General features: G+C 45.5%; 76 protein-coding genes, 1 long non-coding RNA gene and 9 other non-coding genes across 156 annotated transcripts; 39 read left to right on the forward strand and 47 right to left on the reverse strand.

The window, feature by feature from the left end:
* Positions 1-25034: 25034 nt before the first annotated feature.
* Positions 25035-27072, reverse strand: LOC122618779. Its single transcript, XM_043795339.1, has 5 exons — positions 26413-27072; positions 26231-26340; positions 26035-26175; positions 25770-25976; positions 25035-25575 (listed from the first exon to the last, which is right to left on the reverse strand). Exons 1-5 carry the CDS (start codon positions 27057-27059, stop codon positions 25097-25099), a joined length of 1584 nt encoding a protein of 527 aa, XP_043651274.1. The 5' UTR covers positions 27060-27072; the 3' UTR covers positions 25035-25096.
* A 5-nt stretch (positions 27073-27077) lies between these two features.
* LOC122618780 lies at positions 27078-27980 on the forward strand. 2 transcript variants are annotated; one of them, XR_006326062.1, is made up of 3 exons: positions 27078-27289; positions 27342-27456; positions 27546-27980. It is a non-coding gene; the product is annotated as an uncharacterized LOC122618780 (long non-coding RNA). The 2 variants fall into 2 exon arrangements; XR_006326063.1 differs by having other exon boundaries at positions 27167-27289; positions 27335-27456.
* LOC122618778 (nicotinamide/nicotinic acid mononucleotide adenylyltransferase 3) lies at positions 27287-29452 on the reverse strand. 2 transcript variants are annotated; one of them, XM_043795336.1, is made up of 6 exons: positions 29195-29450; positions 28716-29122; positions 28558-28659; positions 28348-28499; positions 27496-27766; positions 27287-27424 (listed from the first exon to the last, which is right to left on the reverse strand). In XM_043795336.1, exons 1-6 carry the CDS (start codon positions 29388-29390, stop codon positions 27383-27385), a joined length of 1170 nt encoding a protein of 389 aa, XP_043651271.1. In that variant the 5' UTR covers positions 29391-29450; the 3' UTR covers positions 27287-27382. The 2 variants fall into 2 exon arrangements, with proteins under 2 accessions (XP_043651271.1, XP_043651272.1); XM_043795337.1 differs by lacking the exon at positions 27287-27424 and having other exon boundaries at positions 27661-28174; positions 29195-29452.
* A 247-nt stretch (positions 29453-29699) lies between these two features.
* LOC122618776 (protein phosphatase Slingshot) lies at positions 29700-35579 on the forward strand. 3 transcript variants are annotated; one of them, XM_043795335.1, is made up of 8 exons: positions 29700-30215; positions 31102-31347; positions 31410-31801; positions 32092-32157; positions 32221-32415; positions 32482-32751; positions 32807-34715; positions 34784-34923. In XM_043795335.1, the coding sequence occupies exons 1-8, from the start codon at positions 30159-30161 to the stop codon at positions 34784-34786; spliced, it is 3138 nt and encodes a 1045-aa protein (XP_043651270.1). In that variant the 5' UTR covers positions 29700-30158; the 3' UTR covers positions 34787-34923. The 3 variants fall into 3 exon arrangements, with proteins under 3 accessions (XP_043651270.1, XP_043651268.1, XP_043651269.1); XM_043795333.1 differs by having other exon boundaries at positions 32807-35579; XM_043795334.1 differs by lacking the exon at positions 29700-30215 and adding an exon at positions 30749-31033 and having other exon boundaries at positions 32807-35579.
* A 690-nt stretch (positions 35580-36269) lies between these two features.
* LOC122619582 (oxysterol-binding protein 1) lies at positions 36270-39614 on the forward strand. Its single transcript, XM_043796602.1, has 2 exons — positions 36270-38245; positions 38338-39614. Exons 1-2 carry the CDS (start codon positions 36644-36646, stop codon positions 39085-39087), a joined length of 2352 nt encoding a protein of 783 aa, XP_043652537.1. The 5' UTR covers positions 36270-36643; the 3' UTR covers positions 39088-39614.
* Positions 39560-42474, reverse strand: LOC122619583 (oligopeptidase A). Its single transcript, XM_043796603.1, has 2 exons — positions 42238-42474; positions 39560-42180 (listed from the first exon to the last, which is right to left on the reverse strand). Exons 1-2 carry the CDS (start codon positions 42339-42341, stop codon positions 40092-40094), a joined length of 2193 nt encoding a protein of 730 aa, XP_043652538.1. The 5' UTR covers positions 42342-42474; the 3' UTR covers positions 39560-40091.
* Positions 42475-42616: 142 nt separating this feature from the next.
* LOC122619127 (inactive non-canonical poly(A) RNA polymerase protein Trf4-2) lies at positions 42617-44528 on the reverse strand. Its single transcript, XM_043795867.1, has one exon. The coding sequence runs from the start codon at positions 44218-44220 to the stop codon at positions 43003-43005; it is 1218 nt and encodes a 405-aa protein (XP_043651802.1). The 5' UTR covers positions 44221-44528; the 3' UTR covers positions 42617-43002.
* Positions 44529-44631: 103 nt separating this feature from the next.
* Positions 44632-47387, reverse strand: LOC122619126 (titin homolog). The gene is made up of 4 exons (XM_043795865.1): positions 47242-47387; positions 45627-47177; positions 45494-45574; positions 44632-45433 (listed from the first exon to the last, which is right to left on the reverse strand). Exons 1-4 carry the CDS (start codon positions 47255-47257, stop codon positions 44784-44786), a joined length of 2298 nt encoding a protein of 765 aa, XP_043651800.1. The 5' UTR covers positions 47258-47387; the 3' UTR covers positions 44632-44783.
* A 527-nt stretch (positions 47388-47914) lies between these two features.
* LOC122620026 (ankyrin repeat and sterile alpha motif domain-containing protein 1B) lies at positions 47915-54479 on the reverse strand. Of its 3 annotated transcripts, none has more exons than XM_043797294.1 (9): positions 54461-54479; positions 51615-51748; positions 50788-51554; positions 50266-50389; positions 49682-49998; positions 48767-49569; positions 48470-48706; positions 48274-48405; positions 47915-48216 (listed from the first exon to the last, which is right to left on the reverse strand). In XM_043797294.1, the coding sequence occupies exons 2-9, from the start codon at positions 51716-51718 to the stop codon at positions 48115-48117; spliced, it is 2586 nt and encodes an 861-aa protein (XP_043653229.1). In that variant the 5' UTR covers positions 51719-51748; positions 54461-54479; the 3' UTR covers positions 47915-48114. The 3 variants fall into 3 exon arrangements, with proteins under 3 accessions (XP_043653229.1, XP_043653230.1, XP_043653228.1); XM_043797295.1 differs by lacking the exon at positions 54461-54479 and adding an exon at positions 52093-52232 and having other exon boundaries at positions 49682-49956; XM_043797293.1 differs by lacking the exon at positions 54461-54479 and adding an exon at positions 52093-52232.
* On the forward strand, positions 52496-57129 carry LOC122620027 (prolyl 3-hydroxylase sudestada1). Of its 2 annotated transcripts, XM_043797296.1 has the most exons (7): positions 52500-52655; positions 54612-54702; positions 54761-54900; positions 54962-55159; positions 55659-55853; positions 55919-56536; positions 56755-57129. In XM_043797296.1, exons 1-7 carry the CDS (start codon positions 52601-52603, stop codon positions 57066-57068), a joined length of 1611 nt encoding a protein of 536 aa, XP_043653231.1. In that variant the 5' UTR covers positions 52500-52600; the 3' UTR covers positions 57069-57129. The 2 variants fall into 2 exon arrangements, with proteins under 2 accessions (XP_043653232.1, XP_043653231.1); XM_043797297.1 differs by lacking the exons at positions 54612-54702; positions 54761-54900; positions 54962-55159; ... (1 more) ...; positions 55919-56536; positions 56755-57129 and adding an exon at positions 52844-54516 and having other exon boundaries at positions 52496-52655.
* On the forward strand, positions 55221-55292 carry Trnad-guc. Its single transcript has one exon. It is a non-coding gene; the product is annotated as a tRNA-Asp (tRNA).
* Positions 55454-55525, reverse strand: Trnad-guc. Its single transcript has one exon. It is a non-coding gene; the product is annotated as a tRNA-Asp (tRNA).
* Positions 57130-65181: 8052 nt separating the features above from the next.
* Positions 65182-72751, forward strand: LOC122620327 (flocculation protein FLO11). 3 transcript variants are annotated; one of them, XM_043797740.1, is made up of 5 exons: positions 65182-65264; positions 67246-67460; positions 70230-70470; positions 70610-70909; positions 70970-72751. In XM_043797740.1, exons 1-5 carry the CDS (start codon positions 65225-65227, stop codon positions 72652-72654), a joined length of 2481 nt encoding a protein of 826 aa, XP_043653675.1. In that variant the 5' UTR covers positions 65182-65224; the 3' UTR covers positions 72655-72751. The 3 variants fall into 3 exon arrangements, with proteins under 3 accessions (XP_043653675.1, XP_043653676.1, XP_043653677.1); XM_043797741.1 differs by having other exon boundaries at positions 70266-70470; XM_043797742.1 differs by having other exon boundaries at positions 70266-70470; positions 70973-72751.
* LOC122620329 (kinesin heavy chain) lies at positions 67636-69603 on the reverse strand. Its single transcript, XM_043797743.1, has one exon. The coding sequence runs from the start codon at positions 69513-69515 to the stop codon at positions 68118-68120; it is 1398 nt and encodes a 465-aa protein (XP_043653678.1). The 5' UTR covers positions 69516-69603; the 3' UTR covers positions 67636-68117.
* Positions 72752-73273: 522 nt separating the features above from the next.
* Positions 73274-76155, reverse strand: LOC122620729 (ATP-binding cassette sub-family G member 5). Its single transcript, XM_043798328.1, has 12 exons — positions 76116-76155; positions 75723-75880; positions 75540-75648; positions 75289-75479; positions 75027-75171; positions 74506-74971; positions 74325-74442; positions 74178-74271; positions 73980-74118; positions 73733-73924; positions 73488-73674; positions 73274-73431 (listed from the first exon to the last, which is right to left on the reverse strand). Exons 2-12 carry the CDS (start codon positions 75780-75782, stop codon positions 73318-73320), a joined length of 1815 nt encoding a protein of 604 aa, XP_043654263.1. The 5' UTR covers positions 75783-75880; positions 76116-76155; the 3' UTR covers positions 73274-73317.
* Positions 76156-76346: 191 nt separating this feature from the next.
* LOC122619491 (ATP-binding cassette sub-family G member 8) lies at positions 76347-89724 on the forward strand. Its single transcript, XM_043796467.1, has 8 exons — positions 76347-76758; positions 86103-86236; positions 86566-86697; positions 86879-88245; positions 88302-88771; positions 88864-88984; positions 89044-89324; positions 89384-89724. The coding sequence occupies exons 2-8, from the start codon at positions 86106-86108 to the stop codon at positions 89612-89614; spliced, it is 2733 nt and encodes a 910-aa protein (XP_043652402.1). The 5' UTR covers positions 76347-76758; positions 86103-86105; the 3' UTR covers positions 89615-89724.
* Positions 89725-89730: 6 nt separating this feature from the next.
* On the reverse strand, positions 89731-94093 carry LOC122619492 (bifunctional purine biosynthesis protein ATIC). Its single transcript, XM_043796468.1, has 6 exons — positions 94026-94093; positions 92040-92105; positions 90909-91981; positions 90412-90845; positions 90225-90351; positions 89731-90159 (listed from the first exon to the last, which is right to left on the reverse strand). Exons 2-6 carry the CDS (start codon positions 92056-92058, stop codon positions 90040-90042), a joined length of 1773 nt encoding a protein of 590 aa, XP_043652403.1. The 5' UTR covers positions 92059-92105; positions 94026-94093; the 3' UTR covers positions 89731-90039.
* On the reverse strand, positions 92127-94000 carry LOC122619493 (tRNA dimethylallyltransferase). The gene has a single exon (XM_043796469.1). The coding sequence runs from the start codon at positions 93807-93809 to the stop codon at positions 92376-92378; it is 1434 nt and encodes a 477-aa protein (XP_043652404.1). The 5' UTR covers positions 93810-94000; the 3' UTR covers positions 92127-92375.
* A 408-nt stretch (positions 94094-94501) lies between the features above and the next one.
* Positions 94502-100152, forward strand: LOC122618816 (dipeptidyl peptidase 9). Its single transcript, XM_043795397.1, has 8 exons — positions 94502-96169; positions 96239-96458; positions 96540-97096; positions 97222-97825; positions 98018-98329; positions 98404-98626; positions 98900-99092; positions 99156-100152. The coding sequence occupies exons 1-8, from the start codon at positions 95172-95174 to the stop codon at positions 99355-99357; spliced, it is 3309 nt and encodes a 1102-aa protein (XP_043651332.1). The 5' UTR covers positions 94502-95171; the 3' UTR covers positions 99358-100152.
* A 416-nt stretch (positions 100153-100568) lies between these two features.
* On the forward strand, positions 100569-103527 carry LOC122619679 (G2/mitotic-specific cyclin-B3). Its single transcript, XM_043796740.1, has one exon. It carries the CDS (start codon positions 100890-100892, stop codon positions 102615-102617), a length of 1728 nt encoding a protein of 575 aa, XP_043652675.1. The 5' UTR covers positions 100569-100889; the 3' UTR covers positions 102618-103527.
* A 2190-nt stretch (positions 103528-105717) lies between these two features.
* LOC122620470 (collagen alpha-2(IV) chain) lies at positions 105718-107180 on the reverse strand. 3 transcript variants are annotated; one of them, XM_043797950.1, is made up of 3 exons: positions 106835-107180; positions 106655-106774; positions 105718-106476 (listed from the first exon to the last, which is right to left on the reverse strand). In XM_043797950.1, exons 1-3 carry the CDS (start codon positions 107154-107156, stop codon positions 105941-105943), a joined length of 978 nt encoding a protein of 325 aa, XP_043653885.1. In that variant the 5' UTR covers positions 107157-107180; the 3' UTR covers positions 105718-105940. The 3 variants fall into 3 exon arrangements, with proteins under 3 accessions (XP_043653885.1, XP_043653884.1, XP_043653883.1); XM_043797949.1 differs by having other exon boundaries at positions 106661-107180; XM_043797948.1 differs by having other exon boundaries at positions 106655-107180.
* Positions 107181-107803: 623 nt separating this feature from the next.
* Positions 107804-108411, forward strand: LOC122620733 (5'-3' exoribonuclease 2). The gene has a single exon (XM_043798332.1). The coding sequence runs from the start codon at positions 107816-107818 to the stop codon at positions 108197-108199; it is 384 nt and encodes a 127-aa protein (XP_043654267.1). The 5' UTR covers positions 107804-107815; the 3' UTR covers positions 108200-108411.
* LOC122620732 (basic proline-rich protein) lies at positions 108267-109583 on the reverse strand. The gene has a single exon (XM_043798331.1). The coding sequence runs from the start codon at positions 109532-109534 to the stop codon at positions 108413-108415; it is 1122 nt and encodes a 373-aa protein (XP_043654266.1). The 5' UTR covers positions 109535-109583; the 3' UTR covers positions 108267-108412.
* Positions 109584-110071: 488 nt separating this feature from the next.
* LOC122619342 (prisilkin-39) lies at positions 110072-111269 on the forward strand. Its single transcript, XM_043796208.1, has one exon. It carries the CDS (start codon positions 110381-110383, stop codon positions 110843-110845), a length of 465 nt encoding a protein of 154 aa, XP_043652143.1. The 5' UTR covers positions 110072-110380; the 3' UTR covers positions 110846-111269.
* A 601-nt stretch (positions 111270-111870) lies between these two features.
* LOC122619343 lies at positions 111871-112513 on the forward strand. Its single transcript, XM_043796209.1, has one exon. The coding sequence runs from the start codon at positions 112294-112296 to the stop codon at positions 112501-112503; it is 210 nt and encodes a 69-aa protein (XP_043652144.1). The 5' UTR covers positions 111871-112293; the 3' UTR covers positions 112504-112513.
* A 401-nt stretch (positions 112514-112914) lies between these two features.
* LOC122619339 (pickpocket protein 19) lies at positions 112915-115094 on the forward strand. Its single transcript, XM_043796203.1, has 8 exons — positions 112915-113124; positions 113188-113394; positions 113459-113648; positions 113700-113833; positions 113883-114150; positions 114213-114441; positions 114499-114783; positions 114843-115094. The coding sequence occupies exons 1-8, from the start codon at positions 112928-112930 to the stop codon at positions 115016-115018; spliced, it is 1686 nt and encodes a 561-aa protein (XP_043652138.1). The 5' UTR covers positions 112915-112927; the 3' UTR covers positions 115019-115094.
* On the forward strand, positions 115055-116485 carry LOC122619341 (carbonic anhydrase 6). Of its 2 annotated transcripts, XM_043796205.1 has the most exons (6): positions 115055-115287; positions 115348-115704; positions 115758-115908; positions 115958-116037; positions 116087-116193; positions 116358-116485. In XM_043796205.1, the coding sequence occupies exons 1-6, from the start codon at positions 115147-115149 to the stop codon at positions 116392-116394; spliced, it is 873 nt and encodes a 290-aa protein (XP_043652140.1). In that variant the 5' UTR covers positions 115055-115146; the 3' UTR covers positions 116395-116485. The 2 variants fall into 2 exon arrangements, with proteins under 2 accessions (XP_043652140.1, XP_043652141.1); XM_043796206.1 differs by lacking the exon at positions 116358-116485 and having other exon boundaries at positions 115958-116033; positions 116087-116268.
* On the forward strand, positions 116450-117652 carry LOC122619340 (histone deacetylase 11). Its single transcript, XM_043796204.1, has 2 exons — positions 116450-116638; positions 116695-117652. Exons 1-2 carry the CDS (start codon positions 116450-116452, stop codon positions 117535-117537), a joined length of 1032 nt encoding a protein of 343 aa, XP_043652139.1. The 3' UTR covers positions 117538-117652.
* A 531-nt stretch (positions 117653-118183) lies between these two features.
* Positions 118184-121104, reverse strand: LOC122619338 (nicastrin). 3 transcript variants are annotated; one of them, XR_006326074.1, is made up of 8 exons: positions 120954-121104; positions 120732-120827; positions 119990-120679; positions 119115-119922; positions 118848-119059; positions 118577-118787; positions 118363-118440; positions 118184-118304 (listed from the first exon to the last, which is right to left on the reverse strand). XR_006326074.1 is itself a non-coding variant. In XM_043796202.1 (7 exons), exons 1-7 carry the CDS (start codon positions 121015-121017, stop codon positions 118428-118430), a joined length of 2094 nt encoding a protein of 697 aa, XP_043652137.1. In that variant the 5' UTR covers positions 121018-121104; the 3' UTR covers positions 118184-118427. The 3 variants fall into 3 exon arrangements, 1 of the variants encoding a protein (XP_043652137.1); XR_006326073.1 differs by having other exon boundaries at positions 118357-118440; XM_043796202.1 differs by having other exon boundaries at positions 118184-118440.
* Positions 121105-121264: 160 nt separating this feature from the next.
* On the reverse strand, positions 121265-122041 carry LOC122621429 (60S ribosome subunit biogenesis protein NIP7 homolog). The gene is made up of 2 exons (XM_043799284.1): positions 121881-122041; positions 121265-121829 (listed from the first exon to the last, which is right to left on the reverse strand). The coding sequence occupies exons 1-2, from the start codon at positions 121934-121936 to the stop codon at positions 121343-121345; spliced, it is 543 nt and encodes a 180-aa protein (XP_043655219.1). The 5' UTR covers positions 121937-122041; the 3' UTR covers positions 121265-121342.
* A 199-nt stretch (positions 122042-122240) lies between these two features.
* Positions 122241-130739, reverse strand: LOC122619584 (sodium-independent sulfate anion transporter). Of its 2 annotated transcripts, XM_043796604.1 has the most exons (6): positions 130226-130739; positions 125254-125438; positions 124198-124445; positions 123364-124135; positions 123002-123304; positions 122241-122938 (listed from the first exon to the last, which is right to left on the reverse strand). In XM_043796604.1, the coding sequence occupies exons 2-6, from the start codon at positions 125390-125392 to the stop codon at positions 122436-122438; spliced, it is 1965 nt and encodes a 654-aa protein (XP_043652539.1). In that variant the 5' UTR covers positions 125393-125438; positions 130226-130739; the 3' UTR covers positions 122241-122435. The 2 variants fall into 2 exon arrangements, with proteins under 2 accessions (XP_043652539.1, XP_043652540.1); XM_043796605.1 differs by lacking the exon at positions 130226-130739 and having other exon boundaries at positions 125254-125676.
* Positions 130740-131530: 791 nt separating this feature from the next.
* On the forward strand, positions 131531-132190 carry LOC122618926. Its single transcript, XM_043795519.1, is given in 3 exon segments — positions 131531-131752; positions 131805-131972; positions 132035-132190. Coding segments are annotated over 3 exon segments (546 nt in total).
* A 694-nt stretch (positions 132191-132884) lies between these two features.
* LOC122620401 lies at positions 132885-136038 on the reverse strand. Its single transcript, XM_043797840.1, has 4 exons — positions 135503-136038; positions 134510-134656; positions 133226-133402; positions 132885-133109 (listed from the first exon to the last, which is right to left on the reverse strand). Exons 1-4 carry the CDS (start codon positions 135645-135647, stop codon positions 133018-133020), a joined length of 561 nt encoding a protein of 186 aa, XP_043653775.1. The 5' UTR covers positions 135648-136038; the 3' UTR covers positions 132885-133017.
* A 6397-nt stretch (positions 136039-142435) lies between these two features.
* On the forward strand, positions 142436-144122 carry LOC122619346 (E3 ubiquitin-protein transferase MAEA). Its single transcript, XM_043796212.1, has one exon. The coding sequence runs from the start codon at positions 142538-142540 to the stop codon at positions 143720-143722; it is 1185 nt and encodes a 394-aa protein (XP_043652147.1). The 5' UTR covers positions 142436-142537; the 3' UTR covers positions 143723-144122.
* Positions 144123-144247: 125 nt separating this feature from the next.
* On the forward strand, positions 144248-145818 carry LOC122619347 (ras-related protein Rab-13). 2 transcript variants are annotated; one of them, XM_043796213.1, is made up of 5 exons: positions 144248-144376; positions 144431-144564; positions 144854-145146; positions 145200-145313; positions 145375-145818. In XM_043796213.1, exons 2-5 carry the CDS (start codon positions 144441-144443, stop codon positions 145483-145485), a joined length of 642 nt encoding a protein of 213 aa, XP_043652148.1. In that variant the 5' UTR covers positions 144248-144376; positions 144431-144440; the 3' UTR covers positions 145486-145818. The 2 variants fall into 2 exon arrangements, with proteins under 2 accessions (XP_043652148.1, XP_043652149.1); XM_043796214.1 differs by lacking the exons at positions 144248-144376; positions 144431-144564 and adding an exon at positions 144648-144715.
* A 1421-nt stretch (positions 145819-147239) lies between these two features.
* On the forward strand, positions 147240-150230 carry LOC122621774 (serine/threonine-protein kinase Nek8). The gene is made up of 9 exons (XM_043799747.1): positions 147240-147925; positions 147989-148127; positions 148187-148470; positions 148522-148695; positions 148751-149260; positions 149321-149489; positions 149554-149739; positions 149793-150025; positions 150086-150230. The coding sequence occupies exons 1-9, from the start codon at positions 147240-147242 to the stop codon at positions 150228-150230; spliced, it is 2526 nt and encodes an 841-aa protein (XP_043655682.1).
* Positions 150231-150279: 49 nt separating this feature from the next.
* Positions 150280-155279, reverse strand: LOC122622377 (SAFB-like transcription modulator). 2 transcript variants are annotated; one of them, XM_043800778.1, is made up of 9 exons: positions 155016-155279; positions 154389-154883; positions 154301-154328; positions 153932-154046; positions 153784-153827; positions 151857-152883; positions 151378-151527; positions 150900-151325; positions 150280-150831 (listed from the first exon to the last, which is right to left on the reverse strand). In XM_043800778.1, the coding sequence occupies exons 1-9, from the start codon at positions 155133-155135 to the stop codon at positions 150462-150464; spliced, it is 2775 nt and encodes a 924-aa protein (XP_043656713.1). In that variant the 5' UTR covers positions 155136-155279; the 3' UTR covers positions 150280-150461. The 2 variants fall into 2 exon arrangements, 1 of the variants encoding a protein (XP_043656713.1); XR_006326296.1 differs by lacking the exons at positions 150280-150831; positions 151857-152883 and having other exon boundaries at positions 151186-151325.
* Positions 155280-155548: 269 nt separating this feature from the next.
* On the forward strand, positions 155549-157686 carry LOC122622378 (peptidyl-prolyl cis-trans isomerase sig-7). Its single transcript, XM_043800779.1, has 2 exons — positions 155549-157259; positions 157327-157686. Exons 1-2 carry the CDS (start codon positions 155623-155625, stop codon positions 157652-157654), a joined length of 1965 nt encoding a protein of 654 aa, XP_043656714.1. The 5' UTR covers positions 155549-155622; the 3' UTR covers positions 157655-157686.
* LOC122622381 (complex III assembly factor LYRM7) lies at positions 157651-158417 on the reverse strand. Its single transcript, XM_043800783.1, has 4 exons — positions 158285-158417; positions 158089-158232; positions 157949-158030; positions 157651-157885 (listed from the first exon to the last, which is right to left on the reverse strand). The coding sequence occupies exons 1-4, from the start codon at positions 158303-158305 to the stop codon at positions 157719-157721; spliced, it is 414 nt and encodes a 137-aa protein (XP_043656718.1). The 5' UTR covers positions 158306-158417; the 3' UTR covers positions 157651-157718.
* Positions 158418-158551: 134 nt separating this feature from the next.
* On the forward strand, positions 158552-167008 carry LOC122622379 (protein Lilipod). 2 transcript variants are annotated; one of them, XM_043800781.1, is made up of 9 exons: positions 158552-158973; positions 162931-163055; positions 163165-163304; positions 163419-163649; positions 163793-163861; positions 164969-165471; positions 165532-165763; positions 165828-165984; positions 166887-167008. In XM_043800781.1, exons 1-9 carry the CDS (start codon positions 158899-158901, stop codon positions 166912-166914), a joined length of 1560 nt encoding a protein of 519 aa, XP_043656716.1. In that variant the 5' UTR covers positions 158552-158898; the 3' UTR covers positions 166915-167008. The 2 variants fall into 2 exon arrangements, with proteins under 2 accessions (XP_043656716.1, XP_043656715.1); XM_043800780.1 differs by lacking the exon at positions 166887-167008 and having other exon boundaries at positions 165828-166802.
* Positions 163777-164838, reverse strand: LOC122622380 (tetratricopeptide repeat protein 12). The gene is made up of 3 exons (XM_043800782.1): positions 164363-164838; positions 164188-164310; positions 163777-164122 (listed from the first exon to the last, which is right to left on the reverse strand). Exons 1-3 carry the CDS (start codon positions 164755-164757, stop codon positions 163906-163908), a joined length of 735 nt encoding a protein of 244 aa, XP_043656717.1. The 5' UTR covers positions 164758-164838; the 3' UTR covers positions 163777-163905.
* A 184-nt stretch (positions 167009-167192) lies between the features above and the next one.
* On the forward strand, positions 167193-172637 carry LOC122620802 (protein polybromo-1). The gene is made up of 4 exons (XM_043798430.1): positions 167193-168246; positions 168304-169895; positions 169954-171406; positions 171466-172637. The coding sequence occupies exons 1-4, from the start codon at positions 167295-167297 to the stop codon at positions 172428-172430; spliced, it is 4962 nt and encodes a 1653-aa protein (XP_043654365.1). The 5' UTR covers positions 167193-167294; the 3' UTR covers positions 172431-172637.
* Positions 172638-172951: 314 nt separating this feature from the next.
* Positions 172952-175045, forward strand: LOC122620244. Its single transcript, XM_043797618.1, has 3 exons — positions 172952-173189; positions 173246-173426; positions 173964-175045. The coding sequence occupies exons 1-3, from the start codon at positions 173048-173050 to the stop codon at positions 174589-174591; spliced, it is 951 nt and encodes a 316-aa protein (XP_043653553.1). The 5' UTR covers positions 172952-173047; the 3' UTR covers positions 174592-175045.
* A 126-nt stretch (positions 175046-175171) lies between these two features.
* On the reverse strand, positions 175172-184583 carry LOC122620242 (ETV5-related protein Ets96B). Of its 2 annotated transcripts, XM_043797616.1 has the most exons (7): positions 184566-184583; positions 179430-179913; positions 179108-179278; positions 178134-178266; positions 177937-177983; positions 175787-176465; positions 175172-175724 (listed from the first exon to the last, which is right to left on the reverse strand). In XM_043797616.1, exons 1-7 carry the CDS (start codon positions 184581-184583, stop codon positions 175343-175345), a joined length of 1914 nt encoding a protein of 637 aa, XP_043653551.1. In that variant the 3' UTR covers positions 175172-175342. The 2 variants fall into 2 exon arrangements, with proteins under 2 accessions (XP_043653551.1, XP_043653550.1); XM_043797615.1 differs by lacking the exon at positions 184566-184583 and having other exon boundaries at positions 179430-179958.
* On the forward strand, positions 183040-184480 carry LOC122620243. Its single transcript, XM_043797617.1, has 2 exons — positions 183040-183109; positions 183162-184480. Exons 1-2 carry the CDS (start codon positions 183040-183042, stop codon positions 184478-184480), a joined length of 1389 nt encoding a protein of 462 aa, XP_043653552.1.
* An 859-nt stretch (positions 184584-185442) lies between the features above and the next one.
* Positions 185443-188143, forward strand: LOC122618972 (solute carrier family 25 member 44). The gene is made up of 4 exons (XM_043795574.1): positions 185443-185564; positions 185955-186891; positions 186950-187077; positions 187288-188143. Exons 2-4 carry the CDS (start codon positions 186189-186191, stop codon positions 187477-187479), a joined length of 1023 nt encoding a protein of 340 aa, XP_043651509.1. The 5' UTR covers positions 185443-185564; positions 185955-186188; the 3' UTR covers positions 187480-188143.
* Positions 188144-188305: 162 nt separating this feature from the next.
* LOC122618973 lies at positions 188306-197740 on the reverse strand. The gene is made up of 7 exons (XM_043795575.1): positions 197669-197740; positions 197137-197445; positions 196948-197074; positions 192616-193005; positions 191823-192550; positions 191489-191764; positions 188306-191433 (listed from the first exon to the last, which is right to left on the reverse strand). Exons 2-7 carry the CDS (start codon positions 197429-197431, stop codon positions 188384-188386), a joined length of 4866 nt encoding a protein of 1621 aa, XP_043651510.1. The 5' UTR covers positions 197432-197445; positions 197669-197740; the 3' UTR covers positions 188306-188383.
* A 4617-nt stretch (positions 197741-202357) lies between these two features.
* LOC122620638 lies at positions 202358-204015 on the reverse strand. The gene has a single exon (XM_043798208.1). It carries the CDS (start codon positions 203849-203851, stop codon positions 203600-203602), a length of 252 nt encoding a protein of 83 aa, XP_043654143.1. The 5' UTR covers positions 203852-204015; the 3' UTR covers positions 202358-203599.
* A 4534-nt stretch (positions 204016-208549) lies between these two features.
* On the forward strand, positions 208550-213212 carry LOC122619904 (allatostatin-A). The gene is made up of 3 exons (XM_043797115.1): positions 208550-208725; positions 211855-212315; positions 212374-213212. The coding sequence occupies exons 2-3, from the start codon at positions 211934-211936 to the stop codon at positions 212442-212444; spliced, it is 453 nt and encodes a 150-aa protein (XP_043653050.1). The 5' UTR covers positions 208550-208725; positions 211855-211933; the 3' UTR covers positions 212445-213212.
* LOC122619905 (protein abnormal spindle) lies at positions 213213-219866 on the reverse strand. Its single transcript, XM_043797116.1, has 6 exons — positions 219676-219866; positions 219427-219603; positions 219153-219365; positions 214192-219073; positions 213829-214130; positions 213213-213770 (listed from the first exon to the last, which is right to left on the reverse strand). Exons 1-6 carry the CDS (start codon positions 219688-219690, stop codon positions 213495-213497), a joined length of 5865 nt encoding a protein of 1954 aa, XP_043653051.1. The 5' UTR covers positions 219691-219866; the 3' UTR covers positions 213213-213494.
* A 315-nt stretch (positions 219867-220181) lies between these two features.
* LOC122620152 (dorsal-ventral patterning protein tolloid) lies at positions 220182-224109 on the reverse strand. Its single transcript, XM_043797482.1, has 6 exons — positions 223522-224109; positions 223030-223374; positions 222151-222971; positions 221830-222091; positions 221203-221771; positions 220182-221142 (listed from the first exon to the last, which is right to left on the reverse strand). The coding sequence occupies exons 1-6, from the start codon at positions 223851-223853 to the stop codon at positions 220196-220198; spliced, it is 3276 nt and encodes a 1091-aa protein (XP_043653417.1). The 5' UTR covers positions 223854-224109; the 3' UTR covers positions 220182-220195.
* Positions 224110-224589: 480 nt separating this feature from the next.
* Positions 224590-252263, reverse strand: LOC122619928 (dorsal-ventral patterning protein tolloid). Of its 2 annotated transcripts, none has more exons than XM_043797156.1 (14): positions 252120-252263; positions 243608-244252; positions 230737-231101; positions 230100-230521; positions 229479-229766; positions 228728-228967; positions 228099-228657; positions 227832-228030; positions 227457-227721; positions 227166-227371; positions 226299-226942; positions 225977-226157; positions 225654-225916; positions 224590-225594 (listed from the first exon to the last, which is right to left on the reverse strand). In XM_043797156.1, the coding sequence occupies exons 2-14, from the start codon at positions 244074-244076 to the stop codon at positions 225271-225273; spliced, it is 4425 nt and encodes a 1474-aa protein (XP_043653091.1). In that variant the 5' UTR covers positions 244077-244252; positions 252120-252263; the 3' UTR covers positions 224590-225270. The 2 variants fall into 2 exon arrangements, with proteins under 2 accessions (XP_043653091.1, XP_043653090.1); XM_043797155.1 differs by having other exon boundaries at positions 252116-252263.
* A 701-nt stretch (positions 252264-252964) lies between these two features.
* LOC122620308 (methionine aminopeptidase 1) lies at positions 252965-254387 on the forward strand. Its single transcript, XM_043797705.1, has 3 exons — positions 252965-253198; positions 253265-254002; positions 254060-254387. The coding sequence occupies exons 1-3, from the start codon at positions 253045-253047 to the stop codon at positions 254290-254292; spliced, it is 1125 nt and encodes a 374-aa protein (XP_043653640.1). The 5' UTR covers positions 252965-253044; the 3' UTR covers positions 254293-254387.
* Positions 254325-254804, reverse strand: LOC122620309 (DNA-directed RNA polymerases I, II, and III subunit RPABC5). Its single transcript, XM_043797706.1, has 2 exons — positions 254604-254804; positions 254325-254526 (listed from the first exon to the last, which is right to left on the reverse strand). Exons 1-2 carry the CDS (start codon positions 254696-254698, stop codon positions 254418-254420), a joined length of 204 nt encoding a protein of 67 aa, XP_043653641.1. The 5' UTR covers positions 254699-254804; the 3' UTR covers positions 254325-254417.
* Positions 254805-255012: 208 nt separating this feature from the next.
* Positions 255013-259431, reverse strand: LOC122621548 (putative uncharacterized protein DDB_G0271606). Its single transcript, XM_043799454.1, has 4 exons — positions 259275-259431; positions 256738-257298; positions 255240-256598; positions 255013-255177 (listed from the first exon to the last, which is right to left on the reverse strand). The coding sequence occupies exons 1-4, from the start codon at positions 259278-259280 to the stop codon at positions 255013-255015; spliced, it is 2091 nt and encodes a 696-aa protein (XP_043655389.1). The 5' UTR covers positions 259281-259431.
* A 4918-nt stretch (positions 259432-264349) lies between these two features.
* On the reverse strand, positions 264350-308511 carry LOC122619803 (calcium-activated potassium channel slowpoke). Of its 36 annotated transcripts, none has more exons than XM_043796952.1 (26): positions 308145-308511; positions 302798-303136; positions 298159-298317; positions 297847-297958; positions 297416-297567; positions 296911-297078; positions 295343-295434; positions 285335-285445; positions 283172-283277; positions 281020-281172; positions 280746-280901; positions 278713-278825; positions 277464-277622; positions 277199-277275; positions 276475-276510; positions 274277-274348; positions 270294-270368; positions 269404-269436; positions 269145-269334; positions 268484-268549; positions 266677-266854; positions 266103-266610; positions 265741-265877; positions 265490-265632; positions 265200-265419; positions 264350-265136 (listed from the first exon to the last, which is right to left on the reverse strand). In XM_043796952.1, the coding sequence occupies exons 2-26, from the start codon at positions 303131-303133 to the stop codon at positions 264999-265001; spliced, it is 3690 nt and encodes a 1229-aa protein (XP_043652887.1). In that variant the 5' UTR covers positions 303134-303136; positions 308145-308511; the 3' UTR covers positions 264350-264998. The 36 variants fall into 36 exon arrangements, with proteins under 36 accessions (XP_043652887.1, XP_043652880.1, XP_043652884.1 ...); XM_043796945.1 differs by lacking the exons at positions 295343-295434; positions 308145-308511 and adding exons at positions 290249-290340; positions 303810-304592; XM_043796949.1 differs by lacking the exons at positions 283172-283277; positions 295343-295434; positions 308145-308511 and adding exons at positions 284700-284805; positions 290249-290340; positions 303810-304592.
* A 2688-nt stretch (positions 308512-311199) lies between these two features.
* On the forward strand, positions 311200-312839 carry LOC122620031 (protoporphyrinogen oxidase). Its single transcript, XM_043797300.1, has one exon. It carries the CDS (start codon positions 311311-311313, stop codon positions 312736-312738), a length of 1428 nt encoding a protein of 475 aa, XP_043653235.1. The 5' UTR covers positions 311200-311310; the 3' UTR covers positions 312739-312839.
* LOC122620032 (bolA-like protein DDB_G0274169) lies at positions 312767-313411 on the reverse strand. Its single transcript, XM_043797301.1, has 2 exons — positions 313079-313411; positions 312767-313021 (listed from the first exon to the last, which is right to left on the reverse strand). Exons 1-2 carry the CDS (start codon positions 313370-313372, stop codon positions 312863-312865), a joined length of 453 nt encoding a protein of 150 aa, XP_043653236.1. The 5' UTR covers positions 313373-313411; the 3' UTR covers positions 312767-312862.
* Positions 313412-313673: 262 nt separating this feature from the next.
* On the reverse strand, positions 313674-317953 carry LOC122619039 (CLK4-associating serine/arginine rich protein). 4 transcript variants are annotated; one of them, XM_043795718.1, is made up of 6 exons: positions 317627-317951; positions 315721-317538; positions 315522-315615; positions 314690-314780; positions 314497-314602; positions 313674-314440 (listed from the first exon to the last, which is right to left on the reverse strand). In XM_043795718.1, exons 1-6 carry the CDS (start codon positions 317821-317823, stop codon positions 313855-313857), a joined length of 2892 nt encoding a protein of 963 aa, XP_043651653.1. In that variant the 5' UTR covers positions 317824-317951; the 3' UTR covers positions 313674-313854. The 4 variants fall into 4 exon arrangements, with proteins under 4 accessions (XP_043651653.1, XP_043651656.1, XP_043651655.1 ...); XM_043795721.1 differs by lacking the exon at positions 313674-314440 and having other exon boundaries at positions 315563-315615; positions 317627-317953; XM_043795720.1 differs by lacking the exon at positions 313674-314440 and having other exon boundaries at positions 315551-315615; positions 317627-317953.
* Positions 317954-318186: 233 nt separating this feature from the next.
* On the forward strand, positions 318187-319725 carry LOC122621122. Its single transcript, XM_043798880.1, has one exon. The coding sequence runs from the start codon at positions 318544-318546 to the stop codon at positions 319723-319725; it is 1182 nt and encodes a 393-aa protein (XP_043654815.1). The 5' UTR covers positions 318187-318543.
* Positions 319726-319755: 30 nt separating this feature from the next.
* LOC122621964 (set1/Ash2 histone methyltransferase complex subunit ASH2) lies at positions 319756-323168 on the reverse strand. 2 transcript variants are annotated; one of them, XM_043800019.1, is made up of 7 exons: positions 322910-323168; positions 322664-322848; positions 322264-322608; positions 320952-321332; positions 320609-320889; positions 320125-320382; positions 319756-320066 (listed from the first exon to the last, which is right to left on the reverse strand). In XM_043800019.1, exons 1-7 carry the CDS (start codon positions 323023-323025, stop codon positions 319962-319964), a joined length of 1671 nt encoding a protein of 556 aa, XP_043655954.1. In that variant the 5' UTR covers positions 323026-323168; the 3' UTR covers positions 319756-319961. The 2 variants fall into 2 exon arrangements, with proteins under 2 accessions (XP_043655954.1, XP_043655955.1); XM_043800020.1 differs by lacking the exons at positions 322264-322608; positions 322664-322848; positions 322910-323168 and adding an exon at positions 321585-321772.
* Positions 323169-323488: 320 nt separating this feature from the next.
* Positions 323489-337886, forward strand: LOC122621963 (ubiquitin carboxyl-terminal hydrolase puf). Of its 2 annotated transcripts, none has more exons than XM_043800017.1 (20): positions 323489-323621; positions 323732-324769; positions 324889-325600; positions 325664-326573; positions 326635-327521; positions 327577-330849; positions 330907-331093; positions 331152-331804; positions 331868-331991; positions 332053-332240; positions 332302-332572; positions 332640-332822; positions 333057-333456; positions 333516-333621; positions 333683-333854; positions 333930-334120; positions 334182-334534; positions 334602-335571; positions 335631-335968; positions 336042-337886. In XM_043800017.1, the coding sequence occupies exons 1-20, from the start codon at positions 323579-323581 to the stop codon at positions 336800-336802; spliced, it is 11760 nt and encodes a 3919-aa protein (XP_043655952.1). In that variant the 5' UTR covers positions 323489-323578; the 3' UTR covers positions 336803-337886. The 2 variants fall into 2 exon arrangements, with proteins under 2 accessions (XP_043655952.1, XP_043655953.1); XM_043800018.1 differs by having other exon boundaries at positions 336069-337886.
* A 253-nt stretch (positions 337887-338139) lies between these two features.
* Positions 338140-338702, forward strand: LOC122619818 (metallothionein-3). The gene is made up of 2 exons (XM_043796999.1): positions 338140-338292; positions 338364-338702. Exons 1-2 carry the CDS (start codon positions 338268-338270, stop codon positions 338528-338530), a joined length of 192 nt encoding a protein of 63 aa, XP_043652934.1. The 5' UTR covers positions 338140-338267; the 3' UTR covers positions 338531-338702.
* On the reverse strand, positions 338574-347751 carry LOC122619816 (atlastin). Of its 2 annotated transcripts, none has more exons than XM_043796996.1 (5): positions 347621-347751; positions 341213-341525; positions 339927-341140; positions 339797-339863; positions 338574-339738 (listed from the first exon to the last, which is right to left on the reverse strand). In XM_043796996.1, the coding sequence occupies exons 2-5, from the start codon at positions 341405-341407 to the stop codon at positions 339589-339591; spliced, it is 1626 nt and encodes a 541-aa protein (XP_043652931.1). In that variant the 5' UTR covers positions 341408-341525; positions 347621-347751; the 3' UTR covers positions 338574-339588. The 2 variants fall into 2 exon arrangements, with proteins under 2 accessions (XP_043652931.1, XP_043652932.1); XM_043796997.1 differs by lacking the exon at positions 347621-347751 and adding an exon at positions 342520-342673.
* On the forward strand, positions 343098-346179 carry LOC122619815 (putative tyrosine-protein kinase Wsck). The gene is made up of 3 exons (XM_043796995.1): positions 343098-344173; positions 344231-344587; positions 344689-346179. Exons 1-3 carry the CDS (start codon positions 343442-343444, stop codon positions 345973-345975), a joined length of 2376 nt encoding a protein of 791 aa, XP_043652930.1. The 5' UTR covers positions 343098-343441; the 3' UTR covers positions 345976-346179.
* A 128-nt stretch (positions 347752-347879) lies between the features above and the next one.
* Positions 347880-349579, forward strand: LOC122622561 (syntaxin-18). Its single transcript, XM_043801110.1, has 2 exons — positions 347880-348960; positions 349252-349579. The coding sequence occupies exons 1-2, from the start codon at positions 347962-347964 to the stop codon at positions 349438-349440; spliced, it is 1188 nt and encodes a 395-aa protein (XP_043657045.1). The 5' UTR covers positions 347880-347961; the 3' UTR covers positions 349441-349579.
* A 152-nt stretch (positions 349580-349731) lies between these two features.
* Positions 349732-388253, reverse strand: LOC122622560. 4 transcript variants are annotated; one of them, XM_043801109.1, is made up of 7 exons: positions 387962-388253; positions 382291-383214; positions 353327-357467; positions 353198-353263; positions 352318-353052; positions 351043-351183; positions 349732-350529 (listed from the first exon to the last, which is right to left on the reverse strand). In XM_043801109.1, exons 2-7 carry the CDS (start codon positions 383008-383010, stop codon positions 350276-350278), a joined length of 6057 nt encoding a protein of 2018 aa, XP_043657044.1. In that variant the 5' UTR covers positions 383011-383214; positions 387962-388253; the 3' UTR covers positions 349732-350275. The 4 variants fall into 4 exon arrangements, with proteins under 4 accessions (XP_043657044.1, XP_043657040.1, XP_043657042.1 ...); XM_043801105.1 differs by lacking the exon at positions 351043-351183; XM_043801107.1 differs by lacking the exons at positions 351043-351183; positions 387962-388253 and adding an exon at positions 384395-384617.
* Positions 388254-388706: 453 nt separating this feature from the next.
* Positions 388707-390797, forward strand: LOC122620354 (BUD13 homolog). The gene has a single exon (XM_043797781.1). It carries the CDS (start codon positions 388778-388780, stop codon positions 390701-390703), a length of 1926 nt encoding a protein of 641 aa, XP_043653716.1. The 5' UTR covers positions 388707-388777; the 3' UTR covers positions 390704-390797.
* A 210-nt stretch (positions 390798-391007) lies between these two features.
* LOC122620505 (protein CREBRF homolog) lies at positions 391008-414611 on the forward strand. 2 transcript variants are annotated; one of them, XM_043797996.1, is made up of 6 exons: positions 391008-391144; positions 397233-397283; positions 410836-412894; positions 412958-413213; positions 413276-413401; positions 413463-414611. In XM_043797996.1, exons 3-6 carry the CDS (start codon positions 410930-410932, stop codon positions 413570-413572), a joined length of 2457 nt encoding a protein of 818 aa, XP_043653931.1. In that variant the 5' UTR covers positions 391008-391144; positions 397233-397283; positions 410836-410929; the 3' UTR covers positions 413573-414611. The 2 variants fall into 2 exon arrangements, with proteins under 2 accessions (XP_043653931.1, XP_043653932.1); XM_043797997.1 differs by lacking the exons at positions 391008-391144; positions 397233-397283 and adding an exon at positions 401419-402603.
* Positions 414612-416494: 1883 nt separating this feature from the next.
* LOC122622716 lies at positions 416495-416601 on the reverse strand. Its single transcript, XR_006326316.1, has one exon. It is a non-coding gene; the product is annotated as a U6 spliceosomal RNA (small nuclear RNA).
* A 427-nt stretch (positions 416602-417028) lies between these two features.
* On the reverse strand, positions 417029-417135 carry LOC122622717. Its single transcript, XR_006326317.1, has one exon. It is a non-coding gene; the product is annotated as a U6 spliceosomal RNA (small nuclear RNA).
* Positions 417136-417629: 494 nt separating this feature from the next.
* Positions 417630-417736, reverse strand: LOC122622718. Its single transcript, XR_006326318.1, has one exon. It is a non-coding gene; the product is annotated as a U6 spliceosomal RNA (small nuclear RNA).
* A 495-nt stretch (positions 417737-418231) lies between these two features.
* Positions 418232-418338, reverse strand: LOC122622719. Its single transcript, XR_006326319.1, has one exon. It is a non-coding gene; the product is annotated as a U6 spliceosomal RNA (small nuclear RNA).
* Positions 418339-418522: 184 nt separating this feature from the next.
* Positions 418523-426639, reverse strand: LOC122619208 (extended synaptotagmin-2-B). Of its 5 annotated transcripts, none has more exons than XM_043795974.1 (11): positions 426520-426639; positions 425888-425968; positions 423851-424334; positions 423238-423789; positions 423008-423178; positions 422305-422402; positions 421271-421319; positions 421029-421205; positions 420529-420960; positions 419659-420162; positions 418523-418793 (listed from the first exon to the last, which is right to left on the reverse strand). In XM_043795974.1, the coding sequence occupies exons 2-11, from the start codon at positions 425890-425892 to the stop codon at positions 418704-418706; spliced, it is 2562 nt and encodes an 853-aa protein (XP_043651909.1). In that variant the 5' UTR covers positions 425893-425968; positions 426520-426639; the 3' UTR covers positions 418523-418703. The 5 variants fall into 5 exon arrangements, with proteins under 5 accessions (XP_043651909.1, XP_043651911.1, XP_043651908.1 ...); XM_043795976.1 differs by lacking the exons at positions 418523-418793; positions 422305-422402 and adding exons at positions 419122-419389; positions 421562-421647; XM_043795973.1 differs by lacking the exon at positions 418523-418793 and adding an exon at positions 419122-419389.
* LOC122622720 lies at positions 418834-418940 on the reverse strand. Its single transcript, XR_006326320.1, has one exon. It is a non-coding gene; the product is annotated as a U6 spliceosomal RNA (small nuclear RNA).
* On the reverse strand, positions 419429-419535 carry LOC122622721. The gene has a single exon (XR_006326321.1). It is a non-coding gene; the product is annotated as a U6 spliceosomal RNA (small nuclear RNA).
* Positions 420288-420359, reverse strand: Trnad-guc. The gene has a single exon. It is a non-coding gene; the product is annotated as a tRNA-Asp (tRNA).
* A 4891-nt stretch (positions 426640-431530) lies between the features above and the next one.
* LOC122622481 (ATP-binding cassette sub-family C member 4) lies at positions 431531-439113 on the forward strand. The gene is made up of 8 exons (XM_043800933.1): positions 431531-431723; positions 433858-434091; positions 434197-434328; positions 434388-434569; positions 434641-436466; positions 436531-437413; positions 437479-438175; positions 438240-439113. Exons 2-8 carry the CDS (start codon positions 433907-433909, stop codon positions 438547-438549), a joined length of 4215 nt encoding a protein of 1404 aa, XP_043656868.1. The 5' UTR covers positions 431531-431723; positions 433858-433906; the 3' UTR covers positions 438550-439113.
* On the reverse strand, positions 439109-444762 carry LOC122622480. 2 transcript variants are annotated; one of them, XM_043800931.1, is made up of 5 exons: positions 444514-444762; positions 442829-444438; positions 442648-442771; positions 440321-442592; positions 439109-440254 (listed from the first exon to the last, which is right to left on the reverse strand). In XM_043800931.1, exons 1-5 carry the CDS (start codon positions 444640-444642, stop codon positions 439245-439247), a joined length of 5145 nt encoding a protein of 1714 aa, XP_043656866.1. In that variant the 5' UTR covers positions 444643-444762; the 3' UTR covers positions 439109-439244. The 2 variants fall into 2 exon arrangements, with proteins under 2 accessions (XP_043656866.1, XP_043656865.1); XM_043800930.1 differs by having other exon boundaries at positions 439109-442592.
* A 277-nt stretch (positions 444763-445039) lies between these two features.
* LOC122620510 (iron-sulfur cluster assembly 2 homolog, mitochondrial) lies at positions 445040-445663 on the forward strand. Its single transcript, XM_043798004.1, has 2 exons — positions 445040-445180; positions 445241-445663. Exons 1-2 carry the CDS (start codon positions 445137-445139, stop codon positions 445614-445616), a joined length of 420 nt encoding a protein of 139 aa, XP_043653939.1. The 5' UTR covers positions 445040-445136; the 3' UTR covers positions 445617-445663.
* LOC122620509 (protein phosphatase 1 regulatory subunit 21) lies at positions 445619-447518 on the reverse strand. The gene is made up of 5 exons (XM_043798003.1): positions 447174-447518; positions 446746-447096; positions 446501-446680; positions 445929-446450; positions 445619-445869 (listed from the first exon to the last, which is right to left on the reverse strand). The coding sequence occupies exons 1-5, from the start codon at positions 447249-447251 to the stop codon at positions 445780-445782; spliced, it is 1221 nt and encodes a 406-aa protein (XP_043653938.1). The 5' UTR covers positions 447252-447518; the 3' UTR covers positions 445619-445779.
* Positions 447519-447888: 370 nt separating this feature from the next.
* On the reverse strand, positions 447889-450422 carry LOC122619083 (protein takeout). The gene is made up of 4 exons (XM_043795792.1): positions 450183-450422; positions 448751-448840; positions 448535-448685; positions 447889-448405 (listed from the first exon to the last, which is right to left on the reverse strand). Exons 1-4 carry the CDS (start codon positions 450262-450264, stop codon positions 447973-447975), a joined length of 756 nt encoding a protein of 251 aa, XP_043651727.1. The 5' UTR covers positions 450265-450422; the 3' UTR covers positions 447889-447972.
* Positions 450423-451831: 1409 nt separating this feature from the next.
* On the forward strand, positions 451832-452668 carry LOC122619082. Its single transcript, XM_043795791.1, has one exon. It carries the CDS (start codon positions 451832-451834, stop codon positions 452666-452668), a length of 837 nt encoding a protein of 278 aa, XP_043651726.1.
* A 1214-nt stretch (positions 452669-453882) lies between these two features.
* Positions 453883-456947, reverse strand: LOC122619081 (serine/threonine-protein phosphatase alpha-1 isoform). The gene is made up of 5 exons (XM_043795790.1): positions 456517-456947; positions 456036-456384; positions 455366-455651; positions 455160-455307; positions 453883-454903 (listed from the first exon to the last, which is right to left on the reverse strand). Exons 1-5 carry the CDS (start codon positions 456563-456565, stop codon positions 454752-454754), a joined length of 984 nt encoding a protein of 327 aa, XP_043651725.1. The 5' UTR covers positions 456566-456947; the 3' UTR covers positions 453883-454751.
* Positions 456948-457198: 251 nt separating this feature from the next.
* On the reverse strand, positions 457199-459792 carry LOC122619079 (zinc finger protein DZIP1). The gene is made up of 5 exons (XM_043795788.1): positions 459569-459792; positions 458729-459513; positions 457943-458670; positions 457732-457888; positions 457199-457670 (listed from the first exon to the last, which is right to left on the reverse strand). Exons 1-5 carry the CDS (start codon positions 459660-459662, stop codon positions 457224-457226), a joined length of 2211 nt encoding a protein of 736 aa, XP_043651723.1. The 5' UTR covers positions 459663-459792; the 3' UTR covers positions 457199-457223.
* Positions 459793-460207: 415 nt separating this feature from the next.
* On the forward strand, positions 460208-466159 carry LOC122619080 (acetylcholine receptor subunit beta-like 2). Its single transcript, XM_043795789.1, has 11 exons — positions 460208-460375; positions 460604-460797; positions 460853-460981; positions 461041-461226; positions 461280-461412; positions 461476-461603; positions 463595-463770; positions 464181-464333; positions 464419-464498; positions 465181-465287; positions 465781-466159. The coding sequence occupies exons 1-11, from the start codon at positions 460318-460320 to the stop codon at positions 465994-465996; spliced, it is 1560 nt and encodes a 519-aa protein (XP_043651724.1). The 5' UTR covers positions 460208-460317; the 3' UTR covers positions 465997-466159.
* The last annotated feature ends 16645 nt before the right edge of the window (positions 466160-482804 follow it).

Genomic DNA, 482804 nt, shown 5'->3' on the forward strand with positions numbered 1-482804 from the left:
ATTAACTTTCCAGCAGAGCTGTCAACACAATTCCATCTGGCGAAAAGTAAAACGCTCGCTTCATTAGCAAATTCTCGGAAAATTGCACTGACCTGCTAAAAAGCTGCAGAAGCTTACCCGAAAATCTCGGAGGATGCACCCAACCCAGTGGACAGCGTGGACGACAGACCAGACCCACTTTGCAGCAATCAATTGCAACCGAGGCAGGAGACAAACCCCCCAAGAAAAAAAAAGAAGCAAAAAACAAAAAAAAAAAAAAACGAAAGAACGAAAGAACGAGGGAAGGACACACCCCCAGTGAAAAGCGAGTTGGGTGAAAGCTTTTGCACTAGCAAGCATTAAATGCGGATTACTTAAATGCTTTTTAATTGAAATTTTTCCTAATTTCACTTTGGGGGGATCAAGTGCAACCAGCACACTAAGGCTACGCAAACACAAACACACAGACAGCCAGGGACACCCAGGGACACCCAATCTCCAGACGACCAGGGGCAGGAATCTCAATCTCCGACAGCAGCACGCTCTGGCGCCTTGCTACCCCAATTTGGAATGGGTATATGCTGGTGGATGTGGGTATGGTTATGGGTGTGGATGTGGATGTGGGTGTGGGTGGGGGCCACAGACTCTAGACCAGAGAAAAGGGAAGTTTTTGCTTGTCTAGCCATGGCAGCATGGCAACATGGAGAACTTTGCTCCGCTCCAGCAAAAAGTGAAAGCCATAAAAACTATATAGTATACAGTAGCGCCAGCCAGCGGAGGCAGCAGCACGTCATCAATTTCAATGCCGCGCGAGAGTCGCCAACTGGCGGACTTTTTTTTTTTGCTTTTTGTTTTTTTTCCCTCCTGCCGTTCTCGTTTTCCTCCGTTTTTCCTCGCTTTTCCACGACATTGTTGGCACTCGGCTTTGGCTGGATATCTGTGCCTCCGTCTGGCTATGCACTCAGCAAAAACCACCGAAAATCGCGTCTGTTGCAAGCGGAGAAACCACTTTCAGCAGCTGAAACCACAGAGCTCTTTTTCCTTAAAAGTATAAAGTATTTTGTTATTTTCAATCCTAATGAATTTATAAAATATATGGGTTATTTCCAACCCAAATGAATTAATAAAATATATTTATTTATTTAAAATCCAAATTGAGTAAATATCATATATGTACATATGTGCGAATTATAAAAACAATATGTTATTTACATAAAATGTTAGATAATATGTATTTTATTTTTCCATAACCTACGGCTGAAGCTGTAGCTTATAAAATATTGTATGATTATTTAACAAATTCATATTTACAAGAATATTTACAATGAAGCATTGAGTATACAGCGATTTTTCGTGAATAAAGAAAGGCAGGGCGGTTATTTTCGTGAGTGTTGTTGACGAGACGCCCGAATTTGAGCTGCAAATCCTTGGTAAAAGCATTTAGCACTGCACTGCATTAAGGCCGAAAGCACTTTCTTGCCAACTTGGCCCATCGCCGGCATTTGCGTGTGCGTGTGCTCATGCATGTGTTTGTGTTGTCTCACGAGTGCGGTGTTTGCAGGGCGACTTTGGATTTCAATTTATCGCCTGATGTTTGCCCATGGCACTCACCCCACAAATATGCATAACAGTAATTTGCAGCTCCGTTGGCAGTTCATCAGTTCATCTGCAGCTGGAATAAAACGAAAAGGGAGCAGGACTGGGACGAAGATTTAGATTGAGATACTTTTTAGCACACACTTGCCAAGTGGCCGGCCGGCTCTGCGGCTGGCTGACTAACCGAGTGGCGTCATTAGCTTATCGCCATGGTCCCATCTACGGATGAGAAGTGCGGCACCGAAAAATCCCAATCCCAATCCCAATCCCAAAGTGGAGGGCACTGTGAAAGTGCAACGACACTTGCAGGGGTAGCCAAGTCAGAAAGCAAACGGTTCCTTTTGTTTGCTCATTCGGCCGTTCAACGTTCGCCGTCTTCAATTTTTCGCATCAGTTGTAATCCAAGCCGCTTCCACGAAATTTGCCGGCTTTGCCGACTTGAAATTAACATGTTGCCGCTTCTTCTTCCGCCGCTGCAGCGATTTAGGATTTCAGAACGGTTCTTCTCTGCTTCATTTCAGCACACGTCGCCGCACTCCACTTGTGCCCGTTCCCGTTCCCATTACCACCGCCATTCCCTAGCCCGATCCCGATCCCTTGCCCAATTCCGCTTAATTAGCGTGGCCAAAGTGGCGGCTCTTCCTCCTCCTGCTCCTCCTCCTCCTTCTCCTCTCCTGGCTGCTGTGGAACGGACTTCGCGGCTCCGGTGGCTGCGCACGCGCAATTAGCCAAAGCAAACGCCAGTCCAGGTACTTGACCGCTGGTTAGAGCTCTGTGCCTCCTGCTCCACCTCGCCACTGAAAACATTCCCACTTGAGTGGACATTCTAGAAGTCTAGATCTACCGACAAGATGCATCGATTCAAAGTCAAGAAACCCCCGGCTATCCTTAGGACAAATCTAAGACCATTTTAATATATTGGTATTCATTTTTCAACGAGCCCATGTCCTAATAAAAGCTGAACAAATAGTTAGGTTTGGCCTGCAAACGCATTGAATGCAAATGGAATTGGAAATTCCTTGAGGCATTTGATCGCATTACCACAAATCCGCCCAGAGACGTGGAACCAGTTGGAAGCCCAATAAAACCGCCTCGGATTGCAGGAGGCAGGAGGCAGGAGGAGCTATATATAGAAGATGCCAACTAAAAATAGCCGCGTCTTAAATGATTTTTGCTCATTAGAGCGTGCGTGTTGCAAGTTGCCGAGTGGCCGCGTTGCCGCGTTGCCGCTTTGCCGCGTTGCAGTGTTGCAATGGTGCAGTATTGTTGGTCGGGACACCAAACAAAAAGTGACAAGAAGTGAACTAAAACAAAAGCAAAGCAAAGTCGAGCCTGTTGCAGTCGGGTCCACATTTTCTACATGACGCTGCGAATGCCAGGAACATAATAAAATCATGTAATGGACTGCGCATGAAAAACAATGCAAAAAGCGTTGACAACACGGCCATAACTGCCCCCTCCAATTTATTGAGGGGTGTGTGTGTATCTGTGTTGTTACTATTTTGCAGAATAATGTAATAAAAATAGCATGCCAGGCATTGGCCGGCTAGCCATTCGGTTACACTCGAAAAAGGAGATTACATTAAGTAATAACTTTGTGACATTCCCAAGCAAATTCTAAGCTATCAATCTTAAGTCTCTAAAATTTCGAAAGTTAAAAGGAAAAGAAGAATAAATTAAGTAATAACTTTTTGACATTCCCAAGCAATTTCAAAGCTATCAATCATAAGTGTATCAAATTTCAAAAATTTAAGAATTGAAGGAGTGTCTTCAATAATTCTTCGTTTCGAAACGAATTGGCGCGTCACAAACAATTTGTGGAAAGTGTTTTTTATTCATAAGATTTAACATTGCACAGATCGCTGTAATTATTTTCTGCTAGTGTGGCCAAGCAGCCAGCCATGATGACGATCATGCCGATCGATAGCCGGCAGACGAAGATGGCACAACAAAAGACTTTGGACACAAACTCACGCAGGCAACTGGAAACTGGCAACTAGAAGCAGCAACAACAGCAACAGCAGCAGCAGCAGCAGAAACTGCAACTGCAACTGCAACTGCCTGGAATGCCAAGTATCGTGTGTTGAATGCATGCCAAGCATAGTCTGCCCCATCCGATGCCAAGCTGCCCTTGGCCCCCCTGGTTTTGGCCATCCTGGGAGTTGGCCGCCTTTGGGCCCTTCTGGCCGGCAGCATTGAAAACGAAAACTGTTGTGGGACATGAGCACGACAAAGCCATGGCCTCGACTTTGGCCAGAGTGCCTCTCGGGATCGGGATTGGTTTTGGGTTTGCGACTGGGTTTGGGTTTGGGTTTGGGCCTGGGTTCGGGTTCGGGTTCAGGATGTGGGATAGGGGCAGCCTAATGGCTAGAGTATTGTGCTGCCTCCGATACGGATACCCAGATACACGCGCCAGATACAGATACATCCATGGCCCAAGCTGCTAGCTGCTGTTGGCCCTGTTGGTTTATGAGTTGCCCACTGCCTAAGTGACACAAAACGGCGGCTAAATGATGTGCAGATAGTCGGCGAGTTCTATAAATAAACAGATGTCGAGTCACTCCCGGCCAGACGGCTAATTAAAATGAAAGTTTTACCTGAGATTTATTTCGTGTTTGCCAGAATGGCCAAGAAGTGACCATAGAGAATATATTATAATTCAACAGAGAGGGCCACGATTTAGATAAGGGAACCCCACGAACTTTATGTTACTACATGCGAATACTAAGATGTGTGATTATAAATGCGAAAATTGGGCGGAGCTTAGCAACAAAGATTTCAGTTACCTGAATAGCTTTAGAACTTATTATATAATTTTATCAAAAAGTAGTTAAACCGGTGAAATTCAAATGAAAAGCATACAATCCAGTTTCAGCTTGAAAATTATAATTTTAGAATGATGACAGCCAAAGGCTTCTGTTTATTAGCATAATTTAATTGCGAAGAAAAAAGCCCCTACAATTAAAAGTTTAAGAAAAATAACTATGGGATGTCAAAGACTGTCAGCATTAAAGAAAAGATGTCATTAAAAGCTAGTTTCGATAAAACAAAATTAAAAGGTTACCATTATACTAAGTGAACAATACCGATATTAACAATGATTTGCATGATAAAATATACGAGAAAAGCATTGCAAAGATTATTTAGCCAAGAACCCGAGCCACGCTGATGATGACCCATCAGATAAACCCGAATATAAATTGTATCTCGGTTTCACTGGATCACTGATCCCATGAAATATCCGCGCCGCACTGATCACCGTGGCAGAAAAAGTAACCCTAGCCTGAAAAACCCGTGAGTAAGCCTGGTCAAAGCCAAGAACCAGCGAGCCATTAGTCATCATCAGGTCGATCGGGGGCCGTAATCGGAATCCGAGAAGGTTCTCTCCAACTTTCTGGCTTCTTTCGCTTGGGCTTTTATTTTCCTTTATTTTCTTTCCATTTTCTTTTATTTTCTTTCCATCTTTTGCTTTTTTTTGTTTTTTTTTTGCAACGCACCCTGCGAGATTGCGGAGTGTCCGACATTTATCTTGATTATTGCTGCAGACGCCGCATTTTGCGGGCCAATGTTCTGAATGCGACATAATTTATGCTGCCGATGCTCGGATGCTTTTGCTGGAGATGCGGGGAGAAAGTGTGATTCACCTCATTGATACGGGCACGAGCCGCATTTTCTTGGGTCAGAAGAGTTCATCGCCGAAATCTTGGCATCTCTCAGATACTCAGATACTTTTGCGAATGCGAGCATGCTGCTGTATGTATAAGTTGTAGTATATGTTGTGTATAGCAAATGCCAATTTAGAAAGTAAAAACAAATGATTAACCGAAAATGGCCCTGGCCAGCATTACTTTCATTCACTTCTTTTCGCGGCTTTATAACTGTAATAAAGCGGCTACTACCTGACCGAAGACCGAAGACCGAAAGCCAACCAGCGACACGGGCTTTTGGGGTTCAAGGTTTTCGGCCACATCTGGCATAAAAGAATCGGCCATTCTTCGCGCCCGGTTCTTCCAATCTTCATTGTCTTCTCGCCCTGCTGGACATTCTTTTTTATTATTTGTGTCTCTTTAACTGAAGGAAGGGGTTCATTGCACCCCCTGAGTTGTGGTGTTCCAGCTCCGAACTCTTCTTCTCACGCAATGGGCGCAGCTCTCTGGACCCACAATGTCTTACACAAAGCCGCAGCAGCAGCTCATCATTAAAACAAGAGGTTTGGTTCTGATAAATGATAAATGATTAATGGACCTGCAGACCTGCAGAGCGTCTTCTCGTCTAGGGTTACGGCATAAACAAATGAGACGATGATGGCCGTTGTGATGGGTTGACTTTCTCCGATTTACGATTTACTTTCTGTTTCGCACTCTTGTAAACTTAATTTTAGAATCTGAACTTGGCCGGCCCGAGAGTTATATGTTGTGCCGCTATTTTTGGCACTGCATTTTGCGACTTCAACTTCACTTTCGCTGCACTAAAAAAAACTTTACGAACGAACCGGTGCCATCAAACAAAAGCCGAAACTAATCTGTATCTGTATCTGTGTATCTGTATCTGTTTCAGTTTCAGTTTTAGTGCTATGCATATGCAAATGACTTTCACTTCACTTTCATTCACTAGCGGGGGGCTCCTTCATTCTTATTCTAATTGGTGAAAGGTGATGGTGGATGGTTGATGGGTTGATGGGTCGATGGTTGATTTCTGATGGATGGACGCCACTCCCCCCGACCATTTTTTTGTACTTTTTCGGTGGGTAGATTCTTTGGCAAGTGCGCAATTATTATTCAAATTTTTGGAAGCGTGGTAAAAACTTGTTTGGCACCGCACAATTAATTTGAAATAATAAACCAAATGCCGCATAATGTTTATTACGGCTCGTTTGCCGTGCAATTTGCATAACATCCAAATTAAAATGGCCAAAGACTGCGCCAATCCTCCCCAGAAACTCCTTCTCTTCGCAGAGCATGCAATTAAATGCTGACGTTCTACGACGAAGTCTATGAATACTGGCACTGGCACTGGCTTCGCCCCCCGAGCAATGCTTTCAATCAATGCCAAAATTTGCCATTTGATTTCACTTGATTGATGTGCAAACATGGTGCTACATCGCCCAGAAGAAGGAAGCGAATACCTATGCACCCTGCTGCTAATTAGCTGGCTGCAGCGAAAGCCATCCTCTGAATTGGCAGCTGCGTGCTAAAATTGACACCTTTATGCAGCGCTGGCCACGCAGCTCATCAAAGTCCGCCACTCCGGCCAGATGACTTGGCAGATTCTGCACTTGCCACATGGATAGTGTGGTGTGGTGTGGTGTGGTATGGTATGGATGGCATGGAAAACATGGCCAGCAAATGCAGCAAGTTGTGGCCAACAATCGCCGTCGTTTGTGGTCGGTTCTAATCGATTTCTCCAACAAACACAGGGCGGGAACAAACAAGCGACTCAAATAGCAACTTTAACTTTAACTTCAACTGCAACTGCAACAGCAATAGCAGCAGCAACAAGTGTGGCTGCGGGAAAATTCTAAAACTTATACGCGTTTTTCACAGCTTTCCAGTGGGTGCAGCACGAAAGATGCGTTTTTTGTTCGTCTTTTATTAATCATTTGTTCTAGGAATTTACTGCATTTTTATTGAGGCTAAACCAAAGGCTGCGGCTCTGACTCTGGCTCTGTGACTCCCCGACTCCGCTTCTGACTCGAACTTGGCCCGAAAGCGGCCCCGGTATCTGGCTTCTCTCTTTGGGCCATGTGCTAAACTCATCGGCAAACAGGTTGCCCCCGGCCCGCCCTGTGTTCCTGCGGTTTTTGTTTGCCAAATTCAAACAACAACAAGGTGGCACAGGTTACGACGAGAGTTGGCCGAATATGGAACACCTTAACCGGGTTGTGGCGATTTACAAAAATCTGTTTACTAATATTCCAAATGAAACTGCTTAGCATGTAAGCTAATGTGTAACAATTGATTGAAAGAATACACTTTGAAGCAGTTACACTTGGGAAATATACTGCATATCATACAAAGTCATAAAACATAATTAGGTGAAACTGCCTCATCACTTGGAAAATGCGGACCCATAAAACTTAATTAAGTGTTACTGCCACATCTAAATGTTTAACAGGTAGTCAAATACTCTTTTATTTACGATTTAGCAGTTAATTTATTTGTGAAATACATAAAAAAGAGAGATATTAGAAAATACAAGTATTTAATGGTATAACTTACAATTTTCTCCCATATCTCCATATGGAAACTCTCAGGGACGCCATAGTTGCCATGGCCACTTGTAAGCGTATCAAGTTGTCCATCTTCAGTGCTTCTCGCCCATCGGTGCAGCTGTTTGCAGTGCAATTTGGGTCATTTGAATCATATGCATAAAGTTCCCGATGCGTCGTCAGCCCACAATTCCCACAATTGCCTTTGCCATACGATTTCGATACGTTTCGATTGGGGGCCCTGGTGGCGTGGAAATGGAGAGAAAGGTTTTATTAACCATAAACCAGGCTCATCAGCATAAACAGGAAATAGAGACCATATATCAAAATGGCCGCCTCAACAAATTCGCAGCTTGTTGCTGTCAACGGACCGCGACTATCAGCTTGCGGCGCTCGGCTGGATTCTCCGATTCTCCAGCTTCTCCAGCTTCTCCGCTTCCCAGCAGCTCAGCTTCTCCAGCTTCACGAGCTTCACTAGCTTCTTGGTTATCAGATACGCCAGGCCGGGCAAAGAGATGTTTCTAATTTATGTGCAACAACAGCGTTACATCTTATCAACAACTAAATGACACAGCCGCTTAAATTACAAACACGCAAAAACCAAGCTGCGAGCTCCCTACTCACGGAACCCATTCGAAATCCAAATCCCGAACCCGAACCCAAACCCAATCTGGTCAAGGAAGTGGACTTGGTGACATTGACACTGAGGCCTTCAATTGTGGCGCTCGCATATCGAATGGCAAATGCGAGTGCGAGTGCCGAATGGCAGCTGAGCCGGTAAGACAAGTTTCGCGAATTGCATCAGAGTTTGGCCAGAACGGTTTGGATCGCTGGACACGGAGGCCAGCCCAAGATCCAATATGATGTAATAAGCGCTCAGCCTGCAGTTGCCTGCAGCGAGGGGCGATCGAAAGCGCATTAAGAATGTGGCAAAAGTAAACAGATGCATGGTCAGTGCCACGGACTTTGCCTGAGAACTGCAGTACTACACTGGGAAAAAAGGTCACTCAAAATACCTCATTTATTAGGGTGTGTCCTCTATAACTTAGCTAAACCAGGGCCCACAGACCCAGAAAACACCTTTTTATACTGCTAACAACCTAAGCAATCCATTTTATAACTCTTTGGATGATTTGAAAAAAATAATTTTTGAGTCCATTTTTTGCATTTTTGGTAAGGGGTACCATCACATTTTTTCGCAAATTTTGTAAAAATTTTTGTTTTTAATTTGGAATGCAATTTGTTTGGAAATGCAATTACGAGCTTAACAAAGTATAACATTCCACTTTTTGGCCATTATTTTCGCTGTTTTGACCGAAAAACCTGATTTACAAAGGGTATTTTTACTATTAGTGAGGTAAATTAAGACCCACAGACTTTTTAAACATTGTATTTTTCTGCTAAAAACCTAAGGAATTCATTTTATAACTTTTTGGATGAACCCAAAAAAAATTTATTTTTTTTCAAAATGTTGCATTTTTGGTAAGGGGTACCATCACATATTTTCGCAAATTTTAAAAAACTTTTTTTTTTTTGAATTTGAACACATATCGATTGGGATTCCAATTACGAGCATAACGAGGTATGACATTCCATATTCTGGCCATTATTTCTGTTGTTATGCAAAAAAAGTGATGTTTTTGGGTATAAAATTGAGTTTGCGCTTTTGTCAGTTTTTCTACGTGTAAAATTCCTGCGCCGGCAACATAATTTGCCATTTTAATAAACGCAACAGCGTCTAAAAATAGCCAAGGCGAATGTGGTGAGGACTGGTTAGCATGTTACCATGGTTCCATTTGCCCGTTGCCATCCGCCATCCGCCAGTTCCGCATCTGAATCAGCGACCGCAGGAATCCGGAGGAGATGGAGAAATGTTTGCCATGATGCGGCGGAAGTATTAGGAGCAACCTGTTGCCCGCCATTCGGACCCATGAGCAATTACTTCAATTCGAGAATGAGAATGCTGTCTGCACTTTAGATAACAAATAACTGGATTCGATTCGCGAGTGGATTCGAGTGCTGGGACTCATGTTTATAAATAGCAGATGCGCTGCAGCTGAATCAGACGACCGGCGATTATCGATGGCGAAGCCAGCCTGCCATTCATGATGCCTGTGATGGGATCAAAGGTACTAGATTACCTACTACATCCGCCAAGTCAAACTGAGTGGGTAATTAATGATGGAACTTAGAATGGAGAACCGCAGAATGAAAATAGCAAAAGCGTGATTCAATTAGGCGGCCAATTCAATTGCTGATGAACTGTTAATTGAGTTTGCTGATTTTTTCGCCATTTGCCAGTCGCCAGTTGTAGCCTGATTGTTTGCATTTAAATTGTCTCATTTGCCCAGTTTTCAGTTTTCAGTGTTCAGTTTCCAGACCCAATATCTGGAACTGGATTGCCCCGAGGGGCAAGTCGAGCGGCAGCAATTGACACAGAAAGCTGGCCAAAAGCCGCCTAAGCGCCACTTGAATGACCAGCTTTTGGCCAGAAATACAATGTGCTGTTGGCCGTTCCACAACAAACACTTGTCGACGCCATCGACCTGAAGAGTTTTGCTGACCAGACGACCGGCAGGCCGACCGGCTCATCCATTCCTCGCGTGCACTTCGCAAATGGGTCAGGCCCCCCGAATTGAAAATGTGTGCCGTATCTCGAACGGTTCAATTGCCCCCTGCCCAATGAGATAACTAATGAAAATCTTTGATTATCTGGCCGGGGCACGTTGCGTGTTTGCCTGCTGGCTGCCAGCAGGTTGCACAACACCACATTAATCTGCTCAAGTTTTTTTGGGGGGGCCGACTTTTCGGTCACATAGTTCATTAGACGTGCGTGAAAAGCAAAATCTTCGATTGCGAATTTGAATCGCAAATTTTGTGCGATAATCAATCAACATTATATTGTTTACCTATCCAGTGCAAATCCCCAGCATCCGAACTTACCCATCGTAATCAGGCGACAAATTACAGTACAAGGTGAGTTGGCAATTAAGTAATATTTGCAAGGCTGGAGAAGTGGCATTGCGAACTTTAAGTAAAAGTAGATATATGTACAATCAAAGTTAACCAAATAAAGATATCAGCGATCCAAATTCATCTTCAAATTGTTCTGATTAAGCGGCAAAACTCGACTAACCGTTATTACGATTTAATTGCGAAAACGGTTGGCTAATTGGAGTGCACTAAATCAAAAATTCTAACGCCATTTGTTTGAATTCTTTGGACCTGGCCAGACAATTGCCGCGAGATATGGCCGTGTGGAAACGTTCTGTGCCACTCGATAGCTTCGCCATTTTATCATTCTCCATGGGAGTTCGGCACAAAAGAAATTCGACCTTCAGCGGAGCGATGGGCGAAAGCTAAGGCCGCTTTCCATGGAGCCATGGAACCATCGGTTCATAAGCCCATAAGCCTTTTAGCTTTGCAATTGTCCGCGAGCGCTTGCGCCCAATTCTCCAGAGATTCTGACAAAACACTCGCGAGGCGGTCTAGATGTGAAAGGCTTTTGAATTTGGCTAAAATATGTATGTTTGGCCGCTCCAATCGGGCGATGAAGAAGCTTTCACGCCGGCCAAAACAAAAGGCACCAAAACGCTTCAGCTTCGGCCAGCTATCTAATTTATCTCAATCGCATTTTATTTAAATTGAAAAACTCAATTCGGTTTGGCAAACGAATCACTCGGGGCAGCATAAACGGCCGGCACCAAAACGATTCGAATTGAAATGTATGCAAATATACTCCGTTTTGATAAATTTCACGCGATTAGCATCTGAATTGGCGCGAGGCAGGCGACAACACTTGCTGTACGACTGACTGGATGTTTTCGGGTATCTCCCGCAGCCTCAGCACTCGGAAAAATAATTTTAAATATTTGCAGATCATTTCGGGCCTTAATAACAGCTCTTAACAGTTTGCTGCCTATTATTCTCTCAGTGCTCAAGACGGATCATTTAATTTGTGACCCTTATCAATGTGGGCAATGTTGTGAATATGTTTTCGGCTTGTTTAGGTGGCCAATTTTATGCATTCATTAATTAAGGCGGCGCGGTCAGTTCGTTAACCCAAACAGAAACACAAAATTGGCAGCAGCAGCAGCAGAAGTCCGAGCAGCGTCATCATCCATATAATTTGATGACATTTTTAAGGCATTGCTTAAGGTTTAAGGTTTGTTGTTTGCTGTAAATTCGGTTTTATTGGCACTAAAAGTATGATCGGGGCATTAAGGGTGCCGTTTGATGGTTATTGGTTATTCTGGGGTGTTAAGTACCCGGTCGAGTTGTAAAAGCCTCGTTTTAAAACAAAAGACTTAGAACACGAACTCGATTTGGGTTTTATTGCAATTGTTATGACTCAGTTGGAATATGAAGGTGCTGCTGCATTATGAATCGTGTTAAATATAAATCTATATTATTTAAACACTTTTGCCATTATTAATAAAGTTTTCAATTAAATTTAATCACTAACTAACATATCTTTTTCGCCATAACAATGCCTTTGGTGATTATTTTATTAGTTAAGTCTGTGCAGTTAAAACTAAAGTTAAATCATGTCTGCGCCGCTTGCCGCCAAGAAGTTCCCAAACTTTTTTGCAGGTCGTTAGCCCGCCCGTCCGCTTGCGATTATCAGTAAATTGTACCCATTGGTGTACCCATGGGTCTGCGGATGTGGATGTGGATGTAGATGTGGATCTGGCGGTGCTTCTGCACAAGTCGGATAAGAATCGGCAAAACGGTGCTTGACCATCGCTCAAGTCAACGACTTGCCATTCTGTTCTTCTTTCTATTTTTTTTTGTTGGTTTTTGGGGCGTGTCAGCGATCTAGAAGTGTCGTTTGGGCCAGTCCCCCGGCCAGCGGCGTTTTGTAATGCAAATTAATTATGTAATCAGACTATAAATAGACGCTGGGTGGGAAATAAACGTAGCGGACTGCTGCTGTTCCGCTGACTCATGAACTTGGCGACGACCTCCTGCTCGTTGATCTATGCAAATCCGCCGGATAGGTCGATGCGGCAAAGATAATTTGAGACGCGAAGTAAACATAATAGCAATTAAGGAACTTTGAAAACAAATATCTTCATAAGCAGCTGATAAATGGAGGCTGAAAACCAGATTCTGCGCGTTCTTAGTTTTGCGTTCGGCTTACGGACAGCTTACAAGGAATTCATTAATTTCTTCTGTTTCCATATTTTGTCATCAATCAGAAATAACTTTCAACGCACGCCAATTCCGGTGCTCAATGAGCCAACCATTTGAGCCATTTGTGGATTTTTATGATTTTTTTTGGCCGGGTCTTTGTTTGAGACCTCTTCGAACTAATGACTCGCCTGCGCCAACTAACTGACTGAATGCTCTGCGAACTTCATTAATTGTTTTATAAATATGCCGCATTAATTAATTTAAAATGCCATTAATTACGTTTTAATAACGCATTCAAAGACAAAGAAAGCAATAAATTCCAACAGTTGGCTGAAATTACCAGAAAAACGCAAATAGAAAAGCCAACGAGAATTGAGAAAGTTCCGGCGAAAGAATAAAATTAATTCCGCGTCTCAATAATATTGCTAATGCGACGCTTAAATGTGAATTTATTGCAGCTTTTAATTAGCTGCCAGGAATATTTTAAGTTACTTTTAAGAGCATTGCGCAGAAGGAGTTTTAAAACCGCACATTAACATTGGCATTAACATTTATAATTCCGTGATTTCTGATGAAAGACAGTCAGCAGCCAGAAGAAATTATTTCCATTGTGTCGCATAAGAATCCACACTTTTGAGTGCCGAACAAATGCAATTATTTACCAACTCTACGATATGTAAATTCCATTTCACACTCTGACTAAATCCGGAATTCCCCATAAATCATGGGAGAAATTTTCTGTCCAGTTTCTGAGAACTAGCCACGAATAATCAGCCAGGCAGCCGAGAAGAATGTGAATATAAATGGCTTTCATAAATACAAATTGAAACATAATTTCTTTGACAAATCCAAAACCATGCTCATTCTCCACAGTCTTCACAACCCAACGACAACGACAACGACAACGAAAACAAACCCAGATGGTGATCTTGGCTATTTTTTCTTAATTGCTTGGACCATGTCTGCCTGGCCAGTAACGCCCACATTTGTGGGATGCTGGATGCAATTCGTCTACGTCAGACGAGCACTAAAAATAAAATGCCCCCGGCTGGATTCGAAGTTGATTCATACCGTTCTGTTTCTGTTCTGGGGAATTTCATTTGCGGAACATGAGGATGCGCTTGGGGAGTAAAGTGACCACGACACGCATCATTTTATGCGACGGCGGGTTCGGGTTAATTAAGCGCCCGACTTGGCCAGGTGTTGGTTGTTGGATAGTTGCGATGGACAGTGGTGAGATCCAGTGCAGATCCAGATCCAGACCGACCCAGTTTCCCACTGCAGAACAAAGCCACGAAATGGGTTCACCGAAGGCACGACGACTACGCCCAAATTGTAAACGTGTCTGTCACTTTAAGCCCGACAAATGGATGGTTTTTCTTTTTTTTTTTTGTTTTTTGCCGCCTTTTTCATTTTGTGCTGCGGGGGAGGCGACAAATGTTGTCAAGCATTTGGCGAAAAATTGGCAAATAGATTCGCGCAGAGAGGCCGCCGCACAAAACAAAAGAACGTTTGCCAAGTGCGCGTGGGTCAAGTAAGAAGTCAAGTCAGCCGGAAGATACAAAGATACAAATGTATCTGCGCATGCGTGGCGGCGAGTGAGCGAGCGAGACTGACTGCTCGCACTTAGCCGCGTTCTAATTAGCCATGCCGAGCACAGTTTGGTATTTGCTCTGAGCCCAGGCAAAAATGTCAGCTGTGTGGTGAGCAGCTCTATACCCCCCTCACTTTCCGGGCGCCCCCCCTTCGCCCATTGGAAACATACAAATTAGAGCAAATACAAACGAATACAAATAACAAATTGCTTGGCGCATGGCAACAAAAGTACCGTTACACTTGAACTTGTTCGCCAAGAGCGAGGGATCGATGGGGAGAATATTTGAGTACACTGGCAGAAAAGCTTATATATTATGTTCGATTTTATGTAATAGAGGTAAAGCTGCAAAGGGTTATTATAAATAATTTATTTCTGCTAGTAAAAGACTTATTTTAGTTGCTGTAAAAATTAGAAACGAAAAGGCAAGTACCCCAGCTCATTGATAGAATTGGTCTTAAAAATCCACATAAACAGATTATCAACCTCAAACTATTTAATCGTAAGTAGGGCAAACACTTCTTTTCTTTTTGGAAATTTACTGCAGGGCCTTGTTTAAGGTCTGGATTCGATTTTAACGATTCGAACGATTTTTACGATTGTTTGAAAGTTGTGTACGCCTGGGTGAAAAGTGAATGGTGCTGGCCGAAGCGTGGCTCAAAATCGAAACTATTTTCGGCCCGTCGATTCTAAGCTCGAGCGTGAGCAAATTGACAAAACGGGCCACAATGCATTTGGCCAGTTTTGAATGAAAATCGGAGCGCGGCTTCCAGGTAAACTAACGCGATTATTATGAAATTAATGCAATTGGCCTTGACAGGCGCAAAAATGCGAGTGCCGCCGTTGGGCATGGGCATGGGCATGGACATAGATATGATTTTTGTTTTATATATATTATTTGGGATCTTTTATTTTCAAATGCGCCTGCGTGCGTAGCAATCATGTCAATAGGAAAGCCATTAATAATTGAGGCGTGAGCCAAACGGCGAGTGTGGGTGATTTGGCCGGCATGTCCGTCATTTGTTTGGACTCGGTTTTGCTTTTGGCCAATTAGCGGCTGTCAAATGTTGTTGACTCTTGTCTCGTTCCAGTTGTTTATGGTGTTTTTTTCGTTTTTTTTGTGTTTTGCAGGCGAGGGCGACCCTGACACTGAAGATGGCCCATCATCCCGAACTTGACAGCGGCACTTCAGGAGGATTTGGATACGGATTGAAAGTGGGAAGATGATACTGAGTGCAGTCGCCTGCAGTTCAGTTCAGTTCACGGGTATTCAAGTTCGAATTCCTTAAGCCTTTAATGACATCGGGCAAGGAGCTTCTCGAGTCTGGATATACTATACGAGCACATCCATTAGGCACTCACGAGATGCGGACATTGAACCTTGAAATAGACCTTAGAGAGTTGGCGAAGAAAACACAAAAAGCTGGCGGCGACTGATGCGAAACCAACGAAAATAAGTTGGAAATGAAAACTGGTTTGGTTTAAGCCAAGTTAGAACACTAAATCAGCCGGCAAAGAATAAAAAACAAAAGCCCCAACTCTTACTCATATTAATAATAATAGTTAAACACGGGATGGGTCTACAAAGGGTTCGTAAGCAAGCTACTGCCGCGGAAAATTCTAGTCATTCTAACTTGATATATTCCCAACTTGCGAAATGTGATGTTTGTTTAGTCAGATGTGAATCGACATTCCTGATCGCAGAAGGAGATTTATGAACCCATTACGAGAATGAAGCCGTGCGTGCCATTGATATTATAATTCACTGATTATGTTCGCATGGACTTAGAAATGGAGTTGGATTTATGAATGTCTGCCGCAGGTTCGGTTGTCAAGCCAAAGTCACGAAAGCCACCGAATACTGGATGGTACTTCACCCAAAGCTGCCCAAGTGCCTTGTAATCGCTCTGTGAATCACTAAAGCGGATTGCTGTTTAATTCCGATTCTGCTGGTGGCGTCTACGCGGCATTATAGCCAGTGGAAATAGCCAGACGAAGGCGCCTTTAAGCCCTGGCACTTCGTGCAACCCGATTGCATAATCGAATTTGGCGCAAGAACCTTTGGCAGTAGACCGCCGATGCCAAAGACGATTTGCAGATTACCCATAATCGCACATATGTATGTACATACATATGTATGTACGCATGACCCGCCAAATATTGTTTTGACTAATTGTCTGCCACAGGCCGAGCATATTAGTTGGGGAGTCGTGTTCCATCCGCGCAGATGATTATCTTTGGAGCCCCTAAGACCTGGCATCGAAATCGAAGATCGACCCGAAGCGCTGGCAGCCTTGAAGCGTTTTGCAGAAGGCGATTCGACGCAACAATGGTGTTTGCCAGCTGAAAATCGTCAAATTCAATTAAACTTAAATACTTGTCGAAGCAATTTGCCCGGCGTTTCTCATATTTGCTTTGCATTGAGCCGGGTTTATTTATTTCAGCGATCTTTGATGGTCGCTGCTCGCCGTTCGATTGGAGGCGCTGCTAATTGCTTCCCCCGAATTGGTTATTGGAATTGGCCGTGTAACTACGATGATGATGATGTTGTTGTCGTTCAGTTCAAGGCGGAAGTGCCGGAAGTGCAGCCAATGGTGGCACACCCTGCATTAGCTACTGTACAGTGCACACCCACGCTGTGTAGACGATCGTCTCTCGAGCGACATTCGCGCACGCGCAAACTGGGTAAACTTGCGCGAAATGGGCGACAAATTATGCCAAATGGAAAGAGGCGTGACTGCCTTGGCATTTATGCTCGTTTCGCCACAAACAAAAGCCCCCGCACCACCCCCCTCACTGGAGCCCTCGGTAAAATGCGCCAAAAAGCCGTAAAAACAAATGCTGAAAATTATTTCGCTACAGTTAGAAAAAATTCCCAAGAAAATGTGGTCAAAGTTCTGTGGTTCTGAGTTCTGTTTTGTAAAATTCAATTTTACAAGAAACGAATTAAAGTTTTTTCCTATTAACTAGTTATAAGTGAGCCAGGCCTATAAATCAACTTTTTCGCATTGCCAAGATCTATTTAATCACGAACGACAATGGGTTATCATTAGGTTTATTTATGTCCATCCGGAATTTAAGATGCCAAACTTGGCTAACAAGACTTGCGGTAAAATGCCATAGAAATGGGTTAATGGTCACATATTTAGGGGAATAGAATGTTGCTAATACTGTTTAAACAGAAGTTTTCTTTTACCACTAAGATGGGAGAACATCATGGGAGAAAATTACATTTCGGTTGATTTCTTGAGCAGATTTTTTAAGTTAACCAGTTCTATGGAAACCAAGCAAATAGGGCTAACTTTAAGTTTAGATCCCAAAAGGTTTATATTTTTATTAACTTTGGGCTTAGGAGATTATTGGCTTTATCCCTTTGTCATTATGAATATTCCTTGAGTTAAGAACTCTCATTTTCTTGAGTGTAAAGGTAAGTGTAAATGACGAGAAATGCAAATTTGAAGCGCTAGAACGGTAGTGCGATACTCGTCACATAGAAGTGATAGCCGAGAATCGGGCTACCCACGTACGGTGGCCGTATGGGCATTTTGGCCAGGCTTAGTTGATTTATTCGCGCGTTTTGCTGGCGTTTCTAATGCGACAATTACAGCGGGCAGTCGCCGGATTCGAGGCACTGGCGGCTGATTTATGGCCACACGGGGAATTTTACAAAGCCATTCACATAGCTATTCGCTATTTGCCATATGCCATTTGCTACTTGGCAGTTGGCATTCGGCACTCGGCTATTGGCACACAAATGCCTCACGCAGACGCCCAAATGACGGCGGCGCCCCAAATCCCAAATAGCCAAAAGTTTTTGATTAGAACGCCTCGGGGGCGGCGCATCACTTTTTGGCCCGTTGAGTAAATATGTCAGAGGGTCTGAGTAATTGAGCGTAAACGCTACCGGGCTATGGTTTCCATGGGTTCTACCTGGAACTACCTGCCAGTGCCACCTTTGATTAATCTCACCCGTCGAAACTGATGCAAATTCGCACACGTCAAAAAAAAATCACCAAGACGGTGATGGATTGGCTAAGACGGGGATCGGATGAGCTGAGCCCATGACAAATATATATTTGGATATACGAAAATAGATTTGGTTTTCGATCTGGTATCATGGTAGGGAAAACACATTCGTCATGCATAAAACAAATCGCAAGTCGTACCAATTTTGATAAGGTATTCTATATATGATGATAGGTATATGACAAAGTATTGGCATTGGGCTTGGGTAAATGCCATAATACCCAAATTTCTTCGAGTGCCCTAGAATTGGACACTTTCCTCCATCTCTTTTTTTTGGTGTAGGAAACCCGGGGCTGTTTGCTTTACGGTTCATTCATGAGATCGGTGCTTTTAGTGTTATGTAAACACTCCACCCGGCAGCAGCATCAGAAGCACCTCCCGATTCGCACAGCGTTTTCAAATGTAAAACCAAAATTTATGCAAATTTGTTGGCCCAAACATCGGCGAACAAGCTCCGAAAATAGGGGAAAACAAAGCAAGATACCAAAATGTGTAAATATATTTACAGTTAGAGGCGTTATCTTCGAGCTTCGAGTGTTCAGTTCAGTTCTGTGCAGTGGATTGGTTTGGTTTCTTGGCATCAGATCGAGCGGAGAATTGGGATTGGGATTGGAATTGGAATTGGGAAAGTGGCCAGGTCGAAGATCTCCGGGTTGCTGCTGTTGCTTGCCAAAAAGTTCAGTGAACCCCGCTGAAGCTCGACGATCTTCTCAGGCCCTATTGAAAGATGCTTAGCGGTCACTCTTTTCGGCGGCACTGGTGGCACTCATTAAGGAAACATAACTCTAATTCAGCCATGGACCCCAAGAACACAGAACCCAATCTCCAGTCACCAGTCCCCAAGAAGACAATCCCCCAGTGCTGTGTCTCCTCCGCTTTTAATTATAATTCCAGTGCTGAGAACTCTTCACTCGCAGCCGGTTACGTGAGGAGGGTTACTAACCCTCCACTGGTAACTACACACTACTCACTACACACTACCAAATACAGAGTGGCCACCACCCCTCCCCTTTAAGTGGGCCTAATCCCAAGTCTGGGTCGTTCGTCGCGGTCAACATGAGGCAGTGAGCACTTGGAAAAATATCTTAGGAAAATGTACTATAATATTAATTAAACATAACTTTAATACTATCTAGTCATTTGGCTGTAACTGGTACAAACTAGCTGATATGATTATTTAAAGTATTCCAAGCAATATCGAATAATATCTGCCATAAAATAGAACTTGAGTATCGTTTTCCCGCAGTGTCTCTTTATCTAATCATCTGCAAGGGGACCGCCAACTTCTCCGGGGCCCAGCACTATAAAAGTTATGAATAATCTGCTTAATTTAGAGGCCCAGTCCCCGGTCGCCTCTGTTTATTGTTTTATTCAACCCGAAATGAAATGAAGTAGCGGCAGTTAAACTCACGTCAAGTGCTCCATTCCATCCCACTCCGTGCTGATCCGCTCTTTCTTCTGATTCCGATTTAGATTCTGATTCAGATTCTAATTCCGATTCCATTTCCATTTGATATAGAGTAGATAGAGCGGTGTGTACGCATGATATTAAAATAAATCACCGTCTAAACTGGGGACAATAAATCTGCTAGGCGGCGCACAAAAGTGCCTGAAATTGGGATAGGCTCTGCACATGAGATGGACTTTTATTGGATTGGCGAGAATGAAAGCTTTTCGAGGTAATTTTATGCTTCGATGGCGAATGGTAAACCGTCATAGGGATCAGTTCCTTCTCGGCCTGGCATGCCCATTGCGATCCCAGCGAGAAGGCATTCGGATGGCGGCTCATCGTTACCACTTAACCCAGAGAATTGGCATTTCCTGCATCCATCATTAACAGGCACTCGGCATCTGATTAGTTGTAGGATCGTAGGTTTTATGGATCCTGGAGCGTTGAGTCGGAAGAGCCGCTCTGCAGAGTCATACCATTACCATTTTGGGTTTTTTCGCCAATACCGATTCCTAGAAGGGACATTGGCCAGTAATGAGAAGTGAGGAATTGCCGCTGGCTGCATTTTGAAGACTCTTAAAAGGTTTTCGGTTTCTTGCCACAATTTGATTGCATCAATAAAAAGTCCACCTCGCTGGCTCTTTAATGAGTGCGCGGAGCAGGAGGAGGCATCTCTTGCAGATTGACAATGGAAATGAGCTACCAAGTGGCCAGCATAGACTCTCGGTTTTATTTATAGCATCTCCTAAGCGTTGCCATTAAAGCCAGATTCTCCTGCTTAAGGTTTCCATGGGGGAACGCTGTTCAGGTGCTGCTGGGTTGGTTGGGGGCCAGCCAATGCGAATTAATTGGCTGCTGTCTTTGGCCAAATGCTGGGTGGATGTGGCCAAGGCTAAGAGCCAGACTGAGGTTGAGGCTGAGGCTGAGGTGGAGTATGAGGATGGGCAGCTGCAGCTAGCCGATGTCTGAAAGCCTTGATGAGAGGCGCCAAAGTGCCAACACCCCGTGCCAGGGATTCGGCCTCGCCAGCATGCACAGCAAGAAATGTTGGGGCCCTTCTAGAATATTTTAGAACTTATAGTATAGATATACAAAAAAACAATACTGCACTTTAGGATAAAGTTTATTATTTCAAATACTTTTTGAGGCCTACACCAACTATGGTGCAACCTTTTTGTACATGCAACATTCCTGTCAAAATTGCGTCCCTCCACTGAGCCGTACTAATTAATAATAATAAAACAAAAGTACAGACGCACGAGAAGCAGGAAGACGCAGTGGTTCTGGCCAAGATTCATGCTCTTGGCCGAGCCTAACTAAGCCGCAACCAAGTGCGAGTGGCCAGGCGTTTATTTTTAGACAATAAACCGAGGATGCTTGTTGCCGCGAACGAGGAGCAGCCACTGCGATCGGCTAATGGTAATGAGCTGCAAGCTATTTACAGTTTGGCTGCGGCCTTGCAGCCCATAGAAGGCAATTGGCCATATAGCCACCCGCCCTCCTCCTCTTCTGCTCCTCCTTCCGGAGAGCATCCATATTTATGGGCCAGCATCAATCTGACTTAATGCTGGTGCGGCTTGATTAGCATGTCGATGAGCTTGAGGAAGAATCCCCCGTTCGAGGAGCAGGTGGCTGATGACTTCGGGAGGGGCGGGCGGTGGCCAGTGGATTGCGACCTCATGGAGGGGAAATCGGTTCCGTGCAACCCCCAAAACACTCGGCGAATGGCCTTCAACGTCCTTGGCTGTACATTTATTGAACTTGTGTATAATTATAATTTATTTGCCTATTATCGAGTCTCGACTTGTAGTTACTGCTGCTGTGGCTGCTGTTGCTGTTGCTGTTATTGTTATGGCTCACGTTTTTGTGCTCGCCAAATATTATAATTTATGTGAATAAAGCGATGTGAATCTCTAGCCCCCAGTTAGACTCGTCTCGGAGTACTCACCTCTTACCCGCATCCCCCCATCCTCAGCAGAAATCTGCCGTCTACGCTGACCATGTCTATTAGCAAACAATTTGTATTGTCTAAGAGTTAATCATTCGTAGCGTCATCGATTTATTTATAGGCAATATTATTAACGCCTTAGCATATTATTTCATTTATTATGTAAAAATGCGTTTTATGTTAATTTCAATTGTTTACCTTATTCATTCAAAGGTGCTAAGCTCGCGTGGTAATGATATAAACAAAATAAACTAGTTATCAGTGCGTTCTAGAAAAATATTCATAGATATGGTGCCGTATTTTTCAAAATGTTGGTCAAACATAATCAAAACAATAATCAGGTTATAAGTTGGAGGGAAAAGTAAACATATGGCCATCAGTTAAGGTACTTTTTGCCACATTGCCGGCATTGTAGGAATAAGTTTTCTTTCAAAGACCACAGAGATTTGCCCCGGGACATGTCTGATAGGCAAATCAACATGCAAAACAATGCAGCAACTGAAAAAAGTGTACAAAAAACTAAAAAGTAAATCCAGAGAAAAGCGCCCGAAAAAGACTTGAAAAACACTTTGTGCTGATTCTGGGCGAAATCAAAAAGTCATCATTCGCCACGAGAAACCGAATCTGCAAGTTCGAGTGTGAGTGTGAGTCTGGGTGTGAGTGTGAGTGTAAGTGCGAGTGTGCCTAATGAGTATTCAATTGATGCAGAAAGCAAGCGGCGGCCAGCAGAAGTAACCACCATAAATGGCCATTTGAAAGACGTTACAGTTCGATCGATCGAACACCAGATCCGAAATTCGATTAGGAGGAGAGTAGGGAGCGAGAAGACCGGAGAACTGCGGGCACTTCACAAGAATTGGGATGGGGCAGCGAAAATTAGAAAGAAGTGCGTCCAGGGAATCGGGGTCAATAGGAAATGAAAAGTGAAATTTTATGCCCAAAGCTCTGTGCCTTTTGTGTGCCGTGTACTCTACACAACCCGGCAATGTGTGCTTTGGATTTTCGACTTTTGATTTTTGATTTTTTGCCATAAAGGAACTTGCAATTTAAATATCATCAAATTCTGGGTTAAGCCTTTGTGCCGGCCACTTGAAAATTGCCACCGTATAATCAGTTTTTGACAGCCATCGCCAAATCAGCCGCAAGCCAAATTGGCAACGGCTCTTCGATGCGAACTGCCCCCTCAAGTGGAAAAGGCGACACTCCGTCGAGCACTCGATGGCTGTTTAATCAGCAGGGAATTGTCCAGAAATCTGCCGGAGCAGAGAAACTGCTGTCCAGAAGTTGGCCATAGGTAGGCCCAAGTCTTGAGGTTCTAAACATATCATAGAATCATAGTGATCAAAATCTAATGAATAGCTAAGAGGGTCTTCACCTTCTGAAAACATCAAATCATGTAAGCTTACTACTTACTTTTTTTACGTACTTACTACTACTGGTTTTTATAGGTACCTTTATAAACTTTCGTAGTACTATAAAAGTTTAAATTAAAACCCCCCACCACCAATCGTAGAATTATGTTAAGAATTCCATGTCTGAAGCCTGAGTGAGCAATACGACTTAATAACTATCAATTATGCATGTTTGTGTAATTTGTTAATGGAGACAAATAAAATAAATCCACAAGATGCCTAAACGCCTGTCAATGGCCCAGCGATATAATCAATTAACACGACTTATGCTGCACTTGGCAACTCCACGGATCCATGTCCGAGTGGTACGGCAAGTACTCCTAGTACTGGTACTAGCCTCCAGCGTGAATCATCCGCGGAACAACACAGAGTTCGTGCCAAACGAGACCTTCTGCATATTGAAATGTGGCAAACAAAAGATAAAAACAGCCAGGGCATTAAGCCGGCATGGCAGGGCAGCATGGCCTGAAAGCTAAGCAAAAAGCCCCAAAAGGTTGTAAACCCTAAGTTCGTCGCAATTAAATGGGCGAATTGCTGAGTGCGTACCTTTGGGCCTTCTGGGCCCTGGCCATTAAAATCGGAGGGCCCACTGAAAATAACGAGCCCATAAAAGCATCTTCCAGCAGCCACAGGTGGCCGGAGTGATGACGCGACAGCGGATTGGGTTCCGTTCCGTTCCGTTCGATGCGGTGCGGTGCGGTGCGGTTCCGTTGCTATCAAACAATTGGGTATTAATTTTAATAAATAATCACTCACCGCACCGAGAATGGAAATGGAAAAAAATAAATAATAATTCAACTTGTTGCGATTGGTTTTTGCATTGGATGTGATGGCAAAGATGACTAGATGACTATGGGGAGGTTATCAACACAATGCCTTGAGTCATCTCCCGACCGAATGGAACATGGAACGCGCTTAAAAACGTATTATGGAAGACGGAAATGAATGCCGGGAAAAAATTGTATGCCTTCGCATTACGTACGTGTATATTATATAGAAATACGCAAATGAAAAATATATAAAAAAAAAAAATAACCATGCATGGTCGAAGAATAAATTAAATTTGCGTTTCAGGCGAAGAATCTTCAGGCAGAATCTTCGCACAAGAATCTTCGTGTGTTTAAAATTAAACCCTGAGCTAAGCTGCTCCGGCATTTCAGCCAAAATAGATAGATTCAGATTCAGATACAGATACAGATACAGATACACCGATGGAGAGATACAAACATCCATGAGATACAAAAGCGGGCTGCGAAAGGTGTTATCAGCCTGTTTACTTTCCACCGGGAGAAGCTCTAGCCCAGCTTGTCTCAAATTACCAAGCAGAAAACAAAAGCAAACGGCTGAAATAACAAATAAGTAACAACGAACACAACAAATACAACGCACACCGAATGGCTAAATAAATTTGGCAAACAAAAAGCCAAACATTTACTGGGCAACCGAAAAAGATGATAAATGATGCGCGTGTGCAATTCGCGTACAAATTGTTTGGCTTTGGCGATGTTTTAATAAAGCTTAACTAATTAAACATCACCACTCAAAACACTCGAAACGTGCGTGTCTTGGTGTAATATAATAGATTTATTAAATTTGTAGTTTGTGTTATACAAAACACCTTAAGCATTGCATTAAAGATGAAGCCGCAACTCGGGCTTTTGAACCCCACGAAGGACGGCTATCAAAAACATTATAAACTTAGTTAAGTCTTAATTTGTATTTCCCGCTGGGGGAAAGACCCCGATCCTCAGAAGTGCTTGGTCAGGTTGCTCAGGCAGGGCGAGTTGTTGGTGAACAGATTGGCCAGGCTGAAGATGTTCAGGTAGGTGGACAGAAAGGTGGCCAGCAGGCCGAAGATGAGCACCGCCATGGTGCAGGACACGTCGCACTCGAGGCGATGCAGGCAGCGAACCATTCTCAGCCAGCAGCCGCGTGGCGTGGTCGGCGGCGTGGTCGCCAGCAGGGGTTCCATCTCCAGGTCAACCGGATCGTAGTTGAGGTCCAGTGGCAGACTTCCGTAACTAGCCTCCGCTGCAATTCGCTGATGTACCCGCTCCATCCGCCGGATGCGGCGGTACAAAAGTGGCGGCAGAATGAAGACCAGTGGTCCGGTTATGGTGCCACCCACCACATCCATCAGGGCATCGAAGCTGGGCACAAATTCCGCCACAAGGACCTCTAGGGCCAGCACTGAAGAGCGGATCAGCATTCGTTTAAAGGAGAGGGCTACAAGCAGGTGGAAAGAGCAGACGATTTAGCTAAAATCTAACGTTGACTTAGATTAATGTGCTTAAAATTCTTATGACGGAACTCATTAAAATTCTTTTTAAGTGGAATGAAATTCCCAGATCATAGTGATCATTAACTTCAGTTACTTAAAACTGTTTGTGAACTTGTTTATCACACAAATATAGACTCACATTCCGGCAGCTTGAAGTAGTTCTCGATCTGCATGAACATCGCGGAGCTGGCCACCGTGACGGAGAAGCAAAGCTGGAGCGCCATCAGGATCAACATCACATAGAAGGGCACACTGGTGGGCAAGGACTGCAGCAGGTTATCAGCTATCATCGATCCAAATTTGTAGGCGGCTATGATGGAGCCAAATATGGCCACGCTGCATGTAACTGATCAAGAGAAATGAAATTATTATCCATCTGTAATCGGACTAGTGGAGCAACTCACTGGCGATTCCGATGAGGGCAGCCCAGGAAACCTGCGACTTGTGCTTCATGTCGATCTGAAGGGTCAGCAGAACGGGGTGGATGTCAAACTGGAAGGCCAATATGCTGTAGCTGTTGAGCACGGTGAGGAAACCAGGCAGCTCTAAGAAAAACCCACCTAGAATTTGGCAAACATATCAACTAACAGCAATACCCACCCAAGGAGATGCCCTCGAAGGGTGTTCCAATCGCAGGAGCTGCAAAAAGACAGAACCACAGCAGCGCCACAATAATGATCATCACGCAAACTGCGATGATGGCCAGACCCCTGGGATGTTTATGAATTGGAGAACCGATAATATCGTTTAATAAAATCACCCTATTCCGAACCCCATCTTACCGCATGTGCTTAGGACTGCCCAGCCACATCAGCGGGCAGATGACCAGGCCGACAATGACGGCCCAGTAGCAGTAAGAGAAATTGTATTGACCAGCGCTCATGCGCAGCACGACGCCCTCCAGGTTCTGGGCGGCCATGACCACGCTGGGCACCGCCATGGCGAAGATGCTGAGATCGAGGAGCACGGACACCAGCAGACTCATGTACGGACCGTAAGCCAGCTCTGCCAGCGCGGCGTAGGGGTAGTTGCGCTTCTGCTGAATGGAGGGATCGAGTAGCTCAGCCATGGTCCAGCATTGGGAAAGCAGGAAGGAGGTATAGATCTGCAGGATGATGATGGAAAGCACCAACAGCACGCCAAAGTAGCCAAGCTTCACCAGCAATGCGGGCAGCGTGACAAATGGGAAGATGCCAAACAAATCCACCACGTACAGGATGGCGATGAAAAGCGACAGGTTCTCCGGTTCGTCCTCATAGGCACGGAAATGGGGAAGGGCGCTGAACCGCGATCTCCGCAGGAAGGGCAACTGATCGTGCTGATGCGAGGGCGTCAGCTGGACAGGAGGCCGTCGCTTGGGTAGTGCAAAGGAGGGAGCGCGCGATGGGCGTGGCGCGGGTTTAGCATTCTGGCGACGGAAGAAGAACATTCGCGATGTGGACTCTTCCAAGGGAAGCAAGCAACTGCAGTCCCTCTAAGCCAAAACTAATGGTGGCCACTCTCGACGGGCAAGCATATTACCATCAACAAGTTCTGACATCGGACACCCAAGGGAAGCCCTGCAACGACTGCAATGTCAATGCACGTTGCCCGAAGTTCAATGCCTTGGCCCTCCACTCCGTGAAGTGACCCACAAAAGCATGGGCCGCTGTCAGCTTGGTAACGAACGTGTTTATTTTACATGCATATAGTATCAACAAATAGCTTCCAGCGCCCCTGTCTTGATCCGTGTGAGTTTCGTCTTCCAGTTTCCTAAAGTTGCACTTGGGAAATCTTCTGCTTCTTCGCTTGGCTCTAAAAACGCGGAATTGATTAGCAGGATCTATGTAAGAAATTCAATGCGTATAGTGTATAACGATACTCACCTCCTCTTTCTCATCCGCCTGCATGGTGATGACCTGCACCGCTTGTCCAGGACCGGATCGCAGCACCTTGGATGCACGTAAAGGCACCTCTCCACAGCAGAAAACTCGCGACGTGGGCGTATGCTGAAGTTGCGGGCTTGGAGTGTCCGACTCGTCCATGTCCTGCTCCAGCTGGTCGTCTATGGAGTAGCTGTTCGCGTTCTTGTTGTTGTCCGTATAGGCGTGGTTAAAGAGCAAATGGTTGGGACGCACTGCATCCGTTATATACTTACTACATTCCACGGGTTAGGCGGGCATGGTCAGTACAATAGCAACAAAGTTAAGGTTATTGTTTAATGGGACTACATTTTGGCAACAATTCGGTGTAAGTAGATGATACGCACACTGACCACCGGAAAACAATGGCTAATTTAACAAGGGTATTTACAAGGAGCAAGATTTGTCAAAAATATACATGCATTAAAAGAATCACTGCTAAAAAGGAACTTGAACTGTGATCTGCTCGGCTCACTCACGCTCCATGTAGAGACGCCACGGCTCAAACAGCTGTTGGTGCTGGTGGGGCAAGTGGTGCGATTTTCGGTGCTGGTGGGTTGGAAAGCGTGTGGGCGACGAGGGCTTCTTTTTCAGGTGCAAAGCGCGTCAGGAGTCGCAATCGGTCGGAGCCGCTGCATCCCGCCTGCGGTTTAAGACACAAAAGGAAACAATACATAGACTGCTGATGGTGCACGTTAAGTGTGTTCTCTGCTGTGTGAAATGGATCAAGGTGGCGCCTTATTCAGTGTACGTATCGTTTGGGTGATTGTAAGTGAACATGCAGGATTCAGGGAAGGTAATAGGAAGACCACCTACGATTTAAAGTTAAACAATCGTTGGCGCTTGATGTACTCCAACACCAGGTCGTCTAGAAGGTACTTGACCGACTGACCGCGTCCTAAGAGCCGCCGAATGAGCGTAGAGCTCACCTCATTGGGCACCCAATTAGTGATTAGCGTAATGTTGCTCTGGAATGCGTAAGGTAATAACTAAGGAATACGGTTGTGGAGCTAGTGTCTCTCTAACCTGATACTTGGTCAATATGTCGGAGTCAAAGATGAATTTTCCGGGGTTTGAGCCGGCCCGAGTGATAACCACCAGACCATGGTTAGCCACAATGTCCTCAATCTGGGGGAAAGCATATAAAGTAAGGATCTATTCAAATATAATATATCAACTCTTACATCGGCTTCAGCCCACAGGCCTGGAACGGCAAAGGACTCTAGTAGGTCGGCGCCGCACAGTAGCTTCAGATGTACAGGATCCCGACTGTCGTGCAAACCGCGAGGCAGCCATCCGGCTAAATGAGTGTCCGGCTCATCATCTCCGCCTGCTCCACCGGAATTAATGTGGTTATTGATATAGTTCTGGTGGTGCTGCAGCACCGCTTGCGTGCGCATCCACTGATTCTGGTGCACCTCCCAATCGGACAACCGGATCCAACTGGAGCTCTGGGTGGCCAGCTTCACCATGGCACATCTGTCCAAGGCAGAGGCCAAACCCTTCTTGCCATATGAATCGTGGGTGGGCGAGATGATGCCACCCACCACTCTGTGGGTACCCTGCATTTCGAAGTGGTCTTTGGCAATCTCTGTTGACAAAAACATGCCGCGTAATTTTATCGATTATGTACCGCAGAATTTCACAATCCGGCTCAACTCACCGAACATTCGAAGGTGCATCGGTGTGGGTGGACTGAAGCATCCGCAGGCTATGAAGGCGATCCGCGGCAGCAGACTCTTTGTTTCCTCGATGAATGCCGACATTTTCTTGGCTTTTGAGCGTGTTTTAAAAGATCCAATCCGCCGGAAGCATTCGCTTGTTATGTTGTTCTTCGACCAGCTGATTTTCGCAATCATCTGTTTGGCTTGTTGTTATTTTCCAACACTAAACAGCTGTGTAGTGGCTGCCACCTCTGACTCTCTATTCGATTAGCGATAACATATCGTGACTAAATTGTTTGATTTTCTTGCAGTTTAATTAAAACGGTGTAAGACAAAAGTACACTAAAAATTCAATAAAGCCTGTTTTACTGCGTAATGGAGAATTATACAAGAATCAGGGCGTTTCTCATTGATAACTATTTTTTCGGTGCAACACACGAACATCGCTTTCGCCAGCGATAGTTACGAAGCCCTGCCAGAACGATTGCCTGACGATACCAGTGTTATCGATTAGAAATGGCGTCCTCACTGTCTTTCTTTTAAGAAAAATTCGTGTAGTCTATTTACCATTTAGCTGCGTTGTGTGTGTCTGTCAATTGTGAGGACACGCTGTTTCTTAAAGAGAACCGCCTGCCTAGAGTGTCCGGAAAGCGGAAACCAAGACGATCGCAGGACGAGGTCGCAGAGCCGAGTGCAAAAACAACGGCCAGCAGGCAGCGACATGAAAATGCATTTGTAGCCCTATCCCACAACACTTGCACACACACTACACACTCTCGCGCACACTCATACACAGCAAAAAGGAGTTGGAGCAGAAGCAGGAGAGGATTGCAAAGGACACCGCTGCAGCATCGCCATCATCTGCGCCAGGTGGAGCACGAGGGGCAAGAGGCGTCGGCGGGGGAGGAGCAGGAGGAGGAGGAGCGGCTGCGGCGACGACGACCACGACCACGGCAACAACAAATGGCGCTGGTGACGGTGCAGCGCTCTCCCAGTGTGGCTGGCTCCTGCTCGAATTCGGTGAGAGGAGACTTGGTGGTTTTCGCGTGTGCATATGCGTGTGTGCTTTGTTATGGTCACCCACTCTCTGCAAGGAGAGCCAATTACGGGCAGGCTGTTTAGTGCGTGTTCCGCTTTTGGCCATGATCCTTTGTGTGCTCGGATGTGCTTTTCATGCCCAATGTTTATCATCCGCCAGCTTGTTGCTTACGCCTTATGGATTGCGACGTTCAACATTCGCGTGTGGGCGGTGTGAGGCAGCGTCATCATCATCATCGTCATCGGCTGCGCTGCTTTTGGTGTAACCCAAGCAAATCCGCAGACGTCGCGACGTCTATATTTTTCAACAGACTTTTGCATTGCCTTATTTGTCGTTTTTGTCGCTTTCTGCTTACCGCTTGTTTTTGTTTTCTTCGCCGCCCCACCGCCCAAAAATAGTTCGCGAGACCTTGACGTCCGCCTGCACAGAGGGAAAAATTAATATCGCGCAGTGATCAATTTAATTTTACACATCGTTTTAAGTCAGATATGCTAAACATGTCAAATCGGTATTTTTGAACATTTAAATTAACACAATTGTATTATTTCTAAGAAAAATATTTTTAAAAAAACTTTACCGAACCGCAGTCTTTTTCGAACCCGAGCCCTTATTCTCAAAATCAGACGGTATACAGTTTACTCACATATCTTGAATGTGTAGATGCAGCGCAGCTTCTTTTCCTCCTTGAAATAGTAGTTAAGACTGTAATTAGGAGTTATCTTACCCCATTGCAAAATCATTTAGCATGCAAGTCTGTCCTTATCCAGATGATATATATATATTTAGCGTAACCCGACGGGTGAGGGACAGCAGGATTAGGTCTTCCTAAACACCTAGTTAACAACTTTCCTTTCTCTATACCATCAGGATGGCGAGGCCGAGGACGACGAGGGCAATAGCAAAGGAAACGATCGCAGCGAGTGCTTCTTTGCGGGCAAGGGAACCGCCCTGGTCCTGGCTCTTAAGGATATCCCGCCCCTGACGCAAAGCGAGCGCCGCTTGAGCACCGACTCCACCCGCTCCAGTAACAGCACGCAAAGCAACAACTCGGACATCCAGCTCCACCTGCAATCAATGTTTTACCTGCTGCAGCGCGAGGACACGCTGAAGATGGTGCGTATCCTATGTAAAAGGACTTTGTCTATTTTATAACATCTTTCTTTTCCCATCAAAAGGCTGTCAAGTTGGAGTCACAGCGGTCCAACCGCACGCGCTATCTGGTGATTGCCTCGCGTAGTTGCTGCCGGAGCGGCACCAGCGACCGTCGGCGCCACCGGATCATGCGTCACCACTCTGTAAAAGTTGGTGGATCTGCGGGAACAAAGTCGTCCTCCACCCCGGCGGTCACCACGCAGCGCCAGCTGTCCGTTGAGCAGACCGCCACAGAGGCCAGCAGCAAATGTGATAAATCAGCGGACAAGGAGAACGCAACGGCGGCAGGCGACAACAAGAATACCTCGGGCATGGAGGAGTCCTGCCTGCTGGGCATAGACTGCAACGAGCGGACCACCATTGGCCTGGTGGTGCCCATCCTGGCGGACACTACAATCCACCTGGATGGCGACGGGTAAGACTAAACATTCATCTCATATGAGTCATACGCTCATAAATGCTTAATTGTCGCGAGTAACCTTGGGAAATATATATAGAACTAAATTAAAAATTAGCCGCCCCTAATCTATACACAAATCGGTGTCGCCTTGACCAATTTCCTCGTTGAGAGGTGGTATATCGCACATTTGTTTCCCATTTATTTTAAGCTATATTAATAATAACCAGGCAGAGTGTATTTGTTGTCATTAATGTCTAATGTTCCTTTTTCTTAATTTCTATGGTTTATCTTATCTTGTTTTGCAGCGGATTCAGCGTCAAAGTTTACGAAAAGACGCATATATTCAAGCCGGTCTCAGTACAGGCCATGTGGTAGGTGCCATTAACCGAGTTAGATACTCATCAGCCACTAATGAAACCCTTGTTTCCTTCCAGGTCCGCGCTGCAGACGCTGCACAAAGTGTCGAAAAAGGCTCGTGAGAACAACTTCTATGCCAGCGGACCCTCTCACGACTGGCTGTCCAGTTACGAGAGGCGAATCGAGTCGGACCAATCTTGTCTGAACGAGTGGAATGCCATGGATGCGCTCGAGAGCCGCCGACCACCTTCGCCTGATGCCATACGAAACAAGTAAGGGTTCGATATAACTAATCATTCGCTGTTTTACTTATTATTTTTCTTGAATGTGATTGACAGACCCCCCGAAAAGGAGGAAACCGAAAGTGTCATTAAGATGAAGCTGAAGGCCATCATGATGTCTGTGGACCTGGACGAGGTCACCTCCAAGTATATACGAGGACGCCTCGAGGAAATCCTGGACATGGATTTGGGCGAGTACAAGTCGTTTATCGACGCCGAAATGCTCGTTATTCTAGGCCAAATGGATGCCCCCACCAAGATTTTCGAGCACGTTTATCTAGGATCAGAGTGGAACGCCAGCAACCTGGAGGAGCTGCAGAAAAACGGGTATGTTTTTGGGGGACATTTTTTAAAATCAACGAAAACTTACTTTCATTTCCAGCGTTCGCCACATCCTGAACGTGACGCGGGAGATTGACAACTTCTTTCCGGGCACCTTCGAGTATTTTAACGTTCGCGTGTACGACGATGAGAAGACGAACCTGCTCAAGTACTGGGACGATACGTTCCGCTACATCACGCGGGCGAAGGCCGAGGGATCCAAGGTGCTGGTGCACTGCAAGATGGGCGTAAGCCGATCCGCCTCGGTTGTCATCGCGTATGCCATGAAGGCCTACCAGTGGGAGTTCCAGCAAGCGCTGGAGCACGTAAAGAAGAGGCGCAGCTGTATAAAACCCAACAAAAACTTCCTCAATCAGCTGGAGACGTATAGCGGGATGTTAGACGCCATGAAGAACAAGGAAAAGCTGCAGCGCAGCAAGAGCGAGACGAACTTAAAGAGCACAAAGGACGCGCGTCTATTGCCTGGTAGCGAACCAACGCCCCTCATCCAGGCGCTAAACCAGGCCAAGTCGAAGTCCACTGGTGAAGCGGGCGTTACACCCGATGGCGAAGAGGAGGATGGCTCGCGCATGCACCGGCGATCCATCGCCCAGAAGTCACAGCGACGCATGGTTAGGCGCTCTAGCAGTACATCGCCCAAAACCCAGACGGCCGTGGTTACCAAACAGCAAAGCCAGTCTATGGAGAACCTTACGCCGGAACGTAGCGTGGCTGAGGAGCCAAAAAACATGCGTTTCCCAGGCAGCAACGGTGAGAACTACAGCGTCACCCAGAACCAGGTGCTGCACATCCAGAAACACACGCCTCTGTCTGTGCGCACACGGATTCACGATCTCGAGGCGCACCGGGCGGACCAGCTGCCACAGCAACCCGTCTGGACCTCGCTGACAAAACTTACACAGACCTCTCACCTGGGAAAAAGTAGCAGTGGCAGCAGCAGTGGAAACATAGACTCGCGGCGTGATTCTAGCTGTTCGGATGTCTTCTCCTCGCAGGTCGACAGTGTTTTTGCCAAGGATGAAGGGGAGAAGCGTCAGCGCCGCAAAACGCACTCCTGGACGGAGTCGTTCGGACCGAGTGGCGGCATCGTGCTGGACCCCACGCCCCAGCAACAGAAGCAGCAGTCAAGCGCCATTCTGCGTCCGCGAGGCACACGTCAGCGGGAGCTACCTTCGCGGCACGCCAGTTGGGGATCGGGAGACAATCGATGCTGTCTGCCACAGAGAACCAGTTCCGGCTCCTATTATGACTCCAATCGTAATACTACGGCCATCTTCGAGGGCGTTATCCAAGACCTTAAGCGCAGTTCCAATTGCAATGTAATCGATGGAGTCGCCGTGGCTGTGGAACCCATAGTTGGAGTTGGCGAAGGCACCGTAAAGCGCACTAAGCAGAAGCTGGAAGAGAGCACATCGCTGAAGAAGCGCTGCCAGGAAGAAAGCCAGGAGCTGCTATTTGAGTCGGTGGATACTGGGCAGAAGCGATGCCCAAGCCTCTATAGGAGCGCCTCCTCGGCGCAGAGTCCGCGTCAGCGCCAGCCGCTACGCTGCAATAGTGAGGAACTGATGCACACCAGCGACATCGAGAACAAGAACACTACGCCAGGCGACCAGGAGGCGACGGTAGTGCTGCGCGTCCAGGGTCAAACGCTGGCCGAGGATCAGCGCATCTCGGGCAATGTGCAAATACTCAAGCAAAATTTCGAAGCCAAAGCGGGGGTGGTGGGCACAGGAGGAGGAGGCGGTGGCACGGCACCGGGATCGGGATCGGGCAATAGTTCAACAATCGCAACGTCGGTATCTGCAGTGGCTGGAGCAAGCTCAACCAATCCCGGCAAGAAGGCGACTAGCCACCAATCACTGCCATCGTCGCCGGTGGCGCAGCATGCCAACCACGTGTCCGCCGCCTCAAACTCCAACTCCTCCGCCTCCAACTCGTCCGATTCCAGCGTAAGCGAAAATTGTGATCGTAATGTAAAAGGTCTAGTGCATAAATATCAAACCACTACTTCCTGCAGTAGCCAGGCGGCCGCCACGCCCACAGTCGCCTGTGCCCCACTGCCACCCGCCGGAACCGCCACCAGCATCAGCCACGCCTGCAGCACCACTACCACCACTAGCTTCAAGCAACGCCCGCTCTCCTACTACGACCGCTCGCTGTCCAACAGATCTACGCATGACTACAGCGACAGTCGACCGCCACCCGCCCCCGTCCGCGTCAGTCACAGCAGCAACGTTCAGCACCAGCAGCAACAGCAACAACAGCAACCGGAGCAGCAGCAGGTGCAGATCCGGCGGTTGGCGCAGCACGGGAAGACGCATCCGCTGAGCAGGCTAAGTGCTCCGAAAACAGGCTTCAACACCGCCGCCTACAACACCATGTAAAGGCCACGCTCTGCTTAACAACATGCTAACTGCAAACTGCAACCTGCAACATTCACATACCACTTGCAACTTGCAATCCATACCCTGTAGCCACTAAGGATCGTCCTCATCCTCTCGCCCGCTTTACTTATTTATATATTTGCCCGCTTACGACCATTTTGTGTTTTTTGTCCAACAATCGAACACCTCCACCCTTCCATCCCCTCATGCCTTGTGTTTGTTGTCTTGTTGTGTAAGGCGTCCATGAAAGCCTCTAAAGAACTTGTGTCTGCAACGTGTGAATGGAACTATTAAGATGACAAGAGAGGGCAAACAAAACAACCTATGGAAATGAAACTGTATTTGTACTTTTAAATTACTTGTAACTGTATACATATTTATTTTATATTATGCAAGAACTGCCTACGAATAAACGATTTATTGTATATACGTCATCGTCTTGTGAGTGTCCCAGTGCCGTCCTTGTGCCATCCAAAGACTCTCTGTGTTGTCCGCCCAACGAACACTGCCCGCCGTTTTTACCAGATTTGTATTTGCAGCCTTATCCACATGATCCGCTCCTTTCGCTACTCTTGGGCGGAGTACAAGAAGTGATCCGGCACATGGAGCACCGACTGCCGAGGCCGCGGCCCAAAAGTTCACACCTTGAACACTTGTATTTTTTGCTATTTATCAGACCACATATTTATAAATAAAAATGTGTAATCCAGTTTCGAGCGCAATCTGTTTTACTGTTGGTCATGAGTCACCTTTGGGTACACACATAATTAAATGGTGACTAGATTTATGATAAATTTAACTTTTTTTAATTTACTACAAAATTAAGATTAACGAAATATACCTTGATTAATTATATGGTAGTTAGGTACGTAAAGTGACTTACAAAGAAGGATTATAACAGTTAACTTTAATTTATCGATCTGAAAATAATATATATAAATATATTTTTCAATATTTATTAAACTTCCTAACGGTAGAAAGTTCAAAAAAGATATTTTAAGATCGGTCTTTATCGATATCCGGGATGCATATTGTCCGCTGCCTATCGCCCATCGATATGTGTAGGAGGAAAGGCAACCAACCATCTGGTAACACTGGCACGCACACACCTGCAGCTGCGCCAGCACACACACGGAACACACACGCACACAGACGCGCACTGAACTTCCACAGTTTCTTTATTTTCTGCAGGAAAATTAGAAGCGAAACGACACGAAATTTGCAGTGAACTCGCGGCGGACTCGCGACCGTAACGTAATCGGAATCTCGCTGGTGTTCCGGAGGCCAAGTGCACACTGTGCGATGCTAGCCACTGGCCAGCAATCAGCCGTCGCCGTCCAATAACCAATAGCATTCGAATTTCAAGTCGGAGTTGCGGAACGGAATCAATCCGACCAATCGCCAGTCATCGTACGTGGCGCTATTCGCAGTCTCGAAGCAAGTGCTTCATCCGGCCGGAGGATTACGCACGGATACCGGAACCGGACGCCAATATGACGGACGCCGCTGGCAATGCGCTGGCCGACAAGGGCCAGCCGGAGATGAAGGGCTGGCTGCTAAAGTGGACCAACTACATCAAGGGGTACCAGCGGCGTTGGTTTGTGCTCTCAAACGGCGTGCTGAGCTACTACCGCAACCAGTCGGAGATTAACCACACGTGCCGGGGCACCATATCGCTGCACGGAGCCCTTATCCACACGGTTGATTCGTGCACGTTCGTAATCTCGAACGGCGGCACCCAGACGTTCCACATCAAGGCCGGCAACGAGGTGGAGCGCCAGTCGTGGGTCACCGCCCTTGAGCTGGCCAAGGCCAAGGCAATCCGGGCCATCGAATGCGAGGAGGAAGAGGAGACGGAATCGGCGCATGTGGTGCCCAGCCAGGAGATCAGCTCGGTGGTCCGGGATCTCACCGACCGGCTGGAGAACATGCGCACCTGCTACGACCTGATCACCAAGCACGGCGCTGCCCTACAACGCGCCCTCAACGATCTGGAGACGAACGAGGAAGAGTCGCTGGCCAGCCGCACGAAGATCGTCAACGAGAGGGCCACCCTCTTTCGGATAACCTCCAATGCGATGATTAACGCCAGCAACGACTACCTGCACACGGCAGAGGCCCAAGGCCACAAGTGGTCCAAGATGCTACACCACGAGCGCGAGCAGCGTCAGCGGCTGGAGGAGATAATCGAGCAGATGGCAAAGCAGCAGTCGCAGATGGAGCAGGCCGCCGTACTGGTGCGCCAGAACAAGCCGGTGCCATCCAGCTCGGGCGCCGGTACTGCCGGCTCATTGGTGACCTCAGACGAGGAGATGGAGTTCTTCGACGCCGAAGAGCACGGCTATTCAGGCAGTGGTCGCTCCCCTGAGTCTCCGGATCGAGAGCGGGGTACGTTTATCTTAAAGATGAACAAGCGCCGCAGTAGTAGCGAGGACCAGGTGGAGGGTCATTTGGAGGGCAGTTCCTCGGAGAGTGACGAGCAAAAGCGCACCGTGCAAACGGTGCAGCAGGTCTGCTTGGTGAGTGCGCCGCGAGTAGCATCCGGAGGTCAGGGCGACGATGACGACGTGGACAAGGCTTTGCCGGCCAAGCAAAGCACCGACTCTATCTACGGACGCAACTGGAATCCGGATCTGATCAAGAAGCGACGCGACCGTGTACCAGATAAACCGAACCACCCCATCAGCCTGTGGGGCATTATGAAGAATTGCATTGGCAAGGATCTGTCCAAAATTCCAATGCCCATCAACTTCAACGAGCCGCTGTCCATGCTGCAGCGCCTGGTGGAGGACTACGAGTACACGGAGATACTCGACTATGCGGCCACCTGTCAGGACGAGTGCGAACAACTGGCCTACATAGCCGCCTTCACCGTGTCCGCCTATGCCACGACCACAAACCGCACGGGCAAACCCTTCAATCCGTTGCTGGGAGAGACTTACGAGTGTGACCGGATGGATGACTACGGTTGGCGGTGCCTGGCCGAGCAGGTGTCTCACCATCCACCGGTGGCGGCACTCCATTGTGAGAGCAAGAACTGGACGTGCTGGCAGGAGTTCTCCATGACCAGCAAGTTCCGCGGCAAGTACGTTCAAGTGAGTATCGGTGTATAAGCAAGGGACTCCTAGGATTGGGGTTACAGTCTAAGGTAATCTGATAACCTAATAATGCATTCATTTCGCCACAGATCAATCCCTTGGGCGGCGTCTATGTGCAATTTCCGAACAGCGGCAGGCGCTATGCGTGGCGCAAGGTGACCACAACGGTGAACAACATCATTGTGGGCAAACTCTGGGTGGACCAGCATGGCGAAATGGAAATCCGTGGATCGCAGGCGGCAGAGGGGCACAAATGCGTCCTGAACTTTATACCCTACTCGTACTTCAGTCGCGATGTGCAGCGGAGCGTGAAAGGCGTGGTGATGAACAAAGACAACGAGGTAAAGTGGGTGCTGCGCGGTACGTGGGACATGAAGATCGAGATTGCCCCAGTGCTCAGTACATCGGGATCGGCGAGCAGTCCAACCTATACCACCGGCGAGTTTAAGCTGGCCTGGCGCCGTCGTCCTGCTCCTCCTGATTCGGACAAGTTTTACCACTTCACCACACTAGCCTGCCAGCTCAACGAAGAGGAGGAGGGCGTGGCGCCGACAGACTCACGCCTGCGTCCCGACCAAAGGCTGATGGAGCAGGGAGACTGGGATGAGTCGAACAAGGAGAAATTGCGCCTGGAGGACAAGCAGCGCACAGAACGACGCCGGCGGGAAAACGAGGCGGAGGAGGCAGCCGCAGAGGGTAGGCCGTATCCAGCCTATGAGCCCATGTGGTTCAAGCGCGAAAAGGAGGAGGGAAGCGAGGAATATGTGCACGTTTTCAAGAACACGTACTGGGAGGCCAAGGCGGCTCAGAACTTCGAGGGCTGTCCGAATATATACTAACTAGACAGCAGTAGCCAGCGGAGCAGCCATGGAAGCAACTGCAGCCACTACCACACATAGCAGCCTTAGCGAATATTCTAAAGTTTTCAGATATCCAGCCTCCACACAACTAACACACCACAGCGGGACACGCTCCGACTGATTTCGGAGCAGCACATACGCATATAGTAGTACCACACTTCGATCTAGTGCATATATATATATTTATATAAATTAATTCCTGTAAACTAACCAAGTTCGATCCATACCCCTGCGTCGAAATGTACTTTGATTATTTCTTCCTGACTACCGGTTCCCCCATTCTAGTGGCTTCCCAGAAGATGGCCAAGACAAATGATAGCTCCTAATCCTCGTTTTCTATCCAAACCACTAGATGTCTTTTCCCTTCCGCAGAATGCATATTTCGCCTTTGTTGTGTATATAAATATATCGAACCGAATCGAGAGAGCCGAGAAGGAAGCGAGAGAATATGTTAAATGTTATAAATTTATGCAATTTATTATTAAAGTATTATTTAAATAAAGCAACAATGTGTGTGTTTAACTGGGGAAACTCGCGATGCCGCCTGGCGACACCACCTGCACACCTGCGATAAGATCCCGCCTGACTCACGCGATCGCTATCACATAATCCGGCTGCCAATTAGGGTGTAGATCGAACTGCCGACTAATAAATCGTAGAGGCGTAAAGTACAGAATTCTTGTTTTAATAGTTACACTGCGAAAATTGATGGAAAGCTTTTATCAATCATTGGTTTTCAGTTTCCTGGATAGGTTATTCAATTACGAATATACTTTCTTTAAATAAGTACATGTAGATCCTGACCAATTAAAAAATATTTAACAGAATAGATTTCAAACCTATTTTAAAATAATTTCAATTCTCCAACGATTACTTTCCCCTAAGGTTGCCAGTCGAACAAGTCGAGCACCCCATGCTGCCATCGATCAGCATTAGTTGACTACACACAATAGATAACGTTTAAGCGGGTCAGAGCACTACCCTCAGTTGTTATCTGTGGTCTGGGAGGGTGCGAATATGTCCAGGGACTTCAGGAGTGCCTCGCCCGACGGGTCGCGACCCTGGAAGCGACGGAACACTTCCGCCGTGGGCACAGATCCGCCGGAGCTGAGGAAGGTCTGCTTGTAGCGCCGGCCAACGACCGCGTAGTTCTCCCCGCTTCGCTGCTCTGCAAAGCTGCTCGAAATATCGGCGGCTATTAGGCGGGAATACAAGTGACTGAACTGGGCGGCCGCCCAATCTCCGGCAAATATGTCGGTCAGGGAGCACGGGTGAGCGTCCTTCTTGTCCAGCGGCATGCATTGGTAAACCGGCCACAGCTTGCGAACCACCTCCAGCCAAAAGGCATTCGAGCGGTGCAGCTCCACGTCGAGATCTGCCAGGTAGAGGTCCTGGCACAGATTATAGCCAGCCAACTGGGTCTTCAGCAGTCGCATTTTCTGGGAGAGCTCAGCCTCCAATGGCTCACCGCTGCTGAAATGCCCGGAAAGGCTACGAATCACTGTGGGATCGTCGAGGAAGTTGCTCATCACATGACCGGACACTTGCGAGGCATCCCATTCAATGTTAGACAGTCCCGCCAAATCGCTGTAGCCCGCCTGGGTGAGCAGGTGCTGGAGTCCGCTTCCGAAAGTCTTAAACAGCATCTGCAGATCATCGTATCCAAGGAGTGGTGGCTTGGCATCCGGACTTTGTGGCTCCGAAAAGTTGAAGATCAGTGCGCAGAGAGGCGTAAGACCGGCAGATTTGTTGCTGTTCCTTATGCCCACCATCCAACCGTTGTTCCTGCCGAACTTGTGCTCCTTGGAGTAGCAGTCTACATAGAAACCACCCACCGGGGTGGAGCTATTGACGGAATCAGCATCGAACACATCATAGAATTTAACTGCCGGATGCCACACCTCTGCATTGGGCTGCTCAACTATTTGGATGCCGAAGAGCTTTTCGCTCAGCGCAAACATTCCGGACAAGACGCGGGGCAGTGGGAAAAACTCGCGGAGCTTCTGCTCTTGGAGACCGTGCTCCGCCACCAGTTGTTTGCGGCGCCAGTAGGCAACGTCGTAGGCTTCTAGCTTGTATTCACAGCCGCTGTCCTGAGCGAAGCTCTGCAGTTGGTCCAGCTCCACACTTTGAGCAGGGCCGGCAAACTTTAGTAGCTTGGCAAAGATCTGCTTGAGGTTATCAACACTGCCCACCATCTTGGTCTGCATGGACATGTCAGCAAAGCTTTCGTAGCCCAACAGATTCGCCTGTCGCTTGCGCAATCCGCGAATTTTTTCGAGGTGTGTGCTGTTCTCCAGGGATTTTTCCTGCTGCGAGGATGCCTTCAGCACACTGGCCCTCCAGACGTTCCAACGCTGCAGTCGCTCTGGGCAGTGTTTTAGAAAACCATCGACCACTTGAGGCTGAAGGGTTATCTTCCAGGGACCCGTCAGAGGCTGTCCAGGATCGCGGGCTGTTGCCTCAAGAAGGGAAGGCGGAAAATCCCTTACAAGATTGAAGTCCGTAATAACCTGTCCAAACGAGTGCACCGCCATGTTCACCTTGTTCTTAAAGCTGGCCCTCTCTCGACCCAAATGGGTAAGCAGCTCCTTCAGTCCATCCTGCTTATCTTTGTCTAGCGTGAGCCCGTTCAGCTTGCCCTCGAGCAGGAACTTCTGTCGCATCCTCTGCTCATCCGGACCGGATTCGGATGACGCATCCTTGAGCGCCTTATACACCGTCTGGTTGCAGAACTTCGCGGCCCGTGCATTTCGCGCCCGTTCATGGATGTTCATGTAGGATTTGGTGGGAATCAGGGTGGAGTTGCCCAGGTACAAAGCTTTGGCCACTCCCCACGTCGTCTCCAGTGGACCCGTCACGGTGTCCAGCTCCTGAAAGATGCTGGCGGCATTTAGCTGCTTGCCACTATGCAGATCGCTCTCCAGCGCCTTCACCGAGTTCTCCACCGCCGACGCCTGCTGGCCAATGGCGCCGAGGCACATCTCGATGGTGATGTCACTGAAGGCGGGCAATCCGTCCGGCTTGAGCACGCCCTCGCCCAGCGGTCCCTCCTCGCCGATCTCTGGTACCCTGCAGTGATAGCTTTAGTGACTCCACATTCCGCATCCAGGTAACTTCCGTACTTACAGCACTATGTAACCCGGCCGGTTTTCCGTTGTGTGCAGCGGGGCGCTAAACGCGGCCCGGATGAGGGGCACTGGCGCCGGGCGTCGTCGCAGGAGGTTGAGCATGTCCTAGGTTAAATCGTTTATCCAGATGTGTACAATCCCGAAGAGTTTGCTCCGGAATTTGGGTTTCTGAAATAGGGGCCAGCGTTTACACAACACGCCTGGACCAAAAAGCAAGTGACAGCGGCCAGGGTTGCCACCATCAGCGGCAGAGCCGGCAGTGATGCGAAAATCACAATCACCATAATGAAGTCACTGATTCCAATCTATCCAAAACTGTTACTTTTCTAATTGGCATTAACTTTATTGTAAAAAGTTAATATTAATAACATCGCTGATTTTACGACACTTCTTTTATTAAATATTCTACAATACATTCTTGTTTTGCACGTGAGAGTCGCTTGAAATATTTGTTAAACTATTTAGCACAGATAAAAATTACATGTTTTATGAATAAGGGTCTTATTGTCTATTCTAATAATAGGAATACGTCTCTTGTACAATTCGGCTTTTCGTGCTTTGCTATTTAGGTAATTACTAAAATACATGGCAGGTGTCGTTATGTATCAAAAAACAATTGTTAGACAATAAATAAAAAGAGGCGAACGTAGTCTATAAATTTTTTTTTTTTTGGGTTTTCATATGCCGAGCATAATACTATGCGAATGAAATGTTATAACTAGTTTCTAAAAGTTAAATCACCGGTGGTATGAGCGTACCATACTTAGTTCAACTTAAGGTTTGCCAAGGTGGCATCTAAGTCCATGTTCTGGGGAGGACCATCCCCACACCGGCGGAATCCAACAGTCACCTGTCCGCCTGAGCGCTCATCCTCGGAGGCGGAAGTGGAAGCGGAGCCCGAGAGCGATGGTTGTCCAAGGGAATCGGGTCGAGACAATCCCGGTGCCGAAAGGTGCTGGAAGTTGTAGTGCACCCAAGCCCGGTAGTTGACTATGGACTGCGGCACCTCCACAATGTTGGCCAGTATGGGGCCGACGATCTTGGATGAGTCAGAGTCCACCAGCTTTGAGAGCTTTACGAATGCTGCCTCGAAACCCTGCATCACGTGGAGCGCTCCATACGAGCTCCTACCAATGTCGTTGGTTGGGGTCACTGGATCCTCTATGCTGAGCACCGACTGCCAGTTGTTCTCGCCCAGCGTGGAGCGAAGTCGCTCCTTCTCCACGCAACCACCTTCGCCGAGAACCGATATTCCGTACTTGAAGAAGTCAAACTTGCGGCCGTAGTAATCTAGAAACTGGATGAGCAGCAGGGCCAGCTTATTGTGTGGGCTGTATCGCTTGTTGGTACGCGCCTGCTGCTGCAGAAAGCTGATAACCATTAGTGTGAGTGCGTAGGACGAGACTCCGCCGGAGCTGTACACCTCGTTGAATCCCTGAAGGCTTAGGAACTGTTTGAGCACCATGACCAGCTTGGGCAGCTCGGGAAACTGCCGGATAAAGTCCTTGATCAGCTCGGCGGCCTGCACGCCCGATGCTGCGGCGTTGAAGGTCACATCGAACCTGATGCGGGAAATGCGCTCTGTGAACTTGACCACGGGCACGGAAGCCTTGTCGAGAACGCTAACGCTGTCCGGATCGGTTACGCCTTGGCTGACAAGTTCGTTTTGAAGCTCATGCAGCAGCCTGGGGTTCCAGTAGTAACCATTGTATACCACCAGGTCGATGTCCGAGCCCGGCAGGTTTAGTCCCGTCCGAAAAGAACCAAAAACATCCACGCATGCGCCTGGCCAAATGGTAAGCACCACGTCCTCGATGCGACGCACTGCTTCCGCCCGCAGACAGAACTCCGTTGGCGTGGATTGGATGTAGCTGTAGAAGTGCTCAATCTCCTGGTGCAGCAGGCAAAGCGCCGGGATCCCATTGCCGTACACCAGACCGGAAAGCTGCCACGGCTTCGCTGGATTTGATGCGTCACACATTTTGCGGCTCCGCTTTTTGTTTGTGCGCGGAAAAGGAAGTGAGGCAAAGAAAAATATAAGCGAGAGAGAGATGCAAAAAAAAAAATATTAAAGAACGAGAAACGAAGGAAAAATCTGTAAAACGCGAATAGTGCCGTTATTCGAACTGGAATGCCAACTGATTCCGATTGGTGTATATAAAACGTAGTAGTTAAAGTTTTCTCAATTTGAATAAAAGATAACTCAAATTAAAAAAAAATTAACAAAAGAACTGGCGAGTGATGTGTAATTTAAGTCTTTCGAACTTATGGTTGCCAAAAAATGCGGAATGTATCGGAAACAAACAACGAAGCCTGCTGCGTTGACGAATTTCATGCCGCCAGTGTTGGGCAACGTTCTCAATTCAAGTTTGAATAAAAAGATTTTGGCAAGTACGAAATATGAAAAAGGAAAACAACTTTATTGAAACCAGCAAAACTTAAAATGTTTTTCGACGAATTCCCGACAAAACTGACACGTTAAAGCAAATATATAAGGGTAAGCATAAGTAGTAAATAGTAAAATTAACGAATAAACTTAAGAATCTAATCCTCCTCTAGGTGTCGACGGTGCTGCATTTGGAGCTCAAAACGTCGATTGAGGCGTACCCCGCGGATAAACTCAGCTTTCTCCTTCTGGTCCTTAGTTGTCCTACCCTTGAACATGTCAATGTGCCGTTGGCGTCGTTCAGCCAGCTTGTTATCGTGCGAATCGCCAGTTCTGCTGGAAAACGTGGCGTTGAATGTCTTCACCGTGGAGGTGGACAGATTGAAAGCTGGCTTTGGAGCTACATTGAATGTCTTCACCGTAGAGGTGGTCAGATTAAAAGCTGGCTTCGGAGCTACGTTGGGAGCGGGAGCGGTGGTCTTCAAAGGCAACCGTGATGAGTTCACCTTATCGGACGGATGATCCATTACCATGGTTCGATCGGCGGTCATGTCGATCTTCTTCACCGCCTTTGAACGAGCCCGATCCTCGACAGATGTGGAGCTCTGCAGTTTCTTTGCCGTCGATCCTTGTATCGGCTTCTGTACAGAATTCGTTAGCACCTTGGCGCGTTCCGCCTTGCGTTCGACGTGGTCCAGCAAGCTCTCCATCTTCGCAAACTGCCTCTCATGCATGGCTGCAAAATTGGGCATCTTGGTGCGTTTATTCACCTTGCTGGGTGTGATGGTTTTGTTCACTGGTATAACACCTGAGGAGGAAACAAATGTTTATAAACATAACCAGAATTTATTTATTTTTCTATATATACCTCTATTGGGCTTGGGGATCCTGCTCACTTTGCAGCGGTTTTCGTCCAATGACTTTGAGCGCCTACGGCGGTTATTGACATCTGGAACTGTACGTTTAGAAAGGGCTAAGGATATCTATTGTACAGAACTTACTACTCTTTTGAAGTTCCTTCCAGCGCTTATCAATGTCCTCGACAATGGCAACTTCAACGGGACTTTGAAATGATACAGTTCGTGACATAGTGTCGTTCCAATGGGTGGTCGACTTGGAACGTTTGCGTTTGTACTTCGGTTCTTCTTCTGTAGCCTTGGGATCATTAGAAACTGTCTCCTCTGTTCCTGTAAACTTAAACATTGGCTTTGCCTTATAGGGCGTGGGGAATCGATAGCCTTTCGACTTTGATACATTTGTCGTAGCTAGATCACCCAGATCCAAAAGGGTTTCGTCCTGATCATCTAAAGTTGTGAGCACCACCTTAATGGTTGGCTTCTTATCCGGAATTGCGGGATTTGGAGCGCAAGCTACAGGCTCCATATCAGAAGTAGCGACCAGTATAACACTGGCATCGAGGACGGAGGTGCTCGCTTCCGGCTGCTTGTCCGGACTGACAACCAAAATAACGCTTCTATCCGAATCCTTCTTGTCTTCTGCATCGTATGTGGTATTAAGAGGCGAGTGGCTCGGTTCATCCAGGCCCTCACTTTCCATCAATAGTGAGGGCATTTCTTCCTCTACAAAAAGTTTGTCATCTACTGCTTTTTCTAATTGATCTTTAGCTGCAGCTACTTCTTTGTCTTTATCAAGCGCAGCTGGTTTTGTTGCTTCATCAGCTTGTTCATCTCTCTCTTTATGTTTTTGACCATCCTCATCGACTGGACTCGTTTGGGCTTCATCTTGAACAGCCTCCGCGTCACTTTCCTCCTGGCTGTCCATATCCAGTGGGCATAAGCCCAGTTCATCAATGTCTGCTTCATCTTCCTTTTGCTTCTTGGTGTTAGCTGCCCGTTGTTGATCTCGATTTTTGGACGCCTTAGAATACTTTTTCATGGACAGTGGTTTCTCTACAATGTTCTTTCCATCTTCTGCGTGTTCTTGATCTGCTGTTTTGGAAGAAGAAGACTTCTTTATGGATAGTGCCACTTCCTCTACTATGTCTGCCTGATCCTCAGCAGTTTCTTTGACACCCTGCGGCGTATCCAACTTTTTCTGTGGGACCTCCAACTCCGTGTCCTGCTCCTCCTTATCCTCTGAAATTATGAGCTCTGTTTTCTGCTTCTTGGCAGCCATGCGCTTGGACTTGCGGCCGCGTTTGCGCGAATTCCTTCCCACCTCCGCGGCGGTCCACTTCTGGACGGAAGGCTCCTCGTCCTCGGGATCGGCTAAGAGTACTTCGGCAATAGCCTTCTTGGCGGATCGCACTATAATATCATCGTAGTCGATTGCTGGACGCACACTTTTTCGGCAACTGCGTCTCGGAGTTTCGGTGGCTTGGTGAAGATGGCCGGGAGTGCCCGGTGTCTTCGGAGGATCAGGATGCGTCGGCGAATCCTTTTCCGAAGTGGCGTTCATTCGCTTGAGGACCGCTCGTCGCGATTTTCTAGCCACTGGAGTCTTTGGTGCGCCTGTATCATCCTTCCTCCGATTGGCGTCCTCATTTTCCTGATCGTTCGGCGCCAAGACGCCGACATCGTTTGGGGGATAATCTTCAGTAATAGGGTGGAAACGATGTAGGTACTAGCAAGCATATGCCTTTCACTGAGTATTTACCAGTATTTAATTCCATTTCTAGCTGGATCTTTTAGATTTTAGTGTAAAACGACGCAAAATTAAATGCCAATGATATTCAATCTGTACGTTTTTTTTAAAGATGAACTCGTAGTGTTACCAGACGTTATTATCTAACTACACAAAACCTGTTATCGATCTTCGATAAATTCACTAAAAAATACAAATTTACCGCTGAATTCAAATGTTAGCAATTTATACCCGTTCCTTTTAGAGTAAAAGGGTATACTAGATTCGTTGAAAAGTAGGCAACAGGTAGAAGGATGCGTTTTCGACCATCAATAGTCCAGTCGATCTGGAGGTTAGTTTCTTTGGTGGTTAGTTTGTCTGGGGGATAGATTATCTAGGGTTAGTTTATCTGTTTGTTAGTTTAACTGGGGGTTAGTTTATTCGCCGGTTAGTTTACCTGGGGGTTAGTTTATTTGTCGGTTAGTTTAACTGGGGGTTAGTTTACCTGCCGGTTAGTTTAACTGGGGGTTAGTTTATCTGCCGGTTAGTTTAGCTGGAGATTAGTTAATCTGCCGGTTAGTTTTGGCAATTTTCAGCGATATTCCATAAAAAATGTTGATTGTCAGCTGAATAACGGGTATCTGATAGTCGAGAAAATGACTATAGCGTTCTCTCTTGTTTTTTTAGCCAATTCAAAGAAAAAGAATTTAAAAAGCAATGTTGAAAATTTATTTAAAAAACTTTCAAAATACTTAACATGTGAGCTGCCTTATGTGAAACAAAGCCAGCATGGAGATGGCATCAACGACTAGCAAATGAATAAAAAAACTTTTCGTGTGAAATGCAATGAAATAAATAATTAAAAACCACGCTCGGTGGCAGTTGTGGCACTTCCATGGCTTGAGCTTAGCACTCTTGGTTGGGGGCAGTGCCCTGTCTGCTCAGAGCGAGCTGGTAGGCTACCTCAAAGGCCTGTCCCAGTGTCATGATGATTTCCTTAGCCAGCTCCTGTGAATTAATAAGTCGTTAGCAGGTGCAGAGATTCACCAAGCTATAAGTACGAACCAAGCTATCCACCATGAAGACATGACAGTAGTGCAGGTCCTGTTCTTTGGTTATGTATGCAAAGTAGCGCAAGTCCTCCGAGTCCTGGCAAACACAGTTTATGTTCTCAATATCATGGCAACAGATGGCAGTCTAAAAGCAAGTTGACACAGATATAGAATCTTTGATAAATATCAAGGAATTAAAATATGCTAACCTTTTTCTCGTGATCTATGAACTTGACGCCGACGCAGGATACAGCAATGTCCACATTAAGACGCGTCTGGAGGTTGGCCGCCTTTAGGTACTTTGTGGAGGTGGTGCAGTTCTCCAGCAAACTGAAATCACTAACACTCGCCGCCGACTTCATGTTCTCATCGATCTTCAGCTTCTGGATGGATTTGCGCGTTGAAAGGGTTCCTTGCAGTTTTCGAATGACCGTTGAGCCAAGATACTGCAAATAATAAATAAGTTTAAAGTATATAAGTGAAGTGGTGTGGCAAATCATACTCACAAACAGAGAATAGCGAATTTCGCCATAGATCAGTGTGTATGGTGAGTGGCACCAATTGGAGGCGGAGCTCTGTTTTCTGCCCAATAGCAATTCCGCCGGATCTCGTATGTGTAGGGACTGCGAATCATCCAAGGACAAGCTGGAAGAATCTTCTTTAAGCTCCTCGACCTCCTGCTCTACTGTGAACACTTCGTTGCCAATGTTCTCGAAAATGGTATCGATTTCGGCCCACACTCGCGAGGCGCTGAAGTCTTCGCCCAGTGCTGAGTATCGTTGCTTGGATAGGCTGCGTCTGTGGTTTTGGGCGTGGGCCGACCTCACCATGCTGGGTGATTGGAGATACTCCCTTTCTCCCGGCACAGCACCAATTCCATCCACCACATCCGAGGACAAGTTTAAAGTGGATCCTTTAAATAGTCCAGCAAAGGGGATATCGGCCACGTATTCCTCCACCTGGTCAGAGCTCACTGAGTTAGTGGTTCGAGGTGAATCCACCGGTTCCAGCAAACTGTTTTTGCGCAGAGTAGCCGGCTGCATGAAGTTGAAGATCGTGCGTTCCGCCTCGGTGACCGTGGGTGGTGGATAATCCGGCGTGGGCGAATGGCGAACTAAGCGCAATTTGCCACCGTTACCATTTGTATTATTGTTGTTATCCACAGCTGCCACGCAGATGTTTTCTTCTATTGGCACCAGATTTGCATAGTCGTTGTATTCGCCATTAATTCGAGTGCGTGGTTTAGGAACTGGCGGGGAAGGCAGCTTCATCTCCACATACGAAGCCACTGCTTGTTGACGCACCGCAGCTGTAAATGGACACAAAACCAGATGTTTATTTGGCTGACTCATTGGATACTATAGATCATGTTCTTATATACGTATAAATTCGATTGAAATTTGTAAAAGTACACTACGTACAGTTGCTACTGGTACTGGTGGAGTTATCATCGCTGTTGGAGCCGTTCCTCAAGAGATTTATGTACTCGTACGATCTCGAGGGAACCGATCCATTGGAAATGCCGCTGTCCACACGAAAGCTGGGCAGAATGGGTTGTTTGTACACCGGCTTATAGCTGGACCACAGACTGCCGCCATTCGTCCGAATGTCGTTCAAGGTGTCGCAGGACTTCTGCTGTATGATGGGCTTCATTTCCAGGTAATTCTCCGGCGCCTTAGCGAAAACGTCCAGTGAGCTTAAAGAGTGCGAAAGTCCGTTGGCTTGATGATCTTGCTTTCTACATGGTGGGGTGTGAGTAGGTGGTTATGGAAAAGAAACCAAACGAGACCAGACCAGTTAATTGAAGAGACGCACAACCGATTCTGAAGCTGATTCTGATGAGTGCTAGGGCTAGTGGGCGTGGACATGAGAGTGGGTACGAGTGCGAGCGGGTATGAGTGCGCTTTCCAAATGATATGAGCTGCGGGCTAAGTTAATTAGGGTCAGCAGATATGTGGGTGTGTGTGTGTATCAATGTCGCAGTGCATGGAGTTGCTGGGCTTACTTCCTCTGCCTGGGCGGCACCTTCTGTCGCTGCGAGTTCTTCTCGTACAGCCGCTTCGGCAGCGATTGTGTGCCGTTCTCTACGACAAGAGGCTTCCGATGTTCCCTCGCCGCTTGGGTGAACTCTGCAAAAGATCGTGGGTGTAAAGGCACTATTAAAGACCGGTCAACATGGCATGGCTCTAATAAGTGGAGTTGAAGTCGTTATCAATTAACTACTGTCTGCAATTACTAAATATAACTTCAAGAATATATTTATAGGTTTATATTAGCAATAAAATAATTTAATCTTAATTGCCCTGCCTTCAATAAATAAGGTGTAACTTTTTGAATTACAACTTTGGCATTTGGAAATTTATTACAAATTGAATAAACATATATTTTGAAATGGGGGAATGGCTACAATGGTTTTTGAAGAGCTATATTAACTTTAGATATCAGTAAAGATAAGCAAATGCAGCCAGTAAATGTAGGTTAGGCCCTCTTTTGTCTTTCTTCTACCTCAGAAATTAATTATACGCACCGTTTATGGCGCCCACAATGTCGTAGGTCACATGTGGTGGATAATCGGAGAGTATGTCCAGGGCTGTGCGTCCGTTTCCATCGGTGGCGTGCACGTAGATTCCGGCCTTAAGCAGGGTGACCACAACGGACTTTTTGCCACAGAGAGCCGCCTCGTGAAGTGCGCTTCCAGCGTTGGTGAGTATGTTGACATCGACGCCGGCCGCCAGCAGTGTTTCGACCACCTTCTTGTGCCCGTTCCGACTGGCCAGGTGCAGGCAGGTGTGCGTAAAGATGTGCTTTATGGGCGAGCAGCCCAACAGCTCATCCTCGTCGTCCTCCAAACGTTTATACGGCAATATGAGGTCGGGATCAACGCGCAGCAAGGTCTGAACCACCTGAAGGCGGCCAAATTGTGCTGCCAAATCGAGAGCCGTTTGAAAGCTATTGTTGCGTATGGCGGGATCGGCGCCGTAGGAGAGAAGAATGGCCACCACGGCATTGTGGCCATGTTGGGCGCCTGAGTGCAGCGGCGTCTCGTTTTCGATGGTCTGGGCATTCGGATTCGCTCCCGTGGGCGAGTGCATTAGCAGCATCTTGACAATGTCCTGGTGTCCAGCCCAGGCGGCCAGAAATAAGGGCGTCGAGCCACGTATATCAGGCACATCCAATAGCGCGTTGTGGGAGAGTAGAAGCCTTACAATGTTGCTATGCCCATTTAGACAGGCGTGATGCAGTGAGGTATAGCCATTCATGTCCTGGCAGTTGATGCTGGGACTTCGCCGAAAGCTGCAAAGAAGTTTTGTAGTAAATTGACTGGTATTATAACAGGTGCTGTTGATGACTCACCTGGACAGCGGGCCATGGCGTTTGCTCGAGTGCTCCAGCAGTTTGTCCACCGTCTTGATGTCGCCGCCTCGCGAAGCCTCCAGCAAGTGCTGATCCTTGCCCATTGCTCCTCCGTATCCTCCAACACTAGGTAGCTACAGGAGCAGAAAAACACATGTCATATTGATTTAGCTTTTGCTCCGATTCCAAGACAATGAGATCATCGCGAGCATACAGAATACCACAGCCCCACCCCCAGCCCCAAAAATCAGGTGGCAGCTAGGCGGAATCAGCTGTTTGGCCCTAGCACGCACACACTCATAGCTCATATTTATTTATACGAAATCGTAATGAACATTCCACAGAGGTGTTTTTGTTTATAACATGGGGGGCTGATTGGTGGCTCCGCCTCTTCCAAGGTCATTCCACGGCATTGGGCTGCTCCAATTGGAATTTCTTTGCCACCCCAACTAGGTTTTATCTTTCAGTTATTAGTTACCGGCTATGTCCACGTCCGTTTCGAAGGTGTACAGCCATAAACGATTCACTTTACTTGTCACCGCGATAAGCAATTAACAAAGCTGCGATCTAAACTTTATTTACGTGGAGCCGATCGAGCAATTGTTCGTTACTAATTGGTTAGGGATGGGGGCGTGAGGAGACGAAGAAGCACACGAAAATCACGCACCATCAGTGATGCCTTCTATAAACAGATAATGGTTTTTAGTAACCAGAATGATAATGCTGAAGATTACTCTTAAGGTTACTCTTAAATGCTTATGAATTTTGATAAAATGTCCCTTTTCATGGTTATAAAGTTATTCGAATTGTTTTTAGCTACTTAACTTTAGCTACGTATTCGATACCACGTGAAAGAAGCCAACATTCCACCACTAGCACGGGGCAACCGATATTTTCCAGCGACCATCTCTAGCTGCACAAGCCAAATTTTTTATTTTCCCTGGCAAAGATTCACGTTTTTACCCAAAAATTTGACTCACAGAATCATGGAAACCTCGACCTCCAGTCCAGTTAAGCCCCGGAGAAAAGACAAGGATGAAGGTAAGTGGAAACAGTGAGAAATCCGCCCCAAAACGATAAAGCGAGGTGTGCCGGCACATCGGTGCTCTTTACCTTTGATAACGCGTGTGTGAGTGCTGGTGTGCGTGAAAAACAGCCAAATTAAAGTTTAAGGTATGCCCCTGTTTGCCCCGCTTAATGCCAACCCATTCACTATGTTGCCCTTGCAGATGGCCGTGCAGAGCAGGAGGAATCCGCGGACCAGGTGGGCGAGCCGCAGAGGAAGCTCCTGCGCCTAGGCGACAGCCTGGAATCGAAGGAAGTGCTCCTGAACGAGGCGTATCAGCAACCAGAACTTACCAAGTGGCTCCAGACAGCCTGGACGGAGGAGAAGAGCCAAGGGACCAAGGAGACGCAAACCGGGGCACAGGTCTTCTCGGATCCCTTTCAAATATGCCTTCTGCCCGGCATGCTGGAAAAGGGCCAAAGCCAGGCGCTGGTCGCCGAAATCATCCAGAATGTGCAGTGGTCGCGCAAACAGATGGACCTGTATGAGTTCTACCAGAGCACCGATCTATCCAACATGCCCGCTTGCCGACTGCTGACCAACTTCCTGCAGGTGCTGCGCAAACAGGTTCGTCCCTGGCTGGAGAAGGTTACCAACCTCAAGCTGGACTACGTGTCCGCCTCCTGCAGCATGTACACCTGCGGCGACTATCTGCTCGTGCACGACGATCTGCTTAAGGACCGGCAGGTGGCCTTCATTTACTACCTTTCGCCGTGGGAAGGAGCGGAGGAGTGGACGGAGGCGCAGGGCGGATGCCTGGAGATCTTCGGAAGCGATGACCAGTGCTTTCCACAGTTTCCTGTGCAGCGAAAGATCGCTCCCAAAGACAACCAGTTCGCCTTCTTCAAGGTGGGCTCGCGCTCCTTCCACCAAGTGGGCGAGGTGACCACATTTGACTACCCGCGACTTACTATAAACGGCTGGTTCCACGGCGAGACCAATGAGGCCTTCGTGGCCGACTCCCTGCGCGCCTTTCCCCGCCTGAATTACCTGCAACCCGATGGTCTGAATAGGCCACCGCTTGGCCTGTTTCTGAACAACGTGTATCTGAAGGGGGCCACCCGCCGAAGCATCCAAAAGCGGATCGAGGAAAACTCTGAGATTTGTTTATACGAGTTCTTCAAGCGAGAGAAATTCGAATTAGCCCGGTCGCAGCTGCTGGCCGATTCAAATACCCTAAAGTGGCGCAGACAGGGACCCGCGAACGCACACAACTACGAAGTGTTGGATTTGACAACGGCCAGAGGGACTATCCTGGAACTACTGCAGCTGTTCCGTAGCCACGCCATGTTTGATTTGCTGCGAGATTTCACCGATCTGGATTTGGCTGGCACCGATGCCGAGAGTCCAACATGCAGCGTGGAACTGCAGCGCTGGTCCCACGGCAACTACACAGTGCTAGGCGACGGTTTGGCCAGCGAGGAGAACACTTTGGACCTGGTTTACTACCTGAACGCGGCGGAAGGAGCAGCGGTGATCACATATCTCTCACCCGACGCCGAAATGCCCACAGCGAAAGCACCGGCGGACGGAAGGCGATCGGACTATGATGACGAGGAAGACGACGACTCCGTTCTTCTCACTATCACGCCTGTGGACAACGCCCTGAACATAGTATACCGGTGCGAGGGAACCACCAAGTTCACCAAATACGTGTCGCGCAACACGCCCCTCGAAAAGGGACCTGTTTTTGTTATTTCGTGCAGCTACAAGGAGTAGCATGTGATCCTGTTCCACAACATGCGCACAATTACTCCTTAAGGACTATTTACATTCATACCGTTGTACTGTACAGAAACTAATTTACAAAATAAAGTCTTTAAAAACACAAAACAACATTTTATATTTTTTTTTGACGTTATAAAGTGTGAAGTGCGTGTACAACCGCGATAAAGCAGGAACTAATCTAACACGTCTCTTTAACTTTACAGATAAGTTCCGGATCGGGGCCACAGTTGCATTTATTGTGGTCATCATTGGAATCGGCGTGCCCATGTGGTGGCGCACCACCACGGTCTATAGGTGAGTCAATCATGTCTAGCGGCGATTTTCAAATTATCCCTAATTGCTAAAATTGCAGAGTCAATTTGCCGTCGACGGAAATTCTGAGTCTGAGTGAAACCCCCATCAAAACGGCTGTGCAGGTGGCCATCTACACACAACAGCCCACTCGTGGCCAGTTGCTCATCGCTGAATTGCAGAGCGCCTTCAGCGACAATGGTGGGTACAGCAGGCAGCTTCAGCCATTCATTTTTCTAAGCTACGTTCCCTCCCCTTTTAGAAACTTGGTCTGTGGAATTCAAGCAGCTATCTCCAACGCCCAAGACACAGGAAGCACACACGCCTGCTGCTCTAGAGAAGCTGCTGCTGGAGGAAAATGTCCAGAGCGTTGGTGACTTCATGTTCATCGAGTGGCCCAAACTGCAGGAGGAGCTGCTGCTTACCACCGAAAGATCGGCCCTGATGCGAAGTGATACACGTGAGTATATTGCAATGATGCGGAAACGCTTCTTGACTTTTTATGTCGTGCGATTTTAAGGTCCTCGATAGTATAGTGGTTAGTATCCCCGCCTGTCACGCGGGAGACCGGGGTTCAATTCCCCGTCGGGGAGAATGATAAATATTCTTTTTTTATCCATAGTTATTTTCTTTTTTCTGTTTTCAAGTTATTATTTTCGATTGTTCAATTAAATCAAAAATAGGACATCTTTATGGCTGATAATTTATTATTCACATAAAAAGTATTTTAAAAAAAATATACGTCTTTTATCGTCTCCCCGACGGGGAATTGAACCCCGGTCTCCCGCGTGACAGGCGGGGATACTAACCACTATACTATCGAGGATAACGAATGTTTTTCAAATGATTTCGTTTCTCTAAAAAAGATACAAGAAATGAAATTATTGAGGGCCAATTGAATATTACCCTAGTTTTTTAAAGATATGGAAAACTAATCATACTTTTTGAACACCTTTTAGCTTCTAACAAAATCGCCCAGCTCCTGCATGCCAAGATCCTGCAGACGTATCGCATCAATCAGATTTTAAGTACAGATGAGCGAATGGGAACCAAGTCGGAAGCTCCGCAACCAGCCTACGATGTCATTGTATCCGTCCTGAATCCGAAACCGAGACTCACCCACGCCAAGTGGAACATCGCAATGGCTGTGAAGAGTAAGCATTAAAGAAACACAGAAAGTTATTAGTTTACTCATGACATTAATTGACATTACCTACAGCTTATATTGAGCCCTGGTTGGCAAAGGTGTCCGGTGTGTCCAACTACACGGTGCGATCGCAGTGGAAGTATCGGGTGGCCATCGAAGCGGATATCAAGCAGGTGCGCGACCAGAGCAAGTTGGGGCGGCACTACGCCCTCCAGGAATCCGCTCTGCCTCATCTGCTCACATCGATTGCCCAGAATCTGAGCGCCAGCACCACCGACAAGCCGGCCATCAACCTGGTGGTGTACATCCCACCCTGCCACATTGCACCGCTGCACATCTACAACAGCAAGGATCAGCGGCTGACGCGGAACGACGTGGATGCCTTTATTTCGCCGCCCTGGGGTGGCTTCATCATTGCCAATCCGCCGGAGCATGTCTGTCTGGCGGCCATGAGCGATCAGCAGGCAATTGCCTACCATGTCAGCACCACGGACAACATGCAGGTGATGCTGGACCAGCTGCACAAGCTGCTGGACATCAGCAGCGAGCTTCAGATGGAGGGCGTTAAGGTGGTGGACATCGAGCAACTGGAGCCACGTCGCTGGGAGTACGAGGCATACCTAAGACGCACTGCCATTCGACACATATCCACAGCAAGCAGCACGCTGCAGAGCCTCATTAAACTGTTGGGTAAGATTGTAACAAGATACCCTTCAAAGCTATTAGTCGAATCTTTTATTATTCATCTTCCATTAACATTTATCGATGATAAAAATTATTTGCAATTTCCGCAATAAGTTTTTAAATACGTTTGATGTTATTTTTATTGAATCTGCACTGCTTGAGAAGTTTAATAACCAACTTAATTGGACCATATAATTTAATAACCGCTTCCTCCTCTCGTTTAGATCAAATCAGCTACATTGTGATAGACGACGAGGTGGGCGCCGCCATAACAAATTCCTATGCCGACATCTTGGCCGCCAAGGCTGCCCTTCTGGAGCACCGACTGGCGGACGCTTCGGTGCTGGCGAAGCGCGCATTTGTGGCCTCGGAGCGGGGATTCTTCGACGCCAGTCTGCTGGCGCAGCTGTACTTCCCGGACGAGCAGAAGTACGCCATCTACATTCCACTCTTCCTGCCCATCATGGTGCCCGTGCTCAGTTCCTTCAACATGCTGCGCAGTGTGTTGCAGGCCAGGCGGAAGGAGAAGCAGTCGTAAACGATCCGTAACCAAATAGTATCATCCCTCATTAAAAGAATATATTCTTTATAAGCTCTTACTGGTGCGGTTTATTGGTTCACTTGGGTTTTACGTGGAACATCTCATCGCCAGGGCCTGGCGTCCGATTAAATTTGCCAGCTGTGTAGTATTCCAACATATTGAAACTGTATACTGCAGCGCATAACAAATAGGTACAAATTATTCGTGCCAACATTCTTGGTCTACGGTTCGTACAGAAACCCGGTGGAAATGGAATTAAAACTCAACAATTTTGATCTGTCATAGAGAGTTGAATGATTTGAAAACTAATCTTTCCCAAAGCTTTCTGCGTTGGGAGTGCTGCAATTTGATGCCATGGCTGCTGGCGGACCAGCGCAGTCCGCTCAGCGTGTGAACGGCGCGTATAGGTCAGGTTCAGCGGCGAGATCGCTGCCGGATGAATGTCAGTCGTGGCAGGAGGCCAGACACGCAGTTGGTCGGTAATTCTAATTTTCCAGTGCGATTTCATTGGCAATAACTCTTGGATTCGACTAATTTCAAAGTATCACTAACCAATACCGATTAATCAATTGGTCAAAGGAATGCTTATGGTAGTTAGATAAAACATCATAGCTCATCAATTTTATTATGTATTCAATTGATTGAATTTAATGTTTTCCTCCGTTTACATCTTACGTATAATACCACCAGAAGTATAGAGTGTAAGCGTAGGAATTTGGTAAACAAAGTTTCTCAAAAACATTTGAAATTTATGGGTCTTCTTGAATTTGAGGTTTACCTTTTTCAGACAAAGCCAGCGCAATTGCATGCCATTGCAAATGCGCAGATGAAGGCAAACGAAAAAGCCTCAGAAATGCGGCTGTCAAAACTCGTTGAACATGGAATTCAATTGGTAATGGGCCCCCTCAAAAATACTGATGGAGGGGCTGAGGGCGGAAGACCCTAAAAAAAGGGGGCGGGGCCGGGGTCGGCGTCAAACTTTGCGCATTAAAAGTAAACAGTTAATTTTTAATTGCTCACGGCTCGTTGGCTCTCGACAAAAGAGATCTCGCGGCATACCAACATATTCGACAAGTATTTGTCTTCCCAAAGGTTAAATATTATTTTAATGAGCCGCGCAGAGCGGACAGGGACTTCAGAAGAGACAGAAACCTTTTCTCCTCTCCACGCGGCCCCAAGACCGCAAAAAGGTCAACAATGTGACTTTTAGCGATCGCCAAATGCCGCCAGCCCGCCAAGTGGCTTTGTGTCATGGTTTTTGTGCCATGACGTCGGCGTCGGCGGCATATGGTGGATCTATCCCAAATCGTAGTCTTCGCATAGTCTCGGGATGACGCCTATTTGCAGCCGTAATTGCTGGCCGCAAGGGCCATCTGCATTTCCGGGCCACCGAATCGCTCCGTGGATGGTGGCTCCTCTTTTTCCCACACGCACTTAGTCACGGCAAACCGCACGCACGTAAGAAATCAATTGAAGCGGAGTCGATTTTCGAGTTGAGTTGAAGATTTGGAGCTTTTTGGAGTTGGCCAGCCGAAGGCTAACACAATAACGAAACTAATTTTGATGCGGTTGTTAAGTGTTGCCAAACACCCAGGCAGCTTAAAGTGGAAAATGGGCAGAGGAGATGTGTCCGATATAAAGATGTTGCAGACAATGGATGGACTCCGGCACTCTGGCAAACTGGCACTCTGGCAAACTGGCACTCGAGTACAACAAGGCGTATAATTAATAATTGATTGAGCCGCATTTTCCACAAACAATGAATGACAAGGCAGGCAGCTGCAGTTGCAGTTGCTGTTGTTAAAGAATTTCTTGGCCCAAAAATGGCACAAAGTACTGGGTTTGGAGGAGCAGTGGAGCCGAGATTTGGAGCCAGGTGTGCCTGTGTGCCTGTGTGCTCATAAGTTGCCTATATGGCTGGCGAACGTAAAAGCCACATTGCCAAACGTTTACGGCCGCAATTGTAATCACTATTTGACCAAAAGTGCACTGCTGCCTGTTGGTCGCTGATGCACTTTTTATAGCTCTGGTGCATTCCCACCGCTAAGTGAAATTAATAAAAATCGCCTGCACCAAAAACGTCAATGCGTCTGCGCAATGCACATAATTTGTTTAATTAATTACGCCAACACATTTTCATTTGCTGCCTATTGGGCAATTTTCGTTCGGCTGACGAGCGGCGATGTGATTTTTCACATAAAACGGCAAATAAAAAATGGAGACTCGCACTGAAACTATAACAGCCATTGAAAGCCGAACGGATTTGCCAGCTTTCGAAAGATTCAGCCATCGTCAAAGTGGAAGTGGATGCTGCTCAGATGTTGCTGCTGCACTGATGCTGCTGCAACATTCTCAGCTTGCCCCAAGGCCACTGGCATTCTGTCTGCATACGCTGACTCAACTCAAGATCTGGTATTGAGGATCTGCGGCGCTTTGTGAGTGGCAAGTTATGCTTGCATCTGATTCTGACCAGAAATGCTATGCGATCAAAGTTCAATACTCCGCTGGAGAGGAATAATGAATAATTTACAGCAGGCCATGCATTGCCAAACATGCAAGTGATTGTGGAACAATTAACCAATTTGTTTCGGCTCAATAAAGTCGAAGCGAACGTTGAGCTAATATATAAAAAGTAATACCCGACTCCAGCATCAAAACTATCATCATCATCATCATCATCACAAACTTATGCGAGTGGCAGCCATGGGAAAGAGTCTCCAAGCTGGAAAAGTGTCGATGCCGACAAACCCCAAGGACGCTGTCTTATAAAACAAATAAAGCGAAATGTATTATACAAAATATTACTTACCCTTACCGCAGTTTGACATAAATGCCAATTTAAATGCTGCAAAACGCATAAATCAGCAACGAGCGTCTAGCTCTTTTGTGCACAGAAAGAATTAACTCGTTTTGAAGGGCAGCGCTTTTTAAAATTTGAAGTCAGTGCTTCCAAAAAATATAAAAATTACTTGTACCGTAAAATGTGTTTTTAAGAAAAATGTAATTGGATTCGTATAGAAAGTAATACTTTAGACATTTAGTTTCTTAGCAGTTGCAAGAGCTCTTAGTTTTTTCCTAAGTGTACTTGCTGTTGTGTCGCTGGAAGTTGCTGCTGTTGCGGGCTGATGTTGCCGTTGTGCCCGGCGTTGTTGTCGTGTTTTTGGCAAACAAACGATCAGCAAGTGGCGCTCCTCAAAAACGTTTTTGTGCAAAAATGTTTGCTGGCAAAACGAAGAAGACCCATCGATGGGCAGAGTTTCTGGAAAAAGCCAATGTTGCTGCTGCCGCTGCTGCTGATGCTGCTGGGTGACAAAAGCCGCCGTCTAATTGAATAAACATTAAATAAAAGTTGTCTTGGCAATGCCCAAGCCAAGCTCAACATCCTGGTCAGTGGAGCTAGCCGTAGCATTGGCCATTTGGCATTTGGCTCAGAATCTCTGGCCAGAATAATCACGAACAATGAAGACTGAACGGCGGAAAGCTCATTAACATGATTACAATGAAGATTCGACTGCATAATAATTCACACATATTCCGGCATTACGAAAAGTGCATTTGTATGGGCATGCAATTAGTCACAGAGACCGCAGCATCTGCAAGTTGGAGATCCGAATTCTTTACCGCCCGCCGCCACCATTCGTCCCATTCATTCCCATAATTTAGCAAATATTTTTTTCCATTTTTTTATTATTTATTTTCGTATTTTGCCTCTATGCAGACGGCATAGCAACTGCATTGACTATAACATTTTCTCACGTTTCGTCGTGCAGATTTCGGCACAAGTTGCGCCTTGGTGTGGCCGATCCAATGCCTGGGATGGTATGAGATCTCGGTTGGCAGTTGCAGTGTGGTGGCTCCACAGTTCCACAGCTCCACAGTTCCATGCCTCCATGCTATGATGCTATGGTACCATGGTGATAATGATGATGGTGGCGAGGTCGCTGGATCGGCGGAGGCGGGCGACTAATGCACATTTTATGCAAATTTCGACTGCGCGATCCCCGTGTTTTGGGTTTGCTTATGGCAGCTTAAGTCGGTTTACGAGTGCCAGTAAATGCAATTTAGAATGCTTGAATCTATTGACTGTCAATAGGCGCAGGTATTAAACCTGTTTGCCTATATGCTTTACAACTGTGGATGGCACACCAAATTCTTTAGTTTTATTTAAGTTTTCAACACCTTATAAAATTAAAAGCTTGTAAATAATATATGGCAATTTTAGTCTTTATAGTTTCTTATTTAATTAACCTGTTGCACCTTGCAGCAACTAAATCTGTTAATACTAATTGGTTAGGGCATAAAACTTATTCGATTTTCTAATGAGGATGCCTTAAAGGCAATGGAAATAAAAGGCATAATGGCCATCCAATGACTACAAGCTTAAATTAAAACCTGTTCATACATGTTTTAGTACATTTTAACCGAAGAAAACCATTAAATTATATGAGTCGTTAGATATCTATATATCCCAACATATATACAATTTGTATTATAATGCTAGGCCTGTTAACAATAGTTCTAGTTAGAAAAGATCTCTTACAACAGATTGAAAACAAGTTCGTTGCCTAAGTCATTCGTTTTCATTAAGCCTTTTTGCGTTTCTCTTGCTGATTTTCAAATGTGCCGCATCACGGCAATGCGTCAAATTAGCCAGGCAGTCCGCTCACTGACCACTGACCACTATCCGACTGCCTGACTGCCTGACTGACCCATTCCAATCCAATCCCAGCGAGCCGCTGAGCTGCGGTTTCGCAAGCGCTGTCGCATCCATAAAACTGTAAATTGCACAGCTGCGTCTCCGTCTCCATTTGCGGCTGTCGCTGCCACGTGCAATCGCCGAATCCGAATATGAGTCGGAATCCTCATCCCAATCTCAGCCAGCCAATGCGAAATTATATGTGTGTAAATACATTTATATGTACCCATGCAATTCCTTATTATGAGCGGTACGCTGCCAAAGGTTTTCCGAGAGCTGCACTTTATCAACGGGAAAATCTGCTGGCAGCCCATGCTCATTGCTGCACAATTACTCAACGACCTGGGTTTCCAATTCCCGCTCGAGTCCCAATCGCAATCCTCGACACTCGTTAGTGCACGCAGGAAAAATTATATCGGTGTAAAAGTAAATAAAGATGATCTTAGGTGCATCAAGTTCAAAATGATTTGTAGCATTTCTGGAAACTACAAACTTCAAGTTGTGTTTTTCTATAATCTCTTGATTTAAACTATAAAATTGATTTAAAAATAGTAAAGCTTTTTCTAACTGTGTGGCTGGCTCTTGGAGTGCACCAGCTTCTGCCTGGTTTTTTGGCATCTTTTGGCGCGTTGCTGGTGGGATGGATGGGATGGGATCGAGAGTCGAGAGTCGAGAGTCTGTTCAGGCGCATCTTCAGCTTAATTGAATTTTAGCTGCTGCTGTTGATGCTGCTGTTGATGCTGCTGCTGCTGGTGATGGTGGTGAATGCATTTTCCATAGGCTCCCACACGTTGTGCAAATGCTTTCGGCACTTTTACTGCACATCGGGCTTACATAATGAGTAAAAATTAAATAATTTACCCCGCCAATGGATTCTGGCGTGTACTGTAGCTTGTCGCTGCCAGGTGAAACACCGAATTCGTGTCTTTGTCGGCGAGCACATTCATCAATGTCAGGCGTTGAGTCCGAGGCCGTTCAAGCTACGAATAGCTACGAATAGATTGGTATTTAATTGAAAGCGCCCGCTAATTAGAATCCAATGCGCTTGGATGCTGTGTAATGCCCAGCGATGGATCGTGTCGGACCTCATCTTCCAATAACAATTGGGACTCGGGCATTTGGCATCTGGCATCTGGCTTCTGGCACTTCCTTATTGCTGGCCTTTCCCACGCAGAGGGATCGCGTGAGTCATTGGCACACACAGGAGTTGGATGGCAAGGCGAACAAACATTTATTACAAACAGCATTACGGCTCTTGCACAATCGCAATCGGCAGCAAATTAGAAAGATGGCGGCCACTTCCCACAGCTCTTTTTGGCAGATGGCTCCACTCCGCTCCGCTCTGCTCCACTCCATACCACACCGGGTTGAAAGTCATCCTCTAGTTGACATTTTTTCGCCAGCTGCTGATCTGCATGACTTTGGCTGCCTGGCCTTTTTCCGGCAGGCAACCTCAACTTTGAAATGCCAAGCTGCCAGTTCAGTGCGACTCGGCTTACTTCAGTTCAGTTCCAGGTGACATGACAGCTTGAGGTTGCTTGCCAGCCATCTTTCCTGGCCAGCAAATATAGAAAATCTAAGCAGCAACGCCCAAGATCCGCCAAAGATCTGGCCAAAAGTAGCAGGCGTGTAAATTCCCACACTGCAGCAAATGCCGTCAAGCAAACCGTCACCCGAAATCCCCCCACCATGGAGCACCGTGCCACACTCACCCATATACACATAACCGGATTGGCGGTGGCACCGCGACTTTTGCCCCGACATGGCAGCCGCGGCAGCGACGGCAGATGGGGCAGCAAATGACAAAGCCCCGCCACGGCTATGACATAATACCCAGCGGAAGATGCAACCAACGAGCTTGCTGCACCAGGTGCACTGCGAAAATCCAGAACTTCAAATGGTGTGAAAATAAATTAAATTTTAAGTGTGTCTTTCTTTTACTGGATTGTAATAAGCTGCTATATTTTTTTTAAATATTTTAAAATAAAAAATCAAATAAAGGTCTTTGTTGCCTAGTCACGTAGTTTTTTGTGCTAAAATTTGATTAAATGCAAAATGTGCGAAATGTAAAGCTCTCTCTGTTTACATTTTATTCCTCAGTGTACAGCGGGCGTAATTGATGTGGGGTCGTTGGTCGGGCGGGGGAGTGCTTGCCCATAATCATGAGCGGGCCCTGCGGCCAGCTGACGTAAGTGATGAGCGCCAGCGACTCCTGGCAGGCGGTGTATCGCGTACAATGCAACAAAGTAAGTGTCATACGGTCACACGCTGCGTATGCGTAATTTGCGTTAAGCATACGACAGCGAGCCGCAGCCAAAAAGGCAGCAGAACCAAGAAGCGTTGGAAAAACAAGCACCGAAACGAACAGCAGACGACCACGAAGATGCGAGACGAAGCTGGAACGCCGCTGCGCTGCTCGCGTCGACGTCGCACAGTGGGCTTTGGACATATTTAAGTGGATACAGAAATATACCTAGTAAGATATCAAACTTTAAAACTACTTTTATTTACATTTATTTAACATCATATTCAAGATTTCCTGTTAAATCATAAGATTTCGAGGTCACTAATATTTAGATTATTATTCAAAACGGGTCTTGTAATTTATAACTATGTTTAAATGGATGTATTCCAGTTCAAAACGGATGTACATATCACTGGAATGGAATTATCTATTTTCAAATAGTACTCATCAAGAATAAAAAAGGGACTAAATGTACATTCACACATTCTTGTCCCACTGTGCACCACTGCGGTTGCTGCCTTGGAAGCAGCGCCGCGATGGGCTCCAAGTGGTTTTCCTTTCGCTTTCAGAAATCATTTCGCTTCGACAACGTGGACGATAAAGTCACAGATCGCGCATCGCGAGCCCGCTCTGCCCGCTGAACTCGCCTGGTTCGCCTGTCTCCTCCGGTCGGTTTGGTGGTTGCTCCTCAGTGGATGTGGTTGGTGGTTGGTGGCTGGTGGCTGGAGGTTGGCGGCTGGTGGTTCTGCTGTGACTCTGTGCTTTCCGCTGTCTGCCCAGCCAAGTGCGGCGGAGGCAGACGTCTTCAACGTCTCGCTGCACCATCTAAATGGGTTTTCCGTAGTTTTCGCACCTTGCGAAACACATTTCGTACGCATTTACATACAAGATCGAAGTTTGAAGAATTTTGCCCTGCTGTCCGCTCATTTCCTACATGACGGACAACTTTTTATGGCGATGATTTTCGCGTTGAGTTAGTGAAAAAAAAGCAAAAATACGAAGAAAAAAAAACCGAGTAACAAAGAAGCAAAAATCTTGTGCAGTGGGGGGTTTTGCAATCAAATCCCTTCGAATACTCATAAGATTTCTGGTGTTGTGCCCTCTTGTTTTGCAGTGCGATCCATGTGAAAATCGACATTTACTATCAGCTTAATTGCTCTGGATTACTTATTGGATATCATCCTGAATTTGGATTATAAAAACTAATACAACATGCTGAGCATTAGAAATGCAATGATTGCCTTCCTTTTGGGTGAGTAAAATATTTGAGTCTCAAAAAGGATATTATTTCAAACGGTTAGAACTTTAAAATTTGGGTTTACCAATTCGTAGGTTTCCTTAATTTATAAATTTAAAATCATTTAAGTATGTGCATACATTTTTTGTAATCTTTAAATTTGAAAAAATATTATTCTAGTACCCAAAAATAAATTCCGTATATTCAAAAAAAGGTTATTCATAAAGTATAAGTTAAGTTGTGTACATCTTTTCCTTGTGATATTTCCCATTTATGGATGTCACACTTTTAACCACAATTAGATGACAAATTTTAATAGTACTGTCTTAATCCTAGCCTACTTGTAACTTTGGAAAAACTTGCAAAAAACGTCGATATTCGATTTCGATTGAGCACAAACTTTCTAATCGATTTTCCAACTAAAAACTAAGTTTTGCTCTTTGTGAACCTCTTTGCTGCCGATCAACCTTCTCTATAAAATCCCACATTGTGTCTAAACATAAAAGATAGCATATCGGTAAACGTAAAAAATCGCATGCTCATTAGGCTTTGTTTTTGAACATACGAAATACAGAAACAGTGCGCTGCTTCAAGGTCCATCGCGAAAGAAATTAATGGGATTCAATGGGCTTCATATCGATCACATTTGAAATCAAGCGTAATTTGCTTGGCAGCCCCCGCAGCAGGCAGAAATGAAGACAAGGCTGAGAAATGGCAATTACGGCTAAGAGTGGGTCATCAGTAAACATAATTACCATACTGTAAATTATATTTCCAGCGAGAGTTGCAATTGGACAACGCCCAACACACAGTGGCTTAAGGGGACTTGAACTGCGTGAGAGCCTAAGTCCGTCCAAAAGTTTTGACCAATTTGTAGGTTCAGCTCGGCAACCAAGCAATTGAAATCGGAATCGAACAATCTGCAGTGAATGGAGGGGGTAACAAAAGAGCTGCCATGGATGCCTTTGCCCAGTGCCTGTGCCCCATGCCATCTGCCATCTGCCCAGTCATAGTTCACTGCCAAACAATAGGCTACTCTGCTGGGGTGGAAAGTTGGGCTTGAAATTCACTTGAATTAAATGCGAATCAGAGTCGAGTTTCGGCCACAGCGTCTTTCTTTCTTCGAACTGTGCTGGATGGCTTGTTTTCTCTTTGTTTTGCATTTGAAGTTTCCTTTAACAATTTTTTGTTGTTTTTTTTTGGCATGATAAATGGGGGCGCACTGGGGGATTATGCAACCTGCGACTGAAATTTGCAGCCGTAGAAGAGGAGCTTTGTTCTGCAGCTCGCCATGGCAATTACACTTGCCTTAATTGCAGCGAAACCATCTTCCGCTGTCTGCAGAACAGAAGCTTCACAGAATAAAAAAGATATATGCAAACATAAGATATATCTAAATGTATATAAAAAGCCAAAAGACAACAATGATACATTGTTCAATCTCAGGGTAATTAGGCAGACCCCTGGGTCAGTTTTGCTTTTAATGCCCAATGTACACATGTACATACGACAAGCGTAATCCGTGAATTTGATTGACTTGGCATTTTAATTGCGCACATAGGGGTCATGTGCCCAGTAGATCCAGTGGATCCGTTTGTTACCACCGCGATCGTATATCGTTCGTCTGGCCAAAATGTTAATGATGTCGCTCGACATCGCAAATACCAATCGATGCTCCGAAAAAGTAAATAAAAAGCGGTCCCAAGCACTCACAGAACCGCGTTAGTGGCTCCACAGCCTTGGACCGCAGCAAGTGCTCCGGCACACATAAATCACGAGCTCGTCTCGCAGTTGTAAGCGAAAGTGATGCGGCCCGAAGGTCACTTGACCACCAGGTCCCAACAACAGCAGCATCGTCTCGATCAGCACCAGCATCAGTTGCCACTAAATACCCATGCGACTCGATTCTGGCACTACTTGAGGTGCCATTTGAAGACCATACCTAACCGGATCACGATTTCTGATTACTGTTTTTATATTGTTTCCACTCTTGCAGCAACGACACTTTGCAGTGGATACGGACTCGCGCAGGCCCAGTTGCTCGACGAGGACGACGACCTGGCCTTCGGTAGACCCTGGCCCACCTACAGCCTACAGAACATGCCCAAGACGCAGTTCACCTGCCACGACAAGATCCTGGGCGGCTACTACGCCGATCCGGAGACCCAGTGCCAGATGTTCCACGTCTGCGTCAAGCTGCCCGGAGTGGGGGTAAGTGTTGTTGTGCCCAGGTGCAAGTGCTTCTGGTTGAGATCAAGGCAGCAGTGGGTCATGTAGCGAATGACATTGGCGAGGAAATCGTATATTTAAATAGGCATTTATGAGAGGTAATAAATATTTGTATTTCTTTTTTTCGACAATCTTCCCAGAGTCAAAATGGAAATACTTAAAAATTTTAATGTTTTTTTATTGGCCAAAACGATTATCTAATTGACTAACTTACATTAATCTACAATTTTAAGATTTCACTAAGAGATAGGCAGCACATAAAGCACACATACAGCAGACAAGGGCGAGACATTACAGAATATAGAATTTATGCTGTTGTAGGCAAATTTGATAGTGCTCAATAAAAATCTTTTTTTTTTATGCAACTTTTTTTATGCCAGCGTAAAACTGGCGGGCAAACGAAAGACTTAGGCAACGAACTTGCCGACAGCCAATGGCTCGGTTCCGTCGCGCCAGCTAAATGGCAAAGTGGCACAGTCAGATGCGCTGCACTGGGGAATGTGTGAGATGGCTCCAAATGGTTCGTGACTGGTCCGGATAGCCGGATGGCTTTGGTGCTGGCAAAACCAGAAGAAGAAGACGCTTGGCTGACTGGCTGACCTTTAAGCGGGTGCTTCGCTGGGAGCCGAGTGCAAAGTGCTATAGACTAGGGTCTTCCAACGGGCTCTTCCGCGAGTAGAGCTCATCGGCATCCTGCCGTGGTAGTCGCATTGCTTTCCTGTGCCACCAACGCTGCATTGACTGGCACATGGATTCAAACAATTCGGACAGCTGGCGAAGCTGCCTTTGCTCATGGTCCTGGATATCCAAGCTTTGCCGTTGCCACATTCCCTGGAACATGTCCGTGTACTCGGCTATCTTGTCCTGGAACTTTCGCGTTTGACCTCTCAGCTCCATGTGAACGGATAGCAAGAGATTGCTCTGCCTAATCAGTTGACCATTTTTTACGTCCAGTTGCTGCTCCAAGTGGCAGTTCCTCTCCGTCAAGTAATCTATGTCCATTTGAAGGTCCTTTAGCTTTTCAATCGACATTTCTGCCTCTGAGCGAATTTCCAGCATTTTCCGCTCTAATTGCTGCTCAAAATCGCTCTCTGAGGTCATAAAGTCCTCCTTTGAACTATCGCCTGCTTCAAGGCTCTCCAGAAATCGCAGTAGCTCTTCCTTGTCCACCACTATTCCCAAAGCCTTATTCCGCAAGCAGCGATATTTAGCCCGCTCCTGCCTTAACATTCTTCTCCACACTTCGGAGGGCACGAGGACATTGGAGTTAGGTGAGGGGGTGGGTGCCGGTGCCACTAGATGGTCCCTACTCTCCGGCGGATCCGTGTAGTTGATTATCACCGTCCTGCTCCCGTTGCCCATTAGTTGATTGAGTATCCTTGTCAGTCGAATGTTGTAGTACCGAATGTGCGTCTTCGGGCTGCTGGCCAGTGCCTGGAACAAATTGATGAGCGTGTCCAGGGGCGTGTCGGACTCGAGTGGCGGCGAATCCTCCGTCAGTTGCTGCAGGTGGACCAGCTGCAGTCTGCCGCAACATGTCCGCAACTGATCGCCATTCGTCTGCTTCACATGGACGGTGAAGATCAGGTGCGGGTAATCGCCGCCCTCAGCCACCTTGTCCATGACCCTCGCGATATAGGTGTGTACCCCGCGGGACGTGGCCACAAAGTGATCTCGGGTCGACCGGCGACTGCATCCCTTGAGGTTCACCACCAGGTCGTTCGACTCCCCGTTCAGCTGGACGTAACGCACCGAAACGTGCACCTCCATGTTCGTCTCCAACTCGTAAATGCGGGTGAACAGCTCGCCCAAGATGCGGCTGACCACATCCGAGGGATCGGCTCCATGGTTAATTGGTATGCCGCCACAGCTGAAGATTGTGCTGGTGCGTCCACTGAGGACCTGATCAAGCACCTCGCTGATTGCCTCCGCGCTCACTTCCAGTTGCAAGTCGGTGGGAGATGTCAAGAGTTTGCGGAACAGATAGACCCTCATCTCGCCGGGATGAGGGCACTTTGTCCCCGGGCTGCATAACATAAAAGGAAAAGGAACAATCAAACGGAATAGGAAAAACGAGTTTTGTACGCGGCTGTGACGTGTGAGTTATTACAAATGTTTTTTTAAGATACAATAGATGCCAGCCTGTCAATTAGCCTACTGTTCGCAGTTACTGTAGTGCCAGCGCAGATCCATCGAGAACTAGATCGAGAACGTTCACTTCTCGCGGCATGCGAGGCTTCCCTGCGGGCCAAGCCAAATGCCAAGTGGCAAGCGGCAATTGGAAATGCCAAAGTTTGCGACAGGCCACCGATCGCTTCTGGTTACTGTGGCATTCAAGTCGCCTCACAAGGAAGCCACTGATTGGATATATGTGCATCTACACTGCCGATCAATAAGCGAAACTTTGAAATTAATTTGTAACTATTTAATCAGGGCATCGCATGTCAACGTCTTTGAATTTGGAAAACGTAAAGTTGTTTATGATTTATTGGTAGCTCTAGTGTTGTAGAAATATAATATTTATTATTTTTATATCAAAGATTCTTTTTTTTCCAATTGCAATTTTGTCCCAGTTTAGACTGATTTAGTGTAGAGCAAACAACGAGCTGCAGCTGCTGCCTAGTTCTTGGCCTTAATGCTTTATTTTGTTGGCTTAATCGAATTCACATTTAACATTGAATTTTGCATGTTGCTCTGCCAATCTAATGGTGCTGTTTTTGGTGCTTTTGATGCTTTCGCTGTATTGCGCAGCTCCTTCATCGAAGAGCTAATCCGTTTGTCCAACAGGTGCAGGACTACCGATTCCTCTGTCCCAACACAACCGCCTTCGACCAGGAGCTGCAGATCTGCGCCAATTGGTTGGATGTGGACTGCGACAAGGCCACCTCCTTCTACGACAATGGCCACCTCAACGATCTCTATAGCGGCGGCGACGAGAGCAAATCCGCCAACGAAGAGGAGGCCACCTTCCACCTTCAACGCGCCGAAACTGGTAAGTGCTGGATGTACACTAAAAAAAATTAAGTTATTGAGTAATTAAATGGAATGTGGTATCAAATGGTATTTAGTTACTTGAACGGAAGTGAGCCGTGACTTGAGGTTACTTTATACAGGGTTATCACTAATTGCAGGCGATGTACGTCGCTCTAAGGAGAACCACAACAATAACAACATCAACAACAATCGTGGAGCGGAGCAAAAGGCACGCCATCGCCCCAATTATGCCCAGACAGGTGGCAGCTCCAGTTCCAGCTCAAGTCCCAAATTGGAGATCACGCAGCCCACCAAGCGACCCATTTCCACCTATTACACGCCGACCACTTTGGGCAGCACCACCACCTCCTCCAGCACTTCGACCACAACCACGACGGAGCGCAGCTATTATAACAACAATTACAACAACAATTACAGCAACAATGACGACTCCAAGCGTAAGAAACAATAGGCTCTTGGGTTGCAGTGCCCAAAATTAATCACGATCCCATCCACAGAAGACTTGGACGACATCTTCAAGGGTTCCCACAGCTCGCACTTCTTCTCCAACCGCCACGGGGGTCGGGAATACGACGAGGAACCCAGCCGCCCCAAGCCCAATGACTTTACGGATTACCAGCGCAAGACGACCCGGGTGACGCCCACGCGAGGTGGCCAACGATCCACTTCCGGCTCGAGTAGTCCGATCCCATCCAGCACCGCTGCTCCCAGCACCACCAAGTCCCTGAAGAAGATCACGCTGCATGCCACCTTCAACACGGACTTCCTGGACAGCTCTCCGCACACCAAGAGTCCATCTTACAGCGCGGTCACCACTCCGCGGCCCAGCAGCAGCATCACCAGTCGCTTCAGCTTCGGTTCCAATGACTTTGCCACGCAGGAACGGATTCAGCCCACCACATATAACCCCAACAACGGTGCCTACCGCTTCAAGACCACCTCGCCACCGGCCAGTTCCACCAAGGTGACGGGCAAGGGAGTCCAGGACTTTGAGAAGCGCACCAAACCCACAACGGCGGCTGTGCGAAAACAGAAACTGGGTCCCCAGGAGTCCAACTTCATCAACCAAAACGAGTTTGTGGACCTCTCGAAGAGCACCAAGCTGCAGCAGCCCCAACCCTTCCAGGTGGCGCAGAATAAACCCAATCAATTGGAACCACACTACCAGCGACACAAGCCACAGGTGACCCGTGTGGGTGGTCAGGAGCCAGCTCCCTTCTCCGCACCCAGTTCCAAGCCGCGCTCCTTCACCAGCCGGGGAAGCATCACCTACAAGGCCACCACCGAGCGTTATGTTGACCAGGAGCTGTACTATCCCACCACCAGCTCCACAACCAGGGCCAAGGAAGCCTACACGCCCACGACCTTCCGACCCACCACCTACAAGAAACCGTACGAGCAGAGCTACCAGACGCAGCTGACCCATAGACCCACCCAGGCGGCCACCAAGAAGGCAGCCAGTTCGGTGACCTCAGCTCCACCCACCACCGCCAATCCAAATGCCAATGTGGATGAGGACGATGGACAATACCATCCGGAGCTGTACGAGAACGACTTCCCACGCAATCGCATTCGCTTCCTGCGCAATCGATCCACCAGCTCGACTACCTCGACCACAAGTGCTCCGGTGGTTTCCAGCAGGCAGCCACATGGCTTCCAGCAGGCACATCATCACCTGAAGAGCCAACAGCAATCCGTCTATCAAAAGGAGCGGGAACGAGAACGGGAACGGGAGCGTGAGCGGGAGCGGGAGCGGGAATCGGACCTCAGCGACGAGGAGGAGCTCTTCAAGACCGCCCAGTCACTGAACTTTGGAGCGGCCAGCATCAATAAACTGAGGGCGGACATCTACAAGGCGGAGAAGACCTCGCAGCAGTACAACTCGCAGTACAGTCCGCAGCTGGCATCTAGTCCGCAGGCCAGCAGTAGCAGCTCCACCAGCACCACAAGTACCACATCTAGCACCACCACCACCACCACCACTCGTCGCCCTCCGACCACAGCCAGAACCACCACTACCACCTTTACTTCCAGTGCACCACCAGCGGTGGAGTCCAAGAAGTCGGCCAAGAGCAAAAAGGAGCAACAGCAGCTGGAGAAGAAGGAGCGACCAGCTGGCAAGAGGCCACCACATGCGGACGAGGACACCAGCTACGATTACGCCTACTACGACACGGACTGAGCGGCAATCCTGCCCAGGACTCGCACTAACTACTTGCATAACCACCACACCCCATAGCCCTTTTCCGGACCACACATACCCCCTACATACATAGGTGCCACAGTAATTTAAAGAGAAATCCTCCCATGAATAGCATGCTCATCAGAATTGCAAACTCCATTTGCGTACATATCTTACTTACGAACCGCTTGACACCCATTAACACTCGCGTACATTCATTCAATCCGTTTCAGATGCGTTCTAATGAATTTCCATGCGTGTATCTAGTTATTTAAATAAAACGAATATATTGTTAGTCGTTAGACAATTGTTAAATTGAAGCGAATTGGCAGCGAAAACCGTATCGAGGCCCGGCTGGCGGAAGTTTTCAGAAATTGCATTGAACTATTTTGTACTTGTCGTCCAATATTCAATGAATTCACTACGAAATTGTATTAGCCTTAAGTTTTCTTGTAAATAAAATGATATGTAATTCGTAAAAATGTTGTTTCATACTTTTTGGTGCCCTAAAATTGCACCTGATGTTTGATCAGTGCTGCAATGTATAAAACAAGTTTATATACTTTTAAATAGATACATTGAGAAGGTTTTATTTTATTAAATTAAAGTTAAATCTATTGAAAACTCGGAAACATGATATCTGCACTGCAAAATCGAAGCTCCTTAGTCCTTGAACTTCTGGCGAACACATCGCGGCATGGGAAATAGGTAAACCAGCATGTTGAAGGCGGCCAATCCCACAGCAAAAGCGCAGGAGGCAGCCACATCGATGGTTTCCTGTGCAACAAATGATATAATCATTCAAGAACCTACCATTTGATCATTCCACTTACATCGGGATCCGGCAATCCCAGTCGCTCGTGCATGAAATCCGCTGGCTTGGGACAGATCACGGAGGCGGTGGGAGTGCAGTTGAGTTTCCTCGACTGGAAGGCGATGCTGTGCAGCAAAGAGGATGCGTAACGCGTGTGGGTGCCCTTCGTGTTGTCCTGCAGCCAAGGTTGAAGTCCCTTGAAGGAGCTAATGGCACAGACACCTTAAGTAACTCAAACTATGGTATAAAGATCACCTCACTCACCGCACAGTTCCACTGGCCAGTGCAATACTGATGACGAGCACATAGGTCACCGCAATGGCTGCGTTGAAGGGAACCTTGACCACCAAAAGAAAAGCGATCGTCAGCTGTTCAGCCAGCACAAAACTGGACCAAAGGGCCACCAGCAAGTAGGCAAAGATAGTGCCATTGTTGTACTTTACATCCAGCAGAAGACTGAAAGAAGTAGTCATTTAGTATCGAATCAGATATCCAGATCCATGGAACTTACGGATACACAACACAACTGGCTATTACGGCAGATACGGCTGAGAATGGTATGGATACGGAGTTGTAGGCAATCAGCAGAGTGGTGCCCGAGTAGAGACCCTCTGGAGTGTCCTGCGAAAACTTCTTGCGCCAAATGGGAACTACGAAATGGATAAAGATGCAAAGACACCTAAAACTTGGACGGTAAATCGCAACTTACATAGAGATATGGTAGTCAGCACTCCACAGCCGTACGACAGCCCCAAAATATTAAGGATCATGCCGTTTTTGGTAAAAAATCCATGAGCATCATCCTAAGAAATTGCGTTTAATAAAGCGTGAAATGTACAATAATGGATGGTCATACCCCGACATCTGTGTAAAATGCCCATAGGATGCTTAAGGCCACAGGAAGTAGCAAAAGGCGCAGAAAAAGCGTCTTCATACCAACGAGTCCACAGGAAAAGGTCGAAGCCAGTAGTTTTCTAAAGAGGAGAATATATCAAATATATTATCATATTCGTATATAAGTAATAGGCTATACTTACAGGTACAACATAACCCAAACTTTGAGCTCCCCAGGCTTGCCATACGCCAGCGGCACTTTGCCAGATCCCATGTTGTTCAGCGGGGCATCCGAGATGGGAGTTTCCCTGGAGAATCGTTCCACCAGTGCCTCGATCTGCTGGCTCGACTCCAGGAAACGATCGCGACTGCGACGATCCACAGTGGACAGGCAGAGATAGTACATGAGGGGGTTCTCCAGCTGGGGACAAGGGAATCCAATGCCATGGAAGTACTCCAGCATGGCACGAGTGCCTCCTGAGTAAACCACTCCGCCCAGGCAGAGGAACAGGGCCCTATCCAGGAATGGGAACACATCGGAGCGAGGCTTCTCCAGCGACAGAAGGATTCCGCAACCCGTCTTCTTGGCCGTGTTGGACAAAATGGATATGAGCAGATAGGCACTCAAGGGATCCAGGCCATGGGTGGGCTCATCCAGCAATAGCATAACTAGAAGAACATTTTAGTTATTTAAGGATTCCTTGTGCTATATGCACGATCTTACCAGGATCTCTGACCAACTGAATTCCAATGGCCAGACGACGCGCCTCACTGATGTTAAGGTACTCCACTCTCTTGTGCGCCACTTGGGAAAGGGCCAAGTCGGCCAGAACCTGACGCACTTTGGAACTCTTTAGATAGCCACTCAACTAAAAGGGATTTACCATTAAGCCACCGCATTCCACTTAACCTTTATTCATATTCTAAACAGTACTTGGAACTCCTAGTTCTAATCTTATACATATTCTTATGTAGGTACTACTTACAATGGTGGGGGTGTAGTGCAGTGTCTGGGCCACCGTGAGACCAGGAACAAAGGTGCAGGACTGGGTGACATAGCCACATCTCTGTTGAAACAATGCCTTGGATAGCGGCGATCCATTGAGCAGCACCTGACCACGAGTGGCTCCATCGGCACGTCTGGAAATAACATCTAAGAGAGCCCTCTTGCCGCTACCTAAAAAGGGTAATAATATTAGTATTTGATATAAACATAAAATAAAGTATTGAAAAATACCCTTCGAGCCCAGAATGGCCATAACCTCGCCGCTGTGCACGGTCAGATTGACACCTTTGAGCACCAGGGCCGAATTGCCGGCTCCATTGAAACAGCCACCACCATCCACCTGTTGTTTGGGCCAAAAAGAAAACAAAGAGGGCTTAATAGCGGGGGATTTTCACGAGTCTGAAGAGAACGCACCTCGGTGGTGTGGAAAATGTTGTGGGCTTCCAGTACGTAGTCGCTGCCGATCATTTTCATAGCCGCCACTGGGAGAGCCGCTTTTGTTTGTTTATACTTCTCGTGCTCTTCGGGCCAGAAACACTCTGTGCGTGACTCAAGAGTGGCTTAGTTAGGAGCTGATTTCCAGGGAGGAAAGAGAGAATATGAAGAGGGAATAAGAGAGATTGAGATGTATAGAGAATTCGTTATTTATTGATATTTGGTACTAAATACTAAAACTGTACGCCTTTAAAAACTAGAAAAGTTCTATAAATATTATTATACATATATTCTTTATACGTTTTTAAAGAACTTTAATACATTACATATATTTTGGGTACTTGGCTAAAATATTCTTTCGTAGACACTTACCTCCGCGAACACGTCCTCACCAACTGAGCGCGCTGTTCCAACTGAACTGAAACTGTTGCTTGCCCACATAGGCCATTCCAATTGGCATGGCTCTCCCTCGCTCTCGCTCCAAGCCGCTCTGCTGCGCTCCGGCTGGAAAGCGGCTCTCTTCGTCCAACTCGCTTCCAGGCGAAGCAAGCGGGCTAAGATGGCGGCCGAGGCCAAGTTCAGATCAGTTCGCTGCGAGCCGAGCTCCGAGTGAGTTGCCACCACCGATCCGCGGTTCGCGTCGATCCGATTTTTTTCTGGCGGCGCCCTAACACACACAGTTCCCAGCTGAAAATAACAAAAATAGGCGAACACATTAAACGCTCTTGGAAATCTAATTGAAATATTCACGGCTTAACGGGCAAATATATGCACACATAACATATCTCTGTGCAAAGGCGAATATATTTTAATGGCCACCGGGAAGTGCATGCAAATGTGGTTATTTGTTGACTCGCGTAATATCCAATAGATACCAACAAAAAATAAAATAAAAAAGGAAAATAAGTGGCAAAAATACAAGTGACGAGTTTTGTGTGTGTGTGTGTGAGCAGTGTCTATATGGTCTAAATAAAATATGCAGACATCGGTGTAGCCAGCAGATCGACATTGTAATGTAAGTCTTTTGCCCAAGTTATGAATGAGTGTCGCCGAGCGGCTAATTAGAGTCCAACTGTCCAACTGGCCAACTGGTATTTACTGTTAATTGTATTAGGCCAACGGCAGCACTTGCCACCTCGAACCAAATGAAACCAAATGAAACCGACGAGTATCCACCACACTCCACGTTCCATTCCTTTGGGTACAATACTAATACCTTCTGGTTCTTCTGTTCTTCTCTGCTTCCTGTACTCCCCTCCGCTGTTCTTCTGTTTCTGCTCGCGCGGTCGTCACCATCGCAGGTCAAAGATCCCGCGAGCGGGTTTTGTCTAGCAAATGTATCTTAGCCCACACTCCCTCCATCCAGCACTTGCTTCCACCGCTCTCCCAGCTCCCTGCTCAGCGCCCTGCAGAACCCAAGCGATCCAAAGTGGAAGTCCAACTCGAAGCCAAAGCCAAAACCAGAACCAGCCAAAGCCATAGTCGCTCAAACAGCCAAGTGCCTGGTGCTCAGCTCAGCTCAACTCAACTCGGCTCGGCTCGGTTTGTCTTGTCTTGTCTGGTCTTTTATTTTCTCTGCAGCTCACTGCTCCGCTGCACAGAAAAAAAAAAATAGCGAGATACTAAATCAAATATTAAACTAATATGTTTTGTTTCCTCAAATACTATGTATTCATGTGGGAAATGGAACCTAACAAATTCTTAGTGAACTGATTTTGTATTTTATTCATTTCCAACATTTCTATTCATTTCATAGTGGAGTATTTCTTTCTGTGCGCCAGTGTGTATCTCACAGATACAAGTTTCAGTTTGTTTGTTTGTTTGGCCGGCTGTCTTTGCCTTGGCCAATGCCTCTTCGCGGAGCTGGGTTCTTAGCTCCCCGGGGATCGTTGCTTGTGTGCTCTACCCGCAGATGCCAGCATCGTCTTGGTCTGGCCACTTCCTCGTAAAAACAGCCATAAACTTACGATAGAGCTCTATAGCCATTATTTGTTTTTATGTTTATATTTTAACCACATAAATATGTTTTTATGCGCCCTTAGAATAGTTGGCATGGGTTTATGGGTTTGCATGCAAAAATGCAAACGACTTTTCGTATTTTACAACTTTATTTACAAATAAATTTTTATTTAAAATTACATAGTAATATTAAATCCCTTTAGTTTCAAACGAATAAAGTTCGACACGTATTTCAATGAACAGAAGAGCGGTAAATTTAATTTCGAACAAGATGTGAAAGCCATAACAGGTCTGAAAGACAGTTTTTGCTGAGCAGAGGCAAATATTTTATTCCGGAGTGTACTCTTCCTATATCGACTCATAAAGAATAACCGCGCGGCTAAGCAACTTTCACATTCATTTTGCAATTTCGATGCAGCTGCCAATCTGCGCGCACAATCACTTTCAAAATTTCGTGCCGCGGAACTTGATTTCTCATCGAAAATGAGCCGCGGGCTAATGGAGACTTTGGCTTTTGGCCATTGGGATAATGTGGGCCTTTAGCACCATTCTCAGGGCTCCGACTGCAGATCATTGTCAAGCTAATGCCTTCGGCCCTTCGCAATGCAAATTCCCAGCCTCCTTTTCGGCGGGGTCCATTTCACTGATTCTCGCACCTAATTAGCCATGTCATGTTGGCCGGACCGTTAGAATGCTGTTAAAGCCATGGCCAAGCTCATTGAAAAAGTTCCAAAATGATTTCTGCTTCTTCGAGCTGACTTGCTGGATTGTTTTTCTTGATTTTCCCATTGTCGTCGTTTTTTTGTGGCGTAAATTAGTTAACAGTATTATTATAGCCGCTAACGGGGCTCCATGATTTGTGGCTGCTGTTCGGGCTCCCTCCAAATAAAAGATATTCTCTCAGGGCAGGGAGAAAAAAGCGTTTAGAAGCGGACCGACAGCCAGTGACAAGATCTGCGAGTGGTCGTAATTCAATTTCGACAATTTCAGTTCCAGTCCAGAAGAAAACAAACACAGAACACAAACTGATAAACTGAGCAACTGAGAAAAAAAGGAAAACAAATCAAAAGACTTAAGACAGCAACGCGAAGTCTAGACAAAAAGACCAAGGCGCGGCAAAGAGGCAGCTTAAGTTGAATTGATTGTCAGTTATGGCTTTGTGGTGAGTTCGGATCCGGAGTGGGGTGCTGGTGGTATCTGGCATCTGGTATATGGTATTGGGTATATGGGATCTGGTCTTTGTCTTGGGTCTAGGCTGGTTTTCAGATTGGTTCGCCATAGGTGTGGCTGCATCCAGTTGGCCAAAACTTGTTCTTGTTCTCTCGGCCCAAGTCCTCCATATGTGTACGGTTGTATGATCGTTTTCAATTGAACTTAGTCGCTGGCTATTCCGATGGATGGATGAATCATTGCATTTAATGATTGCCGACTGGATGAAGTCAGCGGCGGGCCATTGGAGTGATGATGAGAATGATGATGAGACGAAGACCCTTGGCCGCTGGCAAAGTGAAAACTCAACGGGCAGGAAATGCAAATTCGAAATTTCCCACTTGCATAGGCAATCTCTCCAGCTGCGGGGCCATTAAAAGCCGCGACCATGAAAATTGTGGGCATTGATAGATACGCTATGGGGCCACAGTGAGTTAATTTACTTTTTATTGTAATTTAATTAACACAGCATAGCTGAAGAGGTAAAGGAAAAGAAGTAGCAGCCGCAGAAGCAGAAGCAGAACAGCTGCATAATTAGGCGAAGAAAGTACATTTCAGACTACACACACTTCGTGACTTTTACGGCCGTAAAAAGAGAACTCCAAACATCACTTCATTTCACTTCACTCCAAGTTCACAGACACGGTTCAGACATGCCGCTGACATAGAATCAGAATACTGGCAGTCGCAGTCGCAGTCGCAGATGAGACCTTATTTGATTGCACGTGAGCCGAATAAATTGCTCTTAAAAACCATGTCACATACTTGGCCCCCACATTTTTCACTGTGAAAAATAGCTGGCTTATAACTCTGCTCATTTCTCTAAGAAGGTTATTCCTCAAGATTTTCTTTTTCCTTCAAACTTGGAAATTAAATGGAACTCTGCTGATTTAACGCTGATTTCATTGCAACATGAAGATGAGCAAAGTTCAATCATAACAATGTGCGATTATGCGTGTAATCCGTTTATTTGTAATAGATAGAAATCTGTTACAGTAAAATTGTAAATTTGTTGACCAGGCTAAGACATTTTCGTTGAGTGTGGAGTTGGCGCCCAGTAGACCCGGTTGCTGTGTGTCTTTGGGTCTCTGGGTGTGTCGGGAATTTGGCCAAATACGCCTGACTGTCGCATTTTTATGCATGCAATGGCAACGCAGGGAAAAATTGCCATTTTTCTGTTTTCGTTCGGCTTGCCATGGAATTTATGTCAATTAGCCTGGTGGCACACGTGTTGCCGTGGAGGCGGAGGAGCAAATGGGGAGCGGCGGGATCGGCATTGGCATGCAAATTTTACCCACAATTGTTGGCCACTTTCACAAGTCTTTCGCAATACAGGAAAGTGTTTTGTTTCGACTCGGTTTTGGAGTCGAGTTGGGGGATTTGTTTTGGTTGTTTAGCTCGGCGTTAATTGCCTGTAAAGATGCCCGAAACTGTGGCAAAGTTTCGTATTCCGTTTGGGCAATTAATAAAACTGACCTTGCCTGAGTTTTCTAACCGCAAAGCGAAAACCGAACGCTGTACACTGAAGCGCTGGAAACTGAAAGCCGATCCGAAGCGCTGAAATACGCTGAATTGAGACCACCACGATGCCGATGGTTTTGCCGGTGGTTTCGGTGGTTTAGGTGGTTTCGGTGGTGGGGGCTATGCAGCCATGACGAATATTCGTTGACGGCATGACATTAGCTCGACTTTTTGGGGTCACAGTCAGCGGAATTCTTGTGCTCGCATTTCTGCCAGCTCGTCGGTTAACTCATTTCTGGTTATGCCCCTGCCGCGGATATTGCCCAATTCGATAGCGATTTGTGGGCCAGATTCATTAGTTGGCTTACAAATCGGGTCAGCTCCAGCGGCTTTGGATTGCCATTAAGCAGCGCTTAATTAATCATTTTTCCTTCTAGTTCTCGAAGCTTTTGTTGACAGGCTTGTGAGCTGTATTAAATCAATCAGTTGCTCAGCGGCTTGGAAAAATGTTAGTAACCTGAAACTGACGCATCAAAAGTTGTCATGCCACAAATATTTACTAGCTAAAACCGCCTAGCTACTTACATTGGTGATTACTAGGGTTTTTTTTTTATAATAAGTGTGGCTGGTTTTTGTTAGCAATTTTTCTCGCTGTGCACCCATTCACCTGCTGGGCCTGGACCCATCTCTGCCCGCGTTTAGTCGACGTTTACCCACTCATAATCAATTTACGCAGCCGAAACTTTCACAAGTCGCAGCGCTGTGGCAGCTCGAAGATTTCCTCGCTGCGTGCACGTCTGCTCTTTGACTGACTGTGTGGCTGTGTCGCTCATACGCCATGGAGGCCAGTGGAATAACATGGGCATCTATCGCACAACGTGGCCAGCAATTTGCATACTGGCTTTTGCCGGCCAGCAGCGACGGCGATTGGGCACAGAAAAACGTGCTAAAAATCAAACAAAAACCTCAACAAAAAATCTCTGGAACCCGTGTGTTCAATTAACACACAAACACAGTACACACACTCACACACACACACGCAGCAAACAACTTGTCTCGGATGCCTTTCCTCCCAAGGCATAATCACAAAAAATTTCATCTTTTTCGAACCGGACGACGAGCAAGTTCAACAAACCGCTTTGTCGTCGGCATGAAGCGAGGAATGTTGGCCACGGGCTGCCGATCATTTAATTTGTTTATTATTAATTTGCATCTGGCTATGGCATTAGTCAGCTCTGGAAATCGTCTCTCGTTGTCCGCCCCTTTTGCCGGCCACGCCTTCTCCCCGAACTGCACATATCTGCTGGTCCTGAGTAGAGTATCTCAACTTTTTGGCGCTGCGAATGTGTCTAAATATATCTGCATACGTGATTCTGTCGGGTTTTGGGTTTAACACATCTGCGACTTTGCATTCTGCGGTTTCTTTTAGAATTTTGTGTGTTGTTAAATGATTCACAGGGGCATTAAATACTTATTTAATGGAAAACATCCCATACAATCAGGGGTTCACATCTTTACTTCTGCTTGCTTTTATCTGAAGAACGTACAATACGAAGCTTAAATGAAGGATCCCAAAATGATCAAGAAAATCGCGTTTGAAAACAAGTTTTCAGAATGAAGCATTTCTTAAATTTTTTATTTGACAATTTATATATACAAATATATTTCATTAAGCGCAATTAACTGAACCTAAAATTATGGTTTTTATAATCAATTAAATATTTGATGGAAACAAATACGGCATCAACTTTCTAAGCCATTTCAGAATTGAAAAAGATTTCTTTAATTTAACCCCAAGCTCTACTAATTTAAGCCTTTGTCTTTCCATATTAAACTGACTTTTTCCCAGTTAAATAAAAACTTTAAGGCCTTTAGTGCATGCATGCTTCGTTGTGTAGGCAGTTTCCCCTCTTTTAATACTCGCAAATTACAAAACTGCAACTGTGACCCACTTTGAGGCAGTCGCAAAATATTTTGTAGGCATTTATCATACGCCCCGTGTGGCACAGCAGCAGCTACAAATTATGCCACAAGAGTTTCACTTTCACAGCGAGATCTTTGTTGGGCAGTGGTTTTCCCAGTCCCAGTCCCTCAGTTAGTCACTTGGTCACTTAGTCAGTTCGTCAATGCGTCAGTACGTCAGTCTTTTAGCGGCAATCAGGTGACCGCTTTTGATATGGGAGGGAGGCTGACCCACCTGTTGGCTACATTGCCAGGGAACCAGTTTTGGGCCAGTGAAATGAAGAGCCCAGCAACCCAATTTAATTGGCTTTTGCGTGGGAATGGAAATGGACGCAGTTGGAGCTGGCTGAACCGCAGGTCAGGTCTCGTTTGCAGCCCAATCACTCGCACATCTTGCAATCTTTCAAGTGCCAGCAAAAGGCAAGTACCCACAAAAAGCCAGCCAAGAGAGAGAGCAGCAAATTGTTATGGCCGGGACCACTTTGAAAGCCACTTGGGTGCGCTCCATTAAATCATAAAATGTGCGCACAAGCCGGCGATCAGTGACCGAAAAGCCGGAGGAGGAACCCAAGTTGTCGTGGTCGTCGCAGCTCGTGTCTAACTGCAGTTTTGCATCAATGGTCATGTGAGTCCAACTGCCGCAACTGCAACTGCAACAGCGAACGGCGAACGGTTCTCGACTTGTCAACTGACGCATGTATCGCTAGCTTCTCCACTTCGTGGCCAACGGGAATGCAGACTGACAGCAACGGGACTCCGCCGTCTGCATATGCAACATCTTGGCCAAGTCATGCGACAACCAACAACCAACCAAGAGCCAACAGCCAACAGTCGACAGCCGGCTGGCAATTGGCCTAATCGGCCAATAGAGTGCTAAGCTATTGCCAATAACCGTTGGCCCATTACTTAGCGCATTGTGATTTATTCACACCAGCCAGCCAGCAGCAGCAGCCGGCCTCGTTGACAGGCAAATATCCGCTAGCTGCGGCTTTAGTTTCTGTCCGATCTGACCGATCATGCAACCGATCGAGCGACCCAATTGGCCATAAGCCATAAGCCATAAGCTAATCGAGACTGTGATATAATTCCGGCCAGACTGCAACTGCAGTTGCAACTGCAGCGGAAATTGCCTGGATTTTGGCCACAGCTGCGTCCAGTTTTTTGCAGACATTCGAGAACCGCAATCTGATAAAGTCGGTTTAGGCTTGGCCAATAGACAAATAGGTGCGGAATGCCACCCAAAAGCTAAGGAAACACAATAACCAACTAATACTTAAAAGTCATGGGAACTAAATAATCGTATTTAAGAAGTAGAGCACACATTTCATATATTTTAAGTGTTCTACTTATTTAGATTATAGCTATCGAAAGCAAACAACACCGAATTTTTGGCCATATCAACATTGCATTTTAATAAATTCCAGAACGTGCTGAAGCATAAGTTTTCAGCATTGTTTATGATAATAAAGTGCTTAACAGCATAGTAAGCAAACTTGAGTTACAAAACAGCTACAACGTATTGCACTATATCTCCAAAAAGCTAAACAAAATGCTTATTGATGTATGCACCTCTGCTTTTGAAAAGTATGGTTCCATTTAAGCTAACAATTGAATCAATCAGTGGTAATTTTTTACCCACTCAATTCAAAGTATATATGTACAACATAATGAGCTCGTTTTTGATAGTTTATAATGCAAGTGCGAGACTTTAGCTAAAAATAAAAGTCACTTTAATCATTTCTTCACTTTCCTTCGCTGTCAGCTGTCGGTGTTTTTAGCCGCCACTCGCAATGTTTTTGCTTCACGCACTTGTGCGAACAATGCATATACAATGTAGATACAGATACGCGTACTGCGAGATACTTAGATATCGGCTGCCGCGTCACCGGAGCATCGTGATCGCATAAATCAATGCCGCCGTCTTGGTCGCAGCCGTATCATTGCCCCCAATACCATTCATTCATTACGGGCCGCACCACAAAGCGACGCTTTTAAATGCCGAACATCTCTCTTTCTTTGCGGCCCATATAGAGATTGCCCAGTTTGCAGTGCGGGTACACTGAGAGAAATTACAAATGCAGCAGTTCGCTGTTGAATGATGGGCATAGACTAACTACAGACTATAGATTCCATTTAGAAGGGGATCAAACCTGAATCTAAATCATCTCGAAAGGTATATAGTAAATATACACCTCAGAGAGCTGAAAGTAGAGCTATAATTTTCTTTGGTAGATAGTTTTTAGTGCATATGGTAAGTGCCATTGCCCGAGACGGCATATCTGTGTAGGCATCTTGCCATGGGTGATGGGATGCCTGAACTGTATCAGGCTCTTTCGCGCGGGTCTGGAAACCCCTTAGCTGACTTCCACTTTCACTCGGTGCAAGCCAAGTGCTGGCCAAAAGCTGAAAGCAGGCAAAAAACGGTTACAGCCACGGAAAAAACGGAGGCAAATAATTGTATGAGGGAAAGAAATGATAATAATAAACAAAAAAACAAACGCTGGCAGACAAACAAAATCGAGTAAAATGCGTTGAACGGCGAGGAAAATCCGTTTATGCGATTATGCCACAAGTGGTGATTTTAATTAAAGCGAATTTAACACGCAATTAAAAGTGTTAATACACCAGCCAAGTTCCGCGGCAACGATGTTTCAAATCTTAAGTTATCTATAAGTAGATGGGCGAAAGCATTTGCGGCATGGAATGCCGTAATCCGAACGCTTTCTTCTTCTGGGCACCGCCCCCCCATTCCAATCCCAATCCCAAGACCCCAAACTCAAATCCCAGTCCCAGCTTCACTTTCGGCGACTGTCTAGTGGAGCTTGCAATTACGAATATGGCTAGCAGCTTGGAGCTTGAAGCTTGGAGTTGGATGTGGATGTGGATGTGAGTGTGGAGTATCTCGCCACTCACTTTCGCCGCACTCGTAGAACACTTGAGTACCTAACATACGTAATTTCTGCGGCTGGCAAAACGGAAATCCGCACGGCTCGCTGCACTGCATCCACTGCATCCATTCGGCGTCCACACAATCCGGCGACAGCAGTTGCATTAGTTTGTTTGCCTTTCGTTCGCCTAATGTTGCATAATGCTGCAGTGCAAACATTGGTTCATTTGCATGGATTTGTGCTACCTTTTTTTTTGGGCTTGCATTGGCAATTAAAAACCCAGAGGCCGTGTCCAAATGAGCTGCGCTTTGTTCTCCCGCCCGGCGTTTTGGATTTCCTCAAGATACGGAGCTGGAAATCCGAAAGACAACACCCGATTAGCTAGCATTGTCTTCGGCGGCTCTTTGTGCACCTGCTCGGATTAGGATTCTCTAAAAATGTATATGGTATTGCACAATTACAAAAGAACCCTGTGGTAGCAAGATAATAAATAGCGCACAATCATTATTTATTTTGATTTATTTATCATAAACAGTAGATAAAGTAGCCAAGAAATGTTCGAATAGGTCTTCGTTAGGGTGTCTTAAGTTCGCCTCACCTCGCAACGTATACGACACCATTTCCGCTTTTGTCATGACAATGGTTGTGAATATGCGACTGCGACTGCGACTCCGATTCCAATTCCAAATCCGAATCCAACTTCACCTCCAACTGGCGCTGCGTGTGGATATATGTGGGCATTGTCATTAGGCTAATTCCCGCCAATTATGAGTAATAATAGCGCAGCCATTCTCGCGTCATTCTTGACCCACTTTACGTTGGAATTAGCTTAATATTTTGGCCCGAACTCTCTAACCCGATCCGTGTGCTTTTCCGGCAGATCATGGAGCTGAGCAACTTTTCGAGCGGCAAGAAGATGTCACGCGAGGAGCGTCGCTACTCGGTGCCCCACGGACCCAATACCCCACTGCCACCGGCGGCATCCGAGGATCTGCACGCCTGGTCCATCTACAGGTGAGTGGTTTAGTCGTTGAGTGGTTGAGTGGTTTAAAGGGGAAAAAGGCCATTTCGAGACATGGGTGTGGCCAGTGGAGGAAGGGGGAGTAGCTGGGGTAACCACTGGCTGCAGCCGCACCTGCCCATCGAAGTTTTGACGGTTGATTTAACCGCAGTGGACGGAAGTTCAAATGCCATAAATGGCTAATTGAGGAGCCCCACGGCCAAGCCCTCCAATCATGTCCAGCTGACCGCAACTGCAGCCGCCCAGTGCAGCTCTCTATGACGCTTTCCATCCAACCTCCACAACTCGATATACAAATACCCCCATCCCATCCCATCCGCAGGCAAAACCTGAACTCTGACTTCACCGATTCGGCTCTGGGCTCGTCGGACAAATCACCGCTGCCATATGGAAACTTCCAGCTACGCGATACCACAGTGCAATCAATCTTAAACCATCCGCGCTACGGACCCAAGTGAGTAATGCCATACATTATTTAAATCAACAATTATTAAGCATAATCAAGCGTTAATAATGCCGGAGACTGTGGTCTCAGCACTTGACACTTTCGGCTACGTACAAAAACACCTTAATAGTATTAGCTATACCTAATGTATATACTTTACCATTAATCGGACCATACCCAATCCTTTCAGATCTCCCTTGGGCTCAAATATGTACACATACTTGAAGTTCGGACTGCCGCGCGTATTTCCGCCGAATGCTGGGTCACAGCGCTCGCATCGTCCTGGTCCGGGTCCGGGCTCGGGACCGGGTCATGGTCATGGTGGCTCCAGTGCCCTGGGCGGAGTGCGCGGTCGAGTGAACCGCGCCTTTCGGGACAGCTCGGGGGCGCCGGCTGGAGCCGGGAGCAGTGGCTACGACAGCAGCGACAACGAGACGACCCGCAGCCGGGTGCCGCCCAATCTCCGGAAGTATCGCAGCGAGTCCGACTTCCGTGCCATCGGCGGCATGCCGCACTCGCGTCCTGAGTCGCGGGCTCAGATCGGCGGAGGCGGTGTCCCGGTGGCTGCCCTGCGGCAGGCCAACAGCCGGGCCAGCATTGCGGTGGGTCAGCACCACCACCAGATGCAGCAGCATCAGCAGCAGTATGGCAAGCACTACGGTCACAGATCGCACAGCGAGGCGGATCTGCTGGGAGCGGGATTGAGCCAGGTGGATGGCGGTGGTGGGATGGGCTACGACTACAACGAGGCCCGGCTGTACGGCAGCTCCAGGCAGTACGGCAATGGAAATGGTCACAATCCGGGCAGTAGGAAGCAGTCGGGCATGGGCCTGATCTACCCGAACATCCAGGTGCACTGCCTCGATGTGAATCCCTGCCTGCGCGGCGTGTCGATGCAGGCCAAGGCGGGCGATCTGTTCGCCATCATGGCCACCTCGCAGCGGGAGGGCAGTGCCCTGGCCGAGTGCTTGGCGGGATTGAGCGAACGTCTGGGTGGGGAGATCCTCATCAACGGACAGCAGGTGAGTCGCCGCGGGCTGCGGGAACTCTGCAGCTATGTCCCGGCACTCGAAGTCTCCTCCCTGGATCCGCGGATGAGTGTCCAGTGCACGCTGAACTTTCACGCCGCTCTGAGAGGTCCCATCGATCGCAGCGATCTGGAGGAGCGCATGGATGTGCTTATCGAGGATTTGGGGCTGAATACGGTGCGTGCCTCCAATGTGTCCACACTGACCCACTCGGAGAAGCAGCGCTTGAGCGTGGCCTGCCAGCTGCTGGCGCAATCCTCGCTGCTCATCCTGGACCAGGTGACCAGCAATATGGACATCTTCGACACCTTCTTCCTGGTGGAGTACCTGCGCCAGTGGTGCAGCGGTGGTCGCATCGTGATAATGACGCTCCAGCCGCCCACCTTCGAGATCCTATCCATGTGTTCCGGCGTGCTGCTGCTCTCCGGCGGCAGGACCGTCTTTTCTGGCAGTCGAGCGGATCTGCCACGCCACATGGGTGAGCTGGGCTATCCGTGTCCGCCTTTCAAGAATCCTGCGGACTATTACTGTAAGTAATTAGTGATTGAGTACAGCTTGAATGGGTAATCAATTGTTTTTCTCTAGTGGACTTGGTCACCCTGGATGACCTTTCGGCGGCCGCCATGCTGGAGTCATCGGCCCGCATCGAATCCCTGGCCAACGCCTGGGATCAGATTAACTCGGAGCCCCCATTAGCCGCGCCGCCCGCCTCGCTGCCCAACTTCACCATGAAGGCCGGCTTCTTTGGCCAGATCAGCGCCCTGATCAAGAGATTTGCCGGCTACAAGCAGCCGGGATCACTGCTCACATGGATCAGCAAGCTGATCGCCGCCGCAGTCCTGTCCCTGTGCATTGGCTGCATCTTCTGGGACGTGCCCGCCTCCGATCCACAGCTGAGCTACCACGATCGCTTGGGCTACCATCATTGCGTCATGGTGCTAGTCTACTGGCCCCTGGTCATGCTCACCATCCGGGACACGCAGGAGGATCGCCGCCATGCGGAGCGGGACATTCGCCTGGGCCTCTATACGCGCAGTCTATATATCATTGTACAGGTATAATCTGATTAGATATGATACTCTTTAGAGCATCCCCAAACCAGTTTCACAGAACTAAGGCCCTTATCTTGTGTTTGTTCCTTTTGCAGAGTCTCCTGGGCCTGTTTCCCAGCCTCTGCATCTGGCTGGCCTACTTGCTTCCGGCCCACAGCATGGCGGGACTTTACACCTATTCAAACAGCAGCGATACGGGCATATACCTGTATATGGGTAAGCTATCTTGGACACCACATCCTGATATCGCGGTTAATACGCCCATTGATTCACAGGCTACATGCTGCTCTACTTGACGCTCATTCAGACACTGGCACTGTTCTGTGCCCACCTGCTGCCCTGCAAGGTCTCGGCGAGCATTGTCAACGGGCTCATCAGCCTGGCAGTGGCGGCCGTGGGCGGCTATCTGGTGCATCCCCAGAACCTGGCCAAGTTCTGGTCCTGGTTGCAGTTCGTATCGCCGGAACGTTGGCTGCTGCCCGTCCTGGTGCAGGATGAGTACAGTGCCGAGACGTTGTCAAACTCGGCAGGACTGCAGTTGTGCCGGAATAAGCAGGTGGGTGTTCTACAAGGGATTACCATGGTCACCAAACTAATATAATTACTTCATTTCAGGTGCAGCACCAGGAGATTATTGTGCAGCAGCCCTGCCCGCCGCCCAACGGCACCCAAGTGCTAGTCGACTTCGAGCTGCTGCCCCAGCAGCACGTGCTGGATCCCACGGCCACCTATGACCAGACCACCTCGGTGGCTCTGGTCCTGGGCTCGGGGCTCGTCTTCTTCGTCACCTTCATCGTCTTTTTGTGCAATTGTCGCGGCGCCTGTCGAAGGAAGCGTAGCCGTTAGGCGGATACCGTGACATGGAGCTGGCCAGGATCTAGAGTTTAGATGGCATCGGCTACCGAACTGTACATTCCGTAGAAACTAATTCTTGAAATAAATAGTGTTTAGTCGAGGCAGTGTTCGTTTAACTAACTAAAGGCAAGTGGTTTTATTGAGCTTGGAATGGTCATAAGGCAGTTTGATGGGGTTTGATTAACACGGTATTGTATATCTATAAAAATCCTTAAAACGCTAAAAATATTATCAAAAATATTTCGTATACGACTGCAATAACTGCAGATATGTATTTTCGCTTCCTGTTTTATAATGTCTTTTTACGTAGGCTTTAGATTTCAGTTTAGAACGAGGATCAAATCGTTTGAGAGAAAATTAACTAAATCGAGAACATATTTCAATTCTCGTATGTATTCGACTTGAGAAGTTTCGACTTAATGGTGGAACAATCGCAGATTGGTGTGGGCAATGATGATACCGTGCTCATCGCAGGCGGCAATGACACCAGCATCATTGGTGGATCCTGCGGGGCTGGCGATGTAGGAGACGCCGCTCTGGAAAAATATTAAAGCAAAATTTTAATATTTGAAAACTCCAAAATGCTAGTTAAGTAACTTACCAAGCTAGCGCGATCGATATTATCACGGAAGGGGAAGAAGGCATCGGATCCCAGGGCCACACCAGTCAGCTGCTTCAACCACTCCACTTTCTGCTCGCTGGTCAGTTGGGCTGGTGCCTTATCGAACCTATATGAAAAGAGTGGGTTTCGGTATACAAAAGTATGATAAAATATTTCATCAACTTACATTCCCTCGAACTGCGACAGAGGCATGTCCTTGCCCACAGTTCCGTTTACGTAATTGTCGATTGCATTCGAGATCTCCGCCCGCTTCACACCAGCCTTGAACTTCATGCCGGCCACACTGGGATGCTGACGCAGCCACCAGTTGTCCGCCTTCTCGCCCGCCAAGCGGGTGCAGTGAATCCTCGACTGCTGACCGGCACCGATGCCCACGACCTGCCCATCACGGGCATAGCACACGGAGTTGCTCTGAGTGTACTTCAAGGCAATGGTGGCCACGATCAGATCCCGCACAGCCGCCTCGGGCAGAGGACCACGCTTGCTCACCACGTTGGAGAAAAGCGAGGCGTCGATGACGGCATCGTTGCGTTTCTGCTCCAATGTAAGGCCAAAAATAGTCTTGCGCTCCACCGCAGAGGGTTCGTAGTTGGGGTCCATCTACAAGTTTAATAATTTTAATTTACTGTCCAAAAGCAGAATGCAATAAAACAGCAGTCTTACCTGCAGAATACAGTAGCCCCCATTCTTCTTCTTCTTCAGGATCTCCAGAGCTGCGGGCTCATAGCCCGCGGCAATAATACCATCGGACACCTCGCGCGAGATTATCCTGGCTGTCACAACGTCGCACACATCAGATAGGGCCACAAAGTCGCCGAAGGAGCTCATGCGGTCGGCTCCACGGGCACGAGCATAGGCCATAGCCAGAGGTGTCAACTGCTCGTACAGATCATCCACCATGCAGAGCTTGGCCTGTGCCGGATTGAGAGGCACTCCAACAGCCGCACCCGCAGGAGACACGTGCTTAAAGCTGGTGGCCGCCGGCAGCTGCAAGGCCTTCTTCAATTCCCTAACCAACTGCCAGCCGTTGAGGGCGTCGCACAGGTTGATGAATCCCGGTGAGGCATTCAGAACCGTCAGTGGAAGCTTTGCCAGCTGTGTGTAGAGCTGAGCCGGCTTCTGGTGTGGATTCATGCCGTAGCGCAGTGGTAACTGAGACACACCAGATCCATACTGTTTCCTAAAATAGTCCGAGATGGCATCGTCGTAGGTGGCGGTGTGAGTGAATGCCTTAAGAGCCAGAGCCTGTCGCGTCTCCACGGTGGTATTTCCCGAAGCCTTCAACTCCGCCAGGACACGATCATAATCGACTGCTTCGCAGACAACTGTGACCCGCTGGTGATTCTTAGCAGCCGCCCGGAGCAGTGTAACGCCTCCAATATCGATGTTCTCCACAGCATCGGCCAGCGTAACATCCGGCTTAGCTACGGTGCTGGCGAAGGGGTACAGATTGCAGACCACCAGCTGGATGAGATCGAAGCCCTGCTTGCGCATATCAGCCAGATCAGAGTCGGTGGTGCGCGAAAGGATTCCAGCATGCACAGCCGGGTGCAGCGTCTTCACACGTCCACCGAGCATCTCCGGGGCTCCCGTAATCTCCGAGACATCCTTAACCTTCAGGCCAGCGCCACGCAAGCTAGTGGCAGTGCCTCCGCTGGCAACCAGATCGAAGCCCAGTGCCACCAGACTCTTGCCCAAGTCGAGCAGGCCCGTCTTGTCCGACACACTGAGGAGAGCTGGGGAAGATATAGCAATTTTAGATAATCCACCAGGAAAGGATCCTGTCAGACTCACCAATCTTGCTGGAGCTCATGGTTGATGTCTGGTTTCTCTGCTGATTGCGTCTGAACCGCTTGGTAACTGAAATGCAAATGAAAGACGAGAACAGTCAGTGGGCGATTGCGATTGTGGAGGCTGGTTGTTCGGTGCACAAACATGTTTACGCGTTTTCGCTTTTCTGGCTAGGCAACGACCTCCCCTGCGGTCTGTGGTCCCCATTAGCGAGGTGTAGGGTTATCAGAGACTCCTCAGCCGCTTGCATCAGCAGCAGATCGGTGGGATTGAGATTCAAAACAACAACAAATGGCTCAAATTTACGTAGGTTTGTTTATTGCCAAGCCCTGTCTGGTGTTACATTGCCTTATCAGTATCATTGACTCGGCTGGGTGGCGGCTGAGCCTCTGCCTCTTCTGTCTCCTCTTTCTCCTCCTTTTGCTTCTTTGGTAGATCCGTTGAAAGCATTGTTTCCTGGTCTCTTTGCCGCTTGCGTTGTCCTTCTTTCCTTCGCTTGTGTTTGTTGGACTTCAGATGCAGTCCCCACTGGTACTCCCCAATGAAATGCCGGTCGCATATTTGACAAAAATGGCTGGTCTCCTCATCCAAATCCGCTCCAGGATGCTCCCGCTTGGCCATTGGCTGTATCTCGCAAGTCTCCTCATTTCGATAGCTTTCAATGATGGCCTCTGCCCGCTTATACACTGCCTCCGGCCAAGCTGCCACATCACTGGTGTCCAGTTCGTAGAGATCCGGCACCTGACGATCCTTGCTGGCCAGGAACCGATTGTTGATCCACTTCAGCTGCTTCTTTGAGTATCGGCGAGTTACTAGCTTCAGTTCTTCGCAGCAACTGCGCAGGACCTCCAAGCCACCTGGCAGGCCCTCTTCTTTCAGTTCATCTGGACTTGGCAGCTTGTAACTATGGTTTTTGAGGTACTCCTCTATCTTTTCGTCCTGCTGCTGGTCGTACTTGAGGAGATAGGGAATAAACTCCTTGTAGCCAATGGTCTGCAGAACTCCAGACGTATAGGCTTGTACAGTGGTAGCATGGTGGGCATTGTGAAACAGTCGTAGCTCACGGAGCAGTCCTTGGGCCAGCATGCCATCTACCCGGGAGTCCAAGCGGTCATTGAGAACCTCCTGCTGGCAACGCAACCACAGGAGAACAATGTGTGGATAGCGAAGGGGTCCACCCAGGCGATTTCCTCCCGGCTGTGCTCGCTGTTCCGCCAGCATCTGGGTCAAAGTCTGCCCGGTGCTCTGATAAACTTCAATGGCGCGGATGATCTTGCGCCGGTTGTTGGGGTGAATACGATTGGCACTTCCTGCGTCGATCTTGGCCAGGTGCTGATGCAGCTCGAGGGTGGACAAGGCATTCAGTTCGGCTTCCTTAAGAAGCTCTCCCGAAGGTTTGCCTTCGTCTGGATTGACATCCGAGTCCACCAGAACATTCCAAAGCAGGGATTCTATGTAGTAATTGGTGCCGCCCACAATAATGGGAGGAGTTTCCTTGGCGAGCAGGCGCTCCACAATGGGCAGTGCCGCGTTGCGAAAGTGAGTGACTGTGAAGGGTTCCGCCGGCGTGGCCACGTCCAGAAGATGATGTCGCGCACGCGACTGCTCCTCCTTGGTTGCCTTGGCGGTGGCGATGTCCAGATGCGTGTACACCTGCATGGAATCAGCGCTGATTATCTCTCCTCCGAAGCGTTCGGCCAGTTGCAAAGACAGTTTCGTCTTCCCGGTGCCCGTGGAGCCCAGGATCACAATCAGCGGCACCTTTCGAATCATCTTCACTAATAAAGGGTCACTCGAAGTCAATTAAGGTAAATAAAACCCACACGTTTTGAGCACGTGTATTCCTCTGGGGACCGAACCACCTGTTGCCGCCTGCTGTTTTTGGTGTTTACTACTAATTGGTATTATTTTTTCGATTGGCTTATAAATAGTTAATTTTTGCTAATTAATAAGCTTATTTTGAAGCAAAAACTTAATGTTTAAACTTACAAATCGCCAAATAATCGTATCAGTTTAAAAGGGAATAGTGCGACCGCACGATATTCTGCCGGGAGATACAAGTACCGCGTTGCCAACTACTCTCTTGTTAGGCGAGCCAATGCTGTCCTAAGGAATTCATAATTGGCGGGTATTTTAAACTGATGTTCAGGTTGTACAAATTTATTTTTTCAACCAAGATTTATCGAAATGTTTCAAAGTATTGCTTAGGAAATATTTAAATGGAATTTGCATTATATTTTAGGACAAATTCATGAAAGCGGCTGAAAATATAAAACAAGTTTATTTATATGGACTATATTATCATCGATAATATTTTGTTTTTTAAATATTTAAATATATATTAAATTATTGTTTTATTTTTTAGATATTTTTGCGATACATCGGATCAATGATTCCACAAAATTTGGTTCATCCCTAAGCGCTCGTGCCATCTCCAATTCGCACGCGTCAGTGTGGCCGAAGCAGCGCGCAATTTCAATCCTGCACGGGCAGCTAGTATCGTATATCTTTCGTGCATTTCTTTAATTTACCTGCAGTTCCGTTCCGAATAACAAAACTAGATCAATCAGTTCGATTGAATTTTGACTACTCGCTGTCACAGCAGAACGCAGCGCAGGCGGAAACCTCTGGTGCTCGACATTTATAATATTTGCCGCACCGTGCGACTTTCACTTTTTACAATTCGCACAAGAAGAACAACAACGACAGCAGCAGCAGTAGCAATAGCAGAAACAAAAGCAGCAACAACAAGGGCAGCCAGCAGCAACAAAAGCAAAAAAAGAAGAGACGAAGGCAAAGACGAAGAGCGATGAGTGTGGAAAATACCAGAGCGGACAACATCAGGCCACAGAGTGCAGCGAGAATTGTTTAAGAATCGGTGGATTGCACGGCAAATGCAAAGCGAAATAACAATAACAAACCAGCACAACAGGGCCGCCTGTGTGTGTGTGCGTGAGCGGTAGAGGGTGTGTGTGCGTGTGCCTGTGCGTACGTGCGTGTGTGTGTGTGCTCCAGCGAGAGTGCGAGTGTGTGCGTGAGTACATTGAGTACATTTCGGTGCCCCCAAAACTTTGTGTGTGTACGTGGTTTGGATTGGATTCGCTGCCAAATTGGGTCAGCTCGCTGAAATCCACCATGGAGAGCAGGACCCAAGTAAGTCAGTCAAACCAGCAACAGCAGCAGCAGCAGAGGAATCGCCTGCCCTCCTCGCCAAGTCCACCGCTGAGTGTCAGTCTCACTGGCGGTCCGAATGCCAACACAACCTTGATGGGCCTTGAGCAGGATGCAGTGCCCTCGTCGCAGCTGGGCAGGAACAATAATAACGGAGGAGGCCATCATCGCAGTCACAGCATCACCAATGCGGCGACCACATCACTTGCCAATCTCCTTGACGGATTTACAGCTCGCGTCTCCACAGCGGTGAGCGTGGCAGGTGGCACCAATATGCTAATGGACCGAAGCAGCCAGAGCGCCGCCAGCACACCAGGGTCAACCCATTCGATAGCCAGCCTCACCAGCATGGGCTCACTGGGCACCACGGCCAATGCGCTGTACTCCTCCATTGGCAGTGCCCTCAACTCCATCACCTCACCCATTCAGGCAGCTGCTGCGGCGGCCACGGCCACAACCACCGAGGTGGTGGTGGCGGCCGCCTCTGTGATCACCAACCACCTCAGCTCACCCACCAGCGGCACTCCGCCCCACGGCCTGGATGCGGATGAGGGCGATGACGAGTGCGACGACTGCGAGGAGGACGAAGACGATCCGGTGGACAATGACGGGCACATTGCCGCCCCCACGCCCAACAAGAGCTGGGCCGAGAACAAGCAAGTGGTGCAAGAGATACGCAAGAAGATGTGCAACCTATCCTCCATGGTGCCCACCAATGTGCAGTTCCGCCACTTGTCAGATGGACGTGCCAGGTGCTACTTCCTCGGCACTCCACCGCAAAGCTGGGAGACTACGCTGCTCTTTGCCGACATAAACCTAACGCAGTCGGAGGAGCAGCAGTTATTACTGCAGCGACTGGAGGGGATTGCATCTGATGAGTGGAGTCCCACTTCGCATGCAGGATCCCCCACGAGCAGCGGCCAGCAACCGGCCTTTCTTTTCAATTCCCTGCCCAGGCCTAGGTAAGCTTACAATCGTTGCTTTCAATCGTCGACTCCTGGAACTAATGAGATATTTTTCAACTTTCATAGACTCCCATGGAGTCCACTACTACAGCAGCCCATTCAGAGTAGTGGAGGTAGCGGAGGCAGTGGAACGGCCAGTCCCTATGCCCGGGAGTTTCAACTACTGCAGGAGCGCAAACGCCTCTCAACCTGGGGCATTACCTGCTACGAGTTGCACAAGCCCTCGGGCAAACTGGTATTTCCCTGCTTCAATGACCTATACCAATGCCTGGACACAGGATACAATGTAAGCATTTCAAAGAATTCCATTGTCCCTTACTTCCTTTCCACGTCTACATAAATTTATGGCTTCATTTTCTATCGACAGTCTGGACTGCTGTTTCCCACGCAGCTACGCACCTGCCCGCAATGGACGGCTCTCGATCCGCAGATTTGTCCACAGAACTCCGACATGATAGCCTACATCAGTGACTGCGACCTGTTCGTCACTCACACGCTGAGCGGGCACGAAAAGCGCCTCACTTACACGTCCACTGGGCGCCATTCGTATGTGGACGATGCATTGAGTGCCGGTGTGCCCTCTTACGTGATGCAGGAGGAGTTTAGCCGCTACCAAGGCTTCTGGTGGCAGCCACATTCCAATGACGGTATCTACCGCATTGTCTACGAGGAGGTGGATGAGTCTGAGGTCTCCGTGTACACGTTTCCATCGTCGACGGCCGTGCATGGCAGGGTAGACGAGTACCGCTTTCCCCGCACCGGTAGCCCAAACGCCAAGTCCAAGCTCAAGCTGGTTCAGTTCGTACTGAACGAGGCACTGCAGGTCAGCGAAATTGCCATCAAGGATCTGCCCTACTCCCTGTTGGCTGTTTTCAGCTGGTTAGAGTACATTGTACGTGTCGGCTGGACACCGGATGCTAAATAGTAAGTATAATCTTGAATGTGAAACATGTTAAAGCCAAATCTTTGTGAAAATCGTTCGCCACTATGTTAATGTCTGTTGCCAGAAGTTAATGTATAAATATCCGTTTACTCCTTTCAATTGCCAGCGTATGGGTGCAGGGATTGGATCGGAAGCAACAGCGGATGGATGTAATCCTTATTCCACTGGATAACTTCTGCGAGTCCTACAGCAGTCAGGTTTCAACGCCGACCGACTCAATAGGCGACCACAGCTGGCGCAGCCTGTACAGTCGCACAATCACACCACTGCAGGTTATATACACGGAGCGCTCGGACAGCTGGATTAATGTACATGATATGCTTCACTTCCTGGATCTGACGGAAACGAGCGTCACCTTCCTGTGGGCATCCGAAGAGACTGGTTTCCGTCACCTGTACTTGGTGACCGCCAGCTTGCTGTTGAGCCAAGCCAACGGACAGCCAGATCCTGGATCCGCCGGTGCGCAGCCCAGTTTCGTAGAACAATCGGCACTGCAACCGCGCATCCTCAACAAGGTGGCCTTGACCAGCGGTGAGTGGGAGGTGCTGGCCAGGAATCTCTGGGTGGACAAACCCAACAAGCTGGTGTACTTTGTGGGACTTCGAGATACGCCGCTGGAAAAACATCTCTACGTTGTGAGCCTGGAGCGACCCGAGCACATTCGCCTTCTTACGGAGCCAGGTTACTCCTACCTCGTGGAATTCGATGATGTACGTATGTTTAAAGTAATTATCTAGCTTAAGTAAGTTGCTTTTATAGGAGATAATTTCAAATGTGGATTTTGTACGAATTCTACAAATTTTACATTGTGCTCAAATAAGTATGCTACATTTTACATTACGACTGAATCCTAGGTCATGAGTTTGAACCATATTAACGATCGCTTCTCTTATTTCCCACAGCAATGCCAGTTGATGCTGCTCGTTTACTGCAACATCCAGCGGCTGCCCAGCTGCAAGGTGATGCGCGTTAACCAGACATGCTCAAACGGTGGAGTCAACGGCATTCAGATTTCCCTGGTTGGCTATCTCCACGAAGGTGGAAAGCCGGAGCCGCAGTACTGTCCGCAAATATTTTCTCCGCAGCTACCGTCGGGAGATATCGTTTATGCCATGGTTTTCAAGCCGCACAATTTTGAGTTGGGTGTCAAGTATCCCACGGTGCTCAATGTTTACGGAGGACCCGAGGTTCAGACCGTGAACAACACATTTAAGGTAGGTTTGATATTGGCTGTAACCAAAATGTTGAGCTCTTTGTCTAACTTTGATGTACTTCTGAAAATTCTTAGGGCAAACATCAATTGCGGATGCATATGCTGGCCGCCCAGGGATATTGCGTCATCTGCATCGACTCTCGAGGATCGCGGCATCGAGGCAAGCGATTCGAAAGTCACATCCGTGGCCGGATGGGTCAGGTGGAGCTGACGGATCAGGTGGACGCGCTGCGCAGTTTGTCCGACCAGCTGGGCTACATTGACATGGATCGCGTGGCCATTCACGGGTGGTCATACGGTATGTTATCTCAAGATAGTTGAATTATAAGGTGATTGACATTGTGTTATAGTGGAGTAGTTCCCACTACGCTGCATACAACTTAATCTAATCAACAAGCAAGTCATTTTGAGCTTGCAAAAAGATTTACAAGTCATTCTGAACTTGCAAATATATGTATACAATGAAGATGTCTTATCTGTTAATGAACGTAAAATCTTTACACTATAATGGTTAATTCCAATTCCAATTAAGGCATTACAAATAATTTCCATTTCGTTGTCATTTCCGCAGGTGGCTATCTAAGCCTGATGGGCCTAGTTCAGTATCCGAAAATCTTCAAAGTGGCCATTGCTGGAGCGCCGGTCACGAACTGGGAGTATTACGACACGGGCTACACGGAGCGTTACATGGATATGCCACAAAATAACGAGGCCGGCTACTCAGCCGGTTCGGTGCTCGAATACGTAAACTCTTTCCCCGAAGAGTGAGTACTAGGCTAATTCTTTAATTTTAAGTTCTTGAAACATTCATGTTCTCTTTCATTCAGGGACAAACGCTTGTTGCTCATTCACGGCCTGATCGACGAGAATGTACACTTTTGCCACACCTCGCGGCTGATCAGTGCATTGAACAAGGCCAACAAGCCGTACGAGGTGCATCTGTTCCCCGAGGAGCGGCATTCGTTGCGTAACCTGGAATCGAATAAAAACTACGAAACGAAATTACTGTCCTTCTTGCAAAACTTATGAGATTCGTAAATGTCGATGGCCGAAATAAGACCGCCTGCTAAGGCAACACAACTAGCCCCGCCCCACGCCCACGCCCTCGCCCCTTTGCAATAGTTTTTTACATCATTGTCTTTGTTTTTATTTAACTTTTTGTTGTTCGAACGATTGTTTTTATTAGATAAAGAAAATGAGAGCAAACTAAATTTGTATCATATTTTTAGCATACTTAATTTATAAACGTACGCAGTTGTAAGTATAATGAAAAGTTGAATGAATGAAAGTTTACCCATCCGTCTGCCTCCCAATATTAGACTCCAGATCTTCATCTTGACCAAGCAGCCTACTGTAATTAATTTATACTTAATGTTCTACCCCACACGTCATACTATACTTTTAATTATGTTGTAATTGTTTTTGATATCCGCAAATGTACATTTCTCCTATCAATAATTATAAGTTGTGTTTTAGTGCGTATGTACGAGTATGTGTGTCTGTCTGCGTAAGTGTTTTCCACAAAAGCGGAAGAAAAAAAAACCTTAAACTTGTCATGCCTTTGGGGCAGGCCATCAATTAATGTTAGTTCTACGCATGCATATAAAGATATATCTCTTCAATAAACCTGTAGCAAGTCGTATGCATACTTGATTGAGTTTTTAGTAAAACCACGTTTGGCTAAAGCAACAAAAACTGAATTAAATTTAATATTAATTATGCCTATATATAATCATTAGTTTTACAACTGATACATGCAAACGTATATATATACATACATATATTTTGTTTAACATTTAAATAAACAGTTGTGTGTAAAAGCAAGTGTGTTACCTTTCTCTTGTGTTTTGATTGATGGAGATTATTGAGCAGAGGGGGCATAAACCCTCTACAATACCTTTAAGGTACCAATATTACTAATTTTGAAAATAATTACAATAATATTTTAGCAAAGGCTTTTCCGTCAGCTGCTCGGACTTATAATTTATTTACAAAATACAGGGCTACTTTGTTCATTTCAAAGATTGGCTAAGTAGCAAACTACATTGTAGACATTTAAATGAACCGTCCGTTGGAACGGCAAAAAAGAGCATCTCACTCATTTTGAACTGCTATTTGAATTTGCCGCGCTTTGAAAGACTACCCCCAATGCCTAGCTTCACCACAGAGGTGTAATTGAGGCGATTTCCGTTAGGCAGCCAAACGCCGCGACACGGTCACACTGCACCCGCAGTTGCATCTGGCATCTGGCGGTGTTTTTTTGATTTTTTCTCAGTGCTCTCTATCCCTCCGGCCAAGCGCCATAACTCCACAAAACTCGAGCCGGAATTGAATTGTGAGTTTGTGTGCTGTGACTAGGCTTGATCGAATCGAATCGAAACGGCAGTAGCTAACGAATCAAGTTGTAACCAGCACACCATAGACCACATCCAGCAAGGAATCCGCTAGCGAGGATCGTGCTGAAACCAAGTGGAAGTGGAGGAGACGAGGACTCCAGCCGCCGCTCACAAGAACAAAAACAACAAACGACGAGTGCGCTCACACGCAAACAGGCATTCAAAATGGCGCCTACAAAAGCAACAACGCGCGCGGCCATCGCCGGCGGGCATCATCAGCTGCAGCAGACAGGGAATCCCATCCTGGGAGCCCTGGGAGCTGCCACCAGGAAGGGCCTGAGTCGCCGGGCGGCCGCCACGGGGAACATAGATCCGAATGCCGAGAATATGCAGACGCGCGCCAAACGCAAGGCCGACCATAGTCCCATCAAAAATGACAAAATCAAGCGCTCGGCGCTGGGTAACCTGACCAACAATGTTAAGATCATGACACTGCATCCGGGACAGGATGAGGAGCAGTCGGGCGTGGGCAAAAAGCCAACGGCCCAGCAGCTGCAGGCCCTGCTCGATGCTAAGAAACAGGAGAATCTCAGTGTAAACGTCTTTGCCGCCAGCAAAATGACCACGCGCGCCTCCAGCAAAGTGGAGGATTCGGTGGAGAACTGTCACAAGGTGCTCGACAAGCTGGAGGAGGCGTTGGCCAGGCCCAAGCCGCGCCCCAAGGCAGTGCCCGCCACAAAGAAGACAGTTTTGGGGGAGATTCAATTACCGGCCATGCCCAATCCTATGCAGATTCCCGTATTACTGCCGCCCACGCACAATCTGGTTGCTCCCCAGGTTGCCGCCATCAAGCCAGTTCGCCGGATCTCCAATGACTTTAACAAGACTGAGGACAGCCTGTACATGTCCGCACTGGAGGATGTCTCCAGCTGCGATTCCATGCGGCTGTCTGGAAACTTTGAGGCAGCGCGTCGTCGCTCCGCCAAGTTGCAGCAAAAGACTGAGCAGCAGCCACAGCCGCTGTTGCTGACACTCCCAGAGACTGCTCCCAGCCAGGTGGTGCCCATTCTGCCAGTGCCCGAGGATGTGGAGGACTTCGACCGCAAGAACTGGGACGACCCCTTCCAGGTGTCACACTATGCCATGGATATATTCAACTACCTCAAGGTGCGCGAACCGGAATTCCCCATTGCCGACTACATGCCCAGGCAGATCCATCTGACCACCTGGATGCGCACCCTGCTGGTCGACTGGATGGTGGAGGTGCAGGAAACGTTCGAGCTGAACCATGAGACTTTGTACCTGGCGGTGAAGATCGTGGATCTGTATCTCTGCCGCGAGGTGATCAACAAAGAGAAGCTGCAACTCCTGGGCGCCGCTGCCTTCTTTATTGCCTGCAAATACGACGAGCGACAGCCGCCGCTGATTGAGGACTTTTTGTATATCTGCGATGGGGCCTACAATCACGACGAGCTGGTGCGGATGGAGCGGGAGACGCTGCGCGTTATCAAGTACGATCTAGGCATCCCGCTCTCGTACCGTTTCCTGCGCCGCTATGCCCGCTGCGCCAAGGTGCCCATGCCCACACTGACCCTGGCCCGTTACATCCTAGAATTGTCACTCATGGACTACGCCACCATTTCGTTCAGCGACTCGCAGATGGCATCCGCTGCATTGTTCATGGCTCTGCGTATGCACGGCGGTTCGGGGCAGCTGGACAAGCAGACTTGGGGCTCAACGCTCAACTACTACACCGGCTATCAGCTGGCGGACTTTGCTGAAATTGTGCCCGTGCTCAATGCAGGACTGCATCGCAAGCCACGGGCCACCATCAAGACGATACGGAACAAGTACTCGCACAAGATATTCCACGAGGTGGCCAAGGTGCCGCTGCTGACGAACCAGGAGCTCTTCCAGGGCAACCTCGACCTGAACGAAAGCAATCTGTCGTAGGACAGCCTCAAAGTTTAGCCAAATTCAACATGTTACGCTTCACTTAGGCTCTAAGACGCTCCTGTCCCCATAGAAACCCGTTCCCGACGAAACAGCGGACCCCCGCCTTAATCGAAAAAAAAACCCGACCCTGATTTTACCCCTTTACCTAGTCCCGAGTTCCCGCCAAGTCCTCACATTTTATTATATTTTAATTATTATTGTGACCTTTGCATTATTGCATTATTGACATGTTTTTGCATAAATATTATGTTAAGAGTGCTTTTGTTTCTTTTGCCATGTATTATTGTTTAGTTTTCCCACATACCGCATACGTAGCCACACACACCCCACCCCATCAATCTAAACTGAAAAATCGACATTATCTCTAGCACCCAACAAAATCCCAAAAACGATTCATGTTTTAATATGTACGTTAGTCTTAAGAGATGCCAGCATTAAATAAACCTAACTCGTAAGCCACCAAAGCAGACACGGATCGCCAGTAACTTATTCAACACAGATACACAAACGCAAGGATACGAAGCGACTAGCAAAGGCACGTGTGTCCTGTACAACCTGGAAATGCGCCGCGATCAACCCTCGTCCTGTGTACGCCATCTACGCCATGTGCATCTGTTCCTGTAGTCGTTATTAATGCTGTTATTTGTTAAGTCGTTCATGGACACCCCTCCTCACCTCCTCCCCACCTCGCATCCGCGCTCACATTCCCGCCCCTCAAAGGACGCTCACCAATTCCAATTCCCGGTTCCTGCCCGCCGCCCCGCCCTGCCTCAACTCACCTCGTCCTCCCATGGACGTTGATAACGTTGCATTGTTCAAGTAACTAGTTATGTATGTACTCAGTGTTATGTATGTATCGTTTTGCCAGAGAATACCAATAAACATTTTTACGTCCGTTCAAAAATAATTCAATCTTTTGCATCGTAACAGGTACAGCAGATATACTATCCCAAAAGCTGAGATGAAAATTGCGTGCATTCTGGGAAGATAACTGAGTGATTCTGTTCATAGAGCATTGAAATATGATCATATATGATATCCGAAACAATTGATTTTGTTGTTATTCATTTTGGAGAACATTTTAAACACCCTTCGGCGAATTGATGACTAGTAGTCAGTTGTTTTTCTCATTCCATTTTTGTATTTAGAACTAAAATTTTATGTTTATTATTAGTTTAAAACGAATATTTCCTATCACTTTGCCATTAAAGAAAGAATCGTCTAACTCTTTCCTCAGTTTTGTGACCAACTGGGAATATAGAGTTGCTAAGACATCTGTGTATTTAATTTATTTTATTTTTACAGAATACTTATTATTACTGTTTCGAGCACAATACAAACCAAATGTTAAACGATCATTTTTTTTATTTATGTATCTTTTAAATGCCAACACTCTTCCACAAATTTAGATTACTTCAACTTCGATGGGTTACGTTCAACACTATAAAGAACATCTCTAATTGTTCCAAAACGGAATAAAGTGAAAAGCCGTGAAGCTGGGTTCCTCTACGGTCATTGTTAATTTCTCAGGGTCGAATAGCGATTTGGACACAATTGGGTGGCCCATAATATGTCCAAGGAGCTGCAGGATAATGATCCCAATAGTAGCGGTAGAAAAGACGTGCATTCTGAGCGAAAAACCAACTGATTCTGATATATTTTTGCGACTTATATGTGCCAACGAGAGAAAATTGAAATTAAAATTCTCTGGTAAACAAATTTTTTATATAATTTCAATTATTGTTTTGTTTTTATTTTTATTTTTGTTTTGATTTTGATTAGATACTGAATCATCATCCAACTCATTGTTATGAATCAATTGAGAAATTCAAATGTGATGAGCAAATTGTGTTAATAATAGTAATTAGTTTATCTATTTAATGAACTATCTTTTGAAAATAACTGAATTTGTTTTTAATCCAATCTATTGGTCCACGTTGTATATACATATTCTTAAACCAACAATAATGAATACCTTTAGATATTCTTTAATAAAATGAATATTGAATGGGTAATTTTTAAGAAAGTATTATTTTAAAACCTTATCAAGGTGTAAAATTATCAGTACCTAGGGTATTAAGTAATTTAGGGCATTATGGGCATTTCCATTTCCCCGAATCTGGAATGTATGTATACATTGCACTTCAATCTTTAATTGCTAGAAAACAGAACATAAACTCTGAGATGTCAAAGGTTAAGGGAAAACCTTTTGCGCATCTAGACTGCTTCGCTTTGAGTATACCCATTACCCCACCCATTTCCATTTCCATTCCTTTGTTTCGAATCCTCTCAGCTGAATCTCTGCTCCTTTCCTCGCGCTCATCATGGAACAGCTGATGGCCGAAGGCTGATGGCTGATGACCTAAGGACATCAAACCCTGCGTGGAATCGGTTCGATTTGCTACATGCTACAGGTAAAACCCACCGATACCGTCCGCCCAAATCATTCATAATCTATGAGTGTGAGTGAGTGTCTTGTCTGAATATTGTATGTCTGTATATTGTATGTCTGTATACCCTTGGTATGGGTTTCTCGAGTTTCCTGCGGTTCCTTGCTTTTGGCGCGCTCGTCCGTCATTTTAGCGCCAAAAATTTGTTAAGGATTTGCGCGGCAGGCTGCGCATGCGCCGCAAGACATCAAGACGTCGTCCCTTGGATGGGTTTCCTTTCCTTCTGCCCTCTCTCTTCTGCGCTGCACAGCGAAACCCAGCCGATTTATGTCGCTGCAGTTGGGCCTCCGAAAGGTAGCAGGAGTACCATTACCAGTACCACTACCAGTACCACTACCAGTCTCCCTCTGGCGCTGATTTCCTACCACCACCTTTGGCTCGCCCAGAGTCCTGCCCTTGTGTGTTCCCTTTTTTTAGTTTTCGGCTGCCTGCCAGCCAGGTAGCTCCTGTCGCCTTCAATTGTGTCCTCGCCGGATAATAGAATCGACATCGGAATAAGAATAAGAATAAGAATAAGGATGGGATGTGTATGCCTTGGGTTATCTGTCTGTATGGGAGCTGAATGCCGAGTGCATGTGCTTTATTTTTTTCCGGTTCAAGGTGCAACTGGGTAACTGGTAACTGGCCAGCATTGCTAATTATCTTGGTTGGGTGTGCAGAAATCAAGTTTATTTCGCAGGGACACACACAGGATGATGATGGGTAAAGACAGCTGCCTTTGGCCAAGGAGGCTGCTGCCAACTTATGACTACGACTCGGATTACTTCACGCCCAACCAGCACCACCACCATCACCATCAGCACCACCATCACCATCAGTACCACCATCACCACCACCACCACGGCATTCCACCCATAATCTCGGCCAGCTTCAGTAGGCCGGCGAGTTGAAGGCGCCGTTGTAGCCGCCCCCATAACCACTGCCATAGCCAAAGGCATTGTGGTTGTTCAGCACTCCAAATGGTCCCTTGTGAACGCCATCCTCCTTGTACTCGGTGTTCATCGCGAAATGATGGTCCCAATGGCTCGGATCAGCGGGATTGTGAGCCGGATGGTGGTATACGTTCTTGCCTTGAGCTGCTGCTCCGGGGACTCCTCCCACTCCAGGTGCTCCCGGAACTCCAGGTACTCCCGCTACTCCTTGAACTCCAGGCACGCCGGCTACACCAGGAACTGCGGGTTGAGCCACAGCTCCGGGAACCACTCCATAGGCGGGGAACTGGGCGGGTTGAGGGTATCCTGGGTACTGCTGCAAGTATACTCCTGGGTAGGGATAGCCGGGATAGGCACCAGTTCCCGGGAAGTAACCAGGTGCTCCTGTACCCACTGGCTGCTGTGGAGGAACTCCCACAGGATACTGCGCCGGAACTGTTCCCGCAACAGGATAGCCAGGAGGAGCACCAGCAGCTGGAGAGAGGGAGGAAAATGCCATTAATATACGACACTACAATTTCGAGTAGATTTCACAATTTTGATTTGCTATTCACCAATCTTTCCAATTTTGTAGAACTTTTTTGGGAGTTAAGACCTGATTTCACTTAGATAAACAAACAATATAGCATTTGGCGCTTTTTAAAAGGCTTACCCGTACTTTGGTAACCACCGGATGATGCTCCTCCTGAAGAGCCCACTGCAGCTGGATACGGAACTGGAGCCTGTTGTCCAGGAAAGCCGGGAGGCGAATAGGCGGGAAACTGGTGACCTCCTGTAATTGTGAGTGCCGGATTGGGTGACTGGTTGCCAGGAAAAACTACGGAGTTCGTACTGGCCACTCGTACGCCAGAGCCACCCTGCTCATGGCCGTGGGCATCATCGATGGATCCAGTGGCGCCCACATAGCCCGATCCCGCATAGCCCGATCCCGCATAGCCCGCTCCCACCTGACCAAGGTTCGGATACAGTTGCGAGTTGAGATTGGCCCGCTGGCGGTGACGACTGCTGGTGATGCCTCCCGTCAGAGTGGAGGCCAGGTTGAACTCCGTCTTCTGATCCTCCTGACTCTCGTCCCTGCTGAGCTGCGAGGCCTGACCGCTGGCGATCTGGATGAGGGCCAGAGCGGCGAATGCGACGACGCTCCTGCTGAACATGGCGTCTTTGGGTAAACTAAAGCCCTGAAGCTCACGACGCGTGTATTTCATGGTGAGATCTGGTGACACGAGAGCTTAGCTGAGTGTCTATTTTTGGGGTTATCATCAGGGGCTCAGTGCGCAGATAGGTAGTTTAAGTCTCATTGAGTGTTCCTTCCAGTAAATTGAATGAGAGAGTCTACACTGAAAACATTCCAAGTGAAAGATGTAACACAAATTAGTATATGTTGAGATACAATGCATATGACTTTGCATGCGTTTTAAAACATAAAATCATTATGAAGAAAGATATGAAATATTATAGTTTATATATATCAATTTCTTCCAGTGATATGTTTGTGGCCCAAAGCCGAGTAATAGATAGGTAAAGACGCATTTCGAATTTAGGGATTTCCCAAGCAATTCAAAACCAATTTTGGCATAGATTATGATTATGAGTTATGATCCCTTCTTTATATAGAGAACGAAAGCTTTCTCAGACAACCTTGTTTACCAGTTCAATAGATTAGTATTATAAATAGTACATATAGCATTTGTTCCATTACCCAAGGTTCTTCCACTCGATTCCATCCATCAGCTTTCTTATCGCTTATGTGCTGCTGGCTATAAAAGCTGCAAAAAAATGGCAAATACAGCAAAATTGATTTACCTATTCCAAGATGCAGTTGTTCGCTGCGATTCTAGTGCTAATCCTGGCCAGTTTGGCCCACGGTAGACCCACTTTCGATAAGATTGCGGATCTTCTATTTGGCGCGGAGTATTCTCCACCAGTTCAACCACATCCTGGTCCACGTCCAGGTCCAGGTCCACTCATCCACGAGGGCTACCAGCAGGGCTACGACTACCACTATGGAGGAGGCTACGGCTACGGCGGCTACCAGCAGTCTCATCCAGCTGGCTATGGATACTACCCACCACGTCCGACGCCACCGCCAAGTGCCTACTATCCAGCACATCAGCATGGCTACGGGGTACCTGTCCCCTATGACCCGAACTATGATCGTTATGGAGGTGGAGGTGGCTACAAGCAGCGGGGTTACTAGCGTTCATCCGCCCGAGCAATCCCCCAATCCCATCCAATCATCTGCTGTCTCATTTGTTTATGTGTAATTTATTAAAATTGTTTTAATTTCCAGCAACAAGCTTTTAGAACCTGTTTTCAACTTTCGGTAAAGAAGATCTCGAGTGAAGCAATTGAATATACAACTATGAATATATACAACAAGTGTGGATCGGGGAACTCCCCCTTGGAAGATTCATCTTCGTCTCACATCAATGGGTACCGAGGGAGCTTCCTGGTTGGGCACATGGACATATTTGCTGGAGCTGGGGAATATTATGGCGCGATTTTCGGAGGACTCGTCTACGGGCTTTGGCAATGGCTCCGGCACGATCCAAGTGGGAAAGGTGGGCGTGGGTGGATCCGGGTTCTGGGGCGGCACCAGCGGCGGCCGATTGGTGCCTATAATTAGGGTGTCCTTCGTTGGCTGAGGTGGTGGACGTGGCTGGATCGTGGGAAACGTTGCCGCTGGTTTAGGTGTGGTCGCTGGAAAGGAGGGTTCTGGCACTGGCGTTTGTGGAGTGGTGCTAGACTCATTAATTGTATTCCCATTCGGGTTGGTATCGTTGGGATCCGGCTGATCGGGGAAGCGTGGATAGTTGTCCCATTCCTGCTCCATCCCTTCATTCCATCCTGGCCTTGGTGGCGGTGGTCCTTCTCCGTTCCACCCTGGTCCTGGTGGCGGTGGTCCTCCTCCATTCCAGCCGGGTCTTGGTGGTGGCGGTCCGCCTCCGTTCCAGCCTGGACTTGGTGGAGGTCCTCTTCCACCTCCTCCATTCCAACCTGGACGAGGTGGTGGTGGCCCTCCTCCACCTCCTCCATTCCAGCCTGGACCTGTTCCACCCCCACCGTTCCACTCAGGTCCTTGCCCTCCACCTCCATTCCAGCCTGGTCCAAATCCCGTTTGATCCCAGCCAAATCCGGGCTGATTCTGGTTACCACCTGCTCCCCACTGCCAGCCTGGTGGCCATCCAGGTGGCGTCGGTTGCTGACGGTTGGGCGGTGCAAATCCTGGCCTGGGCATTCCTCTCCGATGCGAACCCATTCCCGGCCTTCCCTGCTGCAGTCTTTCGAACTGCTGCTGCTGCTGCTGCTGCTGATTAAAGCGATTATTGTGCATGGCATTGATCAGTCCATTGATTACTCCGAAGCCGGGCAGCTGGGCCACCACAGTGACGCCACCGGCGGAGGCAACAGCTTCTCTGGGTGACGACGATGAGATGGTAAGCTGCGCGAGACACGTGCGCATCCACATGGATGCAAACATCCAGAGGAGCCAAGCCAGGCCAGCACACCAAGCTGGCGAAGATCGCGTCATGATCGAGTAATCGCGCAGTGATCACCGCGAAAGGCGGACTCTAACTGAGGGGAACATTTTTGCTCCGCCTATGCGCTAATCGTTGATGCTTGATTAAACATTGGAAACCTGTCCGGCGATCAGCGAGAGAACGATGAAGATGAGTGCCCAAAGTGAGAGAGATCTGTACCGCTCTCCAAATTTGGTCCCAGAGAGATCATCATCATAATAACATTCATACGAAAAGTAAACAAAAGCATGGAGCTGAAACGCTCGAAACAAAAGTTGAGATATTTAGTACACAGATTGCAGTATAAAGAATAAGAGAATAAGAGATACTGGCGCTGAAAGCTGTCTTAAGTGATGAATAATTCAGAATAAATGGAAAGTAAGCTTTTCTTTGAGTATGAGTCTGATATGTTAGTAGCCACAAGGGAATAAAATGTATAGTCTAGCCCTTACAGATCTAAGTAAGTGTTATATTTCAGCTAGAGATTAAATATAATTATTATTTGAAGCACACTAAAACGATCTCAGCAGTATATGGAATAATGGATGGGAATGGGATGTCCGTTGTACACCGACCATCTACCATCTGCGATAGCTCAGTCTTCCAGTGGATGACGCGTGCTCCGCATGCTGATCGTGCCAATCCGTGTGCTATAATAAATCCAGCATAATGCATTGAGTCGCCGCTGGCCGCTCGCCGCCTGCTCGTTGGCCAAGCTAATCTTCCAGAGATCCCGACTGTGTTTATGGAACTAAGAAGTCGTAAAAAAAGCATTGAAATGAGCTAGACCACAATGTGTCACCGCCACTGCTGCCCAACTCCACTGCCCAAGGGTATAAATAGAGGGAACTGCGTAGATGGACTGTCCAGTTCTGACTGTGATTCGAAATAGAAGCAAGATGAGTGCTCTTTATTGCCTATACGCCATTCTAACTTTGCTGATTGCCTGCTGCCTGGCGTCGAGTGGCGCTCTGTTCTTCAAGTCCTGGAAGTCGGGGACAGGATATGGTGGATATAGTGGAGTACAGAACTACGGGGGCAGTGGCTATGGCAGCGCAGGCTATGGGAACTACGGCTATGGAAACTATGCTGGAGGATATGGTTACAACTATCCTTCGTATCCTGCATATAGCTCCTACTCTTACCCAACCTACTCAGGCTACTCCTCTTACTCTCACCCCAAGGGAGGACGCAAGCCTTCCGGACACCGCCAAGGACGCACTTACAAGGATATAGCGAGAGTTATAAACCCAGTGCCATACATCGGTCCTGGAGGCAGTCGTTTCCTGCCCCGAGCTCCCTTTTCGCCCCTTTGGGGTTAAGCAATTGCCCATCTGAACCCGCATTGTTGCCAGCAGTATTAATCATTAAAATAAAATCAGCGAAAGTTACATCTAAACACAGGTTGTTAATTATTTAAAGCACTTTAAGCCCGCTACTTGTGCGTACGTGTTTATTAATCTACGATCAACTGATTTATGATCACTGGCCCGCATTTGCGGAGCAGTCGCGTTCAGTGGATCGTCGGAACGTGATGGTAATTGAAATGAAATGGAGGCGCGACATCATCACTCAGGGAAAGACGCTGGTGGGGATTGGGACAGTGGGGTAGTGGGGTAAGGTCCCTGATCCCACAGCAAGGGATTTCTTCGGGGGAATTCCTTACAATATGTATTATGCACGACAGAATATTCTGTACTCCTATGGCTTACGAATACTTTAATAATCTACTAATAAGTTCCGTTGATTGTAGTTATTTCTCATCACATCAAACGAATCATTGGCTAAAGATCCCCTGATCAATGTGTTTCAGAAAACTGGGTAATTGGCCAATGAATCAGTGAATTGTTTTAGTACTTTTCTTATTACAATACTCTTTTTAATTCGTACAAATTGCCGGAAGAAACTTAATGCCAAAATCATTAAATGGCCTGCTAAAACCTTAACAGCAGTAGTGGCCAGAAATTCTTCGATCCGCTAATGAGCCAAGTCATCTTGGACTTAACTGAACTTATCTTGGCTCACTAGTGTGGTATATACATATAATCTTTTTACGATCCCAGCGAGGTACTTGCGCACGAGTAAACAAGTGAATCACGCCGAGATGCAGCTGGTCAGCTAGGACTTCCCCCCTGGAGCAGCGTTCAGCGTCATTGAGGAAGTGAAACGAGAAACCAGAAACCAGATCGCAGCCACCGTACAGGAAGGAAGACATCGGTGCCCAAGTCAGTGGCAACTAATCCCGCCGAACATGGCAATTGTTTATGCAAGAATGTGCTAATACACCGCCTCAGATGGCGCACCTACGTCATTACTACAATCCGTCAGAGTCGCTAATTACAATTCGCATACGTACGAGCACTTATGCTGAGAGGCTGGGTCGGGTCGCATAGATATGGCCACATCATTCATCGCGCAAATTAGAGTCAAGATCGGATGTGGGGCATATATGCCAACTCACTGCCATTCGGATGAAATAACGGACTGCGGTGTGAATGACTTGGCGCGGGGCAGCGTGTCAGTAAATATTGAGAAAACAAAGTGATCATAAAAAGCCATTTTGCACAAAGAGACGAGATCTACGTGAGCGGCAACGCAATTCTCCTGGGGTTTCAGTCGACTTCAAAAACCTGATTGATAAGCCAAGCGTCTGAGAACGCCAAGAACCGATCAGCCGCCGATATCCATATAAATAGACTGGTCACCGGCATCACTTGCAGTTCAGTGCTGGAAGCGGAGCACTCACACACTAAGCCACACTTTGCAAGCCATGCCCATCCACGGAGTCATCCACTGCCTTATGGTCGCCCTGCTCCTACTCCTGGTCGTCGTGTCCGGTTCCCCGGCCCGTGGATTCTATCAGCAGCCGCAGCGAGGCGGTCGCAGCTACGAGGATATCGCCCGAGTGGTCAATCCCAACCAGTACGCCTTTCCCGGATCCCGCGTTTATCCTAGTCAACCCTTCTGGCCATCGGGATAGCACTACAGTAGTTACATTCGTATTAAGATACAGAAAAGACTTGGCTAGCTGTGACTAAAGCTGATTAGCTACACAATGAACTGTTACATCTTGTACCGGAAAATATTTAATAGGATTAAGCTAAAGATTAGTAGCATGAACAGTGTGTCAAAGACTCTTCCAATGGAATGATATGTTAATTAAAAAATGCCATAAAACTCGAACTTTCTCTTTCCCAAAGGTTATTATAAGGTTTTAGTTCTTAAGTTCCTTCTAAATTAACCATAATTACAGCTGCGCTAATGAACGAAATGCATTAGCGAGTCACGCCCACTTCGAGCTACTTTTGCTCAACAAAGAGCACTTGTAAGCTATACAAATTCATAACTACCAGTCAGAGTTCAGAAGACAGCAGCTCGGAAAGGATTCGAAATACTCCTGAATTATGGTCAAGCTGGCAGCCACGTCCAACGCCATTTGGTGGATCAAAAACCCCAAGGCAGCTGCGGAAATGAAGTCCAAAGGTCAGCGTAAGGAGTCCCTGGGCTCAGCCTTCTGCCTGGATATGACTGATCTGGTTAGGAACATATCCCTCCAGGGCTACAATAAGCTATTGTCGCCAGACTTGACTTTGGGGCAAAGGTACGACAGCTGCTTACAAATATTACTCATACGCAACGTGTCTTCATCGTTATACTTTAATAGATTGATTTGGTTGCTGGTACACATGGCCACCACCGTGTCCCTGATAGTGGTGCTCTCGCTGACCTGGGAGCAGTTTGTGGCCCAGTCCTTTGTGACCAATCTGAAGGATCCGCTCTATCCAGTGGAGAATGTCCCATTCCCGGCTGTTTCCATCTGCCCCAACAATCGCATCTCACGCCAGGCGGTCATCAGATATGCCGAGGAACTGTGAGGCTGAAATTATTAAATCAATTTTTAATATACCTAAATTCTGTGTAATACTTTTTGCTAGGAGACTAAACAGTCCTGTCATTCGCCCAGTGGAATACTTTCTAGAGCGCTTACGTTTCTTCCGCGAGCTCTACACCCACGTAGGCGTAGTGGTGGACACCGATGACTTCATCACCTTTCAGACCTTCCTCGACGTCTTCGGCACCTGGAACAATGAGACCTTCTTCGACACTCGTCGCATCATGAAAATGGTAAGCAAACCGTGGACCGAGAAGGAATAAGCCAAGCTCTCTATTCTCCAGATGGCCCCGCGTTGTGAAGAATTCGTGCTGAAGTGCACCGTAGCCAATGTGGAAGTGCCCTGCTTCAGCAAGGATGCCTTCCAGGATAGCCTCACCATGTATGGACCCTGCTGCACCTTCAACTTGGGAAACAAGTAATTGGCCGCTGCCTTTAGTAATAGTATTTAACCAAATCTTCACCAGACTAAAGAAGCGCCACTTCAAGAATCGGCTGGCCAGCCCGGAACTGGGTCTCAAGGTAGTCCTGAATGACAGCCACGCGGACTACTTTGCACCCATCCTGAACACCAATGGATACATTGTCATGATTCACAATGCCGAGAACTATGCCTCGGTTTCCTCCTCAAATGTGCTGGAGATGTTTCCTGGCCAAGGGGAGGATAGCTACCTTTCGGTCTACGCTAGAGTGGTGGACACTGATGACAGCTTAAAGTCTTTCTCGCCTTTCAGCGTATGTTGTTCTACACATCATTAGTTTAAAATTCTAGAACACCTTAACTATGAATTCTAAAGCGCCGCTGCTATTTCGAGTACGAGGCTCAGAATCCGGTCCACGAGCAGCTGATGAAGACGTACAGCTACAGCTACACCTTCCCGAACTGCATAACCAGGTGCCGGATCCGCAGTATCATGGCCCTGTGCCGGTGCATACCCTTCCAACTGCCCCTTCAGCTGGTGGAGAACCTCGACGGCGTTGTCTTCTGCACCTTGGGACACGTTGCCTGCCTCAATCAGTACATGTGTAAGCGAATCAGCGGGTTCCGTCCAACATCTTCCATTGCAATCGTTTCATTTCCAGTTAAGTGGCGAAATGTGCTGACGGAACGGCACATTATTGTTGGCTTGGAACGGGAAATCGAGGAGGCCCTTTACTGCCCACAATGTCTGCCCTCCTGCCGGGATGTCCAGTACGGGGTTTCAATGAGCGCCCTGCCCATCGATAACTACCTGGCCACCCTTAAGCTGGATGAGAACAACCAGACGGAGTTCAGCACAGACATCTCCGTTCTCAGGGTTTACTTCGGAGAGCCCCATGCCCAATACTATATCCGACTGCTGAATAACACCTGGTTCGAAGTGTTCAGTGGGTTTGGCTCTACATTCTACGCTTGGCATGTTGTATCGGATCTTACCAATTTACAGGTACCATAGGGAACATCATGTCCATCTTCGTCGGCTTCTCCATGGTGGCCATATTCGAGATACTCTTCTTTCTGACAAAGTACATCTATGAGGGCTGCCATCGCATCGTGCAGCAAAACTTAATGGATCGGAAGGCCCAGGAGTTGGAAACAAAGCAGTTGTACATATGTCCTTGAAGCAATTGTACATATGTCCTTGAAGAACTTACTCTGCATCTCAGCACCTGAAATAAACATGTCAACAAATTTGGTTTTATTTAGCTTGTAGTTTTTAAGTGTTTCTTGTAAATTTGTAAGTGTTTTACATGTTCCTTGTGGCAAGAAGTGTGGCCCCAATAAACTCGGGGACAAGAAGTCATTTTGGATTCAATTACGATAAACAGGGGAGGGATTGGAACGTAAAGGGCTGTCAAAGACAATCGCCCATTGCGCTGTGGTCCTGTAATGTAAGCAATTAGATCTGATCCTGATATCCTGATGCAATAATAAACTTTGCTTGTTCCAAGACCATTGCGTGTGATGTGCCCAAGCTGAAGTTTGTGAACTATCATAAAAGCCTGTGTGATCCTTTGTCCGTGATCAACAATGGATTGACCGTCCTTATGCGGATCCCCAAGACCGTCGACGGGAATCGACCATCCCTTTGTATCAGCACCGAAGGACAACAGGTCTTCGAAGCCGACCAGTTGCACTTTCATTGGGGCTCCGCTCTGAGCAAGGGATCGGAGCACAGCTTGGATGGGAACTATTACGATGGGGAGATGCACATCGTGCACAAGAATGCCACTTACCAAACCAACAAGGAGGCTGGTCTGCATCCCAATGGCTTTGCGGTTTTGGCCTTGTTCATAAGGCATCTTGAGGTAGATAGTGAAATCCCTTTACCGCATCCATCCCCACATCATTTTCATTAAAGTATCCGAACATCGAGACGCCCGCTATGAACATGATCTGTAAACAGGTCTCCAGCATAAGAAAGTTGGACGATTCGTGTCCTCTGGAGGACAGCATGGCTATGCAGGATCTGTTTGCTAGCATAGACAGCCAAAAATACTTAACCTACCAAGGTGGGATGGCTTGCGATTTTGAATATCCAAATTAATATATAAGTTTTAGGTTCACTTACCACTCCTCCCTGCGCAGAGGCAGTCATCTGGTTTGTTTTCCAGACTCCCCTTGATGTTCCCAAGGAGCTGGTGAGTGGGCCAAAGGGAAGAGTTTCTTTCTAAAAATATACATTAACAGTGGCAGAACTTTTGGCAACTGAGGGACTCTCGTGACCAGCGGGTGCTTAACACCTATCGGGAACTACAAGATGACCATAGCCGACCAGTTTATAGAAGTAAAGGAAAGTTAGTTAAGTGAAATGTAGTCATATCTTATGTATCGTCCAAGTCACATAGTGCATTAAAATTATTTCAAGTGCATTTGTTGTTTAATGCAAAAGCTTAACCCAAGTGCTTGAATGAAAGCTTTAGCCGGCCACCAGCTGATGATGCATCCACCCTTTTCCCAGCCCCAAAGATCCGGAATTGCATTTTCTATCTGCGTAGCCAGAATTCAACTGGTGTCGCACAAATGTAATCCACTTCTAAATTGGTACACAACATGAAGCGCCTTACCGAGCGAGTGCATCACGAGGAGCAGGAGTCCGAAGAGGTGGTCTGGGTGAAGAGGGAGGACGCACGCACCGCCGGCAAGCTTCCCATCGTATTCTCGCGGAACTATGCGGTCCGCTTTGGTGGCCTTGAACGCCTACATCCCTTCGATGCGGCCAAGGGCAAGCACATTCACAAGGTCCGTATGCATTCCCTGACCTCCTGAACTGTATTACACCATTCAATGGACCACAGCTCCTGTGCGCCCAGCTGCAGCTCGACGACGGGAGTTTCTACGAGCCCACGGAGCTGACCAAGGACCAGCTGCGTCGGATTCACACAAGGGATTACCTTAAGTCACTGCGCTGGAGCATGAATGTGGCCTGCATCGCCGAAGTGCCGGTGATGGCCTTTGTTCCGAATCGCTACATCCAGCGGTCCTATTTGCGTCCCATGCGCTTCCAAGCAGCCGGTTCCATTTTGGCCGGTAGGCTGGCGTTGGATTATGGTTGGGCCATCAACCTGGGCGGTGGGTTCCATCACTGCTGCTCGTACAGAGGCGGTGGCTTCTGTCCGTATGCTGACATCTCGCTGCTCATCGTCAGGCTGTTCGAGCAGGAACCATACCGGGTGCGCCGCATCATGATTGTGGACCTGGACGCCCACCAGGGCAACGGGCATGAGCGGGACTTCAACAACGTGGCAGCCGTGTACATTCTGGACATGTACAATGCCTTTGTCTATCCGCGGGATCATGTGGCCAAGGAGAGTATCCGGTGTGCGGTGGAGCTGCGCAACCACACTGAGGATGCCTTCTACTTGCGACAACTTAAACGCTGCCTGATGCAGTCCCTGGCCGAGTTCCGTCCAGATGTGGTCATCTACAATGCGGGAACCGATGTCCTCGAGGGGGATCCGTTGGGCAATCTGGCTATTTCTGCGGAGGGCGTCATGGAGCGGGATCGGTTGGTGTTTAGTACATTCCGCACTTTGGGAATTCCGGTGGTAATGCTGCTGAGTGGTGGCTACCTAAAGGCATCCGCGGGGGTGATTGCGGCTTCCATTGTTAATCTTCGGCTTCAGGGATTGCTAAACTAATAAATTCAAATAACTTTAGACGATAACACCAAGGTAGTGCCACACAAGCCACATACAAACAGCGGATGCATATATAATATGTACAGTCAATTCTTACCATTCATAACTAGTACAAATTGACTACTATGGCAGAGAGTGTATCCTACATCAATCGTTGGAATTTGTGCCCGGAGGAATTGTGAAACCGAGAGCTGTGAATGAAAGTGCATAATGTGATGGCTTAAAAATTACCTGAGTAGATAACAAGACATCTCTTTACACCTTATCAAAATTTATTAAACATATATAATTTAAAGTCGTTATAATAGTTATTTGTCTTCTATGAAGTAATGATTTCAGATCATTAAGTTCAGTATCGCAATATATGCAGAAGGTATAAATATTTCCAGTGATTTATGAGTTATAGCAGTTGCTTGTCAATATTTGTACAGACATCTCTTCCTTGGCATTTTCAGAGGTTCAATTGGGTTTGTTAATCCTATGTACAATGCAAAAAGGGCCGGACAAGTGGAAAGAATTTTGTCGCAATTGGTTAAATGTCTATATATGATACAACGTAGTCGCTAGAAGCTAATTTACTTGTTTAAAATACAAAAATACATATAAATAAACGTTTGCTTAATGTTTTAAATAAGACAAGTTAGAATATCATTTTAGTGTCTTTGTTAAGTCTGTTTTTCGTTTTAGATCATATTCAGCAACCCCAATCATCTTCGGCATGTGCTCAGATATTCTTGAAGATTTAACAGGCTGTCGGCCGCGGCAATCTAAAAGGGCACGCATAAATCAGAGAATTTAATCGATCGGTTTACAACTAACGTTTACGCATGCAGAAATCTATGGAATGAGCTGCTGAACGCGATGATTTCGTCGCTGTGGCAGTTGTGACATCAACCAAATAATCTAGAAACAATAAATTTAAAATAAATAATATTACATAGAAACAAAAATAAATCTAAGCTCTAAAGATGAGATGGGTTTCCCAGTAATTGATGAGCGAATTGGCGAAGTATAAGTGGATGCATCTGAAGGGACTTACGCGGCATTGCTTGCCGGCAAATCCTCAAAGAGGACTTCCGATCGTGAGCTGATTATATACACCAAGCAGAAGGATATGATCAGCACCACTATGCCAACGCTGAGAGTAGTGACCTGGTGCACATTGGACGGGCGCAGGAAGATGCGAGCACTGAACTGTGACCAGGTGGATTCAGTCCATGTGGAATACATGCCGGAACTCCAATCGTAGCCTAAGGAAGTTTAAATGTATTAATGTTTACACAAGATAATAAAGGCATTTCAAGGCTAACCATCAATAAGAAAAGCTGGACTCAGGGCGTGACTGTAGTTCTGCGTGGTGAGTCGACACTCGCCGATATTGTTGAAGCCGGCGAAATAGTGCAGCGGCAAGTCGGTGCAGTTATCTTTAGGAATGTCTGGCTGCAGCTGCGACAGAAGATAGCCCAGAATTCTATACGTATATCCCGATGACTCTTGAGAGCCGCCCAAGACGCTTATGTATCTAATGAAACGAAGAGTAGGTAATCCAAGCCAATACTTATTTATAGTGAACTTACCGCATCGGAGGCAAATTGGTTAACTGGCTGCCAGGATAAGATGCGGCCTTAAAAAGTGGGCAGTCCGCCGATTGCAAGAAACAGTAAAGGAACTCATCTGCCATCAAGGGATTGGCCACCTTGGTGCCAGTGTACTCCTTTCCAGTAAGCGTCTGATATAGTGCCATGGCCACAATAGAAGACACATTCCGCACTTTCATTTGCAGTGAGTCTGCCTTCAAGGTTTTAAAGTCATTCACTTCCGTCAGCTGGGTGAAGTCCTTGCTTGTGTTCGCATAGGTGAAGTCAACGTTGTCCGCATCATCGTAGATGGAATGATAATACTTGTTGGTTGGCCGAGCGTTCAGAATCAGAGCATGGAACTTTGGATCACGTCGCAGAAAGGATTGCGCCGACGTAGGTGGTAAGTGGGCGCTCATCTCGGACTGAATGTTCAGGTTAAAGCCATAGCGCGGTGACTTCGCATAGTTGTTCAGCTGCTCCAGAATTTTCTGAGCCAGAGGTGTTCCAGTCAATGCATGCAGCTTAATATTCGATATGTCATCCAGTGTACCGATGTCCAGCATGAAATCGATATTGTCGAAGGCAATTGGCGGCGTGCCTGTGGACTCAGTAGGAAATTGGAGTTTCTCCATGTCGTATACAAATCTCTGAGATCCAATGTAGTCATAGGATTCGCCATTAAAAGTCACAAACAGCACATTATGAAGAGGATCGGACAACGAGCTTTGCGGAATCCATTGTTTTAAAAGATACGCCACCTGGGTGAAAACCGCGAATCCCATGAGTGAGTCCATGGCTCCAAGACCTGTTAAGTGAAGAAATAAATAACAATGAAACAAGAGATTTTTTCGAACACCAGTGTGTCAACTCACCAACGCCATCGAACATGGTGGTGGTGTCCAGTCTGCAGGAAACTAGTATGAACTTTTCATTCGTATGGACTGTCTCCAAGTTGTTTTCCACTGCTGGTTTTCGGGGGTACAAGGTGGCGTACACATTCCGTCCCTCGAGCGGATCACAGTACTTGCTTCCACCAAGATTATTGATGAAGTTGGTGCGGCGCATACAGACCTCGGTGTTGACAGCGGCTGACATAAAGGACTTGACCTCGACGGCGCACAAACTACGCAAAGCGTGCGTCTCGTAGTTATGGTTGTTGAAGTCCTGGAAACACTTCTCCAGCTTGTTCACCTGATCCAAGTCGGCTATGTAGTAGATGGGAAAGGGAAAGTCTTCGTGCAGCAGTCCAGTGCCCCAGGGATTCCAGTTTTTGGCTGGATTGCTGGCGTCGCAGGTCTCGCTGCTGCTGTTCAGGCCACTGTACTGATTGGGGCAGTTGAGTTCGTGCGAGAACTGCTTCATCTGATTCGTGCGGTTGATCAGCAGCACCACAGAAATGTTCTTTGGTCCGGCTTCCTTCAGGCGCATCAGGTTGCTGCGTGTGAACAGGTGAGGTGGTATCAGCGGGGCATATGGTGGCGATGGTGGACTGGTCAGTAGAAATTCCAGGTCGGCCTCGATGTTTATCAGATGGAGTACGCCCACGGAACCGGAGTACGTTGCTGTTGAGAAAGAATTAGAGAGCAATTCCAGCGGTATTCTTAATGGACTCACAGGAACAGCCTGTCTGGTGGGTGCCATTGAGACGCCGGAAACAGCTAGCTCCTCCAATGGGCTCGTACATCTTATCGCGAGTTCGTTCTCCTTGAGCTATGGACAAAGAAAGTTCGGATTAGATGACTCAGGTTGTTGGCCCATATAGAAAAGTGGGCCTGCGAGTTTAGGACAAACTAGTCGCCGCTGGAAGACCCACTTTGTTTTCGTCCTGATCCTTACCAATAATAGCTCCATACGACAGTATTAGCAGCCATATGGAAGCCGCATTCAGACGCATTTCCATCGAAGATTCCCACGAAATCGCGTCCAGAAATTGTAGTGACGCGTGTGACCGTTCCGATTCAAAATACCCCTAGGCACTAAAATACCGCTATGTACTTTTTAAATTTCATAAAATACCATGCACAAAATATACCAAAACCACTATTTTTAAATCTTTTTATATTCATTTAGAAAACCTCTTTAAAAATTTAATGCAAATTGTCCATTATCAACATCCAAAATATATAATGAAAACCAGTAGGGATGAATCCGTTTTTCAGCATACTTATTATTTACCTAAACATGGTTATTGCTACAAAACATGTAAAAACTTAGCATCTAGGGATCTAAAAGAGCGTATCCTCTGCGCGAATGTACTCGCCGATGTCCGACTGATGAAAGCAAACAGTGGTCATGGGATCGGCAGTCTTGCAGTCCGTTGTGGAACGCGCCAGGACGCCGAATCCCAGTGGCAGATCGTTCATGGAGTAAACCACAACACCCTGGTACTGGCCGGCGTTCTCCGTGATGCGACCCAGTCCGGTTTTGGGGATGTGGTTGCCGTAGAGGAACTGCTGCTCGAAGGAGGGCTTCACCCACACCTTGTACTGGGCGTAGGGCGCCAAATAGTAGAGCGCCGTGATGTGGAACTTCAGTTTGTTGGTCTTGGAGAACTTGCCGAAGCAGGTGCCCACGCACACCAGCTGCTTGTAGCCGAAGCACTCGCTCAGCTTCAGAATCCTCTCGGAGACGTAGTACACACGATCCTTGTGCTCCCGAAAGCAATATGTTCCATCTGGCCGGTCGATCAACTGCTTCACGTTTGTGCCAATGCTGTAAACGCACTTGTTAGCTGCATTCCGATGGTTAGTTCTGGGTACTCACTATTTGGTCAGGTGCTCGAACAGGATCTTGGCACGTTCGTCACTCAGGCGTTTCATTTTAAGTTAATTCAGGCCGAAAAAAGAGGAAAACAAACTGGTCAACTTTACACGTGAGAATTGTTTCAGTGTTGAGTAAGGGCAGCTTACAGCACTGAATATATCGCAATACCAATACCAATTTTTATCGATAGTTAAGGAGTGTTGTGAAGCGCCAATTTGAAGTGTTTGAAAGTGCGCAACTATTTAAATTCAAATCAAAAATAAACGACTATCTCCATAACAACAAAACTGAATAAATGTTTCATTCATTTGAGTTATGCGTAGACTCATTTTTACCCTCTCAGGAAATAAACAAAGCAAATTATTTTTGTTCGTTGTTATTATTATTAAGTAATTAAGAAATACACTTATTTGTTCAGCTTACAAGTTCTAATAGTGGTTTGTGCTCTGGCTAATACTACACAATTAGTTCACGATCTATTTACAATGCCATAAATAATTAAAGCAAGCACTTAGCCTAAACGATTTGTATCACGTGTTGAGGAGAATGAGCCAGTTAGGCCGTCTCAAGGCGTTTCTGTACATAGCTCCGCTCCTTGAGCAGCTCATCCAACTGCTGCTCCTGGTAGTAGACCACGAACTCGGCCGCCGACACTTGCTCGAAAAGGGAGCAGATACTCGGCTTGAGGTTGTAGAAGAAGAGCAGCTGACCCCGCTGATTGAAATCGCTGATCAACGAGTCTATAACCGTGGCCGTTGTGAAATCAGCACCGTAGACATGCGACGCATCGATGACCACCGGCAGATTTTGCCTAATGGACTGCTTGTTGACCAGATTCCTTACATAATCCACAGACGGAAAGATTAGGCATCGATCTGGGGTAATCATGGAGTACTCCACACCCGACTGGGTGGTCAGTAGTTCGGTGCTTAGCTTGGGACGCGCAGCATGGTAGAGGATAAAGATGACATTGAGTCCCACTCCAATGAGGATGCCCCACTGCAGGGGCAAAACGAGGCAGGCCACAAAGGTTCCAACTCCAGGCAACAGATCACTTTCTAATGGGTTATTTAAGTGAAATTAAAAAAATGAGTATTACTTCGTCAGTTTGTAGGACTTACTCTTCGATCTCCACATGGGCTTGACCACCTTAACTTCAATCATGAAGACTACGGCGGATATAATGATGGCCGCCAGGGTGGGACGTGGAATGAAGTAGAAGTAGGGCGTGAGGAAGAGCAGGGCAATCATGACCAGGCTACCGGAGTAAATATTGCTCAGTGGAGTGCGAACACCACTGGCGTTGTTGACTGCTCCGCGACTAAGGGCTCCGGTTCCCGGGAAGGCTTGGACAAAGGAGTTGAAGATGTTGGCCGTTCCAATGGCAATCAATTCCTGCGAGGCATCCACTGGCTTGCCATTGGCTAATAGGATCATCTATTACTACAGGGAACCATATGAAATGACAGAGCTAAACACTCACCAAAGGCCTTGCAGATGGCTATGTTTTCCATGAGCGAGATCAACGGAATTACCACCAAGCCGGAACCCATGCTGTGCACCATCTCCACGAATCCCTGGGCCACGCCATTGCTGGTTTCATTGGCAGTCAGAGAAGTAGGTGGCAACTGGATGCTGGGGAGACCTGGTGGGATGTCTCCCACCACTCGGAATGGAGCTCCATGCTCCTCGGTGTGCAGCAGATAGCCCATGATGCAGCAAACGACCACCAGGATGGCATTTCGAGCAGTGCCCACGATCCAAAGGATCTTGTTCACCACCCGCTGGAAGGATGAGCATTCCTTCTCGTCGGCGGGTCCAATTCGACAGGAGGAGAGACTGCGCATGAGCAGCAGGATGACAATGCATGTGAGTCCCAGCACCGTGTCTCCTGCCCTCGTGTGCTCGATGTTGTGGAACACCTGTGTCCAAATTTCCACAAAGGTGTTGCCCTTGGCCGTGATGCCCAGCACACTTTGGATCTGCGAGGTGAGGATGATCAGCGAGACGGCGGAGGTGAAGCCCGAGGAAACTGGTCCGGAGACGAAGTCGATCAGGAACCCCAGTCCGAAGAGGCCCATCAGCAGCTCCACAATTCCACTGAGCAGGCAGAGCAAGACCGATTTCTGCCAAGATCCTTGAGCAGTCTGATATGTAAGCAAGGCCACAATCGCAGATGGCCCCATGGGCACATCCTTGCAGCTGCCCAGGAATATGTACACAAAGCAGCCCACGAAGGAGGCATATAAGCCATACTGCACAAAGGAATATTACTATTAATAGTTATCCTTGTACGCAATATATACTTGCTACTTACGGCTACGGGCAGTCCTGCTATTCCCGCATAGGCCAGTGCCTGTGGGATCACGGTGAGACCCACTGTGATGCCAGCTACCAGGTCACCCACAGCATCCTGGCTGTTGTACTTTGGCAGCCAGCCGAAGATCGGCAGCCTCTTGTGCAGGGTTTTGCGATTGAAGGTGCGCCGCTGGCAGTCCTGGAGCCAACTACGGGTGCAGTCCAGTGTGCTCACCGGTGGCTTCACCTTCTTGCCGTCCTCAGTGACTATAAAAGATGGGGCGGAAGTCAAAAGAGATTCGATGAAATGGCTAAAACCGCACCGATTCATAAGCACGTACTGCAGAACACCACGCTCGATCGACTTTTTGTTGATTCCCACACTGCCATTTAGTTTCAGTTTGCTTTCTGGTATTTTAATTGCTTTCGGTTTTCATTCTGATCTACGTGAATTTCATTGTCAAGGCCAAAGCAAAAGTTTTTTAGCTGAGAAAACGTGGAGAACAATTGCATTTATCTCCGGGCGGGGAGCACGAGGCGTATACTTGATGCACCGTTTTTCTTGCCAGAAACATTCGCTGAATTCCATTAAATTCCATTAAATTCCATTTAATTGCAAACAACAGGGAACTAACTATGAAATCAAACTGTAACTTGTGGCATAAGTTGCTGCTCAACTAAAGAGATTAGGTAATCGTAGCTAAACGGGCAAATCTCGTGATTCTGAAAACTCATTACCTTGTTCCTACAGAACAATCAATTTAATTTGATTTTGTAGTTCATAATTCACCAGCTAATAGCCAAAATGTTTAAAGCAATTTGAGTCACTTTTTTAATGTGTGGTAATTTGTCAAAAAATAGTAATAAATCAATTGCATTTGCTACACGCTTAAATGGCTGGAGTTTGTACTGTTTCAGGCTTTCCGTTTATCCCAACAAACTATTTTATTTCTTATTTTGCACTAACTCATTCAAAATTTATTACTAATAATTATTGTCTTTAAGGCTGCAAATTTCAATCTTTCATAGATCTCCTAATCACTGCCAATAGTTGGTAAAATGTTTCAAGACTCACGGATAAACTCCTTGGACCCCTGGGATCCCACGCTGTTGCTGCTCCCATTGGGTTCCGTGAGGTTGGTGCTGATGCTGATCGTGGAGCACTTGAATCCGTCGTTGAAGTAGACGTGATCCGAGGCCGGATTGGATTTCATCTTTGGAGCGGGGGTGGCAAAAGCAGCTAATCAAAACAAACACTGCCTACGAAGCACAAGTTAGGCACAAGTTTTAAGTTATAAAAGCCGGCGAATGGCACCAGGTGACACTAAATCTAATGGGTGGCACTCATAGGTGCATCTATGGGTATTGTTTTTTGTTTTGTTTTTTTTTTTTACTGCGAAGGTGCCAAGTCGGGTATTGGGATAGTATCTGAAAGATGCCCGTTGTTCGAACGATCGGTTCTGGTCGCTTGGCTCTTCACACGGCAGCGTTTCGAACGAAACTGTTTTGTACTTGATGCGAACCTTGTCTTTTATAAAAATCAAAACTTTGTTGTTCTCGCCATCTTCGTCGCTCTGTTGTTAACTATTTTCGAGTCGAGTCAAATCGAGTCGAGTCGGGTCGTTTGTGGGTTTCGGGTCTCGAATCTGGCTTATTATTCTTATTGTTTTGGGAACCGGGATGATCGACGTTATGCGGGTTCCCCTGTGAAACTGATAATCCGACGAGGGGAAATGTAGAAAAACTACGATAAAACGAGGTTCCCATAGCGTGATTCGTTTTTTGTCTTATGAGCACTTATTGCCCCGGCTTCCAATTTCGCCCAAAACAAAAACCCATTGAGCAGCAGAACAACAAAAATCTAAATAAATAAGCAAGTTAAAAGAAAAGGAAAGAAGTGAAGAGGAAGTTGTAAATTCTTTTCGTATTAGTCTGTAATTATTTGCCTGGCTCGGCATATTAGGGAACATTCGCTCAACACGTGAACCGTGTTTATGTATCTCTCTCCGATATTTTGGAACAAATGAGTGGAAAGTTACCCAGATTTTTGGACCCGACCGACTGTATTATTACTCGGGACTTTTTTTAGGGAGAAATTTTCCATTCATTGCAACAGCAGGTAGATGCTTCTGTTTTTTTTTTGTCTTTCCGAGGTTTCTAGTCGGGGGTTACCAGTGGCGGTCAGGTGCTAAGATCTCGGAAAAACCAGATTCGACCAGAAAAACGACTGCAGACACAGTCACTCCCTAAATGCGTGGTCGAGTGTTGCACTTTGGTCTGCATTCAGATGCATGCACCCCCTGCTGTTGCATGGTCAAATGGAGTAGTTTTGCCTGTTTTCGGGTTTTATCCTCCGCATTATCGGGCATCTCTTAAATGCCATTAACATTAACATGAACATATTTTTAGATACAATTAATGAGGTATTGCCTGATCCATAAGTGCGCGACAAGGCTAATTGATTTGCATTCAGCACGCTGACTTGTATTAATACTCCAGATATCATCATCACTTTTGTCTGGATGTTAAGGAAATACCTTATTTACACACTCTACACAACTCTTTACAACTCATTCCACAAATAGTAGTGCAAAAATTCTGAACATTTCCAGATGAACTTGACACTTTATAAACGCAGACCCTTTGCTAGACAAACAAAAGGTGATACCGAAAAAATGTCATGGGTAAATAAATATTTAAATGCATAGCTTGGGGTCGAATTGTTTTTCTATGGAAATCAATCTATACATAACTTGTGTGTTAACGCTTTGAAAAATGATTTTGAAATGTATGCATTGTAACCTTAGTTTCCGATAGCAAACTTTCTATATTTATGGCGATTGAAAGGCTTTAAAGTTATGTTGGAGTTCAAGATGAACATCGAAATTTAAGCAAAAATATCGCAAAAAGCTTCCTAGACAGCTGATGCTGTGACAAATGGAATTATTTAAATTAATTGAAGCGGACTGTATGTGTTAAAAGCCCATAAATATCACTGTCTTTATAGCCCGGCCAAGATCAAAATCGGAGAAGCAAGTGTTGCTTTTTTTTCTTACCAACTATCTTAAAGGCTTATAGGGCAATATAGTATACTTAATAATATGTTTTAATAAAACACTAAATACTTAAGCACTTATATGGTTTTGCAGTACCAAGAGAAAACTAAAAAGTAAGCTTAAGTTTTATATGAATATTATTCTAAGCTCAAACTTTTTATTGGGTATGTTCGTAGTCGAGCTTCAAGAACTCAAACACCCTCACACGTTTTGAAACCAGTCAATGTTTGGGTATTTTTGATTCTGCCTCCTCTGCTGTGCATTTCGTTTCCTAATCGCAGTCCAATGACTTAAATACTATCAGTCAGCTGGCAAAATAGCGTAATTTTTAATGAGTGTATACGTCAAGACGCCGGTGACCGGTTTTATTCGGATCTCAAAGATCCAATCTCGTCGGAAGACGGTGATCTTGGAGGGGATTCTCCAGCTGCCGAAGTCGTCAGCTAAATTTGGATGATGTCAAACGAGCTGGCGCTTCTCACACCGAAAGTATTTTATATTCGGGCGTTTCCCTTTGTTTTATTTGTTTTGGTTTGGGTTTTGGTTTATTTTTAACTATTTAAGCGCACAATTAGAAAGTGAGCGAAATGTGGGCGTGAAGGCTGAGGTTGACGGGATTTGTGCGAGATTCGTGCTAATTGCCATCAAATTGAGGCTTCCTCAACGCAAATAAGTGTATTTAATTCAAGTTTTCACATGCATATGTACGCACTTAAGTGTTGCCCACATTTTGACCCATTGACACGCGCTTGAACTTTGCACCCCAACAGGTGTGTGACCCTTGGGTTTCGAAAATGTTCGTGTGGAGAGGCAAATATTTGGCTAAACGTTGAAGGCGCATTAGATTTGGGTTTCTATACATTCTGATCAACTCATAAGCGAGTTGATAAGCCCACCCAAACAGGAAGCACAAATGTTCGATTAATTGTTCAATTACATTTGCTGAATTCGTTTTTGCTGTTCCCTTTTTTTAGCGGTTTGTTTGTTTGTTTTATTTTTCACTCGACTCAAATTACAGGGCCAATTGCAAAATACATTTCGCATGACAGCCAAATTCCCATAAAGGGCGTAGCGAACAGCAGTGGGCGTGGTCGATGGTAGCACAATCACATCGAACAGCAACCGACCAACAAACTGTCGCCCATTTCAATGAAATGCGTTTGGTTGTTTACCATTTCGATTCGGACTGTTTTCGTGTATACTTATGGCTCAATTATATCCGAAAGCTGTATTTAGCACGACATAGTGGGCATGAGGGGGTCTTATACACTTGGGTTTTGCAGGCTTACAGATAATCGCAAGAAAATCACGTATACAACACGTTGTCCCACATGCAGACACAATTGCATTGGCTTAGATCTCGTGGGGAATTACTACAAGGATTTATGAGTTGTAGTTACAAAAGAAAGCTTTATGGGCTCGGAAAAATGACTAATTTATTAGATGGCTATAAATAATATTTTAAATTGTAGAACGTGATCGATCACAGAGAACAGATTGCATGACAAATCTTGTTAGACAAAATTAAAGATCTAAGACAGAGTGATTTAAAATGAATACCAATTTGTAGGTGGATGTTAATTCTTTTTGCGGACTTCCCTTGTTTAATATCTAAAAATAAATTGTACTTGTTACTTAATATTCCTTTTTAGTCCGAAGCTCGTGAAAGACTTAATTGTTTAAGTCAATTGCAAAGGCACGCGAATTGAATCTGTCCGAAAATATGCTGTTTATATACCCAGAATTCCATTTGCTGTTTGTTGACTTTAAACTCGGTTTTTATGAAGATGCCCTGTGCGAGTCTAGAAAATGTAAGCAAACCAATTCAGCAGAAGTAATTGAAACAACGTGCCAAAATCATAAAAAATCGCAACTGCAATTTCCTCGTTAGTTAATTATTATTTGATTATAAGAGTGATTAATCGCAGAGCAAGCCAAATTAAATTTATGTTCGCATGAAACGGGTTTCATAATCTATATTAGACGACGATCAGTGTTGGACTAACCATTCATTTGCAGGTTTAATGGATTTTTGGGGGGAGAACAGCTACCGGCTTTTGTTTGTTTTGAATATTTATGACTCGATTGTTTATATTTGATGGAGCGCGGTGTTTGATAAGTTGGCAATTTTTATGCAAAACGCGTTTCCCCACCGCTTACGCAGCAAAGAAAACCAGAAGCGGAATCTGAGCGAAATCTTATCTGTCCATCCAAATATTGTATACTTAAGCTTCATTTAATCTACTGTAGTATTTTCTTAAGATATGCAAGTCTAGCTCACAACACGGGCGATTAAAACCGAATTAAACTAGTTCAAGCAGCAATTCGTGGAATTTAAGCTTGAAGATTCCTTAAAATTATTTCGGAAAGAATGTTTTGCAATCTTTAAGAGGCTACATTTTTATAGTGCCGGGTTTTTAAAATAGTTTCTTGAGATAAAGTTGTGTTTAGACAGGTTAAGTTAACCGACAATTTGGTGAAGCTCCGCTGTGAACACGTTCTCGCTTTTAAGTCACGTAGTCTATAGCTGAATTTTAACTGCCATTTACCTCGTTGCAATCTATGGAATGCACCCTTAAGGTAGCAAAACAGCCACTTAAATTTTAATATCTAAGGCGTTCCGATTTGGAAAACTTTTGAGATGCGCAGATAACGAAAATATCTGCAGTGAGTCATTTGGCACTTGGCACTTCATTGAGGACATCATAAAATTAGCAACTCTTTTCGGGAGTCCATAATGCCAATTAGCATGCGGCGTTGGCTCTGAGGGAGTCATAAACAAATTAGTAATCGTTTAACGATAAATGTTAATCGACCGTTTAAACTGCGTCAGTGGATTTGGTAGAAAGAGGTGCTAATCCCAAAATCCGCTGGCAAACTTTCGCAATGGGAAATCCCACTCTTTTCAGTATCATTAAATATATAGTAGCTTGATCCCATAACTCTGTGTCACTTTCTGATGTCAGCGGGGAAATATTTCGATGGGCTTACCTATGTCGGTGGCTTTAGCGGTTGGAGGGGGCGTAAATAGCCCAATTACGCCTGGAATGCCACTGGCTGGCGTTTTTTTCCACTATTGTCTATTGAATTCGGCTCAAACGATGTGTGGCCACCGGAAATGTGATTTCATTGGCTTTGACTTTGGCGCGCGTCGCACACCTCAAAAACTCAAGTTTGTCCCCTTCAGTTCTTCATTGTCCGTGGGTTCTAGATAGTCATAAGTTTGAATATATGAATATGGCACCACTTTCAGATTGTTTTTTATGGCGTATGCCGAATTCGCATGCAAATCACTGCCGAAATGCACCCATAAACCCAAAGCATAAATGGTGGGTTTATAATTCGATTGCACACGCGCGAACTTTGAATTCGAGGCTTGGATTGTCCACGACGATCTTGCGGATTGCACGGCCGAATCGCTTAGGCAAACATGGCTAACTAACCAGCTAACTGGCCGTTCAGATCTCTGGATCGGAACCGAAAGCCCTCGAAGTTGTCACCTCTCGCCAACCGATCGTGTAATTGTGCTTGGGAGCGTGGCGCTGTTTGTTTTTGTCATTCGAGAGTGGAGCTTTGCGAGCCCGATGAGCTTTTCACTGCGCCCCCTTTCTCTGCGCTCTTTCTCCAATTCTCCAATTCTCTCTTTCTCTGCTCGGCGAGAAAATTGAAAGTAATCAGCAAATGGGGGCCAGCGAAAGGCGTTGGCATTACAAAATTGACCAGCTTGTTAACATATTGATAACTGTGCTGCTGCATTAAATCCACAGCGATCTATTTAAAATCAATGCCGTGCATTTAATCGATTTCGGTTGGATAACCGATCGTTTGGGAGCTGCAAGTGCTGTTGAAAATTGGAATTTCAAGTGGAGAGCTATTTATCCTTGGAATTTCAAATAGATATCGTATCCGTAGTAAGTGAACTAGATTTCATAAATTACGACCCTAGTTCAAAACCTTTCCGATTTCAAATAGTGCACCCTGAAGGTTTAGTTTTATATTTCCTTATTACTAATAATACATGATGTTCACAAAATGGGTATTTTTATGGTCTAATACAACCCTTGCCTTAGGAGTGCTTGTGTTCCAGTTCACTGGATCCAATTTTTCCTCTGGGTTCTCTGCATATAAATAACAATTAAAGAAATTAAGCTAAAAGCTATCATTACCAATATAAGTTCCACATTTTTACTGAATTCAGATATATTGAAAATGTAGCTTCAGTTTCACTTGGTACCCGAATGAACTAAAATGCGTTTAGAAAAATACCTCTGCTTCGTGCTTCTTTTAAATTTTAGCATGATAAATCAGGTCAGATGTTAAAAACCATTTTCAAGGCCATATACAATAGTTTTAAATAAAATGCAGATCTACTCTATAATCGAGTTTACAAACTTCAAGTGCGTATCCATGAACAAGGACGTGGTCAATTTCGAATATTGTACTTTTAAATCAGTTAATCGAACTTATCAATACCTCTCCACCAAGGTAGTGTTTAAAATAATCCTGAACAGTATAAAGGTTTGTTATACATATCCCACGCCAACTATTGAGTAAAATTTTAATGTTTCAGGTTAATTTTGGCTTGCTCCAACAAATCAATGGATATAAGCCCTTTCTATACAACGTAACTATAGACGGTTGTCAGTTACTCAAGAACTCAAAGTCCAATGTGGTCGCGAAATACTTTTACGATTTCATTAAAGACATCACAAACTTGAATCACACCTGTCCCATCAACGTAAGAGATATACAGTTGTGTGAATCCATTCTAAATATTTTTCCTTTTTTAACTTTTTATAGCACGACGTCATTGTGGATAGGCTTTCCTCTAAGGCCATAAATTCCAGGGTACCAAAAGTGCTGCCCTTTCCCACAGGAAACTACATGTTTCAGACCTTTTGGACTGCAAATGACAAGTACCGCGCGGTTACCAAGATATATTTTTGCATTTTGTAATGGAAAAGTGATATTCGGCATTAGAGGAAACAATGAGCTTGGGTTTTTAAAGGTTTTTATTAAATAGTATAGATAACAGCTACGAAGAAAACGGTTGTAATGGGTGAAGTTCTTAACTGGACCTGCAACTTTGACATGAAAATATTATTAACTTGCATCATCTCCCGTATGAATAAGGTTTTCTTGTATTTTATTATTAATATTAATATTATTTTTCCATTCGATTATGGGCTGTGAGCTCGTAAAGCTATTTATGTTGAATACATACAAAAATTAAAATGTTTCACATTTGTAATTGCAATGTAAGCGATCTGAATTCACAGTGCTGCTGAAAAGTTTGCCTATCCTTAGATAATTTCTTCTTTTGATTTTTATTGCGTTTTCCTGATTTTCCTGGACACACGTACACTCATATAAAATTACAATAAAATGGTGCCAAACTTTGGATCTAAAGTTACGTCTGTCTGTCTAGTGTAGGGAGTACTGCCTAAGGTCGATTGGGGGATCTATAGAAAACATTTATCAGATAATATAATTATGTATATTGTATATAACGCAACTTTTCGTGAGAAGCGAATAAACTTGACGGTGGTACATATGAAACTTATACAATAGAACGACTTTTAGGCTAATGGCGACGAGTATCTAACTTTCTTAATTTCTTTCGTATTTTTTTTCGGTTTTCAAAGATTACATTTCGTTTTCATATGTGAGGGGGGTAGGGGAAGGATGATCTTTTGTTTCTGTTGGTTTCACTGAGGCACATTTGATGGATCACTGGGGTAGATAAACGCCAAACTACGACTTCCGCTTTCGCCGATCGCCTTCTAGAAATGCTTTCGCATGTGGGCGGACACCAAAAACGGCGCCAGGAGCGAGCAGATCGAGACCAAGAAGCTGACCAGTCCCTGAAGATTGGCTGCAAGTTGAAGAAGATGGGTTAGGAATCGGGATCATGAATCAGGATAAGGGAAGTTAATGTATCTGATAAGATAAAGAGAGGGTTTAGAAAGACGGGGATGAGGCACTACTTACCTCCGCTGCAGATGTCGTGCAGGATGTCCTCCACATACCCGTTGTCGTTGTCGCAGAGACACAGCTTGGTCTTGCTGGACATGAACTTGGCCACTCCGATGGTGCGGTTGCTGTTCTCGAACTGGCACACCATCCCGTCCTCGCAGTCGTTGTTGCTGTTGCACTTGTGACGCAGGCCTACAAAGAAATATTATAAAAATATTTACATACACACAATGAATTTACTATACTGCATGATTATAACTAAATTGAACATAGTTTCATTTAATAGTCATTTTGGTATAATACCGCCATTATGCAGACCTATAATAGTCTGGAAATGCGATACTCTGGAGTATTACAATGTATTCCCCGGCAGAAAGTAACAGAAAGTAGATCTGCCACACGGAGAACAACTCGCAGTGCCAAAACTGCGAAACGTGCATGCAAAAATCGCGTATAACATTTCTTCTGGGCTGTGCATGTCACAAATTGGCACTGCGGCGATTCCCATTACCATTTGCCACTCGTTTGGGGCCTCGTTTGAGTTTCCCCATCGTAGGAGTCACGACATCCTAACATAAATCCGGCATCGACATTGCGCCGCCATAAAGCTTGCTGCTCTGCCTTTCGGTCCTTCTTTGGCCCGGCTAAAGAATGTCCTGCATGCCGTGAGGAGAGCTGGAGAACCTCCAGTTCTGGAGGACCAAAGGACCAAAGGAGCAAAGAACCAAAACACTGGAGGGACCCAAGGAGCCCAAGAAGCCCAAGGAGCAAGTGTGAATCGCGCACGAAAACTAAATAAATAAGCAGGTAAATAGCGAAGGAAGGTGAAAGTGGGCTGTGGGTGGCCATCCTGGCAGGATGCTTTGTTTAATTCTCATTTAGGTGGCGCCTTGGACGCATCACCTACATGCCACTTGAGGCACTGGCTCATCACGGAGGAGGCCTCCAAGAAAGCAGCGGGCCCTTAAATAATAAATGTAATGTGCATGTCTTAGCAATTAGCTGACTTTTTGTTGGCTGTTCTATTTCTGGGAATCCTTTAGCAAGGATTCTGTAAAGGGATGGCAGTCAAAGGAGCGTAGGTACAGAACATAATAATTCATATTTAATAGCAATCATTTGGAAGTTGCATAACATTATAAACGAATGTTTCTTAGACAAAACTATATATATGAAGTTTAAGCTAGCAACTAAAGTATATTTGGAAAAGCTGGTTCTCTTGTTCAAATAATATGTTTAAAATGTTTCTTCTTATTGTGAAATATTGTTAGATAATGTACTATATTGCTGATGTATTACCTTTCAGGACATCCGGACAGCTGCCAGCCGAAGGAGGCGAGTCGTCGCCGCAGAGACAACGCAACTTGTAGTCATTGGGATCCTTGACGCAGCTGGTGCGATCTATCGCCGTGCAATCGTCGTGGGCACTGCACTCTCGTCCTTTAACTGCAATTAAGGATAGCAATCGAAGTTAATGGCCAGTTTGCTTAGCTAATTGCCCACTAATTGTGTGACCATTGAGCACCAGCTCCTGCCAACACCAATCACCGCTTGTCTGCTTATCTATGTATATCTACTTTATCCATTCCTGTTTGCCAACTCCAATCAGGCTATTACCAACTTGCCACCCAGCGAAAACCCACTCCTAATGTCAGGGATTTGTGTAGCGTGGGTTGTCATTGCACTTGAGTGACTTGTTTGATCAATTCTCGATTCGATTTGTGTTAGCAATGCTCCGTGTTCTGTGTCGTGTCATTCAATCGCTGGCTCTGTGCCACAATTATTATTCCATTTGTTTATGGGGGAGTACAAAGCCAATCGAATGACAAATGACTGGATCAGACAAGCTGGATGGTTGACTATTTGTTTGGCTAACGACTAGGTGTCTTAATAAGCGATTAATTGGCCCTAAGTCGAACTCAAGAGATTGGGAGCATTGTAGCTTTATCTGAGAGGTCTAAGGCCATGTATCTATCACATTATAATGAGAAAAGTATATCAACTCAAAACCAGTTTCTTAAAGATAACTCGAAATAAATAAACTACTATAACTGCTCGTTCTCTTGGTTGTTTAAAACAATAATCTTAGAGAAATATAAATTCTATTATAATAATTATATTAATAAACCTCTATCATGTAATGCTTGAGTACGAGTTATAGGAAAGTTACTGCCCGAATTTAAGCTCAAACTCAAACTCTAATCCTGCGCCCAATCTCGACAAGAAACTCCTCTTGACCTTGCCAGCGACTTTGATGGGGCTGTTTATTACCAACCCCGGGGGTTCTCTTACCAATTGGGACGTGCGTGGGCGGCGGCTGGTTGTTGGTCTTGCCAAAAGTGGTCAGTGCCGTGGAACTGACCCCGAAGAGGATGATGAAGATGCCGAAGAGCATGGTCAGACTGCCGCATTGTGTGAAGCGCTTCAGGGGCTGCATTTTGGAATTGGTAACTAAGCGAGTTTTGGGTCGAGAGTACGACTACAAGAGGTCGCGGAAGAAGTCCTTTTTCGAGGGTTATATAAATTCCGCAGGACCGCAACGGGTTTCACACGCACTTTGCAAGCTTGAAAACTGCCCAAAAGGCTTTAAATTGGTTTCCTCAACGCTTTTTTCGTTTCTTTGTCGATTTCGCGGGCGCAATTTTATGCAAATTTTCACACCGAAATCGTTTCCGCTCCGCCAGAAAGTCCGAAGCAAAACAAACCCGCACGAGAGGCGTCACTCCAAAAAATCTCCAATACTTTGGGCCACTCGCTTTCGGTACTTCCACTTGGTTTCTGTCTCCGGACGGGTAGCTCCAACCAGTCGCCTGCGCGCTCGAAATGCAAGTGAAGAATTCGCGGCGCACACGGAGCTTAAGTTGCTTCGACGACGCTGCTCGTGGCTACTTGGCGCTCGCGCACACCGGCGCCACCTTCCACCGCACACCACCCACCTGCCTCTTGCCACCCACCCGACTGCTCCTCCTGCAACCTGGCCACCCACCGCCCCCGAGCCCCGCTCACCTGCTCGGCCAGCCAGCTAACCCCTTTCCCAGAGAGGCGACGAGCCAGAGCCGCTTTCCAGATACCCTTTCTCAAAGAAGAATCACATTATATGAAACTTAAGTTTCCATTCAGCAGATCTGGTATTTACTTTGTTTAAAAACAATATTAATATATATTATATTTTTAGGATTTTAAATTACTTACAATAATATAAAATATTTCACTAAAATTTGTCAGATGTTAGTCTAAAAACTTAGATATTATTTGGTTTTAAATGATATTTATTTATTAAACAAAAGTCATTACATAAAAGCCTTACTCTATGAATGGAAGTAAAAATCTTGTTTTGATTAAAAAAAACAACAACTAATTCTATTTTAATTGGTTTATAATAAATTCGCAATATATGTAAAAACAACTGAATATCAAGTTAGGCAACAATACCGGTTTTATGGCTATTCATATTACCAACGATTTTGCTGACGCAAAAATTGGCAACAATGAGCTTCACACAAAAAGATACAAAATATGCGGCTTCATTAATTTTAAATGTAGGCATCTAACGATCCGTCTAACCAAATGTGGGTGAGCCGAAATGAATTCAAGCATTCCAGAACATCCATAAAATCGGATTCCTGGAGGACAGACACCGCATGCATAATTAAGGGATCCCTCGAGTCGTCGAAGGGTATTTCACTACAAGGAGTTGGATGGCATGGAATCTCCGCGCAGATTTCGAAACTTTCGCAGGCAGTATGGGATTAGTTTTTGGGCCGCACTCGTATGCTATATGGTATATTCTATATGGTATACTCTATATGGTATACGCTATATGGTGTATGGCAGGGGAGCTCCGACGCACTTGTAAGTGCTTCGCTGCTTTTGTGTATTTCGCGAGCGAGTTTTGTTAACGAAGATGGATTTTTGTAGCTGCCTCACCTTCGTGCACCTGTTTTTATTGTAGCTGCTGGCGGAGGCGACCTCGTCCTTTTGCTCGTCCTCGTCTTCGATGTGTGTGTGTGTGTGGCAGTGTGTGGGAACTATAATAATGACGAAGGCATTAGAGGCGTACGACCATTGCATAGCCTACTTTTTGGGGCCCGCGGAGTCGAGCAACAGCCACAACAATAAAGTGTAACATTAGCACGCACCAGGAGCAACAACAGAAACTGGTTAGTCAAAGGCAAATAGTTATTTTGGCCATTATTCTTCGCTCGCTCCCTAATTTCTCCTGGCCGTTGTTTATGATTATTTTTTGCTTTTTTGCGCTGCATGGCCCTAATTACGTTTGCTGAATTGCCCAGATGAGTGGCTTGCTTGTTGCTTTCAACTTTTAACTTACAAACCTTCAACTCTGGAATGCAGCCTGTCCAAAAAAGGAAAGGTTACTAGCCACGCCCCCTTAGCCCCAATTTGGCAAAGCACCATTTAGGTGGATATCGAACAGCCCGAAACGGATGCCCAACTTTCGGCCATGTCTGCTTCAGTTGTCTAAATATACGTAGCCACTTTTCCAGCTGAGCCAATAATTTACACCCGAAGAGAAGCACTTTGAGGTCAGTTGGGACATGAAGAACTCGCCCAATTTGCCAACACAAATTCCTTTGCATTTCGTGTACTTTCGACCCTCTTCCGATTGCGGAAAATGTCAGGCTATATGGGTCTGCTATTCCTTATCTACCTTCTCGATCGCCTTATAAACGATTGCTTTAATCGCTGCGACAGCATAAACAATTTTCCCTAACTAAATGCGTCCAACGCAGCGAATTCATTTCGCACACGCACGCCGAACGGAAAGAAAGTCCAGAAAATATTCACGAAAATCGGTGGATATAACTAATTAGGACGCGATTCTGGTCGGGTTCAAGGACCGTGGGAATCATTAAAGCAGTTTTTTGAAATATACTTCAAATATCATAATCTTCTTTGCTTGTTTATCTGGTAATAACAAATTGATATATGAATAATATGATTACATTTCAAATAATTTCAATTGTAATAAAACAATTTGGATCCATATTGAAGAGTCAAATGGGTTATACCTACGAGTTGGTTGTACTTAAAATTTAATAATATAGTTGAAAGTCACTAGTTATTTATGGGTTCATAATTATTTTTTTAGATTTGCCGACTTGACAGTGATTTATTCCATAGTACTCTAGCATTTACGCAAATCCTGCCGCAACGCGTCATTCGAAATGGAAAATATTTATATTTACATGTAAAAATAAATTCCTTTAATTATTATTCAGGAGTGCTGGTGCTGGGCCAGTCCATTTCAGTTCAGTCCATTCAATTCGCCCTGCGGCAGAGTCCGAAATTTATTTCGGATATTTATTTCTTGACATTATTGATAAATGTTGCCGGCCACAGCACAGAAACGGAAAACAAGCAGGAAAATTATATGGAAAACTCACGAAATCTTTTCACCAAATCAGAAACTGCAGCGAATCGGAGGCGCCGCCACTGGGGTTTTCCCCCTTTCAAGAAAAGCGAAAGACCACCGTAATTAAAGAACTAATTCGCTTTCAACAATTTGGGCGTCATGTTTTTGCTCTTAACTGATGATTAATTAGTGCGACTGTAGCATTTCTAGGGCCGTCCAGTGCCAACCCAGCGATATATAATTTTCTCACGAAATCTCATCGAGGTGTACTCATGCCCAGAGGTCATCATATTACTGCTGATTATAACTCCGAGTCCGGTGTATTAGGCCCTCGAAAGAATGCCAATTTAAGGGACTTAATTCCACATTATGGCCACTTCTAATTGCGACCACACACACTCACACTTATCCACTGCATGCAAGTTTGTTTTCGTGCGTTCCAGGACATGCACACACCAGCGAGCCAGAAGTTGGCTAAGTCCTTAAGCTGGACTGCCACCTCCTGCCCCCGAATGTTGCATGCGCCGCAAGGCGAAAGCTTCGATAGCCGCTGTTACTTGTTTTAGCCTTGTCTGTTGGCCAGGTCTTGACCAAATAACCTTTCCATGACTTTCCCAATTTATCACTCGCCACATTGCCACTTGGCCACTAAGCCACATAGCTGAATGCTGAATGCAGCTAAATGCATGCTAAATATATGGGTGGCCAGTCGTATAACGATTATTTCAAGTTCATTTGTTAATGCACACCTTGATTTTAGCAAGGGGCGACACTTTTGAGGGTCTTTCGACTTGGCCAATTCGCATGTCATGTTGGCCAGGACTAAAGGCGACGCCTGGCTAGCGAAAACATAAAAACAACTACGAAATGCTGAGGCTCACGAACTTATTTTAATAACTCATGCGTGGTCCGGTTGGGACGTCATAAGGCTCCTAATCCTCAAAAGGAATTATAATTATAGCGACATTTGAGCAATGTGGTGGAATTCAGTGTCGCTTGGACGGCAAACAATTTTACACGACTTACATTCGAGTAATAGAACAAATTATAAAGATAAAAACTAAAACATGTGCCAACAATTACACTAGTTTTCTTTAATTGACTGTTTATTGTACATCGTAATAACCTATTCAACTTGTAAAGGGGGTCTATTAGTGCTCAGCCCTTATAAGCTATTTTAAAAATCATAAAAGCGTAAGGCAATCAGAAAAACAACCTATAGCTTGTCAAGTTCACGATCCAATTATTTGTTAGATGCATTGCATTGCCCCTTCACACAAAAGCTTTCTAAATGCATATGAACTATGTTATAGGATCGTAAAATATCTTTTCTGAGGCTATTAACTGGGCTACCCAACTAGTCGCTCTTCCAAAAGGCATGATCACACACATATTAACTAGCTAATTCAACGTCTACCCATTTAATTTCGATAGACACATGACGTTTTCAGTGACCTATCTAAAGGCGAAGCCAAAAACTCATTATCCAAGGCGTCATCATCAGCGGACGCTATTCATTACTCACCCAAAACACAGGGGAAAGGGATCGAGTCGGATGAAGTGGAATGGTCAGTGCACACACCCTTCCTGGCGTCCGACAAATATGCAAATTTACGCACATCAAAAAGTGAAAGTTCTAGAGGTGACCATAAAAACCCGAAAACGCCGGAATGGAGTACCTACTCCTGCGCAAAAAAAAATCAATGCAGGCCAGCGGAGCAATGTGGTCAGTGGGCAAAGGCAGAGAAAGAAAGGAAGGAGCAGGACGTGCCCTCCACTTCTGGGCTGGAGTGCCATAGGCTGCCCAGGCGGTGGAACACGATTAAGCCGCACTGATTATGGGTTACGACCATTTCTTATGGTAGCCCAAACGGGCCGAAAACATCTACAACAAAATTGCCCAAGTAGCAAGTTCCCGAGAGAAGAAGGACCATTGATGACGGCTCCGCTGCACGCAATCCATGACATCACCAAAATGCTCGGCTCTCCCTCGGCTTTTCCACCTAGTTTCAATTCGTTAGCATGGCCAGCACTATCCGAACTGACCCACCCTTCCCCAAGGTGGGTTCTCCACGGGCATGGAACTCACTTGACACCAACTGGACACCTACAAAAACCGTGGCAATGCAAATGCAGCTCACTTAGTTATTCTAATAAGTTTTTGTGTCCCCCAGGAGCACTGAACTTGTCAAGTGGATCAGGTAGTGTGTAAGTCAGTCGGCATGAGTGACGTTCCGTAATTGGAATTCAAATTGAAGAAGTGCCTGAATTTAATCGCCTTCTCACCGGTTGTATTATTAAAATGCAATTTTTCAGAACCCAGGAACCCAGGACTTTTCAGACATGCAATTTTCAATTGTTTGTCATTAGGGAAATCTCGATGTGAGTGCCTGACCTTTTGGGAATAATCACTGCTTGCCTTGAGAAGGACGGATGCAATGGGTTTTAAATGACGGTTCTGGTCAGTTTGGGAAAGGGAAGTCTAGGATTATTGTGGGATAAGGCGTTCACAACCAGGTAGACAGGTATAGTTGAAATAGATCCTACACTTAATATGCATGTTAAATCATATTTACAATTATTTCTATATACTAGAAGTTTATTTGTTTTTTACTTTAGAAAATTGCGGTACATATATACCATACGCATCAATTGCCGACAGAATGCAATATGTTTTAGTGTAGAACTATTGTAATCCAACCAGTTCCACCTTACATCCTGACCATAAGTTCCAACAAAATGTTTGTTTATTTGTTTGTACTCGCGTTTTTGCACGGCACGTGTCCCAAATTTACCCGAAATGAGTAACTTCCGTTCACGGGAATGAAAAATTACTTACCAAAGTCCCAACATTGAGCTTGTGGGAATGGGTCCGGTTTTCATGGATTTTCAATTTTCGCCCCTGCAACGGGGCGGCTACCTAATCTATGACTAATTATCGGAGCGACTTGGACGTGGACGAAAGTCAATGTACCATAAAAGGAGGTTAATTCTATGCAATTTTGCATGGACTCGTGATTACTTTTCCCTCCAGCAGACGTATTAATTACATTGCGGAGCACATTAGGTCAACTCTCGAACTCCAACTAGTCGTAATGCTAATTACGAGAAATTAGAGTGAGCCAACTCGTGCATAATCAAAATGGATCTATGTATGTATAATAGATGATCAATAAAGAGTTGTACGAATATTGCAGATCACATTTGCTAACAGAGTAACTGAAAACCTGTGTAAGTTGGAAGTAGGGTAGTATTGCTTTATAATATTTTGTAAGATTTAGATGTATTTCAAAAGTCCTAATTAAACAGTTCAATGGGCAAGTGGCCGTCCAATAAATGAATTCTATAATATTATATTTGACCTACGCTTGTAAATAATTGTAATTGACTAAGGACTTACTGAATGTTAGCACTTCTGTTTATATATATTTATTATATTTAAATCATTGAAAGTTTCTTGCTTTATTGTTTAATGTATAATGTATTCCTTCCATAACATTTGTTTATGTTTACTCGGGCTTCAATCAGCTGTTATTAGTTAACAGAGCAGTGACAGTGCTGTAAACTTTGCTGGAGCTGCCGGTCCATCATATGTAGGTTAGCGGGAAATCACGCAGAAGTATAGTCAAATATTATTCAAATATTATAAAACCTCAAAATCATTACGAAATCGGTGGCTTTGTACCCCGGAACAGGAAGATTACTTTCAATATGATTTAAATATGCATTCTTTTGTTTTTGTACTCCTATTATATACCACAATTAGAAATCAAATAATAAGCATTAGAACTAGCTAACTGAACAGCACCTTTGCTCGATAAGCTGACTGCTAGCAGTCTGGCAACGCTTAGCCTACAAAAGCAAAACAAAGCAATTCAAGGAAATAGAAGAAAACGCAATTGCGTCTCAAAGAAGAGGATAAAACCAAATTGCATCGCAACCGAAAAGCAAAAATGTCGGAAATCAAGGCGTTGGAGCACGCCACCCTGAAAGTGCCATACGAAATGCTGAACAAGCGGTTCCGTTCAGCACAGAAGATCATCGACAGAGAGGTGGACCAGGTGACCAATGTATCGCGTCAGGTGGAGAAAGCCCTGGAGGCCGAGGAGGGTCCCATTCTGGCCGAGGTCACCAAGCTGGTGGACAACGTCGCCCAGAAATTGCAGGTGCTCAAGCGCAAGGCCGAGGAGAGCATCAACGATGAGCTGAGCGTCACACAGATCTGCAAGCGCAAGCTGGACCACCTGAAGGGCATTACTCCGCCAAGCAGCGTTACGGGCGACCTGTGGCAGGGGTCAGTGGATCAATGGAAGCGCATCCGACTAGACCGCCTGGTCATCGAGCACCTTCTGCGTATGGGATACTATGAAACGGCCGAGGAGCTGGCCGCCAAGTCCGATGTACGCCACCTGACCAACCTGGATATTTTCCAGACGTCGCGCGAGGTCGAGGACGACTTAGCCAGTCACAGCACCACCAAATGCGTATTGTGGTGCATAGACAACAAGTCTAAGCTTCGCAAAATCAACTCCACCATTGAATTCAGCCTGAGGGTGCAAGAGTTCATCGAGCTAGTGCGTCAAAATCAGCGTTTTGAGGCTGTGAAGCATTCGCGTCGCTACTTCCCTGCCTACGAGAAAACTCAGCTGAATGAGATCTGCCATGTGATGGCCCTGCTGGCCTATCCGGCCGATGCCCAAGCAGAGCACTACCGCAAGTATATGGATCCGCAGCGCTGGCAGAAGTTGGTTTTGGACTTCCGCCAAGAGAACTACCGCCTCTTCCAGCTATCCAGTACGTCGGTCTTCTCGGCAGCAGTGCAGGCCGGTCTGTCGGCCCTAAAGACACCCCACTGCTATGCCCAGACCTGCCGCAATCTCAACTGCCCGGTGTGTCAGGAGGATCTCAATCGCATCGCTCTCAAGTTGCCATACTCGCACTGCGTGCAGAGCAGACTTATATGCCGGGTCACAGGGCTGCCGCTTAACGAGCACAATCAGCCGATGATGCTGCCCAACGGACAGATCTTTGGCCAGATGGCTCTACCGGACATCACCAAAGACGACGGCACAGTCACTTGTCCGGTGACCAATACGAAGTTCTCCAATCCCAAGGTCGAAAAGGTCTTTGTGATGTAAGCGGCACCGGACTCGACTTCCTCTTCCTACCCAACCGCACTAAGTTAAGCAATGAACAACTCTATTTTTGAACATGTAACTCCATATCTATTGTGTACACCTATGTCTAATATTATTACTATTGATAAGCCAGAGAGCCCGTGAACACCCTCGATTTGAATTCCGATTTCGATTATTCGAAAACTGAATGCTGCTGCTGCTGCGCGTGCGCAGGTCTATTGATTAGTTGACTCCACTCCGCATCCACGGGCTGGTTTGTTTCGTAGTCAGTGCTTCGAGGTTGATTCACGCGAACGGCGTAATTCGACTCCGCCTCCGAAGTGGCACACTATGCACACCTAACACCACTTATATATTACATTAAAATACAAATGAAATAAAGGTTAAATCGTACGACTTATGCCAGAAGCCACTTGTCAATTAGCATGAGCTCCGGACTGTTTTTGTTGTGGAAACTGTGAAAATTTACAACAAATCCGTGTGACGCCGCTGCAACTGGAGGTGAAACAGCTGCGAGCAGCAACAAACAAGCCAGGCCAGCGGATACATAAACAAGCACAAGCTGCAGCCCGCTACTACCCCTCGTAGCCAAAACCGAACCACCACCACCACTTGCACCACCCAACTACCAATAACAACAACGCCAGCCCATCTGTAACCGAAAACCTCCGCAGTTAATATTACAATTCCTAACGAAAACTCCGCCAGCTCCTTCAACATGGCACTGGACTTTGTGGCCACCTATAAGGTTCTGGTGCTGGGCGACTCCAATGTGGGCAAGACCTGCATCGTCCACAGATATTGCGATGAAAAATACTACGACACATACATCTCTACGATAGGTAAGTGCTCCCAATGTGGTCACAGCAGCCCCCGAAATAATATTTTCAAATTTCATTTGAAAAATATAACGTCGAATCACTATCTGCCATTTATAATAAAGTTACTTTTTTGGAGATCGGGCACTTGTTTGACGCCTGTTCATTTTAAATGGTTAAATAGTTTCCAACACATTAGAATTTTTAGATATTAGGATTTTCTATTTGTTTTGAAAGCTATTATTTCTACCACGGCTGTAAACTCCCGTTGTTGTGCAAGAACCAACTATCATCCCATTTTATCTTCCACCAGGCATAGACTTTAAGCAGAAGCTGATTAACCTCGATGGAGTGCCCATAAAGCTGCAAATCTGGGACACGGCAGGCCAGGAGAGATTCCGGACATTGACCACGGCGTACTATCGAGGCGCCATGGGCATCCTCCTCATGTACGACGTGACCAACCTGGAGAGCTACAACAACCTGTCCTACTGGTTGCGCAACATCCAGGAGAATGCCTCGCCGGACGTGGTAAAGGTGCTGGCGGGCAACAAATGCGAGTGCTCCGCCACCCAGCGCATGGTTGACAAGGAAAGGGGCGAAAAGGTGAGTGAGGGCACCAGTGATCAACATTAATAACAACACCCTATACTCTCCAGATTGCCGAAAACTTTGATATGCCCTTTTTTGAGGTGTCTTGCAAGTCCAACATCAATATCGAGGATGCCTTCCTGTCGTTGGCCCGTAAAATCCGCGAGCAAAGGGAGCGGCGGGTAAGATGCTTATGGTGCCTATATGGAGTGAACCCACGCAAATACCTAATTTTTCTCACAGGGGGATAACTTTGATAATGACGAGAGCAAAGACAAGAAATCACCCGGCTCCAACGGCCTAGGAACCTTCAGTCTGGGCAGTCTATCCGGCGAGAATCGCTGCACCTGCTAAATACTCATCGATGGATTACGATGCGATCGCAACCGCAAACCGCAGAACCTGTACAAGTTGTCCAAAGCTATTGAGCGTTGTAGCATTGTGGCCAAGTTCGCGAACGGGCCACCTCTTAGATGCAAACCAGTTGAGGGACTGGGCTGTCTGCATTGCATTCCTGATAGAAGTGTGTGTGAAGCGTTCAGATTGTGCATTTTAAGGTACACTTAGTCCAAGAGAAGATAGCATAAATATTTTAGCATATTCCAGCAAATACATAACGGTCGATTATACATGCATATTGTCTCGATTCCAATAATTATAATCTAATGCTAAATATAAATACATTTATACTCGTAAGAAAAGAAATTACGTCTATGTGCCATGGGATAATCTGGTTTTTCACATAATACTATCACTTTGGGACTGCCCTATTTGACCTCTTCTTTATCGGGATTCCTATCAAATTATTTATATACCTAAAAATATGAAATATAAACCTTGTATTTCAAGGCACCAATGATTAGATTCTATATATCGCTCAGAATGGTCGTGTCGAAAGTACTCATCTTCGGAGTCCTCCTCCTGCTGAATATAAATCAACTTTTATGCCACACCCTATACATTCGTAGTGGACAACAGGGTATGTATATGAAATTAATGTTTTAACCAGTACGAATAAGGGTTATGCGTTACTATACTCGTTACTACTATACTAGATTCGTTGAAAAGTATGTAACAGGCAGAAGGAAACGTTTCCGACCATATAAAGTATATATATTCTTGAACAGGATCAAAAACGAAGTCGATCTGGTCATGTCTGTCCGTCTGTATGAACGTCGAGACTAGGCATGCGGATTGCAGCGACATAGACGCAGTGCAAGCTGGTTAATTAATGTTGCCACGCCCACCCTAACGCCCACATACCGCCAAATTGGTCACTCCCACGCTTTAGAAATTATATATCTTTTAAAAGTTTTTTTTATTAGTCTGGTAAATTTCTATAGAACTTTTTGCGACGCCCAATGTAACGCCCACACACCGCCCAAAAGTGCCACGCCCTCACATTTAAAGCAATTTAATTTTTTTTAATAATAAATTATTTTCCCCATTTCTACTGATATTCCAGAATATGTTGCAATTTCTCGTTAGCACTGTCACTAGCTTTCGAAAGTCGGGGAACTCGACTATAGCAATATTACTCGTTTTCTTTGAATTTAGTCTAAAAATTTAATTTTTTAGATTTGGGTAGCGGCCATCCTTGGGTGAAAAATACGGGCGACGATAAATGAAGGACAACCAATGCAACGATTGGAACGCCGCTAATTTTTCTATTAACTCGGCGTTCTTAAAAACTTGAAATACATATGTATGTATGTCAACAATAAATCGGTCAACATACCGCCTGTGGTCTTTTGATGTTTGATTATGTACAAGACAATCACTTAAGCGATTTGTCCATTTTGATTTTCTCAAACCACTTCAAACTGAGAAATTAACATCGATTATTCGGAATCGTGGCCCTGCAAATATTGTCCTCTTTCCGCTCCAATTGCTTATGATAGGATCCCCTTGCTCCGGCCTGTCCAATTAGCGAGCCCACTGATAACGCGAGCTCAGGCCCACCCACCCAGACGTCGTGTCACCCACTTTACCTAGCAACCATTGTGACCACAACTATGGCTGGGACATGCCAAAGGATAATTATACAATAGACAGGATACGATTCGATTTTGGACAGCCAAGGCATAGACTGTGTCCGCTCGAAGGAGATGAAGAAGTTCCGAGCCAAGGCGAGCTCCCTGCCCATATTCAACGGCCGCATAACCGACGCCACCACACTGACCACCAGTTCGCTGCAGTTACCCTTGGGTCAGGCTCCTCAGCGGAAGCATTCGACTTGCACCAGGGTCCTGCCCACGGTGTTTACTATTACGGACGGCACCACCGGAGCGGCGAGTACCTCCTTGGCGGAGGCCATGTCGAGCAGTAAGGCACTGGTGCCCAACCGACGGGAGAGCCTCCTGCAGCTCAGTGTTCCACGGGAGGCGGCAGTGGGAGTGGCAGGACCTGAATTGGCCAACTACGAAAAGGTGCGGGTGGTGGGCCAGGGATCCTTTGGCATCGCCATTCTGTACCGACGCAAGTCCGACGGGCACCAGATCGTCTTCAAGCAAATCAACCTGAGTGAGTTGACCCCGCCTGGTCGGGATCTGGCCATGAATGAGGTTGATGTCTTCTCAAAATTACATCATCCGAATATTGTGAGCTACCTCGGAAGCTTCATTAAGGACAACACTCTGCTCATCGAGATGGAGTACGCCGATGGAGGGACACTGGCCCACATCATCGCCGAGCGGCAGGGAAAACTGCATTTTCCTGAACGCTATATAATAGCCGTATTCGAGCAGATCTCCAGTGCCATAAACTACATGCACTCGGAGAACATCCTGCACCGGTAACGCAGTCATCTTTGAACATTCTAAAAGAAATTTGATTACAATATTCGTTTTCCATTCAGTGATTTGAAGACCGCGAATGTATTCCTGAACAGGCGGGGTATTGTGAAAATCGGAGATTTCGGCATATCCAAAATAATGAACACCAAGATACATGCCCAGACTGTTTTGGGCACACCCTACTACTTCAGTCCGGAGATGGTAAATTGTTTAACGGGTCAAAATAGGTCACCATACCCTAATGCTGCCCCGGTTTCCAGTGTGAGGGTAAGGAGTACGACAACAAGAGTGACATTTGGGCTCTGGGCTGCATTCTGGGCGAGATGTGCTGCCTGAAGAAGACCTTTGCTGCCTCCAATCTATCGGAACTGGTCACCAAGATTATGGCAGGGAACTACACGCCCGTGCCCTCGGGTTACACCTCGGGACTTCGCAGTCTAATGTCGAACCTGCTTCAAGTGGAGGCACCTCGGCGACCTACCGCATCGGAGGTTTTGGTCTACTGGATTCCGCTAATATTTCGTAGCCTGGGAAAGAATAAAGGGTATGCTTGTATTCTCTAACCACCAACTCTTGACCTATCCTGACCTCGCAGTTACTCCTACGAGGATGATGTGGGAGGTAGCGGTGGCGACCAGTTGACTTCTCCTGATCCATCCGGCGCCTACAGCAATGTGTCCATGGAGCTGGAATTGCCCACCGCCCAGACGGAGACCAAGCAATTAATGAGTGCGGAGACAGCAGCGCCGCACGAGATCCTTGAGAAACGGTAATGGGTTAGTCCCCGCCCACTCCGACAATCTAATCCAGAAGCCCATCTGCAGATCCGTGCTATACCAGCTGAAGGCCTTCGGCACCTGCTTCAGCATGGCGCCCATCCAACTGCCGCCGAAGGCCGTCATCGTGGGCGTAGCGATGTCTGATTCCCACTTCGTGGTGGTCAACGTGGACGGATCGGCATACGCCTGGGGTGAGGGCACCCACGGACAGCTGGGTCTTACCGCACTGGAGGCCTGGAAGCACTACCCAAGTCGTATGGAGAGCGTGCGCAACTACCATGTGGTGAGCGCCTGCGCCGGCGATGGCTTTACCATCCTGGTCACCCAGGCGGGCAGTCTGCTAAGTTGCGGGAGCAATGCCCATCTGGCATTGGGGCAGGACGAACAACGCAACTACCACAGCCCCAAGCTGGTCGCCCGATTGGCGGATGTTCGGGTGCAGCAGGTGGCCGCTGGACTCCACCACGTGCTAGCCTTGAGCCGAGAGGGAGCGGTGTACGTGTGGGGCACCAGTACATGCGGAGCTCTTGGTCTTGGAAATTATCAGCAGCAACAGTGGGTTCAAGGAGCTTAAGATTCTTTATCACCATTTCTCTAAACTGATAATCCCACCAGGAAGTTCCCCCAAAAGATTCTGCTATCGCATGTGAAAACGAAGCCATCAAAGATTTACTGCGGTCCCGATACTTCTGCTGTGTTATTCGCCAACGGAGAACTGCACGTCTGTGGCAGCAATGACTACAACAAACTCGGCTTCCAACGTCCGTCGAAGATTACAGCCTTTGTAGGTCCACAATCTTGAGTTACCCCTTTATAGCCATTGCATACCTTATAATCCTACTCCGCAGAAAAAAGTCCAACTGCCTCACAAGGTGACCCAGGCGTGCTTCTCGTCCACCCATTCGGTGTTCCTGGTAGAGGGCGGCTATGTCTATACCATGGGTAGAAACGCGGAGGGTCAGCGGGGAATCGGGCACTGCAACTCGGTTGATCACCCCACCATGGTGGATTCCGTCAAGTCCCGCTATATTGTGGTTTGTATTATTCTGCGTAAGTTGAGAAATTCCCTCTAAACCGACACCTTTAGAAGGCGAACTGCAGCGACCAGTGCACCATTGTCGCCTCGGAAGACAATATCATCACCGTTTGGGGCACTCGTAATGGTCTGCCGGGGATTGGTTCGACCAACTGTGGACTGGGGCTGGAGATTTGCACACCCAACACGGAATTGGAACTGGGAAACAACACGGCAGCGTTTACAAACTTTCTGGCCTCGGTCTACAAATCGGAGCTGATACTGGAACCAGTGGATATATTGGCGTAAGTCTTCATTTGACAGTTGAGATTTTAATGTAGTAATTTTACCTTAATCTTCTGCAGTCTCTTCTCCTCCAAGGAGCAGTGCGACCGGGGCTACTACGTCCAGGTGCACGATGTTTATCCTTTGGCTCACAGCGTCCTGGTGCTGGTGGACACGACCACGCCACTAATATCCTCATACGAAGGCGATTACCCGCAGTTATAGGTTCAATAAATCCTACAGATTTACCAAAATGATGTGCATATTTCCCACATAGTTTGATAATACATTTATTGGTTTTCAAATGTAATTTTAAGAGTTAAAACTACAACTAAAGTGCACTAAAGTAAAAGCAGCGCTCCTGGGCGCTGCTGGAAAAGTCATTCGGGCGGGGTGTGTTGGATGCGGGGTTGCATGTTTCGTAATTCGAATTGCCTCATTTAAAATGCACGTTCCCTAGTAGCGCGACACCGGTCCGCTATAGCGATCCTGGGCAGGTCGGCTCGCACCGTACATGCCGCCGGCTCCTCCGCCACTACTTGGTCCTTGATAGCCGGTCGAACGTTCGTTGTAGCCGCGATCGAAGCGTCCGGGCACTTGGCGCCAACCGTTGTCGTCCACGGGAGTAGACTTCTGCCACGAATTGGTGCTGTGCATATTCGAAGATAGGCCGTTGTTGCCGTATGACTTAATTTGGTTGCCTCCGCCACCGCTGCCTAGGTGAGAGCTGCTTCCGCCCGATGATGGGGCCCAGATGTTAACGCTGTTTGAGCTGGTACCGTAGGCTCCACCGCCGCCGCTGGAGTTGTCATAACGCTTGTTACCCCTAAAATCAAAAAGAAGAATAGTTAGAACCCATCGTCGCTTGTTTAATTTGATTTTATAAACATGTACAGGCTGTGGGAGTCATCGCGTCTGTAGCTTGATGTGTTGCTGCGATCGGAATCGTTGTAGCGTCCGCCAGTGCCGCTGGTGTTGTTCTTGTGGACATAGGATCCGACTCCGCCACCGCCTGTGTTGTTCTTGTGCAGGTACGAGCTGCTTGAGCCACCGCCGGCAGTTCCTGAAAGTGGCAAATGACGCACTTCATCGCGCTTATATTCGTCACGCTTGCTGGAAGAGGAGGCACTATAATCGTTGGAGCGCTTGGTGGGCACGGCGGCATAATCGTCGACAGCACCACGCTTAGATCCAGAAGAGGTGCTGTAATCGTTACGCTTGCTGGAGTAATCCAGACGCTTGTTGGAACTAGAGTAGTCATCCAGCACACGCTTGGTGGTCGAAGAGGATCCGTAGTCATCGTGTTTTTTGTCATAGGTGCTGCAAAGACATAATTGTAACTCCCACGCAATTGCTTGTGGAGGAATCTTACCTGCGGGAGCTGACGAGATTCGTGTCGAATCTCGGTGGTGGTGGAGCATCAAAAATAGCTGTACGCTTACGATCAGTAACGTCTCCATAGCGGTCGTCGGCGCGCTTGCTTACCCCGCGCTTGCCGGGATCATCGCGGGACTCCATGATCCTGTTTGTGTAAATCGACAAGATTGAGAGGAAGAGAGATGGAAGAAGTAGAAGAGTTGAGTTAGTAATGCTAGCAAGGGCAGTTCTGGAGGGAAGTGGGGGTATCAGACTCAGACTTTAGACTAGGATGCATTTGCCTATCAACGTTCCGCTTAAAAGCAATTTGAGTTGAAGAAACAACGTGGAGGCTGCAACTTAACACGCTAATCACAAGGACAAATGCTCTCCGAGAGAGTGTAAAATAAATATATTGGTATATCTGTGTTGTCGCCTCTGCGTTGGCACGAGTGCAACGCATTACGGTCTGTTTTGGTTTTTTTTTTAGCATACTTCATCTGTTGTCGCTTCAGCTCGAGGCGCTCCAGCTCGATTTTTTCTCGCTCCAGCTTCTGACGCTCGCGCTCCATCCGCAAAAGCTCGGCCTTCTCCCGCTCGAGCCGTTCACGCTCCACGGCGAGCTTGCGCCGCTCTTCCTGGAGACGCTCCTCTTCGATGCGCTGGCGCTCACGGGCCTCCCTACGGCGACGCTCCTCCTCACGCAGCTCACGCTCTCTTTCCCGAAGGCGCTGGCGCTCGCGCTCCTCACGTATCTTCTGGTAGGACAGCATCTCCCGTTGACGTCGCTCGCGCTCCCTCTGGCGCTGCTGAATCTCACGGTCGACGTCGCGCGGATTGCGCCCGGAACGATGGTCCTGACTACCCTTGCCAGATCGCTCGCGATCGTGGCGCGGTCTATCCTGGCTAGCTGACGACTTGCCCCGATCATCGATGCGACGGCTGCGGTCCCTGTTGCTCTCCTTGCCATCACGCTTTGAATCGCCGCCAACGGACTTGTTGTCACCGTTTCCATCGGCGCCCTTCTTGTCGTCACCACCGTTGGAGCTAGAGCCCTTGCCGCTACCGGATTTTTTGCCACTGTCGTCTTCCTTCTTCTTGTTTCCAGCGTCGCCCGGAGTCTTGCCCTTGCTCTCCTTGGAATTGAGGCTGCCGCCAATCTCGTTCTTGGTACGCTCCACCGAAATGATGCGTCCGTGCAACTCGGTGCGGTGCAGATTTTCGATGCACCGCGAGGCGTCCGCCGAAGAGGACATGGTTACGTATCCGTAGCAGCGAGTGCCCGGAGTACGCGTATTGGTGACCACCTTGGCCCCAATCACCTTGCCAAACTTGGAGAAGATTGCCTTAAGGTCGCTGGCACGGGTCAAAGTAGACAGCCCAGAAACCCAGAGATTACGCGACAGCGTCGCCTGCTTGTTGGCCCCGGTACCATTGCCAGCACTTGAACCGGATCCCGATTTACTGCCAGCGGCACTCGATGCAGTGGAGGATGTGGCACCAGGTGCTGCTGTCGATTTCTCTGCAAGTTCCATGTAAATAATAATATTGGAAGAGAGATATGGTCAGAGCTTTGAGTGGGCTTAACTGGTTAACTGTTTTTGTTTATGATACGTTTTTAAGGGAAGCATTTTGTGAACGCACACATTTTGTAGCTGCTGCAGATGTTGGAGTTTAGAGCACAATCGTAAGATTACCGACAAACTTCACCTAACGACGCTAAGAGAGTATGAATTTGATTGGGTTGCTGATCAATATCAATCGCAACAGCATGCTCGCTTTTTGCTGAAAGGGTCCAGAGTATAGAGCAGCATATCCAGAGCTGACTGTTTTCATCGCTGTCTGTGTCTGTTTCAATCGCCATCCAAAGGTGAAGTCAGCATTTCCGAGTCAGGATCGTAGTAAGTGATGTAATCCCAATCCAGAAGTTATCTGCCGAGTAGAATAAGAAATATCCGCACATCCCAGCTGCAGTAAAGGAAAGGTTCCATCCATTTACTCTGCAGATACTTGCGACAGGCTGATTCTATATTTTTTTTAACCCCTCAACCGAGTATTTGCGCGTACGCCCATTGATGACCAATGTTAAAAACTCCTTGGAGAGCATTAAGATGTGTGTTTGATAAGAATGAAGTTTCCGTTGAAGTGAACTGGAACAAACACTTTAAGATTAACTCAAATTGCTGGATTTAAAGATGCATCGCCGCTCCTGTGCCGAAATTGTGCATCCTTGTTGGTATGCGTCCCATGTCCGTGTCCCAACCAAATTCACACTCTCTTGCACGGTCTTTGATACATGTTCCTCAATGGTTTAGTCAATTTTTTCGACCTCAACTGGGTTCATGCTTGGTCTGATCATTCCCAACGCAAGACCTTCCGAACACACCATTCTTATTCATGCTAAAACTGAAACTTAATTTACCTTTATCGTCCTTTTGATTCGACTTTCCAGAAGACTTTTGATCGCTATATTCCATAATTAATTGTGAATATCCACGTGACGGAGCAAAAATAAATAAAGTAAAAAATTATTACAAGAATTATTATCCAGAAACGTTTGTAAACCCTACCTAGAGTCCTTCTTGTCACAGGATTTCTCATCCCTTTTCTTGGAGCGAGGTCCGTCGTCATTTTTCTTGTCGGCATCCTTCGAGTTAGACTTTTCGGATTTATTGGCCGGTTTCACTGTGAATCAATATACCTTTTATTAGCCTATTAACGTTATATACTTCAGAGTGATCTTGTATATAAAATTCAACGACGTAAACAAGAACCAAAATGTAAATTTATGCGCGTTTGGGAAACAATGAGACTTTGATTGTGAAACAGGAATTTCTTAATCAATTGCATGAATAAAAAAAAGCATGATTTTTCTAACCATGAAAGCTAAATGGTTTTGAGAATATCGTATACTCGGGTTTGCCGCTCTGTGAACATACCAGACTTAATAGATTTGTCGTCAGGAGCCTGAAGATAAAGCAAATTAAATTAGAATGCAACAATGGACGGCCGGATATTTGGAATCACCTCATCGTGCAGCAGCTTTTGCTCGTCCTCCCCAATGGTCAGATTGATAGACTCGTCATTGTCCATATTTCCGGTGTCTCCGGTGTTCTCCTCCTCACCATGGATGTCATTGATAGCAGCGTCGTCGCCATTGTTCTCGGCTCCATCGTCCCGAGCTTCCCCCTCGGCATCGCCATCGCCGTTTTGGTGCTCATCGTCATACTCCTGATCCTGATCCTCCTCCTCTTCATCTTCGTCATCGAGGATCACACACTCGTCGTCTACATCGCCCACCTGGTCAATCTCATGCCCATCGTCGTCGGCATGACGCGAGAAGTCGTTGCCGTTCTCATAATCATCATGCTGTTCCACCTCCTCCTCATCGGCATCGACGGGCTCCTCCTTGATCATCACCTCCGACTGGGGATCCTTCATGGGCATGGCGATCGGCTTCTTGGCCTTCGCGCCCGGCACAATCAAGTGGGTGGCCGGGTCGAGCCCTTCCGCTTTCAGTGACTTTAAAAAAAAAAGAAACACCCAGGCGTTGCTTACACTCATTCTTACATAAATTCCAGCAATTGTATCACTATCTCTATCACTAGTGGCACTGAACCGTGATTTAAACTGCATTCATATGCGTAGACTTACTTTTTCTAGGCGTTCGATGAGCACAGCCTTTGGACCGACCGTCTCCAATTCGCGTTTCTCCAGCTCACTCTTTAGATCGCACACGCGCAATTCCGCGATTTTCTTTCCTGCCTCGGGCATTATGATTTGTTATAGATCACTGGTCAATTGCCTAACTAGAACTTAGTTGCTTTTTAAGATTGAAATGAAATTCTCTATATTTTTTATTCCCGTCTCGAAACGTGTGAAAATTTCCTGTCAAGACTCACTGATACACACACAATTATCGAATGGCAATCGAAAATGGCGACGACTAAGTTATCTGCTGCTTTAAAACTATTGAATCGATGCTTAACTATCGGATGAACTATCAAATATCGTATGTTAATTTTTCCTGATATGCACCTAATTTTTCCAATATTTATTTTCGTTATTGTTGTTTATTCAGTTAAGAGTCGCTAGTTCAGAAAATATATTATTCAAAATAATATAAAATATATGTTTTTCCGATACATGGTGTAATTCTTCTCATCTCTAGTAATCGCATTGGTGCCATCTCTAAAGCCCATTTATTTCGTATTGTGCTTGTTTATTCCCTGATTTTTGCCGGTATCTGTGAATTCGCATTATGTCGGTGGTTATAGAAACCACGTTGGGTGATCTGACCGTCGACCTGTTCGTCAGCGAGCGCCCAGTCGCCTGCCTAAACTTCCTTAAGTTGTGCCGGCTGAAGTACTACAACTTCAATCTTTTTCACACGGTGCAGCAGGGATTCATCGCCCAAACCGGCGATCCGAGTGGAGATGGAGACGGCGGTTCCTCCATCTGGGGCGTGGTGGAAGGTCCGCAAAAGCGCTTTTGCGAGGCGGAGTTCCTGCCCAAGATTAACCACTCCAGTGCCGGAATGCTATCGCTGGTCAGTGCAGGCAAGAATCTGGTGGGATCTCAGTTCTTCCTCACTCTGGGTGAGAACCTAACATCGCTGGACGGCAACCACTGCGTTATCGGTGAAGTGGTGGAAGGTCACGAGGTACTGCGCAAGCTAAACGACGCCATTGTGGACGACAGCTTCCGTCCATACCAGGATATACGCATCACGCACACTGTTGTGCTGGAGGATCCGTTTCCCAATCCCCGTGGCCTTCAGGCTCCTAGTCGCTCGCCTTCGCCCAGTGCGGAGCGACTAAAAAACGGACGCATCGCGGCCGACGAGGATATCGATGACACGGATGGCATGACCGCGGAGGAGCTGCAGGAGATGCTGGCCGAACGAGAGGCCAAGGCTCGAGCCACAATCCTTGAGATTGTCGGCGATCTACCTGATGCAGACATGGCTCCGCCAGAAAATGTTTTGTTCGTGTGCAAACTCAATCCAGTTACAACCGACGACGATCTGGAGATAATCTTTAGTAGCTTCGGCGTGCTTAAAGGATGCGAGGTGATTCGCGACCGCAAAACAGGAGATTCCCTTCAATATGCTTTTGTGGAGTTCGAGGAACAAAAATCTTGTGAGGCCGCCTATTTCAAAATGGATAACGTGCTAATCGACGATCGACGCATCCATGTGGACTTCTCCCAGTCCGTGTCCAAGGTAACCTGGCGGGGCAAAGGACGTGGTGTTGAGGGCGACTATGGCAAGCTGGATTTTGACAATTTGCGAGACAATAGAGATCGCAGGAAACCCAACAATGGGCGACCCAGAACGGAAGACCATAAAGAAAACAAGAGGGTTGAGGATCCCCGACACAGGATGAGCTCTGCAGAGCGAAGGAAAGCGAGGGAACAGCGTCACCATGAGCAAAGCGAACGAGATGATCGAAGGAATGTTCGCGGACGCACCAGATCGAGAGAAAAACAAGAACAAAATCGCTCTAGATCGAGAAATTGGCAAAATGGGTCAGCCAGGGAAAACTCTGACCGGGAAAGGAGTCGCAACGAAAGATCATCAAGGTCTCGGGATACAACACGCAGAAGGCATTCTAGGTCAAGGGATCGAGAAGAGAGAAGGCGTTCTAGGCCTAGAGACCAATTAGAAAGAGGACGTTCTAGGTCGACAGATCGAAAGGAAAGAAGACGCTCTAGGGCAAGGGAACAAAACGAAAGAAGGCGTTCTAGATCTAGAGGTCAGACCGATAAAAGACCACCTCAAAACAGAGATCGCAATGAAAGCAAGCGATTCAATTCCCCTCAAGATAGAAGACGTATCGACGACGGTGGTTCGTATAGAGAAACCTTCAGGAATCGGAAAAGATCGCCAGAGCGAAGGTATGTGTTTTAAAGCTGTTAAGCATCTGGATGTATAAAAAAAACTTATAAATCTAACTTTTTACAGACAACACTCCAGGGACCGGGAAGACCATAGAGTGGATACTCACTCAAGCCGGAATAAGAGTCCTGAGAAGAAACGAAAACTTTCAGTGGAGAAAAGCAAAAAGCAATCCAAGAAATCGAAACGAGCAGCTAGTAGTAGTTCAGATTCTAGTGAAAGTTCGTCGGAATCCGAGAGTGACTCCACATCTTCAGATAGTTCCGAGGACAGTTCTAGCAGCTCCTCATCGTCGGACGAACGCAACAAGCGCAAAAAGAGTACAAAATCCAAGCAGAAGAAGTCCAAGTCTAAGAGTAGTCACAAAGCGAAGAAGAAACATCATAGAAATTAAAGATAAACGACATAATTAATCAGAACAAAACCATCTTGATTACAGCTAAATATTGAATATAGTTCTATTTGTTGCGGGCCTGGACCTCGGCTTCAAGGGCTGCCATCGCAGCGCCACCGCAGCAACCTTCAGTGTTTTTGACGCCGCGTTGCCTGCGCGGTTTTTCGATGATCGCATCAGGATTGAAGACCACATTGTCGAGTCGAGTTGTCTCTGGCGTGATCCTCAGTTCTGTAAATACAGTCAAAATTGAGTTTTGAGCGCTCTTTTATGTAATCGTCATCTCCCACTGACCATAAACACCTTCCTCCTTTTTCTGGGCTTGGATGACATTCGTGCGCAGCTCCAGATCCACGTCCTGCGCCAGCTTAATCATCTGTAACCACAGAAAATCGTTAGAAACTTACTAAGCATTTACAAAAAGCTGTTTAAACCTTCTGAATCTCATCCTCGCTGCTTTCATTGCGATTCTGCAGGAAAGATTCGTTGATTTTTAGTCGTCCTGCCACCAGTGCATTCGCATCCCCTTGAAACACGTATTGTCGTGTACGATGGAGCTTCTTAAAAGCACTGAGGACCTGGAATACAAACGATATTAACAGATTATTTACGAATTTTTAGATAATTTACCTGGCGCCGCAAATTGGACATTTTTGTATGGTAACAGCTGATTGGGATAGCGTTACCAGATTATCTTAACCTATTGATAGTTTTCTAGACGATAATATTAAATTTATATTTTATTAAAAATATTATATTTAGATTACAAATAATTTATAGATTCAAAATTGAAGTTCAACAAAAAGATTTTTATTTATTTTTTCTTTAATGTTTTACATCAAAAGCTATCGACCTATCGTCGATTGCCCACCACTAGCAGATGCGGTCACTCTGACGCCAGTCTATAGAAATCTTTTAACGTTTCGGTCGCAAATCGGCGCGATTGCTTGTATCAAAGTAGTGACCAGCGCAAAACGGGGTGTAACGCAATGCGGCATCAAAAAGTTAACTAAATTAATCACAATTACCGTGCGAAATCGGGCAGTGAGGCGCCACAAAGATTTTAATTCAGAAAATTAGCCCCCTGGAACGTCTTGCAAAGAAGGACTGTTGCCTATAGGAATTTCACAGACTCTGGCGACTGTCAAAAACTATATGCTACATTTTTAAGTGAGGCGTGATCTAGGAAAAAAAAAAACGAAAAACTGGCTACCAGCGATAAATTGTCCACATTTTTCGTGGGCATGGACGAGGAGGAGGAAGAGGAGGTCACGGATCTGAAGCTGCAATTGTTCCACAATACAGTACGCGAGCACATTGTAAGTGTTTTTCTTCATTATCGTCATCCCCTTTCCACCCAACTTCCCACCCCACTACAACAACAACAACTAGGGGCGCAGCTGTCCCTCTTGTTATTACGATCGTTGTTGTTGTTGTAGTTCTAACTGTACATGTGGCGGGGTGTAAAATGCGTGCGACTTCTGAAATTACACACACTTAGCCTTGCCGTTTGATAAACAGAGAAATCAGTTGGTGGCCGTCCGACGTCCGCCGTCCACCGAAATTTATTTGTTTATGGTTCTGTTATCGGTTTCGGACTACACTAGTCAGCACATTCGGCGCCTGCGTTTTGCCTTTGTATATATAATCGGGGGAGGAAGTGGCGGCGATAGCGATAGCAGCCACTCTCTTCTTGCACTTTCTATTTGGGCTGCAAAAATTATCACGCAGACACACACGCAAAGTAGCCCACACGGACGGACACCTGTTGTTAATTAAAAGGTGTAAACATAATCGAAGATTCGACGGCGAGATACTTGCTAAAGATATATGATTTCATTCAAATTTCCTAATGTACCAGACCACTACCAAGCTTAATTCGTTTAATGATTTACCTGATGTTGCTAATTAAATTAAATACAAATTGATTTTATTATTTTAATTGTTTACACTAGATGTATCACTTACGTTTATTGGTTCTTCGGCATTCATAAACCCTATTAGCTTATTGGTTATAATTAGGAATATATTTGCTATTTGAAAATTGGAAGGTAACTAGAAGTCCAAGCAACCGATAATACCAATACAGTACATAAGTTCAGCTGGTAGAACTTGCAATTCAAATCGAAATTAAACATTTGAGGCAAAAACAAAGAAAGGCAACTAAAGCAAAAGCAACAAGTGAAAGTGTTTCACTCGAGCTACTATTTATAGAAATTTTTGGGCGTGTAATAACAGAAACCAGTGATTTATATAAACAACAAACTGAACCGAAACAATACACATGTTTATTATATTGCGCAAGGCATTAATTTCCTTTTGTGAAAATTTGGTTAAATGGCCCACACTCACACTTGCAGGCCAGATTTCAAGTGCACGGCTAGTGGTCACGATTTTCTACCGTCTGGGACACTGAAAGTGTCTGCAGTCGTGACCAGCTGTTAAATTTGTTTAAACAATGCCAGACGAGGCGTCAAATGGACACATTTGAAAGGGCTGCAATAGACTTGCATAGATACAATACACGTGTAGGTTGCTTTTTATGCCAGCACATTTCTTTCATTGAGGATGGGTCTGTGGAACTGTGGATCAGGTTCTGGTTCTGGCTGGTCCAGGAAATGGAAACCGGTTTTTTTCAGCGGTTCTGGCTGCATTGGATTGCCGAAAATTGAATAATTCGTCACAGAATGTGGGTCAACCCCCCGCATTCGTGATGTGTGGGACTCCAAGCTATATTGAAATGCAAACATGCCAAAGCTCTCATAAATAATTCAGGAACCTAAAGCCAAACCCAAGCTGAAAACACTAATGGCAAGTGAAGTAGCAGGAAATTCTTGGGAAATAGAAACGAATTGTGTAACACCACACTTATGTTCTTAGTCATATCCAAAGTAATGATAAGGGGAAAGTCTGATGAAGAAACTTGAGCAACTTAAAACTTGGTCGATGGTAAATGCAGTTCCCCACTTTAAAGGTCGAGCCAAGAGGTATCATTAAATTGGGACCAGCACACCTTGCAGCACATATGGACACAATATACCCCTGATCGGTACAACTATTGGGTATAGAAAATGTATAAATATTTCGCAGCCCATTCACCGGCAAAGTTGTCTACAAATCAAGCCAAAACCCGTCCGACTGGCGATCCTCCCTCCTCCTTTGGCCACAGTGTCGCTTTTTTCGCTGGCTTCTGGCTGCATTTTGGGCGTAGCTGCTATTTTTAGCCAAGTCGTCGTTCACATTTTAATGGGCGTGTTGTGTTCCCCCTCGAGTTCATGTCAAGTCATTGACTTGCCGTTCGCCTACGATCCAAGTGCAGCTAATTTCGAGGCACAGATCGTTTAGTTTGGCCAACTCCAAATCGCTTGGAGCGTGACAAATGCCACATGGTGCTGCCCACCGCAGTTGCACGTTTTCCCGGCTCACAAGCACTAAACTAAGCTTGAAGATCGCTGGCTCAATTGTACTCATTCAGGAATGCTTGGCGTACATATTATACGATTCTCATATCAATTGGTATTTGTCGTCTATGTGTTTCAAGTTTAACACGTCACAGTCTAGAAAATAAACTGCGTTTCATAACTGCACAAGCTGGTCTGAGTCCTATTAAAATAACATATTAAAGGACATATCATTTTAGGACATATTATTTTATTTTTTATTTTATTATTCTACGATATGGAGATGCCCAAGAATGCTTACTTTTGAATATTTAATTATACTGTCACCTTATAGTTTTGCCATTCAGTGTATCTACATTTTTTCATGATCTACACTTGGGTTCTATAAATAAAGCGACGCACACTGTTGATAGCAAGCGATTTACGTCTCTATATTTAATTTTTAATATTTGACCATATTTTTTGTTGACTGCCAGAGAAAACTCTTCCAATATTGACTGAAAAGAAGGTCACTTCCAATGGCCAGATGAATGATTCGAGTCACAAAATGCGAAATGCTGCGAGCAATTAAAGTAAATTTAATTTAATTGATATGTTTCAATGAATGCAAAAAGAAGTTAAAAGTTAATTAAAACTCGCGTTGTATAACGCTTCGGAGTATCTCACAGATACCAATGAAAATATCTCGAATAACAAACAAAGAATAGCAAAACAAAGCAGGGACGTGAGTATAAATTAATTGTTTTTAGCTCTCTCTGCAATTTTTTCTTTCGCTTTTTTTGCCAGCTAGAACATGAAAAGTATCTTCACTTAATGATTTATTTGTGCGCCTAGGCTATTCAGTTTTTGTATCCATTCACGTTTTGTTTTGTTTTCGCTTTTCGCATACACAAATAAAGCGAAAATATGACGTGTGCCATGTGATTGGCATCTATTTTGTGGTGCCAAAAATATATTTACCCAGCGAATAGTGAGTCCAATGTTTTCAAATCGCTGATGAAGATTCAGATTTGGAACCTACTCGGATTTAATAATCAAAAGTAGGGATAATCAAACGCTGCTGACATTCAATGGGTTTTAGATGACCGCTATCGGTCTAGTTCTTATCAAATGATTCGGGTTTTGTCGTCGGCCACTGATAAGCTTTCTTTGCTGACCTTTGAACGTATACGAAAGTAGCTTTATGGGCCTAATTGGCGGTCATAATTATTCATCAATTGCCAAGTGGTTTATATCACCATAGGGTTGCAAGTCATAGAAACCTGAGTACCAGTTGTATATACACATATTATTTTAACCGGAAATTAAGAAGAAGTCTACAAACAAAACTTAAAATCACTCTGGCAATGTTTTCGACGATAAGACCCTGAGACTTAAAAAATCCCAGACTTTGACACTAAATTGAATCATGTACACATATCAGTATCAACAAGTAATATATTCGCTAAGCTAGATTAATGCGGATTTCCCAAATTAACTGATCCCAAAATGTTTCTGGCTAATGTGCACACAGTTGGCGGCAATGACAAATATTTATAAAAACTAAACAAAGGAGATGCGTAGGTGATGTGTTTACTTTTTGACATTTGTTTAAACACAAGAATACGTGGGGAAATGTGCTATGAGCGCCACAATGAAATAATGCAACAAATACCATCGAGTCTAAATTTACTCTGCGCTTTACGTAATTATCCAATATCAGGACGGCGATCGAAATGTGGCAGGTTCTAAAGTAAAATAAATTAGATTGTCTAGTTTTAGTAAAGCAGGCAAATAGGAAATACCCGAGGGTAAAGTTACCATGCAGGTGTTGCTCTTCAATTAAAATACTACTCAGCTGATTAAACTAAAAGCTTACTGACTTGTTATTTTCAGATATTCCTGCTACTGATCATCTTGCTGTACTTCAGCTCTTATGTGGTCGTCTCACGTTTTAGGCGGCGCGACCGTGACGATCTCTATTCGAATGACGAGGACGAGGTGCTGGTCTATCGCATAAGGTGAGGCATCCAGTGGTCAACAACCTGTGCCGCTAATTGCCGCGTCACTTGCCTTGCACTCGCAATAATGAATGGTTTTCTTTGCCTTCTTTGCCACTCAACCCCATAGCTTTTGGCTGTGCACATTCACATTGGCCGTTGCCGAAGGGGCAGCCATGCTGCTGCCCGTTTCCATTGCCAGCAACGAGGTGCTGCTCCTGTATCCCAACAGCTACTATGTAAAGTGGCTCAATAGTTCACTCATACAGGGTAAGTACTAAGCAAAGGGAACACCGAGCTATATTATCAATAATATGCCATTGCAATGCATTCAATGTTCTTTATTATTAACACAGACTAACCCAAGTAATTCCTTTTTTACAGGCCTGTGGAACCATGTGTTTCTGTTCTCCAATCTGTCACTGTTCATCTTCCTGCCATTCGTCTATTTGTTCTCGGAATCCACGGGATTCGTGGGTCACAAGAAGGGCATACTGCCGCGAGTCTACGAAACCTTCACAGTATTCATGCTGATGGCCGTTATTGTCCTGGTACTAACTGCCGTCCTAAGCGCAGTCTTTGGCATTGAAAAGTTCCAATTCTTTTGGTTTCTAAGTGAGTATATGGTAATGCACGGGTGCGGAAGAGATCAATTCCAATGTCAATTGTCTTTCTGCGCCCCAGACAAGCCCATCCCCAAATTGGGATCGGTTCTGGTGCACAATGCATTTCTAATTTCCGCTTTTCATGCTTCACAGATTTAGGCAGTGTTCACCTGCCGTTTCTTTATTCGTGTGTCTCTTTTTTGGGCGTCATGCTTATGCTGAGTGAGTATATAATGCAAAAATAAATAAGTTATAATTCTAGTGCTTCAAACTTCGGCTTCCAGTTGCTTAATGTACTTGTCGATGTAGGCCACTTGCTTGGGATTGTGTTCACGTGCCTTGGCCACGCTTTCCTCGAACTTGTCGTCTTGTTTCAAACCCTTGTAGGCATGGGCCTGGTAGAGCCAGGCGCGGAGATGTGTCTCCTGCAGCTTCTCCAGCACGAACTGGCAATCCTTGAGGGCGCGCTTGTAGCTCCGCAGCCTGGAAGGTAGAATATGAATAAGGATCGTTAGGAGAGTTCATAAGACTTAAAGAATGTAACTCACTTGATGTAGCACAAGGCGCGATTGCAATATGTAATAGCGCTGTCCTTGATTTTGAGGATAGCCTTGTCGTAATGTAGAATTGCCTTCTCGTATTTTTGGCTGCGAAATGCTTCGTTTCCCTGACTAAAATTTAAACCCTATGCATATTATAATTTTATGAAGATTATGAGCTTACTTTCTCTGTAGTTCTGCTTCATATTCGGCTTTGGCACGTGCCTCTGCACGATCGTTGGCATCCTTCTCCACCTGCTCCATGAAACTCTGCTGGTTCATCTCCTTGGCTTGCTTGACATCCTCTTCATCCAGGGACTTCTTATTGATCACTGTGCGATTTTCTTTCACTTTAAGACGCACATTGTCCACGTCCAGCTTGTCAAAGTTGATCTTTTCCTTGGCATCGCCACCTGCCTTTGAATCATCTTCACAGGGTCCCTTGCTCTGCAGTATACTATCGATCTTCGCAAGAGTTGCCTCGAACTCAGCAAAGTCATCCGCGTCCTTGGGGTTCAAATTGCAGTTCATTAAAGTTGCCTTAAGTTGGGCATCGTCGGTACCCTCTTCGCTTGCCATTTCAAAGATGTATATAGAAAGAATAGAAATTTAGTTTAGATACCGACTGGTTCGACCGCACAGTACAGACTGACTTTCAAGTTGAGTGGGATGTCATAGAAACCTTTGTTTACGTTTTGTACACAACGAGAAATAAGTTATAGATCTTATATTATAATGTTTAAACATTTTCATGTGTAGTAACCAGGACAACCATTTGCTTTTCTTACAGTTTGCACCCCGTACGGCTTTGTGCGCCTCTTTGGCGTTGTTAACCAGGTGCTGGTGCGACCCATGCTGCTGCGCGACGTCAACGAGGAGTTTAGCGCCTTCTACATGGAGGAGGCGAGCGTGAAGCGAAAACTAGCGCACATCGAGCTTCACAACGTTAGCATCTCGGATGCCGCCAATGGAGGTCGTCTTGGCAATGGGATTGGACTGGGACGTGGACGCACCTTCTATCCCCAGCCACTGCTGCAGCACTCGCAGCCTCATCTATACCAGCGCAAAGCGATGGCCAGCGACGTGGGTGAGCTCAACGATAGACTGAGAGAACTGGACTCCGAGCGCAAGGAACTAGACAAGCTGCGCAAATCGAGCACCTTCCAACGCACATTCGTCTACCCGCTGGCCATGCTGCTGCTGCTCTTTTGCACAGGTGTCACCATTCTGCTGGTTGTGCAGAATACCCTAGAGCTCCTGATTGGCATTAAGGCGCTGCCACTAAGCACAAGGGTAGGTCTAACTGCAGTCAATGTGTGACGAAAGCTTATTGAGTTTGTTTACTTTATTTAGCAATTCACCCTGGGCATCTCATCGCTCTCGAAGTTGGGTCCCTTTGGCGCCGGCCTGGAGGTGTGTCTCATCTTCTATCTGGGCGCCACCTCGGTGGTGGGCTTCTACAGCATGCCCTTCATGCGCAACGTTTGTCCCAAGCGACGCCAGACTTCGCTGCCACAGCTAATGCTGAACTGCGGCTTCATGCTGGTTTTGTCTTCGGCGTTGCCGCTTCTCAGCAGGATTATTGGTAAGCAGTGGCAAATTACTAGAGAATTATACAATGTTTAAACGACTATTTTAATCCCTTACAGGCATCACAAACTTTGACCTGCTGGGCGACTTTGGGGCCATCGAGTGGTTGGGAAACTTCCAGATTGTACTGCTTTACAATCTGGTTTTTGGAACCACCACTGCCCTCTGCTTGGCCAACAAATTCACGGCTACTGTGCGCCGGGAGCTGAGAGCCCGGTTAGTGGAGAACTATGTGCTCTTTACTAACTACATGAGCTTCATCAACTGATATTGGCGCAAGCGACACGACAATGCGTTTTGCATACACCGAGACGCGGTGAGGCGCCTTGTCGAGTCGCCGCTAAAGAGCCTAACTAGTTTCTATACCAAGTATCGTAACCTTAGTCGTAAGAGCAGTCGCAATACCACCGCTAGTCGCAAGGCAAACGAAATGAACTGTTGAGAAATAAGCAAAACATGGGAGATGGGCAGCTGAAACTATATAATATACCTTTACATATGTTATATGATCACGTATAGTTGTGCAGAACTGATACTAATATTTAAATGTTGCAATTTTAACTGTTGTGCTTAATTGTTGTACTTTATACAGAGTCCTCACAGTGGACCCGCATATCACTGTGGTGCCAGTAATGAGAGAACTATGGCACTCGTGTACCATGATATATTGTATTCGCAGAAATCTCGCCAATAACTAGCATGTAAATAGAAAATGTAATAGTGCAACATAAGCCGCAGTCAACCGTTTGCAGTAGACGTAGGTTAGAGTTTCGTGTACTTCACTTAATTTCTTGTCGTTCAGAGTGAAGTGTTGAATTCCATTTCATACATGTTTTTCGCTATTTATCTACGTATATTTGAGCTATTTTCATAAGATTTTAACAATGTTCCTTAAGCAGCGCAACGATATGGCGCGTTCATTTCATTTTACTGCATACTCAAATCTGTAACCCAATATTCACACAATCACACACTAACAAGCGTCTAAAACTTATGTGATAAAATATAATAAACAAAGCATTTTACTAAATTAATCGACATATCATGGCTTTTTAATTACGCGCTTACGTTAAGTTGAAACTTAAATTAAAAATGGTTCTGTTTAACTTTTATTTCAGCCTAACTTCGCTGTTCCTATTGGCTTGAATGCCTTTTTGAAGAGGAGCTGCAGGTTTAAGGAAAACTACCTACGATATTGCTGTGATTCAATGACTAAATAAACGATGATAGATGCTATAGGTTTAAATAAAGAACTTAAGTAAAATAATAATCTGCAAGTTCATTTGGTTAACAAAGAGAATTTTTCGTAGTGGCATAAAATTTAAAATAAATTTCACCACAGAGAAATTCGATTACGATAACTCACCATGCTACTGTCGGGCTATCGAACTATATATCGCCTGCGTGCTATCGAACTGTTCGCCCGTCACTAGTTTTTCGCTCATTCCCAGAATTTGTGGCATTTTGTGTGGCGTCTTATTGTCGGATTTTTAGATTTTAATTGAAATAAGAGCAGGGATAACACGATGCTGAGCCGCAAGCGCCGGGCGAGCAGCATCTCCAGCCGGCAGGACGAGGACCCGCTGCAGCTGGACGACTCGACGCCGGAGCAGTCGCCGGTGCAGCAGACCACGACACAATCGGCGCGAAAAAAGCGCCGCCTCGATCCCACAGAACTGTGCCAGCAGTTGTACGATTCCATACGCAATATAAAGAAGGAGGACGGTTCCATGCTGTGCGACACCTTCATCCGTGTGCCAAAGCGCCGCCAAGAGCCCTCCTACTATGACGTGGTGGTCAATCCCATTGATCTGCTCAAGGTGCAGCAGAAGCTAAAAACCGATTCATACGACGATTTGGAGGATCTGATGGCCGACCTGGAGTTGCTTATTGGCAATGCCAAGGCCTTCTATACACCGAGCAGTAGCGAGCACCAGGACGCCGTCTCCCTGTGGCAGCACATTCAGTCGCAGAGGCAGCGCATCATGGAGGCCAATGGATTGGCGGAGGAGGAGCCGCGTGCCAGACGTATGTCGCGGCAAGTGCGCCGAATGACCAGCAGCGCGGAACCAGGTGGCGATGGAGCAACTGATGACGAGTACAACCAGTACGAGGAGCTCTTCGCCTCCGTTATGACCGCTACCGATCCCGTAGGCGACCGGTCCATGCACCGCATGTTCCAACTGCTGCCCTCGAAGAAAATCTATCCAGACTACTATGATGTCATTGAGCATCCCATTGATCTGCGTCTGATTGCGACCAAAATACAAATGAACGCTTACTCCTCGCTGGTGGAGATGGAGCGGGATCTGCTGCAAATGACCAAGAACGCATGTCTGTTCAACGAGCCCGGTTCTCAGATCTATAAGGACGCCAAATCCCTGAAGCGGATCTTTACGCAGCGGCGTATTGAGCTGGAGACGGGCAAAGGCAAGCTGGCTAAGCGCGTCAAGAGTCTCTCCAGTGCAGCCATTGCTGGTAAGGATTATAATGAGAAAATAGTTTGTTCTTTTATATTAATGATATTTTTTGCAGCCTTAAAAGAAGAGGTTGACAGTTCGGACGACGAGGAGACCAGCAAAAAGGGCGAAGGGCCCATGTGGGCATTGTTCGATCACTTGTACAACGCACCAGGAACTTCGGAACATCCAGGAGTCACTGGCCCTCCATTGGGTAACTCTCTGTGGAAACTGCCAGTTCGTCGTTTCCATCCCGAATATTTTGAACTGATCAAACGACCCATATCCATGAGCCAAATCCACACGAAGCTAAAGAAGGGCGACTACGCGAACATTAGTGATCTCACTGCCGATCTATATCTCATGCTGGACAACGCTAAAAAGGCGTTTCCGACGTCCCATCGCACTCACAAAGATGCCTTGAAAATGTTAAAGCTAATGAACGCCAAGCTGGTCGAGGAGTCTCTGGAGGAGGGCAGTGATTTGGATGACGAGGATGCAGAAGATATGGACGCAGAGGTATTTACTGTTGCCACGCAGCCGGAGAAGCGCAAGCCAGGCAGACCCCGCATCAACTCAAATTCGAACTCAAACGCTTCCCATACACCAAATAACTCGAATTCACCCAAATCCAATCGCATTGCCATCAACGCGGCTATTAAAAAGAAGATTTTGAGCATTCAGAAGTACCTAGTGGACTACTCTTTGGGCAATCGTCGTCCCATCGAAATGTTTATGGAGAAGCCGCCTCGCAAGATTTATCCGGACTACTACGATATCATTCAAAATCCCATTGACATGAACACAATCGAGCATAACATTCGCACCGATCGCTATGCGGCCGTGGAGGACGTGGTATCCGACTACCGACTCATGTTTTCCAACTGCCGACAGTATAATGAGGAGGGCTCTAACATATACGAGGACGCTAACATATTGGAGCGAGCCCTGAACGAAAAGCTAAAGGAGTTCCCTGGCCTTACAGAGGGCAAAAAACCCCAGCAGAAGTACAGCAAGGTGGGAAGGAAGTTAAAGACCGCTCTGATTACAGAGCGTCTGTGGCAATTCTACGAAACGGTAAAGGAGTACCAGGAGCCCAAGGGCAAGAGGCAGCTATCGCTTATATTTACCAAGTTGCCATCAAAGAGCGAGTATCCGGACTACTACGACATTATCAGGGAACCTATTGACATGGACCGAATCGCTCAGAAACTAAAACAGGGCGCATATGAGACCTTAGATGACTTGGCAGCGGATTTTCTGCTAATGCTGGAGAACGCCTGCAAGTATAACGAGCCAGACTCGCAGATCTACAAGGATGCACTCGTGCTGCAACAATTGACGCTGCAGCTGAAGCAACAACTGCGGACCGAGCGCGATTCTCTTCCGGATGTTCCTTTGGCTGTTCAGGAGCTGTTCCTCACACTGTTTACCACTATTTACAATCACCAGGATGAGGAGGGACGTTGCTACTCGGATTCCCTGGCCGAACTGCCGGAGTACGATGAGATAGGCGAAGGGCCCAAGGTGCGTGGCATATCGCTGGACCTTGTGAAACGAAGGCTTGACAAAGGTGCTTACAAGCGGCTTGATGTCTACCAGGAAGATATTTTTTCATGTTTGGAGCGTGCAAGAAAGTTGTCGCGCACAGATTCGGATATTTTTCAGGTGAGTAATGATTTCGATAATAGAAACATTGTACTATTCTAAAAACAAACATTTCCAGGACTCCATCGAGTTACAGACGTACTTCATCCGCAAGAGAGACGAGTTATGCAAGGACACACTAAGCTCATCCGCTTTAAATTTTAGCATAGAACGCCTTATGGCTGATGTGGAGCTGTGTCGCCAGCAAAAGATGCAACAGGAGGAACAGGACCAAGAGCAGGATAAGGAGAAGGACGAGTTTAACGCAGCCAAGGGCGAAAGCATGACAATAAACCAGCAGGTATTTTCTCCCGGCGACTACGTATACGTGCAGATGCCGGAAAACAAGATTCCCTCGATATGCTGCATAGAGCGCCTCTGGACATCACCCACCAACGAGAAGCTGATGCAGGCTTCGATCTTCGTGCGGCCCCACGAAACGTACCATGTGACCACTCGCAAGTTCCTCGAAAAGGAAGTGTTCAAGAGCAGTCTTTCCCAGACCATCTCGATGGACAAAGTGCTGGGCATGTGCTACGTAATGAACATAAAAGATTACATCAAGATGCGCCCAGAAAACTTGCCTGAGAAAGATGTGTACGTTTGCGAGTCTCGTTACAACATCCAGGGTCGCTGGTTTAAGAAGCTGAAGAATTGGCCGCCGGTGCGGGAAGGCAGCTCGGTGAAGTTCGTTCCACGGGAGCAGCCATTGGAGCTAAAGCGCGTAATGTCTGTATTTAAGGAGCGCTTGGAAAAGCACAAAGGAGAACTGGAGGAGCTGAAGCTCCAAGAGACGCTGGTCGAGAAGGAAAAACCAAATGTGTCTTGCGATCCGCCGCCAAATGCTGAGGCTGGCACCACTTACTACCAGCAGTACAACACTATTTGCAGTGGGGCCATAAAAACGGGAGACTTCGTTTATGTGGCCACCCAAACGGGAAAGCAGTCGGTGGCACAGGTGCAGCAGATATGGGAGCAGAATGGAAAATCATACTTTAAAGGCCCATGGCTATTGCCCCCCAGCGAGACAACTCCCGGCTTGGGCAAGCAATTCTATCGCCAGGAGCTGCTGATGAGCACCGTCGAGGAGGTCAGTCCGGTGGTGGGCATCGTCGGTCGTTGCGCCGTCCTGGAGTACTCCGAATTTATTACCTCCCGACCCACGGAGATATCCGAAAGCGATGTGTACATTTGTGAGTCCGTCTATGATGAGCTAAAGAAAGCACTCCGCAAGTTGGTTACGGGCAACATGCGCAAGTTCCAGCACAGTCCTTCCGTTACCGAGGATGAGATCTTTTACTTTAAGACTCCCATTAAGCCCTCCAAGGACGTTAAAAACGAACTGAATGAACTGAGCATGCTGGAGGATTCAATGGATGGGGATACGCCCTCGCTGAGCTCAGACATAGCGGCCATGTCCTCGCCAGCTCCTTCTGTTAACTCCACGCCACTGACCTCCAAAGTTAAGGCCGCCAAATCGGCCAAGAAATGCCTGACCGGCTACATTTTGTACTCCAGTGAAGTTCGGAAGGGTAAGCTGTCCCAACATTTTTGTAAAGATAATTTTTAAAATGTGAACTTTCTTTTACAGGTATCTGCCAGAGCAACCCGGAAGCAACCTTTGGAGACATATCTCGCATGGTGGGCACCGAATGGAAGAATCTCCCGTCCAGCGTCAAGCAGAGCTGGGAGGATAGGGCTAGCCGACAGAATGAGGAAACGGCGGCACTGCGTCGCGAGCTGGACGACGTCCAGAACAGTGCTAGTCCCTCACCCCAGGTGTCGCAGGATGTCTTTGGACAGGTGATCACCTTTGAGTGTCAGTGGGATAAGTGCGACTTTCAGTTCGAGGAGCTTAGCGACTGCACGGAACATTGCATGTCCGATAACACCGGACACATCCAGCGCCATCCACAAGCGGGCGTGGAGACAGAGTATGTCTGCCTGTGGCGCAACTGCCCGCGAATCAAGAAGTCGGTACAGGCCTTCCCAAACGTGCTTCGCCTCATCAAGCACGTGCGCGAGGTTCATCTCAGCAAGTGTGGCAAGACGATTTCGACGGCAGACCGCAGCAAGAACTTTGTGCCGCGTCGTCAGAAGCATGCGCAACTGGCCACTACGGTGCCCATCCCGCCCAGCCTTGCCCAATCGCCGCGCGCTCCAAGCAATCTCGAGGCAGTGCAGCTCCAGCAGCAGCATCCCCAGCAGAACATGCACCAACTGCAGCAGCAGCAGACGATCGTCTTGGGACCGCCACCAGAGCCGCTGTTCGTCACCGTGCCGCCGCGCACCACTCGGGTCATCCACTCGGAGGCTTACATCAAGTACATCGAGAGCCTGCAGACGGGCAGCCATCTGAATGTGGCCACCTGCAACAACAACTGGCGGCGTGCACTGAACCACGTCACTCCGGCGCAAGTGGTGGCCAAGGCACCGCTACCCGAGCAATGGATCGGACCGAATCTTCGCGACCAGGACAATGTGGTGCAGGCACTGTGCCACCTGCGCAACTTCATGGTCGACGATATACTCCAAATACGGCGCAGCTGCAACTAGCCAATCGTCATCCGCTAAGCCCAAAGCTTTTTGAGTTCCATGTTAATATACAACAGAAAAATATTAAAATAGTGTTCGTGTTGATTGGGCAGGGAAACTAATGGCGTATAATCGTAATTTCATTGTGCTTGTACATATATCATCTTAAAAAGGATCTTGTTTGCAATTATATCGATTACACCATCGAATCTATGGTTCCAAGTGTCACATTACATGTTTTATTATGTAGGGCACCATAAATTAAGTACTTAAGATCGTTAATTCCCGCTGAATGTTGTTTGTTATCAGTTTCACATGGCGATGACGTCATGGCCACGCTTAGTATCGATTATTTCGTGGGTTTTGTTTTGCTCCGGCGCTACGACAACAAACCGGTTTCCGAACATAGAGTCACCCAGTTATTTTGTGGTGCTTATCTAATTGGCCCTGCTCAGCGCTGCTCACTGCCTCTCACTGGCGCTCATTTTGCGTCTTCCCACAATTAGGTGCCATATGTCGTCGTCGAGTTGGAGACCGTGGCTACGCAAAATCAGTCGTAATCTGGCGCTGGCAGAAAGCGGACGCGATTTGCCGGATTTATATCAGATACCCAAGTATTAGCAACCAAAGGAGCAGCCATGGCGGAGGGAGACTCGAAGTTTGGCTTCAAGGACATGGAGAAGGCGCTGGAGACGCTGAAGCTGCTGGAGAGCCACGACATGCAGTATCGCAAGCTGACCGTGCGCGGCTTGCTCGGCCGGGCCAAAAGAGTCCTGACAAGTGAGTGCTACGGCACAAGGGATGCACTGTATCCAGCACTAAACCTTCCATTCCAGTGACCAAGGCGGAGGAGAAGCTCAAGAACATCAATGCGGCCATTGGTGTCTTTGAGAAGTGGCTGGAGGAGAATGGCGGCGGGGCATCCAGTAAGAATGCCAAGACAGACAGCGAGGACAAGGTGGACACGGTGCCGGGTCTGGGATTCAAGGACAAGGCTGCTGCGGAGGCGACGCTGAGGTAAGTCACTTCACCAGGCCCCCATCGCTGGCATGCTAATGAGTCGCCGGAGACCTTCGGCCCAGGCAACCAGCGACGACGTCCAATGATGTCATGGCACAGTTTAGCTTGTTTGAACTCGGAAGTCTCATTAAGTTGGTAGAGCGGCCACTACGCTCTTCCCACTCGCTCCTCTCCGCATTGGATGCATACACATTAGGGTGGATCGATGTATTAATCCGTAGTGCCCAAATATTGTTGGATACTTACCTTTTGTATATGCAACATAGCATTCCACTTAGTCATGTAGAGATCATCATATATATCTCTATAAGTAGAAACCTGAAAATAGTTTTATATGTACTGCTTGGAAATTGGTGTAGATTCTTTAAGATTTCTATTCTATCACATTCAGAACCAGTTTAATATGATACAATCATAGTACTGGTAATAGCATTTCCATAAAACTGATCCACCCTAATATTTGCATGAGTAGATGGGCACATTCCACAGTTTGCCTGTATCCAAAACTATTTCTATATGCACCTCGTATTGCAGCATTTTGGCGGAACGAGATCCGGACTACCAGAGGTTGGCCATCAAGGGATTGATTGGCAGCTCCAAGCGAGTCCTGTCCGGCACCAAGAACGAGGACAAGATCACGGCCATCAAGGAGGGAGTCCAGGTACTGGAGGATTTCCTCGAAAAGTTCGAGGCCGAGAACCGAATCAAGGACAATCGTGCTTATCTACCACTCGCCGTGGTCACCAAGCTGCCCGATCCCAAGGAGGAGTTGGCCACGGAGTTCCTGGAAGCCTATGGCGGCTCCAAGGCCAAGGGCAACTACAAGCATCTGCGCACCATGTTCCCCAAGGCGGATGACAAGGCCAGCTGGGACATTGTTCGCAATCGCCAGCTGTCCAAGTTGCTGGAGCAGATCAAGAGCGAGGAGGCCAAGCTCTTCGAGGCAGAAACCGGAGCACCCACCGACCTCCACCTGCAGCTGATCCACTGGGCATACAGTCCGCAGCCGGACAAGCTGAAGCAGTACATCGAGACGCTGGCCAAGAAGACGCCCGAGAAGCGCAAGCAGGAGAGCAGCAGCAGTGCCAGCGATTCCAGTGCCACCAGCCAGGATTCCGATGGCGAGGACAAGCCCAAGCGGAAGAAGAAGAGGGAGGAGTGAGGAGTGAGATTCAACCAATCAAAAACACTCCGTTGCCATTTATTAACGAACAGAAACGGTTCATACAGCTCTGTTTCCGGTTCCTCCAATCGACGCGAATTGGTGGACTTTAGATTTAACAATTTTGCGCTAACTGCTACCTTATAGAACTGAAGTTTCATGGATCCTAATCTGCCAACTTGCACGGTCTTCGAAAGCGGAAACAGGCTTTAAAGTTTATTTAAGTAACTCAACCTCCATGCAGAACTACGATATTTGGTGGACACATGGCTTCCGTTCTCTGTATCCCCCCTATATACACAGATAAATATGTATACATAAGCGCTCCAGTATATATGCTATATGTAAGTATCGTAAAGTACCATTTGGGTATGTCGTTCTGATCAGCCTAGTCTTTGGAATCCATAACTCGATATATGATAGTCTAAGGAGGGGCACGGTGAATAAAAACGTTGAACAACTTTGTATAACTTTATAATTAAACAGAATTAAAATGATGAAACCATCTTGCATGTGTGACTCCGCCGTTTTCAGGGGATGGTGACCCCGATATTAACGACAAACAGCTTCGTGCCCCTCTCAGCTATTCCCAGCTATTCTCAGCTATTTCCAACGCAGCTCATCATAACGAAACCTTCGCTTCAAATTCGCAACCCCACACGCAACTAGATTACACAATGTACATGGGACACGGCCACGCCCACGCGGCCGCACTCGAACGCTCCGCCCACATGTGGCGACTATATGGTGGTTAGTATTTATGCAATGCGGCGGTGTCGTAATACTCCGACTTGGCCACGCGAGGGGATTGCGTCTGGGAGTCGCCGGAGGTCGGAGGCGTCTTGGCCAGCGACAGCGTCAACTGGTGCTGGTCACCCTTGCCGGATCCGGTGGTCAGGTGGCCGTAGGCCATGTTGAACAGTGCATCCGGATCGCAGACGAAGCGATAGACGTAGCGCTCCCCATTCACCTTCTGCATGATGCCCTTCTCGTAGTAGTAGCGCAGACTGCGGGACAACTTGTCGTAGTTCATGGCGGGCCGATTCTTCTGGAGACCCCAACGGCGGGCCACCTCCTCCGGTTCGATCAGCTTGAACTCCATGCCACGCCCGGTCCAGGCGATGCAACTGGCACTGAAAGAGGAACCATCGAGGCTTAGAGCTTGAGAGCTCTGGTGTCGCTGAATTAGACTCACCTGGTTGTGGGCTCATCCAGCAGGGCCACCAGGAACTGCCAGAGCTGCAGCGAACCCCTGCGCTGGCTGATCGCCTGGCCGTTGCTGCTGGTGGAGATGCCATTGCTGGCGTAGAACTGATCCAGCCGCAGTTCCGCGTCGCTGGACGTGGTGGAGTCCACCACATTGGGTCGCAGCGCGGAGGGATAGGTGGATGAGATGGCGGCGTTGTAGGGACCGCTGTCGTACTTCAGATCCGCATCGCTGACCGCCGCCAAGGTGGTGGGCGAGAGGTCCCTGTACACGGACTGCGACTGCGTCTGCTGCTGGTGGGCGTAGTGCGAGGGCGTGGCATATACCGCCGAGCTGGATATGACCGCCGTGTGGCTAAATTTGAAAGCGGAGGCGGCATGGAGTGGCGTCAAGTGGGTGAGAGCCTGCTGCTCCGCCTGCTGGTGGCCATGGTGGCCGTGGTGGGCATGATGGTGGTGCGGATGCAGTGCAGCAGTTTGCTGCAGTTGTTGCTGCTGCTGCTGCTGTTGGTGCTGCTGTTGCTGCTGCTGCTGCTGTTGCTGTTGCTGCTGTTGTTGCTGCTGCTGGGCCGCCGTTGTGGTGGAGTCCGCGTGCTCGATCTTCGTGTGGTGCGGAAAGTGCTGGCCGGAGGACACGTCGCTGCAGTAGACGGCCGCCGAGGTGGCTTCTGGAAAAAAGGATTGAAAAGAGCAGTTCAGCAGTGAAAGCCGCTTTCATGCACGTTTGAGCAATGTGACGGTGTCAGGGGAATGGGTGCTAATTACATGGCTATGCCTGATACCCTCACCCACTGAGGGTAGTATGGGCAAAATCAAGCCTAGCTCTTAGGTTAACAATTGGTAGATATGATATCATAGACAGGGTGTCTCTATCCCACATAATTATGCTACATCGAATCCGCATCCCAGCCCATTGAAGGGCACTCCGCCTTCTCGACTGCCACCAAAAACTCGTTCACATTGTTTCGCTTTGTTTGTGCGGCGCTTGGCTTTTCTAAATGGCCAGGGTATTTAGCAGCCATTAATTATTTAAGCAACCCACTCCCCTCAGTCGCTGCAAACTGCTCAATATGCTGCAATTTAGCGGGGGCAAACAAACCCACTCCATGCCACCCACCCAGTGGAAAGCACCAGCAGCCGAGTTTGCCCTTTTCATTAGGCAGCTACTCCACAACCCCGCATCCACTCCGCATCCATTCCGGCACCCCATGCCCATCGCGACTCGACGCTGGGCGCATTAAAAATTCAGGAGATACCTCTGCATAATCCATGAGCAAGTGTCGACAAGTAAAAACATCATTGCCGATAACAACAAGCGAGCTGCTGATGGAAAACGAAGACCTGTTGGCCCTGCTGCCCAAGGACGATGGTAGCCGGGTGGGTTGGTGGGTTGGAGTGGGACAATGCACTACACTCGGGAAAATACCATACTTAATTCTACAACCGTATGCAGCTCAAAGATGGAGCATGCTTAAGGAAGAACAATCTATTCTACAAAACAATATATATTTTATTTTAGGAACTTATAACTCAAGAAACATGAATCAGGAAATGAATGCTAAAGCCTTTCTCAGTTTCTTATGCACTTTTCTAATCACTCAAATACTACTACAAATGATGTGGCTTGAAGTAAGAAACTTTTCAATAAACAAAATAACTTTTTTTTCAAGTGTAAGCGGAAGGATGAGTGACTGGGGTGTTTGGGTGCTGGGTGGTGTAGCTAACACGAACCACTCAACGGCGACCCCGTGATTGAGCTGTTTGTTCGGTGGGCGGCGGATTCAGCTCTCGACCACGCCCCGTCCGCCCATCACGCCCACCACCACCGCGCCCACCGGAGGCGAACTATGTAGTAGCTGGCGCTCGAAATTGAATTGCACGCTTGTGCCGCCGCCAATTGGATTAGCGGTTAGTAACACCGGCGATATTGTTATTGTAAATTATGCGCGCGATTTCTTGCATTTTATTTGAAAAAATATTGAAAGCCACTAGAAGAAGATGGCAGCAAATGGAATTACCCACTGATAGGTATGCATATCGCGCACAATAATTTGAATAAATGATGAGGCAACGCGAGGCGAGGCGAACGCATGGCTTTAATCATTTTCCATTCATTTTTATCAATTTTCAGGGACTTACCTTCGTCGCTCTTTTTCAGAATGCCCGCGGGTGGCGATGATGGAAATCTGTACAGGGCATAAATCAAAAATATTTAAAATATATATGCATATCTATATTTCTATATATATGGAATGCGGATAATTCGAGGAGCAAGCGACTCCGTGGATTGACTTAAAGGTGACTTGTCTTGTCAGCGTGAAGCTCAATCTGCTTACCTGTAGCAGTACGGGTGCGGATGCGGGTGCGGATGCGAGTGCGGATGTGGGTGTGGATGGGTGTGCGGGTGCGTCACAGCGGGTATGTCAAAGAAACTCGATGTTCTATCATGCCGCACGCCTTTGACATTCACTGCAGATGCCCGATGGATGCCAAGGTAAAAATAGAGAACAAGACCAGGTTACTTTTTACTTATTCCACTCATAAATATCTGGAGAAGAAGCCACCTCAGCCATCCCAGCCACATCTCAGAGTCAACTGAGGTGGCCTCGACTCGACTCGACTTTTGTTAGATAATATTTCGTATTAACGCTCGCAATGGGATGCCTTTGAGGCCACAAATCGAGCTTGTCACATGCACTTGACTTGGCCATAATCGAGTGCCAGCCAAAACTCAGGACTAGATAACTCAAAAGGGGCAGATAACTTAAAGAGGCATTAACTTAAAAGAGTATTACTACAAGCAAACATATAGTTTATAGTGCAAGCTAATTCTCCATTCAGTTTAAACGATTAACTTGGCCCTTTTGACTCCAGTTTCCAGTTTGATTTTCCCAAAACTCAAAAACATATTTATCTTGTTTGGACCTCGGCACGCGCCAAACTTCGGCGATGTTTTCTTAATAAAAAACTTAAAAACAACAATCTAAGCTGCAGCAAAGCCCTCGGGCGGCAAATGGCAGAGCAGCCCGGAATCCCAGGCCCACACCCACGGTACCATTTGCCATCCAACCCGGCGGACTGCCGGCACTGCCCCCCACTCACTGCTCAAAACTCATAATGGAAAATTAATAAACAAGCGAACGTGTAAATAGCAAAGGCAAACAGAAAGTGGATACAGTGGGTCGCAGTGGGTCGGAGTGGGTGGTGGATCTGGAGCAGGGGCAGTGGCAGGGGCAGGGGCAGGGGCAGGGGCAGGGGCAGGAGCAGGTTGCATCCGGACTTGACAGTGGACGTGGACGAGGACGCTTACCATTGTACCTTGCGTTCAAGTAACCCTCGGTGGAAGTGTCCAGTCCGAATTTGCCGATTGCCGGCGTGGGAGTGGGCGTGGCATACATGACCAGCTCGTCGGGCAGCTGGTGGTGATGGTGATGGTGGTGATGATGATGGTGGGCGTACCAGGAGGACTCCCGTGTGAGATCTGCAGGGTGGAGGGATTGAAAGAGAAGTTTGATATGTTCATAATTTGCTATAATTAACTGGATTTTCCTAACAATCGAACTTTGTAATAGATGCTATTTTTAAAGTTCTAAGAAGGTGAATCACAAACTCATATACTAAGTAGTACATACCATTGCAGAGAGAGGCACTTGCTCCGCCCGCGCTGGAGGATCCGGAGGCGGAGGCGTTCATCAGGGCGACCGTGGCGATGGGATTCGGCGAGGAGGAGCCTTCGCCCAGGGTCAAGCAGCAAGGAGGTGGCGGCGGTGGAATTGGTGACGTCTTCTGGCCCGCGCAGATGGCCTCCATGAGGCCATGCCCATGACCATGACCAGCTGAGTCCAGATCGCTGGTGGGGCCCTTCTTGCGCTCCGACTGCAGGCCATCGCAGCTGGAGGATGCGGAAATGGCCTTGGCCACCGCCGGCAGTGTGGAGCTGACACAGGAAACCACCGAGTCGGTGGTTATCGTCGATGTGTTGGGCAGGGCGCCATGGTAGAGCCCCAGGTGGTGATGGGGATGGTGGGGATGGTGTGCGTGGTGGTGCGGGTGTTCCAGGTGCGTGAGCGTCTGCTGCAGCTGCTCCAGGTGCGTCTTGGCCTCGCCGTAGTCGCTCTGCGGAATAAGGAAATGAGACAAGGCGCGCCAGGAAATTGTCATGAGTCTGGCTTCTTTTTCGGCTGAGAGGGGGGAATCTTTCGATTTCGTCTTGGCCAAATTAGTGCTCAATTTGCCAGTTGCTTTTTTGGGAGGATTTCTTGGGTGTTTGCGCGGACTTTAAGCCATCGCAACTTTAAAGCCACCTGCTGCGTGGGTTGTTGGCCACCCGCCGTTAACAGGTTGCAGAGACAATGGCCAACTCGTCACATTGACATAGTCAAGTGGAAGTTGTGGCAATTAGTTTAACAGCTTCTCTAGCCTCTGTTTTCCCTTTTGCTGTTGCTGTTGCTTTTGCTTTTGCTTTTGCCTTTCCAACTGCCTGGTGTCAATTGGCCGGGTGCGAGTTCTCCCGTGTTCTTGGCCATTAAGTAATGAGCCATTGTGTCGGACAACTTACTACAACCACTGGAAGCACTGGACCCCCCCACTGGTGGGTAGTGGAATGATATGTGGATAGGGTTTGGGCAGAGGTACGTGCGCATCTGCCGACTCCAACTGCGGTTTATTGACACTTGTCCACTTAATGAGCACTGCGCCGAGGTTAACCTTTGTCTATGGTCGCACTCTCGCTCTCTCCGGGTTATCATATCACCCTGCTCATTACGGCCGGCCGGGATTTCACTTTTCACTGGGGGAAACTCATTCACAAACTGGCCACCAGCACATGAAACCAGGCAGGGGATAGAACTACTGCCAGATCTTTAATATTTCTAGGAAATAGAGGCAAACTAATACCTCAATTGCACTTCTTTAATGAAGTCATCTTGATTTAATGGAAAATCTTAGTTACCTGTTATGTTATAGCAAAATACCCATCCCTTGGCTGTCAGTTTATCGAACTTATCTTTTACAAGAACCTGAGTAATATATCTTATGAAAATCCAAACCAATGCAAACACCAATCGATTTCCCAACCTACTTTGAAATGTAGGCCAGTAACCAAATGATTACTTTAAACACTTAAAACAAATTGAACATCCATTCAAGAAAGAAAGACAATAGTGTTTCTCTAAGTCACCCCAACCATTGTTTGCTTACGGAACCCACTCTTTTGGGCCTCAATGACGAAGTGCATCCAGTTGTGCCCCCATTTCGAGTCCCTTGCTTGACATTTGCAAACTGGAGCAGCAAGCGCGGCGATGCACCGCCATGTGCCATCTGGATGTGCTCCGTCGCATTCGAGAACCATTTCGAGATAGTTACCCTTAATTACGTGCCCGTAATCACTGCCGGTTTGGTTCGGCTCTATCGGCAATACACCTCACCAACCTCCAGTTGGTATGAGGAGATGGAGAAAAACCTCAGCTGGAAACGCAGAAAGCGGCACCGTCCCGTCCCTTTTCTCCGGCTTTGGGCCACAAGAAGTGCAGAACGCTCGACTTTCTCCCCCCCAAAAAGAGGGAGTTATGTAAATCTACGCCATGATACGTTCAACTGGAGATCACGGATTTGGCAATCCGCAACGCGGTGCTCTTCCGCTTTTTGCGCGCACAAATTTTTGATAAATTGCAAAATGTGTCGCTGAATCGCGTTCGTTAAGTGCAAGCAAACAATTTGTCAAATCAAATTACAGCAGTTATTTAGTGTAACTGTCGTGTGCAAGCAGCAACAAAATTAACAAAAAGAAAAAACACATCGGCAGCCAGCCAAGCGATGTCACCTGCCACACGTGCGCAGGTGCAACAGGGAACCACTTTTTCGATGGGTTGCCACAACTGAAGAATACTCTATATCGCAAAGGTACCAACTCTCTATATATATAATATATCAAATATCTCATAAAAGCATATCATATTAATAAAGCTTTGGAGCAAAATATCGTACCATAAGATATCATCATCATATATCAAAGGGAACATACTTTTTTCAAAGAAAGGTTCAATAGAATTTCCACTCTTTCCATATTTTTAATAAATTATTTTCCATTTCCATATTCAATTAAGCTGCAGTTATAATGAGAATTTAACTATCTAGCGATCATCAAAGGGCGAATTCCCTGCAGTACCTTATGAACCCTATTAGGCCCTAATTGGTATGCGCAATTGGTGGCAATTACAAGTGCAATTGGGAAAACAAACTGTGGCGCTGGGTGACTGACTCATCCGACGGATTGATCAACTTTGAACCCTGGCGAACAATGGAGCACATACGTCTCCATGGAGATTACGACGCATGCGCGCCCGCAACTGACATTACGAAACTCCAGTCGTGTGTTTACCTTTCGGTATCGTATAGTATGGCATGGTATAGTATGGTATCGTATGGTATGGTATGGTATGGTATGGTATGGTATTATACACAAGGTATACCATGCGGGTATGTGTACTGATCTAGTTTGCAGCCGCCCAAGGGGGCGGTGGGTGGACTGAGAGACCCATGGGGCCCACAGAAGACAATGCTTTTCTTTTTCCAAATTGTTTTAGCTGGCGTCTTTTTTCTTTTGTTTCTCTGTGTGTGTGTGTGGCTCGGCTTGGCTGATTCGGACTCCGAATCTCTGTCACTCTTGTAGCTCCGTCTCTGGATCCATCGTGGAAAACACTTTCACTGCACATGATGAGGCAGTGACACGGTCGTCACCATCACGATGGCTATGGCGATGGCGATGGCTTCTCTTCTGCGTCTTCTGCTGGGTGTCTTTTTTGGGTTTTGTGGCAATGGAAGCGCGACCGAGCCAGTTTCTCGCTCCGCTTGGGAGTCGCATTTTCGGTTCAGCTGCGGGCGAGTTCGGAGGTGTTTTCTGGGCTAGCTAAGGGATTCTTCTAAAAGATAACTCAAGAGATTGCTGCGGTGTTTAAAAATCACACATAAAGTAGTCTAATTTACGAACTTAAAAGTGTTTAAATTCTACCAACGAATTGGATTATAATAATCAAAAGTCCTTGATATAAAAAGAGTTTCCTGAAAGGTCTAATTCCATTTGTACATACAAATCTTGTGATTTAGTGAATGTAAAGTTTAAAAAGCACTGAGAGATTTAAAAATTCTGAAGTACGAGATCCTAGAGATACTATATCTTGAAACAAGCAAAGGACTCAAGGCCTGTGTAAATTGTGTTACCCGCTCCATGTATGCAATACCGCCATGTCGGGATACGTGAGCCGGGATTTCAATTGGCTGCACCTTCTGCTGGCCATGTGTTCTCTGCTGCAGGGTAAGTGACCTCCACTGCATCGTAGCCAACTCTGCTAACCCATACTCTTCAGTGACCCTCTGCCAGCCGTATCAGCTGCCCCACCGCTGCTCCAACCGGCTGGAGAACGCGCTGGAGCACATGCGACGACGCAGTGTCCAGACCAAGAGCTCCTCCGCATCGCGAGCCATGTGGGAGCCGCCACCGCAGAGTCCCTACCAGTTGTACCACAGTTTCTACGGCCAGCACAGCGATCCGGAGGACGACTTCTACAATGTGGGCACCTACAGCAGCGGACGTGGCTATCACGCCAAGCTCCTGCGCCGCAATGGACAAGCCCATCCCTTCTCCGACTCGAGCAGTGCTCTGGAGCTGGAGGATTTGCTGGCGGTGAACCAACAGAGCCAGCAGCACAGGCAGCCCCACAAGCTGACGATTTCCCGGGTGGATGTGGAGGATCTGAAGGTGCGAGTGCCGCCGGCGAAGGCAGCCAACCGTTGGGTGGAGATCGACAAGTGCAAGTTCAGCACGGAGAACTCCACGCTGGACACCCGCCTCATCTTTCCGGATCTTACGCTCAGTGGCAAGGTGGTGATGCAGCCGATGGGCGGAAAGTGCCACATGATCTTGAGACTGCGACACGCGGGCATCGAGTTTCGCACAGTTCCACTGGGATCGGGACACTCCTCCAACTACGAGCAGTCCCGCAGATTGGGAGCCGCCTCGGTGCGCACGGATTCCCATTTCGCAGAGCCCGGTTTCATATCCGTGTTTGCTCACGGATGCCAGGGACCCACTGGGATCCGGTTGCGCCAGAACTCCAAGCGGAGATTCGGCAGTGCTCCGGAAGTGGAACTGGGCGAACCGCATGTGATTCTGGGCAGCAAGAGGCCCCAGAGGTGGGGCAAGTACCATCAGCAGGCGGGCTACGATATCCGCCAGGATCGGGTGCCCCAAAGAACTAAGGAACACAGCCTGGAGCTGGGCAGCGATAGCCAGGCCCAGGACTCGGGTGAGTTCATCGATGTGAACGGGGACAACTTCTACCGGCGGCAGTTTAGCAAAAAGAGGAGACGCCGGCGGCGCTACGCGAAGGAGAGCTTCGAGGACCAGGTGAACTTCGGCGAGGATGTGCTGCACTTCGAGGACGAGCAGCTGCAGCAGCTGGTGGAGCCGGATGCCAGAGCCTTTGCAGATATATTCAGCGGCAGTGGCTCCAGCCCCAGCGGAGATCGTGAGGAGCTGGTGGGCGAGGCCATGTCCCACGAGCTGGAGAAGCTCTTCTCCATGGGCGTCCGTGGCCTGCTGACCACCTACATGCAGCGGGCTCTCCAGCCGGCCATCAAGGAGACCCTCATGGAGAACATGGGCTACACCCTCAGCTATGGCTAAGACCACCACCTCCAAGGACTCCTAGTTTAAGCCCTATTTATGTACGTCCGATGCGGTTGAAATAAATGCTTTAAGCGAATCTTACCAACTTGGCCGTATCCATGGTTCGATCGATCGGTGGTCCGGATGCACTCTTGAACTTGTTGGATTTTCACTAATAGGATTTCACCTGGCTGCTGCTGCACATCAATAATCCTGAATTATTCAGAGCTCGATGGCTTTCACTTGACGGTGATGATCAGCGCGCATTCCGTTGCCTTCGTGCAGTTGCTTTCGAGTTTCCGTTGTGACTGGTCGAGGGCACCTGGTCAGGATGCCAGGCACTGCGGCCGGAGTCACCTTTCGGGGGTTGATGCTCCTGGAAGCTGGGCAGGATGCACTGCGCAGCCGCGTCACGCCTCCTCTTCCCGCCGATTGGTTGGCTTGCCTCAAAGGGGAAAGGCCAATGGGTGGACGGCGTGGGCGGTAATTAGGAGAAAATGTTAAAAGGTCTTCAGATTCGTTGTTTGGTGGTTAGCTTTCAAATTTGATTTAAGGGATTTAATCGAAGCAAGGTAGGAAATAAAATATTGGATATCTGCGGTATGACTATATGTATGTTAAACAAGCATTTTGGAATCCGAAAGCTAGTAATAATTTTAAAAATATTTATAAAATCTAAAACATAAGCTACAAATAAGAAAAGTTTTCAAAATAAACAATTGCTTTAACTGCTTCATTCTAAAAGTTAAAACAAATTCAATAAGCTTACAATTATACTTAAGCAAATGAAAACGCAAATTTTCTTAGTTGATGTATTCTTTTATAAGTTTTCCGTTATTTTATTTAATATTTAAATTTTTAAATAAGTTTAATGTTCTGATTGGAAACCAAATCCAAAGTTTTTGATTTCCGGTTCGCGTCCGAGCTAGTAACTAATCAAAGTTATACACCTCAACTCTTGGCTATTTCCTGTGCATTCCCTCCGATTCCTCTGGCCACACTTGCACACCCGAAAATCTCTCTTAAAACAATTTTTTCATTCTCATCAGATTTATTATGTGATATGCACAAGGCAAATATCCAAACAGACACAGTGGCGTAGGTAAGTGACCAAGTAAGCAGCCGGAACACCAGCAACTGCATCGCGCGTTGCAGCAGATCCGGAAATCCCGTCCAGACTCCGCGCGTTGACTTTGTTTACGTCCGTGTGCTTTTCGCTCGGCGAGGGGGGGTGGTGGCCACTCAGTCAGGTGTCTGCGCATTATATAATAACAACTCCGAATCGGCGGAGGCGCCAAGATATATATAGATTAGATAGCGGCCGAGCCGAGCAGGCACTCCGCCGGATTTCCTTGGCATTGGGCGGAGGAGCAAAGGTCACGGGCGGACCATCGAAATCCGTATCTGTCGCACGACCTTGGGAATGATTTTCGTGCGTATGCGTCCGAGTTGCGTCAATGTGCTAAGAAGATGCTGTTTTGTGTTTCCCCAGATATACATATATGTATGCATATGTTAATACACGGCAACAATAGGCGCAGCACACAAAGGAACCGATCCAGAGTCATGCAGGTCGAATGCCTCCAGAGACAACAGCAGCACATCCGGCTGTGAAGGAAGCCCCCATCGCCTTGACGCCTCCACGCATGCGAACAATCCTTTGCGGACGCACTGAGTCCACCTGGAGCCGTTGGAGCAGCCGCAACACCGTCGACCGGTAGCAGCGATGACGGAAAGCAGCAGTAGCACCACATCCCGCCTTGCGGTGGCGCCCACCGGAGGAGTTGGAGGAGCAGCCGAGGGTGGCCCGTACATACGCACCATCGAATGGGACATGATGAACAAGACCAAGTTCTTTCCGCTCTCCATGCTCAGCTCGTTCTCGGTGCGCTGCTGCCTGTTCCCGCTCACCGTGATCAAGACGCAGTTGCAGGTGCAGCACAAGAGCGATGTGTACAAGGGCATGGTGGATTGCGCCATGAAGATCTACCGATCGGAGGGCGTGCCCGGTCTGTATAGAGGTTTCTGGATCTCCTCCGTGCAAATAGTGTCCGGCGTCTTTTACATAAGCACCTACGAGGGCGTGCGTCATGTGCTCAACGATCTGGGTGCTGGGCATCGAATGAAGGCCCTCGCCGGCGGAGGTTGCGCCTCGCTGGTGGGCCAGACCATCATAGTTCCTTTCGACGTGATATCGCAGCACGCCATGGTGCTGGGGATGTCGGCCCACGCTGGTTCCAAGGTCGATATCAATCCGCTGGGCATTAAGTCGTGGCCCGGTCGCAGTCGCCTGCACATTTCCATGGACATTGGCAGGGAGATAATGCGACGCGATGGCTTCCGGGGCTTCTACCGTGGCTACACCGCCAGCCTGATGGCCTACGTACCTAATTCGGCCATGTGGTGGGCCTTCTATCACCTCTATCAGGGTAAGTCTTCCGCTTGTAAGCGAGATTAGATTATACTAATTTCGGACTCTATTCGCAGACGAACTGTTCCGCATCTGCCCCGTTTGGGTGTCCCATCTGTTTATCCAGTGCGTGGCCGGTAGCTTAGGTGGCTTCACAACGACAATACTAACCAATCCATTAGATATAGTGCGTGCCCGTCTGCAGGTAAGTTTTCTGAAACTATTTCGTGCTTAAATCAGGCAGTTTCAACCTTAAAATCTGTTTAGTTTATATGATTGTAAATCCTTTATTGCATTTTTTATTGAACATGACGTAATTTTCCGTTGTCTGCGCCTGAACTTCAGACGTTCTTATCTTAAGAATTGAAAATGCTCGTCACCCATACGTAATCTTAATTACGCTGTGTCTCCGCAGGTCCATCGCTTGGGCTCGATGAGCGTCGCCTTCCGGGAGCTGTGGCAGGAGGAGAAACTGAACTGCTTCTTCAAGGGACTGTCCGCCCGCCTGGTGCAGTCGGCAGCCTTCTCATTCAGCATTATTCTAGGTTACGAGACCATCAAGCGCATTGCGGTGGACGAGCAGTACAAGCACCAGATCCGCTGGTGAAGAACGCACAATCCCCAGCCAAACTGAAACCAACTCAAAACTGCATTTACGCGACGTACTGAGAACCACCAGAACCAGAGGAGATTCGCCCCCGATTGTAAATAACAAGAGCTAGATAATGGATGGACGAGAGGAGCACAGGTTAATTAGTTGAATTGCCAACGATAGCGAATTATAAATCATTGATGGCGGACGCATCGAGGATGTAGTTTAGTAGAAAGTTGCAACGTGCTTGCGGCTAGGATGTTCAAGTAACGCAATTCAATATGCAAATACCCCAAAGTGTTGTAGCTTAAAGTGTACATTATTATTGTTATACTTAGTCGTTTTATACCTAACACGCGAAGAGGCCGATCGGTGACAAGCATAATTTATTATACACCTACCTAACTATACTTGTACTTGTACGTAATTGATGATGATGTTGGATAATACTGTTGATTACATTGGTAGCCCAATTACTTTTACACAACTAAGCACAGCAATGTTTGCGCCAAACAAAATACCACAAACTGGACATGCCGAATTAGAAATTAATATCGAAACAGGGTCGCCCCTCCCCAGAGGTCGGGAGGCACTAACTTAGCTAAGCATTCGTGTGTGTGTGTTCTCTGAGTGGATAAACTAGTTTTAGTCTGCATTATAATAAAGTACAAACCAAGAATTGTCACATTTTTGGCACTGTTGAATACGAAATCGCTGACGATCTCCTGAAGAACTAAGAATTTATGGTATTGCCATAAATCTCGTCCTCTATTTTGGTTGATCCACTCTCAGCTTTTGTATCAGATCTTCCCCATCATATATTAGAAATAAGACACTTCAATTGACAGTTAGTTGGATTGATTTCTTGCCTTTGAAGTATAAATAAATAAATAAGCAATCTAGGGCTAATTTGGCATTTCTAGATACTGTCCGCAGCTGCCACCGTGGTCACCTCCTCCGCCGTTTCCGATCTGGGTTCCAATCTGGTTGGTGATGCCTCCGGCCGTGCCTTTAGATCCTGCTTTAGCCACGCGTTGTTGAAGTTCTTGATCGGAGTGGGCACCTCTCCGGTGGGCGCCACATCCATGTTGACGGCTGGCGGTTGTGGCAGCGGTGGCTCCTCGCTGGCCTTGTTGTAGATCACCCAGTTGTCCGGTCTGTCCGGTTTGGTCAGTACGGTAATTGGTGCGAATGCCACGCTGGCCAGTTGCTTGAGCTTCTGGGCCTTTAGCCGCGCCTCTGCCTGGCCATTCGCGTCCACGTAGTCGTCCGTCGTCTCGTCCGCGAGGATGTCGTTGGTCAACTGCTTGCCTAGGCTGTCCGGAAAGACGGTGACCTTGCTGTTCGTCACAGTCCGGCTGGAGGTGGACAGCATGGGCTTGGGCACCTCGGTCACGTAGCTCGTCCGCGTCCTGTTCTCCAGCATGGGCATAACGTAGTTGTCGTCCAGTGAGGTCACGTTGTAGTCGGTCGAGTTGTGGGTCGCGTCTCGCATCAGTTGTGGTCGCATGTAGCCGTCTATGTCGAACTTCTTGGTGGTCAGTTCGTTTGGTTCCGTCTCCTTTCGGGTCTCCGTCTTGTCCAGATCGTTGCTGGGCAGGTCTTCGTCGTATACGTAATCGGTGTCGTCATCCGGTTGGTTACTTTCGTCCGTGGTCAGGTTGGTTAGCGTCCTGCTGACGTAGTCGTAGTCCTGTAGGTACAGTTTGTGCTCCGTTTGGGTCAGTTCGTTGCTGTTGTTGCCCACCTCCTTGAGCTCCGGTGTCCGTCCGTAAAATGTCTGTTGATGTGGTCTGTGGGCGGAACTGGAGCCGGAAAACGGGCTGGGATTTCGGTCAGCGATCAGTTCTCTGTCGTAGTACAGTTCGCTCTGGGCAGGAGCGTAGTCGGGTCTGTAGGAGGAACCTCCGCCCTGACTGGAAACCGGTCTTGGATAGGAGCTTACAACTGGACCCAACTCCGGACTGGGACGTGGTCGTATGTTGAAGCTAAACGTGCTGTCCGCTCCATTGGCAGTGGCCACTCCCGAGATGCTGCCAAAGTGGCCCGCACTCACGGCGCTGCTGGAGGCGTGCAGGAATCCCGATCCGGAATTGGAGCCAATCTGGGTACTGGTGGCCACCGGATACGAGTGCACCGAGGGCGGTCGCGGTGAGTACGAGGCGGAGGGACCTCCAGTCAGTATGTGGGAGTTGCTGATCGGACTGTGAACCACATTGTTCTCGAACTGTGCCGGCTCCTTGTGGCTCTGGGAGATCGGAGATGGAGTCGTGGGCATGGGTCGGCGGATGCCCAAGGGATTGAAGCTGTTCGTGGCGAAGGTCAGAAAGTTCTGGAAGATGTTCGGTGCCCGAGTCGTGGTCCGTCGGTCGTCGTTGTCGTTCAGATAGATTATGGTCGGTGGCTTGGTCCTCACTCCCTGGCTGCCAATCTCCGCGAGCGGCTGATGGTACCCATAGCTGGGCAATGGAATGGGCGTGGTACTGGCGTAGTCCATGTAGTGCGGTGCGTAGTTCGTGTTATAGTACGGTTTGTTCACAGTCGTGTATTCCGCGTAGTCAGGAGTCGAAGGTCGGGATGAGGGATTCTTGTTCGTCTGTCGTATGTTGATCTCGATCTCGTACTGGTCGGCGTTCGGTCCGTTGACCACCACCTTCTGGGGTCTCTCGTAGAGCGGTCTGTTCTGGTACTGTCTCAGTTCCACGCCCCTCTTGGTGGGCTTACTAATCTTCGGAGCCTTCGTCTGTCGCGTGGAGCGTTCCAAACTCACTGTGGAGCTGGCTTGGAAGTCCCTTGGAGTAGTCGTGCGGTTGCGTTGGAGGTGCAATAGTCTGGAGTCTGCTGTCTGGTCCGGAGTCTTTGCCGCTGGATGAGGTTCCATCTTTCTGGCGTCACGTCTTTCAGTTTTCGGTTCTGCAGTAGACTTTCCCTTGGGTTCACTGGAAATATCCTTGTCAGTCTGATCTGTTCCCGCTGTCCTTGAGTCGTTTCTGTGCTGGTTTAGGTCCGTCTTGGTCAGTTTTGTTGGAGCATCCTTGTTGGCCCTCACTTCCACCACTTCCTCAATGTCCACCTCTTGGTCTGCGTCCTCGTGAAACTCGTCTTCGTCTGTCAAATGTCCTGGTTCTAACTCCTCAGCCGTAGAATTGCCACCCGAACTTCGTAACTCTACGGGCACGTTGTTGATGATCACCCTTCTCCTGGGTCCCGACCCCTCAGGTCTCCTCACATTTACGCTCTTGATGTTCAAGGTGATCTTGGGGGACTTGTCCAGCTTGTTGTTGACTCCACCCACGGGCTTCCTAGTGGTCTGTCGATTGTTGCTACTGTTACTGATCTTTTTGGTCACCGTCTTGCGTCTCAGGTCGAGTTTGTCACTAACTTTGGTTGTCAGGTTCGCGTTGGTGGGTCGATGGAAGCCGCTGACGGAGGAGGGACTGACCTCCACCTGCGGCTGGATGGGCTTCACCCGGTTGGAGAAGCCCGCCTTGTCCTCCTTGATGACCTGAACCGAACCCAGCTCGGGTTGCCCAATGGTGAAGACCTGGTCGGGCACCTGCTGATTGTGGAAGGGATCCTGCTCCAGCCACGGACTCAGATCGATGGGACTCAGGCTGCCCGTACCACAGGTCTGTCGCTCATTGTCCTCGAACTCCGCCGGAATGAAGATGTGCGGCTGGAGGGTGCCACCACCCACCGTGCGGCAGAGCACTTGGGCCAAGGACACGCGGCGCACGGAGTGCAGCTGGGCGGGCGTGAAGGAGCTCTCGAAGCCACCGTTCTCGTACCAGAAGCGATCGCCCCGCCTGGAGTTACTGAACTGCTGGGCGATGATGCAGGCGAAGGTGGGACCCACCAGGCCACCCACCACAGGACGCTCCGCGATTCCGCCCACGAACAGGTCGATGTCGTGCACGCTGCGGTAGGCGTGGCCAATGCGCTTGGCGGACTCCGGACCCACCACGTTGGCTGCAATGGATACGAGCAGGTGAGCACATTAAAGATGAACTGGGTCACCACCTACCGAAGTCATCCCAGCTGAGGATGGGACTTAGGCCACAGGGCACTCGCCAAGCGCTGTACGGAGCAATGCCATGGTCCCTGCCCCGCTGGATGTTGATGGCAGCCAGATCCAAGCCGAAGGGAAAGCCGGGAGTCTGAAACAGGTGATTGGTCAGCTCGGGCGTGATGAACTCGTCCCTCTTCAGCGCTCTTTGCGAGGCCAAGCCGCGCAGCAGGCGATGCAGTGAGCCCGCCGAACCGATGTCACCTCGCTGGAACTCCTCATGCAGGCTGACATCTGCAGGAAGATATCTCCAGTTAATAAAGATTCTCTGAAGTAGCTTAATCAAACTCACTATTATTGATCACATTGTGATGGCGATCGCAGCGGGTGTAGGAGTTCTGCACCAGCGAGTGGCCAAAACGGAAGGCGGCGGCTGCAAAGGCATTGGCCACCGTGGGATTGACCTTTGAACTGTAGCGCTCGTAGTAGCCCGAGGGCATCAGCTCCAGGTCGAAGAGCTTGACCACCTCCCTGCCCAGAATGACGGGCAGGAACTCCCGGTAGGTGATGTGCTGGAACATGGCGCCCACAATCCTGCGCGTCTCCTGGTACACCTTCTCGTCGCTCCAGTGCGGATTCAGTTCGCTCAACTCCATGGCAATCCGATTGTGTTCGCCCACCCAGACGTGGTGCATGGCCAGCAAGCCCGGCTGCTCACCACTGCGTCCGTCGCCGGATCGTATGCACTTGGTGGCAATGGCACCGCGTTGGCACACATCCTCGGCGGGATCACCGCGCCCATAGACGAGCAGGCCGTGCCGGAAAACTCGGGCATTGTCCGAGGACTTGGCGCTGTTCGAGTAAATGGGCGAGGCGTCGATGTAGGAGGTCACCTGGTTGGTCTGCTCCCGCCAGGACAGCACGCAGTCGCGTCGCTGGGCAGGAGCCGAGCGCAGGAACTCCAGGCAGCGCACCTTCAGCGGCGCCAGCCACGGATCGTCCAGTGGCACCTTGATGGGAAAGCAGGCGGGATGGAAGTCCTTGCCGCCACAGCAGCTGGGTATGGAACCATTGATGGAACTGTCGTTAAAGATAATATTACGTAATCGATATGCGTTCCATATTATATCATAGCTACCACTTACCGCGGCTGGGCCGTGGAGGTCATGTCGTGGTCGAGCATCTGACCCCACTGGGCGATCATCAGGGTGAGCGGTGCCTCGCCCTCCCGCGCTCCGTGCACCAGCAGGCTGACGAATCGCGACGAGGACAAGGTGCTGCCATCGGCGGAGCTCCGGACCGTGTCCACGCCATCGCCGTACTCCGGCGGCAGGAAGCGATTGAAGGGCATCTGGGCGGCGCCCCAACGCGGCCGCCGCTTGTTGTTGCAGGTGCCGTCGTGGGTGCGGTACCGCTCCGCGGCGGGCATGCAGGGCGGCGGATCCCGCGGCGGACACAGTCCCTCCAAGGCGGTGCGGCGCAGCGAGATGCGCTGCGTGTGCGACTGGCGGGCCAGCTCATCGATGTGCTGGAAGCTGTCGATGGAAGAGATCGAGGCGAATGATGCAGACTACTACAGTGAGCAGAGTGGTGTCAGTGGGATGACGGTGCCAGGACCGCCCGGCACCATCATCCCGCCGCCAGGTGAGGAGCACACGACATGGCTGCGCTCAAATTTCTCGATCGAGTGCCGACTGCTCGAGCCGCTGGCTTCTATTTATAAAACGCTCGACTGCGCGGAGTTGGTTGGTGGATGGTGGAAACGAGTTCGCCACTCGGCGGTGGCTCCAACTGCGTGGATCCACCAGCGAATTATAAGCCCACTGGCGTTGGAAAAACGCACAAGAAATCGCTGAGCAGCCGCTGGCTTTAATTTAACCGCTTTTGCTTTCCATTTGCCGCGTTTATTAGCAGCTCTTTTTTTTGTCAATTTCCATTTCGTTTCCAACCCGAGGGGTATAATCACTGGCTCATGAAACACACTCGCACTGGGTTTTTATGGGTATAATGTGTGTTGATCGCTAAGCAAAAGTTTGTGATATAGCACCACTATTTTATGATTCACTGGTTTAGGTAGAAGTGACTATAAAAAGTGTGACTAACTTAATGGCATCTAGAAAAAGGAAATTTTCTGAAAAGCTTTCAAAACATTTATAAATCTTGCTACATTCTGAATTTGTTCTACAGTACTTCAGATCATTCAAGTTAAGAGAAGTTGTAATTATATGTATAAGTACTCAGAATTTAGTCCATGTAGTATTTAATTTTTGGTGTAAAATTGTTTCGGAAGTTCTTTAAAAGTAATACAATTTAAACTACAAGTTTAGCTACAAAGATAATTTGATTTCTCTACGTTTCAAAGAAGTACCACCATGCACCTCTATTACTTGTAGTATATATATTGGATCAGTAGTATTTAACCAACTGAATGTAATCTAGCATTTCAGGTACTGGTATATGAATACATGATAATATATAGTTAAAAGTGCCTGTTTCTGAGCTTCCTCCCACTTGATCTTAGCTGCAAACGTGCCGCTTCTACTTTCTCTTGGCGAGATCCCATGTGCTGGCCAACTCGACTTCCTGCCTGCCATACAATTTCCTGCGATCTTTCGATCAGTCTTCTAGGAGTTTTCACTTTTCTGCACACGAACAGCACCGATAATTAGCCACGATTGAATGCCATTTGCGATGATCGCCAGGGGGATGGATGCGCAAGTGTATAATCGTTTCGGCACGTTATTCCAGTTTTCCCGCTTGTCAGCAGGTGAAAGTGGAAAACCATGCATTTTCCCAGGCTTTTAATGCGCATTGTGCGGTTGTCATTGCTGTGCACATTGCTCGCATTAAGCCTGGTTGTGTTCGTGGAAAAGCCCATTAAAGGTGCAAGCGCCCTTTGCCTTGAGTTCACGCGGCGTATACGCAATCTCGACGCAGAGCGCAGCCGCAACGTTGGTTTTCATTATACGATTTTGTGTCTCGCTGTGGAGTTCATTGCCCCCGTGAAAGAGCAGCAAAAAGCACAATACAAAACTTAAACTTTCGTATATCTTCGGGGAGCTTGAGGCCGAATTGGCTGGTAGAAAACGAAAGTCGCCTGTTGTTTGTGTTTCAGTTTTGGGGTTTTTTTTCTTTTCATCGCCAGCGTATCAGTTGTACCGCCGCTGCCTCAGTCGACGTCGCAGTCGCAGTTGCCGCCGCAGCAGCTGAAGCTTTGCCTTTCCCTGTTTTTTCTTTGTATATTTCTGTATTTGAGTATTGTTGTATTGATGTAATCAAATTGCGAATGCCAAATCTGAAGCTACCCAGATGTGCCATTCGGTTATGTGTATACGTATGCCATTTATGCCATGTACATATGTATGTTTGTGCAGTGTGTGATATTTTTCTAACGCTGTCGCTTTCTTTGGCTTCTAATTTGGCTAAATGCTGCTTTTGGCACCATTAACGAGGCCCATCTCGGCAACGATCATCATTTTCAGTCGCTGGACTGTCGACTGTCGCTGGACGACACATGAGTATTTGTTGATATTTAATTAAACCGAACCGAACCGAGCCATGAGCCATACATGTTGGCCATTTCGTAATTTGATTGTGGACACATCGCAGTGGAGCAAAAGGCATTTTCCATTAATGGCCATCATCAGCATCATCAGCATCTTTTGTCTGGCAATTGTCTGTTGTCTGTTGTCTGTTTCTGGAGACGATGTCGTCTCGTGTCGCCTTGTCGCTCCATTGATTGCAATTACATAAATGCGATTTCGGGCACATTCGGCTTTGCATTCGACGCGGTCAGAGCTCATTGCACCTGAGTCGAAATCACCTGAGTAGATTGCCTTTTCGGCTGTCCCCAGGTGAAAGTTCTCAGTCCAACGCGCTTTTCCCAGTGTGTGTGTGTGTGTGAGTGTGTGGAAAATCGCATGGGTTTTCACGGATGGTGAAAAGTGAAAATGCTGTCAGCGGAAAAACTGGAAAAACTGCAAGCAATCGGCGTTGGAAACGGAGATGGAAATGCAGTTGGAGTCGCAGTCGCTGCCGTCTGCCATTTCCGCTGCCCGGCCAAAGAGGTCGTTTAACCCGGACCGCCTTTATTCACACTCACCCATCCCCAAACCCCAATCGTGAACTGAATACACAGGCGAAAAATACTGGTTCTTAGTCAAATCAAAGAAATCGCATAGAAAGCTGTCCAAAAGTGTGCACCAAATTATAACACAGTTCTGTTTCAGACACTTTGTAAAGAGATTTAACTGGGTTAACTCATTGAATGTGTGGAGATTATTCAGATTTGGCATATCCCTTTCATTTAAAGTGTTTTACTAAAAACTCTTGAGTTAACGAATGATTTTTCTTGCTCTGCACTTAATACAGACCAATATGGTATTGGGCTTTGATTTTGGATCGGAATTAAAATTGGATACGGCTTTGGTGTCTTGCTCTTGTCTGCCAATTATGCGGCATTTCAATGTCAAAGTGAAAGTTGACTCTTAGTCATGAGCAATCGCAGTTGGACTCCCATCGCTTTTGGCTACGATTCGGCATTTGCAAGGGGCCACTGGACGGCATCGGGGTGCCCACTTCCACTTCAGCCAACTTCCAGGCCATTCGGATTCCCAGCTCCCAGCACCGAGCTCCAACTCATTAGCTGTGTTGGCTGTGAAGCTGCTGCCATGGATGCCGTAGAACTCGTTAATCAAGCGAGAAAGTTGCCGGTGGTAGTTGTGGGCACGGAGGGGGTGCTGCAGGGGCACTCGGGCGGCGGGGCGGGGGGTCCTCGACTCAATAATATTGCTTACTTTTCTGCCTTTTGTCTTCTCCACCAGTTTTTTTGTTGCACACAAAGTTGTGGCTATTTTTGCATTAGATTGCCGGGGGTCACAAACTCGAGAGTGGCCATGCCCACTCAATTGTGGGTGATCGGGGGCGGGGGGCGAGGGGTGCTTTTTTGGTTAGAAAAGTTGGTAAATCATTTTTCCACGAATCACTCTTCCCATCCATCAATAGTCAATAATAATTTGATGATAGCTACGTTCAAAGAATAAGATGTGTAATTCATTGTTTCGCCCTCATCAGTGGCTCGTTTTTTTACTTTACATGTTTAAGTAGATGCCTCATATAAGTAACATATATATTTGGCTCTTCTTTATTTAAACTAATAGGGAATTAGATATGCAAACTCGTGCTTCAAAAGAACTAAATGGATAAGCAACGTAGTTCTTCAGTTTTTATGATTATTTATGGGGTGAGAAAAACAAGACGACCTTAAAGATGCCAACTACTTGACCCACCCTCGGAGTCCACTTTGATTTTTAATCATGCGCCTTTCGCTTGCCAATAACTTTTTTCATATGTCATAGCCACATATTTGCGGCTGATGAACTTATGACCCGCCACAATCCACGTATCCAGCCCACATTCACATCCACACCCACACCCGCATGCATATCCAAAGCCACCCAGAATTCCGTGGAACTTACTTTTTGCGGAAGGCCTTGGCTGCGGCGATGGTGGCATAGGCGGCCATCTCCCGGCGCTCCGAGTCCGTGGTGGGGGCATTGAAGCGGGACAGCATCGCGGCCGGATGGTTGTCCTGCAGGGTTTGGCCTTTGGATTCGAGGATTTGATTCAAGGTTAGGGAAAAGTGCCATCGGAGAAGAAGTACCCACCATTGCGCAGCATCTCCGGCTGAATCCGACCATACAGCTCGGTCATGGCATCCAGACCCTGTCGCACACTCTGCTGCAAGGCCACATCCATCAAAGTGGGACGTCGCGAGCGTCCATTCCGCATGCTCTGGTATGTCGCCTTCGCCTCCAGTTCCGGCTGCAGCTGCTCCTCGTTCTCCTCGTCCTGCAGCGGGCTCAGCGGACGGGGCAGCTCCTTGGTGGGCGGCTTGCCGCTGGCATGCTCCAAGTGCAACAGCAGGAGCAGCAGCGCCACCAGCAGTGATGGCTGCAACATTCCAGCGGCGACTTCTGAAATGGTTTATTCGCTGTCAAGTTCAGTGGGAGAAAAGGTTGCCCAAGGAATCTCCGAGGAGGAGCAGGCATGTTGTCAATGGGTTGGGATTTCTTGTACTATTTTTCAAATTATTTAAAGCTAAGGAGTATTAACTAAGCTATAGCACCTTTTTGGAAATCACAATTCCTAATCGGTTATTATTATTATGAAGTTGTTTTGAATGAGCCAAATGCTTACTAATAGATAAAGTCCCCAAAACCACAAATTGTATAATCTGCCCCGAGGCCAAAAAGTTGCAACAAAAACTACTCAAACTCGATAAGGGGTGAATTAAGCATAATTATCAATAAAGTTACGTGGCGTTTGGGTAGCCAATATCAATATCAACGCATAATTGCTGCCGTTGCTTCTTTTGCGCTTCCAGTGGAGCGATTACATCAGCAATGGCAACCACTTGTAACACCGAAAAAGTAGTTAATAATTGCTATTATTTAATTTTGACTTTTTAAGCTGCCCACAGCTAATTACAATAATGAAAAATGCACTTCAACTGCAACTTATTATCGCCCAACCATGTTATTATTCTCTTTTCCTGCGCTCTTTGTTGCAGTTCACTTTTCTGCAGTTTTGTTTAATTCATTTATTTTGTTTTGTTTTGGACGAGTGATTTTCGAGATGGTTGTTATTTGAATACGCTATTTAGTCGTAAGTAGATTCAGTTAATTGGGTTTTAAAATTATTTTATGTGATGCCAAAATTTTAAAACGAAGAGAAGTACTTTTTAACAGCTGGGTATTCAAACAAGTGAAGGCCATGGATAGCTTTAAGTTCTGTGCATTTTTTGTTACTATCGCACTAAAAGTTAATTACTCTATTTACGATTTTTATGCTATTTCTTTGGTGGTTTTTATTTTAGCCTTTTTTTTTTGGATGCAATGCGGAATGCTTTATATGCCTCAATGAGCGCATAACAGGCGTCTAGATTGCCAGTGGTCTATGCAATAAATATTTTATGGCCGGTAACTGCTCACTACCAACAATTTGGGCACTGTCCAATCATTTTAAATGCACTGACCAGATGGAGGTGTTTGCGAAGCAGTGGGATGGTGTCCAATTAACTCTAGACTACTTGCTACCAAAATATGAATCTGCAATACTTAATAGCTTCGAATAAACGTAGATTTTATTGGGATCTTTACATCTCTCACAATTTTGTGTAAAATATATTTGTGCACTGGCTCATGAAAAATTATGCAATTAGTCTGCAGACTTTGGGCTTGCATAAGGCCGCTTTTCGCTTCCTCGTTCAAGGGTCTGCACCTCCAAAAGCCACCTACATATACATATAATATCATATAATAATAGCCGCCAGGAAATCGCGGGCCTAGTGAAATTTTACAGACCACCGACTTTGGCTGGCAGTTTTCGCAGTAACTTGGAACTTGGCTGTAACGCTCACTTAGCCAACTGTGGCAGTCCGGTCATTAATAATAATCAATTTGTTGGATGATCTTTTGCGCAAAAACGGAAATTGATTTACCCCAAGTGCGGTGCGCAATTTGTAGTTCGTAATTGCCGTGATTAACACCTGCCAGCAATTAGCCGGGAACTTTCACTGTTGGTTCTACGATTTTGTATTTTCTATCTCTTTGTTAACTTGTTGCCACAAGTTGGCTGGTTAGCAGCTAGTCTCCTGGAGGCGACTCCTGGCAACGATTTGTTGTACTTCCTAAGGCCGCCGCACAACACACACCGAAACGAAAACTTTTTCGCGTTTGTATCTGGGATCGTCGTAAACCGAACTAAATCGATTCTCACCTCACGGCTGCCATTAGAAGCCAAAGAAGCAAAGATGCCGAGCCGCAAAGCCCGAGACATGCCACAGCTTCACCAAACTCAAAAAAAAAAAAAATACAAAAAAAAACCTAGTAAAAAAACCCACTTTGAGATAAAAAAGCACCAACGTCAACTCGAAAAAAGAGTCTTCCAGGCAAGCGACCAGTTCTCCGCTGGCTTTCATTCACTGCCCGGCCCGAGTAGTGGCAGTTTTTTCAGCTTTTTTCAACTTTTTTCAGCTTTTTTCCCAGCAGCAAGACCCCGCTTCTACTCTTAAATATTTATTATTTATTTTCAACTTGCTGGCGCTTATCGCCGTTGCCGTCGCCGTCGCAGTCGCCTCTTTCCGTATTCAAATCGAAACGAGAGAGATAAAATGCCTTGCGGCTGCATAAAGTTCCCATTAAGGCAGAAATATCAGAAATGTCTCACTATGCGATCCGATCGCCATTCATCTGGATCCACTGGTCCCACCCGACCATCCAACCAGCTCCACATCCACATCCACATCCCATCCAATCCATCGTAGCCGGTTCATCAAAAGATGCCCAGCTGGATGCTTTGCTTTACTTTGCTTTGCTTTGCTTTGCTCAGCGGACCGCTGCCCCTTTTTACGTACCGCTCCGCCGGCTTATCGCCCGCCGCCATCGAACTGCTTTCAATTAGAAGAGAAAGTTCTTGCCACAAGCGCATGCAGGAAAAAGTGAAAAAAATCAGGCAAAGCGAAAGAGAAGCACACTCGACTCGACTCGTCTCGAGAAATAATAAAAATACAAAAAAATAAACAACAAAGAAATGTTGTTACCGGCGGCGGGCAAGTGATGGCTTTACTCTTAGCCACGTCGGGATCACCTGGGTGAGCCGTAAAAATTGCACCTCGTGAATTGAGATGCTGATGTATCACAAGTATCACCCCCGCAAACTGACAACAATAACACTAACACATATCCATAACAATCGCCATAGAATCGGTTTGGAAATCGAGCAAACTATACCTAAACTGGACCGAACGGATCGGAGCCCAGCGAAAAGCAGAATATGCATAGAAAACAAATGACATCAGCAATGCAAAATGTCTTAAAATAGAAGTGGCTATGGGTATGGGTATGGGTATGGGTATGGAAATAGTGCCGCTGGCCAAGAGTTTTGACATCGTTACTCGAGTGTCTTGGGGCGCACATGTAGTGAGTACTAGGGAATCTGGGTGATGTGTTGCACAAATATCAATGAACTAGGTATAATAGCAAAACTCTGAACAAGATTTACATATGTAAATACCTGGAAAAGCCCTTTCAAAGTAGGCATTGCTTACTTAAGCGACTTACAAGGAAACTTCTTATGACTTATACTTATACTTAACAAATAATTCAAATATCTAGAACCCAATCAGTTGTTTTCAACATTTTTGGCAGTGTATGCTGGCTTATCTCAACTTAGAAAGAATTTCCATTTGCGTGGGCACAGAAATAAACACGCATCTCGAGTTCTCATACTTCCCGGAAAACACATTCAAAAACAATGAGTACCTCAAATAACATATGACTTCCTAACATTATTGCTACTAATTATCGTACAAATCAAACGGAATAAATGCTAAATTGTTTGGATAATGCACTTAACCAGCCACAAGATGCAGGGATTTCAAACCGCTTACTCACGAGCTTGAAATTCCCCCACACGTTGGACTAATGGCCGGATTCTCGCCGCCTCTCGAGCGCTTTTAGCTGCACTTACACGTAATGTTATCAGATCGAAGTCGGTGATGAAATCGGCCGAGAATCGGGCTAATCCGTAGAGTTGGATCATCAACTGCGCCGCAGCTGCAGCCATTGCTCGGAGACAGAGTCAAAGGTAAAATATAATGCAGAGCAGAGCACTCTAAATGGACTCAATTAGCAGTCCCCAATCCCCAATCCCCTTTCCCGATCCAACTGGCTGGTAGTCCACGTCTGGCGGTGGAGCGGTGCATTGGTGGGCGTTGCATTACGTATACGCCTCGTAAATTAAGTATACGTAAGCAAATGTATTTGCTTGACAAGAGCCACGCACTTGGTCAATTGGATTCAATTGAACTGTGAGCGCCCTCCAAAACGGGGGATAAGAATGAAAACAGCAGATGTACATGAAGTCGAATTACAGATACCTTTCCCTCTAATATTTCAATGAGTAAAATACTTATAATGCATATAATTTCGATGGTGGAATATATAAAAAAATATCAAAAATACATTTGCTATCAGTAACCGCAAATCAAACTTTCCTACTATAAATCCCAAAACCTGCTATTGGCAATCGAATCGTATAACTCTCGGATGTGTAATCAATATAATAAAGTTTTATAAAAGACCGTAAATAAGTATTTGCCATTAAGGTTGGGAACTGTCTAGCACCTTCCGAGAGCGTATGCACAAAAAACCCCAAAAAGCTCTGACTTCCAGGCCCAAGGGGGCGTGGCGTGGCGTGGGGGCGGCGTGGGCGTTAAGTGGAATCGGAATGGAACTGCTGTCCCAGCGGCGATGACGACAGCAGCGGCTCTTTGGGAGCCGCAACTCGAGACTGGGTCACTGTTACGAGCGTAAGAAGCGGCGAGTGTGCCAGTGCGAGTGCGAGTGCTAGTGTGTGTGAGTGTGAGTGCGAGTGTGTGGTCCGCTCACGCACACAGTGACAGGCGGACCCGGAGTGCTTCGTAATTAGAAGAGAGGGCGATAAAGAGTGCGAGACGGCGGCAGAATACGAAAAGAATCGCTGGAATAATAAAATAATACACGAGGTTGCCTTTGGCGCTGCCTTCTGCCTTCTGCCTTTTGCCTTCTGGCTTCTCGCCGTAGACTTCGCTTTCGTTTCGCATATTTTACGTTTTACCCCCCTTCGTCCGCCCCATTGTAATTTATAATTTATTTGAATGTTGTGTGTGTTTTTTTTCCATTTTTTTTGTTGATTTTTTTTGCTGCCTCTCATTTCTTACTTTCACACGCAGACGACCGGCGAAAGAAAAGGGTTTGCCCCCAAAAGCCGCCCCCACTCGACAATCTGCAGTCCATTGTCGGGGTAATTGAAATCGCCAGTCGAAAAGTTTCTTCCATTTTCAGTTTTTTGTATTTATTTATTAAAAGTTCGATTTTTATTCGCCTTTGTTGGGATTAGCTCTATAAATAGATGTAGATGTACAAGTAGACATACAGTTTAATATTATTTCATAGGTATAATAAATATATTGTAGATGCTCCGCTCTCTAAACTAAATTCTCTCATTTCGAAACTTACAGCACTTCACACTGCGATTAATCGCATTTCGTTGCCATTTTAGTACGAATCACTTGAGCAAACACCATCCACCCATTTTGGGGGCACAGCTTTGAGTTTCCTCTCCTCGTGCGGCACATACAATATGATTATTAGAGTAGTAACAGTAGTATAGGTATAGTTATAGGTATAAGTATAGGTATTAAGGATTACGCATAGGCATAGTTATGTTTATATGGTTTACATGGTGTGGGGGTGTGTGGGTGTAGTGTGTGGGCTACGTGCCCTGCGTTTTGAGCTGCACCTGGAAGCATCTGGAGACACCTGGAGGCACCTGGAAGCACCTGGAAGTATCCAGACTACTCACTCGCAGCCCAAAAATCGCGGGGCTCGTGAACAACAAAACAAATTTAAACAACATTGTAAGATGAGTGAGTGTATGCGTGTGCACTTACAATTAAAACAAACTTACAGCTAGGCGTGTGTTTTTTGTGTTTCGTGTATAGCTAAAGTATTGCACTATGTTGTGTGTATATATGTATATAAATATGTATATGCAATAAACAATTTACATTGATTCAAAGAGTTCTGCTGAAGCTTACAGGAGATGGAGAGAGTTAGAGATAGTGTGGCAGACAAAAAAATGTTGTGTATAAATATGTGATGCACTCGGTTTCTTTTTTCTATCTTTTTTCATTTTTTTGTAGTTTTCTGCGTTTTTTTTGGATAGTTATTGTTGAGAAGGAATGTCGTTACACAGATTGCCCTGTCCCCTGCCAACACTTTGAAGCCTCTAACGTGATCCGGGGATCAACCATTTGGGTCAAACGAATCGAAACTATTTGGATTACCCATTGGAATCTTGGGAGTTGCGCGAATTATTTACGATCGCGCACACAGAACGCGAATTCTTTAGATCTTTAGATCCTTGAAGTGGCGCGATTTCTTTGTGTCTTATCCAAATCTCCGTGTTATCCTTCCTCCGATCAGCCAGAGATCCCCCGCCGACAACCCACAGCACAGCACTCGACCGCTCCAGCGGCCGTTCGTCCCGCCCCGTCCCGCCCCGCCCCCGTCCTCGCGCTTCCTCTCAGTTGCGCCGCTCGCCCGCTCGTGCCGCCTGCCGCTGCTGCTGTTGCTGCTGCTCCTTGTCGCGCAGCTCCTTGATGGCGCCCACCGTGCCGAACATCACCTTGGCCGTCAGCTGGGCGCGGGGCGGACCGCCGGACTTGCCGCTGGTGGCCGCCTCGCGGTCCAGAGATGCATTCGCATTGGCGTAGGCGTTCGTGTACGAGACGTAGTTGTTGTTGAGGTCGCGACCGCAGCTGCACTGATGCGACATGTTGCACGTGATGTGGATGTTTTTTGTGTTGTTGGTGGCTAGCCCGCTTTAATATATGTGTATTTATTAGGCGATTTTCGGAGTGGCGTGGCGTGGCGTGTAGAGCAGTTGATCCGCTTGCGGTTGTTTGCCAATTGATCGCGCCTCGCAGTCGCTCACACTTTCACAGACTCACTAGAACTAATTTCGAAAAGCTGTGGTGTTGTTTTTGTGGCCAGGCCTCGCTCGGCAGAGGCAGCGGCCGCGATGCCAGCGTCGACGCCGGCAGCGATGAGCAGAGAGAGGGCTGTCAAAACAAGAGAGCACTGCGATCAGCAGCTGTTGAAACAGAAACAGCAACGGCGAGAGCTTGCTGCCGACGTCGCTGCAGCAGCGACTGTGCTGCAGTGAAATGATAAATTTCTCTACACCGAAAAAAAGATAAGAATCCCACATATGTGGGGGGATTACTAAAGATTACTGAAAAGTACCAGAAACAGCAGAATTGAAGGTCCAAAAAAATTTGTGTATAACGGTTAAGAAATTTTGAATTAGTTCGATTTTTTAAGGCATACTTGGCGCAAAGTAGGGGTTTTAGGATTGCTAAGTCAGGGAAATGATTCTTTTTCATAAGAGCTTACGATAACGACTTTTATATTTACTAACATTAATTTTATAATTCCGGGCTCTGCCTCTTTCTATATATTTTTCCCAGTGTACTGTCTGCAGCTGATCGTGGCTCTCTCTGTGCAGCCGCTGTTTCTGCTTCTGCCTCTGCCGCAGTCGCAATCGCTGCTTTTGGGAGAGCTTTCTTGATTGCAGCGAAGAGTGTTGTTGTGTTGTTTCTAATGCCCCTTCACTCTCCCCATCCACCATCCCCCACCCAACTCCCCTCAAGCGCTCCCTCAATTGACGACGCTGCGCTTGTGTAATCTTTACGTCGTCTTTGTATGTATTTCTTTATTTTTGTCTTATTTCTCTTTCGGTGGAGCTTTGTTTTTGTTGTAGTTTTACTCATAACAATTTGCGAATTCCACAGGCACGCTCGCAACAACAATAACAACAACCACAACAGCAGCAACAACAACAAAAGTCAGCAGCGGCAGCAAGTGAAAATCACTAAGCAATGCAGCGACTCACCTGTTTATTGTTGTTGCTGGCATTCATTAAGTTTCATTCACCTTTCGCAGCAGGCTTTATATTGTAGTTTGTTTGTTTGTTTAGCTTTATTTTGGCCATGCTTTTACATAATTGAATCGAGTGACTAATCAAACGTACTGAAGACCAATGAGGAAATGCCTTTCTAACAGCCTGAACCTGACCCCAAAAAGAACCAACAAGAATTTCCAACTGGAGGCGAGAGAGCGAAGAAAACGAGCAAAGGTGAGACAAGACAACGCAAACGCAAACGCATTCGCTTTCGATCGATCGTCACTTTCCTCGGCCAGGAGAAGAAGAAGAACAAGCAGCAGAAGAGGCAGCAGACTCGTACTACCAGTTTTCTCCAAGAACCAAAAAGTCACGGTGACCCATATAACATATAGCACCGCAGTCGCTGCTGACGTCAGCAGAGCGACACAGAGAAACAGAGAAACAGAGAGAGAGATAGAGAGCGAACGAGAAAGAGTACAGAACAAACGGTAGACAGAAGAAAAGAGAAAGAGGGAGGGCACTATCGGATCGAAAAGAAAGCGAAAAAAGAAATTTCAATGCAGCGAAGCGTAGAATGGAGAACGTATGTTTGTGCTTGAAGTGCCAGCAAACAAACAAACACTCGCACACACGCACGCACACCAGCGCAGGTGATCGTTTGCTCACCTACTTAAATATGTCCGAAAGTGTGTCATCGCAGCGAGAGCGAAAGAGAGCACTGGAGAGAGTAGAAGCTGCACCAGAAGAGCGAGCAACATTCTTGGCCGATTTTACGACTCTTCCCGGCGCACTTGCATATGTATATGTACATATGTTGCCTTATGCACACACGTATGTTTGTGAAAGGCAAGTGCTAACAGTTGTGGCTAGAATAATAGTGCTAACCAGAAGTGTCTAAAAATAACTGACAAAACACACGAAAGCTTCTTCACAATGTTCTTAACACTAAATCATAGTTATTCTCTGGCAACTGAGCTAAAAGTATCTATAAGATATAAATCTATGTTCATCCAAGTTTGTTCCTTTAATAAATATACACGTCTTTCCAAAAACTGGGAGGATTTAAACTTGCTGCCTTCCTATTACTTCCACCTCATTTGTACTTCATCCAGATGCTATTTTGGCCCAGTGCACCCAGTGCCACCCACTTGCACATTCCCCCACAGATTCGATGCTGGCCAAAAGACAGCCGGTTGACTTGGCCGTAAATCTTCTCAGCTTTCGGCACTGTTCCTCTGAGCAAATTCGCCCTGCGGCCAACTTCTAATTATAAATGCATATTTATGCTGCCAGTTAGTGGCTTCCACATGCCGCTGCCATTGTTGTTGGCCAAGTTGCTGATATCTGACGCCACATAAGTTCATCTGGATCTCAAGTGCACATTGCACTGCGTTTTTCTCATGCGCAGAATCAATTAAAAGAGATGAAAAAACCCCAAACGAAAACTTGTTGGTGGGAAAAATCTCCGAAAACCTGCATAAGAATCGTGATTATCCATTTTTTATTGTTGTTTTGGTTATATGTATATGGTTTTTTTTTTTTTGTTTTCCTCTTTTTTCGTCGCTCTAACAACTACAAAAATGTTTTCGCCTATGCATTTTTTCGGTGGGAAGTTGGTGCCTCAGTGTGTGTGTGTGTGTGTGTGTGTGGAGTAGGTGTGGGCTAAACTGGTTGGGTGCCTCGTTTTTATTTATTATTTTTCTTTTTATTTTGGTCCGGCCAACAGCATGTTTAGTTTGGTGTCTTTGTTTTGCCTTATTTTGCCTACCGCGGTGATGATTTATAGCTGAACTTGTCTTGTGGCACGCCGACCAAAATCGCATCGAACCGAGTCACATGTACCACATCCATATCCTCCTTGTGGCCATATGTGCCACATGATTCCAGATGCCAGATGACAGATGCCGAATACGCAAATGAGCTGCTTGGCCTGTGATTAGACCGCTGGGAAATTTATTAACCTGTTCCGGTGCGTTGACGCGGCGGTGTCAGGCCATCGAGATTGGCCAGGCCACGCTTTTGGGCATGTTTTGGTGTTACGAGCCATGTCATTAGGACCCCTCTTATCAGCCTGATTTATGATCGATGGTCCGCCGTGAGTATGAATATAGCCATTCGCCATGACATCCCCGGTTGCAGCCATTGCAGCTCGTTGGCCAAGGTATCGCTTGGTATCGATGCCAATGGCTTTCCAGCAACTTAATGCCTCACTAATTACGACTGACGTCATGAGCACAATTAGCCGCCATTTTTCCCAGAAAGCCATAAAAACGTATCAATTTCTAGGACAAATTGTAATTGCGCCACAAATCTCAATGCAATTTCGGTGAGTCCCCCGCTGTGCTTTTAACATTGCGTATACGACCCGTGCGCCCAGGACACTTTAAGCCATATTCGGGCGGCGGATGGGTGGTGCTTATTTACTCAATATTTTCCAATTAGCCAGCGATTTTTGCTTTTATTCGTAATTAAACTATTTACAACTGAGCACCGTCTCAGCGGGATTTCCCTGGGTAATGGTTATGTCCCAGCTCCTCCCCCCCCTCCGTCTGCGTAATTGCCCGGAATGCATTGGACGCAGATTGATCGGAAATATGGTCAAAATAAGCTGAGAAGTAAGTAAAATAGTAACTACAATGTATTATTACTCACTAACTAAATGGCTAGTAAATAAAGATATGAGTTTAAACCACTCTTGTTCCACAGTCTTTACTTCCTGTTATTATTCTTAAAGGATTTCCCATTGAAATCGACAAAGTGCGTCGAATCGGTCCAAGCCAGAAATTTGTGTAATCCGCAAAGAAAGTGGACTCGAGAGCAGGACAAATGTGGCATCAAGACAGGACAAATGTTAAATGTTATGCCTTCCGGCCGGAAAGCGGCGTTGTAAAAAATATATGTAGTATATGCTGGCATTCCGCATAAAATTCCTCGACTTTTGCGCTTTTGAAATGTTACAGCCGCAAAAGCAGGCGGTTTATCGAGTATAAAGCCGGGGTTGCATGTCATTCGAGTTGTCAGTTGGCTCTAAGGATTCCCCACAAAGAAGGGCCGACGGCGAGTGTCCTGCATTTGAGTAATGCGCACCCAGTCAGCTGGCAATTTTCCATTGAAATGAGAAATAGTTGGATGTTATGCCGTGGGTGTCGGTCACAGCGACCTCCTAATGAACCTCAACAGCGCATTCATCATACGCACCGTTGCTTAGCATACATACTCGCACTACGTGCAGTGTCCGCATCCTTTAGCTGCACTTTTCCTCACCTTACCAGAAACGCGACTTTGGTTTCACCATCTCCTCGAGGAATGTGTCTTGGCCTGGCTTTTCCGGCAAAGCCGCATGGCCACGGACACTTGTTACATCCTTGGCGCACAGGACACCCTCCGCAATACGAGCCACCAAACCAACCCCCCGTTTGTGGTGAGAAACGGGCACCGAATCCACCACACCACACATTGTCGTCACCTCTGGCGGCTGTCGTGTGGGTGGCTCGTTGATAAGGGCGCGCAGAGCGCTCATATAAGAGGCCGAGCGCCAGCGGATGCGGATTCAAAACTTAACCGACATTTGATCTGTCAACGTGCAACAGGAGCAGCAGCCGATTTAGTCCGCGGTACCTCCGAACACTCGAGTTGCACCGCGTATCCTGTCCTTGCATCCCAGAGTCGATCCTTTGAAAGTTACTTCGCGGTTTGTGCGCTTTTCGGTCTGTGAGTTTTTCCAGCGGCATTTGGATTTCGCTGTAAGTTTTGACTAAAATGTTGTTGTAATTATTGCTTATTCAAGTGAAGGCTTTTATCCAAAAAAATCATTCATTTTTACCAAAAATTTAAATCTTACCAAAAAAGTGAAACACATGTGCTTGAATTATCAAATTTCCCTTTTTATCTTATTAAAACAGTGGCTAGGTGTTTCGATTATTATTATTTAATAAATACACTTAGTTAAAATACTTCAAGATCCTTGCAAATATTGCTTTTAAATTAAATTTCAAATAAATCCAAGACACGTTCTAAAATGAACCCTACACTCAATCAGCACTTTCGCCCCAAAAAGTATGCAAAGAAACCCAATGCAATTTGTATTCGTTTTTGATCTGGAGAAAAACGCTCAAATTGAATTCATTTTCAATCGCTTAGCGAGGCGACAAAACCAAATTTGATTATATAAATTGCCTCAGGCAACAATTGACATATGGCAACAAAGCCAACATCACCCAACTCTCAGCCAAAACGTTCGCAGTCGCAGGAGAAAAATGCTAGAAGACAAAAGACAAGCCTCAATCAAATTGTAATTAAATAAATAACAACACGCCCGAGAGCAAAAAATAGCAGAAAAAATGGGATCACACATAGGAATATATCCACAAAAGCCAAGGACGAGAATATTGAATAAACAAATCGCAGGACAATTGTTGATTGATGTTGGGGCAAGTTATGGGGATGATTCGCCCCTCCAGGGTCAGTTTATGTTTACTTGCAGAATTGATACACATGTCGAATTAAAGAACAACAAGGGAAAGGCAGCTCAACGACAAGGGTCAGCCACATTGAAAAAAAAAGAAAGTAAGAACACAAAACAATGGAGCTGCAGAAGGGATCTGGGAGCCATGAGGCGGTGAAGCTGGCTCTTTATTGCCTAACCGCCATAAATTGGCGCAAAGAAGTTAGCCACTTCATTACCTGAACGTAACTTAATTAGGAGAGCTTAGAGGGTAAAGGTGAAAACATGGGCGTTCGCCCCCCGGCAGGGCTTTCAATTTAAAAAAGCGTTTCAATTGCACCCAGCTAATTTTTCGCTCATTTTGAGTTTTAGCTTCGGCTTTAGGTCCACCTGAGGGATCTGTCTATCGTAATTTGCTACATCAGCTGAAATTGCTTTGGCTTGCTGGGCAAAGCTGCAAGTTTGCTTATATCCCTTTGGCCGCCGTGTTGTTATGGCCTTCTGCTTCGGCAGCTGGGGAAACTTTGCCAACTTTCAAACTTAATTAGGCGCGGTCCTTCGTGGCTGCTCCTTTGAATTTCCGTTGCATTCCGCTTGGCGGTCAAAACTAATCGCCGCTGCGGATATGAGAAAAGACAAGCGGACCAGCGGACCAGCGGACCAGCAGACCAAAAGAGTTATGGGCCAAAAGTGGCATAAATTCATAAACAGATAATGCCTGAATCTCATTTGCGGCCAAGGGCGCTTTGTAGCGTTGCGCTGCGTTGCGTTGTGGACGACAAACAAGATTTTATTGCAGGAATGGAAATAATAGTGAAAGGTGTTGACACTTTTCACAAAACCCCATGTTTTGCCCCCCTCCCCGCCAGATTTACGATTGGTTCGTCGTGGCTCTGGTGCTCCTCGTTTTGTTGTCGTCGTGTTGCGGTTGATAAAGTCTAACAAATGTGACGATTTTCCGCCTATTATCTCGCGGCCATAGCCTTTCGCACTGCCGCACTGCCGCACTCATAGTCATTGCTTTTATTGTCCTGCGTGGAAAATGCACAGCTGCCATCCATGGCGCTGCCCCCCATTGTAAATCAAACTTGGAGGTCAGGGGCTCCCACGGGCCTTTTGCGGTCTTTGGCGAACCTGTTGCATGATTTGTGGCCCTGTTGCACATGCACCCAGCGAATTTATGACCGGCCCACGGTGCGTATGCGCAACATTTTGGAGCCACGTCGTAGGCTTCGATTAATTGATTCGGCCGCTGTTTGCACATAATTATGTGCGGCGGCGAGTCATGGCATTTAAGCCCCTAGCTCCATTTCTAATGGAAAATTGTCAGCAAGTTAATTTGCCTAGCCAAACAACAAGTATCTGGAGGCAGCGGGTGTTCTTAGCTCCACATTACGTGCTTCGGCTGTCAAGTTTTCCGGCGGAAATGCAACCACGTTACTGCTGCTGGCTGGTGGCTGGTGGCTTCTTCATTCACGACGTGCACTTTAAATTGATGGCACTGACATCTCCACAAAAGCGTTGATGACTGCCACTGACTGACGCTGCTATTCCGCTAATGGAATCCAGCGAGCAGGACTCCCCCAGCCAAGATAGTTTACTGGTCTGGTTCGTCGCGGTTGAATTTTTGGGTAATTGTTCTTGGCTAATTGTGGCATCTGCGGCGAGAATTAAGCCACTTATTTCATCTCATCGCGCGGATCAAATAATAACTTTTACGACCCGACCTGCAAGGCCAGCAGAAAAACCCGTCGCGTCTGCTGCAATTCGTGTTGGCCAAGCACTAAGGATCAAGGACCAAGGACCTTCCGCATGGCTGCCGGCGGTGGCATCAAACTTTTGGCCACATTTTTCGGTGTTCTGCAGGCCATTTTTATTCGTTCGTTATTCTTGGTTCCGTTGACTGTTTGCCTCTGTTTGCTTCTGTTTGCCACTGCCAAATTTCTGTTGCCATTTTGCCGGGCTGTCAACGCGTCGGCATTTGTTTGCCGTTGACATATTTTGTGTGTTGGGCCGAAATTCCACGTCGATTGTTTGTTTCTTTATTTTGCATAAATATTCGTTTGAGGGTACGCATTAGGGTGGATTTATATTTGCGCGGCGACAGGAATTTGATGTATTTTACATATTTTCGTCTATAAACATATATTAAATTCAAGTAATAATTATTAGTTATCTCTACTAGTTAGGTCCTGTTTTCTTGTAATACTTTAGTTCTGAATTTATTATCCTCAATGCCCTGTCTTCCCATCCCTCCATTCACTTTAACACCGTTTTGGGCCACCCTAATACCCCAGTATCCTTGTTTACGAGAGGCGACAACTGTCGCCGCAAAGTATGCAACGCTTTGACACACAGAGAATTGGGGAGCGGTGCTTAAAATTCTATTCGTCGCCTGCTCACTTTGTCTTTGCTGACTTTTTTGTAGCAGCAACAAGAGCAACAGCAGCAGCAGCAGTAGCAGCAGCCAGACGTGCCCCATCCCGTGCCACGCCCACAGCATCACAATGAACTCCCTTCACGCCCACATCCTGCTGCTGGCAGTTTGCTGCGTCGGCTACATCGCCTGCTCCCCGGTAATTGGCCAGGATCAGCGCAGCGGCGACAGCGATGCCGATGTCCTGCTGGCCGCCGACGAGTTGGCCGACGGTGGCGACAACATCGACAAGCGGGTGGAGCGGTACGCCTTTGGACTGGGACGACGGGCCTATATGTACACGAACGGCGGACCGGGAATGAAGCGCCTGCCGGTCTATAACTTTGGCCTGGGCAAGAGGTCTCGTCCCTACTCCTTTGGACTGGGCAAACGCAGCGACTACGACTACGAGCAGGACAACGAGATCGACTACAGAGTGCCGCCAGCGAACTACTTGGCCGCCGAGCGTGCTGGTAAGTCCACTGTGCTCCCTTGATCACACGTATCCCTCTTTAATCCTTGGGCTTGCAGTGCGACCCGGACGACAGAACAAGCGAACGACGCGTCCGCAACCCTTCAACTTTGGCCTGGGCCGACGTTAAGTCCAATCCTGCTGGCCCAAATCTCTCCCCGGATGGCGCACTAATCCAAATCCAGCCGTGCGCCATTTGGCCAGGAGCTCATCCTAAACTAAAGTTATCTAAAAAGCACTTGCAAACAGCTCTCAGACTCTTCTCCAAACTTAGGTCACACATTCAGGAGGCAATCTAAATGTCTTCGTATCCAAGCAAATTCTTTGCACGCCCCTCGTCCCACAAATATTTATATGAAATCGGTAGCGCCAATGGTATTTATGTTAAGTTCTTCAAATCGATACGTTTAACGGCAGCCTCTAAATAATATAATATATGACAAATGGCGAAAAAAATACACCAAAAAAAATAATGAAAAAAATGCAAATAAAGGGAAAACAGATTGAGAATGAAACTGGCGTGTGCAATTATCAAGGAAGAAATACATATAATGTTATACGAATCTATTATATATGCATATTCAATCCAATTTACGGTACTCCATAAATGTACAATTTTAAAGGGGCATTAATTAATATACACGCGGATTTAAACTTATATACTTGGGGCAATCTCTCACAGAAAGAGCGGCACGAGTGGCATTCGTTGTGGTCGTCAGCGGAGGAGCACGAATATTGGGTAAACTACTGCATACTAATATCGGTGTAACTAAGTGTTTGACAAAGTGATTACTAATTTAACTATATAATTACAAATATGTAATTGTTTTGTGAATACTTGCATACGTACCCAAATAAACATAGGCGCAGCTAGCCTGCGTAAGCAAATACACTGGAATTTGACTTTCAATCGTCTTTATTCTTCAGTTCAGTTTGTGGTTTCCTATAAAAACAATCCACTTCGTTTTTCTACTAAAATATCAATTACAATTTTCGTTTGCAGCATATACATGTTAACTTATTCTCGTACTTTACATGGTTAAGAACTTCTTAGATTATCTTAAACTATTCTTAATGGTCTCCAAAAAACTAGCATGGTCTAAGAATATATCTGACTATTTTAAAACACAACACAGAACGGTTTCAAACATTAAACATTTAAAGGTGGATTTTCCTAGATCTAGAACATGTCGATCTGCAGCTTGCACAGGATTGTATCAAAGGCGTAAACGGACGAGATGAACGTGTAGGGACTGTAGCGGATGATACCAAAGTCCGGCTCCAGGCTGGGCAGGGAACACGGCGTGAAGTTGATCTTTTGGCTTTGATACCGTCCCGTTGGCATTGGCGGCGGCTTGCGGGCATTCTGCTTCATCTTTTCCTTGCGTGCGACGAGCTTCTTTGTTTCACGCACCATGTAAATGGCCTCTGGGTTGGTCATGTAGTCGTGAATGATCTGGAAGTCATAAAGATATGATTAACAATCCCTTAAACATAATCCCCTCCCTTGTTACCTTTCGCTTTTTAGGGCAGTGTGAAAATACCCAAATGAGAGTGCACAACGTGTTGAATATCTCACTGTCTTTGTCGCACCAGCGCAAGAGCATCTGGGCAATGGTGACCAAGCCTCCCTCCTGGAACGTGTTCACCGTGGTGCTGTTGTAGCGGGCCAAATTCAGGATGATCCGGCTGCAGCGCTCGATAAGCTGCTTATCCACCTCCGATCGAATGGCCTGGGCCATGATGCCGTAGCAAAACGTGGACATGAACTCCGAACACCACATCAGCAGATGTGGGACAGTGCGTGAAAGGCGATCTGCGGGGATTATAAATTAGGGATTAGTTAGGATAAGGACTTACGTAAATGGAACACTTACCCAATCGACTTAGGACTGCTAACGCATCTGATGCGATGAAGCGTCCTCGAAGGAATCGCACCGCCTCCTGGACCTTGCAGCGCACGGAGTTGGCCGTCTTTGCCTCTTGCTGCAGCTGGACAATACGCTTTCGGATAGCCAAAAGTCCCTGGTGCTTCTGGCGACGACGGGTGAGATAGCCACGCCAGTAGCGCTGTATAACCTTTGCCGCGCGCTTCTGGCGGATTAGGTCCATCATCTCGGGTGTCATCAGGGCCTGGAAGCGTTTGCGAGCCATAAAGCCGCGGGCACGCGCCTGGAAGTCCGGCATGGAACGGCGGAGCAGTTGGAAACAATCACGCTGCTCAACCATTAGTCGCTTGCCACGGAACTTTTGTTGCAGGTGGACGGCCAGTGTACGCAGCTGGACAAATTCCTGGCGTGCCTGCTTCATGCAGCGGTTAGCACGGAATTTGCGCTGCACCAGGATCACAGAGGATTGGATTAATTGGTAATCCTGTCTGGCCTTTAGCATGGCACAACGGGCACGAAACCGGCGTTGCAGCACCACGGCAGCCCTTCGCTTCAACTCGAATTCCCTACGCTGCTTCAGCATCAGCAAAGTGGCTCTGATAAATGCCTGCATAAGTCGCACCTTGCGGATGGTGTTCAAGAAGTTCTGCCGCTGGCGACGAGCCTGCACTGTGGCCCGCCACTTGCGTTGAATGCTCAATGAACTGAGCCGAATCCGTCGGTAGCCCGCTTTGCAGAGCCGCATTTCGCGTATGCTGCGCCACCATTTCTGCAGGCGGATGACTGCCTGCCGCTGCTTTTGGTACACTGCAACCTGCTTCCTCATCTCCAGCTTGCCACGGTATCGTTGCTGCACTTTGATAATGGCTTCCCTTTGCTTTTGGTATAGGACTACCTGCTTTTGCATTGCCTTCTTGGCTCGGTATCGGGTTTGAATGGTAATAGCTGCCTGTTTCAGCTGGGCATAACTCTTCAATTGTTTGATCATCGACAGACGAGCTCGGTACCGTCGCTGCAGTGTTATAGCTGCTTGGCGCAGTTGTAAGAAACTGTTTCGCTCCCGTTTTCTGAGCAGATGATTGCGCCAATGCATCTGCAGGCAGCTCACCGCAGCCTGGGTGCCGCGGTACTTGGCTCGCATGAACCGCATTGATTTGTGGGCATGGAATCTGCGCTGCAGCTTGATGGTCACCTCGCGCAGATGCAGGTACTCCTGGCGCTCCTTTCGCATCTGCAGTAAAGCTCGCCGGCGTTGCTGGACTGCAAGGGTTACCTTCTTCAGTTGCAGGAACTCGGCTCTTTGCTTTTCCATTTCGCGCTTGGCACGGTACTTGATTTGAATTAGCCTGGTGGCCGATTGAAGCCGAAGGTACTCCTTCCTATCTCGACGCATCTGCAATGTGGCTCTCCAGCGCCTCTGGACATTGACGATGCATTGGCGGGTTCTCAGATATGCACTGCGATCCTGGATCATTTGTTGGAGCATGCGGTAACGTTTTTGAACGAGTGTCGTGGCATTACGCAGCCTCAGATAATTTTCCCTCTGTTCGCGCATTTTCATGGTGGCCCTCAGTCGCTGCTGCAAGCGAATAACATTTTTCCGGAGAGAACAGTAGTGATTGCGATCTATTCTCATCTGGACTGTGGCTCTCCGGTAAGCCTGAACTTTAAGAACGCTGGAACGAAGTGCCAAATAATCAGCTTTGCACTTTCTCATTGAAAGCTTCGCTCGCCAGCGCTGTTGCACATTTATAGCTGCACGTTTGAGTTGCTGGAACTCCTTGCGCTGCTTCAGCATACTCCACTTTGCTCGCATCCTGCGCTGGACAAACATAATGAGCTCTCTCTGGCGCAGGAACTTCTGTCGCTGAATTTTGCCCAACTGATAGCTCCGCCATTGCAGTTGAATATAACTGGCAGCTGCCTGTTGTTTCTGGGATCGCTGAAGTCTGGCTGTTGCCGCCGCCGCCAATAGCTTTTTGGCAAAGAGGCGTCGCCGCCAGATCCGCTGCAGAAATATGGCAGCCTGCCGGAGCTCCAAGAACCGCTGGCGATGTTGCCGTCCCAGTTGTTGGGCCCGCCACCAGCGCTGGATGGTGACAATGCTGTGATAGCTCTGGTATAGCTGCTTCTGTGCCAAGTACCGCCGCGTGAACTTTTGCAGGATTATGGCGGCCTGGGTGCGTTCCGCCCTGAACAACTTGACGTACTTCCTCATCTGGTGGCCCCGGAACACGGCCTGAATGACAGTAGCGGCCCGGTGGCGACGCATTAGCTCCTTGTGGCGGATGCGCCGCTGGATGACAACGTGCAGCCAGCGACGGCGCCACCATTTCTGAAGCACCGTGGCCGCCGCATGGAACTTGGGCGAGCGGAATTTGTAAATAATCTGCCAGAGCAGGGAAAGCGTCTTCTCACGATGCCCGTCAACGATGTCTTGGGCGGAGATGTCACCGCCTAGCTGGAAGTTGGCCTCACCAAGGGCTCCCAGTGCTAGCTTCACATTGAAAATCCGCTGGAGGCGAGAGATGGCTGGCACTCTCAACTGGCGGGTTAGATCATCGCGCAGTAAAATTACCTCCATAACGCGGGTAAGCCTCACGCCATCTCTTAAGTCCACTGCCAAGTTGTTGAAGGCATAATCGAACTCGTCCAAAAATGTTTGGCGGTGCTGAAGAACGTAACCCAGACGGCGCAGTTCCCGCGTAATATCACCAATGTTGGCGAGCAGTTCTGACGAGAAGCGCAGCAGTATATCCTTGGTCTCCTTATGTGGCGACTTTTTCACAAACAAACAGGGATTGTGTTTGACGATGCGCTTCTGCTTTGCTTGATCGAGGAAGAGCAGCAAGAAGAGGATTTTCTGCAACGAGTGCTTCTTGATGGTCTCCGCGTACTCCTCGGTGAGGGTGTATGCCTTGCTGTACCTCTGCTCCTCAAACTTATTCCGGAACAAGCGATTGAGGATAAAGGTGCTAAGGCCAACAATGTCCCGATTAGACTGCATCTGGATCTTCTCGCCGAAGACCACCTCCAGTCCCAGGCGCAGCCAAAGAGGATTGAAGCAAAGCAGCAGCTCAAGTATGGTGCGTTGCATAACGACGTCCAGGTGAAGATTACGATCGCTACGGATGCGTAGCGCTTGCTTGTTGACATAGACGGCCACCTTGGAGCATGGCAAGCGCATCTGCTCACTGAAGAATAGTTCCACAGCAGCCTTACGAAGCGTCTCCAGGCGATATTTCGTTAGGTAGTTCATAGACTGCTCCTCCTTGGTGGGAGCTACCACGAGCTCCTTGTTGCGCACCTCGTTAAACAGCTTACCGACGTCTATTTTGCTATTCGAATCTGCGTCCAGGTCAGCGGGTATGGACACAAGGGCATTTAACCACTTTTTAAAGTCAGCTTGATGTCGATCCACAGCCTGTTCATCCAAATACATGGTAGAGGCCAGAAAGGGGTCCATTGTGGTAGTTGCCGCAAAAGGATCCGGGTTGATGTAGGTCTGCATATACAGCTCGGAATCGTAGAGCTTCACGGAAGCCTGGACACTAGTGTCCCTGAGCTTTCGTGGCGTGGCGGGCTTCTTCATCAGTGACATGGTCTGCGCCAGCTTAAACTTCTTGGACTGGGCGTGTGGCCAGGCGTGAGCACTACTGCTTCGGGCAGATGCGTTTGCCGGCGCTGCACTCCTGGTCAGAGTGGTGTCCTCCACTCGTTGCTTTTTAGGTGGAGAAATGGCCATAGTTTCATTGCGGTACAGGGATTCGTTGCTGGGTGCATCCGAGAAACTCAGCTCATGAGAGCGCCGCTTGTGAGGATTTTTCACTGGACTTCCCTTCACCGACTTTCGACCTACTTCGTGCAGATTAAAGCGACTGGACTGAGCAAGGATTTCACTGTGGTTGAATAGAAACTCCTGCTGGCCCGCCAAGCTAGCCTCGCTACTAGAGGAGCTATTCAAGTCTTTGCCCTTTACCTGGATCTGCTGCTCCTGGTAGTATCGATTCTGTTCAATCGAACGGATTTTCATTTCATTCAGATTAGGCATTGAGCCTTGAATGGCATACTTTGATTGTGGCGATAGAAGTGACAAATCTTTCATGGACTCGGAATACTTTCGTAAGGGTGAGCCCACCAACTTGATATCCCTCTTCAGGTCATGTATGGCGCTCTTCGCGGGCGACCTAGGTGGGCTCGGTCCCTCCTCCTCGCGAATACAGGCAAGGGCTCGGGTGTGCGTGGCATGCACTATGGTGGTGGTCTTATTTAGGGGCGTATGCGGTTGTCCATCATTCCTGGAGCAGTCTAAGGTGTCCAACGAAATGTTTATAGTCTCGGAATGCTTCACGTCGAACGTTTTGTTTGTGGCAGGCTGATCTTCTAGATCATCTGGAGTGATTCGACGCGGGCGCATGTCATTGGCACATGGTTTTACATTCCCTTTAAGTGTGGGTGTGGGCCAGGCGGCCAGATTGTCCGGCAAAATGGTAGCCTGCCCTTTGCCACGGGTTTCGGTGAGAGGTGTGAACCGCAGATTGTCAATTACGTCGAGTAGGTTTCCTGGCGTCATAGGGCTTAGATTTTCCTTAAGACTGCGAGGCTGCGGTGATATGTATACGGGCTCCTCTTGTGGGGGCTTGTACACATTCTTCTCGACAAGAGGAGCCGGTGGAGGTGGATGTGGACGAGCAGCTGGTCGTACAGGAGCGGTCACTCGCCATGTCTGCTTGGAGGGAGGCGCTGCTGCTGCAGACAAACGCTTCTTTTGCTGCGCAGCAGCAGATACCACGCTTTTCATTGTCTTGCCCGCTCCTGTCGGCGATTTCAGCTGCAGGGTCTTGCCGACAGTCGGAAATTTGCGCGGGTTCTTCAGGTAGAAAGGTAAGAAATGCGTGCAAAAGAGGGTAAGTAGGTAAAAGGGGTGGTAAATGCATTTTTAAACTGACCTTGACCGGCTGGTTGCTCTTGGACTTGAGTATGATCATCACCTCCTTTCGGAAGTTGCGGTTGTCTATCAGCTGCAGCGTCTCCTTGCAGGCCACCTCAAGCTGGGGACTCCACACTAGCTCCATGGAGACCTCATCTCTTGCAGGCACCGTGTGCTCCATCCACTCCAGGCTTAGGTTGTGCTCCTCCCGGATGGCCTTCATAACCTTGACCTGTATAGTGGGTGTTCCATTGATCAAATAACAGTTGCCAGGCAGTATATAACCCACTAACCTCGATGTCGTCGTCGCTGGGATTGAGAACGCGCACCTGGCGCCGAGCTGTCTTTGTTATCGGCACATCCTCGAACTGCACAATCGCCTTGGCGGAGAACGGAGCCATGACGACCACGGCGGGCTCGCGTCCTTCGGCGCGCTTCTTTTGCTTTAGCCGCGATGGCGTCACTGTGATCTGTAAGTACCGGGAATTCAGTTATGTTACGGAAAACTATTGTCGGAGTCCCAAAAAGAGGACTCAACTAACCTCAAAGGCGCTCATCGCAGGGAATGACTAAAACAGAAATAACTTGAACGAAACAAAAACGGGCTCGCAGCTGACTTAGTGGCCCATTAACACAGCGACTAACTAAACAATTAACACAATCAACGAACAACAATTAAACAAATTAGAGCGTCGCCGCAAAAATCCAAATTCGAACTGATATTCGAAACGAAGCGACGCCGATACTCGATTGCTTGATTACTGGCGCAAAGGGCTATCGAACTATCGGATCTATCGATTGTGAAATATTAGGGGTCTTCAGAATGGATTCCGATAGACTTAAAAATATCAAGGTTAGTGTGAACGCTGCAATTAGTAGCGCCAAATTTAAATTAGAATTGTCATAGATATAAATAGTAAGTGGATTTGAAAACAAGAAATAGGATGATTAAAATGACTTCTTTATATATGTTATTTCGAAATATTTTTATTCACAATCTATTTACAAATTTCAACAACAAACATTAAACACTAAATATCGCCGCAGGACCTTTCTGTTCATCTAAATGAGTCTGCTGGGCGGAAGGAGGTGGTCGCCTCCCGATTCTGAGGAATACATGCTCTTCAGGTAGCCCGGAAAGGGAGTAACAGCATCGAAGTCCTCTCCTACAGAATCCTCCGGTGGATCCACGGCCATAAAGGATATGGCGAAGCCTCTCAGTGAGTTACTCTCGTCCGTTTGGAATCGCAGCAGAAGGGTGTCCGAGTTGGAGATTATAATCGGTGGCTTGTGCTTTCCGCAAAATCTCCCGTGGATGGTGTTCATCGAGTAGCCCTCCTCGGTGATCTCCAGATAATCGTAGTCGCATCGCTCCGAGTACTCGATCTCGAAGTGCAGGAAGCGGATCTTGACACTGCTCTCTGGATCCGCCTGAATGCGCCAGTCGCAGTACATGTTGCGCTTGTACGGCCTGCTGCCGTATCGTGGATGCGAGTAGAAGGTCTGCGAATGATTTGTGGCCCTCAAGTAGCCACCACACTCGGAGACAAAGGTTGCCTTGAAACCCTTCCTCTGCAGACCTGCATCCGTGGCCAGCACCATGAACATCTCGTTGGTGGAGGCGATAACGGCGTACGGCTCACGTCCACCGCAATAGATGCCCAATGTGGAGCTATTCTCGGAGCGACCATCATAGATAGCCACGTAATCGTAGATGCACTCCTGGTGGCTCTCCACCTCGAAGTCGTGGAATGTCAACTGTATCCGGTGGCCCAGTACGGTCTGAAAGTGCCAGTAGCAGTAGATGTTTCTCGGATAGTCCTCCGGATAGTTGGGACTCTGCAACACTCCATACGACGTAGTGATCTCGAACTTGCAACGCGTCTCCGTGCAGTTGTGTCCATTTTCAGCCAGTGTGTATCCATTCCGGCAGCTGCACTGGTAGGATCCAAAGGTATTCCGGCATCTGTGCTGGCAGCCACCATTGTTCATAGAACACTCATCCACATCTGTGGGATAGAAGAGATATTATTAATCATTCGTAAATGAAGTGTTGTTTTCTGAGTTACCTATCACAAACTTGGCCACAAATCCACTTCTCTGGACGGTGCGATCCGAGTAGAACTCCAGCCTGAGAACACTCTGCTCGGAGTTCACCACGGAAGGCAGCTCATGACCACAATAAATGCCAATCTTCTTCAGGCGATTGTCCCTCATTTTGGAGTATATAATCAGGTAATCGTAGTTGCACTTGGTGTAGTGGAACCGTGTGCCCTCCAAATCAAAGTGGGTGAAGTTGAGGAAGACAGCGTGATTCGGTGGCGCCACTACTTCCCAAACGCAATGCTTGGAGTTGGGATACACATCCGGATACGATGGTGAGAAAAGCGAGCCATTGGATTTGGTGGCGTCCACAACTCCTCCACAGGCATCCTCGCAGGTCCTGCCATTCGCCTGCAACTCGTATCCCGCGCGACAGCCACATTGATAGCTGCCCAAGGTGTTGATGCACAGGTGCTGGCATCCGTGATCCGTGAACTTGCACTCATCCACATCCAGCATCAGGGCGGCTGAGAATCCCAGCTTTTGCACCGATGAGTCGGATACGAAACGGATGTACATCTGGTTGCTGCGGGTTCTATGATGTAATAGATATTCACTGGTTAGTGATCTTTTCTCCTTTAAAAATAACTTACTTTATATTGGGCGGCAGCTTATCTCCACAGAAGCGTCCTATGAGCCGGGATTCACTGTGATTGCCATCCCGTATCTCCACATAATCATAGGTACAACCATCGTGTTTCTCCAGCTCAAAGCTCTGGAACTTCAGGGCCACCTGGTGGTTCTCCGGAGCCGTAATGCGCCACACGCACTCCTTGTCGGGCATGTAGTCCAGCGGATAGTTGGGTGAGTCTATGGACTGATCCCTGGTCAGCTGTATATCCCCACCACATACCACTGTAAGTAAAAAATGGCAAGTTTAATTTATGATTTTTCTGGAGAAGCCTAACACCTACCCTCGAATCTCGCCTTGAATCCGCGATAACCTTTGGCTGCATTCCGGTTGACATAGTTGAGGAGCATGCGACTTGTCTGCGTGGTGATGACCTCGCCGCTGGCATTCCCACAGATTCGTCTCACCAGAGGCGATTTGTGCCAGTAGCCATCCCTGATCTCCAGGTAATCCTGCGTACAATCATCGGAGCTCATCAGATGCAGCTGCTGCAGATGCAGGATGACCTTTTCCCCATTGGTGGCCGTGATTCGCCACTCGCAGTTGGTCAGCGAGGCATCGAACTCAGATCCCGCGGAGGGATCTTCCCCAGCATCGCCGCTACCCTCGAACTCGCTGAGCACTCCATTGCCGGAGTACACAAAGTGTGGACTCACTATGTGTCCCGAATTCTGCTGATAGGTGCGTCCGCAGGAGGCGCACTTATAAAGCAGATTGGCTTGGACAATGTCACCGCGACTAAGACGCTTCCGCTGACCCAACTCCAAATGGGTACCGGGTGGTATTCCGATCGGTGTGATGGTATCCAGGTAGGGACTCTTCGAAAACGAGTTCTTGGCATAGTGCATAATGGAGTTAAGATCGTAGGGCAGTAGGGGCAAGTCCACCTCCTCCGGCGAGAGGACATCGAAGTTGTACTCCTGACCCCTCATGATATTCGCCTTGTTAATCACGATGTGCTTATCTCTGTCTCCACGGGCATGTTCGTGGTGAAACCCGATTGTGTGGCCCAGCTCATGGATTATAATGCCGAACTTTTCGCAATTGCGTCCAATGGAGATGGGCTGGCGTCCGTTGCCATTCTTGCCCAGAAACGAGCAGCAACTAAGGGATGGGATATAAATTATAAAATAATTCTTCTTAGCAAGCATATAAGACTTACCCGCAATTCTTGACCGTAAAGTATATGTAGTTCGCATGCAAATTGGCATCCCGCTCCACGAACTTGATGCAGGTGAAGTTCTCCCAGTGGCGCATGGCCTGCTTGAAGAGCGCCTTGTGGGCTCCACTGAAGATGGTATCGATCTCGTAGGGTATGACCCCATAGTCCCAGGTCCGCTCCTTCCGCACAGTAACAGCTCTTCGCCTTCGCTGGACTGCTTTCCCCCCCAAAGTGGGTGAGTGACTGTGCTGCAGGACATCAACAGAGTCATCGGTCCACAGAAAGGGAGGGGGTAATCTCAGAGCGGCTTTGTTTCGCGATTTATGCGCCTGCTTCCGGCGTCTCCTGTGTGGGTGGTTCAGATGGGCGGGGAGGGCTTATGAGCTCAGGTATTACTTACGTGCCCCAAAGGCAGGCCACCCCAGTGGCCAGGGCAAGTGTGTCGGCTAATTGCGCGCCATTGTGTGCGGGATGAATCCCAGTGGAACTTACCCCGAATATTGTCTGTCTGCCTTGAGTGGCTGGATGTCATCCGTTGGCTCCTCTGCCTCCTTTGGCGGCACCTGTTGTGGTAATGCTAGAGATTGCAATTTTGTGCTTGGCCACGTGACTCCGCCACTCACCTGTGGCGAGTCTAGCATGCCAAAAAAGTCCTCCGGCTGCTCCTTGAAATCAAAATTGCACTCACTCTCGGGCAGCTGACTCTGTTGCCTGCCCTCGGCGGAATCCACCAGAAAAACCAACATTGTCCAGAGAGCTCCCACAGAGAGCACAACGAATTTCGCTTTCATTTTCATGGGCATGTGGAGGCGCATTCCTTTCATTTCTTGCGTATTTCTGGGGGCTCGTTCCCTGAAGTTGCTTCAACCAGTTCAAAGTTCTAACTGAGCGCTCGTGGACCGCGATTGCCGAATTATACTGGTGCTGGTGCTGGTGCTGGTGCCGACAAGGGTTCCACGGATCGAGTGAGTGAACAGCAGGTAACAGATCTCAACGTAACAGCGTAGGGGAATCGCTGGACGAGGGGCGGGGCAGACCAGGCCAGTGCAGAATCTCGACTGACCGCACTGCGAAGGGACAGCGAGGGACAGCTCAATAGAGGGAGAGACGAGAGCCATAACCAGACCTGATCCGCCGACCCCTCCTCGTTGGCGATTCGGGATGACCATTGTCTGCCGCCTGTTGTTTGCATTCAATGGATTTTGATTTGGGTATCCCTGCTCGCACCTTGACATTGCCATACAACCATACCATCTCCATACATGTATGTGGCCATCTACCTGGGTTGCTGGCCGGGCTCAGGGGCATTTGCCCAGGATCAGGTGTTGCGTTGCTTAGGCGGCAAACTCGAGCCTTTTAGGGCAGGTCATTAATGATCGTAAATCCGCCGCATGAACGAATCGTTTCGCGGTAATTCCACCTCCAAATGCTATTCAAGAGCCATGGCGCTTCTGCCTGCGCCTCTGAGTGGCAAGGTGGAACCTAGGGCCATAAACCCATAAAACCCATAAAACCCGTGAAGGCGAAAACCCGTAAATAACCTTCTGCAAACACGTTTTGTTTTGGTTTTAAAACATAGTTACTATGCACGTTTTAATAGTATGTATGTATAGATTTAATTACGTATTAAGTTGAGTCAAATATCCGAGAGTTGTACATATGCCTGTGTGTGAAAAATTCAATCCACCATGAGGACGCGGACCTTCCACTTTCGGTGCTTCCGAAGATATGTGTGTATCTCTTTTCTATCCTAACTTCCGTTCCGATTTTGATATGGGCCACCCATCGACTTACGCTAAGATGCCTAACGAAATGCACTCCATCATTACCATTAAATATGGCACACTATGTAGTAGAATAAAGATATCCGAAAAGAAAATGCCTCAGAGAAAAAAGCAGTCAAATGCAAAGGGGAAATGGGAAAGAGGAATTGCACATTTAGCTACAGAGTCTAGAGCTAGAAGAGTGTAGTCACAGTACATTACATGTATGACATAGGTCTAAGTAATTGCCACCGCAGATCTTAGTCGACTGGAACCTAACAGTGTGTGTGTGTTTTTCGAGTGCCTAAAACTAGTATTGGATCTTTGATTATATCCTGGACATGGCCAGCGGAGTGCGCGTGGAAGATCGGGAAAGTCTGTTTTATGTACGCGACGATATGCCTAAATCTGTTAAATAAATTCCGTTTTAATATATTGTCATGTATTTTGGCGCACGGTCCGTGGTTCCACCATCGCCCTATGCCTTTCCGGAGTAGTACCGATTGGGCAGACTGTATCGACCACGATACTGCCCATTGAAGACCAGTTGGTTGCCGCTGAAGTCGCTGTACTCGTCGGTCTCCTCCTGCGTGTCCTCGATGTAGATGCTCTTCAGGGAGCCCGGAAACGGCGTGACCATCTCGGAGCTGTACGAGTTCTCCACATCCTCGTCGGAGTGGTCATACTCCCCCGAATTGGGCACGGCCACATATGAGGCGGAGAAGCCCTTCATCGGCACCGAACCGTCGGTCTTGAAGCGCACCAGCAGGGAATGGGTCATAGAGTTGATGTCCTGCGGCAGCTGTAATACAAAAGGCTTAGCTTCCAAGTTCTCCGGCTAACCGAAATAGGTGTACCCACCACATTGCCACAGTACTGTCCGTACATGGGTCCGTACTGTCCGTACACATCGTCTATGTCTGAGAACACCTGCACGTAGTCGAAGGTGCAGTTCTCGCTGCTCTCGATGTCGAAGGTGAGGAAGATGAGCTGGACGTAGCTGTTGTCCGGAGCCGCGATGGTCCACTCGCAGTCCATGCCGTCGTCGTAGTCCTGGTTCCCGAACCGGGCGTGCGAGTAGAACTGCTGCACCTGGCTGGTGGCACGCAAATATCCTCCACAGGCTGCAAGTGAACATGAAATGCTGAAGTTGCAGCTGGCTTAGGATTCTAACAGCATCATACCCGTGGAGTGGGAGGCCGTGAATCCGTTCTTCTGCTTGTTCTTGTCCGTCTTGAGCACCATGTACATCTGGTTGCTGGTGGAGGAGATGGGGAAGGGAATCTTATCCCCGCAGAAGCGACCCAGAACCGAACTGGACTCGGACTCCCCATCGTAGACGGCCACGTTATCGTAGGTGCATTCCTGCAAGAAATTCAATGCAAATTACAGGGCTTAAAGAAACGTCATTACGCAGAATGGCAGAAACTACAGGGGACAGTACTTAAATGAGGTGCTTCTACAAGGACAACACCCACTGGATAAACTCTACTTTGTCATGCCCACCTGATGCGATTCCACGTCGAACTCGTTGAAAATCAGCTTGATGCGGTGCCCCGGCGTGGTGATGAAGTGCCACACGCAGTCGGCGTTTGGGGGATAGGAGTCCGGGTAATTGGGACTGAAGATGCTGCCAAAGGGGGCGGAGATCTCGTACTTGCACTCGCCCTCCTTGCAGTCGTGGCCATTCTCGTGCATGGAGTACCCGTTGTGGCACATGCAGATGTAGGATCCAATGGTGTTGCGGCACTCGTGCTGACACCCGCCATTGTTCACGGCACACTCGTCGATGTCCGTGAAGAAGACGGCCGCGAAACCCGATCTCTGAATGGACTTGTCCGAATGGAACTCCAATCTCAGCGCATTACTCTCCGAGGTGGCCGTCGGCGGAATGCTGGAGCCGCAGAAGGTGCCGATCCTCTTCAGACGATTCTCGCCCAGCTTCGAGTAGACGGTGACCGAATCGTAGCCACAGTCCGATTGCTGATGCGCCGTGCCCTCCAGGTCGAAGTGGGTGAAGTTCAGCGATATCCTGTGCTTGGGCGGCGCCACAATCTCCCAGATGCACTCCTTCAGCAGGGGGTACATCTCGGGAAAGGAGGGCGAGGTGATGGTGCCATTCGGATACTCGATGACGCCACCACAGGCATCTTAATAGAAAGGGAGAAATTCAATTGAAAAGTTAGGTAATTGTAATGTGTAACTTTATTTCCTTAAGCTGCAGTTTATGCTGAAATGTTGCCACCCATGACTTGGTTGGGCAATTTCTGGTTAAGATGCCCCCTTTGATATCCATTTGGTATTTTCCCCTTGCAATTATTAACATAAAAACGAATATAACTCGATTGAGGAGCACTTTGACAGTTAACCCACCTTCGCAGTGCTTCTTGTCGCTGTGCAGCTCGAATCCGATGCGGCAGCTGCACTCGTAGCCGCCCAGGGTGTTGATGCACTCGTGCTCGCATCCGTGGTTCTGGGTCTCGCACTCGTCCACCTCCTTCATGAACACGGCCGAGAAGCCCGCCTTCTGCACCGATGTGTCCGACACGAATTTCACGTACATCGAATTGCCACTTGACCTGCAAAGGGACGCCGAACAAAAGCAGAGTTCCTTCGTTTTAAAAGGGGGAGGGAAAGAGGGTGGGCCTCTTCAGTGGCACTCACTTCATGTTCGGCGGCGGCTTGTAGCCACAGAAAACGCCAATTAGCGGCGCATCCTGGCCAGGCCCGTCCCGGACCTCGACGTAGTCGTAGACACAACTGTCGTGGTTCTCCACCTCGAAGGACTGGAATTTCAACGCCACCTGGTAGCTATCGGGCACAGTTATTTTCCACACACATTCCTTGTTGGGCAAATAGTCCAGCGGATAGTTGGGCGACTCCAAACGGCCAACGGCATCGTCCACGGACAGCTCGCCACCGCAAACAACTATGGAAAGCGGAATGTCAGGAACTTGCTGCGACCACTTTCATTCCCCATTTGCCCCATTTACCCATTTGCTCCATTCGCCCCATGGAGCATGGCATTCACCCACTCACCATCGAACTCCGCCTTGAAGCCCCTGAAGCCCTCGACGCGGTGTGTGTTCACATAGGTGAGCAGCATGCGACTGGACTCCGTGCGGATCACCTCCTTGTCCACCTTGCCGCAGAAGCGACCGATGAGCGGCGACTTCTCGAAGTAGCCATCCCGGATCTCCAGGTAGTCCGTCTCGCAGTTGTTTGACTTGAAGATGTTCTAGTGAGAAATTAAGCAAGTGTATGTGCAATTATAATTTATTAGTAATAGCTACTAATCAGCCTTACCATATTCTCCAGTTTCAGTTCCACTCTTTCGCCGTAGGTGGCTGTGATGCGCCACTCGCAGTGCTCCGTCTCATTGCTCAGAGCTCCGGCCGTGTAGTGGGATGGCGAGGCAAAGATGCCGGAACTCTCCTGGAAGGTCCGTCCACACTTGGGACACTTGTACAGCAGATTGGCCTGGGCAATGTCACCCTGGCTGAGGCGCAAGCGCTGGCCAATCTCCGGACGCTTGCGACCCTTCATCTCGATGGGCAGGATGGTGTCCAGGTAGGTGCCCTTGGAGAAGGTGTTCCGCGCGTAGTGCATGATCGAGTCGTAGTCGTAGGCCATGCCCAGCGAGTCCACTTCGTCGGGCGACAGCATGTTGAAGTTGTAGTCCTGGCCCTTCATGATGTTGTTGTGCTCGATCACCACGTGCTTCTCCCGATCCGGACGCGTGTGCTCGTGCCAGAAGCCCACCACGTGACCCAGCTCATGGACCACAATGCCGAACTTGTCGCAGTTTCTGCCGATTGAGATGGCCTGCGGTCCATTGCCACGTTTACCCACAAATGAGCAGCATCTAGTGGGGCATTAGGGGGTTAGGGGAATAGAATGATATTCCTGGGGCGGATCCAGGAGTTCCAACTCACCCGCAGCTGCGCACCGTGAACACAATGTAATTGGGATGGATCTCCGGGTCGCGCTCCACGAACTTGATGCACGTGGAGTTCTCCCAGTGGCGCATGGCCAGCTTGAAGAGCGCCTTGTGGATGCCACTGAAGTTGCCATCGATCTCGTACGGAATCACTCCATAGTCCCAGATGCGTTCCTTTTTGGCGGTGACGGCACGTGCCACCCGATGGCGCAGGTGCTCCTCATCCTCGGGAGCTCTGCAGATGGCGGGGAAAGATGTCTCCTTGTTAGTTATGGCTGATTTCGGAAAGCGATGGGCAAAAAGTTTTACGAGGCGTATGCGTAATTTTAATTGCCAACAGTTTTCCATACATTTTTCACTGTTGTTGTAAGGCACAACTTTTGGCACGCGAATTTCTATTAAAATTCATAACTTTTAACATGCACAAACACACACACGCACGCCTACACCCACACAACCGCACAATGAGCAATGGGCCTGTGTGAATGGCTGTGTTTGTGCGACTGTGTGTGTAAGTGTGTGTGTGTGTGTGTGTGAATGAGCCTTTGTTTGTGTCTGTGTGAGCTGCCAAAATGGCTGCTGTTTGTTTAAAGTTTATGCCGAAAAACCTCTGAATGAAAATGGCCAGCAATTTACAGTGGGGCCAGGAAATGGCAGCGGAAACGGATGTGGCGGCGGTGGTTGCCCAAGGGGAGGGGGCAGGGGGGTGGTGAAAAACTGGTGAGGATTGCCATTGCCCAACTTACTCCGCTTTCAGCAAATCCATTTCAGGCACTGACTGCTGCTGGGCTTGCTGCGATTGATTGAATCCTGGCGGGGAATGGTTCACATACTGCGTGGTGCTCTGGCCACGTCGACGGTGGTGCTGCTGTCGCCGGTGCTTCTTGCGGTGGTGGCTCTGGTGGTGCTGGCGGTGCTGCAGCTGCTTCTGGTGGTGCGACTGGCGGTGGTGGTGGCCCTCGATGACCGGACGACTCAGCTCCTCCTTCAATCGCTGCAGCTTGGCCTCGTGCTCCATATGCTGGTTGCTTCTTCTGCAGGGAAAACATTAAATTAACATTACCTCTTGTCATCCCATTTAAACCAAAACACCATTAAAATTAACTAATTAGTTGCACATAAATTCTGCATTTTCCGCGCATCAAAAAAATGGTATTGTTTAGTTTGTATATTGTTATTTGATACTTAAATTCCGCAATTGCTACATGTTTTATTCATAGCAAGAAATCAGCTTGTGATGCTATTACATTAGATATTTAAAATTAAGTGGGTATTAAAAGCCAACTAGTTTTTAATCCCAAATGTATTTTGCCCAAAATTCTTTATGGATTTATCCTCTATCTTTATCTCTAGCATTTTTGGCTCACCGCTGTTTCGGTCCTCGCCTGTGGCGCCTCCTCACCACTCCACGGGAGTGCAAGAAGTCCACCTCGTCGTCCAGCTGCATGCCATTGCCGCCGGCATTGCTGTACACGTGTGCAGGAGTGGATCGCTGCTCCGGCAAGGAAGTGGGCACTATCTGTGATGGCCTCCTCTCGGCCACAAAATTGTTGCCCGAATCGTCCTCGATGTCCTTGTTATCCGACTGAATCTTTCGGGTGTCCACATTGCGGTGCAGCGACTGCGTCTTGTTGCTGGCCTTGGGGCCAATCTCGGCCAGCGTCAGACGAGCTGGCTTGTCCGCATGGATGCGCTGCTCCGACGGAGGCAGTACCTCGTTCTTGTAGCTGGATGCTTGTGCGTAGTCGGAGGGTGAATCTGAACCGGGCTTCACGGGCTCATTGGCACTCTGGGGGATTAAGAGTTAACAGACTTTTAAAGTAATTTTAAAATGTCCAAATACTAACGACCTCATTCATAAACTGCCACTTCCTAATGATATGGTATTAATATTTATAGCTAACCACAATTAGTGAAGTTATATATTTATAATATGGCAGGTTAATTTAACTTATCTCCAGCTGAAAGTCCCTTCCGTACTTCATGCCCTCGTTTATGGCTCACCTGAGTCTGCGACTGGCCATGTCCCGCCTTCAGGTTGACCGGACCGGAGCTGGGCAGCTTGGTCTTCTTGCGGATGATGTCGGTGAGGCCCTCCTCCTCCACCTGCAGCCCCTCGTGGTAGACCTCCTGCTTGAGCTTCTCCAGATCCAGCTGGAAGGTGGCATTGAACTTGGTCGGCCCCGAGTTGGCCGCACCGGAAACGGAAGCGGAGTCGGAGTCGGAGGCGGGGTCGTGACCGGGACTGGGCGAGTCAGCCAGCAGCTGCTCCACCTCCTGGCGCTCCTGCTCCTCGTCGTCGATGGGCGTGTGGGCAACCACCGGGCCGGAATCCCCCTCCGGCAGGGCAATGTCGCCCATGAAACCGCCTGCAAGGCCAGAGATAAAGCGATTTAAATTAGGGGCATTATAGCAGTCCGCCACCCAGCTCCACCCCGTCGCCCATAACTTACAAATTGTTTTTAATTATAAGCGACAAGGCGAAAAGCGTATAAATTTTTATTTTAATTGAAATTTCATGTGGCTCCCGGTCCGCTCATCCGTACACTCGGCTGGCGGTTGGTTAGCTGTCTGATGCTGGCCGATGCGCCCAGCTGGTAATTTATAATTCGCACCGACAACATCTACTGGCCAACTACCCCAAGTGACCATCCTGGCCAGAAATAAAATAAAGCCGTGCCGCCCTGACAGTCATTTCGCCAGGCGGCTGGATAGACACACTCTGCATATCCATTTAATCAGTGCATCAGCATCAGCAGGATGGCTGGATGGCTGGTTGGCTGGTTGTGGAGTCCAGAGTTACTGTCCAGCTGATGCCTTTGTTTGCCCACGCTCCACACGGCGTATACGCAATGTGCATAAGGGAGTTTATGGCCACTGGTCGGTAAAAATGGCAGCAGCAGCAGCAACAACAACGATAACAGTTAACAAGCAAAATATGAAATTGTTGCCCTGTCTGCCTCAGACATGTTAAACAAAATTAATTAAGTGCGTTTGCACATTCAACAAAACAAAAAAAAACAAAAAGATAGTAGCTGGGGAAAATAAATGATACCTCATACCGAACTATACAGACTCTACGTACGAGTTGGCCAGTTAAATATTTTAAGCAGATCATTTCAAACCAACCCCTTGGCAACATTAATCTTTATTTTTCATGTCAAAACACAGCATTTCACAGCATTTCACAGCATTTCCTCCACACTTTCCCGAAAATAAGCTGGGCGTAGAGCAATTCATTTGCCTATAAAGACTGTCTGAGTGCTCCTGCTGAAATGCTGAAATGCTGCTGGTTGGCTGGCTGCTCAGAGCTCGGCTTAATTCAAACATAAATAAAATAAAATTGCATTCATGCTATTTACACGGCTGGCACAGTGAAGCCTGCGCTCGAGTGGATGTGGATCCCAGGCAGTTCATGATAGGGCGGCATTAACGTTAACGCCTTTTGACTTCTGAAGGCCGCTCAACGTGGCCCACATTCCTCCTCTGGATTGCCATTCCCATCTTGCATCTCCACGGCTTCCTCTTCCTCATCCTCATCCGCCCATTCCCATCAGCACCCTTCGCAATTCACCTGCTCCTTCTGTCCACGGAAACTCGGGAACTCGGAAACTCGGAAGCTGGGAAACTCCGATGTGCAGATGCGGATACGGGTGCTGGCAATTTGATTATTACAACTGGAACGGCAAAACCAATCATCTTTGAGTCGCAACTGTGAGTCTAACTTGTTGGGAAGTGGGTCATTCCACGTGGCAGTGTGGTAGTGTGGGCAGACTGCAAAATCCATCGCCACTTGGATCGCATGCCAATCGGTTGTACACGTATCCAATGGGTAATAATCCTGAATTTGTTGCCTCACGAATAGTAACTTGGTAATGACATAGGAAGTAATCAAAGAGGTGAAGCGATTTTCCTGCATTTCGATCTCTCTTCCTGATAACTATTACTTTATCACTTCTTAGCAGTGCTCAGTAGTGTACTATGTAGTATGTTCTTTAAGTGCATTTCCCTTCGAAGTATTCACTGTACTGGGGGAAACCCCCATGCTGAAATGCTGAAGCAGCTGAGCATGTGTGCATTCCTTGGTTTTGTTACTCCTGCTACGGGTTTTTAGTTTACTGCTGCGTGTTGTTTTGGCCAAAATTGCAAATTACATATTTATCAAGCTGCAAACGCTTTTTGATTCAGTTCCCGAAAGCGCATCCGAGCATGGCAATCAGATGGGGAACAAATCAAGAAAAAAGGGTCTGGCAGCCAAACCACACAGTTTGTTTGGCTGCGGTCCAATCAATGTCAATCATACGCACCGTAAACCGAGCTGTGGTCGCCTTGCTGCAGTTGGAGCAAATGGAGAAAATGAACAGGAAATGGCGTTGGCCACCCAGAAAACCACCCACTAAATGACAGACGGCGGGGCATCGAGACGTCTGTGTTTCTGTCAAAGATCGGAATTATGATTTAAGCTGATGTGGGGATCAGAATTCTGGCTGAAATCCAAATCCTGTTAGTTCGTTCGCTGGGAATATGCTGTGAAATCTGCTGTGAATTAAATTACACGCCATCTAGATTTGTGTATTCAATCTGCTCACGTTTTCGCCCATTCACCTACTTGCTCTGTTCGCCATTGTTTTTGCTGCATTCGCAGCATGTTGACTTTGAAAACATATCGTATTTACATTTGATTTAACAGTCAAACAAATTTCTAGAATTGCGCAAATATTTACATACACAATCGGCAAATCTGTGCAGTGCTGCGAACACGTGTGCCCTGTTGTGAATTAAAAATCTATATATGTATGTACATACATTTGTATATGCTCGCGTGGCTGTGCATACATGAAATTTAAATTTAAAACATAGCAGCCCACATGGCGGATGATTGATTTTGATGCCGGCACCAAAGAGAAATGGTGGCACACAGAGGTACGCTACAACTAGAAGCGGTCGAAAGTGGCTGAAGCTAAACACGTTTTCCAGTTGGCATTTAATCCCGTTATCGTTTTCAGCTCTCGAAGGACCAAGAATACGGAGGAGGACTAGGAAGTGGATGTGGTAATAAAAAGACGATGCACTCTGCGCAGCTCAGCAGGCGAGAAAACTTGCCGCATAATGCGTCGCACAGCTCGCAATGCTTGCCACCCGCACAAGAAGAAGTGCTAACAGCACGTTAACCGGGCAAAGAAGGATCAAGGCGAAGGAATCCTGAAACGGAACGTAAGCCAACGAAACGAAACGCAAACGGAAACGGAAAGCAGGCGATGCGCGTCTGAGTTCGTCTGCAATTTCATTACATTTACGTTAAATGCCTGTTGGCCGCCTCGTCCACTCATCTGACTGGCAGACAAACAGTTCGCACAAGTGAAAGTAATTAAATTTTTGAGCGTCGCCACCTCCCACATAGTCTGCTATCCTGAGTCCTCAGCCCTTCGTCCTTCGTCCCTCGCCCTCGCCCTTGGTCTTTGGTCCTTGGTCCTGGGTCCTTAGCCCACCCACATCATTCACACTAACGAACTGACGCACAAAACGTGCCATTTTAGAGGCAATCCGTTTCCGTTCCGAGTCCAGTTGCGCACCCTTTTAACGGCGGCCACAAAAATGTTCAACACATTCTGGCTGCACTTTCCCTTTTCCCCATTTTCCCCTTTATCCCTTTCCCCCCCCCCCCCCCCCACATCCCTATACCCCTAAATCCTGGTCACGCGGCGTATGCGTAATGTGTGTCCGCCCGTCCGCCGTCCGCCCGCCTGCCCACTTTATGAGCTCTCGGGCCGAAACTCGCGACTGCCAACTGCCAGTTTAATTAAAAATAAAACCCACCATCGCTCTGTAGCCGCCCTGCTGCCTGGCCGTATGGTTCCAACTGATTATTCGCTCTGGGCCACGCTTTATACGTGCGAAAACCAGAAGCAGCATCCCCAACACTTGACGCATCGCATCAGTTGTATGGTGGTAACGTCCACCAAGTCCAGAGTCCACCATCCACCGTCCAGCGTCCAGAGTCCAGAGTTGGTCGTCCATTTTGTGGGTCAAAAGCAAATAATTGAAGAGAGCACGTCGACTGATTGCCATTGTTGAGGTCAGTTGAGTGCGCTTTCTTTTCACCTTTTTTTTTATATTTGATGTTGTTGTTGCTGTGCTTCCCTGGTTATATTTTTGGGTCCTTTCTTTTTGTTATTTATGGCTTTTGTGCTCTTTGGCGGATGTCAATGGTTGTGTCATAAAATAAAATACGAGTATGTGCGCAAATAAAACGCAAGCAATTAAACAGCAAAAATACTTGGGGCTCAAAACGGATTGAGGACGAGCAGCAAAAAATGCTAGTTGATCTGCAGTTTCGCTTGACATTGAATGAACTTGTGGAATCGAATGTGACAGTGGTGCTGAATTCGAAAATCAGCTTAAAAGATTAACGTATCTATAAGTTAGCTTTGGAATGATGTTATAAATGGGTAAGGATATTAGTTCGATGCTTTTCCATTTGTAAAAGTCATCATAAGTTTTTCAAATTGATAGATATAGGTTTTCATAGATTACTACTCGTATATATGGAGCAATGTGTATTATCCCACTTTCTTTGCAGCATAATTTAGCATTAGAACTGGAATCCCTTGAGCGATTTCTTAGTTAATCTGCTTAAACCTCGGGACTCAAGACCCAATTGAAGTAAAGTAAAATTAGCCTTGACTGGCCAACTGACTGGTTAACCCCGTTGGCTTTCAAATCGCTGCTGGCATTGTAAATATGGCTGTAATTATGCATAATCTGCCATTGAAGAGCGTACATATAGCGACCGGAAATGCATGTATGCATGCATATGAGAGTGACCCCCATTCTTCTATTGTACAAACATATGCATGCGTGTATGGGGCTCCATTCCCTTGTGTAAGTGTGTTTGTGTGTGTGTATGTGCGTATTAATTACCGTAGCCATAACAATGAAATTCAATTTGCCGGCCACGCCCCGCGGACATGTTAAATGGGCGGACGGAGAATCCATCATGGCCGGAATTATGTTTTGATAAGCGGCCAGCGAGCAAACAAGCCACAAAAGCGGCAAACGGATGGAAGGATGGATGGACTGATGGACGGATGGACATTCGGGCGATGCCTAAATTAAAGATGAAATCAAGGCAAATAGAGCCGGACAAATAAAGCACTCGAACACAAAACGGACAGAATCGCATTCGGATGCGGATGCGGATGGAGCGGCAGGAAGGATGTAGATTGGAGGAGCGGATGCGAATGTGGATGTGGACGGAGATGTGGATGGGGATGGGGATGGGGGAATATATGTGGCTGGACAAACTAATCCGGCGGCAGCAGAGATTGCACGAGGACCTCGACCATTAGCCAAAAGCAGCAGCACTGCGAGTGCGGATAGTTGCCCCAAAATGGAGATGGAGCATGAGTTTCGAGCTGGAGAAGGAGGTGGCCACGATGGCGATGGTGACGAGTGACCCCGCAGGACGTTTTGGATTTGGGCACGATTTAGGCTGTAGCTTTTGTTTGCTTTTTATGAGTGTGTCGGTCGGTGAGTGGGTTTTGCGCTTGTTTATTTATTCGAAAAACATTCGTACGATGGGGAAAACACTTTGCGACTATAGTCTGTGTATGCACAGGACAAGAAATTGGTATACATAGATGCTGGAATGTTTAACAAAGATCTCCAAATCATATTTTATACTCCACACAACAATTAGCTTTTTCTCGGTGTACCAACAAGTTGTATGAGTGGAAAATGTGGCTGTAGTGTCAAATGATTGAATAAACGAATCAAATCATGTGTGGCAATTTGTGAGTGTGTTTCACCGCTTATCTTCGCTGGTGGTGGGCGACTGCCGAAATGAATCCTAATGAAATGGAAGCAATTGCCGTTCCGTTCCGACTACCGCATGTCACACCTCAAAATCGGTTGGAGTGCCTCCATGACCACTGTAGTAGTCGGTCAATGGCCCAGACCGGGCTTATGAAACCACTGACTGTCGAAATCATGTGTGTGCTCCACTATGGCTCCTCGCTCCTCCCTGGGCAAACATCCCCAGATCCCCAGATCCTCTTTGCGCCGGCCAAATCGCAGATAGAACTGATGGAGCCTGGGGGGCAAACAATAGCGGGCCAATGTTTGAGTTAGTGCGCCAGATTTATGATGGACAACTGCGTCGAAATATTTATGCAGCTGTGCGGAGCAGTATTTGTGGCCCCGACTCCGCATCTATGGCCACTTTGCACCTACGGCAGACACGAAAACTATTTTCCATTGCAGCCGCACAAAAAGTAGACAAAAAAAAGGGGAAAAAAGGAGAAGCGAGCTCGTTCGCACAAAGCATTTTTAGAAAAAGTTTTAGCTTGGAGCACGGGAATACAGGAGATATAGGATGAAATATATATATACACTCGCATATATATGTATGTTCGCATGTGGACTTTTTCAGCGCACAGTTTTTCAATTTAGAATGGGGCTGAAAAGCGCAGTCATATTCGCCTGATGTGTGAATAGTGTGAATATGCCAGTTCATTGGAGTGTGTTTAAGTTGTGTGCGCACTTTATTCAGTTCACCTACTCAACTCAACTTTCGGTGGCACTTTATTACAGTCGAGTCTGCGGCAGGTTCAATAAACTCGCTCTGCATCTATGCACCACTCAGCACCACCTAGCATCACCTAGCACCATCTAGCACCACTCAGCACCACCCTGCCACCCTGCCACCCACTCCACCCACCGGGGAAACCATTTCAAACGACACTTGCAGTTGCATCTGATAATTGTGCCATCAGCAGTGCAATTGCTGCAAAAGTGTTTCGTTGCCGTCGCGTTTATTTTCGTACAATTTTTGCACATTTCCCACAAATGAAATAAATATAAAAAAATAAAACGCAGACATTCCAGATATCAGCGCAGTATCTTCTTCATTTGCCTATCGGCGATGGCATCCGAATTTCATTTCTCCGGTGCTCAATTAAAAATGTTCGTTTGCTCGTGCCTATTTAAACAAGTGTTAGTATCTGAATAAATAATAAATGAATAACAATTTTTCAAATATTATAAGATGTCTATATATAATATATAAAAATATATTACCATTTACCTTAGTGCCTATAAATGTCTTATATTTCATTTTTAATTCATTGTAGGTTGGGATGAGTAAAGTCCTTAAACTGAATAGAAAGTTCTCATGAATTTCACTAACAGCACTTGTAGATTTGTTTTTTTTTTTGCTGGCGGATTATTTGTGCTACAAATAAAGTCATGTACAATTTGATGGAATTGTTGTGTTAATGCGGTCCATGGCATGCGGGCCTTGTGTCCATATTTTTGTAAAATACTTTGATGGGATATAGATCTTTATGTAACATTTATTTATACATATTTATATTTCTGTGTCTGTTTTGTGTTACTGCTGGTGTCAAAGGACTGGCTCTCAAAATCCTAATAAAGCAACTCCGACAATAAAAGGGTTCAACGGCTGCAAATGAAGCTCAGTGTTCGCTTGACTGGATCTGGTTCAATTTTATTTCGCCAGCATATGAATTCCGTATTGGATTCTTGGCATTTGCTTTGGCCAAAAAGAGCAGAGGCAGACACAGAAACAGAAACAGCAGAAAAATAAACACAAAATTCGGGAGAACGCATTCAATTTGTCTTTGGTCTGTCGCTTTCACTCCATTTTCATGCTGGGAATAGGACGAAAACAGCGGGAATCGAGGCTCAAGGATATGGCAAGTGGAAATGCAAATGGAAATCATAAATTGTAGTTCAGATCTGCTTTGGTCATCGGTTGGTTGGGATTAATTCGATTTGTATCGCCCTTTTTTCGTATCTGGGGCATCAGAACGCTGGCCGAACAATTAAAATAACATTTACAAATTTAAAATGCGATTTGCATAAATTACGGATTGCCCACAGCTGCAGGCGCTCACACAACTAAGGATTTATGTATGTATATATGTATGTAAATAAAGTACATACAGTACTATACATATGGGAATATGCGAGCATGTGTTTGTGTGCCGAAACATAAGCTCCATTTTGTGGCATTATCTGAGCAGCTTTTGAGCTTGTTTGCTTTGCCTGCTTATTTATGCCAATTTGCATAAACAATGATTGCAGCATACAGGCGGCAAGGATAACAAATTCTGGCAAACAGGTTGCTCAGACACAAGGCACTTGTTTTGTTCGTTTGTTTGTTTGTTTGTCTTATGTATGTGTACATGCATACATGTATGGCAGCACACATGTACACATACGCCATGAAGTATGCAGCAAAAAGTTTGGAAATGCATCCTGCTGTCAGCCGATGGCAGAAATTCCGCAACAGTTGTAAAGCAGCAGCCAGTCGCCCAATTTCATGCCATTCCGGGGCGACATGCCATTCTTGTTGGCATTAATTAATTATGTAAACAGCTTAAATGCAAGTTTATTTTATTTACACATGTTTCTGCTTGTGGGGGCGATGTCATTTCAATAAATGCACCTGAATTCGAATTCGAATGCGGATGGTGCGGGTGCAGGGTGAATTCTACTTGAGTTTGTAGATGTTAGCCCAACTGTTGCGAAATATGGGCAAAGCAGGTGCTGCAAGTGCAGTCAATGGCTGACGAAGTCCTCTCAGCCGGTTCATCCCTTTTCCAAGGATCTGCGAATCAGCTCACTTCCGATTTGCTAACATTTCCGCAGCTGCATTTCCTTTTTTGTGCCTGCTTTTGTTCGTCATGTTTTTACTGGCTGCGCACGAGATTCGCTTCTGAAATCCAGCGATAGCTTTCGGTTCCAAAAGCATGCCGAATATATCATCACGCATATAAGCATATGTATTTTGGGAAGTTTATATAAATCTATTGTGCAACTTTGAGTGCGGAAAAGACTGACGGGCGAAATGAGGTCAATGACTGGGCAAATGTTGTGTGGTAAATAAATTAATTTGCCTCACCGCCAGCAATTTGTTTGGCATGCCTGCCAGAAAATTGAATTAATTTATGTGTTTATTTGCGTAGATGAAACAAAGTTAAGTATTAAATAGATGTGGTTTTTAATTAAGGGCATACACAGTTCCCCTTCCGAAAACGTTTTCCCCTGCCCCTGCCATTCTGCCTCCTGCCTCCTGCTGCGGCTTTGTAAGCTGATCCTGCTGGCTGTTTTTGCGGTGAGCATCCCAACAATTTGCGCCTGCAGCTCCACCAGCCCCGCCAGCCAACCGAAAAACCCCATTCCCCCCGCACCAAAAACCCCTTGAAAACGCTACAAACTAACTCAATCCGTCTGCACACAATGCTAAAAGTGCGAATTGTAAATAGTTTCTGGCAGCAGGCGCTGGCTCAGCTCGGCGATGGACTTTTTAAGAGCGCTGCAGGGCACTGAGCAGGTACGAAGGAATCAACTTGAAGGATTTCGCAAGGATATATGCACTGTAGGCACTGTGGGAAAATATTCTGTTCAAATTCAAGAAATTTATGTTAAATTTCCCCATATGAACGAATCTCATCCTTAAATATGAATGTCCTTAAGATGGAGTATGCATTGATTTCTATCTTCGGGTATATTTTTATGCCCAGTGCAGTATGCATGTTCATATTGAGCAATTCCCAGCTGAGCTGCACTTGCCTCTCTCCCAGATTTATTCCTCTGGTTTGGGAACCCTGCAACATGAACCGTTTCCATCTCCAGGCGGTGGCCCCCGCATCCAGCAGCTATGCATGCAATGCCTTCGAAGTGCCTTTTTATTTGAGAGCGCGAACGGCGGCGTTAGTTTGTTGCCTTTCAGCCGAGCCATTCTGACATTTTGCCATTTCGCCACAGCTGCATCAATGTGAGTGTGAATCGTGAATCGTGAAGGGGGAAATCCCCACAAGAAAGATGTAGTATGTATATGTGTGTGTGTGTGGGGGGGTAATGCTGTGTGGCGTGGTGGGAAATTATTTGCAGTCACTTGGGCAGGTTGTTTGAGTTTTGTGCGCCGCTCCACCCCACTACACTCCACTTCGCTCCACTCCGCCATCCATCCGCCATCAGCCAGGCCACTTGAAGCCATCGCGCGGCGCCTCCTCCGACTCCTCCGCCTCCTCCGCCTCCGCCTCCTCCTCCTCCTCCTCCTCCTCCTCCGACTGACATTTTGGTCGTCCTGGCTTTGCGGTTGTTATTGTGATGCTGTTGTCATCATTACTGTCGTCAACTTGGCTCCGGCTGCACTCCACGGAATGCTGGGGCTTTGCCCGCCCATTTGCAATGCCATTTGCGGTTTGATTTCTGGGTCCTCGCCCACAGTCGCGCCACAGTCGTTTGATACACCTAAGCCCCTTTGCCATTGTCACAGTGCGGCATTGATGGAACTTTTGTGCGCTTGGCTTATGCAAATTAATTAGCGAATCTGCACAAAGCGCTGCAAACAATGTACTGCAACGCATTGTCGCCCAGTCGCATCAAATTCCTTTAAGTGTTGGCCAACACGAATCGGGTGCATTTTGACACGCTGCTGAATTTCCAATGCTAAACGCTTTCGTTTCGTTGCCTACTTATGGGCGCTGCCGCTTCAAAGGGCTTAATTAACTTTCGAGTACTTGCCGGCAAATTTGTTGTTCAACTAAATCGTGTGCATGCGTGTGTGTTTGTGTGTGTGTGTGTGCGTGCACTCCGGGGGATTTTCGTGTCTGCTGCGCACAGTGCACATTTTTGGCAAATTAAATTTTGCAGTTTCAAATTGCTTCAACTTCAATTGAAAGTTGATTAACAACCAGCTTCCCTCCTTCGTGATCCCACTCCGAAATTCAATTAGCCTGCTTTGTGCGTGCAGAAACCAAAGAAAAATTGTTTATTTTTCTCGCCACCCCCGAAACCCCCCCTCAACGAACCTATATATAGATGGCTGCGTGCATTTGCATATATTAGGAAGCCATTCTTTCAGTTTCCACTCCGTGCAATACCAACCGACTTTGACCCAATATTTTGGCCCGCCATTTGCAACCGGCAGTGCAAACAATTCAATAATTGTGGACTGCGCACGGTGGTGAAAATTCCCCGAGGCGGCGATGATTGATTGTGAAATCGCGCTGGCAAGTGGCGGAGCCACACGAAATTGGGTGATCTATGCGGCGATGTGACCTATCTGGCCATCACAGCGCCAGACACCGACCTTCAAAAGCCCAACGAGAGTAATTTACCCAAATGGGGCAGCCCACCATGCTCATAAATGGGAGAGGACGAAGTGGAGGTTCGGTTCGTATAAGCCCATAAAAGGCATAATGGCACGGGCATAACAACAAATCATTTATATTTTAAAACAATGTGCACTCTGCACAAGCTGATTTATAAACGCTCTTTAATATTATATTAAAACATTCGGAATAACTGTTTAACATATATGTATTATTTTGCAAACAATACCCAGTTACCAAATGCGAAATACTTTTTCAATGAAGAATGGTGGGTACAATTAACACTTTCTGAAACTGCGCGCATTACTAAATGTACAAAATATTGTGTTGTTTTAAACGGTATGAATTAATAGCGGCAAAGCTGCTTATAAATAAGCTTAAAAGTGAATTTTGTTCAAATGCGCTCACCGAACCGCTTTAATATATTCCAAAAAGGGACATAAAGACGGATACTCAAACACTTGACGTCACTTTGGCAATGGTAGTTAGTGCGGAAGTTGTTTGCCGTTCAATATACGCATAGTTTGGAGAGGATTCCGCCCGAGGAATGCCTGTCCTTTACTGGGTTTTTGGCATTCGCTGGATGGCGGATGGTGGATGGCGGATGGCGGATGGATGGGTTACCACCCACAGGAGGTGCTCAACTTTTTGACAATTGATGTGAGCAAATACTTATAGATGGACCCGCAGATAAACTTGCCTTCCACCAGTTCGAGGCAGACAAATTGCAATCGAAGCCGGTGCTTCTGCCCCTGGCAGACACAAGCGCTGACTTAAGCTCAGACCAGGATGCGGATGAGGATGTGGATGTGGATGCGGATACGGGGATCCTTGTCGGGACAAGCGGAGGAGAGAGTCTAGGAGCCATTGATATGTCGGCGACGCATTCGTTTTCGCATTGCTCTCGCAGTCAATTTCCTTACATTTTCCCTTGGTTTTTTATTATTTTCCTGCTGCTGCTTTTTTTGCAAACTAAGGTAAATTCAATTGAATCGAGCTGATCGGAGGGCAGGATGAGCACAAGTAGACGGAGCATGCCACAATAGCGCTTAATTTCCAGCGCTGCAACAAGCGGCTGACAGGGGCTTTTCCGGGGGGGGGGGGGGGTGGGTGATGGTGAAGGAGGATGGATGCCAAATGGAGGTGGGTGGTGGCCATAAATAATGTCGAGTGGCAAGGGATGAGGGGCTCTGCGTCGAGCTGAGACACTTCCACGTGTGTGTAGCTGTCTGCGTCTCGAGTTAACAAGACTTTTCGCTTTTACTCAAACTCGCTGGATAACACAATTTTCAAAGCTTTTGTCTTGCCACGACTTGACTGGGGTATCGGTGAAATCTCATATAGATTGGCACTGAGAGAAATACTAGCTGCCAGTTGGCTTAGAGGAAAAACTGATTTTAGCTGTATAACTCTATGAGTTAATATTAAAATGGTAAATACAGAATTTAGCTATGCATGTTTTAGATTGTAAAATTAGAAGATACATATATCTATGTATTTTCCAACAAAGAAGTAGTTCCTCATGATTTTCGATTTCGCTTGATGGAATCTAAGGATATTCTTGGGCGCACAAATGTATAGATTCGGGGCTTAGAGATTGGCTTACGGCGGAGTTGAATCAACGCCGAGGGAAGGCAAATGCGAAGCCATTTCCGTGACCCGTGGCAAGTGAAATGTGGAATGTGGAATCAGCGGGGATCTGGGATATGTGCACCCTAACCCGTACTCACCGGCCTTGCAGGGATCCATGTCAATGTCTCCGGATACCTTTGGTGTCACATGCAGCCGCATCAGCTGTTCGATGGTGTATTTGCTGCGGTAGGGTCGACGCAGCCGGCGGATTGTGCCCAGATATGCGTCGAATTGTTGCCGATGCTCCAGGTGCTGGTGCTTCAGCCCCTCGTCCTCATCCCCATCTCCATCTCCAGCCCCCTTGTCGTCCTCGTCTATAGTCGCTTTCGAGCCCGATAGCCGTTGAAGTACGCTGCCATCGACGGTTGGTTCCCGCCTGTGGCCATTTTCAGTCGCCACCTGATCCACGGATGCAGGCACCGGTGCAGGAGCTGGGGCAGGCAGTCCTCGATGCGGCCTGGGGTTCTTGGCGTGCACCGAAATGAGCACCAGCAGCAGACCGCTGGCCAGGAGCAGGACGCAGTTCGTCCAGCTGACGCCCAGGGGCGTGCCACGCCTCCTACGCATTGCTGTGGCTTCAAATACTTGTGTACTTGGGAGTCTTCTGTTTGCGATTGTAGGTTGTTGTTTTTCGTTTTGTGCTCTTTCCTCGCTTCGTGACCACTGACCACGTTTGGACTCAGATGTGCCTACCTATCTGCTCTTAGTATAATTTCTGCATTTTCGATTAGCACGTGCCGGGCCTGCAATGGAAATAGTTAAACAAAAGCGTAAAAACACCGATTAGATTGTTGAATGTGTTGGAGGCGGTTTCATTCAGGTTGGCACCAGACTTTGTGGAACTTTTCGCCCTGACTCAGTGTGTGCACTATTATTCTGTTTACGTTCATGGCAAACAGCCATCCCACTGATAACCCTTTGTTCCGAGATTTTGTTTAGTGTTCTACGCTTTTTGCAATTGATTATCAGTTTTTCCGATCCTAAAGTGGTAGCCATAGCACTTTGTGAGAAAAGTAAGGCTTTTACTTCCGTTTGATTGTTGTTTTTATAAGAAAACCCTGAACAGCTCGACCCTGCGTAAGCAAACTGTTATGAAACGGTCTGGTAATATATACTTTAATTGTTGTACACAACTTTTAAAATAGGTGTGACTAAAAAACTTTAAACATATGCTTTACTCCCCTCTCTTTGGCTGCCATATAGTCTATAGGTCTGTGTTCCCAAGCCCCCGTGAACCGATGATAACCCTTTGTCCCATTCGAATTGACCCACACTTTCGGGCGATAAGCTCCTGGATTTTGTTTTTTCACGGCCCTGAAATCATTGTAGATTTTTTTGTTTTGTTTGGCGGAAATAAACGGCGCACTTTCACACACATTGATGGGTAAATACAATGGTGAATGGTGAAATGTGCTGGGGATTAAACTGGGAAAATGCAGATCGAAATCGGCAGTAGTAACATTACCATTCGACTGCGGAAAGCAATTTACTTATGCATTCCCAATCGGGGGTTATCTTGCTGGCAAGCCGGCTTTCATTTGCAATTTGAATGCGAGCTCTGGATGGGAAATGTCAACCTCACGGATGCAGTTGCTAATTCCAAAATGAGGCATCCAATGCAATCGATGCGAGAGAAAGAGGCAAACACACAGAGTTTGGCCCTCATCAATATGGGTTTACTCGTATGTTAGACAAAATATGTATCCGGCAGATAATCTCAATCTGTGCACACCCGGTGTCTTATTTACATACCTATGTATGTATCTCAAGGCATACACACAGATAAGTATATACATACATATGAGTATAGTATGCAACCAACATCTGCGCCTTGGGCGATCATAAAACTCGGGTAGCCGAACTTCGAGCTGAACAAAGGAGGTGTAAAACCCAACAGATGGGCGCAAGACTAGGGGGAGTGAAGGAAGTCGACTTTGGACGGTAATGGGTCAGGCAGTAAAGCCGTAAAACCAGAACAGGTAGGAGCACTTGCTCCGCTCCTCAACTTAGCACTCAATTAATTTACAGGCGAAACTGTGAAAGGCAGGCGGGCAGGCACCTTTACTGCGATGCACAATAACAGGTAATTAAAAATCGCTTAGCCCCCAAAAAGCCCGAGCAATTCACAAAACCTTTTCAATTAACTTGAATGTTTGGCCAAAACCATTGTCATCAGGCTGCTTTCCTGCTGCTGCCGCTGTTGCTGCTACTGATTTTCCCCAGCAATTGTGGCAATTTCATTAAATCATTTCATTTCCGGCCCCCGCTCAAACAAAACAAATCAAGGACTCGCCTGGCTTTTTATGGCAAATTAAGTTGCCTTTTGTGTGGTGGTGGTGGTAATGGTGGTTATGATGCTGGAGGTGGTGCTAGTGGCGATGGTGGTGGTGGTGGTGGTGGCAACTAGCAAATAAAGGCAAACACCACACAGACAATTCCACGGACGAAACCTCGGACCGAAAGTTTTTGCAGCCAAGCAAAACAGTTGCGAAGCGAGGCAAAAGGAGTGCAACATATTTTCTTAATTTCATTTCGTTTAATTTCACCCAACCAAGAAGAAGCAGCAGGAGCTATTTCTGCACGGGAATGGAAACGGAGGTGGGAAAGGGAGGAGGGGAGGAAGGAAACCCCCGAAGCAGCCATTTCCATAATCCACGTTCGCATAATTACGTATACGCCGCATGGGACCAACGGCAGGGACGAGAATGATGATGACGGCGCCGTTCTCGTTGCCGCCATCTCATTTAAGCGAAATTAAAAATTCAATTGATAAATTCCAAACTAAATAAGCATAAGGGGGGAAGAAAAGTTAACTTGAAATGTACGTCCTTCTTGGCAATTTTTTTGTTGTTTTTTTTTTATTTTTCGCCTTTGTTGCCACGTCTCTGGCAGCAAATTGAAAATCGTTGAGAAGTATGTTAATTGGCTAAAGTGAAAGCGCCTTCCACTCTGCCATTTTCCAGCCACTTTGCTCATTATGGAATTTGTGCGGACCTCATCATTCCCATGCTGCTCCCCATGGACTTCCTCCTCCGCTCTTATCGCACCTACATGGATTTTGGGAGGTGCATTTCTTATCAGAGGTTCTAGGTCAATTCGTCAGCGTAAACAAATGTCCATTTTACTACGTAATAGCTGGCAAGCAAATACATACATAGGTGTTCTATCTATTCTTAAAAGTGCTCTTTGAGCCCCCTCGATACTCGCATTTAAAAGCTGTAAGTTGTCATTTTCAAATGGCACACTCCATCTACTTTTAGTTTAATTAGATGAGATAAGAGTGCCAGCCAGCAGATATATCCAGATATCCCGGCATTCTGGCATCCTGGCATCCTGGCATACTTGCTCCTCGCAACGAGGCCATCAATCAGGCTTGTCAAGTGCTCGCAACTTTCCAACTACAAGAGCTGACAATGACAAGCGTCAAGTGGCTGGGGAATCCTTGTTTTCCAGCCGGGGCGGTTCCGATTCTCAGTCTCTGATTTGGAGTAGCACTAGACGGAGAATCAACACCACCACCACCACCACCAGCACCACCAGCCAACTTACGCCCACCCTCGAAGACACTGGCGCTTTTTAGTGTTATACAAGAGCAAATCCTGACAGCACTCGCTGCGGAAGCTCTTTGTTTGCCTAATTTTGATTTTCTCCGTTTGACAGTTGACATTTGCAGTTGCAAGCTATGCGGCAAAAGATATGAATTGAAATGGCAATCGAATGAATTTTTTAAAGAAGGTTTCAGCAAAAACAGAGTTGTTTAGCACACTGCCAAAGCACTTTGCGACTTTTCGCATTTTCGCATTTCTGTACCATTTTCGCAGCACTCAAGGACATCGAAATGCAGGCCACGACTCGGCTAACAAGTGGGTGGAGCAGCAGGGGCTGCGAGCCTCAATTTGGCAACAACTTAATTTCAATTACCGACGCAAAGGCTGGCCCAGCCGAAATGGTATAATGAATCGGGGGTCAGCTAGAGGAGCCTTGGAGCATCCTTCTGCTACTACTGCTGCGGCCGACTTTTATGCGATTTAAAATGCTTCACAAGCGCAAAATGCAGCGAGGCGACTGAACTAACAACAAACAGGCAAACAAACAGACAGCCAGATGGGATGGCATGGGATGGGATGGGATCGGATAGCAGGCCAGAGGCCAGGACACCGAAAGGAGGATGAGGAGGAGCCCGAGGGCAGGACCAGAACCAGAACGAATCCAAAGCCAACGGCAAATAATTAAACTTGGCTGCCTGGCACCTGTGGCCCTTGTACGTCGGGTCAGGCCATGGCCGAAAACCCACCCAACCCGGTGGGTGGTACATCCGTATATCCTAGCCAGTGGGTCCTGGCTCCTCGCTCCTGGCTCCTGGCTGCTGTATCCTGCAGCAGAGCACAAACGAAATGAGTGGGTGGGCCGGGTCGAGTCGAGTCCTGATTATTTAGCAGCTCGGCATGTGAATGTAAATAAAGTTCAGCCATAAAATACCCCGCAGACAGATAGGCAGCTAGCCACCCACCCACTTTTGGGGTCATAATCTGCAACAGAAACAGGACGAAGGACGATGCAAATAACCACTGGTCGCACGAGCAGGAGCAGTAGCAGGAAGAACTGGATGCCCAGCGATGGATACTGGATGCCGTGAGGAGCCTGCGCTTTATTTATAAACCTGGCCAGCACGGACACGGCACTAAAGTTAAGAAATAATTAATACTAACAACGACGAATGACGAGCGTTGTGTGGCCAGGGGAATCAGTACCGAGCACGGACCATTGGCGCCCTGGGATGCGCCGCACCTTGGCAACTCATTTCATCATCATCCCTGCAGCCTGCAGCCACCCTGCTGTTGTTTCGGGTCATGAATAACAATTGCCGGAAAGGAGCGGAGCGGAGAGAGGAGCAGAGGTATCCTGCAGAAATATGGCGGCAAAGATTTCTTTTTATGGTGATTGCGTGGGAAAATTGTTGGCAATGGGATACCAGGCCAGCCAGGTCGGCGATAAAATGTGAAAAGAATAAAAATCCGTAAAACGTAAAACAGCACCCGCCTCCATGCAAATATGAAAAGCGAGTGAAATCCTTTTAATTTGGCAAATAAAAAAGGGCGCCTGGGCGAACAAATTTCAGTGAGGAAATGCCCCCCGTTGGGCAAAACTGACGACTTAACTTCTTGCTTGTAAATGCGTGCAAGTGAAAACGATCCGACAAAACTGACGGCAAGTGAAAAGTTTTGTGGGCCAAGTTGGGCTTTGGCCAACTACAAAGTGGCGAAACCACGGCCAAGGCATTCGAAGCCATTGAGAGCTCAATAAAGAGCTTTGCATCGAGGGAAATCTGAAATATATGCTTGGCACTTTAGATTGCCTCAAGACTTCTCGTTACTCTACTGAACTACCCAATTAGCCTAACTTGCAGACATTGAAATATGGCATAAAGTATAGTAGGAATACACATAAATGGCGCTCAAGCAAGTAAGTGAAATATAAAATCTGCTTAGTCTTTAATTAATTACACATGGAATGGGGGCCGCAGGAATGACAGCATTCAGCCAACTGGAAGTGGAGCCACTCACCCACACTCCCCCCCACTCACCCCCAGTCACCCAGACAAACAAGCACTTGCGACATATCATTAACTTTGCTTTATAGCAACCGAAATTGGGAAGAAACCAAGTGGTTCTGGGGGGGCAGGATAAAAGTGGCGTGGCAAAAGATGAAGCAAAAATACAGAAGATGTAGCTCGTGGAGTTGGCGCCGCTGCTTGGGGTGACACTCTCCATGGAAGGGGTCCTGCTGCTGCTCTCGAGGACTTGGAGGAGGACGTGGATGCCACGGCTGCTTGTTAGCAGGATGGTGTCAGCTGTTGTGCCTACATACGGAAAAATATTTGTGTTTCTTGTAAGTCGCTTACACTGGCAAAAGTCAGGGAACTTATTACCTAATATCACCTAATATTCAAGGCAGCTTTTTTGTGTTTTGTAAGCGATAATTCGCAAGCTAAGAGTAGATAACAATGAGTAATAACTCTTTGAGGTGTGAAATTAATATAAAGACCAATATTTATATTTTATACTTTTTTTTTCTGTGGACTGAAGACCCTTTGCAAAAAGCCCCCAATTCATGGCTGCTGTAGCAGATACAGAATACTTCGCAATATCCATAAAATAACTCAAATCTCCTTTGCAGATTTGCCACCCCGCCGGGTTGGCAGGTAAATTTGGGGTTTAATAATGCCTGTGGTCTATCCGGCGTCAAGTGCAGTTATCTTTGGCTGTCCACCTTTTAGATACATCCACCACTCCTCGAACTTAATTCGCTTTTAATTTTTACCCTGCTGCGACAGCTAAAAATGCGGAAAAATTCCCCATTGCCATGGCAAAAAAAGCAAAAAAAAAAAAGGGTAGACGGAAAATAATAAAGTGGAGAACAAGAACCGAAAAATACAGCAGAAATTTGTTAAGCACGCGCTATCAGTCTGAAGTGCGTATTCCACGAGGATGAAGGATGAGGGATGCGGGATCTGGAATCTGGGATGTGGGTGGTGGATGCGGAAACCGGGGGGAGGCTGACAAAGGCTAAAGGAAGTGGACGAGGCGTCCTGGGAAAGGGAATCCAAATGAATTCTATTCAAAGCGCTGCTGCCACAAAATATGAAATGAAATGTTGTCGCTGGGGAACGATGGGGAAGGGGGAAGGGGGTGGTGGCGAGAGGGTGGTGCAGAAATGTTGTTAAGAAATGCATACGCGGGCAATTTTTATTCCTTGCTGTACTGTCCTGTTGGTCCTTCGTCCTGCGTCCTGCGTGGGAAGAAGGCGAGGGAAAGATCCTGCTGCTTAAACACGAAATGCTTAATGGCCAAGTTGCCACAAAACGTTGGCCAGACAAGGGCCAACTCAGTGGAGCAAAAATGAAATGCGTTTTCTGGCTCCCAAGGACGAAGGACGAACGACTAAGGACCTGTCCCTCTGTACGTCAGTCTATGTGTGTGTGTGTGTGTGTGTGGGTGTATGGGTGCTTATTGGAGCGTAAGCAGCCCGGGCAACAATATCAAAATGCGTCTTTTGTGCCAAACCATTTCCCCCCCGCTGACAATTCTGCGCCACCGGAAGTCGATATTCTGGCAACCGGAAGTGCTAGGTGTAACGCCCCGCCACCCCCCAGCCCCCCTCCTTCAAACTCAACTCAAAAATTCCATATTCCATAATTTCCATTTCATTTTCTTCCACCTTTCTCAACGCATAAATTTCCATCAGCCGCCATTCAGCAGGCAAACAAACAAAGTGCGCAGCATATGAAAAAGTTCCGAAGACGAGCCAGCAAATGCAACCAAAGCCAATTAAGGCTAATGCCTGCCTTGCTGAACCCTTTGGGCTAACCTTTAATTGCCGTCGAAGATCGAGGATCGTTGGCCAAAACAAAAGGAAACATAAAAAAGGAGCAGACTGCGGTGGAAAAAAAAATAAATCAATAAAAGGCCAGACAAGATGAGTTGGGTGCGCAGAGATCGAGTTCGTTGCCATCTGATAGGAATTCCCTTCTATTTCGCGGCCACCTTGACTTTCGCAATTGTTCCGTATTGCAAACAGAAAAAAAACAAATAAAACCAAACAAGACACACATGTCTGTGCGACACAAAGCGAAATCAGAAATGATTCTATTTTAATTATGCCGGCGGCCTTTAGATTGCCAATTGACGAGATATGCGCTGCGACTTAACGACGGCATGAAAAGCGGAAAAGTGGAAACCGCACGGCGGAGATAGTAGTGTGTGAGTGTGTGTGTGCGTGTGTGGTCGCGTAAAACGCAGAACACCCACAAATAATAATCGAGCGATGCTGGTGGTGCTGAAAACCACGGAGGAGCCGCGCGGGGGGATTCTCACTGCTGCACACACCGCGTGCCGATTTTTATTTATAGCCATTCGAATGCGGCGCTTCTATCAACAGCAGCAGCAACAAAAGAAGCAGCAGCAGCAACAAAGGAAGCAGCAGCAGCATCTTCGAAAGCAGCAGCAACACATGAGACACCAACTAACTATGGAAGTTGCAGCAACATACGAGACAGCACTAGCAACATTGACATTAGCAGCCGCTTGCAAGCAGCAGCACTACTAGAGACAGTAGCAACACATGTGACAGCAGCAACAGCAGCGGCTATGGAAACAGCAGCAGAAACACATGCAGCAGCAACAGAAACAGCAGCAACACATGCAGCAGCAACATGCACAGCACCAACATCGAACGACAGCAGCAACAGCATCCTCAACCAAAACAGCGTGTTTACTTAACTTATTGTCGTTGGCCGCGGGAAACCAGAGAAATGAATAATCATAATCATATTCAACGCAAAACCAAAGATCAGGGCAGACACTGATAACGCTGATTCGAATGCACACACCAAACGATCGTAATCGAATTTCAATCGAGTACGAAGATCACGAGCACAAAATCAGTGATTAGAGGAACGAAAACCCTTGAATTCACTTGTTGAGTTTGGCAAGTTGCTCGGAAATGATGCGAAACTCTGCCGAAATCTCAGCATCCCTTGCAGGTAGAAACATAATTGGGATTTTTTTTTGTTTTTTTACCAAACCAAACCGAAACAAGACACTCACTCACTTCACTGGCCAATTAATTTATCCTTATGCCCTTTGCGGATATTTGCGTTTGGCCATTTGATTCAAACAAGTTTGTTGCCAATATTCTTTTGTTTCGCGACACCGATTCCGAATTTACAGCGAAAGCACGTCCGTTCACGACCGAAGTTGCTCGCGATTTGAGAACATAAACAGAGCAGACAGATAAAGTGAGTGCAAACGCAAACTGTTCCCACCAAGAGCATGCGCCGAGAACAACTGCGGAAAAGTGCCCAACAGGCGGCTGCGTTTGAACTGCCGCCCCGACGGGCGAAAACAAAGGCAACGAATTCACGGGGCCAGTGTCCCTTAGCCAGATCAAAGATCTGCGCGAAGAACTTTCAAATCTTATTTTTTCATTTTCTAATTTCGGAAGATAGTATAATATTGGCAAGAGAAGACAGTATTTACTCTTACTCTGACAATCTTAATCCAAATACAAGTAAGCAATTACTAATCACAATAGTAACCTTTTAAATGTTTAAATATGCATAAAAATGGTTATCAAGGAATATACAATTTTAAACTAAAAACCGTTACTGCCGGCAACTAACAGCCCTGGCACAAGCGTATCGATAAGAATATAACTGATCCCAAGCTATCGAAGGCTGGACAACATCGCATATCGATGTACCGCCATTGTTAAAAATTGAATTTGGTATTTTTAAAATATAAATATTAAATATATAACAATATGTTTTAGAATATCAAACCAAAGCATTTAGATTTTTTTCGGAGCAAAAGCCTAATTTGCTAAATAGCCATATTGCTTGTTGTATTGTAATGTTTTAAAAAGGTATTTATTTTTAAGCTTGCAGGTATTTTCTATCGGTATCGGTGCGGTCACGCTGTGTCAAACTATTTTTAACAGGCACGAAAATTTTTCTTACATTATTTGTTCAATTAGAATGACTCAAAAGTGCGAGACCACCAACTGCGGCAAGGATGCGACCCTACAGTGTCCCACCTGCCTGAAGTTGGGCATCAAGGGCTCCTTCTTCTGCTCGCAGCCGTGCTTCAAAGGATTCTGGAAGGAGCACAAGGCTATTCATGCTTTAGCAGGTCAGTTTTAGAAAGTCTTCGTTCTCAATGAGTTGGATTGCTGACCATGTAATGCTCTTCACTCAGCTGGTGGCTCGAACTCTGCCGAACAGGATGGAGCCTACAATCCGTGGCCGCAGTTCCGATTCACCGGCAAGCTGCGTCCGTTCCCACAGACTCCCAAGCGGACAGTACCGACAGCCATACAGCGTCCGGATTACGCCGATCATCCAGCTGGACGTTCCCTCTCCGAGGAAGCACTCCGGGGTACCAAGATTAAGGTGCTGGACGACGAGGAGATTGAGGGCATGCGAGTGGCCGGCAGATTGGGACGAGAGTGCCTGGATGAGGGCGCCAAAGCCGTCGAGGTGGGCATCACCACCGACGAACTGGATCGTCTGGTCCACGAGGCCGCCATCGAGCGGGAGTGCTATCCGTCGCCCCTGAACTACTACAACTTCCCCAAGTCCTGTTGCACGTCGGTCAACGAGGTGATTTGCCACGGCATCCCCGATCAGCGTCCCCTGCAGGATGGAGATCTCTGTAACATCGATGTGACCGTCTATCATCGTGGTTTCCATGGCGATCTCAACGAGACCTTCTTCGTGGGCAATGTCTCGGAGAAGCACAAGAAGTTGGTGCAGGTCACCCACGAGGCGCTCAGCAAGGCCATTGAGTTCGTGCGTCCGGGGGAGAAGTATCGCGATATTGGCAACGTGATCCAAAAGTATGTGGCCCCACATGGATTCAGCGTGGTGCGCAGCTATTGCGGTCATGGCATTCACCGTGTTTTCCACACAGCTCCCAATGTGCCTCACTATGCCAGTAAGTTTATGAGCTGACAAAAATATATTGGATGTTATTAAAGCTCTTGCTTTGCAGAAAACTCTGCCGTAGGAGTAATGGCCCCTGGCCACTGCTTCACCATTGAGCCCATGATCTCCGTTGGCGTCCAGAAGGCTGAAACCTGGCCAGATGACTGGACTGCCGTGACCGCCGATGGTCTGTTTTCCGCCCAGTTTGAGCAGACACTGCTGGTCAACGAAACTGGATGCGAGATCCTCACTAAGCGTCGCGAGAACAACGGACAGCCCTGGTTCATGGACAAGATGTGAGGGGCGATCAACTTGGGCTAATACACAACTTCTAGGGCTATCGATCAAGCTTTAATTTGTAATTTTACAATAAAATCTAGAGTTTTTATTCCCAAGTCCAGTTTGGATTGTCTCCATTATACCGTTCACTTCTCCAGAGGAGCATAGTTGAGCAACTTCTCTATGAGATCCACGTGGCCCAGGAGCATGCGACGGCAGCAGTACCTTTTCAGACCCAAAGCATCTAGGGCATCTCTAGAATTGGATTGGGAGATATAATATGTAATATGATGAAAAGCGGTGTGGAGAGTACACTTTCCCGCGTGACTTACCCTTCAGTGTATTCCGCTTGCAGCAGACCCAAATACGACTCCCACTTGTTGCCAATGACCTTGCCGCAGGTGAAACAACGGATCGGAATAATCATCTTGTATATTAGGCTATAATTCTTAGGGAAATCACGGAAAATGTGCGATCACAACAATGTTTTTGGTAAAATGTGTTTTTGCTTGTCTTGAGTGTGACCAGAGTACAGAAGTAGTTTAATCCAACCAGAATCACAATGTGTCATGTTATCGATAACAAAAAAGGATCGACATTCAAAACATACGTTACCGAATATTTGAATAAATTAATGGTTATTTTTATTAACTACCGACTGCTCGCTACATGAATGCGTTTTTACAAATGAGTGCGTAAATAAATATTTTTGAACAGCGTCGAAGACTAAATGTGCCTTAACTAATTACTGCTGGCCGTGAGATGCTCGCCGGCCACTTCGACGGAGGTGGATACCTCGAACAAATCTTTGGCTGACTCCTCGCTGTCCTCGCCGTCGCTTCGACCCGCACTGGGCACATCCTCCACTGTGCCCTTTTTCAGATCATCCGACCTCTTTTGCAGTCGCTACAAGGGAAAAGTCTCAAATTGTAGTTATACGGAAGGATCTCTTGTTAGATTTTACCCACCGATTCGGATGCTTCCTCGTCGGGCACAAAGATGCGTAGGGGCGTGTTGGCGCCGAGTTGCTGCTGCACCAATCGCTGGTGCTCCTCGAAGGCACTTGCTGCAGGATCCTGAGCCACCTGTTGCTGCTGGTGTTGCACCTGCTGCGGCGGATGGTGCTGCACTGGCTGCTGCAACTGCTGTTGTTGCTGCTGCAGTTGCAACAGCTGCAGCTGGTGCTGCTGGTGTTGCTGCTGCAAGTGTTGCTCCTGTGCCTGGGCCTGCAGCTCCTCGAACTGCTGCTGTTGCTGCTGCTGGTACTGCGCCTGAGCCCTCAGTTCCTCCAGATGCAACTGATGTTGTTGCTGCTGCTCCTGGGCCTGTGCCTTAAGCTCCTCCAGATGCAACTGCTGCTGCTTCTGCAGCTCAATGGCGGCTTGCTCGGTTTCCAGTTGCTGGCGACGTGCCTCCTCCTCTGCGTACGCCTGAAGCAATTGGGACGACTCGTGGGCATGGCCATAGAAGTTGGAAACCACGAAGCCGCCTTCCGGAACGGAGGCAGTCACCGCCGACGCCACATTGGGCAAGTGGAACGAGGCCGTCTCGTAGGCACCCTCATTGGGATCACCCAGAGCCGGAGCAGCAATAAGAGCAGCATATTGTGGCGCCGAATCAAGCACGGGATGGATGTTGTGATGTGGATCCTTGGCTGCCTGCAGTATCTGCCCATTGCTGGCCACCTCCTGGGTGAGATCGGCGTTCACGTAACCCGCTTCCACCACCGGTTCTGAGCTGGGCTTGAAGAGTTGCTGCTTGTGGGCCGAGTACAGTTGGTTGGACTGCGTCACCAGGTAGGTGGGATTGTAGATGGGTATGTGGGCAGCTGGGATGGCGGCGATAAAGGACTGGGACTGAACCGCCGGTTGGGCATACTGAATGGGATAGATCTCAGGCGCTGTTTGGGCTGCCGTCTGGGCTCCCAAAATCTGAACCAATGGCTGGGCGGGCAGTTGATTGCTCTGGACATCGGCGGGCAGCGGTTTGTTGTTGCTAGGCGTATTGAAGGATTCGGTGGAGGGGCGAATCTTGGTGGTGGGCAGCGAGGGATCCGGATCTGGGGCAAAGAGTTTCTGCGAACCCGAAATGGGATCGCGAATGGTTTGGTCATTGGACTCGTCCTCGTGCACACTGTACTTTGGTGGCAAATATGTCTGGGGACGGGCTGAGGAGGAAGGTGTTTGGATCTGGGAGGGAGGTTTGTATAGGTAGGAGGTGTCAAGATGACCCTCCTCCACGTCCAGGTGATTGTCGGCCAGGTTCGGTGCGGGTACCGTGTAAATGGGTGCAAAGTGCTCGGTGTTGAAGTTGTTGTGCGTGTCCAGCTGTGGGGGATCGGCATGATTGGAGATATGTTATATGTTCAGAGGTGTTGGGAGCATGTAAAAAGTGCAGAATTAGGATTTCAACTAGCAGGATATCACTTGGATTCCCGCTTTTGGATTACTTATGGACTCAACTTACCGGCAGATTCTGCAGCTCGCTGTAGCTCACAGCAGTGGGCTTCTCGTACTTGAAGGGCTTGTCGTATCCGAATGTGGGTTTCGCCTTAGGCTTCGCATTGTTCAGTTTTATCTTCAGTGGTTTCCGTAGAGATCCAGCTGGTTTCAGGTAGACGGGCGAAGGACCACTGAGTTTCATGGGACGCGGTGGTCCGCGCAGGTGCTGATGCTGGTACTGATGCTGTGGCAGATGGATGAGCGGATGCGAGTGGAGATGGGCATGTGAATGGGCGTGCGACAGGACGTGGCCAGGATGCACGGAGTGCGGATGGGCCAGATGGGCGGCATGGGTGTGCGCTCCATGTCCAGGACGACCCTTCAGTACCAATGGCACCGGCTGGTCGCTGCGGATTTGGACGACCAGAGTGCGCTGCTTGCCTGGCGCTCCGGCAGATCCAGGACCTCCAGCTCCAATGGCGGGACGACTCAGCTGCTTGGAGCTCTTCGGCGGCCAGTTGGTGAAGACCAGCGGACGCTGTTCACAGCTGGCTAGCGCCAGGAGCAGGGCGAGCAGCAGGAATGGCTGGCGGGGATGGGATGGAACATTGTCAAAGACCATTAAATCAAAAACTTAATTACGCGTACATACATCGAAGAAAAAACGCCGAAAGAAATACAAAACTTTCTAAGCCCGGCAATGGCGAATAAAAATAAGGGGCGGAGAAGAAGGAGGAGGGTCTTGTAATCGCTGGACAGCAACAAAACTGTAATGGCCTTAATTTGATCAAATTGGCGGTTTTCTAAAATTTTATCACGTCGCCTGCCATCGGCTACTTAACCAAAGCTGCTTAAGCAAACGAGCCAAACAAAGTAGCTTCGCATTTATAAATACTTGTACACATTTACAATATTTATACGGGTATGCCATAATACTTTTGCCCATTTTCCCCGCTTCGATTGCTGATTAAACTTTCTGTCCGCAATGCCGTAGAATGAAAGTGAAAAGTCCGGCGTCGAAATGTCTTCGTTCTGTAATTGTTACTGTCGCGTTGCTCACTTTTCGGTGGGTATTATGCTTCACTGACTCACTTGGTGACACTTTCATTGGTCGCATTTTGATGGGCTTTAGAAACTTACACCATACCATATACATATGGTATATATCATTATTTTGCATTTTTCATACATTTTATATAGGTTAAAGGCAATTGCTCTAATATTTTAGTTCAGGAGATAGATAATTCAGAAGAAATATCATGTATTTTCTTAATGCAATAAATTAAATAGAATGTCAAAGAAAAATAATTCGACTATTTTAAAGAACGTAAAGAAACCATTAAAATAAAGGGCGAGTTGTTCCGCGAAAAGAATGAGTAGCTCTCTGGCACGGCTGGCTTGGGTCTCTTCAGTCTGGTCGAACGAAGGGGAAGTGGGTAATTTGAGGCGGCCAGTGGACATGGCAATTTCACCTGGGCAGCTCCAGCGGAGCCATCGGAGCGGCGGCAATGACAATGGCAATGCGGTGTGCCGTTAGTCAGACGTCAATCAACTGGTGAAATGCCTAGGCGAGTCCAATACGTATAGTTATTGATTACGTGCTGCGTTTGCTTAAACGGATTGCCGATTGCAACTGAAGCTGACTGCAGCGGCGTGGATCGGGGTAATTGCCACCAAATTGATGGCTTATTGTTTATAGAGTGGTTAGTTAGTAAGTTAGTTAGTTTGTCGCCTTTGCAATATGCATAATCGTATGCAAATACCAGTGGCGGGCTGCTGGTGGTGAATGAACTGCGGCCAGGAGACGGATGCCCAAACACCGAAAAGTCTGACAGGGAATGGCCCACGGCGACGGCGGCAAACTCGTTCAACGAAAGTCCAAATGGAATTCGCATAATTTCGGGTTTCCTTTTGGGCTTGGCCACCAGTGCCATTGAACCTGACAAAGGATTTTTGCCAACGGAGGCCTAGGCGGAACTATTGATCAGCGGTATTGATCAGCGGGCTGTCGCCACATCGACGACCATAAACAACGGTGTGGTTAACCCAAATTGCAACTCGAAATGCAACTTTTATTTTAGCGGCAAGCATTTTATTTTCAAGCCCGCTGCACATTGAGGCAGCCTGCGGCTCACAGTTTGCCGCTTGCAACTCACAGTTCGCGATGCAATTGGTGCACGTAAAGCCATCCATTGTCTGGATCTTGGCGAAACTTGGCGCATCAAGTGCTCCCATTGCAAATGAAAGTGCTCGCTTTGCCGGCCACCTTGTAATTTGACAAATATTCCGACGACTTCAATTCAATTGAAGAAGCTACAGCATCATTGTGTAGCGATTGTAATTAATTTCGATTTACAGGTGAAGGTGAACGTGAGGCCAAATTTGAATGCCAATCTGAGACTGGAGTCGTTGATCGCCGAGGAGAAGAAGAAATGCCATTGCATTTGCAATGGAAATTAAAGCCAATCCATTATTGTGTTATGCTGTGCGCAGCGAGAGACTTTTTTAATAACCGCTAATTGTGGCCAACAAACTCACAATCACCGCGTGAATCACACTTACCCTCATCTTGTTTCGGATTTGCTAGAGATTTTCGTGGTTTTATTGTCGGTAAGCTGGCTGGTCGATCTGGTGGATGGTAGAAAGCTCTGGGGCAAATGTCGAGAGACTTCTGGCTTCTTCTGCTACTCCAGCAGCAAATAGATGAAGATCAAGATGGCAATTAGGTATATAATCACGTCAATTAACTTCATGTCAGCGAGCGCCGCGGCGCTTTCTTCGAATGTAAACTGCACGCACAAAAGATTTGAAAAGAGTTTCGAATAAAAATTCGAGGAGCAGCGACGTCCGCACCTGTTCAAGTCGCGAAGACAACTGAGTGTTAGCTGGTTGCTGGTGGCGGACAAAAACCATGTGCCCATCCGCTGGAGTTCCACTGGAATGGAGTGACGACGACTCGCATTGGAAGTGCGCACTGAAGAAAGTGGTCGGATTTTCTTGACTCTGGCGCCGAATGAAATAAAAAAAAACATCATGAAAACAAATAAAACTAGTTTGCAGTGGATAAAGCGCAGCACGCGACCAGCAACTACATGAATTGCCAGCAAGTGGCCGATTAATCGCAACGAAAGTGTTTTCCCATTGACTGTTCTTGGCCGGCGAAAGAAAGGAAAGAAAGAGACAGCGCCAAACAAAAGACTTAGGCAGCGAACTTGTTGTCGTCGCAAGTCAGCACTCGCTCTTTACCTTAAAAAGCAATGCGGACCAGGCGCTCATGATCACGAGATGGCCTCCCAATGCCGCCGTCAGTCACCTGTTGGCCCCACTTTTGTACTCTTTTTTGCTGGGGCAGCAAACAGGAGGAGAGCCACCGATTGACATTACGAAATGTGGCAGGCACAGTGGGGAATTGCAGTCACTTTAAGGCGGAACCAAACAATCTGTTGCGTAAAATATGATATTATTTTTAAAATTTATAATTTTCTAGATGATTGGAATCTTTCTTACATTTTTAAACTCACATTCAACCGCAGTAAAAAAGTTCCAAAGATGGAAGGCCGTTTCCTGCTAGACTCGTGAAAAACTAAAAACATGCGTGAAAACATTTTTGAATTAGTTTTTATAAAGAAGTTGGCCCAATTTGAGCCTACAAGTTTCGTAGAAAAGCTTGAGCTGTATTTTAAGCGATATTTAATGGTAATGTGACTTAATTCAGATGTGTCCCAAAAACAAATGGATGCATTTTCCATTAACAATGGATTCCGAAGAGTAGGCTTCATTTCATACACCAAAGGCCCTTCGATGATAATGAGACATGCTTATGAAACGCACCCCAATAATTGGTCGCATTTTATGCAAGGCGCAACACCCAATTTCTAAACGCAATTGGTCATTGGAATTTTATAACGCCCGGCCTGCCTTTTTTTGGGTCAGTATTTGGCGGCCCAAGCTTTTGGGCCATAAATCAAAATTTCACTTTCATAAGGCTGTTGGTTTGGTGGTAATTTCTTTGCTATTTTTTTCCGTATTTATATTTTATTTTGAAATATTATTTTTAACAAGGTTTTTTAAACATTAACAACATAATATTATTATTATACCTTTTATTTCGTACATTTATCATTTCTTTTGGTTTTGTTTTCGGTTGCGTTTTAGACAAATGTTTAAAATATGCGTTTTTAGCTCTTTAATTTGTTATTTAAAATTTCATTTATTTTTTGTTGTTTTTGCCTTTGCGGGACCGCTTTAAACTAAACTAATTTGTCATTTTATGCCTTCTGCTCTGATTTCGGTTTAATTTTGTTTAATTTCAATGTAAATTAATGATTTTTTATCGCTTTTTTTTACGTTTTATTTATGTCTACGTTTACGTTTTCCGTTGTGTAAATATACCTCATATAAATAGCGAGTAAAAACTAAAAAAATGTAACTACATTAATATGATTTGCATTTTAATTTATTTTTTTGGGTTTGCATTATTTATACAATTTATTTAGCACACATTGCCGGATGTGTATGTGTGCGTGTGCGGGTATCATGTGAAAGTGCTGCGAAATTATAAAAAATATTTTTTCGTTTTTCTTTTTTTTGCTTGGTTTTTAGTTGCTATTTGTTATGTTAATTATGATATCTTAATATCGTTATTCCTTAAAAAAATGAACATTTCCGCCTTAAACCTGTAAAATTATCATATTAGTTTCGGTTTTCGTTTTGGTTTTTAGCTGCAAACGTTGATTCTATACAAAAAATCTAACTACAGTAAAATGCTGCATAGCTTCACATTTACGAGTATGATAATATATTTTATACGTTTTTTTTTTGGTTTGGTTTTTTATTTACGAGTTTTCTACAAAAACCTTTGCACTTACACTAGTTTATACGGCATTGAGTAGTTTGTATGCGACATTATTAATATATATGCATGTAAATATATATTATTTGTTGAAAAACAAAGCTGCTCGGAAGTGTTGAATTGAGCGAAGTGGAAAAATACTCGAAGTAATTATCAATTAACAAATATCAATTATCAATTGGGAAATGCGAATGGGAAAGGCAGCTTTGTCAGCGTGTTTTTCTTTTCTATATTTTTCGATTAATTTCCTTTGATTCAGAGAAGCTTTCTTTCGGATAGTTTCTGGTTTTCCTTGGTTGAGTATGTACTATATCTGCATTCATTTGTTTTTCATTTATGTAGATCTGCTATAGCGTAAACATGATTTTATCAAGTTTCACAACATCGAGAGTTCATTTTTGTTCTTGTTGTTGGGTTCATCGCTGTTGAGTGTGTGTGTGTGTGAGTGTGGGTTTTTTGAGTGTCTGTGTGTGATTATTGGTGTGGTGTAGGTGTATAAGTGAGGTTTCTATAAATTTAATAACTAGTTTATTCATTTAAAAATTATGTTTAACTTTTGGGTTTTCGCTACGCCACGGCCTATTCATCGATTTTTTATTTTCTCTTCTTTTTATTATTATTAATATTATGTTAGGATTGCAAATGCGTTTTGTTGTCGATTTAATAATAAGTTTATCATTAACAATATATGAACTGCTTGTCGCGATAACTAGTCGTCGTAGTTTATGCTAAGCTATGCTATGCTCTCGATTCGTTAACATTTACACTTGACTATTACGTTAATCATTACCTTTACCGTTATCGTTACCTTTACCTTTACGTTTACCATTAGCTTTATCATTATCATTATCGTTACCATTAAATTAAATGTACTTTAATGGAGTTTAAATGTTTCTCACATCGCACGGCTACATACACGTTTACATCAATTTCGAAGGCGCATAATATTCACATATTTTGTTTTTAATTTACGTTCTGGGTAAGCCTAGACTGCACAAAATTCCACTACAAATCAATCATGAAACGAAATGGTAATTGGCTCTCCTTTATTTTCGCTTTTTACTTATAAATGGTTATGTTCGATTTTGGTTTCATTCTTCGTATTAAATTTAAAAGCTCGAATTCGTTTTACTTAAATTTGTTATTCGCTAATCGTGTGTGGAAACAATCAAACAAAACAAATCCAGTGGTTGCTATTCTGTGCCATTTTCTTGTTACGCTTCTTTGGTTTTCCCACTATTGATGAATGCTGTCTGCTCGTTTTTGCTGGTTTCTTTGTCTTTTCTTTTGTTTTTGGTTGTGATCTACATTTAATGTGATTTCTATACGCTTTGGCAGTGTTTATCATTTGAACAAATTACAATTATGATCCGAAAACTCTTGCATTTTGAACGGCAAAACGAAACAGCACAGGATAAACGGGTTAAACGATATCGTACTCGAAATACTTTAGTTACTTATCATATTTACAGGCTATGTACAAAAATCAGAGCGTTCTTTTTGAAAGTTTCGAGCGCAAGTGCGTGAAGTCGGTAGAGAAGTTAGTACAGAAGGGTATAGCCAGAAGTCGGAGTTGGAACTTAACGTTTTCGCCATTTGGTTACCGATTGTATCTATCAAAATTTGTTTAGAACACCACAGTTGCTGCTCGTAAATCGCTGGTAAAAAGCGCACACATTCACATACACTAAAAAATATTACTAACTACGTTTCATCAGCTTTCGTCGCACTCTATATTCCGGCCTAGGTGTCCTCTATATTAAGTGGTATTCAATTATGATTCGAATGCGCTACTTACAATACTTTCTCAGGGTTTTCTCCCCTGCGTGTTTGTTTTTCATTTTTCATTTGTGTAAAGATGTGAATGTAAGAAGTTGTTCAATTTAGAATTAGCAATTAGCAAATTTGACTTGTGTCGAGTGAAAAAGCTGAGACTCCTCTAGTTAAGTGTAGTACTTTGCATATGGTTTAGTATTTGCCTCAAAACAGCCTTGATTGGGCGATTCTGCGGTAGAAGCAACCACGTTTTCTCTGGCTTTCATAAAGGTTCAGGTCGAGCCATATGTGTGTTGGTTTTAGGCATACGAATTAGCTAGCAGATTGTTGGCTTTTAGGTGTTAAGTGTTAGATGTCATTAATCGATATTTGTGTTTTTAGGTTTACATTAAAAGTTGAATGATTACATTATGCTCTGCTCTATATAAATCGTTTTGCGCATGCTCAGAAACTTCTAAATGCAGTTTTTGAATTTTAGCCTCATTGCCTTGTATCTGTATCTCGCTATCAGTATCTGTATCTCAGCCGTAAGCAATCCGCAATGCATTGTTTGCAGTGTTTAATTGGTGTGTTCGATATAAATTGTTGCGTTGTGGCCGCATTTCAGCGACTTAGAGATAGATTTTGAGACATGAGAGTACACAGATCGAGTAGACTTAGTTTGTAGTTTTTGGTAGTTTCTTGTTTTTCGCTCAGTGTTTCCTTGTTTCCTTGTTTAATGTGTAGCTTACCTCACTAATGGTTCCCAATTGCTTACGTCACACCATTGAGATGGATTTTCGTTTAGAATTCAATTTTCAATTGTTTCTTATGCAATGATAGCGCCATGAAGTGAACTCAAAATGTAAACGAAAATTAGTGATAAATGATTCTTGAGTACAAATGTAAATGTAAATGTAAATGATAGTCGACGGCACTCATACGTAAATACATACCCATAAGTATAACTAATGATTGTTGCTTGGAGAACGAAATCGAGGGAAAACCATATGACAAACCAACTCAAAAGTCAAATAATAATAAGAATATTTTATTGGGGGGCACACAATGTTGAATACAAAATAATAGGGATAAACAAGGATAGAAAGTCAACCAATGTAGTGGCAAGACTAAAATTATAGATATACAGAATATGATAATTTCAAGGTTCTAAAAAGGCATACGGAATGATGTGGGAAGCAATCAGTTGGCAGTTGAACGATGGATATCAGGGCTATAGTTCTTGGTCCCCCGATCCGGATTAGCTATATTTTATATGTGTGGAGACAGGCGGCGTTGCCGTCGACGTTGATCTGGTGGTCAGTGGTTCCGGTTCCGGTTGTCTCTTGATTGTTAGTTTGGATGGACAAAATACACCGAGCCGCATGCCTTCACACACATAAATGAGCAGAGCAGCGCATTTCATGGCACGCAAGTTATGATCGTATACTCTAACTTATTAACGCTTTTGATTTCACTTGATTTTGTACACGGTACAATCGATTTACATACAAATATGTCTTTTCTTTTCGCTGCCGATTTGTCGAGTATCAAATATCTTATGCCAATAGGTAGTTGTGGATGCGGTGCCACAAATGCGCTGCCCTGCCCTCGATTAGCTTCTCCATCGTTCAAATGTACGAATAAGGACCATCAGTTAAGGCGCTACACAGTAACAATCAAGAGTTATCATCCTTGTTGGAGCCGCCCCCACCGACCCCGGAACCCTGTGTGTTGGTGCCTCGTCCGCCGGCAGGTGCTCGTACCGCTGGCGGCTTGTACTCCAGGCCCGGATCGAATTGCATTAAAACGAATACCTATATGAAGCACATTATATAGTGGAATGATTACGTATATAATATAGGAGGTAGGTAAGTTACCTGATCTGTTGGCAGTAGTGAAAAGTCATCGGGTGGGTTGGTTATTACATAACGTTTGCTGCTCGCATCACAACTGGAGCTGGTGTCCCTGAAGCGGTATAGTCCGATGCACAGCATTCCGTACGACTTGAGGGCTGCCACAAACAGATCCCCGTACTTGCCGCACTCCCCAAATTGAGCCAACGGACCGTCGTACAGTGAGATTTGACCCACTCGACATCTGAGAAAGAAATGCCATTATTCAGTGATGATATTCAGGATATTGAGTCCTTGTAGAGTCCTCCACCTACCTGTCTCGATTGCTCAGACTCTCCACGGTGCTGTAGCCTCCCCGGAGGCCAGCTCCCTCGGCCAGGATCAGTTCCAGCTCGGGCGTGGCGCCGCCCGTTATCAGTGAGCGGATCAGCGTTAAGGCGTTTTGATTGAAGTAGGTCTATATACAGTTGGGTGTCAAACGAAAGTTTATACATATAACCAAAAACACAAATAGAGGGTAGCTAAGAGGGAAGACCCTTTCAATGAGTAAAAACAAGGACATTACCGTGGACATCAGCGAGTCTAACACACTCACAGCGAAGGCTGTGCCGCAGGCGAAAGGCTGCGTCAGATATAGTTCTGTATCTGGATCATCGTCGTCGTCTTGATCGAGAAACTGCACGTTACTATCATTGACCAGTTCTTTAAACGACAACCAACATGTGAAGCATTAGTAGAGCGCACACTTGAACCGCATTCGTAGCAGAAAGCGGGTGAGCCTGGCCAGGACATAGGATGTAACCACCATGTAACCCATCCCAGGATCCCTTACAGTGCCCCAATGCACACTACCCATCCAAATCCTGGCCAGCCTCACAATCGTTCGGTCGTTCGCAAACTCGGCCAACTTAGTGCGATGCAGTTTACCTGTTATCATGGGCACATTGGCGCCATAGACCGAGCCCCTCCGCTGCAGCACAATGGGACTGCCGGCGGTGGCGCTCAGGTTGTCGAACTCCGGGCCGCGCTGGCTGAGCACACCGATCGTGTCGTCGAAGGTCATGGCCTTGATGTTCAGCGAGGCGAGGATGGCCTCCTTGTCGGCCAGCGTGGGATCGTCGTTGCTAGGAACTTTCGCCGACAGGATGCAGCACATATCACACAGATTGACATTCACCGCCCGCAGGTCGGCGCGACTCAGCGGCGATCCGTTGAGCACCGAGATCTTGGGCAGGTTCTGCAGCATCTTCCACTCGCGTCGGATGTAGTCCACCGAGCCCACGATGACCACGTGCTTCAGCTCGTGGTAGTGGAAGTTGGACGCCCGCAGCGGCATCACCAGATTTCGCAGCCCGATCAGCGGCGAATCGGGATCGGCAAACAGGCACACGACCACGTGGCCGTTCAGCACGGTCATGGCCGCCTGGTTGCGATCCTGTAGAGAAATGTCCAGGTTAACTTTCATTTCCAATTCAATGAAGACTAATAGCACTAGACTTACCAGTATGCAGTCTTCTAAGCTCTTTGCCGGACTCCAGTGGAACATGCCCGTCGAGTCGTACTTCATTTCGGTCTTCTCGAAATCAAAGTCCTTCGACTGGTCGTCCGCAATGCCGGCGGGCAAGGATACGCCGCCGTTTTGATTCTGAGTGCCCGTGCCGGAACTGCGACTCGTCGGCCTAGACACAAGTAGATCGATAGGATAGAGATAGGAGTTAGCCATCGGGCGGTCTGTGCTGGAGCTGGGTTCGATTCGATCATAATGGGTTTTACTTCGATTCAACTTTTGACTTGCATATGCAGATTATCAACCAATTCAATTCAAAAACAAACGCTACATCCAAATGCAAAGTGTTCATCGGAAACGCTACGAGTACGTGTTTCGTTCAATAAATGATGTGAATACTTCAATACGAGTACGTATACTTGGGGCATATTGAATTAAAATGTGATCTCAATATACGATAGTTAAAGATAGAGAGTTTTACGTTTACAAAGATAAATACACGGATAGTAAGATAGATAGAGAGTTAGAGAAGATCATGTGCTAATAACAAAAGTCTCCAAATGAATGCGAACAAGAATTTCAGAATAAATCAATAAGTCACTACGCAAAATGCTCAACTGCTCTATCCGGCGGCGGTTGGGATGTATGGATCAAAAACTTTATATATAGTATATAGTGTATTAGGTGGTAGCCAAACTCCCTCCAGGTGTTTCATTGTGATTCAGGTGCTCGGCATGCGCGAGGGAGAGGCCTCAGTTAATCCATAACCCTTCCGATCCGCCGAACTTGGCATTTTCATCTACAATACTTAATGTGGTTTCTTCTTAATTCAAAAAAAAAGTTAAAAAAATAGAAAGTATATGGTACACAGGTGCAAGTTTTGACACAAAGATGAACACAGGAAGAACACACACAACACTTAGATTGCAATGCAAGTTCAAATGATTCAGAGAAATAGATATAGAATGCAGGAGAAAAATGGGCGATTATTGAGCTTAATGTATGCTTTTGTGGTCTAGAACCAACTTATTTGTATAAGTCTCGAAGAAGAAGTTATAATAAATTGCAGAAGTATCGTAGTCTGCGCCAAAATGTATGCTATGCTTATTGACTGATCCTTTTTCTCAAAATTAGTGGGAAGACAGGTTTCCCTGTGGGAAATCCATATTATAAAACACTTTTCTTCATAATTATTTGCGTACAGTTAAAATATACACAAAACATTAGCACGGCAAATAAATCAGCAATAGGAGAGTTAAAGAAGTTTATTAACAAAAGCAGCTTCAAAGAATATTTAGAATTGGAAACCGTATGATTTACTCATTGAACTCAAAGTAAAGTTGGTACTTATTTGATTACTTTGAGGGGCAGAGAAAGAGAGCTGATATATTAGATGTTAGTAGACAGAATGCTTCGGAATGGAATGCGGTTAGTTATGCTGGGGATAGTTGAGATGGCAAAATAATCATGGGGCGCTCACACATACACACCAACATATACAAACGCACAAACACACATACACATACGCACACAGACACAGAAGACAGCGACATGACAACAGAAAAAAAAACGCACAAATTCGTTATAATTCATTATGTTTAGTACGCGAGTTTGATGGAATGGCATAGCTTTCGATCAATCAATATCAATATCAATGTGTGTCAAACAAAATGCGCATAAGATGTAGTTAGATAAGTATTAACGAATACTAAGGTATAGTTAAAAAAAGGCTTTTGGCTTTTTTAGTTTTTTAGTTGATAGAGTTTGTAAGTTAAAAATCTAGGAAATTATGGACGCATACATGAGCTTTTTAACTTCGTAAGCAAGTTGATAGCCCGCATAAGGGTTAGCATCATTCTCTGGTGGCCTGAAACAAGATGTTGTTCGTTTTTATACATTTAGACTGGTTAAAAGTTAATAATTGGTTGTTTGGTTGGTTGGTTGATTTGTTTGTTGTTTGTTTTGGGTTTTTTATTCGTTTCTCTTGAGTGAGCGAGTGGTTGAGTGAGCAGGTGAGTGGGAGACAGTTAGTTGAGGTGTTTTGATTAGTTGGTTAAAGAGCATTTACATATGTACGAGATACCTAACATATTCATCCTTATCCCTACCATTGTGTGTTGTGTCAACTAAAACGTGTGTGGCAAACACAATAACCATAATTGAGTGTAATCTCTCGCGATCGATTGTTCAATTGTAACGCAACGGAAAAGTGGAAAATCAAACTTGATGCAGCTGCAAACAGAGTTTTCCTAGTGGGTGTATTCATTGAGTTGTCTTGTTGCTTGCTCTTGCTCGATTACCGACTTTGCTTTGCTATATATATATTTGATAACTGAACAGAGTGCTGTTTAATGTGATCAAACTCTATACTTAAGTAGATGGCCTGCTGTTCCACCCCATGTTATATATATAAATATATATAAATATGTACAGTCCCCGCTGGATATGTGCGATTGGCTTACCTGTTGTACTGCGATGGCGATATCACTTGGCCCTCCACCTGCCGGCTCACATTCACCGTGGGCTTCACCTTGTTCACCTGTTTCCCCGCCGCCGCAGCTGCTGCAGCCGCCGCTGCCGTGTTGTTCATGTGATGCATGCCACCTGTACCGTTGCCGGTGCCATTCGGACGGCGCACATTGCGATTGAGTACTGTAATCACAAGATGGTTGCGCACGTGACAATTATATGTATGTGATATATGTTCCAATCGAAACTTACGATTCGTATCTTCTCTGTCACGAGTGATATCACCTGTGGCAGAGGGGCAGTTTATTTGTATCATTTGGCATTGGCAGGCAGAAGCGTTGTAGTTTTTTGTTTGACGAGATCAGAGATAGAGAGCAGATCAATCGATTAGTAAACTTGGCTAGAGCTCACGGTCACGCTGATCAGAGAGTGTGAAGAGATACTCATTGGCTTTAAGTATTAGTCATTAGTTAATCGAGAAAGGTATTTTTGAGCCGCGTGTTGCATGTTGCATGTTGCACTTGATTTAGGTTTAGGTTACTGGATCTTAGTTCTTAGTTCTTGTCGTTATGTGATGCTTTGTGTGTGGTTGCGACAGTAATAAACAAAATTGTTAACAAGCAGATTGGTTATGCAATTGAAAACAAAGGCACACCGAGTGATGTGTACAAATAAGTAAGTTAAGGTAAATAGACATCGATATGTGGGTATGATATAATACGGAAGATATATATCGGTTCTTTAGATTAGAGAGTATATCAACGAGTTACATTAGCAGAGGAACGAGTTCTGTTCAAGAATCAACGCAAAAACAGAGTTATGCAAACGAATAGCTAAACAATTATCATGGGTTTATCGATTGGATTGGATACATTTTCATCTCTTACGTTTTTTTAACTGAGGCAAAAGCGAACCAAGGCAAACGAAATCGTGGGCAAAACTGATAACTGAATTGTGATCTTGATCTTGATCTTGATATTGGGTGTGGGTGTGGATGTGTGTGGGTGTGGGTGTGTTATGTGAGACTGGGTAGCTGCATTGCTGGGCTATCCACCTAAACACCTCCGATTCAAAAGGACCTTTCTGTGGATCTGATCTCTGACTGATACCAAATTGAGTGTTTGTTCGAGACGAGACTTTACCCGATACAGATCCACGCACATGCACCCGCTTGGGCAGCTCTGGAGGCGTAAATGTGGGTGCAGGATGGTGTTCATCTGTAAAATACGGTGGTTCGTTATCACACAGCTCGGCAAATCAGATTCGGTGTGTATGCAATTTTCTTGTGTGTTATTTATATGGTCAAGCTTTTTGTTTATGTGAAGCTCAAAACTGCTTTTGAATATACATCAAATTCTTTTTCTGTTTTCTTTTTTGTTTTTTTTTTTTTAATTTTTTTTTAGGGAGGATTGTGTTTGGTTTTTGTAAGAACTGAAGCGGTAAGAGTATTGGTTTGTGTTCAAAATAAACACGAAATTTGAGAGAAAATCATAGAGAAATTAGTCTGACTCTTGGGAAAACCCAGGAAAACCTGACGAACTCAAATCAAATGAAAAGTGGCCATCTGAAACTGGCCGAAACTAAACGAAAAGTGTTCAAGATGGTCGGGGGATGGTTTTCTTTTTTTGGGGATTCATTTTAGGGTATTTGCTTTATAGAATATATCGAACAAAACATGCAAATAAATATGAGTTGGAACAGAACTGGTGATGGTGTCATCTTACATTTATACAAACGGTTACATAATATACGAGTATATAGGTAAAAAGAGTATACATAGGTACAAACAGAGCTAAGCAAGCAGTGGTATATATTGGTACGCTGGTTATAGGGATACAAACCAAATCGGTTAAAGCTTGAAGCATTATTTAAGCAACACGCTGACTAAGTGCGGATTACAAGCTGACAAGCTGAGTAGCAAGATAGGCAATGTTCTATATAGTCATCAATAGCTGGTTTTTTTTTGGCTCACTGGATTTCAGTATCCGATTATCAAGCACTTAATACTTAGGCTGCTAGGAACTGCTAACACCCACTTAAAGAAGAACTTCAAACGATCTCTCCAACTACGAGTTGCACTATCTAGTTTATCCCCAGCTTCTGACTTCGGGGGCTGAATGAAACGATCATTGATGGTCAGCAATTGAACTGCACGGAATTTGGAATTTAATCGCTCTCTAATTGGAATCTCCTGTGCCCCGGAGGATTGGGATTGGTGCAGTGCTCGGGGGATGAGGAGGAGCTGCTTGTTTTATGTTCATTTTACTGTTTTGGGTGGTTGTGATCGAATATTGGCTCTAATCATTGGCTCAGTTGCTTTGCTTTCTCAGGTCATTTGCATTTGATTTATTTATGTTGATTTATGTATGGCTTAAAACTAAAACTGACGATGGCTCTAATTTAATGGGGTTCTCTCTTTTTTAAACGAGAAAATATAACGAGAAATAACCGAAACTAAACCAATGTACAATACAAATCACGAGATTCGAAACGAAAAACGTGCACTGGCACATAAATATGAGGGGAAATTTGTCAAAAACTCTAGTAATTGAAATGATAACGAAATGTTTTCGACAAGTACAAATGCGATATTGAAATTGATGTTCTTATTGTTCTGGTATGGATATACAACAGTTTGAGTTAGTTTGACTTACTTGACAACGAGTATTCATCGTCTTCTACACACACACACAGAGACATATAAATAGGAGTATTTATTGTAGTTGTAGTAGTTGATACGGAACACGAATGTGTGAGTAGGGAGGTACAATAGAAAGATGATAGGTTTACATATTTGAAATATTATATAGAAAGGAACATAGGTCCGGGCGTAGAAGATCGGATATGTATATACAAGTAATACAGAAAATAAGTAGAGTGTAGAGTGTGGTAGTGTGTTTCAGGACTGCAGGTCCTTAGAACCCGAAGTGTTGTGTTCATTGGAGTGTTGGTGTCACCACTTAGTATACATATCATATAAAGAGGAAACTTGAAGTAGTTGTTTGGATATGACATAGTTGTCCAAAGATACGTGAACGGTTAGAATTTGTTTCACGAATTAACGATACTATACGACATGATATGATGCGATACGATAGATACAATACAATATGTAGTTAACGTTTGTACAAGATACTTTACGATATAGTAGGAGTACGATTATTATGTAGAGTATGTAGACTCGACTTGATAACAAAACGAATATTATGGATAGTATGGAGCTCATACGAAAACACAACGCTTGAATCGATTATGGTTACTGAATATGTAGTATCCAAACAGTTGATTTCCAATATTAACTGACTCAAAGCGAAGTTCGATTTGATTTTCTCTTGACTTTACTACACACACACACGCACACTAGGGTTAAAGTTGAATACGAAACAGTACACAATTACTAGAACGAACGAGTAGAAACGAAACATGTAGATATGTGGGTGTGTGTGTGTGTGGGTTGTGTAGTGCATTAGTGTTGGAAAAGGGGGCGGTTGGTTATTTGGGGGGCGGGTCCAGGGACTTTGTGTGTTCTTGTGTTGGTGTTTCGTGTTCTGTGTTCTGAGTTCTGAGTTCCGACAAAGATTGATTGATTTTCGATTGTTTGGCTGCCTGATTGATTGGCTTAGTTTTCGATTGGTTTGCTGAATGGCAAATGGCATGTACAGCTGAACAATAGCAATTAGAGTTGGTTAGTTAGTTTGTAGTTAGTTGGCAGTTAGTTTGGCGCTATAAACATGTAATTGAGCATTTTAACTTGGTTAGCGGGAGAGTTTATAGGGCGAATGTGATGGTAAATTTCGGTTGCCAATTGGAAATCATGTTGGGTTTCGTGGTTTCTGGTTATGAGATGTATAGGTATGTTTCGTATGCTTATCGGTAACAGTAGAGTAGTGGAGACAGAGACAGGAGATAGAGATAGAGAGAGACAGAGAGAGAGAGAGAGAGAGGTAGAGGTAGAGTAAGTTATACGTACTTGCACGCCCAACCATTTGTACGGCTCGGACGCCTTTCCGGAAGGTGGCCACTGTTTTTGTTTCATGAAAACAGAATTTTATAGGATCGTGTGAATAGGTAAATGATGGCAAGGTAATGATTGTTGCTTTCAATATAATTTAGTACTTTAGTTCATCGTCTTCTCGCAATACTGCGCCAGCTTATCATTGGAACATCATTCAACGAAAATGATGAATAAATCATAGGAAATTAAATACGCTATACGAAAATCATATGTAAAATCACACGGCACACGTTGTACTTGAACGTTCGTAAATAATATATTATATTTATGTAGATATATTCATATGTGGTATGCAGTTTATGATCATAAGTAGATATATGTATGCAATGTATATAAGGAATATATACTATGTATGCTTTCTGTTTATTATGACACTATACGCGACTCTTGGGCGAACCAAAACCAGAAATCGTAGCAAAACTAAATTAGTTCTATTATAGGTGTATGTTATATTTATACTGAGTACGATATAGAGAGAACGATAGAGCGATAGAAGGAGCAGGAGTACGAACTGAATTCAACTCTTAGTCTAAAACTTATTTACTCGCAGTTCCCCGGTTGGTAGTATCAATTCTATGCCCAGTTCCTCACAATCTAATTTAAAGGTTTCCCAGTTTTCCAGCCAAATGATGCGGGGTTCGGTTCTTGGCGGGGATTCGTTGGCATTTAGCAGCTAAGAGCTTTTCATGGTTTTTAGCATTAACTAAGGCACACAAACGCTGACGGTTGTACATCAATTTAGTTATGTTGATTTAGTTTCCAAGTTCAATTAGTTTTCAAAGGATACTCCTTTCTCAATGAATTTGGCAAGCCAAATCTCAGGAGCGCTAACCAAAGTTCATATAGTTTCTTACGAAATATGGAACTAAAGAATTTGCAATTGTGTATGTTTTTCGGATCAGCGGACTTTTACTAGTATTCAAATTGATTTCGGTTGTCGCTCCTTTTAACTTTTAGGTTGGTTTGGATTAGGTTCAGGATTAGCAGCAACAAATAATTCTTTTGGCTTGGTAGTATATATAAACGGATATTAATACTGGATAGAGCGCCGCATATCGCAAATAATTGTTGGTTTGGGATTCGTTTGTGGAAATGGATTTGAAAGCGTACCCTCCATTGTATTCATCACCGACGTGATGCCTTGGTTGACCATGCCCGTCTGCATCATAATCATGCCCACATCTGCAAGATGGTTACGTTTTTGGTTGGTATTTGATAGATACTCAGATAGACACTTGCTCATACACACAAACAAATGCACATATGTTTATATAGTTCAGTTAGGTGTAATATATCTGGGATCGGTATCTGGGATTGGTACAGAAACTTAAGCTCTAGGCACTACGAACTGCGTTTCACATATGCAGCTGCAACACATTGGATCCCGAATTTGATTTCTCATTGATTCGCTGGTTTCAAAGCCATAACGCAGGCAACGCAAACTCGGCAAACGTACTAACTACTTAAGAACATTTGCAGCTAAGTTGGGTGTTTACAGATTAAGATTAAGATTAACGAATTCACAGAGTATAGGTTGAGATTGTTCTGGTATTATGCTACATAGAAGCAAATACATAACTTCGGTTACTCTCTGAAAACGCCATGTTAACATCTGCCGTAACCTGATCTAATTATTATTTACACTTTGGCTTTGCAGCTACAATCGCAGTTATATACAATCGCGTTAGGTATATAAATATATAAATATATATATTTTAACTTTAAAATGTAAATAGAGATCGGTGAGTGAGGTGAGTGCCACGCCAAGAACACAAATCAACGGAAAAGTGTTAGGGGATTCGTGAGGACGGCGCAGCATTTCAAGAACTTAGGTCTACCGTTAAGTATTAATGATAATTTAGTCATAAGTATTAGGAAGAGTATTTAAATTAGAGCTGGATGCTGCAAAAGTGAGTTAAAATCGATCGAAAATAGAGTATAATCTTTCATATTAAAGGTTTTTCGTATGGTGAATGGTGTGATAGGATGTAAAATTGATTGTTGTGCTCATTTCCATGCACTTATTTTGATCTCGGCTTATTCTCAACACATAAGTATAAAGTACAAAGATTAAGAGGGGATTACAGAGACAGAGAGAGCAAAGGCGAGGATTTGCGAGACAGACTTTTAAAAAATGTGCAGTTTCAGGATTGGAACAAAAATCGATCATCAAAAGAGGGCTATCAATGGGGTGTGAGGTTTAAGTTCATAAAGAAATATAGATGGTAAAGAGGTTCTCATGCCTTTTTTAATGAAATACAAAGCTGTAATCGAGTTGCAATGAAGGCTTGAGTTTTAAAAATAGAAAAACATTTGAATAAATTTGAATAATTTGCGTGGCGCCCGTTCTCTTCTCGAATGTGGCAGCTTTGCTTTTGTATTTCACTTCTTCAGGCTGGCATATTACTCATACGCCCCGTAAAACGCAAAATGCACTTTTGAACTCAAAATCGTGGGAGTCCACTATCATGGTGTTACTCTAATGGATTTCTGTTTGGTGATGGTTAAAGGAAAAGCGAAGAGGTTTTGGTTAACATTTCTTGCTGGTTGACTGTGGCTGTAGTATAGGTAATCAAAGAACTGGGGTTGCATATCGCACAAACATATTTACAAGGTCGATGGTACGTTATGTTTTGTTTGCTGCGGGACTTAATCCACGTTGGATAGTTGTATGGGATAATAAATAGTTAATCGTTATAGGTGTGGGTGTATTTAACTCTTACTTCGTGGGTTACAAAGAGGCGCATGTCAAAACAAACAGTGACCAAAATGGAACTGCACATGGGCAAGGTAATCGGGCAGGACGAAATGGCTTGTTGTTCAGATATATATTTATAAAAGAGTATATGCAGGGTGGTTATGATATAGGATACGTCGGTTTTATGTTTAGGGGCTGAGCACAATGGGTCGGGCCAATGGTTCGCCTTGCAAAATCGTTTCAAAAACTAAAGACAAACAATCAAAATCAAAGGAAAAGTCTTGATTTTGTTGTGCTCTTGTGGTTGAGGTGAGGTGCTGATAGGAAACTCAACTGGGGATCGTTTTTTTCTTTTTTTGGGAATCGGGACCTTCGCTTTGCTTTTTTCAATGTACAAACAAAAGGTAACGGGAGTATGCAAAATGTACTTTATACAAAAGTCGGAATCGGTATCGGTTGGTATTGGTTTTGGTATTGGTATTGGTATCGGGTAAAACTTGAAAACTGAGAAGTGTTTGTGTGGTTTCAAGTGTACTGGTTTTTATGTGGGCAAGATTAGAGTGTGTTTTCTTGTTGTTCTTTGGATTATTCGGCTTGTATCTTGATTTACCTAAGTCATCGAATTTGCTCCTGGGCTGAACAGTCACTGTGGGACAAAGTTATGGCATTGGATTGTATTATTTGGTATTAAATTCGATTCGATTTCGGTTTAATTGGTTGTATTTGGTTATGTCACGTTGCAAGTGCGGCACACACAGTCGCACACACACACGGATATGTGCGAGGGGTGTTCGAACAGTTGCAGCCATGCCAATGGGTTTTGGTATTGTTGATTCGGTTCGATTAAACATAGTTATAGTTATAGTTAGTTGTTGTGATTGGTTGTTGCAGTTTTTTGGTATTGATTTCATTGAGAGCGAGGCCACACGCGCCAACACACATACATAATAAATATATAATAAAAAACATGGATATTTATGTATAAAAATATGTAAGAATATACGAATAGTTTCATGGTGGAGAGGTAAAATATTTAGATATTTAGATATGTAGATTCATAAGTATTAGAAAGATAGCGCCTTATACCTAGAAACTGCCTCAACATTCGCTAGTTCCTTCTTACAAACTAAAATCGAGTTGTTACTTTCTATCGTTTCTCTTGGCTTTTTCGATTCTGGCTGTCTTCGAAACGTTCAATTCGATTCGATTCACAAACGAAACAACAAATCAAATACATATTAAAATCAAAACGGATAAGTTAAATTAAATCCATAGATACATAAAGACTCTAAAAAGATAGCTGTGGCTACTAGTTGGTACAAGGGTTTGCTTACAGTTTTTGCATTTGCATTTCTTGATCAGCGTCTCGTCCTTGATGTCCTCATGACAGGCTTTGCAGTAGAACCAGGCACTAAACAAAATTTAATTTATAAATTAAAGTTTTGGATAGATATATATGATTGAGTCTGGCTTGCACTTTTTTATAAACCATATTTTGGAATGATTACAATTGATAATATGCTACGTAGCAAACATATATTGGAGAGAAAAGTGAAAACCAGATGGCGCCTAAAAGGGACTTGTAGGGTGACCTCTTACCGCTTCACCTCGTCGGCGCTTTGTGCTATGAAGAAACCCTGGGTGTTGGCCTGGATTTTGGCCCCCCGCGGGTTGATGGAAATCTTGCTGTCCGCCCCCTCCTCGGCGCCCTTGATCTCGATGGCCAGCAGCAGGAGCTTCAGTTTGGAGAAACACAGTCTAGACGCGGGGAAGAGGGGAGTTGATCAGTGCCCGATCGCCCGATATCGCTTCAACTTAGCCTAGTTATTTGCTTTACAAGTAAATTGAACCTAGTTTTAGTATGCTACAAAGGTGTAGTCGAACTCTCTCAAAAACAGGGCATGCATATTGTGTGTGTGTGTTTGTGCGTGGGGTGTTTGTGAGTGTGTGTATGTGTCGGTGTATTGGTGAGTGCTCTGAAAGCGTACACTGTTAAAAAATCAATAAACAATCAAAACGCTTGACGAGTCAAAAAAAGGCATGCTCGGCAAAATGCTTAGTAAAAAAAATGCTAGTTAAAAAAATGAATGTTTGAAAAAAATCAAAACTACCGACAGTGAATCATCATCATCCATTGCCAACTAGGGTACACTCTAAAAAAAACATTCTGCACATGCAATGAGTTCGGGACTTCGGAGGTGGAGTCACAAGTGGAGCTGTTCTGTGGGTGGGGTCTCTAGAATTATTTGCAGTGTACGTGTCTGACGCTCTACGAATCGCAGCGAGCGGAGTTCGGAGTTAGCAAGCGATTGTGGCGATCGGATGCGGATTACAATTGCAGTTGCGAATACAGATACGAATGCGAATACGAGTACGAGTACGGATACGGATACTATCAGGTATACGGATACGGTATATGCAGTTTGAGCCAATCGAAATGAGTGTGGGTTTAATATACAGGTTGTTCAATGCGTTCGCCCCCGATAGATTTGATCTCGGGTTCTCGATACTGGTGGAGCTAAATTGGATCTTTCAGTGGCTATGGTTCTAGAGTATGGGTTTTTGATATATATCGAGATACATGGCCAGAGGTGGGAGAGTGGGGAGTGGCGACAAACATTTGTTTAGTTGTTGGTTGTTGTTATTATGAGGAGAAGGAGAGTAAATCAAACGGAATCGAATCAAGTTGGTAAATAATAGGAAAAAGAATTGTTAAACAAACTTATTTTGTACAATGCAAAAAGTTGTAGTAGTAGTAGTAGTAGAAGTAGTAGTATTTTTTATACAGTTTGCATATAATTTTTTGGTTTTAGTTTTTTTTTCGCTATTTTCTCATTTTGAGTCTTACTCGCTGGCTTGTGGGAATGTCATGCCGGTAAATGAAGGTGATAGGGTTTCGGTGTACATCTCACACCCTGTACCTTGAAGATAATCATTTTGCCAGGCCTGTGTGTCTGGTGACTGAAAGTTAGAAAATGGTTTTGTTGTGGTTGGCATTTAGTAAGTTCGCTAAAGTAACTACTTGGCGCATTATCGGTTTGGTTCTAATTTATTTGTTTGTCTGTTTTGGTTTTTGGTTTTTGGCTTTTGGTTTTGTGTGGCTGTGGCAGGTGGTTTTTTTATAAAGTTTTTGGGGAACAGATCCTACGCTTTCTGGGACTACGGCACACATTTCAACAGCTGGCGAGTATCGGTGCTGGTTGGTGTGGATGGTGCTTTTGTTTCTGGGTCAGGCATTGCATACTCTTTGGCTTTTGCTTTGGCTTTTACGGCATTGGCTTTGGCATTGGCTTTTAACTTTTGGCTTTTGGCATAGAAATACTGCTTCGATCTCGGGGTTATCTTTGGTGGCATTCGGTCTGTACACTTTCTGGCGATTTGGCGAACTTTACAGCATTGAAGAAGGCACGAGCATTGGGAGGATCATTGGCACATTGGCATCAAGACTCAACCGAACCGAACGTGTGTCAAATGAGCAAAAATCAAAAGGTCGAAACTGAAAACCATCGGGAACGGAAAAGAATCAACTCAACTGAAAAAATGCACGCTGCAAACTTAGAGCTTAGAACTGTTACTGAGATACAAATAGATAGATTGATTTAGAGAAAGATTCAGAGAGAGATTCGGATAGATCCGCTCACACAGATACCATACATTAGCGATTGGCTGTGTGTCTGTCTGCTGTGTATCGGTGTGTGTATGTGTGTGGGTGTGTGGGTGTGTGGGTGTGTGGGTGTGTGTGTGTGTATGTGTGTATGTGGTGTTTGTTTGTCCTTAAATAAATAGAGTCAGTTGAACTGGCCCGTTTGAAGTTTTGAAGTTTGCTTTTGAAAATGAAGGATAAGAAACCATATTTTGTATTTGCAAACACTGAAGGCATTTTGAACACTTAGAACACTCAATTACACAAAGAATTTGCTTGAAACAACGACTAATTTGTCACAGTGTAATGTCTTGGCTGGTGTATTTGTGTGTACTTGTTTGGAAAATCATAAGCTAAGTTCACTGGCAGGCACATTTACACGTTGCAACACTTAGATCGGTGTAAACGTGCCGGATCTTCGATCAAAATCAACTGAAGATACAATCAACAAAAGATAGATTTACAACGACGATCAGAACTGAGTGAAACGAATAACAATGTGTTTACTTGTGGTGTGTGTGAGAGTTGTGAGGTGTTGCATCGGCCTACAAATTGGCTTAATTGTGATTTTTCACTGCTTGAAATGCACATCCTTAAGTCACAATTAAGCTTAAGTTTGTAGGCCGCATATATCTTATGTTGTTGGTGTACGATATTTTGTTTATTTTTTTAAATATTTTTTTGTTTCGTTCAACGCTGCACGATTAACAAGTAGAATAGAGTAGGTAGTAGTAGATACGATATAGTATTTAATTGGTTTTTTGTTTTTGTTTCTGGTACGAATATTACGATATAGCTTATGGTTGGAAAATTGGAAAACTGCCAGCTGCGTGACTTACTCAGTGGCCTGAGCAAATGGTATTCCAATAAATGTGGGACTCAATGTTTCAGTGTACATTTCCATGCCAGTGCCGCGCAGGTAATCATTTGTCCAAGACTGCATGTCTGGCGACTATGGGTTAGAGACGTAATTTAGAGACATTTGGATATTTTGATTTCATACGTATATACGGTACAGTACAGTACACCCCACATATAGTAAATTGCTTGCCCCCATGGGCGTTGCATTTGTTACATTTGTCTGCGGATCTGTAATCTGTAATCTGTAATTGGTAAATCTGGAAAATATCTAGCCTTTTAAGGGCCTGCTTTCACTGGGCGCCAGTAGTGTGAGTGTGTCTGGTATTTCGTAGGTGAGTGGCCTGATCTCTGGACTGCGACTGCAACCCCACACTTACCGTCTTGAACGATCTCATGGCGAACAGGTTGGCCATCATGGTCGAGAACCCGGGCGCCAAACAACTCTGGGCAATGAAGCCCAGCTTGAGTTCGGCCAGGCAGATGACATCGTCGCCCTGTTTCCAGTCCCACGATGGTATGTTCAGCAGGTACGCCTAGGAATTATCATAAAGATCGTTTTAAAACTGGGACTTAGGAAAGATTAGGACTTAGGAAATTATCTAAATACTGTATACCATATACTATTTTTATGTATATAATAGTGAGACGCACCTTATTGTGGTACTGCATCAGCTGGATGATGACTCGAATGTCGTCGCTGTAGTTTTTGATCGAGATGACTCTCATGATGTTGGCAGCATCTTCTGCGTCGGGATCTTGGCAATATTTGTTAGCTAGCACGAGGCAGGCGTCGGCTTCATGAACCTATTGCATTCGCAATATCCATACGGATATAGGGATCGAGATATAGGGATACAGATTAGCACAGTATTATAATGGCTATCTAGTATAGCTGTTTATGGTCAGACTATGTCTATGGGCATTTGATGTTTGTCTCATGTGAGTTAGTTTTGTTATGTTGAACTGTTCCAAGTAGTTTGTTATGGTTCAGTGATTGTTATTGTTACTGTTATTGTGAATAGATATTGCAGAGGTGTCACGTTTAGAGCATTGTCCACAATATAAACAATTAGTAAGCGATTTATTTGTTTTTTTTTTTTTTGGTTTACACGCACATCGACTGGACAACTATGGTACGAGTATGAGTACTTAAAATGCCACAGGTGAGTGTTGGTTTTTGGTGGGCTCGATCTGGCTGCGATCGAGTCCATATCAATATATATATAGATATCTTGCATATGCATTGCGTACGTACTGAGTAGGGTTCTTTGGGGTACGATTAGTATTCATTAGCATTGCCCACAGGGGGGCGGTTGGGGGTATATATAGTTATATAGTAGTAAGCGGTTGTACAGTGGCTGGGTGGGTGGGTGGTTGGGTTGCTGGATAACACAGTCTTTCGGTATCAACTCCAAACTAAGGACACATTAAGAAATCATAAGGCGAACGCTCGGTGCACGGGTGGGTGGTTTCACAAAGAACAAGTACACAGAGGTGTCGGGGTGATTGGTTTTTGGCGGGGTGGAACTTAAACTTAATCAAATACCAAATACCAAAGCCCCACAAAACTCAAGAGCAACTCAAGTGGGCGTTTAGACAATAGATTGGCACTAGCTACAAGCATCTGTATCCGATGATAGACATGCAGTATGCTCGCATGCAAAAGATAAGCTCAGATACTGTGGAAAGTAACTATCTGCATCGCAATATGGCATTATACAAGGCCAAGGCTGCTCAAGAGTGTCTATTCAAAGGATATCGATTAAGCTGATAAACGTATATACAAACTATTAGAGCATGTACTTAGTTTAGTATACATTTCCCTCAAAATTTGAATACATGGATTAGGCAGACTCACAAAAACCTTTACTGCTCATAAACGAGGCCAAAGTAATAACTTATAAATATCGTTCTTTACTTTGAAAATAAGCAATAAGTCTTTTGATAAAAAAAATTGTATTTTAAAAATTAATTTATACCTAAACCTATGTTTTTGGATTCATAGAAATGCATTAATTTTTTTGATTACTTTGAACCTACTAATTAAAAAGTTATATCCTCTCTTAATCCCAAAAAAGTTGTATAATCCCTAAAATCCAATATAATCCATATTATACAATTAACACAAGTGGTAAAACCCCTCAAATTCTATATAATCCGTATTATACAATTAACACTTAACTTAACACGTACAGTAGAATACTTAGCACATACATAAATGGGAAATTACGTATACGTTAATCGTTGCAAGTAATGCAGCTTAAAATAAGGATAAATCAATATAACTTTTCGTTATCATTTTACACAACAATGTCAACATCAATTTACGGTGTTTCTGTGTACAGCGAGTGTTTGTTTCGTGAATTCTCATGTTCAGATGGTTAGTCGAGTGCTGGAATCCAAAGGATACGTGTACCGATGGATGTGGTGTGGTGTTGTACACTAAACTAGGTCCAGAAAATGCATTATGGTCGCATACACCACGCATGTGTTACTTGTATTACACGAATATCGCTTGTACAGTTAGACAGACATTACACACACACACACACACGTAAATACATAGATTAGTATATTAATAGGCGGGTTGTAATTACATTTGAGCGTTCGTTACATAAATAAGTACGTAAGAAGTAGAAGTACGCTTATTCTGGGATTTCGATTAATACATAATGAAATTAAAGCTCACAGGTCGAGACGAAAATAGACACGGAAAGGAATAGGTTAAATGAACAACGGAACGAAAGCAAACGAACAAACAAACATATAGAACGGATAAAATGAAAATACATTTTTGTTTTACCTTAACCCTCTGAAGATCGATCGGATTCATAATGGTTCCTTGGAAGAACTCCACGGTGGTAAAATGACGTTTGAACAAACCCTCAAGTTCCAAATCGGGTGGTTTACTTTATAATTTTTCATTTGAAATTGATTTTTTTTTTTGTTTTTTTGGTTTTTTATTTTGGTTTATCGTGGTTGTTGTGGGAAAATAATACAAAGTTTTTAGAGTTTTCAATGATTCCAATGTACACAGAGTTCACGTAGATTGGATTGTATTCAAAGGAACAGAAGAATATCATATCATTGCATGTGTGTGGATTGGTGTTCGAAACACAACAAACAATATACAGATATTTATGATTATGGTGCGATTTTCGTAGTCCGCAAATATGCAAATGAAAAAGAAGAAAAACAAACAATGCAGACAATTGTTTTAAAGAAAGTCTCCAAGCCGAAGGTGCAACAAAAACTGTGATTCATTAAAACTAAACTGAACTAAAGTCGAAATTTTGTAACCTCCTTACTTAAATTAGGTCTATACTCTAGACAAAAACTCTGCTTAAATATCTAATTAACATTACTTAACTAGGCTCTCAAGACTAAGTAAACTCTATGGGAGTATAAAAACTTTACGGATATAATACAAGAGGAATATTTGAATTCAACTTTTCTTTACTACGAATTGATAAATATAAAATATAATAAAATGTGAAGTATTTTGTAAGCTTGAGCTTAAATTTGGATTGAAAGGATATATGACAAAATTCAGCTAAGAAAGTCATTCCATTAAGCGGGGTAAAAATACTTTAAGCCAAGATAAAAAACGATGAACCAACAAAAAAAAAGGATATGGTGAACGGGATTTTTAACTAAATTCTATGTAAAATATTATAAACATCATTTATCACGAAGCTCTGAGAGGAATTGTAAGGAAAATGCTCTTCTCGAAAGCCTCATCAGCAGCAACCGGAAACCATTAATAATAATGCCGTAATAAAGCTATAAAATTGCAATAAAAATAAACATAATTGAATTGTTCAAGTTCAAAGTGAGAGCGAGCATAGATTTATGGCATAAAAAATAGAACGAGGAGGGGGCGTGTCTTTTTTTATTTTTGCTTCTTTTTTTTTTGGCTGTGAAAGGTCAGCAGCGAAAGGTAGTCAAATTCTTGATAATTATTCGAATCGGAGGGCAAGTAGAGTGAAATTGCATCCTAGCTGTTGAAGAACTAAGTTGCGGGCACAAAAACATTCACAGGATCTAAGTATGAGTTGCACGTAAGATTCGCTGTTGTTTTTCATGTTGTTGATTTTATTTTTTTTGGAGTTTAATTTTGTTCTTTTGCTGGGACACCTGACAATCGGGGCTCGAGTAAATCGTTTAAATCGTTATTTCTGCGTGTCTTCACTGGTTTTCATGTGTGTGTGTCGCTGTGTCTGTAGGTGTTCGTGTGTGTGTCTGTTGGTGTGCATGTCGGTGTGGGTGTGGGTGTGGGGTGTGGGTGTGGGCGTGGCTCGGTGTCTGTGTCACGGTGTGTGTTTGTGTACCTTGACTCGCTCCAGGTCGACTGCGTTCATCATAGTGCCCTGAAAAAAGGCCACTGTGGTATAGTGACGCTTCAGCAGTCCCTCTAGCTCCAGGTCAGGCTCTTTGCTATTTGGTTTACATTACAGTACATGATATGGCATATATATAGTTGAGTTTAGGCATTGATTAGTTACAAAGTGAACGTAAGAGGTATTTCCAAATCAAAATATTACATAACTTTCGCTGACTGTGTGTTTTCTAGTCGCTAGATTATTGCAAATACTTAAAATAGTGCCTTTAACTAACTTAACTGACTGGGAAACTGGCATCCCAACTATCGATTTAGCGGCCAGCAGCTGCACAGATTTAATAATATTATTATATTAATGGTCTGAAATCGCAGATTTTATACAATCTCATTTTAGTGCAGAAACTATTGCCTACTTTCCTGCGCCGCCGCTGACCGCTAATCCATTTTCTTTTTAACTGCTTAGGTACTGCGCTAATTATTCTCTTGCTGCTGATTTAAAACTGAATGGAAAATACATTTATCAAATAATAATGGAAATAAAACAACGACACAACAAATTAGCAATACGACTGTAAACAGGTTATTCTTCTGCTTAGGCGCTAATTGGATTCTGGATGAACTTACCGATGGAGAAAGACCACTTCGACATCGACATCCTCCCGATCTTCGTGGAGGAAGTCCTTCAGGAAATGCGACACGGATTCGTATGTTATATGACCGCATACCACAATATGTCTTGTGTTGGTGGGGGTTGGGTAGATAGAAAAATAGATTAGTTCCTTGAATTGGCAGTGGTTCAAACGATTAATGCAATAATTTGACTTAAATCTAGTGTTGAATGCACTGAAGCTCTGTACATGTGTGACGTATGTGTGTGTTTCAAATGAGCATGTGTGTGTGGGTGTGTGTTGCGGTGTTTCAGTGTTAGTGTGCGATTAAAGCGGAAAAAAGAAAATTGAATTTAGTTCAAGTCATGAAATTAAATTCACTTCCTTAGCCGAATTATTGATCTCAGATTTAATCACATTCCATTGATCTGCCATGAAGCCAAGTCCAAAATATATAGTACATATGTGTGTGGTCAGTGTGTGTGTGCGTGTGTTTGAGTGCTTTGAATGTGTTTGAATGAGTGCATGTTCTTCGGTGAGGTTATAGATTCGAGTATATTCATTGTTTTGTATTGCTGTATATTTATTTATATTGATTATGCTTTGATCTGTTTGTATTATTTATCAACTGCTTATCGTTGCCTTGTTATGATTATCTTTATGGCTTGTCAGTATTATTTGGTGGTAAAGTATAATTACTTTGCATTTTCTTAGGAAACAAACATTTATCAAAATTATACAAAATACACGAACTCATAATTGAAACTAAAAACTTAAATCATAAATGCAAAATGCATGAATTTAGTCTGCTACCCCAGGGGCTTGTACACAAATCAATCAATGGCAATAAATCAAAAGTCACAAAATGTGGATCTTGTCGCCGCATTTTCGGCACTCGCCGTTGCAGTTCGCCAATCGAAATGATAAGTACAGTATATATAAACGATTATCGGAAATCAATATTGTTCTAGGTAAAGGCTTAGCTACGCACACCATTTCCGGTAGCAATCAACTTACATGCATCAAGTAAAGCATCAAAAGTAGTCAGCAACTGGCCAACGCATTTGTTTTCTATATACACATTGTATAATACACTACTCTCATTCCAGGTATATAAATTACGTCTACAGGTGCTAATTATACAATAGATTATTTGTTTTGGGTATTTACTGTAGTCACAGTCATGCAATCAGGCAGTCAGGCAAACCGGGCAGGCATTCTTCCCATACCTAGTAAAAAGTGAGTGTCTGTGCCACTACACATGCATACTTCTACATTATTTTTTCGAGTGTTGGATGTTTGTGATTTCGTGAGTTTGTGGATGTGCGTTGAGAATCGGCGAACTATATCGTATAGTTCACGATATCTATACACCTACGGTTTCAGCTACTATGATGAAAGTCAAAGTCAAAGGATAATAGTCATTGTCCTTGTCCGTAGAAATATTTAACAAAAAGTCAGTAGTACAACAATCGTTTGTTTTCTAGAAAAAATCTAAGCGTGGTCAACAACTTAATGATCGATGTCATGATTGTGATCTGTTATATGTTCAATCCATTTTTGTAGATCAAATCCGGATGCAAGGCAACTCTTTACCTCTACGGTGGCAATAAAAAAACTGTGCTCGACTAGTTCGCTAAAACGAAAGAAGAACTTCAATTTGCATTTAAACAAGAAAGAAACATAGTAGATGCACTACATTCGATTAGTTCTGGTGTTGCTTGTATTTATTTTCATTGCTGCAGCTAAAGAAACGAATGGTGACGTTTGGAATTGAATGTTTTTTTTTTTTTTTTCTTGAAATGATATAATATAGAGTGAGAAGGTTTAACATATTTGATGCCTGGCCACGCATTTTCATTGTTTTATTTTCATATACAGAATTGCTGCTCAGAATAGGAAAACATAAATCGATTTCAATGCGCCAAATCTATCGCTCAGAAATGTGCAATGAATGTGAGTGGATCTTTTGAGGAAATCAAAAACTGTGGATAGGAGAGATCTTGAAAGAGAGACAGAGTTACAGAGAGACAGGAGATGTGTGTATGTAGAGATTTGGAGGGGTTCGGATACGGATACGGTTACGGTTACGGATACGGATGCAGTGGTGGAATCGGGTTCAGTTGCGTTTACGGATACGGATGGTACACTCAGAATCAGAATGTGAACTGTCCTCATCGGAGGAGGTTCCTTAGCTAGAGAACAGGGGCCGCGCATCATAACATCATATGTATCTAATCGTCCTGGACCTCCTACCTGATCCTGATCCTGATTTTGATTGGGACTTTGGTTTTGATTGCGAGCTTAATCCTGATCCGAACAAGGTGGGCAAAGGAAATCAAATGAAATCGCCGAGCGCATCCATACACAACACTGAGTTTACGACAAAAGTGGGTGGAGTGGAGTTACAGTCTCATCCGATTCGCATTGTATTATCTGTGTATCTGTGTGCTGTAGGTTATGGTTGTTTATCTCATTATTACTTGATCATACCGTTGTAGTATTCGAATGTTCGTTGAAACGCAAGTTTGATAAAAGAAGAGGAAAGTATCAAAACCATAAGAGTATAGAGTAGATGTGTGTGAATGTTTATAGCATGGGATATGTGTATACAAGTTTGTCAAGAACTACAACACTGATAGTACGAGTATCTGGTAACTGATTGAAGGTTTGAAGAGAGAAAGATATGAGTATATAGAGAGGCAGAGAGTAAGAGAGTAAGAGTATAATATGCGGGATAGATATATGGGTTTTATTGATTGATAGGTTTCATTGATTCGCTTTACACACACATCGATGTTTAATCCGTTTCTCAGATGACAGCTGCCTGCTGATTTTGGTCAAGATGTCAAAAGCCAGTTCTCAAGCTGTGTGTTCTAATATTGTACATTTTCTAGCCAAAAATATTGAGCAAATTGAAGTCTTCCGTGGAAATTGCTTGGTATTTACAAATTGCTGTCTGTACTTGGGGAGAAAAAGTCTATAGAGAGTTCGACTCTATGCATGTGTGTGTGTACATTTTGAATTATATGGATTCTAACATTTACGTATACAATCGAATCAATATTATTAGTTGTAATATTATTATTATTATTATCATTGTATTTAGTATGCATTATTATCGTTCAATGTTAAATCGTTTAGGTGGATATACATATACGCATGTATATTTATTTATGTATATAGATATATATATACGAGTTACGACTTCGATAGCAAGGACTATATAGACAATTACGATAATGTAACACAATAATAAACACCAATCACTGATTCACTTCAAGGGCTAATACAAATGCAAAACGAGGCTAGGATGATATGGCATACAGAAAAAGAGACAAACTTAAGAGTATACGCATATTGAATTTCGATTAATGCCAATCATCAGCTCTGACTTCACACTCGCTGGGTCGACCTGCAAATTACACGTATCCAATTCGTTTCTAGATCAACCAAAGAATAATATTCAAACAATATACTCAAAATTGTAAATCGAACACGATTAAGCCGCGTTTGTTTTTTTTTTTTGTTGTTTGTTTTGGAACTGAAGACGAACGTGCAAATCAAACGAAAAGTTAGGAGCTAAAGAATTTAGGTTCAAGATCAGGATGTACGAGTACGATATAGAGAGTAGAAAGTAGCAGAAGAGTAAGTTGATAATTTGGCGTTCAAATTGAGGATGTAGTATGGAAACTCACAACAAGATAGCATTTGGTAGTTAAGAGTACGCACATGATATAGTAGATACACTCAGAACAGTATTTTAAGTACGAAACAATTGATTGTATGTGGTACGATTCTCAAATACGATCAAATCTGCAAAATGCCAATTCAAAGAACACAAAAATCAAAACTGGCAAATGAAAACGCAAATCGATGGGCGAAACATAGGTAAAAGTAATGAAACTAATGCATAACCCGGCACAGCCCCCCATTTCCAAGGGGGTTACGTCCTAAGTTACCTTTTATATTTTAGATTTTTGGAACTACGTATGTGGACACTTCTAGGTCGCAAAACTAAAAGGAAATCAACTGAAGTACAACCAACACAAAATGAGTTGTTCGAGAACTAAAACAGATACTTGTTGTTCTTTTTTTCATATAAGCAATATGAGTATTTTAGTTAAAATTTTCTTGTTGATTTCGGCTTTTTTTTCAATTTTTTTTTCAATTGCTGTGTGGTTGTTTTATATTCCGTGGCTGTTTGTTGTTGTTGGTGTTGCTGCGGTGGTGGTGAGTGTTTGATCGATTAAATGTTTTGAATTTGGGCTGGGTGATTGATTGATTGGCTGATTTTGATTGATGGCCTGGATAGTTGGAATGTACAAATGCTGTGTTGTCACTGTGTTGTTTATGTGCCGTCCGGAGCTTTCCAAGCGGTCCCACCGGGCGTATGAGTAATATATTGTGTGTGTGTCGCTTGAGTTGCTGATGGTGATTACTGTGATTGGATTGGTATTGGTATTGGTGGGTGGGTTGGTTTGTTGGTTGAATCGGATTGGATTGGATTGGCCATGTTTGTGGTGGCTTTCAGTGTGAATGGCTGGTGTTAGACTCGTGTGTATCTATTGGTAGAATCAAAATCAAATTTCAGCTACTTTTCCACACTCGCAAATCGTTTGGCATGAATGAAGCGCAAACTAAAAGTAAATTCGTTCAATTGGTATCGTTTCAATTTTTATTCGACTGCTTTTGGCAGAAATTTCATTTTGATTTGGTGTTTACTTTTGGAAACATAAATGCTCGTTGTTGGTTAGTTTTCTTTAAATTGGTTGTTGGCTTAAAATTATGATTGGTATTTTATTTTTGTGGTAGTAGTCTTATTGTAGTTGTTGTTGTAGTAGTAGTTTTTTTTTATATAATTTTTTGTTTAATCAGTTTGTTGATTAATTGTTTACGATTGATTGTAAGAAAATTTGGTTTGTCTCACCTTCGCCCTTTTTCATTTTTTAATGTGCCCCCATATTTGGCTCTTGTTCCAATCAAGTCTATAATCTCAGGTATACAACTTGCAAAAATCGCCTGTTTACAGTATGAAAGATAATGATGACAGTGAAGTATTTTTGATCTATTCAGTTTTTGTTTTTTTTTTTTTGATTGTTGTTAAACATAAATAAAAAAGCATTACACAAATTTCGTTTGACACAGGACACAAGAGACAGAGAAAGTGGCCCGAAGGATCAGCAGAGAGTTAGAGAAACAGAGAGTATGATGGGGGAATGGGTACGTCAGACTCGAAGAAGGACCCCTACACAAGTACAGGATAAAACGCAGCCAAGTGGATCATTTCGGATATATCGCATATGAAGCTCCTCTTGGTGGTTCTTGTTGTTTTCGCTCTGGTTGTTGCGGCTTCGTTTAACCAGAAGTTTGACTAGAAGTTGTTGTTATGTCTTCGATCGTAAACAAGGAAAATTAAAATGATATCAAAGAAACAAAAGGTATGTAATAAATCGGTCTTATTATCTTCATAAAATCGATGGGCCGCTTCAACGGCTTGCAGCTAGTTTCTTATGGCTCTAATGGTTTCTTGGGGTTACGTGTTGTGTGGTTAGATTACGGAACATACGTACATAATGTATAGTAAACATATTCAAAGACTAGGTGGTGGAGTAACGCCTAGTAACTCGGTGCCAAGTACACACGCACACACATCGACGGCCATTCGACTTTCGACTTCATCTTTGTGGTGGGTTTCAGTGCCTAAACTCTAGACTATAGGACTACTCAAATCGGGTGATGCTAACAGTCTAACATTCTAACAGACTAAACCGCACGTATGTGTGTGTGAGTGTGGGGTATCGTATCGGGTGGGAATCGGTTCGGAACGGGAAAGAGTTACAGAATGTTACAAATGTGAGGACATGATGCTGATACTGAATACGATCAAAGGATACGGATACTGCAACTCTTTACTGATATACAAATATATAATTTATTTTTATCTAAATGATGATAGTCGTAAAAACATATTTCAACGCCAAAAAGGCGCCGGTTTCGTACTGGTTTCGTTTCGTTTTTTGTTTTTAGTTTTATTTTTATGCGTGGCTGCGGCATACAAAGTGGGTGCAAGCAAAATAACGACTTTGAAATATAGATGATTAGATTGTTCGATTAGGTAAGGTGTGGAATAAGTTTCGTATTGGTATGGTAAATAAATTACAAGTAATCGATATAGTACGTTGGATAAGTTGAAATTGCAAAAACGTAACTACTGCAACTTTATTTATGTATGTATCGCATATAGGAACAAGTGGAAAACACATGAAAATCATATTCGTATTGGAAACTCAAAACTCTATGCGGGAACTAAAGCAGCAACTGGGTGTAAAGTGTGTTTCAACCGAAATTAGAAAATCGAAAGATAATTAAACCAACGCACAAACAAACGATTCAATAAAAATGCATTTCGGTAACTAAATAAGAAGCCAGTTAAGAGAACATATATATATACGAGTATATATATTCTTACATATGTATATTGATTCAGCGCTAGTTTTGGAGCTTAACACTTCGAACTCAAAATCAATGACGCAGCTGAAGTTGCATAAAAACACGCAATAGTGGCTCTGGTCTATATAGTATATAGTATGTACGGTAATAATCAAAATCCAAAGTCACAACTAAACAGAAACCAAAGACGAACTCAAAGATTACACTTTTCAAATGCAGCGAGCCTAGCCCTTTTAAATATTCACTGGTAAAAAAGTCAATTTTGCCTGGGTAGCCCTTTTCAAATACTTCTGTAAATTAGTTTCTGGAAAATGTATTGTGTTTTGTGGTTTTTGAATACTTTTTTGTTGTTTAGCAAAAGTTTGAAATGTGCATGCTTTAAATATCGAACACAACAGATGCGGGAGCCCATCGATAAAACTTTGATTAATTAGCAAAAAGTCTGCAATTAATGTACAGTAAAGATTAGTGAGACGAATAGGGGTAGTAATACGGCCCAGAGATTTCGAAATTTAGACGTCAAAAAGTGTTGCATACCCACAGGCGCCAAACAAGAGAAACGTATTTGTTTTACGATAGTTCTTTGATGATTTAAGCAATTTATGAAACTTTACAATTTATCTGTCTAGCTAACAATAAGCCTAATGAAACGCACGCAAAAATGAAGCCATAGTTTCAAACAATAAGTATAATGTGTGTAAACGACAACGAGAATTACAGAAGGATTTGACAAGTAAATTACATAAATGATATCTCTTATACGGAATAGATTATTCCCTGGATTTTTCGTGTAATTTTTGCCATGATTCTTTGAATGTGTTTCCTTTTTTATAATTGGTTGTTTAACTAAATACAGACACATGCCGCCAAGAAACCAATGCCTTTCAAGTCCTAATTGATTTTTCTCAATACTTTTTCTTTGGTTTAGCTTTATGAAAATAAGAAAACAAGATAAATATTTTGTTCGCAAGCCCTGGCAACAATTTTCGATACTCATTTGTTGCCGTCAGAGTTTGTCATTTTTATGCAATTCCAGGTAACGTCGATAGAAATGTTCAACAACAAGGTGAAAAATAAGAAATCAAATGAAATAATAAATAAGCTGTTGGTTCATTGACTGAAGTTAGGTAAAGAAAATGTTGTAATACAAATAGAATTCAAGACTCTTCGATTGCTGCGGTGTTTTTTGGTATTTGTTTGCATTTATAATCATTTCTTGTTTATCTTGATATTTTCGTGTTGTATAGTTTTTGGTAATTTCTCTTAGCGGTACAGCCAGCAACGTGTTCGTGTACCTTTTTCTAGGATCCTTGCTATATGTTCCACCATATTTGCTTCTTTGGGCAGCCAGTTCAGTGATTTCTGGTATCCAACTAGCGAAAACGGCCTAAATTCAACAACACACATACACATTTAGATTGATTGAGAGGTGCCAAAAAGGAGATTCAGTTCAGTTCAGTTTTTGTTTTTGGTTTTTTTTTTCGTTATTTTGTTTTTAACTGGTTGGTTTTGTTTCTGTTGGGCTAACAAATTTGATCTATGGAGTGTTAGTGTTTGTGTGGCTTTAAAAGAAATGGACAAAATTATTATATTTTGACAACGTTGACGCTGACGACGAAGAACAGTGCAGAATGGGAACCGCTCAACCCGCAATTAAGCTCCGATTCATACTCACAGCAGTATTCACACTCACGCCACATTCACTCACATCGCACTCACTCGCTTATTTACACCGATTCACTCCGATTCTCGCCACTCATTCCATCCGATACAGATACAGATACTTTAAGTCTAATTGTACATTACTTTACACGATTTCGCGCCACGAGTTCGCATTTCGTTCGCATCTATTTACTATACTGTACTCTTACTTGATTACATCTAATAATTTACATTTGTAGTTTACAATACACGACAGTGCTGGGGCCTAGACAGAGACAAGTTTTGGAGTCGAGATGTTCGTGGGGAGCAAGATCCCTCCTAAAAGTCATCTGGAATTATTATTGGTAGTGCGCTAGTCGTTACGCTATTCAAATACCGTACTTTGTACAATCCTAATTACATTTTACTATGAGTATTTAAGGGTAGTTACACTTCCGATTCTTCGGATTGAATAAGTAGTTGGTTGGGTGATGAGAAAGCAATACTTCGGTTCGCCGAATTAAAATGGTAATCCCATGGGAAATACCTTTTGGGTGAGCTTTACTTTAGATAAATGGACCAGCGAGACTGACAAATGAAGCTACATATTTAGTAGGAATAAAAGGGGTAATATGAATTGAATAATACATATCTTGCAAAGTGGGTGGCTTGAGTTTGCTCTCTTCAAGAAAATACGATTTGAATTACGTGTCATGACTTTGGATAGTTTAGTTACTTTATTCAATGCGTGACCGATGCTTTTTTATGGGGACTGGTGTTGTAGATTAGATGTTTATAAGTGGGGACTCTATAAATCTGTGTGGGATGTGGTACAACAATGCGCCTAAGTAGATTGCACAAATGCATTAGGTTATCGAAATAAATATATATGAACCTTGAACTATTGCAAATTGATAAACGCATATCTTGTATCATAACTCTGGTGTTAATACGAAACGTTTAAAGCATGGCAAAGTATAAGTGTCAAACGATAATATCTTGAATAAAAATGTTTACTCTTCAGACAAAATTCAAAGTAAAATGGCCAAAATGAACTCACGCTTGCCTACAAAGTGATTTATATGATAGACATTGCCAAAAGAGTTCAATAAAAATGTTCAACGAAACGAAACAAATTAGGAGGAACGCAAGTACCAAGGAAAATAAACAAATAATATGGGAAAACCCAAACCTAAGTAAATGGAACATTAAAATGTTTAATGGCTTGTACAAATAGAACGATGTGTTTTCGAATCTGCTGAAATGTCTCTGACTGCGAGGCAAAGAAAAATGGTTAAAAATTATAATAAACAAACACGAATCAAAGTAAAAATCGAATGATTCAATTGTACTTTACTTTTATTACTTGTTTGATGATTTATCAAATGTCATATCTGTTTCGGTTTTCGAAATACATATTTATCAAGGAACAAAATAGTTTAAAACGGACGACTTAAGAGTCGGCTGAACTACTTTTTTGATGCGGGTAAGTCAACTGTATATGCGATCATAGAGATACAATGAAATTAGGGAAACAAAGTGAAAGGGTAACAGACTATTTAATTTATTGACTTTGATCAATATTAAGGCTTAGTAATTTAGCTAATTCGAGTTTTACTTTACCCTAGATGGGCTCAAAATACTAAGAATGTGTGTTTTTTACAAAAGTTTTCTTTTGTACTTCAACCGATCCTAACTCTTCGAATTTGGTTTGGAAAATCTTAAGATAATAGTCCTCATCAGATGGTAGTTCCTCACTAAAAGCATATTGCTATCTTGGTAAGGGTTATAATTTTCATGTTATACTTTTAGGTTTATTGCGGTTTATAACTTTTTGTGGATTATCTTTAGAATGTGGCTTTGTGTTTTTCACATCGAATGCGATTATTATGTTTTTTTATTGGTTTTAATTATAGTTTTTATAGACTACCTCTTTCCGTGCTCTCTTTTCAGTTCACCGCCATACTTATTGCCACTACCGACGAGTTCAATTATCTCCGGTATACTGCTGGCAAACATTGCCTAAAATATTCCATCGTACACGAAATTAACAAAAATCAATTCAGCAAAAATATATGTACTGGTTAGCATTTAAATATAGTGATTGTGTCTTAGGCTTAGTCTAGTTGTTATCACTATGCTTCAATTACTTCGATTACTGGGCATTAAGGACCAAAAAAAAAAGAAACGGAAACGCAGAAGGCGGTTTTCTGGTGGGTACGAAGTCAGGCCAGGACATTCACACCCAAAGGATATCTAAGGATGCCTAGAAGCGTTCTGGTCCATTCGGTCCATTGGTTACACAAATATGCGGCAGCCAGCATTAAAGCATGCAAGAACATTAACTTTTGGATAATATATTGATGTATTTGGAAAGCTCCTATCCTAACCGACAGATCCCTGAAACAAATAGTCCTCACTCTTGGCTGTGTGTGTGTTGGGTATTTCTGGTGTTTGGTGTCTACGAATCTTCCATTACAAAAACCAAAGCATATCGAAAGTTTCAACTGAAAAGTGATAAGGTAACTGCATGCATAAGTATTTCGATTATGGGAGAAAGTATTGAATGGGGCTGCGTGAACGTATGAGTCGAGTGCCCCCAGCTGTATATAAGATATTGTATCTTGTGGATATCGAACGGATATAAATACATATATGGCAGATATATCCGGGCGTGTGTGAGCGTGTGTTTGTTTGTGTTAGGGGCTCGGAAAAAGAAAACGCGTTAAGCTTGGGTGATGAGTTAAGCTAACGAAACTTTGGTAGGATAAACGCAAATACGAAACTCAGCCGAAGGGCCTCAAATAAAGTTCCATAATTCATAACTTGTGCAGCGGTATTAAGTCGTTCTATGTATTTACATAACGTGGCATGTACATAGTAGAAATGCAATTAACAAATGTATTGAGTATTAAGTCTAAAGTTACGTAAGAGTAAGAGAGAGAGAGAGGTCAAAGGGCAACAGGGTCAACGCATGGTTACTCTATGGTTGGTTACGTCTAAAAGAGTTCGAACTCAGTATCGATTATTCACTATGGAGTATAGAGTATCGAGAGTGCTACACTCTGGCTAGTACTGGTACTGATGCGGATACTGATACTGATACTGATACGGATATGGATACTGGTACTGCTCTTGCTTTGGCTACTCAACTATGGTTTCTGAGCACAACTGTACTAGTGGTAAGTAGTAGATTAGGCGGCAACCAAAACTTAAATCATTCACACACTTCAGCACTTCAGCACTTGCAATCCCGCATCGGCCGGGCCTAAACTCAATGGGCATCGAGGCGGACAGAGATGGTAGAGAGAAACACTGGCTACATCTGGATAATATATATGTATATGGTATATATTATATACGTACTCGGTTAGAACTAAAAGAAGGCTTAGACTTATTGGTTTGTCTGCTGTTTGTGTTCAGACGGGTATTTGTTTTACTTTTCTCTATTTTGTTTTATTTTTTATTTGTATTTGTGCACTTGCGTTGCGAACTTACCAAGCCGACGAGCAGAAAGAACACGAGAAATGTTCTTCCCAGGACAGTCTCACAGTAAACGTCACCATATCCTACCGTTGACATGGTCACAATTAGGAAATAGACACAGGTCCAATACGATAAACGATGAGCATTATTAAAATCCAGCGGATCGCCAGAGTTCTCCAGCTAAATTTTAAGTAAATGCAAATGCAATTATCAGCCGCATCAGCGGATCAGGTCATCCAAAGTCCTCTTCGATTGGACACTCCATAAACACATCGAAACATATATACTTGTATGTTCGTAAATATTGTGGCGAATCGCAGGTGCCTGGTTTTCGGGGCTCTGTAGCAGGCTGCAACGTGGCGTATGCGTAATATTTGGGACTGGCTCGTCGCACACACTGCAAACCCACCACAGAGTCACCCACACACAGGCACAAGCGATCGCGCGTGAGTGTATGTGTGTCGAGTGTTTGTTTGAGTGTAGGTGTGCGGGGGTGTGTTTGTGTGTTTCTACATACCAGATGTATAATGCCCGCTGCTGTTAACCACACGGATATAAAAATTGATACTAGTTGAGCCAAGCGTATGGAGCTCGATGTTTTTAGTACGTTTAAATATTGTAAAATATCTGGAACAGTCATGAGACGTAGCGCTCGAAGAAATCGAAGACCTGTTCACGATAATACACAAGGTATATACACAATTGCATACAGGCGGCTGTTTCATGTAGAGTAAGGCACATTGCATGCATACAAATCGATCAGGACACTGTTTTCATCTTTGGGGTCTTCATGTGTGGCTGTTACTGTGTTTCATAGTGACTATGTATGTGTATATAGATTTGGGAATCTGATTGATTTCCAATATTGAGCAACACCGATTTGTATGCATATAACATTTTTGGAATTTCATTGTGATAGGTTAATTTAAGAGGGATTGTTTCGCTTACCGATCCATGTTCGATCTAAATATATTGATACGAAGGACGGGGGTATTGTAAAATAATCTACAAAACTGTACATTTCTAACATAAACCAAAGCTTATCGGACGCCGCTATGAACTGTAAGAAGATTGTCAGATTAAAAAAAGAACGAAAGAGTTTTTAAGAATTTATCGCACAAATCAAAAGGATATCAAAATCATCATCGCTCCAGACCAATTGATTCAAATAATTCTTAAATCAACTCAGTGTGTGCGCTGGTGTGGTCAGTGTGTCAGTGTGTGTGTGTCTGTCTGTCTAATTGGCCGTCGGCAACTTACTCGTATAAAAAAGTAAACCATAAAAAATATATTGAATGCGAGATCGATCTGTTGAGTAATGTTGTTACTCCACTTTTGGCATCTTTCGACTTCTTCGCTAGATGCATCAACAAAGTATATAATGAGGGATGCAATGCTGAGTATAAACACGAGTACGACCTGCAAGAGGAAATGGAAAATGAATTAAAATGAATCAAAACACTTTAATATATATATATTGATTATCAGCCTATAAATAATAGCTATAGAACATATGTTCTTCATCAAGCAGACTCCCTTTTTGATTTTGTAAATTAAAGTACCCCACATGACATGAGTTATTCTGCTTAAGAGAGCAGCAAGCTCATTTAATAACTCATAAATTCATTGGCTGTTACAAAATAAACCCACACACAACTGCCTTACAAATATGAGCAGCTGCTACATTTCTGTTCCATAAATCACGGCCTTGTCAGATGACAACCGCATTTGAACGCTTCATTGAACTCAACAGCAGCCCACACACTCCACCCCCTCCCAAAAAAAAAAGGAAATTGGAAAAGCAAAAGGCAAGGAATGAAAAAGGGGCGGTCTGAAGGAAAAGGATAATCGGAAATGGTCCCCTCCATCGGGGTGGCTGCAAAAGAGAGAGAGAGGAAAAACCGCAGTAATGTGCATTTTTAATTGCACACTTTGGCACAGGCCACGGACTCCGGTTCTCACGGATCATTTGATTCATGGCGAACGGACTAAAGCACTAAAGGACGAAAGGACGAAGGGACGAAGGGACGACGTCCGGCCAGTAAATGCGCGGCTGCTGGGGCAATTAGTCGGACCCAACCCGTTGATAAATCTGCGGCAGTCATGAAAGTTTTACAAGGTAATTTCCGAGAAGGATGAAAATCTGGCGGAGGTGGCTAGTTAAATGTCAGGGCTGTGTGCCAACTGAAAACAACACTTTTCCGTGGAGGCCAAACGAGGTAGTTCAACTTCAGCCGGCTGCACTTTACTTATACGAATGTTTAGTATATGTGGTATGGGGTATATTCCCGTACATAATGCCAATGTAATTGTAAATGTAATTGTCGGTACTATCGTTTCGTAATTACGTTGATAATCGAAAGCGAAGTGCCAGCAAGAGAAGAGAAGGAAAAACTAAATTTGGCACAGAACCGGCACGCAAGCTATTTACTTAGGGCCATAAATTGAAATGTCTTGGCCCGGTCGGACTGCTCATTATTCTTGCTCTGCGGCTTTTTCTTGGCATGCAAATTACACAAACACACAAAATCTCCTTAGAAACTTGTTAGTTGCGCAATAAAGTTTTTGCCAGCACGGAAAACTTTGCTAATCTCAGTAGACAGCCGAGCATTGCAACGAGTTTTGCACACATTGCGTATACGTCATGTGGTGCCGGGCAACTGACACTTTCATTAGCCGCCGCCCTGATCCCCAAGATGTCGGAAACGGAAACCTAATGAAAACCCCACACTACACACGGCCATCTGACGTCACGGACAGAAGGTAATAAATGCAGGTTTCAATATGGCGACAACTTCTTCTCTGACGTCTTCACTTTCACCCAACCCCAACCCCAACCTAAACGAAAATCCAACCACCCACCCACTTTCGCCCAACTTGGTATGCCCAATGGCTGGGAAGGATGAAAACTGGGTCAATCACTCGGAGCAGCTGAGTTCACAGAGAGAAAAGCACTTAAGTCCTGGCTGCCATCAAATTGCATCAGCGCGATTCTGGGTATCTGGGTCACGAGGCGAGAAAACACGTGTCCCACTCATAACAATTTCAATTCGATTTGTTGGCTCCTCTGCAAAAAGCTCGAATGCGATTTGTCCTGGCCATTATGGTCGCAGGTACAGCAATTTGTTTGAGAGCCAACGAATGGAATCAGTTAAGGCCAACTGAATGCACAGCGCAGTGAACTCCACTAATTAAGTCATTAAAGCACATGATAGCTTTGTAGGTATAATTTATAGTTGGTTAAATCGATCAAACCAAAATGAAATAGTCTTTCATTGTACTCTTAAAACGGAAATTAATATCTGTGGCACATCTGCTTCACATAAATTTCACTATTTTCGCTTGCGTGCAGCACTTTAAAATGTTATGGGTTCTCGGTTTATGATAGTTTTTTTTAGCTTTTCCAGCACTCACATATATGTGGCGTGACCAAGTGCAATCTGATGTGGATGTGAGTGTGGATGGGTGGCAAGTGCTGGGATTTAAGCTATTGCAGACGACTTCCGCATCGAAGTCGCATACCAAAGCCAATTAGCACCTGCAGCAGGGCTTCAATCCGCTTAGAGTTGCATGGATAGTTCAATAAAGTCGGACAACAAATGCCAGGTTTTCGCTATCTTAAAATAAACCAAAGCAATTTGGTGAAAGTGGAGAAAAACTGACAAAAGGAAAAAAAAAAGGAAGGAGAAACAGCAGGCACGAATTGTGTAATATCCAAATGGCAAGCCATTCATTTTGCCAGCCACAATAACAACGCCCAACAACAAGGATAAACAACACACAAAAAGGGGCGCCACACGAATGGGCGAAAGGCGAAAGGACTTTTCCGAAAACAGCTGCACCGCAGTACACATCGCAACCATAGGGAATGGAAAGGAATGGAAAGGAAATTCGACGCTGTCTGCCAAACAGCAAAGCCAATTGGCTGCCAAAGCCCGGCACACAACTACAAACGTATGGTGACTAGGCCTGGTAATAAACATTCACAATCTGCCATCCACTTCCAGCCCACTTCCATCCCACTTCCAGCCCCCATCCAGCCCACTCTCCACCCACATTTAACCCCACTCCGAAGCGGGTGAAAGTGGAAATGTGCGCGCTGTTTCATCGATTTTCCTACTGTTAGCATTTCCCTTTCGAACGGCTTCTATCCTGGCATTTGCCATATTATTTACTGTTATTTGTTGTGGTTCCTTGGGCCAACCCCACCCACTCCGCCACCGAATCCCACCCAAAAGCTTATGCATACATCACTGCCTCGCATTTCCCCGTTTCTCGCTATTAGCCCGAAGTTCCAATTGGCTGAAAGGGGCATTTTTATTTATAGAAAAGCTAAATCAAACTAAAAAAAATACTTAAAAATAATATTTAAATTTAACATGAAATAACCAACAAACTCAGAGCCCGCAGGACGAAGGCGAAACTATCGATAAATGTGCCAGACACAGCGCACCACTCGGCGGGCGGTCGGAAAATGGGAAATTCGGAAAAGCGGGGGGTGCGTTAGATGCCACATGTGAGCACATGCTACATGCCAATGATCGTTCCCCACCGCTGCGCCATTGTGCGCCAGTTGACAAGGAGACAGCGCTGAAATGCCTTGCAAGGATTGGGAGGATAGGATGATAAAAGGATTGGAGGATGCGTGGTGCAAGGTTATGGATGTCCCACCCTTGACCCCTTACAATCGGACAAAGCTTGTCACTTTTGCCAAAGAATTTGGTTCACTCGAAGACTTACAAACAGGCAATCAAACTTTACTTGTAAGAAAGCTTATGGTCCAAGGAATAACATGTTCAGCAGAAATGATAGATAGATCTATGTAAAATAATTCTAATTCATTCATAACTATGTAAAAGCTTATATTTTTTATGTAGTTCAAGAGTATTTACCATACACACATGACAGTAGCGCTGTCCGCCCACCTAAACTGTGCCAGGCAAATGCAAAAATTTAGCTGATAAGCTCGCACTCAAAGTGTCGGCAACATCAAATCTAGAAATACTTATCGAGCGCATTAAGCCACAATGCCCATTAAGACCCACTAAATTGCCGCTGAGCCCGTGTGAGTAATTAACTAAGGCCAGTTAATTGATGGGACGGTACGCCATGACGTATGCGTAATATTTGGACAAACAACCGATTGCCATCGGTCTGTTGTGCGGGAAGTGGGGCAAGAACCACAAAACCATTGAAGTTAATTCCTACGCAGGCGAAGTGTAATTGAAAAGACCACCGAATTGCGCCCACCTCTCGCTCAATTTGTGTTCATGTAGTTATTGTACGTGGAAATGGCGCATTTACTTGGCTGCTTCCGCTGTTGACATGAAATGGTTGCCCCGAATCCACCGATTCAGCAGTTCGCAGGCTAAGCAATCGCAAACAAATTACACACGCAAGTGGCAGCCATTGGAGGCACGGAGGCGAATGGGCCTGGAAACTGCTCCAAATGCAAGGCGATGGCACTTTCGCCAGCTGCAACGATGGACAAGGACACCTCGATGTTTTCCTTGCTGTGGGCAACCATATACCCACTCGATCTCTGAATAATTCAGCGGGTTTTGGCATTCAAAGGGATGGCACTTGGAGAAATTACTAAGTTGTTTATGGCATGTGGGTTGAACTTCTAGGAATGCATTACTTACAACAAACGTACTTTCTTGAAGATTCTACTTAAGGTATACACATATAACCTTACCCAAAACAGCATTACATGATACTTTAAACCTAGATATATTCTTAAATTCATTTTGCCTTAAATTCCATTCTAAGACTACACCACTATTTCGCACAGTGCAGCAATGTGACCATATGCTCGGGCGAGTTTCCGAACCAAAAGGGAACAAAGAAGGCAACTCATAAATGATAAATGGACCATGTCCGAGGGGAGGGCACTCACCAAAATTCGACCAGTTGTTGTTTGACCCGAGATAAGCTCTCCAGCCCAGTCTTTCGCTTCTGTCATAAAGGTGCCCTCGAACTCCTGTTTGTTGCGGGAGGCCTTCTGCTCCTTCTGCTTGGGGTCGTTGGGCCCCAAATCCGGCTCCTTGCGGCAGCAGACGAAGGCGAAGGCTCGCCATAGCAGCACCACGAGCAGGCCAGCAAGGAATGTAAAGATGCTGGACAGCAGAAAGCACCAGTACTTGCGCACCTTGAGACAATCATCGGCGTCGAATGGTGAATCTGTTGGATCGTCGGCCAATGATTCGACAGTGCTTTGATCACACCCCGACATCCCCTGCAATCACAATACATATAATCGAAAGGCGGTAGCAATTAGTTCGGTTGCAATGGGCTGGCAATTAGCTATAACTATAATTAGCATAAATCAATACGATAACTGGCGGAAACATTGTTTACGTCATACACTTGACATTTGGAATCGGCGAAATGCCTTCTATACTCGCATAAAGCCACTCGGTCGCAATCCAATCGTTCATACATATACACTAACACTATACGGGTATATAAGTATATACCCTTCTCGACTTGGCGACGCTGGCGAATGTAAACAAAATTTGCGCCTGGCCAAGGGTGCGCAAAAATGAAATGAGTTCATGAATAAATGTCTCTAGTTTGTTTAGCCGAAAACCGTATTCAGAAATAAAGCGCATAATAATGACATTTTACATTATTGGGTAATGAAATATGCAGTTCCAGGGGGTTACTTATTTTACAAATCTAACTTATGTCACACGAAATGATTATAATACATGGGGCTTGGTTTGTATGTTCCTTAAATTTAATATGTTGCTTAAAATGAGAAAAGTACATGCACTACCACATTACTTTAGTTTGCTTTGACAACTTTTTGTTTATAACAATCGTTTCATACAACTTTGAACCTAAGTGTAATAGGACTGTTCTCTCAGTGCATTGGGTATATAGTGTGTGCTTTGTGCAATCCTTACATTTGTCAATGTGCTGCTGAAATTGGTGTCGATCAAACCGCTTGCCATTTTGGCTGTTTACATTGCGACACTGGCACACAAACGCTGTCAAATTAATAATGCCGCGATATTTCGAATGGCGTTCAAGTGCAGGCGAGTGCCAAAGTACTAGAAAGCCAGAGAATAAAAGACGCTGGGAAATCCGAAAGATACGAATGAACCACCGAGATCTCTGAACACCACACCGAAAGGCCTCAGCCTCACAATGCGAAACGGAACGAAAACTTGGCCCGTCTATTATAAATAGCATCAAACAAATCTGTTATTTTTAAAGTGATCTTTTCCTCCGACACACGCACGGCGACAAAAGTGCTCATAACACTGGGCAAAAAGGCCGACTACACAGCACCGATCTTACGATCCATAGAACCAAATACCAACACTATATATATATAATCGGGTTATATGCAATCTGGTTACAGTCGTGGCTATAGCCTGCATTCACTGGGCATTCACTGGGTATTCACAACACTCGGCCAAGGGGCCAACGCACTCAATCGGTGAATCACTGCACATACGCATGTGAATTTGCAATTTGTACGGATTTTTTGGGGGTGGGGACGGTGCCACAGATATACATGCGACAGGCGTATATATTATTATACATATATATATGTATATATATGTGGCGGATGTCACACACACGACGCGGCACGCACGCGATTCTAGATTCTAGTCTAGCTCCAGAATCGAGCTGAATTGAAAGGAGGCACCGAGCGAACCGCACAACTGGCGTCCACCAACTGAACGAGCCGTTTTCCAATTGCCCCAGTGCCATCGGGACGGTTCCAACGATTACGAAGAGCCCGCTCCTATCTATCTATATCCCCTTTGGGGCCTCCGCTCTCCATCCCTCTCTCTTTCTGGCTCACCCACTCTCCGGCTATCTCTCTCGCTCTCCGGCGGACTGTACGGCTGTATGGCTATACGGCTATATGGCTGACCGCGAAAAGTGTCAGGACGGGCGACAAACTTGAATTTAATTAAAAGGCAGCGCCAAGACAAGGCGAATTCAATTGGGTATTGGAATAAAGAGGATATACCCTTACTGTGGGAGTTACGATGAATTCTAAGGACCTTTATGAATATGGCTGCAGGGATTTTAAAGACTTCCGGTGGCATTTGGCATCCTTAACCGAATGCATTTCATGTAATACGATTGGTAAATAAATAAATTCAAAGATAAACAATACAAAATTGTTGCTATGCTAAATTTAAGTTCTATATATATATATACATTTTTATTTTATTTACAATTGTTTGGTCGACTTTTAATCTTAATTTAGTCTAGGAAATTATTTTATCAAGCACTACAAGTATTTCTAGTTACTTTTTATAATCTACCGATATTAGTTCTATATTTTTTACATTTTTATGCTGGAATATTTAAGTTTAAAAGTTTGACGCAAATTTTGGTGGAACCCTTGGCAAGGGCAACCAGCTTATGCGTGTGTGTGCGTGTGTGTTGGCTACAATGAATTATTGTTACAAGAAGAAGAGACAACGGCAGGCCGCGTATAAATAAATAAATTATGAGTTCGCTTCTATTCGCTTTTGTATTTTGGTTTTGTCTCTTGTTTTGTGCTCCTCGCCTATACACACACTTTTTGCATTCCTTTTGCTGTGACCCCATGGCCCCCGGGCAGCACTCGTCCCCAAAAAGTGGGTGGCATACAGTGGGTGGTTGGGTGGTTGAGGGGGCGGCAGGTTAACGTGAACGTTAACGTTACTGGCAATGCTTCAGTTAACTCGGGCGAGTCACGCCATGCCGCCAGTTAGCTGTCGTTTCATAATTTACGCGCTTTGTTTGCTATTTCCTGCGGGGGCAGCCGTGGTAACAAGTTGGCCCAGTTTGTTTGCACATGCCACTGCCACTACTTTCCACTGCTGCCCGACTGCTGCCCCACTGCTGTCCCACTGGTCATAATTGCTCATCATCCCTAAGCCCTCGCATCCCTGCACTGCTATCCTAGCCCATCATCATGCTCATCATAAGCCAGTGGCGTGCATTTTATTTATAGTTTTCATTTCAGTATCGTTTTTTTTTATTTTCTCTGCTCTCTATTTTTTTTTTTGCGATGCTTGGGCGGTTGGGTTCTTCGCTTCATTGCATTTACGCAATTATAAATAGCGAAGAAGAGCAAAATTGTAATTCAATTAAATTTTTGATGACTATTTTTGAGCACCATTCACCTTGAATTTAAGCTGTGTCATTGCGTATACGTAATATTTACAAAATTCAAATGATGAACTAAAGATACAAAGTTTTGAAAGGTTTTTAAATTGCATCGATATTGTTACAAAGTTTGTTATAAGTTCTTAATAATAATATTATACAACAAGTGTTTTTATTCCGAAATGGGTTAAACTTTGACCTTTTTGCGAAACTTGAGGCATTTATAAATATTATTCTTTTTAACTCAATTAAATTCACACAACTGAAAGTTTATTTGCGTTTGGAAAAGTAAACAAACTCACAAAGTTGGATTGCATTTAGAGGTGGTATCGAGTTTCCTTTGAATAAGCACATTCAAACGTGTCGTAAATTTCAGTTGCTTGCCTTTTTCTCGTATTTGGATTAATTTCCGAGCACTTTCATCGATCCAAGCGAAAATGCAGTGGCCGGCGTTGAATAAATTATTTATAACATGAGGAGCACTGGTCGCTCTATTTTTTGTTGGCCCAAATGGAGAATGCTTTTTTCGGTCGAATCGCCCTTACTGGCTCAAAGATACTGCGCTGATGGAAGTCGATGGAATTGGTGGCGCCTTATGAATGCGGGTGGAAAAGATAGTGAACGATATAAATTATGCCACCAGGCCGATTTCGCTGTCATTCTGTGGCCAGAAACGGATGAAGTCACACGGCTGCCGGTGGCTAGATAATAATTTACATTGCGAACTATCGATTTTGAGGGGCGTGGGCGAGTCCCTGACCAGCTCTATATATCTTGACGCATGTCCGTCAAAGCGAAACGCTCGAAAGGCACAAAGACGGCGACAACTGACGAAGCTGACAAATACCCTTCGACTTTCCGAGCCATTTATGGCCAGCACTTGGCCCGCTGATTGGGTCCGTTGATTGCCGGCCACTGGCCACTGGCCACTGGCCTCCCCAGCCCCGTCTCCCTCCTCCATTTCTTTCACCCATCGAACATTGGACATTGGCCAAGGCCAAAGGGCTTAGGCTGCACTTGGTCGGTGTGAGTGTGTGTGTGTATGTTTGTGTGTGTGCTCTGGGTTCTCTGCTTGATGTCCAGTGCTTGGTGCTCTGTGTGCCACATTCCCAAAGGTCACGCGACCCATTGCGAATGGGTGGCCAAAGTGATGGAAATCCCATTTATTAAATGAAGCGAAACGAATTCGAAGTAAGACGCGAAATACCGGATCGCATAATTAAGATTAGATTACAACAGCGCTAGAAGTTTGCTATTGGGTTTCTTAAATAAAAATGAGCTTAGCTTAAACTATATTATTGTACATGAAATGGGAAAAGCACTTGCACCTAGTAGATAAACTAAACATTATAAACTTTTAAGCACTGATAAGATTATTTACAATAATTTACATTGCATTGTACAAGTATCTTAAGATTATAGTGTCGTTTTACAACATTTATTTAGTTTACAGATAATTTGTGCCGCTTACAAAAATGTTTACAAGAGAAAACCCCTACATTTCGATGAGTAAATATATAATGAACTCGCTCTTTTGAATGCAAAACAAAGTGATAAGCGATGGGATTAAAGATCACTGCCATATATGTTCGAAGTAGAGCACAATGTGATAGGAATAGCACCGCAAACTATCGATGGCAATATGATTGATTGATTGATTGATTGACGAGCTGCAGACAAGTAGTAGACCCAGTAGTCCGTATACAGATCATTGTGCCTTCTACGATTTCAGATGGTCTTTCACAAGCGTGGCGTACGAATATTTATCTGTGGATTTATCACGTACGACATCAAGGGCTTTACCTTTGGCGTGATGGGCGGATAGAACGGTGGCAGTTCGTGGCAATTTGGGCACCAGCTGGCCATGTCTGATGATGGATCGTTCCGGGCGGACCGCTCGCTGGTGTGGTGTTGATGGTCTTTCTGGATTTCGATGTGGATCTTGCGGCTGCGATGGCTTTCCCCACGCTATCCCTTCTCATATTCGGGTTTCTTTGCGGCAAAGTGTGTGGATGTTGAGGTGTTGGTGGTGTTGGCAATGGCGGTAGTGGTAGTGGTGCAATCGAATTGGGAATCGGAACAGTGTTGGGCGAATGGGTGGAGAACTGGGGAGTACTCACCTAGTACTGGCTAAACCACCGAGGCAGGGCTCCAGGGCTGCCAACATTCACACGCTCAAATCGCACATCAATGTGTAGACGATTTGTGGTCGCTGCAGCTTGCCAATGTTGCACGTGGAAATTCTTGGGCTGGCTGGATTTTGCTCACTTGCTGATGGCGCTTGCTTGTGTTTTGCTGATTATTTCATAATTGCATTTGGGATACGTGGATGAGTTTCATTGTGTTATCAGCTGCATTAAACTTATCAGTTTCATTGTGCGTTTGGTTTGTTTGCTTGTTTCTTTGCCGTTTTGATCGATAGTTTGTATTGTGAATTTGAATTGGAATTTGGTTAAATTAGAAACTGCGCTTAGTCACACTGCTCATGTTTCCTTTCACAACTTATTTAGCTTTGTTTGCCCACGAAAATTTTCCTTGTGTGTTAAGCTGCAAGAGATTTATGGAGTTGAGCGATAATTTAAATACTATTTAATTTGCCAAGGCAGCGCGACGAACGCGGTAATTAATTATATTTTTTAGTTAAGCTGTCAGAGTTATTTGCGTTTTTAATTATTTTACGAGCGCAGAAATTTGTGAATGATATTACGCATATATTTTTATTTTAAACGTGTTCCTTTAGTTTTATTTGGCTGCTGAGCATTCTATTAAATGAATATTGTTTTAGACATTGTATCACCTCTTTCCGTAGCCGGAAAAGCAAACGTGTCAAGTAAATAAATAAATAAAGATGCGAAGCAGACTTGAAAGCAAAATCAGCAGCACTCTCGCTGTTTCTAAATTCTCAGTTCTGTGGGAATTCTCTGAGAATTTCTCTCAATTTCTCACTTTTGCTGATGGCGTATTGGCGGCTGCGCGGTGCCGGGAATCCGAAAATTGGCAGGCTGAAAGCTTTTTCCTTGCCTGCGAAAGTCGCACATTTTTGTTAAGCATACGCAATGTGGTACCAAAACTAGGATTTTTTGAAACATATAACATGCTATTCATTTATGACTTTCGTTTGCATGTCGTTTTAATGTGATACATTTGATGGCAAACATTGAAATGGTAACTTGTTTAGTTATTCATTTCCTGCCGGATTAGCGAGGCTTTGCTGTCCTGCGGACTCGTCCTTTCGCCTGCGGCATGTCGTTGAAACGGAAACACACTGCCCTAGTTTTTAGTTCCCCTTCGTGTCACACACACACACACACACATCGCATCGCCGCAGGACGCACACTTTCATGCGCTTAACAAGCTGCCTAATGTGCCTGCAAACAATGGAAACAGGACAAATGCCGAGTCAAATGAAAGTTGCATTTTCATAATAAATAAGCAGGCGACACAATTTCCCACCGCACGCCAACGGTCGGAATATGGGGGCTTGGATGTGGGCATTCGTGGGCCAATGTAAACAGAGCTTAGTCCTTCGTCCTGGCCGCGCATTGAACTCGCCTGGATTTGGTGGCTTCATTTGTAGGTATCTGGGTATCTGCGTATCCTGGCGCACGCACACACCCTCGCTCACGCACGCATACACTCGCACACGCTCGGCCAGTGACTGACTGACACACATATACCAAGGTATCCTGCGACACACGAAGGACGACGAGTAGGAAGCAACAAAAATAACATTGACGATGACAGCAGCACCAACAACAACAACAGCAACAACGACAACACCAACAGCGGCAAAGGCAGGCGAACGATACAAGAGTATCTCCGGCCTGGAACATCGACTTTATCATCGGGTCGGGTCCCTTCGTCCTTTCGTTTTGGGGAACTTGTGGTGTGCTCGTTTTAAAAACGAACGAAAAACTGTGCCGTATGCGCATGTGTGTGTGTCTGTGTGTGTTGACTTCAACAAATGTATCTTTTAAATGAAAACCTGCAGCAGTACCAAAAAAAAAAAAGAAAGTATAGTTCAAAAGAGTTTTCCTTTAGCTTTGCGATGGTCCACTTTCGAGCTCCTTTATGTATTCAACACTTTTTTCGCAATCATAATTGCTGTTTTAGGGGCGCACACACACACACACACTCGGTCACTAATTAATTGAATTTCCTGCGTTGTAAGTGTGTGTGTCGCACATTTTCACGTTCACTGAGCCCGTTTTCAACGGATACCGAATTTTGCACAATTGCCGTTCCGCAAATGGCCAAGATAATTGCCCGGATTTTGAGCCGTTTTTGCTCAATTTTCCCCGTAATTGGCAAACGCAGTTTGAAAATTTTTCACATTTCCAAGTGGTGTGGCTGTGTGTGTATGGGTCTCCGTGAATATATACATATATGCGATAGGCACTTTTCCACACAGTCCACTCACTCACACACCCAGAAAACCAGACGCGACGCGCTCCAACGCGAGGACCAACCTTTCTCGTCAGCAGCGTATACAATTCTGCGCGATGTCGACTCCGACGACATGGAAATCGGTGGCCCAATGTGCTTCCGCACGGCCCAAGCTCGTCTTTGGGAGCTTTTCGGAGTCCTGCGGTTGGTGCGGGCTGGACGCTTCGTTCGATTCATCAAAACTGGCGCCAAAACCCATTCACTATGAATGACCCAGTGCGGCGGTGATGGTGATGATGATGGCGATGTTGATGGTGCCGATGCAGGTGCAAGTGAACTTTCCTGCGATGCACACGTGGCGTATGAGGAATGTCAGTAGAAATTCATTGCATACTTTTGGGACGGGTGCACATTTGCATGTCAAATGAGATGAAATTGTAGCAAGAAGAACTGATACATATTTGTATTCCTTCATCAATTTAAGAATTACGTTATACCTATTGAAATATATTTTATTTAATTTAAAAAATTCAAGAAAATGTCTGCTTACATAAATATACACTAAACTTTCTGTTGATTAATAGATATTCGTTAAGCTGTAGTTACCGCAGTAAATGTAATATATTTTCTTTTTAATATTTTCCTCTAATCTAACATTTTAGTTTCTGCAGAATCATCATGAAATTCAAATCTTGTCCAGCGCCACTAACATCGATTGCAAGCTCAGCGATTTTGGATAAAAACGTATCGATAGCTTCGTCTGGCACCGATAGTTATGTCACCTGGGTTTATTTTGGTCTGAACGATCGAAGCCGGCATAGATTTGTCCGTCTGCAAACCACCAAAACTTGTCTGAATCCTCTGAGGGATTCGGGATCTACCAGAAGCAGCAGAAGGACCATGACGACGGCCGTGCTGGGAGGCGGACTGAGTGGACTGTCCGCCGGATACTACTTGTTGCGGCGATTCGGGAAGCCGCTGACCATCTACGAGGCCTCGCCCCGTGTGGGCGGATGGGTGCGGTCGGAGAATCGGAAGGATCGCAACTTTATCTTCGAGAGCGGACCGCGAACCATACGCCCCGTTGGCCTGCCAGGCGCCAATACGCTGGAACTGGTGGAGGAGCTGAAGCTGGAGGTGACTCCCATTCGGCGCAGTCATGTGGCAGCGCGCAACCGAATGCTGTATGCCAAGGGACAGCTGTGCATGCTGCCCAACAGTCCTAAGGGTCTCTTTGGCGTCCTGCCTCCCTTCACGAAGCCGCTGTACAAAGCGGTGCTCCGGGATCTGGTCACAGCGAGCAAGAAGGCCAAGCTGGAGGATGAGAGCATCTATAGCTTCGCCGAGCGGAGGTTTGGCAAGGAGATAGCTGACTACGCCATCAGTCCCATGATCTGTGGTATTTGCGCAGGAGATGCGCGTGAAATAAGTGTGCGCTTCCTGATGGAGGGTCTCTTTGAAAAGGAGCAGAAGTATGGAGGAGTGCTTAAGGGCGCACTCATTTCCCGCTTTGAAAAGAACAAGACCGAGGACACCAAGGATGGACTATTTTCCGAGGGACAGCCCAAGCTGTATGCGCAAGCGCTGAAGGAGAAGTGGGCCATGTACGGACTGCAAGGCGGACTGGAGAACCTGCCCAAAGCTATGCGAAAGTATCTGGGTGAGCGGGATGTCAATGTGCAGCTAAGCAACGAGTGCCGGAATCTGACTTTCAGCAGCTCTGGAGTTCGAATGAACATCAAGGATGCCGAAGTGCCGGTGGAACATGTGGTCAGCTCTCTCCCTGCCTACAAACTGGCGCCTCTGGTGAAGCAGCAGCATCCCTCGCTGAGCGCCCAACTTTTAAGTATTCCGTACGTGGATGTGCTGGTAGTGAACATGCAGTTCCCGGGCAAGCTACTCAAGCAGGACGGATTTGGATTGCTAGTGCCGCCAGTGGAGAAGTTGCCTCTACTGGGCGTTATCTTCGACAGCTGCTGCTTCGACATGGGCGAGAATACCGTGCTTACCGTGATGATGGGTGGACATTGGTTCGACCAGTGGTTCGGCGATCGTCCCAGCCCCAAACAGATCCTTGACTTGGCCACCAGCCATGTGCAGAAAATGCTGCAGATCCGCGAGGAACCCAAATTCAGTCGAGTGCACACGCTGCACAAGTGCATCCCACAGTACACAGTGGGCCACAAGCGGCGCGTTGAGGCCATTCGGAACTACATCAAGACATACAAACTGCCACTGTCTGTCTGCGGAGCTGCCTACGATGGAGTGGGCATCAACGATGTCATCCTGTCCGCCCGGCGACAGGTGGACGCCATACCCTTGTCCTAAATCAAACATTCCCTTCGAGCACACCCTCTTCCATTGGTGATTCTGTTGTATTTGCGTTAGCTGGTTTTGTGAATAGTAAAGTAGGTCCTTTGTACATAGAATATCAGTTTTGTTCCTTCTGGGTTTACTTGCCGTGGCCTCCCAGGCACGGCGGACTCTTCTCCGGCTCCTGCTCTGGTTCCCACTGCTTGGGCGTCTTGGCCTCAATTGACAGGGCGTGCATAAACTCGAAACCGGCTGCCTTCAGGGCGTTCTTTACCGTGTCATTGACCAATCGATGACGCTAAGGAGAAATAAACCTCTTAATAATTAGGACTGGGTATTAAGGGATTAAACATACCTTGATGAGGGTGAGATCGTTGAACTTCTCCGAGACGACGAACACACGGAAGTGGGACTCCGACCGCTTGGGGACATTGTGCTGGGGCGATTCGTTGATGACCTCCAGGAACACCGGCTTCAGCTCAGTGTTAAGTGCCTTTCGCATGGCAGACTCGATGGGCGGATACTGTCCCGCCTCCTGCGACATAGTGGCTCTGGGTAGGATCTGTCCTAAGCTGCAGATTGTGGGTGTCAGTTGATTCAGGTTTCGCAAGGAAACTCCAGTGAGTCGGCGAAGAGTGAAATTTAACATGATTCCAGTATGCTTCTCGCACAGCTGTTTACAATTACATAAACAACTGGCAGACAGGGTTGCCTAGTGCGGCAGGAGAATCGACCAATCGATAACGACAACGATTGCCACAGTTTAAAAGATTGTTTTTAACGGTTAATACAAAATATAATAAAAATATAAAAATTACATTAGTTTACTTTCGTATACAGCACTGCATCTAAGCACAAAAAAAGGAAAATATATCTTTTAAAAAACTTATAAGGAATGACATTAAAAAAGTTTGATGATGGTAAATAAAATGTACAACAATTTTGCGATCTCCCTTGAAAGTTTTAACTTTAATACTATGCGCTAAAAATATTTTATTGGGGCCAGAATCAACAGTGAACGCAAAACACGCTCCAGAAATAAACCGTACATCTATGTATAAACAATCGAGCGAATATCAAATGTGTAATGAAGTGAATAGAAAAACGTCTCCCTTCACAGCGATTTCGGGATCAATAGTCAACCAGTTTCTTGAGCTTTGGCGGGGCGGAGATAACGACGCGTCCTCGATTCGAAGATCCACTGCCACCGTGACCGTAATCCGCCTCCCGATCGCGGTCACGTCCACGCATCCTTTCGTTCTGCTGCTGCTGCTGTTGTTGCTGCTGCTGATGATGATGCTGTTGCCTGTACCGTTCCCGCTCGCGATTCCGCTCAATGCTGCGGTCCCGCTGCCTCCGCCGCCTGGACTGACTCCTCCGACTGCGGGAACGGCGCCGATCCCGACTGCCACTGCGCCGTCGACTGTGCGAACGCCGCTTCCTCTCCACGCGACTTCCGCTTCGGGAGCGCGAACGCTGCCTCCGATTGTACTTTGGACTGGGTGTCCTTGTGCGTCTCCTTCTTTCCGTTCGGCTGTTGCTCCGTCTGCTGTGCTGTGTGTCCGGCGGTGGCGACCGCCTACGACTGTGCGATCTGCTGCGACTGCGACGCGACGTGGACTTTGCCAGCTGGCTTTCCGATCCCACAGATTCCGCCTCGCTGCCCGAGAGCTTTCCACTCGAGGGCGTTCCATATTTGTGACGCAGTTCACGGCGCCTGTGAATATGTAAATGTGAGAGGACCGCCAGAGCCAACCACATCCAGATACCCACCTTCTCCGCAACTTCAGGGCCAGCTCACGCATCTCGTCCTCACGCTCCTGCTGTTGCAGTCGTTCCCGTTCGGTCTTTTCGATTTCCGCACGCTTATCGGCTTTATCTGCAAGATAATTCCGTCTTAGTTACCTACTTCAAGGGATTTAGAAAGGCGCTTGGTGAACATCACACTACACTCCAATTGGCTTACATTGCCGGTTCAAAAGGTTCTGCATCTTTCTCTTAAGCCGCTCGCGCAGATTGGGCCGTCCGCCGCCACCAGAACTCGGATGTCCGGAGCCCTGTAAAAGCACACACTTATTTAGCAAGTCTCAGGATTTTGTTGTGGTTTTAAGGGAGCAGTGGGTGGCCGTCGAAAGTGTGGTAGGCAGTGGGGGTTGGTCAGTGCGTCCATGATGGGCTGTCAGTTTAGGACTTCTACTCACTAACAATAGGTATAAGCTAGCTTCGAAAACCGAAGCTTAAAAATACGTGTGCAGACTTATCATTTGCATAATGCTTCTAGGCTAAAAAGTATTTTAAACTGTATTAGAATCAGCTATTTGTATACCATAACTTGAAAAATGTATCTTTAAGCTGACTAAGCTAAGATACCATCCGTGCCATTTTGCTTTGGTGAGAATTGAAATTTTGTTGAAGACTTAACCCATGGGAACAAATCACGGAATTTCATTGCATAGCAACAGATTGAAGAAAAAGCAGACAAACCGGACAGGAATGGCGCTGGTTTTATAAATACAAAGGGGTGATGAATGCATCCTTGATTGCATCGCAATCAACATTGCATTTCAATGCAAGAGAGTTGCTGCAGTGGCATTAAGAGGGGCACACAAAACAATGTATCAACAAATGGACATGCAGGGATGGTCGCTAGTCAGGTTTGGAACGAGAACATGGTGCTGCCTGCTTGGGTCCGAATGTTGCTCATTGGATTGGATGTCGGATAGCGGGAGGCTGAGACGTGAATTTTGTGGTGTACTCCAGTTGGGTGGGGCATGACACGCTTGGCTTTGCTTACTGACTTTGGTTTCGGTAGCAGAACTATATTTGCCTGTTTGATTACCCGTGCTGCTCGATGACGACATGGTTGGCTGTAGGGCGTGGGAACGCTCCGAACTGAAAGAAAGATATCCATAATTAGATAAGGGTTACAATTACAAGGATACAGGCCCTAGTCTTTGGCTGTTCTACTTTACCACTGTCTGCAGCACACAAACTTACGCAGTGTCCACTTCCATATCATCGGAGTCCTCGGCTCGCTTTCCCAACTGTGGCTGTTGCGGCTCCTCGTTGTCGCTGGCTTCGCTGTTTTCCGCTCCCGACGACGATGAGGACGAGGTGTCGTTGGCTCTTTTTCGGCCATAGTAGCGTTTCAGTGGCGGTGGTGGTGGCTCTACCACTTGCGGTTGCACAGCCGCAGGAGCGGGAGCTGTGACGGCTTGGTTTAGATTGAGCACTCGCGCAGGTATGGGATAGCTGATCATGGGTGGCGTTGCTTTGGCCTGCGGCTGCTGATTTTGCTGCTGGAACATCTTTACCGCCGTTACAGTGGATGTTGTTGTAGTCGTGGTGGTGTTCAGGCAATAACCACCCACGGCCGCCACAGGCGGAGGTGTGGTCTTCTTCTTGACGCGACTCCTTCGACTGGAGTGGGATCGGGAGCGACTTCTTCGCCTGTATGAGCTGCCACTGGAGCTACGTGAGGAATAGGAGTAGCGCTTTCTAGAGCGCTTGTAGCTTGGACTGCGCGCCTTGTAGCGTTTCCAGGAACCGGAGCGCGATCGACTGCGAGACCTGGATCTGGATCTTGACATAGAGCGGGATCTAGATCTCGACCTGGATCTTGATCTGGAGTAGTACCTTCGTCGGCGACGCGAACGCGTCCTGCTCCTTCTGTGATAACTTCTACTGCGGCGACTTCTCCGTCGACTGCCACTCCGACTCCTTGAGGGTGTGGCACTCCTAGAACGAGAGCGGGAGTGGGAGCGGCGTCTGTTGCGCTTGGACGACTCATTCATCACTTTCAGCTTGTCCAAATTATCTTTCACCTTTTGAGCATAGGAAACCGAAGATGCTGCGGCGGCAGCAATTGCCGCTCCGCTGCTGGCATTAATGCACGATTCACCCAGGGTCAAACCTGGCTTCGTCAGGCTTATGGTGATCTTGGAGTGCGGCTGCATTTCGTCTTCGCCGCCAAACGAGGTAATGTAGGTTATCTTCTCGGGACCAGCTTCCGCGGGCGAAGGCGAACGCGATTCACTGTCCTCCTCCTTCTCCTTGTCGCCACCCTTACCACCGCCTTTTTTATCCTTGTCCTCCTTGGCCGCATAGCTTGGCGGACTGAATGGTCTATTGGCGATCCTCCTCTCCTTCTGGGCCCGACGCTCGCGTCTTGACTTGCGCCCGCTCAGCAGCATCTTCTCCTGCTCTTCCTCGCGCGCAATGCGCAGGGCATCCGCCTCGTCAGCATCCTTAGTGAGATGTGAGAAGAAGTCGTTGCTTTTCATGCCGTAGTTGCGCCCGCAGGCGTTAAGCTCGTGTGCTTGCGAGGTGTCCAGCTTGCCGATGTCTATCGACACATCCATGTCGATGTCAGAATCGGATTCATCACTGCCTTCCCCCTTGTCACCCTTCGCTGCAGCTGCCGCTCCACCAGTGGCAACCGAACTGGCAGCTCCAAATGGCTGAGGTCCTATAGTCGCTGCATCGCCCGTATCGTCGTAGGAGTAGCCAATTGTTGCGCCACCCGTCTTCTGCTTCTTCTTGGCTAGATTTCGTTCCGCCTCCAGTTGGGCATTGGCCCCAAACTGCTCCTCCAGGTAGAGTTGGTGCAGGAACTTATCCTCGCTGACGTTGAGGAAGTCATTTTGCGCCAGGATGCGATAGCGCTCGTAGTTTAGCTGGCGCTCCTCGAGGGTCAGGTCGGAGTCACCATCCGCTCCATCGGCGTTGGCCTTATTCACGGTAGGGATGTGATCCAAATGGGCGCGTACATCGAAGCGATCGATGAGGTTGTCCTGCTGACCCTGCCAAGGCACACTGCAAAAAGTACGAATTATTTAGCAAAAAAAAGTCGCCACGCAACGAGAAAGTAGAGGGTTTTAAGCTCCAAATGAATATCACTTGCATGATTGCGGCTCCATCGCCGGCGGCGGCCACCGCGGGATCCAAGTAGATCTTGCTACGCCGGCCATGCAGCTGCAGGAACTGAGTGGGATCCGCCTGGATTTTGTCGTAGAAGTACTGCCGCCGCTCCGCCCTTTTGCGGTAATCGACGATCAGGCCACGGATCTTGCGCTCCTGCTTTCTCGCCTCGTGCCACATCCTCTACTTGTGTTTCCTGCGATCGCCGGCTGGCAAATGACTTGGCTTCACGCGAAAAAGGACATTAGCACGCCCGGCAAAAATATGACCCTATACCAGCTAAAACCAACGATATACAGTATGACCGTGCTGTGAAAACCCGACCTAGTGGTGGGAAAAACAGCGACGTAACGACGATACAATGTACACCCAAACATCGGTATATCGTTGGGTGGCAGGCTTGCTGCCTGGCGGGACATTTCAAAATATATTTAGTAATATCATTAGCTTCGGAATACCTGGCTACCTTCTTATGCCCATCATGGTTTTAATATTTATTTTTCATAAAAATAAGAGTAAAAAATACTTATTGGTTTTGAATAGATAAACTCAAAAAGAATGCCCTCTATGCTCGCTTTTTTGAACCACTTTGAACCAACGAACGTTATTTCTGGTCGACACTGGCAACGCCGTGGAGCCTGCGCCCTTTTGTCGGTGGTGGAAACAACAAAAGGACAATAAATAACAAGCCAAACTGGAATGGGCCACAACACAACAATTGTCGCTCGCCGCCTTTTGCGGCATCGATTTTGAAGGGGAACACATCCACAGGCACTGCCACAGGCGCAGCTACATATATCAAAAGGACACCCACGGGGATTTGCGAGTGCAGAGATCAAGGAGCAGGGAAGGGAAAGCGACGGCAGAACGAGTCCAGCTCGTTTTTCTGGAGCAGTTTTGATGTCCTCAGACAGACACTACTATTTCGGAGCGGATTTGGAGGACAATGAGGGTGCCATCTGCAAGGACAACGACAACGACAACAACAACGAACAGGAAGTGGATAAGGACGATCCGGATGACTCGGAGTTCCTGCAGGATGTGCCCTACTCCTCGAGCAGCATTGACCGCAGCTCGGTGGGCTCCATTCCGTGGGCGGACGATGCCATCAAGAAGAACCTGCTGGACTGGGAGCGGGTGGAGCGGCTGATGAGCGGAGAGGATCCCTTGGCGGAGCTTCAGGAGCCAGAGTTACGCAACGAGATCGCCGACTGGCACCGGAAGTTTCCCAGCTTGCTGGGCCGCAGTACTCGACCGCTGCGCCACCACAGCTTCGATAGTCAGACGCGGGAGGATATTGACTCGATTTCAAATCTCAGTCTGAACTCCCTGGACGACGACGACGATGATGAGGAGGCGGAGGATGGATTTCTAACACCCAAGGCAGAAGAACCAGAGCAGCCTCATCACCGCTCCTATTTGCGTCATAGCCAGAAGAAGCTGGTGGATCTACTGGACAGGGATCTGCGGGTCACCTCCGTTTCGGTTAGACTCCTCAAACGACAGCGCAGCCAGCAGAATCAGCCCCAGCTGCCCATCTCGGCCACCACTCAATCCTCGGCCCGGCTGCGAATGCCGCCCATCCTAAATGTGCTGGACACCAACCGGCGCTTTAGGGGATTGCTCAACAACCGCAGCTTCGTTCAGCTCACCCAGGTGCAGCAGAAGGAGCAGCTGCAGCATCAAAACCAAGCCAAGTCTGCTGTGTTGCCACATCAAAGCCATCGATCGTCCGCCTGGCACATGCCAATGGCCGCCAATCGCTTCTTCAACAACAAGAACGCGGTAGTCCTGCCCTCGCTTAATCTGGGCAGGCACAGCAGGGATTTACTGGCCACCACCACGGCCACTTCGAGCCAGAGCAACTCCAGCGGCGGAGGCGGACACAATAGTCACGGCCACAGCAATAGTTCCTCCAACCGCTCCACGCTGCATCCGTTCGGGGCGACCAGCGTTTCCAGCAACACACCATCCACGGGGCGCTCCATCTCGGCGGCAGTGCATCATCCGCGATCCGAATTCGCGCCCAGCAGCGCCTTCTACATACCCTACAGTGCCTCGAAATTCAAAGCCTTCAAGTAACCTCAAACAATAAAACTGATCTCAAACGAGTGTTTTTTCTTACAATTCTTCTGCTTTAAAAGTGGTAAATTCTAAATATTTAGGTATGATGATAGTCTTTACAAAGTTGTATATAAGTTCTGCTTGCCAAAGAACAGTGCATACAAAAATAACGCGTTTTAACTTTTGTTTTAACGAATTAAAATTCCTATAAGACCCAAGTTCTCTAAAACTCCTGTAACTAACGACATAACCCACTAAAGACCCATATTATCCAGCCGCAAACGTCCATCGTGTTCTGTGAGGTAAAGGGTGTCGGATAAACATTGCTCTGTGATCAGCTCCTCCACGCGATCGTGCATCTGGAGAGGATTGTATAATAGATGTTAAGCTTCCTGGGAACAAAACGAGATATATTACCCCCTTGGCTTTGCGCTCGACGAGCACCTCGGGATACTTGAAGGCGGGTCCAAAGTTTACGCTGACCGTGGCACTTTTGTGTATCGAGATGGCCGGAAAATAGCTGCCGGCATAAATGTCTTCGAATGCCACACCCTGAGACTGGCCGTTCCTAAAGAACTCGATGCGACTGCCCTGCAGGATGTGCAGATTCTTTAGCGTCTCTGTGATCTTGTCCTTGTCCTCGTAGTACAGATGCGACTTGAACTTGACCAGGGGCTGTGAAATGTAAGAATGAATAGATTAAACAAGATTGCTAATTAGGGAGGGTCGATTTGTAAAGATGCAATGATATGCAAATTCAGGATGCAAATTCAGGGGCAGACATAATATAGGCTAATTATCAAGATGACCTACATCATTGTACAATACAAAAGATAGTTCTGGTTTGATCAGAAAAGGGAGAAACAAGAATTTTATAAGACGACTAACGATCTAAGCCTACCCGATCTTTAAATGTGTTGGGCAGATAGTCGAGCGCCGCCTCCTCTGGCAGCTCTATAAGGAATCCCAAGGTATCGCCCTCCACATAGGCCTCACTGTAGTGTTTGCCATGACTCTCGGTGAACTTGGTGCCCTTGCGAGATCGCCAGGAGTAACCGAACTTGTCGTATCCCAATGGAGCCTGCAAGTTTCCGTACTCCCTGCCCCAACCAAGTCGCGTGGCAGCTCCCTCGGGCATCTCTTCGATGGTGATCTCAAAGTACCAGCATCCCCGGTTCACAGCTGAAAACAGAGAATTGATTGAAATGTGATTTCTTCAGGGAACTATATATAGATAACTTTACAGTGTGTAGCTCGGACCATGCAGTATCCACGTTCGCCTGTTACCGCCAGCCGATCCTCGCTTATTTTTAGCTGTGGTGCCCGATCGTGTAGCGCCAGGAGCACAGAATGGGGCACCAGCGTGCGGTAAAGCCAGCCGGGAATGGGTTTGCCCGCCCAGTCGGAGCTCTCGTCGAACTCCTGACGGAATGGAGCATGTGGATCCGGTTCGGCGAGTATGTAACGATAGCCATCCTTGTTGAAGGGGTGCTCCAGTGGATAGCCATGCGGTGGCAGCTTTACATTGGCCGTAATATCGGAACTGGGCCGACCCTTCTTGCCCGTGGGTCCCGAATCCGTGCCGGGGAATTTCCTCTTCTGCCGATTGTTTTTGGACAGGGCAGCTGGAAGCAGGAGGGCGAAGCATTAGTTACAAATCCAATAAACATAATTATAGAATACAATCAATAGTCTTAAGACAGCATAACTAATGCGGGAGTTCTCCACGCTTGGAGTAAATCTTGGAGCGTATATGAAATGCTTCTGAAAGGAGCTATCCCCAAGGAAATTCCTTCACCATGGAAATTGATTTCTGGGACTAGCTACATATGTAGGTGAGTGGGCAAAGTTCGAGGCGGTGATGTTTCCGGGCTTACAGTCCTCGTCCGTAAAAGATGACGCCATGGCGGGAGGAATGAGCAGGAGCAGAAGCAGGAGCAGGTCACAATGGAACTGAAGGAGCAGGGGCCTTGCAATTGCGTAGTGCTCAAAATCAAATCAAAATCAATTCCCCCGAAAGAGCACCACACACACACGCACACTGTAACACTGGCGAAGTGTTCCCCAAGCGTAACTATTTGTTTGTAATGAATGAGCCAAGTTGAGCGCCTCTGCCAGCCCCACCCCACCCCACTTCGCCCCGCCCACAATCTGACTACGTGGGGCTCTCTCTTTTTCTCTTTTTGCGCGTGTGTGTGTGTTTGTGAGTGTGCAAATCTGAAACTACGATCCGCATTGCGATTTCCAGTTGTTCTTGCTTTACTCTGCCAAACACTTGCGAAAGAGCGTGCAAAAGGGAGCGGCAAAGTGTGCTTGTTTGTTTGCGGAGAGTGTACTAGACGGAAACGGCGATAAATAGGGGGAGCGAATAGGTAGGGAAATAGACGACATGAAAACCACTGTGCCAAAATCAGCTGGACGACCAGTGTTGCCAGTGTAATTTGGCCGCCAAAATATAATTCCTTTAGCTTTTTGCCCCGAGGGTTCGATAACACATGCGGTCAAGAGTATAGCGCTATTTTGTATATTTTGATTATAAAATAGTTATACACTTACCTTGAGTATATCCATCGTCGGTGAGTCGTAGGGCGCCGCTCTTGCTCATGCTCTCGTAGTTGGGCTTGATGATACGCAGATCCTGATGGAACAGCCCGTACATGGAGCCATGTTCCGAGTGCTCCTCGTAGGTGAAAAGGGTTTGCACATCCTTAACCAAAGATCGCTGGACGGTGCTGTACCAGGATTGGGTTAACCTGCGCGGCATGGTGGTCATGGCCTCCCAGTACTGTTCGATGTACGGTATGATCTCCTTGTCCTTGCTAAATTGAATCTGGCGACGTCCGTCCCTGGAAGCTGCCTGCTGCATGTTGGCAATGGCGCAGTGGCACATCTGGGATATAGCTGGGGATGGATATTGTCATTTCCAGAAGGGTTACGTCGACTATTTTCAACTTACTGGCCTGACTCTTGCGAAAGCTCTCCAATCCGCTGGCAGAGCAGTTTTTGCAGACGAACACATAGTTGGTGATGAAGGGCAGAAGTTTGCCCTTACCAAGTTGGTAGGAAACGCAGGTCTCGTGCACCCAGCGAGCGCAGGTGGCACAAAGTAGCTCCACAATGTTGAGATTACGCTCCTTACCGCTAAAAAAACAATCTTATCAATTGAGGGGCCGACCAAACAAAGCCCATACAATCAGCTTACCAGTAACAAACGCCGGCTGCGGAACGCGTTTCCTGCGATTTATCCTCCTCTGCATTGAAATTCACTTCGGAGCTAGACTCTGTGGGTGAGCTGGTGTCCATTTGGCTGTCCTCCATGGCAATGATATAAATTTTCAGTCAACAAACAGCATGTAAACAAAAATTTGCGGCTCGCAAGAAATTCGGTGGCTGGCCAGAGTGACCGTTGGCGGTTAAACAAATGGTGTGTTTGCAAATACCAGAACGCCACCTATGAGCGATAAACGATAGACGACGACAACATTTCGGGCCCACAGCCTGACAACCCTGCCCCTGCCTCTTCGCTCCAACTCTGGCTCTTGCTTCGATTGTAATTGTATATATATACATATATATCCCTACCATATATATATGTCCGAGTGTAGAATTATCATTTTTTTGTTGCCGAAAAACAGTGTTCCGTGTTGAGAGGCGAGGGCGCCATCCTAAATGGCATTGCACGACCGCCGGGAGCGAGCCGAGCGACCAACGAAAAGCAAGAAGAGCAAGTGCCCGCAACCGAGACCGAGACTCCGCCAGCGTATCCCAGACTCCGACTCCTCTCCCTAGACGGCCAGGAGTCGTCGCCGCTGGCAAGGCGGCCCTAACCCCTGGAAGCCCCCAATTTGGTGTGTGCAGCTATTGGAGCACCATGTGCGAGGTGTGCGCCGACTTCCAGAATCTCCTGGAGCTGTGTAAGTCAAAAATGTTCACCGCAAAAAAAAAAATGAAAAGAAAAGAAAAGAAAGGCGAACATAGAAGACCCTGCCCCGCTTACCATTGGTATTCCGAATCTCTTTTGCAGATGAGGTGCGCGTGGCCAGCTCGGATCTTAAGTTTCAGTTGCTGCTGAAGAGCGAGATCGAGACCACCTTCAACTACATCCAGTCCTGGCCGCAGCGTCAGTGCATGTGCCTGTACCGGGACACCAAGAACTATGACCGCTTCAATCTGGTAGTGCAGTCGCTCATCTGTCTGACGGTGCAGCACCTGAAGCACATCGACCACCTCATCGACAACTACAAGCGGCTAACGGCCAGTGCTGCCCAGGTGGTGGCCCAGGCCCAACAGCAGCGAGAGCAGCAGCGTGACGAGGCGTCAGCCCAGACAGAGGGAAAGGATTCATCCTCACCAGCGGAAGAAACCAAGAAGGAGGAGCCATCTGGATCATCCGGTGAGGAGGCTCAGGGCTCCGGCGATGGGCCAGCCAAGAAGCCGCCAGTTGGCCCCTGCACTCCCCCTCCTCCGCAAACGGCCAATCCGCAGCACAAATCCCACCTGCAGTACACAGAGGAGCCATGGATCCTGCCCGAGGTGGAGAAACTACTGGTGCTCGTCTCAAAGGTGTTCCTGCTCAACTTCCCGCTGTACATCGCCCACAAGCATGGCATGCACTCTCGGCTGGACGACCTGCAGGCTGAGGAGGCCCACCACCTGGCCCTCATCTGCGATCTTCACGACAACGACCTGCCCATCTACCTGCTGCGGAATGTGAGCCTCTTCTGCAACTCGGGCGGCTTTGGCGCCATGTCGCTGTGCTTCGAGCACCCCGACCTGCCAGTGTCCACCGCTCACTCGATGACCGCTGCTGTCTCGAATGTGAAACTTTGGCTGAACTATCACTGTAATACCCAGCTCTTCGTGCCGCTACGCAGCCGGATACTGCAGTACATGTGCAAGCTGTCGGATCAGAGCCTCCGATCAGCCGCCACCCGCGCGATGGCCGACTTTGTGTGGTCTTCCATGCGGGACCCGCTGGACGTGGCAGTTAACTTCGACACCGAAGGATTGGCACTGGCCTTTAAGTACTTCACATCGACCACGCTGACCATGCGACTGGCAGGTAGGTCCTACGATGTACAGATATTTATTAAAGGCATTTCGAACAAAGTTCAAATAATATTTCATTTATTTATCAATAAATATTATACATGAAACTAAATGATTTCAAATGTCTTCCAGGCATGGCCCAGATCAACGCACACATTAATCTATTTAATGAGATCTGCACCACCGAAACCGTCAACGAAGTGGAGCTCTTCGGACAGCGCATCGCGAACTGGTTGACTGAAAACCATATTGTGCAGCATCTGTTTGGTCCGAATCTGCACGTAGAGATCGTTAAACAGGCACACGTTCTGCTCAACTTTTTGGCGGTCGAGAACCAAATCTCCGAAGAGGACATCAAGCTGATCTGGCAAGCCACCCAGCTGAAGCACTGCTCAAAGACGATCTTCGACATCCTGCCCTCGCTGGTGAAGAACCTGGCCCCGCGCCCGGCCATGCACCTTTACTCGCTCCTTTGCCGCATGGATCCCAAGGAGCACACTGAGCAGAGCATATACATCGCCTCAGCACTCACAAAACTGCTGTGGACTCGTGATTGCTCGCGCAGCCAGATGAACCTGATGCAAGACCACCTGCTGGGTTCCAACGTCACCGCCTCCAGCTCTGACAGCGGCAGCATTGAGGGCAGCAACACAGAGGACGACCATGTGGGCGCCGACGACAGTAGCATTGCCAGCGGTGGAGGCGGCGGAGGTGTCGGTAACAAGAGTCCAATCGATGGAGTTACTCCATGCAAGCAGGCCCGGCACAGGCGGCACATCTGTGATCCCACCACCGAGAAGGGAAAGCAGATAAGCCCCGAGGATATGGGCAAAGTGGACATGGTGTAAGTAAAATAGCTTTTCTGGAAATATGCATTGAACTAACGCCCATTTCCTAATTTACCCAGAAACAACCGCATTGTGAACATTATCGACAACACAAGTAGCGAAGAGGAGCTGCAATCGCGGGCTGCTCTGGAGCTGCAACTGCATCGCAGCCGCAAAAAGACGAGCAACAAACGACGGCGCCAAAAGGCCAATAAGCAGATTATTCTGCCCCATGAGCTAGTCGAGATCTGGGACGGAGCTGAAGATGTGCCCAGCAGTGACGAGGCAGATGGCGAAGCCGATGGTGATGGCGAGGGCGAGCTTCTAGCGGACAGCGACGAGTGCAGCGATGGCGCAACGAGTCAGCTGGTGCCCGCAGCGGTGCTAAAGCATCTGCAGGGAGAGGGACCCTATATCAGGGCCATTGAGACCAATATCAATGAGCTGCTCAGTGGCGCGGAGAACGATGGCAGCTACTCCTCCCCGATGAGCAACAAATCCGAGAAGAACCTGGCTGATTTTGATGACGAGGACGTGTCGCCCTGCGAAGAGGAGCTGGCCCAGCTGGTCAGCTCACGCGCCAATTGTCCGGACGTTCCACCAGCCTTTGCAGCTGCGGCCGCCGCCATGATGGTGGCCCAGTCGGCAATGGCCCTTCAGAAATCTGGGGAGTCGAATGTGGCTGCTGCTGCCGCCGCTGTAGCCGCTGCTGCGGCGGCTACCGGCACTGCGCAGCAAACGCTGGTGGCGATGAACCGGCAGGCCAGCGTTGCTGCAGCCGCCGCCGTGGTTGCTGCGGCCAAGGCAAAGTCGGACTCTGATGTGGATCTAATGGAGGTGGCTTCCGGCGGGAAACAGCACCATTCACCAAAGGCAAGTCAGGGCAGCTCTACGTCCGGGAGTACACCGGTGCAGCCTTCCTTCAAGCTAAATGATGTGTGCCAACCCGGAAACACACTGCTCTGGGATCTGCTTCAAGACGATAAAATTGTAAGTTTCCTTAGGTTTTCGATGTCCTTTAATCCTATGTAATGCTAACTTTGTCTTGCAGGGCCAACTGGGAGAATCTCTGGCTTTGGAGGCGGAGAAAGCGCTGGCAACTCTCCTGTGCTTCAGCATGGACCGCCAACTGCGAACGAAATTCATCGAGGGTTGCCTGTATAACGTCGCCAACAACCGGAGCGTCATTGTCAGTCTGCGACTGCTGCCCAAGCTGTTCGCCTCGTTCCAACAGTTCCGACCCTCGGACACGCACTCGATGACGCTGTGGGCAGAGCGAAATCACCGGATGATGCAGTGCTTTTTCAATAATATACGCCACTATGCACGTCGCCATGCCGAGGTACTGATCACCCAAAACGGAGAGCAACAGCAGCAGCAGCTGGGCGGACAACTCTACTCACACAAGACACAAGTTTCTGTAAGACTGCAGTTCCTATCGTCGATATTCTCAACGGTGGGATCCCCGAAAAGCTTCCGCCTAACGCTGGAGCAGCTTGACGCGCTATGGGAGTGGCTGGCCCACGATCCGGAGTGTGCCGACTGCTACTTTTCGTGGCTGCAGGCACAGGCAAAGGGCGGTGACCAGCACGCTCTGGGCATTGAAGCACTGCAGCATTTATATTTGAAGAAACTCCCAGAGCTGCGACCCGAGGAGTTCTCCATGGTTGCGTTGGGACTATTCCAACAGCTATGCAGCTTTGCCCGCATCGCTATGGCCGAGTACGACAAGCACAGCGAGCAGATCTCGGCAAGCGCCAGTGCCGTTGGCATGTACCATCTGTGGAAGATCGCATTGCGCGCCCAGAGCAACGATGTCTCCTTGGCGGCCATACAGTACATCAACATGTATTACATGGGTCAACAATTGCGCTTGGAGAAGGAATTCGTTTCCCAGTGTATGGAAAACCTAGTTCAAGCGGCCACGGCTTTGGAAAGGTGAGTAGAAATAATTTTCCCTTGAGTATTTTTCTAATATTTATTCTTCTTTCAGCATCGATGATGAGACTGCTTTGATGCGCGTCCAGCGTGGGCTGCTCCTGCTTAACACCCATTTGGATACTTTCCGCCGGCGATATGCGTTTCATCTGCGCCGCTGGGCCATCGAGGGCAAAGGGATTGGATCGCATAGTAACCTAAAAAATGAGGGAGCGGGTCCACCACTACGGATCGTCCTACAACAGGCGGGGCTTTCGGAAAAAAGCCTCTTGCAGATGCATGCGTGTGACTTAATCGCCGACCTCAAGGCAGAGGTGTCAAAGTGGTGGGAGAGCCTCCAAACTGGACTGGCTGCTCCTGTGCTCGGTCTGCTGCTCAGCGATGGACCGCTACGCATTATCACACAGGGACAGGAACTGACTTCGGATTACGATGAACGGAGTCTCGGCGATGCTGGATTCAAGGATAACCAGATCGTCTACGTGTCCTTGGGTGGACGTGGAGCCAGGCGAAAGGAGTCCAATTTGGAGCACCCGTCAATGCTGCCGCCACCACCGAAGGAGTGTTTGCCCACGGTGCTCCTGCTGCAGCCAAAGTACTTCGAGAAGCTATTCTGCCTGATGCAGACACTGGGCGATATGCAACCACAAGCGTCGACTGTAAATCCCCAGCATCACACAAAGGCGCAATTGCTCTCGCGGCGCGTATGGGATATCCTCGCCATGCTGCCAACCAATCCGCACATTCTGGACGCCTTTAAGAGCCTAGTTACGGACCTAAGCGAACTCGAGCAGATGGATGCTGCCGGAGAGGAGGAACAACTGGCCACCAAGCGCAAGCAGATCAAGCAAAAGTTCAGAGATCTTCTCGACCCGAACAACCTGCAAAAGTTCATGTACTCGCTTCATATTGTGGAGAGTCTGGCCCTAACTAGTTCCAGACGCGGCGAATCCAACGGCAATGTGGCCATGGGACATCCCCCGGAACAGGTGCGAGTGAAGAAGTCCTCGATGGGAAGACGGAGAAATAGCAACGAGCAGCCACCTCCACCGCCGCCAGAAGTCAAGCTAAGCAAAGAGCAACTGTGCGAGCTGGAGGCCCCACTGACGCCCACTCCCTCCACTGGCTTGCAGGATGTGGAAACGGAGGCCAGCAGCAGCAGCGGAGGCGATAAAGAAAACCAACCGAAGCAACACAGCAAGCGTCAGAAGAAAAGCGACACTTTTGATCAGGAAAAGGAACGCCCTGTGGGTTGTTCCACCCCGCCGTCTCCAACACCACCACCACCAGCACTTTCGGTGATGGAAAGAGGTGACAATAAGTGGAGTGAGGCGTTCGTCAAATGTGGTGGCCTGCGTCATCTGTACGAAATCTTCAGTGAGGGCCAACTACAACAAAGCGCACATCCGAAGGAGCTGGCTTTAAATGAATGGCGGCACGATTGCCTGGCCAGCCTGCTGCGCATCCTCTGGCTTCTGGGATTCGAGGAGCTGCAATCGGCGGATGCCCATGTTCTGATGTCACGCCCACACCCGTTCATGCTACAGTTGATGGAGGTACCAGAGTGCCTGACCCGACTCTCATCGATCCTCAATGACGAAGTTCACCAGCAGCATCAGGCTTCTTCGGCCAACCCACTGGTGTTCCCCTATCAGTTCCAGCACTTGCGCACCGGCTTTTGGGGCAGGGCCCAGCTCATCCAGTTCGCTATGAACATCCTAGTGAGTTTTGTGCACGCCTCGGCGGAAGCAAGAAGGCTTCTCTGGGCGCCAACTGGAACCGATCACTGTCGATGGCTGCAGAAGTTCATCCTGGAGGATCCCGAACCTGCGGTGCGGCGTGAGATATGCGCTGGCCTTTACCGCATTTGCTTAGGAAACGCACACAGCTATCGCCTTTTGTTGGCTCCACTGCTGCACAAGCTCATCGCCCTGTTGCCATTGGCCGAGCAGATGAGCTCCGGCACCCAGCCCACGCAGTTTTTGCTCTCCGAGGAGGGCAAGGATCCATACGGACCCGCCTGCCGGGATTACTTTTGGCTGCTGGCCAGATTGGTGGACACTCTCTCACCGGAAATGGTGGCCGAGGAGCACATCGACATTGAAATGCTGTGCGAAAGCATCTCGCAGAGCATTCTCACCAGAGAGTATTATGAACTGCGCCATGGTTATCAGGACGATGGCTTGGTGGGTCTCTTGAATCTCATGTCCAATTTGATCAAGTACGACACCACCTTCAAGTACACTCCCAAGGCGTTATCCTTTATCGAGCAGCTGATTGGCTTCCTGTTTGACATGCCCTCGCCGGCAGATCGCCAGAAGCCCAAGTGCAAGTCGGCGTCGTCTCGAGCATCTGCCTACGATCTTCTGGTTGAACTGTGCCGCGGATGCGCCACGAACTATGCGTATCTGCATGGACGTCTTCTGGCACAGCACAAGTCCGGACCCAAGCAGCCGTATCCCTGGGACTATTGGCCGCGCGATGAAGGCAGATCTGAGTGCGGCTATGTGGGGCTGACTAATTTGGGTGCCACTTGTTACATGGCGTCTTGCGTCCAGCACTTGTACATGATGCCACAGGCGCGAGCAGCTGTGTTGCGTGTGCCACCCACGGCTGCCCGTAAGCATGGACCCACGCTTCTGGAGCTACAACGGATGTTTGCTTACCTACTGGAGTCGGAACGGAAGTCCTACAACCCGCGAAGCTTCTGTCGGGTCTACCAGATGGATCACCAGCCGCTGAATACGGGAGAGCAAAAGGATATGGCCGAGTTCTTTATCGATTTGGTGTCCAAGCTGGAAGATATGACGCCTGACTTGAAGCACCTGGTTAAAAGGCTCTTCTGCGGGTCCTTGAGCAACAATGTCGTCTCCCTGGATTGCGGTCACGTTTCCCGCACGGCTGAGGACTTTTACACGGTTCGTTGCCAGGTTGCCGATATGCGCAATCTGCAGGAGTCCCTGGACGAAGTCACCGTTAAGGATACACTGGAGGGCGACAACATGTACACCTGCTCGCAGTGCGGCAAGAAAGTACGAGCTGAGAAGCGGGCTTGCTTCAAGAAGCTTCCCCAGATCTTGTGCTTCAACACCATGCGCTACACCTTCAACATGGTCACCATGCTCAAGGAGAAGGTCAACACGCACTTTTCCTTTCCGCTGCGCCTGAACATGTGTCATTATGTGGAGAAGACCTTGATGCCGCAGCAGTACAAGGAGGAGCGCGAGAGGCGCCAACGTGAGAACGAAGGCGCAGATGGTGGAGGCGATGGAAACGACAACGAAAAGGCGGAGGCCACTCTAGATGCCGATATCGAAGAATGCTACGAGTGAGTATTATTATTAATTGGTCTTTGTAGTAACAATACTAATGCCCACTTATATAGGTACGAACTGGTGGGCGTCACTGTCCACACGGGCACTGCGGATGGCGGCCACTACTACAGCTTTATAAAGGAGCGGACGAAGACCAGCTACCATCCACACGAGCGCTGGTTTCTATTCAACGATGCCGAAGTGAAGCCCTTCGATCCCTCACAGATTGCGGCGGAATGCTTTGGTGGCGAGATGACGGTAAGTAGTTGGTTACACTATTTTTCATTCACCTGAAACTTATGGCTGATATCTGCAGAGCAAAACCTACGACTCGGTGACGGAGAAATATCTGGACTTTAGTTTCGAGAAAACCAACTCTGCCTACATGCTGTTCTACGAGCGCCGACTGCCAGAGCATCTGCAGCGCCGGCATTCCGAGCTGCTGGTTACACCCACGCCCAGTCCCACTGTGGAAGAGAAATCCGAGGCGGAGGAGCCCACTAAAATGGAGACAAGCGCCAGCGAGATCAAGGCAGATGTAGATGTGGAAGTGGAGGATGAGGAGAAAGACAAGGAGAAGCCTGCGAAGACTGACACAGACTCCAAGGAATCCCCTGCAAAAGAAGAGGTCGCGGAGGCCGAAGCGAAGCAGGATGAGCCTGAGAAAAATGAAAGCGATTCGCAATCGATAGATGGCGAAAAGAAATCGGAGACGGACAAAAAGCCCACGGAGAAGACGATCGTGGGCACCGAGGAGGAGAAGCAGCCAACAGCCAATTGTGATAATCATAAGCCAAGCAACAATAGCCACAACAAAGCCAGCAACGATCAGCAGCCTTCCACGTCGAAGGCTGCCCAGAAGCTACAACTATTTCGTCCACTGTTGAACAAGGAGCTCGAGGATTGGATTTGGCAGGACAATAGACAGTTCCTGCAGGATCGCAACATCTTTGAGCACACATATTTCAAGTGAGTTATATTTTACTTAATCTGCATTTCATTTCACTACAAATCGGTTGTTGTTCTTCACAGTTTCATGTGGCAGATATGTGGGCACATACCGCAATCATTAATATCGGAGACGGACGTCACCTGCATGGCAGCCAAGTTGTCTGTGTCCTTTTTCATTGAGACTTTTATTCATGCCAAGGAAAAGGTGAGTTAATCCTCTTTGCAAAGCCGTAAAAGTGAGTTTTCATCTTCCCTCGTTTGTGTAGCCCACGATGGTGCCCTGGGTGGAGCTGCTGACCAAGCAGTTCAATGCCAGCCAGGAGGCCTGCGAGTGGTTCCTGTCGCACATGTCGCTGGAGCCGTACTGGCCGGTCCAGGTGCTAATCCAGTGTCCCAACCAAATGGTGCGTCAAATGTTCCAGCGTTTGGTTATCCATGTCATCCAACAATTACGGTAAATACTATTAGTTACTATAAGATTCGTTATGTGTATTAAACATTTATTGACTTTCCAGTGCCTCACATGCCGATCTTTATCTGGATGTGGAGACAGACGAAGATGACAAGGAGTTAATAGGCCAAGCCTCTTGTGTAACCCGCTTCATTGGTTCGCTCATCTCGCTCCTGGAGCACGGTGCCCGAGCGAACCTGCGGCACTTGTCCGAGTACTTTGGACTGCTGTGCGAGTTCTCACGCATGGGAGATGAGGAGGCCATGTACTTGCTGCGCATCGGTATACTCAAGAGCCTGGTGGACTTCTATCTGGGACACAAGCAAACAGATAGCGTAAGTTGATCAAGACACTTTACACCTGTTATCGTTATTTTGATGTTCTTGTTTTTCTATCGAGCAGATAGACATAAGCTCCGACAACGAAGACAACTCTTCTGACGAGGCGCTGTCCGTAGAGAAGATGCGTCCGGCCTCGCTGGACAAGATGATTGCTCTGTGCGCCAGCCTAGTGGAAAGATCAAGGGGACCCGACTTCCGACTGCGACTCTCGCCCAAAGACTTCACTGCAATCGCCGGCGGCAAGGTTATACTCAAAAAGCTGGAAAGCGTTGTCTCCTCTGTTTAATCCATTCATCAAACAACCATTCAAGCATGCCATATCCAATACCAACCATCTAACCAATCCATCAGCATTAATCCGTAACCGAATTCCCAAAAAAAAATCAAGATAAACATGACGTTCGAATTCCATTTTTAATTGTTTTTCCTGTGTTCAAAGTTCCCTGCATTTTTGTCAAATTTTGCTTATATTTCGTAGGGCTTTCCATTTTTGTACCAACAAATAAAGGACGGCATTAATCCGCACCAGACAAAGCATTTAATACACGCCCTTTGTCGCTGGGATGAGCGCCTGGCCACGCAGATCATTGGCATGCTATTCGCCTCGGTAACCAAGCACACGGAGCTGTGCGCGCCATTCTTCAAGCTGCTCACCCTGCTCACCGAGACGCAGGGCGGTCCAGTGGGCCTGCCTTGTTTCACCCAGTTAATCCTGCCCCGAATGTGGGACGCGGCCGAGTACTGTCCACAGTCCGTGCTCGACTGGCTCTCGCTGCAGGCCACCAAGAACAAGATCGCCCACGCCTGGATCCTTCAATCGGCCGAGAAGTGGCTCGAGCAGTTCCTGCTGGCCCACGATAACACTCGTGTTCGGAACGGTATGATATCGGCGCTATCCGCTTGGGAGATCCTGTTAAATGGTCGGGTTTTATTACAGCTGCCGCTTTTCTGCTGGTGGCACTGGTACCCTCCCAGCCGTTCCGGGCCAACTTCCGCGCCCACTCACAACACAAGCTGCTGGCGCTCAATCCACACAGTTATCGGTAAATTATATTAGATGATCTATAATGAGTTATACTAACTATCTTACTTATCCTCCTGCAGCGACATAAACAGCGATGCGCAGGCGGTGCTGCACCAGGTGATCACGCTGCTCCTCCGATTGCTGCGTCCTGCGCGCGTCTATGCGGACATCGGAGCCCATGGCACAACCAAGCTGACCGCGTACTTCAATCTGCTCAGCTATTGTATGGTTTCAAAGACTGAAAAACTAATGGCAAGTTTGGCAGCAGCAATTCCCCATTTTCGATATGTTCAGCCCTAAATTGGAACACTTTGTTGCCACTTACAGATAGGATCGTACATGCGCTCCCTGTGGGAGCTGTTCCATCCACGCCTCTCGGAGCCCAGTGTTCCAGCCCATCACAACAAGCACGCACTATTAACCTTCTGGCACCACTCACTCGTGGACTGTCCGGAGAATGCTGCCCAGGTGGCCAACTGCCCGGAGATCACGCGCAACATTGCATTTAACTATATACTGTAAGGAGACAACTGTTTTTGACTGTCATAAACATTATTAAACCGTGCGTTTACCACCTAGGGCCGATCATGATGACGCGGAGATAGTCACCTACAATCGTTCCATGCTGCCCGCCTATTATGGACTACTACGTCTGTGCTGCGAGCAGAGCCGAGCACTCACCCGCCAATTGTCCCAGCACCAGAACCTGCAGTGGGCCTTCAAAAACATCACGCCACATCCCACGCAGTACGCAGCAGCCGTGGACGAGCTTTTCAAGTTGATGGCTCTGTTCGCCACCCGTCATCCGGATGCTAGTGAACAGGAAAAGCTCGATGTGACCCAGTTTAGAAGGGCTGTGATCGTGTCCTACACCAGTAGTCTGGATGCACGTGTCTCCTGGTCCACGCTGATCAGTGCTCTCAAGATACTTGGTTAGTATATTAACCAACCTATTTCTCGAGGAATACACAACACTAATGTATTTCTTTTCCTGTACAGTGGACAATGAGGAGGACCGCACGATGGTGATCTTCAACGGCGGCATTGAGATGTGCTTTGAGGCGCTGCACACGCTACATTCCATGCATCACGAGGCCACCGCCTGCCATGTCGCAGGAGACCTATTCGATCTCTTGGGCGAGATGCTGCTCCTTCTAGCCACGCTGCGAACCCGCACAGACAGTCCCGCGCAAAAGAAGCAGCAGCAACAACAGCAGCAGCTGGAGCAACAGTTGCAGTTGCAGCAGCAACAGATGCTGCAGAAACAGCAGCAGCAGTCGCAGAGCCAAACGCAAACACCGCAGACGCCGCAGCAAAAGGAAAAGCAGCTGCAGCAACAAATGCAGCAGCATCTGCAGCTGCAACAGTTGCAGCAAATGCAATTCCAGCAGCAGCACTTCCTGCGTCAGCAACATCAGCACTCGGCGCTGGCAAAGGCACTGCCGGATGCAGTGAAGCGACTGGCCACGCTACTTAACACCTTTAACTCGCCGGAGATCAGTCGCATGGCCTTGGAAGTGCTCAAGGAGCTGGTGCGCAACCCCAGCCTGGAAACCATAAGCATTCTGGCGCCCATTCTTATTAACTGTCATCTGTCCGTGGCGAATGCTCCCAATGCAATCGGTCCTCTGGGACCGTACTTCCCGCGTCGCGGAGCGAAGCATACGCCTTGGCCATTGGGCGCCAAGAACTCACCCCGTCCACCGCGACCCATGGTACAGATGTGCATCGCTCTGGCAGAGCTAACACCACGTGGTCTGGATGCGGATTACGACGTCCAGGTCGAGTCCTTCTACCGACCATACCATGACTTTATCGATGTCATGATGCGCATGTGCGTCAACACGGGCACTCTGAACGACACGCTAGTCAAGCTGCAATGCTTGGTAGCCATCGAGTCCACGCCGCTGCACTTCACCTATTTCCCCAAGTTCTGGGTGGGCATACACAACAATGCTCTGACGCACAAGTAAGTGAAAGATGTTTGTTGAAAATAAGATGCAACTTTATCCCAATTCTTCTTATAAGATACGTTGAACTGCTCGTCAAGAATCAACTGTTGGTTGAGTACCTCCACAATGTCCTAAGGGACGAGCGGAGCATGTTGAAGGATGCGTGCGTTCGCGAATTTCTGGAGCTCTACTATCACAAGGTCGCCGCCCAGCTGCCAGTGGCCCGTATGATCTACACCATCAACTATGGTATGCACTCCAAGGATGACATTGACGAGCTGTGTGGCGACCTGTTCGCCATCCGAATCATTGCCCAGGCCACTGGAGTGCCGGCCTCAGTGCGCAAAGAGTTGCGAGGATCTTTGAGGGCACTTCAGAACAAGAGCGAGCGGTTTAGGAAGGAGTCGGAGCGGGGTAAGTTTCGCGTTACCATTAAGATTTTATTTCCTAGAATAGGGAGACCACTTGAGTACGTTGAAATTGATAGAGCTTTCATCATCTCCCTATTTGCCAGATCCATTTCCGAACAAGAAGCAGAAACGTGACTCCCAAAAGGTCAAGGAAAAGGATCAACCGCAGCCGGAGGGCGAGAAGGACACCTCAACGGACAACGACAAACCAGCAGATGTCTCTATGGAATCCAGCGGTAACCCGGAGCAAGTGACCGACAGCACCAAACCACCAACTCCTGCAGGCAGCGACGATGAGCAGATGGAGAAAACGTCAATTCCCTCGTCCGATGACGAGACAGAGCTGGAGGATGAGCTGCAGCCGACGCCCAAGCGCAACAAGAAGGCGTCGAACAAGAAGACTGCACAGGATCGTCTCAACGAGGAGCGCGAAAAGCGACTTATCACGTTGATCACCATGGAATCGTACATCCAGAGCATTTTTGCCATCCTTAAGCGGGATGCCAGTGTCCCCAGTTCGGGGCCAACTAAGGAGCCAAGTGAGGAAGCGTGTGGCGAGGCGTCCACTTCGGCGGCAGCCGCTGTTAAGTTGTCTCGCCCCAAGGGAGCCTGCACTCCGCCGGAGCCGATGGCCGATGCAAACGATACGCGGTGCAAAATGGATACGGAGACAGAGGCGGAGGAACAATCTCCAAAGCCAAGCCACACAAATGGTAGCCAACAGAACGAATCCCCGCCAGCGGCCACCAGTGCAGACAGTGCAACCGCGAATCCTTCACCCGCTCCCGCGGCCGCCGTTGCGTCCACGTCCCAGGCAGCAAGTCCAACACAGATTTAGTTGTCATTCAACGATTTGCTCAGCATTTTGTTTTTCGGCAAGCCACTGGACTGATAATGGGCGCCGGCGGCTGACCACGGCTGAGCACCTAACCTGTAAGAATTTTGTGGCCAAAGGTCATTGTTAGGCACACGTAAGCAACCCAAGGTTGGTGCTAATGGTTGGTTTTGGGTGCGTACCCATGCACAACACACATAAAAACACAGACAGTCCAATGGCAAATCAGAACGACACAAGCTATAAAGCTCCCATTCCGATATTCGTTTTCGAGGAAACGGAAAGTGCCAAGAGTTCGGCTTTCCGCGAAAATTGGAAACTGGTTTTGGGGTTAATAGATACTTAGTTAAGCTTATCAACAAATAGCAATGTAACACACATTCAGTCCCGACACGCAAACAGCCCTCACATATATTCAATATATAGATATAAATGTAACTAACTTAAGACTACCCAGCACGCAACGTCCCCCGCAGAGAAGAGAACCCGTAGCAGATCCCCTTTCGAATGGATGATTAAAAGAAAATGGTTAAGTTCCCACAATCCAATGGAGAAATTTGTTATGCCAAAAAAGTAATAAAAAACGGAAAGTGAAAAGCGGTTAAGCAGTTGAATTAGAGGCAGCATTAGGACTACAAATTAAAAGTTTGAACGAGTGAACGAGAGCGGTTAAAGAAGATCAATGAAACGGCTTACGAGACGCTAATATCTATATATGTTGTATCCATTAAGTATCATTTTAAAAACGATGCTAAGAACATTTGCTTACCAACTTCCTCGCCTTCTCCCACGCCCCCCAATGCACCATAAACGATACGTTAGAAATGAACAGATATTATAATTATAGAACCTAACGAAACATTTTAAATATTGGATGTGTTAAAGAGAGTATGAGTATGTCATAATCATTTTCAATGTAAATCGCATAACGCAAACCAATCGAACCGAACAGTTTTTAGTTCACATCCGATAATGATAAATTGTAATGTTTAGCACGTAAGTTGTGTAGAGAGTTGTTGTCCCACGTGAAACACAACAGGACAAAAATGATAACATTAAATAAAGTAACTGGCCAGCCCCGCAAAAACGGGTCGCATATATTGATAGTCTTAAGCAATCCCGAGAACGTAGCGCGATCGTAATTCACACAATGTAATGTTGAGAAACCAACAAAAAACACAAACCAAAATCACACGCAAAACAAATCATGAGAATAATAAGTTTAAATGATATGTAATTGAAACGAACTGCAATGGTATTGATTTGGGCGGGCACCTCTTGATTTTCTTGCAACCTGTTGCATTTTGGTGTCGAGTGTTCCATTCCGGATGATGCTGCCACACGCATGCGCTGCCGTAAATGTCAAATTCCGGAAAATCGCCACCCCAGAAATCAGTCTGTACAAATTCAGTGTACCATTTGGTTTTAATTTAGGAAAACGAAGGCTTTCTGCTAAAAATTGCTTAAAATGCCGTGTGTTGGTTGTGGAAAAGGTGAGTTTCAACACCATTAAAATGAATCTTCCGCAGCAAACAAAAATATATTATATAAATACACAATACAGATTGCAAGTGCACGCCGGAGAAGTGCTGCGAGAAGTGCAAGTGCCAGAACCCCGGACACTGTGGATGCAATCCCTCGAATGCCACCTCATCGGGCGGATGTTGCAAGAAGGATGGCGACACAGCGGGCGGCGACGCCAAGCCAAGTTGCTGTGGCGCCAAGAAGTAGAAGCCCAACCCCAAACCCAAACCCATTGATGCGAGAGGAAAGATACTTTTTTTTCCTTTTATTTTTCGATGGCCATAACTGCTAGTGAGCTGTTATCATTAAATACATTTATTGTTTTATTGTTTAATCGAAACAAAACCAAGAGTTCTATAAATTTACTGCACAAGATAAACTAATGACCTATACCAGCATTGCTCCTTTGTGTTGAACTTTAATGGGTGGCAATGACTTCTATTTTAGTTTTTTCGTTTTTTTTTTGTATAATTTTAAATAACAAAATGTGGCAAAATGAGGCGCTTAGCAAACCAGCCAACAACAATGTGCACTCTGTTTATACATAGATTGCTTATGGAATTCTATACCAAAGATGAGATAAGGTGGAAAAGGAGGCGGGGGGTGGGGGTGGTGTGTACGCCTTAGATGGAAATTAAACAAATTAAATTCGTTAGCGATTTCATTATATTACAGCGTTAAATTTCATATATCCGTTTCAGACGCATATCGTTTGTAAAAAAACAATTTAAAATTTCACTTTTTCAACAGACACAAGCCACTTACTAATGATGCACTTACTCTTAAAGATACGTAATATAGACGATCTACACTTCAATTAATGCAATATAAAAACAACTTTCCTTTAAGGGCAATTAATAGCTAGACGTTTGTGTTTCCGGTTCTCTCGCACTATAGAGGGGTTTAGATTTATACAAATTAGAAGGGGTCGTCCTCTCAATAATCGAACCATTCTACTGGTCCATGGACACCTAATTACGCTTCGCTTTGCGCTTTTTGCGACTATTTGGCGCCTGGGAAGAGGATGGGGCCGTTGGAGTTTGGACGCTGACTTTAGCCTTCTCTTCGTTGCTGCCGCCGAACTTGCGCCAGATGTTGTGGATGAAACCGTCGGCCTCGTTAATGTTGTTGCTCCTGTTTGATTTGTATGCCACATTGTTGTTGATGTTGTTGTTGTTATTATTATTGTTGTTGTTGGGTTTTGCCGACGGCGGCTGCGACGGCACCGGCTGCTGCGTCTTGTGCTGCGCTCCTTGGGCGTATTCTCATGACCGCTTCACCTTGCCATTGGACGCATTCACCGATGTTTGAGAGCGGTAGGAGGCAGCTCCTCCGCCCACAGCCATTTCGGTCGCATGGGTGGCCACATGCTGGATGCCCTTTTCCATGCAACCGTGGTAGATGGGTCGCATGAACTGCAAGCATAAGGTAGTTTAGCACACACACATTTCGGTTAGATTCCCAGCTACTTACTTTCTCCCACATTAGCGTAGCAAAGTCATCCAACTTGCCTCCAAAGTCACTGAGCTCTCCGCTATATCTGCAATTCAAAAGTAAAGTTAATTGGCAAGATTCTCAACCAAAGCTCAATTTATCAACCTACCTGATGTAGGCCCACAGAGCCAGTGTGAGCAGCGCCACACCCATGACCAGATTGCAGAAGTTGGCGAAGGTATAGAGGCCCACCAAACCGAAGATGCCGCTGAGGATGTACATGATGACGGCGCAGGCGAAGTACACCGCTGGGGTTCGTGCCGCCTTAAAGATGTTCTTGCTCTCGTTGTGCGCTTGGTAGTTGCTGAAGACCTCCTCGAGATCATCTTCCAGTTGCTTGCGGAATTTCTCGGTGAACTCCTCGCCGCCCATCTTGCGCTTGGCCGCAAACTGGAACAGTGCCTTGTCCTTCACCCGCAAGTGCTCCGTCTGCAGGTGAGCGGTGCTTAAGTACGGCCGCGTTCCACCGCACACCTCCTCCATGAGCTGTCCGTACAGCTCCTTGGCGGCGGCCACGGCGGTCAAATGGTTGGCCTCGGCGGTGGCCACCAGCATGCTCTTCGGCTCGGGTAGCTCGTTGCCCTTGTAGATGTTCATGTACGATTGGAAGTACTGGATGAGATCGCGAGCGCGCACCCGTTGTCCGCTGATCTCCTTGTAGACCAGGTTGTCCGGTGCCAGCAGCATGGGCACCAGGGAGCGCAGGCTGTTCTTGAACTCGGGCGTGATGTCCTGCAGCCGACCGTCAAATTTGGGATTGGTGGCCACATTGAGGCCTGGGTGGGGCATCAGGAAGCAGGCCACCTCCGTGAAACAGGACGAAATGTGGCGACGCAGGGACTGTAGTTCTGGGTGCTGTTTATCGGACACCTCCAGACGTCGTTTCAGAATCTTATCACCGCCCAGTGCACCGTATTCCGCCTCGTAGGGAAAGCTCCAGTCCCGGACGAGGAACTGCAGCCGCTGGAACGGCTTTTTGCCGGTGTCGGCCAGCGCCAGGCGGCCATACTCGGTGAAGAGCTGCAGGTGCTGCAGATCGTCCTCTTGGATGTTCTGTGACAGGTTGTATATCTGCACCGAAGACAGCATTGTGCTCAACGCAAAAACGGTGGCACAATCGCGCACGGTGCTCTGGCTGTCGAAGGCGCCCTGTGTGTCCAGCAGAATGATGGCTATCTTGTCGCCGTTGGGATAGTCGTGCAGGAATATGTCGGACCACATGAGAATGCCGGTGGTGTCGCGTTCGGAGCCGCCGCGCCAGGAGAATCCCTCCAGCGGATCTGATTCGCCTCCCAGCCAGTCTGTCGCATCGTGATGCACATACTAGGATTTCCAAAAAAAAGAAGAGCTTTGTAAGTGAAAGATGCTTGTGATGGCAGCAATTTCGCGACTCACCTTTGAATACATATAGCGCAGAAAGAAGTCCAGCAGGAAGCTCTTGCCCTTTCGGAATGCTCCCGCCACGGAAACGACGCAGACGAACCGATCCTTGACCTCATCCCGCATGAGGACCTCACTCAACGCATCCTCGTTGAGCACAAATGTGTGCTCCTCGGACGCGTTGATCACCTGCACTGCCGATCCGCCCATTCTGGTCTCTGGAATCCTTGCCTGCTATCCCGTTTACTGCCTCTGTGTTTCGCCGGCTGTGTGCTTGCCTCCGTTGGGGAATTCTTTTGAGTTAATCTGTTGGATTTCGACTTGTCAACTGCAAACATAAACAGACAGCTAGATAAGTATGGAGAAAATATCTGCTGTACCTCTCAGCAAACTTTCCCATTTCCGGCAAAAGGAAAACTGCGGGTCTGGGCCAACATTTAATTGCGCAAGCCTCTGCGCTGCTGCGAGTTCATTTAATTTTGGCACAGCCACAAGACACGAGCGACGGAAAGGACAGAAAGGCCTGCAATTATGAGAGGTGGCCAAAAATAAACCCAAACATGCGCTGCTCCGCGATCGCAGAAGATGAGGCACTATGTAAGCGAATTGTTCAGGTGCGTGGCATATATATGTATATATGTAGGTACCTATCCATTGAGGAATGGTACTTATTTCTAAACAATGTCTAGGTGCCGGCTTATCAATTAGTTCGTATATGGCAAACTCACTTCCTAACCATAATTATTGCTTATAAAACCAACTGTTCTAAACAGATCCGTCTGAAGTCTCAAGTATACAACTTAAAAGCATATGGTTTTGATTACCACTTTAGAAACTGCGTCCACTTAATGATAAGAAAACCTGTTTGTTGAACTAATGACTAAACTTTCAACATTCATACAGATTTCCCAGTGTAATAAAGTATTCTACAAGCCCACATGAAGTACAAATTATATCTTTTCAGTTACTCAAAATAGCTTGGAAAGAAATTCATTAGAAACCGGTCTTTCAGTGATTTTATTGACCTTATTAACTTTCTTGATTGATGTTTTGTTTTGCAAAACGATCACTAGTTCATCTTTTACTTTTGGATTCTACCAGTCCCAATGGGGAATATGTATGGAAAAGGGTTTCCAAATCGGGTTAAACGAATTCAGCACAGTGAAGTGTTTGAGTGTAAGCCGTAGGGAGCACATTAAAATTAATTTCGTTAGCTGCGCTGTGATGACGTCGACAACTTTTGTCGCGCTACGCAGTTTGACCACTTGAATTCTAATTGGAAGCGCAGCCAAAACAAAAAAAGACCGTACCACCAGACATACCACATTAAAGACAAGAGATCCGTGGGGAATTATGCCACACACGCGATTATGCAGTCTAATTTAAAGTTATGCTTGCGCCTAATTGAATCCGATTCGAATGCGGAATGGGAATATGAATATAAATACACGACCAGCGCGACCGTCAACCAAATCAAACTGCAGCAACAACACGCAAGTCACCAATGGAATCGGCTACCTCAATGGAATCGTGGAAAGAGAGCGGGGCGGTACTCTCTCTGTTCCGATCACCTCTCTCTACTTTCGCCGCCACATGGCAAAATAGGAACAGACACAGTGGGAGGGGAGTGGGGTAATGCAATTGGTGCGGCAGCAGCTGCAGCGTTAGCAAAATCGCGTCTGTCCAATTAACACATTGCCACTTAATTAAGACCGACATTTGTCCGAGACTTTGGCGCGCTGAATCAGAATTTAAAATTCAAAATATAAAATACATCTGGCAATGCTGCTTGGAGCCAGGCTTGTCCAGCAGGTGTGTGAGTAGTGCCACCAGATACGGGCGATCTTCGCCACACACCAGTTGTCTCACTTACACTTGCTCTTTTATCAACTAGCTGGCGATGTAAACAAAGGTGTTGGAAAGTAACAGCAACAGTTGTGCGGGCTGCGTCGACGTCGGCAGAGCGATTAGTCAACTGGAAACACGGTTGCCGAGAGCAACAACAACGGGCTCACACTCAATAACAGAACGGCAGTGGAGGAAGAAGAAGCAGCAGCAGCACCAAAAGCGCTTGAAAAATGTTGAGCGGGGAAAAAGAATAAAAGTTTTTAATTTGCCTAAATTGGCTGCCCGTGAAAAAGTGTTTAATTGGCAGCTTTAACCACCCCAAAAGAAGAAACTAAAATCCCAGGCGGATATCAGCCATCCGGCGTGCAGGAGCTGCTCATTCGAGACTTGCAAGCCATGGAATGCGGTTCACGTAGCGGACACCGCCCAGTTCCGATTTGGTTCTCCAGCTGCCTCGTGGCCATGTGCTTGGGCCTTCCACGAGGAGCAGCTGTCCCCCAGGAAGCACCTGCCTACTACTATGTCGGTTGCTACACGGCTCGAACGGATCTGCTCCATGAATCCGTCTACGCCAAGACCCCGCAGACCTGCATCGAGATTTGCGAGCATCAGGGTCACCACTATGCGGTGCTGGCCTCCGAGAAGTGTTTCTGTGCCAATGTCCTGGAGCCGCAGGAGCAGCAGGATGAACAGCTCTGCAACACCCGCTGCCTGGCCAACAAGGCGCAGTATTGCGGTGGAGTCGGTGTGCACTCGTACTACTCCACCATACTGACCAAACAACCGGGTCCGCATCATCTGAGGATTTCGAACAAGACGGAAAACAGCCTGACCCTCAACTGGGATGCCTACGAGGCGAGGAAACTGCTCCTGGCCGGCGGCGCAGAGGCAGTGCTTCCCAACCAACTGCTGGACAACTTCCTGATCAGAGCTCAAGTCCTGAAGACCTACTCCTCGCTGCCCGCCTTCCCGCAGCCCGAGTTTATGGTCCAGAGCACGGAAACGCAGTTTGAACTCACGGATTTGCATCCCGCCACGCTGTACAACGTATCTGTTAGGGCCATGTGCAAGGATGCCCAAGCTGGTCAATCTGAATGCGGTCAGGCCTCCATAGAAGCCACCACAGAGGTTGGTACTGCTTGAATATAAACGAAAATCCAATACGTTTTCTACTCCAAATTTCAGGTGGGCCTTCCGAGTCCCGTGCCAGCACAGCCAAAAATCCTCAGCCGCACCGATCGCACAGTTACCATCGAGTTGTCGCCCATTCGCAATGACAATGGACCACTGAGCAAACTCCTCGTCATTGTGGAATACGTGGACAATGCCCTGAGTCAGCCATTCGATGCCCAGCTCCTGGGCAGCTGGCAGCAGGCTCAACAGGATGAAGTGCCGTACTACATAGCCGCCGAATTGGATTACGATCGACCGGAGGACAACCGCACCCGGCGCTTTGTGGTGGGCGATGGCAAGCGATACGGACGATTCATCAATAAGCCATTGGATCAGCCAGATGCGCATGTCCACATCAGTCTCGGATTGGTGAGCAATGCATTCAATTTGAGGGCCAACTGCTATGGAGGTTTAATGGCTCATCTGACTATTTGTTACTTGAAACTTTTGAATGACTATTAATATTCTAGGTGAGCACACTGGACGGCGTCACCAAGACCCTGTACAGTCGTGGAACGCACGACCAGCATGTCACATCCTTAGACGACTTTAGTTACGCCACCTTTGATAAGGGTCAATCCTCGGTGGTGGCACTGGCCGTCACCTGTGTGATCTTCGGAACCTGCCTCCTGCTCAGTCTTATTGCCTACTTCTATCTGCGCTACAAGACCTGCCGAGGACGACGATTGACTGGTGGCAATGCCCACGAGATGACTCTGCAAACACCAATAATCGAGCGGGAAAACAACGGATATCTGGTGGAGGACGATCCACTGCCGCACTCGCCGGAAAACTTTAAGCAGCAGTTGCAACAGTTGGTGGAGGGATTTGAACGGATACCAAGGAATGCACTGCGGCTAAATGTGAACGATGTGATTGGAGATGGACGCTTTGGCGAGATTATAACCGGAAAGGTTTCAACCAACGATTTTGCCAGAGATTGCACCCTGCACGTGCTCTGCCTGGACGACTTGAATGGCACTACTCAGGCACAGTTGCTACGAGAGCTGCGTCAGTTGTCTCAGTTGAAGCGGCAGGAGCATTTGCTGGATTTCTATGGAGTCTCAGCGAGTCCGGATTGGTTCTACCTAATTTTCGAGCAGCAGCGCATGAGTCTAAAGCGAAAATTGGTGGAGAGTCGCCTGATGGCACCGTCGCAACGCCTCACTTCCCTCTCCGAGCAGCTAGTGCTGCAGTGGATCTACGAGTTGGCCAGCGCCATGATCTATCTGTCCAGCTGCCAAGTGGTGCATCGACAGCTCTGCTCGCACAGCGTCTTTGTGACCAGCGAGTTCAAGCTGAAGCTGAGCGTCTTTGGACCGCTGCCGTACATGAACATTGCTCGCCAGCAGCCAGACCACAGCAGATGGTTGGCTCCAGAGGTGCTGCGATACCAGCATCACCATTCCGCGCGATCTGATGTCTGGTCCTTGGCCTGCGTGGCGTGGGAATGCTGTGCCCTGGGTGGTACGCCCTATGCCAATGCAGTGGCTAGTAACCAACAGCTACTAGAGGCCATTCGTGCTGCAGTGCGTCCGGCCCAGCCAGCCTACGTCTACGGGGATCTCTACCAGCTGCTGCTCAACTGCTGGCAGCTAGAGCCGAGCGAACGGAGCAGCTGTGAGGACGTGGCCTTCGGAATACGTCAGCTGATGACCTCACCGCGGCATGCCCTTAGCTTTGATCGAGTGACCGGCGGACTAGACACCCTGCCTCCGTACCTGCCGCAGCTGGAAGCGATTGCGACGATGGGCTGAGTTGCAGCCGAATAGAATAATTAGCTTTAGTCAGCGAGAGACTACATTCGCATACAGTAGATTTCGGTTCTGAGTCACTGCTGCTGAGAGTAAACATCTCTTAATTTTGAGTTTAGATGTGTTCACTTTCAGTGTTCTGGAGAGAAAATAATTTGTTTTAGAATTTACATATCGCTTGAATAAAGCTCATAAATTGTTAAAATATATCAACAGTTCTTATCCACCATATAATATTAGAAGTGAGCATTTCTGAAACACATTTCTGTGTTTTGATTTCATTTAATCGACGTCTAGTGTTTATTGCTGATACGCACAAACTTCCTACGTTAATATATACAAATAAAAAAGTGTTCTATGCCAGAGCTTATCTGATCTATAAGGTAGTTAATTGCTTATCTATAACCCAAAAGAAATGAATCGACTTTCCCCCACGCGAAACAAAGTTCAATCGAACGTGCTCGATAAAGAGCGAAAGATAAAAGACTACTGACAGTCTGGCCCCCAAGATTGTGCAATAAACTGAGGGATCCATGGCGAATGGATCTCCTATCAGGCCTGACTACATAGTTATGTATGTGATTCCCCGCTGATGTTGCACAAACCAGACAAAAGCAAAAACTGAAGGCAAAAAACCAACAGAGAGAGAGCGGCGAATGCGAAACTTTGATCGCTGGCGAGCAGCAATTAATAATAGAAAATAAACGCTGGCGTTGCTCAAGTGTGAGTGGATCAAAATTGACGATTAATCAGTTTAAAGGTCTTGCATTGCATCTATTGTTCGTTATGTTGTTTAAGAATTAATTAGGGAATTTGTTGGCAGCAACCTAGATGCGGTTACATGCTTTATTAGTCATTGGACAGAGTAGGGCACTACATATTCCTTTATTTTGGGCCATAATCTTATAATGGAACTGCATACAGAAAACAAAATCTATCTAAAAGTTACTGAAATATATATTTTGATTTTTTTCATTGGTATTTTCTTTTAAATTTGTTTATATATTCTTTCGAGATGCACTTTTCAAATGAAATATTAAAATCCATTATCATTTATTTGAAATTTCTTTCCGTGCATAAAGCTTATCTCGGGATCCTTCCTAAAGACGATAAGCCATCGTTTCTCTTGTCGACGTGTAACTATTGGAACCACCAATACCCAAAGCACATGGCTCGTTCCAAAATTGGAGCGACTTTCTCATAGAGTATATAGTAAATACGGTAAATGAAGCGCAACGATATCCATAGCGACTTTTGGACGCTTACCTTGCCCACAATTCAAGGTGAAATGACGACGAACAATTGAAGTCACTGAAATGTGTATACATTCCGCGCAAATGGGCAATTATTATTAATAAATCGAGCTGTATGCCTGGTATCGGAATTCAGGGGCTTCGGCTGCCGACCATGCTGATGATGATGATGAGGTTCATCCGGAATTGGCCAACTTTTCGAGTGTTTTGCATTCGCCTGGGCAAATTGTTATTGTTTTTGTTACATACACACATGGAGATTATGAGGAATCCAAGGAAACTGGTTGCTCACACACGCACACCAACGCACTTCGACAGAGCCACACACGCACACCACGAAAGGGTCGGCTAACTGCGCAAATGATGCGCTTTGTGGCCCGGCCATTGTTACTCACTTTATTTAACCATTTACATCGGACACTGGGACTCCCTGCGCTGCGATTTTTGGACACTTTGCTAGCAGAAAAGTACGTATTTTGTTTGTGCTCTGCTAATGGTGTGACCGTACGCGGTTGGGCGCTAAATCAACCACCAATGTGGGGTGTTATCGGTAAGCAAGCCACTTAACAACTGCTTATCGATAACATTTAGCTATTTTTGGTATTAGCCAGCTGGTAAGTTTTAACGGTCACCACGCGGTCACACTGCATTAAGCGAAACGAACGGCCACACTGCGCTAGACCGATGATGTGGATTTAAAAGTTAAATAGTTTAAACTTAGTTATAGCAAATAGCTATGGACATCACCCAGAGCTTCAAGGCCAGTGTAATGACGGTGCGCCTGCAGCGCAAGGCCGAGTTGGCCGGCAAGGCGAAACCGGCCACAGCGCCCACAAAAACTGGACCAACTGGCCCAAAGGATGACTTCGCCAAGCAGGCGAAGGAGGTGTGCAACAAGATCACTTCGCTGCGCAATGTGCTGATCGAGAACCGCACCGCCTACATGCGCATTGGCCAGCACCTGAAGTCCGCCGCGCACATGACCGACGCCCAGCGGGATCTGATTGATCGCGAGTCGGAGAAGTTTGTCACTTTCTACACGCAGCACCTGGCCAAGATGCGCAGCGATTGGAAGAGCGCCAAGCGGAAGCCGCAGGAGCGTCAGCACATCGATGCCGTGCTGGACCTGCTGGTCAGCTATTTGCACAGCGTGGAACAGATCTATCTGGATCAAAAGAAGTACCGGGTGCAGCACGAATTGGAGACGTATAAGCTGCTCAAGTTGGCGGCGGACAAAAAGAAGATACCAGTACGTCCGGCGGGCAGCAACAGTGGCAAGCTGGGTAGGCGCCAGGTCAGCAACGATGACAGCGATGCCACGCAGTCTTCTCCACAAGCAAATGGCAATCACGATGAATCCGCCGACAACGATTGGGCTAACGACGGCTGGGGCGACTGGGATGAGGACGAGGAAGGCGTCGAGGTGGATGATCACGATGGCCAGGAGGAGAAGGAAGCCAACCAGGCCAATCAACACAAACCACGTACGCGCAAACGAAGCAAGCCCAACAGATCGGCTCTGAACGACTCATCCGCCAAGGTGGCTCTGGATGAGGAGCTCCAGAAGCAGCAGGAGGCCGACGATGACGATCCCCTAAGCGCCGAGGATGTGCAGCTCTTCGAGGCGGAGAACGTGCACATCTACAACTTTCTGCAGGGCGTCTCCGAGGAGGTGGAGCAGATTGGAAAGAACGTGGTGGACATTGCCCAACTGCAGGACATTTTCACCGAAAAGGTAAGATAGCGTGATAACACAAGTTCCAAGGACTTCATGCTCAATCACAATTCACTTTGAGGAGAACATATTGCTCCAGATTGCCAAGACGACTTATCATTTACGTGGCTGCTCATATGTTCGCCTACTTAATCCTTCAATTAAAAATATTAATTGGTTTCGCTTAATCCCACATCCTTCGCGATTGCGGGAAATAAGGGTGGCGCCTATTAGCATGCAATTAATTATCAACTAGTTCCAGCTAGATCCACGTTCTAATCGCCTTTAATCCTCTTAAAATCCCCTTTTTAGGTCGCCATGCAACAGCACAATATCGACAGGATAGTTAGTGCCGTCGTGGGTACCACGGAAAACGTCAAGGACGCCAACGAGCAAATCCGCCAAGCCACTCAGCGAAATGCAGGGCTACGCGTGTGGTCGCTGTTCTTCCTGCTGGTCATGTCGTTCTCCCTGCTCTTCTTGGACTGGTACTACGATTAAGTGAAGGCCCCAAACTTTATGTGTAACACCTTTAAGGATTGAGAAATGCAAACATGTTTTGTTATCGTTTGATCGCACTAAAAGCATAATTTGTTTATTACATAATTTATAAATAAAAGGAAAATATTTGTATAGGTTATTCAACTGCCTTGTTTCATTTTCATTTGTCAATGAAACCTCGTACAACAATATGGAACTAAAATCGATTTGAGCTGGCTTTCACACTGGTCCACGTCTCAGTAGATTATTTAAATTCTACACCAAAATGTAAATAACTAAATGTTTTAGTGTTGCTTGGTACATTGTTTATATCTAGGGCCTTAGTCCTATTATTTTCATTAAACGCTCTTCAAAAAAATATGTATATCTAACTGGGAACGGAAATCAGCAGTAAGTATTTATATTTATATGTATAATGTATATATATCTAAGGCCTAAAGTTAACCTTTGCGTATCTGTTTCAGTTGATTTCATTACATGAATGTCTAGATTCTAACTAGCTTAGGTCTAATATTTTGTAGCCTTAAGATTTGTGTCTGAGGGAGTGTATCCTTGGCTTAGTCGCTAGGTGTTTTATTTTAGGTGCAATATTCGATTGCATTCAATGCAGTCTGCTGGTTCGTTTCTTTTCTATTCTTTTGTTTGTTGTTTTTCTTTTTATTTAGAATAAGAGTTAAGTGTTACTTATTGGTTGGCTCTCCAATGGGAAGAATGGAAGCTATTCACCACAGAGTGTGGTAATAGTGTAGGAAGGTGCCGATATTATTTGGCTAGGTTGCTTGTGATTACTTATAACTAACGCGTTGTAAACTAAATAATAATCCGGCCCCGTGGGTTATGGCGTTGTGGCAATGGATTCCAGCGTCACGCTGTTGCCGGCACAGCTCTCCACCGAATTGGGGTATTCATCTGGGCTGTGGTACACGTGTCCGCCGCAGCTCATCGGCGTCAAAGGTGTCTCCTCGATGGGCGTGGGCGGATTCTCCAGCTTGTCACTGCTGGGGTGGCAATGGTTGTTGTTGCTGGGTGACTTTGATGCGGCTTCCTCGTTGCGGAATACGCCCATTGGCAAATGGGTTTTCATGTGAGCTAATGAAAATCAAAAAAGAAATTTGTTATTACACGTTTTAGTCGTTCGAAAAGCTTTCATCAAGTTGCATCTTAACGTAGGCCATGCAAAAAGACGGCATCTGTGATTTACCTATCCTTACTTTCGATTCTTACGACAAACTAGAACGGAACCTATTACTTAAATAAATTTAGAATAGTGCTGCCAACTATGTAGACACATCCTACTTAAGTAAGAACATAAGACATTACAACATTAAGACAGCTAGAAATAGTCAATTATATAGTTTAAAATATTACTGATGAAGAATCACTTGGGTGAGGATTATTAAAAACTATCAATAGTTCTTAAGTCTAAGATTTAGTGACACCATCAATTAATATAAGGAAATCATTACTTATTATGATTGCTAAAGTACAAAAATAACAAAATTCGATAAGGAAAACAAAGCTCTGCTGATAATGCAGGTATTTTTAAATTCGAATTAACAATGTTGGCAACACCATTTATGGACGAGACTGGCGAGACTTTACCCCGAAAATTCGTGAAACGCATAAAGGAGCTTGGACAGAATTTGCATTTGTAAAACATCTCGCTGTGGGTGCGTCGATGTTTGCGCAATTCTTTCAGATACTCGAACGTCCGATCGCACCCGTCGCACTGGTAACCGAGCTCTGGAAAAAGACAATTTCGTTGGCCTTTGTATCGTGTATCGGTATCTACATATTCGGATCGGTTGTTGTGTTGAGCAATTAGGATTCACACAGTGTGATCTTGAAGGGAGCCAACATAGATAGCGATATATAAATACACTCATGTCAAGCGAATTAAACTAAAGATTTCACTGTACCCGCAAAAAGAGACAACCAACATTTAACATCGATTGTTAAGGCTTTTTTTTTTTTATTTTGTTGGGTTGAAAGTGCGTTTGCGAAACCCAAGGTTTCAGCAAGAGGAAATTCCATTGAGGTAGAAAGGGAGTAAAGCAGAAATAAAGCAATCTATATATACATACATAAGTATTGTACAGCTAATAAATGTATAATTCAATGGAATATTCAACACCCATTTTCTTAGAAATTCCCACGTGTTACGAAACGCACTCCACTTCTACCAATTGAATACAAATAAGTAAATGTACAGTGTTCAGTGTTCAGTGTTCACTGTCCAGGTCATCGGATTAATAACAAAGGGCAGCTAATTGTCAATAATTAGGCAAGCTGAGCTAGAGCCGTCAGATATCAGCGTATAATTGTCAGAGTTCATATCAACGGGTAATTAGCTTTTATACAATTTTTGCAAGCCGTTCGACCGAGCTCATATACAAATACAACTACGACCCAAGTGGCTTATTTATTATTATTATTTTTTGCTGTATTTCTTAGCTACTCACAAAACTGCATGCGCAAGTTCATAAACGGTTTATGATAGCTTAAGGCTAAAAGCATAATACATAAGCTGTGTGTTTTTTTTGTTTTCATGCCAAGCATTAGGAATACCCATGCCATAAATCGATATTGGTATTCTCGAGACGAAAGCAATTCGTTCACGGTTGTCATACCTTTGGTACATATAACCCACGCCTCAATAAACTGCCGCCAACAATAGCAACAATACAGCGATAACAATTGATGGAGGATTAGTAAGAGGCTTATAACTCAAACTACGACAGAGCAACACTAAGACTAAATGAATGGGGATTAGTACACGGTATGTTAACTGCTAGGCAACCGAAACAAAAAAAAATAATAATAACGAAGTAAACCCTTTGGTCGTGCTCAGGGTTCCAGGGTTCCTCCAAAACTTACCTCCATGGAACTTTATGTGCGTCTTGAGAGCACTCTCCGTGCCAAACTGTTTGCCACACTCGTCGCAGGTGTGCGGCTTGGAGAGCAGGTGCACCGTGATCTTGTGTAGCGTTAGTTGCGATGGTCGCGGGAACCGAACGCGACAAATGTTGCACTCGTACGGTCGTCCCTCCACGTCGTGTGACTCCATGTGACGATGCAGCGCCGTACGCATGCGATAACCTCGCTTGCAGATGTTGCATACAAATGGCATTGTGGTCTGGGCTCCGTGGGCCAGCTGATGGTGCTTCTTCAGGGCAATTTCGTTGGTGAATCGCTCCTCGCAGTACAGACAATGGTGGCTCGTCCGCAGCTCGGTCACCTGCACTGTGGACGCGACGGCGGGCGATGGTGGCGGAGCTGGCGATGCCGGCGTTGCCGGAGAAGCTGGCGGCATGTGATCCACCGTCGATGAGGAGGGTGATGACGAGGGCGATGGCGAGGCCACCGGTGTGGCCAAATGCAACGGGCCCTGTGGCCCAACGATCACGCCTCGTTTGCGATACTGTCGCAACGTGGTCGTGGAATCTGGCTCGGATTGTTCCGGCGACGGCATTGTTATGTGCTGCGAGTACACCATGGGCTGCGGCGATGGTACCGAGACTATAGTCGATGGCGGTGTGAGCACTGTTGGCGGTATCTGCAGTGTCGCCAGCTCCTCGAACTTTTCGTTCCCGTGACTGTGGCCGGAAGTGCCTGTAACGGGAGAAAGAAAAGTTTTAGATCGGAACCAATTTAGATCGTACAATGCGCTTGACTGCTCGTTTTTATCAATATGTGCTGGTTAAGTCATGGGTTAGGTGCAAGCTAAGTGGTTAAGCCATTATTCCATTTTACTTACAGTCTTCGCAGTCGGGACAGCAAAGAATCTTTCGTGGCGTTGTTGGGCTTGCTTGCATTTCCACTGCTGTTGTGGAATTTATGGTTTAATATGAGATTGTTTCGGTGAAAGTAGAAGTATAATACTCACTTGATGGATGCGGCGATTGTGGCTGCATTACCGCTTGTTGCTGTGGTTGCTGCACTTGCAACACATGTTGCTGCTGTTGCTGGTGGTGTTGCTGTGGCACTTGTTGCTGCGGCTGCTGCTGCTGCTGTGGTTGCACTTGTTGCAGTTGCTGCACTTGCTGTTGCAGTTGAAGTTGCTGCTGTTGTTGCAGTTGCTGTTGCTGTTGTTGCAGTTGATGCTGCTGTTGTTGTTGTTGCGTTTGGGGTAGTTGCTGAAGACTCTTCCGCTGCTGCTGCTGCACTTGTAACTTCTGCTGCGGCTGCAGTTGATGCTGTTGCAGTTGCAGCCGTGGCTTATACGGCCTACCCCGTGGCCTCCGTTCGCTGGTGATCTGCAGCTGAACGTCGTCCACCTTGACAGCATCCAACGGATCCGTTTTCAGTGTCATGTGGAAGCGCTGGATGTGAATGTCCAGAGCCTTCTGGGCGGGAAACACCTGTGAGCACTGGCCGCACTGGTACTGCTGCACCACATGGTGGCTGAGGATGTGCTGCGATCGCTTCGTTCTGCCGGCAAAGGCCAGTGGACAGTGTGGACAATTGAAGGGCGCCACCGCCGGATGCAGATCAATGATATGCCGGCTGTACTCCAGGCTGCTGGAGAAACGCGGCCCGTTGTGGCAGAAGCGACACTTGAGCGTTAGCGCCCGACCCCTGGTCGCTGAGACGGGAATGGGGGTCACTTTGGTTGATATGGAAGTGGCACCCGGCATTCCCAATACTGGATGGCTTTGTACGACGCGAGTTTGCTGCTGCTGTTGCAGCCGCTGATACTGCTGGTGGTGATACTGCTGGCGTATCTGTTGGCGTTGCGTGTGCTGCATTTGATGCACTTCGTTGCTGGTGGCAGCAGCATTATAGATGTGCAGCGGTGCCTGCTGCGGATTGCTGGCCGAGGCCACTGGCTTGTGGATCTCCGGCTGCTGGATCAGTATCATAATCGGTTGCTGCTGCTGCTGTTGCTGTTGGTGCTGCTGCTGCGCCTGCTGATGCTGGCGTTGCTGTTGAGACATCTGAATTTGTTGCTGGCAATGTTGCTGCTGCTGGTGATTCACCTGCTCGATCATGTAGCTTTCATTGGATGCTGGTTGTAGCATCGTGTACGTTTCAGTCTGCTGCGGATAAAGATCGCTTGCGCTGATGTAGTACGTTGTGGTTGTGGGTGCAACACTCTCGGCGGGGGGACTCTTTTTGGCCTCCAGTCCGCCCACCGATGACCACTGGACTTGCTGCTGCTGCTGCGACTGCTGTGTCTGCCACTGTCGTGTTTCCGTGCCAGCCGAGGGCAGCGAGATGACCTGCATCTTGTTGGAGGATTGCTGCACCGTCTGCTGGACGATGTGCTGCTGGTAAATCTGTTCGTAGGTGACCGTCGTTGTCGTGCCCTGCGACTGGACATGGGGCACCAACTGGGATTGCAGTTGCACTTGGGGAACCACTTGATGATGTTGGGCTTGCGGCACGAGCTGCATAGATTGTTGCTCCTGGTTTTGGACTTGAATTTGAGGCTCGATTTGCGGTGGGATTTGGATTTGTTGCATCTGAGATTGGTCATGAGATTGTACTTGAGGCTGATGGTTTTGTGGAGACTGCACTGTAAGCACATCGTGTTGCATTTGAGTCTCAACTTGAGGTTGCATCTGGGTCTCGATTTGAGGTTCCATTTGTATTTCGATCTGTGGCTGAACTTGAGGTGATGATATGGGAGATTCAAATGGTGAATGATTAGCGGACGAATCATTTTGAGGTTGTGTATCAGCTTGCATTGGTAGGTTTGATTGTACATCCATTTGGACGGTTGGCTGTGCCTGAATTTCGGTCTTTGCGACTTGCTCCTCTGCCGACGGCTCGGCTTGTGCCGGCTGCAGATCCCTTAAGAACTGGGTCAGCTCTAAATGCAAGTTTTGTCCCTGCTCCGGCGTCTCAATGTTCTCAAAGCACGGAATATCGTTTTGGAAACCAATCAGTTCATTGGTAAAGTTGCTATTATCAAAGGGATCCTCGGTGGCCTGGGGTTTGGCCTCCGGTTTGGCATCGGCACTCTGCTCGAATGGATTTGGTGGCGACGGAACGGACGACTCCTGTTCAGTCAGCGTGGCATAGTCGGCTGGCGTGAGGAACTCATCAATGTGGGCACAGTTTGGTGTGTACATGTGCTGGTCCTGCATCTCGCTGAGGATGCCATTGAGAGTGGTCTCCACGTCGTTCATCTCCACCTCCAGTTTCTGCTTGGCCTCCAGATCGTTGAGGGGCATCATATCCGAGGGAGTTGGCGATGCCGCCGGAGTTGTGACCTTGAGCTGTTCTATACCGTTCGCACAGTGCTTGGCAAACTCGGCCATAAAATCCATGGGCGTTGGCCCAGATCGCACTATCGGCAGCTCATCCGTGTCCGTGCTATCCGATTCCGTTCCCCCCGGTGGTGTGGCTTCAATTTTATTGGTTCGGAGTGCCACAGCAGCATTGAAGCTATCTGCTGTAGCACTCTGGCAAAAATTTTCATCGTTTTCGTTGTTGTTAACGTCATCGGGACGCATGGCGAACTCCTTGGGCGAAGGGGACTGCTGTTGATTGGCCGCCTCAGTTTCCGGATCCACGCAAAGCCGACGCTGCAGATTCTCGTCCAGCACCTCCAGCGGTATGCTCACTATCATCTCCCTCTGGTCAGCGGACTCTGATTCGTCCACAGTTTCCGTTTGCTGCACAGATGACTGTTCCAGTAACGAAAGCGATTCCTGCTGTCCCATAGTTTCCAGCTGCTCAACAGCTTTCGGTTGCGACTCGCTGGTTTCCGTGGATGAGGTCAGTTCCTCGGACTGCACTAGATCAGCCTCGGCCCTGATGTCATTCGCAATTGACTCGATTTCTTTTCTCACTTGGAGATCTTCAGCCGCTTGCTCGGGAAGAATTGTTTCTTTTATAACGCGGGTGGCTTCAAACGTTTGCTCTTTGGGTGAGGTTTCCTCATTATTTTGAACGCTGAGTACGTGGATCTCAGCTTTGGACGCTATCATTTCCTGGACCGACTCCATTTCCATGGCGCTTAGCTGGTTGCAGCTATCTATCAAACCATTAGATGTGACGTCCTTCTGTTTATTATCATTTGAGTTGGCATCATCCCACATCATTTGGACCGCATCAGACGCCACTTCCGTTGGCGCATCGGAAGTGCTGTCGATGGCCTCATCACAGGACGGCACAAGGCCCTCGACCCTTGGTTCCTTCGGATAAATATCCTTTTGATCAGACTTTTTGTTCTCTTCGGTGACTGGCTTCACTGCCAACTTTCGGTTCAGTGGCTCCTTCCTAACCAGCGATCGCCGCTGTCTCTTGGCCGGCGTGTATATCGGCGCATTTCTCGGACGCCGACCCCGTCGCGGCATTAAATCATACATGGGCGACGACTTTGGCGGCGATTGCCTCTTAACGATGATCAACGATCTCAGCGCCGCGTTGGAGGTGGAGGACGGGTTGCTGTCGCTTTCGAAGCCACAACATGGACCGACGGACAAGTCGCTCATGTGCTCGCTGCTGCTGGTGCTGCTGCGTTCGCTTGTGCGATTGGGCGACATGACCTCCGGCGAGCAACTGGACGCCCAATTCTCGGATAGTTGTTTGCGGGCAGCCTTCGTCTTCCAGGGCATGCTGCTGGCATCGATGGACGCGGCGGGACGCTCCATTTCACAGCCAATGGATTGGGTACGATACTTGCGCAATCGAAGTTGCTGAGCACTTGATTTGGGCGGTGGCAAACTCTCGAATTCCGTTCGCACCTGTTTCGCTGGAACTGTTACTGCTCTTGCTGCTGTCGAATCTCCGTCCGATTCGGATACCATGCGGCGCTTTCGTATGGGCAGCTGATGCTCCGTGTGGCTGGTTGACTCCAATTGCACCGTGTGTGTGCTATCGTGTGTGTGTGTCTTCTTTTGGACTTTTTGCTGACGCTTCGCTTGTCTGGCCGTCTGGCGGTCGGATATCTCCTGGGCAAAGTCCTGCAGGCGCTGCTGCATCCGTACACATTTCCGCCGGAACTTGGCCACCATCAAAAACTGGGCCATGCACTGCCGGCAGATTTCTTGCGGCAGTCCATCGTCGCGATTTATCTGGAAGTGAAAGAGCGGGTTCGAAAATAAATATTCGATTCATGGAATAAATCATTGTTTGGCATTTAAATTGTCATTTTGGCTGCTGAATGATTTGCAGCCCTTAGTTTTCTGAATGAAAAATTCTATGGGCGCTCATACATATATGCAGTGGTGAATTTATGGCGTTTACTAAATTATTGAAAGTCTACGCTACCACATTGATTTTTAAGTTTGAACTTAAACTTTCACTAGTCCAACAATGTGGAATATAAAATCTTTTATGGAATTGCTTTGAGACCAAGGCATTTAAAGCCATTAATAACGCATTAATATTATGCTTTTGAAATGCTACAATCTATTTAAAGCCATCATTCCTTTAATAGCCTAGGTGCCATTAAGTTTTCCGTACAAGTGCAGCATATTATCATGTACATAGATTGTTCAGCGCGAATTGCATGCAAATATACTGCTTAAAAATAGCCTAAACATAAATATTGTTTTACTCGCACAGACCGAGCGATTAGATAATAAAATTGTAATCCAGCCGATTTCCTGCCTTTCCCTCCATTCGATGCCAATCCATCCATTCACTTTGCGACCAAAAACTGACTGACCAAATTATGAATTAATTAACTGACATTGAACATTGAACGTTGAAAAGGCGAAGTCGAAGTCGAGTCGAAAATCTTTCGCTTCGAACGGCAGTCCACAAGCCACAGCGATGTTTATTAATGATTTATGGGCAGGGCCGGTGGTTTGAAATCCCCAATCTGCACACAGGTGGCGAAGGCGGATCGTATCGGAACGGATTGGAGCATTCGAGGGTATGGGACGGGTAAGGGGGGTTCAAGCATTCGAGTGGCAAAAAAAAAAAATTCCAAACGCCACAAAAAGCACCTTCGTTTTCTGCGGCGATTTGGAGCACATAATTTGCTTTTGTTTTCCAATTGAGTGGTTTCATTAACTGCAGGCGGGGGAGATTCAACAAATCGTAGTGCCAAAATCCGATACAGAAACGAGCGCTTTAATTAGGATTTCCTAATCTTTTGTAGATACAATATTGAATTTGTTTAACCGGCCTTACACCGCCCCCCAAAATAGTGACGAAACAGAAAAACTCTGTGCGCACACGCGACTGCAATCATTTTCGAGTACCATTGGCCGTTGGGTCGAAAATGAATTAAAGCAGCGTATAGCAGGAGTGGCAAACTTAAACCAAAACCAAAACCAAAAAAAAAAACGTAATTAACAAGTTCAAGATCTTGTGAATGGGGGGTAAAGAAATCCAGTTACTCAATGTGAATGGGGAATGTGGAATGGGGAAAGGGGCAGCGGCGAAGAATGCTGATACAATTCCGACCATACGTTACCGCCTGCGAGGAGTGACAAAGAGCTGGCTAACGACTGGGTTACGACTGGGTAACCAAAGAGGAAAAAATCAAAGGGGGGACAGAAAAAAAAACCACTGACAACGTGATTTGTTTCGAGATATGTGCTTAGGTTATGGTAATGCCAATACAGTTCCCAAAATGACATCAAATCGTACAAGAGACCGGCCACAATTTATGCAGAGCTCGGCGAAAAAGAGTCCCCGGGTCGGAAATTTGAACGATTTCGAATGCAGATGCCGCCAACAATGCATAACCGATGTGAGCCGTAGAAGTTCCAGTTGGACCTGGCGTACTGGCGTACTGGCGGTACTGGAACACTGGTCAAAAAATAAGAAAAAATACAAAAAAAAAAGAGGGAAGGCAAACCGAAAATCTGCCACAAAAATAAAAGAAGCGGGAAAAAACCAGCAGAAATGAGCAGCAGTCTGGGCTATCTGGGCAGAAAGCAAAAAGCAAAAGGCGAAAAGCACAGAGCTGCAAACTGAAAACTGAAAACTGACGACAGACGCAACGGACCGCCGTCAAGTGTAAATGACAATCCGAGTAAATGCCGTCCGGCTGGATCGGGCGGATATAGTCGAACTCGCACTCGTATATATAGATAAATGTGCATGTGTGACCAAGTGGACCGATGCATAAAATCGACGCAAATGCGTTGCCTACACTGAGAGATAAAACCACACGAACTGCGTGCGTGTGCAACGTTTGCATCTCATAAAAAAAAGGGGGGAGAATCAAATCAAATTTTGAAGTGCTAACCTCTTCGAGGGCAATAAATAAATCATTCGGAATAAATCGACGCAGATGCCAACAGACTGGCAATAAGATGCGTCCACAATCATTACAATAAGGCGGTTAAATTTACCATGGAATTTATCACGCCACAAAGCGATCAATAAAAAAACCAAAATGGTGGTCACAAAACAAATATTATTCGATTCGACGAAAAATAAAAAAAAACCCCCCAATAAGCAAGTCATCGAGCCACAGATCTCGAATACGAATGCCCAAGAATTTGAATAGTACATTTTAATTAGCGTTAACGTTTCACACAGATGATGCTCAGTACATAAAACGAAAGAAAAAAAAAACAAAAATTAAATAAAAAGGTTGACAAATTTTCGTGCGCAGCCCAAGAAAAAAATGTACAATATGTCGCTGGCACAGCTGCTTTCTGCGTTTTTTTCTCGCAGTCCACTGTTTATTCGCTATAAAGTGGGCATGACACAAATAATAAAAATATAATATGGTTATTTAAATGTTCGGACATCTCTTGGATCAAACAAAAAGGTGGAAAAAGCCACCAGGAGAATGAGAAAGCAACACGTTGTGTGTTGTATGTAGTTTGTTTTGTGTGCTTTGTATTTTGTGCGACTATCACAAGTGCGAAATGTAAATTTCCTGGGCGGAGTTCGGCTCAATAAATGAAATGGCTAGGCAATCAAAGGTAGCAGCATCGCATCGAGAGGCATATAAAATATTTTTTCAGTGATTTATAATGTTGCCGATGGTTGGTGGTGGTAGCTGGTTGCTGGTAGATGGCGGATGGAGCGCAAATAGTGGTAAAATGCACACGGCAAAGTATGTCGAAATTGTAAAAGTTAAAAGTTTTTAAAGACACATGTGTGTTCATATCGCATTGTACATTGTACATATGTATGTCCTATGTATAAGGTGAATAGGGTATAAAAGGCCTCTTTATATGCATTGTCAGCATTGATTGACAGTTAATTATTGTATTCCATAATCGTTTTTAGTTTTTTAAAGGCGGCTCGCTTAAATTGCTTTGTTTAGTCAAACACAGTCAACACAGACAATTTTTGAGTGCTTTTGTGCCGCTGTAATTTATTAGTTTCGAATGAATACTTAAAGTTTCGAATGAATACTCAAAGGGTGACATAAATGCAAACATTTGCCATATGCCACACAACTCGCGCACTCGCAAAGTTCTTACAGTATTTGTCTTGCGAAACTGCAGTAAATCCAAAGTGGACAAATAACCCAGAAAAGCCACACAATTGAAAGATTAGTTCAAGATAAACGTCGTTCCAGCCAGAGAGCAATAATGATTACGATGCCGATTCCGATTCCGATGCCAATGCCGATGCCGATTCCCAGCCATCGCAATCCGATGCCCTCGAGGTTCGATTTGTCTTGGCCTCTGAAGTCGGATTGTCGTACGCTTTATTCGTTGCCCTCTCACTTGAATTTATTCATTTTTTTCCCTTTTTGTTACCTTTTTTTTTTTTGCACAGGCAACTGTTTGCTGCCCTTTCTCTTCCTAGTTTCACCAGCATAAGCCGGAGAAAGGGCGTTGGCGTTGGTTCCAGGGAATTAGACAATAGAAACCATCAAACACGCCATGGAAATCGAGTTAATTTGCACTCAATGTGCAACCGATTACAGCCCAGAAAAGCCAAATGCCAAGAGAAATAGAAATGGTAAATCGTAAATGGAAATGGAAACTGAATCTGAAGCAACAAGCGGTCAAAATGGTCAGCACGCGAAAGATCGAAGCTCAAATGCACTTCACTTCACTTCCGCGCGGAAAGGATGCCAAATTGCTAAATTATAGTAATTTTCGAAACTAAATGTTTTAGTTGAAAAAATATAACTTGGGCAACGTGATATTTAAAATACAATTTAGAGAAATATGAGCTGCTGGGAAAATAAGTTTTTATTATAGGAAAAAAGTAAAATGCAAGCCACTTATTTAAAAATTCCATTACCGATCACATTGTACGCCAAATATTATGTAGGAATAAAAAAGTTCCGCCTTTGAGTGTTACCTCCCGATATTCGCGACTGGTTTTCGACAGACGGGGGAAGAGCATCTTTAAAATGCAAAGTTCATTTTTATTTTATTGCCCGTCGGTGTAAAGAATATTGATATATTTTCAAATCGACACCGAGAGTCCGTCTTCGCCTCTCTGACTCATCGACAGCCACACTTGTTTGTAGATAGATAAAATATGATTATTATGATATTTGCAAGCACAACAAACAATCGAGACTTTGCGATCCATTAAGACAGCATTTTAGAGAGATTCAATTTCAACAGATATTGTAACAAAGTTGCGATAATCGAAGCGCCAATTTGCCGGCCAGGCAACCCAATATGGTTGCACCAGCTGGATTGTTGGACTGCTCGATTGCTAGATTGCTGGGTTGTTGGATTGCTCGATTGCTGGGTTGTTGGATTCCGGGATTGCAGTGAATTGATGACGCCGCCGGCGGATGGATGGTGTCCACTGGCCGGTGGTGGTGGTGGTGTTGTTGGTGGTGGCGACCACTTCGTGGAGCAGAGCACAGAGACGAGAAATTTAATAAGCGTAAACTGTTGCAAGAAAGCCGGTGTCATAAATATAGTCGACTACTGAGGGGTAAATTCAGCGAGAGAGCGAGATAATAAATCGCTGCGGTGCAAACATAAATTTCCATTTTTGATGATGATAATTCCTTCCTCTGGTGGCGGACTGCCGCCTGGCAATGAAACAACCAGCCAGCAAGCCACCAATCCACCAACCTCCGCTGAAAATTGCTGCAAATTAAAATCCAAATCCAAGAGTCAACAAGGCGCATTTCCCTCCCAAGAAGCCAGCCAGACACTCAATGTTTAACTAATTAAGAGATGAGCCCCGGTCCGGGGTGCGATGTAAGCCCATGTTCAACATGGCCGGGATGGGCGGAGGGCTTTGCCAAGGAACTGGGGGCGCTGGGCAGGATGTGGGGTGATGGTTGGGGTGATGGGTGGCGTGATGGTGGTGCCACCACTTCGGAGTGGTTCAACCCAAACAGCTTCCGACTCTAATGTAGCCATAAAAAGCCGCAGCAGCTGACAAGCAGACAGCCAGCGATTGTAATCAAAGATGTGCACTCAAAGGAAAACATGTACGTTGGTATTCATATCGAATTTAAAGATAATTGCCAGTGCTGGCCACCTTTAAATCGAATCAACGGAAATAACCCATAATGGCATGTCAGCGTGTGAGCATGTGGGCAAGTGGGCGAGTGCATTAAAAATCCGGAAGTTGATTGTCAATCGAGGACCAATCATTCTGTAATTGATAGCCGGCGGGTAAGTAAATGGTCTGTAATAATCAAACATTGGATCAGCTAACGAGGTTTCGGGTTCCATTTATTTTCCCATCTAAGCCCCAATTCGCAACATTTAGTTGTTGGCTATATCGTTAACTTTGAATGAAATGGCTGGCTGCCTAGCATGGCACTACTGCCACATGGCAGCACCAGTTTAACGGCACGACAAATTGAGTAAGCCACCACCACCCCCCGAAAGTAATTCTGTTTACTTTTCAATTACACATTGGTTTACTTAAAGAAAACCACCCAACCATTAGGAATTGGGGTTCCTCACTTTTGGCCCTTGGCTGGGCTGACATGCCAATTTACATTATTTATATGTTGCACTTTCATGTGTAAAACGAAACAAAGCGAAAGGAGCGAGCGCCCTTTAAGTTCCTATTTGGTAGTAAAAAATGAGTTTTTTCCCTCCAGTTTTTGAATGCTGCAAAAAATGCGATTTTTTGCTGCGTGTGAAGAGTGCGAAAGAGACCACAAGTCAGCCAGGACGGATACTTAATAAATCATACGCCCCATGGCGGCGGAAACAACAGAATTAGACAAGCCCACAACATAGCAGCAGCCCAGCATGGAAGGGGGAGGATGTTGGAGTGGGTGGCGGTTTGGGTGGCGTTTTGGGCGGTAAATGGTTAGCATTTTGCCCGGTCCGGGGAATACCCAGGGATTCTGCAGAGGATATGGCATGGGTGAACATGGATGGGCATGGGTATGGATAGGGATGGGGGGTGGCAGAGGATGGACTGCGCTGCAAAGTGGCGCGCTGCCACTTTGCACTTAAATCAACCCACTTGTAGAACTCCAGCAGCAGCACTCGAGTTGGCATTTCACCATTTGGCTTAATTGCAGCGGACAATGTACACAGAAAAATTAAACAGCAGCACACAAGCCGCAGCGACAAAACAAAAAAAATGTATACAAAAACAAAAACCAGAAAAAAAATAACGGATGCCTAGTGCAAAATGCTCAACACTCTGCGTATAAATCTGCCATTCAGTATGAGTGCACATACAATACACATGTGCTAATAGGCGGAGCAACAAAAGCCACAAAAGTGGCTGGAGGAGGTTGCCCGGCTGACTGGCTGGCTGGCTGACTGGGAAACCCGATACAATCCAGGCCACCAACGGGATTCCGCCTCATCGGGAGGCGATGGCGATGGTGATTGTGCTGGGTGATGGGCGATGGCGATGGCAATGGTAATGGGCAGCAATCGGGCGGTACGTAGGAAAACACTGGAAACAGACGCAAAGAATGACCGGCATATCGATTAGGCGAGACCCCGAACTAACAAAATAACGAAGAACCGAATAAATACACAAACAAAAAACAAAAAAAAATTGAAACACCAGACACCCCAAGTGATCTATTTAAAAAGTGAAAATCGAACTTGGAGGCCGAAAAAAACATACGAATCCAGACGGCTTCTGCTTCTGCGTCGCTTTCATTCAATTTGATTCCATTGAATGTTTTACACACATCAATCATGCACATAAATGTATACAAATGTATATACTAACACGACCCTGAACCAAATCAGAACAGATTAATTCGTGTAGTTTAAATGCTTTTAGCGAACAAAACCAAATAATGCCGCACACATCTTAATTACCCACACTGAACTAGATCACACAAAAACTCGAGAGCAACAGAAATACGGCAAAACAGCAGGCATTCTGGGAACAGATACTCGTACTCGCAAAACAGCAAAACAGCAAACAATGAATAAAGTTCCTTTGTATAAACAAAAGATTGGAGTGCTAAAGTATCATAATGCGGGCGAATTTAGTCTAAATTCTATAGGAGCACAAAAACGAATTAAATTCTGCGCGGGAACAAGAAAAGACCCTAAGTCTATTTGAAATTGTAGATTTCTATCAGCGGGTCTCTTGGATGTTTTCAGAAAGACCCTATATACATATGTATGTATGTGGGATTTATCCAATTTTGCAGAGACTGAATTGCGACACTTCCTCCGGAGATCTCCAATTCATATGAGCCAGCCCTACTGCGGTAGCTTCACTTTGTTTTCTTAACCAGGCAAAGGTCAGTATCTTTTTATTTTCACCAGATACTTCGCTTGTATCTTGTGTGTTGTATCTTGTATCTGCTGGTGGTGTATCTGCAGCAAACGAAACGGAAACTGCGATCCATACAATACTTACTTATATTTAATCACAATGCCTGGGAACGATATACTTTCTTTTCAAGACGTCGCTGTGAGTTGCATATCTATATTTATATTCGCATTATTTGTTTACTTTATACGCCACTTCAGCTTTGTGGCACTTGAGTACGATTTCTTTGATTGTTTACTTGTTAAAATGTTGCTCTTTTTTGCTGTCGCTCATATGACAGCTCAGTTTTTTTCCTTGCCTTTTTGTGCCGACTCTCGTTTTTGCATATTTTATGGATTTGCTTGAACTTGGCTCGCTTTCTGGATTTTGGCGGCAGTCTTGGGTTTATCACCAAAACAACATTTTCTCAGCTATCATTATTTTAGCGCTGCTGTCTGCACATTTCACTCAAGTCGCATTAAGCGAAACATCTTTTTTAATTAACTTGCTGGCGGTGTAATCAAAGGCCAATTTCACTCATAAATAGATTAATCAAATGTGTAAACTTGCGTTTTTCGTCTTGATTTTTAAATTAAATCATACAATTTCTCGCTGGTTTCATTACATTACTTATTTATGTTGGCTTCTGTTGTGTTGCTATTTTGTGTTCTTGGCAAAGGCCAACCTATTTTATTGAGGTAAATTTCGTTGCCGTGCTGAATTTGTTACATTTTTCCCCTTTGAATTGTAGAATATTTCACTATTTCCGTTGGGCGACACATTCTAGTTACAGCGACCCAGACAAACACAGTTCTTCTCTGCAGCCTGGTGTTTTATTTATAAACATTGAATCAACCATATATATTTCTGTGTCGCAAACTCTTCGGTTTTTGAGCGTTTTTCACTTTTCCGGACTTCAAAATCGCGTCCGTGCATCCGCGTTGATTCGCTTTGACCGGAACGTAAACAGATACTGACTCAAAAAAAGGCGGAAGCTCTGGTTTTTGGCCGTCCTGGCAAACCTTTCTATCTAATTTGATTGGAATATGCGCACAGGAGGGCGTCATCTGGTGAATCCTGCTGCCGCTCCTGCTGCTGCTGCTCCTGTTCGTGCTGGTGGTCCGTTGGTCCGCCGGCAACCGGTGGTATGTCAGTGGGGGATTAGGCATCCCCGCGGATCCCCAGAATCGCCCTTTGTTCGGATGGCTGTCGGTTTGAGTTGCTGCTCTTTGGTTGGCTGGCTGATTGTTTCTGGCTGCCGTCGGTGGCTGCAAAATGTCAAAAGCGGTGAAAAATGAAGCCCACTGCCTTTTGATGTTCCAGTTGTTGTTGTTCTTCTTGCTGCTGTTACTGTTGTTGTTGGTGTTATTGTTGTTGCTATCCTCCTCCTGACCGCCGGTGCAGCAAGTCGAATCCCTTTTGGCGGCCCGGCCACCCTCGGTATTAATTTTTCATTGGCGTGTGTCCGGGACAGACGGCATATAGTCGTGGAATGGTCGTGGGTTGTGGGCCGTCCGGCCAGGGGGATAAATCCATAAAACAATTTGAGAAATTAAACAATCAAAAGGCGTTAAGTGTTGCTGACTTTTGCTCGAGGGTTGCTCGATTACTTCCCGCCTCTCCCCCCTCTTGGCGTCGCCCTGGGCTGATTACTCAGATGCGGATGAGGATGCGAATGATGTGGATGTGAAGGTGGAGGTGGATGCGGAGATGGAGGTGGATATGTGGCTGTTGATGTTTGGCTGCTGGTGTGTTATTGCGGACCAGCTGGCACCGGGTACTTCTGGCCGTATTTGCGTAGTTGATTAACCCGGCCAGCAGACAGGGAACAAAAAATAAACCATGCATTAAGGCCTTGTCACACATCATAGCGGTTTAATGTGTGTTTATGTGTCGCCAAACACACTCACACTCACACTCACACTCACACTCACTCGCACAACTCACACTGCCACTTAAGTACTGTGAGTACCCTCTTTTTATTCCATATTTTTTTTTTCAGGGGCGTGGAGCGCATTTTATAAGCTTTTATAATACACTTGAGTGGTCGAGCAGCTACTAGATTGCCCAAATTGCTTGCATTCTTTTCGAGAGCTCCTGCTCTTTTATGTGTAAAAAAAAAAAAGATATTTGCATACGAGTGGGATGACCAAAGGCATTCAAATTCCATCCAAAAAAACACACAAAAAATGTCCATAACATGGTAGGTAACCGTAGTTAAGGAATTCCAACTCCCAGGTACAAACAGCCTTTTGTCAGAATATTTAATAAGGGTACATCGCATCGCTTGTGAGAAGTATGCCATAAACTAAAATATCTGCACAATCGAGCAGCAGCGACATAAATATCCAGCATGCGCTTCCAAAAAAAAAAAAAAAAACCTTCGCAAACCGAAACACCAAAGTGCAAAAACCTGATTAAAAACGATAATAGCAACGTATGCAAATATCCAAAACAGTGACACTTTAATCGAAATATACGAGGCAGCTCACTCGGTTTGTTTTCTTTTATTTATTTGCTCGCCAAAACTAGACAAATATATATATATATATATACATATATGTATGTATATATGGCAAACTAGATGGGTCTTTTGCTATGCATACCCATATATCTTCTGACACACGCAGAAGGCTCGCAATCTTTTGTTTTGAAAGTGTTCTGATATTTGCATATTTCTTTTTGGCATTTTGAATTCTCCTCACCTTGCCGCTCACATCAATCACTTTTTAATTATAAGCCTCGCGGCGCGTTCCTCACTTTTGATTGTTTATTTATAAAATTTGGTTTGGTTTGTTTGGCCCGCTGCTCACCGCTCACCGCTCACTGCTCACTGGAAAGTATTGCTCAGGTTTTTTGGCGAAATTTAATGTGAAATTGGCCGGGTGCCCAAATGAGTTAAATGTGTTAAATGTGCAGAGGCGCTGACGGCGCGGAAAAATGCACAAATTGCACAAAAGTACAACTCGCTGCGTTACTCATTAGGTTGGATCTTCTCGAAAAGCCATAAACAGAAATTGCAAAATGGCAGGATAAAACGAGGATGCACACATTATCCTCGGCCCACTCCAGCCACTCCTTCGCCCACTCTTGCGGTCTGTCACCTGCAATTTGTGTCGCTTTCTGGGGGCTTAGCATCCTCGCAAGGGACATAGCCCATATGACAGCGGGGATTTGGCATTCTGCTGTTCTGCCATTGCTATGCCATGCTGTAGTACGAGTAGAGTATGTGGCTACTAAAAGCAAAGCTCTGCCCCACAGGACGACAAATGGGTGGAGTTTTGGGTTGGATGAGGGTATATAGTATAGAGCCACCCCCCCGGAGCTGAAGAATATTAAGTTAATTCGAGCGTAAGAGCGAGTGTTGGCCGGGCAAAGATGTTATAATGCGAGTAATGGATAACGCCACCAACCAACGCCCTACCAACAAAAAGGGGGAAATCCCTAATTTGTTTTCAAATTCCTTGGCAGCGCCCAGGCAAAAACCATTAAATTTGATTGCGGCAGCAAAGTTTTTGTTTCGACCATTCCAGGCAGAAATGCGATAATGCTACGCAAAGTATTTAAATACGAATGACTACTCGACTACTAGACAACTCGACTACTCGACTACTCGGCCGCGGAGTGGAGAGTTTGTCACTGTAAGTTTAGCTAATGCCAAAGCTTATTTGTTTGGCTTTATGGTCGCCTAGGTCTCTTTGGTCTTTATACTATTAGTAATTTCAAAAGGAATATTCAAATTTTGCCATGTGTGCGCTCTGCTCTGCTGCTGCTGCTGCGGCTGCTGCTGCTGCCAAACCGAAAGTTGTCTACTCGAACAATAAAGTTCAACTCTTTGACTTTCACCCGCAGGGTGAATTGTATAGAATTGAATGGGTATGCGATATGCGGTATGCGGCATGTGGCATTCGGCATACGAATGCGCTTTTTGATAACTTTAATCCGATTGAATGAAATAAGCTATACTCGTCGCTCATATAGTGACTCAAATTATCAGGGGTCCGCTAGAAATGTCACATTCACAGTGTTTACCCAATATCGCTGACATAAACAAGCCACTCATGCCACATTTCACACTGCGGAGAGGCAGCAAATTACTTGTTAAGTACATTAAAAAGCCATTCGAACGAATGGATTGTTTTGGCTAATTTGTGTTTGCACTTCGACGAATTTTCACCTACTCCCAATTAGACAGGTGTGAAAATCGGTGGAAACGTGCTAAAGGCCAACATATTGACAGAGACCAAAGGTGACACAGACCATTTTACACCTATACACCATTTGTCTTAGAAACCAATGTGCTAAAAATGTGCTAAAATTTGCTAAAAACAATGATCAAACGTTTTTTTTTTTTTTGCCTCATGGCGCATATGGCGACCCACATTCAAGGCAAAACGCGATTTCCCCAGGTTTTCTGTGCGTATTGGTGCCCAATGCCTTTCGAAACGAAAACCTATTTATAAACATTTGGTATTTTCAGAAAATTGTTGAGAAAAGCAGCCAGAGCAAGAGCTATTCTACAGAAGCGAAAGGCCAAGGAATGAGAAGAATCCCAAATAAACATTTTGGGATTTGAGGGGCGCGCCCACACAACTGACCATTCGTGCATATTTAAAGAGTGATATGCATGACGTCGAGTGATAAACCCACAATTGTTCATCTAGTTTCTACGGCTGGCTCCTGGCTCTGCAAGTGAAATCTTTCGAGATGCACACTCAATGTGAGTGTGATTTGGAATTAGCGTGCTGTTGCTGATGATTTGGACACAACGCAACACAACACTAAAAAAAACAATAAATAAATAAAAAAAAAAAAGTAAGAAAAAGAGATAAAAATTCCCTGTTGGTCGTGAGGAGCGGAGCGAAAGTGTCCGAACGCTGAGGCTGTGATTGGTGTATAAATAAAACAAGGCGATACATAATATAGCCTTTGGGATTGAAAGGCAAACAGCAGGAAGAGCCGAGAATCGGGAAAATAAAGTCATCAACTCAGATAGCGATCATCGTCGTCTGGGTCTCCTGTTTCGCCAGAAAAGGGCTACGGCTGCTCCTCATTCCCGGTGCTTAAGCACATTTTGATGCCACTCTGTTTTGTTTTTTCTTCTTTTTCTTATTTTTTTATTTTGTATGGTTATGGTATGGTAAGGTGAATGGTATGGTATGGCATGGTATGGTATGGCATGGTATACAGTATACATGTATACAGTGTCTTTAAATACCCGGCAAACCCGACTTGGAGTATTACGAGTGTATCGGCAATGACCTTAGCACGAGTTCTGGTTTGGAAGACGACAACCAAACCAACCAAGCCAGGGCAGGACAGGACAGGAGGAGAGAGGCGTGCTGTGGATGGCCACCACATTGTTGTATGGAATGGAATGGCATGGAATTAAGCGAAACGATGACGATGACGCTGTGGATTCGAGCACATGGCGGCGAGGGGCGAGTGGGTAACGTCATTAGCATTATGGAAATGTGTATAAATACTGCTCGCTTGATTCTGATTTCGGTGCTGTGGTGCCTGGAACATGTCCAAGTGGATACGGTTCGATTGGGTTGGTTGCTCTTCAACGGCGACTTCATTGATTCACCAGTCAGTCGCCGGTCTTCTTGACCGTTAGAGCCGGCCAGGTTAACTGCCCGTGCTGGCTACTTGGCTTTCAGGCCGACTGACCGGTGACCAGTTGCGAGTTCAATAAACCACGCTTTTTGGTTGGACCTTGTGTCAGGCCAGGCCAGGCCAGGTGAAGAGTACACTTCTTTATTATCATCTATGGGCAGCAGCGGTAGTACACTTTCTCCACGAAACCTTCGACCCTTTTTGTCTTACTTTTTCCCACTTTACGATCATTATACAAAACAATAACTCGCTGCGGTTACTGTAAAGTTTGTGCCGCGAGAAAGCCATTAAAAAAAACAGCACGCATACAAACATTGTAAGAGAGAGAGATATCCATCAGTTTTGGGCCCGCCCAAAAGCACTTTTAAGTGGCCAAAAGAGGCTGCCAATTGAAACAAACAGCTGCTCGACGTTCGAAGTTCGTCGCTCGGATTTTTTGTGCTTTGTTTTATGGCTAGCACATTGAGCAGGAAGTTCCGCGGATCGCCAGTGGTGGCTAATAAAGTTATAAAGCCGCGGCACACCACTGCCAAATGACTTTTAACGCGGCACTTACGGTTTTGGTTTGGATTGGTTTGCTACAGCCTACCACCAAAGCGGAACTATGTCTTTTTCTTTGTTTATTAAATCACAAAGTCAGCCAAGCCTGGCCTGGCCTAAACAAAAAAAAAACAAAGCAAAAATGCTTCCTTTCACTGCAGTTTTGAGTCACGATAATTGCAAAAGGCGGCAATTTTCTTATCTCTGGTTTAATTCGTCATATCGTCATAGTTATGCACTGCAGCACTGTGTAAATTAATTTTGAGGGACTGCCGTGGAACAAGGAACTGGGGTGCTTGGATTTCAAGATGTGATCAAAAAGATTTCAATGTTAAGGCACTAATGGGACCTAATGGGAATGCACACAATCAACTTATCCACATGTTTAGCTTACAATTGAAACTTGTGTCCACATTCTGGGCACCAATAATAATGTCTCAGTCACGTTTACGTTTGTCTGGTCTGGTTCAAGTTAAAAAATAAAATTAGATTGTGTTGATTTGGCCAATTAATGTCAGTCAACCCCTGGGCTAAATGAAGCGCAACTAATTGCCCCCCAGGCCAGGCTAACTAATGATATTCAATGACTTTCAATGGGTTTAGTTAACTAAATTAATGGTGAGAAGCCCCACCACTACCAAATTAATAGCACCGGCCCACCTTCACTTAGCTAAACATTTATTCAGCCACTTTTTTTTGTATTTTTTTTTGTTATTTAGCTAGCTGTCAGCATTGATTTTCCACTTGTTAATCACATGCTGATTAGCAATTGACATGTTTCCATAAAACGGAGATTACCAACGCAGCGCAGCGCGTTGCAAAGAAAGAAAAGAAACGCGAACTCTAAAATGAATGTGAAGTGGAAATTGTTGAACCATGAGAAGCACTTGAGTGAATAAATCCCTCTCTATAACACTTATGCCGCCGGATCTGATCCGGTGGATCTGGTGGTGGAATCGAGGTGGGTGTGTGTCTGTGCGAGCGCATAAAATGCGGATGCGAATTCACGTTCAGATTCAGACTCAGATTCGCACTCGCACTCGCATTCGCATACGGATTCGGATTCGGATGTGGATGTGGATATAGATGCGAGTGCGAGTGCGAGTGTGAGTATGGAAGTGGATGTGGATGTGGATGCAGGGTAACCGCAGTTGAACACACAACGCTTCCGCTTCACTGAAGCCCCAAAAACGTACAATTGCACTTCTCTGTGGGCCGTTAAAACGTGGCGGGGGAATAAAACCGGAGACACAAACACTGTCTACAATGCGGCTTACATTTTCTGGCACGAAACTTAAATCAGATTACCATACAATAATAGTGATGGTGGCTGGCGTTAGCCACTGCGAAAATGAATTCAATTTGCAATTTGCTTTTTGCCCCATTGTTATCACTCAAAAAACGGCTTACAATTTCTGACGTCCCAGACAACGAGGCGCACAAAATAAATATTATGCCAAAGTAAGCGTTTATTATTTGTTTAATGATAGCGCCAGAAATTGCTCTCTTCCTCCAAAAAAATAACAATAAAACCAGCAACATTTTCCAGTAATTAAAAGTCACAAATAAATATGACTATGCAGCACTTTTTATACGGAACCACATTTAATTGTTATCTTATACAGAAAACTGTTACAGTTAGCTGCCAAATGCAGAAATAAGCGTAAAAAAGTTATCTCAAAACTGCAGCACTCGAAATGCATAAATTTTGCAACTTTAAGTGTGATAAATATGTGTGTAAATAGCGCAATCTGTTATACAATAACGCGTATTAACACATAAACTTGATGGCATTGTGAAATCCATCGCAGAGAAATGTCCAAATTCAATTAAAGCTAATTTTTCGGGAAATCAAAATTAAAGGCTAAAAAAAATTGGGAGCAAGCGGCACACACACGAAATTGGCCAATTAAATGGTCGTAGAAATGGCCGAAAAGCAATGGTTTCTACACTTAACCAGTGCGCGGTGCTAACGTTATGTAATTAGCCCGCTTTATCTTGCACCGCCGATTTCGGCTTTGGGCTTTCGGCTTCTATATATCCCGCTGTATCACTTGAGGTCGTTCGAGTCGAGGGAGTCACTATATATATACAAATATACATACATGTATGTATTTACGCCTGATTTTTATATGCCGGGCCATAACAAATTAATTAGGATTTTGGTTAACGCTTGGCTGAGATGTAATACAGCGCAGATTGTGCTGCTCGGTTGGTTGGCGAGATTCACAATAAACACAATAAAGTTGGCACAATTTCTCTTTTGCAGAGATTGGTGAGATCAGCGGGGTTCATTAATCGAGAGTAATTGCAATCCTCATCACAATCGCTGCGGCATAGAAGTACAAATTCCCACAAGGGCTCCAGTAATAATAGAAGAAAAAGGAAACAATACGCCCTGATAATAATTCACATCTTTCGCCTAGGCTTTTCCACTCGAATACTCAGATACTCGAATACTCAAGATACTCGAATGCTCAAAAACTCAAATACTTGAATACTTCAATACCCGAATACAATCGCATGTACAAGAGCGGCAAATGCAGACATAGAGGCGGAAGTGTGAGTGGTTATATTATATGGACGGAAGGCGTTTGAAATGCAAACAAAAAGCTACAAAATTGAGCTCTTCGCGGTGGCGGCAAATGAAAAGTAAAAGTCAAATAGAGCGCAGCAAATGCAAAAAGCCGCCAGACTTCGACAGCGAGCAGCAAAAATTTCAAAGTTACGTACACACTGGGAACACAAAGTAAACGTGTAGCTTGTAAAAACCGGCTAAAAACCAGCCACAACAAATGCGCTAAAAATAAGGCAAAAAACAGCAAAGAGAAAAAAGACAAGAAAAGCAAAGAAAAGAAAAGAAGGCCCTATTATGAGGCTATCGGAAATCGAAGATACAGATACGGATACAGATACAGATACGGCAAGGTGTGCCGAACCGAACGCGAAATGCCCTGGCAACCAACAAGCAATTGATTGAGCCGTAAATCCCATAAACACACTCTTAAATTGTATCGAATCTGATCGAAGCGATCCGATTGTGTTAATTATTTGCGCAAATCTTGAATCTACTTTGGCCAAATGCTCAACTTAACCTTCAACACTCCAGTTGGGTAAGTAGGACGGTTAATCAGTCGAGTGGAACTTCTGTGCTGGTTTATTATCTCGAGGGTAGCATACCGATTCATTCATTGTACATTGTACTTAAATGCTCCTGCAATGCTCTATATTATCAAAAGGCCATTCAGTTATTTACATGCTGCGCGTGCAAATAAAGGTCTGAGAGTGGGAAAAAAAAAGAAACCCCCTTAAAACGGATCCCTTAGCGCATACCCAGTCATAACCAAGTTGGTTATGCATTTTCCAGTTGATTGATCCCCGAGCGCATTTCCGCCACTTGAGAAACAATGACCTCTTGAGAAGTAAGCCCAAAATCAATGGGAAATTCAATTACAACCCAATTTCCTAAAGGAACCGACAGCAGAAAAAAAAAAAAAAAAAAAATTGGAATAAAATGCAAGGAAATTGCCGCCGGCCATATATGTAGAATCCATAGCTTAGCGGGTTACTTGGCCAGTTCAAGCCGAAGAAACTGCTCAGGCAGCTCAAGAAACCCGCTGCGATCCGGCGCATACGATGAAGTCAAACCCAAATGGCCAATGGGCCAGCAGAAATACATAATACAAAATACAAAATAACAGCAGCAGCAACATCAGCAGCAGCAGCAGCAGCAGTACCGGCAATTCAGTGCAGAAACCAAACCAAACTAGCAAACCAGCAAACTGGCATACTAGCAACAAACCGGCAATCGAGCAAACCAGCGTATATTGGAGTACCGACCTGAACTGAACTGGAAATGCCAGCAAATCCGAGTTGGTGAACGGACACGGCGGCAGTCACCAACCACGTGGGAAACTAATTCATTCAGCGGAGCGGTACAAAACTGAACCACTTACACTGCGACAAAGTTCCGCTCGCTGAGGGGAAACACACTCCGGTATTAAGAATTTCACAATCGTGGAACTCAAAATCTCAAAAGGGCGAATGAAATAATCCGGTTGACATATTTGATTCGCTATAAACGCCGTTCTATTTTTAATCAAAATGGGATCTGCAAGTTCGAGCATTTAATTCATGGCAATTTTAATTAGTTTGGAAAAGATTTTTGGAATAAATTAAAATGCCGTGCGGGGAGGGGGCGGGTGTTGGTGGAAATGGGGCGCAAGGGCATTAGAACAGCTGCTTATGCCTTACGATTTGCCTATGAAAGCCATTAAAAGTCGTGACGAAATAATTGTTCGAGTGTATGAAACAAAGAAATACAAATCGCCTAAAACCCGTTGCATTTTATGACTTGGCAACAATTACGCCAAGACGCAGAGAGAAAAGAAAAATCCAACAATAAGACCCTGCAATGACAAAAATGGGGGGCTTTTCTGGGGGCGCCAGGTCGATTGCAGGGGGGTAGGGGTGTAGGTGGGTGGTGGGTACTGGCAATAATAATAGCGTGGAAAATGGGTTAATAAAATAATATTTTATGGACTCTACGCGCTCGAGTTTCGCCAAGTTCCTCGGCTGTTGCTGCTGTTGCTTTTGCTGCTGCTGCAACTGTAAGAGCAAAACGACACGGGCCAGTTGCTAAATAATACCATGCGAAAATTGTAAAGCAATAAACAAAAATAAAAGAAATGGGAAAACAGGGTGGGGATTACGGCGCTTTGGACCTATGCTCTCTGTTTATTTAGAATTTAAAACCTGGTCATGGGCCTTCAACACCAGGCATTGCAATCAAAGGTGAGGTGACGACATCAAATGAAATGTGTGTGAAAAAAAACAAAACAAAACAAAATCCCCGGCAAATCGAATTCCGATCGAAATTGGTGGACAGTGAGCGTAGGAAGGGGAAGAGGGGGTTTGGGTCAAAGCGAGGGTGGCAGTAGTGTTAAATAGCAAGAATAAATAAATAAAAATATGCACGTCTGTCTGCATAAGGTAGGTACACACGCTCCATTCCGTCTCGTTTCATTTAGGGCTTGTGGCTTTGACAGGCCCGTAAAACCGATACGGGGAACCCATGCAGGATGGACTGCCATGAGATGGTATGAGGTGTGTATGGTGAGGTGTGTGTGAGTGTGTGTGTGCTGCTCAGAATTCTTTGGAGGCCACTAGAAGACCGGCGAGCTAACCAACCAAGCAACCAACCAACCAGTGAATCGAACCAACCACGTAGCTAGGCCATCGCTCACCCACACTGCACATCCATAAATAAAATGAAAACTCTCCCCCGCTCCCGGCAAAAGGGGCATCAGTGATTTTTATGAAAGATGTACGACCAGCACTTGGGATCTGGATTCCAGATCCGTGGCATTGTGTATCACATTGTGTGCGATTTGTGAGCTGTGGTACGTAGTACGTCGTACACACGGTAGTACGCCCTCTGTTTGCACTTCTGCCACCTAATTGAACCTTTCAAATTGCCCCATAAGTACTGATCAAAACAACCCCTGGATGGCGATAAGCAAATCCCCTGCTCGAGTTCCATTGTCCACACACTCACACACACACTTATGGCTGTGTTTCCCAGGAACGTGATTTCCATTGTCATTCGTTTTGGTTAATTAAAGCATCACCCGAAATACAATAGGTTCATTGACTAAACTAAACACATCATTCCACATTGATGCTCTTCGGGTGCCACTGCCACTGTGATTAGAAATTTGTTTGGTTTTGTCCAAAAAACACTACCGAGGTGATAAACCCCCAATAATCGGGGGCAACAATCAAATGGGTCGACCGTGATCGCATTGAAATGGTTATTTGTTAGTACGTTTGTGTGTACTAACCGATCTGCGATTAGTAATTTAGCTATATACATTGAAAATTGAAAACGTAATAGGCAGCTACGCTCAGGGTGAGCAAATTGAAAACCGACGTTGGAGGAATAGGCTAACCTTTCGTTTGGAAACGAACAAAAATAACAAATCTTAGAAACGGATACTTGAACTTGTAAGTGCTATTGATATGCCTTTGTATCGAGCAAAACAAATTACCCTAATAAAAGTATGATCATGATTACTATTGATGTGCACTTACATCAACGCAAACTAATTATCCCCACACACACAACCACCCAGTGATCACAGAAATGAAACTTGGGGAAAACGGGAAAATTGAAAAGACCTTTGAAGTGGCATTTTAAAAACGAATTAGCCTAGAAAACGATTACTGTTGTGCCCCCCAAGTCGTCGCTTTAATTGAGACTAGCTCCACCACATAGAGGAAATATCTATCAGACGTCTATATCTAAATAGACGTCATCATCGCACTCCAAGTTCCTCAAAAGAGGTCAGGCACATGAAAAACACATGAAGCACTTGTTTGTTTTGTTTGCTTTCATTTTGATATCTCACCTTTCGATCGCCGATCGTTGATCGCCAAGTTAGCTTGTCTCTATTTACTCTGATGGCCTGCTAGTTTATTGTATACATTAATCGACATTTTACGAGGCCCAGTTCAATTGCGGCAGCCGTATTGGCTTATTGGCGTAATTAGAGAGAAAAAAAAAAAACCCACAAAGAAGGTGGCAAAATATGCACTACAATGTTGCCAAATCCGAGTTGAATAACTGGAGCTGCAATCGTGAGCGCACTAAGTCGACATAAATAACACTCATAAAAAGATATAAACAAACACCCTCGAAACTGGCTTGTGTCTATCTATTTCCTTTTTTTTCGTAATACATTTATTGGAATCTTGTTTATGTACGGTTGTTGGGTTGTCAAGTCGACAAAAGCTGGTGTTTAGAAAAGTAGATAAGGTAACCGGCGAATAGACGCACCTAATACCTAATCTCGTGGCCCACTAACTTTAAACTTGAACCACATGGCGATACGGAAAGTGCTCCCCTGACACTGTTTTCATTTTTGGTCAACTAAATGATAATAGCCGCAAGTGAAACAAAAGAAACAGAAACAGGTATACAGAAACAGAATCTGGTTTCCATTGCAAGGAGAAACTTTCCCTGCGGCTAAATGAAAATGTTTACAGGCCCGCGTAATGTAATTTAAATGTATCTCTCTCAGTTTTTTTGGCCACTCATCACATTTATCTTGAAGATGGCCCGCGAGGATCGTGTCTCAAGAAATGAGTCAGGCATTCACACCTCTTCTCTCTTCTGTAGGGACCAGCCAGCATCTGAGATTTTAGATATCAGATTCCGGGTTTCGGGTCATTACTAACTACAGTCACACGCACATAAATAAGTACGATACAGGCGAGTTATGCGCAGTCGGATAACACGCGTGTGTAATCATCATTAATGTCAATCGCAAGCTATGGGGCTTAAATGGAAATAATATGCCCGATCATCATACGATAATGATACACTTGAATTTGTTGATAAAAGCGTGCAAAAGGCTAACCGATAAGTAGTTCTATCCAATAATTACGTGTGTATAATACAATCCGCACTCTCTTTGATTGATTGCGCTTTTTCTATAATATATAATATCCACATGAGTTTCAACGCACACAAGTGCTATATGTGCTATGTGTGCTATTTGTGCAATTTGTGCTATTTGTGCTATATGTTATATATGAGCTATATGTGCTGTATGGGTGCTGTAAACCCGAGGTAATTGCCTTGCGGCCTAATGAGAGATTTGTCCGGCAATTAATACGACTGGTCGCCAAGCTAAATCGCTGCCCCGACTCCATTGATGATTGAGGCCTTTTGCGGGCAAAATGAAAATGAAAACAAAAATGGAAATGCAAATAAATAACAAACGCACCGAATGTGGCGGCTAACGAACGAGAGTGAACTTTGAGGCGTGCCAGGCCAAAGAAAGTTTTCTTTCATGCAAAACACATAGAAATTCAAATACAATTCCAACTACAGCTATTAACAATACAACTTTAAACTGAAAGACGAAAAACGAAAGTCTCGTTTTATTTCGCCTTACAATTGGCAGGCAGGCGAAATAAATACATTAATCCCGGAAGCGGTTTCGAAATTCATCAACATCATTCCACTCGTTTTCACAATCGAGAACTTCTTTTGTGCGACTGCTGCTCAGGCGTCAATTAAAAGCAAATCAGGAAAGCAATTTAGCTGCAAGATCATAAATCCGCTTTGTAACGTGCCAAAGTTCCATATCGTCGTCAAGTGTTCTTTACACACATCTCACTTTACTTTACGTGTTATTGTTTTTTGTTGTTCTTTAGCCGGTTTTTTTGTATAACCCAATTGCGGCTTATTCTCGCACTTTCCGACTGAACTAATTAAATAAACAATCCCGCCGAGATTGCGTCAAGAGAACGCACTCGGAATTCGAATAACAAATCTCGCTGCCAGACGAAAACTATGCGTTTAAGTCATTTATCAATGCGTTTTGTCGACAAACAATCTGTATCTGCTAGATGCCATATAAACAACAACCGGCTGACTGCTGGCTGCTGGAATAATTTATATGATTGCCGGTTGTTGTGGAGCCGTATGCCTGCAGTCCGAAACTTAGACCCCATAAGGTCAAAGCATTTTTAATGCAACACCTTGAGAATCGAAACAACGGTCACCACCAGCGGCAATCCAGTAGTAGCACCACGAATACAAGAGCGAATACGACTACGAATAAACGAATATACGAATACGATTACGAATAACATTCGACCAAAAAAAGAAAACCTGTTTCCCCCATGCGACTTTTATTGGTAATGAGTAGTGGAGCAGTAAGAGTATAGTGGACAACACTGGAAGTGAGAGGTGTTTTGGCCAGACCAACCTGACCAGGCTACCTGCTCGTGGCAGTTCCTTCTCAATGGGGCAACACAAGTAGCGGGTGCCGTATAATTGGCCGGAAAGTAACGTTGACGTTGGCCACTCTTTGCAATTAGAGGCCTTCCATAAAGCCAAGATTTAAGTTTGGCCGTCGTGGAGTGAAGTCGAGTGAAATGAAGTGGAGTGGACTGGAGTGGAGTGGAGTGCAGGAAAGTGTAGTGTAGTCCAGTGGAGTCAAGAACGTTACCTCGATGACCGAAAACAAAAGGCTCCACCCGGATTCGTTGAATGTTTATGGCGCCCAAGGGCCGAGCACACATGCAAACTTGCCACACAGCCAGGCATTGGCACGCAATGTGGCATAAAGTTAAGAATAGCAAATAGGTAACAACAATATTTGTGGGCATGATGGAAAAGGCACTAGTAGTATACTACACCATGGATGTACACTTAAAATATGAGCTCTAGAACTAGTAAGTTCCATATGCAATCTCAAATTGTTTGGTTTTTGATTAGGTCTAGTCTGATAAGAAGGCCAAACAATTGCGCTGATTTATCCCTGATAAAAGCCAAGTGAAAAGAGCACGTTAATACCAATACAAAGCGACGAAATCTGAGAATGGATCGCCTGTTCCATACAGCTTTCTCCTCCCAAGGAAATCGAGGTGCTATTGAATGGATATGTTTATACGTGACACGCAGAATGCAACGCACTTTCTACCCAAACATGTGGCGCATAGCCCTTTTTTGGCCAACAGCGTTGATTATGAATCTCTCATTTCCAGCATTCCAGTCATTAAAACTGAACAACAAACGATTGTTAAGCAAAAGGGTCAACCAAAAAGTCACGTATCATTAAAAAAGCAAAAAAAAAAAAAAAATTTTGAAAGAATTCGAGACAGATGATTGTAACCAAAAACAGATAATTGCTGCAAACGAAGCTATCTTGATGCAGCGTCATAAAAGTAGGAAAATTCGTTCATTTCGTATTAGAACCAATAAAACGAAAGAGCGGAACGTGTTGCTGATAAGATAATGGATTATTTAAGCCCCTTTTAAAAACATACATTACGCAGCCAGACAGACACACACGCGTCGACGAATGTGCCCCAAAATTAATATTACCATATCGTCTGCGGTAGCAAATTGCATGTGAAACGGGTGAAAACCTTCTGCGGCATTATAAATAAGGCCTTATTTATTTACTTTTGGTTCTTGCGAATGGCCAGACAATTTAATTTATTTGCCTGCATTAGGGAAAATAACACATGAGCAGAGTGGAAGGGAGTTGTAGTTGGGAGCAGGGAGCAGGGAGTCCTTGGAGCCCAGAGATCCTGGGGCGGAACAAAGGCATGTCAGAGTACAAGAGTACAAGTTGTGCCCATACTACAGATAGTGAGTGAGTCAGTCAGTCAGCCAGATGAGGGAATCGAGAATGTCTGGGGAATTTACACGCTAAAAAGCTGGGCCATAGTCCACTATACTACTCGGCGGTGGCTAATTACTTTAATTAATAGAAAATATTTAAAAGGTGTTTCCGCGCCTGCACAAATGGTCCGTTGAAATTTCCATATTTGTTATATTATTATACGAAATGGCCTGCTATTAGTTGATCTATTAAGTTTAAAATATCGTAGAAATTAAAAACAAATTATAATCAATCTAGGAAACGGGTTTGTTTTACCAATATATATACATTTATTTATTCCACAGCATATGACAATAACAACATTCAATTCCCAATTTGCTGCCTATTTCTCACTACGTTTATTTATGTATGACATGCAAATCTTCAAAAATAATAAAATCCAAATTAAGAACGTATGCTTTACCACATGGTAATGGGTTTTTTCCACGGCATTTCAAATGTCTCGCAAAAAAAGAAGATAGAATCACACTTGCTGGCAGCGGAAATGTATGGAAATCTTGGACACATTGGCCGCCCAACGGACCGATGTCAAAGTTTTCATAGATTTCACTGACATTTCCTATTAATAGAAGGAAATATTCATTTCCTATTTATAGAACTGCACAGCTATGACGTTCTGCACTCGATTAGTTGAACTGAAAACCAACCAGCGCCCCCATTTGGTTACCATTAGTAGGCTACACTGTGCGCCAATACTTGCTGCCCAGTGTTCCAGTGTTATTGCATGCGTGTAGAAGAATAAATCACATTAAAAATTAAACACGACCCATAGAAACTTTTCGATATGCTCTGAAGAGAACTTGATTGGCTGGGTGGCCGTAGTAAGCCCACTGAGCTGCTGAGCAGTTCATAAAGGACGTCAAGGAGCGTATAGTATAGTATAGTCGTATGTGTATAGTAGCATAGCAGCATAGTATATGGTGTTACTTACATTGAGCATCCAAATGGTCATCTCCTCGAGGACAATGTCCATGCTGCTGTGGGTCCCGCTGAGGGTGTAGTCGACGGCATTATCGCTGCTACGACCACGTGGAGCGGGTGGAGCGGTGGTGTTAGTGGTGCGACGCCTCATGGGAGACGTAGACGTGGACGTGGACGTCGATGTGGATGTGTATGTGGACGCGGAGGATGTGGATGCGGGGGGTGTGGATGCGGACAACGTTGTAGCTGCTTCTGATGGAGATGATGTAGCTTTAGTCCCGGGATTTACTGGATTTGCGGACAATGTCTGTGGAGTTTCGGTTTCTGCTTCTGTCGCACATGTTTTTGCTAATGTTCCCGATGATTTGTTCGATGCTACTGATGCTGATGCTGATGCCGATGCTTGTGCTGATGCCACTGTTGTGTTGGCCAGTGTTGGTTGGCTGGCCTCGAATAAGCCGAGTAATTTCAAATCCCGTTTGCAACAGCATCGGCAAATGCGAGGCATTTCCAGTAAATCCTCATCAGCTGAAGCACTGCTGCCACCAGCAATCGGTAGAGAAAGTTGCTCTTTGGAGGGTGCAGTTGATATCGCGTCTGCTGCTGATGCGGCTGCTGCTGCTGCTGCAATTGCACTCGCAGCTGATGCACTGCGTCTTTTGTGCTGCCTCTCGATGGTTGCGGATTTCGCGCAGAGGAAACTGCTTCGTCTTCTTCGGTTGGCACTCATTCTTTTTTCTATTTGCTCTTTCTCAGCTACTTAGTTTAATTAATTTAATTTATTGTTTCTAGCGCCAGCGTAATTCTCACACGTTGCGAGGCACCCACGAAATTGTGTTTTGTTTATAAGGTTATTTTTCTTTTCGCCGATTTGTTCTCTCTTACGACGATGTTGCTTTCGTTTTGACCACGACTCGTTGACCACGTTGGAGACCTAAAAAACCAGAATGGGCCAGAAAGAGACATGAGAAACAGATCGGTTGGGAAACCTTTCGCCGCCAGAGCCATTCGTGCGTATGCGTGTGTGTGTGAGTGAGTGTGTGTGTGTGTGAGTGAGTGTGTGTGAGTGTGTATGAGTGTGTGTGTGAGTCTTGAGCTCGACTTAAACTGCGAGCTTGAGTTTAGAGCGGTTCGCGTGAGCCAGTTTCTTTTAGTAGGCCAACAAGAAACCAAATCAGAATATATGTAACTGGCGACGAAGCTCATTAGCAGGAAAAACCCTGGTTTTTCTGCTTTTCAGTTTCCAAAATCTACTCTAAACCCAGCTAGTCGTTTGGTTTTTAGGTTTCAAAACTCTACACAGAGATTCAATGCGATTTGATCGATGTTTGCGAGTTAACGAGACAGTTGCGGACTTTTTTCGGACACTGGCATTTCTATTTTAAGTTTCGTTTAAAAAGAAACAGGGTAATTGGATTTGTATTATGAAAACAAAACAAAAATTAACGAAAGTACACTAGATTGCTTTTTTTGATTTCCGTCTACACGAGTTTTATAGCATTTCCATTAATAGAATTGTTTTGCTTGGTTTCAAGAAATTACAACTCAGCATGGGAATTATTATCAATTTCGAGACCGCATTTCTATTTATGTGTACGTATTTTCGGTATTTTGGTTTTCGGACCAAAGTCTACACTCTCATGTGTTGGAAAAGCTATAAGCATATGGGCACCGCTTTTCCCACACTTCCGTTGTTATTTATATTTATATTTTCGGCTTTTCTTTCGGTTTTCGGTAAAAATTCTACATACGCCCCGTACACCTGCCCTTGTGGAGCAAAAATAAAACTCTGTGGCGAAATTTCTAGCCTTTCGCTTGGATATAACCCGCTAGAAAAGCGATATTTCTATTTGGTTTTTGCGTTGGTTTTGACTTTGTTGTTGCTGTTGTTCTTGTTGTACGTTGTTATGGTTGAGGTGTTGTTGCTTTTGTTGTTGTTACAGCCGATGTGAGAGAGATTTTCTCGAAATGATCAAATTATATTTTTGGCGGCGGCCTTTGGCGCTCGCACACTCGCACAATCAGACGGACACAAACACACAATCACACACACACACGCAGGGGGGCAGGAATTTAAATTGATGAATTAAATGCAGAAAAACGCACACAAGTACCGGAATTTAAGTACGTCGGCCAAGAAATCCGTTACTTTTCCAATTAACATTAATTGCCGTTAACTGACGGCACAATCACAAAACAATCGCTAATAAACAAGACGCGTCGGCGCGATACGATTTAGAATTCTTTATCTTTGCGAAGTGATATGATTTCAGATTTCGAATTCTCCGCGTTGTAGCGCCAACTCATAGTATGCTTTTTGTGAGCGTCGGGAGGATCGGGCGGTGTAACCGTCGCGTTGGGAATTTGAATCGAACTGAAACCGACTTCGAGCGAGCAAACCACTTTTGTTGCATTTCGAATAGCAGTGGCTGGTATTAACATGCTGTTAGTCCGCTGTTAGGCGGGTTAAGAGAGTTCTCCCTCTCTCTCTCTCTCTCTATCGCTCGCAGCTCACCACGCAGCGCGGACTCCAACCCTGGTGGGTTTTGGCACTCGGTGCTTAACTTTTGAATAATTTTCCAAAACATTACAATTTAAACTATTAAAATGTATGCAAATTTAGAAGCAACCGAGTTGAAAAAGTGTATGTGTATTTTACGATGTTCAAAGTTGCAACTAAGACATCAATAACAATAAATATGCAAGAGGTTCGTAAGTTAATGTATGAAATTCCAGTCACGCCCTCCCAAAATTCGATTTAAACAGGGGGGTGTTTGGTTTTTCCGGTGTTCATGTAGGCAAGAAAATTTCCGAATTAGTTTCTATTCTGTGTCTTTGGCCGGAATGACACATTAAATTTTTGGCATTTTCCGGTGCTCATGTACGCATGCAATTTAAGTTCATATCATACTCGGATGACACGGCGCAAGTGGCTTACACAAATATTTTGACCCTTTTTTTTTGTTGTTGGTGTTGACCCCTTAACTCGCTGCACAATTATGGCCAAGCAGCTGTGAACGATTAATTCTGGTAGATTGACTATTGTCGCTAGAAAAGTATCTTAACCCACTACTCCATTTCCATTTCCATTGCCATTTGCCTGCTAAATAGTAAGTAAGGGGAGACCAGCTGTCGAAATTGATAAAAATGAATGAATGAGCCTTGCAGCGGACTGCTTTGCATAATTCAATGTTTGTGCCAAGTGTGTTGTTCATTTAATTGGATTGTGGCAAAAGACCCATTAATAAGCGAAAAAGTTTCAGGCCGGGCTTTAAACAAGTACCAAAGAAGTTAAACTGTAAGTTATGCAAAACAAATGCCGGGGGATAAAAAAGTTATAAGTCCGCGTGCGCCGTCTACGAGTAATTCCACAATAATCCGGACATTTTTTCAGCGCCCAGGCGGCATACCTGGTGGAATTTCACTGTTCACTGTTCACTGTTCACTGTTCCGCCGGAGTGCCTTTAAATGTCCTTAGAATCCTTGCTGCACATCGGCAGGTGCGCGCTACACATGTACTGGTTACTATAGCAACCTCTTATGTCTTGTGCCTTGTGTCTTGTGTCTTTTAATTGACAACGCACCGTGTTTGCCACAAAATTTACATACATACATATGTGTGTTCTATGTGTGCTGGCTGCAAAGTGGTCATTATTATAATTATATCGAATACCTAAGCCTAAGCCGCTTTAATTATTGGCAAAATTATTGTGTCAGCTTATGGAAAGCAATCGTACTTTCGGTGTAATTAACCAAACTGTCAATGCAGCGCCTGTGTTACACGCATTACAAGTGGAATAAATAAATGATGCGACTTCATAAAACACACGGCTAGTAAATTAATGATTAATTATGCTGAAAATGTCACTTATTCGGTGGCTTTAACGCCAGTTCATTTGGGCCACAAATTGAGCAGTTTGTTGTCGCAATGTTTAAATTCTGTGCCCCATTACTGAAGTTTGTAATGGTCCCTTTGTGCATTCCGCCGAAACTCGATGGCAAATAGAGTACTAATTGATTTAATGCTCCTTATTTTCCGCCATTAGTAGAAAAATGTACCTTAATATGAAATCATTGCCGTCGGCCGTAATGTCCTTGCCAAGATTTAATTATGTATCGAGGCGGACGCCGTGTTGTTGCACTGATTTAAAGGCGCGCATGGCAGCTGTCGTTGTTGCTGTCATCCTTTTGCAGGATGATGCGATATAAGGAAAGGTCCTTAAAGTTTATCTCTGCGTCTCAGTCGGAACTAACAACACACACAGAGTGCGGCATGTGCGTATGGTAATCCCCCATTAATTAGGGTGCGCACTGCGAGCTGTTCTATGGCCTCCATAGTTATCCTAATCATATAATTAACCCAGCAAGTTAAAATCAATACTTTTGAGGCACTCTCATCCAGTTGGCATTAGATCTAATCCACCGGCTTGGCAGCAAACAGGGAGTAACTTGTATGGATTTCCATGCTAATCTGGGATCTAGTATCTCTGTGTTTGGGAAACTTTTCCCGTCGACTATAAAGTGAAACAACAACAAAATGCCAACCTTGGCCAGCTCAGATATATGGCAAATATTTATGCAATATGAGCGGAAGGTGTATCGTTCAAAGGTAAGAACATAGTTATTTTAACTAAAATGGGCAAGGAATGGCACTCCGTTAACTTTCGAAAGTCATCGAAAGCGGAATGTGGGCGGTAAGTGCTGTAAGTGGTAGTGGTGTAAGTGGTGTAGTGGTGTAAGTGCTGTAAGCGCAGACTCAAACCTTTGTGAAGAATTTCAAAAGGAATTTGAATTTATACACAACTATGCGGCGGCCGAACAGAGAGGGCAGAGGGCGTGCGAGCGAGACAGCCAAGGGGCGGAGAGCACGTTGAAAAAATCAGCTGTTTGCGGGACAGCACCAAAACAGAAACAGAGATGGCAGAAGTAGAGCGCGTCAGACAAAGCCGTGCGAGCGAGACGGAGCGCGCGCGTCAGAGAGAGCGCGAAAGAGTAAAGTAAGGAAGCGTGTTGGTGCGGATGGAGGGGGGGTAAGCACGCCGTGGGCTTTAAATTTCATGAATGCGAGTGCAAAAAACTGGGCAAAAAGAAATGCGAACAATGCAGAAAAAGGGGTAATGGAGAGAGAGCGCAACCAAAACAACGGAATATAATAAGAGCGCTTTAAAAGCTCAGTTAAGCGAATTAATTTGCATGCCATTCGCGCGTTCTTGCACTCAAAATGTGAATATGTGGGTGCCACTCCACCCCCCGGCAACCGACCGCTGCCCCGCCCCCGAGGCTCATCCTCAGCCCTTTTGACTTTCCCCCTTCCAACGCTTTTCCTGCCAATTGTTGTTCGTCTCGGGCATTGTTGTTGCGTGCTCTTTGTTTTTGCGCTTCATTTCATTCGTCACTTAAACACCCCCCTTCCCCCCTTTCACTTAGTACCCCTCCCCCCCCCCAGGCGCACGAACTGCAACATCCTGACAGCCATGTGATGCCAAAATGCCGATTCCTATGACGATTCCACACACAAAAAGGCTGTGGAAGTAAGAGCCCTCGAGGACTTTCCACTTAGTCTGCTGAAGGGAACTCGCTACTTCAGAGTTTTCAGGAAGTAAGACAAATAATTGCCGTGGCTCGATTTAATCCGCCATTTAAGCGCATTTAAGCTGCTTATTCGGCTGCTTAGTACTTACGTTTTCTAGGGAAACATTTCTGGCAGAAGTTAATCCGCCGCCGATAACGCCGCCAGCAAAATAAGGCCGGCGGCCCAATTAACAACGCCCATGCAACACGATAATTTGGTTGCACTTTCCTCCGCTGCAGTCTCACAACAAAATGGTTTATCAATGGGCTGCAATTTCACAGTTTTACGAAATTCTCCTCCTCGTTTCTGACGAAATATTCTTTTTTTTTATCAGCGGAAAGCACGCCGCTGCGATTTTGAAGTCTTGACAAGAAATTTGTTGTCTTGTCAGTGCGCTTGAATGTTAGAGATGTGCGGGCAAAAGACCGCAAAATAATCGTGTGAAATTAAACAAATGGCGTGGCAGTGTGCTCACTTTTATCAATGAGCAACACTCATTTCGAACAATTAAGTGGGTTGAAAACTTACAAGTGCAAATATTTACCTTTATTTCATAACATAACTGCTTTATCGAATGCTGTTAGTTAACAGTACGTCACTAAGGCGCGCAGGATAACACATGTAAACTAAAGCCCAATATTACGTATTTATTTATTTCTGGATTTAGAGGTTGCAGAAAACCAAATGTTTATATCAATATAAGCCTTTCTAGGACAAAACTCAATAAGTATAAAGTAATCTTTATATATTTAATTAGGTAAAAAATTCATATCATATGGGGTTGCCAGACTGCTGTAAAATTATAACAGCGTGCACTCATGCAGCGCTTGGCATTTCAAGAAACACAACAAACGGTAACACTTGGCAGCCAAAAAACGTAAACAATTCATTGTGAATTCCGAATTCCCGCTTTTATTGCACAAAAATGTCCATGCAAAAGGCCAAAATCATCGACCAGAAGGAGTACCTCAAGAAGTACCTGTCCGGCGACAAGGAGAAGAAGAAGAAAAAGAAGGAGAAGAAGCACAAAAAGGGCTCAGTCAGTGCCAAAGTGAAAATCATTGATGACGACGCCTACGAAAATGATGATCACGAAATGGACGAGGATCTGCTGCTGGGCGGCGAGGATGCGCCCCAAATTGTGGGCGAGTACATCGAGGAGGATCCCAATGTGCGCAGCAAGTGGCGCAACATTGCCGTCAAGGATGAGATCAAGGAAGAACACGACGAATCCTCGCCAGCACCTGGCATTCGCATCAAACAGGAGCCCGTGGATGAGGAGCAGGAGATGTGGGGACGCAAAGCCTCAGTGGTCAAGGTCAAGGATGAATTCTCTCCCTCCAGACGAAGTCCACCCGTTAGAATTAAGCAAGAAAAACGCAGCAGCTCCAGGGATTCAAGCCCAGCGAGATCGAGAAAGCCGTCGAAGCGGGAAGAGAGTCCTCAAGAAAGGAGAAGAAGGGCGGTAAGCTCAGATCAGAGTCCTCCAAGAAGGGGAAGAGATGGCGATCAATCGCCGCCTCGCCGAAAGCGCAGAGATTCCGATCAGAGTCCACCCAGAAAAGCAAGAAATGGCAATCAATCGCCAGCCAGGAAAAGGCGGGACTCGGACCAAAGTCCTCCAAGAAAACGAACGGAAAGAAGAAGGGATTCCGATCAATCGCCACCCAGACGCCGCAGAAGTAACTCCGATCAGAGTCCGCCCAGGAGACGTAGAGACAAGGACTCAACTCCACCCCGAAGGAAAAAAGATTCCGATCAAAGCCCACCTCGGAGACGTAAAGCGGACGATCAATCACCGGTAAGACGAGGAAGGAAAGATTCCGACCAAAGTCCGCCAAGAAAACGGAGAGGCAACGACCAGTCTCCACTGCGCAAGGGACGAGACTCGGACCAAAGCCCACCACGAAGACGCAGAGATGATAAGCAATCGCCGCCAAGGAGGAGAAGGAATTCCGATCAAAGTCCGCCAAGGAGACCAAAGGATGAAGATCAATCGCCACCGAGAAGAAAACGCGACTTTGACCAAAGTCCATCAAGAAAACGCGACAAATCCCCACGCAGACGTCGCGACTCCGACCAAAGCCCGCCCAGGAACCACAGAAGTCGAGAACAGAGTCCTCCGCCTCGTAATCGCTTCAAGGAAGAGAAGAAGAGTCGCTGGGCCAAGGCATCGCCCAGCAAATCAGTTTCTCCACCGCCCACACACAAACCGAAGTCCACCAAGACACTAGATGGCAAGAAAGCTGGACTGCAGGATGCGAAATCCCTGAAGAAGGAAACCGACGAAAGGCGGCGACAAGAACACGAACTCTTCGAGAAAATGTCCAGCGAGATTTCCGGTCGCGATGGGGACGTGCAGGTGCGCAGCACTCGCAGAAAGGGAAACCGCGCGCGGGATGCAGCCAACGAAGATCCCGCCGAGCAGAGCCGCAAGGAGCAGCACGAGCAGAAGAAGAAGGAACTGTACGACCGCTGGGGCAAGGGCCTGAAGCAAATAGAGGATCGCAAGTCCCGCCTCGAGGAGATGGCCCATGAAGCCTCCAAGCCGGTGGCCCGCTACGCCAACGACGAGGATCTGGACAGGCATCTGCGCGAGCAGGAGCACGCCGACGATCCGATGCTGGAGTACATGCGCCAGAAGCGCAAGAAACGCGACAAGCTGGACAACAAGCCGGAGATGCCCAAGTACGAGGGCAGCTATCCGGAGAATCGCTTTGGCATCCGACCAGGATATCGCTGGGATGGCGTCGATCGATCCAACGGCTACGAGCAGCGGTGGTTCGATAAGCAGAACGAGCGGCGGGCGGTGCAGGACGAGGCATACAAGTACAGCGTGGAGGATATGTGAATGTGGCAAGCGTTGTTTGCTTTCTTGTTGCAATAAAGATTTCGCCACTGCCTGTGAAAAGCAAAAGGGCAATTGTAATGTTACTTATTTCAAATGAAGTTTTATTAATTTATCTTGGAAAATAAAGAGAGTAATTGGGTAATATACATTAATTCGTAAAATAATTTGTATCCTACAGAACTCAAATTTTTGAACAGCCCGCCAATTTAACGCCAAATCAGCGTGCCACCTGCAACACTGGTCGCCAGCGCACTGCAACCCTGTGTGTAGAATAGCGGAGCAAAAGCGAATGCTAAATAGTCTTCATCTACACCTGCGACCTGCTCGTCGCTCCCAAGAAACCGTTTTAAAACCACGAAATAAAGCGTGTAACTGGTGAAAACTCATTGCAATTATCAAGTTTAAAGTGTGCCGCACATTTTAGCTCTAAAATCAGATAGGGTAAGTGACGTCATTTGCTATATAGAAGCATTCTAAAATTTTTGCTTTGTAAGCAATAGAGTATATCGTTGCATACATATGTATGTGTGTATGTAAATGGTTCTGCTTTTGGTTTGCTTTGTTGCTGCTTTCGTTACAGCGAACAAAGCGTAACAAACTGAGTATGTGTGAACGAGTTGGACGCTAGTGTGTGTGTGTGAGTGTGTTGCCCCGCCCCCAATAATTAGCATAAAACGCTCTTAACCACAACAAAAACACCACAGACGTGTTGTTGCTTGCATTTGTGGATTGGGATTTCGGTGGTTTTCCTTTTTTCAGCTGCTTAGGCTGCCCTTCGCCTTCAGCCGCAATTGTCGGTCAGCCGATGAAAAACCAGTTTGTTTGTTGGCTTGTATGTAGCTGCTGCTGCTGATGATTGTTGTGATTTTGTTGTTGCTGCTGGTGCTGCTGCACTGCAATTTGCGTGGCGCGAAATTGGCGCCAAAAGCTTTCCAGCTGCAGAAACGTGTGGAAATGTTGAAATGTGTACCAATCCAATCAGGCATTTGGCGCATGCACGCGCCTGTCGTTCGTTGCAGCTTCCATCTCGCTCGCTCCCGGCGCGATGCAAATACCGCAATCAGCGTTCGCTCTGTCTCTTTCCCGTTGACACACATACACACTTCCGCACATCGCATTCATTCATGACACTGCTATTTACTCCCCCTCGCTCTCTCTCACCCCCTCTGCCCCAGAGCGTTCTCCTCCTCGATTCCTTGTGTGCCATTTCGTGGTCTGTTTTCATTTCGCTTCACTTTGAATTAATTGCAATTCCTTAGATTATTATTTTTGCACTCTAACAAAGAGCCGTTCGGCTGCTTCTTTGTTTGCAAATGAAAATTTAGCTAATTTACACTATCGTAAATTTCATTTTTGTTAGGAATTTCCATATTTTTCAGTTTCTATTTCCTTTTAGCAGTCCAGTGCTAATTTTATCAATTTATCAAATTTGAAAAATAATTAAATAATACATTACGCTTTAAGTTTATATAAATAGTGCAACTAAGGTTCTTTTCAACTTTAACTAGTTTTTAGCTATTTGTTTTTGAGTACAGATAACATTAAGCGAAGGAAATTGTTTCTAATTCTGCATTTTTCTAAGATAAGGGTGCTGTAAATGTCTGTTTTTATTTCGCTTTTGACCATGAAAAGTTCCTTCAACTTTTCTTGAGCACTTTATTTTGAATGTTCTGTGCATCAGATGGCTAAGATCAGTGCTTGGCCTTCTTACCCCCCAAAAAAGGGGGGAAAACCAGAAGGGGAAGGCGTAGACACCCCAAATGAACCTTCGCTGGTCCAAGAGCAACCCCCAGAGCCAGCTCAACCCTTGTCCTTGGCACTTCCTTGTGCATTTCCTTGGCTTTTTCCTTCCGAATGGGGTGCTTCCAAGGACCCAGTGACATGACATTGTAATGGCTTAGAAATTTACACGCATCCCATGCTGAGTACGTGTGTTCCAGCACCCCTTACAATCCACAGATTGATCCTCCCCCTTGGGCTTTACTTGGAAACTGAGGGGTTGGTTCGCGTCCTGCACTGCGAACAATTATATATGTATTCGAAATTAATACATTTACTTAGCTTAATAATTTCGCTTTAACAGGATATGAATCTGTAACTAAATTTCTTAATAGATGTCGTCACATAAAATCAGTATATTAAATATTGTAAGAAATTAGCCAAAAATGTTCGCACAGCTAAAATTTTGATTGTTTTGTGCAGCTTATTATCCAAACTAACGACCCATATCACTTTCCAGTTAATTTCAGGAAATACAAAATATTATGATTTTTTGCATTTTTTATAAGGGGTAACATCATCAAATTTTTCCAAAAATTAAAAAAAATAGAAATGTCAAAATTTTAATGATAATTGATTTGGAATGTTATAACGAGTTTATCGATTTACGCCATTGTATTTTTCGACAATTTTTTCGGTAAAAAATTTTTTGGAACTTATTTTTAATATTATGACTAAAAAAAATTATGGTAATATATAAAAAAAAAATTTGATACTGAATAGCAAAAATATGCAATATTTTAGACTAACAAACGCGATCGCTTCAAAAATCGATTGTTATGTTTAAATTTATTATCTGATTAGGCTTGTACAAATTTGTTGCAGTGTGGAAATTTGGCACAGTGATTCGAGTTCTTTAAAGCGTTTTTTAATTCCTCTACATGCTGGAACAACATAGGGCGAAGTTATTCAAATTCCCTTTGTTCGAAACCCTGTTGAATGGAAAGGGGATTTCAATTCGGTTGCTTCGATGGAATTTCCTCGGCACCACGTGTTCCAATTCTGGGATTCCCAGTGACTCATTCGCTGGGATTGTTGCCAGGGAAGCTTCTGAGTGGAGGAACTCCAGCGTCTAAGTGGAGGAACTCCAGTTGAAGATGGCTTTTCGTTCCTGGATCTTCCAATCAGTTTTTCAATGGGAAAACTAGCGTACCTTCGACTTTATACTAATTCCTTAATTATTACTTTACCGACTTCAAGCTGCTACAGAAACAGGGAAGAGGGAAAGTCCCCTAATACACCCCGCTAGGCCAACAAATAACCGGAGGAAAACAATGGAATTTTCATAATTTTCCTAGACCATCTGGTTTTCCCCCTGCTTTGCGAACCTTATCCTCTTAGAACAATGCCGTGTAAAAGCGCCCCGCTGGAAAAACCAGTTTCTCCGCTTTCTTTCGATCGGAAAACAGAAGGCGAACGCCTTGTAACCAGTTTTTGCTAATTTGTGCACACGTGCAAATCCTTGGACAAAGGATTCTCCATTGAGAGGAACTCGTTCCAGCCCCCCGCCCGAGCAAAAAGAAAATGGAAAGTGTTGGGTTCAAAACGCCGCCGGCCACTGACACAGGAAATTAAGGTTAATTCATCAAAATTTCCAAAAAGTTTTCTTCAAGAAGGTCCGGATGGGAAATGCACTTTTCTCGGATCATTTGTCATTCGTATAATTAGATGCTTGTTATGACATCGCTGGGTTCAGAGTGCGAAGCATCAAGTGGTGTCGAGATGAGTCAGCATTATGGGATCACTATATTAGAAAATTTGATGATTATAAATGGAAGTTTAAGCTGAGTTCAAGTGGCGTAGTCAAAGGATCTTACGGGATCAACTGTGATTCCTGACAAAACAAAGAAGGAAGAGAGATTTTTCTTTAGACCAGATCTTTTCTAATGTATGTACTTAAACCTGACAAAGTTTGTAGAAGAGTAACTATTAAGTGGAACAAATATAGATCTATGTTCCTTATATGCAATTTCAACCACGAACTGACCTTAGATGATCCTCAATTGGGGAAACCCTTTACCAAGACTTCCTCCACATTCCCATTTAAGACTCGAGCTTCTGTTCCAGTTTGGAACCATAAATCAAGATCCATTGTTCCGAAAAGATTGTTCTACTTACCGAACTGCTTACAGAACTTTGTAAGACAGACAATGGAGGGAATCCAAAACAGGACTCGCGAAGGAGACAACCCGCTGCCCTAGATAAGCATGAAAAGCATCCCGAGACTCTTTTTATTTTCATTATTATTATTACTTGCCCGAATGCCAAATTTCAATTTCCAGTTTGCGCTTGAACAAAGCACATGGATCGGCATATGGATCAAAGGACATTAACTTGGGTGTTTTCGGGGGGAATCCTTGCCAGGACTGGGAACAATATAAAATGGGAGATGGGAGCAGGACAATGATATCGTAGCGAGTTAACTACCCTTGGTAGTTAAAGTTATGCTACTTTTATGTTTTCCCAATTTTTCACGTTGGCAATAAAAACAGTTCTGATTCTATTCACTCAATCTTCAGGTTTGTTTTCTTAGTACCTTAGCTGCGCTTTCCCCTTCCGGATTTGCATTCATTTCAATAGAAATGTAAATATCAAATTTTAATAATGATTGAAATGAGTTTTCCTTAGAGGAAAAGCAGTCGTATCGAAACGGAACCGAATGAATCGGATCTTCCGGTAGGGTAGCTGAAATCCATTATAAGAAACTGCATGCGGCAACCCACAGTTAAGTATGTAATTTTCTGCCATCCATATGCAGATTTGTAAGGACATAACCATTCAGGATATGTTCGCAATAAAAAGGAAAATCCGAAGGGGGAAAAGGAGTGTACGAACTGCCACTGACATCGATGATTTATAAACTGTTTTTTAATCGCCTGCCGCGCTGCTTGTCGCCAATTTCCATAGCCATTTGAAATTCTCCTTCGGCAAACCATTTCAATCGATGTATATAATTGAGCGCTAAAGAGCGTGGAAAATGCAAATCGGGGGAAATGCCAAGAGGGGGAACGAAAGCGAAGAAATTAAGTGGAAAGTGACTTTTTAAACAGGCCAAACTGTACTTGTGTGAAATGAAGTTAGTGGGAAATAAATATTAAAGTAGATAAAGGAAATCATTATAACAATGCTACTAAAATAAGGCATTAAGGAACATCTATAATGCACCATTCGAAAAGCTATAACTTCAATCATGCTTAACTCTTTTTCCAGCGAAACGTAGTTTCACTTGAATTCCAATACACTCTACTAATGGACTGTCCATCAAATCGTTCTCGTGGAAACAAAAGTTGTTTTTCCTGTCTGGATAGCTTATAACTATTGAAAGTTTTACTGTACTTAGTTTTTTTGGTGGATTTTTCATCCTTTTTTTCGCGTTGGCTTGCAGCACATCCGCGTTTTCCCCGGCATCTAAAATTCACTCACTCATTCATGGAAGGAAACTCCTTGCCGCCAGCGCTTTTCCACCCCGCGTCGTTTGCTGGCCAAACAAAAAGTTAAATCGTCTACGAAAATATATAGAAAAAAAGCGGAGAGCAGAGTCCTTCGATTTGGCACAGTATGTGTATATCCTTGGCTGTTCAGGGTTACTTTTCGGCGGTCTTTCCACCCCCCAGCGCACGAGACGGCGGTTATCTTCGCGTCTTCAGCCAGGATATTCCAGGACACCACCGCTCTGCTCTCCCGCATCTCGTCGCTTGGATGGTGGAGGGTTTGGCAACCTGAGACGAACTGAGCTCCTGATTCTGGTCGGACTCTGTTGGTATTCCGCCGCCAGAGGCTGACACAGTTATCGTGTGCAATCCGGACAGGTCGGTTGTGTTCCAGTCGCGTCCTCCGCGTTCCTCGTTCTTCGTTGTTGGTCCTTCGCGTCGCGTCGTGTTTTCCGGTTTGTTAGACTCGCTTACGTTTTTGTTGCCTAATCCTTAGGATCTTGGGATCGAGTTATTGGAGCATTGCTTCAAGTCGTAGTCTTCGTCTTCAACGATTTACTTACGCATCGTTTGTTCACGTTAATCGCATTTAGAGCCGTGTTTTTATAAGGAAGTCCCAGCCGTTTTTAATCACAAGTAAGTGCAAGGGGAAAACAACTTAGGTTGTCTATTAAGATACATTGGTAATGGTTGGTGGAACAAATCTGATGGGTTTCAGTACTCTGCACCATGCCAATAATCCTTTATTGTCACTCCGTGTGGAAGTGGAGTAAATCTGTGTCGGTATCTGCCGCCTTCGACCTTGTCAGTAGTCCAAGTGCTATCCATTAATTGCGCCAGGCAGATAGCAGTCGGCAATTTATTTATCTGTCTATATATGCATATATATGCAGTATATATACAGATACAGATACGATCCATGTCTTGCTGCCTTGTTGCTAAACTGCAAATACGAGTACTTGCAGCCGACAGACAGAGTGCAACCATTTTTATATCTGCCCGTCTGCAGTTCTCTTTGTTTCGCTTTGGATTTGTTATAATTTCAACAACTTCCGCATTGTCAAACATATAGCATGCATCCTATATATGCGAATATATACATATGTATATTTATATATTGTGAGCTATCGCCGACGTCGTCTGCAATCATTGAACCGAACTGCGAAAAGTTATTAATACAGAAAACTAAATATTTCGCTATTCTCCGTTAGTATATATGTATATGCTTAACTCATTTTGCACTTTGTACTTTCCACGTATAAATGCAAATTACATTTGGCTTTGATATTTAAATTCGTGTTCTTTGTTTCCATTTGCAGGTTGGCATTTAGTGCATGGCATTTTGAAAAATTGCTAAAGTAATTAGTGAGGTAAGTTTCGATGCTCTGATTTCATTGCTCTTTAAGTAAGTTAATTATGGCAAAAATATTTCGTTTACATTTGTAGCAAGTGCACACAGAACTTTAAAGTATAAAAAACAAATATATAATTCGTTGACAACTCAATTTATTAATTTGATTATATTTAGACTTGAGCTTTGTCCATGGCTATTTATACTTTTCCTCGTGGGTGACGCGCTTATATTAGATAATGTCAGTGGCCAATCACGTTTCACCACAAAAACCAGAGAAGAAGATACAAAAATAATATAACCATGAGTAAGTGGCAAGCGATTGGCCCTGAACTTGACTTGAGTTGGTCTTATGGAAAATAGAGTCAATGGTCTGGGCGGTTTTCTTCGTTTTTATTTTGTGCTTCTCTATACTAGAGGTATACAGTGTACCGGCAAAATAAATGCTTAGTTCTGCTGAATGCGCTGTCAGTGTTATTTTTGTATATATTTTGTTATTATTTTTTATCAGCTCTTCGCACACTTTGTTGCTGCTTTTGGGGCCAATGAACGTGTAGCTTGCAAATCAGCAAAAAAAATATATAAAAAAACGAGCTAAAAGAAAATGCGAAATAAATTGTTTATACAAGCTAGCAAATTGCTAAATGCTTTCCCCATCACATGCCGAGTGCATGTGAGCAAGCGTTCTATTTAAGCGTGTGGTGGCGGTATATAGCTCATCGAAAATCTGAAAAGTCTAGTCAAATCACGTTTAGCAAAATGGTACGATTTCCTGGGGGAATAGGATTTACGGCTTAGCTTTTTTGAATGATTCTTCCATTGAAAGAAGTTGTGACTTCCCTGCGACATAATCTGCCACATAATTTACTGAACTTTAGACCTTTAGTAAGACTCACTAGCAATCATTTGCATCAACTAAATATTTAATCGTATTATTATACAAATATATCTAGTTATTCTACTATTTATCAATATTTATCTGTGATGCCCAGCCTTAACAAAGTTTTCTAGGAACACTTTGTAATTCGAATCCCTTTGTTTGAACAGCCCATTAAAAGAGTGCAAAGTATTAGCCCCCAAAATGGGGAGAAAGTGGAAAATTTCAGAGGGTGGCCAAGAGAAAACGAGAAAACATATTGACACCCACACACGATTTCGATGACTGCGAGGGAGTGCAGAAATGGGCCATTGTTATTTAGCCCTAGAAATGAGGTGTTGCCTCGTCTGGCGCCCCTTGTGCCAATTTCCATTTGATAAACATAAACAAATCGATACGCGTCACAACAACGTCTCCGCTGGATGTAGATGAGAATGAGGATGTGGACGTGGTTGTAGGGATGTGGATATATCTGTAAGGACTGCATTAGTGTATTGACTAACGAGCTTTGTGTACACACTCGCCGGCTAGCCCCCACAAAAACAAAAATAAAAAAAAAATGAATGAAAAAAATAACAGCAAAGAGAATAAACCAAAGCCTTGGGGGTGGATTTTCCCGATTTTCCCTCCGCTGCGCTGGAAAATTACGACGCAGAAATGGTCGAGTTCGAGTTCGGAAGGACATCTCTGCGATGGCCACTCGGCACGCCCACTTTTCGCCCCCTGTCCTTGACAGTCTGCGGTTGGCATTTTTGTTGTGCTTCTGCTTATTCATAACAAAAACAACATCGATTCGCGAGAAAGCCTTTCACCGGGAAGCTTAGCGAAAGGCTTAAACCAAAGCTTTGGGCGTTGCCAGATGGTCGGTGGGAAGAAAAAAGGGATACGCAGCCCCAAAAACCTAATTAATTAATTAGGGATTATTTATGCCTTGGCGTGCTTCCGAAATTGGGAAAACTCACAGCAAACGGAAAACTCGCGCCTATGCATAAATAAGAGCGGATTGTGTGGGGAAACGCCCATTGAAATCGCCCACGAAGGACAACGCCCACAAAAGAAATAGGAAGAAAAAAGCTATTCAAGGTCCTTCGAAGCTTTGCACTGCCTTGAACTTCGGCGAAGGAAAAGCGAAAGTGAAAGTGGGGAGCTTCGATCCCATGGAACCCGAATCGCAAAGCCCACGCATCCCTAAAGTACTTATATATGTACATACATACATACATGCATGTCTATGTATCCAATCCCACTCGGTTGCGTAGGCGGCTTCGGGTATCGGGAATATATTTTGTAAATACTCAAATGCCGGCGCCCACGTCCTTGAAAATCAGTCCACACGCCTCCTTGAACAGGGATAAGAACAGTCGAGGCCACAAAAATAACACTTTAGTGATGTAAAAATAAAATCTGTGGAATGCTTACTTGCTATATTTAAAAATAAAATATCAATACATTTTAGGAATACTACGAGTTTTTAAAGCTTGGCTTCAGCACGAAGAATATTTTTAGAGAAATCTATCTAATAGGAAATCCAACTGTATTTAAAATATAATTGTTTGAAAAGTTACTGCGCCAAATTCTTGACCGCTGCTGTGTCGTGGTTGTTGAGGGTGTTAAACAGTGCGTGGGATCGGGCTGTTATCCTTGCTGCTCCCAACGCGTATCCTTGGCGTTCCCTCTGCAAGTTGGGTCGTCATTTCGCATTCAAGGACATGGTCGTGATTTTCTGCTACACCAGCTACACTGTATAAATAACAAATATACACAAGTATGTAACTCCGTGCGACAGTTGGTTATTTTCCTCTCCTGTCCAGAATTTCCATTATGTGTCGCTAAAACTTAATTTAATTGAAATCGCAAACCCCCTCTTGTTGCCTGGTATCCTTAAGGAGTTTATCTTGTCATGCTTATTATTTAAGTGGGTCCTTGAGAGTTACAGAAATAAATGTAGTTTGCTATGCGAGTTTGGCTTGCTTAAAGAATGCTTGAACAATTAAAAAGGACATTATTTGGAGGAAATCACACAAGAGTGTGAATGGCAGTTCTGATTAATGCAGAAATGGTAATTCAGGGAAATCAGTGAATTCCTGGTATGCTTTTATCAACCGATAAAATATAAACAAATACTGATTTATCAGAAATCAATATAAAATAAACAAAAACTCAAACTGATAAAGGCCAAGTAAAATATATCCGCTGAAGCTTCAGTTTTCCCGGTTTTTATTGCCAGCTAAGCTGTATCGTATTACTCTTTAATGTGACATATTGCATCAGCTGAAAGTATCTGTGAAGTTCGCTGGCAATCGATCCAAGAAATGAGATACAAAAGTATCTATAAGAATTCATAATCAGAATTTGAATTGATATGGCTGGTTTCGCGATCTCTTGATGGTTTTTGTTATAAACAAACTAATAAAGATCGTGTGCAAAATAAAGTGCAACGTCAGCGAAGAAAAAACGCGCGCATTCTGCTTCTTTTTATTGCTTGCAAATTTTCCTTAATTCTGCAATGGCAACATCCTTATAGTATTTTGTATTTTTCGATTGTTGTAAACAAGTTTATTTTTACACTGGCGAAAAATAAAATCAAATCGAAATCAAAGCGCCAGACAATTTCATAACAAAAATTTGCATAAAAAAAGACCAAACGAAAACAACAACAACGGCGGCGAATGTGCAAGAAAAAGGGAAAACAAGCTGAAGTAAACAACGAAAGTGACGTCAAAATAGAGGGTGATAGGAAGAGGAAGCAAGAGAGAGAGGAAGATTGAGAGAGTGGCGGCGAAGCTTTGTAAATGAATTTATTTAATAATCAAATGCAAAAAGCAGAAGAATAATAAAAACCAAAACAACAGACTGTACTCGAGCTTTTGTGTGCCGCCACTCATTTCCACTCTTCTTGCTCTCTCTCTCCAAAATGGAAAAGTCGAAGTGAAAGAAGCAACAGACGTTGTTTAGGTGTGTGAGTGGGAGAGATGGTGGGGCATGCGCTCTCTCATAAGCTGCGCTACCCACACCGAAAGAAATTGTTAATATCAATTTGGCAAAGTATAATTTCATTAAATAAGTGGGCATATGAAACATAATATATAGCTCTATTAAACAAATAATTTTTTTAATTTAATGTAGATACCGGTTTTTTGCGGTGTACTCTCTTCCAGCTGTACAATCAAAACAAAAGCGATTGGGGAGCTTTCGGCGCTCTGCTTTTCGGCTTTGTCGCCGAGCTTTGCACACTTTTTATCAATCGGTCAAGAACGTTTGACGAGCGCAGACCAACAAAAATAATCCAACAAAACGCTAAAGAGACTCCAGAATACAAAACCAGTGTATTGGGCGGCACATAAAAGCACACATGCACACACAAAGTGTTATAATCAAAATAAAAGAGAGAAGGAAAACAATTAAAGTGTACCGAGAAGATTGAAATAAATCCGAATACCAAAAAACCAATAGGTTTGTCATAATAGAAACAAGTTTTTTGAATTAGCCGCATTTAACGAATCGAACTAGTTTCCGAGGCAACGATATAAAAACTATACCAATTTGCATAAATAAATAAAGCAACAAACATAAACGCTGCCAAACTTGACGAATGCTTTGGAATTCGCCTACCGAATAATATAAACGTGTGTATCGTTGTGTGCGTATACTATATAAACTCTTATTAGAACCCCACACTCCAAAACAAAAAGAACAAAAATAAAAATAAAAACGAGAGCGCAGAGAGAGAGCAAAAAGCCCCAAGCTCAGGCTCCGCTCTCTCTTCCATCGATCAGTTGTTCGCTTGCCGCTCAGCTGCTCGGTCGAAACTTGGGAAATCAACCGCAAAATTGACAACAATCCGAAGCGAATAAAGTAGCTGAAAGAGCAAACAAAGCTAATCAGAATTTGTTGTAAATTTTTGCCATTAATTTAGGAACGAGTTTCAACAAAAATTATTGAGTGCCAACCCGCAGTACCGCAGTACGGAATAATACAAATAGTAAATTACCAACGACTTTGTCGCCCCACTGATAAGATTTCTCCCCCTTATCAAAATTCGTGTATGTAGCAAACCGAGTGTTTGGTTTGGTGTGCTGTGCTTCGGATGAGATATACTACAAATGTGCTTCATTATAAATAAATTTTCGTCTTAATCGCCGCATGTGTGACCTAGTTAAAAAAACAACTCACACTCACGCATGAAATAACAATGAAATTTACATATAAACGTGGACCGCACCATATGCATAATAATTAATAACGAAAAGCGAAAACGAGGATGTGGATAAGGAAAAATTAAACAAAAATACAATATCAATTAATTTGTAAACACCGCGAGAGGGATTTGTTTAAACCGTGTGCATTTAATTGAAAATCTTCGAGGAAGTAATTTAAAAACGCTTTTACAACAAATCAACACAGCAACATTTTCTGGCTTGTTTATACGCAACGGGGTGTAAAAACGAACAAAACAGATAAGGTGGGTACGAATATACATAGATAGGTACAATTAAAATTGTTTAAAGAACTTTTACTCGACAAGGAGATGCACAATGAAGAAGTTTAATCCAAACATAAAAGTTATGGGCTATCAAAATAATCTTGCTGTTCGATTTTTTCAATAAATGCTTAAGTATAACATAAAAATTGTGTGGTAGAGAAATTTTAACCTGAAAACCCCAAAATTACCGACAAACATCTATTAAATCGACTAATAATTTGATTTAATATCATGTTTGAACTTACTGGTCCAAACAGTCGACAGAAACATTTGTAATAGTATAGGATCGCCATAAATCCCCAAAGTTCACAACTTTCTAATGCAGAGTAGTACAATTTGTAAGTAGCCCCCATATCGGTGTTCCCCCCACATGCTTAAGCCGACACACTGGTAATTTATGATCGCAGACCAATTAAAAAATTAACTTAAGCCTGAAAAGGGGCTCCATCGACACACACTATCCCCAACATAGAAACCGAAAACTTGAAAATCAAAATCTAGCCTGCCCTTTGAAATGTGAGAGCCACAGAAGCGAACAAAAATCTAAACCAAACCAAAAACGAATCAAACAAAACAACAACAATAAAAGAGCATAGTATAGCACATAAACCTATAAACATTCCGAGTATTATTTATGTATCGAGCACACTGTGTATAGGCGACTTGATAGCGGCTCAAGTTAAGCATTTCCTGTCGCGTCAACAGAATCTTTCGGGAATCAAAAGAGTCCCCAAGGGGCCGTGGAATTCATTGGGATACAAAAATATGAATCTTGTCTTCATTCTTTTATTTTTTCGTTGTTTTTTATTCTTCTTTTCGAGGGGTCTATTTTTTCCCCATTTGTGCAAATAATCAAAGGCAAACACACACAGACACTTACTTACAAATGAAACAAAAAGGAAATCAACAGAAATTTTGCTGTGTTGTTTGGCAACAACAAATTAAATTGAAATTGATTTCAATTTGAATTTTTGTTCGCTCGGTTTGAGTTCAGTGTCAGTGCGAAAATTCAAGGTTGAAAACTGTTGACTTCGTACAAGAAATGAAATAAAACCAAAGCAATCCAAACAGCTTTAACACGTGAGAAGCAACCGCTCAATAGTAGAGCCTAAAAAGCAGCCATATGTTGGACAAAATGTTGGGGGAAAAAAAGTAGAAGAGAAACCCAAAAACAATCCAAATCCACTTACCCCCTATCTTGACTTGAAGCCAGTTTTTGAAGTTTTCTAGGCTCCCCAACATTACGTATACGACATGCGTCCAGCTGCTACATCGGTTAATTGGATGCTGAACTTTCTGTTTAGCAATCTCCGCTTGCTCGATGGTTATAATACAACTAGTGACTCAAGAGTTAGTGTGCCGATAAGAGCTATAAAGTAGCAGGTTTCATTAAATATATCAATAAAAAATTCGCTGGAAAAATCGAAACACTAAAAGGCCTAAAAATATAAATTGGGGCAGACTGATTAGAATGCTGATATTGCGTATGGTCGTATACTAACGGATTTACTAAAGGTCTTCCATGAAGGTCAACTGTAAGGAAATACTACTAAATAATGAAGAAAATTAAAAAATATATATTTTCTTTTGCTAATGCAAATTTAACAGCTACAAACGCTACTTGCTCTTTAAATTAAGATTATAGAAATCATCCGCATAGAAATACAAAGCTAGTAGTCAGTAAAAGTGTTTATCATAACTGGTTCTATTCAATTAGCATAAATATGCATATATCAATTAGCTGGTTACACATTATAGATGTCATAATTAATTTACATGTTGTCGAAAAAAGATTACAGAAGATAGACATAGCTATTGTAGATGATCTTTCAAACGGGTTATATTGCATCATGATCTCTCATAGAACGAGCTAAGCTTTGCTTTCAATTTTATTGATTTGTTTGTATTTCAATCAATTTGTTTGAATCGGATTCTTACATATTAATATTTGTTCAAATTGCCGACTATATAGTCTATATACGGTCATTTGCTTTTGCTGGCCTTCAACTTTCTTTGTTGCCGCCGTGCAGGAGATATTTTTGATCTTTCCAGAGGTTGTTCCGCGGATGCGGCCATTAAGCAAACTTGTTTGCTTTTCTTTGAAATTTCTTTAGCAAAAATATTTAAACACACAGATCGGATATACATATTTATATCAATTGTTGTTGTCGCTGTCGTGCTGATTTTTTAAGTGCTTGTGAGTCATGAGTGTTTTGTTTTACCCTTACTTTTTTGGGTCAGTTTTTTTTTGCAAAAGGGACAAATCTATTTATACAGCACACAAATATCCCCTGCGGGGGCGTAAACTTCCTAAAACAAAATATGTTTTCATTTGCACGCTGAACCAAACATTCGTTGGCCATCTTTGTGTGCTGGTTTATCTCTTCATTCCGGGCTGCTCGATAAGATAGGTTGGCCATCCATGCCACCCCTAAAAATTGTTAGGGGATAGCTCTGAAAATTTGCAAGTGGCTGACCCATTGAGCGTGCCGCCTTATCAGTGGCCCATTGTCGTCTCTGCTGGCACGCGGCTGTTGGCTGATAAGAAACGGCAAAGTCGTCAAAAGCGGGACAGCTGACGGGCCAGACGCATCTGGAGAGGGTCTGGCTTCTTGCCACTCGATAAGGAGGCGCTCACGTGTTCCTGCCTCCTGCTCCTCCTCGACTTGAGTCAGCGTCATCGGAGGCGATTGTTCGAACCCTTTGCGAATGCATTTCTATTTGTCTAGCCGTCTACAGACGTATTGGTCTCGAAAGCCAAACACAGACTCAGTGGTCACGATTCCTATTGATTTCTATACGGCAAGAGTGGCGGTAGCATCTTGTGTTTGCTTAAGTATTCAGACAACTTGTGCTAATTTCTTTTTGTGCTGCTAAATCGATATAAATTGATTTTAATTATTTATCTATTAGCGAATCGGTGGGGAAGCAAACATGATATACTGTGTGTTTGATTGGTTGTCTTCGTAGGGGGTTTGTGGGTAACTGACATGGCACAGGAGTTGAGTACGTATTTTTGGAATTCCCATTGCGAAAGCATCGCACGGGGCACTTTGGAGTGTCAAATCAATCACCATATTTTTATAACAATTAGTAAGAACAACAAAGCATTAGCAAAACTTAACTTGCATTTATTATCACGACTATGCCTCTTTAAGCTTTCCGCTTTGAGCCTTTCTACGCGATTCTCAAAGTTGAAGCTAAGGCACGTTGCAGTAAGTAACTTTTGTAAAAGTTTCCATTGGGCTACAGAGTTCATGGGGGTTTAAACTTTTTTGAACCCTTCTATGCGATTCTCAAAGTCTTGGTTAAGCTATGGAAATTTAGTTTTACATGCAAATCGAAACGATTCTTATATACTAACCTAGATCTCTCACCTCCAACGGCTACATGTACATATATATTTGCACTTCCCTGAGTTCGCTGATCGATGCCTTGCCCCGCTCTTCCTCTTCCAATCAATACAACAATTTACAATTTGCGTCAGCTGTTTGTATAAGAAGTATTAATGTATAAAACGAAAAGCAAAACAAAAACCGAACGCGACAGAGCGTGTTATATCATCAATTGCCAGACATTCGCTATGCTATGCTAAACATTCCGGCATATGAATACTAAATAAATGCTAGAATCGAATGCCCGATACCTCACATTTGGGTACACTGAAAAAATCGGGTAATTTCAATTACAGATAGTTAAAAATCAAGAACATTTCAGCTGGTGTACGGTACTAATTTGATTGCTTCATTGTCTTGGTTTCACTAAATATATTAGTGCTATGATGTATGAATAACAATTTTTTTCGGTGCACCTATTTATTTTTATGTGCTTCCTACTAAACGAGGGCACTAAAAATAACTCGAAGGAACTTGCACTTGGCTCTGCGGCTACCTCAACATAAAATTGTTTATCATTGTGTGGGTGGCTTTGTGTGTGTGTGTTTGGGTGCATGCAAAAATTGCGTGTTCCTAAAATTAGAGCAAAGTGTGAGCAACAACACAGAGACAAAGGTAAAAATGACTTGCACAAAGTGCTAAACAAAGAAATGGCAATAGTAGTGGCGTATGCAGGACTTTCAGAAAGGGATTTCACTGCTAAAGTAAAGTAGATAAGATTAGGATGTATACAAAGATACAATCAGTTTACAGAAGCTTTGAACATTGGTGGGTTAGGAAACCCATTTTACAGGGCTTTAAAGTCCCCCTATGACTAAGCCACTGGGCAAAAGACTTTTGCTAGAAAGAAACGGAATATCAAAGCGAAAGAGAGAGACAGAGTGAGTGGGGAAAACTGCATGCAGTGAAAACATGTGACGCTCGATGACGAATGTTGACAACAACAAATCCGCGAGCGAAGAAAAGGGCAGGAAAATAAGTTATAGAGCACCTAGCCCCCAAAACCCCCTGTATCATGGCATTGACCACTGCCACTGACCCGTTGATAATGCGGAACGGAAGTGCTCCCGATCAGCGGATCTCAGCCTTACTCTCGTAAGCCTTTGCTTTTACTTTAACTTTTGTTTTTTGCATTAACTTATAGTTTTTGTTTTGAGCGAGCTATCTTGCGTTGCAATCTGAACTTATCATCACTATCACCCACTATGAAATGCATTTTTCTAATGCAGGCTTTAGTCTGTTTCAATTTGTTACTAAATTCAGAGTGAGAAAAGCAAGTTCAGAACAGTGATTCGTACATATATCGTTTAATGTATTATAATCTATTGGTAATAATAAAAAACTTTGATATTGCATCAGTTTATGTGGTAATACAACATTTTAATCTTACATTTTTTCGAGCCTTTTTTGATGATATCGATATCAAAGAAAACCAGTTCATAAAGATTTGGGACTAGCATAACATTTTATTACTCATACGTAAGTTGACAAATTTGGTCAAACATGGCGTATGAGTAATTTGTGGCAGAACTTAAGTTCTTCCTTGATTTCGTATGAATTTCCATTTCCTCATCAGTCGTTCTTGGACTCTTCGGTTCCCCAAACTTGCAAATATACCTTCAGAACGCTCTACAGTTTAAGATACATATGTACATACATAGATTTGTACATATGTATGTACATATAGCGCAATCAACAAGCACATGAAATCCCACACTCACGCAAGCGTACACAAATCTAGTATAAATTCTGGCGAAATGTAAAAGCTTCCATTTTGTTATTGTAAGCCAGCGGCGGCAACAAAAACGACGACAACACACAAAACTCGTCAGTCAGCCGCAAAGCTACAAAAAGCTTCACATTATATATTATCTACACAAGTCTATATAAATAACTACACTCTACGAAGATGGCGACAAAAGCAAATAGACGGAAAACATATGTTGCTCAGATCCAGAGTGGTGGTGAGAGCGAGAGAGCAGGAGAGCGCCCACGCTCTCAGAAAAGCTTATTATTATTTACAAGCGTCGCGTTTTGTTTACAACTCTGCAGATTGCTTCCCTGTATGTGTGTGGGTGAGGCGAGTGGAAAACAAAGGCAACTCTGCGATAAATTATACATTCAAAACAAAATATAAAAAATAAACAGTTTTGACCTTGGGTTTGCTTAAATTTGTGCTCTCTGGCTCTCTTTCTTTCTCTCTCTCTCTGTCACTTAATTTGTTGATAGCAAGCCACGCTAACAGTATTTTTTGCTGCCTCAATATTAATAATTTTGTATTATTTCATATTGTGTTGAAATAATCTGGTTGGAAGAACGATCCAAACATGTGTTCATAATATCGCTTAATTTCAATTTATTTGCGATTCTTTTTATTTTCATTTCCCTTTCGTTGTTCAGAATTAGTCACATAACGTGCACATTGGTCACGCCTCAAACTGGAGATTTGTACTTTACCCCCAGTGCTGGAATTACCTTCCAAATGCTCTTCACGTGCATCCCACTCGGTTTTAATTAGTTTACTTTGCCAGCGGTGAAGATACAGTAGGTACTCCCTAAGTAAGACATCGTGAGCTTCTCAAATAGAGCTAGTAACTTATAAATTATTCTTGTTATTGTGCCTAATCATATACACTCGCTTATCTGCCTCCAATGTCAGATGCTTTGGATCAGATGTTCGGCCATTTGCCCCCTTTTTCACTGGCGTTCCTATCCCCAACAAACATTTCGCGTTCATTAGCTCGTTGTGTCGGTGTGCGTGGGGAATTTTTTAATGATATTATTCATATATAGAAATGTCTGTTTATCTTTTACTGTGCGCTCCTCCAATGTTTGCTTGTCTTCTTCACTTTTTCGTACGATTCCACTTGGGGCTTTTTTGTTTCTGCTTTTTTTCGGCAGTCAATGTGTAATAAATTCTTTTTTATTCGCCCCTTTGCGTCTATTTCCATGTTTGATACTCGGTTTGAAGTGTATGTATATATATATAAATATATATGTATATATAATATATAAGCGCCCCATTCGGGTTTTTTGGTTCCTATGTTTTGGTGTTTGGTCGGTTCTCTCAGAATTTTTTTTTATTGTTTGGCCTTCAACGCGTTCAGCTACCTTTGACGAATATTAAACAATTTCAAGAGGAAATAGCAATAATGTAAAGCAGCCAGAGATACAAGCATATCACTTAGCAAAAGTAGCATTTGGTCTGGGGCTTGAGTTTCTGTTTGCTTGTATATCGAGAGGTTCCAACCCCCAACCCCCCTTTGCCAACCAAGCGAACACATCGTGTGACCTTCACATCTTGGGACCGGGCATTACAAAGTTCAAATCGAAACCGCCTCATTGGCTAATGTAAAACGGGGGACCTTATCATCCGGAATGTGCTCACTTATCGGCTGTAATGGATGAAAGATAAGCCAATCAGGGGGATCACAATGGTGTTTGTTTTGGGTACTTTACGATATGGTATTGAATAATACGGGTAGCACTCTTGTTTATTGACGTGGTGGGGGATTCTCTTAAACAATACAGCACTACTTTTTAATCTAAAAAAGATTTGATAACCTTAAGCGGTAGTTCAGGGTTACTAAGTGGCTAAAAAACCAGCTTCTTCAATACCTTCTCACCTTCAATGAAAATGCCTCTCATCAAGGCCATTTCCACGAATTTTTCACAATGCACGGCGCAAATTGTACCAAATCCCTTATACTAGATGCAGTTTTCTTTCCAGATTTATGAACATTAAATGGAAAACGAGAATGTTGTATTTTCATGTGTAAACAAACTAATTAATATTTATTATCGAGCCACCAAATGGGAAACAATAGCCGATCCGGTTCCGCCCCTGAGGCCTTTCACCTGACCAAGAAGTGGTGTTGTAGACTGAAAGAATCGAATCAAACCCGAAATTGGCTCACTAATTTTGCAAAAACTTCGCCATTTCTTGTTTACCCTGCGATCCAGTATTGTTTTGATATTTTTTCGTATATTTCTGGCTCTTCTATTCGTTGTTTTGATAGACAAAACAAAACTCTTGATGATTTCTCTGCCTTTTTGCTTTCGAATTTTTGTTGTTCACCAAATCAGTTGAAAGTATAGGTTGTCGGGAGGGGAAAAGAGGGGATCAGGCCTATTATTGTTGTTTCTTCTACCTTTCGGCTCGCCTTAAAATCAGCGATAACCATAACAATAACAAACTTTAAATAGTGTTGAGTTGCCTTTCGGATTTGCAAACTCTTCGGCCTGCAAGAGATTACGTTTATCTGCTTAGTTTTCAGTGGTATACGAAGTTGTTTTGATTTCAGTGTATTAGCCAAAGGGATAAGATAACGATATGATGAATAGGGAAAGTTACAGTTCCTAAGAAAAACAACTGACTTAATTTAATCTTATCATGGTTACTTCATTTACTTTAGTACCCCTGCCCATTCGTCGTCATAATAGACGTAGCATAGCTAGTATCTATTTATTTATTTATTTTTTTAATCACGTGTTGGTGCCGCCAACTTATGGACACGTGAGCCCATCAATTATAATCTGGTCTTGGGTTGCAGCTTTATGCAGCTTTGGTTCCGGCTAGATAACAGCTGCATGGGGTGCTTAGCATAAATGCCACCACCATCGGAATTGGGCTGAACTTAAAATGCTTCATTGGAAAACCAGTAACCAGTCAATGAGATTGGAAGTGAGAATGCTGGCTACCGCCAAGGTTGTCTGGTCATTATTAAAGTCATAATATATTCGTTTAATGAGCTGACGTCTCTGTTTTCATTGCAACTGGTCTGATTCGCATTCCCATTTGTCTACCTACTTTCAGATACTACAAGATAACGTCGGGCCTGGGCGCCCATCTAGAGAGGAAGAAGAAGTAGCTATAATCCTAGCCACAGCGGGACTTCCCGCAAGATACAATGACAGAGAATCAGCTGTATCCCATGTCATCGGAGTTCTTTGACACCGGCTCGAACAGCAGCAACAACACACTCAAATACGATCTGTATTCCCTGGGCTCCACCGTTGTGGGGGCGGCCCTGCCCACGTTGACCATCAACACGGGCTATGGCAGCAGCAGCATCAACAATAACAACACTAATAACAACAATAACAACAGCAGTAGTCACAGCAGCAGCAGCAGCAGCAACTGCTCCACCAGCACCACAAATACCTGTAATGTAATGCTAAGTACAACGGCCATAACAATACCACGCAGCAGCAACCACAACCAGATCCATCATCATCCGTATCAGCAGTCGGATTTGCAGACACCACGCCATCATCCCAGTCCTCTACACACCTTGCCCAGCATGACCCACCAGCAAAATCAGCTTCAGCAGCAACAGCAACACCACAACCAACAGCAGCAGCAGCAACAACAGGAGCAGCTGCAGCAATCGCATTTGGCACTGGGGGAGCTTTCGGACTTTGGACTGGATGCCCTGGATGCCGCTTCGCTGTCGCCCACCCTGCTGCAGGATGTGAGCCTGAGTGCCGTTTCTCCCCTAAGCTCCACACTGTACAATGGCAACACCAGTGGAGCAGGCAGCAGCAACGGCATAGGATCCGGCAGTGGTGGCTACTTCACGCCCGACATGTCGCACAGCCTCAGCCTGAATGTGGTCAGTGAGCAAGTACTGCTGCAGGATGCCGCTACCACGAATGAGTTGCTCTACGAGATGACACCCAATTCGAATGCCATGTGGAGTGATATCAGCAGTGCCATTATCCATACCAAACACGAGCCATTCAGCCTGGACGATGACTACATCTTTCCCAACGATAAGGCCGAGATCCAGGCGGCCGATCTGTCTGATCTAAATGGTGGCGATTTCCTGGATGTGATCGGAAACATAGAGGATTTCTTGCCGCAGACCACAGTCACTCAAAGTGTCAATTTCCTACTGTCGCCGCAAGCCCAAGGACAGGATGCCCTGGTGGCACCGCCCATGGAACTTTTGCAACAGCAACAACAGAATCACCAGCAGCTGCAGGTTGGCAGTCTGCCGCAGTTGCAAACGCTGCTCACGCTATCCCAGCAGCAGTCGAACAGTTCCTCCACTAGTCCGTATGAGATCTATCACAGTACGCCCCAAAAGCCGCAGCAGCAGCTGTCCGCCAGCTTCTCGCCCGGCAGTCAGGCATCCCAATCGCCATTGACCCCACCGCCACCACCGCACGCCAATCGACCCCAGTACCAGATGGTTAAGTCGCGCAACATGCAGGAATTGATCAAGAAGGGCTTTCCCATGTCCTCGCCGCCAGAGCGCTCGATCCTAAGTCAATCTGCCGCCCTAAGTCCGGGTGGTAGCAGTGGTTTTGGCAGCTCGGCTTCTGGCAATAGTACGATTACCAGTAATCAGACATCCGGATCAGCCGTGCGCAAATCATTTGGCTACCAGAGCGCCGTGGAGAACTCCCAGCTGAGTCGCCTCAGCTCGTCGGCTCCCACGCACTTGGGATTGGAGCACATCTGGATGCGACGGGAGCCACGACAGCATTTACTCTCCACCGGCTCGCTGGCCGAGGCCGAGAGCTTCTCATCGCTGAGCACGGGCAGTGTCTTGTCCCCGGATGGCATTGACTTCTCGCAGGACGATGAGGATGACAATTCGAGTGAGAACAGCGATGACTACAACGATTTCAGCAGCGACAATGGACTCTCTGGGGATGAAGATGAAACGCGTACCTCGACACCAAACCATTTGTCCAGTAGCAAGGGCAAGGAGCGATTTTTCTGGCAGTACAATGTGCAGGCCAAAGGACCCAAGGGAAAGAGACTGGTCTTTCAATCGAAGCTCGAGGATCCTCATGTGCTGAACGAGGTGACAGACCCCGTCTTCAGTCCAACTTGCTCCGTGCGAGGCATTAAGGTGTACAAGGTAAACTAAATAATAATATATTTTACATTATTTGTACTAACTTAACTTCCTTTCCCTAAACAGCACAGTGGCAAGGCCCGCAAGGGCGATGGTAACGATTTAACTCCCAATGCCAGGAAGCTGCACAATATTGGCAAGGAATTGGACAAGCTAAGCCGCACCATCAACGACATGACGCCTGTGTCCGAGCTGCCATTCAATGTGCGCCCCAAGTCGCGCAAGGAGAAGAACAAGCTGGCCTCACGCGCCTGTCGTCTGAAGAAGAAGGCGCAGCACGAGGCCAACAAAATTAAGCTATTCGGCCTTGAAATTGAACACAGTAAGTTCGATGTGCAAGCTGTGCAATTACCGTATAATAATCCTTCAATTTTCGTTTTGTAGAGCGCCTCATGAACGGTATAGCCGAGCTAAAGCAGGCCTTGGTCGTCAAGCATCGCACCAAGAACCTGGGCGAATCCACCGAGGAGGTGGACCAACAAATTGCACGCATTTACGCTACCGCCTCGTGTATGTAAAATATATCTAACTATATTCAATTGGTCTAATGTCATATTTATCCAATTTGCAGCTGGAATCCGCATTGCGGGTGGCTCAACGGATTTTGTGAACAAGGTGCTGGAGAACATGCGCGGTGGCATGCCAAATGGGGGCCTCGAGGAGCTGCGTAAATCGTCGTAGACCAAACCAGGAAAAATATAAAGCTAACGAACCGCCCATCAAGCTTAGTCTTAACAACAGCGCCAACTTTATACACACCACCAAAACAACAGAAACCCATTCTACGACAGGATGATAATTGGAATTGTGGAATGGAATCAGTCGAAAAACAGGAAACATTTTCTTGAGCTCGGAATTAGTCAAGAAAATTCTTTATTGAACCTCCTTCCCTCCTCAAAACACAACGTTCTGTTAAATTGTTCTCCTTAAGTGATATAATATTGATAACCAAGATATAACTGTGATTCAAAGAGCCTGGGCTTTATATGTTTTGTATGGCAGAAAATTGAAGAAAATATTTTTTACTTTTTCGCAACCACGCCGAAACCGGAAAGCCAGAGCCAAACAAACGTAAACAAAAGAAAAAAGAAAATTCCTTTTGAAAATGCAACATTAACAAATAGAAAGAAACAAAACAAACACGTAAAGAAAGAGGCAACCACGAAACTGAAAAGAAAATGTGAAAAAATACAAAATTTCGTTTAGCCATTAAGATTGTTAAGAAACGGAGTGTTAGACAAGCAAGTGAATTTTGTAGGGCTTTGCTACCAGTTTTACCTGCTTAACGAATAAGGGTAAACATTCATTTGATTGGATTGGAAGAATATATCGGGAATGCTAAGAATTAATGAAACATAAGTTAAATACAACTGCGATTTATCTGTTTAAGTTTTAAATGCTATATTAACGATGTATAATTTTGGTTCAATGTTTTAGTCATAGGTTTTTACATTTAACTCAATGTGGGGAGAGAGCTTTTATATAGATCATATGAACCTACATATTACATTTATCGGTTATAATGATTGTTTTGGCCCTCATCCAATATATATTTTATGGTCCTAGGTTGTCTTTTTTAAGTTTTCCATTTTGTTAATGAAACTTTGATGGTTTCCAAATAAGAATGTTTTGCGAAACTTTATTAATTTACTTAAATGCTATAACTATATATACATATACATATACATATACATATACATACATGCGTGGTGATATAATTTTAATTTTTCTTTTTATGCTTTTATTTCTTGATGTTAACTGTAGGATTCAATATGCTTGAACTCTACAACTGAGAATGAAATAATTTTAAGTTTTTCTATTATCCATACGATTTGCTTATGCTTATGAAATACCTTCAATATAAATTATAATTTATTAATTTTTAGGCACACATGAAAACATTTTCAAGGCTTCAGTTTTAATCTTTCACTTGCGGGCTACTCAAAAAACAAAAAAAAAAATATAAGAAAAAACACCAAACAAAAAAGTAATCCAACTTTGAGTTTTATTCTTATTTGCATTATCAAAATGAATACTTTTGCTCTGCTTCGATGCTAATTTTGTGATATTTGTATTCAAATTTTCTTTGTTGTGTAGTTCTTTTGGGCGGGATCCTCCTCTTTTGGGTTTTATTTTCAATTTAATATTTGTAGCCTTTCTTACTGCTATTTGTTGCTTAACGTGTTGTGTTCAATTGATATCAAAAGAATAAACTTTCGAAAGAAAAAAGTACATTCTAACTGAGGAAGGTGGAAAGAAAACGAGAATGAGTATGAGAACGAAAATACAAATTACAAAAGTGATTCAAGTTTAAAACTTAGAACTTAGGTACTCGTATCACCCACAGCGATGAACACGTGGACATAACAAATTGTAGTTGTTAACATAGGCTTAAACAAATATAATATAAAAAGAACCGATAGAGCGCACATTCATTATACATCGATACGCAAAATTGGCCATCAGTTTTTACGGTTTTCAAATTCATGTCTTGGGATCGAACTCATTACATAAGTGATAAGAATTCAAAATTACAATTTAGAATTTTAGAAACAACCAGATATCCCACACACACACACACACACACACACACACACTTACACACCCACACACAAAGTACAAGCGCAAGCAAAAATACAGATAATATATGATCGATCTATGCATATATCATAATTAAGTCAGGTTGCTTAGGTTTTAGGATGGCTTTGTGTAGAAAGTACAGAGTAAAGCAAACAGAATTCAAGGCGAAGCAGCATTGAAATAAGCACGACAGTTCCTCAGTGTTTAATATTGTATAAAAAACATATTAAATATATATATATTTAAAACAAAACATGTATACCTAAATGTTACGGATATTGTAAATGTGTGTGCTTTATATAAATGTGCTTCAGAGAAAACAACTTTTATATACATAACGAAACTAAGCAAACTACCTCAAAACACGTTGGAAATGAAGTTCAAGTTTCATATTCGGTGGAGAAGCAAAAGAATTACAATTTGAAAGTAAATATAATTTATATAATAATATGAGAAAAAACCAAGAGCCTGATTCATGTGTCCATTTAAAGCATATATACATATATATATCTATATTAATAACAGTGCATAAATATGTATTTTCAAATTCTTAAAATTAAAATTAGGTATAATACAAAAAAATTCAAATTAGATAGTTGATGCGCTCGACGAAGCCACAAAGATCAGACAACGAAAGTTCTCTTGGCAAGTGCATTACCAGAACCAAAAATCGAAAACAAAATGAAAAAGGTTTGAAAAGTCGAAGATGGATCAATTGAAACAATACCAGAATATTAATAAACAATGATAAAAAACCAAACACCTGTGTTGAAAATTGAAAATTTTGTATGTATACGCATTAAGCGAACATTAAAAAGAAGTGAAAACATAACTATTATGTCTAAATAAACACAAGTCAGATGTATGTACGTCAGCGGAAAACCATTGTCTATATATTACAACTACTAAATACATACCAAATTGAATACATATTGATGAAAAATAATAAATTCTGGCGAAAGCAGAAAAACACAACATATATTCTCATTTTTTTGGCCACCACCACCACCTCCAGGTAAGCAAAAAAATGTGGAACGCTTCACGATTTTGCGTGTCATCCTTGCGCAGGGGCCATGCTAATCTTCTCTGTATCGTTCCAATTTTAGTATATGTTCTGCCGAAGCAAGAACGAAGTACACTTGAAAATCTCTCTATATATATGAACAGAGTCAGGAAAAAGAGATTGGGAATTATTAAATAGGTGAGGAGCTGGCGCCCTCTGGGTTTGGCAAGCTATCACTTTCGCTGTTTGCCTGAGTAGGTGGCGTTTCATTATACTGTGTAAAATTAATGTAGAATGGTAACTATATGCATGAATAAAAATATATTGGAATAATAATCTTTAAAAATATTGGAATAAATAGACACCAACATTAAAAAAAAACACAATATATAAAAGGTAAAATAAGAATTTAGTCAAAATAGAATTTAGGGATAATTTGTTGTCAAAGAAGTCATTCCATTAAAATTATTTTACTGTATAAAGTTAAATATATGAATTTAAAGTAGATTTTTGAAGTTAAGCATTAAAGCAGTGAAGCAATCGCAGGTAGGCAAAAAAATGTGGAACGCTTCACGATTTTGCGTGTCATCCTTGCGCAGGGGCCATGCTAATCTTCTCTGTATCGTTCCAATTTTAGTATATGTTCTGCCGAAGCAAGAACGAAGTAGGGATGAAAACGTACCTATATAAATGAACGACCTCGGGAAAAAGTATTTGGGAATTATAAGAAAGGTTGAATGGTCTTAGGAACCCTCTGCTAAAGATTTCCAAAATGTCTTCTAGAATCAAAGTCTTTTTTTTTTGTTTGTTGAAAACACAGTTCGATTTATTGACTATAATAAATTGATAGTTTTAAATATAGAGGCACGACTAAGAGAGTTTTGTTTCGTTTTGGTTAGGGACCAAAAAATGTATACATAACGAATAAAAAAGGATTTAAGTGCAATTGGTAAAAAAGTGTCGAGTTTTTCTTGAGTTGATTGTGCTGTAATGAGACTCTGCATTCGGCATTTGACTTCGCTTTTCCTACTCGTGTCGTATTTCAGGCTGCAAGTCGAACCAAGAATTCAAGCCGGTTTGTGTGGTTATCTCGGCATCATCCAGAGGTATTTTCAGCTGAAAGAGGAAGACATAAAACGATTGTAGATGTGGCAAAAAAATGTGGAACGCTTCACGATTTTGCGTGTCATCCTTGCGCAGGGGCCATGCTAATCTTCTCTGTATCGTTCCAATTTTAGTATATGTTCTGCCGAAGCAAGAACGAAGTAGGGATGAAAACGTACCTATATAAATGATCAACCTCGGGAAAAAGTAGTTGGGAATTATAAGAATTGTTGAAGGGTCTGAAGAACCCCTTTGCGAAAGATTTCCAAAATGTCTTCTAGAATCAAAGTCTTATTTTTTGTTTGTTGAAAACACAGTTCGATTTATTGACTATAATAAATTGATAGTTTTAAATATAGAGGCACGACTAAGAGAGTTTTGTTTCGTTTTGGTTAGGGACCAAAAAATGTATACATAACGAATAAAAAAGGATTTAAGTGCAATTGGTAAAAAAGTGTCGAGTTCTTCTTGAGTTGATTGTGCTGTAATGAGACTCTGCATTCGGCATTTGACTCCGCTTTTCCTACTCGTGCCGTATTTCAGGCTGCAAGTCGAACCAAGAATTCAAGCCAGTTTGTGTGGTTATCTCGGCATCATCCAGAGATATTTTCAGCTGAAAGAGGAAGACATAAAACGATTGTAGATGTGGCAAAAAAAATGTGGAACGCTTCACGATTTTGCGTGTCATCCTTGCGCAGGGGCCATGCTAATCTTCTCTGTATCGTTCCAATTTTAGTATATGTTCTGCCGAAGCAAGAACGAAGTAGGGATGAAAACGTACCTATATAAATGATCAACCTCGGGAAAAAGTAGTTGGGAATTATAAGAATTGTTGAAGGGTCTGAAGAACCCCTTTGCGAAAGATTTCCAAAATGTCTTCTAGAATCAAAGTCTTATTTTTTGTTTGTTGAAAACACAGTTCGATTTATTGACTATAATAAATTGATAGTTTTAAATATAGAGGCACGACTAAGAGAGTTTTGTTTCGTTTTGGTTAGGGACCAAAAAATGTATACATAACGAATAAAAAAGGATTTAAGTGCAATTGGTAAAAAAGTGTCGAGTTCTTCTTGAGTTGATTGTGCTGTAATGAGACTCTGCATTCGGCATTTGACTCCGCTTTTCCTACTCGTGCCGTATTTCAGGCTGCAAGTCGAACCAAGAATTCAAGCCAGTTTGTGTGGTTATCTCGGCATCATCCAGAGATATTTTCAGCTGAAAGAGGAAGACATAAAACGATTGTAGATGTGGCAAAAAAAATGTGGAACGCTTCACGATTTTGCGTGTCATCCTTGCGCAGGGGCCATGCTAATCTTCTCTGTATCGTTCCAATTTTAGTATATGTTCTGCCGAAGCAAGAACGAAGTAGGGATGAAAACGTACCTATATAAATGAACGTCATCGGGAAAAAGTAGTTGGGAATTATAAAAATGGTTTAATGGTCTGAGGAACCCTATGCTAAAGATTTCCAAAATGTGTTCTAGAATCAAAGAATCTTATTTTTTGTTTGTTGAAAACACAGTTCGATTTATTGACTATAATAAATTGATAGTTTTAAATATAGAGGCACGACTAAGAGAGTTTTGTTTCGTTTTGGTTAGGGACCAAAAAATGTATACATAACGAATAAAAAAGGATTTAAGTGCAATTGGTAAAAAAGTGTCGAGTTCTTCTTGAGTTGATTGTGCTGTAATGAGACTCTGCATTCGGCATTTGATTTCCTACTCGTGCCGTATTTCAGGCTGCAAGTCGAACCAAGAATTCAAGCCAGTTTGTGTGGTTATCTCGGCATCATCCAGAGGTATTTTCAGCTGAAAGAGGAGGACATAAAACGATTGTAGATGTGGCAAAAAAATGTGGAACGCTTCACGATTTTGCGTGTCATCCTTGCGCAGGGGCCATGCTAATCTTCTCTGTATCGTTCCAATTTTAGTATATGTTCTGCCGAAGCAAGAACGAAGTTCAACTGGGTATCTTTCATATTTATATTGTTCTCTTGCAGAATAAGTACTTGGGAATCGTAAGGATACGAAGGACCTACGGGGTGTATTTATCTGAGGGGTTGCTTTCGGGTACCTACCATGCCAATGATGGGACTGCCGCCGGATAGGAATCCCTTCTGTGTGCACACCGTCACCTCGAGTTCCGTCTGCCTGAGCTCGGCAATAGAAATCAGGTACTCAAAGGATGCATCGTAGACGGGGTTGCAGTTGTCCTTGATCACGCTCGTCTTGCGTTTCGACTCCTTGGTGCGTCCAGGCAGCAGGTACAGCTTAACATACGGATCGGGGATGTTGCTGGGATCGCGAAGCGGTATCTTCTGGATCTTGTGAATGGTCACGTCTAGTTTCTGACGCTGGGCACTGTAGCGGATGGACAACTGCATCCGCCCGAGGCCATGTTCGCCGGGTGAGGAGGTGGAGTCCGGAAAGCGGTGGGTCAGCACGGAGGTGGCCAGCTCGCTGATGGGCTTTTCGCTGGAGGTGGAGGCCGACATGGCCGGCGAGACTTTCGTAGCCGATACAGGATCTTCCTCGCTGATGGGCGACTCGGCGGACAAGCGCTTGCTGGATGCCTGAGATTCCTAAAAGAGAATGAGTAAATATATTTGTATTAATTTATACAAATCATATGTTATCAATTGAATAGAAAAAAATTTAAAAAAAATATTTGTGTTACAAGTAGACGCAAAAAAAAGAATCACTGATTCTCCCCGACGGGGAATTGAACCCCGGTCTCCCGCGTGACAGGCGGGGATACTAACCACTATACTATCGAGGACCTTGGAACCAACCGAACAAAAACTAATTCTTATAGTGGCTGTATTCAAAGTCTGTTTCTGTTTGGTTCTAAGAGGACCTATTTTAGTTACTTTTCATGGGATTTAGATCTACACACATTCTATGAAATACTACAAGCTTATCTTTGATTTATGGAAGACCTAACTCACCTTAAATGCTGGAGGTGAAACTGCAGTCACATCTGGTGTCTTCACGGAGCTGCTGCGTGTGAGGGCCGCCACTTGCTCCAAGGCATCCGATTCCTTGTCAATCTCGCCGGGCTTCAGAATGCGCAGTGAAAGCGACATATAGAGCTTCGATTCCGGACCAGACTTCTGGAGTTGGAAGGGCTGCTGTATGACCTCCATATTGAACTGCTTGAGCAGCGTGCTGAGGGTGTAGGTGTACTGGCCGATATCGTTGCCGGTCTTCTGGTCGTAGATCTTGAGGTTGAGACACTCGTTATCGGGATTGCTGACCAGGAAGGTGAAGCCCTGTTCCCAAACAGGAGAATCATCCCGCATTATCATGGCAGTCTGCTGCTTTTGCTTGTTCACGCTGCACACGAGATATGGATCGGGCTTGGAGCTGGATCGAGCTTGCTGGGAGTGGGTATAGCATTCATTTTGACATATGATTTATTCATTGATTAGTTTTTAATCAAACCCACCTTTAAATGCCTCGCTGAGTCGATGAATACACTGAGCACCGCCGAACTCATGCTGGTCACGCGTAGGAGTTGAGTTTCCAGCAAGATCTGTTGCAGATCATTGGGATCGGCAGTGAGTTTGTACCATTGCAGGCGGACATGAAGAAGTCCATGCTTGGCATCTTCCAAGGTGAGCCACTATCGTATATTATTAAGCATTTTATTTGGGACACATTGAGATTAGGAAGTTTCTAGTTACTTACACTATCCACCACGCCTTTCTTGATCACGCTGGCAATATCGATGCTGGCTCTATTATCGGTGGGCAAAAGATTAAATTAGTTCACAGTAAATATGATTTGAAATCAAGAAAACGAAAATGATAAAATCTCAACGGGTTCCCTTAAAATGCAAGCTGTTTGAGGGCATCACGTTCAGAGTTTCTGTTAAGGGAAGCTATTGGGGCAAGAGTGTGTCCGTTTAACTTGTATGGTCTTGTATAATCTTGGGTGTTCAATCAGTTAATCAATCAATCAAATAGATGGTTGCCTAACCTGCCGAGCGACTCGTCATCACTAGTGCGGTCCCAGTCAAAAAGTCTGAGCACGAGTATGGCATGCTGCGAGACCTCGACCACAGCCTGCTCCATTCATCGTTCGAACCAAAAGCAAGTTAAAAGACATTTTCGCATTAATAATGGTTAGTTTGGGCGCAAAATCTACACAAACTACGGTCCAAATGTGGGTGGTTTATTTACAGGGTCGAATCTAACTACAAAAATTTGTCAGTGGCATGCCAGTGGTTCTTATTTCATTGTGTGTCTGTGGTTCAAAGTGCTCCAGCTGTTGCTTGTGGTTCAGAAACAGGTGTCAACGGGCATGCAGATTAGTTTTTAATCGAGTCTTGTTAGGTCGGTATTGCGAAAGTGGTGAGATTTTCTAATTAATCAAAGTTACTTCAGTTTGGTTCATAGGATAATAACTACACTGCACGGCAGTTTAAATGAAACTACAATACCAATTAAGCTAGTTGTTAACATAATTTAAGCAAATGAAATTGGTTTTACACTAGGCTAAGTTCACAAGAGTTCGAAACAATAAGTAAACACAAGTCAATGCTATTTGTTTAATCAAACTATTTGGGTCACGCAGACCATTTCAATTGGCCAATTTCTCATCACTTCGCTGTGTACTCAATTTTCGGTGCTTGTTAGTAAACGTATTGAGAACATAAAAATGAAATCAAGAGATAGAACAAACAAACGATTCGTGAATGCAGTTTCATGCGGCAATACAACCTGCCCAATACATCATCGCTCTGTACACCTGGCATAGTCTGATCATAGTCCCACAAAGAAAACCCAATATAGTGACCAATGGTGGTAAAAATACACGCCTAGAAAAACGAAAGTGTGTGTAAGTGTGTGTATTCTGGGTTTTCGCAGAGAAAGTTGGCAAACGAGTACTTAATCCATAGAGCAAAAGCGAAACGCAACGAAACTCAAGGAATATAGTCAGTCACTTTTCAGTTTCAGGCGGCGGCACTTCATGCAAAAACGAGCTCTCAACAAGCATTACTCACTCGGGTTTTTTCAAAGGGGGGTTTGGTGGTGGTTGGGGGGTGGGTGTGGGTGGTGGGTGGTGTGCTAACTCAAAAAAGTAAAAATGAAAATATTGCTTACCTGCCCAGGTTCTCGTCTTTCTTGGAATCATCCGAGTCCTTCAATTGAATCTCGACAAATTGACCCATTTGAATAAAAACAGTAGCCTGCGTTCAGGCGCCAAACAAAGTAATCGAGTAATGATAAAGGAATGAAAAATCAAAATGAAACTAACAGAAGGGCAAAACAACGAACTATTATGCAATAAATCGGTGGTTTTTTCTGTGTTGGATTGTATCATGCAGCAATCAATCGACAACATCGGCAGACTACAAAAAGCAAGGCAACAAGCGCAGGGGATTCGGGGAATCCCCGCCAGAATCTTCCAAAGAATACGCACCTCACACCAGTAGTCCCACTTGGGATTGACGTTGTTGTCTATGATCTGGGTCTTGAACTCCTGGGCGCCCACATTGATGATGGCATAGGGATCAGACTTGCCCTTGCCCAGCACACTGATGTCCTTCTTCATCAGGTCCTTGGCCTCGACCACGTGAATGCGAAGGATGCCCTGAAAATATCCATACATGTATAAAAAAATATATGTATTTGTATATATTTTGGACGCACCTCCGGTTCGGGCATCTTCAGGGCCACCGCCGAAACCTCTTCGCTCAGTGAAATGGGCAGTTTGTTGGGCAGCACCATCACATTGCCAATCTGCTCCACGATGATCCTGCGCAGCAAGTCACTCAGACCGGGCATGTCCATGAAGTCAATCACGCCCACCAAGTTGAAATCGATATTCGGATTGTTCAGGAAGAAGATCTGCAGTCCACCCACCAGGGGCATCGATCGAATCAGCGGCTTCATCACCACACGCACCCAACCATGGATCTGAAAGTCCTTGATGCCACCCTTCATACCACCCAAATAGAAATTGATGTCGCAATCGCTGGCATAAAACAGATCCAGATCCATGATGATCTCGTTACGATCCACGTTCTTGTCGTAGATCTTCACGCCGCCAATCCGCGGCGGAATGGTGCCCAGTATGATGCGATCGAATCGGAAGCCATTCATCTTGTAGTTGGCCAGAGCTAGAGCCACATTGGGCTCGATGGTTTCCTTCACCAAGGTGCGTGCAAAGTGATTGGCATTGGGCCACACTTGCTTCAGGATCTGCAAAAAGGATAACCGATATCATTCATACTATTCAGCATCGTGTTCAGCAGAAGCTCACCTTGTTCAGCCACTCGCAGCGCTCCACGTCGGGAAAGTAGACCCACGCGGGCAGCTCGTCGATTCTGGCCAGGATTACGTCCTTCTCGGAGGCCAAAGCCGAGGCCTTGGCCACGTCGCGCTTCTTCTCCGACGTCTTGGCCAACTGGTCGCGTGCCACCGACAGGATGACCGGTGCTATTAGCCAGGCCACCGACCAGCCCAAGTAACCCACCAGATAAATGGAGCCCACAATGGCCACCTTCTTGCCCAGCGTGTAGAACACGGAGAAAATGCTGTTATCGTCGGACACGGATTTCGTGGCCACCGTTGAGTTTCCATTCGCCGTCTGGGTGGGCGGCGTGCCGTTGCCGGTGGGCGTGGCCGGCGCCACCACTGGGGATTCGGTCATTGTTTTGGCCTCCACCAGGGGCACAAAGGGTTCGGTCTCCGTGGGATCGGGTGGGATGGTGAACTCCGCCAAGGGCACCGATGGAGTGTTATCGCTGCAAATATTAAAGTATAAACATTCATGAGCATCTTTGCTGGATATTTCCGATTCCAAAGCTCCGAGAGCAACTGACTCATTAGCGTTTGCCGGCTAAGAAGCCGGCGTCGAACTCAATGCTCATGATTGTGATGATGTCATACTGTATGTGCTATTAGCTAGAAATGTGATCTTGAAATGCCTCACCGACTCTCTACGACTCATGTACTCTCGCCTAAATATATAATATACAAAACGTTTATGAACACTTTGTTTGTTTACGTAGCTTAATTTTTCACTTCTTTAATAGAGTCTTTATAGAGCATTGCTCATACGCCGTGTGGGCGGGGTAAATTGACACAATTTTACGACTTTTCTGATGGTGCTCCACCACGCACCACCCACCGAGTTACCTGTTGAGTGGATACACAAAGTAGCTTTCATTTCCATCGAGGGTAGAGCAACTTTGTTGGCAAGTTTGCTTCTCACAAAGGAAAGCATAAGGGTATCGAGTTACCTATTTAAACTTTGAAAACGAAAACTTATTTCTTTTCGCTTTTGTTTGTAAGTTAAGTATTTGTCCTATTTTCAGCCGAAATTATTTTAAAACCATTTAATAGTTTCTTTGTAAGTAAGTGAATAGCTCTTCAAATCATTTCTCCTCCCAACTTTCCACAGTTTTCCGAGTGTATTTCACATTTCCCCCAAAACTTTTCTTTTTATTTCGCGTCTGCCTCAATTATTCAACGCTTAGCAGCAGCTGTTGACTTTATTCAAATTTCCCAGAATATATCTCATTGTTTACCTTTTCAATTCTTTTTCATGCGGTGGCTTTGGGGACTCATTATGGTATAGCCGTAATTTTCTTTTAGCAGGTCATACAACATTCATGTGCAACCTTGACTTGAGTAATCGCACAAAACCAAACTTTTCAAGAGATTTACAACCTCAGCATTTCACGCTTTTCAACGCTTTGTTAGCTGCTAACAACAAAGGCGCCCAGAAAATTGTTCACTAAGCTGAATTCTTGGCGTGCCCCAATGGGGAGGTTTGGATTTTCCTTCTCCGAAATTCAGAGGGACACCCTCTCCGGTTACGAGCTTTGCTAATTCAACTTTAACTGCTGGGGAATTGTTACATCTCGTTCTGAGCTGCTGGGCACCTGTTGAATAGCCACCAGCCACCAGCCTCCTGCCCCCAAATGGGGCATCCAAAATATACGTTCTATACGCGTTCCAAACGAAGTGTGAGCGCCGAAACCCGAATTCAAGAGAGGAACTTTCATTCTAGACTGGCTGCCAAAGCTTGTCTGCCTTCAAAATGATGGGGAGACCACTTCCCATTGCCAAGAACTTGAACCGAACATGGTTTTATTTTTTTTTGTTTTATTATTTTTGTTTTGCTCAAACTCGGTTTTTGTTTTGTTCAGGTTTCTTGGCGATGACGTAGTCTTGGCATGTGAATGTTTGGAATACTTGAGTGAGTAGAGAGTGAGTGAGTATGAGTATGTCGCTTGTGTCGTGTAAATGTGCATAAATAAATGATAAATAAATAAATTAATTGTGGCATCACCTCATAGTTTAACTTCTTGTCTCACTTGTGTTGTGTTGGTATTTTAAATGATATTTGGTGGTTGGAAAAATTTGTGTGCATCTGAAATAAAGATTTCGTTATCAGTTAAACGAACTGTTATCAAGATGGTTTTGTGAATAAATTAAAGAAGATTCAACTCGAATTGGTTGGTTTTTAATCACTGTACATTTGCATTTTGTCATATATCTCTCGTATCTACTCGTATCAGCCGTTTCGGATTTTGACTTTTCTATAAATAGTCCAAAATTTTATAATCTTTCTCTGTGCATTTCTCTATTGGTTTTCGTAACGTAAACATTTTGAGTAGAACATTTGTGGGCTTTGCAATTATGAAAATTATGCATTTCTTTGAACATATTTAGATAGCTGGTCGGAGCTAAAATTCCTTTCATTTGAAATTCACACACAAAAACCACGCCGAACGGAAAGCCAACTAAATACGTATTTGCATATATATTGGGGGCGAGTATATCGCTCAGGGCGCCGAGAATGTTTTTTGTATATTTTTATCAAGTTCTACATTCCGCAGTAAACAAATGAGTTTTTCAAAAACACAACCGGAATTGGAATTCACATTGAAAAGACAGACGAAATAAACTGATTATACGCACCGAGAGCACGAAACAAATTTGTAATAGACCTGATTACTTCACTTCGGTATATTTCTTTTCGAAATGCTGTAACAAACGAAGCGAATTCAGCGACTTTTCATTGTGAGCGGCGTTTCGGAACTAAATTGAATTCAATTCAATTCTCGCAGCCCCAGCCACTAGAAGAATCTCACGACCGTGGCGCCTTTGAGTGAAAGCTCGCCTATTTGAGTGGAAGCTACATTTCCGCAGCAGCCATCAGAAGCACCAGCAGCGCTGCGGGATCCTTGGCGCCATGGTTCTCCATCAGTGGCTCCTGGACGGGGGCACTGCACAGCAAGGTTGCGCTCACAAAAGGACCTCTTTGTGCGGCAATTAATCTGAATATTAATGAGCATCTTAGTGCTGCTGTTCAGAAGCAATCAATTAAAACTTAGGCTGCATGTGTGATTCCGTTTAAATCTATGAATGAATTATGAAGATATAGGGAATGCAGGAAATTTACCAACTTTTTGGTATAGAAATGTTATATCATAGTCCTTTGATTAAGATATCAATGTTAAGAATTATCTATTTAAATGAGTACTTAAGTAACCTAGTTTAGTTTTTTTAACAATTTGCGCTTAACGATCGTTTTTCCACCCATGTGTTGACCAGTGTAATTGGACTGATTGTCCTTGGTCCTGGGTCAAGTGGTAATTGTTATTGTTAGCCGCCTGCTTTTTATTTTTTCTGCTGCCCGACTCACTTGCAAATGAGATAAAATCTAGGCTGTGTTGTTGGGTAATTAGCAAAACAGTTTGAGAGCCACTGCCGGATGACGCACACGAGCGTAATAAACCCCGGGAAGTGGGCAGCCATGATTAAGGATTAAGCGGCATGTTTTTTGTTTTATTGCGCGATTCCGTACTGTTTTTCATAAATATCAAATGGCTGCGTAACACATGGCGTATGTGTAATAATCATGGCATATGCATTTTTAATGCATCGACGTGAAATCGAAAGGTAAACAAAGGCAGTGAGCGAATCGAGGTGGTGCTGCACCACGAAAAAGCGCAAATCAAAAGCAAACAAAGTCTGTCCGGGAGGAAGAGCGTACTTGAACATGGCCTTCAACACTCACCCACACTTGTCCATAGCTCACACACCGACACACCCACACACCCACGCACGCACACCGATGCACACATTGTCTGGCTGCAGGACATGCAGGAGAGCAGCAGAACTCTGCCGAAGGACGAAGGCAGCTGGCAGGCAAATGGAGCCAGCGGATGTCGGATGTGGGTCCCCGTGTCCCCACACACAAAGAGAAAATATATCCGCGAATTTCTGTCCATTTTCTGCGATTAAAATAGCTCAGGGTCAGATTTTAAAGGATATAAAAATATCTTATTGATGTTTCATGCGCAGCGTTATTCATACATGAATTAACATCATATTCAAGCATTTTAAAACCGACTTAAATATTATTATTTAATGGGTTTTAAATATTTTTAGTTTCTGTTGTAGTATTTTTCCTCTGTGTATTTGGTAATCAAGCGGATGTTAGTTGCTCCTTTCCGGTGAAGCAAACATACGTATTCTCATATTCCCGATTAATGACACAATGAAGCCTGAGGGAAATTTCGCTTTCACTCTCATCCTGCATCCTTTTAAATGAAGTTACATTTACACACACGTGCCTCCATTTAATTGCCCCTAAATATTTTATGCGACCTCCTCTGATTTGCCTCTAACTCATGCGAGTTCCTTCGAGGTTTTTCAACTTTGAACCCACTTTTTTGGGGGGCGTGGCAGCCAGCGGCTGGTAATAAAACTTTCGCCCCGTCAACGTGCCATAAAATCTAATTCACAACTAAACTGAGACAATTCCCGGGCGGTAATCGAGGTCGCACGATGTCGACGCCTTGACTTTATTGAACGAACAATGTAAACAAAATGGGAATTTTCTACTTTTTGTACTGTTGAGTTTTGCAAGTAAATTGCGTCACATCGCCTTTGATTTATGGAGCGCCCTCAGTCGAGCAGAACGATGGAAACCTGTGAGACCTGGTCCACTGAAGGTAACTTTGATGATGTGCAGCAGGTCAAGCAGACACTGAGACACGGTAAGAATATTATAGAACCATTTGGCTGTTTATTACAGAAATTTATTGTGTGATCAACAAGATTATCGGGGTATGTCAGCATGTTTCTGAATATTAAACAGGTTTGAATACACAAAAGTTTAAAAAGACATTGTACTTAAATCATAACATTTTATAGAATCACTTCCATTTTTATCTGTGTATGGGAAGCAACATTGATTGCAGACAAATCTCTTAGATACATTAAGGGAAATACATAAAAGGAGGTCAGAATGAAATTACAGCCAATGGAGACTCAAGGCTCCACAGCTGGCAATTCAATCAGAAAACACGCAGTTTAAACATGCTTTAAGATTGTTGGATTTTATGTAGTGCTTTTCAAAGATTTCGAGAAAACATTCTAATCACTCGTGCGGAACTTGGGCGAACACGTTTTCGCCATTTTCATGGCTCAGGTGAATTTCCTTACAAAGCCAAATGTTTTGGGTCCTTTCCTAAAGCGTCCTTCTTTTCGCCAGGCAAGTTAAACTTTTTTCCTTTGGACTACGTGTGGTTAGCCAAAAAAGACCTTTAGCCAAGTTGTTATATGCAGATGATGTTAACGTAAAGCGGCCTCGGGGATACATATAAAATAACTGACATGGGAGTCGGGCAAACAGGCAGCTGCAAATGAAAGTTTCGCCACCCAGGATACGTCCATTAAATTATCCTCCATTCCAGGCATGTTTCAGACTTTGTGTTTGCTCCGTAATCCAAATCCATTATTGGGCTTTAATATCGTAGGTCGCCGCACTGACCACAACTGGGTATCTATGTACGTACAAATGCCTTTTGCCTTATGAATTAAACACAAGTTTGTTTCTATTTTTTCCGAACTGGCTATTGCCCCGAAATGCCGACAGTCCTCGACTCCCACACCAAAGTGAAGAAACACGCACGGAAATCGTTGATTGCGGCAATAAAAGGGAAAAACAATGGTAGCCGAAAAGGCAGCCGATTATTAATGTGGCTTAGTCGGTTCAAAGGATACAATGTCAAGGATTGTTTGGGGAAAAAACAGCCGCGGGAAACTAGTTTCGAATATACAACTTCCGTTTAAGGATTTGCAATTCATGGCTCATAAAACGAAGTGTTTCTGACTTTATTGTTCTACAGAAATACCTTAATCCGTTAGTGATAGTCGATTTTTTAGGGTGCTTAATATAATAAAGAAGCACGTGCCTGAATTTTAGTGTCAAAACTGTCAAACTATCCTTGCAGCTTAAACTATTTCATGCGGGTATGTGGGTCACACATCATCACACATTTAGTCTGAGCACGCAGAGTGTTAATCTATCTATTTAATTAAAATATTCGTTTAATTATACGGGCAGGAGAATTCCGAGGGAATTCCGGTCGGTACCATTCCCCAGTGAATATAAAGCGTCCCACAACTTAACCCAAACGCAAATCCTAAACTTTTTCCCTCGCCTGACTCATCACCAGCTGCAAGGATATCTCTGGCAGTGTGTTTGTGAGGGGCTAACCACAACCGCAGGACCGGAGACGCCGTAATGTGTCCACATTTTAATTACCCTTGATGTCGAGTGCGAAAGGCTGCCACCGAAAAATAAAGGATAAACAGCAGCAACAACAGAGGGGCAGCAAAAAAAGGCAAGGAAAAACAGTTGAAGGCTTCATGGAAACGCGCTGGCTTTCATAAATATTTCAAATGCCTACCAAAGTCAACCCTTCTACTCTGACAGCTCTTTCTGTCACTTGACACACTGCGTTTTACACTCATTTTTTTTGTGAAACTTTGCCTGGGACAACGCTGCGTATGTGTAATTTACATGCTTCAAGTTGAATGAAACCAATGGGAGTGTCCCTAGAGTAGCGATAAGAGGCAAACCTTTTCGCAGGTGGACCTGGGGAAGTCGCCACTTAGGACTTTTGCATTTTTAATGTTACACACAAAAAAAACATAAGGTTACAACACTAGCTCATTGCATTTTTTAATAAGCAACTATTTTGAATTAATTTTATAACTTTCACTCTTTTGCTAGCTTACCTTAAGCTTGTTAATTTATGTTTTTAAATATCTTCACTTGAACCACACAAAATTTAAAGAGTTCATAGTTGTCAAAGGACATTTACAGTGGTCCCATTTTTCGTTGAGCCTTTGTCCAGTTTGAGAGTCACTTGCCTTTTTGGCAAACAATGTCAATGGGTTACCAAAAATAAAATTCACTTGTGCGGCCCCTTTCTAGTAAAGTATCCTTTCTTTTATTGCGTTTTTTTTTTATTTGGCGGCCCGGCACTCAAGTTTCTGTATTGATTCGGAAAAGTCGCGCGCGAATTTCCTCCACAGGCTTTAGGAAAAACATCCGCCTGGATTTTCGCATCAGCCGTGCTGAGTGTCCCGTTGTACGCGAGTCGCACAACTGAATGTGCGGTAACTGAAAGCGAAATTCTATTGCCTGTGCAATATCACTCATACGCAGTGGTTGACCTACATCCTGTAACAAGGTTTTCGAGAGCACAATTGAGTGAAAGAGCGAGCTTTGTTGTTTACGTTCTCAGCTATTTTTGGCGCCAAAATAGAACAACTGTTGCGGTGCGTGTTTACACAAGTTGACAGGGGGTGGTGGGGGGTGTGGTTAAGGACATCAAATGTTGCGCAGCTGTACTGATTGGCAATTACTTAAGTGCTTCACAATACACATTAAAAGTATAATTATAATTTAATGAAATATTTTAGTAAGCATTACATAATTTAATCATATTTTAATTATATTTAATCAAATCAAATCACTTTCTCTAACAATTATATATTTTACACGCTTATACATAACATGTCAAAAGCTTTAGTGTTTTTTACATATAAGAAGCTTTTGCTCGCTCCATATCATATCTCTCCCCCTCTCTTACTCAGATTTAGATACACGCATTTCATTCGGTGCCGAACTGTTGAAGGAGGCGGTCGTGTTTGTCGCATAGGGGCGCGCATTCGTTGGTCCGTGTGTGTGAGTGTGCGTGAGTCGGCGTTTTGCACTTGTGTGCATACTATTTCTGCACGTGCTGCTCCATTGCGATCAATTCGAGTGGTACAATAATAGAGCACGGTAGTCGGAACCTTTTAATGCTCTGATAGCACAAGTAAGTGTCATTCGAGTGATTAAATCTAACGGTGAATGGTAAAATTTGGAAGTGGCTATATTCGCGTAATAAGTGGCGTATGTACATGTGTACAGCCGATTTGCATGATTGTGTGCGCTTTTGCTTCTTTGTTTTCGATGGCCGCCTGGGTGCTCAATGTGCTGTTATGTCGCCGTCTGCTGTAATTCTCCGTCGCCTTTACGTCGTTAACCGTTATTAAATTTAGTTTCTACTATTGTGTGCCAAGTGTGGAATACTTTCCATGTGCAAGGCGGCTCTGGAAGCGATTGGAATGCCGGTTTTCCACCAAACAACCACTTGTTTGCCCGTGGGGTCGCATGCCGATTGGCCCAGTGCTCGTGTATAAAATACACATGTAGATATGTACAGTGGGAGTTCAATAACGTGGACCACCCTTTGTTAGCCTGAGAGAAATGAATTCAAGTTTATCCAAATATTTGTATATTCTGTCTGCTGCGCGGTTTTCTACCTCTGCTGTAGGCCGAAATTCTAATTAGTGAGTTCCACCATTCAATGTTTCACTGTAACTGACTTGGCGATACAGGTAAAAATAAATTAATCACTGGTTTACAATCTGTTCGCTATGGGACTGTCTGTGTTTATTTAGCGCGTTCATAAATTAGATTTCGTTGGAAATATTTATGGAAACCTAAAACTTCGAATTGATTGTCACAGTTGTTGCTTAAAAAACTCGCTTTAAGCAATTGAAACAACATTAAAATTCCACATGTGCCTAAAATAATTACACTTCAATTTAAGCCACAGAAAAGATAACGGACTGATAAAAATGAAGGCAATTTCTAGCTGATATGAACATCTTTATATAAAGATAACTTTAAAATAATGAAAGCATTGTATATAAGTAGTTTTAATTGCTTTAATCGAAGTGGGAAGATATACAGCACGTTTTTCTATCTGTTTACGTAAATTCATTGGCGTCGTCACATTTTATTAAAGGCCTGCGCCCAGACAATTTAGATCTATTAATTCGAAAAGGGGAGCGGCATTTAAAGGGCGTTGGAACTTAACTATGAATGTGCTTTAATGTTATTTCACAATGAGCAACTGTGGGGCATGAAAATTTCCCGGTCAATAACTCCACAACAACTGCAAGCATGTGAAGTTAACTCGAAAAGTTTTAATTTGAAAAGTGAAATTTCCGCTTTGAGCAACTGGGTCAAAATAATTTCGCCTGGCTCAAAGCCTCAATGAAAAAACATCCGTAGTTATAAACAGAAATACATATGTACGTGTCCAAATACCGGTCTCGCTTATCTGAGAAGGTCTCTGGACTTTTGCTTGCCAATTAATAAACATTATGATTATTGTCATACGAAGATGTGCAAGTACGAGTCGAGTACGGCTCAAAATGCGTTTTGATTTACGCTCCCCGTGTCACATGCTATCAGTTACAGACATAGCAAATATGTAGCTATTATAGGCATTGGGCTAACGACCGATATCGTGTGACTGACCCTCGTCTAGTCTATGCTGAGTGAACTTCTATACACGCATCCTGATATTCCCCATGAAACCCCAGTTAATTCATAAAATTTATCTAAATAGATGAGGCCTACGAAATCTAAGTCTCAACTTTTTCATCCATTAAAAGCTAGCTTCGCTTCTAGTCACACGTAGACCTTATCAGACACGAAAAGACTATAGTTTATGAGTCTATTGGAAAAGTATATTACTATACTATATTGTCATTTAGTAGATAGAAAGATAGATACACAGTAGTACTTTTGTTTTTATGCATAAAACAGCAACCTTTTATTGGTCAAGGTCTTTGCTGATAAGAAAGTAGCTATTGCTAGACTAGTCTTCGAGCAATCAACTAGTTTTATACTACATACAAACATGATAAAGACATGGGAATGCAGGCGAATATAGTATACATTGGTTATTTAAAAGTCATAGATTGAAATCATTTTAAACGGCATTATATATGTTTTTGTAAATGTTTTCATCAATTTCTAAATTTAATTGTGATTCACATTCTACACTTAATTAAAAGTTGTAATTGAACCAATGTTAATGGCGAGTATAGCTGACTGATGCATTATATCTTTAAGCCTTTAATTATTTAACATGAGCTCATTTGCGATTGCAGGCAGACGGATTTTCTGATCTAGACGAGAGCTATCCATCCATATGATAGCATGGATAGTAGTGCCAAGCCAACGCGGAAAAACCCGCGACAGCATGCAAATATTATTTCACAACTAATATTTGCCTGGGCGATACCCTTACTTTATCGAGGATCACGCAGAGGCCTGAATACGGATGACCTTACGCAATGTCTCAAGGAAGATCAATCCGAACAGTTGGGTGACCGTTTGGAAGAGTAAGTACTCAGATTTAACATCCTTTTCAACTGACAATAAACACTAAGGAACTGCGACTTGTTACAAAGTGTCATAAACATTTGTTAATTGTGATTATCTTTCAGGCAGTGGTTTAAGGAACTGGAGCGATCCCACCGCAAGAAACAGAAGCCTCGTCTCAGAAACGCACTGTTCCGTTGTTTTCTAGGTCCCACGATCATCAATGGCCTCATTTGCTTAATCTACATAGTAATCAAGTGAGTTGGAGATTGAATTAAATGCGTCATGTGTAATTTAAAAAATATCTCCTTTTCAGAACCTTGATTCCAGCTGTTCTTGCGCAGCTGTTGATTCAGTTCCAAAAGACTTCTGTGCCGGAAGTAAGAAATATCAATTTGAATGATGTTTCGATATCCGATTCCTTGAATCGAACTGCACGGGCAATAGGAAATGTGCTGAGTCAGGCTGTCGCCGCTTCTGGCGGATCTCCGGGGGATGGTAGGCTTTAAACAATGGAATATCATTCTTGATTGAAATATACAAATGAATCATGTATATGCATATTTTAGCCTCTTCCCCCAATTCACTGGACAAAGGGGGTCCCCTAAGGGAGCCGATACATCCGCCAGTAGAGGAAGTGGACCACAATGCAACCGCTGTTCGAAGCCTCTTGGACCAGACCGTCGACAACATGTGGAACGATATGTACAGTCTGGGCGCCCTGCTGGTTCTCTCGACGCTGTTCTGCTGCTTCCTGCTGCACCACGTCGATCTTCGCCAGCGCCTGATGGGCGCCCGGATGCGAATAGCCTGCTGCTCGCTGATCTATCGGAAAACGCTGCGGCTCTCGATGAAAACGGCTGGTCAGACGCCAGCTGGTTACCTAATCAACCTGCTCTCGAATGACGTGAACCGTTTGGACTATGGCTTCATATTCGTGCACTGGATCTGGATTATGCCGTTGCAGGCGGTGCTCACGTGCTACCTGATTTGGCTGAACATTGGCATCCCAGCGATTGTGGGAGTAGTTGGACTGCTACTAAAAACGGTGCCCGTGCAGACGGCCTTGAGCAAGGTAACCTCTGTGCTGCGGATGCGAATTGCGGAGCGAACGGACGCGAGAGTGGGCATCATGAACGAGCTGGTGCAGGGCATTCAGGTTATCAAGATGTACGCCTGGGAGAAACCGTTCCAGGCGGTGGTGGCCGAAGCTCGTCGGAGCGAAATCAAGCAGATCCGATATGCATCTTACCTGCGTGGCTTCTACCTCAGCACCATGGTGTTCACAGAGCGATCCACCTTGTACATCACCCTGGCAGCGGCTGCTTTAATGGGCCAAAACATAACCGCTGACTTTGTATTCTCAGCTGCCAGTTACTACAACATCCTGCAACTGGTGGCTGCCATTTGGTATCCGCTAGCTGTAAGCTTTGGGGCGGAAGCTTTGGTTTCGTTGCGTCGGATTCAGGACTTCCTTTTGCTCGAGGGACGTGAGGAGCGCACTCAAGGACTTACCCATAAGCGAGATCAGGAAGGGGGAGACTCCAGAGCAGTGACCATCAAGGATATCAATGCCAGCTGGGATAATGAGAAGCCACAGAGAACGTTGCAAGGTATTAATCTGCAGATTGAGAAGGGCCAACTGTGCGCTGTGATTGGACCGGTGGGAGCCGGAAAGAGCTCTATCCTCCAGTTACTCCTGGGTGAACTGCCCGTTATCGATGGAGGAGTATATATCCAGGGGGACCTCTCCTATGCAGCCCAGGAGCCATGGCTCTTTACGGGGTCGGTGCGAAATAACATCCTTTTCGGTGAGGAGTTTGATAGGAAGCGCTACCAGGAGGTAACACGGTGCTGTGCCCTCAGCACGGATTTCCAACAGCTGCCAAATGGAGACAAAACACTTGTGGGCGAGCGCGGAGCGTCCTTATCCGGAGGCCAGAGAGCACGCATCAGCTTGGCTCGAGCTGTCTACAAGCCTGCCCAGATTTATTTGATGGACGATCCGCTAAGTGCTGTAGATGCGCACGTGGGCAGGCATCTCTTCGATGAGGTCATTGGACCCAGAGGACGGCTGGCTCAGCTGAAGGCGACTCGCATTCTAGTGACCCACCAGGTGCACTTTCTGTCCGAGGCCGATGTTATTGTGATTGTCGACCAAGGAAGAATTTTGAGGCAAGGCACCTACCAGGAGCTGGTCAACAGTGATCTGGACTTCGCAAAGCTCCTTGAGCGACCCAAGGAGGAGGAGGCGGAAAACAGTCGCAACCAATCATCCCTGTTAAGTTCCAACTCACTGGACAGTGACGACGAGGACATACCCTTCATCGATGGTGTAAAAGATGGGTATCAGCAGTTGAGAAAACAGAGCAGCTCGGTACATGGCAGCAAGTCGGTGGGTTTGCAATGTCCCAACATATTGTGTCCTCTTAATATAAGCAATGCTTTTTCCGTTTCAGTTGGACAGCACCCAATTTGAAGATAATGTCGATGAGGATGCTCTGGCCGAGGCCCAGGCATCGGGCGGCATATCACCCCGCGTCTGGTACGAGTACTTCCATGCGGGCAGCACTCTCCTGAGCTTCAGCTTCATGGTCTTTGTGATGGTGATGTCCCAGGTGGTGTGCAGCAGTTCTGATTTCTTTGCCAACATCTGGACCCAGCAGGAGCATCAGCGGTCGCAGGGGGAGGTCACCAGCTTCACCACCTTCGAGTGCATGTACATATACGGTGCTCTGATCATCGCCGTGGTGATCATGACTACGTTCCGGGGCTTCCTGTTCTTCAAGATTTGCATGCATGCCTCTAAGGTGCTGCACGATCGCATGTTTGCCTGCATCCTGCACGCTACCATGAGATTCTTTGACACCACTCCCTCTGGAAGGATTTTGAATCGCTTCTCCAAGGATATGGGCGCCATTGATGAGCTGTTACCGCGAGCCATGATGGATTTTATACAGATCGCCCTGGTGATGTTTGGAATTCTGATTGTGATTGGTATACTGAATCCGGTTTTGGTGGCCGCCATGCTGGTGGTGGCCGTTGTGGATGTGCTTATCTTGAAGTTGTACCTGAGGCCTTCGCAGGATCTCAAGCGATTGGAGGGAATATGCCGCAGTCCGGTATTCTCACATCTCAGTGCTTCCCTTACTGGTCTGGCCATCATTCGATCCCGCCAGTTGCAGGATGTGGTGGCCAAGGAGTTTGATTTGCTGCAGGATGTGCACAGTAGCGTGTGGCAACTGACCATGGCAGCGAATACGGCACTAGGCTTGTGGCTGGACTGCGTCAGTTGCGTCTTCCTTACCACTGTCACCTTCAGCTTCATTATCTCCAGTGAAAGTGAGTTCTATAAGAATTAAGTAATTAAATAGAACAGAACTGATTGGTATACTTTCTCCCTTTAGCTACTTATAGCGGTAACGTAGGCTTGGCCATTGCCCAGGCCATGATCTTAACCGGAATGGTGCAATATGGAGTGCGCCAGGTGGCCGAGTCCTTGCAGCAGATGACCAGCGTGGAACGCGTCCTGCAATACACCGAACTGGAGCAGGAGCCAGCGCTGAGCGAGAAGTCGCCACCGAAGCAGTGGCCCACCCGTGGTCAGGTGGAGTTCCGCAACATGAACTGTCGTTACGATCCAAATGGATCGCCGGTGCTTAAGAACCTGAATCTAACCATTGAGGCAGGCTGGAAGGTTGGCATTGTGGGACGTACGGGTGCTGGAAAGTCCTCGCTAATTGGAGCTCTTTTCCGGCTGGCGCACATCGAGGGAGAGATTCTTATCGATGGCATAGAGACGGGAACGATTTCATTGGAAATTCTGCGCACCCGCATTTCGATTATACCCCAGGATCCGGTACTGTTTTCGGCCACCATCCGATACAATCTGGACCCCTTCGAGCGGTATACGGATGCCGAGCTGTGGAGCGCTCTGGAGGATGTGGAGCTGCGAGGAGCCATTCCCGGCCTGGACTACCTGGTCACGGAAAGGGGCGGCAATTTCAGCGTGGGCCAGCGTCAGTTGCTCTGTCTGGCAAGGGCGATTCTGCGAAACAACAAGGTGCTGGTGCTGGATGAGGCCACGGCCAATGTGGATCCACAGTGAGTTCTAGAACGGCAGTTCCTATTTGTACAGAACAATCTTCTAATACATATATTCTCTCAGAACCGATGCCCTGATCCAGCGCACCATCCGCAACAAGTTCAAGCAGTGCACAGTTCTCACCGTTGCTCATCGATTGCACACAGTCATGGATTCGGATCGGATTATAGTAATGGATGCTGGTGTTGCGGTGGAATTCGATGTGCCGTATTTGCTGCTCAAGAAGTCGCAAGGACATCTCCGACAAATGGTCGAGGCCACTGGCGCCGAAGCGGAAGCACTGAAGAAGACGGCCAGTGACAGTCACAAAAGGATGCAGAGGGAGCGGGATGAGCGAGACCGTGATGTGAATGAAGATGAGCACCAGGAGTGAGAAACGGTGGCCCAACATATCCATCGGAAATCGCATTTATCCAAATCTGGTGCTTACAATGGCTCAAGGTTGCAATTCTTGGGCGCCCAATGGAAAAGGGGTCCTGCCCAAAACAAAAGCCGTACCAAAATGATTTTTTTGTGCACATACACATATTATGTTATCAATGTTTCATTTTCTTAGTTTAGTTAAGTTTGTTAACGAAAAGTCTAGATGTGTGCTGCCTTATACGTATTGTACTTAGATGTAATCTCCACCTGGGACTACACTGTAATATTTGTCCATCAACTTATTGTGGACCGCCAGTGAAACGGATGTTTACTTACAACATGACAAAGATACTTACATTCTGGTTCCAGACTAGAACTAGTTATACTAGTTAGTTCATCAAATATATACTGTATATATATTGTGTACATTATTGCAAGTAAATATTCATAAAATCGAACTATTGTACTTGAAACTCTAGATAGAAATGTAATAAATATTCGTCGAGTTTATTAAAATATAAATAAGATTCACAAAAATTGGTAATAAAATTTAAAATTTAACACATTGAGCAAATTTGATACAATCGTTTTTGATAGTCATTTTTGGACACATAATTGCAAAGTTTATTAAAATATAAATAATTGTCATAAAATGGATAAAACAATTTAAAACCTAAACAAACGAATTGTGTAAAAGTTCGACGATCATTTTCGAGGCGACTTTCGATGCGACGTCTTGACACCTGATCCTATTTGACCTGAGGATTGGCGAGTTTGATTTGTACTAAGTTTGCTTTGTTGTTCATAAGGAATGGGTGGAGTTCCATCTGGATAGTTTACCAGCGAGATGCGACTTTCCCCGGAGAACAGCTGCGAACCGGTGCTGTTCACGGACCCAGCTTTCTCTGGTATGGAGAGGAATGATCCCACTGGTGTGGATGTCTTCTGTCTGTCGTTGGTCGCTCCGGTGGCATGGCTTACTCCCACTCCTGCTGTTTGCGTATTGTTGCTGGGGGAGAGCGAGTGCAGGACAGACTTCAAAAAGTGTCCCCTTAGCGACTCATCTGAACTCTCAGTGGTGTCGCCGTTGTGCACTCGATGTTTGAGAAGCTCGCGCGTTAGGAATTCCCTCAAATTTAACGATCTTCCTATCTGACTTGCATCCTGCACTGTTGAATCGTCCTTGGACCTGTAACTGCGATCGCTGCCTCCACGTAGCCGCGACTTTCGCGGCCGTCGTTCTGGCGACGAGGCTGTTGTGCTGCTGCACAGCTCATCCACCTGCTGTTGCCGCTGATGCATTGTGGCATGCCAGCACTGCCCTCTCTGATCCCCGTCGCTGGAAAAGTTGCTGCCGGATAGCGGATCTATGCCACTCTCGTTCGGTTGATCGTTGGTTACTGGGGCGACGCTCTCCCGCCGCGTACTACTAGCTACCTCTGGACCCGTCAATGTGGTGTCAGTGGCATTGCCTCGACGGAAAGAGTTCTTCAGAATATTCCGCTGGCGAAGCTCTTCCTCTATATTGAATGAATCCGAAGAATCATTCTCTAATCGGTCACTGTCTATTAGGTCTCTCTGATCGGCTGGTTGCTTGGCCATAAGTCTTTCAAAGTATTCCTTGCGTTTGGGAAATTCTTGGATATTAGCATTGACCACACGCAGCTGTCGCAACAGTTCACCCGGCGACAGAGTGGCCTGATCGGCATCCTGACCTATCTCCAGGTGGATGTGGGTGCTAGTCATGTTATGAAGATACGCATTAATGCTAGGAAACTCACGGTAGTCAGTTCCTTGAGTGCGCTGGTTGATCGCGTGGATCAACTCATTAAATTCACCCTGCAGCCGTTGGCTCTGATCAGCATCCAACCGCGACAGATCCAACTGCAATTCTCTGGCATACTGATCAAAACTGGGGAACGACTTGTGCAAAGGTGTGGCGGCGACAATATTTGATTGTCCCGGCGTTTCCACTTCGGTGATGGTCGACAGCTCGTGCGCCAGATCCTCGGCGTTCAGTTGAGGACTATACCGCCGAATCGTGGCCGGAGGAGCCTTCATTCGGCCGCGTGCTGTATTGTTCTGCGTGGAGGAGCCGAGCGAGATGGGTTCCACATCGACACACACCTGCCCCTGGGCCGTTATGGGACGCGAGTCCGCGATGCCACTATCCCTGCTGGCTGCTGTTGGCTTGTGCTTCTGCAGCGGCAAGGCTTCCGAGGTTGAAGGCGTTTGAGAATCGCTGCGATCGGACAGTGTTCGGCATCTGGTGCGCTGTTGTCCCGTTGGGAGCTCAAAGTATTCAGTGGATTGGCGCTCGCCATCGCTGTTCGATGTGAGGGTGACCTCCACCAGTCGCTGCTTCTCCTCGCGCACTTTCGTGATTAGCTCCGTCAGTTCGGCGATCCGCTGGGTGCAATTCTCCGTGAGCTGCGCATAGCGTTCCATGTTTCGAGCAGAGGACTCGTCGCTGGTAGATTGGCATTTCGATTTTTCGGGCACAACGCGGTTTGTGCTTTTATCGGCAGGCAAGCTTAAGGATACCCCTCCATGACCTTGTTTCGTGGTCTTTTGATCTCTTTTTTGTTGCACTGCACCCTTTGATTGCTGCTGTCGCTCTCTTTCTTGAGAAGCCGGAACTCTGCCGTTTTCTTTTTGAGCTGACACATTTTTCCTATCTCCCTGTGGAATCCTTTCCACTTTGTGCTCTCTCTCTTTGTTGGTTTGCTGACAATCTTCTAGATTCTTGGCCAAGCGCTTGTTCCATATTTGATCTAAAACGCGCAGACTTCTCTCCTCATCCTGCGACTGTTGCTCCCTTTGCAGCTGCTGCTGGCAACGTATTGACGCTTCCAAATCATCGATTAAGCTGCGATTGTCGGCAATAAAGGATTGAACCCGCTCCACGCGCTGCTCGTTCATCACCGTCTCTTCATCCTGATCCCTTTCAGCTCTTCCTGCTTCAGGCTCGGCACAGGGCGTTACGTTTCTCGATGAGTTGATCACTGACGTTGAGGGTGTGGCCACATAAGAGGAACTGACCCCCATATCATCTATATTTTGGCGGGTCATTCCCAGCAGACGATTTATGTATTGAACAACCATGGGATGTAATGGAGCAGAAGCGGGGGCCACCGGAGCAGAAGGAATTCCTGAGTTCAAGTTTTTATAGCTTACTGGCGGCAGACTGCGATAGGCGGTGGAGTTGGAATCTATGGATATCTGACGCTGATCCTGTGGCATTGGCCGCTTTCCGGAATCCTGTGCCGTCTGCTTTGCTGCATCGTCTCTTGGTGTGCTCTCAGTTGAGCCCAGGGGCACATCCTTTTCATTGTCAATAGCTGACGGCTTTGCTTTGGCTTTCGACTTGGCTCTCGGTACATATTGCTTTACAGTACCGTCGCTCCTCACTTTAATGATGATCTCTACTGGCCCGTCTTCTTTAGCGGTTGACTTTGGCTGATCACTGTCACTGGATTTTGCGCTTTTTGTCTCTTTGTAGAATTTTCTTAGCCGCTGCTCGAGAATAGCCTCCTTCTGTTGCAAATCAGATTCACGTTCGTTCAAGGTCCTCGTTCTCTCGGATAGAATATCTGCTCGCTCCTGACGTATATTATTCAATTCCTGTGCATTGTCCTCTTTTGATCCAGCTGTTTCGCCCGCCTTCAGTTCCTCCAACAGCTGGACTCGAATTTTTTCAATGCGCTCAAGCAAACTTTTTAGCCTCATCGATTTCAGTGAGTTTGACTGCTCGGCCTTCAGGTCCGACTTGAGCTGTTTGCTTTGATCATCGACATAGTCGAGGAGTATGGAGCAGCAGCTCTCCGTGCTGCCAAGATTATCGCGGCCCATTTGAACAGGAGGTTCACCCAAATTGACGGCCATCGGAGCTTTCGATTTGCTACGCGACGAGTTTGGAGGCGTTGGTTTGGTGCGCACTTCCGGGCAAGTGATGATGGCAGGACGAAGCAGCATTTCTTCCATTGCCTCGTTCATCTTCTGCTCTCGCCTGGCAGCCGCATCCGCGAACCGATGGCTGGGTATAATGTTAGCCTGTTGGAAAAATAAGTTTTATTATTTATAGGGAAAAGATATTTGATTCCCTTACATCGGTTGGCAAGAGCTGCGGTTGCTGTTGGGTTAGGGCATCCAGCTTTTCCGTTAATTCGGCACAATCCCTTCGCACTTGCTCGCGCTCAAGAGCCTTTTGACCACGATCGTTACTGATTTTCCTATTAGAGTGAGTTATTAGTATTTATTAACATAAATTTAGTGTGTTTGCCCATTACCTAAGTTTGTCCAGCTCCTGTTCCCGCAGTTCCCTCAGTTGGTTCTCGATGCGAGCATGATCCATGGCGGTCATTTGGCTGGCATCCTTCTCATTGCACTGCACCGACTGTGTCGGAGCATCGTACGTTCTATGGTATTTATTGCTATGGTCGTAGAACTGAACACGCCCCGATTGAGTCGTCTTTGGGTCCTGTCGCGTGGACATGGTATATGTGGTGGTGGATACAGTGGAGTGCGTAGCAGTGCTCGGTGGAGCAGTAACAGCGGGAACGTGCACGGCTGGCTGGTTCGGCATCATTTGCTGCGGTGCATACATCGGATGAGGTTGTGGAAACTGGGCTTGCATGGGAAATGGCATTGAGTATGGCATCGCATATGGTTGCATCGGGTGTTGAGAATACGGATGCATGTATGGCTGATTCTGCGGCATGGGATAACAATGGGTCAATGGTGGATTTGGCATGGGTGGCATAGTCTGTTCCGGAATCTGTGGAAGGATTCGGGGAGGTTCCTCTGCTGGCTCGTGTATAGCTGTTACTTTGCGCAGCGTAGCTGGAGTTTTGGCCTTCTGACCTCTTTGTAATCCCGCATCTATTACCTTGGCAGGAGCTGGATTTATTTTTAAGCCCGGTCTCTTGACTGTCGGCTGATTACGTGGTGCTGTCGCGCTTTTCTTGGGGGATCCTTTGGCAGTTTTAGTGGGTGATTTTCTGGGTGCTGGAGCAGGAACGGGTCCCTCACGCTCTACAGATTTCCTTGGCGATCTTGGCAAAGATTTGGTGGGACTGGGCGGCGCAGATACTGATGGAGTACGATCTGCTTCCCTTTGCTGAGTTGGCCCAGTTCGCAAGGTAGTAGTGGTTTTCCTTACCAAATCGCTGATCTGAGTAAATCGCGGCCGACGTTGGGGTTCGTCATCACTGGGTCTCACGACATGGCTGAATTTGCGGTTGGTTTGCATGAACCTATCATTTATATCCATACCTTCAGGATTCTTGTGGGTTTCGGAAATGGTTTCCTCGATTTCCACGTCTAGAATTACGGGGGGAGTCTTCTCGAGACGCCGATTGCTGATGGGACTCTCGCTGAGCAGGATGGATGAGTCGTCTTCGGAGGATGCGTCATCCTCCTTCTCGTCCTCATCATCGGTGCTGGCACATCCACAGCTGGTTGTCCTTTTGCGTTTGCCCTTGCAGCAGGGTTTGTTGCAACCGCTCTCCAGTCGATTTTCTTTGTCCTCCACAACGGTCGTTTGTGTGCCCGCCGAGGCACGTCCTTCCGCATTCAGATTCATTGCGTTTGTGGCGCGCAACTCCACGCTAGCTTTTCCCGATCTTTTCATGGCCTGCTTGCGACACCTTTGGATTTTCTCGATTCTCTCTTGCTTCTGCTGCTCGATGCGTTCGTTTTCCTCCTGTGCGGCGCGATGGGCGGCGCCCACCTGGAAAATGGCCGAACGGTAGTCCTGGTGTTTTTTGACCAAAACATGCTCACGCCACGCATTCAGCTCCTTTTGCTTGACCTGCTCCAATTTGTCGATTTGACGCCGCTTTTCGGCAGCCACCTCCTCGCGTATCTGGCGTGCCAGGTGGTTGGACTTCTCACGCACCTGGGTGTCAAAATTGGGTCATGGTTAGTCTTACAATTACTGCGCAATGAGTTCGGAACCCAAGGGCCAAGTTACCTGCTTCAAACGGGTTATGCGACGCTCACTCTCGAGATCTTTGCGCACTTGCTCTGGATCGTCCAGTGGTCCGATGGGCCTCCTCAAGTTGGCCCCGAACTTTCCATTTATGGTTACCTGCAGAGCCATCTGCTCTATCAATATCTGAAATATGTTCGTATATGGGGCAGCATTTACGCCGTAGAAATCGAAACTAGTTTGAGCGTAAAATCAAACAACCAACGTCTTCAAAAATTCCTCCCAAGCGGCAGTGTGACTGTAGATGAATAACTTAATGTACTAAAAATGACATTCCCTTAAATATACCAGCAAGTTGCATGCTCGTGGGATTCTACTAATTATGCGAGGTGCTTTTAAGAAAATATAATGTATTGAAAAGTTCGGTGTTGTTTTCAAGTGAAATAACTTAACAAATGTGTTCTGTAAGATACAAAAAATATAAAAACCATAACATTACCAAAACAGCACAGACACAAACCTTGATAGCCCAATTAGGATATATCGATTAATCGGTACAACTATCGCCACTTGCTATCGAGCGAAAACAGCTGAATTTGTTTGGATTACGAGATAGTAAATAGAATTATTGAAATAACATTATTTGGCTGTGAAATCGTGAAATTATGGCGTTCCTACTGCGGCAGGTGGCCAGAACCGGATTCCAAAGGTGAAATAAGCTAGGAAACATGCGTGACAAACTCCACCATTAGTGTTTGATCTTTCACAGAAATCTAATCCTAATGCGGCATGCCACCGCTTCCACATCCGCCAATCCCGACCTGAGTGTCCAGGTGAGCGAGAGCTGCTTGAAGCGACTCCGCGAGATCTGCGTGGACGGATCCTTCCTGCGAGTGACCGTCGAGGGCGGCGGATGCTCCGGCTTTCAGTACAAATTCGATTTGGACAAGCAGCTGAACGAGGATGACCGGCAGTTTGGCGAGGGTGAGGCAAAGGTGGTGATCGATACCGTCTCGCTGGAGTACTGCAGTGGTGCCACCGTAGACTACCATAGCGAACTAATACGCGCCGGCTTTCGGATGGTGGCTAATCCGCTGGCGGAACAGGGCTGCTCCTGCGGCTCCTCATTCTCAATCAAATTGTAAACTTTAAACTTTAGAGAATTATTTAATACATATAGAATGTTCAGTTATATACACGTCGAGGGTGGACAATAACAAAACAGGAGGGGAGCGGGCGTTCCCAGTTAGTTATTTTACAACAATATACAGTAAAGCAGCTGGGCGGGATGCGCTCCGCTGTCCATGCTCACTTGCATGCGGCCAGCTGGTCACTTAAACTAATGACCTGCTCTGTCAGCACGCTAATTTGCTCCTCGTAGTTAATACGCGTCGTGGTCTAAGGAAATACAAGATGTTACTTGGTTCTAAAAGCAGAAAACTGCAGGGACAACTCACCAACTCCTCTTCGAGCATTTGCAGGGCTCCCCCCAAACTGGCCAACTGATCGTCCTTGGCCTTCAGTTCGTGCGTCGCGTTCTCCAGGCAGTTTTGCAGATGCTGCACCTCCAGCTCGTAAGATCGCAGCTTCGACTCCGCTTGCACTTTCAGTCGCATCAGATCCTCGAACTTCTTGCTGAACACACTGTAGATGAGTTGCTCCTTGGAGGGCGGCTCGGCTGGATCCTGCAGTGAGTCTCGCGCCCGCTGACTGCCTTTCGTCTCCGGCTCTGCCGGTCGAACGGTGACGCCCGCCGCCGCCGTGCTGCAGCTGCACGTGCTGAGATCCTTGCTGGGGTTCGAGACAAATGCTTGGTGCAACTTGGCCACTTCAAATTGAGCCCTCCAATGCGCCGCCTCCTTCTCGAGCAGCGCGATGCGATCCTCGGAAGTGAGTTGGTTGCTATTCGACTGCTGCTGGAGATTGTGGAGAGGAGTATTATCGCTGCCGGTGGCGCTCAGTGCATCCTCGCTGCCAAGCTGAAAACACGTAAGTTAGGTAATGATTTCAAAAGAGATCCTAGTCTTACCATGCTGGCCGCATCGACAAGCTTAGTTTCCAGCTCGCTGTTCCTGTGCTGCAGCGTTTCCACCTCCTTCCTGAGTCGCTTCTCCAGCTCGTTCTGATCGCCGATGCGCTTCTCCAGCTTTTGTTCCAGCGATGCAATGCGCTCCGTGTGCAGCAGCAAATCCCTTTGCTTGTCGTCAATCTGTGCATAGTCACTCGACGCATAAGTCATAACCAATTTTTTGGGTTTCATCCCCTGTGCCTTACCAATGACGTCAGCTGCGCATTCTCCATGATTTTCTTCTGCAGTTCCTCAAAGATGAGCGCTTCTTGAGCGGCATCCGATGGTGGTTCGGCTTCTGGGCGGCTATTGTTCTGTAATCCCCGCCTGCCGCCGGAATCCTTGTCCTTCTTCTTGGGCTGCTCGTGCACCGAGATTTCCTGTTGCAGCTGGGACACCCGGGACTCCAGCTGCTTGTTGCGAAAGCCCAGGGAGTCCACCTCCTGCTCCGTACGCCGCAACGAGGTGGCGTACTGCTGCAGCTGCTCCCGCAGGCTGGCCTCCTTGGACTGCTCCTCCAGCACCGCCTTCTTCAGCACCGTCGCTTGGGCCCTCAGCTAATTGGTGTTTATTTCGGGGATTAATTGGATTAATGGGCGTTAACTGTTGCTGCCGATTTGGGGCGGAATCCTACCTTTGAGTATTCTGTGGCCAGTTTCTGGTACTTGGCCTCCGGCACGGTGCCCTCCATCGCCAGCGATTTCTCTGCCATCCAGGCAGACTGTATCGTCTATGTGGGTTCCGGCGGTGGCGTTCTTCGCACGGTTTCTAAATTGTTTTAAACAAATTGACCAACAAATAAAGCTGGCACTGCAGTGGGCACAGCCACACTTTCGTTGAGAATACCAAAGCGCTATGGTCGGAAATGCTTTCATTTCTGCTAATGGTCACACTAAATTTGAAACGGCTTTTTGAATAAAGAAAGAAGAAGAAATTTACAAATTTACAAATATTTTTCGTTTTAATCTTTTTACATTTTTTAAAAATGAACATACAAAAATTGGTTTTCTCTAAAAATCAACCACTGTTGTATACAAAAACATATTGAATGTATAATATATATTTGTATACCCAAAGCTTGCACTTACATAAAAAAAGTCATTGCAACCTTGACCGCTCTGTTTTCCGAAAAGCAAACTGTTTTTCCCTTTAATAGGCAGCAAATATTTTGAATAATCTTGTTTACAAGCAATAAAAAAGGTGGCGAATAATTAAGAGGTGTGAAAGGTTGAACCCTTAAACAAACCAACTAAAACGCTGTTAATATATGTTAAATATATATATTTCGTGTGTGACTAAGCTGATGACTAGCTGCCAAAGGGCCCATCACAATAAATACAGCAGATTTATATCATTTAAGTCCTTTATTAACTATGTAGTAACATAAATTAAGCATTACACCTAATAGGTACGCAATTGAAAGCTCGTAGCACTTAACTTAAAAATATATTATCGAAGGGCACTTTCTCGAACAGTTTGTTCGACAGCTCCCTGAAAATGATGCCGAAACTCTTGGCATATCCCACCTTCAGCTCGTTGAACACCGTCTCCCAGTTTTCGTTAAGGAATCGATTCATGCCATCCGATAGGGTTTTGTCGTTGAAGAGGTTCTCGAAGTTCATGTACACCCTCTTGGGATCGAAAGCCACGCGGTAGTCCTTCAGTCGCATGTACTTGACACCATCCTTCTCGAAGGGTTCGCCGATCAGGCGGTGCTCGATCTTGGTGTTGATCAGCGTGACATTGGCCTTGCCATGTCCAGTGATGGGCAGCAGGAGGATGCGGCCGGACATCTCGTAGTCGCCAATCATCTCGATGCGGTCCGTTCGGCTATCACAGATAATCAGGTGCTTGTCCAGATCGGTTCTGAAAACATTATACATTCGAAAAGAAGGTCAGTTCCAAACTCTAGGTTCCCAAACATAGAAATATTAAGTAATAGCATAGTAATGGCATATATGAAAATTGGGTATATACTGAATTCTGATAACCCACCTGTACCGCTGGATCTTGCTGGTGGAGATCATGTCGTGCACCTTCACATTCTTCAAGGCCTGGCGCAGATTTATTGGCGCATTGCCGGCGTCTATAACGAGTTTCTTCACGGTCAGCGGCTCGAGGGGCGGGATGCCGAATTCCTTATTGCCTGGCATACAATTGAAGAGGGATAACTGCCGGTCTGCCAGCGACCAAATCGCTGTGATTACTCACCCGCTTTCAGCTGCTGTATCGCCACATTGACGGCATCCACCAGACATTTGTCGAAGTTCGCGTCCCGTTTGCACTTGGGAAAGCCTTCGGCTAAAGAGTCGAGATAAAAATCGGTTAAGTCGCTTGGTCATGACATTGAAATCTCGCGGATTGCGGAAGTGCCACTGCCAAAATAATAAATATAGCCGCCTGCAATTGGGCCAGCATCCATTGGCCAGAGTTCGTTGGCCACAAAAACTTGTTTGTAAACAAAACAAAAGTGTCGGCGACAAAAAAAAAAAATATGGATATACATGAGAAAAAGAAGTGAGCTAGCATATTTTAGTGGCTCAATGTCAAGTTGAGGGGCCATTTATCATGAATACATTGAGCAGACAAAGGCACACATGACCTATGCCAACGGTTTCATTAATCAGCTACACAGGGAGAAAAATTCCGAAAAAATTCCGCGCTACGGCGTGGAATGTGCGAATTAATTAACACACACATCAATGGCCGTGCGGTTACATATGTCCTTCTCTGCGATAGTCGTAGATTTGTGTCACAAGCGGAAGTGTAAGTGTGAATGTGGATCAGTGGACTGTGCTCTGCGCTCTGTGGTCTGGACCGTCAAACTGGCCTGGCCAAGAGCAACCTGTTTGCAGACGATGGCTTCAATTGCATAACACCCGTGTACAGTGGACTTCGGTGGCTGGAAACCTCTAATGCCGCCAAAAACCGATCTTAATTGATCTTGACCACTTAGCAGCACGCAAATGAAGCGCATAAAGTCTTACGGTCGTTTGTTTTAGTATCTCGCCTTAATTATTCTCGTTTTTTAAGTGCCACAACTATTATCTTGGAATTAGCTGATAGCACTTTTAATCACTTCATAAAACATATTTTTGTTTAATTTATTTTGGTGATTCCCAGGCTAATTGTAATTGTTCATACCTGACTTGCTTGATTCCTTGCTTGGATTTAAAATATAGCTTCACTAGCCTAGATTTATTTTGAAACAAAACAAGTTAAAACCCATGCCCAAGAAGTTTTAAATTATATATAAATCTTAAAAACCGTTGAAATGAGCATACATTTCGCTAATATGGTGGTACTCCCTACTGATTTTTACTGTACTTGCTGTAATGAGACTCCAAATTTGCAAGCAATTATAAGCGGCACTAGAGAATCTTACAGAGATCGACCTTCAGGTCTGTGGGCCAAAACCCGAGTTCCCAAATCGAAACGAAAAGTCGAAATTAAAGAGCCATAAGCCATATCGATCACGTTTTAACCATAAATGTGGTGCCAAGCAAATAGATGTAGCCGAAGCATAGCGCCAAAGCAAATACGATCTATAGGTTTTTTGCACTCTTGACTCGCCGCAATAGTTGTTGCTGGATGAGCCTAATTTATTAGATTTTTATTTTTATTTTTTTGGTGCAGTACTTACGCAAATCTTGCGCCGCCGTTTCAGTAAGTTCCTGCGCAACCGCAGCGATTAGCAGCAGCATTAGTAGCGTGTATTTTGACATATTTCGTCCGGGGGATGTACGAAATCGGATCGGATGTACGAAATCGGTTGACCAAGAGCCACTTCCAAACTTCAATTGACACTCGGCACAAGAAGAGATGTTTCCACGCGCGCGCGACTGCCGTATCGGTTCAGGTGACAGGTGGTTCTGGCCGGAGACTTATCACTGTGTACACGGGATGCGTCCGCCGATCGTCTTTTTATACCGAGCTTCAGTTGGCTTTCTGAACGTCGGTCGTCGGACATCGGAGAGCTTTTGCGAGTCGAAAACCCATCGATTTTCAATCGCACCGAGCTTTGGCCCATTAAGCCAGCCAGTGAGCGAACCACTTTTGCTTTCCGGCTCGCCGCTTTTGGCCAGGCCAAGACAACCAACCACCACCACCACCACCACCAATGACCACTGGAAGTGGAAGCCAAGTGACGACGACGGCGACCAATGACCGAGCCACCCAGCAACCCTGTGTTGCCCTTTCGATTTCATTTTCCCCCGCGATCCGGTTCATTGAACCCCACCTGGTTGTCATCGTAATTTAGGGTCTTAATATGGGGTATTACTTATCCAATATTCACGCTTCGCTCTCTTCGAGGAAGTCAAATCGATCAACTAAATCCGGGCACTTGAGCGGACTTAGAGTACATTCTACAAGTGCACAGGAACTAGTTTTTATTGGGTCAATATTTGGCAACATTTGTGTGCTGAAATCAACAGTCGACTTCTTGCACAAATGGGTAAACTAATTTTGGGTTAACCGAATTGGCTAATCTTGTGGGTTGCTACCGCTAAATTAAATGCATAGTTTGGATAAACAGGCATCATTAAAACTGGTAAATGTAAATCTTAAAACTTTAAGATTAAGTCAAAGATGGAATCTAATTTGCAAAAGTGTATTAATATATTTAGGTTTTTAATTTTCATTCATTTTAAAACGTTTATAACGTTTTTTTGGGGTTAAGTGTGTACTTTATGAAGCCAAGCAAAATGGAGTTATTGTATGTTAACCATACATACATATGTAATAACTTTAAAAATTACAATGACTTTTGTTCTCGCTCCTTCGATTCCATTCTGTTTTTCCACAGTTTCCCATAGATTCTCATCTCTTTTGAGCGTTAACAACACTATTCTTTGATTGTAATTCTTCACTTGACTTCATGGGGCCGAATTCAAGTTTGTTGCCTAAGTCTTTCGTTTGGCCAGCACATTCTTTTGTCCAACTGCGCTCAGGCATGCACATGTGTGCGTGTGGACATGAGTCTGCTAGCAAGTGTTTGGCCAAAAATAAACAGCCCAAGGACCTCGGCATGTGTCTATGGAAACTGTTGCAATTGTTGTTCAAATATAAACAAACGATATGCGAGTGCTTTGCTAAGCCGGCTAACGGTATATGCCCGTATGGTATGATGATTGGTGATAAAGTACCAGGCCATAAGTGTGGAAACCGGTTGTCGGCAGTAGCCTCTTAACATTCATCGGGCACGCAATCACTTTTGGGGAATAGAATAATCAGTAAGAGAAATAATCATCACTGGAATCATCGGGAAAACTAGACGCAATAAATCCCAAAATGCACAAATGCTACTGCGGCGTATTGAGATCAGGAAGTGAGCGGCAGCAGCAACATCTTGCCCAGCATCCAGAGCGAGATCAGCATCCACGTGGCTATCTCAGGTCGGTGACCTCATCTTCTAGACAAAGCCTGCGACCCACCCAGTTTATAAAGCGTCCAAGCCTAAAGACCCCGCCCAGATTTGGCCTAGGACACTCCAGCACCGAGCTGGTCAATGACTTCAGTCGCCGCAACTCCACAGCCACCACGGTGAGTCACTGCTCCAGCTGCAGCTGCAGCTCCTCCCAGCAGCGCCAGCAAAGCAGGGCCAAGGTTTTGCGATGGGGCTGGAAACGAACAGGCGGTATTGACAGCTCAAACACGAATCACCATGATGGATACACGGACAATCGGCGGCTTTATGAGCAGAGCGCATGCGTCGCCAGTCGCCAGAGGAGCCAAGGTCAGGGTCAGGTTTACAGTGGCAACTCGACGCCATCGCCACGCCCAGTTCAGTACCCCAACCAGCAGGCCACTGATGAGCTGCAGCAACTGCAGGCCCTGCAGCACTTCCGCCTGATGAACGTCGGCGAATGCTTCAGTGATGGACGCCAGGATGAGCTGCGTCTGCAGCGGGCCTATGATAAAATAAGTTGCGGTAACTCGGACAAGTGGAACAAGGATCGCGCCAATGAGAGCAGGCAACAGGAAGTGACGAGGAACAGCAGCACCACACCCTATGCCTTGAGGCAGAAGCTGCTCCAGCTGAGGCTCCAGGAGGAGGAGCGACGTGGCAGGGGCACGGGAGCCACCTGTGCTCCTTTGGGAAAGAGTTGCGCACTGCGATATAACTAAATTAAGTGCAATATGAACTACATTAAGTGCAATATGGTGTGCAACTGAAAGTAGAGATATAAATTCCTTAGATTGTAACACCAACCATAAAGATATCTAAATAAGAAACTAACATGCATTTCACTCAAGTAAAAACACATCCCGAATTTCATATTTATTGCTAGTATGTATTTCAATTTTTCTTTTAATAAAACAGTGCTATTTTGTTACAAGTGCTTCGTCATTGTGTTCATTTTGTTAAATTTTATTTTTTTTGTTTAATTTTTTATCTCTTTTTTAAATGATTTTTTTGTTCGCTTATTTTTGCAATTTATGCTTTGAATGCATTATTAATTTACCCCATTTGTCTTTTCTAATTTCCTTCGTGAGGTCAATTACACTTTAATTTTACGATATTACGTTATAGACTTCTTATGACTCGTGTTTTTTTTAGGGTTGAAAACAGCCGATGTCGTACTGGATCGCATTATTACAAGTACATATATATATATAGTCGTAAATATACGTTGAATTCATTACAACATTGAACAGAGTACTAGAGTGTGAAATAGACGAGGACTCATACTTTTGCTTTTGTTTTCCATAGGTTACGCGATTGTTGTTATAGTAGGTTGTTTGTTAGGTTGTCGGGCGGGGGGGATTGGATTATACAAACGAAACCATTTTGGGTAAGTTGCGTCCGGCTGCATCGCTCCGGATCGCTGCCTGCCTGGGCATAATACTTGTAATTGAATGTGGCGGCCTTTAGCACTAGAATGTTGCGACGTTAGTCGTTGAATGCAAAATACACTGCGGTATACACAAGTATACTTGTACAATAAACAGTGAAACAGTGTGTGCCTGTTGTGTGTTTGTTGCGCTGCTGTTTACAAATATTTCATTACTTGCATATTTTTGTTTCGATTTTGTATTTTTGTATTTTCGTGTGAGTTTCACATGCACTTAATGGGACTCTGGGGCTGCTTTCCTTTCGTGTGGGCGAGGGATTTAGAGGGGGTAACATTATCTGCCTCGTCGCTGACATCAGCACATCAGAGAGCACACAGTGCCGCTGAAAAGCGTTCGCCTTAAGGTAGATTTTCAATTTGGGGTTTCTTTTTTTTTTTTTTGTATATAAACATACTTTTCAGGGTTTTCCTTAAAATCGTGTGTGCGTGCTTGCATGTGGGCGGGGCATGTGCGTGTGTGTGTGTGTAACGCAAAGAGTTAAAAAATATTCACAATATTTGTTTATTTTAATATTTTTGGTGTAAACAATTCAAACTTATGTAGCTTGCAACTAAAATTGCTTTCCTCGTTTTAAAACTAAGTAAACATGTATCGATGTAAAATTTCTAAGACAATATTACAAAAATAAATCGTGCCTCGAGTACATATGTAATATGTATTAACCTCAACTCACATTTTAAACGCATTCTCGTACAGTTTAATTAACATAAAAGTTAACATTGTTACCATTTGCTAATATTCTTTTAGATACGCAAAAACAAGGAAGAACAGAAGAGTGTGGTTAAAAACCATTGCCAAAAGACTGCCGAAAGTGCCGCCAGGATCGGCATAAATAAAATGCTGTGCGAGATAGAAATGCAAATTAAAATACAACCGGTGCGTGCACTTATCGTATCTACTGTACGGTACGGGTGATCTGAGCATGTGTGTGTGTGTCAGTGTGTGTGTGTGAGTGGGTGTGGGCTTTGCGCAAGGAAAAACTATAACAAAATTAATACATTAGGAGATAAAATATTCTTGCTTATGCAGTGTCTTACACTACCATTAGTTTGAACTAAAGTGTCTCGATTTGTGTTTTGCTTTTTTCTTATCTTGATTTCATTTCATTCGTTTTGTTTTTCTTAATTGTTTTGTTTTTTCTTTTTAAATGAAAAATAGGCTAATTTGTGTAGATTCATATACCCCTTATAACGTTGCTCACGATTCGATTACACGTATTTGATAAAAACAAACTTTCTGCGCTCTCCGTTGAATGTGGACACGGATTCTCCTTTCCATTTTCCCTATTTTTTTGTTTTGGGTGTGTGGCCGTTTGTAGTTGCTGTTGTTGTGCTTTGTTCGAGGTGTGCAGTGTTTATTTTTTCTTGTTTTTATTGTTGGCCCCACGTGGCGGTGTCAAAGGACGTCCTGAGCTGCCAAAGTTGGGATAAACAAATCGTCGCTTGTCGGCGGGTTTCAATATCTGGAAGGAGCACATCAATGTGTCGTCCACGGACATCATGGCACCTGTAAGCGTAATCAATAATGATTAATCAATTCATTAGAAGCAGTTTGTCGTTTATGGGTTGTTTCATTCTCGGTATTGATTATTGATTATTTTAAAATGCGCATTTTCCGAGTGGAAATGAAATCTGGTTGCCAGCTTTCACTTGCCGACAGGTTATCGGTATGTAAAATCATACAGTACAAGGGTGCTTCATGACTATTCTCCAAATAAACAAGGTTTATCTCCGACTAAAGTCCCCGCACGATGAACACTTACCCGCGTTGTCGAACTCCCCGCAGTAGTTGGGCGCCGAGAAAAGCGTAACCAGCTGACGTTTGGCAAAGAACTCGTAACCATCCTCCACCACCTGATGAGCCCGACAGATCAGGTCAAATTCGTGCTTCTGTAAAAATTTACCCACAACCTGCAAGAGCGAGTGTTTAAACAACTTTGTGGATAATGGTGTTATGTGATGAACCCACCTCTGCTCCAAATGTGAAGCTCACGCCGCGATCATTCTCGCCCCAGCCCATGGTGTCCTTATCCGGATCCGACCACAGCAGATCGCACAGCAGTCCCTGATCGGGCACGTCTGTGGGACGCATGATGCGTCGTATCTGCTCCATGGACGACAGATCTGGACTCAGGCCGCCGTGGCAGCAGAAGATCTTCTCATCCACGATAGCGGCCACCGGCAGGCAGTTGAAGCAGTCCGTGAACGTTTTCCACAGCTTGATGGTGTAGCGACGTTTGCATTCGTCATAGAACCTGCCAATTAAATGCAATTAGTTGAGTAATTTTATGGATTATTGCTATACAATGTGGCATTTACTTTATGTATGTGGAGTATGTCTAATTTAATTGATATGGATGTAGTTGTGTGCGCTAATAAACTAGAAAGTATTAATAAGATCGGACGCATAGGTAGAAATAAATATGTCTGGGAAAAGTTTAAAGCTCACGTAAACAATAAACAACTATTTGTTTAGTAGATTGCATGAAAGTTCATAGTCGACAGAAATAAATAGTAGGCGAAATATAAACTGTAATCAAATGAGTTTGTTTGCTGTAATCTAAACTGGACCCTAAATCAGTTTCAATCCCTGTTCGGAACCCGCTCCTCATCTAGCTTCGTCTGGAATCCCCACTTACCCGTAGATGCGGTTGATGCTGGCGCACTCGTGGTTGCCGCGCAGCAAGAAGAAGTTCTCCGAGTACTTGATCTTGTAGGCCAGCAGCAGGCATATCGTCTCCAGGGACTGCTTGCCACGATCGACGTAGTCGCCCAGGAACAGGTAGTTTGACTCGGGCGGAAAGCCGCCGTACTCGAACAGGCGCAAGAGGTCGTAGTATTGTCCGTGTATGTCGCCGCAGATTTTCAGCGGTGCCTCCAGCTCCAGCAGGATGGGCTGCGACAGGAATATCTCGCGGGACTTGAGGCACAGACTCCGGATCTCGCTCTCTGACAGCTGCACATTCTTTCCCGGTCGTGCGCCGCGCACTGCAATGGCAAAGACAACAGGGAAAATTGCATTCAGGTGATAAGAGTGGGTGGTTTGGGTTTGGCGAGGCATGTGTATATAGGATGGGAGGAAGGGGGGGCAAGGTAATCAAAAGATGGAGCACCACCTACCCTCTAGCAGACGCGAGATGATGCTGTCGATGTTCATGATATCCGACATCTTTGTGGCCCGCTTGCTGCGCTTCCCGAATTTCGCTTATCCGCCGATTGGTGCAACTGCTATTACCCGTAACCCGTGTATTTTCGGTATACGTTCGTTATGTATGTTATTTCATCGATGGGCACGGGCTGCGTGCGCCTGTGTGTGTCTGCGCCGTGTCCGTGTGCGGATGGAAACTCGGTGCTGCGCTAATGTCGCCCTTTTTGGTCCGCCGGATGCACGGATACGCGGATTCACTGCCTCGTTTGCTGGCCCCTCTGAGGTTGGCTGACTGCAATCGTTCCGATTCCCTCGCCAGCTGCCCTTTTATTGCATTTAATGCACGTTTTACTCGCGACGTACTAAAAAATTTTCTTCTACGTTGGTTAGTGACGTCGATTGTTTACAGCGCGGTCGATAGGCTATCGATTGCACAGCACGCAGCTATCGGTGGCAGGTAGTGTGACCGGAAATTGTAAATTAATTTGAAACTTTATTAAGATTGTTACCCTGTAATATAATCCATTGATAAAAGTGGTAAGGATTTATAAATAAATCGAATTAACTTATGATCTAATGGTTATTATTAGATATAAAATGTGTCGTCGACATCCATACCAAATGTATTAAATTCACCTAAAACTAAAAAAAACATTTTTTAGAGGAAAGATTTATTGACTCATTTTAAGTTATCATCGCTGTCATTGAAGCTCTTTCCGTCCTCCGTGGTGTTGAACATCACCCGCTTCCTGGGCAGCGGTACTGGCCGCGAACTCAAGGACGACTTGGAAGCTCCTCGCACAGTGGCCGCCGGTTTGACCAGAATCTCCTCCAGACGAGCCTTGAAATCGCGACTAACTGGTCTGCGAGGACTGGAGCTTCGCGATCCCTGCTCGCTGCTATCCGTTTGCTCATCCGCCTGCTCTTCGTCCTGGGAGCTGGCCATATCCTCCTCAGACTTTTCAGATGTCGCGGATCTGGCGATCCTTTTGCCTGGAACCTCCATGGGTTTCAGTGGACTCTTGTGCTTTAGCAGCATTTCCGCACGTTCCGAGAACTTGGCGGAGCAGAGTTTTTCAACAAACTTGCGTATGCGATTTCGAGTAGCATAAAAATGTGGATATTGCTAAAGGGTATTCAAAAATGGTCAATTGTTCATGGTTAGTTTGCGGGAGTTATGGCTTTACCAGTTTCAGTTTATTGCGGTGCTCCGTCAGCTCAGAGTTGACCCTCTTCAGGGAGGTATGGGAAATACCCTTGGACTTCATGTCAAAGCCGTGAGGCATCAACTTCCGGTTGACCATCTTCCGGGCATCCTTGCGGGTAAGTGGTTTTTGAGGACTCCTAAAAGTATGGCATTATTAATGCTTCAAGAAAGGTTGACATCAAAGGACTTACTTGATAATCCTTCCTGAAGGTTTGATCGTCTTTGGCTTGGGATCCTTGGCTGCTTCCGACTCGGAGGCGGAAACCTCAGTGCCCTCCTCCTCTGTCAGGCTACGCTCCTCTTCATTCTCCGTCTCCTCTTGGCTGAGACTCTCGCTGATGTCCGTCGCTTCCCTCGTTTCCGGCTTACTAGAAATATGATCCCTTGGTGATTTCGTATAAGTTGGATTGCTGCCCGAACTACCAGCACTTGGCTGCTCCTTCTCCACCACTTGAACTTGGGTCACCAGCGGCGGAAATGGTTTCACCGGACTCTTTCGAGGCGCCTCCTCAATGGAATAGGTGTCATCGTCATGTTTCTTTTTGAGGAACTCGCTCTCCACCTGCTTGCGAATGCGATCAATGTTGGTTTCCTCCTTGAGAACCACCGGCTTGGGTATTTTCGAGGCAGCTGGCACAGTCTGCACAGGCTGTGGCTGCACCTTTGGAGCACTCAGCTGCTTAAGCTCCCGCTCCAGGGCCTCCAGTTTCTCCTTGTAGCCCACTTCTAGGTGGAAGACCACCTCTTCCAGCCTGTGTGCACTGATCTTTCCAATCTCTGCCACCTTCTCGGTGAGTATGCGCTCCAGATCCTCCAGACACGGTGTGGCCACCCGATCCTCCAGCGGAGGCGTGCTGCCGGAAGCCTGTTTACTCTGCTCGAGCGCTTGGCTCAGACCCTCCAGCCGCTTGTTAATGTCCTGGAAGGAAATCAATTGTAATGGTGCTCCCACAGGAGTAAGGAATAGGTGATCCTACCTGTATGAACTGCTCGTTGCTGTGCTTGAGCTGTGATTGCCACTCCTCGAAGTTGCTCAGTCGTTCCGCCAATCCTGTGAGTTGCTCTTTCCTTTCGCTGGCCTCACTTTGCCTGGCCTCTCCGCTGTCCTCGTCCTTCTCCTTGGGCTCCGCCAGATTGCTCTGGATGCCCACGGTGCGCTGCTCCTGGCGCGGACTTACGCGCTTCGATCCCGTGCTGCGCTCCTTAATATTCCGCTCGGCGGCATTCAGGCGCTCCTTTAGCTGCTTGATCTCCAGCTCCATTTTGATGGTGTTTATCAGGTGCACATCGGTGGCCTTATCCCTATCCTTCTCCTTCCCCGTGGCGGAAGTCAGACTTGGCGGTGAAGCCACACGATGCTTGCGACCAATGTGTACATTTAGGGCCTCGTTGCTGATGAAATTCTTGGTGCACAGATGACAGGGGTAGACCACCTCGCGAATGGCCTCGATCTGAGTGATTCTCTTGTGCAGCTGCACCACTTCGTTGTTGGACTCGCTCAGGGACTTGCGCAGCGTGGCTATCTCCTCCTGGGCCGTCGTATGCGCCTCCTTCAGATCCGTGACACATTCGTCCAGGTAGGTGCGACAGCACATCAAATACTGTATGGCATACTGTGACATCACAAAGTACTTCGCAATGCCGCTGTCCAGAATGTGAGTTTCCAGGACAGTGCCCAGCGGAGCCTCCGAAAGGTGGGCCAACGCCTTGTCCACCAGCTCGAAGTTCTGCTCCCTGAGAATCCTCTCCGTTTCATAGGATCCTGCCAGAAATACCGCTATGAACCTAATAATTCTTATTTTCATAATATTCCTTACCCATAAGCCTCCAATCCAGTGGACCATCGCGATACTGTCTCAGTTTAAAGCCCGTTTCCCGGACCATCTGCGGATATTTGCCCTTGAATCCCATTGCTCTGAATCTGAATCACCTACGATTGAAAAAAATCGAAAGTTTGTTTACTTCTGCTTCGCCTTCTTTGTTTTGCTTCCGTTCTTTGCCAAACTTGATTTCCCACTAGTTTCCCTTTGTGTTCCCCAGTTTTCGGTTACGCGTTGTCAAAGCAACCAGGTTGTCAGGACGACAGGTGCGAAGTAGGGTTGCTGAGCCTCGGAAATTTTTCTAAGCTAAGTATAACACTTCTGTGTATAACAGAATGAGTTTAAAAAATGCTTTTTTTACAAGTATGATATTATAAAAAAAAGGATTCCTAATAAAGAATAATCTTTTACATTCAAGTAATATCAGTATTTATATCTATTATAATTTTTTAGTTATTGTAGCTTTTTGTAGTATCTTTGTATCTTTTTGAGTGTTTTTCTGTAAATAAATTTAAAAGAACCGCGCAAGCACGATAATTTTCAGGATCCTTTCAGATAAAACATTTAAGAGCTATCGAGCATCTCCTTTAGAGCAACTGTCAAAAAGCACAACTCAGTTGTGATTGGACTCTCCAACCGTGAGGTTGTGTTAAAAGAAAACGCCTGGCAAAATGCGTTTAGTTTAGTTAAAGAACTTCAATTATTAGCAATAAATTGCAGAAAAAGCCAGAGAAAACAGCAACAAAATGTGGCATTGGAGTTTGTTGTGTGTTTTCCTACTGGTTCCGCTGGCCAATTCCACGGGTAAGCTGGGAAAACTTGTGCGTCAGTGCGAGGAAAATCCTGTGAAAATTCCGATACCCCGATGCTGTATCCCAAGTATCTGACAGATGTCAGGAAGCTGCGCCCACAAGAGAGCTGGAGAGTAGCGCCTGCGCAGAAGTTTGTTTTGGGATATTTAGCATTTGTTTGGGAAATTAACTTGGCATTTTTCTCTGTTTTTCTCCGAATTTCCACCACTTGCAACCACAGCTCCAATAAGTTTTGAGGCAAATCCGGACACCAAACGTCTCTATGATGATTTGTTGAGCAACTACAATCGCTTGATTAGGCCCGTTGTGAACAACACGGAGACGCTGACGGTTTGGTTAGGTCTGAAATTGTCTCAGCTGATTGAGGTCAACCTAAAGAACCAGGTGATGACCACCAATCTGTGGGTGAAGCAGGTAGCTATTACAGCAATATACTATTATCATCTATTGTAAATATATTTCATTAAAGCGCTGGTTCGACTACAAGTTGCGCTGGGATCCGGAGGAATACGGCGGAGTTGAGCAGCTCTATGTGCCATCTGAGCACATTTGGGTGCCGGATATTGTGCTGTACAACAACTGGGATGGCAACTATGAAGTAAGCTTCGATGGCCACAGTATTAAGTGTTCATATTTAACTAAAGTATCTATGATTAGGTAACGCTGATGACCAAAGCCACTCTGAAGTACACGGGCGAAGTCTTTTGGGAGCCACCTGCTATTTACAAGTCATCCTGCGAGATGAACGTCGAATACTTTCCGTACGACGAACAGATCTGCTTCATGAAGTTCGGTTCATGGACCTACAATGGTGCCCAAGTGGATCTGAAGCATTTGGATCAGGTTACGTTTCTAGGCAATTTGAATTATATAATAAATAACGCATTATGTTTCAGGTTCCTGGCAGCAACCTAGTGCAAGTTGGCATTGACCTCACGGAATTCTACTTGTCCGTGGAATGGGACATACTGGAAGTGCCGGCTACCAAGAATGAGGAGTATTACCCTGATACCCTGGAACCGTTTTCAGGTACGCCTATATTGTTGTGCACCTGATATACTTGCATTTGTAATTATTATAACCTACATACAGATATAACATTCAAGTTGACCATGCGGCGAAAGACCTTGTTCTATACCGTCAACTTGATTGTACCTTGTGTGGCTTTAACGTTCCTCACGGTGTTGGTCTTCTATTTGCCCAGCGATTCGGGCGAAAAGGTAACGAAGATGGATCCTCCAAACTCCGATCAAAATCTCAGAGTGATCCCTATTTTGAGCACGTGGCATGTTTTTGTTCATTTTTCACGTAGAAGTAGACTTCCTGTAACTTATAAAACTTTATTGTAGCTATTGTACATATGTTTCTTATATTTTGTACTGTTTTTTAATATTTTAAAAAAAATAATTTTGTAAAATAATTTCCAATGCAAATTCACTTAACTACTCCCTATAAATTACATCACTTGAAAACAATAACTCTACAATAAACCTATACCTTAGATGAGCTATCTTTTTCATATGCACAAATCGTACTCCTTTCAATTACTTTAACTATCACTACCCAATCTTTCAAGTCTGCTATCCTAAAGCTGAGCTCTTGTACTACCTAGCCATGTACTATAAAATTCTAAATTGGCTTTTGAAAATTTCTAAAACGAATACTTTCCAAATTCTTTCTGAGAAGAGCTCAACTTGAACTTCCTGCTCTTTTCCAATCATAAACTCTCTCTATTTTACGCTACAATTTTTAACTAATGTGTACATCATAATGATAATTAGCTTTTTCTATCTATCCATCAAATAATCAGCTCCGAATTCGCAGCAGCGACTCTCAGAATTTTTGCAAGCAGCACACAGATATTTAAGTTCCAGAAAAATATATATGAATATATTATACATATGTATATCCTGAATACAACACTTTTTGCTGAATATCATGTGTGCTGTCCTGAGTTGAGAAATCTCATAACGTAAATTTTCATCGAATGCATACAAATGCGCATCGATATCGACATTGAACCAAATCCGAATCCGAATCCGAATCCGAATCGAGTCGAATTCAAAATGTCAAAAAGCCACTTCCATATCGCGTATCTTGTAATTAAGCAGCGCACTCACACAAACACACACACCTAGGACACCTGCATTCAGCACAGGCACACCTACACCCACACCCACACACACTCACCACTTTAAACACACACCAACAAACACGTACTGGACTCGTGCAGTTTGTTCTTGAATTCATTTTATCGTTGCCCTAGATTTTGTTCGTTCAGTCGTATTGCTCAAGTAAAGATACATACATGTTCCCATCGAGATTGATATATGAACCCGACTTCAACTGAATTTCAGTTGTTTTTATATAGCATGTAATTCTATTGAAATTCATAAGGTAATATATATCATAGTAGATACATTCTGGGTTCCATATTGATATATCCGCTTTCATAATTGGCAGTATTTTCAAAAGTCAGCTTTATCCTTGTAGCTTTTAAATAATTTCTCAACAAGACTGTCAGAAATTAAATATAAAGTGACTCAATGAAACAGTTTGCGTGTCAAGAACTTAACTACTTAAGAACTTTCCCCCCCAAAAAAAGATAAAAAAGTGATACAAACTACGCGAATCTTTTTATTGACACAAATACACTCGTACGCAGAAAGTTCACATGTAAACGTAGTAAAATGCGCTTTGTTTCTTTGGTTTTTTTTGGTGTTGATTGTTTTCGTGTAAACTTCGTATGATTGATTGATTGATGTGGGTGGGTGCAGGTTGTCCCACGCCGATGGTTTGTGCGTTTGCGAGTGTGGTAGTTGTGGGTCCTTAGCTTGGTCACAGGATACGCGATGCAGTCCTGCAGTCCTGAAGTACGTAGCCATTTCGTTGTTTAAAACCAATTGTTTGTTAATGTATTCGTATGTTTATTTTATGGCCTTGGAGTGTAAATATTACAAGATATTTGCTCCTTGGACAGTGATATTTTTCGTACCAGTAATTGGCTTAATTAATTAAACAAATTATTATGATTGTGTTTTCATTTGGTTGTTGTTATGTGTTCAATGTCGTTGTTGGTTGATTGTTGGTTTGATTGTTTGACTGTTTGACCGTTTGACCGCTTGATGGCTCGTGTTTCTGTCGGATCGAGTGGACAGCGATAGCCGTGAGATATCGACAGGTGGAAATTGTGTAAACATTTCGTTGACAGGTTACGTTATGTATTTCGATACTCGTGTCGTTGACCGTGTTTTTCCTGCTCTTGGCCGAAATTATCCCCCCCACCTCGTTGGCGGTGCCCCTGCTGGGCAAGTACCTCCTCTTTACCATGATACTCGTCTCGCTCTCCGTTTGGACGACGGTCTGCGTGCTGAACATCCATTTCAGGTGAGTTTCGAATCGGGGAAAAAGGCTTGGGAAAAAACCCACCTTTAAAGTCCACTATCATGCCCCGTACCTTGTACTTTATACCTCGAACCTCATACTTTATACTTTGTACCTTGTACTTCATACTTCATACCTCGTACCTTGTACTTCATACTTCATACCTCGTACCTTGTACTTCATACCTTGTACCTTGTACTTCATACCTCGAACTTTGTACTTCATACCTAGTACCTTGTACTTCGTACCTTGTTCGTTGTACTGAAGGCCTTCATACCTCGTACTTCGTACCTCGTACTTCATACCTCGTACCTCAATTTTGTAAGAGCTAGAAAGCTCGCACTTCCCATTACTTTGGCGACTTCCTTTGCTTTCGGTGGTATATTTCCAATGCCTATATATCTGCGGCACAGATCGCCCTCCACGCACAACATGTCGCCGCTGGTGCGGAAGCTCTTCCTGCACTTCATGCCCAAGCTGATGATGATGCGCCGGACGCAGTACACCCTGCCCGACTACGACGACTCCACGCCGAGCAACGGGTACACCAACGAGATCGATGTGCGGTAAGTGGCAACTCGCGAAATTGAAAGCAAACACTTGACTTTGGCCTGCCTGTTTGTGTTGTGCTGGCTGCTTTTCCCCCTCCAGTGACAGCATCAGCGATTTTCCCAGCGAGTTTAAGGACAGCCAGGATGGCGCTTACGATAATGGCATGCAGAACTCTGTGGGTGAGTGCGCGAAATCTAACCATAAAACACACAAATATTTTGCATGTCTGCCGGCATCAAATTGAAATCAAATACATCACACACACACACCCATACATAGACAAATCTGAAAAAATAGCAGCGCAAATAATGCAATAAAATGGGGCGACAAAAACCGCTTATGCCGTTGAATGTGAAGCATGGTCGTGGTCAAAGGCATTTCAAAGGGGAGTTTTACAACGAGATAAATGATTCACCATTTTTTCAACTTGCGCCCATGTGGTGACGAAGAATTTGTGTTCATAATAAATACAATAATACAAACATAAACTAGAAAATATTCCTTGAAGCTTGTTAAAATATATATAAATGGAAAATTAACTTATGTCAAACCAAACTTCTTATACGTTTTCATACCTTGCCCCGAAATGTCATGCTTCATCTTAGGGATGTGCATAATTTAGTTGCTTCGTTAAGCCAGAGTCCTTTTGCCTGGCGGCGTTAATTTGCGTCCTGCCAGCGACCAAAATATTTGTCCACTCATGCGAACCCATAAATGCCCACATACCCGTACATACATACATACATATGTAGATGCATACATAGATAGCCGGCGGTTGGGATTTTCTTGATACTCACATTTATTTATTATTCCAATATTTTATTTCAATTTTTTTGCCATTTCATGGCGGAAACTTGACAGATTCCGACAATGTGATACCGCGCAACTTAACACCCGAAGTGCTGCAGGCGTTGCGTGCGGTCAGATTTATTGCGCAGCACATCAAGGATGCCGACAAGGATAACGAGGTGGGTACACAGGCTCCTCGACTTGGCCGCCATCTCCGCGCCGCTCGTTCCTATTTTTGTTGCCCATTTTTATTGACGCGTGTCCTCCTTAAAGATCCTAGATGGTGGCTGCTGGCTGCTGGCTGGTGGATGATGGCTGGAGTCCTTGGCTTTGTTATTGTTTACATGGCCATATTTTTTGGCGTCTGGCGAAGAGGGGAAGGTTCTTTCGCCTGGCATTTTTATTATTGTTTATTGGCCTTAAGTTCGAATTGAATGCATTGAACGTTGAGCCAAGTCCCAAATGTGCAGCAAACAATTGTGAAATATTAAATCATAACTTTACACTTTTATTGCGACTCAAGTTTATTGAAAGCCGCAGGGCCATATTTTATTAGGCACCCTCCTTTTTCAGTCGTCGAAAATGTATAAAACCAATTTCGTTCAGCCGCAAAAACGATACGAATGATATTAAAACTCTATTTTATATTTTTTTATTGTTTCATCGCCGCAGATTGTGGAGGACTGGAAGTTCGTATCGATGGTGCTGGACCGCTTCTTCCTCTGGCTCTTCACGCTGTCCTGTGTGTTCGGGACCTTGGCCATAATATGCCAGTCGCCGTCGCTGTATGACACCCGGTCGCCCATCGACCGCCAGCTGAGCGAGATTCCTTTGCGCAAAAACAATTTCATGCTGCCGCCGGACATTGTCCGTCAGGTCCTAACCTAATTGGGGTCCTGGGGTCCCGGGCTCCTCCCGTCTGAGTTAACAATGCTTCCGAGGCTCGGAACTGTTTTTTATGATGCGCAATCAAATCAGTTGCTTCCAACTGACTGGGCAATGCTGCAACGATTTATGTTTAAGTGTTTATCATCTTCCCGCAAATGCTGTAAAACCGAATTAGCTATAAAACATGGAAACTAAATAAAAAAATTCCGTTTTAAATCGTCTTTTGTGGCTGCACTTCAGCTTGAAGTCTAACCCAAGTATTTGGAATTATTATAATTGACAGCCGCTATCAGACCGAAAACCACAATGACATCTGTTCTGTTGCTGTTAATTTTCAATTAAGAGATGACTTTTCACGAAAGTTTTGTTGGTGTGGAAATAAAGCGTTTTCGTGGCGAGAGCCAAAAAACAATATGGCATCAACTTCGCTTATGCTGTGTCAAGCAGACATTGCGCATACGCCGCGTTGGCTGCCTAAATAATTTGCAGTATCATTTATTTGTCTCCGCACACTGCGTTGCCTTTTGTCTTTGTCTCTGTGCCTCTGTCTCTGTGTCTGTGTATCTGTCGCCTTACTTGTCTCCTTGTCGCATTAAATTAGAAAGTTGAAATCTCTTGGCCTCGCATTCATCAGCATGTGCAGGTCCTGCTGGCAAAGGCAAAGGACTTTCACTTCGGCACTGTCAACAGACATCATTTGCCCAGCACTTTGACTGGCAGGAGGTGGGTTAACATTCTATAAGGCGTGTTGATGATGAAAAGCAGCAGGAAAGAATACAAAGGATTTTCGGCAATTCAAGTGTGGAATTAAAAACACCCTGTGATAAATATTATGTGGCTCTTCAAGTTATGATACTGCATGTACGTAAGCTGACCTGTAAGATATGACACCCGAAAATATTAATTTAAAATGTAATTACATACGCCTATTACGCTGCACCCTTTTCAGCATGACTGTGATCCAGATATTATTAAGATTTGCTAAGGAACTCCCTGCTGCCGCCCAACCCCCTTACTTAATGGCGTTTTTCTGAGTTTCTTCGCTGTACTTTATTTTATTTTTGGCATTTCCCTTTTCGTTTTTTTTTTTTTGTGTGCTGGCAGTTTTAAATTAGAAAAGTTTCTGCCAGATTTTTGTTTTACATTTTTCATATTTTCTACGGGCCATGCCCCGCTGTGCATGTTTGTCGCTGTCCTTATTGTTGTTGCTGCGTCACATGCGTAGCTCCACAGCCACCCAGAGCCGCATCCTTCTCCTCCTGGGCCACCTCCATCTCCGGCACCATCTTCATCTCCATCATCATCAACAGCAGCGGCAGCGGCAGAAGGAGCAGCACCAAATCCACTCCCGACACCAGCTGAGCTGAGGAGCTGCGAACCGGGCGAAGTATGTCATGTTAATTTCTATTTGCTTGCCATGCAGAGCGGCAAACTTCTGCCGCGTCCTGTTCTCCAGGAGACCTCGACTACAGTGGAGGTCAGATGCATGCTATGCGTGGAAAGTTGAAGAATATTAAAAAATTTATATCAAGCTCTAGGTTTCTAAGCAGAAAACATGTTGTCCATTTGTAGGGCATTTGCAGCTCCATAAAGAGTGCTTTCAATTGCTCTCGGAATAATTTAAATGTAATTTGAATGAAAAGAGCCCAACGACGGCATCCCCTATTTGTCAGTGACCACTGTGATGGTATTTGCATAAAGCCGCAAAGTATGCAACACATTTTCGGGCACAAGCTAAAGTTCAGCAAAGCACAAAACAATATGCAAATTGCCCAGCCAACCCGCATCCACGTCTCACCGCCCAAACAAAAAAAAAACAAAAAAAAAACAGGCATTGGGTCAGGAGCAGATCCTTTTTTGATTTTGTGCTTTTTTCTGGTTGTTGTTGGTGCCATCCCTTTAGCTGCATGTGTTAAGCGACTGTTAAGTGACTTAAGCCCAGTTTACACGCTCAATTACACGGCAAGCAGCAGAAAAGCAGAAAAGGGGCAAGTCGAGAGCGAAATGGCAGCTAATTAAGAAGCGCGTTGCGCAACGGAAATCAAAACCATAAACTAAACTGCCGCAAAAGGAAACGCGGCGCGGAGTGCATCTAGCCGATGGGCTACGAAATGCCATCTACTTTTGGCCAGGCCAAGATCGAGCTCGAAATGGCCAAAATGGGGGAAATGGCAACGGCACAAGCACGTGCGATGCTAAGTTTGGCCAACCAACTAACCAAACACACACTGCACTTTGAAATGCACCGAAAAAAATATGCAAAAAATTCAATGTAAAGGAAACGATTTGTAAAGGGAAAGGCATATGTGTACATTTTTCAGTTGATGTACTTTTTAATTCATGTTTTAATTTATGACGAAAACTAAACCAATTCTGCATCAACCAATTTCTATGCAAATGTATCTCACTCTCGTTTTGCGTAGTGCATTGTAAATTTATTTCCGAACTCAGAGATCCTTTTTGCAGTGCCCTCGGGCACATAAACACCCTTGAAATGCACTCGTGTGTCCCCGTGTCCGGCGGCGTGACAGGAAAAAATATGTACCAGAACCAAAACAAAACCCAAAACCAAAACCAAATCCAAATCGCTACATTTGACCAAAAGCACGTCAATTAGAGTTTAAAACGGGTGCGGTCTATGTGCGAATGACTTTGATACGCCGAAGGGGCTTAGATTAAGCAGAACATGCATCCGTACATGGCTCAAACCGCAGCGGGTGGCCTCATTTTCAGTTTGGCTCTTTATTTAATTTGAAAGCAGCTCCTTGTTTGTTTCCTGACTTTTTGCACTTCTGGGAGCCTGGAATTCCTCCGACCAAGGGAGCTTGATTTGTGGGGCCATTGACGAGTTTAAATTGTTAAGTGGAGTCTCTTCGACTCTTAGGTTCATTTGGCAGGAACAATGAGGACTCGAGTGACAAACATATGGGCGAGTTCGTGTATTGTGCAATGATAAATTACCAAATATGTGCCTTTGGCAAGAGGCATGTGTGTGTGTGGCTGGCTGTTGGTGTGAGTGACCCAGTGCCAAGATGAGGCCACAAAGGCCATTTTGTTGTTATTAAGTTTGCCTTTTTCCGTCCTGTTTTTTCCCTGTTTTTTTCGCATTGTTTTCAGCTGCACATGGCCTTTGTCTAGGGAGAAATATGAGGGGTATGTGGCGCGAGGGGAGGCTCGACAGTTGTAGACTGCGTGAAATTAATGATGCGCCAAAGTTCTGCTTCTCCAGCGGCTTCATTGTTGTGCAGTCGAAATGGCAACGAAATGTCCACAAAATGTAGGTCTAAAGACGCTTTTATTAATAGTCCTGGTACGTGGTCACGATTAACTGCCATTTGACGCACTCGCACTCGTCCTGCCACTCCCACTTATCTACCCCATCCCCCTTTCACCAAAGGCCGATGGGCGGTCTTAGCCTTTTTGAAAGCTTTTTGCTGTTGCGTAAGTCGGAAAGTCGCTCATCTCCGTGGATGCGTGTGTGCGTGTGTAATCTGCGTGGGATTTGGACACGACTTTACTTAAGTTCATAAAAATTCTATTAAAGGCACAAAAACCACAGCGTAGGGGAACGCCCCTTTTTTCGTATCCTGGACGCCCAAGTAGTTAGGCGTTCTGCAATCCCCAATCACCAAGTTCCGAGGATCGTAAATAAGCTGCGTAATTATTTATGATTGCAATATTCTGGTTAAGATATATATATTTCTAAGGAATATTATTGATATATTATTATATTTCCTTTGGCTTTTATTTACAATTTCCATTTAGTATCCCAGCAAAGTGAAGTCAAACTGAAGTGGTTGTTGAGGCGGTTTCGTGTCGGGAACATCCGCCTGATGGAGGACCCTCATCCTCGTCCGTGGCATTGTCCTGCTTGTGGAACAATCAGAGTCGACGGCTTTTAATAACATTTTGCGCTGCGTTCCCACGCCGCCGCCTCCCCTTGCACTTTTTTATGCCGCTTTTGTCTTTCGGTGTTTTTTGTCGCTTAAGTGGAGGCACCCGGATCCTTCGAGTGCCGCCTGCCACGCCCCTTTCGTCCGTGCCCAGCCGCCCAGCATTTTACATGACATTTTAAATTTACGATTTACATTAAATGGCGCAATGCAAGAGCAACAACAACGGGGCCAACTGGCAGAAGGAAAGAAATGCAAAAAAAAGAAAAAAATCAGAAATGGAGGAGGAATAAGTACAACGAGTGGTTGTAAAATGAAATTGCTCAGCCGCTTGAAGAGGCTCAGTTTCCATTGGGGGCCCCAAATCCCCGCCCACTTGGACCGCCCTCTGCGGTTGTCTGCCTGTCCTCGGAATACAGTTAAAAACCAATTTCGTGTATGTAAAATATATATCAACTATATATTTAAGTGGCTCTCGCGTTGCTGATTCCGTACTTCCCTCGCTTCTCCTTTTCTTTTCTTTCCATTCCTTTTTTTTTACTTTCGGGGATGTCCTTTATTTTTATTCGTTCTACTTGTCGCTTGTCAGGGATAAATGCATTAGCGGGTGTGGCAATTTACACATTAAGGCGTGACAGGGGGGCAAAGGTAATATACGAGTATAGAGAGGGGTTGCGTGAAAATACATTAAGGATAGGAAATCTCTTGGCGACTGAAAATGAAATCGTGTTGAACAATCACATAAATTGGCTGAGACGAACCCATTGGGAAGAAAGGATATGTGGCATAGAAATTGGCTTTGTTATTTATTTTCTAAACTAAGCAAAGAAACATGAAAATGAGTGAAGAAATATATTATTTATTAAATACTGGCAGAACTAACCAACATTTCAGAGCTATTAATAACATCCTTAACCAGCTTAATCCATCCGTCGTATCTAATGAATTTTCTCGTATCTCATTCACCAATCCAAATAAATCTGCACCTACGACTAATTAAACTTGCGGCCCCAGAACTCTCAATTTATGATGATTCTTGATGGGCCCATCACTTCGCCACCGAAAACTGTTGGCAGTTGAATAAATAGTTGTTTCGTCTTGTTTGCTACACACAAACACGCACAGACACAACCCTGAACCACCTGTCCACACACTTGACGTGTATTTCCGTTTCCGTTATGCGAAAACTTTTTTTTTCGAGCCACCAACGGGCAACTAAGACTTTCCCTTTTTCCCAGCCCATTTTCATGTCGAACTTGTCGAGAGGGCGAAAGTTTCACGCTTAACATTTGCGCCGTGCAAAAGTTGAAAAGTTTATCCCGACACACAGACAGGACTAACTAACTAACTAGCGGACACCTAGCCACCTTTTTCCACACACACACAGCTGCAGGCGCACCTGTAAGCCTGCAAATACACACACACACACACGTATGCTGATTAGCGTGGGCCGTGATTAAAGGAAAGGGGAGAGGTGAGGGGATGGATACCGGCTGCTGGCTAATTAAATTTAACTGCTGCTTAATTGCACGCCCGCCAGGGGGCGCTGCCGTGCTATTAATAATTTTGACCAAAAACGCTAATGAGCCAAACTGAACTCAAGTTTAGTTTGAACTGAGGCACGCCTCCAACTCAAACTCCGCAACTTCGAGTCAAGTTTTTCAATTTTTAAACAAAATGCAAGCAGTGAAAGGTATAAACCGCGAAGGGTATAAACACTTTGCCAGCAAGCTAACACTATTAAAATTAATTTGTTATTTCTTTCAAGTGCAGCTTACAGTTGTGGAGAAGCAAGTTTTCTAGAGCTGCAAAGTATTTGCTTGGTAAAAATAAGGATAAGTGCCAAAAAGTAGAAGGTATTTGTGTTAACTAATAAGTTTTTGGTTTAAGAATCAAAAAAAATTATTTTTAATTATGAGTAATGCTTTTGCATCCATTAACATGTTTTAATACCTATTTTCCTAGCTAGCCCACTTTTCGCATGCCCAGGGTACTTAGCTTTTAAACTCTTGGTCAAAACTTTGACGTAACCTTCGCTGCTTTCATTTATCATGCCGCCAAAGGACTCCATTGGCCGTGTGCCTCCATTTCGTCGCCTCCACTCGCCTGGCCCGAATTGCTGGCCACCGGCTGAGGCTATTAATTTCGCGTCAATTAAAAATTAAGCCAATTATTTGTGCCAGCCCCGTGGCAGTCGAACTGGCTCAACACCGGCCACTGTTCCGAGTCCTTTTGGGGCCTTCATCCTGGTTTCGGTTCGTCTTTCTGTCCAGTGGCCTTTGCTATCCTTTCCCTTGACTGCTTTCGAAGTCCATTAGGGCTTCATTTGTTTTTAATGCCGTGTAACCTTTTGTCAGAACGAAAGAATAACATAAAATAAAATGGCGGAGGAAAAACGCCAAATTTCGAAGTTGGCACTTTCACGGTTCGGCCTGGATCGTTCAGTTCTATTTCCGTTTCCGTTTCCGTGTCCGCTTTGCTCCTTGTATTGGTATTGGTGTCAGGCCGCCCGCCGTTTATTGGCTAATTTAATTTGCATGTCTTGCGTTTGGGCAATTAATCAGCGGAAACAGCTGTCCATCGCCTTAACCCTTTGACGCCCACCCTCCTCAACCTCTTGTTTTTCTCCATTTTTGACCAGTTTGTTTTGGCCTTCTTTTCTTTAATAGAGTGGGAGAAACTCTGTTGAATACTGGCAAGAATTAGAATTAACATAAATATCATTTCTTATATTCGAACGCAGGATTTGTCCAAATAGAAAGTGATCTATTGAAAACTTCTTTTAACTTTTTAAGTAAACTCAAGTATAATTAACTTAGACCATAAACTCGTTTCACTGTACGTACTTTCGAGTGTCTAAGAAAGTCGGATAACGAATGTAATCCAATGAATTATAAACGAAACGGGATGATTTTTGTTCCGTACATTTGCTTTTTCGGCACTTAATTTCAATCTTCCTCAAGTCGCCTGCCATGCTCTTTGTATTGCGCAATCCTGTCTTCCTTATTCCTTATTGAATTACGAATCCCCGCAGCTCCCGCAGTTCCCGCAGTTCTAGCAGCTCCTGCTGATGTCCTGTGCCCTTCGCCTTTTAATTGCATTTTCCGTGAACAGGACTGCAGCTCAAGTGGCTGGCTGGCCTCTCACCTTTTCGCTCCCATGCCATCCTATTTCATTCATCCCGTCAAGTTGAAATTAATGCAGCAATTTGTAATGAGTTTGCCTCTTTGCTTTGCCGTCACTATTGTGCCGGATTTATCGTTGTCTCCGGGTTGAAGTACTCGTAAATATACTTCATTTCTTTCTGCAGTCCAATTTGCACTGCTGCACTGCCTGTAAACATTCGCCGCCCTATTATGATAATTTATTGTACTTAGCCGGCCACTAATTGTGCGTCCAAACATTATAATGAGCCACGGCCTCACGACGCCTTCTGCATAGTCAAGTGGCATCGAAAGCTGGATTCGGTAAATCAAATTATGCAAAACAGCGGAGCTATACAATTTTTATTGCGACATTCACGGCCCCAAGTCCCAAATCGCAAACAACCGTAGTGCACTCATGTGTCGGCTGAATGTTTGACCAATATTTATTGTCGTCTCGGGGAATTTGTATGTTTTTAAGAGTCCACTTTAAACGAATCAGTTCATTTGTTTGCTTGCTGCTTAATATTACATACATTATATGGATATTTCTGTTTTTTATATAATTGGATAGGATTTTGATGATAGAGTATTTTTATGTACTATGCTTTAAAGCCCAAGATATGTACACTCTTCAAAGCGCACTACAATTATAAATGACCAACGCGGTTTTTGCTGGCGTACACTTAACGAAATAGCTTTAAACCGTTTTTCCCCGTTTTACGAGCTCAATTTTGACACCTAACATGGGGATCGAGGACGTGGGACGAACGAAGTGGCGACCCCGTTTTCAAACACATTGTCAAGCCATAAATTTGTTTGGCTGCGCAGTATAAATTTTTAAGCAAAGACAAGCCATGTCACGCACCCTCCAGCGAAACGAGTAACGGCCATTGGGAAAAAGGACAAACAGGATCAGGATGCGAGTGAAACTATAAAAGCGGCGAAAAATTGAAATAAATTGAAAATTGCACAAAAATATAACAAAGTGGTGTCCAGCTTTTGAGGGTTAGTGGGTGGAAAAGGGGCAGGCAATTCGTTCTTGTGTGCTCTGAAATTCCCTCTTCTGTAAGCTGAATCCTTTGGCCCTTTCTATATGTGTGAGTGTGTGTGTGTGTTTGTGTGTGTGTGTGCGTGCATATAAATTAAGTTTTAAAAGTGAGTGCTCTTTCTTCTCTGCCGTTTTCCACATTTCACCTTTGTATTCTATTTGAAAACAAAATAAATGCAGCATCTAGAATTTCGTGGGAATTCGATAGACACAAAGTGCTGCTTGCTACGAGGGGAAAGTTTTTTGAGCTGGCTGACTACTTGGAGAGCTCTGATTTCAGAACTTGCTCCTTGGCCATCTTTCCAGAGCCAGTTGCTTTGCTGAGCCAGCTGCTGAACCCTGGAGTGGGAAAATGCATTAGCATATGCACTGTGTATTTAAAGATAAACATGCCATTGACTGGGCATAGTGGTCGAGTTTCAATGGAGATTGATTCTGTTTGGTCCAAGTTCTGGTTCAAGTTTTCAATCGTAATTTACTTAATTTGATTTGTGTTTTGATTTGGCAGCAGTGTGATTTCTTTTTTGAGCGCCATCAGAGGCAAAGTTTGATATAGCTAACCCATTGAAAGAGCTCATTAAAGTGCGAAGGGTGCTTAAAAGTCAAGTATAAAGTATAAAGTACGAGTATATTAAAGCAGCTTAAGCGGATTCAAGGACCAGTTGGCTGGCTGCTGTGCGCGACCAGCATTCATTAACCGAGCTTTCTTTTCTATCTTTTATCGATGCGAGTGTCAATTAAATGCGAGTTTGCTTTCCAATTAAGCCACTTGATTAGCTCTTGTGAGCTGCAAAGCGACGTTCGTGCCACGGATAGCCCACTGTGACCTGCCCCGCCCACTTCCCGTGGGCTTTTGTGTGGCCGTGCGTGGGCGTTGACGTTGTCGTTGTCGTTGTCGTTGTCGTTGCAGTGTGACCAGCATTATGCGTGAAGCATGTTAATTGCGCCTAATCAGCGACACGAGCACTGGGTTCAGAGTTCGCCACATGGGCGTGGCAGCGCAGCGCTTAATTACGCAACTGAAAGGAGTTTCCACTCGGAGTTTTCTGCTGACGCTCGAGTTTTCCAATCGCCGCCATTTTCGCATTTTCGCCAAGATGGCCAAAAGCGTCGGCGACAATTTGTTACTTCACCGCATTCGCTTTCGGTTAACAGATTTCTTTTTCGGTGCAGCTAACTCAATAAGCCCCACGTTGTCTTGCATGACAAAAGCAATGACGACAGACACTCAACGGGTTATTAGCGAGGGGTTGTCAAAGGACCCCACGGTGCGGGGTCACGGGGGTTAAGGGTCGCGGGGTCGGGGGGTCACGGTGATGAGCTGCCGCCCCCTTGTTGTTGCTGATTTCAGTGCAGTGAGCTCGACGCTAAATGGATTTTTAATGTCGTTGGCAATGCAGGAGAAGTTTCCCCAAAAGGTTCTTGTCATCGCTGGAGCGAGTATCCTGTGTATCCTGTGCGGCTGTGTAGTTGTGTGCGTAATAACACTTAAACGCTTAAATTCGGCAATAGATTGGAACGTGGCAGTATTGGAGCTGACGCGGTACTCAGATTGGAAAGCAGTCATTATTGCTTACTGCAATAGTTGACGGGAAATAAATCTTTATAACCAGACTTAAAGCAAAACCATTTCAAAAACCATTTTCGTATTTACACTTATTTTTAAGATATCCAAGGATATTTGCAATATAATTACCACTTATTTTCTTGGCTTTTCTCGCACTCATCACGCTGCCATCTCTGTGTATAGATAGCCCACATTCCGTGGGGGAAACTTGGTGGTGCTGCCTCAGCTTCTTTGGAAGGTACGTGCAACAATCAAGTGTCAGCGTAATGAGCTATCAAGCTGCAAAATATGCAATTTGAGCGCGAGTGAATAGTGCGACTAAGAGTACCACCCACCCACACACACACTCACACACACTGGCACTCACACTGAGGAACGTGGCACAAAGACAGGCACACAAATGCGGGTTGAGTGGAGGAACAACGACCACGACAACTACAACACCTCGCTATCGCAGGAGCTTTTGCTAAATTTTGCGTGTAAGTGACAAGTCCCGCATAAAAGGGCATAACAACTGCAAAACGCTGATGACAATGTGTGTGTGGGTGTGTGAGCGAGTGTGTGTGTCATGCGGCTGTGTATGTGGATGTGTGTGTGTGCACTGGTATGAGATGGAAGATGGCGACGCGTTTTTGTTGCACTTATTAATGAACAAACAACAGAGCGGCTACGTAATCATCGTTGTCAGCCAAGCGCCATCATAATCAAGCACTCAAGCGCATAATTATGCCATGGGTGTGGTGTGTGGCTGGTGTGGGAGGGGGCGGTGTTGCGGTAAGGAGTAGTGGGCGTGGCCAGGGATTGAGCAATGAGGTGGCGTGCTGCGCTGACGTTCGTTTCGGATTTCGGGTTTTGTGGTCTGACTGTTGTCCTGCGGTCGCCAACTAATGCCGCGCAGAGGCGTCCTCGAAAGGACAAGAATACCTTGCTATAAAATCATTAACACAGCGGCCTATCACCTTTCTAAGCAACATAATTTGATAAGATTTATGCACTTGACCTAGGAGCAACCCCTTTAGTCGCCGCCCCTGTTGCCACAATCCGAGAAGTGGACACTGACCTCGTGGTGTCGTGGTATCAGTGCTACAGTTGGCCGCTCTGCCCATCGCCGCTTTATGTTATTTTTGTGTTGGTCCATAATTTACAATTAAAAATCATGACACTTAAATATAATTAAAATATGAAAACGGTTCTGGATGCTGCGCAGCAATAAACTGTAATAAAAGTTAATTAGAAGACGGCCAAAGGCGAGTGTCCTTAAAGCTCCGTGTCCTGCATGGCAGAGCCACTAAATTCAGCAATATCCCAGTTCTCTGCGCACTACTAAAAAGTATTGAGTACTAATGAGTTTTTAATCACCAATGCAGTGGACTGAGGACTATTGAATGCTAGAAGGACGAAATGCATTCGCCGCTGTTCGTTGTTTATTATCCTGTCGACTGGCTTTAAATAATAAATGCTGGAAATTTCACAAGGAGCCCGAAGCCCGAATCCCGAATTCCGAATCCCGATGACCACAAAGTGAGAAGCCAGAACAATGCAGCCATCGGGGTGTTAAATGGTTTTGTCTGCATGTCAAATTACAGGAAGCATAATTTCAAGCCTGGCTGCCCGCTCCTGTTCCCAATCCGCAATCCGCAAACCGACCTGCAACCATCGACCTAACTGGGCCCAAAGTAAACAAAACGTGCCACATTCCAGCCAAACAAAACAAAAGGTGCAAACTCTTTGAAATTATGCATTGAATTTTTGGCTCTGCCAATGGAGGCGGATGTGTTCTGGGTTTCAGGAAGGAATTGGAATCGGAATTTATTGTTGGTCATTAGGCAAAACCATTTGCTACACGGGCCACATTAAGATGGTTTTAAGGGTTTAAAGGCTTAATCGACACATCGTCTATTGATTTCAAAACAATGCTGGCGTTGATGCACTAAGAGGTAATTAACTACAAGTCGTTTTAATTGCTATCGTTTGAATTGTGTTCGATTTGCTTCGATAAATGTTTAAGTGAATATGTATTTATATGTGCATACTTCCGATTGAGGATCCTGCTGTTTCAGATTTCTTGATTGAAATTTCCAGTTGATTTGTAGATATGTATGAGTTTGATTTTGAGATATGAGACCATTTGAGAAAGGGGCAAATGCATTCTGCATTTCAGCGTCGAATGAGCTCACTTCATTCCGCGTAATGGAGTTTCGAGTGCACTAAGCGCCATATCCTTTGTGCGGTGTGCTATTAATTAGGCTTATTAAAATCGACGCTGACAGCTTTGCGGTTTGGCGGTTCGAGGTTCGAGGTTTTGGGGCTGCACACAGCATAGAGAATCCGGCGAATCCGGAGCGGGTCTTAGCCATCAAGGATATTTTAATCAGGGCAATTGTTTGAGGACCTGCATAATGCAACGCGCCAGCTGAGTTGAGGCAGCTCAGTTGAGGCAGCTCAGTTGAGGCTCATTACAAATGAAAATTACCGCTTAATAATGTTTGAGGGCGGCGGCGGCGACGGCTCTAAAATTCTCATTACTCTCTCCGAAACTCTTTGAATATATATATACATATATATATACTCCTGGCACATTCGACTACATTTCCCCTTCCCGGTCGGTCGGCCGTACAATTTTATTTCCCTTTCGTTATTTTTATACCCGTTACTCGTAGAGTAAAAGGGTATACTAGATTCGTTGAAAAGTATGTAACAGGCAGAAGGAAGCGCTTCCGGCCATATAGAGTATATATATTCTTGATCAGGATCAATAGCCGAGTCGATCTGACCATGTCCGTCTGTCCGTCCGTCTGTCTGTCTGTCTGTCCGTCTGTCTGTCCGTCTGTCCGTCTGTCTGTCCGTCCGTATGAACGTCGACATCTCAGGAACTATAAAAGCTAGAAAGTTGAGAATACGCATACAGACTCCACGAGACATAGACGCAGAGCAAGTTTGTCGATTCATGTTGCCACGCCCCCTCTAACGCCCACAATCCGCCCAAAACTGCCACGCCCACACTTTTGAAAAATGTTTTAATATTTTTCCATTTTTGTATTAGTCTTGTAAATTTCTATCGATTTGCCAAAAAACTTTTTGCCACGCCCACTCTAACGCCCACAAACCGCATAAAACTGCCACGCCCACACTTTAAACAAATGTTTTAATATTTTTTCATTTTTGTATTAGTCTTGTAAATTTTTATCGATTTGCTAAAAAACTATTTGCCACGCCCACTCTAACGCCCACAAACCGTAAAAAACTGTCAGTGATGAAGACTCTTCTTCACACTTCCTCTAGCTGAGTAACGGGTATCAGATAGTCGGGGAACTCGACTATAGCGTTCTCTCTTGTTTTGTATTTTTTTGTGGGTCACAAGCCATTAGCCAGGCCAAACGGAAAACACGCTAAGCCGTCGCGGACACCGAGAGTCGAGTAGAGTCGAGTCGAGTCGAGATGAGGCGAGGCGAGTCCTTTATGCATGCAGGATGAGCCGGATTCGCATTCGGATTGGGATCCTGATGCGGCCGAGGCTGCGGTTGTGGCTGAAAATGGAGGAGGTCCTGCTGCGGATGGCCGCCCGCCACCATGGGCCAAAAAGTTAATTGTAAACATGACCCAGTTTGCCGGGCATCTCGTTCCTCTGCTCCTGCTCCTGCTGCTGCTCCTGATCCTGTTCCTGCTTGTTTGCAAGTCACTCATTCAACTGCAAGGGCGCTTTGTCTGGAGCGGGAACTGGAGACAGTGGGTTGGTGGTTCAGTTGGAAGGCTGCATGGGTGCAGTGCATCCCTGAATGAAGAATGCCGCTCCCTTTATTATGCGACATTGGCCTCCGCAGCTCCGGCAGCTGCCTCAAAAGGATATTTGTAATGCTCCATTGTGCTGGTGTTGTTGTGAGCTGTGAGCTGTGTCCTGTGTCCTGTGCGCCTCTGCCGCTGTCACCTAAGTCATTTTGGCTTCACTTGAGTAATGGCAGCGACGCCTTAAAATATGCAAAAGCTCGAAAAATGTTTATAATATCTGCAGTGCAAACAAGGGGCGAAGCAGAAGTGTGCACTGCAAGAAAAATAATGGTCATGAGATGGGTGCTTAGAGTAGGCTGCTCTGTTTGGGAACGGAAAGGCGTGGTACTTGAATACAGCCTATAGGTCTGTAATATTTCTAAAAATAATACTTGAAAATATTTCTGGGCTGATTTCGGGCCGCTAAGCTGCTCGGTAAGTTTCCAAGTGTACCCAGTGCTAAGGGGATTTCCATGGGTGCTGGCCCGATCCGCAGTCGTTCTTGCAGTTGCTTAGCTATCCCGACAAATGTCCGCCGGGCTTCGCTGCAGCACTTTCTTTGGGTCGAGGATGTGGGTGCTTGTGGGTGGCTATGGATGGATGTGGGTGGTGCTGGTGGGTGGAAGTGGGTGGGAGTGGGTGGTGGAGGGCGTGCGTGTGCTGGCTGCAGTTCAAGTTAATTGGATTTGGGCAAAGTGCTGCCACTGGCGGCTTTCGAAGGTTGTTTGCAGTGCAGTGTGCCCGATGTGAGTGTGTGGGAGTGTGTGTGAGAGTGTGTGTGAGAGTGTGTGTGAGTGTGTATGAGTGAATTGGGGGTAAATGCAAGTCTAATGGCTGCAAGTGCCTTTTTAATGACACCTGAAGTCATTCGGTAAGCTTAAGCATTTGTGCCGGCAGTGAAAGTTGCCAACTTGCAACCGGCTGACTGGGATTCTCATTTGAAAACCCTTTTTCAACCATTCTTCTTCGGGTTTTAAAACGGTGAGATTGCTTAATACTCTCCTTGCTTATTTTTTTTAACAACATTCATCGGAAATTGAATGCGTAACTTCTGGTATTAAAGGTCTTTCAATTGAATGGTGCTCAATCCACAGTTTGAATGGAATTTTGAGTAAATATTATAATGCATTTCTGTTCTCCAGCTCTGACGATACTTTCACGCTCTTGGAGCCAAAACGCTTCACCTTTTGGGGACTATGACTTACTGGGGGAAAATATAAGCAAATTTTTCCAGAGAGCAAGCCACGGAAGGTGGGGGAGAGTCACTCCTCCTGCCCCAAAGACTCCCCCATGGACATTTACATGCACGCCCACATGAAGTTATGCCATAACAAAGACGTTGCACATAGGACTACTTGGATATGCATAAAACTATGCTACATTGGCACTAAAACAAACAGCAAATGGGGATACGGTTGGGATAAGAGGATGATGCTGGGGATGGAGAGGATGAGGACATGGCACCAAGTGGGGCCGTGTGTGTATTCAGCAATGTAAAAGATGCTGTGTGACAAGATGATGACGATGCTGATGAAATATGCCAAGGCAAAGGTAAAACCAACTGGGCAAAAACACCCAGGGATGGATAGTCCAAATAAAATCTCAGTTCTGAACAAAGAAACTGACTCAAGTAATATCACAAGACCAGAAAACAAGTATTAGCCAACTATGAAAAGGTAACAAACTGTCGATAAATAATAGACATTAAATTAGAGTTATGAGCTTAGTTATGAACTTGGATAACATTCATTTAAAGTGAGTGCCAACTAATATAAAATAGAACATGTAGTATGCTCTTAGATAATAAATTGTCACAAATAAAGCCATTGAAAGTTTCACTTGGCTCCGCAAGTACTCATTTAAAGAAGAAAGTTGATAAAGTGAATCAATTTGCGAATGGAACTAGATCAAAGGGTCATTCAGCTCGGTGCTCCGGTTGAACTGGCTTTTCCATCTCCCTGCCTGCACCTGCCAGCCAATGGGGCTTCTATGTTGGCTAAGTAAATGTTTAAAATATTTGGGTTGCCTGCTGCTGGTCCTGTTCGTCCTGCAGATCCTGCCACTGCCACTGCCACTGCTCCTGCTGCTGCCACTACTACACGTTCTCGTAGTTGAAGTTTTGTGCCCAAAATTATTAAGATGAGTGGCATAAATTATGAGCAGACCAGCAGCAGGCCCTGCACAGGACTCGTAAAAGCCGCTGGCACATAATCCTTGGGGACTGGAAGTGGGTGGATGGGTGGTTGGGTGGGTGGATTGTTTGATGAGTGAATGACTAACTGCATGACAGTTCAGCCGCCGTGTGGCTGTGGTCGTGTGTGGTGAGTGTGTTGTGTGTGTTAGTGTGTGTGATAGTGGGCGGTGCTGATCACTTTAAGTATTGACAACGTTGGACTGCATGGCGTATACGTAATGTGGCTCGTGGTGGTCGGGGGCCGCTGGCAGTTAGTTTAATATTTATTTAATTTAATATGCTAATTGGATGTGATCTAAGTGTGTGGGTGAGTGTGTTATGTGTGTGTGTGTGTGTGTGTGCTGCTGCAACTTTACGAGCGAACAATTCATAAATAAATGAAAGCGTCGAAAGTTTTCACATGTCAACGAATTGAGTTTGTGCTTGAGTTTTGCCTGCCAACTACTGCACCAATGACTTTTATAAATCGTTTATAAAATTTGCCACCAAAGACGGGAAATGCTGTCGTGGCAACTTCTGCCGCAAGTCGGCAGCCACAGGCGACGACAAATTGTTTTTGCGATAAAATAAGACAAGTGACACGCGGCCCTAATCGTTTGGTGGGCGGTGGGTGGTAGGATGCTAGTCCAAAGGGCGATGGGCGTGGCCAGTTGCAACCTAAAAGGCTGCCACTCCGTTAACGTTAATTATATCAGAGTGACTGAGCCGGAACGACATGGAGAGAAAAAAAAGGGGTAGAGGGTATAAAGGGTGTGTGGGAGCTAAAACGGAAACGGAAACCGAGAGAATATTGTGAAAAACTTTTGCCTGACCGTTCCAGAAATTGCATTTAAAGTGTGGAAAACAGCAAATGCATTTCCCACCGACGACCTCAATGTTTTGCATTCAGCAATCAAATTGAATTTGTCAGACGACATAAATAAATGGTAAATCAAACGAATTGCAAACTCGGCTGTCAGCGGGAAATGAAATTGCATGCCAAAAAGTATGCAATGAATTATATGTGCAAAAAAAAACTCCAAAAAACGCAAAAAAATACCTCAAACTGTAACAACTCAGAAGTGGTAAGCAAAAACTGGGACTGCGAGTAAAAATAAATTCTTAAAATATACGAATGTATACAAAAATTGTGCAGCATTGGGAAATATTTTGCACCAATCGCAGGGTGCACTGAATGGACTGGATTGGCTTTGGC

This window comes from Drosophila teissieri, chromosome 3R, assembly GCF_016746235.2.
Source record: "Drosophila teissieri strain GT53w chromosome 3R, Prin_Dtei_1.1, whole genome shotgun sequence".
Classification (NCBI taxonomy): Eukaryota; Metazoa; Arthropoda; class Insecta; order Diptera; family Drosophilidae; genus Drosophila; species Drosophila teissieri.

Bases quoted from the DNA above. Each gene is read 5' to 3' on its own strand.
- LOC122618779 (XM_043795339.1), bottom strand. From the start codon at position 27,059: ATGTTCTTCTTCCGTCGCCAGAATGCTAAACCCGCGCCACGCCCATCG. The intron at 26,341-26,412 runs GTAAGATGGGGT...TAAACATCCCAG, and splicing joins GGCAGTCCTAAGCACATGCG to GGGTCTGGCCATCATCGCAG. The intron at 25,977-26,034 runs GTGAGTTGCTCC...TCTCTTGATCAG, and splicing joins TGCCCTCATCGGAATCGCCA to TTACATGCAGCGTGGCCATA.
- LOC122618778 (XM_043795336.1), bottom strand. From the start codon at position 29,390: ATGATTGCGAAAATCAGCTGGTCGAAGAACAACATAACAAGCGAATGC. The intron at 29,123-29,194 runs GTGAGTTGAGCC...TTTTGTCAACAG, and splicing joins GATGCACCTTCGAATGTTCG to AGATTGCCAAAGACCACTTC. The intron at 27,767-28,347 runs GTAGGTGGTCTT...CGTGGAATGTAG, and splicing joins CGATTGTTTAACTTTAAATC to TAAGTATATAACGGATGCAG.
- LOC122618776 (XM_043795333.1), top strand. From the start codon at position 30,159: ATGGCGCTGGTGACGGTGCAGCGCTCTCCCAGTGTGGCTGGCTCCTGC. The intron at 31,348-31,409 runs GTGCGTATCCTA...TCCCATCAAAAG, and splicing joins GCGAGGACACGCTGAAGATG to GCTGTCAAGTTGGAGTCACA. The intron at 32,416-32,481 runs GTAAGGGTTCGA...TGTGATTGACAG, and splicing joins CCTGATGCCATACGAAACAA to ACCCCCCGAAAAGGAGGAAA.
- LOC122619582 (XM_043796602.1), top strand. From the start codon at position 36,644: ATGACGGACGCCGCTGGCAATGCGCTGGCCGACAAGGGCCAGCCGGAG. The intron at 38,246-38,337 runs GTGAGTATCGGT...ATTTCGCCACAG, and splicing joins TCCGCGGCAAGTACGTTCAA to ATCAATCCCTTGGGCGGCGT.
- LOC122619583 (XM_043796603.1), bottom strand. From the start codon at position 42,341: ATGCTCAACCTCCTGCGACGACGCCCGGCGCCAGTGCCCCTCATCCGG. The intron at 42,181-42,237 runs GTAAGTACGGAA...CTATCACTGCAG, and splicing joins CGGCCGGGTTACATAGTGCT to GGTACCAGAGATCGGCGAGG.
- LOC122619127 (XM_043795867.1), bottom strand. From the start codon at position 44,220: ATGTGTGACGCATCAAATCCAGCGAAGCCGTGGCAGCTTTCCGGTCTG.
- LOC122619126 (XM_043795865.1), bottom strand. The intron at 45,575-45,626 runs GTAAGTTCTGTA...GTACAGTTCCAG, and splicing joins GAAGGAACTTCAAAAGAGTA to ATGTCAATAACCGCCGTAGG. The intron at 45,434-45,493 runs GTATATATAGAA...TTTCCTCCTCAG, and splicing joins GATCCCCAAGCCCAATAGAG to GTGTTATACCAGTGAACAAA.
- LOC122620026 (XM_043797294.1), bottom strand. From the start codon at position 51,718: ATGGGCAAGGATCAGCACTTGCTGGAGGCTTCGCGAGGCGGCGACATC. The intron at 50,390-50,787 runs GTGCGTATAATT...GATCTTTTGCAG, and splicing joins CATTGTGGGCGCCATAAACG to AGTTCACCCAAGCGGCGAGG. The intron at 49,999-50,265 runs GTAAGCCCAGCA...CCCACCATGTAG, and splicing joins GTGCCGCCCAGGCAGAGGAA to AAAGCAAGATCATCAAGCCA.
- LOC122620027 (XM_043797297.1), top strand. From the start codon at position 52,601: ATGGAAACCTCGACCTCCAGTCCAGTTAAGCCCCGGAGAAAAGACAAG. The intron at 52,656-52,843 runs GTAAGTGGAAAC...TTGCCCTTGCAG, and splicing joins GAGAAAAGACAAGGATGAAG to ATGGCCGTGCAGAGCAGGAG.
- LOC122620327 (XM_043797740.1), top strand. From the start codon at position 65,225: ATGCTGAGCATTAGAAATGCAATGATTGCCTTCCTTTTGG. The intron at 65,265-67,245 runs GTGAGTAAAATA...CCACTCTTGCAG, and splicing joins AATGATTGCCTTCCTTTTGG to CAACGACACTTTGCAGTGGA. The intron at 70,471-70,609 runs GTAAGTGCTGGA...CACTAATTGCAG, and splicing joins CCTTCAACGCGCCGAAACTG to GCGATGTACGTCGCTCTAAG.
- LOC122620329 (XM_043797743.1), bottom strand. From the start codon at position 69,515: ATGTTATGCAGCCCGGGGACAAAGTGCCCTCATCCCGGCGAGATGAGG.
- LOC122620729 (XM_043798328.1), bottom strand. From the start codon at position 75,782: ATGAAAATGATCGGCAGCGACTACGTACTGGAAGCCCACAACATTTTC. The intron at 74,443-74,505 runs GTAAGTATAGCC...TCTCCTCTTTAG, and splicing joins GTTTGGGTTATGTTGTACCT to AAAACTACTGGCTTCGACCT. The intron at 73,675-73,732 runs GTGAGTGAGGTG...CTGTGCCATTAG, and splicing joins CTGGCCAGTGGAACTGTGCG to CTCCTTCAAGGGACTTCAAC.
- LOC122619491 (XM_043796467.1), top strand. From the start codon at position 86,106: ATGGAGCTGAGCAACTTTTCGAGCGGCAAGAAGATGTCACGCGAGGAG. The intron at 86,698-86,878 runs GTGAGTAATGCC...CAATCCTTTCAG, and splicing joins CATCCGCGCTACGGACCCAA to ATCTCCCTTGGGCTCAAATA. The intron at 88,772-88,863 runs GTATAATCTGAT...TTCCTTTTGCAG, and splicing joins GTCTATATATCATTGTACAG to AGTCTCCTGGGCCTGTTTCC.
- LOC122619492 (XM_043796468.1), bottom strand. The intron at 90,846-90,908 runs GTAAGACTGCTG...TTAAACTTGTAG, and splicing joins GGGGCTACTGTATTCTGCAG to ATGGACCCCAACTACGAACC. The intron at 90,352-90,411 runs GTAAGTTGATGA...CTTTTCATATAG, and splicing joins CTGTCGCAGTTCGAGGGAAT to GTTCGATAAGGCACCAGCCC.
- LOC122619493 (XM_043796469.1), bottom strand. From the start codon at position 93,809: ATGATTCGAAAGGTGCCGCTGATTGTGATCCTGGGCTCCACGGGCACC.
- LOC122618816 (XM_043795397.1), top strand. From the start codon at position 95,172: ATGGAGAGCAGGACCCAAGTAAGTCAGTCAAACCAGCAACAGCAGCAG. The intron at 97,097-97,221 runs GTAAGTATAATC...TTCAATTGCCAG, and splicing joins TGGACACCGGATGCTAAATA to CGTATGGGTGCAGGGATTGG. The intron at 99,093-99,155 runs GTGAGTACTAGG...TCTTTCATTCAG, and splicing joins GTAAACTCTTTCCCCGAAGA to GGACAAACGCTTGTTGCTCA.
- LOC122619679 (XM_043796740.1), top strand. From the start codon at position 100,890: ATGGCGCCTACAAAAGCAACAACGCGCGCGGCCATCGCCGGCGGGCAT.
- LOC122620470 (XM_043797948.1), bottom strand. From the start codon at position 107,156: ATGTTCAGCAGGAGCGTCGTCGCATTCGCCGCTCTGGCCCTCATCCAG. The intron at 106,477-106,654 runs GTAAGCCTTTTA...CCCTCTCTCCAG, and splicing joins CGGTGGTTACCAAAGTACGG to CTGCTGGTGCTCCTCCTGGC.
- LOC122620733 (XM_043798332.1), top strand. From the start codon at position 107,816: ATGCAGTTGTTCGCTGCGATTCTAGTGCTAATCCTGGCCAGTTTGGCC.
- LOC122620732 (XM_043798331.1), bottom strand. From the start codon at position 109,534: ATGACGCGATCTTCGCCAGCTTGGTGTGCTGGCCTGGCTTGGCTCCTC.
- LOC122619342 (XM_043796208.1), top strand. From the start codon at position 110,381: ATGGACTGTCCAGTTCTGACTGTGATTCGAAATAGAAGCAAGATGAGT.
- LOC122619343 (XM_043796209.1), top strand. From the start codon at position 112,294: ATGCCCATCCACGGAGTCATCCACTGCCTTATGGTCGCCCTGCTCCTA.
- LOC122619339 (XM_043796203.1), top strand. From the start codon at position 112,928: ATGGTCAAGCTGGCAGCCACGTCCAACGCCATTTGGTGGATCAAAAAC. The intron at 113,395-113,458 runs GTGAGGCTGAAA...ACTTTTTGCTAG, and splicing joins ATCAGATATGCCGAGGAACT to GAGACTAAACAGTCCTGTCA. The intron at 113,834-113,882 runs GTAATTGGCCGC...AATCTTCACCAG, and splicing joins ACCTTCAACTTGGGAAACAA to ACTAAAGAAGCGCCACTTCA.
- LOC122619341 (XM_043796205.1), top strand. From the start codon at position 115,147: ATGTTCCTTGTGGCAAGAAGTGTGGCCCCAATAAACTCGGGGACAAGA. The intron at 115,909-115,957 runs GTGGGATGGCTT...TATAAGTTTTAG, and splicing joins AAAATACTTAACCTACCAAG to GTTCACTTACCACTCCTCCC. The intron at 116,038-116,086 runs GTGAGTGGGCCA...ATACATTAACAG, and splicing joins TTGATGTTCCCAAGGAGCTG to TGGCAGAACTTTTGGCAACT.
- LOC122619340 (XM_043796204.1), top strand. From the start codon at position 116,450: ATGAAGCGCCTTACCGAGCGAGTGCATCACGAGGAGCAGGAGTCCGAA. The intron at 116,639-116,694 runs GTCCGTATGCAT...AATGGACCACAG, and splicing joins AGGGCAAGCACATTCACAAG to CTCCTGTGCGCCCAGCTGCA.
- LOC122619338 (XM_043796202.1), bottom strand. From the start codon at position 121,017: ATGGAAATGCGTCTGAATGCGGCTTCCATATGGCTGCTAATACTGTCG. The intron at 120,828-120,953 runs GTAAGGATCAGG...CTTTGTCCATAG, and splicing joins GTCGTATGGAGCTATTATTG to CTCAAGGAGAACGAACTCGC. The intron at 119,923-119,989 runs GTGAGTTGACAC...TTCACTTAACAG, and splicing joins CACCATGTTCGATGGCGTTG to GTCTTGGAGCCATGGACTCA.
- LOC122621429 (XM_043799284.1), bottom strand. From the start codon at position 121,936: ATGAAACGCCTGAGTGACGAACGTGCCAAGATCCTGTTCGAGCACCTG. The intron at 121,830-121,880 runs GTGAGTACCCAG...GTGCGTTTACAG, and splicing joins TTCGAGCACCTGACCAAATA to CATTGGCACAAACGTGAAGC.
- LOC122619584 (XM_043796604.1), bottom strand. From the start codon at position 125,392: ATGAAATCCAATCCGGCCTCGGATCACGTCTACTTCAACGACGGATTC. The intron at 124,136-124,197 runs GTAAGTAGCAAG...TCCTTTGTGCAG, and splicing joins TAGCAGGACTGCCCGTAGCC to TATGGCTTATATGCCTCCTT. The intron at 123,305-123,363 runs GTGAGTGTTTAG...TGATCCTATTAG, and splicing joins AGCCATCTGCAAGGCCTTTG to CCAATGGCAAGCCAGTGGAT.
- LOC122620401 (XM_043797840.1), bottom strand. From the start codon at position 135,647: ATGCAGCCCCTGAAGCGCTTCACACAATGCGGCAGTCTGACCATGCTC. The intron at 134,657-135,502 runs GTAAGAGAACCC...CCTTAATTGCAG, and splicing joins GCCCACGCACGTCCCAATTG to TTAAAGGACGAGAGTGCAGT. The intron at 133,403-134,509 runs GTAATACATCAG...ATTTCTTTGTAG, and splicing joins CTGTCCGGATGTCCTGAAAG to GCCTGCGTCACAAGTGCAAC.
- LOC122619346 (XM_043796212.1), top strand. From the start codon at position 142,538: ATGTCGGAAATCAAGGCGTTGGAGCACGCCACCCTGAAAGTGCCATAC.
- LOC122619347 (XM_043796213.1), top strand. From the start codon at position 144,441: ATGGCACTGGACTTTGTGGCCACCTATAAGGTTCTGGTGCTGGGCGAC. The intron at 144,565-144,853 runs GTAAGTGCTCCC...ATCTTCCACCAG, and splicing joins CACATACATCTCTACGATAG to GCATAGACTTTAAGCAGAAG. The intron at 145,314-145,374 runs GTAAGATGCTTA...TTTTTCTCACAG, and splicing joins GCGAGCAAAGGGAGCGGCGG to GGGGATAACTTTGATAATGA.
- LOC122621774 (XM_043799747.1), top strand. From the start codon at position 147,240: ATGAAGAAGTTCCGAGCCAAGGCGAGCTCCCTGCCCATATTCAACGGC. The intron at 148,128-148,186 runs GTAAATTGTTTA...CCCGGTTTCCAG, and splicing joins ACTACTTCAGTCCGGAGATG to TGTGAGGGTAAGGAGTACGA. The intron at 148,696-148,750 runs GTAATGGGTTAG...GCCCATCTGCAG, and splicing joins CACGAGATCCTTGAGAAACG to ATCCGTGCTATACCAGCTGA.
- LOC122622377 (XM_043800778.1), bottom strand. From the start codon at position 155,135: ATGCCCGAGGCAGGAAAGAAAATCGCGGAATTGCGCGTGTGCGATCTA. The intron at 154,884-155,015 runs GTAAGTCTACGC...TTTTTTTTAAAG, and splicing joins TCATCGAACGCCTAGAAAAA to TCACTGAAAGCGGAAGGGCT. The intron at 154,047-154,300 runs GTATGTTCACAG...ATTGATTCACAG, and splicing joins CGACAAATCTATTAAGTCTG to TGAAACCGGCCAATAAATCC.
- LOC122622378 (XM_043800779.1), top strand. From the start codon at position 155,623: ATGTCGGTGGTTATAGAAACCACGTTGGGTGATCTGACCGTCGACCTG. The intron at 157,260-157,326 runs GTATGTGTTTTA...AACTTTTTACAG, and splicing joins AAAAGATCGCCAGAGCGAAG to ACAACACTCCAGGGACCGGG.
- LOC122622381 (XM_043800783.1), bottom strand. From the start codon at position 158,305: ATGTCCAATTTGCGGCGCCAG. The intron at 158,233-158,284 runs GTAAATTATCTA...TTTGTATTCCAG, and splicing joins TGTCCAATTTGCGGCGCCAG to GTCCTCAGTGCTTTTAAGAA. The intron at 157,886-157,948 runs GTCAGTGGGAGA...CTGTATTTACAG, and splicing joins AAAGGAGGAAGGTGTTTATG to AACTGAGGATCACGCCAGAG.
- LOC122622379 (XM_043800780.1), top strand. From the start codon at position 158,899: ATGGACGAGGAGGAGGAAGAGGAGGTCACGGATCTGAAGCTGCAATTG. The intron at 163,650-163,792 runs GTGAGTATATGG...CATGCTTCACAG, and splicing joins CCAATTCTTTTGGTTTCTAA to ATTTAGGCAGTGTTCACCTG. The intron at 165,472-165,531 runs GTAGGTCTAACT...TACTTTATTTAG, and splicing joins CGCTGCCACTAAGCACAAGG to CAATTCACCCTGGGCATCTC.
- LOC122622380 (XM_043800782.1), bottom strand. From the start codon at position 164,757: ATGGCAAGCGAAGAGGGTACCGACGATGCCCAACTTAAGGCAACTTTA. The intron at 164,311-164,362 runs GTAAGCTCATAA...TTTAAATTTTAG, and splicing joins GAAGCAGAACTACAGAGAAA to TCAGGGAAACGAAGCATTTC. The intron at 164,123-164,187 runs GTGAGTTACATT...TCTACCTTCCAG, and splicing joins CGCGCCTTGTGCTACATCAA to GCTGCGGAGCTACAAGCGCG.
- LOC122620802 (XM_043798430.1), top strand. From the start codon at position 167,295: ATGCTGAGCCGCAAGCGCCGGGCGAGCAGCATCTCCAGCCGGCAGGAC. The intron at 168,247-168,303 runs GTAAGGATTATA...TATTTTTTGCAG, and splicing joins CTCCAGTGCAGCCATTGCTG to CCTTAAAAGAAGAGGTTGAC. The intron at 171,407-171,465 runs GTAAGCTGTCCC...TTTCTTTTACAG, and splicing joins CTCCAGTGAAGTTCGGAAGG to GTATCTGCCAGAGCAACCCG.
- LOC122620244 (XM_043797618.1), top strand. From the start codon at position 173,048: ATGGCGGAGGGAGACTCGAAGTTTGGCTTCAAGGACATGGAGAAGGCG. The intron at 173,190-173,245 runs GTGAGTGCTACG...CTTCCATTCCAG, and splicing joins GGCCAAAAGAGTCCTGACAA to TGACCAAGGCGGAGGAGAAG. The intron at 173,427-173,963 runs GTAAGTCACTTC...CTCGTATTGCAG, and splicing joins GCTGCGGAGGCGACGCTGAG to CATTTTGGCGGAACGAGATC.
- LOC122620242 (XM_043797615.1), bottom strand. From the start codon at position 179,958: ATGACAATTTCCTGGCGCGCCTTGTCTCATTTCCTTATTCCGCAGAGC. The intron at 177,984-178,133 runs GTAAGCAGATTG...TGCCCTGTACAG, and splicing joins CCGCACCCGTACTGCTACAG to ATTTCCATCATCGCCACCCG. The intron at 175,725-175,786 runs GTGAGTCTAATT...TTCCTCTTTCAG, and splicing joins CTGGATGAGCCCACAACCAG to TGCCAGTTGCATCGCCTGGA.
- LOC122620243 (XM_043797617.1), top strand. From the start codon at position 183,040: ATGTCGGGATACGTGAGCCGGGATTTCAATTGGCTGCACCTTCTGCTG. The intron at 183,110-183,161 runs GTAAGTGACCTC...CATACTCTTCAG, and splicing joins CATGTGTTCTCTGCTGCAGG to TGACCCTCTGCCAGCCGTAT.
- LOC122618972 (XM_043795574.1), top strand. From the start codon at position 186,189: ATGACGGAAAGCAGCAGTAGCACCACATCCCGCCTTGCGGTGGCGCCC. The intron at 186,892-186,949 runs GTAAGTCTTCCG...CTCTATTCGCAG, and splicing joins CTTCTATCACCTCTATCAGG to ACGAACTGTTCCGCATCTGC. The intron at 187,078-187,287 runs GTAAGTTTTCTG...GTGTCTCCGCAG, and splicing joins TAGTGCGTGCCCGTCTGCAG to GTCCATCGCTTGGGCTCGAT.
- LOC122618973 (XM_043795575.1), bottom strand. From the start codon at position 197,431: ATGTTGCAGCCATCACTGCTGGTGGCGCTGCTGCTCCTGCTGTTGCAC. The intron at 191,765-191,822 runs GTGAGTTTGATT...ATCTTCCTGCAG, and splicing joins TCACAATGTGATCAATAATA to ATGTCAGCCTGCATGAGGAG. The intron at 191,434-191,488 runs GTAGGTGGTGAC...TATCCATTGCAG, and splicing joins CCTCAGCTGGGATGACTTCG to CCAACGTGGTGGGTCCGGAG.
- LOC122620638 (XM_043798208.1), bottom strand. From the start codon at position 203,851: ATGTCGCATCAGTGCAGCTGCGGTCGCGACCTCAACAACAACTACGTC.
- LOC122619904 (XM_043797115.1), top strand. From the start codon at position 211,934: ATGAACTCCCTTCACGCCCACATCCTGCTGCTGGCAGTTTGCTGCGTC. The intron at 212,316-212,373 runs GTAAGTCCACTG...TTGGGCTTGCAG, and splicing joins CTTGGCCGCCGAGCGTGCTG to TGCGACCCGGACGACAGAAC.
- LOC122619905 (XM_043797116.1), bottom strand. The intron at 219,074-219,152 runs GTCAGTTTAAAA...TTCTACCTGAAG, and splicing joins AGAGCAACCAGCCGGTCAAG to AACCCGCGCAAATTTCCGAC. The intron at 214,131-214,191 runs GTAAGTGTTCCA...TAATCCCCGCAG, and splicing joins AGCAGTCCTAAGTCGATTGG to ATCGCCTTTCACGCACTGTC.
- LOC122620152 (XM_043797482.1), bottom strand. From the start codon at position 223,853: ATGAAAGGAATGCGCCTCCACATGCCCATGAAAATGAAAGCGAAATTC. The intron at 222,972-223,029 runs GTAAGTCTTATA...CCCATCCCTTAG, and splicing joins TTTACGGTCAAGAATTGCGG to TTGCTGCTCGTTTCTGGGCA. The intron at 222,092-222,150 runs GTAGGTGTTAGG...TTTTACTTACAG, and splicing joins ATTCAAGGCGAGATTCGAGG to TGGTATGTGGTGGGGATATA.
- LOC122619928 (XM_043797156.1), bottom strand. From the start codon at position 244,076: ATGCGTAGGAGGCGTGGCACGCCCCTGGGCGTCAGCTGGACGAACTGC. The intron at 227,722-227,831 runs GTGAGTGGGTGA...CGCTTTCCATAG, and splicing joins CTTCAAGGCGGAGTTCGATG to TTGTTTGCGGTGGCGAGCTG. The intron at 225,917-225,976 runs GTATGATGCTGT...GTTCACTTGCAG, and splicing joins CACGGCCTCCCACTCCACGG to CCTGTGGAGGATATTTGCGT.
- LOC122620308 (XM_043797705.1), top strand. From the start codon at position 253,045: ATGACTCAAAAGTGCGAGACCACCAACTGCGGCAAGGATGCGACCCTA. The intron at 253,199-253,264 runs GTCAGTTTTAGA...CTCTTCACTCAG, and splicing joins GGCTATTCATGCTTTAGCAG to CTGGTGGCTCGAACTCTGCC. The intron at 254,003-254,059 runs GTAAGTTTATGA...CTTGCTTTGCAG, and splicing joins CAATGTGCCTCACTATGCCA to AAAACTCTGCCGTAGGAGTA.
- LOC122620309 (XM_043797706.1), bottom strand. From the start codon at position 254,698: ATGATTATTCCGATCCGTTGTTTCACCTGCGGCAAGGTCATTGGCAAC. The intron at 254,527-254,603 runs GTAAGTCACGCG...ATCCAATTCTAG, and splicing joins CAAGCGGAATACACTGAAGG to AGATGCCCTAGATGCTTTGG.
- LOC122621548 (XM_043799454.1), bottom strand. The intron at 256,599-256,737 runs GTAAGTTGAGTC...GATCCCCCACAG, and splicing joins GCGAGCTGCAGAATCTGCCG to CTGGACACGCACAACAACTT. The intron at 255,178-255,239 runs GTGGGTAAAATC...TTTCCCTTGTAG, and splicing joins ACGAGGAAGCATCCGAATCG to CGACTGCAAAAGAGGTCGGA.
- LOC122619803 (XM_043796945.1), bottom strand. From the start codon at position 303,857: ATGGCAAGCGGTTTGATCGACACCAATTTCAGCAGCACATTGACAAAT. The intron at 297,079-297,415 runs GTATGTAGAAAC...CTTAAAATTTAG, and splicing joins CAGCGGGCATTATACATCTG to CTGGAGAACTCTGGCGATCC. The intron at 285,446-290,248 runs GTGAGACAAACC...CACCAACACAAG, and splicing joins AAAAATGAAAAAGGGCGAAG to ACATATTGTGGTATGCGGTC.
- LOC122620031 (XM_043797300.1), top strand. From the start codon at position 311,311: ATGACGACGGCCGTGCTGGGAGGCGGACTGAGTGGACTGTCCGCCGGA.
- LOC122620032 (XM_043797301.1), bottom strand. From the start codon at position 313,372: ATGTTAAATTTCACTCTTCGCCGACTCACTGGAGTTTCCTTGCGAAAC. The intron at 313,022-313,078 runs GTATGTTTAATC...ATTTCTCCTTAG, and splicing joins ACGATCTCACCCTCATCAAG to CGTCATCGATTGGTCAATGA.
- LOC122619039 (XM_043795718.1), bottom strand. From the start codon at position 317,823: ATGTGGCACGAGGCGAGAAAGCAGGAGCGCAAGATCCGTGGCCTGATC. The intron at 315,616-315,720 runs GTAAGTTTGTGT...TCTTTCTTTCAG, and splicing joins GATATGGAAGTGGACACTGC to TTCGGAGCGTTCCCACGCCC. The intron at 314,781-315,521 runs GTCAGTAAGCAA...GTGCTTTTACAG, and splicing joins GTTCTGCTACCGAAACCAAA to GGCTCCGGACATCCGAGTTC.
- LOC122621122 (XM_043798880.1), top strand. From the start codon at position 318,544: ATGTCCTCAGACAGACACTACTATTTCGGAGCGGATTTGGAGGACAAT.
- LOC122621964 (XM_043800019.1), bottom strand. From the start codon at position 323,025: ATGGAGGACAGCCAAATGGACACCAGCTCACCCACAGAGTCTAGCTCC. The intron at 321,333-322,263 runs GTAAGTGTATAA...TCCTGCTTCCAG, and splicing joins CGACGATGGATATACTCAAG to CTGCCCTGTCCAAAAACAAT. The intron at 320,383-320,608 runs GTAGGCTTAGAT...TACATTTCACAG, and splicing joins CCAACACATTTAAAGATCGG to CCCCTGGTCAAGTTCAAGTC.
- LOC122621963 (XM_043800017.1), top strand. From the start codon at position 323,579: ATGTGCGAGGTGTGCGCCGACTTCCAGAATCTCCTGGAGCTGT. The intron at 333,457-333,515 runs GTATGATATCGG...GTTTTATTACAG, and splicing joins TAACACTCGTGTTCGGAACG to CTGCCGCTTTTCTGCTGGTG. The intron at 335,969-336,041 runs GTAAGTTTCGCG...TGAAATTGATAG, and splicing joins TAGGAAGGAGTCGGAGCGGG to AGCTTTCATCATCTCCCTAT.
- LOC122619818 (XM_043796999.1), top strand. From the start codon at position 338,268: ATGCCGTGTGTTGGTTGTGGAAAAG. The intron at 338,293-338,363 runs GTGAGTTTCAAC...TACACAATACAG, and splicing joins GTGTGTTGGTTGTGGAAAAG to ATTGCAAGTGCACGCCGGAG.
- LOC122619816 (XM_043796996.1), bottom strand. From the start codon at position 341,407: ATGGGCGGATCGGCAGTGCAGGTGATCAACGCGTCCGAGGAGCACACA. The intron at 341,141-341,212 runs GTGAGTCGCGAA...TGGAAATCCTAG, and splicing joins TGCGCTATATGTATTCAAAG to TATGTGCATCACGATGCGAC. The intron at 339,739-339,796 runs GTAAGTAGCTGG...TTATGCTTGCAG, and splicing joins CTACGCTAATGTGGGAGAAA to TTCATGCGACCCATCTACCA.
- LOC122619815 (XM_043796995.1), top strand. From the start codon at position 343,442: ATGGAATGCGGTTCACGTAGCGGACACCGCCCAGTTCCGATTTGGTTC. The intron at 344,174-344,230 runs GTTGGTACTGCT...TCCAAATTTCAG, and splicing joins CCATAGAAGCCACCACAGAG to GTGGGCCTTCCGAGTCCCGT. The intron at 344,588-344,688 runs GTGAGCAATGCA...TTAATATTCTAG, and splicing joins TCCACATCAGTCTCGGATTG to GTGAGCACACTGGACGGCGT.
- LOC122622561 (XM_043801110.1), top strand. From the start codon at position 347,962: ATGGACATCACCCAGAGCTTCAAGGCCAGTGTAATGACGGTGCGCCTG. The intron at 348,961-349,251 runs GTAAGATAGCGT...TCCCCTTTTTAG, and splicing joins AGGACATTTTCACCGAAAAG to GTCGCCATGCAACAGCACAA.
- LOC122622560 (XM_043801109.1), bottom strand. From the start codon at position 383,010: ATGAGTGCCAACCGAAGAAGACGAAGCAGTTTCCTCTGCGCGAAATCC. The intron at 357,468-382,290 runs GTAAGTAACACC...TTTCACTTCCAG, and splicing joins TGACCATTTGGATGCTCAAT to ATAAATCGCGACGATGGACT. The intron at 353,264-353,326 runs GTGAGTATTATA...ATTCCACAACAG, and splicing joins ACAATCGCCGCATCCATCAA to CAGTGGAAATGCAAGCAAGC.
- LOC122620354 (XM_043797781.1), top strand. From the start codon at position 388,778: ATGTCCATGCAAAAGGCCAAAATCATCGACCAGAAGGAGTACCTCAAG.
- LOC122620505 (XM_043797996.1), top strand. From the start codon at position 410,930: ATGACAGAGAATCAGCTGTATCCCATGTCATCGGAGTTCTTTGACACC. The intron at 412,895-412,957 runs GTAAACTAAATA...TTCCCTAAACAG, and splicing joins GAGGCATTAAGGTGTACAAG to CACAGTGGCAAGGCCCGCAA. The intron at 413,214-413,275 runs GTAAGTTCGATG...TTCGTTTTGTAG, and splicing joins CGGCCTTGAAATTGAACACA to AGCGCCTCATGAACGGTATA.
- LOC122619208 (XM_043795974.1), bottom strand. The intron at 420,961-421,028 runs GTGGGTTTGATT...ACCCACTCCCAG, and splicing joins ACTCAGCGAGGCATTTAAAG to CAAGCTCGATCCAGCTCCAA. The intron at 418,794-419,658 runs GTAGGTACCCGA...TTCCTCTTTCAG, and splicing joins GCAGTCCCATCATTGGCATG to CTGAAAATATCTCTGGATGA.
- LOC122622481 (XM_043800933.1), top strand. From the start codon at position 433,907: ATGGATAGTAGTGCCAAGCCAACGCGGAAAAACCCGCGACAGCATGCA. The intron at 434,092-434,196 runs GTAAGTACTCAG...ATTATCTTTCAG, and splicing joins TTGGGTGACCGTTTGGAAGA to GCAGTGGTTTAAGGAACTGG. The intron at 434,570-434,640 runs GTAGGCTTTAAA...TGCATATTTTAG, and splicing joins TGGCGGATCTCCGGGGGATG to CCTCTTCCCCCAATTCACTG.
- LOC122622480 (XM_043800930.1), bottom strand. From the start codon at position 444,642: ATGGCTCTGCAGGTAACCATAAATGGAAAGTTCGGGGCCAACTTGAGG. The intron at 444,439-444,513 runs GTAACTTGGCCC...TTTGACACCCAG, and splicing joins GCATAACCCGTTTGAAGCAG to GTGCGTGAGAAGTCCAACCA. The intron at 442,593-442,647 runs GTAAGGGAATCA...TTTTTCCAACAG, and splicing joins CGCAGCTCTTGCCAACCGAT to GCTAACATTATACCCAGCCA.
- LOC122620510 (XM_043798004.1), top strand. From the start codon at position 445,137: ATGGCGTTCCTACTGCGGCAGGTGGCCAGAACCGGATTCCAAAG. The intron at 445,181-445,240 runs GTGAAATAAGCT...GATCTTTCACAG, and splicing joins GCCAGAACCGGATTCCAAAG to AAATCTAATCCTAATGCGGC.
- LOC122620509 (XM_043798003.1), bottom strand. From the start codon at position 447,251: ATGGCAGAGAAATCGCTGGCGATGGAGGGCACCGTGCCGGAGGCCAAG. The intron at 447,097-447,173 runs GTAGGATTCCGC...AACACCAATTAG, and splicing joins TGGCCACAGAATACTCAAAG to CTGAGGGCCCAAGCGACGGT. The intron at 446,451-446,500 runs GTAAGACTAGGA...ACGTGTTTTCAG, and splicing joins TTGTCGATGCGGCCAGCATG to CTTGGCAGCGAGGATGCACT.
- LOC122619083 (XM_043795792.1), bottom strand. From the start codon at position 450,264: ATGTCAAAATACACGCTACTAATGCTGCTGCTAATCGCTGCGGTTGCG. The intron at 448,841-450,182 runs GTAAGTACTGCA...TCGACTCTTTAG, and splicing joins AACGGCGGCGCAAGATTTGC to CCGAAGGCTTTCCCAAGTGC. The intron at 448,406-448,534 runs GTGGGTTATCAG...TAATGTTTTCAG, and splicing joins AGCAAGATCCAGCGGTACAG to AACCGATCTGGACAAGCACC.
- LOC122619082 (XM_043795791.1), top strand. From the start codon at position 451,832: ATGCACAAATGCTACTGCGGCGTATTGAGATCAGGAAGTGAGCGGCAG.
- LOC122619081 (XM_043795790.1), bottom strand. From the start codon at position 456,565: ATGTCGGATATCATGAACATCGACAGCATCATCTCGCGTCTGCTAGAG. The intron at 456,385-456,516 runs GTAGGTGGTGCT...TTGCCATTGCAG, and splicing joins CATCTCGCGTCTGCTAGAGG to TGCGCGGCGCACGACCGGGA. The intron at 455,652-456,035 runs GTAAGTGGGGAT...TTTAATTGGCAG, and splicing joins AGCATCAACCGCATCTACGG to GTTCTATGACGAATGCAAAC.
- LOC122619079 (XM_043795788.1), bottom strand. From the start codon at position 459,662: ATGGGATTCAAGGGCAAATATCCGCAGATGGTCCGGGAAACGGGCTTT. The intron at 458,671-458,728 runs GTAGGATCACCT...ATTTCCTTCCAG, and splicing joins GCAACGAGCAGTTCATACAG to GACATTAACAAGCGGCTGGA. The intron at 457,889-457,942 runs GTAAGTCCTTTG...CCATACTTTTAG, and splicing joins CCTTCAGGAAGGATTATCAA to GAGTCCTCAAAAACCACTTA.
- LOC122619080 (XM_043795789.1), top strand. From the start codon at position 460,318: ATGTGGCATTGGAGTTTGTTGTGTGTTTTCCTACTGGTTCCGCTGGCC. The intron at 460,798-460,852 runs GTAGCTATTACA...ATTTCATTAAAG, and splicing joins CCAATCTGTGGGTGAAGCAG to CGCTGGTTCGACTACAAGTT. The intron at 461,604-463,594 runs GTAACGAAGATG...TTTCGTTGACAG, and splicing joins CCAGCGATTCGGGCGAAAAG to GTTACGTTATGTATTTCGAT.